This window comes from Phymastichus coffea, unplaced genomic scaffold (genome assembly GCF_024137745.1).
Source record: "Phymastichus coffea isolate CEN01 unplaced genomic scaffold, Cenicafe_Pcof_1.1 PCOF00030, whole genome shotgun sequence".
Taxonomy (NCBI): domain Eukaryota; kingdom Metazoa; phylum Arthropoda; class Insecta; order Hymenoptera; family Eulophidae; genus Phymastichus; species Phymastichus coffea.
The window spans coordinates 2,984,857-3,561,572 of record NW_026706841.1 but is presented as its reverse complement, the minus strand read 5'-3'; the positions used below and the strand labels follow the sequence as shown (position 1 = coordinate 3,561,572).

At 39.0% G+C, this 576,716-nt stretch overlaps 1 protein-coding gene across 7 annotated transcripts; it reads right to left on the bottom strand.

Annotated features, from left to right (window-relative positions):
• Positions 1 to 156,482: 156,482 nt before the first annotated feature.
• LOC131663055 (syndetin) lies at positions 156,483 to 556,523 on the bottom strand. Of its 7 annotated transcripts, none has more exons than XM_058933122.1 (10): positions 556,184 to 556,523; positions 498,195 to 498,819; positions 416,126 to 416,805; positions 415,815 to 416,067; positions 343,581 to 343,865; positions 265,211 to 265,681; positions 265,025 to 265,146; positions 264,767 to 264,956; positions 264,072 to 264,455; positions 156,591 to 156,677 (listed from the first exon to the last, which is right to left on the bottom strand). In XM_058933122.1, the coding sequence occupies exons 2-9, from the start codon at positions 498,648 to 498,650 to the stop codon at positions 264,417 to 264,419; spliced, it is 2,496 nt and encodes an 831-aa protein (XP_058789105.1). In that variant the 5' UTR covers positions 498,651 to 498,819; positions 556,184 to 556,523; the 3' UTR covers positions 156,591 to 156,677; positions 264,072 to 264,416. The 7 variants fall into 7 exon arrangements, with proteins under 7 accessions (XP_058789102.1, XP_058789103.1, XP_058789107.1 ...); XM_058933121.1 differs by lacking the exon at positions 156,591 to 156,677 and adding an exon at positions 263,725 to 263,987; XM_058933119.1 differs by lacking the exon at positions 264,072 to 264,455 and having other exon boundaries at positions 156,483 to 156,677.
• Between the last annotated feature and the right edge of the window lie 20,193 nt (positions 556,524 to 576,716).

Sequence of the window (576,716 nt, the reverse complement as noted above, 5' to 3'; positions counted from 1 at the left end):
ATCCTTGAGAAACACACTAACCAAAACACCCCTACACAAACACATTACACCGCTACTCATCATCACGACATCCAAGATAAAAATACAATGCTCAGCGAGCTACTCAAACCCAGTACAACTTACCCTTCTGACTCGTCCCCACAAGTAGCACCGCTCCTGCTCCGTAGAAACTATAACACCTCCCTAACCACATTAATGAACATCTTTGACCAAATAGACAATTGGGAAAGGATTGAGCTTTTTAACAAAATCGCTGTCAACGCTAGACAAAAATTTTAAAAGAAAATAAAAAAACAACTCTTCAAGTTAACACCAGCAAAATGCCCCTACCCAGAGTACTTTTCATCAGTCTACTAACTACCGTTATATGCCAAAACCAGTCAACTACAAAGCAATATGATAGTCAGCCTGGAATCGCTTTTGAAAAAGGACCTACCATACGATTTATTCAAGATAAATGGAATATCATCACCGCTCTCGACATCAACTTAGTGCTTAACTCTCATTACAATTTCATCCAAACACTGGAAAAAATATCTGCAACTTGCAACACAATCGAGATAAACGATTTCATCAAAAGTTCTATATACACAGCCTACGAAGAAACAAAAAAACTCCAACACATCAACGAAGCAGTCAGCATCTCTCTCAACGCGTACGCTTTTGACACACACAACGGGGGGCGGGATACCCTATCATCGCCAGACAGCCTCTTACTCGAACATGCCGATAAGGCTCTTGAAGATATTTTGTATATGCGCGAGAGTAATTTGATCGAACAAATGGGCGAGTATGACTTATCTTACGAGGTGTGTTCAAAAAGTAAGGTGACTTTGTATTTTTAAGAAAAAATATTTATTTATTTATCAATATTTATGTTGTCCCCTTCAAGGTAATCCCCCTCAGATACAATACACTTATGCCAACGGTTTTTCCAATCCTCAAAGCACTTCTCATAAGCACTTTTCGGTATAGCCTTGAGCTCTTCCAGCGATGCAGTCTTTATCTCTTCAATCGTTGCAAATCTCCGTCCTTTCATAGGTCTCTTTAGTTTTGGGAACAAGAAAAAGTCACATGGGGCCAAATACGGTGAAAATGGTGGCTGAGGCATGATTGTGGTGTTGTTTTTGGCCAAAAAATCTCTCACAAGCAAAGATGAGTAAGCAGGGCATTATCGTTATGCAAAAGCCATGAATTGTTTTTCCACAATTCTGGGCGTTTTCTTCGTATTGCTTCTCGCAAACGGCACATAACTTCAAGATAATACTGTTTATTGACCGTACGTCCATATGGTAAGAATTCCTGATGCACCACGCCATGGTAATCGAAGAAAACAGTGAGCAAAATTTGACATTTGTTCGAACTTGGCGTGCTTTTTTCGGTCTTGGCTCATCTGGGACGATTGGATTTTGGTTTCGATATCATAACCATATACCCATGATTCGTCACCAGTTATGACTCTTTTGAGTAAATCTGGGTCGTCGTTGACGACATTTCGGAACAAACTTCGCTGACACACGACTCAGGCCCAAAACGTTAGAAAAAATTTCATGGCACGAGCCAAGCGATATACCAACATCCTCAGCAACTTCTCTGATAGTGATTCGACGATTTTCCAGAACAATTTTCTTCACTGCTTGAACGTTTTCATCAGTTGTTGACGTGCTTGGGCGTTCAGAGCGAGGCTCGTCATTGGCATCTTCCCGGCCATCTTGGAAGAGTTTGTACCACTTGTAAACATTTTTTTTACTCAGAACAGTTTCACCGTATGCCACCGTCAACATTTCAAGTGTTTCGGAGCACTTTATTTTATTTTTTACACAAAATTTGATGCAAATCCATATTTTTCGATAGCAAGAAATCGCCGAGCATGCAAAACACTTATAACCGTTACGCCTCTCACAACCAAACAAAAAATGCTATACACTTGAAACTTGGTACAGATGTTCGGGAAGAGTGTACCAACATAACAAAACAAATAAATCGATAATCGAAAGTACGTTGTCCGTGAAATTTGAAAAGTCACCTTAATTTTTGAACACACCTCGTATATTACCGAAAATAATTTACAATCAGAAACAAATCTTTTGCTTTTTAGAAAATTTCGCGCAGATTTCATTACTAGAGCAATGAGCCCAGTATATAATTCCACACATTAGCCTTATTTTAGCCGAAATTAACGACATTTTACATAAGTTTATTTACATATCAATTGAAGTACGTCAACTCCTGCAAAACAAACAATTTTCTTTCAATCCGCAATTTTTACTAAACGCGATAAAAACTATCAAGGCAATTACTAATTCAAAGTTGCCAGTACATATGTCAAAAATCAATTTCATAACACAACAACAAATTGCAGAAGTTAAAGTAGTCTACTTTCGTAAGAACATCATTGTCGAAGTAGTTTTTCCCCTTGCCGCAAGCAGCAATACACAGAGTTTCAAATTATATTCGCTGCCAGTATTTCAGTATCCTAACAAAACTAACCAAATCGCTAAGTTCATTAGACCACAAAGTGATTACCTGACTGTGACAGAGGGAGAAGCTACCCATGCCTTTGTAAGCAAGAATTTAATTGATAACGAGTGTAAACGTATTTTTTCCTTCTATGTGTGCCCGCGCCCGACTATACGCAAGCCAAACAATAATTCCTGCGAGTTTAATCTGTTAACATCACCGGAAGAGTCAAATCTTGTATTTTGCAAACTTGAAACTAGCTCCGAAACTGACTATTATCTTATACCGACGTTACAAAATAATGTTTTGCTATACTCAGTGACTCTCAATACTTCCTTTGATATTAATTGTAACGGCGTAGTACAACCCTTTCCTTTGAATAGTACCGGATTAATACAGATTCCCCAGCCGTGGGAACTTAGAACAAGCCACCATATTTATTTAGGGGCTAAGAAAAAACTAAAGGCGGAAAATTTTGTAATTCCGAAAATCTCTCTGATAACTACAAACAAAATAGTAATGAAAAGCCCAAACACAAATAATAATCAGAACAGATACGAACACTCGGACCGAGCCAAATTGTTGCACGCGTATCTAACGTTAGGTGTAACCGTTGTAATCGTTGTCGCATCCGTAATCGCAGTAAGTTGCATATTCTGCGCATATAGAGTGTGCAGTAACAAAGACCGCGGGTTCGAAAATATACCAATGCAAGAACTGAATCCACCCTTAACTGCTCAAAAAAGAATGATCTGCAAATCTGCACAGACATTACTTGACGGAAAATATTTTAGACTACCAATCAACTACGACATTCCTCACTCCCCACCCGTGGCCGTGCAAGTGGTCCCACTCCAAGAATCCGAAACGACAGACACTCCTCTAACTCTTCCCGCTCTCTAAAATAAAAAAGGTATAAAAACGCTAACATACCCCCCTGTCATATCAGACACTCCATAAAATCAGCACGATGAAACGCACGGCAACTACCACACTCGGGCCGCCACGCAAGAAGGCTAATCGATCCTGGACTACGGAACAGATATTGAACAATCGGACGTCGGCAGCAACAATGGGACGACTATTTGGAAGATGGGAGAACCGGAAGGCCCAGACGAGCATGCAGCATCCCGAGCTGCCGCTATTAGACGATGATGGAGGCTGAAACTACTACGAGCTGACGCAGTATATTTTCCAGGAAGCTCATCACGGACACCTGCACTTAAGATTCCTCTTCGAGGAAACCTATGGAGGAGAGGGATTCGGAGAGCCCCTTTCAATCCATGCCGTGTGTGCGGGCAAGACACCGCACATTGGCAGGGATGCTTCTTCTGCCGAGCACGCATCGCAGCCGCTTTAAAGGACCAACAACTAGCCATGGAGGCCGAATGTGTCCGCCCTGAGCATTTTATGCTCAGTAATGCCCCTTGAGACTGTTCGTAAAAACCTCTTCTGAAATCCAATCCTAATAAGGTAAGAAACTAAGTTATCTACTTAAAACGCCCTACGTATAATAAAGTCGCTATCCCTTTAACCAACCTCTGCTAAACTCCTGACTAAGATCCAACCTTTACCAACGCGACAATATTTGAATATATTATTACGTCTAGCAGTAACATTTCCTTGCCTAGACATAACACTACTGAACCAATGCCAAAGTGGATCATCAGAATAGTCATACGATAAAGGATGCATTGCTTTACCAAAACGATTTGAGAGAAACCGATTCAAGTTTTACTCTATTGTACTGTTAATACGGAGCCCTAACAATAGCTGCATATGACATACTGTACACTTCGAGATATTCACACTTAATCCATTATTCACGCACCAAAAGTGAAATGCGTCAATAACATTCTGAAGCTCGTAAACTTGAACATTAACTGAAGCATTCCTGAAAATCTTAACATCATCCGCATAAAAAAATATCTTTGAATATTTGATGGCCTCAAAATGAAAATTTAAAATGGCGGATCCAATATGGCAGACTTAAAATTTTATAAGTAATCGCATTCTTAGAAGCTTCGCCATTTGAGTCATCTTTCGACGAAAAATTTTCATTTTCTTGTACATTACCGGTATCCATTTTTTCGTGAACCGATTTATCAATTTTTTTGGTAGAACGATTTATTTTATCTATCCTGGCTGGTGTTCCACTTTTAACAACAGGATAACCAATTTTATTAAGATACTTTTTCGAAAAACCTTTTATGTTACATAAACAAAAATAGCAATCTGTGACGTGATCTTCTGGTTCACACCAAATAGTTGATTCGATAATAATGTTCGTCTCCGTACTTATTTCATTCCAGTTCAATAAAACCTATCTACAAGCACTACATATCAAGTTTGGAGTCCATAATTTTTCCAAATTGATCATGGAAATTCCATAACATTTTGAATATAAAGCTTCAATTGATTTATTGATTGATCTTCGATAACTCTCCGTATCGTACTGCTCGTATATATAACAGAATGTATCGACCTTGCTAGCACAAGAAAGCCTAGAATTTGTTTTTTCATCTAAATTATTTTGATTATTCATTTTTATGTAACTTATAATAGTAATATAAATGATAATGATAATTTAACTGATGACCTTATAATAGAAAGAGAAAACTCATTCAAATTTTATTTCAAAGCTATAACTATAACTATAAAATAATAAGAATGTATGACAAAAAGCGTCATTGTAAGAACGAAAGAAATAAAGTGGATATTGATCTTTACCTATGCATTCAACCATTAGCAATCCATAACACATTGATTCATTTGCCACAAAAGCGTATACATGACCGGGAAGGATTTCAACAAATGCTTAGATTTAATTTCGATTTAGAATAAATATCTTTGATCCTGCATCTAACCATAAGCCTATCACTCAAATATGAACACGGAAGGACATCGAAAAAAAAACAAGATTTTTCACACGCGCATACAGTAAGCTATTTTTTTTAAGTGCATACCTAACAGAAAAAATCAGAAAAGAACAATTTTCTGTTTTGGTTACCCAAAAAGTTTCACATATCAAGCGTAGCTCGGATGCTACCACTGATTAAGACAAATGGAAAGAAGAATGGAAATGTTGTGATCTTGACATTCATCAATTAGCCAGCAATCGAACGTAACCTACGGATCTGACCAGCAGCTGCTTGAACTCTCTATCTGATGAATTGAGTATTACTTTATTGTTATAAAATTCTTGAATTATGCTTAACTCATTGAGGTATAATCATGGTTATACAATACACAAAAAAGTTGGTTGACACTTCACAAATTACAGACTTCATAGATAAAAAAATATTTTAGGTATAAAGTGTTGAGGGTCTTAAAGGTTGAAATAATTGGGATGTAACACTAGGAGATTGAATGCTTGCTAGTTACCGGGCTCGAAGTTTAAGAAAATTGGGGTTTTGGATTATAGTCTCGCAGGTTACAGGGTTTACAGTCACCTTAGTTTCAAAATCGTATTCGAGATTAGTAACCCCGGAAACCCATGTACACATTTTTTCGGTCGAATGCGATCACTTATAAAATTTTAAGTCTTCCATATTGGATCCGCCATTTTAAATTTTCAAAATTTGACCTTATATTCTTAATCAGTAACCTCTAAAACACATATGTAGATTTTTTCGAACGAATACAATCACTTATAAATTGGGGTTATAGCCTGACATATGCTATATAGGTTGTTACGTAACTGCGAAAATACTTAACTTGAATCAATGATATCTCGATGACAAAAATAGCTATCTTGAATCTAAAAATGGATTTCAAAGGGCAAGTCTACTCCTTTGTGATGCTCTAACGCGTTTTTGAAAAAAAAATATATTCAAGATGCTATGTAACTTCAAAAAAAGCAAAAAACGATATTTTTTGCACTTTTAGGTTAGGATATCTCGGAAACGTGACGTAGACGGAAAATTATTAGCTCGGATTCGAATTCAGTGCATCAAAGTCCTTCGGGTAAACTATGTCTGATCTGGTCCTGGACTTCAAGCAAATTTATTCATTACTTTCTTGCACATTTATTTTGTGAGAATACGTTAACAAAATTGAGCATGGATTTTTGAAAATTGACTCAGAGATTCAAGCTGGAGCACAAAAACTTTTACTTTACATTTGCACGTTCAAAGCTGCTCAGTACCACAAATAGGATTGGTTTCTCAGTTAACAAACTGGACAGAATGGCGAAATGGCTTTGAATTCCGGGAAGACAAAGAGACGATTCAATCCAAAAGTTTTTAAACGAACTGGACAGTATTGTTACGTCTCACGTAACGGCCGCGAATTGACAAGAATTACTCAAACGCGACTGTCTCTTCTCGGTCAACGCTTTACCAAGGGTGCGAGACTCAAACGAAAACAGGTCGGCAACGTATCTAAAATACCTAGTGAATAGGTAATAATTAAAAAATTTAGCTGCAGTTTAACTGGTCCAGAAACTCGTACCTCAGAACCCAGAGATGAACGTGGATTAGGTATAACTCTCAAATAAGTTATTATAGAAATAGATTTATAATATTTATTGATCGAATTACAGAAGATGCGTAGTGTCACAGAGTAGAATGCAGAGTCTCTTTACAATTGTTTTGCGTTCTCTGTTATAGCACAAAATACATAAAAACTAATTGATAGAGGGTTAATTCTAGAAGGAGTAAGTGTAGTACTTGAAAAAAATTAGATACATGTTTTTTTTTTATCGGCTCATAAGGGCTTTTAAGGGGTGAAATCCACCCTGAAAATCAACCCCTAAAATCAGTTTTTAATAGGGATAAATACACTATTTTTTCTACTGTTTTACGACATGTAATATAGTACATCAGCTCGAGTGATTTAAAAATCGCACTGATAATGAGAAAATACTAAAATTAAATTGAAGTGTTTCCGGATATAAAAAAAATATATTTAAGGGGTGTTTCGCCCCCTAGAAACCACCCCCGTCAAGCTATCAGCAGGTTAACCCACCTAACCCTGGGATAAACAAGTTCAGTCGTTTGTTATTTCTTGAAATAATTTAATCCTATGCATGAGCGAGCTACCTCAACTAACCAACCTGCCTCGAACCCATCAAACCCCCATAAACCACCCTTACCCAACCAAATGTAGATTAATAGACCTAACTTTGGGAGCATTGAGTTTATAAGTTGCTTTTTCTTAAAATAATTGATTTCTACATCGTACGTGGGGTATCCCATTTTTTTTTTAATAAAATATATCTGTAGCTCAAACATAATTTATGACAAATAAAAATATGTTTAATACATTTTATTTTAATAGTACCAAAATGGCGAGAAATATCTCTTAAAAATAAACACGAGAATAAAACGAGGACTAATTATCATTTATAGATTATAACGGGGAGTAGATTCGCCCGCGTTATTTTGCGAGAGATTATATATTATTTTATACGGCTCGAAACGGGTGTACCGCATCCGCGCGAGAATGTGCCCGGAAACTTAATCACGCCTTAAGGCCCGCAGGAGCGTCGTGGGCATAGCAGCTAATCCCTAAATAAAATCACTGACGGAAAAGCGTGGGAAGTTGTAGAGTCAGGTGTAAATAAAAAAAGGAGGTTACGCAAAATAGGTGATATTTATATATATCTTATAAGTTTACAAGGAAAGCAATGCAGAGATAAAGAGAGAGAGAACGATTAGCTAACGAGAGAGTGGCAAGGTACGCAAGTAAGTACTTACAAAAGTGCGTCGGGCCACCGATGAGCCTTGTTAAATATTCGACTGCCTGGGAAACAATCACCCCGTTCGCACGTGAATTGTCCTGCGCACTATCTTGATGCACAGCACACTATACTCGGAATCCGGCTTCGATTATCTACCGCCGCAGGGCCAAAACGAGATGTCTGTATGCAGAAGGGCGATGTCGCGATTTTCTTTTCTTGAAAGCCAGTCGGCAAGAACACGTGCTTTCTCTAACGCGAGTCTCGAGCTAATGTCGCGGCAATGTCCCCCCCACTCTCTCTCTCCTCTACTCTGTCGAACCTAAGTCGGTTCTTGTCGCGCGGCCGTCTCTCTCTTACCTCGCACGCTGTAGTCTGCTGCGACGGCCACATCCAGGCTTCATACATATAATTACATGAGAAGGTTTAAATGTGAATACATAAGTATATATATATATAAGTAGTTGTTAGAGAGAGAGAGAGAGACATAACGAGTGATTTATCGCGCGTTATATCCCCCTCCCCTCAGACGTTGGTAACGCCGGCGGTACCCACTCGATACCTTGATCTCTCTCGTCCTGGGAAGAAAACTACCAGGAATATATGAAAGGCAAAGACTGCTAATCATCGAGCAGGTCGATAACTGTAATGGTTTAGGACAAAATGAGTATAACAACTAGACTGGATAAGGAACATAATCTTTTATTACGAGTAGCCCCCCTATTCTCCCTCTCTTTATTTACAGATCTTACAGATTAGGACTGAGGCTATGCCCCCAAAAAAAAAAGAATTACAATGAGTCGTTATATAAACGCAAAAAGCAAAACGCATAACCGAAGGCAATGGCCAAAAAAAAAAGGGAAAATGGTGATCTCTCGGCGAGGGGTCGTCCTCTTCAGTCCTCGGCGTAGCCAAAGAGGCATGGGGACGGCTACTGAACGGTTCTCTAGTGGAAGGCTCTGGGGCCGTAATCCTTGAGGTAATCGTACCGGTCGGCCAATCCCAGCTCGAACTTCCAGTGCTGGAAGAAGTTCGGGCAGTTTTCGGTCCTGCTTACACCGGTGAGGTTGCAGACGAAGCAGTACCTGACACCTCTTTTTGGCACGTTAGGCCCGTCCCACTTGCCACAGGGCTCGGTAGCCTGCATGTGTTTTAACGCGTGGTGCTGAGGGACCAGGTTCAGGTTGCCCTCGCAATAGTGAGCGGCTTGGGCCCTATGAGCCAGCTCTCGGCGTTGATCGAGAGAGAATTGGATCTCTCTCGACGCTAGGTCTTCGGCTTCGGCGGCAGGATTGGAAGGGACCTTTAACACCCCGGCAGGCACGGAAAGCGGTTTGACTTCCGCCTCCAGTAGGTTTAGGTGGGCTAATTGGCGTTGGATTTCCTCTCCCTCCCGGCGCTTTAGTTCCTGTAGCTCCAACAGGCGAACTCGCTCCTTTTGTATGCTTTTCGCCTTATCCCAGCGAGACGCGGCATCGGCCAGAAAAATGCGGCGCTCCAACTCGTCCTGGATCTTGCGGATTAGATCTTCGGGGGCGAGGGCCCGGATCTGCTGGTCGGGATGGTTGGCCAAGGCTAGGGCCTCAGAGTAGGCCTGGCCTTCGTCTTGCTCGGCCTTACGGCGAGCCGCGCGAAGGTCTTTTATCTTTTGCCTAACGGCCGACCATTGTTCTTGGGGGGAGACGGCATTGGCCATATCTCCTCCTTGGCGGGCCGAGGCCGTAGGGGCCGGGAGAGCCGGTACCCAAGGCTTGGCTAGGGCCTCTCGGACGGGTTGTCGACCACCAGCCGTATCAGCCCAGGTGAAGAGCAGCTCTTCGATGGATGGGAGCTGGGGAATCAGCTCAGAAGGGAGTGTGGCCGTTCGCAACGCCATTTCGTTGACCAGTTCCAGAAGCCGGGTGGCAACGAAGCGCGGAACCTCGACCTTAACGGTCTCTGGCTTGCTGGATGTTTGCTTTACTGGTAACATGATCTGTAAGGAAGGTCGTCGTTTATAATACATGTTCGGGTAATTATATAATAAGTTCGAGGAGAAACAGAGACATAGCTAATTGTATAAAGAAGCGTTAGAGCAGTAGGAAGAGTTAGTGACAAGGCAGCGTCTATTCACTAATGACTACGATGGGGGATTGTGTCTCGAACGTAGTCGGCGAGGTGAAAGAGTAACTGGCGGCCACGCAGGCGGTGGATTCTGGGACTTACGGGGTCTGCCTCTCCTACGTGGGGCTACCGCCTCCCGAGCGGGTAGAGCTTGACTTGAGTCTGGTTGAGAAGTTAGGTCAGCCGTAGGAGAAGGCTGCTGTAGTAGAGTCCTGAGTCGCCGAATGACCCGCTGCCCCTGGGCTCCTCTCCCGAATAGTTGAATTATATTGCCCTTCCGTGTCGTCTACCGATTCTGAGGGGGCATCGCTAGGGAATTGTTCCTTGTCGTTACATATTTTCAGCTGATTTACCGCTACTTTTCCAATATCTATTCCATTTTCTGATTGGAGCAGGTAGGAATTCATTCCCAGGCGTTTGGCCACGATGAACGGACCACAGAATTTAGGGCAAAGTTTGGCGGCAATGGCTTTAGCCGCTGAAGAGAGAACGTGATTTTTCGCCCAGACTTTGTCGCCAACATTATAGACGACGTCGCGATGGCAGTCGTTAAAGTACTTTTCTTGTCGCGTTTGCGCGGCCTTGCTATTTTCCAGAGCTCCGGCTCGTACTTCGACGAGTTTTTCCATACGGTCGCGCCATTCGTCACGGGCTGTAGCCTCCAATTGTCGAACCGCCGCACGCTCCTCCTCGCGTCGAACTGTGCAAGGGGGCGCGGGGTGTCGCCCGTAGTTGAGGAAAGCAGGACTTGAGCGAGTAGCTTCATGGATGGCTGAGTTATAAGCGAATGCGAATTCCGCGATGTGTTCATCCCATTTCGCATGCTTATCTTCGATGAAAGCGGCAATCATAGTTTTAATAGTTCGATTTACTCGCTCAGTGGGGTTCGATTGAGGATTATATGGGGCGCATGTTCCATGAATCACCCCGTGCGACTTCAAGAACTCATCGACTAACTTGTTTTTGAAGGGCGTGCCATTATCCGAAAGGAAACGGTCAGGGGTTCCGAAGCGAAGGAAGACTCGTTGATTGAGTTCTCTCTTAATGGTTTTACCGTTAACCTTACGGATCGGAATACATTCGATCCAGCGAGTGAACACATCCATAAAGATGAGCAAATGTTCATGGCCTTGGGGCGAACGAGGCAAAGGCCCCATAGTGTCACCGCAGACCACTTCCCAGGGACGGGTAGTTATGTGTTTACCCATGAGTCCTGCAGGGGATTTTTGTTCCACTTTCACTTGTTGGCAAATCATACAGTTACGCACGAAATGCGCCACATCTTTGTATATGCCCGGCCAATGATAGCGTAATACGGCTCGTTGATGGGTCTTATATCGCCCTTGATGGCCCGCTGTCGGTTCGTTATGACATTCCGCCAGGACTTTCTCTCGTTGTTCTCGAGGAACTACTGGCTTCCAGGCGTCGTCATCATTCCCCAACAAATCATCGACTATCGGGTCAGGCCGATAAACATATAAGCGGCCACCCACTATCTTCCAGTAGGGATGCGCTTTTGGATCCTGAGCGACTTGCGAGATCTTGCGTCTATACCAGGGGTCTTTAAAATTGTCATCGAAAGAGAATGAGGCTAAAGCGGCGGCGACATCATCGTCTGTCTCGAACATACGCGAAAGTGCGTCGGGCACGACGTTGTCCTTGCCTTTGCGATGCACTATATCAAAGTCGTAGCCTTGAAGGCGTAACGACCAGCGACCCAGTTTCCCGTTGGGGTTCTTCAGATTCCTGAGCCAAGTCAGGCTATGGTGGTCTGTAACCACCGTGAAGTGATAGCCTTCGATGTATGGGCGACACTTCTCAATCGACCAGATTACTGCAAGGCATTCTCGTTCGGTGACTGACAGGCGACGCTCGGCAGCCGTAAGGACTCTGCTGCCATAGCAAATGACATAGTCGACTTCATTTACTCTTTGAGTTAACACGAAGCCGATGCCCGTGTCACTGGCGTCACATTCGATAGAGAATGGAGCACTAGGGTCCGGTCTAGCCAGAACTGGAGCGGAGGCAAGGAGAGCTTTAACTTGCTCGAAGGAGGCCCAATGTTCCTCGGTCCATACATATTTGGAATCTTTCCGAGTAAGGGAAGTGAGTGGTTCTGCAATAGCTGCAAAGTCACCTAGAAACTTCCTGTACCATGAGGCCATGCCCAGGAAGCGACGTAGTTGACGCAAGTTTTTAGGTCTCGGGTATTGTAAGATGGGTTTCACTCTCTCTGGATCCGGGCGGCAGCCGTCTCGATTCACCAGTACGCCGAGGTAGCGCACCTCGGACATACAGATCTTGGACTTTTTCCTATTTATAGTGAGCCCAGCCTCGTTAACTCGCTTCAATATCAATGTGAGCCACCTTACATGATCGGCAAAAGTATCCGTTGCAATGATCAGGTCGTCTAAATAGGCAAAAGCAAAAGGCTCCATTTCGGGCGTGATAAGCTTATCCGCCAGCATTTGAAACGTAGCAGGACCGCCAGCCAAACCATAAGGCATCCGGGTAAATTCAAACAGACCCATACCAGGGACAGTGAAGGCCGTAATCGGGATAGACTCTTCTTTAAGCGGAATCTGCCAAAAGGCTCCCGAGCAGTCTAGGGCGCTTATATATTTGGCGTGTTGTATCTTGCGTAAAATAACATCCATATAGGGTAGCGGATACGCAGATATCTTTGAAACCGCATTAACTTTGCGATAGTCTACACAAAACCTATACGTGCCGTCTGGTTTCAGGATCATTACCACTGGGCTGGACCATTCGCTCTTGGATCTTCGGATCACTCCCATCAGCAACATTTTACGTACTTGCTCGTGCATTTCGTCCTCTATTTTCTTAGACACAGGATAGTATCTTTGCTTAATCGGATGTGGGCTCGTGAGGTTAATTTCATGAGCGATCCACCTGGTGCAACCTAACTGTTCACCAGAGGTTTCTGGTATTAAGCTATGCATAACCCTATCGATTTCGGCTCTCTGTTCGCCCGTGAGATCTTCGATTCCCAGAGAGAACAAGGCCGTTGCCTCTTCAGACTTCTCGGAGGAGAGAATCGCAGGCACGCCTTTGGGGCAACCTTTGAGAGTCAGCCTGTTAGTCGTGGGATCTAACATGGCCGAAAAGGCGCGTTTGAAGTCAGCACCTAGAGTGCACTCGGTGTCGACTTCTGATAAAATGAGAGCGTTAATCGCATGGGTTACCCCTCCTAGGGAAAAGGGTAACTTTACGATACCCATAATAGGTACGTAGTGACCATCGACTGCCTTGGCTCCTGGGCCCACATAGGGGTGTACGCGCCTATTCAAGGCGGTGGCAATTGAAATTGCGTGTGGACCAAGGACAGTACGGGAGGATCCGGTATCCCAAAGGCCTCTGAATTTATAGTCGCCGACATTCACGGTCAGCCACCAGCGAGGTGACTTCTCAACCTGGGCGCTGGCCACAGTACCACCGTCGCAGGGCAGTCGCACGTCGGAAGAACTAACCTGAGCTAGCATCGGGTCGTTCACCGTGTCGTGTACAGTCCGCGGAGCTCCTGTGTCGCCGCTAGTTTCGAAGGTCCCGTGGTGTGGGGGAGCAGTAGGGACCTCATTTACGTGCTCCCATCGTCGTTTTTTGCTTTGGGTTTAGCACTTTCCAGAGGACCACACTCAGGGCAGGATTTTTTCGTATAGCCGGGCCAGCTGCAATTCCAACAGAGAAGTTTATCTCCGTCAGGGCCGGCCGCCCTGTCTTTATTCTTATCCGACCTGGGCGTAGCCGCGAAGGAGGGATTTTTGTCACGGGGTCTAAGACCTCCCCGACCACGGCCTCTGCCTCTGGGCGAGTCCCAGCGAGGGTTTTTAGGCTCCTCGCGGCGGTTGGGCTCGGAATTGGTACCAGGGCTCCCTTCCTTGGTTGGAATAGTAGGTGACTTGGAGTTTTTCATTTCCCTGAGCTTCTTCTCTAGGATTCTCGTCATCAACTTTTCCAACTCGTCCGTCGAGGCGCTAAGGGAGTTCTCGTTCATGGAGGATAGGCCGGGTGGCTTGTTCCTGGTGCCTTTCGGAGGCCTATATGCGGTCTCCGGTAGGATGCTGTACTCAGCTGGAGGTGGGGGCTTCCACTGTCCGGCTTCATCATCTTCGGCCTCTTGGGCTTTGGTCAAAAGAACCCGCACGTCCTCCAAGTTGTTCCTATAGTGCTTCAGTTTCTTGTGAAGCTTAGGCAGCATATTATCTATGACGAGAGTTATCTGGTCTTTCATCTCTCACGGCGGATCTATTCTTTTCAGAATGGTAAGCAGAGCTACGATATATTCTGTCACTGGTTCTTCTGCACCCTGAGTCCGGCAGTGAGCTTCTATCACCAGGTTTCTCCGGTTTTTCTTAGATTTGCTGTAGGTTGTGAGAGCAGTTTCTTTGAATTCGTCGAAAGTGTCCCAGGTTTTTCTTAGGGCCCTATACCAAAAGAGAGCTGATCCGGTGAATAAGGGAGTCATGGAGTCCAACAGCTCTGTATCCGCCACTCGGTCTAGGCGTCGGTTCTCCTCCACTCTTTCCAGAAACTCTTCGATGCTTAGCCCTTCGGCACCAGAAAATTTGATTCTCCACTCTCTGACTGTTTTCCCCAGGTTCCTATTCGAGGGGTAATAAGCTGGACCTGTTTGATGTAAACTAGTCGTCTGGCTGGTTGTCGGTAGGTAGAGGCATGCATTCTGTTGTGATGAGTTCGCTGTCCCACCAGGTATGGCCCCCCTCCCCCAGCTCGAACCTGCTGGGGCAGTCGAGGTAACGAGGGAAGCCGTCGGGCCGAGCGAAGAAAGGACAGTGCATGGGGCATGTCGCATGTCGTGTGGGCAGGCTTGCGGGGGCGTAAAATGCTTCTGGGCCGTCGAGGTGATTGTTGAGAGGAATGTATTCGGCGCCGCCATCACAGAGGGATTTGTGGTGGAGTGAAACATCGGCGTCCGTGGGTTTAGTGACGAAGTGGTTGGGGGGTGAACTGTGTCGTCAAATTTATGTGTTTCGTCGTAGTAGTTATAATTTAAGGTATCTTGGAACTGTACTGTTTTTGAATTTTGTGTTTCTAGGCGGGTGATTTCCTCTGCTTGTTGTTGGTTGATGGACCAGCTTGTTTTTAATTGCTCGTGCAGTTGTTTGTTCGCAGTGTATAGTGCGTTTTTTTCTGTTTTGAGCTTTTGTAGATCCGTTCCAAGGCGGCTGAAATGGTTTTCATATTGTTTCAGCAGGTTTTTAGTTTCTGCTACTTCTTTTTGCCAGGTTGTGAATTGCGTCTGGAATTGTGTTCGTTCTGCTTGTCTTGCCATTTCTAGTTTCCATCCTTTACGCAGTTCGTCTGCTATCGGCTTCGTCGTAGTTTCTGTCTGGCCATTTGGCAGTACGATTTTTATTAGTTCTTGACTAGTGCTGTCGTACGTTAGTGTTGGCGCGGTAGTAGTGACGTTGTTTACGGGAGTTTCCGTTGTTGTTATAAGTGTATTTATTTGTTGTAATTGTGATACTTGGTGGCTTTGCCCTATATGTTCGGGAGATTGTGAGTCTGCTCCGAGGGTTAGCGACATTTCGCTGTTATTATTGTGGGGTGAGCTGGTTGCCAAATGCTCTTCGTTTTCTCCACTTATGCTGATTTGAAGGCTTAAATGTTTTTCTATTTCTAAGGCTGTATGTAGGTCCTTATTAATATCGGACGGTAGTGTACCTGATTCGAAGAATGTTTTGGCTAAGTCATCTCGTCTTGTACGGGTCAACGTGTCATCTTCGTCTTTGGGCGCCACGAAGTCCTGTGCTGTATAGTCTCCTTGAAGTCTGCGGTATAATCTGTCCGCTCGCTCAAGAAAGCGTCCCTCGTTGTGCAGTTCCAATTGCGACAGTGCGTTGTCTAAGTCGATACTTGATAAGTTTCGAACCCAGGTTATTAGTTGCTCGTTCAATCTTTCTTTAAAGATTGTTAAGTCGTCGAGCGTCCAATTAGTCGCCATTGTTGTCGTTTCTTGAATTTATTTTTACTATTCTGCTTATTAACGGATTGAGCTAGTTCGTAGGCGCTGCCGAAGAAGACGAACAAAAGTTGTTGGCCGGGATCGTTAAAGGCTAGGTTAAATGATTGTTAATCAATTTAATATCTAGCGTAATGTATACCGCGTGCGCCTTAAAAGCGAAGTCGGAATTCTTTCCGGCGTCCGTCTAGTTGGATTCCTTCTAAGAATTATCGCGAGGCAATTATGTAAAAGGAAGGAAGCATGTGCATGCGCTATCGAGAAAGGTTGTTATACAGTATTATATATGTGTATTATTTTGTGTATATTATTGTTTTGATTTGATTAGCTTGTTTAAACACTTGAGAGCGAAAGTCTTCGTTTGTCGAGTTCGCGTATCGCTACACGCTTTTCGCCGAGTCCTATGTTTACATACGCATTTCCTTACATACCATCATGTGATATTTCTCAAACGGCTTAGCCTTGAAAAATATATTATATTGCGATATTGAAAAAGTTTGAAATTGCTTGACTAGCTAGGCTTATAGCAATTTCAAGGCTGCCGTGTAAATAACACATTGTGTTTACATTCGCTGCGTAACCTGAGTCGCTATTATACACGCACTGGTACTCTATCGCTTTCGTAAACACGCGGCGTCGTGTCTCTCGCACGAGAAGAAAAGCTACTTTGAATGCCACTGTCGGTTGGGCGCCAATATAACGGGGAGTAGATTCGCCCGCGTTATTTTGCGAGAGATTATATATTATTTTATACGGCTCGAAACGGGTGTACCGCATCCGCGCGAGAATGTGCCCGGAAACTTAATCACGCCTTAAGGCCCGCAGGAGCGTCGTGGGCATAGCAGCTAATCCCTAAATAAAATCACTGACGGAAAAGCGTGGGAAGTTGTAGAGTCAGGTGTAAATAAAAAAAGGAGGTTACGCAAAATAGGTGATATTTATATATATCTTATAAGTTTACAAGGAAAGCAATGCAGAGATAAAGAGAGAGAGAACGATTAGCTAACGAGAGAGTGGCAAGGTACGCAAGTAAGTACTTACAAAAGTGCGTCGGGCCACCGATGAGCCTTGTTAAATATTCGACTGCCTGGGAAACAATCACCCCGTTCGCACGTGAATTGTCCTGCGCACTATCTTGATGCACAGCACACTATACTCGGAATCCGGCTTCGATTATCTACCGCCGCAGGGCCAAAACGAGATGTCTGTATGCAGAAGGGCGATGTCGCGATTTTCTTTTCTTGAAAGCCAGTCGGCAAGAACACGTGCTTTCTCTAACGCGAGTCTCGAGCTAATGTCGCGGCAACGTCCCCCCCACTCTCTCTCTCCTCTACTCTGTCGAACCTAAGTCGGTTCTTGTCGCGCGGCCGTCTCTCTCTTACCTCGCACGCTGTAGTCTGCTGCGACGGCCACATCCAGGCTTCATACATATAATTACATGAGAAGGTTTAAATGTGAATACATAAGTATATATATATATAAGTAGTTGTTAGAGAGAGAGAGAGACATAACGAGTGATTTATCGCGCGTTATAAGATCTATACATATATATTTATATACGTATGTAGATACATAAATATATTTACGTAAGAGCCATCGTACGCGATACTACATATATTTTGATTTTTCATAATAATTTTCATCTTTTTCTTTTTTTTATTTATTGGTAAATTAAAATGTATCATTCAACGAATTCCTTACAGAAATGATAATCATCGAAAAAGTGTTTGAAACATAATAATGATCTTTTACACCAACCACACCGTATTATAGCAACATTTTTACTTGCTTCTACTTCGCAATGTATATTGCAAGAATCTCCCAAACTAAAATCAACAGGGTTATCTGTTCTAGCTGGTTTTTCAGCAATGTAGCCGCTTTTATACCAAGCGTATTTAAAAATATTTGTATATCTTTGTGACAGGGTTATAGCGATGTTCGCTAGCCCTGTGTGCGGCACTCTCCGTGCGTGAACGCAGCGACCAAGTGTACGCTATATAGCGACTACATACTTGTGTCGTTGCAGGATATGGAGAGAGGAGCGCACGACGATCGGCGAGGTATCGCCGTGAGTGCGAGTGAGAGCGAGAAGAGCGAGAGAGAGAGAGAGCGATTTTGACTGATTTTTAACGGCGACAGAAGTGGGAGCGCGGCGGCGCGAGGCAGAGAAATTAAGAAAGAGGAAGGGCAGTTAGGCGCGAGCTCTCGAGTAATTAGGGCTGCCTAAGGAGAGACTGGTGGAGACAAGATTTCGGCAGGAGAGGAACTACTGCCAGGAGTGCGACGGCCACGTTTGCCAGGAAGCCAGTTGTCCGAAGCAGAGCCAGTACACGCAGCGACCATTCGCCGTCTACGAGACAAAGGCCATGCTGCGGCCCTTCCTGCAGCAGCTTCCATCGTCGCCAGGGCACCGTTTCCTGCGGGACTACGCTTTCGCCGGCGTCGCCTCTCTGTCGACGGAACGTCGGTATCCGGTGGGTCCAAAGCCAGTTAATCTCTCTCGCGCCAGCTCTCGCTCGATTACAGACATTAGCGTATTTTGGAAATTTATCGCGCACGCTGAGCGATCTCGCTCGCGTGATTCCGCGAACTCTGGTCGCGGAAAGGTTGAGCGAGCGCGCTCACCGCGGTGAAGTAAATCTTGTAGCGATATTTGTGAAAAGGCGTTAATAAATGAGATCGCCATATGTAGTATACGTGAATTAAAGTGTCCGATTATTTGTACCAACCTCCCCAACCAGAGCGAACTTCGGCCTGTGAAAGTCCGCACCGGCTTTCTTTATCGAGAAAGAACCCAAAAAAAATTAGCAGAGACCAGCCCAAGGCGCACGGTGGCTGACCCCTCTCGTATCTTGGTAAAGAAACCTGGTTATGGACAAGAAACTGCATTTTTATGATGTTATTTCTTAAATGTTGATTCATTTCATAGTCCATCAAAATAACTTGATCTGTTAAACGTCGAACGAAGTTTTTCCAGATACGAAATCCATAAACATCGAGTAGTTGGATGTTCCCTGTCGTTCCTGTGGGAATTTTTTTTTTATATTAACAACTACAGCTTTATCGCAATGTCCACTCTAAGAGTCGAGTAAAAGTACAGATTGAGGTCCAATTTTTGGGTAAAAACCTTCTTTCAACCAAATTCTAAAATGATCTAAAATAAAAAAATGTCAAAATTTTTTTATGTCATTGCATTATAATAAACAAAAATATATTAACATGTCGTTAATTTTTCAAATTTAGATGCTTCCACATGCACATTATCTGGTCTAAATAATGAAGATTCCACTATGGGACCGAATTGACCACTTTTTTCTTTTAATACTATAAAAAGTGGTGATAAAAGTTTCCCAGTTGCTGATATAGTTGGCTGAATTGTATAACTGTGCGTTATCGATGAAACCGACTGTACCAAACATTGCACCTGCTTTTTTCCTTCAACTACTAATGTTCTTCCAACAATTTTTTGAGCTTGCAATGCCCATTTCCGTATATCTCGATCATGCACTATCGTACCAGCTACAATAGCGGCTTTAAAATTATCAAACGTGTATTTGCAAATTTTCGCAATTTTTTCTCGGGAAGTTCCATTTATATTAATTGTTTTCGCCTAACGTTTAAGTTGACTTATAGATGAAACTTTTTTGAATCTATGTTGTACAGTATCCAGTTTTTAATTTTTGTTTTTTCCGCTCCTCCAAAATTCTACGGTTCTTTGTTTATAATCAAATGTAATTTCTTCATCATCATTTTTGCACTGATTTGTTGGTGTAAAATCAGGCTCAGGAAAGTGATGTTGAACTTCATCTTCGATTATTTTAGCATCAGTATCTTTATGATCTTCATGAAAATCTAACGTCTCTTCAACAATCATATCAATATCATTAAACTCACGGCATCTATTAATATTTCTTTCAACTTTTCTGACAATTTAATTTCTTTGAAATTAATCTCGCTATCTGGTATTTGTAAACTTTGAAAATATGCTAATAATAAATTGACTACGTTCAAAGGATTGATCTTCATGTTTTAATCTAAAACAAAATCAAGATAGAAATACTCTTTTTTGCAGTTGAATAATTTTACAAAAGACAAAAGAAAACCTAGTCTATAGATAGAATTCGATCATACGTTTTTAAAGTTATATTTCACATGTTTACAAATCAAAATATTTGAATAAAATTATGTATGATAAGTGACATAAATACTTACGTAGTAGACAAAAACTTTTCTTCTTGTTATGTACTATATTTTCGTGTTCGGGAAATTTGTATGTAAATATAGAAATAAGTTTATTTATAAATACAGCACTATAAAAAAACTTTAACTTTTTAAATACTTAACTTTTCTTCAACTACTATGAATAATGAAATATGTATCGGATGTCTTATTATCGTAAGGGGCGTACATTTGATATAACTTATCTTCTTCGAGCCATTGATAAGACAAAATTGTAAATAAGATAAAGTGTACAGTAAAGTAAAGTACCAACAAAAAGTAAACTAAACCACAAGTGAAAATTGAAAAAAGTAAACAGTTTATAAGTATAGTGTTACGTCTCGTGCATCAACTACGAATAGCTAATGAATGAGACGTTCCAATATGTTGACTAGTGGCTGATTGAGGCTCACAAGTAATGAATAATATACGATGTATGAATAAGAATGAATGTATTTATTTATTATGTTGTACTTACAGTTTTTAGAGTACTTTCAGTGTCGTAGATTTTGGTATTTGGATAGGTTCAATAATGAATTTGCACGTTCTCACTTTTAATGGATCGCGTATTTATTGAGATCAAATAATGTAGTTTGACAGGTAATAGTTGAATAATTAGCCAAATTGTCGAACAGGCTTGCACGCGACTGTATCGTCGATATGTAGAGTTTATTCGTCAATTGTCGAACTGACGTGTACGGAGTAACGATAATTGCTGATCACCTTTCGGGTGGTTCATCTTATATACATAAATTTGTGCTCAATAAATCGCTGATGTTTCTTGTGTAGTTGAGTAATTTTCTTTTTGAGTTCATTGTGTGTTGTGTAATGCTGAGTATGGTCTTTGTGTTTTGCTGCCGTATCGTTTTCTGGTGGACGTGTATATAGTTTTGATTTTACAAAATTCGGGATTGCACTTTTAAAGAATGTAAATGAGTAAAGATATGTCTTGAGACGTAACACCTCGGGGCATAAGATATTGCAATTAATATGTATTGATTGCAATGGTTGGTTGTCGGTGGAAAAGATTATTTCGTTATGTGCATTTCCGAGTTTCGGAAGTGTTGGAATTTGATTGCGTCGGTGGGATCATTTTTCTGCAAGGTGTACAAATTATTTGGTATATAAAGGCTGCGTCGTTTCAATAGTTTACAAAGTGTTCTCTGCGCTTGTGACGAAAATACAGAATTCAACATGTATGGTTTCTCGAGAAAACGCCCTTTGATGGTTTGCGTAAGTATTTTACAATTTGATTTCTTATTCATTGTTATTATTATCATTATATTTCTTTATTCTAGTTTGCGGATTGGCAGTATTCCCGTGCGGTAAAGAAGGCCAGACGGGAGGGCTTGCCTTTACCGGTCGCACCTAAGCCCGGGACCCGAAAATATGTGAGAATAGATGTAAGTGTTTTACAATGTATATTTGTATATTGGTATATTGATATGTCTAATTTGTTTCCTATTTGTTTGTTAGTTTCAGAAATGGCAGTTAGTGCGTACTCTGAGGCATTGTGATCGAGTGACGCAGACAGCTTTCTTCTTGGGGGAGTATGGTCCAGATGAAGATACTTGGAATCTGCGCGAACTATTTTTTTATGACTTATTAGTGTATTGTAATGGTTTTCGTCGAGTATGCGTGGAGGTTTTTAGTCAGTTTTACAATGTAATCATAGGTCCAAGTGTAGATCATCGATACAATTGTAATTGTATATAAGTGTAATTGTATTTGTAAACATAATTGTAATTTGGTAAAAATATATTTTTCTTTTGTTTTTAGATAAGGAATTTGTTTTTAATTTAGATTCCTAAAGCGAACATCTCGCTTCCCTCCCCGCTTAAAATGTAGCAACATTTAAGGAGTGTCATGTTTGTATTAGTTTAATTCTAGTGAAAACAAATGTTTATGTGTAGTTGAAAGAGCGGTTTGATTGTTGAAGGTAAAAGGTGGTCTGTTTGGTAGAGGAGGTGGTGTTATGCATCTAGGTGTTGAGATAGGTATTGTGGGGATAATCTTGATTTCTTGCAGTTCTATGTATTTTTCTTTGTCGTTGTCTGTTCTGTTTTTGCTGGGTTTCTCGAGTTTGATGAGGAGGTGTGTAATAGAGCTGAAGATGGCTCCGAGTAGGTGGAGTGACCAGCCGTAGATTGCGTGTAGTGCATATCCTCTAATTATTGTATCTATTATTAATTTCATTGTGTTTATTAAGATCAATGTCATAATTATAACTGAAGATATTGATCCGCAAGTGATCATTTTGTTTATGATCATATTCCAGGTGCTGACTGCAATGTTTTTTATGGTATTTTCTGAGAAGATGCTCCCACTCGTTGTCACGTCTCCCGTTATTTCTCTTGCTATGTCATTGAGTATTGATGTTCTCTCCATAGGGAACATTATTTGTTGTTGTAGTTCGTCTAGTTCATCTTGAGAGTATACTCCACTTATTGCTAATGAATTTATTGATTTGAAATTCCATCCTATTTTTGTGTTAGGTCTGAGTGTGTTTGGTGCTACGCATGGTTGAGGTTTGGGTGTGAGTCTTACCCATTCTTCTTCAAGTTTGTAGTATGTTGGGACGAGTGCGTTACAGTTTATCTGTTCCCCTTTCTTTTTGAGGATGTGTGTTTTTGGTGTCAGGAACCATGTTTCATTTCCAGAGGTTACTGGGAGTTCGTTGTAGCATTCTTCTAATTTAATTATTTTTACTGTCTTTGGTACACATTTTATTAAGTGTACTGCTTCTCCTGCAACTCTTGCGATGTATCCTGGTTTTTTCATGATGTCGTATGCGAATTCGTCAGGGGAGAGGGTGGCAATGGATAGGGCATTTTGTATTACCTTTCTTTCAACTTCGCATCTTTCTGTTATTTAATTCAAGTATAGTTTGTTCAATTGACTCCTTAAATGTTTTTCTACGTATACAAATTTTGAATTGACATATGTAAATAGATCTAGGTTTATGGTGTTTCTTGTGCTTACTAAATCATTTTCTAGTTGGTATGTGTTTATGTAATTGTCTTTTTCTACGATGAATAGTTTCGGGTGTTCCGTTCTTACAAGTTCTCTGTTGCAGCGTTGTATTTTGTTTCTGGCACTTAGAGCAAATGTTATTTCACTATGATTTAATGCGTAGATTATTTCATGGTCATAGTCACTAGAATATTTCGTTGCTATGCCTTTAAATAGTACATCGAATTCGTTTTTGAAGCATTCTTCTCCTGGTAAAATATCCCAGAAGGTATAGCCTGCTTCCATGTCTATACATGTTTTGTCAGAGAACTTGCATTCGGTCCCTGTGTTTAATCTTAATTTATCGTTATCTAAGTTTACTTTAGCTCTACTTTGTATTAATGTTATTTTGATAAAGCCATGAACAAATACCTTATTCCATGATCCGAAGCTATCAGCGTAGGCTGCTCCATAGCAGGAGTTTCCTTCTGCGCTACCCGCGAAATCGATACTTTTTGAAGTAAATGCGTTTATTTTTAGATTAACAATTTTATGAATATTGTCATATACGAAAGTTCCCGTTTCATGGATAAATTTACATTGTTCATGACTTATTTCGTAAATGTATTCCTGTTCTCCAGTTGGTGTGGGTATTAAGTGCCCGAATATTCCACATGTGGAGACAGTTCTATGTATCTCTATTTTACATTGTAGTACGGAAATTTCGCGGAATTCCGCGGTTTGTATTAATTCTATATATACATTTGATTTATTTACGGGAGTGTTGTGGAAGTCGCATTCTCCCGTGTCTACTAAGGAGTACGTTGTGATGTTTGGCGTTGTTGTCCCGCAGTCGTATCCGATGATGGCTGATGTTGTTTTGATAATTGTAATTATTATTAAGAATTGTTGATACATATTGGAGTGGTCCTAGAACATAAATTATTGTTAGATTTTTTTCTTGTGCATAATTAATTTATTTGCATGGACTGTATTTGCTTTTCCACCTTTATTTATGATAACATTATTTTTGTCTGTAACCTTTAGGATTTCAAATGGTCCCAGGTTTTGATTCTTTTCAAGTTTGCCTGGTTTAGGTTCTTTTATGTGCCAGACCTGGTCTCCAATTTTGAAATCTGTTGGGTTTATGAAGCGATCGTAATATTTTTTTGATCTTTCTTTAGCTATTATGAGGTTTTCCCGCGCTAAGCATGCAATATCCTGCATGTTTTGTATAAGTGTGGATAGATAATTATTAAATGTTGGCAATTGTTCTGAAGTTTTTAACGGTTCACTAGATGGTAATCGTGGTGGATAAGCGAAGACCAGTTCATGCGGAGTAAATCTATGTGCGTTGTGAATGCTTGTATTGTAATGAAATTGGGCTAATTCTAATAAATTGTCCCATTCAATTTTTTTACTAGAAAAATTTTTTAAATATTCACAAAGGGGGTGATGTGCTCTTTCTAGGGAGCCGTTTGATTGTGGTGAAAATGCGGTGGTTTCTATTTTTGCAAATTTAAATCTACGAGCAATGGCTTTTAAAATTTTACTTGTAAAGTTTGCTCCTCTGTCGGTGAGGACTACTTTTGGTGAACTGAAAATACATATAAATCTTTTAATTAAGGCATCTGCAATTGTTTCTGCCGTTTGATCACTGAGTGGAACAACTATTATGAATTTTGAGAGGAGGTCTTGGATAGAAAGAATGTATTTGTTTTGATTATTAGTAACGTTTAGAGGTCCTACTATGACCATTGCGATTTTGTCGAATGTTTTCATAGGAGTATCCGTTATTATCATTGGTTGTCTAGTTTTTATTCTTTTTAGTTTGTTTCTTTGACAAATTTCACAATTTTTAATACGGTTCTCTATATCAGTTTTCAGATTTTCCCAATAGTATTTGTTCTTTATTCTGTTCCATGTTCTGTTGATTCCCGAATGTCCTCCTAGTGTGCTTGAGTGATATTGGTCGAATATATTGTCTCGGTCTGTGAGTTTTACGTAGTCGATGTAATTTAGGCAAATGATAATTTTAGTTTTAGAATTTTTGAATGTTGTTGCTAGAATGTTTTCTATTTCGATCCAGTGTATGTTTTTTAATATTAGGTCTTTTGAGATGCTGAATGTTTTTATTCTCTTGCGAATTATTAATGTTCTTAATAATTTGAAGAGACTTTTGAGATTTTCCTTTATCCTTATAGCGGACTGTCTTGTGTCAAGACAGGCTATGAAGATGTTTTTTGTTCTTGACTGTATTATTTCAATTTCTTGGGGCTGTAGATTTTTGTCTGCTTGTATATGTTTGATTTTCATTAGACATTCTGTTGTGTTATCTAATGATTGATGTTTGTAATCGATAAAATGTATAATGTTGTCTTTTCTTGATTCGATGGGTTTTTTCGTAAATCTTATGTTATGTTGTTTCTGTGTTGTATTTTCGTCATTTTCCATATGTACTTGTGTTTGTGTAATATTTTTATTTCTATTTCTTTTTTCTTTGTCTTGTTTTCTTATTATTTTGATTTGTTCCTCTTGTTTTTCTTGTTCATTTGTTACTATTTCTTTTGATTCTTGTTTTGCTTTTTGTGCTCTGGTAACTGCGTTTATTTTTATATTTTCTATCGGATTTCGTGAGAGTGCATCGACATTTGTATTTATTTTGCCAGGTTTGTAGATAATGTCATAATCATAATCTGCCAGTTTTAGTCTCCATTTTTGTACTCTTGAATTGTTGTCTGCTGATTTAAAGGATAACAATGGTTTGTGATCACTAATGACGGTAAATTTGTTTCCATATATGTAATTCTTAAATGTTTTTATTGCGAATACTATGCCAAGTGCTTCTTTTTCGTATGTATGGTATTTTTTCTCTGCTGATTTTAAGATTCTTGATGCGAATGCTATTGGTTTGTCGTCACCGATCTCTCCTTGAGAGAGTACACAACCCAGCGCGTAGTTTGAAGCGTCTGTTGTAATGATGAATGGTTTTTCCATATCTGGGGATTGAAGAACTGGAGTTGTGCATAGGGCGTTTTTTAATTTTTCAAAAGCTTCTTGTCTTTCTTCAGTCCAAATAAATGGTTGTTCTTTTTGTAGTAAATCTATGATAGGTTTTGCTATTTGTGAAAAGTGTCCAATAAAGCGTTTATAATAGCTTGTTAGGCCTAAAAATTCTCTGATATTTTTGATAGTTTTCGGGATAGGAAATTTTTTTATTGCTTCTATTTTCTTTGGGTCTGTTTTGATACCTTCTTCACTTATAATGTGGCCTAAGAATTCTACTTCCTTTTGGAAAAATTTGCATTTACTCGTTTCAATTTTTAATCCTGCTATTCTTAATTTTTCTGCTATGAGTTTGAATCTTTCATTATGTTCTTCAACTGTATTTGCAACGATAATTATATCATCGTAGTATCGTCTCCGAGTACTTTTGTTAGTGCTCTTTGGAAGACTCTAGGTGAGTTTATTAGTCCGAAAGGTAATACTTTGAATTCAAAATGTCCCATGCCAGGGATACTAAATGCCGTTTTATGTATATCTGACTCTTTCATTTTTAGTTGATGAAATCCGGAAACCATATCGATGGTGGTAAAAACTTTATTTTTTCCTATGCAGTCGAAAATTTCCAATATATTGGGTATAAGATATGGATCTGGAATAGTTTTTGCATTCAATTTTCGATAATTATCACCATTCTCCATTTTTTCTTTCCGTCTTTTGTTAATCCCTTTTTTGGCACAATCCATACTGGCGCGTTATATGCACTTGTTGAGGGTCTAATTAAGTTATTTGTAATTAGCTTTTTTGTCTCATCACATGCGATTTGCTTGAGTGTATATGGCAGAGGAAATTGTTTAACATATACTGGTTTATCATCAGTTAAATTGATTTCGTGTTCTTCTATGTTGCATTGGCCAAGTTTATCTCCTTCTAACCAGCATATGTCTTCAAATGACAGTATTAAATTTTTTATGTTTTCTTTTTTCCGTTGAGTCAGGTGTTCTAAATTTATTGTATCTATCAGTTGCTTTCGTCGTATTGTTATTTCGTGTTCTTGTGTCTCTTTTTGTGTAATTTCGTTGTGCGTTGTTGTAAATATATTTGTCGATTTTAAATTAGTGAATTTTTCATTGATATTTTTGAAGTTATTTTCTATATCATTTATAATGTGAAGGTTCGTCATTTTGTCATATTTTCTGTCGATCTCTCCTGCAACGTTATCTCTCAATGTGTCGCAAAAGTTTGAATAATCGTTAATAGTATAGTGCTCCTTGGTTTCATTAGATTCGTCTTCCAGGGCTTTATTAATGTTTCCAATAAATTGTGTCAAGCTTGAGTTATAGTTAGGTTGAGATATTTTTGTTTCTGGATTCCCATATATTTGATCATTCGTACTATTTTTCGTTTCTTCTTGTATGTCGCTTATTATATTTAAGATTTGAATTACATCTTTATGTATTGATACTTCTTTGCTGTGTGTAATCGTATTTGTTTCAATATCATTTTTGTTTACTATGTGTCTTTTATCAAATGCTATGGGTTTCAATGTGTCATGATGTTCATTAATTTCTTTTGAGGTTTGTATTGTAAATGTGTTTGTTTGATTTCTGCTAGTGATTTCTTTTAATGGCACTTTTTGATTATTTATTTCCAAGTATCCTCTGTCTAATCTTAATTTGTGTTTGGATAAGGCATTTATTCCTATTATTCCATCGTAAGGAATAGAGAAGTTATCTGGTGCTACATGGAAATCAAATGGTTCATCTGCAATATACATTTGTGTTGAACCTATTGTTCTTATTGCGTCTTCTGTGATTCCTGATATAGATATTTGTTCATTTCTATTTAACTGCTTTTGTGAAATGCTGCTATTTTTGATAATATTTAGTTGTGCTCCACTGTCTACTAGTAGTTGCAGTTTATTATTCGAATTTGGTTCGGCTATTTCTATGTACTTGAGCAGGTTTTTTAGTTTGATAATGTATATTTTGGTACAGTCATTTGTAATTTGTTGGTTAATATCAGTACTATTTTTAGCTATATCTGTCTGTAGCATGGTACTCTCTATTTCCTTTATATTTTCTTTGAATTTGCTGTATGTATCTATGTGATGTTTTGTTTGTGTTGGGAGAGTGAGTGTTTTGTCGTGGAACGTTTTTATTGTCTGCTCATTCTTTAGGCGTTCCTTCCCAAAGGAGCTCCAGAGTTTTCCGAGTTTGTCCCATGTTTGCGACATTGTTCTGCTGTATGACCGACACCTTTACAGATTCTGCAAAATATTCTTTCTTCTTGTAATCTTTTAATTTTTTCACAGTTATCTATGTTATGTCCAGTTTCGTTGCAACCTTCGCATGTGATTGAAATATTTTGAGTTGGATAATTTTTTAGTGCTTGTAATTTCCTACATTCACTTGCTATGTGACCTATATTTTTGCAATAAGCACAGAATTTTTTCCTTTGATCATTGTTAAAATTGTTTCTGTATCCGTTGTTGTGGTTTCTATTGTAAGTGTTATAGTTTTGCTGATTTTGCTGAGGGTTTGCAGATTGTTGTGTATTCGCGATTTTTCTGCAGTACTTTGCTGTGTGACCTAATTGATCACATAATTGGCATTTGTAACTTGATTTATTTCTTTGTTCTGTGAAATATATTCGCGCTTCTTCACATTCTTGTTCTTCGTGTCCCTGTTCTTGGCATAGGGTGCATATTCTATAAGGTGATCTATTTTTACCTGTTGTGCAAAATTTGATAGAGTGACCTTTTTTGTTGCATTTTTTACAAAAGACTTCAAGGGCACTCTTGCGTTGAATGACTTCCCTCTTCGCAAATATCGCATTTATTTACTTTTTGTGTGATCTTATTTTTACACTTAATGGCTTCATGTCCTGTTTCTCCACATTTCCAGCATTTTATGTAGTCAGCAATGTAGGGGCATTGGCCTACCTCATGTCCTAATTCTTGACAGTATTGGCAATGGATATTTCTTCGTTTATTTAGTGGGCAAGCGCTTATTGAGTGTCCTTTTTGGCTGCAGTATTTGCATATCAAATTGATTTTGTCTACTGAATTTTTACAATTATTAGAAAAGTGATCTGATCCTTTACAATAGACGCATGCTGCAGAATGGCAAAATAGTGCTTCGTGTTGAGGGTCATGGCAAATTTGACATATCATGATTTTTTTTTGGTAATTCAGGTCTATAATAATCATTGTATTCTGCATATGTGTTATTAATTGTTATACTATCTGTTGTTTTTCTAATATTTATGTCATTTTCAATTTCTATGGCTTTTTTGGACATTTCTTGTAATGTTGTCTCATTGCCCAGTTCGTATTTTATTTCCGTTCGCATTCCTTTTTTAAAACATTTTGCTGCGTCCGCATTTAATTCTTCGTAGAAATTCTTCCTGGCTATTTCATTTGTTTCTTGTATTCTATATATTTCTTTTATTTCTAAGACTAATTGACATAATCTATTTGTGTATTGGATAACTGATTCTGTAGTTCCTTGTGTTATTTTGCGTATCCTAGCACGCAGTTCGTGTATGTCTTCTTGAATTGGGTATAGACTTCGTATTGCTGTAATTAATTCGTCTATTGTTTCTACAAAGCTGTTTCCTAAAGCTTCTTCTGCCTCTCCCTTCATTCTCACTTTCAATAATTCTACTACATTATGTTCATCTTGGTCTTCTACTAAATTTTTTACTCGTCGTAATCTTCTGATGTACTTTGCGGGTGGCATATTTTTGCCATCGAAGTCCGGAACATAATTTACCAATTCTTTGAGTGATAATTTGATTGGGTGTGAATTTGCCATGTTTATTGTGTTTGTTGCTGGACTTGTGATACGTTGGTTTTCTTGAATTTGTCTTTGAATTTGCTGAGTGTTTCTTTCACTCTCCTTTTCGTTTATGTATTGTGTTTTGTTTATTTTTCTAATGTCTTTTTTTGAATCTTCGATGTTCTGTTGTTGGTTAATAGGTTCGTCAGAGTTTTTTGGTAATGCGTATTTTGTGTAGACAGATTCTTCGTTTGTGTTTATGCTAAATAATATATCTTTTGGTGTCCCTAATATTAGGCTTTGTTCACCTAAAAATCCTCCAATGTCTGAATATCTATCGTGTTTTTCTGAGCCAAATGTGTCAAACGTCTGATCTAATAGTGAATATTTGTCTGAATCAGTGCAGTCGGTTTTATTTGTTTGTTTTTCTGTTAAATCAACTAATTGGTCAACTGTTGGTATGATTTTCTTTATTGCTCCTGTGTTTTTTTCTTTTCTTACGATTTCTTCTTGAGTCTTGGTCTTAATCGGCGATCTTTGTAGCTTGTTACTCTTTTTGAAAGCTCTCTCATCCAGTCCTTTTTCTAAAAGGTCTTCTAATTTTGGATTCCTGTCGATTTGTGATCGCGTAAGTTTCCTAATTATGGAGGATGTGTCCTTCGTTGTATTGGACTTCTTTCTCATTTATCGCACTTTCGTAATAAACGGAATAAACAAAGGTAATTCGACAAAATCAAAATAGAGTAAAGCAGGGAAAATATATAAAATAAGAAAAATTATTGTTAGCAAAAAAAAAATTATGGTAGAAGTATATGGAAACACAATTGCTTATTTAGATGGCAAAAATAAAAGGGAAAAAAAAAAGAAAAAAAAAAGGAAATTCTATCTACGTATGGTATTTGACCTACTGGCTGAAAATTATTTCTCGGTCATTTATTTCTGCTGTTGTCTTAGTTTCATAATTTTGCAAGATTGCAATTTTTGAAATTCGGTCACTATGAAAGAAAGTGACATGTGCTGTTTACTTCTGTAATACAACACCTACTCGTATATCCGTGGTTTTCGAAATCTCTTTTTTCCGTTTGATGCGTTAATTCATTAATAAGTTTTAATATGTATAAAAATAATTTTCTTTATCTCAATCGAATGTATTTTTCGTACCGGAACCAATTGTTACGTCTCGTGCATCAACTACGAATAGCTAATGAATGAGACGTTCCAATATGTTGACTAGTGGCTGATTGAGGCTCACAAGTAATGAATAATATACGATGTATGAATAAGAATGAATGTATTTATTTATTATATTGTACTTACAGTTTTTAGAGTACTTTCAGTGTCGTAGATCTTGGTATTTGGATAGGTTCAATAATGAATTTGCACGTTCTCACTTTTAATGGATCGCGTATTTATTGAGATCGAATAATGTAGTTTGACAGATAATAGTTGAATAATTAGCCAAATTGTCGAACAGGCTTGCACGCGACTGTATCGTCGATATGTAGAGTTTATTCGTCAATTATCGAACTGACGTGTACGGAGTAACGATAATTGCTGATCACCTTTCGGGTGGTTCATCTTATATACATAAATTTGTGCTCAATAAATCGCTGATGTTTCTTGTGTAGTTGAGTAATTTTCTTTTTGAGTTCATTGTGTGTTGTGTAATGCTGAGTATGGTCTTTGTGTTTTGCTGCCGTATCGTTTTCTGGTGGACGTGTATATAGTTTTGATTTTACAAAATTCGGGATTGCACTTTTAAAGAATGTAAATGAGTAAAGATACGTCTTGAGACGTAACAATAGGAATTGAGACGATAATAACTATTTATAACTATTAATGTAATCAATTATTTGTTATAATTTCTTTTCTCATTGACAAATTGTAAATGATTAAAAAAGAAATAATAATTATATTGAACTTCCACTTTTGAAATTAATAATTTTTAACTGTTATTACTTGTTATTTTTCTTTATTACGAATTAACTTTACGTTTAAAAAATAATAACTATTATTATTACTCTTTTATACACAGCTATATGTAATACAATGCAAATAATATTGTTAAAAAAACTGATACTATAGCTATTATTATTAATTTCGAAAAAACAAAATAGTTAATAATTATTTATAATTTATTTTAGTCTCAAATCTTATATTTATAAGCCGTTATTAATTATTTTTATCTTTTTGGTATTTATAATGAAAAGAAAATAATAATTATTACATAAAATTTGTAATACTTGGGACCTATTGTTATGCAACATGAATGTTATTCAAGAAATACATTTATTTTTCGCTATTTATATAAGGTTAGCCTGCTTGTGTTTCAGTAAGGGTAGTTTATAAGGGTGGGGGTTAAATAGGTTAGGAGTAGGTGGACAATAGGTATGTTATACAGCTCGGATAACTCGATTATAGTGTAAAATTCAATTATTTCAAGAAATAACAAACGACTAAAGTTGCTTTTTACAGGATTAGGTGGGTTAACCTACATTTGGTTGGGTAAGGGTGGTTTATGGGGGTTTGGTGGGTTCAAGGCAGGTTGGTTAGTTGAGGTAGCTTGTTCAGACGTAGGATTAAATTATTTCAAGAAATAACAAACGACTAAACTTGTTTATCCCAGGGTTAGGTATGTTAACCTGCTGATAGTTTGACGGGAGTGGTTTCAAGGGGGTGATACACCCCTTAAATATATTTTTTTTAAATCCGGAAACACGTCAATTTAATTTTGGTATTTTCTCATTATCAGTGCGATTTTTAAATCACTCGAGCTGATTTACTATATTACATGTCGTAAAATAGTACAAAAAATAGTGTATTTATCCCTATTAAAAAGGGGGTTGCAACCCTTCGGTATAAATGTTATGTCCTCAAAAGCGCCTTTTTATAAGAAATTTTTTAACGTTGAGTTTACTGAAAAATATTCATTTGATGCTGAGAAATATTAAAAAAACTGATTTTAGGGGTTGATTTCCAGGGTGGATTTCACCCCTTAAAAGCCCTTATGGGCCAATAAAAAAAAACACGTATCTAATTTTTTTTCAACTACAACATATCCCAAAATCATTCAAATCGGTGAGGTCGGGTTGGGGTGGTTCCCTTGTGAGATTAGTCAGCTATTAAATGACTATTGCTTTTAACTATTGGAACTTCCCTTCCATAAAAAATTCAAATTTTACCACTATAAAATAGTCTGACTCGTCCTCGACGTAACACGCCCGCCCCTGAAGACCAGCTACGCAGGGCGCTCGCAAGTTGTACCTTCCTATTTAAAAATGCCTATATCAAGATAATATACTTATACTTTGCACATTATTAGTTACAATAAGCACTACGTACTAAACACCCAGTAATTTTACACATATATATGTTTGAATGAGAAAAACTTCGAAGCACTATAAAGTCTCTAATTTTCAAAAGGCAAGAAACCACCACTCCACACTACATTTAATCTTCTTAGAAATATTTCTTCTCCTATGGTGTCAGGTTTACATATGCGGCATTTTTCTCCGGGTTAAAGGGCATTCTGATAGGCAGTTGACCAGCATTCCCAACAGATGAGGAAGTTATTCTTCGGTCCGTGGGTTAAATATTTTAAAATACACAGCTTACAAAAACGCCACACAGGTAGAGGTCGAGAGCACTATACACAGTTATCAAAAGTTAATAAGTCCGCAAAACCCACACCTCCATAAGGCAGATGTACAAATTCGGCGTATGTTCTTCCTCGTTCGATCCTTTTTCCATGAAAATATGCTACAAGATAGTCTATCCATACCTGCATATCTTCTCTCGTACATTTATCCGGTGGTCGAGGAACATACTCTACATACTGCAACTGGTCGTTTTCGTATCTTAACTGTCACCTTTTCATGATGATTTGAAGTTGCTTATTCATGATATCAGGTCCGGGTACTAGCGCTAAGATTAGGTCGTATCCCATCATACGAGCGCAATCCTCCGATGCCTTTCGGTAGTCTTCGCAGCTGTCATAGCAAATCTACCCTAAGACTTGGGCCTGATTTGTTGGGTTACCCGCTCTGGATGGTCGTCCCATTTTCATTGCTTCGCCGTTTAACCACAAGATGATTCCTCGTCGATACATTTCCAGTAAAACCACGTTGTCGTATGATTCCGGACTGTTGAACAAGTTTAAGGGATCACTTATCACCTTCTTCTGTAATCACAAATCCGTGGTTTTCTCCATAAACTTCTCCCAACTTTTGCAAGACCCTACTCACGAACATGTTATACAATTACTTATAGAGACACAGACACAAAACTAGTTGACACTATGCTGTCTTACTGGCAACTAAGTCCCTTTTATTTTATTCTACCTTTCAAACCGGGAACTTAATCATTAATCTAGCTATAAAATTCTAATTTTGTTTCTTTCCTACTGCTAGATACCACTTAATTTATTCGAATACCAGGTGTCGAATTTAGTGTATTCTATGTCAACTGTAATAAGAATTTATTTATTTATTTCTATTTTTATATAAAAATAGCCCTAAAAAAAATGTATTCACTAAGATTTAGCCAATAGTTACTGTTTTCTGAAAATAACTGATCTATTTGCCTACTCCACGCCTGAATTAATTCACTACCTCCTTGATGGAATCGGCACCTTTCGTCATCATTTTCTAACGACTTCCGATGTTCGGCAAAGGGACAATCCAAAATTTGCATCAACACGTCCTCACACTGTTTGTTTAAATGTAACGCCGTGCAGTAACGACAATTACGTACTGCTAATAATAGTACTTGACACACTGCACAATATCCAAACGTAAGGCGGTTATCTGTATTAAGACTACCATAATTTATCTTAAACAGATGCTGAATGAAGATATCAGTACTTTCACTCACGGTTTGAAATAGCAAATTTTGGCTCCTGAATAAACTATCCTTTGGTACTGTAAGATATTCCGGATATTGAAATATCTCATTATTGTTTCTTAATATAAAACGTTTGCCTCTGGCTTGCTGTTGTGCCACTGTGAGTCCTGGTATTACTGGACCTAGCAGTGAGTATCCCATCTTCGTTACACTTTCCTTGCATATTTCTTGAAATTTTGATGAGTTATATATTATTTCTCCGATTAATTCATACGTGTTGGTTGGCTGTAAGGTCCGCACTTTGTATCCGTATTCACTTGCTGTTTTGTTCAACCAGCGGCAAGCTCCCCAGCGATAAATATGGAACGGTTCGGGTGTCCAACAGTAGTTTTCACTCGTTTCGAACAGTCCTAGAGGGTCTCGTTTCACAACACCTTTCGCGTTAAAGAGAAAACCGTGGCATAATCCTCTTTCATTTATGAGTTTGATGCAAACACACTGAACGTACATTTTTCACTAAATTATATCAACTGCTTGCTCTGTTATTTTCTATAGACTAACTAATTTCCTCTTGCTCCATTCGATTAAATACTGATTATATTTTATTCCCTACTTTCCTCTTTCTATTTTTATGTTCCTGGATGATTACCATTTTACAATCTCTGACCTACTCTAGTCACACTAGGAAAACTTTAATACCCACACCTGGCCTAATACTACGGATAACGTTCCCCCGCAAAATTAAATATTTCATATGAGTGCTAAAACTGCAACTAGCCGGCTGACTCCCTCAACAACAGGTATACTTATTTATTCTTTGGTATTTATTGATTCTGAGCTTTCAATACCTATTTGTTCTGAAGAGTCTTCCTTTAGTTCTTCATCCTGAGTTGATTCTAATAGAGTTGGTAACATATTTTCATAGTCATGAACTATTTTAGGAGGTACACGGGGTATCTCGTAAAACGGTGGCCCTGTAAAATCGTATCTAAATCCGCTATCTAATCTCGATATTGGTATATATGTTTCGCTTATTGTAATGCCTCTTCTACTTTGTTTTTTGTTCACATAGCGATATACAATTAACATAATTAGAGAGCTTATAATTAAACATTAAACGATTCAGGGAATCGTCAACATGATTAATATCCCGCAAATCATACATAACATGCTGTATAATCGAACTTGCTTCTATATTGGATACATTATCTTACATGAAGATATTATTTAAAGTAGTTACTTGATTACTAAGTACCTCGTTCCAAATGAAAATGTGTTGCATGTCAATGGTTGTTAGTAAACTCCAATTTTCACACGTAAAGGCTATACGTTCAATTTTATGAAACGCAATCCTTGGATTGTCTTCAATCAGATGTACGACGGGGTTTACTTCTCGTCCCCTAATTACCATAAATCCGAGAAGAAAATACAGGCAGATTCTTGCTTTTTTCATCTTGTTTGTTTTTTTTGTGTGTTCTGCAAACTGCAATTCGATATAGGTTACAATTATTATTTGATAAATTATATATTTTTTTTTTATACAAGCTGTAATGCGGTACATTACAAGGCTTTTCCTGATTGTTGCATTATCTGCAACACCTCAGGAAAGCCATTCCCGTCCCTTGCCGCCCCGTAACCAGTTGTATAAAATGTAAACAAACGCGCATTAAAACAAACAATTAACCCTTTTCATGCCCGAATACCACAACCGGAGATATTGACGAAATAAGCTCAACGAACTAGATCCGACAGACACTCAAAAGCAAGAAAAAAAGGAGCACACCACGAAATAAGAGAGCGCACGCACACACTCACTCACGATCAAGTGTTGCCGACCGGCGAAAGAAAAATGGAAAACTTCACTGGGAAATGCAACGGAAATGCATGTTGATGACACATGCAGATCCGTTACATTCCCAGGCACCAACACCAACACTTACAGAGCACTGAAACCCGTGGGGCGAGCAGAAAATCGCCGATGAAGTGGCAGCCGGCAATCAGCTGTGTCGGGCTGCCGAACACTATCGGCGCCATCCTGAGTGCCACACACACTCACAACGGTAACCACACACAAATACCCGGGAACACGTCACTTAACCGACACGGAAGCGCCCCAGGAGGCGCTCCAACGACCGTTACGGGAACACGAGGTGTACACGCGAGAGATCGAGCGGCCATTTTGAAGCGCCGAAATGAACTGAGCATGAGCAAGTGAGACCTACTGAGAGCAAGCGAGACAGACTGAGACAGAGCGAGCGAAATAGAGCGAGCGAAATAGACTAAACAAGAGCGAGCGAGACAGATTATATGAAATGATGAATCGAATTATATGTAAATGCGAAGATGGGGGCGCTACAATTGAGACGACGTACATTATATATTTATTCACAACGAACTAAAATTAAAATTATAATTAGAAAATGAACATGAAAGAAGTACCGAATTATAAAAATTCGCATGCGACCGACACACCCCCCATTATAATAGCGAGCGACAAATACCCCGTTATATTTAAGCAATAAATTAACCGACAGAATTCGAACCTCTGACGAAATTCGCTGGTGACGTCACGACCAATAAGCGAATTAGAATAAAATTTGATTTTCGTCCGGATAGAAAAATACGAAATAACAGTAGGGGTAGATCTTTCCCATCAATTAATGATAGCTATCTTAGTGGAGGGGGGTGAAAGAGGGTAAATAACGACGAAAGTAGGAGAGTTAAGGAGGGCGCTGTATCCTTCTAATTTACATACGGACCAATGATAAAATATTCGGAGGGCGCTACCGATATCCGAATTAGCATACCGACCAATAATAACATTTCTTCTCGGAAAGAGGAGAAGAAAAGCGATCTTTGACCGCGAAAAGCCGATTCGCGTCCATTTTGCCGTTGTTCTTGGAGCCAGAAGGAGTGCTGATGTCCGATACTTTTGTCTCACAGGATTAATTGCGCTTACACTGTTCTCTCAAGCTAATTTCGTTCGCCGAATTTCAGCAAGGAAAACCGTAAGTAGGCAAAGTGCCACTCATTAGTATTAATCGCGGAGTGCGGGAGTGGAATTTTCGGTGTAGTCGGTTGTCGCGACGCGTGGATCCGTCGATACCGGTGCCTTCTGATTCGCGCTGATCTTTCCGCCATTTCGTAGAATCGAACGTGAGTGTTAAGATCGGACGAAGAAAACCAGTGATTAGTTGATTCGCGCTGACCTTCCGCTAATAGTAATTTATCGCGGATATTAGGAGTATGCGAATTAAAAGTCGAGATTTAGTTATTCGTGCTGACCTTTCGTCAAGATTAACTCCAAATTATTAGCTATTGCGAGTGTTAGGATCAGACGAAAGAAAAACAGTGATTAGTTAATTCGCGCTGAACTTTCGCCAAAATATTAGTTATTGCGGATGTAAGCCTACATCATCTGTAGTAACTACACAATCCGATAAATTGTTTAATATTCCTTGGATTTCTCGGCGTGGGAAATTGTTGGAGGGCTAAAATTTTATCATTATGAGGTAGTAAACTGTCTTTCGAGATTACATATCCTAGATATACTACCTCTGATTTAAAATACTCGCATTTTTTCGGATTTAATACTAAATTCGCTTTTCTTAGACGTTTCATTAATTCAATGATGCTCTCACAGTGTTCCTCAATAGTTTTACTATGTACGCAAATATCATCGAAGAAGGTTACTACTCCTTTCATTCCTGTCGTTAAAAGGTGAATTAACGATAGAAAGACCGGCGCGCTTGTTTTTAATCCGAAAGGCGACCTTGTAAACTGGAAAAGGCCCTGGTTGCATTGAAATGCTGTCACCTGCCTGTCCTTCTTTTTAACTAGGCATTGATGATATCCTGAATAAAGGTCAAAGACCGAGTATATTGTGGATCCTCCTAACGTATCTAACTGATCGTCTACATTCGGCACTGGAAAATTGTAATCCGGAATCAGGGTATTTACTGCGCGGAAGTCTATTACTGGTCTTTTCTTGATTATGCCTTCAGCATTTCTTTTCTTGTCTATGCAAAATATTGGAGACGAGTAAGGACTAAAAGACCTTTCAATTATACCTTGGTTGAGCATATTTAAAACTTGAACATCAATTTCTTTTCTTAACTCCGGGGGTTGTCTAAAAGGTTTTATGCGGATAGGTACCTTCGATGTTAATGGAATTTCGTGTTGGAGTAGATTAGTATATCCTAATTTGTCTCCAGGTAAGTGATATCTGTCGTTGAATTTATTTATTATGTCAACTATATGTTCCTTTTCATTTAAATTCAAATAATCTAGTTGTGACATGCCGATTATTCTTGATGCCCTATCTTCCTTATTCTAATTTATACTTATTCTGGCTATCCGCACGTGTTCGTTGATAGTAGGAGGTATTCGTGTCTTCCCCTTCAATAAAAACTTTACGGCGACCAAAAGTTGTAAAACTATTCGTTGTTTATTGGACCTTTGAAGGTGGCTTATAGTTTTATATTTTTCGGCTATTTGTGCCACTTCCTCTAATAATTCTTTAATGTATTCTTTATTTCTGATTTTGTCCAATGTTTCGAGGAGGGTGGTTGCAGAATTAATTATTGATAAAAAGGTACTCACCGAATATGATTTATTACTTGTGTAAGAATACGTATTATTTAATACATTAATACCTTTATTAACCCTTTCCAATAGGGTAGTTTCGTCAGCATTATCGTAACATCTACCTTTTTGCGATCGTTACTACTACTTTCTCTAATTTTCGACTTATAGTATGGCTGTATACTCAATTTATTTTCTGTCATTGAGAATTTGGTGGGGTGAATTTTATCACCTACGAAATTTTTATGGAGTGTGATTTCATTATGGCTTTGCTTAGCCCTACTTGTTATATTATTCTGAATAAATAACGAATTAGCTTTCGCGGAACTTGGGCGTGTACTCCCGTATTCTTTGTCAGCTAATGCTAAATTACAAACTGAGTACGTACTTTGGGTTTTTTCTAATTTCTGATTTTTTACACTTTTCAATATTCGAATTTCTAATTTCGGATGTACAGATTTCATGTTTACTAATTTTAACTTCGCTAGCTTTTTCCAGTCCAATTTCGGAATTACAAATCTCAGATTTTTTGTGGCAATTTACAACTTTCGAATTTTCGCAATTTTACTCCAATTTTATTTGAACGGTTGCCTTCGTAACCGCTCTGTCTAATTTTCCTGACATAGTTTTTATCTGGCTAAAAATCTATCTTTGATTTTTCATTGCTTTATTTATTATTGGAAAAACTTCTCTCAAATCTGTCTAAATTGTTACAAATTTTTATTTGTTTTCTAACTACTCCAGCATAAGTTTTGCAGTTTGCTACTGATTTTGAATAACTATTATCATTTTGCGATGTTGTATATTGATTATCAGTAGTTGTATTGTTTGTGGATAAAGAGAATACTTTATCAGCGATTTTTAAAATATTGTTTTTATAGTCTATTTTAGCGTTAAATTTACGCAAACATTTACTGCCGATTAGTCCGTCTTCTTCAATAGGTAAATCATCGGGTACCATATGAAATTCGAATTCTAAATCTTTTATTGTAATATTTATTTTTCCTAATGTTACTATACTGTTATGTGTAATACCTCATAACTCTAAAATATTCAATTTATTCAGATATGCTTCGTTTGGTTTCTTAGACCATTTCAGTAGAGATGGTCCAGCACCAGTATCGAGCATGATAGAAAGACTAATATTTTGATTTTTATCTTCTAAAATGAAAGTTGGTGACTTACTATTCAAGTTTAGCAATACCAGTCTTTTCGTTACTTCGAATTTCTTTGTATTCTTACTTAAACTCGGCGCTCCGTTTGGCTGGTTGTTTCCCCGGTCGTGCCTTTCACCTGGAACCCACCGGCGTTTCCCTGTTGTTGTTTCTTTTGTTCGTTAAAATTTTTTTTGTTACATCTTATTTTCCAGTGACCTTTAATACCGCAATAATTTCAAATAGTTGGATTTCTGTTTGGATTTCCTGGTCCGCGATTATTGGAATTAAAATTTCCCTGGTATTGATTTTTTGATGCAGAGTTCTGATTTGCTTGGGCCGGAGTTACTTGCTGGTTCATTCTTTCTCTATTGGCTAAATTTTGACTATTCATTTGCTTTTGGCCTTCGTTACTATTGAATCTTTCATTTCTAAATGTTGTACTGCCATTGTTACGATAAAAACACGTATCTGCTAAATGATTTGACAGCTTACAAATTTGATATACGTTCGAGTTATCGGTTTTTACTACTTTTACACTTTTAATGTTTGCTAATTTTTTTTTTGCTTCTGCAAGTACTTTTACTGTCTGGTTGAAATCGTTGGGTTCCTGTGTTATGAAATCGCGTTCAATCTCTACTGCTTTTGCTGTTGCTTCTTCAAAATTTTTTGCCTGTCCCATTAGCGCTTTAATTACCCAGTGTAAGCCGCGGATGAAAAATTTGACTTTATCCTTTTCTAATTAATTAAAGAATCCGACATTATATCTTTTTTTACGCACTGCTGCGCTTACTAATTCTCGTGCTACTGTTTTAACTCTGTTTGAGAATTTTACTACATTTTCTGAGGTTTTTTGCTTGAGCATAGCCAGCTCACCAGATAATTGGTTGAAAGTTTTGTCTGATCCGAAAAGGTAATCTAAATACATTTCAATCTCGCTAATATAATCTCATTTTAACTAAGCTTGCTAGATCCGCTTCATTTCTGGATGGAATAACATTATAAGCTTCCCAACAACCGTCTAGAAAGTCATGTAATGAAATGCAGTATCCATTGTATTTAGGAATGAAATCTACGATATCTTTTAACTTACATTTCTCAAAGGTCTAATTGTGGAATTTTGTACGGTACGGGTTACTTTTTGTGGAGTTGAATGATAAATCGGTCTTGTGCTGGCAAATGATCTGCTTGTTGACTTTGGCGTAAAGTATTCTAAATTGCTACTTTTCTCGTTTTGACTTTTTTCAGTGATTATTGGTATTAAAAATTTAACGTTTTTATGATTTATAATAGGAATTTCGTTTCTTATTTTATCTATTTCGTCTTCGTTATCATTGTCAATTGTCAAGTTTGTCAAAGCTTGGAAATATTACCTTGACTCGTCTTCCGTTATTTTCGCGTTTGATTCAATTATTGGCTCAAATTTATTTTCAAATTGTACTAGATTGTCAGTACGATTTACTGCGACTAAAATTTCTTTTGGACTTATATTATTACGTTTTGTTAATTCTTCTACAATGAGTAGTAGAAGTGGATCTTGAAATGAATTCCTTATTAATTGTTCATTTATATAATGTTCTAAAATTTTTATTAATTTTTCTAGTTGTTGTTGTTTTTTGCCTTCTAATTCGAAACCTAAATCTTGACGAGCGTGCAGAAATTTTATACATTCTAGTAATGTTGGTTCTCTACTAGTTATAAAATTCGGATCTACTTTTCCTATGCAGTTTCTTAATATTAATAGTGCTTCTTCATTTCGTTTGTCTCTCAAATCGGCTCCCGTAGCCATGTTTGAAAAAAAAAAAAATTTACTTTTGCTTAATCCTGCTTTTCGTTAAAAAAATTTACCCGGAAGGGTCCCCAATTGTTACGTCTCACGTAACGGCCGTGAATTGACAAGAATTACTCTAACGCACTGTCTCTTTTCGGTCAACGCGTAAGCGCTTTACCACAGGTGCGAGACTCAAACGAAAACAGGGCGGCAACGTATCTAAAATACCTAGTGAATAAGTAATAATTAAATAATTTACCTGCAGTTTAACTGGTCCAGAAACTCGTACCTCAGAACCCAGAATTGGACGTGGATTAGGTATAACTCTCAAATAAGTTATTATAGAAATAGATTTATAATATTTATTGATCGAATTACAGAAGGTGCGTAGTGTCACAGAGTAGAATACAGAGTCTCTTTACAATTGTTTTGTGTTCTCTTTTATAGCACAAAATACATAAAAACTAATCGATAAAGAGTTAATCCCAGAAGGGGTAAGTGCGTCACTGAGATTAAAGTCAGCTATTAAATGACTATTGCTTTTAATTACGGGAACTCCCCTTCCATAAAAAATTCAAATTTTACCGCCATAAAATAGTCTGACTCGTCCTTGACGTAACAGTATTACTAAGCCGGTACTTAAGGTGGACACAACCAAAAAGACACGGTGTTCTGACATGACACGACGGCTGTGTAGTCAGAGAACATAAAATGTGTCTTTTTCTCAGAACCGTTCTGTAATCACCCTAAGTATAATGTCTAGTGCAGTTATATATTTTTTTGCATTCGCACGCTTATATAGCTATATACAACGTTGTATTATAAATAAAATATAAATAATTTTACCTACAAAATTTATAATGCTAAGAAAAGTAATACATTCAATCTTTCAAATAATTAACAAAACTGTATATTAATTAACTTATTATTTGAGCAAATGCAATACCGAGCAATTAGAGCTGCTCTGGGTTTCAGAAAAAGCACTCCTACTAATATACTACTAGCAGAAGCCAAACTCCCTTTGATTCAAGAACGAGCGAAACTTTTAGGTAATAGGTATGTACTAAAAACACTATCCAATAAAAACAATCGTATGTACGAAAACATTATCTATCACGCACCAAATAATAACAAGTCCAAGCGCATTCTATACGAATGCATTAATAGTGTTGCTGTTCTGACTGAATCTCTCGTAATACATGAGTCACTACTTTTTAGCAACAATTATAGCTCTAATTGTATAACTATTCCAATTAATTTTGATTTCGGACAAAAACTAAAAAGCTCCAATAATCCTAACGAATATTTAGAAAATTTTCTAAGAGAAAGCGGCAATCCTATCTCGATATATACCGACGGTAGTAAATTCTCAGACGACAGATTCGTCGGAGCAGCTTGCTTTACACCTGCACTTAATAAAAAAATTAATAAGAGTATAGCCAAGGAGGCCTCCATTTTTACAGCTGAAGCAATAGCTTTAAATCTCGCAATGGATGTTGCTCTAGAGGACAAAAAGTCTAACGTTTTTATCTTCTCCGATTCCCTTAGTGCTCTCCATGCTTTAGCTAGCACTAAAACTGACAATAAAACGAACCCGTATATTATTCAAATCAAACAGAAATATGAAAATTTCAAAAAACTCTTTCCTTTGCGCAATCTTCAATTTCTATGGATCCCTTCTCACAAGGGAATTAATGGAAACGAAAGCGTCGACTATCTAGCTAAAGTAGCCACCAAAAATAACTACGCTCAAATAGATAGGATCCCATATACTGACCTCTATTTTCATGTAAATAAAATGGCCACTGAACGTACTAACGAAACTATGAGAGAACTGGGCAACACCAAAGGAGTTCTGTATTTTAAATTATATTTTAAAGATAAAAAACACCCATGGTTTACGGGAAAAAAGCTGCCCAGGGACCTTATCGTCTCAATTAATAGAGCGAGATCTAACCACTACCACCTAGCTGAATCTCTAGCAAAAATTAAAGTTGTCAATAGTCCTCTATGCAAATGCGGCCTTGAACCCGAAAATATAAACCATGTGGTCTGGCAATGTAACAAGTACGATCAACAACGATCTACATTATTAAAAAAACTGTTCAAACTTAAACTCCAACTTCCCATGTGCATCGAAATGTTCATAAGCGAGCCGAATATCAACGTTTGTAAAATTATTTTCGATTACTAAAAAAATTGTAACCTTAGAATCTAAATTAAAATAATGTAATATGTATTATCGTACAAAGCGAAATAATCTTGTATAAGTTTAAAAGCTTTAATAAAAAAAAAAAAAAAAACTTATAAGTCTAAAATTATTTCGATTACAGGATGCGGAAAATACTAGTAGTTATAGTAGTCAAAGAAACATTGCATCTGAAATGCGTATACTTAATTCAAGTACAAGTGCAAGTAACATTTATTCATAAAATTCAGATCAAACTAATAGTTTGATAAGAAGATTGCGTCGGTCACATGGATACCGTATATAGAATCTGTTTTCTATGAAAAATGCACATAGATTTCCAAATGGAGTTTCTTTCGGATTTCTATTGATTTGTAGTAGAGTCATGGATTCATGCATAAAATGCTATCAGAATTTGAAAAGTAAACTATTAAAATAAAAAACAAATAAAACTGTCGAAATACAAAATCTGGTTTCTTTTAAGTTTTGTTATATGAAAGAATTAAAAATGTTATTTATTGTTTTTATTTTATTTATTTTTTAAATTCGGTATACACCGTAAAGAAGCAAATATATAGTGACCCTATACCCAGTCTCGTATTAAAATAAAGTAAGTGTTATTTTTATCAGTCACATTGATGATTGAATTGCAGTTATAAAATTGAAATATAGTTACATTTTCGTCTGCATTATCTAGTTCTTTTTTATTTAATATTACATTTCAATGTAGCCGTCTGCCAATGTGCTTGATTTTTATCATCCATCTCTTGAATATTGTAATATCTGCTCTACCATCGACGAGGAATTTGCAAATTAAATTAATTTATTAAATATAACTGATTCATATAAAAATATTACATTTTATTTTTGTAACTGCAATATAATTATCAATACGAATCAATCAATCAAAATCCAGGGATCTCTTACTCACTAATCACATTCGCTACTGCCTGAGCTGTTTACTGATCTTGGTTTCGGTACTATCTTACATTTACACAGGTTCAATAGCATTTTATATCCACATAGCTCATAAATCTAAGCACTGTTAACACTATAGTATGTTGCCAATGCGTCAAGCATACTATATCTATCACTTAGCCTCTTGTTATGTTCAATTTGCCTAATTGAAAAATATTTCGATATTTGTATTTAATGATCTTAAGAAAACTTATGAGAATCTTAAGAAATTAACCAAGCTGAGAAAACAGCTCAGACGATATAGAGTCTGATCATTAATCAAGAGGTCCCTGGTTCAAGCTGGTTCGGATGATTACATTTTTTTTCTTTTTGTTTTAATATTTTTGATACAGCAGTAATATATTATAATTTTACAGAAGAGAAAGTTTTTATAAATATTTTTAGTACAAAAGAACGTACAAAATCCATATGGATTAATCTAAATAATCCACCTAGAAATCAGCTCAAAATCCAGCTGGAATCCAAGTGGAATCCACGTCTATCGAACTGGAAATCTACCTGGAAATTCAAATTGCATTTCCAGTTGAATTTTATTCGATAGAGCTTCTTTACTCACTCTCTTACTGAGTAATGTGCTATAAATGACATGAATGAATTGATATGCAAATGTGGCGAGCGCACCGAGCATTCGAACCAACATTCGAACGTGGTTGAGAAACAAAAGTGTGAGCATAGCAACGAACATTCATTTCGTTTAATGAAAAAACATTTCTATAGTTAGTCTGTTAATTGTATTCTTAATAAATAGACGTTGTGATATTAACCAATTGACTTATTACTGATAGGAGTAAATACTCGAATAAATAACCATTTATTCCTATACAAATGTCATTTAAGTCTATATTATTTATTAATTAATTATTATCTATCATTTTTATCAAATGAAGCATTTATTTTTCAGATAACTTTATTATCATTTGTATAAAATACTATAGTAATCTATTTATTTATTATAGGATTACGACCACATTCCACTTGATGCTGATGACTACTCTGATAGTAGTAGTGACGAGGAATATTTAAATCAATATGAGATTCCTAAAAGTCAATTTCATAAATTAGATGAACTCCTGGAAAATGAAACAGCTCATGAATGTCTCAATGCACAGATATGTGTTAGTAAAATAGAAATGCTATTAGCTATAATGAAATTTTGCAAAAAATATGTACCATACTCAGGATTAGTAGATATGTTTAAAATGCAAAATATGAATAACAAAATTCTTCCCGAGAATACTTATCAGGTTGATAAACTATTCGATTCAGATGGAAATAAGGAGTATCACCCTACATGTCCAGTATCTAAGGTATATCTTGGCACATTTAATAAAATACAACGAATGTTATTTTGCGAGCAATGTGATGATGATATCAACTTAAAGGATCCGACATATACTGATTACTTTGTCTTGATCGATGTAACAAGCGAACTACAAAATCTTATTGAAACAAATTACAACTTCTATACTGATGTCGTTTATAAAAGAAATAAAGAATCCATTGATCATTTTCGAGATATTTACGATGGGCAAAAATATAAGAAATTTGTAGCGTCATTACCAGTTAATCTCAAAGAGTCTTATTTAACTGTTATGTTCAATAGCGATGGCAGTCCAACTTTTAAAAGTTCAAAATTTTTAATATGGCCCATACAAATTGTTGTCAATAAGATTCCTATTAATATTCGCTAAAAAAAACAATTACTTGTGCACTGTGGTTTGGACGTAATAAGCCAAACATGACATACTTTCTGCGTCCTTTTGTCGATCAGATGAATAAATTTTCAGAGAATGGAATTTATTGTAGAATTAAAAATGAAATAAAATGTTTTCATGTCTATGCGTTGTGCTGTTGTGTAGATTCTGTCGCACGTACTCCTATGCAAGGCACTATTCAGTTTAATGGATATTATGGTTGTAACTGGTGTTTATATCCAGGTGTGCGGGTCCGTCATAATACTGGTTATTCTATAAAGTATCCTTTATTGGATAAACAACCGAAAAGACGTACGGCAAATGATACATTTGACCTAATGCAGAGATTAGTTGAATCTCATGTTCCGGTTTATGGTATAAAGAACGTAGGTCCCCTGTTACTGTTGAACAAATTCGATATAATTGATGGATTTGTTCCATGTTCACTACATTGTATTGATTCCGGCATAGGCAAATAGCTTTGTAATTATTGGGTTGGTACGTCAAATGAGTCTTATGCGATTCCTAAGACTAAAATAACGATTATCGATGAGTATTTAAAAAATATCAAAGTGCCTACTCAATTAACACGATTGTCACGTTGTCTGAGTGATCGTGCTTATTGGAAAATAGTTGAATGGTCAAATTGGATCCTTTTTTATAGTATACCAGCATTAAAATTATTATCTCAAGAATTTCCAGAGTTTGAAATATATATAAATCATTGGTCGTTTATCGTAGAAGCCTATATAATATATATTACTGCAAACTGAAATAACTGTGATGGATTTACGAAGAGCTGATTATCTTATGAAAAAGTTCGTTTCTGATATGGAACTTTTGTATGTTACTACACATAGTACAGAGTGTTGCTGACTGGGGTCCATTATATGCACATACCGGATATGTATTTGAATCAGGCAATGGATGAATTAAGAAATCTATTTATGCAGCCAATGGAGTTTTGAGCCAAGTGTGTCGCTATGTATCTTAAGACGAGAGCACAAGGAAATTACAAAGACATGTGGAATGTAAAGAAGTATCACCGTGTATGGAATACATCATGTATTTAGAAAATAATGTCTTTGAAAAAAGTCTAAAATTTTCGTATAGATATTTTGGCAGAACTGTAGCTAATGAAGATATTTTAAGACAATTTAAACTTCCAATACAAACAGTAAGAGCTTATAAAAAAATTGTTAAAGATGGATGTCCATTTAAGACATGTAATAAATCATTATACAGATGGGATAATTCATTTGCACCATTAAAAATGGAAATTACATACAGATTCAACAATTTTTAGTCAATATGGATGACGGGAAAGAATATATAATATACAAAAAGGTTTTAGTATCAAGAAATGATTTCATTAGTGATGAGTTACACTGCATGAAACAAGTAATAGAAATTAATCATAATATTGAAATCACAGACACACAAAATATCGATAAGATATGTATTTATTTGAGCATTGATTGCACAAATAAGTGTAAATCATATATACTATTGTAATAAGTGTAAATCATAATTTTATTTTATAATTAATAAAAATATTAATAACTGCAATCCCACTATTCCTTTATAAACCCTTCATGGCAATAAATAAATGCATATAGAATTTCTAAAAATTCCATGTGGAATTACTAAAAAATCCACATGGAAAATGAGTAAACGCATCTGGAATTTGTAAAAATTCCATGTGAATTTACTGACATCTCCACATGGAAAATAATTATATACATGTGGAATTTATAAAAATATCCATCTGGAGTTCGTAATAATCTATCTGGATTTTTTAAAAATGAATTTCACAAAATATCCCCAAGGAAAAAGTTCATGGAAATCCAGCTGGATGTATCGCGGTCGCTCGAGGCTTACAGTCGCCACTGTGCGCGCAGTGTGCGGAAAAGTAATTTTTATCTGCAAAGTATTTCGCATCAGCTTTCAGATACCATTACAAAAAATGGAGAGTAGTATAGCAATGTATGTTCCAGCACACCTGCGGGAGGTCCCTAACCCTTTGGCCCCCTGGCTTAACCCTTTCATGTCAATAATAATTGTTAATGTTAACAATTATTATTAACAATATTCGTGGAGGGGTCCCTGGTTTAACCCTTTGATTCCCTGGCCTAACCCTTCCATGTTAATTATTATTAATGTTAATAATTGTTTATAATTTTTTGAGGAAGGTTTCTCGGGTTCCTAGACCCTACGGCTCCTAGTCCCTAGGGTCCCTATACCTAGTGCTTTCTGTCTAATTAAATTTAAATGTATTTTTTTTAAAGTTATAAATATATATTATTTACAATTTACTTGCTACATTGAAAATGAAACGAATAGAAAATATCGACGATTTTTGAAATAAATATGATAGACCGGAGTCTTCTAGGTTGGCAGGCTAGCGCTCTATCACTAGAGCCAATGCCACATGTACCTTAGAGGATGCATATTGTATATGTATATTAACTACACGCGCATACATTTGGTATAGGGCCTGAGCGTGCGGAGAAGGGGGGAGCGCATGCTGTCTATAGTTCTGGCCTGATGGGAATGCGCTACTATAGTAGTAGTAAACGTGTGCTCTCTCTCTAGCTCTGACTCAGCGTGGACCACAGAGCGAGGAGAAGGGGAGCGCATGCGCAGCTATGCTTACTACCTACCCTCTTATCTTAAGTTAACTATATCTATCAGAAATGTAGATCACAACTGGTTTGAGGGTGATCAAGCTTCTCCACTACTTTCCGAAAGAGAGAGCATCTATGCTTACTACCTTCCCTCTTATCTTATGTTGCCTATGACTATCACAAATGCAGATCATAGACGGTTTAAGGATGATCAAACAAACTCATTAGCGCGGTCGCATGACCATCTGCGTTTAATACGTTTGTTGCGAATGACTATAAAGTCACCGACACGTCGCTCAAGATTTATGAAGTTTTTTAGAAAGTGGCAAACTTTATAGCCCACATGGGGAGGGAAAGGGCAAACCAAACGTCCTATCTTACTCAAAGAATGTCTACTTTGTCTGTAGCGTTACGTATTGATAGGTGACAACTCGCGCGAGGCGAGTTTGTCCCGTACGAAGGCCTTTTTAAACAGCCGAGCGGCCTTAGACTCGGGCGGCAGTCAGGCTTTCGGGCACCGCGGCCCGTTCGCGCGTTAATAATGAAATCCCCGTTAATTATAATTCGACACTCGATATCGTTTTTGTAAAATAAATAATTGAACGTTTATAACGTTTTTCGCTTATTTATTAAAAGGAAAAATGTAATAGCGATTTTCTTTAATATAGTGGGGAAGCATATGGATACACTTATAGGCGTTTATAATTATAATATTTATTCTAGTCTCTTTCACAACATAAATAAGTTAAGCAAAATAGATATATATATATATATATAAATTCTCAGACGCGTAATTTTCGCCTCGCGATGTCTATTATTTTTTTGGTTACATAACAAGTATTACTCACTTTGTATTAATATTGTAAATATAAATTGGTCCAAAATATTATTCGCTTCGTGATGTGGCCAATCACTTTTTCTTTGAATCTGATCAGATCAACTGGTCCAATATATTTTTTATACAATACTTTAGCAACACGCAAGAAAATGATAATTCCTATGATTTTCGTTGTCCAATATATTCTTTATCCAATAGTGTAGCAACACGCGAGAAAATGATAATTCCTATGATTTTCGTTTACACAAAATTATTAAAACAATTGTACTCGACACTTCTAATACTTAATCGCAACTCAAACAATTATATTCTCAAACTCTTATTATGGTTTTAACTTCAGTAGGAAAATATGCGGGCTTCTTAGTCGAGCGCTCACTCCTAACTGACTAATCTCTCCCTGTCTGTTTTCGCCGGTTTATTATATAGCCTTTGTCCTTTGCATACCGTCTCTCTCTCGCGCATATGCTTTAGACGTTTTTCGTATCGGCTCGTCTTACCTAGCTAAGCACACTGACCAAAGCATGCTGCCGCAGCGTGAATCAGCCTCTGCCGCACATTCCTACCGAGTCGCGCACACGAATACTGCTAGCTATACTATGTCCGAACGGAAATCTCGGGTCCGAAATATTATTCGACAAAATACAATTATAACACAATGAAGTGTCACCTAACACATATACTGTAGAAAAATCGTACTTGATATTAGTGTGAGCGTTCGGTAGGATTTTCGTTAGTTAGTCTTAAAGGAAACTTTGAGCTGTTCACAATGAAGTGGTGATTGTTTATTATTTAAATATTAGTACGTTTTTTATATTTTTATAAAATTTATTTATTAAAAAAGAAAAAACCATGGAGAATATTATTAGAGCGTGTGAATTTTAAAAAAATGTAAGTATAATTTTTGAATAATTTAAAAATAATTTAAATAACGTTTAGAATTTTTTTTAATAATAATATTATTATTCAATTTCAGCTTACTAATCCTACTGTTCAGGCTGTTGCAAGAAAGCCGTTATATTGGCTATTAATTCTAATATTAATAACTGTAGGTATTTTTTCTCATTATATATTTATTTATTTATTTATTTATTTATTATCATTTATTTTTCAGTTGCAACGATTTGTAGACGAGAGCAGTTCTCAAGCACTGCAAATCCAGGAAATAAAGGCGATTGTCCAACAAGTAAGTATTACTATAAAATTATATCAATTTATATTTTTTATTAATATTTAATGGTCTTTTCTCTTTTTAAGTGGATCAAGGAATCTATTGCGGCCAGAAGAATGGTGCACCAAGTCACGTATCAAATTGACAAGATTGTCAATGATCGCGTGAAAGCGAAGTTGGAACAACGTAAGCATGCGGACGTTATGAGGAAGCAGCAAGAATCCGCTCGATTGGAGCGGAAACGGAAAGCCGACTTAGCTAAAGCGGAGCAAGACGAACTTGCTGCGAAAGTTAAGCGAAGATTTGCCAGCATAAACGAGATTGCTGCACCATCAACAATCACTATGGTGAATCAAGATAATGTACCATCTTCGAGGATGTCAACATCATCAGCGTCGGTGAAATTATCATCATTATCATCAGCAATGTCGAGGTCAACATCACCAGCGACGTCAACAGCAACCTCATCTACAGCAACATCCACAGGCTGTCAAAGAGACGATGCACAAGTCGATATACCACTCGATTTGACTGCTACTGTAAGTACTTATATTCTAGAAATAATTAATAAATATAAATTAAAAATAATAATTAAAAAATTTTTTTTACAGAAAAAAATTCCGTTGATGAAGAATGTCGAGTGTGTTTGACGAAAAGTTATTTTGATTCCGGCCCAACCAACATGACGAAACCGACTTGCCTTTTGAAGGTCGTCGGATCAAGAAAATTTAAATAATAATAATAATAACATTAAAAAAAGAAAAAAAAACTATAATTTTAATTTTGTAAAATTTCTAAAAAAAAAAGTAATAAAATAAACTAAATTAAAAAATTAATAATGTATTAATTTACTTAGGATCAACCAGTGGCTCTCCGACAGAGTGCCCCTCCCCCTCCCATCCACTCACTCACCCATTCACCTAATCCACCCATCACTCCCACCTATCTACCCTCACCCACCCACATCCACTTACAGAGGTTGGTAAGGTAGGATGCTGTAGAAGTTGGTAGGGTATTCAATAAACTATACGTATGATGGTCTCTTTTATTCTCCTTCTATGGTAGGGAGCATAGTAGCTTATGCTGGCTAAGTTTGGGCCCTCGGAGAGGCAGTAGCGTCTCTAGCTTGCTAGGTGCGTACGTCGTATAGTGTGGATGCTTCTCTCTCTCTCTCTCTCTCTCTCTCTCTCTCTCTCTCTGTCTCTCTCTCTCGCTATGATTATAAGTAGTTTGTGTTAAATTATAACAATATATATATATATATATTTTTTATTTTATTTTTTTATTGAAAAGCATCGTGTACATTGATTACATAATGTCTTGTTAATTTTAAACTAATTTTTTAACATCACGACTAATTGGATTATATTGTACAATACCATCGTGTAATATTAAGCAGTAGGCTGTAGTATCTTCAGGAAAATCGGTTCGAGTTTCAAATTCTAGGCGAACATCGACTGGGGCGCTTATTAATGTTTCATTTTGTTTGGAGCAGTCTATAACTATTAACGACACTTTATTAATGATTTTTTTTTATTGAGTAACGACTCGTTTTCTTTACCATAGTAAGCTTTTTGAAAATTAGTATACATATCGTAGAGAACAGCAAACTGATTCTGATTGATATTTAAATTGAGATTTCCATACGGATAGCATTGTGAATTGAGGAATAGCTTCACATTACTAATATTACAATGATCAAAATTACTAGAATTAACACTTGCTGAACTTTTACGTTTAGTTTGAAAAGCTAAAATAACAAAGCAAGGCTTTTCCAATTGATTGGAAGTCTTAACACTCCAAACATGCTTTGATGTACGAGGTAATTTTGGATACTCATACATTTCCCAAGTACGATAACTCATAGTAATTGCACGATCACGTCCAATCTGATTGAGTAATTTGATTTTTTCTTTGTCTGCAACCATCACATATGGCATCAACCATTCAACCTTAGTTAAAGTAATTTTTGATTTTTCTGAAGCATCAGGATTCCTTACTGGAATACTTAAAATAGCATTCAAATCATCTTTTGATCCTGTGAGAATACTTAAGTTCATGCTTGACATTGACTAAATTTTCCGATAATCTTCAGCAAAGCCCAGCAACATACTGAGATGGATAGTCACATCAAAAAAACCTAGAATATTACATATTAAAACTTCATTGTTATCAGCATTCCATCCGGCATTTTCAGCGATAGAGCTCTGACATGCATTGAGTGAAAGCCAATTTTTCATGAGGTTCGTTAAGCCTACATTTTTCACTTTATCAATTTCAATAGCATTTATTTCATATCGTATTTCCTCGAACAAATGACAGAGGGCGTTGTTGACTAATAAAGTGTAGGGTATGCGATGTCCCATCTCTCTCGGTAGAGGAGGGGGGACAGAGAGCGCTGCAGCGGCGAGCGAGAGAACGTCGGGGCACTGCCTCACGGACCGTCATGGTGTCAGGACATATATTTTGGTCAATAAATATAGTTATTATCACACGGACATCCATTCATTTCCTGGAACACATATACACATACATATATAGGAAGTAGGCCTGCCTAGGAGCCTTACTTACATTGGTGACCCCGTCTCCGAGGATTTTGGAGTGGATTTTCCGATACGTGTGGAGAAAACCAGCACTCTCGCTGAAGTTTCGTAGTTTCGTCCTTGTGATTTTGCTGCTCAATCGAGGCACACGGGCTTCTGCTTGGTTGGCCGCCCGTCTCACATCGATACTTGCGTTTTAACTTTAAGGTCACATTGCATTCTCTAGAATTTCAAGTTTCTCATGGCGAAAAGTGTTCGAATAGTCAACGCCATTTGACAAGACAAAACCGAATTCAAAACTTTGGCACCATATTTAACATAACAGCGCTTCTTACAACTGTGCTCATTGGCGTACATTCGAAATGTAGAACTTTTCGCGCTCACTTTTGTGAACCCTGTCTGTGAAAATTTTCACAATTACATATGTTTAACTTTATTTTAAGCATTTAATCACAATCTCCGTGAACTTACGCATTTAAACAATCTGTCGCGCGTGTTATTCCACATCACACCTTTCCTTTGTAATGTGCTTTGTGTTCATTTTCTTTTAAATGGGCACACAGGCGACTTCTTACAAGAATTCGACTTGGTAAACACGAGTTAATTCTCAGTGCTATGTTTCTCCGAAGTATCTAATACTCGCATGCCTAGCTTAAATACATTCAGTACATATATAAATATAAACTTGCGTTTTCGTGACATAGCAACACAGGTTCATGTACTTATTCATACAACCTCACATAGTTGTATACGAGGTGTGATCAAAAAGTAAGGTGAATTTTTATTTTTCTCAAAAAATATTTATTTATTCATCAATTTTTATTTTATCTCCTTCAAAATAACCCCCCTCGGATATAATGCACTTGTGCCAACGCTTTTTCCAATCCTCAAAGCATTTCAAAAAATCATTTTTTGTGATCTTGTTTAGTTCATCCTTCGATGCCGTCTTTATCTCCTCAATCGTGGTAAAACGCCGTTCTTTCATGGGCCTCTTCAGTTTTGGGAACAAGAAGAAGTCACAGGGGGCCAGATCTGGGGAATACGGTGCCTGTGGCATCGTTACTGTGCTGGTTTTAGCCAAAAATTCGCGCACAAGCAACGATGTGTGAGCAGGGGCGTTATCATGGTGCAAAAGCCAATTTTTATTTTTCCACAAATTCGGACGTTTCTGGCGGATTGCTTCGCGCAAATTGCGCATAACTTGCAGGTAATATTCCTTATTTACTGTTCTACCCTGTGGCAAGAACTCATGATGCACCACGCCCCTGCAGTCAAAGAAAACTGTAAGCAAAACCTTTACATTTGATCGAACTTGGCGTGCTTTTTTTGGACTTGGTGATCCAGAATGCCTCCATTGGGACGATTGAGTCTTAGTCTCGACGTCATAACCGTATACCCATGTTTCGTCACCTGTTATAACCCTGTTGAGTAAATCTGGATCATTGTTGACGTCATTCAGTAGCTCTTGGGCGATGCTCATGCGACGTTTCTTTTGGTCGAAATTGAGCAATTTCGGAACAAACTTCGCTGACACACGTCTCATGTCTAAAACACTCGTCAAAATTGATTGGCACGAACCAAATGAGATGCCAATATCATCAGCAATTTCTCTAATGGTAATTCGACGATTTCCCAACACTATTTTCTTCACTTCTTCAACATTCTCATCAGTTGTTGATGTGCTGAGGTGTCCAGAACGAGGTTCGTCGTCGGTGTCTTCTCGGCCTTCTTGAAAGAGTTTATACCACTTGTAAACATTTTTTTGGCTTAAAGTAGACTTACCGTATGCCACTTTCAGCATTTCAAGTGTTTTGGAACATTTGATTCCATTTTTCACACAAAATTTAATGCAAACTCTTTGATCCATATTTTTAGACAGCAGCAAATCGTGGAGCACGCAAAACACTTCTAACCTTGATGCCTCTCACAAACAAACCAAACATACTACAAAGCTGAAATTTGGAACGTATGTTCTAGACGAGTGTACCGACATAACCAAATAAAAAAGTCGAAGATCGAACGGACGTAGCCCGCTAAATTTCAAAATTCACCTTACTTTTTGATCACACCTCGTACTTGATTATATTTTAATGTTTAGACATGTACATAACCTTGCGTTGTTCAAAACATAATTTTGCATATCTAATGCTAGTGCATACATAGGAAACATATGTTAATATTTAAATATCAAAATATAACATGATTTTCAATTATTTTTGGGCTCATTTCATTTTAATTACGTTTTGCCCACTTAATCAAAATTTAGTTGCGTAAGTGTTTGTAATACGCCTGCGTGCGTAATATAGGCCATACTGTACATACTTCAGGTTTAGTTTGCGTATGTGTTTGTAACACGTCTGCGTACGTGGAACAGTGTACATTGTAATACGGTTGTGGCGTAAGATTGTTAGCTACTCATTCTCGCTAGTCAGCATGGCAGAAGCCCTTGCTGCAGCTGAGGCTGCGCTTCGCGAAAAAACGCAACAAATCGAAGAACTCAGAACTCAAATGCAAACAATGCAAACGCGCTTTCAACAGCTCACTGAAGCTCGCAATCAAATACCTAATAACAATAATTTAGGTCACGAAGTTCGTATCGAAGGGGCCCAGGTCCCCAAAATTCCCCCGATGTTACATGCCGATCCGCTTTTATGATTCCGTCAAGTTGAAGCGGCATTCCGTCATGCTAACGTCACTGCTGACACTACCAAACTCGATTATTTATGCTTGTCACTAGATGGTGAAGCCATGGCCTGTATTAGAGACATACTTTTTACTGAGCCCCAGCCCCCTGACGCTTATCAGCGAGCTAAAGATAGGATTATATCCACTTTTTCATCCTCCGCAGAATCCAATTTGCGCAAGTTATTAAAAGGCCTGGTTTTAACCGATGGGAAACCTTCTAGAATTTTATGCAGACTTAGGAACCTCAATAATGGAATGTGTGATGACAACATCATCAAATCAATTTTTCTCGATCAATTACCTGTTCTTCATCGCGATATCTTAATTGCCTCGGGTGGCACTGATCTCAATCAGTTAGCAGAAGCAGCTGATCGCTTAGCTGAATAGGCTAGCTACTCAGACACGCATATTATTGCGTCTTCCATCAAAGCTCATTCCGTTACGGACACAGATACCGCGATCAGTCGTCTCGAACAAAAATTTGATGCTCTCCTTAAAACTTTCAACAAAAACTCGCAGGTTCCTTCCGTGCCCAATCCTTCAATTCAGCCTTCTTGCGTAAATTGTTCCTCTACACCTAATCAGCACAGAAGCCGCAGTAAATCTAGAGGTCCCCATTCCTCAGGTCTCTGCATTGCTCATAGGAAATATCCGAACAATCCAATTTCGTGCAAATCCTGGTGCTCGAAATATGCGGAATGGCAGTCAAAAAACTAAATCCACCTTCAGCCATGGAGACTGTCTTTGAAGGTATTAGTTCATCTAATCGTCTCCATGTTCATGACCGTATCTCCGGCCAAATATTTTTGATCGACACAGGTGCAGATATCTCCCTGCTTCCTGCTGATCTTAAGATACGTGTAAAACCGTCTTTATTTAAATTACACAGGCCAACAAAATTTGACAAAGGTTCAGAACCAGAGACCAGACATAATATATTCGAAGGATTTTGATGCGCTGAATCCAAATCCGAGCTCAGAATTGCGCTAGTACGTCAGGATTTTGAGATATCTTAACCTAAAAGTGCGAAAATCAAGTTTATTTGGCTATATACGGTACCTTATAACATTGCGAATAAATTTTTCCATGCAAAACTGACCACGGTATCTGAAAGAGCAACTCTTTGCATATAAAATGCACTACCGATTTTTGTTTTTATGTCTTTTGATAATGGAGATATCATCGCTTCAAATTTAACACCTATGAATTTGTTTATACTGCGACACATCAGAACGAGTGACCAGACATAGTACACCCGAAAGATTTTGGTGCGCTGAATCCAAATCCGAGCTCAGAATTGCGCTAGTACATCAGGATTTTGAGATATCTTAACCTAAAAGTGCGAAAATCAAGTTTATTTGGCTATATACGGTACCTTATAACATTGCGAATAATTTTTTTCGTGCAAAATTGACAACGGCATCTAAAAAGCAATTCTTATTGTACAAAAGCACTAACAATCTTTAGTTTATGTCTTCTTTTCTCGTCAATTGAAATGTACTACTTATCAATTGGTTTATACGGCAACGCAATGAATTTCAACTATTATAACTCAAATCCTTGATCTTGGAGCATTGTAACCTGCGGGGCAATAAACCTTGCCCACTTAACCCTAAATCCCTTGTGACGAGAGCAAGCAGTACGCTTGCTCTTCGTCTGCCCTTCTTCTCTCTCTCCCTCTTATCGCTCGGCATGGCGACGTGGTCAGCGTTCGGCGCATATATTTATTGCGCCTAACCACTGGCCTTTATGTTTTTCCAGCCGCCGAAGATTGCCGAGCAAGGTTGAGAGCGTCTGAAGAAACAAGAGCGCAGCGACTATGAGGTAGAGAGAGACAGAGAGAGAGACAGAGAGAGAGAGAGAGAGAGTGAGAAAGGGAGAGAGAGAAAGAGAGTATTAGGCCTATGTAGGGATTGGCAGGCGCGCAACGCGTGACCGATAAGCGACGCGTCGCATGCCGCCTAACTAATAGGTCAAGGTAGGGAGAGGAGCGAGCGCCGCAGAGCGACTGCAAGATGCGCGCAAGAATTAGTGCATGAGAGAGTCGCAGCCGAGCCTTACTAGAGTGAGGCAGTTCCCGAAAGAAAGTTGAGGAGAAAGGTTGGAAGTAGCAGCGCAATGAGAGAAGAAGAAGCACACGTGCAGCAGTGACCAGACCAGGGCGAGCCGAGGCAACGTGTGGAGGCAACACCTGCAGCAGGGCATTCAGTGTCGCCCTCGCCGCCATGCACGGCAAGACTTCCAGGGAGTTCACCACGTGCTACGCCAAGGAAGACGTCCAGCCTGCGGCCAGGTCAACTCCCCGTTGCCGGCTCATCGCCGAGGACAAAGGTCAGGTTATCTCTCTCTCCCGGTATTTCTCTCTCATGGTGATGCGCGGCCGCGTAGGAACGATAGGTAGCCAGACGATCACTTGCCGGCTACGCTCATCGTAATGCGGTAGCGAGGTTTCAACGTATTCTTTCCTTTGTAAGGAGGTAAATGGCCAAGGCGATTTAGTCGCCGGGTCATTCGTCCTCCCGCGTTAGTTTAAGTTGTTCTGTATATGTGCGCGTGGTGTAAACGTTATTGCAACTGATTTTGTATTTGTTTGTCTGAATAGATTTAAGTTGTATGTTCCAAGCAAAGAAAATTATTTATCCGCACGACCTATCCTCTCGTTCCCCGATTGTTAAAGAGCGAAAGTGCCTCTCTTACTCTCCCCTTAATAAATTAGTGACGTCAGTGCCGAATAAGGCGCTGCCCCCGTTACATGGCATCCCTTGTGGGGAGATTAACAATCGGGTAATAATAGAGAGAGATGGTCAAGCGGTAATGGTATTTTTTTTTTTTAAGAAGGGAAAAATAATTTGTTAGCTAAGGGCAAAACGCGCGTGCTATGAAATTTTTTTTTGTAGAAGGAATTTCGTCGTTGTTCTCTCGGATTGTTTTGTTTTGGGCCTACCGGCGACCTTTTCTTATCGGGGAATCGGGTAGCCGCGCGTGCGTCATTGTGCCGTTCGAGCGCTAGAGTTCGACACATTTTAAGTTTCCTATTTCTTAGAAAGTAAAACTTTGCCTTTCTGTTTTGTTTTGTTTTGTGATATTTTCTGGTAAGTGGACACATGTATATATTTACGGTTTCTTTCTTTGGCTTATGCAAGGCGATTCCTCGCCAGCTCAGAGCCTAGAAAGAATCGGTCTTATTATTTGGCAGTAGTGTCGAATTACATGGATCGTGGTTGAGACACGTTCGTTCTTGTAGCTCGCATTTCAGTCTCTTAAAAATTTTTTTTTAGACGCAAAATGTCATTAGCGTGTAGAGACAGAATCGTCTTGCGCAGAATATTACGCGATGCGCACGCAAAAAGGTTAAAACGTAAAATTGACTCAACAGAGCCGGCTGTTCTGTTAGAGTTGATGCGCTATCGCGGATTGACTTTGCGCGGCGATTTAGAAGAATTACGGGACCGGTATTTTCGATTTATGTTGAAAGAACGACCAGATTTACGGCCGCCGTTGCATTCTAATGATGTCGCGTCGGGCCAAGTCCCGGACTTGCTATGCGACGAGCAGTAAGAAGTAGCGGCAGACAGGGCACAGAGCGCAGATCTTGGCGATGAGCTCGCGACGGCTGTGACGCCCTTGGCGACTGAATTAACGCGCGCGAGAAAGCAGGCGACGCAGGTAACTGCTTGTATTGCCGCTCCTCGCGAGCGGGTTCGGTCGCCGGGCGAGAGCGCAGCCGCGCCGGTTAACAAAACGCGTTGCCACCGGCGACATACCTGCCGTCGGTTAGCGCGACCGGACGCGCTCGCGAGCAAGAAGCCAGAGATCGGGGCGAATGTAGCACTGGGGCGCTAAGCTAAATCTGGGGAGCTTCAACTGCTGTTTCGCGTTGGATTTATAGGCGCGAGGTTAGACAGGGCATCGCGGATGGTGCGAATGCAGTTTGTAGGGTCGAAAGAGAAGCGATGCACAGTAGGTCGGTCCAGGCCGAGCAGCAGGCTTCAATGCCGTCTCAGGCCAGCCCGTCCGGCAATCGTGCGGCGCTTAACGTGCCCGCGGCTGGAACTGAGCAATCGGCACATGCGAGCGCATCGTTTAATAGAGCAGGTAGTACACTTATGAGCACTGATTTAAGCAAATCAGTGAGCACAAGGTACCAAGCGCCAAGGATAAATTCGTGGGTGGAAAATTGGGAAGGCGAAGTTGCCGCGGCCGCGGCCGATGGGCAGCGGTCGCCGGCGGCAAGCCAACCTGCAAAAGAAGCCGCGCCGGCCCAATTGAGCGCGCAGGCTTCGTTAGCCTCGACTGCAAATGCAGCTCCTAGCTTGATTTCACAACAACGCGATCGGAATAATGGCGCGTTTAGGAATATTTCTGATAGACCATTCACAGAGGCATGTTTTAATTGCAACGCGATAGGACACAGAAGGGCGCAATGCCCGGTGGCTCGAGTCAACCCACTGGTTGTCTGTTACAAATGTCGGCAACAAGGACATTATGCCAATAGTTGCCCGACTCGATCTACTGAGCGCGCGCCCGCCTGTTAGGTCTGTGGTACGGTTGGTTTCGTTTTTAGAGGTTGCCCTTCAGGTAGAGAGAGTGCTTTACGCAAGAGGCAAGGGTACCGTGGTTGAGGCGAGAAAGGAAGACGAGAACAAGGCAAAAAAATTGCTAGTTTTTCGCATCTTTTCTCGGATAGCATTTTCGATAAGCGTGAAAATGAGGATGTGAAAGTCAAGTGTGTATCTAGAGTAGAAGGTAAGAGTTTAGCAGAGGATAGAAATGAGATTGTAGATTAAAGAGGTTTGCGAAATAGAGTAGGGAAAGCTGCGTTTGAGAGTGAGCTGCCGAGTTTGACTTTAGACAGGAACCGGGCGCAGAGTAGCGTAGCCGTGGATTTCCCCAGTAAGACCAGCAATGGTCCCGAACAGGTAAATCCTCGCGACTCGGTACAGGAAGGCGCAGAAGGTTTATGCAATAGTCAAAACGCTAAATACAGAAAGTTTTACCAGGCACAAATGCGCGAGATGCGATTGAGCATGGTAGAAATTCTTTGGCGGGTAGTTCGCTCGAGAAGTGCCTAGCGAGGCAAAGTGAGTTGCCGTCGCTGCGCATGAACGCGAGAGAAACAGGTTCGAGTATTTCGCCCACGGTTGGGCAGGCTTCGGAAAAGGCCGTTGCTTTAGGAAATCAGGGTGAACCTGTGAAGGAATCTGTTGGTAAGGAAACGAGCTCAGGCGCTGCGCTCCCGTCGGAGCGGGCTGCGACAAAGGTCATGGTCACGCGCGATAGAAGTGGGCTTGTTGATAGCAGGGTTTTGTTGTTTGGACGTTCGGTCGTCGGTGCCGACGCACCTTCCGTTTTAGTGAGGGGAGGGTTTGAGTGGAACTCAGAAATCCCGAAGAAAACGGCAGATGAATCAGATGCAGCGTTAGTCGCAGTAGTAGAGAATAGGTTCTTTATTAAGGTCGACATAGGCGAGCAAGTCTATACAGCGCTGCTAGATTCAGGTGCACAGGTATCAGTGGTTGGGTCAAATCTTGGCTTACGGTAAGGACCGGTTAAGGCCGCCTACGATATTCGTACAGGGTATCTCAGGTGAGAAACCGCGAACGTGGGGGGACTTAAAGCTAAGTATGGAAATTGGTGGCAGGACTGATTGATTGATTGCGACGGTAGTATCTACACTTAGGCACGACTTGATTTTAGGTGTAGATTTTTGGAATAAATGGGATATTAATATCAACTACGGTAATCGCGCTTGGCGGGCAGGTGACCAAGGCGATTGGTTTTAGTTAGCAGAGTAGGATAGTAGAGAAGTAGATGTTTACGCCGAATGCGCGGGTTTGGGTAAATACGAGAAGGCTCAGAAAGAGACAATCATGGCGCTCGTTCGCCGGATTGTCCCGGAACCTGGCGAATCACCAGCGGTCACCAGGGTTATCGAGCACATTATCGACGTAGGCGATGCGCGCCCGATAAAGACGCCGATGCGCCGAATGTCGCCTCCAATCTTAGCATTCACGCAGGAAGAAACCATGCGGCTATGGAAGGCGGAAATAATTAGGCCATCGAATAGTCAATGTTGTAACGCGCCGGTGATCGTACGTAAACAAGACGGTGATAAGGTAAAGCTGATAGTTAAGTTGGATGCAAAAGCATGGAAGATAGGTTATTACGGTTGAATGCGTTGCGCGACTTAGTAGCCAAGCATATTGACGAAGCACAGGAAAAGTAAAAGAAGTACTACGATAAAGGTAGGCGACGAGCTCTTTTCCAAGTGGGCGATTTGGTTTGGCGCGAAGTGCATATGCTTTCGAATGCAGCGGCGGGCAAGAACGCGAAACTTGATCCGAAAAATAACGGTCCGTTTGAAATCGTTCTGGTAATCTCGCCCGAGATTTATGAATTGACCACGAATAGTAAAAACATCGTACCACTAGAGTACATGTTTTGGAGATTAAGCTTTATATACCGCCACGGAAAGTAAACGCGTAATTTTTTTTACGAATATTTATTATTTTAGAGTTGGATTGTTATGATGGCGTGCGGGGTTGGTCGATTCTTCGGTGAGAGAAGTTTGTTTACTTTATTGTAAGGGTTTTAAGTTTAGATTTTGGGGATGAAGAGTTTGCCCTTGGTTCTATCTGGGTGTTATCAGAATAAATTTAAGTTATAGAATAAGTTATGATTAAGAAATTAATTAAGGTTATTATTTCGTTTAGCGTCTAGCGCTGGCTGCAAGTTGCCGGTCGAGTGGGGAGAAGGGGGAAGAGAGTCAGGCCGCAGTGAGCTTTGGCCTTGGGAGGGGGTGTGACGAGAGCAAGCAGTACGCTTGCTCTTCGTCTGCCCTTCTTCTCTCTCTCCCTCTTATCGCTCGGCATGGCGACGTGGTCAGCGTTCGGCGCATATATTTATTGCGCCTAACCACTGGCCTTTATGTTTTTCCAGCCGCCGAAGATTGCCGAGCAAAGTTGAGAGCGCCTGAAGAAACAAGAGCGCAGCGACTATGAGGTAGAGAGAGACAGAGAGAGAGACAGAGAGAGAGAGAGAGAGTGAGAAAGGGAGAGAGAGAAAGAGAGTATTAGGCCTATGTAGGGATTGGCAGGCGCGCAACGCGTGACCGATAAGCGACGCGTCGCATGCCGCCTAACTAATAGGTCAAGGTAGGGAGAGGAGCGAGCGCCGCAGAGCGACTGCAAGATGCGCGCAAGAATTAGTGCATGAGAGAGTCGCAGCCGAGCCTTACTAGAGTGAGGCAGTTCCCGAAAGAAAGTTGAGGAGAAAGGTTGGAAGTAGCAGCGCAATGAGAGAAGAAGAAGCACACGTGCAGCAGTGACCAGACCAGGGCGAGCCGAGGCAACGTGTGGAGGCAACACCTGCAGCAGGGCATTCAGTGTCGCCCTCGCCGCCATGCACGGCAAGACTTCCAGGGAGTTCACCACGTGCTACGCCAAGGAAGACGTCCAGCCTGCGGCCAGGTCAACTCCCCGTTGCCGGCTCATCGCCGAGGACAAAGGTCAGGTTATCTCTCTCTCCCGGTATTTCTCTCTCATGGTGATGCGCGGCCGCGTAGGAACGATAGGTAGCCAGGCGATCACTTGCCGGCTACGCTCATCGTAATGCGGTAGCGAGGTTTCAACGTATTCTTTCCTTTGTAAGGAGGTAAATGGCCAAGGCGATTTAGTCGCCGGGCCATTCGTCCTCCCGCGTTAGTTTAAGTTGTTCTGTATATGTGCGCGTGGTGTAAACGTTATTGCAACTGATTTTGTATTTGTTTGTCTGAATAGATTTAAGTTGTATGTTCCAAGCAAAGAAAATTATTTATTCGCACGACCTATCCTCTCGTTCCCCGATTGTTAAAGAGCGAAAGTGCCTCTCTTACTCTCCCCTTAATAAATTAGTGACGTCAGTGCCGAATAAGGCGCTGCCCCCGTTACACCCTTAACCCCCGAGCCCTGTGACCTTCGATCCAATAATCCCCGTCCCCTTAACCCCAAATATTTTAACCCAAGAAGGTTATATATATACAAGCGCGGTAATAAAACCTGCCAACTTAACTCCGAATTTCTTCACCTCGGACTCCTGTAACCTGCGATACAATAGCCCTAGATTCCTTGTGGCGCAAATTACTGGGCTCAGGCATTAAGAGATTTGCGTAACGGCATCGAGGGTTATAACATCACAGGTTTCAGGGCTACAGGGTTAACGGATTTAAGGTTAAGGGGGCAGTTAAAGGATAAGGGGTCGGGGGTTTTTGAGTTAACGGATTTAGGGTTATGGCCACGCAGATTATAGCCTTCTAGAATATCTCGGAATATTGACGTGCTGGCGCAATTCTAAGCTGGGATTTGGATTTAGCGCATCGAAATTCTTCGGGTGCGTTATGTATAGTTTTTGGTTCTGAAGTTTGTCGGCCTGTGACAGACAGACAAATATTAGAATTAAAAATTTAAATAATTTGTTTAAATAAATTTAAATGTACAAATCTGACATCAAACTCGTGACTAGTAACCCCCAAAACCATGGAAATGTGGTGCAGCTTGCAAAAATATTCTATTATACAGGAATTTGTTTAAAGAAATTATTTAAATAAAATACATTTTGCAAATCTGATATCAGATTCATAACCAGAGACCTCAAAAATCAGCAAAAGTACGTGCAACTTGCAAAAACATTGAGTCTTGCAACATTTGTTTAAATAAATTGTTTAAATAAATCTAAATTCACAAATCTAACATCAAACTCGTAATCAGTGACCCCTAAAACCATGGAAATGAGGTGCAACTTGCAAAAATATTCAATTGTGCAAAAATTTGTTTAAACAAATTGCTTGAATAAAATAAGTTTTGAAAATCTGATATCCGAAACGATCAACGGAATCAAAAACCGTGAAATCTTTCATTCGTTTTTGAAATTCTGTAGATAGATGATGTAGAATATTACGTAACTTGAAATGTATGATTGTATGCTAAAGCTGAGATAGGTGAAAGCTGTGATAACTGATTTTGTGACATGCTAATCCTTCCGTGTTAGAGATCACGTTTGAGTGGCGGGCTAACGGTTGAATTTCCTGTAAATGCTATTATCTTATTTTCTTCTACTTTATTTATTTTAAGAATATTTATCATAAGAACATTTTTTATCTTCTTTGTTATTTATTATAAGAAAAATGAGTTCCAGAAGCTCTTGTGCAAGAAAAATTGATACATTTTGTTATGTTTGTGGGAAGTTTGAAAGACCTTCTTCGACGATCGATTAATGATTCAATCAAAACTCTATATATGAAATGTTATAAGGTTCCGATCAACAATTTAGATAAGACATGGGTAATATCTTCAAATTGTAATTCTTGCAGACTTGCTATGTTGAAGTGGGATGATAATAGCAGCAATATGACTGTTATTGAACCGACTATCTGGCGTGAGCCCAAGGACCATGAAAATGATTGTTATTTCTGCTTATGTAATACAACGGGTTTCAATAAACAAAATTCAAATAAAATCATCTACCCTGCGGTAGCGAGTGTAACACCAGCCAAAGTAGGAAATGTAAGTAAACCCGGAAAAGAAGTTGGTTCGGCAAAAGTTGAACCGATGGATATTGATACAACTGAAGATGTCTCTTTTGAAGATAGTTCTGATGACGAGAGTCCTAAGCTTTTTGAACAAAGTTCGTTAGATGATTTTATTCGAGACCTCAATCTTCCAAAGGATAAAGCTGAACTCTGTGCTTCAAGACTCCAAGAAAGGAAGCTATTATTACCTGGAACAAAAGTGTCAATTTACAGAAACCGAGAAGAGGCGTTTATAAAGTACTTTACAATGGAGGATGTGATGGTGTACTGTAATAACATCGAAGAATTGGTTAACTTGCATATCCAAAATTTGTACAAGCCAGAAAACTGGCGTCTCTTCATTGATTCTTCCACACAAAGTCTCAAAGCTGTGTTACTACACAACGGAAATGAGTATGCGACACTTCCTGTAGGTCACTTAACTGCACTAAAAGAATCATACAATAGTTTTCAATTTCTACTGGAAAAAATAAATTACAAGACTCACAATTGGCTTGTTTCTGGTGACTTTAAGATGATAAATCTTATAGTTGGCTTGCAGTCGGGAAATACCAAATTTCCGTGTTTCCTCTGCCTTTGGCACAGCCGTGCAAGAGATAAGCATTGGGTAATAAAAAAATTGCCCACAAGATCAGAATGGAAAATAGGTTCTCATAATGTCGCATACGTAGGTCTTGTTGGTAGAGAGAGAATATTACTGCCACCACTTCACATCAAATTAGGTTTAATGAAACAGTTTGTGAAAGCCTTGAATAAAGAAGGTAAATGTTTCAATCATTTGAAAGCCACATTTCCGAAATTGAGTGATGCAAAAATTAAGGAAGGCATTTTCGTTGGGCCTGATATACGAAAACTCATGAAAGATGATACATTTATCGAAACCATGACTCTCGTTGAAAAAAATGCTTGGTTGAGCTTCAAACATGTTACAGAAAAATTTTTAGGCAATAATCGAGAGCCGCAGTTTGAAACTATTGTGTCCAACATGTTACAGAATTTCCGAAAAATGGGTTGTCTAATGAGCCTTAAAATACACTTCTTTCATTCTCATTTGGACTATTTCCCAGAAAATCTTGGAGCATATAGTAAGGAGATGGGTGAACGATTTCACCAAAACTTTAAACAAAAGAAATAACACTACGAAGGAAGGTGGGACGAAAAAATGATGGCTGACTACTGCTGGTCATTGAAAAGGGATGATAATAACCCTACTAGTCACAAACGTAAATCTCTTCAACGATCGATTGAAATGAAGCGCCGACGTTTTCACAAAAAGAAAGCATAACATCATAGAATTGGCGGTTATAGGTTTAAGAATATACATTCTAAAGATTGTCAGCTTCTTAGTGTAACCTCTCTAACTACATTGGAGCTTAGGTTGAAATGCTATGGATTACAGTCCACTTAAATTAATTTGTCCTGTGCTTGACCCTCACTGTTCACTGCATTTAGTTTAACCTGTTGTGAGTTTAGCGTTCGCAGATCATAGCGAACGTAAGTCTAGAGCTCGAAGGTTACTGCGCATATAGGTTATACTGTCGTGGATTCTAGTTTGCAAGTTATATCGTACTTAATATACCTGTTGCGGATTATAGCTCGCTTAAATTAACCTGTAGCAGGTTATAGCGAATTTAGGTTAACTTGCCGTGATTTTGAACTGCAGGTTATAGCGCACTTGAGTCAACCAGCCGCGTATTATAACGCACTTAGCTTAACCTCTCGCGGGTCATAGAGCGCTTAGGTTAACTTGTCGTGGTTTTAAGCTGAGTGTAGGTTATAGCGCACTTAGGCAATCCTGTTATGGTTTTGAGCTTGCAGGTTATAGCGCACTTAAGTTAATCTGTCGCTGGTTCTAGAGTTATAGGATTTTCAGTGCATTTAGGTCATAACCATCTGCCTTAGCCTGTCCTAAATTTATAGCTGCCATTTTAGAGTGCATCTAATAAATTCAGCTAGATTCGCCGTAAATTAGTACAATGGTAGGCGTTTATATGCCAGTGTAAGTTTTTCCTACTACTGAAGATTGCAAAAAATATCAAGATTTTTCATACTCCAGTATAAATCAATTGATGAATGGCACATTTCAATTGACGGTATCTCGCTGGAAAAAAATCGGTAATTCATTTTGTCGGCCAAGAGTTGCTCTTTCAGATGCCGTTGTCAGTTTTGCATGAAAAAATTTATTCACAATGTTATAAGGTACCGAATATAGCCAAAAAAACGTGATTTTCGTACTTTTAGGTTAGGATATCTCAAAATCCCCTTTCTCACCGTCCCGAGACGTAATACAACGTGCTACAGTCCAAACTGCATTAACAATTTTTTCATTTTGGCGCCCGTAAGCCGATTTTTAACCCTAACCCGGTTATAATTGGAATTGATGTAATTATGGTAAACATTTAGGTTATATTTCAAAAATTGATTGATTTTGATACACTTTTTCTTATAAATATTAATAAATAAAACCAAACTTTTTCATAAAAATAAAATGATTAAAATAAATTTAACAAATTAAATATAAAAATATAACTTAAAATTTGTATCTATTTAATTGTTAAAAGTTTTCTTCAGCACTCTCCGAGTCACTTGCTGAATCAACATTTTCCTTGTTTGCATTAAACATTTTCGTTAAGTCCATTTTAAATCAATTTTCACTACGACTGACGTAACTCTTCAATACTTCACTATCCCCTTTGACCCTCCTCCTCCCCTCTCTTTAACATTTTCTCAGGCATGCATTATACTTTTTTCATAGTACAGAAAACTGCCATGTAGAGGGCTCTACTCGTCCTGCGACATAGTAGCTGCTGTAATGCTGAGGGGCCAGGCTCCTGGACTATAATGGCTATTATAGTCCAGGACGCTAGACTATCATGAGTCATTATAGTCCAGGAGCCTCCTCCGCTATACTAGACTACTTTCTACGCTGAGCATGCTCTACACGTAAAAAGCTGCTTACGGGCGCCTAAACTAAAAACGTCTGTTAATATATCCTCTTTCAAACATCTATACTTTAGGCGTTTTGAAAGAAGCAGCTATTCATTCAGTATATGTGGTTGAACTTCATACTGAAAATGCTCAAATGCTTGCGGAATTTCCGAAAATCTGTGGTTCTTCTAAGCCCATTCCTCCAGAAACCCGTGATGTGTTTCATCACATCATCACAACTGGCCCCCCAGTTGCTGAGCGACCTCGTCGTCTTGCTCCAGACAAACTTGGATGGATGCCGGCATCTGCCGCCCATCCAGTAGTCCCTGGGCTAGTCCCATACACATGAGATTAAAAAAAGACGCAACTTGGCGTGTCTGTGGTGATTACCGCCGTCTTAATGCACTAACCATTCCAGACAAATATCCCACTGCGCATTTACATGATAGTTCCAGCAACTTATACGGTAAAAAATTATTTTCCGCACTAGATCTCCGCAAAGCTTTTAACCAGATTCCAGTTGCGTCCGAAGACATTTCTATAACGGCCATGATCACACCATTCGACTTGTTTGAATTCATGTACATGCCCTTTGGTCTTAGGAACGCCAGTCAATCGTTCCAACGGTTCATCATCAATTCCGTTCTCGGCGACTTTGACTTTGCATACATCTATATTGATGGCATACTTATAGCCTCTTCCTCTCTTGAAGAACATTACAAACATTTTCGCATAACTTTTGAGAGACTTAAAAAATTCCACCTTCAACTCAACGTCGAAAAAAGCGTTTTTGCAGTCGAAGAACTAGAATTTCTTGGTTATATCATCAATTCAAAGGGCATTCGCCCAACCCCTAAAAAAGTCGAAGCCATTAGCCGTTTCCAAAAACCTAAAACTATTTTAGACCTACTTCGTTTTCTCGGCATGGTGAATTTTTATCACCACAATTTACCTCACGCAGCTTCCACTCAGGCACCTCTTAATTCGTATTTTATCGATTCCCACAAAAACGACAAGCGTGAGATTGCTTGGACCCCTGAGGCGCTAGAAGCATTTGAAAAAGTTAAAAATGACTTTATTAATGCGACTCTGTTGGTTCTATCCACGTTTTGACACTGAACTTCGCATCGTCTCCGATGCATCCGATTTTGCCATGGTTGCAGCTCTAGAACAATTATCAACCGAAAATGTATGGGAATCTTTAAGTTTCTTTTCTCAGAAATTTTCCCCTGCTCAGTGCAAATACAGCGCTTATGATTGTGAGCTTACTGCTATCTACGAAGCGATTAAATATTTTGCACATCTAGTTGAGGGTCGCAATTTTAAAATCCTTACGGACCATAAACCTTTAATTTATGCATTTTTGCAAAAATCAGAGAAAGCGTCCCCTCGACTAGTTCGCCAACTTTCCTATATTGCTCAATTTACTACTTGTATAGAATACATACAAGGATCAGCAAATCTAGTCGCAGACTCACTTTCACGCATCGAGTCGATTCGTTTTCCATCGGAACTTGACCTGCTTGATCTTGCACAAGAACAAAAAACTGACGAACAACTCAAATTACTTCTTGAATCTTCCGACACTTCCCTTAATCTCAAGCGAATTCAATGGGGTCCTGCCCACACCACTTTATATTGTGAATTGTCAAGTGAAGCTCTTCGTCCTTATATTCCAGTAACGCTGCGTAAAAAAGTTTTCGAACTTATGCATAATGCAGCTCATCCTGGTTCCAAAGTCTCTGATCGACTTATTAGACAACGATATGTATGGCCTGACATGCGTCGCGACATTATTGCTTGGTGTAAAGGTTGCTTGGATTGTCAACAATCCAAAATTTCGCGACACGTCAAACTCACACCAGAACACTTTATTGCACCCGATGGTCGCTTTGACCATGTACATATTGACATTGTAGGGCCACTCCCTAATCACAATGGCTTTGAATATGTTCTCACGATGATAGATCGTTTCTCAAGGTGGGTGAAGACGGTTCCCTTGAAGGAAACGTCTGTCAACACCATTTGTAGAGCATTTTTTGACTCGTGGGTATCTCGATATGGTGCACCTAAAATTTTAACTTCTGATCAAGGTTCACAATTTGAATCGCGTTTATTTACGGCTTTACTATCTTTAATTGGTTTTCAACGAATTGGCACGACCGCTTTCCATCCAGCGGCAAATGGTCTAATCGAGAGGTGACACCGTGTGTTTAAAGCCGCTATTATGTGTCATAAGGACACTGATTGGACGCGCACGTTATCCACAATCCTACTCGGTCTTCGCTGTCACGTTCGCGCTGACACGAATGCTTCCCCTGCAGAATTCATGTTTGACACAATGCTTCGTTTGCCTCGCGAATTTTTCGTCTCAGAAGATTTTACGCCTGATCCGAACATTTTCATCGAAGAATTTCGCGAGTACATGCGTTCAATCCGTCCAGTTCCTGTAACGCACAAGCATAAAAAACGCGCTTTTGTATTTAAAGATCTGTACTCCTGTACTCACGTATTTTTAAGAAACACGACTAAAAAATCGCTCGAAAGACCATACAATGGTCCATACAAAATATTAAACCGTCCGTCCGACCGTGTTTTTGACATTAATGTAAACGGTAATAAACGTAGCGTTTCTATAGAATTATTAAAACCCGCTTTTTTTCTACCAGATGATCTCGATAATCTAGTTATAAACAGCGATAATCAAGGCACTCAGCCCTCAACAAGCCAATCGGCGTTAAAAACTTATTCGCGTAAGAAGAAAATCACTTTCGCTGCCGATTCATAAATGTAAAGAAATTCCACTCCTAATAGCGGAGCCTGATTGTTCTACCTTAATTTTAAGCATCACTTTAGATTGTAGTCTCACTTCTCCATTGTAAAAAACAACTCAATTTGTATTCAATGTTATCATTCATTTTTCAATAACGTCTCTCGGGGGGGAGTGTGTAGGGTATGCGATGTCCTATCTCTCTCGGTAGAGGAGGGGGGACAGAGAGCGCCGCAACAGCGAGCGAGAGAACGTCGGGGCACTGCCTCACGGACCGTCATGGTGTCAGGACATGTATTTTGTTCAATAAATCTAGTTATTATCACACGGACATCCATTCATTCCCTGGAACACATACACATACATATACCGGGTGTTCCAGACCATCCGTACAGCCATTTTAAAATCGAAAATTCGTGTTTTTGTGAAAAATGTTTCAGATGAAAGTTGTTTACGACAAAGGGGGCCATCTATCTATATAATTAGTTTTGACCTTGAACATCGTCTTCAAGGTCATTTGCAGGTCGAATTGTTTTTTTTAAATGGGAACCCCTATTTTTGACAACGGTAATCGAAAGAGCGGGAAATGTTACGTCCACAAAGATATTTTAAAATTTTTTTTCATGGTCTTGAGAAGGTCGATTTAAGGTCAAATGCTTGAAAAACTGCCTAAAAGCGTTTTTTAAAAAATTTTTAAGATATCGAAAAATGACCTCTAGAAAATTTGTTCAGAACAGAGTGTGCCACCCAATGCACCAAAAACCTTTGACCTTTAACCTCATTTTGAAGGTCATTTCAAGGTCGAAATGTTTTTTGTAATGAAAACCCCTATTTTTGACCCCGGATTAGCACATAGCGCGAAATCCGACGTTTGGATAAGGTATTATGTTGAGTTTCGATTGATCCACGATGTTCATTGCTAAGATCATGTGAAATTTAGATCCAATATTATTCGCGAAACATTTACAAAATGTTTTTGACTTCCAAGATCATTTCAAGGTTGCAAAAAGTAGTACACAAATTTTAGTGATTAAACATTTATTTTCTTTTTATTGAATTACAATGACGTTACCTCTTTTGTCAACATGAACAAGAATAACAGAAAAGTAACCATAAATGAAAAATTTAAACAACTTGATTTTCGGTTTGGATAACCCGTTACTTTCTTATTCAAACAATCAAAGGTGACCTTGAAATAACCTCAAAATGATCTTGAAGGTGAAAGATAAGGTCACTGTAACATGCTCCCAGTAGAATTTAATAAATTTAGCCCGAAACATTTGTAAATGTTTCGCAAATACTATTGGATTTAAATTTCACATGATCTTAGCGATGAACGTCGTGGATCAATCGAAACTCAACATAATACCTCATCCAAACGTCGGATTTCGCGCTATGTGCGAATCCGAGGTCAAGAAGAGGGGTTTCCATTACATAAAACACTTCGACCTTAAAATGACCTTCAAAATTAGGTTAAAGGTCGAATGTTTTTGGTGCATTGGATGGCCCACTCTGTTCTGAACAAATTTTGTAGAGGTCATTTTTCGTTATCTTAAAAATTAAAAAAACGCTTTTAGGTAGTGTTTCAAGCATTTGACCTTAAATCGACCTTCTCAAGACCATAAAAAAAAATTTTAAAATATCTTTGTGGACGTAAAATTTCCCGCTCTTTTCGAATCCGATGTCAAAAATTGGGGTTCCCATTTAAAAAAACAATTCAACCTTCAAATGACCTTGAAAACGATGTTCAAGGTCAAAACTAATTATACAGATAGATAGCCCCCTTTGTCATAAACAACTTTCATCTGAAATATTTTTCACAAAAACACGAATTTTCGATTTTAAAATGGCTGTACGGATGGTCTGGAACACCCGGTATAGGAAGTAGGCCTGCCTAGGAGCCTTACCTACAAAAGTGTTCTTCACTGGCGTAGTACCGTCCGGCTTGGTCAACTGACCACAAATATGAATCATACTGCGTGATGGAAGCAGAGATAAATCTTGATGTTGAATTGCTATATGGATTTCATCACTATTATTAAAATATGATAATGAATAAGGCTGATGCGCATGAACTTCATAATGAGCTATAGACTCATCAAAAGCGCCACCTGAATGACTGTCTAGAATTCCCTCCATATTATTGTTGTTGTTTTATCCAGCACACTAATATGCACAATATTTTCTTCCACGATTTTCGACGACTTTCAGTCTCAAGCTTTTCAGGAATTGACTGTTCTGAGGTGTGAGCGGCCTGATAGCTCGCTGTTGACTGGTTGTTGATTGACATTTTTGTTTCTTAATATAGCCTTGACCGGTCTTTATATTGTAAATTATACTCATTACTCAGATATGGTCTTTATATTGTTACGTCTCGTGCATCAACTACGAATAGCTAATGAATGAGACGTTCCAATATGTTGACTAGTGGTTGGATATGTCTCACTTATAATAAATATATGTGGAAATGTATGTCTGATAATTGTACTACCTTGATAATCGTAGCTTTTAATTGTTGATAAAATGTAGCAGGCTCTAACTGCTTGTTGGATTGTATGAGTGTAGCTGGCTCTAACTGCTTGTTGAATTGAATAAATGTAGCAGGCTCTAACTGCTTGTTGAATTGAATAGGATAGGTTGTTGAATAATACTTGCACGATATTACTTTGTAACAGTCGCGAGTTTATTAAGTAAAATGATCACCAATTGTCGGACCGGTGTGTACGGAGTTGAGTCTTACAGGTACTTATTGACTGACTGACGGACTACTGATCAACTGCTGAGAGTAATTTGTTCATTGCTTTTTATATCTTTTATAGCTCTTTTCAGGTCAGTATTGCGATATTGTGTGACATTTTGTTTTCGCTGATTATAAATTCTTGCGTTTTGCTGTCGTGTGAATAGCTTAGCAGTTTTGAATGTGCATATGTTACAAAAAGGATGCGTCGTAAGGCTTAATTTCGGAGAGTCATTTACCTCGCGTTTAGTTAGCTTTTTGCTGACTTGCGAATAGTTTAGTAGCTTTGAATTTCGCAAATGTGCATTTTATAAAAAGGATGCGTCGTAAGACGTAACACCCCAGGGCCTAAGATATTGCAATGTTTGCATAAAGATACTTCTGAAATTTACAACTACTAGCGGTTTATACAGTTATAATGTTTGGATTTCCAAGGAAGCGTCATTCGATGGTCTGCGTAAGTATTTTACAAATTGATTTCTTATTCGTTGTTATTATTATCATTATATTTCTTTATTCTAGTTTGCGGATTGGCAGTATTCCCGTGCGGCAAAGAAAGCCAGACGGGAGGGCTTGCCTTTATCAGTCGCGCCTAAGCCCGGGACCCGAAAATATGTGAGAATAGATGTAAGTGTTTTACAATGTATGTTTGTATATTGGTATATTGATATGTCTGATTAATTTGTTTCCTATTTGCTTGTTAGTTTCAGAGATGGAAGTTAGTGCGTACTCTGAGGCATTGCGATCGAGTGACGCAGACGGCCTTCTTCTTGGGGGAGTACGGTCCAGATGAAGATACTTGGAATCTTCGCGAATTATTTTTTTATGATTTGTTAGTGTATTGTAATGGTTTTCATCGAGTATGTGTGGAGGTTTTTAGTGAGTTTTATAATGTAATCATAGGTCCAAGTGTAGATCATCGATATAATTGTAATTGTATATAAGTGCAATTATATTTGTAAACATAATTGTAATTTTGTAAAAATATATTTTTCTTTTGTTTTTTAGATAAGGAATTTGTTTTTAATTTAGATTCCTAAAGCGAATATCTCGCTTCCCTCCTCGCTTAAAATGTGGCCATGACGTAAAGCATTTGGGGTACTGAACAACACGACAATTAGACTTTTGTTGAAAATAGGTCGTGTTTGTATTTGATTATTGTTGATTCGAGAGGTAAGTTTTGTTGAGGAATAAGGCAGTGGGTATCGGGGTAAATTTGTATCTTGACATCTGTGTCGTTCAGGTTTGTGTGTATTGTGTCTAGTTGAATTTCTACGTTTTGTTTGTTATTTGTTGTCATACTTTCATGGTTTTGTCGTCCTAGTATCATTAGCAGGTGGGTTATTGAGCTGAAGAAGGCCCATAGTAGGTTCATAGACCCGCCATAAACCATGTGCAGCGTATATCCTCTGATGATGGTGTCAATCGTCAATTTTATTATTTGCAGTAATATTAATATCATTATGATTACTGATGAGTTTGATCCGCACGTGATTAGTTTGTTGAATATGTGAATCCACGTGCTTTCAGCCAATTTTATAAGTGTATTTTCTGTAAAAATGTCCTTTGTTGTTCCTTCTCCTGATATTTCTTTAGCTATAATGCTTAACAGAGATGCTTTTTCCATGGGGAACATTATTTGTTGTTGTAATTATATTGGTAATCTTGATCTTAGGAGTCGTCCCTATAAATAAACTAAACACTTATTTTATTATCAACGTTTCGCAATTTTATTTATTGCCACCTCAGTACATGTTTTGTAATGTAGATAAAATTGAATAAATTAAGAGTTCTTCCGCACATACATAGTCTATTATAAACATTACACTTTTAATTAAACAAATATTAATTTTTCTGTCTAATAATAAATATAAAAATAGAATAACAATCTTTTGTCAGTTAGGTAAAAATATAGTTTGTCAATTGGGTAAAAACACATCATGATCAGCAAATTAAAAGCTAAGTAACTGTTATGTATATAATGCATATTGCCCTTGGTTGTTGTGGCGTTTATTTTTAAATCGGCAATCGTATGAAAATTGTTATACTTAAAAATTCTCGTTTCGTGGATAGTTTGGCATTGTTCATGGCTCAATTCATACAAGTATTCCTGTTCTCCGTTTTGTTCAGGTTCGAGGCGTCCGAATAATCCGCATTGGTATACTGTCCGATGGATTTCAATTTTGCATTGATGTACTGGAATATTTCTAAATTCGGCTGCTTGGATAAGTTCTATATTTGCTATTGTTGAATTTATGGTTTCGGTGTTAAAGTCGCATTCGTCAGCGTCCAGTAGAGAGAATGTTGTGATGTTTGTGTTTGTGGTGCCGCAGTGATATTCAATGTATGCATAAATAATTTGAAAAAATGTAATGAATAACGTTATTTTTGAATACATGATTTGTTTGTCCTAAAACAGAGAAAGGTTTATCAGTTTTGCGACGGGGGAGAGGGAGGGGAAAAATAATCGACAGGTATTTCTCCGGTCTCGCACTGTCGCCAGCGGCGCGCAGTCAGCCGAGACAACGTATGCAGCTTTTATTTATTTCGTTGGGCGCCAGCTACCGTGCTCTCGTGTTTGGAGAGCAGGTAGCGCTGCAGCGTTGACTGGTTCTCGGCAAGGTCCTGCTGGTCGCTGTGAGGGTCGGGTGGTTTCCCCGTTGCCTCCCTCCTCGTCGCCGTCGGTGCTCTTTGCGCGCGTGGCCGGCTATCACCTGTGAAGGATGAAGCGGGAGCGCGAAGTCCTAGGCCACGAGTTCGTTCGAGTCTAAAGCGGGGAGACGTATCGAGCGAAAGGGGGAAAGGGGGCAACGGGTGGTTTACAAGGCCACCCACGGCTGCGGCTCGTTCGGCTAGCTAGGTGTAGTTTGGGGCATGGCGGCTCTTAATCCAGAAGCGGGTACATCAAGGGGGGCGTCACAGAGGCGCCCCGACTGACGGACTAGTGGTCTAGGGGATCTTCCCTGGACTGGCGGCGTAGTTCCCGCGACGGCGGCTATCAGCTAGATGATAATGGGGGTATTCGCGCACACGCTTACCGATCTCAGACCGATCGCGAAAGCTACGGGGGATGAGGCGATCAAGTGGGTGTAGTCAGTAACAAGTCGGATGTAAAGGTAATTCAGATTTATTATGCAAAAGAAAACTTCCCAGGTCAACCCCAGTGATCTATCCCTCGCGATGGTCGGCCTGGTCTAGGTTACTGGGGGACGCGAGTGGCGTACTACGACGCGAAGTCGATCTAGGCAGACAATAATTCGGTTGAACACTTCGGACTTCGGATACGATTACACGATGTCGGTTTGTTTATTCGCGACGAAAATTCCAGTTCGTTCAAGGCAAATACGTGAAGGAATTCGGTCGGTCGCGCGAAGGTTAGTTACTGTTCACGGTGTTGTTGGCACTTTGTAGCGACGATCGCGAACAAAATAAGGACGACAATGTATATCTGAATTCTGCCGGTCAAACTAAGGTCTAGCACGACTCGTGTAATGTTTTCGATCGACTCGGAAAAGGAATTCGTAGGCGCGCACTCTAAGGAAGCCCGTTTCTCGGATGACAACAGTACGGCGACGCGCAAAACTATGCTCGGAAGGTCGGCGGCGAAAACATGTACAGCAACGGCAACGGGCGCGCGAAGGTCATACGGCATACCCGCGCGCGGACATTCGGCGATCATGCGACAATTTCAGATGCGGGACAATGAAACGACGTGACAAAGAAAAGCTCGGAGAAAACGGCAAACATAGATGATCGTGAAACGTAATGCGCGCGAAGGTCATACGGCACTCCCGAAACCGCGAGCGTTCGGTAATCACGCGACAACTTCGTCTTGCGGACAATGACAACACAACGGCTCGATAAAGAGATTTTCGGAAGTCAGCAATGAATAAGCGCGTATGCCATATCATCGAACGCGCGAAGGTCGTACGGCACTCCCGAAACGCGGCGTTCGGCAATGCGCGGCAATCTCGCGATCATCGGTCATGCAAAAGAAAATCAGTAGTAGGGAAATGTACTTACTCCTGTTAAATTTTCGGTTAATTACTGTTGCGGCTACGGCCGTTAGGGCCGCTGTAGCGGCCGCTACTATGACTGTTTGCGTCGCCGTTATTGCTACTGTCGCTGCTAATCTATCACTATCTTTCTATCGCTGCTTTTGGTACTATTTTCTCTACTTCTCACTACTTCACTACTTCACTACTTCACTACTTCACTACTCTCACTACTTCTTTTCTGTTCTCACTACTCTCGCTATTTCCTTCTTTTGGCTTCTATTTTTCGCTTCTATTTTCGCTGCTATCTTTCGCTTCTATTCTCGCTCCTAATTTTCACTTCTCTGCTTCCATCTGCTTTCTTTGCTTCTATCTGCTTTCTCTGCTTTCTCTGCTTCTCGAGTACCGCGCGTCAGCGAGGCTCGGCGGGAAATTCTCACCGTCGAGGCTTAACGGTTACTGGCGCACCGTTTTTCGGCGACGCGCCGCTTCTCCTAGCTTACTTCCCTTAGTTATTGTCGATTGGCTAGCTTGTTGCTAAGCCGGGTCTCAGCGCCATCTATATTAATACTTTTTGCCCGCGCAATTTGTTTATTGGTCGGTTCTTCGCGCCTAATTTGCCTACTGGTCGCGAAGATAGCGTCGGTTTTCACTTATTAGTCCAACCATCCCTAAGCCGATAACGATTGGCCGGTCAAATAGCGTCGCTTGTCTATCCTCTTCTATCCGCTGCTCGCTGGTCTTACCGATTCCCCTCACTCGCGTCCGATCGGTCTAGTATCGGCGGTCTCGCTCGCTCTCACGTGCTCGGTCGCCCCTACTTCTAGTCTGACTAGGTCTGTCTTAGCTAACGGGGGCTTGCGATCAGCTGATCGCGGCTGGAAACTTTAGGGGCTTCTAGCTTCCCGGGGGAGTGTCGAATCGGGTCGTGAGTGCGCGAGGGGTTGTACGCGAGCGTAAGGGTCGTGCGAATCGGTCAGGGAGACTGCTAGAGGCCATAGTTCGCGAGATTCGGAAGTGCGTGGGCGGGGGTATGCGGTCGTGGCTGTTCTGCCGCATCGTGCCGGTAGTGTATAATTTTTCGTGTGATGACGCATCATCACAGTTTATATACTTTTGTGTAATATTAATTTATTTGCATGAACTGTATTCGGTTTTCCACCCTTATTTATTGTTACATTATATTTGTCTGTGATGTTTAATATTTCAAAAGGACCCAGGTTGTGATTCTTTTCTAATTTTCCTGGTTTAGGTTCTTTAATGAGCCACACTTGATCTCCTATTTTGAAATTGCAAGGGTTTATGTGGTGATCATAATATTTTTTTTATTTTTCTTTTGCTGTTATGAGGTTTTCTTGCGCTAAGCATGTAATATCCTGCATATTTTGTATAAGTGTTGATAGATAATTATTAAATGTTCGCAATTGTTCTGAAGTTTTCAACGGTTCACTAGATGGTAATCGTGGTGGATAAGCGAAGACCAGTTCATGCGGAGTAAATCTATGTGCGCTGTGAACGCTTGTATTGTAATGAAATTGGGCTAATTCTAATAAATTGTCCCATTCAATTTTTTTACTAGAAAAATTTTTTAAATATTCACAAAGGGGGTGATGTGCTCTTTCTAGGGAGCCGTTTGATTGTGGTGAAAATGCGGTTGTTTCTATTTTTGCAAATTTAAATCTACGAGCAATGGCTTTTAAAATTTTACTTGTAAAGTTTGCTCCTCTGTCGGTGAGGACTACTTTTGGTAAACTGAAAATACATATAAATCTTTTAATTAGGGCATCTGCAATTGTTTCTGCCGTTTGATCACTGAGTGGAATAACTATTATGAATTTTGAGAGGAGGTCTTGTATAGAAAGAATGTATTTGTTCTGATTATTAGTAACGTTTAGAGGTCCTACTATGTCCATTGCGATTTTGTCGAATGTTTTCATGGGAGTATCCGTTATTATCATTGATTGTCTAGTTTTTATTCTGTTTAGTTTGTTTCTTTGACAAATTTCACAATTTTTAATACGGTTTTCTATATCAATAGTATTTGTTCCCAATAGTATTTGTTCTTTATTCTGTTCCATGTTCTGTTGATTCCTGAATGTCCTCCTAGTGCCCTTGAGTGATATTGGTCGAATATATTGTCTCGGTCTGTGAGTTTTACGTAGTCGATGTAATTTAGGCAAATGATAATTTTAGTTTTAGAAGTTTCGAATATTGTTGCTAGAGTGTTTTCTATTTCGGTCCAGTGTATGTTTTTTAATTGTAGGTCTTTTGAGATGCTGAATGTTTTTATTTTCTTGCAAATTATTAATGTTCTTAATAATTTGAAGAGGCTTTTGAGATTCTCCTTTATCCTTATAGTGGACTGTCTTGTGTCAAGACAGGCTATGAAGATGTTTTTTGTTCTTGACTGTATTATTTCAATTTCTTGGGGCTGTAGATTTTTGTCTGCTTGTATATGTTTGATTTTCATTAGACTTTCTGTTGTGTTATCTAATGATTGATGTTTGTAATCGATAAAATGTATAATGTTGTTTTTTTCTTGATTCGATGGGTTTTTTCGTAAATCGAATGTTATGTTGTTTCTGTGTTGTATTTTCGTCATTTTCCATATGTACTTGTACTTGTGTAATATTTTTATTTCTATTTTCTTTTTCTTTGTCTTGTTTTCTTATTATTTTGATTTCTTCCTCTTGTTTTTCTTGTTCATTTGTTACTATTTCTTTTGACTCTTGTTTTGCTTTTTGTGCTCTGGTAACTGCGTTTATTTTTATATCTTCTATCGGATTTCGTGATAGTGCATCGGCATTTATATTTATTTTGCCAGGTTTGTAGATAATATCATAATCATAATCTGCCAGTTTTAGTCTCCATTTTTGTACTCTTGAATTGTTGTCTGCTGATTTGAAGGATAACAAAGGTTTGTGATCACTAACGACGGTAAATTTGTTGCCATATACACTGCCGGCCAAAAGTTTGGAAACACTTCGTTCGGATTTCGAAATATGTATTTTTCCAGGAGTTTTGCCTCGAAAAAAGTATTTTTTGCTCATAATGACACAGAATCAAGCCTTTCCAGGTAACTTGAGGGTTAAGGTTTTAGATAAAAGTAGTATGAACTTAGAATTTTTGCCAGTCCGTTTGTTTTCATAATATTGACGATATGAGAGTTTATTATCGATGAGAAATTTATTGTGATGTTCTACTTTTGTTTCCTTTTTTGGCTTTAAACTTTTATCCATATTACTTTGGTTTGTCAGTATTGTTTTTTTATAAGTCTTGTATTTGATTTCCCTCATTTGAGTCAAAACTGTAAGCGTCTTTAAGTTGTCTCGAATATTTTTTTTTATTTAGGAATTTGTAAAAGTTTTGGCTTACATATTTATATTATACGGCTCAGTCATGGGAAAACGTAAAGAAATTCCACTTGAAAAAAGGGGAGCTGTATTGGCATTACATAATGAAGGTATCTCATATCGTGAAATTGCCAAAAAATTGAAAATTTCATTGAAAGGTGTGAATTCAACGATCAAAAGATTTGAAGACACGGGTAATCATCACGATCGTCCTCGAACCGGACGTCCAAAAGTAACTACTTCTCGCGAAGGTAAGCATATAGTGGTTACCAGTAAACGGAATAGACGGTTAACAGCTCCCGAAATATGCGCAGACATCAACAGAAGTCGTGAAAAACCGGTTTCACTAACAACTGTAAAAAGAAGATTAAACGCTGCCGGACTCAAAGGATGTGTTGCAGTGAAAAAACCATTACTACGTAAAGAGAATAAAAAGAAAAGACTACAATGGGCTAAAAGGCATCGAAACTGGACGATGGATCAATGGAAAAATGTGCTCTGGAGTGACGAATCCAAGTATGAAATATTTGGCTCTCGACGTAGAATTTATGTGAGAAGAAGTGCGTCCGAAAAAATGATACCTCAGTGTATAGTGCCTACTGTGAAGCATGGAGGTGGCTCAGTGATGGTGTGGGGATGTTTTTCTGGCCATGGAACCGGAGATTTAGTGAAAATTGATGGAATAATGAGAAAAGAGCAATATAAAAATATTCTCGTTCGTGGTTTTGTCTTCCAGCAAGACAACGACCCAAAACATACGTCGATCCTCTGCCGCAGTTATTTAGAGCAAAAAAAAGCTGATGGTGTCTTGGAAAATATGACATGGCCGCCGCAATCGCCAGACCTCAACCCGATCGAACTTCTGTGGGAAGATCTCGATCGAAAAATAAGAACATGTTGTCCAACATCCGCTGGAGACTTATGGGAGAAGCTAAGAGAGGCGTGGGCTTCTCTGGAACAGGAAACTATGGACAAACTTATCGAAAGAATGCCACGGTTGGTGAGAGCAGTCATCAAAAGCAAGGGTGGATTTTTTGATGAAAAAAAAATCTGATATATTAATACCTTTTCTTTATAGACTTTTGTATTTTTCTTTTTATGTCTAGATACACTTTTTCTTGTTGTCTAGATATATTTTTTCTTGTTGTAAAATATACATTTTTTGTTGTTATACTATGTTTCAAACAAGTGAATCAATAAATTTCCTAATTAATTCATGAATACATATTTTTTCAACACTGTTTCCAAACTTTTGGCCGGCAGTGTATGTAATTTTTAAATGTTTTTATTGCGAATACTATGCCAAGTGCTTCTTTTTCGTATGTATGGTATTTTTTTTCTGCTGATTTTAAGATTCTTGATGCGAATGCTATTGGTCTGTCATCACCGATCTCTCCTTGAGAGAGTACACAACCCAGCGCGTAGTTTGAAGCGTCTGTTGTAATGAAGAATGGTTTTTCCATATCTGGGTATTGAAGAACTGGAGTTGTGCATAGGGCGTTTTTTAATTTTTCAAAAGCTTCCTGTCTTTCTTCAGTCCAAATAAATGGTTGTTCTTTTTGCAGTAAATCTATGATAGGTTTTGCTATTTGTGAGAAGTGTCCAATAAAGCGTCTGTAATAGCTTGTTAGGCCTAAAAATTCTCTGATATTTTTGATAGTTTTTGGGATAGGAAATTTCTTTATTGCTTCTATTTTCTTTGGGTCTGTTTTGATTCCTTCTTCACTTATAATGTGGCCTAAGAATTCTACTTCTTTTTGGAAAAATTTGCATTTACTCGTTTCAATTTTTAATCCTGCTATTCTTAATTTTTCTGCTATGAGTTTGAATATTTCATTATGTTCTTCAACCGTATTTGCAACGATAATTATATCATCGATGTACAGGTAGCAGAACCCTTTTTCCAATAGGTCTCCGAGTACTTTTGTTAGTGCTCTTTGGAAGACTCTAGGTGAGTTTATTAGTCCGAAAGGTAATACTTTGAATTCAAAACGTCCCAAGCCAGGGATACTAAATGCCGTTTTACGTATATCTGACTCTTTCATTTTTAGTTGATGAAATCCGGAAACCATATCAATGGTGGTAAAAACTTTGTTTTTTCCTATGCAGTCGAAAATTTCCAATATATTGGGTATAAGATATGGATCTGGAATAGTTTTTGCATTCAATTTTCGATAATCTATCACCATTCTCCATTTTTTCTTTCCGTCTTTTGTTAATCCCTTTTTTGGCACAATCCATACTGGCGCGTTAAATGCACTTGTTGAGGGTCTAATTAAGTTATTTGTAATTACTTCTTTGTCTCATCACATGCGATTTGCTTGAGTGTATATGGCAGAGGAAATTGTTTAACATATACTGGTTTATCATCAGTTAAATTAATTTCGTGTTCTTCTATGTTGCATTGGCCAAGTTTATCTCCTTCTAACCAGCATATGTCTTCAAATGACAGTATTAAATTTTTTATGTTTTCTTTTTTTCGTTGAGTCAGGTGTTCTAAATTTATTGTATCTATTAGTTGCTTTCGTCGTATTGTTATTTCATGTTCTTGTGTCTCTTTTTGTGTAATTTCGTTGTGCGTAGTTGTAAATATATGTGTCGGTTTTAAATTAGTTTCTTTAGGTGTGAATTTTTCATTGATGTTTTTGAAGTTATTTTCTATATCATTTATAATGTGAAGGTTCGTCATTTTATCATATTTTCTGTCGATCTCTCCTGCAACGTTATCTCTCAACGTGTCGCAAAAATTTGAATAATCATTAATAGTATAGTTCTCCTTGGTTTCATTGGATTCGTCTTCCAGGGCTTTATTAATATTTCCAATAAATTGTGTCAAGCTTGAGTTATAGTTAGGTTGAGATATTTTTGTTTCTGGATTCCCATATATTTGATCATTCGTACTATTTTTCGTTTCTTTTTGTATGTTACTTATTATATTTAAGATTTGAATTACATCTTTATGTATTGATACTTCTTTGCTGTGTGTAATCGTATTTGTTTCGATATCATTTTTGCTTACTATGTATCTTTTATCAAATGCTATGGGTTTCCATGTGTCATGATGTTCATTAATTTCTTTTGATGTTTGTACTGTAAATGTGTTTGTTTGATTTCTGCTAGTGATTTCTTTTAATGGCACTTTTTGATTATTTATTTCCAAGTAACCTCTGTCTAATCTTAATTTGTGTTGGGATAAGGGATTTATTCCTATTATTCCATCGTAAGGAATAGAGAAGTTATCTGGTGCTACATGGAAATCAAATGGTTCATCTGCAATATACATTTGTGTTGAACCTATTGTTCTTATTGCGTCTTCTGTGATTCCTGATATAGATATTTGTTCATTTCTATTTAAATGCTTTTGTGGAATGCTGCTATTCTTGATAATATTTAGTTGTGCTCCACTGTCTACTAGTAGTTGCAGTTTGTTATTCGAATTTGGTTCGACTATTTCTATGTACTTGAGCAGGTTTTTTAGTTTGACAATGTATATTTTGGTACAGTCATTTGTAATTTGTTGGTTAATATCAGTACTATTTTTAGCTATATCTGTCTGGAGCATGGTACTCTCTATTTCCTTTATATTTTCTTTGAATTTGCTGTATGTATCTATGTGATGTTTTGTTTGTGTTGGGAGAGTGAGTGTTTTGTCGTGGAACGTTTTTATTGTCTGCTCATTCTTTAGGCGTTCCTTCCCAAAGGAGCTCCAGAGTTTTCCGAGTTTGTCCCATGTTTGCGACATTGTTCTGTTGTATGACCGACACCTTTACAGATTCTGCAAAATATTCTTTCTTCTTGTAATCTTTTAATTTTTTCACAGTTATCTATGTTATGTCCTGTTTCATTGCAACCTTCGCATGTGATTGAAATATTTTGAGGTGGATAATTTTTTAGTGCTTGTAGTTTCCTACATTCACTTGCTGTGTGACCTATATTTTTGCAATAAGCGCAGAATTTTTTTCTTTGATCATTGTTAAAATTGTTTCTGTAGCCGTTGTTGTGGTTTCTATTGTAGGTGTTATAGTTTTGCTGATTTTGCTGAGGGTTTGCAGATTGTTGTGTATTCGCGATTTTTCTGCAGAACTTTGCTGTGTGACCTAATTGATCACATAATTGGCACTTGTAACTTGATTTGTTTCTTTGTTCTGTGAAATATATTCGCGCTTCTTCACAATCTTGTTCTTCATGTCCCTGTTCTTGGCATAGGGTGCATATTCTATAAGGTGATCTATTTTTACCTGTTGTGCAAAATTTGATAGAGTGACCTTTTTTATTGCATTTTTTACAAAAGACCTCAGGGCATTCTTGCGTTGAATGACTTCCTTCATCGCAAATATCGCATTTGTTTACCTTTTGTGTGATCTTATTTTTACACTTAATGGCTTCATGTCCTGTTTCTCCACATTTCCAGCATTTTATGTAGTCGGCAATGTAGGGGCATTGACCTACCTCTTGTCCTAATTCTTGACAGTATTGGCAATGGATATTTTTTCGTTTGTTCAGTGGGCAAGCGCTTATTGAGTGTCCTTTTTGGCTACAGTATTTGCATATCAAATTGATTTTGTCTACTGAATTTTTACAGTTATTGGAAAAGTGATCTGATCCTTTACAATAGACGCATGCTGCAGAATGGCAAAATAGCGCTTCGTGTTGGGGGTCATGGCAAATTTGACATATCATGATTTTTTTCGGTAGTTCAGGTCTATTATAATAATCATTGTATTCGGCATATGTGTTATTAATTGTTACATTGTCTGTTGCTTTTCTAATATTTATGTCATTTTCAATTTCTATGGCTTTTTTGGACATTTCTTGTAATGTTGTCTCATTGCCCAGTTCGTATTTTATCTCCGTTCGCATTCCTTTTTTAAAACATTTTGCTGCGTCCGCATCTAATTCTTCGTATAAATTCTTTCTGGCTATTTCATTTGTTTCTTGTATTCTGTATATTTCCTTTATTTCTAATACTAATTGACATAATCTATTTGTGTATTGAATAACTGATTCTGTATTTCCTTGTGTTATTTTGCGTATCCTAGCACGCAGTTCGTGTATGTCTTCTTGAATTGGGTATAGACTTCGTATTGCTGTAATTAATTCGTCTATTGTTTCTACACAGCTGTTTCCTAAGGCTTCTTCTGCTTCTCCCTTCATTCTCACTTTCAATAGTTCTACTACATTATGTTCATCTTGGTCATCTACTAAATTTTTTACTCGTCGTAATCTCCTGATGTACTTTGCGGGTGGCATATTTTTGCCATCGAAGTCCGGAACTTAATTTACCAATTCCTTGAGTGATAATTTGATTGGGTGTGAATTTGCCATATTTATTGGGTTTGTTGCTGGACTTGTGATACGTTGGTTTCCTTGAATTTGTCTTTGAATTTGCTGATTGTTTCTTTCACTCTCCTTTTCCTTTATGTATTGTGTTTTGTTTATTTTTCTAATGTCTTTTTTTGAGTCTTCGATGTTCTGCTGTTGGTTAATAGGTTCGTCAGAGTTTTTTGGTAATGCGTATTTTGTGTAGAGAGATTCTTCGTTTGTGTTTATGCTGAATAATATATCTTTTGGTGTCCCTAATATTAGACTTTGTTCACCTAAAAATCCTCCAATCTCTGAATATCTATCGTGTTTTTCTGAGTCAAATGTGTCAAACGTCTGGTCTAATAGTGAATATTTGTCTGAATCAGTGTAGTCGGTTTTATTTGTTTGTTTTTCTGTTAAATCAACTAATTGGTCAACTGTTGGTATGATTTTCTTTATTGCTCCTGTGTTTTTCTCTTTTCTTACGATTTCTTCTTGGGTCTTGGTCTTAATCGGCGATCTTTGTAGCTTGTTACTCTTTTTGAAAGCTATCTCATCCAGTCCTTTTTCTAAAAAGTCTTCTAATTTTGGATTCTTGTCGATTTGTGATAGCGTAAGTTTCCTAATTATGGATGATGTGTCCTTCGTTGTGCTGGACTTCTTGCTCATTTATTGCACTTTCGTAATAAACGGAATAAACAAAGGGAATTCGACGAAATTAAAATAGAGTGAAGCAGGGAAAATATATAAAATAAGAAAAATTATTGTTAGCAAAAAATTATGATAGAAGTATATGGAAACACAATTACTTATTGAAATGGCAAAAATAATATAAAAAAGGGGAAAAAGAAAAGAAAAAAGGAAATTCTATCTACGTATGGTATTTGACCTACTAGCTGAAAATTATTTCTCGGTCACTTACTGCTGTTCTCTTAATTTCACAATTTTGCAAAATTGCAATTTTGAAATTCGGTCACTGTGAAAGAAAGTGACGTGTGCTGTTTACTTCTATAATACAACACCTACTCGTATATCCGCGGTTTTCGAATTCTCTCTTTTTCCTTTAACGTGTTAATTCATTAATAAGAACTATGTATCAAAATAATTTTCTTTATCTCAATCGAATGTATTTTTCGTACCGGAACCAATTGTTACGTCTCGTGCATCAACTACAAATAGCTAATGAATGAGACGTTCCAATATGTTGACTAGTGGTTGGATATGTCTCACTTATAATAAATATATGTGGAAATGTATGTCTGATAATTGTACTACCTTGATAATCGTAGCTTTTAATTGTTGATAAAATGTAGCAGGCTCTAACTGCTTGTTGGATTGTATGAGTGTAGCAGGCTCTAACTGCTTGTTGAATTGAATAAATGTAGCAGACTCTAACACGATATTACTTTGTAACAGTCACGAGTTTATTAAGTAAAATGATCATCAATTGTCGGACCGGTGTGTACGGAGTTGAGTCTTACAGGTACTTATTGACTGACTGACGGACTACTGATCAACTGCTGAGAGTAATTTGTTCATTGCTTTTTATATCTTTTATAGCTCTTTTCAGGTCAGTATTGCGATATTGTGTGACATTTTGTTTTCGCTGCTTATAAATTCTTGCGTTTTGGTGACTTAGTTTCGGAGTGTGTTTCGACAGCTTTTTGCTGTCGTGTGAATAGCTTAGTAGTTTTGAATGTGCATATGTTACAAAAAGGATGCGTCGTAAGGCTTAATTTCGGAGAGTCATTTACCTCGCGTTTAGTTAGCTTTTTGCTGACGTGCGAATAGTTTAGTAGCTTTGAATTTCGCAAATGTGCATTTTATAAAAAGGATGCGTCGTAAGACGTAACAATATGTACTAGCACTGTGAAGACTTCTCCTCGAAAGTTAAATAAGTTTCCGTCTTGATCAACTATACGAATTTGAAAATGATCAATGCTCCTCACAGCGACTGGAAGGTGAATGACTTGAGAGGGAACTTCTATAATCTTATATCCAGGTGGAACTGCTGGGAAAAATTCATGTATAGTATGTACTTTGTGATCGTTTATGTAAGAGCCTGTAGTAATATTACACGTAAAGCGTTGACTTTGAGAATAGTGACGGGTAAGTCAGAACTATATGCTTCGTTTTCAACGAGCGTGCGTTTAGTGAAGCCTAAAATTGATCCAATAGAATCTTCTGGTTCAAAATGTATTTTTTGACTGCACTGAATGACACTACGTAAAGTATTATTATTTGGTTTCAGGCTAAACTATATACCTTTAGGTGCTAATGCTTCTTTGAGAAAGCTTTCAATACCTTCTATTTCGTAGCTACCAGTCGGTAATGTGACAGCTTCTTGATCTTCAATGTAAAATTTATTATAACCAACCTCAATGTTTGGTATTGAATTAAATGTTAATAGCTTAACTAGACCAAGAACGTATTTTTTGTTTGGTATCAATTCGATCGGTGGAAAATAATATGTTTCGAGTACGGATGATGTTCCCGAGAGACTCAATGTCAGTGTATTCTCCATGACAGATTCATGTCAAATGATAGTCATTCTTTGAATGAGTATTTTATATACTAGTCGTCTTTTCTATAGTTTGTTTAAAAGAAATTTGAGACAATGATGGCCGCAATTATTTGTATAAAAATCTTGATATCTAATATACGATAATTATACATGATTCTATTAACTTTGAGATAAAGCAATAGATCTATAGGCGGTTGTGGATTACCAAAACTATCAAAATACATAACCTCATCACCTTTCTTTATGTATGCTACCCAATGAGTACCTGGTCCACGTTTATCATCTAAATTTACAATAGCTGTCTCTTTATATCACGGTCCATTGGCTGGCAGAGCATTATGCATGAAAACACCTCGAAAATTTGCAATTTTTAGTATTTTAGCATATTTTCTTATATCATGATCTGTCAGTGCTCGATTAGGTAAAGTTACTTCGAACTTTTTTTTTTTAAACCTTTTCCACTTGAATATTGTTTCAGATTCAGACCATAACCTTTACGATATGGTTTCAAATAAAGTCCTTTACCAATAGCAATAGCTTTCATAGTTTTATTATATCTATGAGCTTCTTTCAATTAATTTTGAGCGGCCTTAGCACTGTTAACGGCTTTTGCTATTGAAGCAGCTCCTCCAGCTAGAGCTCCAGTGACGCTTAAAGTAGCTAATAATGGAATTAAAAAAGAAAGCGCTCCACCAACTTTACTAGGATTAGGTAAAATACGTGGTATATTTATTTTACTTCTACCGCCAGCCTTTTTCACAGCTTCTTTGTCTCCTTTTATAGCCGAACGAATAACTACAAGAGCTCAATTGTTAGGCACACTAACTTTCGATACCGCCTTAATAATTTTATTCAATGTAACTGACGGCTTTTTGATTTTTCTACATTTCTTTCGTGCTTGGCGTTTTTTAAATCCTCTACCTCGTGTCTTACTACTTTTCTTCATATCAACACCCATACCAAGCTTACTTTTAACTTTCATAATGTTGGCTACAGTGAAGGCAGCTGCTTTCTCACCAAAACTGCTATCTTTAGCTTGCACTCTTTCCCAAGCTTTGTTAGCTAGAATTTTGTCAGCTTTAATTCTTGTCACAATATCCTCCAAATTTCGCACATATGCAATATCGTGTTCTTTACAAGTAACGTCTAGTGGATTTTTACCAGGATCTTCACGTGCCCATCGTTTGTTCAATTTTGTACCAGGATCACAATACTGATATCCAGGTAAGTGAGCTTCAATAGGCAAGTTATTTATAATCTTGTTCACTAGATCACCACCAGTCTTTCTTTTATAGTACGTGATCATACTTCTTCGAAAAACAGCATGTTAATGAAATGAAAGATATATAAGCAGACTTTTGATACCTAACAAACTCATTCATTGATATGTCGATGATGAGTAAACAACATGGGTTTCAAAGAACAGCCTCTTAAGCTTCAAGTCATTAATTTCGATAGAGTGGCGGAGACGGAAAAATAAGAAAAAAGACATGGCGAACTATTGCCTAATAGTATCCGTGCCGTTCTCTATGGACCTAGTAATTGTGGAAAAACTAATTGTTTATTAACATTAATCACTCATCCTAATGGTCTTAGATTTGAAAACGTATATGTCTACTCAAAATCCCTTAATCAGCCTAAATATAAATTTTTGAAAGATTTATTAGAGCCTATTAATGGTATAGATTATCATGCTTTCAGCGAGCATGAGACAGTTGTTTCATCAGATAAAACACGACCAAATTCTATCATGATTTTTGACGAAATAGCCACTGAGAAGCAAGATAACGTAAGAGCATTCTTCTGTATGGGTAGACATAAAAAAGTAGATAGTTTCTATCTCTGTCAATCGTACGCTCGCATTCCGAAGCATCTCATTCGAGATAATGTGAATTTACTTGTTTTGTTTCGACAAGATGGCGTGAATATTAAGCACATTTACAATGATCATGGTAACTCAGATATGTCTTTTGAGAAGTTTAAAGCAATTTGTTCAAAATGTTGGAGAGATGATAATCATGGGCTTTTGGTTATCGACAGAGACAGACCAATAAATCATGAACGATATAGAAAGGGATTTGATTCTTTTGCTATAAATATAGATGAGTGAGTGGATGAAGATTATTTAACTTCAGAAATTAGAAGCGTAAACATGGCTGACTTTGAAAGAGAAAAGAAGGTGCTCGAGCCATTATCCATGGCTCGTGATGCCATAAGACGCAAGTATCAACTAATAAAACGCGGTAAAGCTGATTTAGAAAAGACATTGCATGAAACTTTTAAACCTATGGTTGATCCATTGAAGAAACTCGTAGAGGCAACTACTGATAAAAGTAACGCTACTACTGCTGAACAGCCAACGAAAAATAAAAAGAAAGTCGCGTTCGATAATGTTTTCAAGTCAGAAGTAGTAACTGACACTCCCTGCAAATCTAGATATTTCAATTGTACTGCTAATGAATTAAATTCTACATTGCAACCGCTTGATACTACATTTGAGTCTGCTATTTCTATTGATGATGATGATGATGATCATGATGAATCATCACTTGATACACCTGCTATAAATTTGAACAAAAGTAGTTCAAATGTAACTACAGAACAGAGACAACAGCTATTGGATGATTCGATTGTAGGAAACTATGTTCGACTATTGCATGAACCTCAGCAGAAAAGTAATTTAGATAAGTCATTTGGTGTTCGCTTGCATGAAAATACATGTCATAGGCAATTCTCCAATTTCATTCCAAAACGATAACGTGACTGTGAATGATATTGCATACAGCAAGACACCTGGTTTAATGGAACTTCTCTTTCGTAAAGAATCTGATTCTAAATTAATCAGTTCATCGGATATTGAAAATTATATAAAAATTCTTGAAATCACTAACGCTCATCGAAAGAGATACGAAACAAATGGAGAATATCGCAATAAGCATGTAAATAAATTCAAAAAGTATATTGGTCCAAATTTATCTTTGAGCAGTAGCGCTAGAAGCGAAAATCGACTATTGATGGAAGAGGTCTTTTTCCTAACTATAAAATAGCTAGAAAAGGAACATTATTTGATTATGTATATTGGGATGATCCAAACGAGCTCTTTGATCGATTGAGATTGCTTAGTGCCGAACAAACCGCCGATAATTCTAGTCATGTTAATGAAATTTATTCAATTATTGAAGAATTACGTGAAGCTGTCTATATACAGGGTGGGCCATTTTAAATGACCCAGTCGATTTTCTCGGAAACTATGGGGGTTAGCGAAAAATAGTTCAGATGAAAGTTGCCCAACTTTGAGGGAGACATATCTCTGTGACCTTGCCTTTGACCTCTAATGTCATGTGCAAGGTCATTTGAAGGTCAACTTTGTTTTTTTAAATAGGAACCCCTATTTTTGACCCCGGATTCGGAAATAGCGGGAAATTCTACGTTTAGATAAGGTAATATGTGTGGGATCCGCATGAACCCCAAGGCCATGTACAGGTCATTATTTCGGCCCGAATAATCTGGGACGCCTAAGGTTAAGCGTAAACTGTTCTGTAACAAAACTTAATCCTTTGTTACCAATTCTTTTGCGGGGTAAGTGAGGCACTTTCGCTCATGACAATTGAGAGAGGAGAATGAGGGGAGGTTGATAAATAAATTATACACAGACAGGAATCAAATCTCACTTACAACCTATTATTATTAATAATTATCACACAGAACATACGCGAACATAACATAATCTAAATTACCGACTAACAAACTACAAATCGAACAATAAACTACTTAAGATAATCACAAATGAAAATTTCGCATTTTACTAATACTTAATCGCGTACTTAACCTATTACAAACTTACTTAAAACTACGTGGACTAATACCGGGTAAATTGCCCGGCACGTGGGCGCCTGGACAATTCACCGGTCGCAACTTACGTCACTACAAATTAATCTTAGCGCGAACCTTCAGATAGCCGGCACGTGAGTGCCAGGCTATCTCTTTCATCGCGCACCGGTCGTCGCATCAACAGAGAGAGAGAGTGTAGAGAGAAAGAAGAAAAGGAAGGCTTGACCTTTTATCTCCTGTTCCTCGCAACGTCGAGAATCCTGAGCGATGTGCTGCCGCAGGACGTACCGGGCGTCGTCGCTGGTCAGATCGTCGCCAACCGCTGTCGCTGACCAGGTCTCCATCGGCGACGTTGACTCTCTTGGCAGGTGGGCTGGCTGCTGTCGCTGGCAAGGCCGTTGCCGGTAGGGTTGATCGTGCTTCCTTCCGGCTATCCCAAACTGCTCTCTCTGCTGGGCTCGGACTTCCGCACTGTCGTAGGACTAGGCTTCTACTCCCTCACTCTCGTAAGGCTCGGCTGCGACTCTCTCACGCACTAATTCTTGCGCGCATCTTCCAGTCGCTCTGCGGCGCTCGCTCCTCTCCCTACCTTGACCTATTAGTTAGGCGGCACGCGACGCGTCGCTTATCGGTCACGCGTTGCGCGCCTGCCAATCCCTGCATAGGCCTAATACTCTCTTTCTCTCTCTCTCTTTCTCTCACTCTCTCTCCGCCCTCTTCAACTTTTCTTGCGCTCAACTGCGCTGGCTCGTCCTTGGCGCTGAAACAAAAGACCAAGTGTTAGGCGCATACTTAAATGCGCCCAACGTTGGCCACCACGCTTAGCCGAGTGGGGGAGGGAGAAACGCGGACGAGAGACGGGCAAACGGCCTGCTCTCGTCACAGTTCAAACCAGTTTCTTCAACTTTTAAGGGTACATATCTGTATGACCTTGCCTTTGAACATTCAGGTTATGTTCAAGGTCATTCCGCCTTCATCTTCGATTACAGACTAAGCTTTCGTTTTATGTTTTTCTCATTAAAGAATTATGTAGATATTTATTGTCATGTTCTGACATCACCATTCCAAAATTCAAATGATAATCTTAAAGTTATTATTTGTATTTTGTACTTATATAAAATCAGAATGATGTTACATGTAAATTAAATATTTATTGCAAAAAATTACTAATGCAACATCATACTACAAATGTATGAAAAATTCTTCAACTTAACAAAAACAAAATAACTTCAATTCCTTTACATTCCAAATTTTGGAAAATCATCAAAAGGAAATTAATCATGAAATTTGAGTAATTTTTCAAATTTTCTATTTCCATCAGTCTTGGAAGTTCCGATTGAAATTACGTGATCTTAATTTTGTTTGAGTGATTGAAACCTCTAAAAATGCCTGACTATCAGCCGAATGAGATTATGGATATGTTATTGGTTTTAGGGACTAGTCATAATAATTATCGTGCTGCAGCTAGACTTTACACTGAACGCTTTCCTCACCGACAACACCCAGATCATAGACAAATAAGTCGCATAACTCAGAGAGCTCGTCGTGGACGTTTGGTTAGGCAACGCAGGCGTCACGTGTATGACGCGAATGATGTACGTGTTCTGGTTGTTCTTGCAATCATTCACCTTGATCCTCATACCAGCAGTAGCCGAATTGAAAGAGGGCATGGTATAGCAAGAAGAACAGTTTTAAGAATTCTCAGAGTCCTAAAATATCAGGCTTATCATATTACTTTGGTCCAGGAGTTACAACCTGCACATTTCCAACAGCGAATTGCGTTTTGCCAATGGGCCTTACAGATGATACAGAATGATCCAATTTTTTTCAACTATGTCCTTTTTTCTGATGAGGCTAAATTCCAAAGTGACGGAGAACTTAATAGGCGTAATTGCCTCTATTGATAGAATGAAAATCCTCATTGGCACAGAACTGTAAATCACCAGAGGCGTTGGAGTCTGATGGTTTGGTGTGGAATCATCAATGGTTATTTGATCGGTCCTTATTTTTTCGAAGAAAACGTTAACGGGAATAGTTATTTACAGCTAATAAGAGATCCTGAAGTTACCTGCAATGATGGAAGATATTGATTTACACACGCGACAAAGAATGTGGCTTCAGCAGGACGGTGCAGCACCACATTTCGCTGGAATTGTACGGGCTTTTTTGGATGAAAACTATAATGGTAGATGGATCGGACGAGGAGGTCCAGTTAACTGGCCTGCAAGTTCACCTGACCTCACATCCCCAGACTTTTATTTATAGGGCTATTTGAAAAATGTTGTTTTTGAACAGCAGCCGACAACTAGAGAAAACATACAGGATCGCATTCGCCGAGCATGCGCTGCAATACCAAGAGAAACTTTCCTTGGCACTGTGTGCCGTTTCCAGAGGCGGTTCGATTTATGCCTCCAAGCAAATGGAGGTAACTTCGAACATTTGCTTCGAGGTTAAATGAATGATATTTAGAATATGCTTAATAAATGACTTAGTAAATAGCAGATATAAGTTGTATTTGACCTTGTAATCCTCCGGTACAATAAAATAAACATTACAATTTTACTTTGTTCTAATTTCGAACCCTGACCCCACTCATATTACCTCATCTAAACGTAGAATTTTCCGCTCTTTTCGAATCCGGGGTCAAAAATAGGGGTTCCTATTTAAAAAAACAAAGTTGACCTTCAAATAACCTTGAAAATGACCTTAGAGGTCAAAGACAAGGTCACAGGGATATGTCCCCCTCAAAGTTGGGAAACTTTCATCTGATCTATTTTTCGCTAACCCTCATAGTTTCCGAGAAAATCGACTGGGTCATTTAAAATGGTCCACCCTGTATATTAGGAGAATCCTAAATACTACTCAGTAATAAAATGAGTGTTGATGTATTTGGACGTATATTGAATAAAAAAAAGGGGGGTAATCGAGGTCCTCCTGGTGTAGGGTATAAAATCACTAAAGACGGACAATACGCCGCGAATGACAAAAGAATTTGTAATATAGCCGATCCTCAGGAGAGTAACAATACTGTAAACTTACGAACGTTGCGAAAAACTAGTGAAGCTAACGTTACTACGCTTACGAGTACGATAAATGATCTTATAAAATCATTGGATACAATAAGATTAGAATTAGTAAAGCATCGAGTAGTTATTAAACAGTTAGAAGAAGATAATATTAATAATAATAATAAGGAGAAAGGAAGAAATATTGGACCGTTTGACTTTTTAAAATCAATTTAAAAAATAGATTGAAATGAAACATTAAAGAGTGGTGGATGAGTTACATAAACCAGCACGTCGAAACTATCCCCGTAGAAAAGTTGATTTACGCGGAATAAATGAGACATGGCAAGCTGATCTTGTAGAGATGCAAGGCTACTCGAGAGAGAACAAAGGCTTTCGATATCTATTAACTGTCATTGATATATTTTCAAAGTACGCTTGGGCAGTTCCAGGGAAACAAAAAACTGGTGTAGATGTTGCTTATGCAATGAAGTCTATCTTAAAAAAAGGACGCACTCCTAGAAATCTACATGTGGACCTTGGCAAAGGATTCTACAATTCAAATTTTCAAAGACTGATGACAAAGTATAAAATAAATCTATATTCAACCTATAGCAATCTTAAGATATCTATTTATGAACGTTTCAATCGCACGCTAAAAAATGTCATGTGGAAAAAATTCAGTCTACAAGGAAAGTAGTATAGCAATGTATGTTCCAGCACACCTGCGGGGGGTCTGTAACCCTTTGACCCCACCGGGCTTAACCCTTTGGCCTCCCTGGCTTAACCCTTTTTTGTTAATAATAATTATTATTGTTAACAATTATTATTAACAATATTCGTGGGGGGTCCATTGGTTTAACCCTTTGATTCCCTGGCCTCTATCCCTTCTATGTTAATTATTATTATTATTAATGTTAATAATTGTTTATAATTTTTGAGGAAGGTTTCTAGGGCTCCTAGTCCCTAGGGACCCTATACCTAGTGCTTTTAGTCTAATTAAATTTAAATGTTTTTTTTTTAAAGTTGTAAATATATATATTATTAACAATTTACTTGCTACATTGAGAATGAAACGAATATAGAAAATAGCGACGATTTTTTTTTTAAAAAAATGAATAGACAGACCGGAGAATCGAACCGGAGTCCTCTGGGTTGGCAGGCTAGCGTTCTACCACTAGAGCCAATGCCACATGTACCTTAGAGGATGCATATTGTGTATATTAGCTACACACGCATACATTTGGTATAGGGCCTGAGCGTGCGGAGGAGGAGGGGAGCGCATGCTGTCTATAGTTCTGGCCTGATGGGGATGCACTACTATAGTAGTAGTAAACGTGCGCTCTCTCTCTTTCTCTCTCTCTCTCTCTCTCTCTCTCTCCTACGCTCTAGCTAAGCGTGGACCATGATGCGCGGAGGGGAGCGTATGCTGTCTATAGTCAACACGTGCTCTCTCCACGAAGGGAACTGTTTTCGTGAGAATGCTAGAGACTACGAATGCAGTCGCTCGACTGACACCTCCTTGAGATGTTCCTCCTAAACATCTCTGCTAGGAGAGAACCTTATTCCCATCCATTCACCCTTTCTTACAATCGTTATGATTATTTTACTATTTAAATAAGCACACATTTATTATTTATTTAATATTTATTATTTTTAATTATACATTGAATAGAGTACACTTTGTCTATAATCTTTATGTTCAGTGTCTGACATAGCTATTTTTAAATATTCAGTTGAATTTTTATATGAATTATAGTCATCTGTAAATCTTTCGACTGTGTCGATTCCTTTTGATTTTGCTTGTTTTTGTCTTTCCATCATCCAATCGTATATCTTTTGTGTATTTACTGCAGCACATACTATATTCTCGCGATTTTGACTATGATATATGCATGATGGTTTAAATTTAAGACTTAAATCTTCCAATCGCGGACATCTCATTTCAGTTTCGATATCTAAAATATTTCTGTAATTAAAAAAAAAACTAATTAAATTCGAATTTAGAATTTTGTACTATTGTATATTATTTGAACCTACTTTTCAGGAATAATTTTTTTAAGCCATTGCTTCTTTTGTAATCCTTTCACATAAATATTTCTACAATTATGTAAATGACTACGTATAGTACAATTTAAAAAATTATATGGTAAAATACCATTTCTCCATAATATACCTATAAAATTGATTATATTAAATATTTCAAATAAAATCAATGTTAATTAACGATAATAAAAATAAATACCATGATGATGTAATTCCAACCACTTATTAACACTTTGATATTCAATAGACAGTTTGAGCCAATGATATGGAGGTTTAAAAAGTAGTACTGTAGGTGAAGTATTAGAACATACTGGTAAATAGGCAAACTCCTTACAAATAAAAGTATTATTAAGACTCTGAAAGCCTTGAATGTTTAAAATATAGTCCATCATTCTCTATGATATGTGAGCTGAATCGTATCTCAAAGCAATAATGACTATATTTTTATTCTGAAGATCTATATATAAACCCTTTAATACTAAATTAATAAGTTAGATGGTGCTACAGTCGGTTCACCCCCACTATTTCGTTTGAGCTTACCCTTCCATATACTGCCTACAGCGCCCACACTTTGTAGGCAGCGCCCTCAGTTTGCTGACAGCGCCCTCACTTAACCTTTAAAAGCAGCTTTGGCCTAGCAAAAGAGCGCAATCTCTCGAGACAGCCTGCGAGCTAAGCTTGCCTTACCTTACGCCATTTGCAAGTAGTTCCTCAGTAGTTAGTTGAATCCTTATTGATTTGTTAAACAAATCAATATTCATTACCAACTGAAAACAAGTTCATTTTAGAGCTGTTCACTACCTTTTCCATCCTTTCATCATAATAATCCTTTATACAACTATAGACAAGTGACTGTACAAGACAATAAAACTAGATAACTAACAACATGACTTCTATCGCCTATTTTGAAGAAACAATTAAAAATTTATGGAAAGCTTATAACCATTCGAACGATTTAGATATAGACGATTGTATTAGATGGAGAAATCTAACAGTTAATGCTATAATTTCAATTAATGAATTTATGAAATGATCTGATTTAAGTAGAGCAATTCGACAAAGGTGTCAAACTTGTGCTTGTCATTTGAATTCTATTGAAGTCAATTTAAGTAAAACTATAAAAGTTGGTAGAAGTATATAACCATTAACAGCTATTCAGGATGAAATTCTAGGAGATGGAGTTGTTTGGAGACCAATTCATTCAGCCTTTGAAAATCGAATTAGTACAGTCTGTATAGTTAATCAACATCATTTAGATATAAAAACATTTCTAGTTGCCGCAAATAAACTATTACAAATTAAAATACCTCAATTTCTTGCTATCCATAATAACTTAAAAATAAATACAGAAATGGCATCACAATTTATCATAAAGAAAAATCAAGAAGAAGATATTCAAATCAAGTATTTCAATACAGAAAATGTTTGCATTTATAAGACTACTGATCTTGATAGATGGTTTCAAAATAACGTTAAAGATATTATACTTAAACAAATCGAAGAATTTCAAGAAAGAGACTCAGGCTGGTCGTTAAAAACTATTGTCGGTCTCACTATTAATATAAATAAGTATAATCCACTTAAACCATGCTCGTATATACCATTACCGTCAAGCATAGATAATAAAAGAGCCTCTGTTAATGTAAAAAATGAAGACAATGAATGTTTTAAATGGGCTATACTTTCATGCCTTCATCCAGTTGCAAGAAATCCAAACAGAGTAATTAAGTACAAGCCCTATGAGAACTGAATTTTGATGGTATAAGCTTCCCTGTAAAAATAAAAAGTATTCCTAAATTTGAAAAGTTGAATAATATAAGTGTAAATTTATATATACTAAAAAAATATGGATCGAAATATGAAGTCTCACCATGCTATATAACGAAATTAAAACAAACTAAACATGTGAACTTACTCTTAATACAAAACGAATATATCGATGAAAATGAGACTAATAGACCACGAATATCAATAGATGATGAAAAATTCAAATTAGAAACTCACTACGTATGGATTAAAACTTTATCTGCTCTCCTTCGTAGACAAGTTACTCAACATACTGAAAAAATTTATCTTTGTGAACGTTGCCTTCATTATTTTACTAACAAGGAAAATTTGAAATTTCATGAAGTTGACTGTTCCAAAATAAATAAGTGTCGGATTAATTTACCTGACGATGCTACTTTAGAATTTAAAAATTTTAAACATAAAGAGGAAGTTCCATTTATTATAAACGCGGATTTTGAATGTCTGTTAAAACCTATAGAAGATCCGAATAGAAATCTCAATGTTAAGAGACATAGTTTCCAAGAACATGAAGCCTATAGCATTAGATTATATATAAAATGCCGTTATGATGATAGTAAGTCGATATATAAGTCATATAGAAAAAAATTAAATGAAGACGAATCACCAGCATCATGGTTTATAAAGCAATTGAAGTCCCTAGTGATTGAGTTAGAAAAGATATATAATAATGCAATAAAAATGAATTTATCATTTATTAATGAACAGACATTCAAAACGGCAAGAAGATGTCATATTTGCAACCAATATTTTCAAGATAACCAAAAACGAGTTCGTGATCATTGTCATTTAACAGGAAAATTTAGAGGTGCAGCTCACAATCATTGCAATTTGAATTATAAAAATGCTGCTTTCATACCAGTCGTATTTTATAACTTTACAGGCTATGACTCACATTTTATTATAACAGAAATTGCTACTAACTCAGAATTTGAAGGAAAGATCTCTGTTCTCGCTGAAAACAAGGAGCGATACATATCCTTCACAAAAGAGGTTGCAAACAGTCGAATTAGCTTTCGTTTCATTGATTCCTTTCGATTTATGCCTACATCTCTAGATAAATTAGCATATTATTTACCTCAGCTAGATATTGTACAGAGAGAATTTCAGAAAGATAATTACACTTTAGAACAGATTAATTTACTCAAAAGAAAAGGAGTTTTCCCATATGAATACATACAAAATTTAAATAGACTAACTGAGACAGAGTTACCATCTATTGAAAAATTTCATAGTCATTTGACAGATAGTGATATTCCTACTGAAGAATATAAGCATGCTCAAAACGTATGGAATATTTTCGGTAGTATTTGGAAGAAAATAGATTTAGGAATGTATTCTGATCTCTATCTGAAAACTGATGTACTTTTACTAGCTGATATTTTTGAGAATTTTCGATCAACCTGTAAGAATGCATATGATCTCGATCCTGCTCATTATTACACTACTCCTGGATTAACATCGGACGCGATGTTAAAATATACAAATATGAAGCTTGAACTATTAACAGATATAGATATGGTTTTATTCATTCAAAAAGGTATTCCTGGAGGTATTAGTCAATGCTGCAATAGATTTTCAAAAGCAAACAATAAATATATGGGTGAAGAATTCAATAAGGATGAGCCAAACAAATTTTTAATGTATTATGACGTAAACAACCTTTATGGTTGGGCTATGACTCAATCACTACCATTTGAGGGCTTCAAATGGGTTTCAAATGTGGATATGTCAAATTTTTTCAATATCTCTGATGATAGCGACGTAGGCTATATTTTAGAAGTAGATCTAGAGTCTCCACAAGAGCTGCATGATGAACATAAAGACCTACCTCTTTGTCCTGAACATACTAAACCACCCGGATCAAAACAGAAAAAACTTTTGACAACGCTTTCTGATAAAGAACGATACGTACAAGCAACAGTCTTACCTCTAATACGTCTTCCACTAACTATTGAAACAAGTAAGATATTTAAATAATTTTAGTTTATTAATACCTTAGTAATAAATAAATAAATAATTCTTTGATTTTTTATTTTACAGAATGGATTTCTCAGCAATAAATAAAATTTCGAAGACGACTTTCCTTCCTCGGAAGGCGATGTCCCAACTAACATCAAACACGTTATACCAAGTAACAAAAGTTAGATCATTAACAACGAAATATGGATTTAGCGTTGTTATTACAGTTGACGACGAATTTGATGTGTTCCTGCCTAAAAGGGTTAACATAGTACTCGAAAAAGATGAAGAAATGTTGAACAACCTACATCAGACTAGTGAGAAGGATGAGTTATTTATTTACCATATTGTCGGTTCAAACTTCGAATTTAAACATAATTGTATTTTCAAAGAATAGTAATTAAATGTATTATAATACTAATGTAAATAGCTACACTATGAATAATAAAAAAAATATATATCTAATTAAATAGTCTTTTTTCCTTTATTTAACTATCCTCTTATTTCCTTTTGTGGAGAGGTAAAAAAAGTTCTTAATGTAGCCCTTTCCATTGAATTTCATCTCAATGTAAAGGTGACTTATGAGCGTTGATTCGAAAGGAAGTACCTCACAGGTGAGAGCGAAGGTTGGGGCTCTTACCATTAAAATAAAACAAAAATTATTTATTATTATGTGATATTTATTTGAATAAAATTTACTTTACATAAACGTCTTTATTCTTTAATACGTATAAAGTCTTATCTATCCATGAATTATGCGAGTTGTCGAATCCCAACCATTTAACGTATACTTGATTACCACGTTTCCTTAAAACTTTTTCAATGAGATATACATCAGGATACATAGCTTTCTGTAGTTCTTGCTCGTAAAAACCTCCAACAATTGGATTGCCTTTATAATCTCTTAAATGATAAGTGATAGGCTTTGTCTTCGCAACTCGTTGAATAGTAAAAATCTCAGTAAACCAGTTAGGAGTGTATCCTTTTTCGAAAACGTGTTTAGACTTGCTCACACGTACTTTATCGCCTACTTGAAATTTAGGGCTCTTAACGAAAAGACGTCGATCGTAAGAGAATCGTCTCAACACCTGCATTTCATTATCTTTAGTTACATCTTTTGGCTTCATATCTATCGTACGATGTTTTCGATTATTGTAAGATTTCAATAAATCAGCTAGAATGTTGATCCATTTGTAATTTCCTTGAAGACTGAATTTTTTCCACATGATATTTTTTAGCGTGCGATTGAAACGTTCACAAATAGTTGCCTTAAGATTGCTATAGGTTGAATATAGATTTATTTTATACTTTGTCATTAGTCTTTGAAAATTTGAATTGTAGAATTCTTTGCCACAATCCACATGTAGATTTCTAGGAGTGCGTCCTTGTTTTAATATAGACTTCATTGCATAAGCAACATCTACACCAGTTTTTTGTTTCACACGAACTGCCCAAGCGTACTTTGAAAATATATCAATGACAGTTAATAGATATCGAAAGCCTTTGTTCCCTCTCGAGTAGCCTTGCATCTCTACAAGATCAACTTGCCATGTCTCATCTATTCCGCGTACATCAACTTTTCTACGGGGATAGTTTCGACGTGCTGGTTTATGTAACTCATCCACCACTCTTTGATGTTTCATTTTAAAGTTTTTTTTTTAAAATGTCAAACGGTCCAATAGTTTTTTCTTTCTCTTTATGATTACTAATATTATCTTTTTCTAACTGAGCAATAACTACTCGATACTTTACTAATTCTAATCTTATTGTATCCAATGATTTTGAGAGAATATTTATCATACTCGTAAGCGTAGTAACGTTAGCTCCACTAGTTTTTCGCAACGTTCGTAAGTTTACAGCATTGTTACTCTCCTGAGGATCGGCTATATAACAAATTCTTTTGTCATTCGCGTCGTATTGTCCGTCTTCAGTGATATTATACCCTATACCAGGAGGACCTCTATTATCCTCCTTTTTTTTATTCAATATACGTCCAAACACATCAACACTCATTTTATTACTGAGTAATATTTAGGATTCTCTTAATATATATAGCCAGCTTTACGTAATTCTTCAATAATTGAATGAATTTCATTAACATGACTAGAATTACCGGCGGTTTGTTCGGCAATAAGGAATCTCAATCGATCAACGAGCTCGTTTGGATCATTCCAATATACATAATCAAATAACGTTCCTTTTCTAGCTATTTTATAGTTAGGAAAAAGATCTCTTCCATCAATAGTCGATTTTCGCTTCTTAGCGCCACTGCTCAAAGATAAATTTGGTCCAATATACTTTTTAAATTTATTTACATGCTTATTGCGATATTCTCCATTTGTTTCGTATCTCTTTCGATGAGCGTTAGTGATTTCGAGAATTTTTATATAATTTTCAATATCCAATGAACTGATTAATTTAGAATCAGGTACTTTACGAAAGAGAAGTTCCATTAAACCAAGCGTCTTGCTGTATGCTTTGTGGCAGGGAATTTCGGGGGGTTTGACCGCGCTCTGAGTTCTTCCGCCACAAGGCCTGTTTGGCTCTACCCCCGATTATTTAGGGCGCCAGACCGACGGCTGATTACGGCGATCGTCGGGGGTAAGGCCAGTAGGGTTACGCGTATCCCGGTCTGCCTAACGGCGACTGCGCAGAGTAAGCAGATGGGGGGATACGCGTTGTATCCGAGGTTCAGGCCTTTGGTGTCCAACTTTCGATGCTAATTTCCTCCTTGATTAGTGTATGCCGGCAGCTCAGGTGATGACTCCTTAAGTCAGGTCGTGAGGACGTTCGAAATCGCGCGTATTTTACCTAACGAATAATCCGAAAATATAGCGAATTAATAAACCCGTATGTAACCGACCGCGGCTGAAAATCATTAACATGCAACAGGGGCAGGTTATCAAGTAAGATATATATATGTATATAAAGACAATTAATTGTTTTATTGATGCATTAAAAGTTTCTCACATACGAGGTCGGAATAAATGTGGTCGGTAGAATTCTGAATTCTCACTAATCCCTAAGATACAATTTAAACGGTTCCTAAAATGGCGGAAAGGTCAGCGCGAGTAACAAATCGCAATTTTCTTTTATAAGACCTGACGCTCAAATTCGGTTTGCTAAATGGCGGAAAGGTCAGCACAACTAATTAGTCAAAACAATTTAATCCAATTGAACCTACGTTCGTACTAAGTAACTAACGCAAGGTCAGCGCGAATACTAAATTTCAATTGGCTTCCGTAAAACGAACTTAATAAATGTTGACGAAAGGTCAGCGCGAATATCAAGTAGCGACTTTCTTTCACAAAACGAACACTTAATAAAGTCGACGAAAGGTCAGCGCGAATACTAAGTCGCGATTTTCTCTCGTAACCGAACACTCAATCTATATTCGCGGAATGGCGGACAGGTCAGCACGATCCGGTAGGCACCGGCGTCGACGGATCCACGCGTCGCGACGACCTACAGCACCGAACTAAATAAATTAAATAATTTAACCCGCACTCCGCGATTAATTAAAAATGAGCGGCATTTTGCCTACTTACAAATTTTCCCTTGCGATACTGGCAAACAAATTGGCAACAGAGAGTTTCGGAGGCGTCTAGCGCTAGAGGTTCGACGGCGAAAATTAGCTAACAGAGCTCCTTCTCTCCAGGTATCCAATGGCAAAATGGACGAGAATCGGCTTCTCGCGGTCAAAGATCGTTTCTCTTCTCCTCTTTCCGAGAAGAAATGTTATTATTGGTCGGTATGCTAATTCGGATATCGGTAGCGCCCTCCGAATCTTTATCATTGGTCCGTATGTAAATTAGAATAATACAACGCCCTCCTTAACTCTCCTACTTTCGTCGTTATTTACTCTCTCTCACCCCCCACTAAGGTAGCTATCATTAATTGTCGGAAAAGATCTACCCCTACTCTTATCTATTCGTCTATGCGGACGGAAATCAAATTATATTCTAATTTGCCTATTGGTCGTGACGTCACTAGCGAATTTTGTCAGATGTTCGAATTCGGTTAGTTAAATTATCATTTAAACCTAAAGGGGTAGTTGTCGCTCGCCCTCATAATAGGGGTGTCGGTCGCGTGCGAATTTTACAATTCTATATTTGTTTCGTGTTCATCATTTTCAATTTATAATTTTAATTTTAATATCGGAGATACGTATATAATATACGCCGTTTTATTTGTAGCGCCCTCATCTTCGCATTTACATATTATTCTATTATTTTATATTGTCTGTCTCGCTCGCTCTTGTTTCGTCTATTTCGCTCGCTCTGCCTCGCTCGCTCTGTCTCAGTCTGTCTCGCTCGCTCTTGTTTCTCTACGAGTTTCTTCAATGGATCAACCATAGGTTTAAAAGTTTCATGCAATGTCTTTTCTAAATCAGCTTTACCACGTTTTATTAGTTGATACTTGCGTCTTATGGCATCACGAGCCATAGATAATTGCTCGAGTACCTTCTTTTCTCTTTCAAAGTTAGCCATGTTTACGCTTCTAATTTCTGAAGTTAAATAATCTTCATCCACTCACTCATCTATATTTATAGCAAAAGAATCAAATCCCTTTCTATATCGTCCATGATTTATTGGTCTGTCTCTGTCGATAACGAAAAACCCATGATTATCGTCTCTCCAACATTTTAAACAAATTGCATTAAACTTCTCAAAAGACATATCTGAGTTAACATGATCATTGTAAATGTGCTTAATATTCACGCCATCTTGTCGAAACAAAACAAGTAAATTCACATTATCTCGAATGAGATGCTTCGGAATGCGAGCGTACGATTGACAGAGATAGAAACTATCTACTTTTTTATGTCTACCCATACAGAAAAATGCTCTTACGTTATCTTGCTTCTCAGTGGCTATATCGTGAAAAATCATGATAGAATTTGGTTGTGTTTTATCTGGTGAAACAACTGTCTCATGCTCGCTGAAAGCATGATACTCTATATCATTAATAGGCTCTAATAAATCTTTCAAAAATGTATATTTAGGCTGATTAAGGGATTTTGAGTAGACATATACGTTTTCAAATCTAAGACCATTAGGATGAGTGATTAATGTTAATAAACAATTAGTTTTTCCACAATTACTAGGTCCGCAGAAAACGGCACGGATACTATTAGGCAATAGTTCACCATGTCTTTTTTCTTGTTTTTCCGTCTCCACCACTCTATCGAAATTAATGACTTGAAGCTTAAGAGGTTGTTCTTGGAAATCCATGTTATTTACTCATCATTGACACCTCAATGAATGAGTTGTTAGGTATAAAAAGTCTGCTTATATATCTTTTATTTCATTAACATGCTGTCTTTCGAAGAAGTATGATCACGTACTATAAAAGAAAGACTGGTGGTGATCTAGTGAACGAGATTATAAATAACTTGCCTATTGAAGCTCACTTACCTGGATATCAGTATTGTGGTACTGATACAAAATTGAACAAACGATTGGCACGTGGAGATCCTGGTAAAAATCCACTAGACGTTGCTTGTAAAGAACACGATATTGCTTATGCGCAAAATCTGGAGGATATTGCGACAAGAAATAAAGCTGACGAAATTCTAGCTAACAAAGCTTGGGAAAGAGTACAAGCTAAAGATAGCAGTTTTGGTGAGAAAGCAGCTGCCTTCACTGTAGCCAACATTATGAAAGTTAAAAGTAAGCTTTGTATGGGTGTTGCTATGAAGAAAGGTAGTAAGAAACAAGGTAGAGGATTTAAAAAACGTCAAGCACGAAAGAAATGTAGAAAAATCAAAAAGCCGTCAGTTACATTGAATAAAATTATTAAGACGGTCTCGAAAAGTAGTGTGCCTAACAATAGAGCTCTTGTAGTTATTCGTTCGGCTATAAAAGGAGCCAATGAAGCTGTGAAAAAGGCTGGCGGTAGAAGTAAAATAAATATACCCCGTATTTTACCTATTCCCAGTAAAGTTGGTGGAGCGATTCCTTTTTTAATTCCATTATTTGCTGCTTTAAGCGCCACTGGAGCTCTAGCTGGAGGAGCTGCTTCAATAGCAAAAGCCGTTAACAGTGCTAAGGCCGCTCAAAATCAATTGAACGAAGCTCATAGACATAATAAAACTATGGAAGCTATTGCTATTGGTAAAGGACTTTATTTGAAACCATATCGTAAAGGTTATGGTCTGAATCTGAAACAATATTCAAGTGGAAAAGGTTTAAAAAAAAAAAGTTCGAAGTAACTTAACCTAATCGAGCACTGACAGATCATGATATAAGAAAATATGCTAAAATACTAAAAATTGCAAATTTTCGAGGTGTTTTCATGCGTAATGCTCTGCCAGCCAATGGACCATGATATAAAGAGACAGCTATTGTAAATTTAGATGATAAACGTGGACCGGGTACTCATTGGGTAGCATACATAAAGAAAGGTGATGAGGTTATGTATTTTGATAGTTTTGGTAATCCACAACCGCCTATAGATCTATTGCTTTATCTCAAAGTTAATAGAATCGTGTATAATTATATTAGATATCAAGATTTTAATACGTATAATTGCGGCCATCTTTGTCTCAAATTTCTTTTAAACAAACTATAGAAAAGACGACTAGTATATAAAATACTCATTCAAAGAATGACTATCATTTGACATGAATCTGTCATGGAGAATACACTGACATTGAGTTTCTCGGGAACATCATCCGTACTCGAAACATATTTTCCACCGATCGAATTGATACCAAACAAAAAATACGTTCTTGGTCTAGTTGAGCTATTAACATTTAATTCAATACCAAACATTGACGTTGGTTATAATAAGTTTTACATTGAAGGTCAAGAAGCTATCACTTTACCAACTGGTAGCTACGAAATAGAAGATATTGAAAGCTTTCTCCAAGAAGCATTAGCATCTAAAGGTATATCGTTTAGCCTGAAACCAAATAATAATACTTTACATAGTGTCATTCAATGCAGTCAAAAAATACATTTTGAACCAGCAGATTCTATTGGAACAATTTTAGGCTTCACTAGACGTACGCTCGTTGAAAACAAAACACATAATTCTGACTTACCCGTCACTATTCTCAAAGTCAACGCTTTACGTGTAGAGTGTAATATTACTACAGGCTCTTACATAAACGATCGCAAAGTACATACTATACATGAATTTTTCCCTGCAGTCCCACCTGGATATAAGATTATAGAAGTTCCCTCTCAAGTCATTTACCTTCCAGTCGCTGTGAGGAGCATTGATCATTTTCAAATTCGTATAGTTGATCAAGACGGAAACCTAGTTAACTTTCGAGGAGAAGTCATCACAGTGCGAGTACATATAAAGACCATATCTTAGTAATGGGTATCATTTACAATATAAAGTCTGGTCGAGGCTATATTAAGAGACAAAAATGTCAATCAACAATCAGTCAACAACGAGCTATCAAACCGCTCACACCTCAGAACTGTCAATTCCTGAAAAGCTTGAGACTGAAAGTCGTCGAAAATCGTGGAAGAAAATATTGTGTATATTAGTGTGCTGTATAAAACAACAACAACAATATGGAGGGAAATCTAGACATTCATTCAGGTGTCGCTTTCGATGAGTCTATAGCTCATTATGAAGTTCATACGCATCAGCCTTATTCATTATCATATTTCAATAATAGTGATGAAATCCATATAGCAATTCAACATCAAGATTTATCTCTGCTTCCATCACGCTGTATGATTCATATTTGTGGTCGGTTGACCAAGCCGGACGGTACTACGCCAGTGGAGAACACTTTATTAGTCAACAACGCCCTCTGTCATTTGTTCGAGGAAATACGATATGGAATAAATGCTATTGAAATTGATAAAGTGAAAAATGTAGGCTTAACGAGCCTCATGAAAAATTGGCTTTCTCTCAATCCATGTCAAAACTCTATCTCTGAAAATGCCGGATGGAATGGTGATAACAATGAAGTTTTAATATGTAACGCTCAAGGTTTTTTTGATGTGACTATCCCTCTCAGTATGTTACTGGGCTTTGCTGAAGATTATCGGAAAATTGTAGTCAATGTCAAGCATGAACTTATTCTCACAAGATCAAAAGATGATTTGAATGCTATTTTAAGTATTCCAGTAAGGAATCCTGATGCTTCAGAAAAATCAAAAATTACTTTAACTAAGGTTGAATGGTTGATGCCATATGTGATGGTCGCAGACAAAGAAAAAATCAAATTACTCAATCAGATTGGACGAGATCGTGCAATTACTATGAGTTATCGTACTTGGGAAATGTATGAGTATCCAAAATTACCTCGTACATCAAAGCATGTTTGGAGTGTTAAGACTTCCAATCAATTGGAAAAGCCTCGCTTTGTTATTTTAGCTTTTCAAACTAAACGTAAAAGTTCAGCAAGTGTTAATTCTAGTAATTTTGATCATTGTAATATTAGTAATGTGTAAAGACGGAGATTAATCCCGAGGGCTCAAAAGTGAGTATCTCGGGATATCGGAAGACTAAGGACGGAGGACTCCTCATGCGCTTTCGCTGTAACGCAGACGCAAGACGGAAGTTCCAGGAGAAACTCCAGGTTACTCTTGGAAATGAGGGTAATGTACGAGACATGACACACGGACAGACACTAGAGATACTAGACCTCGACTGTGTTACAGACACGAATGATGTACAGAACGCATTGAAACGAGAAACAGGACAAGATGCGGACTTTAAGATCCACATTTTCGGACCGAATAAACACGACGTTTGTATGGCAGTGTTCGAAGCAGACAGAGACACGGCCCACAAACTGCTCAAGAAGGGCAGAATCAAGATCGGCTGGGTCAACTGTCGGCTGAGAGAAAGATTGACGGTCCCGAGGTGCTACCGGTGCCTCGGATACGGACATAGACGAACGGACTGCACAGGACCTGACAGAGGACAGTGCTGTTGGAGGTGCGGGGGGACCGGCCATGTCGGGAGAGCCTGCCCCACCAAACAGCCGACGTGCTTCCTATGTTCCGAGGCGCGTGCAACGGAGAGGGCGCACGTCCCGGGAACGGGAGCGTGCGCGGCCTACCGGGCAGCGCTGGAGGAGTGCCGGAAGCAGACACGACAATAACAGGAATCTTACAAGGAAACCTGCGTAGGTGCGAGGCAGCCCAGCTGCTTATATCACAGACAGCGAAGGAACGAAACGTAGACATACTGATACTGAGCGAGCAACTGTGGGACTTACGAGAACAGGACGGCTGGTTCTCGAATACCCTCGGTACGTCGGCCATATGGGTCAAAGGCAAACCGGCTAGGAGAATACAAGCGTCTGGCAGGGGGGAAGATTACGCGTGGGTGAGGGTAGATTCCGTCACCTACGTTAGCGTATATTTGACCCCAAACTGCACGATGGCAGTGTACGAGGAAAAAGTCGGTAACCTGGAAGACGCCCTCACAGGTCTCCCGGGTGACTTTGTCGTCGCGGGAGACATGAACGCGAGAGCGGTCGAGTGGGGTATGACAACGACGGACAAACGAGGAAGACTGCTTCTGGAAATGGCCGCAAGGCTTGATCTGGTAGTGGTCAACCAAGGGACGACAACGACCTATAGACGACCGGGCTTCGGATACTCAATACCCGATGTGACGATGACGTCAGACAGGATCTCGTCGCGGATAAGAGGATGGCGGGTGACCGAGGACTATACAGCCAGCGATCATCAGCACATCGTCTTTGAGGTGACAAATCAATCGACGAACATACGAAACGGACAAACTAGAGACAGGACTTCAACGTATTGGAACTTACGACGACAAGATAGAGAGCTGTTTGACAAACTGCTAAGGGAGGCACCGTTACCCGCCGAGTCTGTCCCGGCAGAGCTTGGTCTGCGGGAGCGTGCCGAATGGATAACGGACAAGACAACGGAACTGATAACGGATCTGTGCGACGCCACGATGACTCGACGCAAGGGCCGAACACACAAACGAGCAATGTACTGGTGGACGGACGAGATTGGCCTCCTCCGTGGGGAATGCATTGCCTGCCGCCGGAGGATGAACCGCGCACGGAAAAAGAGCAGACCAGACGCGGACGAACTATCGACAGCGTACAAGATGGCACGTAAGAGACTGACTACTAAAATAAAGGACAGTAAAAACCGATGCGCTAGACAGTTGTGTGAAGAAGTGGAGCGGGACCCCTGGGGACTTGGCTACAAGATTGTGACCAAGAAATTGGGGGCCCTTGGCCCTTCTGAACCAAAAGACAAAGACACCATGAAAGCAATAGTAGATGGACTTTTCCCAAACCAACCAGAGACGGAAGAAATGACGAACGAACAAGAGACGACAGTGCCAGAGTTTGTCGGGGCAGAGCTTATTAAGGCTGTGTCCACGATCAAGCCTGGTAAGGCACCCGGACCAGACGGTATACCGGGAGAGATCCTCCAGCAGATCGTGAGCGTACGTCCAGGACTCCTCCTGGATAAGTATAACGCGGTCTTACGTGCGGGCATCTTTCCCAGACGATGGAAGACTGCTAGACTGGTTCTCCTGCATAAAGGAAAAGGAGAGCCGAATAGTCCGTCTTCCTATAGGCCCCTGAGTCTTCTAGACACAGCGGGTAAACTTTACGAAGCGTTATTGAAACCAAGACTGACGAACGCGGTAACTGCAAACGGAGGACTTGCAGGAAACCAGTACGGATTCAGACGGGGCTGCTCAACTATAGGGGCGATTCGACAAGTGACCGACGCCTTTCGGCGGACGAGGCTCGTGTGCTACGGAGCGAGGCCAATAGTACTTCTCGCGACTCTTGATGTCAGGAATGCCTTCAACTCCGCTCGGTGGGGGGATATTCTGGAGGCCCTACAAACTTTCAGGGTTCCCGAATACCTGATGCGGGTGATGAGGGAGTACCTACACGACAGATGGATTCGATACGAGACGACCGACAGAACAGTGACCAGACGAATCACAGCAGGAGTCGCCCAGGGCTCAATCCTTGGACCCGACTTCTGGAACATACTGTACGACGCACTACTAAGACTACCGATGCCACCGGGGGTGGAGCTGGTTGCCTACGCCGATGATGTGGCTGTGGTGATAATAGCCCGTACCCCGGAGCTGGCGCAAATGCTTCTGAACCGCGCGATGTTACGAATCAATAGATGGATGACTGAACGCGGACTTAGCCTTGCCCTGGCCAAGACAGAACTCATCCTTCTGACGGGAAGCAGGATTAATACCCTGATTCCCATGACAGTCGGAGAGGTATCGCTGCGGACCAGTGGGGCGGTCGAGTATCTGGGGGTGACCCTAGATACGAAGATGACCTTCTGGCCGCACATACAACAGACAGCGAGGAAGGCGGCAGAGAGGACTTCCGCTCTCAGTCGTCTTATGGCAAATACATTTGGACCGAGACAATGGAAGAGACGACTACTGATGACAACGACCCACTCGATCATGCTCTACGGGGCGGAGGTGTGGGCCGACGCGTTGGGGGTCAAGAAATACTGCAAACGACTGACAAACGTACAAAGACAGGGAGCACTGAGGATAGCCTGCGCCTACAGGACAGTCTCGGCTGAGGCTGTCCTGGTGGTGGCGGGGGTTATCCCGATAAACATGCTCGCCAGAGAGCGGAAACGCGTGTACGAACGAAACAGCGACATGACCAGAACGGAAGCTGCCCAGGACGAAAGAACTAGGACGATGACGGACTGGAACAAACAATGGAGGATGAGCACGAACGGAGCATGGACTAGACGACTCATTGACGACCTGAGACCGTGGACGGAGAGGCAATTTGGGGAAGTGAATTTTTACCTGACCCAGTTTCTTACCGGCCACGGGTACTTCAGGAAATATCTGTTTGACAGAAACAAAGTTAACAGCGCCGACTGTAAATACTGTGGATACAAATGTGATGACGCAGAACATACATTTTTCAAATGCTCACACTGGAACGACGAAAGGCAAAGACTGGAGACGACGCTTGGAAACATCACGCCCAACAACATTGTGGCAAAGATGCTACAAGACAAAGACTACTGGACGGTAACGGCAACGTACGTTGAGACTATCCTACGAGGGAAAAAGGCGGACGGTTGCCTGGAAGTCGAGTGTTAGACGAGAAGAATGCGGGAGTAAATGGTATGAACAAATGGATGAATGTGAATAAACGGACGTAACGAAACGATACAGGACCCGTGGACAACGAGAGGACTTGACGCGGTTCTCCAGCGGGAAGTAATGCTTACGCGGTTCCCCGCTGGAGAATGGTGTAGGTGGACTTTACTACTCTTCCCCGGATGGTTTACCCTCCGGTTGAAGAGAAGCGGGATTTGGGCGGTCAGCTGGTCTTCGACGACCCGGAGGCTCCTTGCGTTCGATTGATAGATCGCTTGAAACAGCCCGGTCTGAGAGGATCAGCGAGTCACGTCACACGGCGGGTGGGAGAGTGTAGGTGGGTAGCTTCGGTGAACTGCCGTCACACTCCAACCGTTATGGTCCATGAGGATTTATCCTGTTTTTTTTACCACCATAAAAAAAAAAAAAAAAAAAAAAAAAAAAAAAAAAATATTAGTAATGTGAAGCTATTCCTCAATTCACAATGCTATCCGTATGGAAATCTCAATTTAAATATCAATCAAAATCAGTTTGCTTTTCTCTACGATATGTATACTAATTTTCAAAACGCTTACTATGGTAAAGAAAACGAGCCGTTACTCAATAAAAAGGATTTCATTAATAAAGTGCCGTTAATAGTTATAGACTGCTCCAAACAAAATGAAACATTAAAAAGCGCTCCAGTCGATGTTCGCCTAGAATTTGAAACTCGGACCGATTTTCCTGAAGATACTGCAGCCTACTGCTTAATATTACATGATCGTATTGTACAATATAATCCAATTAGTGGTGATGTTAAAAAATTAGTTTAAAATTAACAAGACATTATATGATCAATGTACACAATGCTTTTCAATAAAAAAAATAAAATTATATATATATATATATATATATATACATATACACTATATATTGTTAGAATTTAATACAAACTACCTATAATCATAGAGAGAGAGAGAGAGAGAGAGAGAGAATAGCATCCACACTAAACGGCGTACGCACCTAGCAAGCTAGAGACGCTACCCCCTCTCCGAGGGCCCAAACTTAGCCAGCATAAGCTTACTATGCTCCCTACTATAGAAGGAGAGAGACCATCATACAGCTTACTAAATACCCTACCAACTTCTACAGCATCCTACCTTACCAACCTATGTAGATGAATATTGGTGGGTGAGTGGGTGAGAGTAGGTAGGTGGGTGGAATAGGTGAATGGGGGTGAGGGCACTGGTAGATCCTAAGTAAATTAAAACATTATTAATTTTTTATTTTAGTTTAATTTATTACTTTTTATAAAATTAAAAATACAATTTTTTTTTTCTTTTTAATATTATTGTTTAATTTTTTTGGATCCGACGACCTTAGAGGGGCGAGTCGGCTTCCTGATGGTTGGTTGAGCCGGAATCAAAATTACTTTCCGTCGAACACACTCAACGTTTTTTACCACCGGAATTTTTTTCTGTAAAAAAATTTTTTAATTATTATTTTTAATTTAAATTTATTAATTCATTCTGTAACTTAATTACTTACATTAGCGGTTAAATCGAGTGGTTTATCAATTTGGGTATCATCTCCTCTTTGACAGCCTGCGGATGTTGCTGTCGATGAGGTTGCTGTTGACGTCGCTGGTGATGTTGTCCTCGACATTGCTGTTGACGTCGCTGGTGATGTTGTCCTCGACGTTGCTGATGACGATGATAATGTCATCGACGCAGATGACGTCGACAGCCTCGAAGATGACCCATTACCTTCATTCACCATGGCTGTTGTTGATGGTGCAGCAATGTTGTTTATACTGGAAAGCCTTCACTTAACTTTCGCAGCAAGTTCGTCTTGCTGCGCTTTAGCTAAGGCGGCTTTCCGTTTCCGCTCCAATCGAGCGGATTCTTGCTGCCTCTTCATAGCGTCCGCACGCTTATGTTGCACTAGTTTTGCATTGACGCGATCATTGACAATTTTGTCAATTTGATAGGCGACTTGATGCGCCATCATTCTGGCCGCCATAGATTCCTTGATCCACTGAAAAGAGATAAGACAATTAAATATTAATAAAAAATATAAATTGTTATAATTTTATAATAATACTTACTTGTTGAACCATAGCTTTCATTTGTATGATTTGCAGTCCTTGAGGACTGCTCTCCTCCACAAATCGTTGCAAATGAAAATAATTAATAAATAAATAAATAAATAAATAAATAAATATATGAGAAAAAATACTTACGGTAATTAATATTAAAATTAAGAGCCGATACAACGGCTCTTTAGCCATATTCTGCATGGTCGGAAGCTGGTAAGTGGTAAGCTGAAATTGAATAATAATATTATTAAAAAATTATAAAAGTAATTTTAATTATTTTTAAATTATTTAAAATTATACTTACAGTTTCTAAAAACTCACACGCTTTAACAATATTTTCCATTGTTGTTTTATTTTTTTTATTTATAACTTTATAAAAAATATAAAAATTACTAACGTTTAAATAATAATAAACAATTAGCACTGCACTGTGAACCGCTCGAAGTTTCCTTTAAGACTGACCAACGAAAATCCTACTGAACACTCACACTATTATCAGGTACGAATTTTCTACAATATATGTAACGCTACACACAAACGTAGACATTCTTTGAGTGAGATAGGACGTTTAGTGTATCCTTTCCCACCCCATGTAGGCTAGAAAGTTTGTCACTTTCTAAAAACTATAAATCTTGACGTCCCGCTGACTTTATGGTCATCCGCAAAAAACACATTAAACGCAGGTCACGCGTCCGCGCTATGAGTTTTGTTTGACCATCCTTAAACCGTCTATGATCTACATTTGCGATAGTCATAGGTAACATAAGATAAGAGGGAACGTAGTAAGCATAGATGCTCTCTCTTTCTGAAAGTAGTGGAGAAGCTTGATCACCCTCAAAACAGCTATGATCTACATTTATGATAGACATAATTAACTTAAGATAATAGGGTAGTTAATAAGCATAGCTGATCATGCGCTCCCCTCCTCCTCGTACTGTGGACCACGCTGAGTCAGAGCTAGAGAGAGAGCATACATTCAATACTACTATAGTAGCGCATCCCCATCAGGCCAGAACTATAGACAGCATGCGCTCCCCTCCTCCTCCGCACGCTCGGGCCCTATACCAAATGTATGCGTGTGTAGCTAATATATACAATATGCATCCTCTAAGGTACATGTGGCATTGGCTCTAGTGGTAGAACGCTAGCCTGCCAACCCAGAGGACTCCGGTTCGAATCTCCGGTCTGTCTTTTCATTTTTTTCAAAAAAAAAATCGTCGCTATTTTCTATATTCGTTTCATTCTCAATGTAGCAAGTAAATTGTTAATAATATATATATTTATAACTTTAAAAAAAAAAACATTTAAATTTAATTAGACTAAAAGCACTAGGTATAGGGTCCCTAGGGACTAGGAGCCCTAGAAACCTTCCTCAAAAATTATAAACAATTATTAACATTAATAATAATAATAATTAACATAGAAGGGATAGAGGCCAGGGAATCAAAGGGTTAAACCAAGGGACCCCCCACGAATATTCTTAATAATAATTGTTAACAATAATAATTATTATTAACATAAAAGGGTTAAGCCAGGGGGGCCAAAGGGTTAAGCCCGGTGGGGTCAAAGGGTTACAGACCCCCCGCAGGTGTGCTGGAACATACATTGCTATACTACTAAGGAAATTACAAATGGATCGGCATTATAGCTGATTTATTGAAATCTTACAATAATCGAAAACATCGTACGATAGATATGAAGCCTAAAGACGTAACTAAAGATAGTGAAATGCAGGTGTTGAGACGATTCTCTTACTACCGACGTCTTTTTGTTAAGAGCCCTAAATTCCAAGTAGGCAATAAAGTACGTGTGAGCAAGTCTAACCACGTTTTCGAAAAAGGATACACTCCTAACTGGTCTACTGAGATTTTTACTATTCAACGAGTTGCGAAGACAAAGCCTAGCACTTATCATTTAAGAGATTATAAAGGCAATCCAATTGTTGGAGGTGTTTACGAGCAAGAACTACAGAAAGCTATGTATCCTGATGTATATCTCATTGAAAAAGTTTTAAGGAAACGTGGTAATCAAGTATACGTTAAATGGTTGGGATTCGACAACTCGCATAATTCATGGATAGATAAGACTTTATACGTATTAAAGAATAAAGACGTTTATGTAAAGTAACTTTTATTCAAATAAATATCATAATAATAATAAATCATTTTTGTTTTATTTTAATGGTAAGAGCCCCAACCTTCGCTCTTACCTGTGAGGTACTTTCCTTTGAGCATCATCACTTATGAGTCCATTAGAACAAGTCGAAACCTGCTTTAGTAGAAACACCTGTGACTCATTTACCTCTCCACAATATATTTTATAATAAATTTATTGTACATACTTTATTGAAATAAAGATACATTGATGTTACATTAAATAATAAATTGAAATCTACCAGCGCTATGATATTCAATCTGTAAACAATATTTTTGTACATGATCTGAAAGTAATATATAAAGATCATAATGTTTCATGATGGCTCTTGAAATTCGATCTGGTAAAATAAGTTGGAATTCACAATCGAGCTCGAGAATGATTCGATTGTTATCTTCTTCCTTAAAGTTTGTTACTAAATAACAATGATTTTCTTCAAGTTCATAATGCTTTTTCCCCGGTAGTGGATCAAAGGGCTTCATAGCTATTTTATTTAACATTTCTAAGTCCATCTTGCTATCCAAGACTTGAAAATAGTGGAGAAGGAAGTGGATACTACTGGTGATGATTCTTCTAACAGAATGACGTAGTCCGAGCTCTTCTCTCTCTCTTAAAACCTTTACCCCACTACTACACTTTTTTTCTAGCCGCCACGATCGCCTCCTAGCTGCTTCTTCCACCTCCACTTAGATTTTTAGTTTGTTAAGTGTATATACTATACAATGATTTTTTAGTATAGGTTCAAGAATATGATTCATCATTATTATACGTTTTTTAAACAGTGCTCGCGATATTATACTACTTAGGGAAGGCAGGGAGGTTTCCGTCACCGATTTTCTTCAAACTTTGCATACGATTAGAGTATTGAAAAATATTGGACACGTATTTTTTTTAGCGGCCCATACGGTAATTTAGTTCGTAAAAACAGGGCTGCCAATTATAATTATCTACATACACTTGAAGTGCATAAGTTGGCGAGACGCTAAATTCAAATTATCATATTTCGGTGAAAGAAAAAGATATCTGAACGATTCAACATTCATGTTGAAGGGAAAGACTCATACTTTAAGATATGTTAATTAGTTTGACCGAAAAAAATTATCTTATGATCTTACATAACCTCAAATATGTGTAAAAGTCGTGTTTTTTGCACTTGAAAAGATTTACAGTGTTTCTTTGTAATGTTTTTCGTTCTTTCAAATAGGAAACTCAGTTTTTTGGGTCCAATTCCAAAAACTGGCCCAAATCTGGCTCAACTTGAAAATTTCAAATGGAAACTACTGTTGCTTATGGCAGATTCGAATTATGGGGGAAATTACACGCAAAATATTATGCAAATTTTTTTGAAAAATGATTTTTACGCAGTTTTTTTGGCTCAAAAAATAATTTTATTTTAGTTAAAAATTTTTCTGAAAAAACTATTATCAACCAGTTAACAGTTTATTATGATTTCTATTATTATTAGTATTATTATATTGTTATTATTAGGAGATGTATTATTATGAATTGTTATTGATTTTCTTATGTTCCTCATCGTATTGTATACCTATAATAATTCATGTATTACATTGATGTGCATATGAATATATAATCTTATTACCAAATAAATAATTTTGTATTTTGACAGCATTAATTATATATATAACAATAATAGTAATAAAAAGTAATAAGTTGTTATTCTTTTATTGACCACTGCAAATGCGGAAACCGCGATTGATTAATCATATTGATACTAATATGGGAAGCAGTGCCGTAATAGTTAACCGTAATAGTTATATATGCAGAACGTTTCCCAAATAGAAGACATCCTCTCCACCCAACATTACGGAGATTGACTCAACGAGCTCGAAATGGGCAATTTGCAAATCGACACAGACGCCTTGCCTTTGATGAAATGGATCCTCGCACGATAACTGTTCTAGCAGCTGTTCATCTCAATCCTCACATCAGCAGCAGGCAAACAGAGAGGGAAATCGGCATTCCTAGAATCACAGCTTTGCGTATTCTTCGTAGACTTCAATATCATGCTTACCATATAACCTTAGAACAAGAATTAAGGCAACATCATATTGCTATGCGTATCAACTTCTGCCAGTGGGCTTTGAGAATGATACAAGAAGACCCTGATTTTTTCAGATTTGTACTGTTCTCTGATGAGGCCAAGTTTTCCAATGATGGCCAACTAAACCGACATAACTGTCATTATTGGTCAGATACAAATCCCCTTTGGCACAGAACGGTCGATCGACAACACCGGTGGAGTCTGATAGTATGGTGTGGTATAGTGAACGGTCACTTGATCGGACCTTATTTTTTCGAAAAAAACGTTAATGCAAACACCTACCTAGAGTTAATAAGAGATCGGTTACCAGAAATGTTAGAAGATGTTGATTTGGAAACAAGAAGAAGAATGTGGTTCCAGCAGGATGGCGCACCACCACACTTTGCGCAACTGGTTCGTAACTTTTTGAACATCACTTATGGAAATCAATGGATTGGAAGAGGAGGTCCAGTTATCTGGCCATCTTGTTCACCAGATCTCACCTCGCCAGATTTTTTCTTGTGGGGATATCTAAAGAATGTTGTTTACGCACAACAGCCAACAACGAGGGAGAATATGATCGTTCGCATTCGCCAAGCTTGCAGAGCTATTTCCAGGGCAACGTTGCTGCGAACGGTTGAGCATTTTCAGAGGCGTTTGAATCTATGCCTTGATGAAAATGGCGGAAACTTTGAACACCGGCTACGTGGATAAGAATAGTGAGAGGCAAGGGGACTCACGATAAAAAAGCACCTCAGTGAGAGGCAAGGGCACTCACGATAAAAAAGCACCTCAGTGAGAGGCAAGGGGCCCCGAGACATGTTACATTTCGTGGACGTAGAATTACACGCAGGTTACAATTAAAAAAAAACGTTGACCTCGGAATGGCCTTGGAGGGTTATTGGGGGGAGGTAGTGGTTTTGACCCCACACATGTTATGTTATCTGAAGTTAGAATTTGACAAGGAATGCGTTTTCGGAATAAAAAATAGGGGTTTCTAATTTAAAAAACGTTGACCTCGAAATGGCTTGGGGGGGTTATAGGGGGGGTTATTAGGGGGAGGGGTTGGTTTTGACCCCACACATGTTATATCCTCTAAACGTAGAATTTAACGAGGAATTCGATTCTGGAATAAAAAATAGAGGTTCCTATTTAATAAATTCGTTGACCTTGAAATGACCTTGACATGTCATGTTCAAGGTCAAATCCAAGGTCATAGAAACATGGCCCCCTCAAAGTTGAGTAACTTTTGTCTGAAACTTTTTTCGATAAAACTCACTCCAATCTAGATATCTGAGTGGATCACTTAAAATGGGCCACCCTGTATATACTACATGTTTATAAGCTATTAACATATGTGAGATTAATAACGAATCTCTCATATAGTGTGACTATTTTTATTATGCACAACCATGATATTTCCTATTATTTAATACTATTCAACTTGTTAAAATTTGGAAATTACAAATGTTAGCATTTGAGAGTTACGTGGCGAAGTTGTAAAAAAGTTTATTGTTCAGTCTCGTTAAAATAAAAATTTATGTGTGAACACGTGGTCATAACCTTTCTAAAATCCAATTTTCGCTGATACACATTAAATAATATGTAATTTACATATATAATATAACTTACCTCATTCAGAAGAATGATAGTAGCTGGTTTCTAAAGTGGCTTTTTTATTATTCAATAATGACGTATCGATAAATACTTTTAGTAATTATTGTGCCTCATGCAGATGTTTCCCGTCAGTGTCAGTACAAACGACGAAATGACAGTTCGCAGTGAGAAGTAAAGTTTGGACTACAAAAGTAACTGAGCGATGGCGCTGGCGACGTGTTTCGAATAATATTTCAGCGAGTTGTTTGGAAATATTTCATGCCAGTATCGGGCAATCATTCGGAAATGTTTCTTGAAATATTGCAAAAATGTATAATTCAATCTCGAACTGAAACCTCTCAGAAACCTTTTTAAAAGATTGCAAAGAAATGTTTCACTCAATCTTGCAGAAATATTTCAGAACATTTATTAGACATGTTCCAAGTAATATTTCAGCGAGTTTTTCGGAAATATTCCATGACAGTATCCAGAAATCTTTCCGAAATATTTCCTGAAATATATCGTGAAAACAAAATATTATATTCTATGAAAATATTTTAAAAATATTTTCGGAATGTTGCGGTGAAACATTTTTTAATAACTTTCAGTAATATTTCGGAAATTATTTCCTCCATATTTCAAGATATATTTCAGTGATATTATTAATAAATATTTGTTGAAATAATTGCTCACTCTTTCAGAAATATTTCATGAAATATTTCATGAGAGCTTCAGAAAAATATTTCATAATATATTTCAACGATCTTGTTGAAACATAATTTTGAAAGATTTTGTTGAGTATTAGGGTAATAAAAGAAAGGAGTTCACTGGTAATAAAATAACTCCACACGATAATTATAAAAAGTTAATATATATATTATAATAGTATTAAGATGCGTATTCAACTGAAGTACAAATACTATATTTAAAATTCTGCAGCATACTGCCTTAAAATAAAAATGCTTTCGTCGCCTAGCGACCTTCTCACTCAGGCACTAAAACTCAACTCACTCTTTTCTTAAACAGAGCTACCACCTAACTAATAAATAACGCCATCTAGTGTTCTTTTCAAATATTAATCTTGATTAAACATAACAATTTCATAGAAATATTTCGAAATATTTTTACAATATTTAGGAAACGTTTTATAAATATTTCTCTGAAATATTTCTTGAAAGATTCTTTTGAAATATTTCATGCTGTATGGGACATTATTTACATGCTGTCATAGAGATTATTATACGTTGAAATTTTCAAAATCTAAATTAGTTCAAGAAGAAATTGAATTTTTAGGACATATCATTACTCTATACGGTATAAAAGCTCAAAAAAATAAATTAGAAATAATTCAAAATTATAAAGCTTCAAAAAACTTGAAAAGCTTGCAAAGCTTTCTTGGATTTGTTAATTTTTATACAAAATTTGCACAAAATTATACTGAAATATGTAGACCTTTAATGAATTTATTGCAACAAAGCAAAGGCTATCAATGGTTACTTGAGCATGAAACAGCTTTTAATAATGTGAAAAAAATATTTATTGATACTATTACTTTCAAATTTCCTGATCCCAGTAAGCCTTATATATTAACAACTGATGCTAGTTATCATACTATAGCCGCCGCTTTGTCATAATTAAATAATGAAGGCTATGCAGAAGTTATAACATTTATATCTAGAACTTTAAAAGGTGCAGAATTAAACTATTTCACAATTGAAAAAGAACTTTTAGCTGTTGCTTAAGAAACATCATATTCTAACAGAATTTTTGTGATGCAAGGATAGCTGATCGTGTTGTTTCAGGAAGTTCTGAAATTCTGAGCTATCTTAAAGAGAGCATTTTGAGTACTGTAAGAGATGTCTATTTTGTTTTGAAAATGTAGGTAATTTCAAACATATGTGGATAATATTTAGTTGAATTTCTAAATAAAATAAACAAAGTCACACGCAGCGGTCAACGTATTAAACGTATATTGTATTCCTTGCATATGTCCTAAGAATAGAATTATTATGATACAAATGAAAGATTTTGCTATTTGAAGATTACATTTTCAGTCATATATTATTACTTAATTCTTGTCTTATCAAATACGCGTTCTATGTATATATAATACTACTGTACGATTTTTCATGATTTAGACAGAGCTGGCTAGAATAGTAGAAAAATAAAAGTTCTTTTCATGGATTTTGGATTTTATTATTCGATTCTCCTTTGAAAATGGAACATATTCTCTGAGTATCATTTTTCTGTACGGTGGATAATTACGGAAATAAACTTTAATCTAGAAAATTAGCTATTTTTCACAAAAATACCTATAGTTCGATGAAAAATTGAATTAAAAGAACGTTCCTTAGCTCATTTTGAAAGTTTTGCATTCTACCTTGTGATAGAATTAGTTTTTTAGAGATACAATAGCTTCTGGCTAACATACAAGAAGATGAAGTGGAATAAAATTTTTTCGAAATTTCTACTTTTTTAGACATGCGCAGAATGAACTGAGTGGATCGTACATAAAATCCGTAACCATGACTTTTAAAGTACTCAGCAGGAGCTTAAAAATGAGCTAAAACAAAGTTTTCTACGATATTTAGTTCCTGAGATATCGAACTTTTAAGATTTCCCTTTTCTATTCTAGGTGAGCTCAAACTTTCGGACGGTAATGTCTTTTCCTCCGAGAATATACTAATTTAAATATAATATTAACTCAGTGTCTGATATTACAAATTTTATCTTTAATAATTTTGAAAGTGACGGAATAATGGGTAGGAGACAAATAAAACAAAGATATTGAACACCAAAGACGAGTTTTATTAAGGAAGGCACAAAAGACGTCCGAGCGCAATCAAAAATCCGTAAGAAGTAGCGAACGCCGGCAACCGCCGGCGCGCTAGAGCGGTGCGCATGTGCAGACGTAAGACCGAAGTCAAGTCGCACACCTATACATATACAACACCAACAGAAAGTATCGTTAGGAAGACAATTTTCAAAAAATTAGGTGGAATAGATGCACATTTGTCTCCTCTTCAAAATGAGCATGGCACGATCCATTTTTATGAGCTAAGAAAAAGTTACGTTCGTTTTTCAAAAAATTGATAACCAAGCAAATTGTTATCATAAATTTTAATCATCCCGTAAATATGGTGCCTGAGGCATGACTGTGGTTTTGTTTTTAGCCAAAAAGTTCGACACAAGCAACGATAAGTGAGCAGGTTCATTATCGTAATGTAAAATCCATGAATTGTTTTCCCACCGTTTTTATCGTATTTATCCCGGACGTTTTTATCGTATTGCTTCTTGTAAATGGCGCACAACTTTAAGGTAATACTCTTTATTGACCGTACGACCTCGTAGTAAGAACTCTTGATGTACTACGCCACAATAATCAAAGAAAACTGTCAGCAAAACCTTGATATTTGATCGAACTTGACGGGCTTTTTTCGGTCTTGGTTCTTTTAGAGTCTTCCATTGAGACGATTGGGCTTTAGTTTCGAAGTCATAACTATAAACCCATGATTCGTCGCCAGTTATGACTCTTTTGAGCATATCAGGATCATCATTGACGTCGTTTAACAACTCTTGGGCGATGGTTCTTCGACGGTCCTTTTGTTCAAAATTAAGCAGCTTCGAAACAAATTTTGCTGCTACACGTTTAATGCCCAAAACTTTAGAAAAAATTGCATGGAACGGGCCAACAAAGATGCCGACGTCTTCAGCCACTTCTCTAATAGTGATTCGACGTTTTTTTAACACCATTTGTTTCACTTCTTCAACATTTTTATTAGTTATTGAAGTGCTGGGGCGACTAGAGGAAGGTTCGTCGTCGGTGTCTTCTCGGCCATCTTGAAAAAGCTAATACCACTTGTGAACATTTTTTTGTCTTAAAATAGACTCACCGTATGCCACTGTCAACATTTCAAGTGTTTTGGAACACTTAATTCCATTTTTTACACAAAATTTAATGCAAACTCTTCGATCCATTGTTTTCGATAGCAGAAAATCGTCGAGCACAAAAAAACACGTCTAACGTTTCTGTCTCGCAAAAAAAAGTAAACATACAAACTGGTTAAAACTGTGAATATATTTGAGGGACATGTATACGAACATAATAAAAAAAATATCGATGATCGATTTTACGTAGCCCGCCAAATTTAAAAATTCACCTTACTTTTTGAACATATTTTAATATACAGGCCCTACTGAAAAAATCCAGCTGGAAATCCAGGCTGGATTTCCACATGGAAATCCAGCGGGATATCCAGCTGGAATGCTATGGATTCCATATGGATTTTTTCTGGATTTCCAGGATGGATATCCAGCTAGAATCCAGGATTGATTTCTCAGCAAATGCAGGATGGATTTCTCGTCAAATCCAAATGGAATTTTCGGCAAATCCAGGAGGATTCCTCGTTAAATCCAGATAGATTTCTCGTCAAATCCAGATGGATTTTTCGGCAAATCCAGGTGGATTTCTCGGCCAATCCAGATAGATTTCTCGTCAAATCCAGATGGATTCCTCGTCAAATCCAGATGGATTTCTCGGAAAATCCAGGTGGATTCCTCTGCAAATCCAGGTGGATTCCTCTACAAATCTAGATGGATTTCTCGTCAAATTCAGATGGATTTTTCGGCAAATCCAGGTGGATTTCTCGGCCAATCCAGGTGGATTCCTCTGTAAATCCAGGTGGATTCCTCGTCAAATCCAGATGGATTTCTCGGCAAATCCAGGTGGATTCCTCTGCAAATCCAGGTGGATTCCTCTACAAATCTAGATGGATTTCTCGTCAAATCTAGATGGATTTCTCGTCAAATCCAGATGGATTTTTCGGCAAATCCAGGTGGATTTCTCGGCCAACCCAGATGGATCACTCGGCAAATCCAGATGGATTTTTCGGCAAATCCAGGTGGATTTTTTTACAGATTCAAAATGGATTTCTTGGACAATCAACCTGGATTTTCATCAGAATCCAGGTAGGTTGTTATACAATCCTATGGATTTTCAAGCAGAATCTAGGTGGATTTCTTGGTCGATTCAGATGGATTTTTTAGAGTCTATCAATCACACGGCTAATTATTGCGTGGGATGGTTAAGAAAATGAGAGCGAAAAGGTTGCTAAAGCGGTAGCGTTTCTTTCTCTTACATTTAGGCCTACCTGGTTGGTGTCAGATGTGGGCTATTCACAGCAAAGCTTCTCTCGTTCTGGCGGTCTCTTGTTCTGTTGAGATGAGAATGGAGGATAGATAAATCATTTTAAATGTACTCACCGTTTTAGTGACAAATCAAGTTTAATACGTATTCAATAAAAACAAGGGTAAAACAATGAACTACAAGATGAAGTACAAGATTTTAAGATTAAGAATCAATGTAAAATATCTCAAACTAATTTCTAGCATCCTTGCAATTTTTTTATGGATTTCAGAGCTTTCAATAGTTTGAAAATAATTGCTAATAATTAGCACACATGTGATACAATTAATTTTAACGAAAACTACTGAGTACAAATTTTGTTATGGCATCCCCTTAATAGAAAGTACAAACGCTGCAAATACATATTTTATTTCCAATACATATTAGGGACACATGAAATGTAATCATTGTAGTCAATACTCAAATATACGCATAGTTTATCGATATTTTTGGTTTCGGTTATATCAATATCTAAGCTGATTCCAAGAACTGGTTTTATGCAGTTGAACTCGTTATTTAGTAGATCATTACTTACTTCTACTCTTTTGTACACAGTGTACTCTTTTCCGTCTTCAAAATTGATAAGGAACTGCTGAATCTGTATAAAACAGCCACTTTTCAGCATAGCAAAAGCATTGTCTGATCTGTACAATAATTTTTCACATGTCCTAAATAAACATCCATCCTTAACCATTTTTACGTAGGCTCTCACTTGATTTATCGGTAACTGAAACTGTTCGTTATAATTTTCATTGACAACTGTTCTTCCAAAATACCTGTAAGTAAACTTAACAGTTTTTTGAACAAATCCTTTTTCTAAATATCTCACATACTCTAAACACGCTGAGTCTTCAGCAGTTTCAACATGTTTTTGTAATAATATTATACTTTCTTCAAAACATACATGTCGACATACCTGACTCAATACACCTTTGGCTGCATAAATAGTTCGTTTTAATTTCCCGTTACCGGATTCAAATACATAACCACTATGCGCATACAACGGGCCCCAATCAGCAACACTTTGAGTTAAGTGTAGCAATTGATGGACGTTAAACGTCATTGCGTCTTTACCATACAAAACTTGGACTTTGAATACAAATTCTTTCAACAGTAAATGAGCTCTCTGCAACTCCGTTATTTGTAATCCATTTTTTAATAATATGTGATATGCTTCAACAAACAGAGACCAGTGATTCACATACACATCAAAATACGGAATTTCTTGTGATATATATTTTAAGATTGGTAAGCTATAAAAAAGGATCCAATTGGACCATTCTGCCGCTTTCCAATAGGCTCGTTCATTTACGGAACGCGACAATCGTACAAGTTGTGTAGGAACTTTGAAGTTTTTTATGAATCGATCAATTTTTTTTATTATACTCTTCGGCACCGAGTATGGCACACCAGATGAAGCCATCCAATAATTGCAAAATTGTTTACCTATACCTGCATCAACGCAGTGAAGTGGATCTGGAACGAACCCATCAATGATGTCGAAATTATTCAAAAGTAACAAACTAGTTACGTTTTTGATACCAAGAATAGGTGCATTCATATCAACTGATCTTTGCATTAGTTGAAATGTGTTATTTGCTGTTCTCTTTTCAGGATGTTCATCCATTATCGCATTCTTCATAGCGTATCCAGTATCATGGCGAATACGTACACCTGGATGCAAACACCAATTACAGCCATAATAACCATTAAATTGAACGGTACCCTGCATAGGTGCCCGTGCGACAGCATCCACACAACAACATAATGCGTAAACATAAAGATTCCTTTTTCCATTTTGTATTTGACTTGTGATACCGTTTCTCGTAAGATTGTTAATATAATCAACAAAGGGACGGAGAAAATATGTCATGTTTGGCTTGTCACGTCCAAACCATAAAGCACAAGTTATGCTTTGCGTAGAACGAATATCTTGCGGTACTTCATTTACAATAATTTGTATTGGCCAGATAGAATATTTTGAACTTTTAAAAGTTGGCGATCCATCGCTGTTAAACGTAACACTGATATAAGATTCTTTACGATTGATTGGCAACGATGCTACAAATTTTTTATATTTTTGACCGTCGCAAATATCCGTAAAATTGTCAGTAGGTTCTTTGTTTCGACGAGTTACAATATCAATATAGAAATCGCTATTTGCTTCGATTAGATTTCTTATCTTACTTACCACATCGATAATCACGAAATAATCGGTGAACGAAGGATCTTTCAAGTTTATATATTCATCGCAAACTTCGCAATGAATTGTCCGCTGTTTTTTACTAAATGTTCCAATATAAACATTACACATCGGACATACAGCGTGATAATCAATACCACCTTCTGGATTGAATAAGCTATCGACTCAGTAACGATTCTCAGGAAAAATTTTGCGGTCAAGGAACATATTTTGCATCTTAAACAAATCTACTATCCCTGCAGTCGGAATATTGTACTTTTGACAATACTTCATTATCGACAAAATTATTTCTAATTTACTGACGCCTATTTGTAAAGGTTCCACCGTATTGTATTCTTCATCATGTAAAATATTATCTAATTTTTTAAATTTACTTTCATCGATCTTATCGTTGTTAATGGATAAATCATCAAAATCTTCTTCTTCCTCACTACTACACGCAAAGTCCTCTATATCTTCTAATATCGGATAACTGTCCTAAAATATATAAAACAAGTGATATTAATTAATTATTAACGATGATGCCACATGAATTCTTAAAAAAATTATACATATTTATGCTCCGTGAACAAACGAATATTGTCATTGTTTCCTTTTATATTACAAAAATTATGAATGATTTCTGAACAAATTCCTTATGATACTTGTTGCCATGTGGAGAATGGAGATTTAACATACTGTCTCCATGCTTGCTGCTCACATAAATGTGATTTGTGACTCGGGTGTTCCCGCCATTTTAGCATTTTGGCAATCAGACTGATCAGAAATTTCAATTCTTTTGTTCAAGTTTTTCTTTCAATTACGAAAATTAGATTTCTGTTATTAATTGTGTGTAGTGTGGTTGCATTACAAATAGTAGATCAGTAATGTCGCAGAATTTCCGCAAAGGTTTCTATGCCAAAATTAAATATCTAGATGATAATGTGTGATGCACAATACCAGTTCTTGATATATTGGAATTCAAGAATGTAAATCCAAATGATGCCAAAATCAACTTTAATAAAAACTCAGTCTACTCTGTATTATGGCAAGATAAAAATGATGAGACTGTTAGATTGGCTGTCCAAGTATCAGCAATTCAATGTGAGTACAATAAATTTGCTTTTAAAATCTATGGAAAAAGTCTTTTTTTTTTATCAATCATTTCTGTATAAGGGGAACATTATAGGTTTATTTTACTGTGTTTCTTGATTCGAGCACAACTACACCCAGATCTTTTATTTCATTTATACAGGTACATATTTATTAAAGGTTATTAAAGGATATGTTAATAAATGAATAATTTTATTATAAAACTAGAAATACTTTTTATCAAAATTGAAACAATAATTTTGAACGCTTTTTCAACTGGTTTTTATTGGGAATGACTATAAGACAGGTTCGACTCATGAAATGGATATTAAAATTTGAATCTTTTGAGTATTTTTGGGCCCTAGTTCCCATTTGAACCATTGTTATTTACAAACCAATGGTGTAGACGCTATTCGCATACAATCATACATCCCTCTGGACACAAACTTATTCAAGTATTGTCTCCCATAAAACCATTTCCATTTTCTACATTCAAGTCAATAAAATTATCTTCTGAAACATAATTGGCTGCAAGATTATCAATTATATCTAGAAATATAAGGCAGTGTTCGTGTACTTATACTTTTCAATCTTTTCATGGTAGTAGAAGGATCTGCTATGACTTTTAATGTTTTACTAATAACTGAAAAGTTATTAGTAAAACATTAAGTAATAGCATCCCTCTTATTCAGTATCTTCTCATATTGCTTAAGAAATTCAATACATGCTCAAGGTTTCAAACATTCAAAAATAAAAAAATCAGGATTTGAAAAATTAAATAAATCAATTGTAAGATATAGATAACAGTTGTTGCGTTCAAATAATAATAAGTAGAGTTTAGGATAAGATGCAAATATAACTCAATAATTTTGCTGTAGTAAAGTAACGACTTTTTCACATATTTATTTAATTTTTTCCTTGATGACTATCAAAGAACCTATAATACTTGAACAATTTGAGAATAGTCTTATTTTATGAAATAGAAATTACGAATGAATGATTACAATCCTTACAGAATTTTGTCAAACAACTTATAAAAAATTGAATAATTGAATAAATATAACTGTGGTTATAAATATCAGGCAACATGAGTAAATTTTTTTAAAAATATACCGGGACCAGTTCAATGTAATATCTAATTCGCATATCCACTGTGTGAACGAAATGTTTATTATACATGCCTCAGCCAAGAAAATCACAAACGACTAGACCGGTGTAATTTGTGGGAGATGCATTCGCACAGTGCAATTTGAGAATGATTTGAGCTATTTGAGCTATAAAGTTTTCCAGTGGGTGGTTTGACGAAAGGGCGTAAATAATTTTTGCGGGATTGTAGTTTGTTGCTCCTTCTTCTATAGTATACTAAAAAATATATTTCTTTAACCATTCTACAATTGCTGTTTCTGTTCATTTTTTGGGAAGAGAGCCACTGTGAAGATTAAATTCATTTTGTTTTAATAATAATAATTATTTTGTAGTAATCACAACAGTTTCTGAGTACGATAAATTTGATAAAAAAAGAGGAAATTTCAATGTCCTCAACAGATCAGTCGTTGATGAATATTATGACGGCGAGCAATCAGAAGAGGAGATTGAAAATGGTGAAAGGGAAAAAATTGAAATGAAAAAGGCAATAAGCAATATAAATGATAAGGAAATGAAACAGCTGCAGTTTGTGAGTTGAATATCTATACAATTTTGTTATTTTTTGAGACTTCTTTTTGTGCTTATTTATTTTCCTACTAAAAATAAGTCAGCTATAGGCCATCTCAGCGGTTACAGCAGTCTCTTTTAGCGATTCAATATGTATGGATAAAAGTTAATCCATTGAAATTTCAACATAGAGTATGATAGGGCATGTACTGATTAATTCATTTATTTATACAGCGATTATAAAAATATTATTTTCAAACAAGTTTTAAATAAACGAGTAGTAAATTTCTGTCTGCTGTGTCGCTTTGAAATAGCCTATACATATTTGATACCAATGTATGTGACCTCAATGAAAATCAGTATCTGTAAATTCCAAACTTGAGTTTCACTTCTCCAAATGTCTTTTTCTGCCCTATATTCTATACTATACTATATGCCCTATATAATAATACTGCTGATGATTTCAGAAATGCAATAAAAATGCGCAGAAAGATATATTGGAAAAATTGCAAACCTTTAAAACTGGTACATAATCATAGTGCGCTCACTAAGATCCTCAATAAACGCGAGCTAACGGGTCGATGGGAAAGATGGGTATTAGAATTTCAGTAGTTAGATTGTGAAATAGTATATAGAAAGGGAGCGCTGCACCATATGCCGGACCCACTTATCATTTATTTCTCAATGGCGTCTGTGATTTTTCAAATTCTTATTTCAACTTCTGAATTATTTTTGAAATTATATTTCATTAGTTTTATTTTATTTCAAAATTATATATACTTGTTTAAATATATTTTAAAATTAGCTTTATTAATTTTTTTCTTACAAAAATTCTTATATTTTTTTTCACAATTCCTTTTACTTTCAAATTTTTATTTTTATTTCTCACTTTTAAATTTTTTGCCTTTTTTTCAGTATATATTTTTGTTTAATTTTCTTCTCTTTAAAAAGAAATTACTATCGCGATGAGAAGGAAAGAAGCAGTATTAGTACCATAATATTAGCTATTTGAAAACGACTTATCCTTCCGGCGCCTCCAAAAATTTTCTGTCGGAAAAGACGTTACTCGGCCTTTTTTCTATGTTTTTTCTGTTGTTTGATACTTGCGCACTCTAAACCGAGGACAAGAAAAGTGTCGTGAGAAATAGCTATCCGTTGCTAAGCTAAAGTTATGAAGGAGTGGGTAGAGCTTGCAAATAAATTGCAAGATGCCAACTATTTGGTTTCCTAAAGGGCTCTTCGTTACCGTGAAGGTAGACAGAAGACCCGCTATCATGCGAAAATAGTAAGGGAAAATGTGTATTGATAGAAAAATATTCTTTGTAAATGAACTTACTTGATTGATTTATTTTTCTTTTTGATACACGAAAGACGGATGAGAAGACCTGGCTTGCTCTATCCTAGTGTTTCTCTGGGTGAAAACATGGTTTGGAAGTATCTTCTTAGCCAGGCCACACTTAGATCTTGCTTGCTTGGAACTACTTACTGTTTTACACTGCCAGATTTTTTGACTGATGCAATTTTTTTATAGGGTGGCGAACTTCTGTTACTATGAGCCCCAGCGCCGTCGCGAAGTTTTTTAATTCATCTTGAGAGACCGCTTTTCTTTTGGATACCCCCCAAGCCACGCTTCTACCTGAGGATTCCCACAAGAGATAGCGACCCTGGCATGAATTTTATTAATTTCTATTATAATATTACTATATTTTTATTTATAAAGTCTTAATGGAGTATACTTAATTGATTAACAAAAACCAAACAGTGGTTCCAAACAATTACATCTCGTATAATAATGCTTCTGTTGAATAATCAGTCATTATTAAATGACTTTCAATATTTAAATTAATTCTTTAAATTAAAGGTTATAAATTAATATGCAATAATTATTTCAATTTGTAATTGCCCAAAGATTATAATTGATTGTTTAAATCTAATTAATTATAATTTTTGACTTATTCTAATAACAAGTTCTATTAAAATTACTTATATTCTAATTCATGCTATTAAATGTATTTATTTTCATTATTTAATTGAATATTCTTGAATTATATAATGTAATCGGGTAGATTAGTTGGTACAAAATGGATTTATTAAAGAACAAACTCCCACGATGCAGAGCTAACCGCCACTCCGTTAAAGACGTATGAGTATACGTGTATTAGACGTTCGTTCTAGCATCGCGAGAACTACCGAATTGCGAACGTACCGATTGATCGAATCGACTACCATTGCAATAACTATATTCAAAAATATTCATCTTCTTTCTTATTTTACTCTTAAACTATTTATTCTACAAAATTTCACAAGAGAGCTTTTAAAAAAACCATAATCTTGGGCATCCTTTTTGATATTTCAATTTGCCATTTATATTTTCAATAATTTTCATTCTCACGCTTAAATAGTAGAATTTTCCAGAGATTCTCTTCTCATTACCGAAAAACAGAGTCAGGGTGCATTTTTATAGCCTCTTTATCGCTCGCAGCCCTATCAGATGTGTAGGTGCGCCCAATGTGTAAGGGCTAATACGCAGGCGAGTAACTCGTTTTCCAGAGTAATAGGAAAAGAAAAAAAAAGAAAAATCAAGCGAAGTATTCCAGACGTTACATATGTCACTCTTATTGTCAATTTCTTCCACCATATTAGATTCAATATTATGAATTTTAGAAATATGGTTATAAATTGATATTCAGCGGCATCAAAAAGTCATTACGTATTTATCGAAATTAAAGGTTTTTAAAAAAATTTCATCGATTGAATTGGATCTACCAACTTCAATTTTTTAATTTTGATGACGAACTCGTGACCTGTAATAAAAAAAACTAGAAGATTATAAAAATAATTTTTTTTATTTATTTTGAGTTAACTTTTGAATTTTTATTACGAAAATATATTTGGTAGAATACGATTTCTACCCTCTCCAAAATACGGCAAGCTAGCTCTTGAGTCGATTTTACTATTGGGTTGGGTTATTGGATTAATAAAAATAATTTTATTTTGTTATTATTAGCACTCTCCATTTTGTTCAGCAAAAAATTCTTTAATCCAATTTTAGAGCCAACCCGTTATAATTTTATTTTGTTGAAAAATATTGATTGGAAGTGAAAATTCTTATAAAAGTATTCTAGGAGTTAACTAGGGGTGGTTCTCACTTTCCATGGGGGTTATCAAAAATAATTTTATTTGGTTCAAAAACATTGATTGGAAGTAAAAATATTTTTAAAAGTTTTTTAATGGTGATATTTAGGGGTGTCGTTTTCATTCCCTTAATCATCGTATCAGCAACTAAAAAAACACGTATTTAATATTTTTCGATAATCTACTGATATGTAAAGTTTCAAGAAAATCGGAGAGGAACACTTCTCTGCCTCCTCTTGTTAATCTCATTTGAGTAGTCGATATATCGACCAGTCCCGCAGCCTAAATCTTAAGTAAATTCTGTTTAGCAATACACTTAGCAGATACCTCATCTGAAATAACCTGCCGATGCTTTTATAAAAAATTCGTATGCATATTCGGATGTTCAAAATCTGTTTTAACTGACAAAGGAAACAACATTTTGAATGATCTTGCGAACCTTACAGCCAAACGTTTCAAAATTAAGAAATTGAGCGCTCTCACCATGTATTGGCTGAATTCCTTAAGCAATACACGGAAAGCGATAACAATTTGGACAAACAGTTGGATCAAGCAGTACTAAATTATAACACGTGTTCAAGAAAACACTAAACATACCACTTATGAAGTTGTTTTTGGCAAATTAGCAAGACTACTTTCAAACTATCCCTTACAAGAAAATAATTTATTATCTACTTATAAAGGTTATGTAATCAATGTAGTCACTCGACTAGTAGGAATCCAAAAGTTGACATATGATAATTTAATAGCTTCTAAAGAAAAATTAAAAAAATATTATTGTAAACACCTCACCTGAAGAAATTTTAATCTTGAAGTTTACGTATTCCTAAAAAATGGTTCAAAATTAGGAAAGTTACAGAATAGTTATTCATATCTTTTAAAATAAAAACAATTTTATTAAAAAACCATGTCAAAATACAAATGAAAGAGGGAACCAAAATAGTTCATACGAATATCACACTACTGAATAACAACAGTTTGTAAACAAAAATAAATAAAAACAAATATTTTTATATAACTTAAATTAATAAAGATCATAGCATAAGTATTTGAACTTCTGCTATTTGATTGGCAGATGCTATAACGGTTGCTGGGAACCTTACGAATAACTACCATGGTTTCTGAAAAGGTAGGTCGATTATAGAAGCAATAGTAGGACTTGGTTAGGTGACACGAGAGTGAGCGGTTGCATGTGAGGGAGCTCCGTGGCATTTATTTCTGTAATTGAGATATTTCAGTGTTTAGTATAATAATCTTCGTGTTTTGTTGTAAAGTTGCGTTCGTAGATTAAATAACTTGTCTGTATTTGTCATTTTGCGTGGCAGGGTTGTGATCTGAAGTGAAAAAGTGTTGAGTGTGCGTACAGGTTAGGGCAGGTGATTAGGCAGGCAGGAGCAGGGATTTGCGTGAATAAGCAAAGTAAAAGACACGAAAAAGGAAGATAAAAAAATGGTGGGCACGAAGAGAAGTAGCGATAGAGGTGAGAAAAATGAGATGAGTGCGTATGAAAAAAACACTGATGACGGTGCGGAATTCGGGAAGAAGGGGAACTAAAAGGCTTAAGAGAGTCAAAGCATGAAAAAACTAGCGCGGCCGAAAATAAACAGATGTCGATTACGGAGAGTTTTGTGAAGGTAGTGAAATTTGATAATAAAGATAAAGTGTTGGAATGCCAAGGATGTAAAGATTTAAGGTTAAAGATAGGAGAGTTGCAAGAATTATTGAATAAGAAGAGGGAGGCGCTTATTGTAAAAAGAGCAAGTATAAAAGAGAGGATGGAGATGGAACTCAAAAAGATTAGGCAAAAAAACGTTACGGAAGTAGGGAAGGGAAGTTAAAAACACGGAATCGGAAAATTTAACAGAGGAAGACATACTACAGGCTGTTAAATCGCTAAAAAGGAGGAAAGCTGCTGATTTCGGTGAGATTCCTAATGAAGTGTGAAAATTTAGCCGACAAGAGATGTTTAACAGACTGGTCTCCTTGATTAGGAAGATATGGACAGGTCAAGGTGTACCGGAGAATTGGAAGGTTGCAGTTATCGTATCACTACATAAAAACGGAGATTGAAAAAATGTAAAGAATTATAGAGGAATATCCTTATTACTGACGGCATATAAAGAGTATACAGAAATTTTAAGGGATAAACTAGTGAAGTAGGTGGAAGAGAAAGAAATCCTTCCAGAAGGACAAGCTGGATTTAGAGGCCGGTCGACAACGGACAGTATTTATGTACTGAACCACTTATATTAGTACAAGTAGCTAAGGAGAGGAAATGAAAGATTTACACATGCTTTGTGGATCTCACGGCTACATTCGATACTGTAAATAGAGCGAAGCCATGAAAAGTGCTGGATAAAGAAGGAATTAGTGAATACCTGGTTGAAGGGCTAAAAGAAATCTATGAAAAAACGGTTATTACGGTGGTCGACAATAATTACTCGAGTCGGTTCTGGAGTACGCAGGGCGTAAAGCAAGGGTGTGTAATAGTCCGATCCTGTTTTGTCTATATATTGCAGCATTGGAGAAATAATTTGAAAATAGAAATATAGGAGGTGTAGGTATTGGAGAGACAAGAAGTAGGACTAAATAAGGAAGCAATAATAGATAATCTGGGAACATTAATAACGTTTTTGGAAGAAAGGAATCTAATTTTGATTATAGGGAAGTCGAAAATGGTAGTTTTCAATAAAGGTAAAAACAGCAAAAAAGAAAAATGGTCGTATAAGAGACAGGAGATTGAAGAGCTAAATGTTTTTAAATATTTAGAGTTTACTTTTGACAGCGATACTAGTTACAGAACTCACATGGAAGAAATAAAAAAAAGGGGATTGTGGCAGCAAAGAGAGTATGAGGACTGGAGGAGAGAAGATGCAAACATGACTTTAAAAGAAGGAAAATGTTATTTGATTATTTAGTCAAAAGTATGATGGGTTATGGTGCTGAAATATGGGGGTGGGAAGAACGGAAAGAACTAGAAAGAATACAATTAGATTATATTAGATGGGTTTTGAACCTGGATTTCTGTACACCGAGATACATTATGTACACGGAAACTAGCGTGGAGAAACTAGGTAACGTGTGGCGAGCGAGAGCGTTAAGGTATAAAAAAATGATTGTAAATATAGAAGAGAATAGACTTGCAAAGTTAAGTTGAAGAGAAAAGAAAAAACTAGGAGTAATAGATGCGTACAGTGTGGAAAGAAAAAAATTTTGCAATTCAATAGGCTTATGTACCTTAGTTGTAAATAGGGAACTAAAGTCAGAGACGGATGTAGCTGCAGAAATTGTATGTAGGATGAAAGACATTGAAAATCAGATATTAGGTGGTAAAATTAGGGAGTTTAAATATAATGCAAATTTTTAAAACATAATGTCCAAAGATATACCGAAATACCTAGGTAGATGTAGAAAGGACAGCGATATTAGTATAATTGCAAGAATAAGGTGTGGAAATTTAGAAACATGCAATAAATACTGGTTAAAAGCGAAGGACAGATTATGTAAACTATGTAAAAGAGAATACAGTACTATTGAGCATTTGATACACAGGTGCGAAGTGAGTATGACCTGGAGGGAAAATAGATTTGAGATGAAGCAAAGTTTAAATAAGTATTCATACAGTGAACTAGGTACTATTGAAGAGATAAAGATGTTCAAGCGAGTCGAGAAGGAGTTCAAAAGAGTTGAAAAACGTAAGCAGGCAAGCGAGACTCGTAGTAGATCGTAAGCGAAGAAACATTGTGTTGCATTGCCATAGAGTGTATAAGAGTGTACAAGAGTGCATTAAAGTGTATACAGGGTGTCCAAAAAGTTCCGGGACACTCCAGTAAGTCCTGAGATATAACTATTTCCGAGGAGATTAAGATCATTCCTGTAGTAACTTTGAACGAGGAATCCAGTGGTGACCTTGGTTTTGACCTTGAGCTTGACCTTCAAGGTCATTTCAAGCTCAACTTTTTTTTTCAAATGGGAACCCCTATTTTTGACAACGGCAATCGAAAGAGCGGGAAATTTTACGTCCAAATCGGTATTTTTAAATTTTTTTTCATGGCCTTGAGAAGGTCGATTTAAGGTCAAATGCTTGAAAAACTGCCTAAAAGCGTTTTTTTAATTTTTAAGATATCGAAAAATGACCTCTACAAAATTTGTTCAGAACAGAGTGGGCCACCCAATGCACCAAAAACCTTTGACCTTTAACCTCATTTTGAAGGTCATTTCAAGGTCGAAGTGCTTTTTGTAATGGAAACCCCTATTTTTGACCCCGGATTCGCACATAGCGCGAAATCAGAACGAAACAATCAAAACGCAGTGAGTGGAAAAAACTGATCCGGCAAAAAAACTGTACCTATGTCTCTGCTTGCTCCTCATTTAAAACAACTTGACTTTCGGTTTGGATAACCCGTTACTTTATTATTCAAACAATCAAAGATGACTTTGAAATAACCTTAAAATGATCTTGAAGGTCAAAGATAAGGTCACTGTAATATGCTCCCAGTAGAATTTAATAAATTTAGCTCGAAACATTTTGTAAATGTTTCGCGAATAATATTGGATCTAAATTTCACATTACCTTAGCGATAAACGTCGTGGATCAATCGAAATTCAACATAATACCTTATCCAAACGTCGGATTTCGCGCTATGTGCGAATCCGGGGTCAAAAAGAAGGGTTTCCATTACAAAAAATACTTCGACCGTGAAATGACCTTCAAAATGAGGTTAAAGGTTAAAGGTTTTTGGTGCATTGAGTGGCCCACTCTGTTCTGAACAAATTTTGTAGAGGTCATTTTTCGATATCTTAAAAATTAACAAAACGCTTTTAGGCAGTTTTTCAAGCATTTGACCTTAAATCGACCTTCTCAAGGCCATGAAAAAAAATTTAAAAATACCAATTTGGACGTAAAATTTCCCGCTCTTTCGATTGCCGTTGTCAAAAATAGGGGTTCCCATTTGAAAAAAAAGTTGACCTTGAAATGACCTTGAAGGTCAAGTTCAAGGTCAAAACCAAGGTCGCCACTGGATTCCTCGTTCAAAGTTACTACAGGAATGACCTTAATCTCCTCGGAAATAATTATATCTCAGGACCTATTGGGGTGTCCTGGAACTTTTTGGACATCCTGTATAAGAGTATATAAGAGTGTAAAAGAGTGTAGAAGAGTGTATAAGAATGTATAACTTTATTTATGTGTAGAGTATGTACGTAGAACACAAAGTATGTAGTATGTGTGGATATGGGTGGTTTGAGTTATGAGTGGTTCGAATAAAATACGTTAAGTTATGATACTATTTATAAAATCCTTTTTCTAGGCCTGACTGGCTGATCAATAAATAAAGATTATTATTATTATTGTAGGATCAATAGGACAAGTCATTGAGATAGTCCAGGGTACGAGAAGGTTTCATGCTTCGTTGGACGTAAGAAATGCCTTTAACTTGACCAAGTAAAGCGATATTAGGTAGGCCTTGTAAATTTTCCGAATTCCTTCGTATTTGACAAGGGTGGTGAGGGATTATCTCAGATATAGGCATTCAATGTACGAAACGATAGAAGGACCAGTAGCTTGTGAGAAAGACGTCGCAGTAATAATCGTCATACGTTTCTCAACTGACACAGTTGATGTGATACGAATCATCACATAGTCGTGATACGAATAGGCAGATGGATGAAACAATATGGACTGAAACTTGCATTAAGACAGAATAACTGTTACTGATGCGACAGAGAATGATAATGATTTTACTGATAAGATTTGGTACAGCACAAATGAAAACCAGGGAGACAGTGAAGTAACTACCAATTACCCTATATGTAAGATAAAAATTCTGACTCTACATGCAAAGGATGACCGAAAAGGCGAAGAATGCCTAAATCGTTCAGCTGCCTGATGATAAATATTTACGGACTGACATAGGAAAAACGGAGACTTTTGATGTCAAGTATTCAATCGATCCTATTATATAAGGCAAATATCTGAGCCGCTGCAATTGACACTAAAAAGTATCGGGAACGATTACTTAACGTAAAAAGACTACGGGCATTTGAAATTGAATGCACGTATCGAATGGTCTTGCAAGAGGCCGTGCTATTACAAGTGTGATTTCCATAGACCTGCTAACCAAAGAGTGCAAGCGGCGTGCAATAAATAATTATCATCATATTATATTAAATATTACTCAGTGAATTGTAGTTATTTTCCGATATATTAATTCCATATATGCTGAGGCCTTGGAATAATACGTTCGTATTTAAAATTGTTGAAAACCATCTGAATAGTGTAACGTATCACAGAGAAATTAAAAGAGATTCGCACTGGTAAGAAATTAACGCGTTCTAACAGAAACAATGATGATCTTCTGACCATTATGCTTCCAATTTAACAAGCTGAGACCACTGCTATGGGAATATTATTCTTCAACAGCGATCCTTGATATACCCATCTGTTAATATTTTATTAATTTATTAATGTAGTAACCAGAGTATTGCGCAATATATTTATGCAAATTTTACAATACACTAAATAATAAATACATGTAACCTAATAGACGAATAAATTCCTGGATGCTGATCTAGCATATACATAGCAAAAATAAGATAATTACAAGAAATCTTAAATCTAGAGAATAAAACCACTCTCGTTGGTATCAAAAGTAAGGCTATTTGTCTAAGTTAATAGATTACATTGTACTTTTGATAAATCACTATTTCCAACTTCTGATGAAAATCATTCTTACAGTATTATATCTGGTTGAAACTGCATATTTATCCAAGCTATACACATTTCTTTTCATGAAATTCCATGAATGCTTTTATGAAATATATATGTCTAATCCAAATAGCTTTATGATTGAAGCAATATTCGCAGCCTTCATAAGCTTTCAGGTTTTTTTGTTGCTTGACTGTATTTTTCTACTTCAGTGATTTAATTATAGCGTTAGCACTCAAATTATTAATAAATCGAGGTTAAAACTGTGTGTTTACATTTTTAGAAAATTGTAATTAGAGATTTTAATATGGTTTCTTTTGTAATAATGTTTGCAGTATCCATTTGTACATATGTAAGTTCTAACATCTGATATTAGTAAATCTGAAAAAAATCATATCCTCTTGGACTACCAAAATACAATGCGAATTCTCGTGTTTTTGTATATCTCATAGACAGCTTGTTTTATCACGTAACATACTGTCTTGATTCTCTTATAGTTTTTTTCAATGATAAAAAATGACTTTGACCTACAAATGACCTTGAAAATAAATCTCAAGGTCAAATCCGATTTATGGGAAAAGTGTCCATCATTATCCCAAACAACTTTTGTCTGAACAATTTTTTCGTAGAATACCAACCGTAGAAAATTTCGGGGTGGTTCCTTTAAAATGGGTCACCCTGTATATTGTCATTGGCGCGTTCGCACCAAAGTCGTTCCTGTAGTTAGGCATTGTTTGAGCATGTTAAGCTGTTTTCGAAACGTGTTTAGGCCTGTTGAAGGTGGTATAGGTCGGGAGAACTTGAGTCTGTTTGGTGCTTGTTTTGTTTACCGCGCGGGGTTGTGTGTAATACGATGCCGGTGACGAGATCGCCCAAGCATCGAAAAGCAACAGAATCGTGACAGCGGCCGGAAACTTTTAGGAGAAGAGTGATGAAAATTCCCGTAGTGAAGTCAATATGGAAACGCATTCAGGCAATGCAAATCTAAGAAGTACTAATATGGATGACCTCGAACGGATTAGTTACGGATGGCACGACTACGATCGTGCAAGATTTCGCGCATTCTAGTATAGCGTGCGTTATGAGTCGACAACGCCAGTGAAAGCTGACTATTTCCTGTCGGGCGAAATACCGACCACCGTTGATGCGAGAATCGCATCATCGGCGCTAGTCGGATTGCTGCTAGAAATTTTCAAGGCAGAAGTAAAAGAATACGCAGACAGAGATTGTACGAGCGCGCGCGGAGTGTCAGCCGGAAACTTTCCACAGGCAGGAGCCATCGGTTTGGCAGCGCGCAGTAAGAATGTTTTGGCCAATATAGTTGGCCCCGGCAGTACCTAGGGCGAATAGCATCGAGAGCCGGGGCGAACATGAGGGCGTATCGTGGGCAGCGACAGCGCGTGGCCCTAGAAACACCAGCACGCCGATGAGTGATGGCGCGCAGCCTGGGATAAAATATCAACCTTTCGAGACGGATCGTTGGAATTGCGATCGGAAGCGTGTGGACGACACTGCGAATACGCGGATAGCCAAACGAGAAACCAGTAGAGAGCGTGGGGAAACGGAGGCTGAGGACACGGATTATGACTCGGCACTCGATGACGACGAAACGTGGCAGGAAAGCGCGTCAGATAAGGAGCACGCTAGTAAACCGAAGGGCCGATTTATTAATGGGCGACAACCGGACGCGGTTACTGCAGTAAAAAGCTGGTCACTATCATTCTTGAAGAAGGGTGGACTGACGGCGGAGCAGTTTTTGAGGCGATTGCACGAGATGCAATCATTTTATAGCTTCGACGACCCGAAGATATAATCGGTGCTAATATTTTCATTCACTAGTGCGGAAAGGGCTTTATGGTGGGAAACGAATCGCCCGAGCTAGGATACACTGCAGGATTTTAAAGATGAGTTCCAGCGTCAGTTTTGTCCGCATCGATCGCGCGAGGACGTTTACGATACGATACGCCGCCGAACTCAGGGCGAAGATGAGCCATTGGGTGAATATCTCACAGATTTTTTGTAAAAAAAGTTTTTATGACAAATTGCATGGTGATCGATTTCTTGAATTTTTAAAGAGCCAGTTATCTGTACTTGATGATGTAGAATTATAGACAAGAATAATTTCACACCTATTTCATATCTTATTCTTATCATCTTATCCCATTTAATCTGTTTCCAAAATAGGCGCCATGGTGTCTTTACGTTTCGTTCTGTGTAGTATAATAATATATAGTTTTGTGAAAAGTATCTTCTTAGTCATTATATTTAAATTATTAAAAATAGAATTTTTATTATAATTACCAAATGAAAATAAATCTCACTTGATTTCCTCTATTCATGCAAATAGCGTGTTTATTTATATCTAGTCATCTCTTGCGGAGTATATTCACCTTATGCTTTAAATCACAGTTTTATATACACTGTCTTCTATATTTGCCTCGCATATTTGTCTTTATTTTTATTTTTATTCAATGCTGTTCAATATTTTATTTTATTCCATCTTATTTTATTCTTATACATACACACATATTTTGAATCATCATAGTGTTACGTTTACGTATAAAGAATAAAATATGCAAATAACACAAACTTAGAACTTTATTAAAATACAAACGTGATGCTTCCAATTTGATGCTCAGACGTGAACTAACTAAACAACAACAAAAATATTTACTCTGACGTTGCCGTGGATACAAACTTACAAATTAGATATTATAAATCGCAATCGTAACACTACTCCCTTCTTTGAAAAATTGTCGTCCTCGACAATAAGAAAATCTTGAACAAGAGGGTTAACCCGTCTTTAACCAATGAAGATTCCAAGGTTGCCCAAGATACCAAATCTTCAAGCACAGCCTAACCAACATTCCAGAAGAAAACTGGGACCGGTCTCTTGATTCTTGAAACTTCTCTCTTAACTCCAAGCAGGTTGATCTTCAGTCTTCCAATGACGACTCTAGGCCCCAAGCCGATCATCATTCCAGAAAACAAAGGATCCGATTCTTGAACATCAGGAAATTTCGAAAGGAGTGTTATCGGGGATATACAGGAGATTGAACTTGGTTGGGAGTTGACGTTCTGTGGTCCAACCCAAGTTCCTGTTCTGGCATTTGCCCACAGCTTGAGGAAAACCATAGCACCAAAAACTCAAGCAGAACAGTTCTCCAACTAATGACGGTCAATATATTTCGCAAGACTATCACTATGTACAATTTTATTCTTATGTCTAGGGGATTGTCTTATACAATATGTCTTATATAATATGAACTTCATATGGAACTTCCCAATCAGATTGCAGCTTCGGGGTCTTTCCAATTTTCCTCTTCGGATTGAAGAACCAAACTTTTTCTTTGACTTCAAATGTCTTGAAAACAGAAGACTTATCATAGGTCATCTTGGTACGGTTGGATTGATTCATTTTTTTTTGAGCAACATTATAAATTTGGTGTAATTGATGACGAATTCTTGTGACATACGAGGGGGGATCAATAAGTCTTTACAAAATCCAAGAGATGGCGCTCGTCACGCTTAAATTATGATGTTTTTGTCAAGCAATACTACAAACTAGATATCGTACAAAGATTCAGCTAGATTCGTTAAGTCGTTTTTTTGTAAGCGTTGGTTGAACAAAAAGTTATTGGTTTATTTCAAAAATGGAAAAAACAGAGTTTCGAGCGGTGATAAAACATGTGACGAGAGCAAGCAGTCTCTCTCTCCCTCTTATCGCTCGGCATGGCGACGTGGTCAGCGTTGGGCGCATATATTTATTGCGCCTAACCACTGGCCTTTATGTTTTTTCAGCCGCCGAAGATTGCCGAGCAAGGTTGAGAGCGCCCGAAGAAGCAAGAGCGCAGCGACTATGAGGCAGAGAGAGAGAGAGAGAGAGAGAGAGAGAGAGAGAGAGAGAGAGAGAGAGAGAGAGAGAGAGAGAGAGAGAGTTAGCGAGCATGCTAGAGTGCGCGCCTATGCACGTACTATGCCGGTTTGGGCCGGCGTGTGACGCGCGACCAATTAGCGCTTTTGTCGCACGCCGTCTAATGAGTGGGCTTGGTGGGAGAGCCCGGCGAGAGTGCGAACGCTGACCATGTGTCAAGGCGCGTGAGATAGTTTCCGGAAGAAAGTTAAGGAGAGAAGTTGGAAGTAGTGAAGGAAAGAAGCAGCACAAAGAGAGAAAAAGAAGTACACGTGCAGCAGTGACCAGACCAGGGCGAGACGAGGCTACGTGTGGCAACAACACCTGCAACAGGGCATTCAGTGCCGCCCTCGCCACCGTGCACGACACGACTTCCAGTGGGTTCACCGCGGGCTACGCCAAAGAAGACGTCCAGCCAGCGGCCAGGTCAACTCCCCGTTGCTCATGGTGATGCGTGGCCGCGTAGAAACGATAGGTAGCCAGGCGATCAGTGCCGGCTACGCTCATCGTAATGCGGTAGAGAGGTTTCGATGTATTCTCTTATTTGTAAGGAGGCGAATGGTCAAGGCGATTTAGTCGCCGGGCAATTCGTCCTCCCGCGTTAGTTTAAGTTGTTCTGTACATGTGCGCGTGATGTAAACTTTATTATAACCGGTTTTGTATTTGTTTGTCTGAATAGATTTAAGTTATATGTTCTAATTAAGGAAAATTATTTATTCGTTCGACCTATCCTCTCGTTCCCCGATTATTAAAGATCGATTATTAAGAGCCTCTCTTACTCTCCCCTTAATAAATTGGTGACGTCAGTGCCGAATAAGGCGCTGCCCTCGTTACAAACATTTTCATTCAAAAGGCCTTACACCAAAAGAAATCACAGTTAAGTTGAACTGGGTAAATGAATTTAAACGCGGCCGTACAACAACAAAAGGTATTGAATGATAGAAGATTAAAATTGCGAGAATTAGTTGAGGCCACAGGGGTATCCAAGGGTACTATCATTTCAATTTTGCATGAAAAATTTGGGATGGAAAAAAATTTCAGCAAGATGGGTGCCGCGTTTGCTCACTGTGCAAGAGTGGGCAGCCTCCGTGCGCCTTGGGCTGGTCTGCTAATTTTTCTGGGTTCTTCTCGGTAAAGAAAGCCGGCGCTGACTTTCACAGGCCGAAGTTCGCTCTGGTTGGAAAGATTGATACAAATAATCGGACACTTTAATTTAATTATACTACATATGGCGATCTCATTTATTGACGCCTTTTCACAAATATCGCTACAAGATTTACTTCACCGCGGTGAGCGCGCTCACTCAACCTTTCCGCGACCAGAGTTTGCGGGATCACGCGAGCGAGATCGCTCAGCGTGCGCGATAAAAGCAAAATACGCTAATGTCTGTAATCGAGCGAGAGCTGGCGCGAGAGAGATTAACTGGCTTTGGACCCACCGAATGCTGACGGTCCGTCGACAGAGAGGCGATGCCGGCGAAAGCATAGTCCCGCAGGAAACGGTGCCCTGGCGACGATGGAAGCTGCTGCAGGAAGGGCCGCAGCACGGCCTTTGCCTCGTAGACGGCGAATGGTCGCTGCGTGTACTGGCTTTGCTTCGGACAACTGGCTTCCTGGCAAACGTGGCAGTCGCATCGATGGCAGTTGCTTCCTTCTGACCAAATCTCGCTTCGTCCACTCTCTCCTTAGGCGGCCCTAATTACTCGAGAGCTCACGCCTAACTGCCCTTCCTCTCTCTTAATTTCTCTGTCTCGCGCCGCTGCGCTCCCACTTCTCTCGTCGTCAAAACCAGTCAAAATCACTCTCTCTCTCTCTCGCTCTTCTCGCTCTCAATCGCACTCACGGCGACACCTCGTTGATCGTCGCGCGCTCCTCTCTCCATATCCTGCAACGACACAAGTATGTAGTCGCTATATAGCGTATACTTGGTCGCTGCGTTCACGCGAGGAGAGTGCCGCACACAGGGCTAGCGAACATCGCTATAACCCTGTCACAACTGTTGAAAACAAATGAACCCGCGTAGTTACCTCTGCGGCTCTTTTGGCACGCATACGTCGTAATCCGGAAGACTTTTGGCGTCGACTCGTAACTGTCGACGAAAAATGGGTACACGACTACACTCCTGAAATCAAAGAATAGTCCAAACAATGGATTACCGCGGGAGAACCAGCTCCATAGAAGGCAAAGACAGTAAAGTTAGCTGGCAAGATTATGGCCGCGGTTTTCTGGGATGTTTATGGAATCATCTACATCGACTACTTGGAAAAGGGCCAGACGATCACTGGACAATATTATGCGTCATTATTAGGTCATCTGAAAGAAAAAATCAGAGAAAAAGGATCTTACTTGAACAAAAAAAAATGCCTCTTTCTTCAAGACAAGGCTCGAATTCATACATGTGTAGTTTCGATGAAAAAAATTAACGATTTAAAGTTCGAACTAATTGACCATCCACCATATTCGCCTGATTTGGCTCCCAGTGACTTTTTCTTATTTCCTAACCTCAAAAAATGGCTTGCCGGACAATGATACACGTCGAATGAAGAAGTTATCGCCGAAACAAATGCCAATTTTGAGGGTTTTAAGAAATCATATTTTTCTGATAGCTTAAAAAAACTGGAAGACCGTTTAATAAAACGTATCGATCTTGAAGGAGATTATGTTGGAAAATAAAAAAAAAATTACATACGCAAAACTTTTTTTTCCCTACTTTTTGTAAAGATTTATTGACCTCCCGCCCCCCGTAATTGGAGGGAGTTTCGGGAACAACGTTGGGTGGACATCCGTCGAGTAAATCAATGGGTAATTGAAGATCTTGTCCAAGATACATCTCCGCAGGAGTCATCCCCGTTGTCTCATTTCGTGAAGAAAGAAACGCCAGAAGAAAAAGCGGAATAAGTTCATCCCAATTCCGTTGATTCTCTGAAACGAACAACGACAAATGCTGCAGAATTGTTCTATTGAGACGCTAGATTTGACTATTAGATTGTGGGTGTAAAGGTGTAGTTCTAGTTTTATGGATACTCAATAAAACTGTTAATTCTTTAAACAAATTTGACTCAAAATTCCTACCCTGATCTGTATAGATTTCTAAGGGAACTCCATGACGGGAAATGACTTGGGAGATTAAAGCACGAGCAATTGTATTAGCCTGAATATTTTTTAAAGGAATTACTTGAGGCCTTCTCGTAAAACAGTCAACTATAACCATTAAATACTTATTACGCGATGAAGAAGGAGGTAATTTGCCTAAAATGTCAAGTTGAAGGCACTTTACCTCTTCCTGGTGGTCCCTTTTTAGCAATACAAAGATTACAACTCTGATACTACGTTTCAACATCTCTTTTACAGGAATCCCAGTAAAAATGACGTCGAACGTAATCCAGAGTCTTGTTTATACCACAGTGGCCACCAGTAGAATAATCGTGGGCTTCTTTGAGCACTTCATTGATCCTATTCTTTGGAACAATCAATTGCCACACACATGTTTTCAAATCACGTGATTTCCAACGTCTAAAAAAATGATCATTACGAACAAAGAGAGAATCCCATTGAAGAAGATAAAATTTAAACGAAGGACTTTTTGAAGAAATAATACGTCTATCGGGGCGTTTATTCTCCCTTATAAATTTAAGTAGGACGCTAATGTCCTCATCTTTTCCTTGTTCTATTTTCCAATCAATAGAATTATTCTCAAGAAGACAGATTCGACCGACTACCTTTTCAACAGCATAGTTGTTTTCAATTTTTGAGCAATATCTACAAAAAGATTCATCGCAGGGACATGGAAGTCCATCTGCATTACTATGAGAAGTTCCTTTCCTACGAATAACCTTAAAATTAAATTTACCTAATTTTCCTAACCACCTACTGACCATCTAAGTTCCGAAAAGAGATTAGCTATTTAAGAGTAGAATGATCTGTACGAATTAAAAATTTCCTACCAATGAGATAATGGGAGAAATATTCAGAAGAATCTATAACCGCTAAAAGATCTCTTCTAGTGACGCAGTAATTGCTCTCAGCCTTGGATAAAATCCTACTATAATACACCATTGTTCGTTCTACACCATCCTGAATTTGTAAAAGAACAGCACCAATCCCATGTCCTAATGCATCAGTATCTAAGATAAATTCGCCATATTTATCTAGACATGCTAAAATAGAAGGGGATGTCAAGGCCTGTTTTAACTTATCAATAGCTTTCTGACATTCAGAAGTCCAAACAAATAGAATGTTTTTCTCAGTTAACTTATAAAGAGGTTTGACTACGTTAGAAAACTTTGGGACAAATCTTCTTGAATATAAAGCAAATCTAATAAAACTCCTAATCTGTTTCTTTGTCTTAGGAATTCGCCATTCCAAGACAGCAGAAACCTTCTTGGGGTCCATATTTATACCTTTCTGAGATATAATATGACTTAGGTACTCTGTCTGCTTCTTAAAAAGTTCGCACTTTTTCGGGTGAAGTTTCATATTCGCCTCATCTAAACGAGAGAAAACCTTACCAAAATTTTCTAACATTTCTTCGAAGCTCTTAGCCTTAACCATAATATCGTCTAAGTAAACTAGACAAATTTTGTGGATCAAATCTTGAAGAACATCCTCCATTAATCTTTCGAAGGTAGCTGGAACATTGCACAAACCGAAAGCCTTAACCTCAAATTCGCAAAGACCATTACCTACAGAAAATGCTGTTTTTTTCTTTATCCTAAGACCTGAGTTTAATTTACCAATATTCTAACTTTAAATCTAATGTTGAAAACCAAGAATTCCCTATTAAATCATCGAGAATTTCTGAAATATTTGGCAAAGGAAAAGATTCTTTAATTGTAACAGCATTCAACTTTCTAAAGTCTATACAAAACCGCAATGTACTATCCTCTTTTTTATATAACTACGGGGGAACACTAAGAATTTTGAGATTTTCTAATAGCTCCATGTTTTTGCATTTCCAAAATCATTTTTTGGATTTCTGCATTATAGTGAAAAGGGGGTCTACAAAGAGGTTGTTTAATGGGACGGGGGTCAGAAAGCTCTATCTTATGTTCGATCTTATTACAAGCACCAATATTTACCGATCCATCCATAAAAGACGTATGTTGAATAAGGAATTCTTTGAATTTCTCTTTCTGAGAAATGTTCAATTCAATGCAACTTCTCTCGTACAAGTCTTGTAAATATTTAGGAATTTCAGAGGAAGAAGATGAAGAAGAAGAAATACAACCACAAGTTCGTTGCTCAGAAATTGGGAAATTACTAAAAAGGCCTGTTTCTATATAGGAAATAATGCCTGCAGCATCAAGAAAATCTAACCCTAAAATGCAATCATCTCCTATGTCAGCGACATAGATAATGAAATCCAAATGATGTTTTCCTAATTCCACATTAACAGGTGTCTTAAAATATACAGGAACATTTTCGCCTGTAGGGAATTTAAGGTTAGAAGAATCACAAGGAATTCTTTCTTTACTGGGATCAAACAATTTAAAATTTACAATTGAAATATCAGAGCCGGAATCGACTTTAAATGTACATGAATTTCCATTAACTTTACCAGAAAAATGAAAAACTTTCGGATTCCTTGAAATTTTTTCAAATGAAGAAAATTAGGAGTACATGGTTGTAATGGGGCTTTGTTGCGATTCGTCAAACTCGCCCCAAAAAGTTTGACACATTCTAATTTCCCTTCTTAGTAAACTTAGAGCAATTAACGCGGATATGATTAGTGGAACCACACTCTCAACAACACCCGGGATCAATGAACTTCTTACTGGGGGCATGCTGGTTACAGGGAAGAGGTTTTTGTCGTTGATAAAAATTTTGGACAGTCGCAGTTGGGATAGCAGGAGCAAAATCAAGCAATGGTGATGGTATTTGTGGGGTCAATCTATGATTCTGTTCCCTAATAGCTTTTATTTCAGAAGCACGAGCGACAGTATTTTTTAAAGAGACTATATGTTCTAATAGTAACTGTTCGCGAATAGAATCGTCAAGCAGAGCAAGGATAAATTGTGAACAAGCAATCTTATCCTGCTCTTTCGGTGGAGAACGAGCAAATACTGATCTGGCTAATCTTTTTAAATCCATAGCCAGTACAGCGAAATTCTCATTCGTTTGCTGACGTCTATTTTGAAATTACGAAAAACTATTTAATGCCTGAAAACTATTACCAAAACGAAGGTCTAATTTTGAGCGTAAATCTACAAAATTTACACAGCCATGTTCAAAACTATCTAACACGGTTCGATCTTGTCTACGTAAATAAGAAACTAAAGGAATACAACTTTTGTTGTCATCCCATCTATTAAACTAAGCAATAATGTCGAACTAATGAATGAAATCGCGGAAGGATGAAGTACCATCAAAAGTGTCGGGTTGTAGGTTATATCCTTAATTGATATGTGTATTCGCAATTGGAAGTGGTTGAGTGTTAGAAAGGTTGGATGTGTTTACATTTGTAGGTGATACAGGGGTATATAGCTAATGTTGAGGGATTGAAACAGATGTATGTGTAAGAGTAGGGTTATGTGTTTGTAGGGATGGTTGAAAAATAGAGGCAGATAGAATCGTTACAACGTTATAAGAAACCGATGGTGGAATGACAGATGTGGTACAGTTGTTTAGCTGTGTAAATCGTAACTGCTTCTCTGCTAGTTCTCTGCGAAACTACGATTCGATGTCGGTTCGTAAGCGATGCTTATCTTGGTTAGCTTTCTCTGTACAGCTTGTCGTTGAGCTAATCGTTCACGTTCTTCCCGGTTGGCTTGTGCATCTTCCTCTCGAAGACGACGTAAAGTCGCCACTTCTAGACGTAACTTTTCTGATTTTGCCTTCGCTGCATTAAGTTGGCGAAGAAAAGACTGTGGTTCGTCAACCGACAGTACACCATATTGCACAGATTCTTAACGTAAGACTTGTATTTGATCCACCGGCAGAGAAGTTAACGAGCGCGAACCTTGATCCAGCGATAGCGGGTCGTTCGGCATGCTCGAAGGCAAAATTGTTTATAGAGCAGATGTAGAATTAGAAATATCAACGAATGATCTATTTACATTTTCGATAGTGGCCTCCACTTCGAAAATATCCGCTGTAGTAGTTTCATTCGAAACAACAGCACTAGTCGCAGCTTCAATTGCAAGCTGCGCCCTCGTCTTTGTCTGCAGCGGCACGCGTGATGGTGTACGTGTTGCTTTCCCGGATTTTTGAAAACTCATGTTGCACAAACGGTTCATTGTCACGAACCCGGACAAATGCAAAATGGACGAGCCCCCAAAATGTAACGTTTACGTATGAAGAATAAAATATGTAAATAACACAAACTAAACAATTTTGTTGTTGTTTAGTTAGTCAACTAACTAAACAATAACAAAAATATTTACTCTGACGTTGCCGTGGATACAAACTTACGAATTAGATAATATAAATCTTTCTATGTAATTATTTAAGATTTTGTTATGTTTTATTTGTACATTTCTAAACTGCTGGATGGGGTTCTACTTCATTGGCACAATAAATCTAATCTAATCATTCTCTCTCTCTCTGTTTCTCACTCATTCTCTCTCTCTCTCTGTTTCTCACTCATTCTCTCTCTCATTCTCTCTCTCATTCTCTCTCTCTCTCTCTCACTCACTTTCTCATGCATTCAATCACAACTGAATATTTTTTAACAAATTTATACATCATTTTCCTTTTTCTATTTTTGTCCATCTGTCTTTTCTCTCTCTTTCTCTCTTTCTTTTTTTCTATCACACAAACGCTCTCTATCCTCAATATGCCCGTACGTATTGTGTACAGCATCGTTTGCTTTCATTGCATTTTTTTTTTCTCTTCCTCTTCTGATCTCTTTCTAATTCCTACTCTCTTCCTGTCTTGTACATATCTCAAAAATCATGAGTTCTTGTTTGTTTATTATCACTTTCTTATATTAAGACATAATTTGGAGCATGAAATAGCAAAATAGCGGCTTCTATCTCTTTCACACATGAACACATAATATGTGTATAAGCTTATACGTATGTGTTTTAAAATATAATAAAAATAATATTCTATTTTCAGTCTCTCTTTACCAGTGCAGACACCGACATCAGTCAATATTTATAATACAATTGCATATTTGCTTGTTGATGAGAATCATCCACTCACCACCAGCTATAAATCGATGGTTACAGTAAATATAAGAATGTACGAATATGAGTAGGTGGGTGTATGTATAAGTAGGTTGTAATGGGGTATGCATTTAATGTGTGTGCTACACCGGGCACGGATTGCGGGTTCGCGTGTGTATGTGCTCGAATGAGCGCTCGCTGCGCGAACGTTCCCGCTACGTCACATAATGGTGAAGACTTTAGCGGCGCTCTGAAATTTTCCAAGGTATTGCCTGCACGGGCAATCACGAGCGCCTTCTCTGCGGCAATCCTCCTACTGCTACCTTACCTTAGGCGTAGACATTCGTCTCCGGGCGAAGTCCCCGTTGTTTGCTACCGTTTATTATTCTGTAGGCTGGGCCTTGTTCGGATGAATTTGGGATAAAATTCCGCTATAACGCAATACGCGCGCGATCGCCTATTCTCGTTTAGCGATCTCGTGCGAGATCGCCGGCTATTTCGTATCGGATGAGCGATTCTATTAACGCAGAGCTGGCTAGCTTACCTTACCAGAACAGCTCTTAACTATGTCGACGCTCAGATTAGTCTTTTATATCCCGGTCTCGCTGGGGAAGCTGCCGATATTGAGTTGGGTGTCCGAAACATCATTTGCATGCATCCTCTTAGTATGTCCTTCATTTCATAGCTAATGTTCTTCACAAAACGGCTGCACACTTTTAAAACGTGGGGAAATGTTCACGCTATGTAAGGGCCACGTCCGTCCGTCGCGAGTAGCTATCCTAGATTCTGCTCCTTTCGCTATCTCTATCTTACTCTTCCCGCGCAGAGCACACCCTCAACTCTTGTCCAGCCGATGCTGTCTCTCGCGAGCAGTCGTTCTGACGAGGTGAGAGCGCGGATATAACGTTCATCATTACAATGTATGTAAGGTCCGGCAGGGAAACCGTTGCATAGTGATGTTAGCGTGAGGTCGTCTACCTAGTTGACAACCAGCATAGTTCATTAATTTTATGTCGCCATCAAAAGAGATACAGTTGACATCTTAAGACACCCTTAATTACTTTTTTGAATCCTTTCCATACTCTTTATAAGTAAAGAGGAGATTCGAGCTGGAATTAGTGCTTCCGGTGGAGATGATTAGATTTGGGCAGGGATTGAGCGGTATGCATAAATCGATTCCCTTCTTGTCTATTGTTAATGAAAAAGATATTTAATTAACTGAGCAAATTATATGGAAAAATTACTTATAAATAACGCGGATAAATCATTATCGAAAATTCAGTTAGCTAAAAACTTAAAATATTAAAGTAATTCGATTAATATGCACATAATTACTAAAAAAGATAGGTTTTAGAAAAATTATACAAAATAGTTATCGTTGAATTTCTATTTCTATTGTATTATGAAATGAAAATAATTCCAGAAATAATGTATACTTTTTTATGTATGAAATAACTGATTTCTGTATTTATAAATGTACATTACAGCAACGATCTTCCGGTAATATCACATTCACTTTCACACTTTGATAATAAACTTTCTCATTCCTGACGGTGTGTATCTTCTATCATTACTGAGAGTTTTTGTTTCAGCTTTTTATTTATTGGCATACATGAAATCAATCCCATCAAATGTTTCGATGTGTATTCCTAAAAAGTATATACATAATGTTAAATATTCATATATTATTTTTTATATCATTGTAAATATAACTTGTTTGATTAAACATAAGGTTATCTTTGAAGATTTGAATCACTTCAACGACAAATGTTCTAAAAGTCGAACATTTCAAAGCTTTTAGAAAAACATTCCTTACAAACTTTACCTATTTTATTTTATAAGATGTAAAGACCACTTTTTTCAAGTTTAAAAAAACAAAACACTTTATTTAAACTGAAATTTCAAAAATGTGAGGCTATCATTGCCAAATTATATAACTACATTAAAAATAAAGTTCAATCTATTCACTTTATTTATTAATAAATTCGATATTTACTTTGGGAAACAGATAACATATAATTACATAGGAAAAAAGTCATTCGAAATATTATTCAAAGGAATTTATTAAATAACACTGAGAAAGTGAGATATTTTTCTCATAGCTTAATCAATTTTTTTGAGAATCTGGAATATTTTTCTGAATGACATGTTTTGCGGTATAATTTTTTGATACAAAATTCACAATACTTTTCATATGATATAACAAAATTCAGTGCTATATAAGCTCTCTAATATGTTTTAATATTCTAAAAATTGAAACTAACGCATGATTTTTTCAATTTGGCTGCGTATATTCTTTTGTGGAGATTATCTACCCAAAGTAAAAAAACCCATAAATAATACTTTTTAATTTGTAGAAAGATGTTTTGGCTTTCAAAGAATCTGAAAAGGTAAACAATATAACTGAAAAAATAAACAATAATATATATGACGTAACGAATAAATATTCGTTGAAGTGCGCGTATTAAACAATGGGGGACCGCATTGGAAAATAACGAGCGCGAATGTGAGAGGGAGACCGGCAGAAAATTCAGGAGCGCACCAAGGAGAAGCATACTGGATCACGATAGAACTGAGTGAGCTTGTGCGAATTTTGTTTCGCAAATTTCTGGTCGTCTTCTGTTTTTGACGGAGAGTTTATGTGATTTTTGAAGCAATTATTCTTATGAACGTAGAAAGTAGTTGAAAGAGTGGTAACCGACTAATTAAAAACGCATTCAAGGTGCAGTGCTCATACGTATTAACTAATACGTAGAGACATTCGAACTCCGAAAAACAACTCCTTATTTGGCAACGTGATGTTACGATGCATGTATATATATATATATATATAGATATAGTAAGTACTTTAAGTTTGATAATTGGCGTTTTCTACGATTTTCTCTGAATTCTAGGAAACAGAGGTTACTCTTATTCTTCATCACACCTTATATATAAAAAAAATATAACAACTTCTGAGTTTATATAAAAAGATGAACATCCAATTTTTGGTTGTAACTTTAAAATAGATTAATTATTAACTATTTCTGATAAAATAAGTATGGTTATTGAAAGATCTCGATTTAAAACATATTATCATAGAGGCCTGCAATGGCTCGGTCGGTAGGGCGACGGACTCGCACCCGGTAGGCCCGTGTTCGATTCCCAGTCCCTGCTGATTGATACAAACACCACTGAAAACAGTTTCATGTGCTTTGTTCTCAAACACATTGCAAGCCTCCGTCGATGATTAGCACTGTTAGAGCATAAATAGAGCGACGTTACATGAAAAAAAAAAAAACATTATCATAGAAAAATATCCAACAAATATTAATGACAAATTAGCTAACAAAAAATATTTACAGTCGACCAAATTATTTAAACAAAATAATGTAAGAAAAAAGTTTGTATATAATATAAATAATAAAATTACGCAAACAGGAGCGAAAACCTTCCATTAATTTTTTAGCTATTAAATTAAAATTAAACAATGGTTTTTTACGAATAAAAAAGTTATTTATTATATAGAAAATCTGTAAAATGGTTATGACAGGTATCAGCATTTTCTCTCTCTATATTTTCAAGTTATGAAAAATTGAACAAGCCAATTATTTTTAATATTCGAAAATAAGAATATTGCGTTATAATGCCAATAACAAAGTCAGAAATAATCTTCAAAATCAACGAAAAATATGAAAATTAAGTCCATAATATATACGATTTTTTAAAATAAAAGAAAAAATTTTTATGTACACAAATAGCAAATTTATAACAGAAAGAAAATTTTGTACTCAAAAATATGACAGAACCTTAAGACAAAGGTCGGTATAAATACGATCGCTCTGCACAGCTAAAAGCATTCATACAGTACTTGGAGCGCATCGGCTTCAAGATATGAGCAAATCTGGCTTAACTCTCTGATTTTCGGCTCTGCTGTTGATTTGCTCTGCAAAATTCTTTACCTAACTTAGAATCGTACAAGTACAACTAATAGAGCTCTTTCCCCATTAGCTAAAATTTACTTATCTTTTCCTGTAAGTCTGCACGCTAGCTAACAGTGATTATGTTTTATTCACCGAGACATTTAATATGAACTGTTTAATGAACGCCCAGGCCTATTTCCCTGTAGCACGTGTATAGAAAGTTTGTTTTGAGTGCATATGGCTTGGAATAACTAGTAACTCGGTATAATTCGAGTGAAACGTATTCTAATGAAAAGCCCTATTATTGTAAGAGTTAACCAGAAAATATTTGCTGGTGATAGAACGTTTTTAGTGAAAGATTTCTCAATATGATTCTGATTATTCTGTGGGCCTATTTTCCCGCTTTATGATCTAACTGCCTTGACTAATTACACCCACGCTTATCGATTTTTCAGTTTATTGATTCAGTTACGGTTTCGATTAGGTCAAAAATTCTATTCCTTGAATATACAACTAACAAAAAATTACATCATTATATAGATATATTTAGAAGGATTATAGTTTCAAGCAATGGTTTTTTTCTAATCGATTACCGTTTTCGAAACATTTTTATCTTCAATATTTTCCCAGAAAATTTATTTAGAAATTTAATGATTTCGACCAATCAGAGTGTTGCTTTGGTCGAGCACAGATTTTTTGCTCATTTTTTACTCGTCAACCGAAGCAGCAGCCGATACGGCACAACTTTGCAAGTCAAAATTATTTGGCACATAAAATAACATTCAATAAATGGAGATAACTTGTATTTTTTAAATTAAATATCATCTAAACAATATTACATGCGAACTGTTGACAAGAAAAATTTAATTATGCATAAAGATGTATGAAATCATACAGATTTTTTTAATTTATTTTTCTTCGTCAAAAAAGGTTTATACAAAAGCATACACTGATAGATAGTTAGGTATAAAACTGTGTCGATGATGCATATTGAGTACCAATCGTTGAAACAGTCGAACAATGTATAAAATCAAATAATGTTTAAACAATTTTTAATTATTGCATACAATACTTAAAAAGCGAAATTGGTCTTTAAAAATTAATTGTGGCTCTGTTATACACGGTGATCCATTTTACTTGCCGCAGCCGGATTACTCGGAACCTAAGTCAAATAGGGCAAAATGGTTCTGACAAAAGTTGTAGAGGGCAAAGGGGGCAACACAATAGGATTAACGCTTTTGACTTTGAACTTGACCTTCAAGGTTATTTCAAGGTCAAAGTATTTTTTTTAATGGGAACCCCCATTTTTGATATCGGATTCGGAAAGAGCGGGAAATTTTATGTCCAAAATGGTATTTAGGAAATTTTTTTCATAACCTTGAGAAGGGAATTTCAAGGTCAAATGCTACAAAATCCTATGATTACTATTTGCTAGCCTTTTCTCATGAATAGCAACCCTAATATTATAACGAGCTTGAAAATGTTGACCTTGAAAAGGTTTCTTTTACTTTTAGCATTACCCAGAAACAACGACGTGGACGTAATAAGGTTTGTTTCCTTTGGGGTGCTTGTTTTATATGAGTCCCCTTGCCTCTCACGATGGGGTGCTTGTTTCACGTGAGTCCCCTTGCCTCTCACTAACCTTGAAGCAAGTGTTCGAAATGACGACCATTTACTTCAAGACACATTGTCAAACGCCTTTGAAAATGGCGAACGGTGTTCAAAAAAGTTTGTTTCGGAATAGCAGCGCATGCTCGACGAATCCTGTCCTGCATATCTGCTCTTGTAGTGTGTTGTTGCTCAAAAACAGCATTTTTTAAGTACCCCCATAAATAAAAATCTAGTGATGTAAGATCGGGTGAGAAAGCAAGCCAGTTAACCAGACCTCCTCGCCTAATCCATCTGATTCCATAGTGCTCATTCAAAAAAGCCCTTACGATTCGAGCTAAATGTGATGTTGCGCCATTCTGCTGGAACCACATTCTTCGTCACGTTTCTAAGTCAACATCTTTTAGCAATCCAGGCAGTTTATCTCTTATATTAGCCGCAAGTAACTATGTTGATTTACATTTCCTTAAAAAAAAATAGAACCAATCAAGTGTCCATTGATAATCCCGCACCACACCATAACACTCCAACGTCTTTGATGGTTTACAGTCCGGTATCAACAAGGATTTACATCAGACCAGTAATGGCAATTATGCCTATTCAGTTCCCCATCACTTTGAAATTTTGCCTCATCAGAAAACAAAACAAAGTTAAAAAAGTCTGGATCATTTTGTATCATTTGTAAAGCCCACTGGCAAAATACAATCCGCTGTTGGAAATGCTAAAACTGTATCTCTTGAACCAAAGTGATATGATAGGCTTGATATCGAAACCTTTTCATAATTCTTAAAAAAGTACTTCTTGAAATACCAATTTCCCTTTCCACTCGACGAGCGTTAATGTGTGGATCAAGATGAATTACTGCAAGGATAGCTACAACTCGATTATCATTTTCATTATACTCATGGCGCCTACGTTGACGAACCATGTATCCACCATGAGCTCTTTGGGTTAAACGTCTGATAGCTCTATCATCAGGGTGTCGTCTGCCAGGATAGCGTTCAGCATAAAGTTGTACCGCAGCACGATAATTATTTTGGCTTGCTCCTAAAACCAAAATCATATCAACGATCTCGTTGGGTGGATAGTCAGCCATTTCAGAATCAGCTATTGATTATTATTAAATGTAATAAAAAAATGAAAAATGTTGGAAAATTACGGTAACTTTATTTAGCTAACTGTATTGCCAAAAATAATTCGTTAATCACATTTTGTTAATTTGAAATTTTAAATGAAAATAATCGTCCAAAAATTTAAGGTATTCAATTCAATTAAGCATTATTTCTTATTTTGATTGTAAATAAAACTAAAACTTCTTTTTATTGTTTGTTTTATGTGAAAAATGTGAATTAGTAGCGCTCGAATTACAGAAATACTAATTTTGATAATGTAATTATTTACAAGTTATTAATTATAGACATGTCTGCAAAAAAAATACTTAAAAAATGCTGTTTTTGAGCAACAACCCACTACAAGAGCAGATATGCAGGACAGGATTCGTCGAGCATGCGCTGCTATTCCGAGGCAAACTTGGTTGAACACCGTTCACCATTTTCAAAGACTTTTGACAATATGTCTTGAAGCAAATGGTCGTCATTTCGAACACTTGCTTCGAGGTTAGTGAGAGGCAAGGGGACTCACGTGAAATAAACACCCTATCATGAAAGGCAAAGGGACTCACGTGAAACAAGCACCCCAAAGGAAACATACCTTACTACGTCCACGTCGTTGTTTCTGGGTAACGCTAAAAGTAAGGAAAACCTTTTCAAGGTCAACATTTTCAAGCTCGTTGTAATATTGGGGTTACTATTCATGAGAAAAGGCTAGCAAATAGCAATCATAGGATTTCGTAGCATTTGACCTTAAAATTCCCTTTTCAAGGTCATGAAAAAAATTTCCTAAATACCATTTCGGACATAAAATTTCCCGCTCTTTCCGAATCCGATATCAAAAATAGGCGTTCCCATTTAACCCATTAAGGACGGGACGGACACTTTTTCGTGTCCAACTTCAAGCTACCACCAAGCCAATAATTTAATTGCAAAAAAATTCGCGAACCACCGTTTCCTATGTTTTTAAGTATGCTCTTTCCGATTATGACACTTAATTTTTTCTAAAATGAGTTTTTTCATGTAAAATTTGAAGATTAAAAAAAAAGCACTGATTTTTTGGAAAAAAAAATTTTTGTGATCGAAATTTGTTTGCCTTTCGATTTTTTTATGGGCTTAAAATTCATAAAAAAGGTGTCCATGATACCTTAACTAAAAAATATCGGCTCTACGAAAACCCAAATATATATATTTTTTAATAAATTTGCGTAAATAAACAAAAATTTCATTCACTAACTTCACCGATTTTTATGGCCATTTTCGAAAAAAACCAAAAATGGTCCCCAAAAATCTGAAAAAATGCAAACGTGTTCCTTGACTGATTCTAAGCATTTTTTGTTCTTATAAACTTTTCATGAAAGTCGATAGTTTTCGAGAAAAAAATTATCAAAGTTTGAAAAAGCGTTCTTTAGTCGGCTAATAACACTACCGTTGCCTAGCTCTTACCACGGGGAGGTACACGCATAATCAAGAGCCTCGTTTTTTTTGTTTTTTTTGTTTTAAAATTTTTTTTTTGTTTTTAATTTGTTTTTTTTTTTCTTTTTTGTTCATTTTTTATGTTTTTCTTGTTCATTTTCTTTTAATTTTCTTTTGTTTTGTTCATGACGTGTGAAAAGTAAGAAAGCAGGACGAACACAAGTAAAATTCACAGTTTTTGCACATTTTTTGTGTCCTTGCGTTACATTTCTCAAAATTTTGACAATATCCTTTCTTTGCAACATGTACGCTTTCGTGCGTCTTTGATTTAGCTAGATAGAATTTTGCAATTTCCAAGGCGATCGATTTTGTTCCTACTTTATCATCATGAACTAAATTTCGAAGAATTGACGCATTAGTTATTGATGATTGTATCAATCTTAAATTGTCATTTTCGAAAAAACCAAAAATGGTCCCCAAAAATCTGAAAAAATTCATACGTGTTCCTTGAATGATTCTAAGCATTTTTTGTTCTTATAAACTTTTCATGAAAGTCGATAGTTTTCGAGATAAAAATCGGTGAAGTTAGTGAATGAAATTTTTGTTTATTTACGCAAATTTATTAAAAAATATATATATTTGGGTTTTCGTAGGGCCGATATTTTTTAGTTAAGGTATCATGGACACCTTTTTTTATGAATTTTAAGCCCATAAAAAAATCGAAAGGCAAACAAATTTCGATCACAAAAATTTTTTTTTCCAAAAAATCAGTGTTTTTTTTTTTAATTTTCAAATTGTACATGAAAAAACTCATTTTAGAAAAAATTAAGTGTCATAATCGGAAAGAACATACTCCAGAACATAGAAAACGGTGGTTCGCGAATTTTTTTGCAATTAAATTATTGGCTTGGTGGTAGCTTGAAGTTGAACACGAAAAAGTGTCCGTCCCGTTCTTAATGGGTTAAAAAAACACCTTAACATAACCTTGAAGGTCAAGTTCAAGGTCAAGAACGTTAGTCCTATTGTGTTGCCCCCTTTGCCCTCTACAACTTTTGTCAGAACCATTTTGCCCTATCTGGCTTAAGTTCCGAGTAATCCGGCTGCGGCGATTAAAATGGGTCAATGTGTATAATGTAAAGCACTGACTAGGCTATTATTTTATAATCCAATCGCACAGAAATTTAGGTTTTTTAATTATGACAGACGCAATTCAATAAATTTAGTTATCAGGTTTCAAACATTTTGTAGATAAAATAAAATAGACAAATATTTCAGTCTATACTTTCTTGTATTAAAATTGATTTAAAACAATGGTTACAATCAATGATTCATAATTTTAATGTTTTAATGATGAAGATGTATACTTATCAAACATAAAATTGGTTCGAATCTAGATTTAGCAAGTGTTTCAAATTCGTCTAGTAGGACTAAATAGGTAAAATAGATAAATTCATCTATCGAAGTCTTTAAATAATTTAAAGTATATTTAATTGTAACATTTACATTAATCAATTGATGTAAGATAAATAAGTGAAAATTATCGATTGCAACGTTTAAACAAAATTATATACTAAATTTAAAAATTTGATGTGCTTTTGTCATCAGGTTTCTTTGCAGATATGTGGTGGTCCTTTTTTCAATTGTTTTCATGAAATTTCTTCGTGGTTCGCATTTTATTCTTTTGCAATCAATTTTTATTGCGTTACGTAAATATAGATGATCGTGGACGAGGTGAAGGTTAAGCTGGTGGTCCAGTTGGTAGTTGGGTTGATGGACGTGGAAAAGGTTGTGGCATACCTTATACTGGCGGTGAGTACATAGAGTTGGTGATTGCATACGGTTAGGCTGGTCGTAATGTCAATGTTACAGCGGAATTTCATGCATTGAATTTCCCTGCAAACAGGCATCCAAATCCTTATATCATATTAGCTGCAGTTTGACGCGGTCGTGAGGATGGAAATCTAATTCCTGTAGCATGCCATGGTGCTAATCATGAAGTAGTCGGTGCTCCTCAAGTCGCGAGAAACGTTGAAAATGAAGAAGCCGTGCTTGACTGTCTCGAAGAGGATCCAACGAAAAACATTAAAAAGGTCACAGATATGCTTGATTTGAGCTATTCCACAGTAAGTAAAAATTTGTAAAATATTTTTTTGAATATGACGTGTTAAAAATAACTTTTCCGACATTCTAGAAAACTTTGGAGCTTTACTAACATGTGTCGTTTGGTCCGTATGTTGTCGCATGTTTTTATTATATAATTCGAACGAAAGGTAGATACGCAGTAAATCAAGAAGATTTTTTTTATTATATCCGTGTTTATTTACAAACAGTCTCGCATACTGAGACAATAAGGAAATTTAATTACAATTTAGTAAGAATATACATGTTATTTAATAGAATACTCCATTAAGTATTCTGTCTTTGTTTTACGAGGTGTTGATAACATTATCAATTTATTTATTTATTTATGTGCTCAATATTTTGTTATTTTATTCTAGTGTTTGTAATGAATATCTTGAGTAGCTTGTTGATAAGTTTATTTGGATGATTTTTAAGTCTGGAGTCATATTTTTCGTAGAATGTTTTAATTTCTTAATTGACTGATGGAAGTTATAGAATATTTCTAATAATTTTATTTCTAGTGAATTATTGAATCCAAACTATACTACGTAGTACTTTCGATTGAAATCTTTCAAGTATTTCAATATTCAAGCTTGCAGCAGCACCTCATAGCCGAATACCATAAGTACAGATTGGTGTAAGTACAGCTTTATTATAAAAGTAGCTTATTTTCGATTCACAGCTTTGATTTTCCTTTCATGAGCCAGTATATTTTCCTCCATTTCAAATTCAATTGTTAGTGTTTAGTGAATATATGTTATTTCTATCTAAATCTTCGGTCTGGGTGCCTAAGCATTTTACCAGGTTACTTTATGGGATGTATTTATCGTTTAGTCTAATAGCTGGGAGGGTCTCTTTGTAGTGTAGTATCTGTATAACAAATGAAATTTTGTGCTAAGAACACTGCCCTGTAGCACTCCTACTTTTATAAGCTGGCGTCTTGATTTATTGTTGTTTATTTTTATCTAAAAGGTTACGTTTCGTAGATATGACTGTAGTATCTTATAATGGTGCTCAGGAAAAAAACTTTTGAGTTTGTGCAATAGGCCTTTATGCCAAACTTTATTGAAAGTCTGAGCAACATCAAGAAATATGTCAGTGCAATACTGTTTTTCTTCAATGGCATTCCTTGCAGCAGATACTATTATTCTGTTTACTTGTTCTATTGTGGAGTGATTAGACCTAAATCCAAATTGATGATCTAGGATAAGTTTTCTACTTAATATTATTAGGTTACTTAATATAATTATTATTAATAATAATTAATATTATTAATTACTTAATATTATTCTGGCTAGAATTAGTTTTAAAAAAGTTTTGGAATATACTGGTAGAATGTTAATAAGACTATATGAGGTCACAAGTTCTAGTTCTTTACGAGGTTTAAGAATCAAAATAATCTCTGCTATTTTCCACTGTGTGAGAAAATATTGCATACTTGAGTATGCATCAAAAATACATATTATGAATCTTATTACTATTGCGGGTGACATTTTGATCATTTCTCTGGTAATATTATCATATCTGGGGACTTTTTTATTCTTAATATTATCAATTATTTGTAATACTTTCTTTATTTCAATCGGTTTTTTAGATTTACTATCTTGAACCTCACAAGTTTTCAGTAAAGTTTCTTATTCTTAATCGCTGACTAATCTTTGGTGAGATGTAAATCCTGTACAGAGATGATCTGAGAACGTTTCAACTTTTTCCTCGTCAGATTTGGCTTATTTTACAACAGGCCTTAGATAGGTGGCATAAACATTTTTTTTATTTACTCCTAAGGTACTTTACAATCTGTCTACATGAAGACAATAAGTAAATTTTTATAACTGTATGTTTAATTTACATGGCTACAGAAGATTATTCAAGTGAGTATTCTTACTAGTTCTTAACATTATCGAGAGACATTGTACAATATTCTGCTTAAACTTTCATAATTTTATGTTTCTTGAGTCTGGTGTTTTTGATTGAATCTTTGAGAAGTTTGCTGATAAGTTCGTTTGAGTGGTTTTGAAGTATTGTATTGTAGCTAATATTGTATTTTGAGTAGAAATTTTTAACTTCTTCTTTTACTGTTGGGATCTTTAGATCATTTTGAATGATTTCGTTTGAGACAAACCAAGGAGCGCGTACAATATTACAAAGTACTTTCGATTGGAATCTTTCCAGAATTTTAACGTTCGAATTTAAAGAAGCACTCCATAATTGAATGCCGTAGGTTCATACTGGTTTGAGTATAGCTGTGTATAGTAAAAGTTTGTTTTTGATTGTCAGCTCCGATTTTTCTCCTATGAGCCAGTGCATTTTCTTCCACTTTAATCTTAACTGTTTTCTTTTTGTAAATATGTGCTCTCTCCATGTTAACCTTCAATCCAAGTGTATACCTAAATATTTTACCTGTTCGCTTTGTGAGGAATGTATTTGTCCTTTAATTTAATAGGTGGACAGGTATATTTCCAAAGATTAAATGTAGTGTTTATTGATTTGCTCTTGTTTACTATTATTCTCCACGAGTTAAGCCTGTAATGTAAATGTTGATTTATGTAATTCTGTAATATTTCTGTTGCTATTTTTGCTTCATGATGTGTTATTAGAATTTCTGTATCATCTGTATAAATTGCTGTTATAATGCTTGGGGACTTTGGTAGGTCAGACGTGTATAGAAGGTATAGTATTGGTCCTAAAACACTTCCCTGTGGCACTCCTGCTTTTATTGCTTGACGTTGAGATACCTTATCATTTATTTTAACTTAGAATGACCTGTTATGGAGATATGCTTTTAATCACTTTCAGTGACGTTCAAGAAATATTCCCTTGAGTTTAAACAGAAGCTCATTGTGCCAGACTTTGTCAAACGCCTGAGCGACATCGAGAAATATATCTGTGCAGTACTGTTTGTCTTCGATGGCTTTTCTCCCAACGTTAACAATTCTGTTAACTCGTTCGATCGTTGAGTGATTGCATCTAAATCGGAATTGATAGTCTGATAAAAGTTTTTTATTCACATTAATTGGGCTAATTCTAGTTAGATTAATTTTTTGAAGACTTTTTCGAGTATTGGTAATAGACTGATTGGTCTATATGAAGTAACAAGTGTCGTTTCTTTACCGTGTTTAGGTATTAATATAATCTCTTCTTCCATTGAGAGGGAAAATAGCAATGGCGGAAAAATGCATTTAACACTATTGTTATACACTACCGTCCATAAAGATTTGCCATCCCCTTGCTGAAATCATCAAAACTTTAGAGTTTTATGGCTCAGTTTCTATAAGAGCTAGAAAATCCTGCGGGGTCTCATTTGAAAGGTCTTGCCAAGACCTTTCAAATGTTGTAAAACATAATTGATTTTATTTGTTTTTTGTACAACTTGTGACGTCATAAACAAATTGTTTTTTTTTAATTTTTTCACATCAACTTCGACCCCGATTTATTTATATAACGGATTCTACGATGGAAAAACTGTATAAGCCATTCGATAGAGCTTTCATAAAGCTACAAAATCCATATCCGGAAAATTTTTTTACCTTTATTTTTTATGAGCTATATGGTGTTTTATACAAAAACAAAGATTTTCAAAAAATGGGCTGTATTTTTTTTATTTTCAACTCTAAAGAAAAAACACTCAGAAGAAAAAATGTAGTATTTTGCAAGAGCTATCAAATGCGCCACTCAGAATTTAAAAAAAAAAAATTTTTTTTTTCACGTTTTTTAGAATTGAAATTTTTCTAGAAAAAAAACTGAAATTACATATATTTAATAAATTTAGTAAGTAACTAGTATTTATAACTGAATGCGCTTACAAACAATGATAACAAGATACATTTATTGTATTCGACGTTTGTAACAGAGGAATTTGCATTGTTTTCATTTTTAATGACTTTCTACAGTATTGTGCTCACCGATAATCACTGTGATAATCACTGAGTGTTTACGTGGTTTGATTTACTTAACTTTCATGAATGTATACATATAGCAGAGAATACGTATGGAAATTCAGTCTTTTATCAGCTTTAATGAGTGAAATATCAATGTGTCCAATCTAGTCAGTAAATTATGCATGTATTTTTTGTTCATTAAAAATGACGAAAAAAAGAAACTTAAGCATTGAAGAGCGATTTGAGATAGTAGCCTTGCATAAAGTGAATAAAAGTAATAATGAAATTTCCAAAATTTTGAATATTCCAAGTAGAACAGTTGATTATAACATTAAAAAATTCATAACTCAACGAAATATCAAAAACAAAAAAATTTCAGGAAGGCCTAGGAAAACTACGAGCGCTACTGATAAACACATTTGTAGTATAAGTACACATAATCCAAGACTCACGGCACCCGAACTTGCTGTTGAAACTCAAAAAGCGTATGATGTTAAACTTAGTGTTACTACGATAAAGAGACGACTTCATGAAGATGGACTATACGGTCGAATAGCAATTAAAAAGCCTTTACTAAAACCGATTAATAAAAAGAAACGATTGGCTTGGGCCAGAAAACATAACATTTGGACCATTGATGATTGGAAAACAGTTTTGTGGTCTGATGAGAGCAAATTCGAGGTTTTTGGTAGTAAACGCAGATGTTTTGTGCGGAGAAAAAATAAGCAAAAACATTTAGAGAAAAATATGTGTGCTTCGGTTAAACATGGTGGCGGCTCAGTAATGGTATGGGGTTGTTTTGGTGGTTCTAAGGTTGGTGATCTTCTTAAAATTGATGGCAAGTTGAAAAAAGAAGGTTACAAAAAAATTCTTGAAAAAAATGTTGCATCTTCCGGAACAAGAATAATTGGTCGCAAATTTACGTTCCAACAAGATAACGACCCAAAGCATACTTCAAAGTTATGTAAAAGTTATCTTGCTCAATTGGAGAAGAAAAAAAAATTAGTTGTGATGGAATGGTCACCGTACTCTCCTGATCTTAACCCTATCGAACTGTTGTGGGATGATCTAGATAGAGCAGTAAAGAAGGTAGGACCTACTTCCCAAAAGGATCTTTGGAATATCTTAGAAAATGAGTGGAAAAAAATAAGTGCATAAACTTTAGAGAAACTTGTAGCACGAATGCCTCGAATTTGTAAAGTAGTTATAGCAAACAAAGGTAGACATTTCGATGAAAAAACGTTTAAATAACACAGGCCGACAGAATTTGACAAAAATATTTTACCAAGAACCCGAGTATAGTTTTCCGAAGGTTTTCTGCGCGCTGAATCCGAATCCGAGGTCAGAATTACTCTGGTGGCTCCGGTTTTCGAGATATCCTAACCTTAAAGTGCAAAAAACGCGATTTTTGCCTATATTTGAGGTTATGTAGCAAAGAAAAGAAATTTTTTTTCAAAAAACTGTATACATCAAATTAAAGTATGAGTTTTCTGTTTTCAAATGCCGTTGAGTATGCTCGGATATCTTTTTTTTTCACGAAGTTACACAAATTTGAAAATTTCAAATTTTATGAATTTAAAAAGCACCACATCATTCAACCCAAGCTATCTAACAAGTAACCATATTAAAGAGCCACTCACCAATTTAAACCAAACTTGGAAATATGACAAAACACTAAAAAATATTGTGAACATCGTGCTTCTATTTACAAAATGCTCTCTTACGGGTAGAAACCACCCCTGCCAACCCCTAAACAGGCTCACCCACATAACTCTGGGTAGAGCAAGTTTAATTAACTGCTTTTTGATAAAAAAACTCATTGTCTAATCACAGGTATGCGTACTAATATGATCTAGATAGGCCTCATCCCCAAATACCTCCTCAACCAGCCCTCCCAACCCCTAAGCAGGCACACCCACATGACGCTGGGTAGAGCAAGTTAGCCAAGTGCTTTTTATTTCAAATTTGTGTAACTTCGTGAAAAAAAAAGATATCCGAGCATACTCAACGGCACTTGAAAGAAGAAAACTCATACTTTAATTTGATGTATACAGTTTTTCGAAAAAAAATTTCTTTTCTTTGCTACATAACCTCAAATATAGGCAAAAATCGCGTTTTTTGCACTTTAAGGTTAGGATATCTCGAAAACCGGAGCCACCAGAGTAATTCTGACCTCGGATTCGGATTCAGCGCGCAAAAAACCTTCGGAAAACTATACTGGGGTTCTTGGTAAAATTTTTTGTCGGCCTGTGTAATTAGTATTGTTTCGTTTTTGTTTACAACTGAAATTTATATTCAGATTGTGATAATATATTAATTACAAGCGTTATTAGTATTATAAATAATGAAATTATTATTGTTATGTTATTATTGAAACGTTGTAATAAATAAATTTTGTAGAAATATTGTAACCAAATTATGTTAATCTATTCTGAGTAAGTAATAAATTATGGCTCAATAAATGTATCTTGTTATCATTGTTTGTAAGCCCATTCAGTTATAAATACTAGTTTCTTACTAATTTTATTAAATATATGTAATGTCAGTTTTTTTTCTAGAAAAATTTCAATTCTAAAAAACGTGAAAAAAAAATTTTTTTTTTAAATTCTGAGTGGCGCATCTGATAGCTCTTGCAAAATACTACATTTTTTCTTCTGAGAGTTTTTTCTTTAGAGTTGAAAATAAAAAAAATACAGCCCATTTTTTGAAAATCTTTGTTTTTGTATAAAACACCATATAGCTCATAAAAAATAAAGGTAAAAAAATTTTTCGGATATGGATTTTGTAGCTTTTTGAAAGCTCTATCGAATGGCTTATACAGTTTGTCCATCGTAGAATCCGTTATATAAATAAATCGGGGTCGAAGTTGATGTGAAAAAATTAAAAAAAGACAAATTGTTTATGACGTCACAAGTTGTACAAAAAACAAATAAAATCAATTATGTTTTACAACATTTGAAAGGTCTTGGCAATACCTTTCAAATGAGAACCCGCAGGATTTTCTAGCTCTTATAGAAACTGAGCCATAAAACTCTAAAGTTTTGATGATTTCAGCAAGGGGATGGCAAATCTTTATGGACGGTAGTGTATACATATATTATTGCTCTTAAGGGTAGTTTTTAGATCATTTTCCTTGTCATTTTATCATATCCGGGAGTTTTTTTGCAATTGATGTTGTTAATAATCTGTAATACTTCCTTTTTTATGTGACAGAAATTGAGCAGTGATTAAAACAAAGTCTCGACACATAATAAAAGCGTCAATGCCAAGACTTCAGCGATAAGCTGCTGAAGTCAGCAGCGCACGTGTGCGCGCTTGTTGAGCCTTTGCAGCAGAGACAAACTAATGAGAAGGAGACGAAAAATAGGAAGAAGAGAGGGAGAGTAGGCTGCGGCAGCGAGGCAGGCGCGCGACGAGTTGCGATTAGCCGGTTCTAGAGTACGGACGCTACTTTCGCCAGAGTATTAATTAAATCTAACCCGTTACTTATATTCGACTTGAGTTAAGTCTCCGATCACAAGAGAGAAAAGAGTTTGCCATTAATTATCGTGTTTCGAATTCAAATAATAAAGGTAACACCACAAATCAGACTTATATAAACCAAAAAAAGGGACCAAAACAACAGAGTGAGTACTTCGACGCTCTATTCTCGATAAAGCGAAATCTCTTCCTTGTTTTCTCTCTCTCTTCATTTCGATGACTACTTACTATATTCAGTGTTCCCTTTTCGGTGAATCCATTTGTTTGCGTACGGGGACCGGGTGCGTAACGACGACCAACCGCGTATTTTATAATAGTTATTTAATAAATCGTAAATTAGATAGTAACGCGATAGAGGTATCAATACTAGACATATTATCTTATGTATCTATATATATATAAATCTATCTTATGTTATCCGTGTATTTTCATTTTAATAATCCAGCGAGCCCCCCCCCCCCCCCCCCCATTACTCTCACTTGTCCCTCGCGTGGACGAATTTCGGACATTGTCGGCAAAAACGCGATCCATTCGCTGAGACGGTCGGGGTACCGTACCGAAGGTTCAATTCGCCCCAGTCAGGACCACTCGGAGCTAAAACGGTCTAACACGTGGTCGTTTTAAAAAAAAATCAAAACTGCCACGTAACACCTTTAATTTCACTATTTTTATTGGTATGGCTTCTTGGATATCTGAGTTTTCTAATAGAATTTTTCCTTCTTGTTCAGTGATTAATCTTTGATGAGGTTTAAAGCCTGAGTTTTGCGATAGATGTTTTGCGAACGTTTCTGTTTTTTCCTCGTCAGATCTGGCCTAATTATCACAGTTTCTTCTGATAGGTGGTATAAATGAGGTTGGACTCTTAAACCGTTTAGTTACTTTCCATAATGAGTAATCCGTTATTGCTGTTGGACTGAGAGCTTTTAGACTATTTTGCATTTGTTTATTTTTGTCTTCGTATATCATTTTCTTTAAATCTTTAATTGCTTTGTTTAGTTTCTTTTATAATTTTCACGTATCCATTTTTCCTTTTGGTTCGTTGTTAGGGTAGACATATCGTCCCCTGGTTTTATTTGCATTTTTGGCTGTTATGTTCCTTTATTATGAGGTTAGTGAATTGTGTATTCTTTACACTTTGCTTGCAAACTATCATTTCACTTATTTGGCTTATAGGTTTACTTTCAAGAGAGCAGAGCGCAAATAGCACGTTTGGCCTCCTCGAGGTTCAAACGTAAACTTGGCATAAACATAACTGATCTTTTTAGTCGTTTGGTAGATTTTCATATTGAATAATCTGTTATTTCTGTCGGATTCAGGGTTTTGAAATACTTTTGCATTTGTATGTTTTTTTCTTCATATAACTTTTATATATATTTTCTTTAGTTCTTTAAATATTTTATTTACTTTTGTCTTACATTGATTCGATCTGGTTATCTAGTTATCTGGAGCAGTGGCAAGCTCAGCAGTAATACCTGTAGAGAAAGGAGCTTCACGCAAAGAAAATCGCGTGCAGAAGAGGAACGCATGTAGTAGCATAGCTAGCTACAGCTACGCGCAGCAGCAGAGTCAGTTGCAGTAGCAGTAGTATCTCCGCCAATAGCAGAGTCGATGGCAGCAGAGAATGCGGCGAGGAACGGTCGTCAGGTTACGAAGATCGGTGCCCTGTTTGGTTTCTTTCTTCCGTCTTATATGTTCGGGCGTCACAGTTCGTGTGTGGCCAGGAAGTGTTTTCAGCAAATTATTGTATGAACGATTGAGTGATGTTAGTGGACGTTCTATTTTGTGTATATCGTTGTGACGTTGTAAATCTTTCTTTATCAGCATTACATAATTTATTTATTTAACCAATCATTGCAATGAATCACAAATTCATTCAAAGAATATGAATATTGAGATCTACGGAATGGCTTTCAAAAACGAATTCATTAATAGTAATTTTATTTTAATAATGACCAAGACTATATTATCAAACGTCTTTTAAGCTATAATTATGATACCTATAATTAACTTGTAAGTCAAATAAGAAATTATGGTACTATACGAGGTGTGTTCAAAAAGTAAGGTGACTTTTCAAATTTCACGGGCAACGTACTTTCGATTATCGATTTTATTGTTTTGTTATGTCGGTACACTCTTCCCGAACATCTGTACCAGCATTTTTTGTTTGGTTGTGAGAGGCGTAAAGGTTATAAGTGTTCTGCGTGCTCGGCGATTTCTTGCTATTGAAAAATATGGATCAAAGGATTTGCATCAAATTTTGTGTAAAAAATAAAATAAAGTGCTCCGAAACACTTGAAATGTTGACGGTGGCATACGGCGAAACTGTTCTGAGTAAAAAAAATGTTTACAAGTGGTACAAACTCTTCCAAGATGGCCGGGAAGATGCCAATGGCGAGCCTCGCTCTGGACGTCCAAGTACGTCAACAACTGATGAAAATGTTCAAGCAGTGAAGAAAATTGTTCTGGAAAATCGTCGAATCACTATCAGAGAAGTTGCTGAGGATGTTGGTATATCGCTTGGCTCGTGCCATGAAATTTTTTCTAACGTTTTGGGCATGAGACGTGTGTCAGCGAAGTTTGTTCCGAAATTGCTAAATTTTGACCAAAAGAACCGTCGCATGAGCATCGCTCAAGAACTGTTGAATGACGTCAACGACGACCCAGATTTACTCAAAAGGGTCATAACTGTTGACGAATCATGGGTATATGGTTATGATATCGAAACCAAAGTCCAATCGTCCCAATGGAAGAGCCCAGATGAGTCAAGACCGAAAAAAGCACGCCAAGTTCGATCAAATGTCAAAGATTTGCTCACTGTTTTCTTCGATTACCATGGCGTGGTGCATCAGGAGTTCTTACCATATGGACGTACGGTCAATAAACAGTATTATCTTGAAGTTATGCGCCGTTTGCGAGAAGCAATACAAAGAAAATGCCCAGAATTGTGGAAAAACAATTCATGGCTTTTGCATTACGATAATGACTCACTCATCTTTGCTTGTGAGAGATTTTTTGGCCAAAAACAACACCACAATCATGCCTCAGCCACCATATTCACCGGATTTGGCCCCATGTGACTTTTTCTTGTTCCCAAAACAAAAGAGACCTATGAAAGGACGGAGATTTGCAACGATTGAAGAGATAAAGACTGCATCGCTGGAAGAGCTCAAGGCTATACCGAAAAGTGTTTATGAGAAGTGCTTTGAGGATTGGAAAAACCGTTGGCATAAGTGTATTGTATCTGAGGGGGATTACCTTGAAGGGGACAACATAAATATTGATAAATAAATAAATATTTTTTCTTAAAAATACAAAGTCACCTTACTTTTTGAACACACCTCGTATACGAGGTCTGTCCAAAAAGTTTTGGACCTATCTTTATATATCCATGAACGTCGACAATAAAGCCTTACGAACCTTCCGATTGCCTGCTGATATCTGCCGGATGTATAATTCATGTGCAAACGTATCTGTGTTAACAAAACTATTTTTGAGTTCTGCGGAATTTGTGATTGTTAAAAATGACTGAAAAACAAGATTTCCATCAAATTTTGCTTTCAACTCGAAAAAACGACTTTAGAAACTATTCAGGTGATGCAGGAGATCTTTAGGAATGAGTGTATGAGCAAAACATGAATAAAAAAGTGTGATAATCATTTCTAAGGAGGCGCATTTCTATTAATAATGATTCTCGTTCTAGCCGACCTTCAACGACAAAAACATTGGATAATATTGAGCGGATGCGACTTGCGACCAAACAAGATTGTTATGTGACTGCGGAAAACAGAAGACCTTAGAATACAAAAAACTATAATTTGAGAAATTTTATCCTCAAATTTATAAATGACACACGTGTGTGTGAAGTTAATTCCGAAATTGCTCAGTGAAGAGCAAAAAAAGTTTCGCTTAGGTATCGCTCAGGATAACTTAGTAATGGTCAATAAGGATGATACTATGCTTAAAAAGGTTATTACTGTTGATGAACATGGGTTTATGATTGTGATCCTGAAACAAAAAAAAGAACAGTCTTTACAGTGGAAGTATTCTGAATAGCCAAGACCAAAATGCAAAATCAAAGTCGTAACGATGTTAAATCAATATTAATTGTTTTTTTTCTTTTAAAGGTGTTGTGCATCACGAATGTGCACTGACAGATTAGACTATAAATAAAGAATATAACATTCAAATTTTGAAATGTTTGAGTGAAGCAGAGCGAAGGAAACATCTGAGCTTTTGGTCAAGTGGTGACTGGTGTCTCCATCACGATGATGCGCCAGCATATTCATTGAATCTTGTGCAATAGTTTCTGAGTAAACGCAGTATTGCATTGTTTCGACAACTTTCGTATAGTCTTGACATAGCGCCTTGTGACTTTTGGCTGTTTCCAACCATCAAAAAGCCATTAATAGGAGCTATTCAATGCCAAAATGGCGGTTAAAAATAATGCTACGAGTGTACTTAAAGTGGTTCTATTGCCAAGTGCACAACTTCGAGTAGCCGCGTGATTAAAACAATATTTTTTGTCTTCTACTTGCTTGTTATAAAAAAGTTATTGATAAATGGAAACGAAAAAATTTGGAAGTGCTACTCATATTATCTAGTTTCTTATAAACTTTGACCGAATTCGATATCCACTTTTGTTCGTTTACAAAAAATTATAACCTGAAAAATGCCAAAATTCATAACGTTGATAGACAAAAGACTGTTGTGAATTTTCGGAATTCAAAAATTTGTTTATGTTATATTATTTCATAAGATTTCGAGAGTACATGTATAAGATTATAGGTCAAAATACTGATTTAAAAAAATTTTAAAAGCTTTTTCGAAAACCTACGTGGTATTGCGGCGACAATTTTTGGCACTTATCAGCAACATTTTTAATAATAGCATAAAAAAATTCACAACAATCTATAATTTTGAACACGGCAACTGATTTAAAATTTAATTAACTTCATTCTGTTAAAGATTGGTAATATTCTTCAGTTTATTTCTAAGTTATTTTTCAAAAACAAAATAAAAAATCTACGTTTTATGAAAAAATACATTGAAAACTATTTTTAACTATTTATAACTGAAGTTTAATATGAAAAGAAACTGAAGAAAATTACAAAATTTTGACACAACGAAGTTAATAAAATTTTTAAGCGATTTACGTATTAAAAATTATAAGTCGCTATAAATTTTGGCAATTTTTAGGTTATAATTTTATGTACATAAACAAAAGTAGATATCGAATTCGGTCAAAGACGATGAGAAACTTGATAATATGAGGAGTACTTCCAAATTTCAATTATCAATAACTGATAATATTATCAATTCCATTTATCAATAACTTTTTCGTAACTAGCGAGTAGAAGACAAAAAATATTGTTTTAATGGCGCGGCTACCCGAAGTTGAGCACTTGACAAAACAATCACCTTAAGATCATCCCTAAAAGTAACTTCTACGATTGTTTCGAAATGTGACAACATCGTTGCAACCATGTTATTTATTTAAGCGGGGATTACTTTTAAGGATGTCACTCGCCCGACGGCAAAGAATAACGCTAGAGTGGAGATAAAAGATGGGCCCGATACTTTCCGTACAGATCTCGTATTCACAAATTTTAAGGAAGCAAACAAATTTTTGCTTTTGAAATGTAAACAAAGGATTTGGTAGCTCCAAGATTCTAGATTTTAGATATTTCGATCAAATATTTGTTCGAGTTATAATTTTTACGCAATTCTGAGAAATTGCGTGAAACAAAATGTTTGTATTGTTTGTTGATGTTTAATTTTTTGCTTCATGGGTTTGAAAAACTGTTTGGACCAAACTACTGCACGAACCGGATAAGCCTGTTTATTTAGTTTTAATAATTTTGATTCCCATTTCTAAAAACTTTAATATCAACATTATTCATTGAGATATTGGATTTGAGATAGAAAAAGATTCTTTTATATTTATTCATCGATATCTCAGCAAACGATTGTCCTACAGGGATCCCATTTAAGAGTAATTTTGAAAACTGAAATAAATTTTCTATAAAATTCCTTCAAAATATTTTCGAAAACAAGGTTATTTTACCTTCAGTATTGAATTAAAGAAAGCAATAAAAAATTTTTTTCTCTTGTTTTGAAAAATCGACTGCATCTATGCTAATAACGATGGAATGGTTAATGTTCTCAAAAATTTCTATTCTGCATTATATCGTCAAAAAGCTTTTAAATTTCTAGACTGATGTACTAAATGATTTTATAGAATCGATTGATCAAAGTTTTGGAAAAAATTAAAGGAGTAAGATTTTTAGTAATGCTAATATAAAATAATAAACATTGTTTAATCTTTTAAAAAAATGGATAAATTGATTTTTTTTTCACATTTTCTATAATTTCGCATTTGTTATTGACTAAATTAAAAAAAAATATTTGAACAAAAAAACTTTCAAAAAAGTTTCTTTAAAAAATTTATTTAATTATTTTTACTTGATTTATTTTTAAAGTAATAAATCTATTTTGTATCATCATTTTCTTTATTTAAATTAATTGAATAATTTAATAGTTGATTCACGTTAAACCTATCCAGTACTCATTGTAGGGAATTTCGTGCAAGAAATTCTTGACATTTTTTACGAAATTAATAAGTGTTAAAAACAGTTATTTTCAAAACTCATCTCTTTCGATAAGAAAAAACGAACCATCAGTTTTTTTTCTAAAATAATAATTTTTTAAATTAGATAAAAAGAAATAAACAAATGATTTATAAGCTTTAATTATTTTTTTATTTTTTATTCATTCTAATAACATTCATCCGTGCTAAAAGTGGCCGAGCTAGTAACTATGGTCTAAGACGACTATCAACATTGGGAGAGGGAGAGATACCGATATCGGGGATAAGTAGAACCTTTTAGTCCTACAAATATTATCGTACAAAACTTTCCAAACCGTTGTCCTCAACAACAATGATAATACACGCAAAACATTTTCAGATTAACGGTCCGTAATGGCTTCTATTATACTACACTGTGATCTAGAAACTCCGCCCGTATACTAATATTGAATTCCGTATATTGCAGAACTCGCCTAACGTATGCTCAACAAAATGTGAATTGAAACGTGAAGCAATGGAATAATATGTTGTTCTCTGACAAATCTCAGTTTTTATAAAAAATTACATTACGTTATTAAGGCATTCAGGGACATGATGGGCCGTCGATTGTATCAAAATTATCCAAATCTTCGCAATTTAGCTGCATCTTACGAGCGTCATAATTGAGATTTGGCAAAGAGTTTATCATCAATGATCCGAAATTGCATTTGGATTATTCTTGGTTGTAAACAGTGATTTGAAGTAGAGAGAGCAACATTAACTTACATACTCACCCATCAACCTCAGCACCTTCGTATACATATACACACATTAATGTGGAAATTGATGTTATTTTCCATCTGCCGTCTCTCCAGTTTGCGGATAGAGAAATGTTGACCATGAATATTGAGTGTACCGGAAAAATAAAATATCTAGGGTGGACAATTAATCAGCTAGGGGAATGAACTCTGAACATAAACTAAATTTAGGAAGTGAGGGAAAAATATTACTACTTCAACTCGGGAAGGCCATTACGATAAATCTGCTAGTTCCAATCGAATGAAAGCCCCGGTAGTTGAAGTTGGCCTTATGGATATGGGATGGGAGAAAAGAGAGAACCAAACTCACGTCGCAAGTAAAGAAGTCCAACTGATGTCAGTGAAGCAATTTCTATGGTAGTTACATTGACCCAAGAGGCATTTAATGCTCTAAGGATAAATACGGAGAGTAAGAGAGCTATACACTATGAAGATTATTCAAAACGAAAGTTCAGCAAGCTGCGGCAGGAGGTATAGGCTCTTGAGAAGGTTATTAAGAAGAAGAAGAGCCGCCATAATGAGCTCAAGGCCATGGTCAGGAGTATCTTGAGAGTGGTGAAGGAGTACGAGAAGTTCCACTAGAGCAGAACTCCGGAGGACATTGAATCTTAAATTAAAAAGGGAAAGGACTGAGTAAAGAGAACAATAACACAATAATATCCGATGGACGAATACAAGGGTGCGATACGAGCAAACAAAAGAAGAAGGTAACTCACTCCAGGCTAAAAAACACCCATCCTGACGGAATAAAAATTAAGGCCTCATGGAATCTGACACATACCGACATCCTACAATTGGTAAAATCAGCTTCCGATTTTATGGTTGTAGTGGAAAGATTTATTCGAATTAAGCGTACCCTTGGGAGATAGCGGTAGAACTCAAGATGTCAGAAACTGAGACTTAGGTGCTACTGAGAGCAGTGGAATTCGCACAAAATGAGTTAACGGATACTTCGATGTTGAATCTCAAAGAAAACCTGACCATCGTGGATATGGATAAATTTAATAAAGTAACGAAAGTAGTGGAGGCGATGTCCAAATATACCGAGTCAAGTAGCGTGACGCCTGAAGTTATCAAACTCCGAAATTCACAAAACGGTATATATGCGAGTAGTAGAGAATGCTGAGTCACTTACCATATGAGTTTTGATCATATTATACTATACAGCAGTCGGTAATCGATAGATTATCCAATTATTGGTGCATTTTATCGATATTTTATATTAACACGTACACATTGTTACCTGCAATCATAGTGCACTTTACCGACATTGTGTATCGATGCGTGAACATTGCTGCCCGCGATCATGTGCGGTTAATTGAAAAACAAAGCTAGAATGTACATGCAAAAAATTGTCTATTTATTGTAGTTGATTATTAAGTACAGAAAGCAGAAAATATTTGGAGTTGTGCTAATTGTTAATCATTAATTACCATACGAGTATGTAAACATATGATCATTTGTTTTTCTTCTTTTCATTATTGAACTGGTGGTTGCCTTTTTCTTCTGAAAAATTACTAGTGATGGTTGAAAATTTGGAAGTAATTTGTTTTCATGTAGATTGTTTTTTCTTTCCATCTGGGTCTTCTTGGGGAAGACGAGAATACTTTATTGAAGGGAAGCGGTACATTTTATTGGAATGCTGGCTAATAAATAATCTGGTCTTCACGGAGTGTTACTTATAATAGTTGACAATTACGTTAGTCACACAACCAAGAATGTAATTTGGATTCCGTGTTCAATAATTTTCAATTATGGTTTTCAGAGGTTGTAACATTTTTACGTGGAACCATCTGTTTGGACGACAAACTCGAGCTAGTCGCCTAAATATTTTGAGCATTTTATTTTTTTCAATTGTCTCAACGAAAGCTTAAAAAAAAGAACCCACACATCTGTGGTACACATGCTGATGGCTTGCCTTTCGTCGCTCACCATAAAAGAAGACAATAGGATGATACCGAGGGTCATTAATAACCACGCAGCGGAGAGACATTGTATTACCCGACCGCTCGTAGAAATCGGATGTGCTTAGGTAGATCAAGATAAAGTATATCGATCGAGTTTGTTTTCTTCACGGGCCTCCTCAAAAAGAAAATTTGTAAAGCATTTCGTAAACACGTGTGCAACAAAAAGCGCTTAGTATAAGTTAGATAGTTTAGTTGTAAGAATCGTAAATTATGTACGGTCCGAACAGCGAGTGAAAGAGAAAGCGAAAGAAAAAAGAAATAAAAATTATATGCGAGTATGGGAATGAAAGCGGACAAGCGCGACATGAATGTGAGACTAACGAATTGTACAAACAAGTGTGAGTGATTCGAGAGAACTGCGCGATAAAGCGAAACATGAGTCGTCTCAAGAATGATTGAGCATTGAGTTTCGCTGCGAGAGATACGCTGATCGGTAGACCGAATTTTCCATCCCGCGCTGTCTGTGTCCAAATAAGAAAATGAACGCGTGCGCAAAGACGCAATTACAAAGTCGCTATCACCGCCCTCAGATACCGTGTATGAGCACCTAAAACGATTAGGAGGACTTATGTACCTCGCAACTAGGAAATAAAAATTCCCGAGTTGATATTGCAGGAGGGAACTAAAATTTCCTATATCCTCACGCAAACTAAAACGACCACGGACCACCATCGAAACCAAGTCATTAGCTCGAGGGAGGAGCGGGGTAGCAAGAAAATGGCGTTTTAAAAATCCGATGCGCGGGTTCAATCTTATCATTGACATTTATCATTGCAAGCTCCTTAAAAAATGGTTGATCATCGTAACAGCGTCAGTAACAGCGCGACAATTCAAATGTGCTCACATGTCTATTTGCAATCAAGAGCCACTACGAATACGGCTAAGTTCATTTTATATGCTACATGAACTCTAGCTCTGAACAAATATAGTTAAGACCCTTTAAACGAGCTTATTTGATGGATAACTATTTGCTGCCAAGACGCACATAACTTATACTATAGACTTTTATTCCAATGTGCACACAGCTAAGTTTAATCTCTCTGTTATCGACACTTCGTCTCTACAGCATGTAAGAAATTGATAAATAAAGAACTTGAGTTGTACGCCTACGAAGTGACATAGACCCGTTAACTCTACGTCGGACGCTGAGAAAGAGAAATCTTCGATTTATATGAGAATTCAGAGGCATGAACATGATACGATTTTAGCTGTGGAGCAGTTTGATACATCGCACTCTCCCCCGCCACAAGTTAGCCATTTATCTATGTAACTATGAGCCATACGCTCTTTCATGCCTACTTCCACACACATACGACTATAAATTCATAAATTTTTTAATACCGCAGTGATAATAATGCGTACAGGGCAACTGATGATCGAACATTATGGCTGGACCTTACCAACGCGCTTATTTTGACTTTGAAAATTTTCAAAATTCATGAGTGTTGGACCTTTAATCAGTAAACTATAAACTTCCACTAATTTATATAAGTTCCAACGATCATACATTTTTGAAAATTTTCTAAGTCAATATAATCTATAATACTACTCCCAATATAACTTGAAATTTTTTAAAGTTAATAATTGTTAAAAATTTGTAATTTTAAAGTATGATTGGAACTTAGTTACGCGCAGGTATTTGTATTTATGAGAAGTTTCTAAGTTCACGCATGAATGATATCATCTTCTCGCTACGGAAGTTGTGAGCTCACATATGTACGTAGAAATTTTCGATGTTCATGAATGAATGATATCATCCTCGCACTGAAGAAGCTACGAGTCATATGATTTAAAGTGCAGGTACAAGTCGATCGTCCTTTATATTCATTGATCTATATATTCATTATCTTTATATTCATTGATAAATAGGTATACTTTAATCTATTAATTAGCAACATTGGGGTTATATTTTTACACGTTCTTTATTACGAGTGTCCAATCCCTCATTTCACTTTAAAAATTTGAAAAAATGGGTTAAGTTTTTTTTTAATCATTTTTTTTAGAATTAACAATACCTTTCGAATATAGTTTGCAACGATTGCCGAAAATCGTTTTGACTCGCGTAGGTTACGAAGTGGCTGAGCGTAGCAGCCGCGATCGGATTGAAAGAGAGAGGGCGCGTAGGGGCAATGACCGGGAGGGGAAGGTTTGCTAGCCAGTATGACTGTGCCCTTCAGTCCGGCAGCATCATAGCGTGTGAACATTGAGCGAAAATAGTGTTTACCTTTTCGAGAGAGTTTCAGGGAGACGAGTACGTTGCTAGTGAGTGCGGAGGCGGAAGAGTACATTGCACAACGTGTGCATTATTAACCGGAGGTAGTGATCGGCGCGGTGAGACAAATCCACGCACTGTGTAACGTGCGTGGCTCCGATACCTGCCGGAACAGTTACGAGTGGAGTGCCGAGTGCGCGCATTGTTCAACGTGCGCGACCTCGGCAGCTACGAGAGTACGCCCAACAGCCTTAGCAACACCTCCCGTAGCGAATAGAGTGACCGCAGCAGCATCAGCAGCAGTGAGTCTCCCATCTGCGGCAGCGGAGAAATTGGCGCAGAGGCGTCAACAGCAACGAGCGAATCGGGTACGGTTGGCCACCGTATCCCCAACAATTCCGCGGTAGGTGCACCATATCGTTATTTGTTGTTAGCGTGCGATCCCGTACAGCGAGTGCGGCGATATTATCAAGAGCGTGCGAGCGGTTAGTTCGCGGCGATCGCGATTTTTTCTCTCTCTCTCCCCACGATTATATTGTCAGGTGAATCAGCGTGCGTCAGTCTCTCGGCAATTCCCTCCCGTGTAATAGATCCAAGTAAATAAAGCAGTCATTGGTTTATATTTAACAATAGTGTTGTTTTGTCTTTCCTTTGTCCGAGAGCCGTATTGATGTTTACGTTCAATTCGAACGCGCCGGTTAAATAGCACGGATCACGTAGGTATCGTGAGAAGCGACTTGCCATCCGAGTTATCAGCAGCGGCCGACGGAGCACTGCTAAGCGAGCACATCAGCGCCTCCAAGCGGATAGTTCGAGAACCCAACTCCGATTGGTAAGGGAACTCTGCACAGGCGCACTCCCGGGCAAGGTGAGTTAACGTGCTTACGGCACGTAGCTAACACGGCGTCGTTTGACCGAACTAATAGGCACGTTTAGTAGGTTCAAGGTAAAACGGCGGCCTGTTACAAGTTATATAGACGTATAGTTTCCATAGTTTTTGCAACATCTTTACCAGTTTTCTATTTGACTGTATCAACACCAAGCGTACTTAAAAAAGCAGTCTATAGTGCACAAGATATACTTTATAACAGATTCGACGCTGCTACCTATTTTAAAGAGGAAGGGTAAGAGAGGCGCATTCGCTCTAGATATAATCGGGAGAGAAGACGAGTAAATAAACTATACTTAATTACTTAGCACAAAGACAAAATCTTTTATTACTTACAAAAAAATAATAAAGAACGCAAAGCCTAATTTGTCATCTAATACATTACGCTTGACGAACAATGTACACGACTTATCTTGAATCGACGAAGAAAGCCTTGCGCAGTGACCAGTGAGTGATCGCCTGGCTTCAGCGCATCTACAGTTATCCGCGCACAGAATTAAGAATGGTCAAAGATCGAACAAAGGTAGCCGGTAAGTTATCGCCAGGCTACCTATTGTTCGTGTAGCCGCACATCACTGCGAGAGAGAGAGAAAAACCGAGAGAGAGATATAACATGACCATTTATTTTCTCCTCGATAATTCCCATAAGGCAAAAGTGGTAGCGGCAGAAAAGGCCAATAGTCGGGCTTCTTGCTGTTGGTGTTGCTCTCGGCATAGGTGGTCCGCGCGACGACGAATGGCTAGGACGTGGGGCTGCACAGGATGGAAGACAACAAAAATCTCTCGTCGCAGAAACCACAAAGATGATTGTAAACCAAAGGTGCGAGCGAATTTTTCAGTCAGCTGGCCTAGATAACTGGCTGATGCTGAGTGACGCAACAAAATACTCCTGCGCGACTAGTGACCGCATTCTCGCAGGCTATCCTCACTTAGCCCAATTTTTCGGCATCAAAAACCTAATTGGTCGTGCGTCGCTCGCCTGCCTATACTTGCTTAGTGCGTGTCTACGCGTGCTCTCTCTTTCCTTCTTCCACTGCAGTGTTCCTCCCTTTCTCTTTTTTTGGGCTATCTCAGCCAGGCTCAGCAATTTATGGTGATTGAAAAAAAGAGGTACAGCATTAAGCGCATAGAACAATAGTGCGCCCAATACTGACTACTGCGTTTGGTCGAGGGCAGAGGAGAAAGGCAGAGGGACTAATGAGAAGCAGGCTACTGCCTTCTCTCGTCACATCCCCTTCCAAGGCCAAAGCTCGAACCTGAGCGAACGGCCTTACCTTTTTTTCTCTCCTACCCTCTCGACAGGCTACCAGCAGCCAGCACAAAACGCATATCAATTTTTTTTATTAAACCTCAATATTGCCTTAATGTATCTTAACTAAAATTTTATCTCTAATTGGACAACAATCAAAGAAATCTAAAGGTAAATGCTCACGATTTGTATACCGTGACTTTAATTATAACAAAACCGAACATTTTCCATCACCGAGGAAATAATACCCAGCAACGTCGATCGTCACTTCCGCCAAATAAAGGAAATAAAAACTACCTTTACAACCTGCTTTATTTTTATAAGGACTCCAAATACCGAAGCCTGAGTATCCGAAGTTCTTCAATTGTTGTTAACAAGGCATTAACCCCAGAGAGTCTGTAGCCTACAATCATCGTCATCTCGGACCCGACAATCTCAGAGGGCTCGTCGTTGGACGTCCTTATAGATACTGCGTTTTCCGCCTGTGACATGACTTTTACCTGCGACGCGTTTCCTGTGCGAACTTCGGCTAGCTCCATTTGTGGCGAGCGTTTGCGCTCGACGCGTAAGTTTTTCGTGAACCCGCCTTCCACACCGAGCTTCTTTGCCTTGGCCTCTCCGACAGAAGATCCAGAACTTGTTACCGCCTTATATTTCCTTGGCTCTGGCTGTGTCACCTCTGGTGAAGTCTAGAACTCAAGCTGCTTGCTAAGGCATTCCTGTGTCCTATTTTTCTTGGTCAACCTCTTACGGGCCTGTTCCGCCTCAAAGGCGTCACGTCAATGCGGACATTTTATACCGAGTAGCTCACAATTCCGACAAACCGGACGGGTGAGAGGCGGGGCCCTGGCCGCCGACTGTTGATGTGCTTCCGTTCCGTAAATAAAATAGCGGAACATAGGCACATCAATTTCCGGATCCCATGGGACCGGTGCCAGCCCTCGCAGGAAAGTCTTCAGTATCACTCCTGACCTGTCTGTCCAGATTCCTACCTCGGAGGAGGAGGAGACTGAGCTTGACGCTTGAAAAAACGTGGCAGGTTGAACTCGTCGAGGTATCGGCAGCTCAGGCACAACTGGTCCCATTCGTTGCGCCACCAACCTCGGCCTTGCCGCCACCCGCCAGTCCTCTACCACCGTTTCCTTGGCACCAACTCCCGACCTTATTCCCGAGGCCTCGATCATACGAGTCCTCGCGGATGTCGTCCGTGCAGTAGTACGCCTTGCTTCTGCAACGGCCATCTCTGCCACCTGGGACGACAACGGAGCCCGTCCGGATGATGGCCTCTCAAAATTGCACGGAGACAGATTGAAACGCATAGTGCGCTTCCTTCTGCCTGCATTCTGGGGAGCTTCAGCTTCTTCCTTTTTCTCATCCCTCACATAATTTACCAGCAGATAGCGCGTGGGTCCACCCCTGCAAACAAACTGGTAAGCGGGATCCTGATTTTGAAGTGTGAACGGCTTATACGAAAGAGAAGCGTGAACGTGCTTCTGTGGAGCCACGCGAGGAAGCCCCCTAGCCTGCGCCGTCTTATCCTTTGAGTCGCTCGAGCTCAGAATAACTTATAAAATGCTGTTAGTAACAGACTACAGCGGACAACTGACGTCTCCCCGCCCTATCACCGGCCGAAGCTTGCGACTCCGATTTGCCACCCTACTCGCGAGATATCCACCCGCGGCAACTCTAGAACCCGATGATTTCTCGCCTTGGCTGCTCGCCTTCGGCCGCGGAAAGACAATCCCCCTTTTCACGGCGATCCCCCCTTCCTCGATCTCTCCGATGCTTCACGGATGCAAAGCGTCGTGAGCTGAAATGCTTCACTCCGAAAGTACTGCCTCATCCCACGTACGCGTCGGTACTGACAAACGAATTATCGAACCCGCCATTCTGTTACTGGTTCACAAGCGGACTCGCGTACTCTGCACCGGTTCGCGTGGAAATAGCGTCGGAGGCGAAGACAAAGGCGGCGGCAAAAGCAGTTCCTTCGCCTTTCCGTCATCGCCTCCATCAACCGACGCCCAAGCCAACTACGAGGCGCAGAAGGCAATCTCGGTGTTGTAAGAGATCGCTGCCTTATACGCCTGAAAACGGGGCGGCAGACCTCAACACCTGGTCTACCTCCATGACTCTTACGTCGTGTGTGCCGGTGCTGTCGTTGCCTCCGAAAGTTTGTGTATCTTAGCAGCTTGAGGGATACCGCCCGACTCTCCAGTTTCGTCAGTCATCATCACTCAGCGTCGATTAACCTCTACAACCTTTTAAAAAAAAGAAAGCAAACATATATTATTACATCTGTTCTATCCCAGGAACCTATTTATTTACCTTACGCGGCGGTACATATCGCTTAGTCTCGGAAACATGCACCCTAGTCGTACGATGCTTGCTGTTTGTTGTTAACTCATATATCTCGGACGAAATTACCACGATTATCTTAAATGGCCGTCGTATTTCGGGTCAAGTTTAGTGTTTTTACCTGCCGCCGCATTTAAAAGCGTATGTACTTTGGAAAACCAAATTGCCTACCAGGAAGAGCACCTGACACCTACTTTTGTCGTAGTGTTACTTCTGCCTTTCCTGTACTTCATCGATATGTCTAGCGACCAAGTCACGTAACACGTTCAAATGCAATAATCTCTCTTCCCATGCCTTCGTATTTAACTTAATAACCGGCGCTTTTCCTCCAATCTCATGCCTTAAACTCTTTACCGGACGCGGATCCCTATCAAAGTTTGAAAACACTGACGATACCTTTGAAGATGCACTGATACACTGAAGATGCCTGAGTCGCAGTATTTATAGCATGATGAAATTGATGCAAATACCGGTCTCAGCTCATGCGATCGGCATCTACAATAATCGCTAACATCGTTTTCAAAGTACGATTAACACGCTCTATTGGGTCGCTTTGCTGGTGATACGCCGAGCATAGGAAGTGTTCGATACCGTTCTCTCGCAACCTGTTCTGAAATATTTTGCTCTTATATGCTTTTGCGTTATCACTAACAATATATTCGGCAGTTTTCCACTTAAAGAGAATTAACTATTCGAGCGGGGCAGCGAGAGTGGGTGTGTCCGCCGACCGTAGCGTTTTCAGTTCAATCTATTTCGTCCTGAAACATTCCCATATATTTTGAAACGAGACATACGATTCTTCATCAATTTTTTAAGGCGGGGAAGAAAGACAATAGTGTTCTGAGCAATTGAAAAAGGATTAGAGGTAAGAGAAAGTAAAATTAAAGCGGTAAAGAACTCGAAAATACCAAATCTTATTCTACATTCTCACAACAACTTAATCTACTGTACAACGAAATCTGATAATCAGTCAGCTCGTTTCTTGGTGAGATATCACCGATGCGACGGTGCGGAAACCGGCATAAAGGATCGTTGCAATAGTTGGCGGATGAAGACCTAACTATTGCGCAATAGTTAGGCGTTCATCCGCCAACTATTGTGTAACCTGTAACGGACGAGGGCGATCGCCACGTATGAGAGAGAGAGAATCTAGAAAAGCATTTGACCTTTACTGCCGCGGTTTTTCGATGAGTTGGAAGCGGTGAGCCATCATCCTCGCAGGCGCATCGTCATCTTCCCTCGGACAGCTCTCTCCTCGGTTCTTTGCTCCTCGTGATCAGCTCTCCTCCGACGACCTCTGCCGTACTCCTCCTTGCACTCGCTTGGCCGATGGCGTCCTTAGCTGACTAACTCACTGCTCCTCTTAACTCTTGAGTCCTTCTTCCTGACTCAACTGCTGCTTCTACTTTACTCGACTCTTGCTTTTACCTTACTCGATTCCTGCCTCTACTTCACTAGGCTCAACTCTTTTCTCTCTAACGCCGGCTGCGAACCATTGCCCAATACGGATACTTGTCCCTTATCTCTCTCTCTCTCTCTCTCTCTCTCTCTCTCTGTCTTTCTTTGCTCCCTCTCCTTTACTTTTTTTGTCGTCCTCACTGGCCCCACTCTTCGCTGATCATTATTGGCCGCTGAAAGAAAACAAACCGTATTAAGCGCACTCTAGAATGTACCTAACGTCGGTTGCTAGGTCAGCCGAAAACAGAGGAAGGGGAGGGAGTGGCGCACGACAAAACGTTGTCGACTGCTTCCATCACAATTTATACCAGTTTTTGCTATAGGGAGCTCCACCACGTCAGTCGCTACCACTGCCCATAGCCTCTCTACTTCCCGTTTACCTATTAGATCTTGTAGCGCTTGCTGAATTACCTTATACTTTTGACATTGAGGACACTTATCTACGAATGTCTTTACGTCATACCACACTTCCAATCAGTAATACTCACGAGCTATTCGATCGTAAGTCTTTTCCCAACCGAAGTGTCCGGAAAATGGTTCACAATGTGTGTCCCTTAAAATCCTTTCTCTAAACTCGAACGGCACCACTATGCGTCAGAACTCCTTGCGATTAGTTACCGGATCGAGTAGGTGATCAGGCATGAAACGATACAGAATGTTATTTTCTACTCTCCAATTCTCGAATTTCTTCGGCTTTTAGAGAACGTCTTTCACGCGTTGTAGATTCCAAGCATCCTGTATCTCATAAAATGCACATACCTCTAGCTTGTCCTCAAATTCATGCGGAAGCGCATCCGGCACATAATGTAGCACTCCTTTCCGATGTACTATTTCACAATCTGGCTGCTCTAGCACTCACCGTTCCAAACGACCTGTTAGCTCGCATATATTTAAAATCCTAGTGAGGGCGCTATGATCCGTAACAATGATAAAATGCGAACCTTCTATATAAGGTTTAAATTTCTTTACTGCAAAAAGTACCACCAAAAATTCGATTTTGCTAACCGTATAATTTCGCTCGTGTGCGTTTAACATTCAACTGGCTTAACATATAGAATGTTCGTCATCGTCGAATATCTGGACCAAACATGCACCAAATGAAGGCAGAGTTGTCGCAGTGCAAATAAAAAGGGCGCACAAGTATCGACGCCTCTGTTAATACGCGCTTCAATTTTTCAAATGCTACTTGCTGTTTCACTTTTCATTCCCACGGCTAGTCCTTTCAAATGAGTTTAGACAACGGGACTTTTATCTCAACTTTCGTGCTCGATAAAACGCGCATACCATATTACGCCATACATATATATACATACCATATATACGCGTATAGTTTTTTTCTGTGTAAACGCTAAAATCGGAGGCGACATTCGATGTATCAGCGTCTTTATCGGACGCGCATCACCGATATTGATGATGTGCTCGATAACCTCTTTGACCGCCGGCAATTTACCAGGCTCAGAAACAATCCGGCGAACTAGCGCCATAATTGTCTTTCGCTGAGCTTCCTCACACCTACTCAAACCTGCACATTCTGCAAAAATATCTACCGCTTTACTATATTGCTTTGCTAGCTGATATCAATCGCCTTGGTCGCCTGCCCGCCAAGCGCAATTACTATAACTGATATTTATGACCCACTTATTTCAAAATTCTGCACCTAAAATGAAGTCGTGTCTCAGTGTAAATACTACTGTCACAATTAACCAATCAGTCTAACCACCAATTTACATACTTAGCTTTAAGTCGCCCCACGTTTGCAGCTTCTCACCTGAGATATCCTGTATGAATATTGTGGGCGGCCTTAACTAGTCTCTAAGCCGTAATCCAAGATTCGGCTCTACCACTGATATCTGTGCACCCGAATCCAGCAGCGCTTTATAGACCTGTCCAGCTATGTCGACATTGATAAAAAACCTGTTATCTACTACCGTGACTAACACAACATCCTATTGTCTTACCGTTTGGTTAAGAAATCCTGAGATATCCTCAGACCCTCCCTTCACCGAAATAGACGGTACGTCGGCACCAACGACTGAACATCCATTCAATAAAACCACATCATCGGCAAGCTAACCTGTCCCGCGCATAGTCGCGACCTTTGTCGAAGCTCGCTCTAACTGGAGTGCAGCGCATGAGATCGCTTTATCGATCAACGAGTCTACCGCAGGTTCTTTCTTATTTTCAAATGCAACGGTCTTTTTCAAAGCCTGCCCAATCGTGGGAAAAATACTCGAACCTACCTCGGGTGAGCTAACCGCCACACACAAATTACCTGGACCAATCGCTTTCTGCGTCTTGTCGTTTGGTAAATAATCATGCGTCGTGAAGTTTCAACGTTTTGAGCTGAATTCTGCACTTCCCTGTACCATATCGCGTTTATTTATCTATTCGGACCTAGTGAACCTTACTCTGAAAATCTAGGCTTACCTTACTCTGCGCCCGAATTCTCTCTACTTTCGAAATAGGAAGCTCACCTTCGAACACGCTTTTAACAACATCATGTTGTACATTACTCAATTCTATATAATCTACACTATTTTTTTCCAAATCCTCGTACTCTATAATAATCACACGTTTGACTTTAAAATTCTCATTACTATCTACTACCCTATTTAAAAGATAGGGAGGCGCTGAACTGACAGAATGCTTATTATATAATTGGTCGTGCGTTACTCTGCCTATACCTGCTTAGTGCGTGACTACGCGGGCGCTTTCTCTCTCTCTCTTTTTCTTCCACTACAGCGTTCCCTTTCTCTTTCTTCGGACTATTTTGGCCAGGCTCACAAATCTATGGCTGTTGAGTAAAAGAGGTATACCATAAGGCGCATGGAAAAATAATACGCCTAATACTTATCACTGCACCTGGCCGAGGGCAGAGGAGTGAAGGGGAGGGACTAAGCAGAGGCAGGCTACTGCTTGCTCTCGTCATAACTTATAATTTTTATTTTCTCGTCGATATGGTATCATTTCAACAAGATCGATTTACAATAATCTCATCAATATCACAAATGTAAACTAATCTTTGTGTATACTTACGACGAGCTGACTTATAAAGCTCATCTACAACTATTTTATGCTTGTTCTTCATTTTGTTTCAAATGCAAAAGTTTTTCTTCAATAGTATCTAATTTGAAACTCAGTGCTGAAATATTCTTGTTGATAGTTAACAATTTTTGTTCGATGTCAATTAACAACTGATTATTTGAACTTATTTCATCCATTTCTCGCTTCTGAGCATAAATAATGATGAAAATTTTTTCCAATTCGTCACTGACAACTTTTCGTAAAACTGTAAGATTGACAGCATCTTGAATGTCTGCAGCATCAGTAACTAAGCAGAGTCTCTTATTTTTTATAACAAACTAACTATCATTGATTAATTTGGATAAAAGACATAAATGCTTATGATCATAATAAGCTTGAAAGCTAACTAATACTATTAATATATTATTTCAGCTTCTTTTAATTCTTTGATTATAGACTAGATTTCATTCACCTGATTTTGATTGCCAGCTAATGTCTCTGCAATTAATAATAATTACAGATTCTACAAGTTCACTAAGATCATTACAATATATATAATCAGTAAGATTATTAGGTCGTCCAATTTTGGTGAATTATGAGGTGTAACTCTGATCAACTCTAATATAATGTCTCGAAATTTTTCACTTCATTAATAGTGTGTTTTCTTGTCAGGTTTATAATGCGTTTTATGTACATTCGTTTTATTTATAATACGACCGCAGGTACCCAAAGTGTCTTGAGTTACAATGGAGCTATCAAGCTTTTTCTTGAATAACAACCCAAGGATTTTTTCATAAGTATCTTTACCTTTAATAAATAATTTTATCATTTTCAAAATTCACCCTACCATCAATTTTTAAAGTACCATCTCTAAATTTAAGTACTCCATAGACAGTATCTAATGTTGTTACTTGATTCGCAACATTGATAAATACTTATTAAGTGAATCACTTTCAAGAGTATGAAATACATCATCATCATTTTTCAGTTGTTCATTAGCATTCAATGTTTCTTCCAATCCACTATTATCAAATGATTTTTCTTCTTTTTTAATTAATTCTCCTATGTCATAGCTATCTTTTTCTTTTTTTTCAGGTTGCAATAATTTTTTATGTTTGGTTTTTCTCTACTGAGTAAGTGTTGTTGTATCAACCAACTTTTCAAGTGATTCAATTAATGGCTTGAAAATCTCTTTAACAAATTTTTGAGTTTCTGATTTGTCTAGGTTATGTTGAATAATTTTCATTTATAATGAACTTATCAGAACTTTTTCTGAATCTACCTGCATTTATTTTTCGAACATTTGTATAACATATCAGTGTATTCATATGATCATTTATGTCTTAAATTCTTATCATCTTGACGGAAAATTATTGAAAAATTCATATTGTCTTTCACTAAGTGTTTAGGTACTTGAGCATATGATTGACACAAGTAAAAGCAATCAACATTTCTATGTCTTCCTATTTAATAAAAACTTTCACATTATCTTGCATCTCACATGCAATGTCATAAAAAATCATAATAAAGTTTGGACATGCTTCGTCTGGTGATACAATGAGATGGTGCATGAAATTTGTATTTTGGTTAATTAAGTGACTTAAAATAAATGTAAATATTTTCAAACTTTTAATTATTAGGATGGGTTGAAACAGTTAATTGTAAGAGCGTATTCGTTATTCTACAATTAGACACACTGTAGCATACTGCACATATGTTGTTTGGCAATAGATCTCCGTGTCTTTCACTTTTTTTTCACTTTCGTCTACTAGCGTATCAAAATTTATCACAGGAAGATCGAGAGACTGTTCCTCTAGATCTATTTCACACTAAACTCCGAATTACAAGTAATAAGCGACGTTACAGAAAAGTATATATATAATATTTTTACGGTAGTCGATTCAATTAATTGATCCATTCGCGATTCTGCTTCTCGCGCGTTAGTACAAACAATTAAGAGAGAGAGGGGGCGCGCGATCATTTGAATAAACAGTTACGCCTCAGCTGTTTACGCGAGTTTATCGCCTATATTGTTTTGCATTATGTTTCGTCGTTATTAAAGATTTTCTGGGACAATTACGTGCATGAGTGCAACGACTGTATTGCAGCAGCAAGTAGCAGCAGTGCAGAAATAGTATTGCAGCAGATTAAAGGCAGACTGAGGCAGCGCAGCTGATAAATAGGAGGGCAGTGGCAGTTGATATATTTCATCAACAATTACGGCCGATCACCGTAATTGCACAGCAGGGTAGGTGCACCTCCCGTCATTATCGCGTGACAAAATACATTCGGTATTTTGTCAATCGTGATAGCGATTTTTTGTATTCGCGCCGAGCGTTAGTTCGCGGTAAATTTCGAATCTTCTCTCTCTCTCTCTCTCTCTCTCTCACCGATTAGTATTCATTGTAAAATCCTGTTCGCGAGTGTTAGTCTTTCGGCCCAATAAAGACTGTAGTTATTTTTATTAATTTGAGTTAGTCAAATTTATTCGCCGATTACGTCATTTAATTTTCCCAGTAGCTTAAGCGATTTGTAAAAAACTTATCTTTTAATCCGATTACATCTAGGGGATTAAGTAGATTAGGCGTAAAGTCGCCCACACCTAAGATTCATCGAGTGTCACAAGGCACGTGACTTAAGGTGAGTTCAACTCCGTTCGATAGAAGACAATTAAGCGAAATCATCTGACGTAAAGACGAATACACGTACAATCATACGTGTTTAACGGAGAGACGGTTAGCTCTGCACCGTGGGAGTTTGTTCTTAAATAAATTTCCCATTTTTTTAGATAACCTCTCCCGTCACAGTATTCATAACTAAAAACTCGACAATGATTGTCTACAAGCAAAAAAATAAATGGAAGACTGGCAGAGGTTTAGTGAATAACTTGATAAATAATAACCCTTTGAGACTGACATACTAGGTTATCAATATGGTTGACCTGGAACCAAACTATATAAGCGATTAGCTCGAAGAGTCTCTGGCATTAATCCTGCGGCCTCCGTATGTAAAAATTACGGCATTGCTTACTATAAAAATACGGATATTCTAGCATGAAACGTTGCAGACTAAATATTTGCTAAAAAAGCTTGACAACGTGTACATAATTCTGACGCTAACTTAAGTTAATGAGCTGCAGCATATATCGTTACAAACGTCATGAAAGCGAAATCAATGTTTGGAATACGAGTTGGTAAAAAGTATTCTAAGGAGACTTTATCATAAAAAAGTTCTAAAAAAAGAAATATTTTAACAATGAAAAAATTTATCAACATAACAAAAAATCTATAAAATCTAGTAATAATTTAAAAATTGTTATTAAGATTGCTTTAAACGTAGCACGACGGACCCTAAAAAACTGATAAAAAGAAAAATATAAATTTACCAAGAATTCTTCCATTACCCATGTTAGAGGTTTACTACCAGCACTTGGTCCTCTTTTCGCGGAACTTAGCGCACTTAGATTTTTTATGTCATTTTATAGATCGCGACTATGCCGTTAGATTATCTCTTTTCACCTTTTTTATTCTAAGTACAGTTAGGCCAGAAAAATAGGAAAACACTAGCGTAATTTTTAAGTTTCATTTCATTTGTATTTGTATTACGCGATATTATCATAATTACTCCACTTTTAAGTTATTGAAGTTATCTTTAGGTTCAAATGTATAAAGGCCATAGACGACTTTGTATGGGGCTCTGGGCCCAGAAACCGATTTCAAAACTGAATAGCGGATCATATTTGGGATGCTAAAAGATGACTTGTCACCGGGTTATAGTTCCCGAAATGCACTTGGGGCAAAATGGGACACAAAAAACCGCTAAAAATCGTGATTTTTGACTTTTTTCACGTTTTGGCCTTGTAACTCAGACGCAAATCAATATTTTTCAACGTACTTGTTTTAGTTTTACTGGTGAGAAAATTTACTAACAAATACATTTGTTTTTATTTTTTTTCTGAGGATTTGGAGCTCGCTAGAGCGCTTTTTCGGACAAAAAAAAGCACTTTTTTTCATTTTTTTTATCTTTTTCTCCATTTTTGACCGGGAAGTCGGCTCGTCGCTAACTTTAGACCTATTCCATTCGATTCCTCGGAAAAAAATACAAAAGAATCATGCTTAAGAAGTTAAAAAGACGTGGTGCAATTTTGCCAGTGAACCAAAGCTCAACGCACAATCATTGTAACCGTGGTTTCCCCATGCAATAGTTCTCCGCATTGATTGCTATACCGCCACGGGCGCACACAGAAGGGATATCTGTATTTCCGAACATATATCTTTATGTATTTTGATTCGCTGAATCTGAATTTCAAGTCAAAATGATGCGAAAACCCCTGGAAATCTCAGAAAAATAAAAAATAGCCAAAATCGCAAAAAATTGGAAAAAATTATGTTGACGAGTGTGAGAACATTCCATAACATTTTTGTATTTTTGATTCATATTGGGTATGTTTCTTACGTATTTTGATGCGCTGAATCCAAATCTGCAATTATATATAATATTATATGATTAAAAAAATAGTATCGTACATTTATTTTACAGCCACTTTGGAAACTTGAATTTGACAATGTTTTAATTTTTATTTATTTTTATTTATTTATTCAAAACCAAATGCATTACAGTTGTAAAAAGCATACATACAAATTACACTGTACAGCCTGCAGAGGTGATATAATCACCTGTTCGCAGGATTGGTATCTTAAAACTAACTTACTTACTAGAGAAACTAAACTATATTTGATTTATGCTGATCATGAAATATGTATTTTAATATTCACTGTGGTAATATTGAATGTTAAATGTTTCCAACAATCCAATTTTTTAACTTCTTCTTCAAAGTTTTATTATTACAGTTCAATAACTTGAGTTCACGTGGAAGACGGTTAAAAATCTTCAAGACTTTAATGTAGCCACTGTTTCTATATAAAGATTTTTCGATTTTCGGCAATTGTATATTTTTAATTCTTGTAATACTCTGAGAGTTAACATATTTATCTTTTCATTTTGTACCTTTTCCAACACCAAGTTATAATATTCTTAAATCTAGGTAGAGCCGCAGAAATTGCATAATTATAAAATATATTTTATGATTAGAAGAAATGGTTTTGTATTGAAAATGAATGAAAAACTGTATATATTGATCCAATTTCAAGACCCATTGTCAAATTCAAGTTTCCAAAGTGGCTGTAAAATAAATGTACGATACTATTTTTTTAATCATATAATATTATATATAATTGCAGATTTGGATTCAGCGCATCAAAATACGTAAGAAACATACCCAATATGAATCAAAAATACAAAAATGTTATGGAATGTTCTCACACTCGTCAACATAATTTTTTCCAATTTTTTGCGATTTTGGCTATTTTTTTATTTTTCTGAGATTTCCAGGGGTTTTCGCATCATTTTGATTTGAAATTCAGATTCAGCGAATCAAAATACATAAAGATATATGTTCGGAAATACAGATATCCCTTCTGTGTGCGCCCGTGGCGGTATAGCAATCAATGCAGAGAACTATTGCATGGGGAAACCACGGTTACAATGATTGTGCGTTGAGCTTTGGTTCACTGGCAAAATTGCACCACGTCTTTTTAACTTCTTAAGCGTGATTCTTTTGTATTTTTTTCCGAGGAATCGAATGGAATAGGTCTAAAGTTAGCGACGGGCCGACTTCCCGGTCAAAAATGGAAAAAAAGATAAAAAAAATGAAAAAAAGTGCTTTTTTTTGTCCGAAAAAGCGCTCTAGCGAGCTCCAAAGCCTCAGAAAAAAAATAAAAACAAATGTATTTGTTAGTAAATTTTCTCACCAGTAAAACTAAAACAAGTACGTTGAAAAATATTGATTTGCGTCTGAGTTACGAGGCCAAAACGTGAAAAAAGTCAAAAATCACGATTTTTAGCGGTTTTTTGTGTCCCATTTTGCTCCAAGTGCATTTCGGGAGCTATAATCCGGTGAAAAGTCATCTTTTAGCATCCCAAATATGATCCGCTATTCAGTTTTGAAATCGGTTTCTGGGCCCAGAGCCCCATACAAAGTCGTCTATGGCCTTTAGAGAGAATATTTTTCAATTCTTTCTAACTTTTGCATTGACTATTTAAATCATAATCATTTACATGTTCGCATAAGGTAAATATTTTATAATCTTGTATAGTCATCGTTATTTTTTATAAAAGTACCAGCATAAAAGTTAAGTTCCAAATTAGTAGACATTAAACACTAAATTAATATTAATATTAATCAATCGAATACGTATAACCAATCCTCCCACAAATACTCAGAAATACTTTTTACTTGATACAGGATCGGAAGTGAATCTAATTAAGAAACGATTATTACCACTAAGCAATGATATCGATAGAATTAATATAATTAATATTAGAGGTATTGGAGATGACCAACAAAATACATTTGGCACCATAGAAATTAAATTGTTTGGACAAATACCATTTTTCATGTAGTTAAAGATGATTTCGGTATGTTGCATGAAGACATCTTAGGAACTTGGCATTTAATACCTGGGCATTTAAATCGTATAGGTCACCGGCAACCGGCACACAAATCACCTGAATCCATTGGAGGGGGCCCTAGTCGTCGTCTTTTTCTCTCTCTCCGTCTTATAATGGCTAAGGGTGCAGCCGAAAAGGGTCCCTTTAAATTCACAGGATCACCCGGCAAAGATGTTACACGCGAGTACATATTACCACACGAGGCGCTGCGACCATGGGAAAAATTCGTATACTCATATTTGCCAAGGAGACGTTTCTTCAGTTTGTTTTTCTACCAGAATTATTTGTTTTAAGCAAAATCCGTGGGGAAATCGCTTATTGTCTTAGATCATAACTTTAAGAAGATTTTAAAAATTTTATTGCACATACAACTTGAGCGTATATTTACAATTTCCGATTTTACTTTTGAAAAATAATTCAAAATGAGATTTCCTTCAGTAAACAGAATGAATAGCTCGAGATCAATTGAAAGTTTATGAGCAAAAATAAGTTTTGGTTATTTTAAATTAAATAAAAACATAACTTCTTCTAATGCTTACAAACATCAGTTAGGAACAACCAAGCAAAGGAAGAACATTCAATTTTACTAAATTACTTTACTAATAATTTTGCTTGTAAAACAAAGTGATCTATCGATTAGAAAAAAACATTTAAATGCCTTTAGATCTAAAGTGCAAAACCGTTAGGAATAGTTGTACCTTCAATCATTGTCCGAAAGGTAGTATTGCATAAGAGAGAAAACCTGAGTGTAAAGTCCCTTGCACCGAGCGGTTTATATGGATTTCCTTCCTTCCGTTTCACTTGGGGCGGTATTTTTTGCAGCCTTCAATATCAGACGTTAGCGTTTCCCACAGAACAAGAGGGAGACTTATGGGAACCTGCTTGTACCGCGAGCCCCTATAAAACTAAGAAAATGCTTCCTGAAAAATCTTTCAGTGGAGAGAGAGAAAGAGAAAGAGAGAGTCGAGGTACATCTCGCGCACACCTTGGGAAACAGAGAGCCTCTTATTCCACGATCCCGTGGCAGACGGTTAGCAGCACGCGCACACGAACAACGGCTCATCTTCGTTCTATCTTGTTTCCCCCTTTTGAGGTGTTACATGAACAATACGCGAGGTGCACGCAATATGCTTTTCCAAAAAGTACGTTAAAGTTTCGGAGATGAGGAAAAGACGGATATGACGGAGAGTGGTTTTTATGTCTCAGTAAAGTATCCATTATAATGACGCAAAGAACGATCAAACTTAAAAAAAAAAAAAGAAAAAACAGCCGTAAACGGTAGTATTTAGAACATTTTCGATTTCGAAATGAGTACATTTATACTATAAATGATCGTAAAATATGTATATTTAAAATTGCATAATTGCGAAAAAAAATCAATCACTCGCAATTTCATTCATCGCAGAAATTTGAAATCCGATGAAAAAGCGAATTCGCTCTCAACAGAGAAAGGTCAAACCAATACATCAACGTTTAAAAAAGACAAAATATATACACTGAGGCAATTATCGACTTTGAAAATAATACTTTCAAGGCACAGACTTTTTGCATGCCTATAATCTTGAAGAACACTGACATAGAGCCAGCAACTCATACCATACTAAATATCGATAGGATAGATCAGATGTTAAAAGAGCTTGTCCCAATCGACAAACCAATTGAGGTTTCGCAAAAGAAACAAGAGCTTTCAAGTTTGCCTACTCGTTATGTACATGGACTCAGGGAGAAATATTTCAAGAACTTGATGTAGAAAGCTTAGAGGATATAGACGAAACTAACCTAGCTGATTTGATCCTAGAGGATAACGGTAGCAACACTAAATCCAAAATAGAAGGTTATTTGAAGCGTGATCATATGAGTGAGGAAGAGAAGGATTATACAGTTCTTAGTAAACGAAATCAAAGATGTGTTTTATCTTTTTGGTGACAAACTACCCGGTACTGATTCAGTTACGCACGAGATCAAAACAAAAATAGATAAACCAGTCAATTGCAGGCAACATCAATTCCTTCACGCTATGAAAGACAAGTTGAAATATCATATTGATAAATTTTTAGAAGCAGGAATTATAAGAGAGTCCAACTCATTTTAAAATACTCCAATATGGATAGTGCCTAAAGCTAATGATGAGAATGGAAGAATGATGCTTGACATGAGAGAGCTTAATGAAGAGATAGTTGACGATTCTTATCCTATTCCGAATATTAATGGCATTTTTATCAAGCAGGAGGTGCGAAATATTATACAATTCTAGATATAACTATGAGCTTTTATCAGGTTAAATATACCCAAAGTATGTTCACAAGACAGGATTTAGCACGCCTTTTGGCCATTACGAATGTGTAAGAATGCCATCTGGATTGAAGAATGCCCCAGTTACGTTTCAAAGATTAATGAATTCTCTATTGCGAGGACTTCATGGATTGGATTTGTTCGTATATTTAGATGAAATTGTTATATATGCCAACATCATCGAAGAGCAGGATAGCACATTTACGTTATTGGTGGAGCGATTGAGGAAAGCTGGAATAAAGCTTTAGATTAACAAGTGCAAATTCTTGATGCGTCGTGTTACCTATCTTGAACACGTTATCAGTGAAAATAGATTAGAAGTCGATCCGAAGAAGGTTGAAGTAGTTCAAAAATTTCCCCAACCTGAAACTGTAAAGAACGTTCGTCAATTTTTAGGTCTAGCCGGATATTACCGACGTTTCATCAAAGATTTCGTAAAAATAGCCAAACCTATAACAAAATTATTACAAAAAGACATCAAATTTGAATGGGACGATAAAGCCGAGAAAGCTTTTAATGATTTTAAAGCAATGTTGTGCAATGCGCTATTACTACAATTTCTTGATTTAAGCAAAGAATACAAAATAAGAACCAATGCTTCTGGAATAGCAATAGCAGGTATTTTATCTAAGGGCCCGATTGGCTCTGATAAACCTATTTCCTATTTTTCACAAGTTTTACGTGGTCCAGAAGTTAATTACGAAGTCTATGAAAAGGAAGCTTTAGCGAATATACATAGAATAAAAGCTTTCAAATTATATATATATATATATATATATATATATATGGGAGACACCAGAGTACATAAGTGGCGATTTTGGATCTCAGAATACGATTATGAGATAATATATCGTCCAGAAGCCGTAATGCTGCTATAAACGCCTAATCAAGAAATCCTATTGAGACTTGTGACGACAGCAAGCGTTGCGCTTGTTCTCGTCGGAATTTTCCCAAATTCTCCTCTCTCTCGGCAAGGCGTGGTGACCGACATTAGGCGCATTTAAGAGTGCGTCTAATGCATGGTCTCTGTTTCAGCTGACGAAGATTGCCGAGCGGGGCCGAGCAGGCCCGAAGCTGCTACACTGGCGACAGAGAGTATAGAGGTGTTAGAGAGAGAGAGAAATAGTTGGGGGCGTGCGTGCCCTACGCAAGATTAGGCAGGCGCGCGTTTCGAACCAATTAGCGCATTGGTCGCGCGTCACCTAATAAGTAGGTCTAGTGGGGAGAGAAAAGAAACGACGAAGAAACTGTAGATTGCGAGGAAAAACGAGCGATACAGACGGTAGTAAGTCGACGGCAGAGTCAGAAGATTTTCCAAGTCGATCGGAGCAAGACGGTGGACGGCCAGCCGGGAAAAAGTCAGAAGTGTAGCCGAGGACAGAGGGCCGAGAAGAAAATCGAGAGGAGAAGACGACTTGGTCCTGCATCTGCTCGGGACGCTACCTGGGAAGCCGGCAGATGCGGCTGTCAACAGAGATGTGCTACCTTCGGCGGTCCAGCCACCGAGCAGCTTGGTTGCCGTCGGATGGCGCGAACTTACGCGCGCGTGAGCAGGAACGACGAAATGAGGGCGAAAGCAGCACCAGTGCACTAAACCAAATTTGGGGGGCCCTTGCGTCAGTACCGCGCTGGATTTATAAGCACGAAGTGAGGCGGGGTATCACGGATGGCGCGAATGCAGTTTTTAGAGTAGAAAGTGAGGCGGTGCACAGTGGAGCAACTCAGGCCGAGCAGCAGGCTCCCTTGCCGCCTCAGGCCAAGCCGCTCAGCGATCGCGCAGCGCTAAACGTGCCAGAGGTTGCGACTGAGCCACCGGCTCACGCGAGTGTGCGAAATAATTTAGCAGGTATTGCGTCCATATATGCCGATTCAGATAGATCTGCGAGTACGAAGTACCACGCGCCTAGAGTAAGTTCTTGGGTAGAAGACTGGGAGCGCGGAATACAGACAACTACGGCAAATGAAACGCGGGTGCCAGCCTCGTTAGGCAAAGATAGCGTAGCTAGCATGAAGCGTTCTAAGAGTAGACAAGCTAAAAAGATAGAAACTTTCGGGGATAGCGATACGAGCACGTCCCCGTCGGATACTGATAGTTGTGATACGCGTACAGAAAGATCGCTTAGAAAAAAGGTAGAGAGGCCAAACAGAAAGAGCGGCCGTCCGCGAATAAAGTATATTAATGGTATACCTGCGGACAGGGTAAGTGCACTCAATGCATGGTCTCTCCGCTTTTCGGGTAAAGACGGTATGAACGCGTTAAGTTTTCTATCGGGCTTAAGCGATTATGCTATTACGGGATTCCTGACAAAGAGTTGCTTATCGCGAGAGGCACTACGTTTCGCGATAAAGCGCGCTCGTGGTATGAGGTTATTCGCGGTATGTGGAAGACGCTGAAAGCCTTTAAAAGAAGTTTTTCTAGCGAATTCTGCCGGCGATTAAATAGAGAGCAACTTTACGGCGAGTTGCGTCAACGAACACAGAGTGAAAACGAGAAGATATCGGATTACGTTGCGGCTTACCAGACGGTTTTGCGTCGTTTTGACCCACCGGTATCAGTAAAATGCCAGCTAGCGATGATCATAGAGGGTCTACATCTAATATAAGCGATATCTTGAAACTAAGACCTTCACTGATCGGAATAGTTTTAAAGAGGCAGGATTGGCGCTCGATGATCGTATGGCCGGTTGGAAAAGGTGGCAAAAGCCGCCAACGGCCGACGCGACGTTAATTCCCGAATTGGCGTATTCAGACACGAAGAAGTCTACTGGTAAACAGAAATCGGTCGAAACTATAGACAGTTTGAATGATTCGATTGATGAGGATCAAACGATTGAAACCTTCTAAAAAGAAAGCGCAACAGCAAAGCAAGAAGCTAGGAAAGAAGGGCAAGAAGCAAAATGGTGAAATTGCCGTGGTTACAGCTAATAAGCAACAGACACAGGCGACGAACCAGGCTTCGTGGGCCCCAGCTGCACGTGTAGCCTCTAGCTTGGTTCCGCAGCAGCGTAATCAAGGAGGTAGCAATTTAAATAGGCCATTTACGGGGGCCTGTTTCAATTGCAACGCGTTAGGGCATAGGAAAGCTCAATGCCCAGTAGCTCAGGCTAATCCACGGGTAGTTTGCTACAAATGCCGACAACCAGGGCATTATGCCAATAACTGCCCGACGCGAACTTCGGAGCCGATGCTTTACTGTCAGGTTTGCGGGACAATCGGCTACGTGTGCAGAGATTGCCCTACTTGCAATCAGATGAAGCAGGGAAATCTCAGTGCGGGAGCCGTCGACCGCTCGACAACTCCTGCTTCAGATGGATCGAGCGGGTCATTGTGGTAGAGAAAGTGCTTCGCGCAAGGAGCGAAGGCACCGAGGAAGAAAGGTATAGAGTTGAGGCAAAAGGGAAGGCGAGAACAAGGCAGAAATTGCCAGTTCTGCGCCACCTCTCTTGGATTTAGTAAAAGAGGAATGCGGGAACAAGGCAAGAACTGCCAGTTCTGCGCCTTCTCTCTTAGACGAGGTACGAGGGTCGTTTGAAAAGTCCGTGCAAAAATAAAAACTGCTTGATTTTTTTTAATAAATCTTTTATATTTTTCAACATAGTCTCCTTTTAGGCGTATACACTTCATCGAACGCTGCTCTAGTTTGTTAATCCCTTCCAAATAATAGGATTTGTCCAATTCTGTAAAATAGGCATTCGTTTCTGCAATCACCTCCTCGTTTGAATAAAATCTTTTCCCCGCCAGCTATTTTTTCATATTAGAGAAAAAATAGTAGTCCGACGGAGCCAAGTCTGGAGAATAAAGGGGGATGTGAAACGAGTTGGAACCCTATCTCTATCAGTTTTGCGGCCACAACTGCTGAGGCGTGAGCTGGTGCATTGTCGTGGTGGAAGGGGACTTTTTTGTGGGCCAATCGTGGACGTTTCTCTAGCAACTCGGTTTTCAAACGATCCAATATCGATGAATAATATTCGCCTGTAATGGTTTTACCCTTTTCCAGATAGTCGATGAAGATTATTCCTTGCGAATCCCAAAAGACTGACGCCAAAACCTTCCCGGCCGAAGGAATTGTCTTCGCCTTTTTCGGAGCAGATTCCCCCTTGGTAACTCATTGTTTAGAATGTTCTTTGGTCTCAGGAGTGTAGTGATGTATCCATGTTTCATCTACAGTGATGAAACGACTCTTAAAGTCTTGCGAATTTTGCTGGAACAGCTGCAAACCATTCTTGCAACACATCACACGATCTCGTTTTTGGTCAATCGTGGCACCCATCTAGCGGATAGCTTTTTCATGTCGAAATGTTGGTGCAAAATATTATGTACTCGTTCGCTCGAGATGCTGTAGTACTAGCAATCTCACGCACCTTCACTCTTCTGTCACTCATCACTATATCATAGATTTTATCAATGATTTCTGATGTGGTAACCTCAACAGGGCGTCCAGAATGTTCAACGTCTTTTGTGCTCATATGGCCACTCCGAAAATTTTGAAACCACTTATAAACCATTCTAATCGAAGGTGCACAATCACCGTAATGTTTATCAAGCTTCTGTTTAATCTCCTGAGGCGTTTTGCCTTTGAAAAAGTAATGTTTAATCAATACACGAAATTCTTTTTCGTCCATTTTTTTACAACCACTCGATTTCTTTGATTGAAACGAATGTAAAACGCAAAGTAATTGGCCGATCTGGCTAAAACTTGGTGTGTGCTCTTCCAAGATATGCCACTAACTGAAAATAACCTTAATACGCACTAGTAGCGCCATCTCTCTGACTTTGCACGGACTTTTCAAACGACCCTCGTAATAGAGGAATATTTGAAAGTCAAGGCTAAAGTCAAGCGTGCAGTATTTGTAGAATATGAGGATCCGGAAAAAGGTAGTAGGGAAATTGTAGAGTTTAAAAACGTGTTTAAAGGCGAGTTTAGTCGTTCGACATTGAAAGAGTTTCGGGCGCAAAGTGACGAGGGCGTAAGTTTCCCTAGTAGGATCAGCAATGAATCCGAAGAGGCAAATAAACGCCACTCGTTACAGCAGGACACGGAAAGTCTTCAAAAAGGTCGACACACTAATACGCGGAAAATTTTGCCCGATAAGGATGCGCATGATGCGATCGGGTTTAACAAATCTTGCACGATAGTTAGCTCGCCCGAGAAGTGCCCAGCGAGGCAAAATGAGTTGCCATTGTTGCGCACGAACACGAGTGAGGCAGGTTCGAGTATTTCGCCCACGGTTGGGCAAGCTTCGGAAAAGGCCGTTGCTTTAGGAAATCGGGGCGAACCTGTGGTAGAATTAGTTTATGAGAAAGCGAGCTCCGGCGCTGCGCTCCCGTCGAAGCGGGCTGCGACAAGGGTCATGGTCACGCGCAATAGAAGTGAGCTTGTTGATAATAGGGTTTTGTTGTTTGGACGTTCGGTCGTCGGTGCCGACGCACCTTCCGTTTTGGTGAGGGGAGGGTCTGAGTGGAACTCAGAAATCCCGAAGAAAACGGCAGATGAATCAGATGCAGCGTTAGTCGCAGTAGTAGAGAATAGGTTCTTTATTAAGGTCGACATAGGCGGGGAAGTCTATACAGCGCTACTAGATTCAGGTGCTCAGGTATCGGTAGTAGGGCCGAATCTTGGTTTACAGTTTAAGGACCGGTTAAAGCCGCCTAAGATATTCGTACAGGGCATCTCGGGTGAGAAGCCGCGAACGTGGGGCGACTTAAAGCTGAGTTTTGAAATTGGTGGTAGGACGGATTGGTTAATTGCGACGGTAGTATCTACGCTTAAACACGTCTAGATTTTAGGAACCGACTTTTGGATGGCGTGGAATATAAATATTAGCTACGGTAATCGCGCTTGGCGAGCAGGTGACCAAGGCGATTGGTATCCGTTAGCAGAGCAGAGTAGTAACGAGATAGTCGTTTTTGCGGATAGCGCAGGATTAAGTAAGTACGAGGAGGCTCAGCGAGAGACAATCCTGGCATTAGTTCGCCGGATTGTCCCTGAGCCTGGTGAATCTCCGGCGGTTACAAGAATTATCGAGCACGTCATCGATGTAGGTGATGCGCGCCGGATAAAGACTCCGATGCGTCGAATGTCGCCTCAGATATTAGCGATCACGCAAGAAGAAACTATGCGGCTTTGGAAAGTGAAAATAATTAGGCCATCGAATAGTCAATGGAGTAGCGCGCCGGTAATCGTACGTAAACAGGACGGTGGTTATAGATTTTGCCTCGAATTTAGACCGGTAAATTAAGTCACGAAAGTAGATACGTATACGATGCCTAGCATTGATGATATCTTGGACAGATTGCGCGGAGCAGTCTACCTGTCGAAGATAGATCTGCGAGCGGCGTTTTGGTAAATTCCGCTATCGGAAAATAGCAAACAATATACGGCGTTCGCGGTCCCTGGTCTCGGTTTATGGTAGTTCAAGCGAATGCCGTTTGGTTTGATAAACGCGCCGGCTACTTTCACGCATCTTATGGATGCACTTTTCGAACCAGAATACGAGCCACATGTTTTTTGGTATCTCGACGGTTTGCTGGTAGTTAGCGCGAATTTCGATAGCCACGTGATTTGGTTAGAGAAGGTTCTGAAGCGTGTAACGTTTGAGTCTATCTCGCGTTATCAAAACAATAGTTCGGACTCTTTGTATTGAATTCGCAATCGCGTCTCCGAGAAAAGCAAGAAGTTGACACGCGTGTAATCTAAATAACATATGAAAATCTTTCAAGCAGCAAACCACAAGGCTTTCTAACTCGATGAATTGTCTCGAAATGCAATTGAGAATGGTCGCATCTGTCGGGGAGAAACCTGACAGCGCCGCAATCACTATTCAACTTAATTTCTCAACAGCAAATGTATTTTGGGTAAGAAGATGTCTAAGGATGCTTTTATCTCATGAGAGAGATAGTCTCATGAGTTGAGCGCTTAGATATCTGTAGGATGGGAGTTTAGCAGGCTAACCACTGAACAAGAAATTTATCTCAGGAAATTGCTGAGGCTTTATTTCTCTAACAGTGCTCGCGCTGCTAAGCAAGGTAGGATAGTGAGTCCTCTTGCCGCAGCGACGAGCGAATTTATACTTGCGAAATGGGCTCCTTTCTACGCTTGGTAGCCCCTACAATGCTATTTTTGTAATTTACACAAATTTTGTACAAGTTTTATCGCAAAATGGCTCGATCGAAATTGCAATTATATGATTTAAAAAACTAAACTTGAAGTGACGAATTTTTTGACATAAATTACTTCTCGGGAAAAATCGCCTTTTAAAGTTATAAGTGATACAATTCAATAATCAAATTACGCCACTTTTACAATAAAATTATGGAAAATTTTTACATGAAAAAATCGCTTGTGGTTAGAAGAATGTTATTCAAGATAAAAATGATTAATGTAGCTATCTAATTTTGAATAATAATTAAAAAATGGATTTGCCAATTTTTTGTTTAACGATTTAAAAATCAGTAAATTAGTAACAGTCAAAATCATTAATTTTATATCAGTGTATGATCGATTCGCCGTCTAACAATGCAATTTTTATTGTTTAAAAAAATTATAAATTTTTTATTTATTGATAACTTAGTGAATAATTAGTTATCAAAGTGTCAAATTCTTGCTTTTCTGTTTCAATACGTCGAGGTTGTAATCGCATACTCGAAATAACAATATAATTGTTTATTGCAAAATAACTAACAATATTAACTTGTAGATTAAATTTGACTAACAAATATCGACTTGAGAGTTATAACAACATGAAATTCAGGATCAGCGCATCAAAATTGACTAAAAAATACTTTTGTTCATTTGAAAAACTTTATAATTGTCGATTTTCTGTCGTAAACAATAAATTTTCCCACGGTCGTGACGTCACGCTCATTATATGGTAATGTTTTCGCAGAGTTGCCCTAACACATTTTCATATACGTGAGAAAAGCGCCTTTGCTCCATTACCGCTTTTCTTTGATTGTCTTGTGTATGACGGGTTGCTAATTTGCAGAAGAAAATAGGAGATAAATCAGACTGGACCGTTACAAGCGTTTAGTAAGTGTCGATCTAGAAATCAACTTAGAAAAGTCTGATTTCTTCTGTACCGAGGTAACTTATTTAGGATACAGGTTAGATAGTGAGGGTTTGCGTCCGGATGAGGACAAAGTAAAGCCAATAGTAGATTATCCTGCACCGAGTAACGTAGCTCGATTACGCCGTTTCCTAGGTATGGTAGGATGGTGTGCGCGTTTTATCGAACACGAGAGTGAGATAAAGGTCCCGTTGACCAAGCTTATTCGAAAGGACCAGTCATGGGAATGGAAGGAAGAACAACAAGTTGCATTTGAGAGGTTAAAGCGCGCATTAACAGAGCCGCCGGTACTCGCGCGCCCTGATTTTACGCGTCCCTTTTACTTGCACTGTGCTCTTCCTTCGCGGTTAGCACGTGTTTGGTCCAGGTATTCGACGACGGCGAGCATCCCGTATGCTACGCCAGTCGGATGCTAAACGCGCACGAGCGAAATTACACGGTGAGTGAAATCGAGTTTTTGGCAGTACTTTTTACGGTAAAAAAGTTTAGGCCTTATATAGAAGGCTCACACTTTGTCATCGTTACGAATCATAGTGCGCTCACTAAGATCCTTAATAAACGCGAGCTAACGGGTTGATGGGAAAGATGGGTACTAGAATTTCAGCAGCTAGATTGCGAAATAGTACATAGAAAGGGAGCGCTGCACCATGTGCCGGACGCACTTTTGCGAGACTTTGAGGACGAACTCGAGGTTGCGCATTTGATAAGATACGGGATGCTTGGTATCTACAACGCGCGAAAGACGTTCTTCAAAGACCGAAGAAATTCGAGAATTGGAGAGTAGAGAATAACAATCTGTATCGGTTCATGCGTAATCACTTGCTCGATCCGATAACTAATCGCGAGGAATGCTGGCGCATGGTGGTGCCGCTGGAATACCGGGAAAGGGTGTTGAGAGACGCTTATTGCGAACCATTCTCCGGACACTTCAGCCGTGAAAAGACTTACGATTTAATTGCTCGTGAGTATTACTGGCCAGGAGTGTGGTATGATGTGTGGACGTTCGTAGATGAGTGCTCTCAATGTCAGAAGTACATGGTAGTCCAACAGGCGCCTCAAGACCTAATGGGTAAACGCGTAGTAGAAAGACCATTGGTCGTGGTAGCGACTGACGTGGTAGAGCTGCCCCGTAGCAAAAATAGGTTTAAATACCTGGTGTTTTTGCAAGACTTATTTACTAAGTGGGTCGAGTTAAAACCGCTACGTTCGGCGGACGGTCCTGCTCTTGTTGCCGTGCTTGAGGAGTTAATCCTGTTTAGGTGGGAAACTCCGGAATATATGGTTAGTGATAATGCAAAGGCATATAGGAGCAAAGTGTTTCAAGCCAGGTTGCGAGAATACGGTATCGAACACGTATTTTACCCTGCGTATCATCAGCAAAGGGACTCGGAAAGGATTGCTAAAAACGATGATAGCGATGTTTGTAGATGCCGATCACAGGAGCTGAGATAGGTACTTGCATTAATTTCGTCATGCTATCAATACGGCGACTCGGGTCTACAAACGTATCGCCAACGTTTCTAAACTTTAGTAGGGATCCGCGTCCGGTAAAGAGTTTAAGGCGCGAGATTGAGATAAAAGCCCTTATTGTTAAGATAGATACGAAGGCGTGGGAAGACAGACTATCACGTTTTAATGCGTTACGCGACCTGGTAGCTAAGCATATTGATGAAGCTCTGGAAAAGCAAAAGAAACACTACGATAAGGGTGCTTTTCCAGATAAGTGATTTGGTTTTATGCAAGATGCATACGCTTTCGAGCGCAGCGGATCGTAAAAACGTGAAACTCGACCCGAAATTCGACGGACCGTTTGAAATTATTTCAGTGATTTCGCCCGAGATCTACGAGTTAGCGACAGACAGTAAACATCGTACTACTCAAGTGCATGTCTCTGAGATTAAGCGTTATGTGCCTCCGCAAAAGGTAAAGAAATAGGTTCATGGGATGATTCAGGAGTGATAATTTTTGTTTGTTTGTTTCTTTCTTCATTTTCAAGGTTTAACGAGTGCAGTGTCGAAAGTGATGATGGCTGAGTCCGGAGACTCGAACTGCATCTCTCACATCGCCAAGGGCCAAGTACCTTCAGGCGTCACGACCGCACGGGTAGATTCATCGGAAGCTGCTGAGGTGATGGAGGTCGACCAAGCGTCGAGGTTCGCCGCCCCGCTTTCGAGCTTAGGACAGGTGGTCTCTTACGACGCCGACATTGCCTCTTGCACCTTGTAGTTGGCCAGGACGTCGGTCGGTGGAGGCGAGGACGGAAAGGCGAAGGAAATTCCTTTGCCGCCGATCGTGGATTGGTCGATTCTCCGCGATGACAGGCTTGGTATTTCGATTTGACGTTCCGGGTAAAACGATAAATTTTTGCCCTTGGTCTAATTTGGTTGTTACCAACCTAGACTTTAGTTTAATTAAGCTATGTTTAAGTTGTTTACTTAGGTATGAGCGTTTAACATTGGTTGCCAGTTGCCAGTCGAGAGAGAGAGAGAGATATTGTGAGAGTGGAGATTAGGCCGTTCGCAGGTATGAACTTTGGCCTGGAAAAGGGTGTGACGAAAGTAAGCGTTGCGAATTTTTCCAAATTCCCCTCACTCTCGGCAAGGCATGGTGACCGGCGTTAGGCGCATTTAAGAGTGCGTCTAAGAATAGTCTCTGTTTCAGCTGACGGAAATTGCCGAGCGGGGCCGAGCAGGCCCGAAGCTGCTACACTGGCAACAGAGCGTATAGAGGTGTTAGAGAGAGAGAAATACTTGGGGGCGTGCGTGCCTTACGCAAGATTAGGCAGGCGCGCGTTTCAAACCAATTAGCGCATTGGTCGCGCACCGCCTAATAAGTAGGTCAAGTAGGGAGAGAAAAAGAACGACGAAGAGGCTGTAGATCGCGAGGAAAAACAAGCGACATAGACGGTATTAAGTCGAGGGCAGAGTCAGAACGTTTTCCAAGTCGATCGGAGCAAGACGGTGGACGGCCAGCGGTGAAAAAGTCAGAAGTGCAGCCGAGAATAGAGGGCCGAGGAGAAAACCGAGAGGAGAAGACGACTTGGTCCTGTATCTGCTCGGGACGCTACCTGGGAAGCCGGCAGGAGTTGCCCATCGTGCAACATCGTGTGAAGGGCGCAGCAAGGACTCCCGTTCCGGCATCAAAGGTCAAGTTCGCAAAATAATTTCTCTCATTCTCTCTCCCTCTCTCTCTCTCTCTCTCTCTCTCTCTCTCTTCAATGACGGCACCGTGCGTAAATTTAAATATTAGGTGGATAGCAAGGCGTGCCGTGCGTAAATTTAAATATTAGGTGGATAGCAAGGCGTGCACACGCCGGCTACCTGCCTTAATTACGATCGGGTAATAAATCGCTCAAAGAGAAATCGTCCAGGTGATCCCTCGCCGGGCGACTTTCTCTTTTAGCTAAGTAGCCGAAGTAGGTTCGTCGTCAAGGCGGTCATCTGCCGGGCGACGCACGTTGTTTTGTATAGATTTGTAGGCGCGATTAGTTAGTTAACTTGCTCTCTTTTGTAATAGGTGTTAAGAACGTCGTTGTGTTTATTAGATTAAGAGTTTGTGTAATGCGGCTTATTGTTATGCGATTTGTTAATGTGCGGTATTGCGAAGATCAAGTGTAATATAACTTTTATTTGATTTGATTAGATTTGTTAAGAAGAGAATTTGTGTTATGTGTGTTTAATTTATTAACCACTTTCATTTCTTTGCCTCTTTCCTCTTCCCGCCTCAATTACTATGAGCGAGTGCGCCTCACTTGCCCACTTTTAAATAATGGATAACGAACGAGCTTTCGTTATAGACTAGTCAAATCAACGCTATAGATGACTTTAGAAAATATTCCGACCATGAAATAGTTAAGTACCTTATTTTTCCCGTTAAGAATAGTTTAACTTATAAAGAGATAGAATTTATGATAGATACACCTTCCTCAGTAAATGTTATAAAGCAAAGCTCAATTTCTGAAAGATTGTTACATCGATTAAATAAAGATATAGTATTACAAGGATTATTTACTGAGGATATAGAAGTAAAGTTTAGTGTAGATCTATCTGTATTAGGCCGAACTACAAAATTTTATGTTTTACCCATTTTAAAGAAACCAGCCCGAAATTTTCTACAGTTGGTATTCTACAAAAAAATTGTTCAGACAAAAGTTGTTTAGGATAATGAGGGACACCTTTACCAGAAATCGGATTTGACCTTAAGATTTATTTTCAAGGTCATTTGAACATCAGTCATTTTTTTAATAGAAACCTATAATTTTGATCCCGGATTCGGAAAGAGCGAGAAATTCTACGTTTAGATAAAGTATTATGTGTGGAGGGCGGTGAACCCTCCCCCCCTCCTCCGCGTAAGGTCATGTAAGGTTCAAAGTTATTATTTTCAACTATGGACAACAAAACGTGACGCAGAATAGCTCTACAAGCTTGTATGATGTGTTGCATCATATCTTGCCGTGTTGTTTGTTGCTGTGCATAAACAGCACTTTTCAAATAGCCCCATAAAAAGAAATCTGGACTTGTTAGATCTGGTGATCTTGGACACCACTCAGTAATGTCACTACCAATGCCTATCTATCGTCTTCGGTATCGTTGGTTCAAAAAGTGACGAACTATTAGTGAGCGATGACACGGTGCACCGTCCTGTTGAAGCCATAATTGTCGTTTTGTTTCCAAGTCCACATTTTCCAATAATTCTGGTAATTCATTCTGCAGGAAATTAAGAAATGCTGCGCCGTTGACATTTCCGTCGAAAAAATAAGGTTCTATCAGATAACCATTTATTATACCGCACCAAACTACGAGGCTCCATGTATGCTGATTTTTAACATGACGTATCCAATGAGGATTCTGGATAAATTAATAATGACTGTTATGGCGATTGAGTTGCCCATGACTATGTAATGTAGCTTCGTCCGAAAACATTACGTATCTGAAAAATTCAGGATCTTCACGAATCCTTGCTTGTGCCCAATTACAGAATTCGAGTCTGCGGCGTAGATCATCTGGCATCAAAGCTTGAGTCAAAGTTATGTGATACGGATGAAATCTATGAAGCCGCAAAATTCTATCCGCTGTTGTTCTTCGGATTCCAGTACGTCTCTGAATTTCACGCAAAGACATATGATGATCCAAAGCAACCATTGCCAAAACAACGAGAATACCTGGGTCATCATTGTTCTGTCTCATAATGCGACGACGATTTCTGCGTATTCGTGGTCGACATCTCTCTCTTCGTTCTCACGTGGTTTGGGTACCGAAGCCTGCCTGGGTAATTTTGACGGTCAAGGCCGATATCGTCCTGCAGCAAGATATTACCGTCTAGTTATTGGGTTGGGGGGGCAAGATATTACCAGCAAGTTATTGGGTTATTACAATTAATCTTACCCTTGTCCGATCATCCCTGTGCATAGATGAAGAAAATAATAAATTTGACCCCTACATAACCTTACGCGGGGGGGGGGGGGGTTACCGCACCCCACACATAATACCTTATCTAAACATTGAATTTTTCACTCTTTCCGGATCCGGGATCAAAATTATAGGTTCCTATTCAAAAAATGAATTTGACCTTCAAATGACCTTGAAAATGAATCTCAAGGTCAATTCCAATTTCTAGGAAAGGTATCCTTCATTGTCTCAAACAACTTTTGTCTGAACAATTTTTTTGTAGAACGCCAACCGTAGATAATTTCGGGGTGGTTCCTTTAAAATGGGACACCCTGTAGATGACAAATGTGAATTGCCTTACGATGGCATTGTAAGCTTCAATTATTTGTTGATGCTAAAGCAAAGATAGAGTTTGTGAAAATGCATTTAAGTTTACCAGGAATGATAATTCTTTTAAGATTATTAGATACTAAAAGTGATATAGAAAAATATAGAAGTATAAGCAGTACAGATTTCTATATAATAAATGAAGATTTACCATTTATAGACATGTATAACTCTAAGTTCGAATGTACTATTCAATTTTGGGTTGGCACCCTCTCCGAGATTAATACAATAAAAGAATCATTTGTGCTAAATGATCAGTATGTAAAATCGATTGATAGTCTCATTATAAAAGACATCATGGGAAAAGAATATAAAACTCTAGGTTACACTGTTGTTGAAATTTTGACACTAGCAGTAAGATTCTATACTATATGTGATGATTTTCCTATCAATGCTGAGGGCTTAATAGGATTTGACCCCCTCGTTCAATATGGAGCAACAGTCAATTTCAACACAAGTTGCATAAGCGTTGATATAACGGCTTCGCCCTTATATAAAAGGACTAAACTCTTTAATACTTTATTAAGGAGACAAAAGGTGAGCCTGGAAATCTTTATGATTAATAATGTAGAGTATTCACCTTTACCGACACTTAAGGAATCCACGACTTTAAAAAGACCACGTGAACGCCCTCGTAATGCGGCCGCCGAAACGATTCGAATTCCTAAATCTCAGACTGAGATAGGCGAAAAGCCAAAAAGGAAACGTGGTAGGCCGAAGAAAATTATTGTAGCTCCAGAGCCTCGACATGACACCATGGATGAGCCATTACCTTTTGACAATGAGATACAAAAACCCATTGAAGGACTCCAGCGTAGACATCCTACTCGTTCACAGAAAGATCCTCGAAGTTACAATGAAGATGACTGATAATGAGGCGGAAAATAACCCACCTGCAGACGATCAGAATTTACGTCGTTTAGAAACTCCTGATCATGATAGTCACTTTGAAGATGAATTTAATGTTGAAAGTTCTAATGAAGAATCTGTCGCTAGTGGAAGCTCGGAAGCTTCATTGGAAAATGGGTATAGAAATTTAGTAAAGATCAAAGAAGGATTGCATATGCGAAAGAATAATGTTGCCTACTTTATGAACAGTATAGGCGAGCCTTTCAACGAGAGTGCCAAATTATTAATAAAAGATAATTAAATTACTAGACAACAATTTATGAATGTTGGTGAAGTCTTAAAAGAGAAAAGAGGAAAAAAGTATTACCGTTTTAGACTTTGTATTCGTGATGAACAACGCGAATCCGTAAGTTATATTAGAGACCAGATTCTTTCTACTCTGTATGTTTTACGCGACTTATTAAATAACTCTAATCAGACTAAAATTTGTTTCGCTAAAAATAAGGAAATTGAAAGACTAGATTGATCGGATATCGTGAATTTACTAGATATAGTCTTTAGAGATTCGGGTATAAAAGTTTTAATTTGCATGAATTGTTTAGAATATGTACCCATAGAACGTCGTAACGCGATATTTTATGGATTACACGCGTCGCCTATTGGAGGTCATCGTGGAATATCCAAAACCATTTATAGAATAAGACAAAATTTTTATTGGGAAAACCTAAAAGAATACATTCAAAGACGTAAACAACAATGTCTAGAATGTCAATTGAAAAAGCTTACAAGGTTGCAGACTAAACAGCCCATGATAATCACTAACACTTGCATTACTGTATTTGATAAAATAGCTATGGATATAGTAGGTCCTCTAAAGAAAACACGTCATGATAACGAGTATATTAACCATACAAGATCAACTTAGTAAGTTTTGCTTAGCGGTTCCTTTATCGAATACATTCGCATCTACCATCACCGATGCTTTCGTAAAGAAATTTATGTGTTTTCAGTTGCCCACGATCAGTCTTAATAAATCAAGGCAAAAACTTTCTGAGTAATTTGATGAATCGTATTGCTAAACGATTCTAAATAAAGAAGCTAATAACGACAGCTTTTAGATCACAGTCAAATGGCTTACTGGACCGTTCCTGATCGGCTCGTGAAGTTCTTGAAACAATATACGGATAAAGACAATCATTCGGACGAATGGCTAGATCTAGCCATGTTAAATTATAACACCTGTGTACAAGAAAGCATCAAACATACCCCTTACGAAGTAGTGTTTGGTCGATTAGCTCGATTGCCATCAAGCGCTTCATTACGCGAAGGCGATGTCCTCCCAACTTATAAAGGATATATTACTAATCTTATGACTAGGCTAATCGGTATTATAAAATTAGTTTATGATAACTTGATAGCTTCATAAGAAACATTGAAAAAACTATTTGATCAACATGTTAACTCTAAAAACTTTAAGTTAGGTGATTATATTTTATTGAAATCTGGCCCTAAGCCTGGTAAAATAGAAAATCATTGGACAAGACCATATAAACAAAATTTTCTAATCCAATTTTGAGAGCCAACCCGTTGTCAAAAATAAATAATCAAACAATCATCTCAGGTTACACACGTGTGTTTCGTTGGTAGATATCCAACCTCATCAGATCTTTATTAAAAACAAATGACAAAATGGTTACAATAACTAATACATATAGAATGAATAAAAGTCACGCTAACGAACATTTACCTCAATTCACTAATCACAATCAAATTAACCATAACAGTAAGACCAAAAATACAATATTAAACTCGTCTTCTAACTTTCAATCATACAAATACTTAAAATTCATCTCAAACAACAACTATGACATAATGCAAGCCGACCAGTGTCTGTTGCCTTTTATATCAAAACAAATCACATATAGATATACAATTAAATGTATCCCCTCTCATATGCCGGGAAAGACCGGTACAGTCAGCATCACTGCATATCAAAACAAATTTTCAAAAACATTCTACCAAACTATAATTGTAAAATTGTGAAATCAATCAGATAAACCGTCAAATAAACCTTTATATTGTTTACTTAATAAACTAGTGTCCTCCTGTCTATTTATAGTGTTATTAAACAAATTAATATATATCATTTCCGAAATCAGTCTCTTACAATAATTAGACTCTCTATCTAAAATTGTTGTGTTGTCCCAGTCAAACGAATGCGTAGGATAATTTTTCAAATGCATCGGAATAGGAAGAGATTTATCTATAGGTGTCCTACCATGCTCATCTATGCGTTTTCGTAAGCTTCTCTTAGTTTGACCAATATATACAGACGGGCAACTGTCACAACAAAATTTATATACTATATTTGTCTCATTCCACTTATCTGTAACATCTTTACCTAGTCTTATTATATTGTCTAGCTTATGGTTAATTAGTGGTATGCAGCGAATATTAAATTTTCTTAAATCATAGTTACATAAGTGAAAAAATTTTTTTTGAAAAGGCAACGGTGAAACCATCGCTTTAATATTCGTATTTTTTCTATTATCATGAGCAGTCATACTATTGCAAAATCTATGTTTACGAATGCGATCAAATATACATGAATTAACAAATTTTTCCGGGTAATCATTATTTTTTTAAATATTATTAACAATTTTTATATTATTTTCATGAAAGGTTGCATCAGACAATAATAAAGCTCTGTCTATTAAATTGTATACAATATTTCTTTTTTGCTGAGTTGTGTGGTTCGAATAAAAGTTCAAAATTCTACCCGAACAAGTCGGTTTTTGGTACCAATTAGTAATAATTTTACTGTTCTTAATTATTAACGAAATGTCTAAAAAAGTTATGCTAATATTAAATTGGATTTCATGTGTGAAATTTAAATGACTATTATAATTATTAAAAATGTCCAAATTTAGACGACGTTCACGTATTCTGTGATATTAAAATAAATCAAACAACAACTCGACCTATACTCTTAGCAGGATCTATTGGTAACGATAGATCTTGCACGGAAACCTTATACTTCGATGCCTACGGTACTTGTAGTAATGTAATCTTGTAAGGATTTATTAAAATTACCTTGCAAGATTATTACGGAGTCGTTGATTTAGAGAATAGTTTGATAAGACTACGTTCAGAAACCAGATGCATATTATCTGATAAATCCTGTATCGATGGCGAAGGCGGTAATATCTTCTGGAAAGCTTTACCTGCCGACACTTGCGAATTCGATCGCTATAGCACGCTATTCCATGGCAGCGCTGAAAAAATCTTTTACGAACACGGCAATACCATTTATTCACTAATTATCCAAAAGATTACTTTTGAAACAAAAAATTAAAAGTAAGTTGAATCAAATCTATATCTTTTCTTTCTTTGCTTAGCATTTACGAAGCCATTTCCATTTTTCAAACGTCGTTGTGACAAGAGTCGCACTTCGTTTTCTCTTTTGCATCCGTGGTACTTTTGCGTTTGGATCGCACTTTGTCGAAGTTAAAATCACGCGCGCCAAAACTTTCTCTACAATACACACGCTTATTCCGGTTTATACGCACGGGCGTAGATAAAAAAAAGCGTACCTGAGAAGTCGATTAAGACGTCACACCTTCAAGGACATTTAAAGTTCAACGTTACTATTTTACATGGGACTCCTAGTTCCACGAAATAAAAAATTTTGAATTTCGGATATGAAAAATCTTTCATAATTATAATTTTGTATTCAGTGGTCTAAAAAATTTTTTATTGAAAATCTTTTTTGTTTTTATATAAAAGAAGAAAATTTACATTTTACAGCCTCTGCTCTAATTTTTTAACTTACTTTATAACATAGTCTGAAAATTTTCATAATTAGTAATAGTAAGGTGTAATGATATTTCGTAAGTAATAATCGTATAAACACTAAATGAACTTAATGAATACTAAATGGATTTTACTGTGTAAAAATTTATGGAATTCTATAATAAACATTTATTTAGCTTTATTATCTTGTCCTACTTTAATTTATTGCTATATCATGCTACTTTTTTGTACTGTATTACAATTCTATGTCTATGTATTATTCCTCTTTTTTTTTGTTTGTTATTTACTATAATTTTTAATCTTATCTATTAAAAATTATAAACAGAATTTATAAAACTACAGTGGCTCCGCTAAATGAAGGAGAATGATATAACGATCCTATCTATGAGCTCTTCTCTTGTTTCATTGGATCCCGCTAAACTCATGAATCTACATATATCAATGAGTATATTGAACGGCACCCCCTCTCATATTCCATGATTGTATTAGTGCTAAAATCAAATTTTATGACCATACAAGGAGCGTGACGTCACTCTACTTATAGATATAGATCTGATGATTTTTGTTATTCAATTAAAATTTGTTATTTATTAAGAGTAATTTCAATAAAACAAAGTATTTTTTATATAGATTTTAGGGCATAGATTAATATTATAATATTTTAATTACTTTTAACTACTAAATCGTATTAACTTTTAATGTACAAAAGTAATTTTTGTATAACTTTCTAAATGTCAATTATTATAATGAAACGGATACTCTGAACTCAAGATAACTATCTGAGAAATATGAGTAAAAATTCGTTTTATTGATAACAACTTAGTTAATACTGATATCAATAAATAAACAATTAATAATTTATTTGAACAAATAATAGTATATGAATCGAAAGCGTGAATTCTGTACATAATGACAACATTATTAAAATTTATTAATCTTAACCGATTTTATTTTTACATTACAAGATTTTACAAAAATACGAAAATTTATTATTATTTAAATGTTATTAACTAATTTAAGTAGTTTTTTTTGGTATTACTTCTAAAAGCGATAAACTATTTTTATATATAAAATTTTCTTATTATTTAATTGCAAATATTGCGGTATTGTATTAGGTAACTTCATTAGTTAATGACTTTTAACTCCACTTTTTGCAATAAGTGTAAATTATACTTAAATTATCTATATCAACTTCTGTATTTTTTACATGATTTAGATTTTCATTAGCGTTGTCAATTCTATTGTAAACAAGGGAAAATGATTTTGCACACTTGCGTAAACAGCCCGAAGAGGGCTGTCCTGCGAAAATAGGCGGGTAAATCTGTGTATAAATACAGTGATTTTTATAGAGGCTAGCATTCTTTCCTAGCCTTGCAAAATGAGCGCTCAAGATTGAGTACACTTGGCTTATACTTAAGTTCTTTTTCTGAAGTGATTAACTAAGCAATTCTTTCCTTTCCTATTGTAATTTACGCTCAACTCATAGAACATTTCGCGCTATGAGAAATTTGGGCTGAATCACATCCTTTTTTAAGAGAGACTTATGCTCTGCTTATGGGACACTTCGCACCATAAGAAACTAGGGTGTGATGTTCGTATCACCTTTTATTTATATTATTGTTCGTACTCTCGTGGTTTGTCGCGTTAATGAGTAAGGCTTTGTTTCGATTTTCATAATGCTTGAAATATTAACTTTGAAATAAAATAATAAATAATTTATATGATTACATGAGTGAGATTTCAAGGAAAGATAGACTTTACCCTAGTTTCTTATGATGCAAAGTGTCCAAGCATGAGCAGAGCTTAAGTCTTTCTTATAAAAGGATGTAATTCAGCCCTAGTTTCTCATAACGCGAAGTGTTCTATGAGTCAAGCACAAATTATAATAGGAAAGAGAGGATTTCCTCAGTTAATCACTTGAGAAAAAGAACTTAGGTATTAGCCAAGTTTATTCAATCTCATGAGCTCACTTTGCAAGGCTAGGAGTGAATGCTAGTCTTTGAAAAATTAGCGTATTTATACACAGATTTTCCTGTCTATTTTCGCAGGACAGCTCTCTTCGAGTTGTTTACGCAATTGTGCGAAATCATTTTTTTAAATATACAAGAGAATAAAGAGTAATAACGAAATTAGAAAACATGTAAACTTTACAGAAGTAGATATAGTTCATTTTAGTATAATTTACAATTACCGCAAAAAGTATCGTCAAAAGTTATTAACTAATAAACTTAATTAATGTGATAGCGCATTATTTACAATAAAACAATGATAAAATTTTACGTAGATTAATAGTTTATCACTAGTAGAAGTAATTTCTAAAAATAAATACTTAAATTAGTTAATAACATTTGAATTATAATCAATTTTTGTATTTGTAACGGTTTTTTGTAAAATCTTATAATGTAAATACTAGATTAGTTAATTATGATCAATAAATTATAAAGTTGTCATTATTATGTACAAAATTAACGCTTTCGATCTATATACAATAATATGTTTAAATGAATTATTAATTGTTTATTTATTGATAACAGTTATAATGAAATTGTTATCAATGAAACCAATTCTTACTCATGTTTCTAAGATATTCTTATAAATTTAGAGTATTCGCATTATTCTAATAACACAGGTCTACAAAATAAAAAAAGTTGATGCCTATTTGACCAGACCATATAACTTTTATGTATTTCGATGCGCTGAACACGAATCCGAGGTACGTTGATCTCCATCACGTCAGGTTCAAGGTCTTTTGAAGGTCAAATGTATTTAATACAACGGAATTTAAAATTTGACTACGGATTCGGAAAGAGCGGGAAATTTTACGTTCAAATACATATTGCTGGTTTTTTCCAACATGACCTTTAAAGGACATCTAGAGCTCAAACAAATAATAAATAGACCTTATTTGCTTTTTATCCATATGAACTTGTTTTTGAGACCTCCGATGGGCTTCTATTGTATACTGTCATGTATCTTTGTATTCTGAATACAAACCTGGAATCCATTTGACCTCATCCAGTTAGGATCAAGGTCATTTCAAGGTTAATTCGTTAATTTTGCATGTGACGAGAGCAAGCAGTACGCTTGCTCCTCGTCTGCCCTCCTTCTCTCTCTCCCTCTTATCGCTCGGCATGGCGACGTGGTCAGCGTTCGGCACATATATTTATTGTGCCTAACCACTGGCCTTTATGTTTTTCCAGCCGCCGAAGATTGCCGAGCAAGGTTGAGAGCGCCCGAAGAAGTAAGAGCGCAGCGACTATGAGACAGAGAGAGAGAGAGAGAGAGAGAGAGAGAAAGTTAGCGAGCATGCTAGAGTGCGCGTCTATGCACGCACTATGCAAGTTTGGGCCGGCGTGTGACGCGCGACCAATTAGCGCTTTTGTCGCACGCCGCCTAATGAGTGGGCTTGGTGGGAGAGCCCGGCGAGAGCGCGAACGTTGACCATGCGTCAAGTCACGTGAGCTAGTTCTCGGAAGAAAGTTAAGGAGAGAAGTTGGAAGTAGCAGTGCAAAGAGAGAAGAAGAAGTACACGTGCAGGAGTGACCAGACCAGGGCGAGCCGAGGCAACGTGTGGCGGCAACACCTGCAGCAGGGCATTCAGTGTCGCCCTCGCCGCCATGCACGGCATGACTTCCAGGGGGTTCACCACGGGCTACGCCGAGGAAGACGTCCAGCCAGTGGCCAGGTCAACTCCCCGTTGCCGGCTCATCGCCAAGGACAAAGGTCAGGTTATCTCTCTCTCCCGGTATTTCTCTCTCTCATGGTGATGCGCGGCCGCGTAGGAACGATAGGTAGTCAGGCGATCACTTGCCGGCTACGCTCATCGTAATGCGGTAGAGAGGTTTCGACGTATTCTTTCCTTTGTAAGGAGGCAAATGGTCAAGGCGATCTAGTCGCCGGGCCATTCATCCTCCCGCGTTAGTTTAAGTTGTTCTGTACATGTGCGCGTGATGTAAACTTTATTATAACCGATTTTGTATTTTTTTGTCTGAATAGATTTAAGTTGTATGTTCCAAGTAAGGAAAATTAAATATTCGTTCGACCTATCCTCTCGTTCCCCGATTGTTAAAGAGCGAAAGTGCCTCTCTTACTCTCCCGTTAATAAATTGGTGACGTCAGTACCGAATAAGGCGCTGCCCCCGTTACATGCACAAAAAAACAAATATAACCCTAGTCTTTGAACCCTGATTGCTTTAACCCTCGAGCCCTGCAACTCTCTATGACCTTCTACCTCCGCATCCTAATTTCCTTAAACCCCGAGAACTTGACCTTAAAACGCCTTGAACCAATCCCTCATACCCCCAATTCCATAACCACCGAGCACTTAATCGTAAGACCCGATTCCCCATACTCCAATGTTCTTAACTTCCCAGCACTTAACTCTGAGACATCTTACACCCAATCCCTAATACTACATTTTCCTTAATAACCGAGTCATATAAACTATAAGCGTGCACCAGCGGCTCCGTCCGACGGTCCTTTTCAGGATAGTTGGATATCCGGTGCAGCAGCGGCTCCGTCCCATGGTCCTTTTCAGGATAGTTGGATATCCGGTGCAGCAGTGGTTCCATCCAACGGTCCTTTTCAGGATAGTTCGATATCCGGTGCAGCAGTGGTTCCGTCCAAAGGTCCTTTTCAGGATAGTTGGATATCCGGTGCAGCAGTGGCTCCGTCCGACGGTCCTTTTCAGGATAGTTCTGCATTGATTTATTATCTGCAAAAATGGATGAGTGCTCACAAAGTTTCTGTGTTCTGTGCGGCAAATACGACGTTCATAGAAACTTAATTTCTTTCTCTAAGAAACTTCGCATGATCTACGATGAGTATTTTAAAACCACTGATGTGGATCCAAACCAACCCTGGATTACAAAACTCATCTGTCGAGTTTGCGATTCACGTTTAAGACGTTGGAAAAGTGGAGAGCGACAAATGATATTTTCATCGCCTATGATTTGGCGCGCACCTCGAGATCATGATAATGATTGCTATTTTTGTATAAACACCAAATTTGGATTTAATTCAAGAAACATTCAATCTGTGCCTTACACAACTACTTTGTCTGTCACAATGCCAGTCTTAGTAAGCGATACCAGTCATGATGAAGATGAAGCAATGGAAATCGATATAAGTGTTGAAAACATTACAGAATTTTTGGGGAACACGGACCAAGAAAATGACAAAGAAGATAAAGAAGAAGATGACGCAGAACATGATGAAATGAATGACCGAGAATGTTACGAAGAAGATGACGAAGAAACTGATTGTGATGTTAGTACAACGGGTAACGAGACAACCCCTTCAAAGTTCAATCAGAGTGAACTCAACGATTTGGTAAGAGATTTAGGGCTATCTAAAGCGCAATCGGAACTATTGGCATCACGGCTGAAAGAAAAAGGTTGTTCACACAAAAAAACAAAAGTAACATACTACAGAAACAGAGATGAGCCTTTTCGAAAATATTTTGTTCAAGGTGGTTTTTTGGTATATTGTAGTGATATAGACGGGTTGTTTAGAACATTTGGAGTTGAACATGATCCTAAAGAATGGCGGTTATTTATTGATTCTTCTAAGAGAAGCCTTATAGTTGTATTACTAAACAATGGGAATAAACTAGCTTCTGTTCCATTGGCTCACTCTACGACAATGGATGAAAATTACGTGAATATGGAATATTTACTTGATAAAATTAATTACGAGTTGTATAAATGGAAAATCTGTACGGATTTGTGACGAGAGCAGGCCGTTTGCCCGTCTCTCGTCCGCGTTTCTCCCTCCCCCACTCGGCTAAGCGTGGTGGCCAACGTTGGGCGCATTTAAGTATGCGCCTAACACTTGGTCTTTTGTTTCAACGCTAAGGACGAGCCAGCGCAGCTGAGCGCAAGAAGAGTTGAAGAGCACGGAGAGAGAGAGTGAGAGAAAGAGAGAGAGAGAGAAAGAGAGTATTAGGCCTATGCAGGGATTGGCAGGCGCGCAACGCGTGACCGATAAGCGACGCGTCGCGTGCCGCCTAACTAATAGGTCAAGGTAGGGAGAGGAGCGAGCGTCGCAGAGCGACTGCAAGATGCGCGTAAGAATTAGTGCGTGAGAGAGTCGCAGCCGAGCCTTACGAGAGTGAGGGAGTCTACGCTTAGTCTTGCGAGAGTGCGGAAGTCCGAGCGCAGCAGAGAGAGCAGTTTGGGATAGCCGGAAGGAAGGACGATTAACCCTACCGGCAACGGCTTTGCCAGCAACAACAGCCAGCCCGCCTGCCAAAAGAGAGTCAACGCCACCGACGGAGACCTGGTCAGCGACAGCAGGTAGCGACGATCTGACCAGCGACGCCCGGTACGTCCTGCGGCAGCACATCGCCCAGGATTCTCGACGTTGCAAGGAACAAAGAAAAAAAGGTCAAGTCTTCCTTTTCTTCTTTCTCTCTATACTCTCTCTCTTTGTTGATGCGACGACCGGTACGCGGTGAAAAAGATAGCCTGGCACTCACGTGCCGGCTATCTGAAGGTACGCGTTAAGATTAATTTGTAGTGACGTAAGTTGCGACCGGCGAATTGTCCAGGCGCCCACGTGCCGGGCAATCTACCCGGTATTAACCCGCGTAGTTTTAAGGAAGTTTGTAATAGGTTAAGTATGCGATTTGTTATTAGTGAGATGCGAAATGTTCATTTGTGATTATCTTAAGTAGTTCATTGTTCGATTTTTAGTTTGTTAGTCGGTAATTGAGATTATGTTATGCGCGCGCGTTTGTTTAGTGTGAATGATTATTAATAATAATAGGTTATAAGTGAGATTTGATTCGTGTCTGTATATAATTTATTATCAACCTCCCCTCATTCTCCCCTCTCAATTGTCATGAGCGAAAGCGCCTCACTTACCCTGCAAAAGAATTGGTAACAAGGATCAAGTTTTGTTACATGGCATCCCTTGTGAGTCTGGCAATTGGGAGATAAATGAGAGAAATGGTTTGATAATGAATTTTAGAAATAACGGTTAACTGATTTTCTTTGTGAACTAAGGGCAAAAGAGTGCGCGTAAAAGAATTTCGAGTTTTCGGTATTTTGAATTCTTGTTAGTGCTTGCCAGTGACCTTTTTTTTCATAGCGGTGTCCGATGACAACGGTGCGTCATTGAGTCGCTTTGACGCTAGACGACTGCGTTCTTTCTTCGGTTTAGTTTTTTTTTTTTGTGTTTTAAGAATTTTACTAGACTGCCTATTCAAAATTACGGTAAGTAAATTTTGATAAATTATAATTTCTTTCTATAGGCGTAAGCAAGGCGATTTCTTGCCGGCTTATAGCTTGGAAAGAAATTAGTCAGTAAGGTATCAGGTTACACGGACCGGTCGAGACTTGCTTAGCCCCATAGGCTCGCGTCGTAGTCAAGTTACGGATTTTCACTTTTAGAAATAACAATGTCGCTAACGTGTAGAGATAAAATAGTCTTGCGCAGAATATTACGCGACGCGCATGCGAAAAAATTAAAACGCAAAATTGATTCCACAGAACCGGCTGTTCTGTTAGAATTAATGTGCTATCGCGAACTTAGTCTACACGGTGATCTTGAGGAATTACAAACCCGGTATTTTCGATATATGCTGCTAAGAGAGCGGCCAGATTTGCAGCCACCGTTGCGCTCGAGCGATTTTGCGTCAGGCCGAATCCCGGAAAAGCTGTATGACGAACAGCAAGAAACAACGGTAAGCAGTGCGCGGAACGCGAACCTGGGCGATGAATTCGCGGCAGCTGCAGCACCTTTGGCGGCCGAATTATCAAGCGAGCAAGAGCAGGCGACACAGGCAAGAGCAAGTGTTGCCGCTCCTCGCGAACAAGTTCGACCGCCGGGCGAAAATGCAGTCGCGCTCGGTGACAACGACATGTTACCGATGGCGACTCGCTCGCCGTCGGACAACAGGATCGAACGCGCACGCGAACAAGTCGCGGAAAACCGAGGCGAGCGTAGCACTAGCGCGATAAACCAAATCTGGGGAGCTTTAACTGCAGTACCGCGTTGGATTTATAGGCGCGAGGTTAGACAGGGCATCACGGATGGTGCGAATGCAGTTTTTAGAGTTGAAAGAGAGGCGATGCACAGTAGAGCGGCTCAGGCCGAACAGCAGGCTTCATTGCCGCCTCAGGCCAAGCCGCTCGGCGACCGCGAGACGCTAAACGCGCCCGCGGTTGCGACTGAGCCATCGGCCCACGCGAACGCACCAAACAATAGAGCAGATAGTACTTTCCTCTATGCCGACTCAAATAGATCGGCGAGCACGAAATATCACGCGCCTAGAGTAAGTTCATGGGTTGAAGACTGGGAGCGCGAGGTACGGGTAGCTACTAGAGAGGAAATGGAAATACCAGCTCCGTTAGGTGAAGGTTCGATTATTAGCGAGAAGAGCGTAATGAGCATAAGGCGACCTAAACAAAAACAGGTGAGACAGGTACAAAATATCAGTGGAAGCGACACTAGCTCGAGTCTATCGGATACTGATAGCTGTAACACCTATAAAGTCAAATCGCCGCGGAAAACTGAGCAAGTTAGAGCGGAAAGATCAGGCAAAAAGAGTACTCCTCCAAGAATCAAGTATATTAATGGTATACCTGCGGATGGAGTAAGCGCGCTCAATGCCTGGTCTCTTCGTTTTTCCGGTAAGGATAGTACAAACGCGCTAAGTTTTCTATCAGGTTTGAGTGATTGCCAGCGCTATTATGGCATCTCGGACGAAGAAATGCTGATAGCAATAGGCACTGCATTCCGCGATAAGGCGCGTCCGTGGTACGAGGTTAATCGCGGTATGTGGAGGACGCTGAAAGACTTTAAAAAGAGTTTTTCTAGCGAATTCTGCCGACGATTGAATAGAGAACAACTTTACGGCGAATTGCGTCAAAGAACACAGGGCGAAAACGAGAACATTACGGACTATGTCGCGGCTTTTCAGACGATTTTACGCCGTTTTGATCCGCCCGTTCCGGTGAGACGCCAGTTAGCTATGATCATAGAGGGTCTACATCCAAGATATAAGCGATATCTTGAAACTAAGACCTTCTCAGATCTAAATAGTTTTAAAGAAGCGGGTATGGCGCTCGAAGATCGCATGGCCGGTTGGAAAAGGTGGCAAAAACCGCCCACGGCTGACGTAACGCTAATTCCGGAATCCGCGTACACAGAGACGAAGAAGTCGCCCGGTAAGCAAAAATCGGTCGAAACTATTGACAGTTTAAACGACGCGGTTGACGAGGTCTTAATAGTTGAATCTCCTAAAAAGAAAGCGCAGCAGCAGAACAAAAAACTAGGTAAAAAGGGCAAGAAGCAGAACGGTGAAATTGCCGTGGCTATTGCCGATAGGCAACAGCCACAGGCAAGAAACCAGCCTGCGAACGAAGCCGCGCCTGCTCGTCAGAGCGCGCAGGCTTCGTTGGCCCCGGCTGCAGGTGTAGCCCCTAGTCTGGTTCCGCAGCAGCGCAATCAGGGAGGTAGCAACTTAAATAGGCCATTCACGGGGGCTTGCTTCAATTGTAACGCGGTGGGACATAGGAGGGCGTAATGCCCGATAACTCAGGTCAATCCGCGGGTAGTTTGTTATAAATGCCGACAACCGGGGCATTACGCTAATAACTGCCCAACGCGAACTTCAGAGTCGACATTATATTGTCAGGTTTGTGGAACAATAGGTTACGTGTGCAGAGATTGCCCTACTTGCAATCAGATGAAGCAGGGAAATCTCAGTGCGGGAGCCGTCGACCGCTCGACAACTCCTGCTTCAGATGGATCGAGCGGGTCATTGTGGTAGAGAAAGTGCTTCGCGCAAGGAGCGAAAGCACCGTAGAAGAAGGGAATAGAGTTGAGGTAAAAAGGGAAGGCCAGAACAAGGCAGAAACCGCCAGTTCTGCGCCTCCTTTTATGAACTTAGTAAAAAGGGAAGGCGAGAACAAGGCGGGAATTGCCAGTTCTGCGCCACCTCTCTTAGACGAGGTAATAGGAGAGTATTTGAAAGTCAAGGCTAAGGTCAAGCGTGCAGTATTCGTAGAGTATGAGGATCCGGAAAAAGGAAGTAAGGAAATTGTTGAGTTTAAAAACGTGTTTAAAGGCGAGTTTAGTCGTTCGACATTGAAAGAAGTTCAAGCGCAGAGTGACGAGGGCGTAAATTTCCCTAGTAGGATCAGCAATGAACCCGAAGAGGCAAATAAACGCGACTCGTTACAGCAGGACGCGGAAAGTCTTCAAAAAGATCGACACACTATCGCGCGAAAAACTTTGCCCGATAGGGATATGCAAGATCCGATAGGGTTTAATAAATTTTGCGCAATAGCTAGCTCGCCTGAGAAGTGCCCAGCGAGGCAAAATGAATTGCCATCGTTGCGCACGAACACGAATGAGGCAGGTTCGAGTATTTCGCCCACGGTTGGGCAGGCTTCGGAAAAGGCCGTTGCTTTAGGAAATCAGGGTGAACCTATGAAGGAATCTATTGGTAAGGAAACGAGCTCAGGCGCTGCGCTCCCGTCGGAGCGGGCTGCAACAAAGGTCATGGTCACGCGCGATAGCAGTGAGCTTGTTGATACTAGGGTTTTGTTGTTTGGACGTTCGGTCGTCGGTGCCGACGCACCTTCCGTTTTGGTGAGGGGAGGGTCTGAGTGGAACTCAGAAATCCCGAAGAAAACGGCAGATGAATCAGATGCAGCGTTAGTCGCAGTAGTAGAGAATAGGTTCTTTATTAAGGTCGACATAGGCGGGGAAGTCTATACAGCGCTACTAGATTCAGGTGCTCAGGTATCGGTAGTAGGGCCGAATCTTGGTTTACAGTTTAAGGACCGGTTAAAGCCGCCTACGATTTTTGTACAGGGCATCTCAGGCGAGAAGCCGCAAACGTGGGGCGACTTGAGGTTAAGTATTGAAATTGGCGGTAGGACGAATTGGTTAATTGCGATGGTAGTATCTACGCTGAAGCACGACTTGATTTTAGGAGCCGACTTTTGGATAGCGTGGAATATAAATATTAGCTACGGTAATCGCGCTTGGCGGGCAGGTGACCAAGGCGATTGGTATCCGTTAGCAGAGCAGAATAGTAACGAGATAGTTGTTTTTGCGGAATGCGCAGGTTTAAGCAGCTACGAGGAGGCTCAACGAGAGACAATCTTGGCGCTTGTTCGCCGGATTGTCCCGGAGCCTGGTGAATCTCCGGCGGTTACAAAAGTTATCGAGCACATTATCGATGTAGGCGATGCGCGCCCGATAAAGACGCCGATGCGCCGAATGTCGCCTCCTATATTAGCATTCACGCAGGAAGAAACTATGCGGCTTTGGAAAGTGAAAATAATTAGGCCATCGAATAGTCAATGGAGTAGCGCGCCGGTAATCGTACGTAAACAGGACGGTGGTTATAGATTTTGCCTCGAATTTAGACCGGTAAATTAAGTCACGAAAGTAGATACGTATACGATGCCTAGCATTGATGATATCTTGGACAGATTGCGCGGAGCAGTCTACCTGTCGAAGATAGATCTGCGAGCGGCGTTTTGGTAAATTCCGCTATCGGAAAATAGCAAACAATATACGGCGTTCGCGGTCCCTGGTCTCGGTTTATGGTAGTTCAAGCGAATGCCGTTTGGTTTGATAAACGCGCCGGCTACTTTCACGCATCTTATGGATGCACTTTTCGAACCAGAATACGAGCCGCACGTTTTCTGGTATTTGGACGATCTGCTAGTAGTTAGCGCAGATTTTAATAGCCACGTGATCTGGCTAGAGAAAGTTTTGAAGCGTTTAGTAAGCGTTGGCTTAGAAATCAACTTAGAAAAGTCCGATTTCTTCTGTACCGAGGTAACTTACTTGGGGTACAGGTTAGATAGTGAGGGTCTACGTCCGGACGACGACAAGGTGAAGCCGATAGTAGATTATCCTGCGCCGAATAACGTAGCTCAATTACGCCGATTCCTAGGTATGGTTGGATGGTATGCGCGTTTTATCGACCACGAGAGTGAGATAAAGGTTCCGTTGACCAAGCTCATCCGAAAGGACCAGCCATGGGAATGGAAGGAGGAACAGCAAGTTGCATTTGAGAGGCTAAAGCGCGCGTTAACGGAGGCGCCGGTACTCGCGCGCCCTGATTTTACGCGCCCCTTTTACTTGCACTGCGATGGCTCTTCCTTCGCGGTTGGCGCGTGTTTGGTCCAGGTATTCGACGACGGCGAGCATCCCATATGCTACGCCAGTCGGATGCTGAACGCGCACGAGCGAAATTACATGGTGAGCGAAATCGAGTTTTTGGCAGTACTTTTTGCGGTAAAAAAGTTTAGGCCTTATATAGAAGGCTCACACTTTGTCATCGTTACGGATCATAGTGCGCTCACTAGGATTCTTAATAAACGCGAACTTACGGGTCGATTGGAAAGATGGGTATTAGAATTTCAGCAGTTGGATTGCGAGATAATACATAGAAAGGGAGCGCTGCACCATGTGCCGGACGCACTTTCGCGAGAATTTGAGGACGAGCTCGAGATTTGCGCGTTTGATAAGATACAGGATGCTTGGTATCTACAAAGCGTGAAAGATGTTCTTCAAAGACCGAAGAAATTCGAGAATTGGAGAGTAGAGAATAACGTGTTGTATCGGTTCATGCGCGATCACCTGCTCGATCCGATAACTAATCGCGAGGAATGTTGGCGCATGGTGGTGCCGCTGGAGTACCGAGAAAGGGTGTTGAGAGACGCTCATTGCGAGCCATTCGCTGGACATTTCGGCCGTGAAAAGACTTACGATCGAATTGTTCGTGAGTATTACTGGCCAGGAGTATGGTATGATGTGAGGACGTTCGTAAGTGAGTGCTCTCAATGTCAGAAGTACAAGGTAGTCCAGCAGGCACCCCAAGGTCTAATGGGTAAGCGCGTGGTAGAAAGACCATGGGCCGTAGTAGCGACTGACGTCGTAGAGCTGCCCCGTAGCAAAAATAGGTTTAAATACCTGGTGGTTTTTCAAGACCTATTTACTAAGTGGGTCGAGCTGAAACCACTGCGATCGGCGGACGGCCCTGCTCTTGTTGCCGCGCTTGAGGAGTTAATCCTGTTCAGGTGGGAAACTCCGGAGTATATCATTAGTGATAATGCGAAGGCATATAGGAGCAAAGTATTTCAAGACAGGTTGCGAGAATATGGTATAGAACATGTATTTTGTCCTGCGTATCATCAGCAAAGTGACCCGGTTGAGCGCGTAAATCGTACGCTAAAGACGATGATAGCGATGTTTGTAGATGCCGATCACAGGAGCTGGGATAGGCATTTGCATGAATTTCGTCATGCTATCAATACGGCGACTCAGGCGTCTACAAAAGTATCGCCGGCGTTTCTAAACTTTGGTAGGGATCCGCGTCCGGTAAAGAGTTTAAGGCGCGAGATCGAGGCGAAGGCCCCTATTGTTAAGATAGATACGAAGGCGTGGGAAGATAGGCTATCACGTTTAAATGCATTACGCGACTTGGTAGCTAGGCACATTGATGAAGCTCAGGAAAAGCAAAAGAAACACTACGATAAGGGTAGGCGTCAGGTACTTTTCCAGGTAGGTGACTTGGTTTTGCGCAAAGTGCATACGCTTTCGAGCGCAGCGGATCGTAAAAACGCGAAACTGGATCCGAAATTCGACGGACCGTTTGAAATTATTTCAGTGATTTCGCCCGAGATCTACGAGCTAACGACGAACAGTAAGCATCGTACAGCTAGGGTACACGTCTCCGAAATTAAGCGATATATACCACCGCGTAAGGTAAAGAAATAGTTTGCGAAATAGGACAGGTGTAATAACTGAATTGTTTTGTTTTAAAGGTACAACAGGTTCATCGACGTCAGGTGATGATGGCTGAAACCGAGGAGTCGGGCCGCATCGCTCAAGTCGCCGAGGCTCAAGCACCTACGGGCGACGTGACCGCATCGGTGAACTCGGCGGGAATTGTTGGGGCGATGGAGGTAGACCGAGCGTCGGAGTCTGCCGCCCGGTTTTCAGGCCTTGGGCAGGCGGCCTCCTTTGACGGCGAGGTTGCCTCCTGTGTTTCACGGTTGGCACAGGCGTCGGTTGGCGGGGACAGTGACGGGCAGGCGAAGGGGTTCCCTTTGCCGCCGCCTTTGCCTTCGCCCCCGACGCCGTTCGTGAGCGACCGACGAGGGGTCCGTTTGCTAACGGGAAATCGCCGTGCGGGTTCGATAATTCGTCTGGCTGCGCCCACGCGTACCTGGGACGAGGCAGTGCGTCGCAGCGCAGCGTTTCGGCTCACGACGCTTTGCATACGCGAAGCATCCGAGAAGTCGAGAGTTATCGCCGCAAAAGAGGGAATTGTCTTCTCGCGGGTGGGCACGAGTAGCCTAGGCGAGAAATCGCCGGGCTCTCGAGCTACCGCGGGAGGACATCTCGCGGGTAGGGCGGCAAATCGGAGCCGTACCGCGAGGGCTTGTATTGGAAGGGGAAACTGGAGTCCCATAAAGCGAGGCGCCACCAACGGTATATTGGAGGTGGTGCTAAGCTCGAGCGACTCCGAGGATGAGGTGATGCCGGTGCAGGAGCTGCCTCGTGTAGCTCCACAACCACACGTCCATCCTAACCTCCCTTTCAAACCGCTCGCGTTACAGAGGTTAGACCCCGCGTACCAGTTCGTCCGCAGGGGTGGGCCCGCGCAGTTCTACCCAGCGGGATATATGGAGAACGAGAGAAAGAAGGAGGCTGAGGCTCGCCAGAATTCGGGTAGGAGGAAGCGCACGATGCGTTTCAACCTATCCGCGTGTAACTTTGAGAGGCCAACCTCCGGTTTGACGCCAACTCTACCTGAGATGGCGGAGGGAGCCGTTGCAGAGGCAACAGGCGCCCTCCAGCCATCGGTTTCGTTGGCTGTCGACAAAAGGAAAGCCTCGGGAGTTAGTGCGAGCACGGTCACCGAGAAGACGGGAGAGGCAGACACAAGGATGGAAGTGTTGGTGCCGCCGACCCCACGAAGAGTGGAGCCGGTTGTGCCGGAGCGACCAACACTTAGGCCGGTACGACCTGTCCCGACTCCTCAGGTGGCGAGCCCGGCCTCGTCCTCTGCGTCGCCGTGTTGGGTCGATGAAACAGGGTTTCGGTTGGTAAGAGGTAGCTTCCTGCAAAACCTGGCTCCGGTCCTCTGGGATGAGGAATTGGACGTGCCTTCGTTCCGTTGCTTCAATTGCAGAACTGCAGAACTTCAAGCCCGAAGCTTCTAGGTCAATGCCCGAGGTAGCCAGCCCTAAATCCTCCGTCGGGGAGCCCAAGGCGAAAAAGCCCAGGCACCGATGCGGCAAGCGCTTTCGCGCTAAGCTCGCGCGTAGGTCACAGGCGCTTGCTGCAGAGGGAGCCGGGACTGAAGCCGGTTCGGTCGAAGATACGGGGATGGAAGTCGCGTCGCGGACGGAGCAGGCGTCGGTCCCCGCGGGTGAGCCGAGCGATCGGAGCGCCGGGGTGATTGAGTCCGAGGCGACTGAGGATGCCGGCCAAAGACTCTCCGGGGCAAGTGCCTCGTTTCCTTCGGCAGAGGAACTTCGAACGCTCAGGCTCCGGTATTTGGAGTCGTTGGAGCGGCAGTGAATGGTAAGATTCTTGGTTTAATTGAGTACTGAGATAGTCGCGATCTTGGCGCAGTGGATTAGTCGGTTTGCTATGACGAAAGGTCAGGTATATCACTCGGAGTAAACTATTCGGTTTGTTAGATTTTGCTCTTAGTTGATCTGGTTGTTACCAACTTAGAATTAATTATAATTTAAGCTAAATCTAAGGTATTCTTATATGAATTAGCGTCTATCGTTGGTTGCCACTGCCGGTCGACAGGGAGAGAGAGAGGGAGACACGGAGTCAGGCCGTTCGCGGGTGCGAACTTTGGCCTTGGAAGGGGGTGTGACGAGAGCAGGCCGTTTGCCCGTCTCTCGTCCGCGTTTCTCCCTCCCCCACTCGGCTAAGCGTGGTGGCCAACGTTGGGCGCATTTAAGTATGCGCCTAACACTTGGTCTTTTGTTTCAGCGCTAAGGACGAGCCAGCGCAGCTGAGCGCAAGAAGAGTTGAAGAGCGCGGAGAGAGAGAGAGAGAGAAAGAGAGTATTAGGCCTATGCAGGGATTGGCAGGCGCGCAACGCGTGACCGATAAGCGACGCGTCGCGTGCCGCCTAACTAATAGGTCAAGGTAGGGAGAGGAGCGAGCGTCGCAGAGCGACTGCAAGATGCGCGTAAGAATTAGTGCGTGAGAGAGTCGCAGCCGAGCCTTACGAGAGTGAGGGAGTCTACGCTTAGTCTTGCGAGAGTGCGGAAGTCCGAGCGCAGCAGAGAGAGCAGTTTGGGATAGCCGGAAGGAAGGACGATTAACCCTACCGGCAACGGCTTTGCCAGCAACAACAGCCAGCCCGCCTGCCAAAAGAGAGTCAACGCCACCGACGGAGACCTGGTCAGCGACAGCGGGTAGCGACGATCTGACCAGCGACGCCCGGTACGTCCTGCGGCAGCACATCGCCCAGGATTCTCGACGTTGCAAGGAACAAAGAAAAAAAGGTCAAGTCTTCCTTTTCTTCTTTCTCTCTATACTCTCTCTCTTTGTTGATGCGACGACCGGTACGCGGTGAAAAAGATAGCCTGGCACTCACGTGCCGGCTATCTGAAGGTACGCGTTAAGATTAATTTGTAGTGACGTAAGTTGCGACCGGCGAATTGTCCAGGCGCCCACGTGCCGGGCAATCTACCCGGTATTAACCCGCGTAGTTTTAAGGAAGTTTGTAATAGGTTAAGTATGCGATTTGTTATTAGTGAGATGCGAAATGTTCATTTGTGATTATCTTAAGTAGTTCATTGTTCGATTTTTAGTTTGTTAGTCGGTAATTGAGATTATGTTATGCGCGCGCGTTTGTTCAGTGTGAATGATTATTAATAATAATAGGTTATAAGTGAGATTTGATTCGTGTCTGTATATAATTTATTATCAACCTCCCCTCATTCTCCCCTCTCAATTGTCATGAGCGAAAGCGCCTCACTTACCCCGCAAAAGAATTGGTAACAAGGATCAAGTTTTGTTACAGATTTAAAAGTTGTCACAATCATTTTGGGACAACAATCTGGTTTTACGAAATACCTATGTTTTCTATGTGAATGGGACAGCAGAGCTCGTGAAAAGCATTATGATGTAAAGGAGTGGCCAGCAAGGGATAGTTTTGTTGTAGGGAACAAAAATCTCAAATACAATAAATTGGTTGATCCTGATAAAATAATACTGCCTCCTCTTCATATAAAATTAGGCTTGATTAAACAGCAGGTAAAAGCTTTAAAGAAAAGAGATAGTAAAGCTTTTCAATATCTCTTCTTGAAATTCCCAAAGTTATCCGAAGCAAAATTCAAAGAGGGAATTTTTGATGGACCTCAAATAAGAGAACTCATAAAAGATCTCGAATTCCTGAATAGAATGTCAGAAGATGAACGAAAAGCTTGGCAGAGCTTTATTGACATTTGTACGAAATTTTTAGGTAACAACAGAGATCAAAATTATAAAGAAATAGTCAACGACTTGGTCGTAAACTACAAAGCTGTTCAATGTCTTATGAGTCTGAAGCTCCACTTTTTAGATTCTCATTTAGACAAATTTCCAGAAAATCTAGGAGATTATAGTGAAGAGCAAGGTGAAAGATTTCATCAAGACATTAAAGAGATGGAAAGGCGCTATCAAGGATTTTGAGATGTCAATATGATGTCAGATTACTGCTGGAACCTTAAGAGGTACTTCAGTTAAGCACAAGAGAAAAGCGCTGAAAAAAACATTCGATGAAAGATGTAGACCTAGCAAGAAAGCACGTTTACATTGAAGAGTGGTGGCTTAACAGAGTAAGAGACATAAACCTCGATGTTAAGAAGTACCCTCCATGAGATTATAATAAAAATGATTGTTTCACCATGACATTGAAATACTTAATATAAATTTCAGAGATTTCCAGATTTTCATACCTTTAACTAACTTTAGAAAGTTAGAAGATCTTAAATTTCGATTGGATTTCAATTCGATTTCAAGAATATCAAGGTCGGGGCGTGTAGAATTTGCTATGCCGTGTTTGGGATTTTTTATGCGGTGGTAAAAAGTAAGCGAATCCTCCTATCTAGAACCCTGTTCTCTACTTTACTATTCGGAGAATCCCGGTAGCATTTGAAGTACCCATAGCACGTAAGCATCTGCGTAAGGTAGAAGTTCACTTCTCCGAAGCTCCTCTCCATCCACGGCCCAATGTCGGGAATTAAGCTTCTCGTCCATACGCCTTTACCATCTTTCAACCACCGTTCTCGCCATACCTCTATTATTCTATCACTCTCCTCCTTGGCTACTTCTACTTTATTTTCGTTTAACCTTCTGTCATAGATTCTCTTGCGCTCCCTAGCAAGAAGATCTACGGGGATTACACCATCGACAACCAGAATAGCTTCCCTCGAGACCGTCCAGTATGCGCTAGATGTCCTCAAGGCCCCTCGCCTTTGTACGCTAAAAAGCCTTTCGCGATATAGATCAAAGTTGATCGCATCAGGGGTTCATGAAATTAGGATGTGAAGGTCGGGGTTGTAGAGTTGCAGGTTACCGAGCTCGGGGCTGAGAAAATTAAGATATGGAGATCGGAGGTTGAGAGTCCAGGGTTATAGTCACGCAGAGATGCAGGGCTCGAGGGTTAAAGCAACCAGGGTTCAAAGACTAGGGTTATATTTGTTTTTTTTATGCAAAATTAACGAATTAACCTTGAAGTGACCTTGATCCTAACTGGATGAGGTCAAATGGATTCCAGGTTTGTATTCAGAATACAAAGATACATGACAGTATACAATAGAAGCCCATCGGAGGTCTCAAAAACAAGTTCATATGGATAAAAAGCAAATAAGGTCTATTTATTATTTGTTTGAGCTCTAGATGTCCTTCAATGGTCATGTTAGAAAAAACCAACAATATGTATTTGAACGTAAAATTTCCCGCTCTGTCCGAATCCGTAGTCAAATTTTAAATTCCGTTGTATTAAATACATTTGACCTTCGAAAGACCTTGAACCTGACGTGATGAAGATCAACGGACCTCGGATTCGTGTTCAGCGCATCGAAATACATCAAAGTTATATAGTCTGGTCAAATAGGCATCAACTTTTTTTATTTTGTAAACCTGTGTAATTAATATTTACAATGTAATAAACAAATTAAGTTTTCATTTTTAAATTCAATATAAATTAGTAATTAAAAGCAATTAAATTTATTATAATCTAAATCTAGGCCCTAAAATCTATATAAAAAATACTTTGTTTCATCAAAATTACTCTTAATTAACATATTTTAATAAAATAACAAAAACTATTATATCTATATCTATAAGTAGGTGACGTCACGCTCCTTATATGGTTATGAAATTTGACTCTGGTACTAAGCCAACCATATAATATATGAGGTGGAGCCGTTTAATATGTTAATTGATGTAAACAGATTTATGAGTTTAGCGGTTTGCAATAATTCAGTGAAATAAGAAAATAGCTCATAGATAGGTTACAAAGGTAAAGTTTATCTGTCCGTAAGTCCAATCCTAAAAATTATAGATATTTCATTTGTAACGGAGAATCTCGGCGAGGCCGATTTCATCCGTTCAGCTCTCGTAAATGTCCACGCGCCGCACCAAGCTGAGAGTATGTGCGTGTAGCTTAGATTTTTGCTTTCTAGGTGCTGTTTACGGGCTGAGCTGACGGTTGGAACGATCGAGATGTTGCGGAAGAAGAAGAAGAGAGAGAGAGAGAGCGCTCAAGTTGTGAGTCCCCGCGAAAAATTTGAGAGAGTATCTGCTAGGCTTTGGGCAGAAAAAGTCACGCGCGTGGATTAAACCGAAGCTAACGGTTTTCCGGATTTAACGCCGCGACCTCGTCAATGAAATCGGCTACCCCGTTGATGAAATAACGACGGAAAGTGTTTGTCGGGCATTTGTTGTAATAATTAGTTTTAAACAGGGAATCGGCAGGCTGATCATCCACTGATTCACCTTCGCGTACGTGTTTATTATTATGCCGTCGGCGTGAGATCGCCATCTTGTAGTCGATTATTGACGATTAAAGGATTAGTGTGTTAATCCGTTATTATGTTTATTCGCTGCTGTATCACTCCTCATCCCAACTTCGAATCTATGCGTTTAAAGTGGTTGTGCTCGACGCGTTATTCAGTCCTGAGAACGTCTTTTGCTTTTCGAATCCCCAAATGAAGAATTTGTGCGGACGGCCGCGAGCTACCTAAATGGGAACGGTCGCATATTCTCCGTTACACATAATATGATTTTATTTCAAATTCAATATTCATATATATTATTCAAAGTCAAACGAATTTTTACTCATTAACATGACAGACCATGAGAGTACGAACAAAATATAAATAATAGGTGATGTTAACATCACATTTGGCGACCGTGACAGGACTCTTGTAAATTTAGTTTGCGTAAATTTGTATAATTCTGTTCATTATAATTAATTGATAATTTATAATGCTTAAAATAAATAATCAAATGCGTGCTATTAGTCGTAGAAATGCGTCTTTAGAGAAAGAAGTACGTGAATTACGCGACTTATATTCAGAAATTGCGAATGCATTTGTTAATTTAGGAAGAAATTATAAACATAACATGCGATTGTTTGATACGAGTTTAAGAAATATGAGTTTTGATTTAAATTATTTAGCTGACATCGTGGAACATATAATGGCATCTAGGTCTGCTCCCGGTGCGTAATTTATGTCAATAAATATTCGTGTACTTATCAAAATTATTTATTTAAATAAAATTACAATATTATGAATAATAGAGCTATTTTTATTCTAAAATTTTTATTAATAATGAGATTGAGAAACTAATCAATTTAATTTGTTTATCTTACTGTTTGTTAAAAATTAGATAAAAATTAACTGAGCTACAGGAAAAATATCATTTATTGGGTTTAAATAAGTAGCTTATTGGATTATTTTTTATATTTTGCATTTCTTTGATTGTGTTACAAAATTGTCGAAGAAAAACGTCCAATCTATAACTCTACAGAGTACACTCCCGAAACAATTCTAAATGAACTTAGTGAATTACTAATTGGCGAGGAATTGATTGTGCAACAGAAAAGAACGCACGAATGGGAAAAGGCCAAGGTAGACGAATTAAAAACATTTTATACTGATTAATTTAAATTGCAGAACGATTTTAAAACAATTTCGGAAATAATAAATGATCTGAGTAATAAAGTGGACAGATTGACAAATAGGATAATTGAGAAGGATGATATAATTAAAAATTTAGAATCAAATTCAGAAAAATCAAATAAAATAATTGCTATCTTAAAAGAAAAATACGATGATAATTTCAATCATATTATTCACGCAAAAAATAATGTTACTTTGGAAATGAATGAAACGTTTTCAGTACTTCGCGAAAATATTGGTAAATTTAAAAATAATTATCAAAATAGATCTATCGTAAATGAAATAATAATTAAAACGATTAAGCAACCAGCTTTCACGTGTCCAGTTTTTGATGAAAATTATAAATATCGTCCGGTGAAATATCTAAATGATCTTAAACGTTACTTACAAGCAAGTAATTATAATACCGTTCAGCTATTATGTTTACTATCTCAATCTATAACGGGAGTAAATTCTTCGTGGTACGACTTAGTATATCACGAAATAAAAAATTTTGAAGATTTTAAGACATTATTCAAAGAGAAATTTTGAAACGCGGAAATTCGACAGAAAATTTCTCCTGAAATAGTGTTTCCTGAAATACGTCGAAATGTTACTCGTGAAATAGAGTTTGGTAAATATTTTGGAAATGGTAAATTAACTGGCTATAATTATGCGATACGCAAATTAAATTTAGTGTTTGATATCAATGAAAATTTAGATGAGGAAGAATTAATAGATAAACTCTTTTAGCATTTTGATAGAGACATACGTCTATTATTTCAAGATAGACACATAAAAAAGAAATCGGAATTCATTAAAATCTTATCTTCTCTAGATAATGATTATATTAGTTCTCGTCATTCTTAAAAAGATAGCGGCGTAGAAGAGCAAATCAATAGTATAACTGTTGAAAACAGTAAATCGATTAACAAAATTAATAACAATAAAGTAAATCAAAACAAATATAATAATAATCCAAAACTTATTCCATTAGACGTAGGCGTACCTAGTACTTTGTCCCGAAACGCGTAAGTGTTTCTTCTCGGAAATCGGAAAAATGCGAAAGCTTCCAACGAGTAGCAACACTAAAATTAGATGATACGTTAAAATCAACAGAACTATTAACCATTTTTGAAGATCCTAGACGAGGAATTAATAGTGAATTATTAAGTAATGAAAATAATAATGGGGCAGAATTTGTCCTGAAATACTTTTACTAGATAATATTGCAGTTACCTCTCGTTTACGATTTCGCCCTCGATGGCGAAACTCTCCACTCACGCACACTTGCACGCACACTTGAACGCACACTTTCCGGACGTAAGGCTATGCACACCGTGTGAATAAGTCGATGAATACCAACACGTATTCGTGCCCTCGAGGGCTCCTCGGAAAGTGTCCGGCGATGTCGCCCGCAACCACTTGTCAAGGCGTGGACAACATCCGATCCTGCATGAGCCCGCGTGGCAGTCGTTGTTCGACCTTACACTGCTGACAAACCTGACACTTTTGGACGTAATCCTTGACGTCCGCGTACATCCCTGGCCAATAGTAGGACTGGGCGACGCGGGCGAAGGTCTTCTCGCGTCCCAAATGTCCCGCAGTCTCAAGGTCGTGGCTCTCGAACAGGACCGCCTTGCGGTCTTCCGGTAGCACGACGAGCTTCCATGCGTCCTCGTACCCATCTTCGCCTTGGTAGTCATAGCTCGGCTTTTGGTGATACATCACCTTGTCAACTACTTTCCAGTCCGGGTAGTCTTCCGGGTGGTCCTCGACGCGCCGGAAATTTTCCGCGTACCAGGCGTCGTCCCCTGATTTCGGTTGGTCCATTGCGCCAACCTAAGCCTTCGTGGGCTCAAAAGCGCGTGATAACGCGTCGGGCAACACGTTGTCTGCCCCCTTTCGATACTCGATCTCGAAAGTATGGCCTTGTAGTTGTAAGGCCTATCGGGCTAGACGTCCAATCGGGTTCTTCAGATTGTACAGCCATTTCAAACTGTTATGGTCCGTTACCACCTTGAATCGGTACGCATCTATGTATGGGCGGAACTTCTGTTAACCCATACGATCTCCAAACACTCCCGCTCCGTGGCAGAGTAATTTTGCTCCGCTGGATTAAAGACTCTGTTAGCGTACTCGATGATCCAATCTCCGTCTCCTACTCTTTGAATCAGGACGGCACCGATTCCCGTAGCGCTAGTATCTGTTTCCAGCACGTACTGCCCGTCGGGTTCCGGTAACCCGAGGCATGGTGCGGATATCATGAGTGCCTTAAGTTTAGCGAAGGCTTGTTCTTGGTCCGATCCCCACACATATTCACTCTTTTTCCCCGTCAATTTCGTTAACGGTTGAGTGTGTGTGGCGAAGTCACTCAAGAATCGACGATACCACGAAGCAACCCCCAGGAAGGTGCGCAGCTGTCGCACGTTTGCTGGTCGTGGGTACTCCACGATAGAGCGTACCTTTTCAGGGTCGGACCTGATACCCTCGTGGTTAATCAACAAACCCAGGTATTTGGTCTCAGGCTTTCAGAAGACACTCTTCTCTCGATTAATCGAGAGGCCAGCTCTACACAACCTATCCAACACGGTTTCAAGATGTTGTAGGTGATCTTGGAATTTGGACGATACTACGATGATATCGTCCAAATAAGCGAAAGTGAAATCGCCAAGCTTGGGTCCGATCACGCTATCTATCAACCGTTGGAAGGTGGCGCCGTACGAGAGACCGAATGGCATTCGCACGAACTGGAAATGTCCCAGTCCGGGCACGGTAAAGGCAGTGATAGGTTGAGATCCGGTCTTGAGTGGTATTTGGTGATACGCGCTACTGAGGTCGAGTGTGGAGATATAGCGCGCGTTTCGTAAGCGCCTCAATATATCTTGCAAAAACGGTAGGGGGTACGCATTTGGCTCGGTGACCTTGTTGACCTTCCTGAAGTCTATACAAAAGCGATACGAGCCATCCCTCTTGCGTATCATAACTACTGGGCTCGACCAGCCACTGTCCGCTGGCTCGATCACCCCTTGGTCTAACATCTCCCTTACCAGTCTATGCATTTCTTGCTCGACCTTTTGTGATACCGGATAGTAGCGCTGTTTGATCGGTTTCGTATCACCGACCCGAATCTCGTGTTCAATGCCTGCCGCACACCCCAAGCCCACGGGGGCCTGCGATAAGGCCTCACCGATGGTCCTCTGCAATATCGCCTGTTGAGAGGCCGTTACCTCGGCTAGTCCGATCGTAGCTAATCTCGGACCAGCCTCTAAGCTAGCTACCTCTAGCTTCATCTTGGTTTGTGATTCCTTGAACAGCAACGTATTATTGTCGGGGTCAAGTACCGCTCTAAACAATCTGACAAAATTCACTCCCAGGATACATTCCTCGACGAGGGTTGGGAGGATAGCTACCCTCGTCGGCATCGTCATCTCCCCTACGGTAAACGGCAACCTGGCATGGCCAACGATCGTCAAATTACGACCATCGGGTAGTCCTGCCGTACCCGCGTGGGTGGTATCTAACCTGATGCCTAGCACAGACGCTATCTGTAGAGCATTACTACCCATTGCTGTGGTGGAAGCTCCCGGATTATAGAGAGCCCGTATCTGGAAGTCTCCTATTTTCACCGGTAGCCACCAGCGCGTCTCCTGTTCCGGGGAATATTGGGAAACAGATTCGGCGGCTCCACAGCCCTGCTCTTTGCACACCATAGCGCTAGCCACTGTGCTTTCGTGTGGTAGAGTGACGTCACTTGTCGCTCGAACCACCTTGGTTCGGACGATCGGAGTTTCCATGGGGTTACCCTTCGACGGTTTATCTGTCGTTACACGCGCCCTCGAGGGTGTGTGCGATCCATTCGCCACCACCTCGGCCGGTCCAGGGTCTTGAGCTTTACTAACGTCGATAACCTCTCTCTCCGCGTTCACACTACCACCACGTTCATCATTGGCGTCACCAGGGGAGTTCTCGCTCTCGTCGCTCAACACGCTCGCTACTACCGGTGCTGACTGTGTTGGTGAAGGCCGCGAGATCTCGTTTACGGGGTTTATTTTAGGGGATGAAGGAGTGGGGCCAACCCCACCTAATCACTACTTTCCTCGTTTCCCTTATTGCATTGCAGACAGTACTTTCTGCTGTACCCCAGTAATCCACACTCGATGCATTTGAGTGGCCTGGAGAAGTCTCTCTCCCGTCTTCGAGGAGCTTCCGGCTTCTTAGTTTGCTCCTCTGAGGTCAGGTTTTTCCCGGCGAAGTTATTCTTCATCCCTTCCGATATCTCCTTGAGAGATAGCAGCACTTGGCTCAGTAAGCTAACTAACAGAGAGGCTATGTTTACTATGTGGCTTTTAATACAAAGTGTGCACCACAACACTTTGATTGCCACCTAAGTCGCTGATTGACTGAGCGCAAGGTCAATGTTTAGAACCGGCGTTTTGAACACTCATAAACGCTGTAGGTTCTTTTACGTTGGGCGCCATGTAACGAGGTTAATGCCGTTTATTTAATTTATGTGCGCGATCGTATCGAAGAGCGCGCGGAATTACCTGAACGTTCAAACACGAAATCCGGAGAGCAGGAGGGAACGGGTGTCAGTCAACCAACTATCTACTAGCATGAAATAAATACGTCGGAAATATTGTTAATATCAAGCGAGAACGTTTATTGCCTCTTAATGCTACACTGTATTCGGCCCGCGTGTTTATGTTTCCATGTCGCACGCACGATAATAACATGCAGTGTTGGATCGTTCGCCGCTCATTGTTCGCAGAGTTATTGCTTGCGCCTTTCTTGTCGAGTACGAGAGATTAGTTATAGACAATTCTATCGCTATCACGAAATTAAGCTGGTCAGCTTACCTTATTAACTTGTAACGGGGGCAGCGCCTTATTCGGCACTGACGTCACTAATTTATTAAGGGGAGAGTAAGAGAGGCACTTTCGCTCTTTAACAATCTGAGAACGAGAGGATAGGTCGTGCGAATAAATAATTTTCTTTGCTTGGAACGTACAACTTAAATCTATTCAGACAAACAAATACAAAATCAGTTACAATAACGTTTACATCACGCGCACATATACAGAACAACTTAAACTAACGCGGGAGGACGAATGGCCCGGCGACTAAATCGCCTTGGCCATTTACCTCCTTACAAAGGAAAGAATACGTTGAAACCTCTCTACCGCATTACGATGAGCGTAGCCGGCAAGTGATCGCCTGGCTACCTATCGTTCCTACGCGGCCGCGCATCACCATGAGAGAGAGAAACACCGGGGGAGAGAGATAACCTGACCTTTATCCTTGGCGATGAGCCGGCAACGGGGAGTTGACCTGGCCGCTGGCTGGATGTCTTCCTCGGCATAGCCCGTGGTGAATCCCCTGGAAGTCATGCCGTGCATGGCGGCGAGGGCGACACTGAATGCCCTGCTGCAGGTGTTGCCTCCACACGTTGCCTCGGCTCGCCCTGGTCTGGTCACTGCTGCTCGTGTACTTCTTCTCTCATTGCGCTGCTACTTCCAACTTCTCTCCTCAACTTTCTTTCGGGAACTACCTCACTCTAGTAAGGCTCGGCTGCGACTCTCTCACGCACTAATTCTTGCGCGCATCTTGCAGTCGCTCAGCGGCGCTCGCTCTTCTCCCTACCTTGACCTATTAGTTAGGCGGCACGCGACGCGTCGCTTATCGGTCACGCGTTGCGCGCCTGCCAATCCCTGCATAGGCCTAATACTCTCTTTCCCTCTCTCTCTCTTTCTCACTCTCTCTCTCTCTGTCTCTCTCTCTCTCTCTCTGTCTCTCTCTCTCTCTCTCTCTCTCTCTCTCTCTCTCTGTCTCTCTCTACCTCATAGTCGCTGCGCTCTTGTTTCTTCGGGCGCTCTCAATCTTGCTCGGCAATCTTCGGCGGCTGGAAAAACATAAAGGCCAGTGGTTAGGCGCAATAAATATATGCGCCGAACGCTGACCACGTCGCCATGCCGAGCGATAAGAGGGAGAGAGAGAAGAAGGGCAGACGAAAAGCAAGCGTACTGCTTGCTCTCGTCACAAACTCTCGCATGGGCAACAAGTGAGATGAAGGAGACTCGTACGGCATACACTAGTCTTTCGGCAATTAGGCCAATCAATAGAGACATTTTTGGGACATAAATAGTAGCGGCAAACCGACTTGAAAATCATTTTCCTTGGTATAAATATATATAAATGTATATGTTTCCCACTACTGATTTTCATTACCTGATTTTTAAACAACGATTGAAAAGTGCAAAAACGTGTTTTTCGCGTATAAAACCTACAATTTTAGAGTAAAGTATATACTCCAATGGAGAAAGTTGTAGATAACTTAATTACCTTTGAAACGAGCCGTCGATCATGTTAATCGAACCATATCGAGTCGAGAAAAAGTTGAAAAACTAAAAAAGAGGCGAAAAAAGGGTAGTTTTTAAAAAATCGTCACGCAGTAGATTTTGATGATTAAGAGCTTGCATTCGGGAATTCAAAAGTTTATGTTGTATATTTGATTATTACGCAAAATGGATCCTATAGGATAATAAGCTTCTGATTTATAGAGCTGTTAAGATAGCTCCTTTTTTTTCAAGCTAAATTGCAAAATTCACTCTTGCTCGGCTGATTTAGTTATGTGAAATTTAAAAACACCATTCGAAAGTTCAATTCTTCCTCTACAAATGTCCCATTCATACCTATGGTTTATTTTGAGTTGAAATAGGTGAAAAATTGAATCGAAGGTCGAGCGAAATCCGTCCGCGCACCAAATTAAGCGAGTGGTAGGAATGCTCGACAAGCCGAGAGGAGAAATATATATAGTAATATAAAAACGCAGCGCGCTCCGATTTATCTTTGAAATAGATTATTTATGCAACTATTGAAGCGATTTCAATATTTCTTTTTTTGTTTTCAGGGCATTATGACATTGGCTACTCGAATATGCTGGTACATTTATGATAAATGACATACTTTAATTTGTATGACAACTTTTTTGCGTATTATTGCAATTTCATGTGGATATTATCGACTAATTTTATATAATTTTATATAAATTAAATAATTATTTGAACAAATTCATTTGCATTATATATGTAATATATTTATTATACATTAATTAAGCGACATTATACCATAAATCAAGCAACACTATACCATAAAGAATATTTATTTCGTTCAACATTAATTAAGCAATTATACCATAAGGAATATTTATTTCATTAAAAATATCTTGTGATTGTCATTGTATATTTTACTTTTGTTACATTTTATCTAGTAAAACGTGATAAAAGTTTGGAGATATTTTTGAAGATTATATTATAAATATTTGTTAACTTTAGTTCCTGAAAGTGGCGGACATTTTTGAATCTGGCCATCCGGAGTTTTCCGGCGACAGGTAAGCAGCAACGAATTCAGTTTGAAGGGACCATTCCTTGTGAACGGATGTACTTTAAGCTATACAAAATTTTCTATACACGAGAAAGACGTTTTTCTTAGTAGTTTCAGTTGTTTTCTTAATTTTTTTTATTATTTATTAATATTATCTTAATTATAGTTTATCTTAATAATTTTAATAATTTGTGCAAGTGACAATTGTTTATTGTGAATACGGATACGCAAAATCAAAGGTAAGTTATACGTACGCGCATACCGTGTAAAAATATATATGTAAACCAATATATATGTACTCTTTATTATATTTTTTAACATCTATCTTTTATTATTAAAATGTACATTTATTGTTAAAATTATAATAATTTATATTTTAAAATATGTTGATACTGACGAAAACTAACGGTCATTCGCTTTCACTTTCACTTAATGAGCCTACGACGGCTCAGGTAGTTTGCGCTGCTAATTTGTAAGGGCTGGGGAGTCCTTTTATTATCGTTTAGGTCGTCTACCTGCGCTAGTAATAATTTCTTCTAATGAGATTATAAGTCAAAACTGTTGATTATAGCATTCGTATATTTGAATTTTAAATACATTTATGTATGTATCTTATTTTACAGATTTTGTTAATTAAGCAATTGTCATCTTGCAATGGCTTCTTTAAGGGACGATTTGGAAGAGATGCAGGTATCTACATCAGGACAATATGGCAGTAACGAAGACTCTGTTTGTGAAGGAGCAACAGATGAAGGGCCACATATTTGTTGTCTTTGCGATAAAAGTATCGACTCCAATCAATCTTGTAAAGTGAAAGAGCGAGGTATTGCAAACTTAATTAGCGTTAGCCATAGGAGAAAAGATAATAAACACCGTCAATTAGAACACTTAAGCGAAATCGTTGTACATAAAGTTTGTCAAACGATGTATGTCCGGGAAACGAATATAAAATTAGCTATTAAAAATGCGTCAGAAAGGGTTACATTAAATCGGAAAAGAAAGCAAGAGGGTCGTGATTTTGAGTTTTCATCTAATTGTTTTATCTGTTCGAAGATTGTCTATCGTTCAGAAAGTTCATCGCGTATTCTACAGCAAAATACAATTGATTCCATAACAGCACACAATCATATCCCAAAAGTGACAGTAATTTGATCATATCATCGCGCGTATCAACCTTAAATGATAAAGATGACGAATATTATAAAAATTTTGAAGTTATATATCATCGTCAGTGTTTAAGTAAATTTTACAAGTATAGCTCAACTAATATAAGGGGAAAACCAATTACTGATGATATGAGTAACTTACTGTCATTTATTATTAACTTCCTGTTAGAGAATAGCGAAGAATGTCAATTTTCGTTAAAATATATTTTAAATGAATTTAAAAACTTGCATGGGTCTATAGAATTGCCGAAGCTTTCTCGCATTGAGCAATATTTGAAAAGCCATTTTGGCGATGAAATAGTCATTTATTCTACTACCAACGATAGAATCATTTGCTTAACTGGGTCGTTAGGTGCATTTAACTCGCGAAATCTATATGACAATTATAAAAGTAACTCAAGAGAAGAAAAATTACGAATAATTGAAATGGCCGCGCATATTATTTTACAAGATATTCGAGCAATGAAAAACGACATTGATAGCTATAAATCACCTAGTAGTTTTTTCGATAACGTTAGTGAAGAAATTCCAGAAACGCTAAAAACATTTCTTAATATTTTAATTACAACTCATAAACGTACCGCAAAAAAAGATTCTTCCGACAAATTAAACAATAAATTTACTACATTGGGGCATATTTTGATGACTGCCGTTAGACCGCGGTCTTTTTTTCTTCTATCTTACTCGGGCTTTCTTGCATGATCCATACACGATATGCTGCAAAAGGTATGATTGACTGTCTCCATAATTTAGGCCTCTGTGCTTCCTATCATGAAACTACTATATTCGAATCATCGATTGTTAATTGTTCGGAAACTCTAAATTTCATTTCTGATAATTATTTACGATTCGTCTATGACAACGCTGATCACAATACAGCAACGATTGATGGTAAAAATACTTTCCATTGTATGGGCGGTATAATGTGCGTTACTCCATCAGCATCGGTGTGTTCTAATAATATTATTCCTCGTTTGAAAAAACCTCTGTCGACTAATACAAATAGTTTTGGGTTCATTCCAGTGACTGATTTTAAAAATAACAAGCCTTTTAAATTAAATAATATAACTGTTGACGATTTTTCATTCAACGATATTGATATACTATAATCTCTAGAATTCAACCTCTTGATTTATTATGGTTTTATGGCAAGTTTACTGCTCCGAAAAGAATATCAAACTGGCATGGTTTCATGAATAATTATCATTTATTCAATAATGAATTTAGCACAACTAAAATTATTCCGTTGCCATTTATTAAGGCACACCCAAGTGATCATCAAACAGTACTTACTTCTTTAATCGATGCTAGACGCAGGGTTGATATTAACAAGCAAAAACATTGTATTGTAACTTTTGATTTACCTTTATTTATGAAAGGAATGGAAATCATTGCATCAATTGATCCTGATAATGATCCGCATAATCTATCGTCCGTTATTCTTCGTTTAAGCGGTTTCCATTTATTAATGTCTTTTCTCTCGGCTATCGGCTATTTAATGGGCGGAAGTGGTTTAAAAGAAGCGTTTAGTACAATTTATTCAGAATTATCTGCTGATAAGGCTCTTGCAGGACAAGTTTCTTCGAGAGCAATAAGAGGGCACATTTTATCTCAAGCTGCACTTGCTACAATTATTTAAAAAAATATTGATTTCAACGAAAAAATTTTTCTTAATAATACACTTTCAGAAGTAGGTGAAAATAATATTAATCATAAGCTTAATGATGAAATAATGAAAAAAGTTGTTGCTAAAGTCTTACAGTATATTCGCAATCTTAAAAATAATGGTCCAACTTGTAAACTTTGGATACAACACTTCGAACTTATTTGTTTAATAGAACAATTTATTGATGCCGAACGTTCTGGAAATTTTAAACTACATCTTGAAACTGTTCAATTAATGATTCCAATTTTTTACGCCTCAGGTCATCATTTGTATGCCAAAGCTAGTACGTTATATTTGCAACAAATGCGTAAACTCCCTAACGTTATGGATATAATAGAATATGATAAATTTTGCAATGAAGGCTTTTTTACAATTAGACGGTCAAATAGGTTTTGGTCAGGAATATGGTCAGATATGACAATTGAGCAAGTGTTGATGAGGGCTATAAAATGTATTGGAGGCTTGACGCACGGTCGCGGTTTAACAGATTCAGTTATAGGAAAATGGATTTTATCTAGGACAGCCGTGTTAGAAATTATTACGTCGATGGAACATTTTTGTAATGTGACATTTTCCACATCTGAACAACATGTTGACAATTGATTATGTAGAATTAACCGAGATGCAGAGGATTTATTGAAACTACAAAATTTTTTTGAATTATACAACCCGTTTCTCGATACCGATAAAATAGTTGGAATATTTTCTGGATATGTTGGCGATTTATCTTTAGTAAATTGCTTTGAAGCTTTTGAAATAGGAAATCAATTAGTTAAAAGTGCATCAAATCATAAGTTTTCGGAGTTGAAATATAAAAGAAGTAGTAGAGTTAAGAATTTGCAAGTAGTTCAGTCAAAAATCAAGAATATTGCCAATGAAGAAGTTCATATGTCGCCAGAGCTTATTTTTCAAAAATTAACATTAAACATAGAAACGCCAGATGATATAAAAGAATATAGTAGTAAATATGAATTGTCTTCCGTACCTTTAGCTTTGTTTGACGAAAATGGTCTGAGGAAAACGAAAAAATCTGCATTTTATTGTAACTTTGAAAGCGTACATGTTGTTGAACAGCCAGGAAAAACTACTCATATAGTTGATGGTGGCTTTTTCTTACATAAAGTTATATGGAATGTAGGCGAATCTATTGAAAATATATTGAAAATTTATATTTCGTATGCTAAAAAACATTATGAACCTAATAGTTATTTTGTATTTGATGGCTATCCAGACGACGAATCGACAACAACAAAATCAGTTGAGCGTTCACGTAGGAATTTACAAAATATTGGTCGGCAAATTGCTTTTGAAATGTGTACGAAAATAACTACCAATCAAAAGAAATTTTTCAGTAATAATAAAAATAAGTCAAAATTTATTCAATTGTTATGTAATATGCTCAATTTAAATAATTTTAGGACGCGAATTGCTGATGGTGACGCCGATCGTCTAATCATTGAAACTGCTCTCAATAATGCACGTGTCGATTCAAATAATACTACAATTATTGTCGGGCAAGATGTAGATTTATTAATTATTTTCTCACAGTTAGGTCAAAGTATTAGAAACATTTATTTTCGAAAAGACGGTAACGGTGCACAAATTAATCAATATTATAGCAGCAACAGTTTTAAATACACGAATCTCCAGAATATTATACTATTTCTACATGCTTTTTGCGATACTACGTCTGCTTTTTATAAGCAGGGGAAAAATAAATTATTAGAATCTTTTCAAGATAATCAGTTGCTTAATCTTGCTTCAGTATTTTATAAACACGATGCAAGTCATGAAGAAATAGCTTCAAATGCTTCGGAATTAATAATCGGGATGTACAGTAGTAAGGCCGAAAATACTTTGATAAAAAAATCTACTTCTTTTACGCTTAGCGACCTTCGCTTTTTGCATTTTAGTAAAGCGAAATCAAAAACGAAATTCGCTTTTGAATCTTTGCCGCCAACTGTAGGAGCAGCAAAGCAGCATGCTTACCGAGTGTTTTATCAAGTACAATGGTGGCTAGGAAATTACAATTTAAATGCAACGGATTGGGGATGGGAAATAGATGATGGTACGTTATTACCAGTAGGGACAACAGATTCGCTTATCCCGAAAAAATTGCTTGAACAAATATCTTGTTCTTGCAGTAAGAAAGGTTGTGTTGATACTTCGTGTAGCTGTAAGAAAAATGGCTTGCGATGCACGAATCTCTGTGCACATTGCCAAGACGATACCTGCTTTAATTTAAAACGTATTGAAGATTGTAATCACTACGAGAACGAGAACGATACCGATACTGTTAACGCGGAAACTGAAAATTTAGATTTTAATTTATGTATAAATGAAAGCGAAAATGAGCTTATGACAAATGAAAATGTAAAATTATTATTATCGAAAAGACCAAAAATATAGTTTTACAGTTATAATATAAGCGCTGTATTTATAATCATTAACTATGCTATCTTAGTAATATATTTTTAGGCAAGCTGACAATTGTGCATATAATTATTATGTACAATAGCTATTGTACATCATAGCATACGTAAACATTGATATATAAATATACTGTGCCATATTTCTCGTGCACAATAATTCATAATTATGTGCACGATTGTCAGCTTGCCTTTTTTTGTATAAGTGTAGTCGTACGTCATTTCACAAATTATTTTTAATGAAATAAATATTCTTTATGGTATAGTATTGCTTGATTTATGGTATAATGTTGCTTAATTAATGTATAATAAATATATTACATATATAATGCAAATGAATTTGTTCAAATAATTATTTAATGTATATAAAATTATCTAAATTTAGTCGATAATATCCACATGAAATTGCAATAATACGCAAAAAAGTTGTCATATAAATTAAAATATGTCATTTATCATAAATGTACCAGCATATTCGAGTAGCCAATGTCATAATGCCCCGAAAACAAAAAAAAAATATTGAAATCGCTTCAATAGTTGCATAAATAATCTATTTCAAAGATAAATCGGAGCGCGCAGCGTTTTTATATTACTATATATATTTCTCCTCTCGGCTTGTCGAGCATTCCTACCACTCGCTTAATTTGGTGCGCGGACGGATTTCGCTCGACCTTCGATTCAATTTTTCACCTATTTCAACTCAAAATAAACCATAGGTATGAATGGGACATTTGTAGAGGAAGAATTGAACTTTCGAATGGTGTTTTTAAATTTCACATAACTAAATCAGCCGAGCAAGAGTGAATTTTGCAATTTAGCTTGAAAAAAAAGGAGCTATCTTAACAGCTCTATAAATCAGAAGCTTATTATCCTATAGGATCCATTTTGCGTAATAATCAAATATACAACATAAACTTTTGAATTCCCGAATGCAAGCTCTTAATCATCAAAATCTACTGCGTGACGATTTTTTAAAAACTACCCTTTTTTCGCCTCTTTTTTAGTTTTTCAACTTTTTCTCGACTCGATATGGTTCGATTAACATGATCGACGGCTCGTTTCAAAGGTAATTAAGTTATCTACAACTTTCTCCATTGGAGTATATGGGTAATTCTAGGCTATTTCGATTGACTTGTAACCCTTAGATTACGGATTTTTTTTGAATTTGGCACAATTGTTGTTCACATAAAACTGAGATTTTTCCCAAATTTTGGAGACGATACATTAATTATATCAAAAGTTATTAACAATTAAAGAAAAATGATAAAAAATTTTCAAACAGCTATATTTTAAAAACTAATAAAGATATCGAAGTTGGATTTTTTTCAAAATACTTATAATGCCTTAAAATTTCGAAATAATTACAACAATAAACAATAAAAATTTTTTTTCGAAAGTTATTAACTTTTTGTTTAAACAATTGCTAAGATCTCAAAAAGTATATTTTTTTTTGAAAAATTCTTGCTCCTACGTATTCCTGAGGATTTTTGCTATCGAAATCAATCATAAAATTTAAGGGCCCGACATATCGGAAAGCGTAGCCCTAATCAAAAGAAGACGCCTCGGCGTAAGGCTGCGGTAGCGCTCCAGCGGACTCACGGTCGAAAGGTACTTTAGCTTTAATCTAAAAAACTAATAAAGATACCGAATCGGAGTTTTCCCAAATTACTTATAATACCTTGAACTTTCGAAATAATTACAACAATAAACAATAAAAATTTTTTTTCGAAAGTTATTAACTTTTTGTTTAAACAATTGCTAATATCTCAAAAAGTATATTTTTTTTTTGAAAAATTCTTGCTCCTACGTATTCCTGAGGATTTTTGCTATCGAAATCAATCATAAAATTCAAGGGCCCGACATATCGGAAAGCGTAGCCCTAATCAAAAGAAGACGCCTCGGCGTAAGGCTGCGGTAGCGCTCCAGCGGACTCACGGTCGAAAGGTACTTTAGCTTTAATCTAAAAAACTAATAAAGATACCGAATCGGAGTTTTCCCAAATTACTTATAATACCTTGAACTTTCGAAATAATTACAACAATAAACAATAAAAATTTTTTTTCGAAAGTTATTAACTTTTTGTTTAAACAATTGCTAATATCTCAAAAAGTATATTTTTTTTTTGAAAAATTCTTGCTCCTACGTATTCCTGAGGATTTTTGCTATCGAAATCAATCATAAAATTCAAGGGCCCGACATAACGGAAAGCGTAGCCCTAATCAAAAGAAGACGCCTCAGCGTAAGACCACGAAGACGTCCTGCTGTCGTTGCGACGTACACTGAGGCATCTTCTTTTGATTAGGGCTACGCTTTCCGATATGTCGGGCCCTTGAATTTTATGATTGATTTCGATAGCAAAAATCCTCAGGAATACGTAGGAGCAAGAATTTTTCAAAAAAAAAATATACTTTTTGAGATATTAGCAATTGTTTAAACAAAAAGTTAATAACTTTCGAAAAAAAATTTTTATTGTTTATTGTTGTAATTATTTCGAAAGTTCAAGGTATTATAAGTAATTTGGGAAAACTCCGATTCGGTATCTTTATTAGTTTTTTAGATTAAAGCTAAAGTACCTTTCGACCGTGAGTCCGCTGGAGCGTTACCGCAGCCTTACGCCGAGGCGTCTTCTTTTGATTAGGGCTACGCTTTCCGATATGTCGGGCCCTTGAATTTTATGATTGATTTCGATAGCAAAAATCCTCAGGAATACGTAGGAGCAAGAATTTTTCAAAAAAAAAATATACTTTTTGAGATATTAGCAATTGTTTAAACAAAAAGTTAATAACTTTCGAAAAAAAATTTTTATTGTTTATTGTTGTAATTATTTCGAAAGTTCAAGGTATTATAAGTAATTTGGGAAAACTCCGATTTGGTATCTTTATTAGTTTTTTAGATTAAAGCTAAAGTACCTTTCGACCGTGAGTCCGCTGGAGCGTTACCGCAGCCTTACGCCGAGGCGTCTTCTTTTGATTAGGGCTACGCTTTCCGATATGTCGGGCCCTTGAATTTTATGATTGATTTCGATAGCAAAAATCCTCAGGAATACGTAGGAGCAAGAATTTTTCAAAAAAAAAATATACTTTTTGAGATATTAGCAATTGTTTAAACAAAAAGTTAATAACTTTCGAAAAAAAATTTTTATTGTTTATTGTTGTAATTATTTCGAAAGTTCAAGGTATTATAAGTAATTTGGGAAAACTCCGATTCGGTATCTTTATTAGTTTTTAAAATATAGCTGTTTGAAAATTTTTCATCATTTTTCTTTAATTGTTAATAACTTTTGATATAATTAATGTATCGTCTCCAAAATTTGGGAAAAATCTCAGTTTTATGTGTACAACAATTGTGCCAAATTAAAAAAAAATCCGTAACCTAAGGGTTACAAGTCAATCGAAATAGCCTAGAATTACCCATATACTTTACTCTAAAATTGTAGGTTTTATACGCGAAAAACACGTTTTTGCACTTTTCAATCGTTGTTTAAAAATCAGGTAATGAAAATCAGGAGTGGGAAACATGTACATTTATATATATTTATACCGTGGAAAAAGATTTTCAAGTCGGTTTGCTGCTACTATTTATGTCCCAAAAATGTCTCTATTGATTGGCCTACAATGTTTATATGCGGGCGATGATACCTCTCGTTTACGGTTTCGCCCTCGATGGCGAAACTCTCCACTCACGCACACTTGCACGCACACTTTCCGGACGTAAGGCTATGTCACAGCTTCTCTCTTTTGTCTCTGCACTCCGGAAAACTCGGGGAAAACTCTGGTCCTTCTTAATAGCAGCTGGAGGTATCGATAACTAATCCTCGACTGGTTCGTTTTTATTCGCGCGCGTTCCGTCGCGTCTCATACCGAATTCCCTCAATATATTTCGCCCCAACCAGCAGGTGCTGCCCTCCCCGGCAGCCGCATGATTGGGCTGTTAGCGCTAATACGACGTTTACCGTCATAAGGTAATACCTACGACTTTAATGTAGCTCTTTTTAATACATGCACTAGTACAGCAGCATTAGTAAGAGCATTCAATTTATCGATCGGCGATTTGAAACAATTTATACTTCCGTTTGTTCGATGATATATTATGTATTTCTAAAACATTTAATGAACATATAAATCATTTACGTGCGCTATTTACATGTTATCGTAGGGATAATTATACATTGAAATTTGGTAAATCTACATTAATTTGCAAAAGGTGTCAGCTACCGCGCGCTTTGGGCTGGTCTCTGCTAATTTGTACTTGGGGTTCTATCTCTATGATTCAAATAATCGGAGACTTTGATTAACTAACATTACATATGGCGATCCTATTTATTGACGCCATTTTACAAATAAACGCTACAAGATTCACTTCGCGGTGGCGAGCGCACTCGCTCAGCCTTTCGCGACCAGAGTTCGCGGAATCCCGTGAGCGAGATCGCTCAGGGTGCGCAATAAAATTATGCTTGATAAACTGGAATCGGCAACGAGTGAGAGCTGGCGCGAGAGAGAGTAAACTGGCGTTAGACCCACCGGGCGCCGACGGTCCGTCGGTCGAGAGGCGACGCCGGCGAAAGCGGAGATCCGCTGGCAACGGCGCCCTGGCGACGATGGAGGTGGCTGCAGGAAGGGCCGCAGCACGGTCTTTACTGTTTAGCCGACGAATGGTCGCAGCGGAAACTCGCTCTGCTTCCAATATATCTTCTCATTCCTGGCAGATATAGCTGTCGCACCAGTGGCAGTAGTTCCTCTGCAGCAGAAACTCTATCCGGGATGGTTTGTCTCTAGGCGGTCCTAATTACTCGAGAGCTCGCGCCTAACTGTCCTTCTCTCTTAATTTCTAAGCCTTGCGCCGTCGCGCTCCCACTTCTCTCGCCGTCAAAAATCAGTCAAAATCGCTCTCTCTCTCTCTCACTCTCTCTTCTCGCTCTTACTCGCTCTCACGGCTCGACCTCGCTGATCGTCGCACTCCTCTCTCCAGATCCTGCAATGACATAAGTATGTAGTCGCTATACAGGGTGTCCCATTTTAAAGGAACCACCCCGAAATTTTCGACGGTTGACGTTGTACAAAAAAATTGTTCAGACAAAAGTTGTTTGGGACAATGGGGGGCAACCTTTTAGCGAAATCCGATTTGACCTTGAGATTTATTTTCAAGGTCATTTGAAGGTCAAAATCATTTTTTGAATAGGAACCCATATTTTTGATCCCGGATTCAGAAAGAGCGGAAAATTCTACGTTCAGATAACGTATTATGTGTGAGGTTCGCTTAACCCCCCCCCCCGTCTAAGGTCATGTAGGGGTCAAATTTATGATTTTCTTCATCTACGCACAGGGATGATCGGGCGAGGGTAAGGTTAATTGTAATAACCCAATAACTCCAATACCCAATAACTCGAGAACCCCAATAACCCCAATAACCCAATAACCAAGAGATATTTTGAATAAGGACTCCCATTTTTTATCCCGGATTCGAAAAGAGCGGGAAATTCTACGTTTAGATAAAGTATTATGTTGGGGGAGCATTCCCCCCCCCCCTCATCCCACCGGGGCAAGGGTGAGGTTAATAAGGTATTGATTACCCAGCCAGTGAAGGCAAGGTATCGATTACCCAGCCAATGAAGGCAAGGTATTGATTACCCAGCCGGATGCTGCGGATAATACTTTGTCGCAGCACGATATCGCCCGTGACATGCCCCGAGAGACAACAGCATATCAACAATTTCGTTTCTCGAATAATCCGGCATATTCCCTCCTTTTAAGTCGACTAAAAAAATTACACTTGAACTATCCTGAGAAGGACTGTTCGCAAATCACTATTGTCATAAACAATACTAAAAAAGTGTTATTAAACAATTTAGTTGAAACTTTGTAGGCTTGTCCGGAGTCACACCAGAAAAAAAGAATAGAAATAACGTGTGATCCCACAAAATGGAAAATGACACTTCTCATGAAGGGTTTGAATACATGAAGTCGACTTTGAAAATCAACCTGAAGTTTAAGCTCAAGGTCACTGTTGTTTGACCCTACAATTTTTTCGGGATATTGGGGTTATTGAATTATAGGGGTTATCGGGTTATTAGGTTATTGGGTTATTTGGGTTATCGAGTTATTGGGTTATTACAATTAACCTTACTCCTGCCCGATCATCCCTGTGCAAAGATGAAGATAATCATAAATTTGACCCCTACATGACCTTAGGCGAGGGGAGGGGGGATTAACCGCACCCCACACATAATACGTTATCTGAACGTAGAATTTTCCGCTCTTTCCGAATCTGGGATCAAAAATATGGGTTCCTATTTAAAAAATGACTTTGACCTTCAAATGACCTTGAAAATGAATCTCAAGGTCAAATCGGATTTCGCAGGAAGGTTGCCCCCATTGTCCCAAACAACTGTTGTCTGAACAATTTTTTTGTACAACGCCAACCGTCGAAAATTTTTCCCATTCCTTTAAAATGGGGCACCCTGTATAGTGTATACTCGGTCGCTGCGTTCACGCGAGGAGAGTGCCGCAAACAGGGCCAGCGAGCATCGCTATAGCCCTGTCACAAATTCGAGAAGAAATTGAATTTTTAAGACATAATATCACTCTATACGGTATAAAAGCTCAAAAAAGTAAATTAGAAATAATTCAAAACTATAAAGCTCCATAAAATTTAAAAAGCTTGCAAAGTTTTCTCGGTTTTGTTAATTTTTGTACAAAGTTTGTGAGAAATTATACTGAAATACGTAGCCTTTGATGAACTTATTGCAACAAAGCAAAGGCTATCAGTGGTTACCTGAGCATGAATTAGCTTTTGAAAATGTAAAAAAGATTTTTATTGATACTATTAATTAAGATTTTCTGATTCTAGTAAACCTTATATATTAATGACTGATGCTAGTTATCATACTATAGCCGCTGCTGTCTCCATTAAACAGCGAAGGCGAAGAGGAAGTTTTAACATTTATATCTAGAACATTAAAAGGCGTAGAATTGAATTATTTCACTACTGAAAAAAAAAATTTAGCAGTAGCTTGGTCCAGCTTGAATTTCATTACCATGTTTAATAGTCAGTTGATTTATAAATGTCCTGGCTTTTATAATCATGTTCAATTACAACTGTGAAAAGCGGCAATGATAGTTTTGTGATGCGATGTCTTATGTTATGAATACTTATTACTTTATATCCATGTTCTTCTATGACTATTTTTAATTCATTTATATCAACTGATGGGTGAATGCTTGTTAATACAACTTTTAAACCTTTTTCTTCTTTGCGCTGATAAGTGTAACTTTACGTGTTTTTTTCTTTCTAAAATATTTTATCGAAGTTTCCCGCTGAATTTCAATTTTGTTTTAGGATATTTAATATATCTAGGATATCAAATATTAGGATATATATTTATTTTGATAGAAATCTTTGTTAAGGTGTAATATTTTTTGGCTATTGTATCCAATAAATTTTCTAATAATTTGATATTCTCTACATTGTAAACGAAGATCAGAGAGGATTTGCTTTTTAACTTATTTGCTTTGTTGTTTTCTTTTCACTATGATTTTTCTTTATTTTCTTGAAATATTTGGTACCTGTTGATTGTGTTGCTTAGCTAGTAATCTGGTAATTGTACTTTTCGTTTTTTAAATTGCGTTTGAACTTCTAGACTACTTCTCTGTCTTTTATTATTTTTAGTTTTCAGTTTGGTTTTTATTAGGAATAAATATATCATTCTTTATTTCAGTAGCCATTTCGGCCATTATTTTCTTTTGTTTTGAAGTACCGTTAATGAATTTTAAACTTAACTGTCACTTCACTTGATTTCCTATACTATAGCTTTTTGGGTAAAGTATAGTTTCAACACGTCTGATCATCTCAAGGACCAAACGCTGACTGATGATTGAAAAATACGGAGAGGAAAGCCTTATCTTACCTAAGAAAGGAGTGCCATTTTCAATGGAAAATACCATAAACCTCTATGAACATCATCTATTTATACGATAGCTCGAGAGGTGGTGTGTTAAAGTGTATAAGGTGATATATTAGAAATAATTAAGGCTTTCTCATACGTTTTTGTATAAATTTATTGAGTATTAAAAATAAACAAAAAAAACGCAAAATATTATTTAACTGACACCATAATGAACAAAACTTATGGCACTGTAGGCTGAAAGCCTTGATGATAACAAAAACATATAAGTAATAAGAATATTTACAATACTAGGTATAAAATATAATAAAATAATATAAATTTTTAAAAAATCATCTCTACTATGATTCAAGAATTAGCTCGAGCTGAGAATACATGACGATTAATAGTATACGGGAAAAATTTAAACTTATATCTATCTTGAGAGCAAGTAGCAAAGTTTCTGTTTCTTTTTTGGATCCATCACACAAAGGCCAAATTATTTGTATGTTAAGCGATGAAATTTGAACAAATTTATATATATTTTGCAAGTGCCGTAATATTTCCACGATTTCCTTGAAACGATCTGGATATTTATCTCTGATTTTTTTCTTATAAATTTTTGTAATGGGGATGCCAAGCCATTTGTAGAAACCTGTAAGTACCGAGTTGATAATAAATTATTGTTGATTGCAGGTGTTTTTTCCTTTTTACGTCTATTTTTTATTACTGCTTCAACATTAATAGATTTTATACCGCCTAATATATAGGCACATAAGTCTTATGTTCCTAATGAAAACTACATCAAATGAATTCTATAGCTTTAATTTATTTGAAAAAGAAAATTTTCTCGAAAAATTATTTTGAGCAGAGAATAGCTTGCTATTAACAAAGGAAAATGGTTAATATTAAATACTCTAAGATAAATAAAAATGATGTGTAAAAAATGTTGAGAAGAAGTCTGATCATCTATGTTGTCGATTCGTAGTGCTACAATCGCAGCAACTAAGCAAGCGCCGCCTGTCATCCTATACGATTCTAGATGGGTTGCCGATGTTCAGGCATATGTCTAGTAAGGTGAGCTGAAGTTCAGACATTTATTTTCGCCTTTACCGCAAAATACAAACACTGTGGACTCTGGAACTACCTAACAATAATAAGACGCTTATCCATATAAGCACACTGGAATCTATATTCCAGAGATTAGATGCCATTAAGAAGCAAATTGGAGTATTTGGTATAGTACTTTGGAATAATAGTGAGAGTAATATCATTTTTGAAGAGCACTCTCTAAAAGAAAAACTTGATAATGCTTTGTCAAATCTGGTAATTTACAGAGTACTTTAGGGATCACTGTATAAAAATCCATCTCAAATAGTGTAATTTGTTACAGTAGTAATAGTATTAACTAAGATAAGGATGCATCCATTAAATTACTTACTTCAAACTCTGGGAGCATTGATTGAATATCTAGTAATGACTTTATTTAGTTTGGTGCAAGGGGAGCTGACTCGGAGTCTGGTAATGGAAAGACTAAGGGTTGTGAGGTAATTACAAATCGTATGGTAAGTAATAATCGTGAAGAATCCCACCTGTTGTCCCAATCGAAATTTAAACTATTCGAAAGTCTCAAGCAAATTGCAGGGGACTGGACTTCGGATATATGTGGCACAATCATGGACGAAGGACGGATGAAAAATCGTCTTTATATGAGTTGTCAGCTAAAGTGCTAGTTATTCGTTCGGAGTGAGAATCCTCATGTAATGCGCGGCCGCTCGTTGTATCCATTGCTGCTAGGATTCCGTGAACTGTAGTGATCATTGACATGATAGTGGTGAAGATATCGTGAATACATTAATGATATTATCCGAGTGTTCTTAGTGGTTGTAGCTGTAGATGCACTGAGTTGTGGGTTGGCTTAATTAAGGTAAGGTTTTTTAACATTAACTCCTTAACTCGTTTTAAAAGACATCAACTGATATAGCGGTTGATATTACCTACCGTGTTTTCGCTGAGGGCTTGAGCCGAATGTGCATGATAGCATCGTTAGCTAGTAGGATTTTTGATAGTGGAGATTCGATATGGGGATCGCAACGTCAACGGAGAGGGTATTACTTTCTTCATGTGTAATGAATTCAACCTTGTATTCCAGGATACCTGTTCTATAATGTGAGTTCAGGTAATTCAGCTCTGATACTCATTTGAGTCATATATCGACTGCCGAAGATACTTCTGCAATATTTTTTGTTTATTTTTTACATAATTTATCTGATAAATTAAGTTATCAGATTATTGTGAGTAATGTTATTGTGAACATGATCTTTGGATTAGATAGTACTGTCACCATTACTTGCCCACCGGGTAATCATTCGTTGAAACTTTTGCCTATAAGAAAAATCTATTATTAAATAAAAGTTTTGGTATAACTTAAAAATTGACTGATTAGTTGTAAAAAATCTAAAATCAAATTATGCAGTTATTTAAAGTTGTTAAGATAGATTTTGGTATATGAAAATATAAGAATTTCACTCATTTCTTCCTAGGAATATAATGCCCTTCATACTATAATGAACATTTTCAGATGGCGGATAGACTATTTCAAAAATCTTATCCGACTAGACCTTTTCTCTTTCTATTACGTAATTATTTTTTTAACTCATTAAACTCAAAATAAGTAATATAGACATATTTCTTACCGGATGTTCTTTGATCCACATTTCTATACTTATTTCAGGTAGGTAAAACGCTTTTATATACGATGCTACGTAAGTCTGATGAGGCATTGGTTTCAATGACGTAATGGATTCATATTTTAGAATGAATTGGGTGAAATCTAATTGCATTAATGCTCTTCCACCATTAGAACACTTTTTTATTGTCGAAAATCTATAAAAATTATTTTAATGTAAATTATATGAAAATCAATAAATCTACTAAAATATATAAAAACTTACGCGTCTACCAGTAAATGAGATGAAACATAGGCTACACAGTCCCACAAACTCATCATTGTATCTGCATTGAAAGGCACATGATGCTGAATATCTGTTAGTTTTAATTTGAACTGAAATATTTCCTGCAAATAAATATATAGAAAAGTTATAAAAAAGTGAAAAATTAATTAGAAAAATTTATTATACTTTTAAAAAAAAATCAATATAGTAGCTATGTTGACATGCTACATCATGTTGTTCCCAATCGACATTATTTATCAACGGCAGAAGGTCTGATAATTGGAAGATTTTGGAAACTGCTGCTGTATAGATAGGTTTTCGTATATCCACAGCAGAGCTAACAATCTGACAATAAAATTTATCTAACGAATGTCGACTACAATCATCTAACATCAAAGAATTGAAATTATGTCGTATAGATTCTAGTTGGAGTCCAAAAAAGATCAAAGATTCTGTGGCAATAATCCTTTCTTTCAGTCCAAACAAAGTAACAGCACTAATTAAGTCCACTGTTAGAGACAACTGCGGTCGTCTTATTTTATCATTGAAGATGTATTCATTAGTTTTGCATATTTTTTCTAAAATTAAGTTATCTTTGATATACGATATAGATCGTTTTAAATTAGTTGTGTATATCGTACCAGAATAAGATTTCACCTAGAAGCAAAAATTAAGATCAATGTAGAATAATACTTTTCCAATAATTAAATGGGTCATTTGTTTTTATTTAATTCTAATTTTGTTGGAATTCACGATAATAGAAATAACTGAAAAGAAAAAAGTCAACGTTATGGGTCATTGTTTTTGTTTAAACTTGATGAGGATAACATCTGTTTTCTTTCGAGACTATGAGATATTATAGTTGATATTTTAGATGGTTAGATCAATTTTTAAACCCAATCTTGATTTTATTAATTTCTCATATAAAGGTTATTAAGATAAAAGTGAGATAAAATCAATTCAAACATTGTTTTGACGTGAGTATGCGAAATAAGATACACAACAAAAAACTTATGCGATGGAAATGACATTTTCTAATTACACAGGTTTACAAAATAAAAAATGTTGATGCCTATTTAACCAAACTATATAGTTTTTATGAATTTCGATGCGCTGAACACGAATCCAAGGTCTGTTGATCTCCATGACTTCAGGTTCAAGGTTATTTGAAGGTCAAATATGTTTAATACAACAGAATTTAATATTTGACTACGATTCGGAAAGAGCGAGAAATTTTACGTTCAAATACATATTATTGGTTTTTTTCCAACATGAGTTTTGAAGGGCACCTAGAGCTCAAACAGATGACAGGTAGACCAAATTTGCTTTTGATTCATATGAACTTGTTTTTGAGACGTTCTAAGGGCTTCTGTTGATATGGGTTCATGTTGAACTCCAAATTCGCTAAGCAACCCGTCTATATTATAACAATATACCAAAGAACCATCTTGAACAAAATATTTTCGAAAAGGCTTATCTCTGTTTCTGTAGTATGTTACTTTTGTTTCTTTATGTAAATATCCTTTTTCTTTCAACCGTGATTCCAATAGTTCTGATTGCGCTTTAGATAGCCCTAAATCTCTTACCAACTCATTGAGTTCACTCTGATCAAACTTTGAAGGGGTTATATGGTTAACCGTTTTACCAACATCACAATCAGTTTCTTCGTCATCTTCTTCGTAACTTTCTCGGTCATTCATTTCATCATGTTCTGCGTCATCTTCTTCTTTATCTTCTTTGTCATTTTCTTGATCCGTGTCACTCAAAGATTCTGCAATGTTTTTATCACTTATATCGATTTCCATTGCTCTATCTTCATCATGACTGGTATTGATTACTAAGACTGGCCTTGTGACAACCGAAGTAGTTGTGTAAACCAAAGATCGACTGTCTCTCGAATTAAATCCAAACTTCGCGTTTATAAAAAAATAGCAATCACTATCATGATCTCAAGGTGCACGCCAAATCATAGGCGATAAGAAAATCATTTGTCACTCCCCATGCTTCCAACGTCTTAAACGCGAATCACAAACTCGACAGAGTTTCGGAACCCAGGGTTGGTTTAAATCCATATAAGTGGTTTTAAAACACTCGGTATAAGTCTTTCGAAGTTTTTTAAAGAAAGAAATTAAGTTTTTATTGATATTATATTTGCCATTATATTATATTATATTTATCCATTTTTGCAGATCTAAAACCAAGTTCTATCGTATACAAAATAACTGAATAAGCACTGGAGAAATCGTTGCTGCACTGGATGCCCAAGTATCCTGAAAAGGACTGTTAGACAGAACCACTGCTACACGGGATACCCAACTATCCTGAAAAGGACTGTTGGACGGAACCGCTGCTGCACTGGATGCCCAACTATCCTGAAAAGGACTGTTGAACAGAACCGCTAGTGCATCAGATATCCAACTCCAGCCAGCGACAATCAGAATAGAATTCCTCGAGATCGTCCGGTATGCACTAGCTATCGTCAAGGCCCTCGCCTCTGTACGCTCACAAGCCTTTCATAATATAGATCGAAGTTCATCGCATAGGAGTTGAGAAAATCAAGTTGTGAAGGTCGGGGGTTGTACAGTTACAGGTTACCGGGCTCGGGGATTGAAGAAATTAAGATATCGAGATCGAGGTTGAGGATCGAGGATTATAGTCTTGCAGAGTTACAGCACTAGAGGGTTAGGGGGTTCAAGCAATCAGGATTCGAAGATTAGGGTTAGATATGATTTTTTTTGCAAAATAAACGAATTAACCTTAAATGACCTTGATCCGAAACCGATGAGGTCAAATGGATTCCAGGTTTGTATTCAGGATACAAAGATACATGATAGTATACGATAGAAGTCCTTGGAACGTCTCAAAAACAAGTTCATATGAATCGAAAGCAAATTTGGTCTATCTGTCGTCTGTTTGAGCTCCAGGTGCCCTTCAAAAGTCATGTTGGAGAAAACTTATTTAGTAGAGTATTTGAACATAAAATTTCTCGCTCTTTCCGAATCCGTAGTCAAATTTTAAATTCCGTTGTATTAAACATATTTGACCTTCAAATAACCTTGAACCTGACGTGATGGAGATCAACAGCAGACCTTGGATTCGTGTTCAGCGCATAGAAATACATAAAAGCTATATGGTCTGGTCAAATACGGATTAACTTTTTTTATTTTGTAAACCTCTATTATTTTCAATATAATTATTTCATAGTTATTACATACGTGTCTATATTCAGGTATGTATATTCTGGAACATATGAGAAGTTTGGTACCATTGTATTCGTTTTCAAAAATGAAAAATTAAATAAGATGGCACAATTAATTTTTGTTGTTGTTGTTGAGAATTAAGTATTAAGACAATTACGATTGAATTTCAGCCTATGGGCAGCTAGTTATAGACAATTGATCACAGGACGACGAGCGTGAGAGAGGATAGGGGCCAGCCTGTGCGTGCTGCTTAAAAAGTGATAGCGGTGCTCAATTCTTGAAGTGTTATATCAGCGCATTTTTATATTAGTAAAATTATCATTGCAATGCAACACATGTATGCACATGGCCTCAAACTCCCTACATGTATGTTATAACGAGAATCATTGCTAATCGTGCATATTGAGGGCAGCATCAACCGGCTATCAATCGTTAAATGCATGTGTGTGTGCGGCGAAAGAGAGGACGTCTGATCGCGTCAATCGACTTCCAATTCTGTAACGAGCAAATCGTTTTTACTAACTGGACAATAAGATACTATCCTGATATAAACAAAAACAAAGAAAAAAAAGTTCTAGGAGCTACCAGATGGAGGACGATAGGCACACCTGAGCTCCGCTTGACTATTCTAGCGAGAGCTTATCGAGCGCAGTAGTGTTTCGTAGGTGAGACGACAAGAAATGATCCGCTTTGTCATACAGATTGGCTGATCTGCACTCGCGTTCTTTTTATACGTAAACAGCTTCATCTTTCTGTTACGGAGTTACGGTAACAGAGAGAATTCTCACGAGAGATCGTCGATTTATCAAATAAGTGTTAGCAATGAGTGTAACGGTGGCAGCGCAAGAGACCAAAATGGCGGTGTCCATACTCGTTGTGCTCTAAGACGTTTTCCCGATCTTAGGCCGACGTTGTTTTATTGAATTGCGATAATTATAAAGATGTATAAGAGAGGTTATATTGTGACTTGGACAAGAGTAGACGTGTCTTGTGTGAGTGCTGAATATAGGCCGATTCTGGAGAGAAGGAGAGCAGGAAGTGAAGAGAAAAGTGGAGAAAAAGTGCAGGAGGAGTGGAAGGACGTTCGGAGAAGAGAAAAAGTGAACGAGATAAAGGGTGAAGGAAGAAAGGTGAAAAAGAAATAAAGAGAGAAAGGATAGGTTAGGGTGGATAAATCAGAAGGCGGGAAAAGAGGAGCGTAGGAGAGGGGCATAAAGGCGAAGTTAGAGGGAATAAGAGAGAAAGTTAAGGCGGGAGCAAGACGGGGAATAGGAATAGGAAACAGGAACGAGATGTTTACAACACCAGGAACAGCGAGAGAGAGAGACGGTAACGGGGATAAGAGGAAGGCAAAGGGGGTGAGAGGTAGAGAGAGCGAAGAGGGCATGAGAGGGGGAAACAAGGAAGAAGTGAGACAGGCGAAAAGGTACAAAAGTGAAAGCGAGGGGAGTGAAACAGAGGGGGACGAAGGGAATGAAATGGACAGAACATTGATAGGGGTGGGGGAGAGTAAAGGAGAAGACAATGTATTTGAAAGAGTACTAGCAGAAATGAGAGAGTTGAGAAGAGAGGGGAAGAGGGAGAGAGAGGAAATGATGAGACGAATGGAAGAGGCGGAGAAAAAAAGAGAGGCAAAATGGGAGAGAGGTTTGGAAAAACTTAGAGAAGAATTAGAGAAAGATAGAGAGGAAAGGAAAAAAGAGAAAAGAGAAGAAAATAGAAGACAAGAGAAGTGGGAAGAAAGAATTAAAGAATGGGAAGAAGAGATGAATAAGATGAAAAAATACATAGAAGGAAGAGAGACAAGGGTAGAAGTAAAAGGAGTAGATAATAGGGAAGAAATAGATTACATGAAGGAGAGGATGGATAGAGAAAATAGGGTAAATAACATAATTGTTACAGATCTGGAGAGAGAACTAAAATGGAATAAAAAAGGAGACGCAGAGGAATGGTTAAAGGACAGAATGGGAATAAAGGGGGAAATAATAAGCCTAAGGAGCATAGGACGATCAGAAACAAATCAGAGACAGGAAGGGATGGAGTATAGAAGGAAGAGGATGTGGCAAATAAAGTGTGCCTCATGGGAGCAAAAGGAGGGAATAATGAAGAAAAAAAGTAAATTAGGGGAGAAAAAAATTTATATAGATCACGACTGGACGTGGAAACAAAGGAAAATAAGAGAGGAGGTAAGAAGAAAAGCAAGGGAATTGAAAAATAAGGGTAAGGAAGTAAAAATATGGCACAATGGGCTAAGAGCAGGGGAGGAAGAGTGGAGGTGGAACGAGAGAGAGGAGAGAATGACAAAGAAAGGAAGGGTGGGGTTTCGGAATTAAAGGGGGGAGAGGAGAGAGGAGAGAAGAGGTGAAGGGAAGGAAAACAGTAAAAATGTTATTTTGGAATGTGGCGGGAATAAAGAGCTTGGAAGAAGAGGACTGGAAATATATTAGAAATTTTGATATAGTAGGACTTACGGAGACATGGGTGAAAAGAGAAGAAGCAGAAATAGGAATAGAAAGAAATCTGAATGGGTATATCATTGAATGGAGGGACTCGAGAAGGGAAGGAAAAAGGGGTAGGGAGATAGGGGGTGGACTGATGGCAGTAAGAGAAAGACAAGGGAGAATAAAGGTAAAATGGAAGAAAGAAAGGACAGAAGAAGTCATAGTAGGGGAAATAGAGATAGAGAGAGAGAAATGCACGGTGGCATCAGTCTACATGCAGCACAAGAAAAAAGAAAATTATGAGTACCTAACCGAAGAAATAGAGGAAAATAGAGGTAAAATATTAATAATAGGAGGAGATTTTAACGCTAGAACAGGAGGCGAAGGAAGAGAATGGGATAGCGAAGGACAGACAGAAGAAATAAAAACAAAGGATGGTATGATAAACGCAGAAGGGGAAGAGATGGTTAAATGGCTAGGAGAGACGGGATTAGTGATTATGAATGGAAAAAAAGAGGGAGATAAAGAAGGAGAAATTACATATATAGGAGCGAGAGGGATATCGACGATTGACTACGTAATAGGAAATATAGGAGGGGAAGAGAGAGTGAAGAAAATGCAAATGGGAGAGAGAATCAATTCGGATCACCTACCAGTAGAAGTGGAGCTAGAAAACAGGGTTGAAGAAGAAGAAAACAGAGAAGAAGAAAGGTTAAGAGAAGACTGGAGCGAAGAAGGAATAAAAGAGTATCACAGATGGATAGGAGCAGTAGAAGGAACGGAAAAATGGGACGAGATAAAAATTAGAGTGCAGAACGCTATAACAAAAAAGAAAATAAGGAGTAAAAAAGGAACAAGAAAAAGCTGGTGGAGAGAAGAATGTAAGGTAAAAAGAGACAAGGTAATGAATGCTCTGAAAGAACTAAGAAGAGGAATTGGGGATAGAAGCGGTTACCTGGAAGCAAAGAGGGAATACAGAGAGGAAATAAGAAAGGCAAAAGAAGAGGAAGGAAGGAAAGTGGCGAAGGAAATAAGCAAAGATAGAACGAGAAGGAAATTTTGGAAAAAAGTGAGCGGAGGAAAGAAAAAAAGAACAAAAATAGATGAAAAAATAAGCAATGAGGAATGGCTAAAACACTTCAAGAAGCAGCTGGGAGAAAAAGAAAAGGATGACAATAAAAAAGAAGAAAGAGAAGAATGGGAAAGGGGGGAAAAAGAAGAAAGAGGGGAAATAGAAGTAAAAGAGGTAGTAGAGGTGATAAAGAGAATGAAAAAGAAAAAAGCAACAGGAGAAGATGAGATTGCAAATGAAGCGTGGATGGCTGGGACTGAAAGCCTAATAAATGACCTGACAAAATGTCTAAATAGAGTATGGAATGGAGAAGGATACCCGAAGGAATGGAGAAAGGGAATAATAATACCAATATACAAGAAAGGAAAAAAAGAAGAAGTAAGCAATTATAGGGGTATAACGCTGATGGACACAGGATATAAGATATATGCAGAAATAGTAAGGAAAAGACTAGATAAAGAGATAGAAGAAAAAGGAATACAAAGCGATACGCAAATGGGTTTCAGACTAAAAAGAGGAACAACAGACGCAATATACGTGCTAAAAACGGCAATAGGAAAAGAAATCAGAGAAAAAGGTGGGAAATTGTTTGTCTTCTTCGCTGACATGAAAGCAGCGTTTGACAAGATAAGAAGAAAGAAGATATGGGAAATAATGAAGGAAAAAGAAATAGATAAAAGAATCAGAAGAAGCATAGAAGAAATATACAAGGAAACAGGATGCAGAATAAAAATTAGAGGAGAGATAATAGGTGAATTCGACACAGAAAAGGGAGTAAGGCAAGGGTGCCCGCTGAGCACCACGCTATTTAATCTTGCCTTTGCGGAGTTAGAAGATAAAATGAGTAAAATTCAGGAAGGAGGAGTGGTAATAGGAAGAAAGAAAATTTGGACGATAGGATACGCGGATGATATAGTAATGATGGCAAATAATGAAAATGGGATGAAAGAGATGCTGAAAAAACTAAGGAGATTCTTAGAGGAAAGAGGGTTGGAATTAAACGTAGAAAAGTCAAAAATGATGAAATGTAAGAAAGGAGGAGGAAGAGGAAAGGAAGAAAGTTTTGAGTGGATAGGAAAGAAAATTGAAATGGTAAAAGAATATAACTATCTGGGATACATAATAAACAAAAATAATGGGAATAAGAGACATATAAAGAAAACAGAAGGTAAAATAAATATGGGACTAGGAAAAGTATGGGGGTTGGGAGAAAGATTATTTAAAGAAAATTGGAAGCTAAGGATGATGTTATTTGATACGTTAATGAAAAGCGTGATAATGTATGGAGCAGAAATATGGGGATGGAAAAGATACGAGGAAATAGAAAGACTACAAATGAAATATATAAAATGGGTACTGGGTTTGGACAGAAACACACCGAGTTATCTGATAAAATGGGAAACAGGAAGAAAAGAAATAAAAGAAAAAGCAATAGAGAGAGCGATGAGATATGAAAATAAAATAAAAGAAGAGAGGGATGGAACAATAAAGAAAGAAGCATGGAGAGAAATGAAGAGAAACGAAAAGAAAAGAGAAGAAAGAAATGAAAAAAAGGAGAGAGAGAAGAAAGACTAGGGGAAAGTAAAAAATACAGAGAGAGAGAAGAAGGAGACGATGAAAGAGAAGAGTTCTGGGAAGAAGTAAGAGAAGAATTGAAGAAAAAAGAAGAAAAAGAAATGGAAGACAAGATGGAAGAATCAAGATATATAAGAGAGTGGAAGGGGATAAGGGAGGAAATGAAGAAGAGTAGACTAAAAGATATACAAAATGAAGGGAAAATAAGAGGGATACAGATAAGAGAGAGGTTTAGGTTAGGGAACGAGACAAGAGGGTGTAGATACTGGGAAAAAGAGGAAAATAGGAAATGTAGATTATGCCAAAAAGAAGAGGAAGACTGGAAACACATAGTAGAAAAATGCGAAATGACAAGAAAAGAAGGAGAAAAGTGGGAAGAAATAATGGTTGGGAGCAAAGAAAAAATAGCATGGATGAGGGATCTAAAGTGGAAAAGAAGAAGAAAAGAAGAAGAAAAAGAGAAAGAAAAAGAAAAGTGAAAAGAGAGAAGAAAGAAAACGGTAAGAGAGAACCGTAGTAAGCATGAGTGAAAACAGAGGGAGCGGAGGATACCGCAGTGAAGGTGTAAAAGCCCTAATACGGACAGATGAAAGAAGAGGAAAAGGAAGCGCAAAGAAAAAGAAAAAACACTAAATCATCAAAGCACGATCACACACAAATACAACACAAAACACTAACAAGAAACAAGACACGTCACTCAACAAATTGAAATGTATATTGTAAATGTATAAATAAACATTGTAACATTAAGTTGAATAAACTCAATATAGAAAGATGTATAAATGAGCCTCAGAGCTACTGTCAGAATACATATCTTTCCTTTATTTCAATGGCTAACTCATGCCTAGTCCAATCTTCTGCACGGATGGAAGTACTATCTGGGGCAGGCAGCGATTTCGAGGCACTTTTTTTGTGAGTGAGCCGAGGCGCACTTTCTCACGAATAGAGCAATAGCAAATGATTAGACTGTCCAACGCCATCGACGGGAAATCTGTCCGAGGACGACCACATCGTGATCATTTAGTTAAACACATGGCGGTGAATTTTGCACTGTAACGTTAATCATGGCTGCTCGCGCGAGCAAGTGCGCACGATGCGCTAATGATACACGACGGCGCAGAGTCGCGTGCACACATAAACGACAGTATACGTCTACACTCATGAAATCTTTCCAGGATTTCAGTATTCGAGTTAGAAGTAGCATCTCATAGTTGAATGCCATAGGTCCAGACTAATTTAAGTACAGCTTTATACAACAGCAGTTTGTTTTCAATTGACATCTCCGATTTTGTTCCGATGAACCAGTAAATTGTCCTCTATTTTAGACATAACTATTTACGTTTAGTAAATTTATGTTCTTTCCATGTACTATAAGTCTTTGGTCTAAGTGATTACATAAATATTTTACTTGATTCTTTTGTGGAATATATTTATCGTTTATTCTGATAGGAAGACAGTTATCTTTTCGAAGTGTGAATGTTGTATGTATTGATTTGTTTTCATTTACTATTATCCTCTAGGAGATAAATCAATTTTGAAGGTGATTTTTATGTAGTTTTGCAATATGTTGGTTTCCATTGTTGCCTCTGGGTGTACTGTTAAAATTGCTATATCATCTGCATATGTTGCTGTTAAGATGTTAATAGACTTTGGTAGGTCCGAGCTGTATAACAGATATAAGTAGTGTTGGATCTAGAATACTCCTGCTTTTATTAACTAACGTTTTGATACATTTATATTGATTTTAACTTGATAGGCTCTATTGTTTAAATAACACTGTAACAATTTGTAATAAGGTTGAGGAAAAAATTTCTTGAACTTGTGTAGTAGCGCTATATACCAAATCTTGTCAAAAGCCTGGGCGACATCCAGGAATATATCAGTGCGGTAATGTTTATCTTTGATGGCTTTTTTCACAACAGATATTATTCTACTTATTTGCTCAATCGTGGCATGGTTACACCTGAAACTAAATTGATAGTTACGAATAAGTTTTCTATTCAGTATTATTGGGTTAATTCTAGCTAGAATTAGTTTTTTAAAGATTTTAGAAAAGTGCTCATAAAAGGCTAATCGGTTTATATGAAATTGTCAGTTCTAGTTTTTTACCGGGTTTAGGTATTAGAACAATCTCTGCTACTTTCTACTGGAAACGAAAATAGCATGACAAGCATATGTTGAAAACAATTGTTAAGTATCTTAATGCAATTGAAGGTAACGATTTGATCATTGTTCCTGTGATATTATCAAAAGCGGGAACTTTGCTAGTCTTAATATTATTAATAATTTGTGATACTTCCTTTTTTTAATCGATTTGATTGGTGTACTGTCTTGGACATCAGAGCCTTATAGTAAGATTTCTTCTTCTTCGTCGGTGACTATTCTTTGGTGAGGCTTAAATACTATATTCAGATGATTTGCGAACGTCTCAGCTTTTCTGTCGTCCAATCTTGCCTAGTTACCACCAGGTTTTCTGGTAGGTGGTATAAATGTAGTTGATCTTTTAAGTCGTTTAGTAGATTTCCATAATGAGTAATCTGTTGCTTTTATAGGACTCTCAGTAATCTAACATAAAATAATTCTACGTTTGTGTTTTTTTCTTCATATAACATTTTCTATGGATCTTTGGATGCTTTATTACTTTAGTTTTGTACTAGACTCGATTTAGTTATTTGATATCTTTTTCTTCATAATCTCTCTTCTTTGGTTTTTTGGATTATTTTAGTGGACGTGACTGCCTGTGATTTATTTCTATCTAGTGTAGCATTTGTTAATAGTTTCAGCTAGAATTAAGTTGAGTGAGTTGATGCTGTTTTCTATATTATTAGCTGTTTTAAGAGAAAAGTTGTACGTTATGCATTCTTCTATGTAACGAGCATAGTTTTTTTAGTTGATTTTTGTGTTATTGTTTACTTTATTAAATACTTGGTGGCGTAGAGTCCTTATTAGCGGCGAATATTCTGATGATAAATATTGGAGTATGGTGTTAAAGAAATACGAATACAATATAACTTCTATTAATATTTTATTATTATAATACTACTGCTCATTTGAAAAACTGACAACGTAATAAAATGACGAAAAAAAAATAATAACTACGTATGTATAACGATCCTCATTTGTTATTAGAACAAAATAAATAAAAATGATTCTAATTTATAATAAAGTATGAATATTTTAACAATAAATCTAAATATAATGACACTTCAAAATAAGTTTTGTTTATACCTTTTACTATTATAACGGGGTTTTGATCCAGCGCGAGTCACTCGTTATATAAATTACGAGGGGAATAAACAGCTCGGTGTGGGCCTCGTAATAGGCTGCGCAAAGCCTAGCCCAGCGGCAACAGGAACGTCGTGGTGCAGCGTCTGTTACCTTGGCCCGCGGAGAGCGTCGTGTAGTCCTATGGGCGCTTTGGAATAATCACGAAATTTAGGTGCGAAAGCCGGACGGAACGGGATTGATTACGATAGGTAAAAGGAAGCGCGAAAGAAGAAAACAGATATACAGATAACATCGAGTTTACTACGGAGAGTAATACAAAATTAATACTCAGCGTAAGCGGGAGAGAGAGCGGCGAAAAGCTAGCGAGAGAAACATGTATTCGAGAAGGTACTTACAATAACGTCTCGGCGTTAGCCCTGCAGGCGATATCCTCAGCCTCGCACGTGGCTCGCGATGACGCGCAGTGTACAGCTCGGGTGCAGTCAAGAAGCGGGCGACCTTAAAGGCTCGCACGCGCGGCCGCAGGAACTGGCCCGCCAAAGGCACTAGGGGCAATCTCGGCGCCGATATCTCACACCGAGTGGACACTCGCGTATTCGCAGGCAACCGAAATGTCAGTCACAAGAGTTAGTCGCGAAAAGTCGAGTAACAAAAGGTCGCGAGCACAAGTATAGCCGCTCGTCACACGTCCACGTGCTTCGTCGTCGCCGGTATAATCCCTTTACAATTATCGCGCGCCTCTGCCCTACTCTCCTACTCGCGCGCGTCGCGCCGGCCTCCCGAATTCTCTCTCTCTAGCTCGCCCTCTATTAGCGCTCTCTCTGACTTACCTTTTGCTGCCATACATGTGGGATAAATATAAGACAATTACATATATAAGAATAATCACAATTATGTATGGGGAGAGAGAGACATAACGAGGGTCTGGCCGCTCGTTATATGCCCCTTCCCCAGACTGGGTAGCAGGGCGTACCAGGTCGAATAACCTGTCTCTTTCCACCAAGCAAGGAAAATCAATTGATAAGGAAAAATCAAGACATCGTAGTGGTAAAAAAATATGTTTTATTTATCTATACACTAGAAACTCTAGGTGGAACGTAGCTTACCGCGACTCTCTCTACTCGCGCGGGTCGCAAATCTAATAGTAACGCGTGACAAAAGAAAACGAGAAGGGAAAAGAAAAGAAAACATGGGCGTCAATGCCTGATTCTTGAGGGGAAAACTTCGAGGGCGAGGTCGCGAGGATGGTCGTAGCGCTTAGGTTTAGACCTAGTGCTCGGATACACCTCATCTGTCGCCGTCGTCCGCGTGGGTGACCGACGACTCCTCTTGATCTCGAAGGAAGGTTTCCCTGCGTTGACGCGTTTCGACCGTGCTGTACGAGTACGGTTGCTGTCCGCCGCTCCTCCAAAGCTCGTGCCTCGACCAATTCGGACAGTCGGAGGTTCGAGGTACTCCTGTGAGGCCGCAAGTGGAGCAAGCCCGCTTGCCGAAGAGGTCGGGACGGGGACCGGCCCAGCGGTTGCACGGCTCGTCTCCCGCGGCTCCTTGCAGGGCAAAATAGCCTGGCGTGCGGCGCGTCCGGTCGTTCGGGATGGCCTGGCTGGACGCTCGACGGGAGTGGGACGTCGGTGGGTCGCCCAAGGCTGCGAGCTGCCGTTTCACCGTCTCGAGGTGCTCCTGGGCTCGACGTTGCTCCTCTCGTAAGCGTTGCCGCGTCTCCTCGCGCTGTTTGCGAGCCTCGCATTCCTTCCGCCATTCGGGGATCGCCTCCTGGAGGTAGGCCTTGAGCTCTATGGCCTCCTGCAGTCTGGTCGCGTAGGTTCCCGCGATAGCGAGACCGCGGGACCCATGACGGTCGATGAAGGCGAGTCCATCTCGGTAGGCCTTTTCCTCCTCTTTTTCCGCGGCGAGCCGCGCCTTTCTGCAGGCGGTGAAGTGAGCCTGGAGGACCTTCCACTCCTCTTCGAGGGTAGGTGGCTCTTTCGCCGTAGGGGCCGGGTCTACCTTGGCCTTGAGGCTCGTAGCGACGTCGCGTTCCTTGGGGCCGTAGCCGCGCTGCCGCAGGATGGCCTCCAAGCGTTCGGCGGCCGCCATGGCGGAACAAGAAGACTCGTTGGCGTGCTTCAGGTTGCGGTCCGGTGAATCCTCACCTTTACGGCCTGCATTGCCCTCTGGCTGTCTCGGCCTGCGTAGCATCCTCTGGGGGAAGTCCAGGGTAGTTTCCGCGGAACTGGCGTCGCTGTCATCATCTGACGAGGCCCGCGACTTGTTGGCTGGGATATCCTCTACCACGTTGGAGTAGGCCAGGGCTGAAGCCGGAGTGGCGTCCCTGCGCGTCGACGGCGCAGCGTTTCGGCGCGATGCAATAGCTACGGCCGCCGTGAATGCATCATGCAGCACTTCTTCCATCCATACGGCGAGGGGAGCTATTTCGGCGTTGGTCAGCATCCTCTACAGGGCGAAGCATACGTAATGTTAAGCAAGAAAACGAGCTCGATTAGCTGCATCAAGCGATAGCGTCTGCTAGGGAAGCAGGAAGCTTTCAAGCAGTAACAGAGTTTTATTAGCATAGAAGGTGAGATAAGCAGAAAGAAAATGAGGAAACAAGCAAAGTCGTAGGGTGTTAGTTCCTGGAACGCAAGCGCCGAGGGGATACGTCGACGGGAGCATGCATTTTCTGCTTGCGAGGACGACCTCTTCTCCTTGGGGCGGTCGGTATTTCGCCTTGCGCAAGGTCCTGTCGTGGGCTTGCTGAGGCCTCTGGCCCTATAACCTTCGTGACCGATACGTCGTTGTTCGAGGTATCGCGCTCGTCGCTTTCTTGCGTGCGATCGGGTGAGAAAATTCCTTTCAACGACATCGTCTTGTCGTTTTCTTTTCCTTCAAGGAGAGGACTGTCAGCTGCATCATCGGGGCACTGGGCTCCGTCGAAACACGGGCGCAAGTCGCAAACGGCGACTTTACCAACGTCACAACCTTCTTCGTTCTGGAGTTGGTATGAGTTGGGACCGAGGCGTGCGGTAACGATGAACGGGCCCGCGTATTTCGGGCTGAGTTTCGCGGTCGTCTGGTTAGCGGTGGAGGACAGCATACGATTCTTCGCCCAGACTCTATCACCGACGTTATACCTGACGTCGCGATGCTTAGCGTTGTAGTACATCTCCTGTCTATCTTGGGCTCCTCGCGAGTGTTGCAGTGCAACGGCTCGGAAGTCGTCGAGCTTGTTAATTCGAGCGTGCCAGTCGGTGACCGTGGCCGTCTCGAGGTTCCGAGCCACGGCGCGTTCTTCCTCTCGTTTCTTCGAGTTTGGCAGCTCGGGATGGCGTCCGTAATTTAGAAAAGCGGGGCTCGTGCGCACCGCTTCGTGTATTGCCGTGTTGTAGGCAAACGCGAACTCTGCTATGTGCGCATCCCACGTCGAGTGCTTTTCCTCGATAAACGCTCGAATCATTGTTTTGAGCGTGCGATTTACGCGTTCGGTTGGGTTGCTCTTAGGCGAGTACGGGGCGCATGTCGCGTGTATCACGCCGAACGAGTCCAAAAAGTCGTCGACAACTTTATTCTTGAACGGAGTACCGTTGTCAGACAAGAACTTCTTAGGGATCCCGAAACGCAGAAACACACGTTCTTTTAGTTGGCATCGGATGATTTTCCCAGTAATCTTACGGAGAGGGACACATTCGATCCAGCGAGTGAAGAGATCGAGAAAGACGAGCAAATGCTCGTAGCCCTGCGCAGATCGCGGGAAAGGGCCCATGGTATCGCCGGACACAATTTCCCACGGTCGCGTGACAAGGTGTCGTCCCATCAATCCTGCTGGTGTGACTTGTAAGGCCTTGACCTGCTGGCAGATTTGGCAATTCTTGACGTAATAGACTACGTCGTGATGGATCTTCGGCCAATAATAGCGGAGGCTCGCGCGCTTGTGGGTTTTGTAGCGGCCAAGATGTCCTGCCGTCGGCTCCTCGTGGCATTCGGATAAGACTCGTGCCCGGTCTTCCTTTGGGATAACGAGCTTCCAATCGTCGTCATCGGTTCCGAAGAGGTCGTCGACGATGGGGTCAGGCTTATAAATATATAACCGGCCGCCTAAAACTTTCCAATAGGGGTTATCCGTGGGCCGCTCGAGGACCTCCTGCATCCTCTTGCGGTACCACGGGTCGTTGATGCTCTCGTCGAGTGTCAATGAAGCGGTAGCCGCGAGCTCGTCTTCGTCGGCCTCAAACATGCGTGAAAGCGCGTCAGGCACGACGTTGTCCTTACCCTTGCGATGTATAATATCGAAATCATACGATTGCAACGCGAGGGATCAGCGACTAAGCTTACCGTTTGGGTGTTTCAGATTAGTGAGCCATTTAAGGCTCTGGTGGTCGGTCACAACTGTAAAGTGATACCCCTCCACGTAGGGTCGGAACTTTTCGGTTGACCATACGACAGCGAGGCACTCACGCTCGGTAACCGACAAGCGGCGTTCGCAAGCCGTTAGGGCGCGGCTCGCGAAGCACAGAACTCGATCTTCGCCGTCGATATGCTGCAGCAGAAGGCTTCCAAGGCCAGTATCGCTCGCGTCACATTCGATGATGAACGGCGCAGTGAAATTGGGCCTGGCTAGGACAGGGGCCGTTGCCAAAAGGGCTTTGACTTGCTCGAAAGCTTGTCGTTGCGCCTCCTGCCATTCAAATTTGGCGTCCTTGCGGGTGAGCGCGTTAAGCGGCTCACAAATCGTGGCGTAATCGCTTAGAAATTTTCGATACCACGAGGCCATGCCTAAGAACCTGCGCAAAGCACGAAGATTTTTCGGGGCTGGGTGCTCGAGTATCGGTGCGACTCGTTCTGGATCGGGGCGCGTGCCATCGCGATTTACTAGCACGCCGAGATAACGCACCTCGGTCATGCAAATCCTGGACTTCTTGCGATTGATCGTAAGGCCAGCATCACGTATTCTTTTTAGGATATGCGTGAGCCAGCGGACATGCTCTGAGAACGTTTCAGTAGCGATGATCACGTCGTCAAGATACGCGAAGGCATAAGGCTCCATCTCGGGCGAGATGAGCCTGTCGGCCAACATCTGAAATGTTGCCGGGGCACCAGCCAATCCGAAGGGCATCCGAACAAATTCGAATAGCCCGAGTCCTGGGACGGTGAAAGCAGTTATCAGGATGGCCCTCTCCGAAAGAGGGACCTGCCAAAATCCACTCGCGAGATCAATTGCGCTCACGAATCTGGCGTGCTGGAGCTTTCGCAGTATCGCGTCCATAAAGGGCAGCGGATATGCGCTCACGCGAGTAACGCTATTCACCTTCCGGTAGTCCACACAAAATCGCTATTCGCCGTCGGGTTTCCGAATCATCACCACCGGGCTAGACCACTCGCTGCGGGACTTACGAATAATTCCCATTTGCAGCATTTTATGCACTTGCACGTGCATCTCCTCTTCGATCTTATGCGACACCGGGTAATATTTCTGTTTAATTGGGCGCGCGCTGCCGATGTCGATGTCGTGCTCGATCCATCCGGTACAGTCAAGCTGCTCGCAGGAAGGTTCGGGCAGGAGGTCATCCATCACTCGATCGATTTCTTGTCGCTGCTCCTTCGAGATCTCTTCGATACCCAAGGCTGCCAGCGACATCGCCTCCTCCGCACGAAGTGAGGAGACAGTAGTCGGGACTTCCTGATCGCAACCTTTAATCCTTATCGTGTTAGTCTCGGGATCCAAACACGCGGAAAAGGCTCGAACAAAGTCGCTTCCGAGGGTGCAATCAGCATCAGCCTCGCTCAAAATGAGTACGTCGATCGAGTGGGTAACACCACCTATCGTAAAGGGTACCTGTACATTACCGATGATAGGGACATAATGACCATCGACTGCTTTCGCGCCGGGCCCGACATACATGTTGACGCGCTTGTTCATCGCGGCAGCAATCTGAAGGGCGATGGGACTCAGAACGGTGCGCGAGGCTCCAGTGTCGTACAGAGCCCTGCAGGTAAATGGACCGATGCTAAGCGTCAGCCACCATCTGGGGTACTTCTCTACCAACGCGCTCGTCGCAAAACTATCGGAACGCGTTGGCGCTTCTCCCGCGGGGGCATCTGCAGCGAAGGTCCGGGTCGCCATCGGAACGGTAGGGACCTCATCTACACGTTCCTCTCCACGTTTTTTGGTGCCTCGATTTTTGAGCTATCGGGACAGGTGGCCTTGGTGTACCCAGGCCAGCTGCAGTCCCAACAGAGTAATTTCTCAGCATCGGGGCCGGGAGGCTTGCCCTTGTTTTTATCCGACTTGGGAGTGATGACTTGGGCCCGGCCGTTTCTTGCCGGGCGGCCACGGCCGCTTGCCCCACTCCGTCTTCCCTCGCGTTGACGCGGGTAGGCCGGAGGTTTGCCATCTTTCGAGGAGCCGACGGTGGTCGACTCCTGCACTGCGTCCTTAAGGGGGACGGGAAGCCCTTTCTTAGCCGCCGCAAGTTGCTGCCACTTTTTATCGAAAAACTTTTGGAAAGATTTTTCGAAGTCGGCCTCAGAGAAAGAAGACTTTTCTACCACGGACGCGATACTCGCTTTAGCCCTCGCCGGCGCTTTGGCTCTAGGCTGGTACGCCGCGTCGGGTAGCATGCTCTGTTCTGCGGAGGGGGGAGCTTACCAGTGTTCGTCGGACTCCGCGATCTCCACTTCCATGGCTTTGGCTAACAACTGCGGTAACGACGCGAAGTAGTTCTGAGTCTTTTTCAACTCTTTCTTCAGTTTAGACTGCATATTATCGATCGCCAAGTTGACCTGGTCTGCGACGCTCCACGGCCTTTCGAAGCGGCTAAAAATAGTATTCAGCGCTGCAAGGTAATCGCGGACCGGTTCATCGGGGCCCTGTGTCCTCAGGTGTGCTTCAACCGATAGGTTACGGTTGTACTTCCTGGATTTACTATAGGCGGATAGCGCGGCGTCTCTGAACTGTTCATACGACGACCATGTGGGCCGTAGCAAGCGGTACCATCGAAGCGCAGATCCGCGAAACAGGGTGGACAACGAGTCTAAAAGCTCGTCTTCCGCTATTCGGTCTAGGCAGCAGTTTTCTTCAACACGCTCTAAAAATTCCTCGATGCTGATGGTGCCGTCTCCCGCGAAGGAAATCTTCCATTCCCTGATGGTTTTCCCTAAATTCCTGGTTGAACTCATCGAACGGGAGGTTGCGAGAAGTGGGCTCGATCGCCAATTGGGGACACCGAAGCTCGAAGGGATTTGGGCTTGTGCAGCGGCCGTTTGTTGCGCGCCCGTCGCTTGCGAGAGCGGACGACTTGAAGATGTGACCCCCCTTCCCCAGCTCGAGCTTGCGGGGATGTGAGGGATCGCGTTGGGAAACTCAGCTTCCCTTAATCGCGTGGCCGCTTGCATCCTGTCGGCCGGTCTAACTGGTGCGGCTGAATAAATTGTTGGCCCTGTCGCGTATTGTGTTGTCTGCTGCTTCGTTGTCGAGCAGAAGATTCGTGCATGGGGATTTACATTCGGGCTGGTTATAGTTAGATCGAAGTCCGGATCGATGAGGCTGTATGTATCGCGAAAGTTGACTGCTTTATCTGCGCGCGTCGCGTTAAACCGTGTGCGCTCGTTTTGTTGATGAACTCTTGCTTCAGCTGCTTGTAGTCTGGCGAGGAGGTTATTGTTTGTGGTCTTCAGATCTTCATTTTGTCTTATAAGTTTGTCGTGTTCGTTTGACATAGCTTCTAAACAATTTTGGAGATCGAGAATTTGTTGAGCCTGTGAACGTTCCGCTATCACTGCTCGTTTTAGCTCCTCGGCTGCTAAGCGTGGCATTTGTTTAGGTTCACCGCAAGGCAGATTAACCCATATGAGGTCTTCCCGATAATTTATCGTACTTAGGGTGCCTATTGTAGGTATCGATGCCTCGTGCGCGCATGTTGTGTTCGTGTTGGCATGACGTTGTTCGCTTGAGCCTACGTTTGCTGCTGATACTGTGCACGGCGGTGTTGACTGCGATATCGGCACGTGGGCGCTTGTAATTACCGCGAACATCGGTGTATATGTGCGTACCGCGTCTCGCATGTGTGTCTCGTGTGTATTAGCTGTTGTTGTGAGTGACATGTCGCCGTTATTCGTTTCTTCTATTTCTTGGCTATTTATCATATCTTCTTCTATGTCTTGATTAACGGCGTTAACGAGATCTTCACGCAAATCTCGCGGTAGCGCGTCTGATTTTATAAAAGTGAGACAAAGGTTATTACGCCGCGTTATCGTTTCGTGGTCCCACGCGTCTATGGTTTGTATGAAGTCTTTTTCTTCATAGTCACCTTGCAGTCGTCTGTATAAGCGGTTCGCGCGTTCATACATTGTGCCGTCTACCACGAGTTCAAGATTTTCCAAAACGTTATCTATTCTATCACTTGGCAAACTTTTAATCCAATCTTTAATGTGATTGTCAATTTTCTCTTTTATAATTATTAAGTCAGTTATATCTTTTTCGGCCATTTTTAATTTTTATAAAACTGATAATGAAAAACAATGATTTTGGAATATCCTGAAATAATGGATTTTAATTGTAGGTCGCGTAACAATTTTTAAGCAAATACGCCCGAATGTTGCCAGCACGCACAGCGGAAAATAAAAGTTGTTACGCTTGTACGCATACGTTTCTAAATACGAAGAATTACGCCTCTCGCTCGCACGCTATGATAAAATTTAAGCTGCTGGAAACCGAGCGCCTTGTTTTGGTTGTGCGCTACAGCTAGCTTCTAAACGTAAACAATTCTTCTCTCGTCGCGCGCGTCGCATTCCTCAGTGGATTCCACGAACACGCGCTTTCGCTATACAATTATAATTCGAATTTCGGATTTTCACAAAGCTATTAAACCCATGTGTTGTTGGGCGCCATAATATAACGGGGTTTTGACCCAGCGCGGGTCACTCGTTATATAAATTACGAGGGGAATAAACAGCTCGGTGTGGGCCTCGTAATAGGCTGCGCAAAGCCTAGCCTAGCGGCAACAGGAACGTCGTGGTGCAGCGTCTGTTACCTTGGCCCGCGGAGAGCGTCGTGTAGTCCTATGGGCGCTTTGGAATAATCACGAAATTTAGGTGCGAAAGCCGGACGGAACGGGATTGATTACGATAGGTAAAAGGAAGCGCGAAAGAAGAAAACAGATATACAGATAACATCGAGTTAACTACGGAGAGTAATATAAAATTAATACGCAGCGTAAGCGGGAGAGAGAGCGGCGAAAAGCTAGCGAGAGAAACATGTATTCGAGAAGGTACTTACAATAACGTCTCGGCGTTAGCCCTGCAGGCGATATCCTCAGCCTCGCACGTGGCTCGCGATGACGCGCAGTGTACAGCTCGGGTGCAGTCAAGAAGCGGGCGACCTTAAAGGCTCGCACGCGCGGCCGCAGGAACTGGCCCGCCAAAGGCACTAGGGGCAATCTCGGCGCCGATATCTCACACCGAGTGGACACTCGCGTATTCGCAGGCAACCGAAATGTCAGTCACAAGAGTTAGTCGCAAAAAGTCGAGTAACAAAAGGTCGCGAGCACAAGTATAGCCGCTCGTCACACGTCCACGTGCTTCGTCGTCGCCGGTATAATCCCTTTACAATTATCGCGCGCCTCTGCCCTACTCTCCTACTCGCGCGCGTCGCGCCGGCCTCCCGAATTCTCTCTCTCTAGCTCGCCCTCTATTAGCGCTCTCTCTGACTTACCTTTTGCTGCCATACATGTGGGATAAATATAAGACAATTACATATATAAGAATAATCACAATTATGTATGGGGAGAGAGAGACATAACGAGGGTCTGGCCGCTCGTTATACTATAAGTCAATAAAATACGGAATTAAATCCGGAATCTTGTTTATATCTGTAGGCAAGTATGTTGATTTTCCAGTAGACATTGGAATGTAGGTATTTTTTTTATAGTATTTCATAGAGTACTCTGGCTTTGTATGTTGAAGTTGATGATCTTGAACTCCACCATAGATGTTTCGCATTGTAATCGCCTCCCACCATAAAGCGATTTCCTAGTGTATTGAATAAGTCAGTCCAGTTTTCTTTTGTAATTGTTTTGTTTGGACGCCAATAAACAGCTGATATTGTTATCGGTCCTTCTCCTTGATGATTACACTAGTTGCTTGTATGTAGATTTCACTAGTGTAAGTGTAGATGTTGTGGTTTGTTTTCGTTTTGATTATAATTGCAGTACATCGATGTGCTTTATTAAGAGGACGATTAGTTTTATATACAGTGTAGTTTGGTATATAAAGTATATTTCTGATACTAACATGATGTTTATATTTTCATAGATTAAAAATACTTCCAATTCAATGTACCTGTTAGTTCTGCCAATAATAGCCAATAATCTCAGTATATATTTTTTTCGTGAAGCCTTTTCACTTTTTAACTTTTTGAGTTGCAACAACTGTATGCACCTAGAACACTCCGTAGAAATAAGACATGGCCTGACAGAAAGGAGAGAGCTAAGAAAGATTACGACCTATTGCTCTCGCTTTTTTCTGAGAAAATTCGAAAATTGTTCTATACAGGGTGTCCCATTTTAACTTTCACAGCTGAATATCTTGGAAACAAGTCCGAAAAGCTCATATGAAAGTTGTTCAGGATCGAGGGGGCCATGTGTTGAACTTGAATTTGACCTTGAACGCAACCCATCAACATCATTTCAAGGTCAATGTTGTTTTTGAATAGGAACCTATATTTTTGACCATGGATTCGGATTCTTCGAGAAATTCTACGTTCAGATCATGTATACGTGTCGGGACCCGGAGCCTCCTACCCCCCAATTACTCCCCCCTCCCAATGGTTATTTCCAAGTCAATTTTGTTTTTTCAATGAAAATCTCTATATTTTTATCACGAATTTAGGTTCCTTATCAAAATAACGTTCAGATGAAGCTACATGTGTGCGGATGATCTCCGCGGTAACCCTCTTCCCCAGGTCATTTCAAGGTCAATGTTGCATTTTCAATTGGAACCCGTATCTTTGACTGGAGATTCAAATTTTGCATAAAATTCTTCGTTCAGGTGATATTTCGTAAATGAATGATGAATCTCTGATACCCTTATTTTTACATTTGCTACCATATTTTGGGCTATTTCTTGATTTCTACTAAACTAGGCAACCATGGAGATTTGCTTCTAGGAAAAATATCTTAAGCATCAACGTACCCGATCCAAGTGTAATTATTGTTTAAATAATAGAAAAATTTTTTTTAAAAACTCAAACTGAAAATTTTTAAAATAAGCCAAGGTATATAAGGGAACTTTACTATGCAATTTTTTGATTTTGCACAAATTGTACAATTTGCAAAATCGATAAAGTGCTTAAAACATATGGAAAAAATCCGTCACAATTTTTGAGTGATTAAAAATTGTTTGAAAAATTTTTCATCCTTACTCATTTTCTCGGTTTGCTGATATTTTTGAGGATAACAAGTCGTCAGTGTATTCGTGAAATATTTGCAATCCTGGCACCATTTTGGAAAGATGTAAGTGAAAATCCCTTCAAATATACACGTCCTTAAAGTTCATACATTTATTCTATCGCGACTCATCATTCATTTACGGAATATCATCTGAACGTAGAATTTTATGCAGAATTTGAATCTCCAGTCAAAGATACGGGTTCCAATTAAACCCGTATCTTGAACAACATTCACCTTGAAATCACCTGGGGAGATCATCCGCACACATGTAGCTTTATCTGAACGTAGATTTTGACAAGGAACCCAAATCCGTGATAAAAAATAGAGGTTTCCATTGAAAAAACAACATTGACCTGGAAATAACCCTTTGGGGGGGGGGGGCAATTGGGGGGTGGGTGGTCTTGAGACCCCACACGTATTACATGATCTGAACGTAGAATTTCACGAGGAAACCGAATTCGTGATCAAAAATAGGATTTCTATTCAAAAACAACATTGACCTTAAAATGATGTTGACGGGTCGCGTTCAAGATCAAACCCAAGTTCATCAACAAATGGCCCCCTCAATCCTGAACAACTTTTATATAAATCATTTTTTACCTTTCCGGGATTGTTCCCAATATATTCAGCTGTGAAAATTAAAATGGGACACCCTGTATACAAAACGAATAATCATTTTAAATTTAAATAATTTGTAACGGGGTGGATTAGCTGGTACAAAATGGGTTTATTAAAGAATAAACTCCCACGATGCAGAGCTAATCGCCGCTTCATTAAACACGTATGAGTATACGTGTATTCGCCTTTACGTTTGATACTTTCGTTCCGATGTCTTCTTTCCAACAGAGTTGAACTCACCCTAAGTCACCTGACTTGTGACACTCGATCTATCTTAGGTGTGAGTGACCTAATGCTTATTCCAACTACCCCCTAGATGAAATCGGTTTAAAATTTAACCGGTGATGGATCCGTTAAACTAAAAGGAAACGAAATAACGTAATGCGAAATAACGTAATAAAATTAAATTCGTTTATCACTAAAAACCACAGTCTTCGTTGGGCTGAAAGACTTGCGCATGCGTATAGGATTTACAATTTTCAATAATACAGGGAGAGAGAGAGAATTCAAAACTCGACGGCGAAAACTAATGCTCGGCGTGAACACACAAACGGTCGCGATGAACAAAATATTCTCGTAAATATTTTGTCGCGCAGAAAAAGGGAGGTACACCTTACGTTGCGGTGCAATTACGGTGATCAGCCGTAATCATTGAAGAAATTCTTCTTAGCCAACGGTTTCCTCCCTGGAAAGACTGCGCCGGTTTACCTCGCTACCAATCTGCTGTTGCTGCACTTAATGCTGCTATGCGGTTGCTGCTGCTGTGGTTGTCTCTACGATCACTCGCGCACGAATCAAAGAATTCCAGGAAAACTTTCATCGACAAAACGGCAGGAACACAATAGAAAAACTATTTGTCAGTACTCTAACGCACAACAACTGAGGTTTAACTGAAACTTTGAACTCTCGCGCGCCCCCTCTCTCTCCTAGACGTTCGCTCTAGCATCGCGAGTGCTACCAAATTGCGAACGTATCGATTGATCGAATCGACTACCGTTGCAAATTATATATTAAATTCATTAATTTTATCACATAGAATATAAATGATTAATTATAAAAGTATTATCAAATTTCTAAGAAACAATAAAAATTTATCACAATAACTGAATTTAACCTAATTTGGAAATATACCAAAATAAACCGAAACAACAATCTATAAATATGAACCCTCTCTGACTTATTCCTATTTTAAATTCTTATAATTGTATAAAACAAATAATAGTTGTTTTTGTACAAGTAACACGTTGAAAATTACATTAAACTCTATACTTTTTATACTCCCTTTTGATTTATGAAAAATGAATAAAATCTATCAATATAAAAAAATTTGATAAATTAATAATAAATTAGACTCATTATCTTTCTTAAGATAATTTTCAACTTATTTCACTATAATTAAGCATTATACATATTATTATAACGAACAGAATAGAACAGTTTATAACGAACAGAAAATCAAGAACCATGTTTGACGAAAAGAGCCCAAGCTCAAAGGGGCCCTCCCTCAACTTTTTAGAAAAGCCACGCCCTTCAACCAATTCCAAGACATAATTTTACGTGATAAAACTCTTAATTCAATACAGTCACGAAGACAAAGACGCTACAGGCCCTAAGCAAGGAAGTTTTTTCATTTTTCTTGGTTCTCCGAGGTGATAAATTAGCTGAAAGAAAAATCAAAAGTCAGTTCCACGCCATTATCGACTAAAGAAAAGAAGTCCACCTCCAGTTTCCGAGAAAGCCAGTGAAGAAAAAATACTTATATACACGAGTGCGTAAATCTCTACTTTTTGTTTTGTTAATCGCGAGAACATAGGAAGTCCTGTCCACAATAAGAGAAAGAAAAGAAATCGAAAGTAATTCGAATTTAAATGAAATCCTTAAAATTTCAACCTTAATTTTCCTAATTTTAAGTCAACTTTTTGCCCCTCGAGGTAGAAAGATTTGACTCAATCATTTACTTATAAACAAGTCGCCTTTAAGGCTTCGCTTGTCCATACTACAAGTCGCCTTTGAGACCCTGCTTGTCTGCAACACGAGTCCCCCGTGAGGCCTGCTTGCTGTTAGGATTAATAGCTCTATATAAATAAAAGTGGAATAATTGATATAGAAATGCACAATGCCAGTTTAGGCACGTAAAAGTGCAATCCAAAAGGATTTTAAAATAAATAAAAGTCCCAATTACGTGACATGTCTTTACATAATACCGTCTGAGTTTTAGATAGCGAGTTTAAGACTGCTCATTATGTCATTTTGTTTACTAGTACAGTTAAAAGATTTAACATGGTATCAATTGTTTGCATCAGCTTGTGACGGGAACAGACGACGACGTTTTGTTGTGTACCGCTCCCTTCCCTTTCTCTGCTTTCGGCTGGTCTAGCAACTAACGTTAGGTGCATTCTAGTGTGCGTCTAATGCGGTTTGTTTTCTTTCAGCGGCCAATAATGATCAGCGAGTCGATAGTGGGGCCAGCAAAGGCGATAACAAGAGTAAAGGAGAGAGAATGAAGAAAGAGAGAAAGAGAGAGAGAGAGAGAGAGAGAGAGATAAGAGACAAGTGTCGGTATTGGGCAATGGTTCGCGGCCGGCGCGACCGATTAGCGGTGTCAAGAGGGGATGTGTCGAGTGTCGAGAGAGAAAATTGAGCGACAATCAGGATGAAGGACTCAGGAAGTCAGGTATAGGGAAGAGAGTCAGGTGGCAGTAAGAGTCGAGTTAGGCAAAGGCAGGAGTCGAGTCAGGAAGAAGGACTCGAGAGTTAAGAAGCAAGCAGTGAGTCAGTCAGCTAAGGACGCCATCGGCCAAACGAGTGCGAGAAGGAGTACGGCAGAGGTCATTGGAGAAGAGAAGAAAAGAACCGAGGAGAGAGCTGCCCGATAGAAGACGACGATGCGTCTGTAGGTGGCCCACTGCTTCCAGCTCATCGAGGAGCCGCAGTAGATAAAGGTTAAGTGCTCTTCTGGATTCTCTCTCTCTCTCTCTTTCTACGTGGCTATTTCCCTCACCTGTTACAGGTGCCACAATAGTTAAGTATTCATCCGCCAACTATTGCGACGATCCACTATTGTGCTGGTATCTGCGCCGTTGCCGCGGTGATATCTCGCAGGTGGAACGCATGACAACCGTGTCGCCGCAACGCACCCTGCAGCTTTCGAACAATCGAAAGCAAGGAAATGAGAGTGTGCGAAGGAGAGCGATCAGTGTTGAATGATCTGGTAGGCCACGTGAAGGTGGCAGAAACGCCTTCCATTTCATTAGAGAGAAGAACTAAGTCAAGCTTGAGTAATCAGCTCGCGAACCAAAGCGAAGACGATGACGTAGTTTAGGTGATAATAGTAGAGAATAGATTTTTTCTCACCGATAATATAAACGGAAAGATCTACCTGGCGTTGTTGAATTCAGGTGTACAGGATACGGTAATGGGCCCGGGATTAACGAGTAGGTTTGCGTCGCGACTGAGACCGTTGACAATCTTTGCTAAAGGAGTCTCGGATGAGGAATCAGACCCTTTAGGCGATCTAAAACTGTACCTCGACATAGAAGATAAGAGCGGGACATTGATTGCATGCACGGTAGCACTGTGCGTTCATGACTTGATCCTTGACGCAGATTTCTGGAACGCGGGGATGCAGTACATTAGCATCGAGAGGCGGGAACGACGACCCAAGGGCTCAAGAGAATGGATTCCCTTCGCAAATAATACAGATAGATTGGCGCACGTGTTCGCCGAATGCGTGGAGCTCGCCAGTTATAGGGACACTCAGCGTATGCAGGTGTTAGCATTGATATACAGCACATACTACCCGAGCCTAGAGTCAAAAGGTTGTGAAAAAGGTAAATGGAACGTATCGATTTTATTTAGACTTTCTACCAGTAAACAAAGTAACAAAGATCGATGCATACTCAATGCCCAGTCTTGATTCGATTTTGTATCGACTGCATGGCGCCGTATTTCTGTCAAAGATTGATCTCAGGTCAGCGTTTTGGCGTCGAATTTGCAATTGCAATTCCAGGTTTAGGACTGTGGGTGTTGGAGAAAATGCCATTTGGCCTGGTAAACGTGCCCGCGACATTTTTGCGCTTTATGGATGCGCTGTTTGGATCGGAGTTCGCGCAGAATGTATTCTGGTATATGGACGATTTATTAGTGGTGAGTGAGGATTTCGAGGATTACATGTAATGGCTAGAGAGAGTATTAAGGCAGTTGGTTGAGGTAAGCCTGGAGATCAACCTTGAAAAATCAGACTTCTTTTGCATTGAAGTGACGTATCTCGCTATGGACGATGCTACGAGGGTCTACGTTCAAACCCGGATCGTATTCAACCGATTATGGACTAACCGGTGCCCCGAACTATAGCAGCTTCGAATTTTTTTGGGTATGGTGGGATGGTACGCTTGATTTATCGAAAACGGCAGCGATATTAAGATACTGCTCACAAAACTGATAAGAAAGAATCAATCATGAGTTTAGAGCAAAGAGCAACAGAAAGCCTTTGAGCGACTAAAAGAGTGCTCACTGAATCCCCGGTGCTGGCGAGGCCGGACTTCGGATGGATATTTTATTTGCGACTTGCGACGGTTCATCGTACGCAGTGGGAGAGTGTCTAGTGCAGATATTGGAAGACAGAGAACATCTGATATGCTACGCGAGTCGTAGGCGAAATTGAATTGTTAGTGGTTCGATTCGCGGCAAAAAAGTTTAAGCCATATATCGAAGGATTTCACTTTGTAGTAGTAACGGACTATAGCGCGTTGACAAGACTGCTAAGCAAATGAGATTTCACAGGCCGACTCGAGTGATAGGTACTCGTTTTCCAATAGCTCGACTGCAAGATTGAGCATAGGAAAGGTGCTCTGCGCCATGTCCCGGATGCACTGTCGCGCGAGTTTAAGGATGAGGCAGAAGTATTCGAATTTGAGATGGTTAAAGACTCTTGCTACCTACAAAGACGCCAAGAAATCTTCGACTAGCCGAAGAAGTATACTAAATCGAAAATAGAGAATAATCTGTTATATCGTTATATGACAGATTATCTGCGTGATCCAGTTACAAACCGCGAAGAGTGCTGGCGGTTGGTTGTTCCGCTCGAATATAGAGAGAGGGTCTGCAGGACGCCCATTGTGCGCCGTCGGCAGGACACCTAGGACAGGACAAGACATGTGATCGGGTAATAAGATAGTATTATTGGCCGGACATGCGATATGACGTGCAGAGCTTTGTTAGTCAGTGTCAGCTTGCCAAAAGTATAAAGTCAAACAGAATACACCGAAAGGATTCATGACGTATGGTTGAGGGCCCCTGGGTAGTTTTAGCAAGGGACGTAGTGTAGTTGCCGCGAAGCAAGAATCGATTTGATACGTAATAATGTTTCAGGACCTCTTTATAAAATGGGTGGAACTCAAACCATTGAGCTCCGCGGACGGAAAGTCATTCGCAGGCGCTTTTGAGGAATTGATCTTCTACCAATGAGAGACGCCGGAGTACCTAGTTAGTGATAACACGAAGGCTTATCAAAGTAAGGCGTTTCAGAATATGCTTCGAGAGTATGGCGTTGAGTACGTATTCTACACCTCTTGCCATCAACAGTGACCCAGTAGAGAGGGGTACACTAAAAACGATGATTGCTATATTCGTGGACAACGACCATTGGAACAAGAACTGCTATCTTCATGAATTCAGGCATGCGATTAAAACAGCGTGAGCGAGGTTTCTACGAAGGTTTCCCCCGCGTTTTTGAATTTCGGCCGAAATTCCCGGCCCGTAAAAAGTTTAAGGAGGAAAGTAGAACGGTGCTACTTAATAAAAATTAAACCCAAGATTTGGCAGGACCGATTGTGTAAAGGCTGATCGCGTTGCAGGACTTGGTAAATCGTCATATCAAGCAAGCGCAGAAAAAGCAGAAAAGGGGGTACAATAAGAAACGAAGGCGTGTGTAGTGTTTGATGTAGTCTGGCGTAGGATGTATTTGTTGTCGAATGCGGTGGCGGGTAGGAATGCGAAGCTCAACCCAGAGTACGTAGGTCCGTACAAGGTAATAAGGAAAGTCTCTAACGTAGTATAAGAACTGGAGATTGATAACAATCATCAGGTACTAATGATCCACGTGGAGGATTTGAAGCGTTATATTCCACCGCGTGGTGTGGATGATAATTGACGACTAACTTCCAGTTTGAAGTAGAACTGAATGTGGTTTACAGTTTTTAATTAATGGCTTGTGAGTGAGGCATCAGTTTTTATTTTTGTTTCTTTTTCTAAGATGTCCTTTCATTTTAGCGACAGAGTACAGAGGACAGAAATACTAATAGGCGTTGGAATTTTTAGGTGGAGAAAATGGTTGTGGAGTTGGCGGCTCTGACTGCCGATATAGGCGTTAGTAGCGGGCCTCCGACTAACCCGGACGGATCAACGGCCCCGACACCCATGAACATGGAGGCAAACGTGGTTGGGTGCTCTATATCTGGGGCTCAACCCAAGCAATCGCTTGCCGATAATACAGAGTATGGCGGTGAGGGAGCGCTTCCAGAGGAGTACGACGTAGAGCGCACGCCCGGAGCAGCAATTCTACCTCGAACCTAGGAGACTCGAGGCATTCGGGTATTAAAACAGGCGATGGCTATGGTCACGGAGTTCTCGGTCTACCGCGCCCTTAGTGTGGACTTAGAACTCCCTGAAGAGAAGATAAACTCTGAAGGAGGAGAAACCGTTGGTCTGATAGTAGACAGTGGCGTTGCGGAGATGGAATTGGAGGAACTCCTGTTACGGAGCCCACCGGAGCGGCCGCAGCTATTAATAGGTGAAGCGCCTGTGCGTGAACCCGCACTCGCGTCAACCACCGGAAGCTCTGCTGAGCTGTTCGAGCTCCCACCGGCTGAAACCTTGGGGAAATCCCCGGACCTAACCTTCAACAATGGGCTCTTGGAGATGGTCAACAAGGCACCTTCGAGAGTAGAGACGAGTCTGGCAAAGGCACGGGCGGTGGTGTGGCTGAAAGAGCACGTCCACGAAACTGTGGAGTGGGTGCCCCTGGAGCTGCAGCAGCTGGACCCTCGGTACACCTTCCGCTGGAGTGCACCGCCGCGTAATATTACGCTTGCGGGCTATCTCGAGGACAAGCATCGGAGGACTGCAGAGGAGCAGCGCAACACTAGCAAGAAGAAAAGGAAGAGCAGGGGCCCCGACCTTGCGGCGAGTAATTGGGTATCGCTCTTGAGCGATGCAGCTCTGAGCGGGAGCAGTCGTCAACCAGCAGGGCAGAAGCCAGCAGTCTTCGCTGAGAACCGAGTGTACCAGGAAAATAAAACATGAATTCGCACTATTCTCTCAGCGAAGCGTCGGCGGAGACAACTGCCTTGGGAAGGCGCCTGCGTGCCTGAAAATCGGGCGAGTTTGCGGACTCTCGAGAGATGCGAGCGTCGTTTTCACATTATGGCGGGATGAGGGTGACGGACATCCAAGACGGTCGTTGCCGAGAGATCTCGGTTTTGTGCGACTGAAAGGCTGATCAATCTGTTGCTCGGTCATCGGTGACTGCCTCGCCGAGGTTAGTGCTCCGGGACGGAAAGTGGGTACAGGAAGCTATTGGAGTTCAGCCGGTGTTGGAGATTTTTCCTAACCACCGGCAGCTGACGTGGGAAAGGGGCGTGAAGAACCGTCCCCATGGGCGAGCCCATGTCAACCGAGTTTATTTTGGACCGGACCAGGACGAGATAGGATGATAGTGCCGAGCTTAGTGGAAAAGAACTAGCAGTCCCTATTGCAACATATCTCTCCCGCAAGGCCCCTATCGCAAGGCCTGGGGGAATGAATATCGAGGGTAATTGGTTCACGGGAACCTTCTTGAGCGGTCTGGCGTCGGTGCCCTTTGACCCGGCGCTAAGCGTGAGGCTGTTTTAACTACAGGGCAGGAGTCCATCGTCGTTCTAGGTGCCCGGAGCCCGCGAATCAGAGGGAATGTTGTTGTAATTGTGGGCAGTACGACGTGACCGAGAGTCCATGTACGAAGTGCGCACCAACTTACGTGAGATACAAACTGCAAACCCAAGTAGGGACTGCTCGGGTCTTGGGAGTGCCTCCAGCACAGAGATTAGACGTAATGGTGCTAAGGTCAACACCCAAAACTTATTTTATTAATTTCAAAGGATTTCCAGTGGATAAACCAAAAAACGGCAAAGAGAAAAGTTATTGCTATCTTGGCGAAATATCTAACGGTATGATTAGTTTATCGATTATCTTGAAAAAATTGATTCTGGGTGCTAACTTATAAGACCTAGGGAAAGCATATGGGAGGATGTTTTCATATAAATATCTGAATTGGGCTTTTTTTCTTGTCAATCCAGGATTTAAAGAATGAACTTCGCAGATTTTGGGAATTAGAGGAAATTCCTACTTCGGGGAGATCTCTAAACAAGACCAAGCCTGTAAGGACCATTTTGTTGAAGAGACGACTCTGGCCATTATGCCCTTCGGCTTTCATTTTGTAAACCACCAATTTTCCCGGTACTCATGCCATTGCCAAGGCCAGACTGTTAGGCACGGAACGCCATTCTTGTCGAAACTTGAAGGAGCGCGAGGCTTATACCGCTTTCTTGAAAGAATATAAGGGGCTATATCACATAGAGAAAATTGATGAACAGACCGTGGATACTTCAAAGGGGTTCTACATCCCTCACCATGTAGTTTTCAAGAATGACGGAAGTGAAAAGATTACAGAGGTATTCAACGCTTCTCAACCTGCTGCCAATGGAGTATCTCTCAACGATACCTCATATGCAGGGCCAAAATTACAAACCGACATTTTGATTATACTCACTCGTTGACGGTATCATCGTTTTGTTTTTTCAGCTGACATTGTCAAAATGTTTCGACAATTTCGTATTCACCCCGAATGGTGGCTCTGATCAAGTCTTTAAGCATACCCCGGTTAGAACTTTGCGCTGAATTACTATTGGTCAAATTGATAGCCACAAGGTACCTCAATTAGAACCTGGGCCCAGTAGAGTCCTTTATTGGTCAGACTCCACAGTGACCCTAGCCTGCTTAAAGGAACACCCGTCGTGTTGGCAAACTTTTGTGGCCAACCGGGTTAGTGAAATTCACAGCCTTATCTCCCAGGCAACATGGAGTCATGCCAACTCGAAACTACACGCTGTGGTGGTCGCGACCCGCCTGTCTTCTTAAAGACTGGATCCTATGGAACCCACCCAACTTTCAGTTCACCTCCATGCTGGAAACCAGACCTCCACAACGACTATTACTCTTCAACATCCAGCAATCTTCAATCCCCCTAAGATACTAGTAATACTTGAATGGGGGCGACACTTTTCGGGACAATTTCGCCTCCTTCCAATGAGACTGACGGGAGGATAAGAGAGCGCTCTTATGCCTCAGCCCTCTGTATGAAAGTAAATGCATCGTCGTCAATTCTCAATTTTCACTCTAACTGTGGCTTAGAGTAGACGCATCTTTCCAGACCATCCAGTCAAGACATCACCCAGACTTGTCTCCACCGGGAGTCCATTATTAGGCATTCATCGAGAGGATTGAGCGACACACCATCCAGGGTTTTCTTCAGGAAAGAAGACATTCGAAGAGATTTTTCCCGGCCTACTCATCTGCCTTCTACCAACTTCGCTGCTACTCTACCTACTATTATTTTATTTTTCACCGTGACTTGATCCCTTTAGAATTTTTCTAAGGGAAAGGCACGTTTGTAAACACTATGAATGCCCCGGACATTCGGCTGTGGTGCTCGGGCGAGAGATCGACCCACCGATGATCGTGAAGGTATTGTTGAACTTAGGAGGGAATATGACGGGCGAAGCGATCGTTGAGATCGCTTGCCCTGTTCGCCTCTCTCTCTCTCTCTCTCTATTTCTCTCTCTTCTACGTGCTTTTTCCTTCGCCGCTGCCGTATCGGTATCTTGGTCGTTCGAACCAAGTATCGACGCTCGATGTGACTTTGTTTCAGGTATAATTTCTGATCGGTGTCGATGGGCGGAATGACTGGAGCGGGAAGAAGGCTATAAGTGAAAACAAGAAAGAGAGAGTGAGAGAGAGAAGTAGTATCGCCTGACATGATCCGCACATATGTGCGTAGCAGTGGCGCTCGGCCGTTTTTGAGACTTATAGGAAGGGGCGAGATATATGCCACGAAAAACGAGAGAATGAGAACAGTACTGGTATGACTAACGTTGCGATACAATATACGAGTGATAGAGGATATAACCAAGAGTGAGGCGTCAAAACACCATAAAAAAGAGGAGTATCAGAGGCCATCTGATTCTTTCTTGCCGGGAAACGTAGAAGCGTCGAAGAAGACTACGATGAACAATGGTCCTTCCGCTACCAGGAGTCACGGACTATGATCGAGGATCCAGGCAACGACAACAGCCAAGGCGTTTTTAGATAGTATTTGTGCTAGCCTTATTCATTATTCAGTACTAGATCCGGAAACCATGTGCTTCTCTTGTGATCAATCTGCCACTAGCGAGTTAGACCTTGGAGCAAGTAAGATGGCGCTACGGCGACGATTCTCAGAATTTGTACACATTCATGTCAGAGAAATAATAATTCCAAACGGACATGTCATTTATCACTAAGCTGATATAATTTATTTGCCAATTTTACATTTTTCCATAACAGAAGTTGTGATCAGTAACCAGCATCGATATGATGCACAGCAACGGGGTTTACATATTATAATAGCTCGATTTTCCTCAGTCAGTTTGGATACTCTTTATTCCCCTTTTTTACGATATAGCTAAAACATATTTCACCTTCAGGAAAGCGCGTGTATTAAGTATTTTCTACAATGATCTTGAACTGCACGGATATTACACAGACTTTATTCCAAATGTAAATATTATTTATAATTCCATAACATAGTTAATTAAAAATTTATTTTATAAACAATTGTTACTTGAAAATTTGTAATAAAGAAGTATACAAATAAATAGAAATATCTATAGTTAAAAACTCATTTTTATACATTTCATTATTTATTTACCTTAATAATTAAATTTTCAATGTTTTTTTTCAAAATGTAAAAAATTTCAAACCAAAAAAATGAAAAAGACAAAAACTTTTTTCTTTAGAGTTTTTTTGTAAAGAACATATTTTTCGAGATATAACGATTTGATTCATAACATGTGTTTTTTAATAAAATACAATATAGTTCAAAAAAATTATATAAAAAAAAATTACTTGGACATGAGTTTTGTAGCATTTGGGACAAGCTTTCAAATGGTAAAACAGAATTTTCCTCCTATCACTTTCCTATAAATTATATCGCATCAAAATTGGCAAAAATTTTATTTTTTACTTCTGACGTCATAGTTTTGGAAAAAAAAATTAGAAAACAGACATGTAATTTAACCATTTGATAGATATTAGATAAAACTCTACAAAAGAAGTATCCACAAGGTCTTTAATAACTACCCAAAGTCGAGGTATAAAACTTTAAAGTGTTAGCTTTTTAGTCAACAGGGTGGCAGATGTCATTGAGCGGTATTATACATATTATTTTCAATAGAAACTGGAGATTTGCCATAGAGCTTAAGGTATAACCATTAATTAGTTCACGTGATTGAGCAAGGTACTGATATTTTCGATCGACATTTATCACTGAGTGAGTCTAATTTGAACGAGATGACATTTAATCAGCACTACAAATATGAATGGGCCTACAAAAATTCGTTTACGCTACAAGGGGTGTTTTAGTAAAAGTTTTATTAGTATTTTTACTCGTTTACGCAAAAGAGAGAAAACATATTCTTAATAGTACTGAAATATTTCCTCCACCCTAAAATAATAAAATATTTTTTGCAATAAAATACAAGTACTATTTGTTTCCATTTAATAATCAATCTTATAATTATTTAGAAATGAAAATAAATTGTAATGTTAAGAGATAGACACGTTATAGTGGTGGCGTGCCTAATGCAACGTATCTTCATGCACGGGGCAACCCCCACAGCCGTGAATTCACTTGGATTGCTTTAGATATATGAAGATAATTCGAGCTAGAGAAATATTGAGGCAAAGGTTAAATATGATGATAAATATTTAATTTTTATTACAAAATCGAATTGTACAATCTAGTGTGGTACAAGACTCTAGTTGTCAGAAGCATCGCTCTAATGACAGGCAACACCGACTGTCATACAAGTCAATGTCGGTAACGTGCGCCTAGCTACGAGAGTGCGACCACACCGAGGATCGGGTATTGCACTTGACCGGCACTAAGGACTTGTGGTAGCCGATCGACATGCGTTCGTTTTACCCTCATAATAACGGGTTAAGTTGGTACAGTAAGTTAAGGCTTAGCCGGTCGATCAATTAGCCTTGTGAGTGGTCACGCTCAAAGAGGGAGTCAGAAATCAACTACCTAAAACTTGACAAAAATCAGCGTAGGGGCGAAACTACCCAGACATCTCGGATCGGAATATTGCTTCCCGTATAGTGGGGAGGTTACAATGTTCTAGACTGTGCCGGATCAGTATACCTTTCGCAGACAGACGTTCGTGTAAGGGCACCTGGTGGCCGTTCGCGGAATCGGGACAACAACGTTACAACATAATTGAGCATATCTATTAATTATACGTAGAAAGAGGAATAATAAGACTTGAAAAGAATTTGACATCAATATATTAATAAATGCGAACATAAAAATTTACATTAACATTTTCATCTTATCCATCTTATTAGTAATAAAACTTTTTCATAATATTTGAATATTTTTACCATAAATTATACCGTTTGTAATATCGTTATGATCTAGTCATTCGTAACAAATCGTGGGAATCGTCTCCCGGGAAATTTAAACGCTGAAATATATCTTGACTCTTTATCAGATCTTCTAGATGGTAGAAAAGTTGTAGAAAAGCCATAAAAATGTTATAGAAAAGTCATTCGTAAAATAGTATCCGCTTTCTCAGAATTTCGAACATATTTCTTTTTCCAAATAACTATTCTCTTTAAGATATTATTTCAGCATGTAACAAATATAAATATTGTAACGGAAAATCACAGTCGGCTGAGTCGTCTGTTGACTTACCATTGTTCGATTGCCATCTCATGTTGTTCGGGGGAAGCGAAGGGGTGGAAAGTTGAGGGGAGAAAGAGAGTTACAGAGAGTATACGTTAGACCGCCGCATTGTGTGCATTACCGATTTTCGTTCGTTTAACTTTTTCAGTTATGAGTTTCGGGCGTGAGCTCGTCGGTGGTCAACATTTTTTTTTATTTGAGGATACACACCTGGTGCGCGGGACGTGTTTGTTAAGGTTTCTATTGTTTCGTATTTTGTGACTAAGTTGCTTCCAACTAGCGTCGCGTCCCGTAGCGATGCGTGTGAGAATCCCAACGAGGATCTACTTGGATGGTGCGCGCGCGATCTGTCCCTGAATCGGAGAACGGCTACAGCCAATAACGGCGCGGTAGCGAGCAGCGGGTGGCTTTGCGGCTCGAGATTGACGATGGTCAATTGAAGCTAGGTAATCAACAGCTAGACGAAGAAGCAGCAGCAAGCAACTGCGGAGTCACCGGCAACATCAGGGAAACGATACCAGTAGCTGCAGTAGCAGTAACTATAGCAGAGTAGCAGCGAGAAGTAGGAAGGGTCTTTGATGATTGGGGTCGATATTCCGTGTTTTCTCTCTTCCTGTCCCTTTCTTGCATATTCAGATGCCGCGTTTACGTATGTATCGCTGAACAGTTCTGCCGATCTCGATGTCAATCGTAGCCATTCGGTCGTGCATTCGTCGGATTAGGGAAAAGGGATTACCGAAAAGTCAGTAAACTCATCAAAGCGATTGGACGGATTAGCGTTGCCACCATAATTATACCTAATCTATTATTCGACTTCATGAATTTCATGAATGTTATTGTTCCATTCATTTTATATTTAACCATTGTCAAAAATTTATTTTCATTTAACAATTTTACTGAATTCTTATTAAAATTAAACATTTATAAATATTTAATAGTAAAATTGTCGCGGTCTCATTGTAACTCATTGGAACGGTATTCTTTATCAACAATATGTTGTTCATAATAACTCATTACATTATTACAATATGCTCGCAATTTCGTATTTTAATATTTTTCGATGTATATGAGCTTACTTTTCTTTCTATTTTTGGGCCCTCGTTCACTGCCCAGTCATATAGAGAGGGCCTATTGAATTTGATCTCAGAAAAGTGGTTCCGTATAATTAGGAATTCAGTTTGACTTGTTAAACCAAGACTTTTCCCACAGGGTATACGTATCCAGCCATCCTGGAAATATGTTCCGTCCGTACGGACTACCCCAATTTCACTAAATTTGCTACTCTACTGGACAATATCTTGGTTTTATATATCTAGATTATCATAACTTTATATATTTCTTACATTTTAAGCTTTCAACTGTATTCCATTTTATATATACATAAATTCAGAATTTTATTGTATATATAAAATCATATTATTGAATTAGCACATTAATTCTTAATATTATTTCACAAAAAGAGTCCATATGATTGGAAATAAAAAATTCAAACTACGGATATTCCATCAATTCATATCACTTCATATTACTTTGAAAAATTGTATATTACTATGATTCTAATTAATACAAAAAACAAGTAGTTTGAAAAATATTAATAGTATCAAATAAATAATGTTCATCGCAAACATGGCAAATAACTCATTTTTTTTTCATATTAAATCATTGACTGCATATTAGTATGAGAAATTGTCCATATTCTCAAGGTACTAATAACAAAAAGTAATCTGATTGTACTTATAATTTTATTAGTTCATATCAATTCAATGGTAAAGAAAGTATATTGTTTCATCATATAGAATGTGAGGATAGTTGATCCATTAAATAAAAGGGAATTTTTCAAGTAAATTTAAAAAATCAATTGTGAGCTGCTATCGTTATTATTAATTATACTACTATTTTTTTTCAAGTAAATTTGAAAAATAATTTGTAAGTTGCTACCATTTTTTATTATTTATACTACTATTTTGTACGGTCATTATAAATGATAACAATATTTAACTAAAACTCACTTAATTTCTTAATTAATGTTTTAATGTTTATAATCAAATGGCAAATCATAATAACTCATGTTTAAAATTATTTTCATATTAAAATCTTTGACTGCATATTAATTTGAGAAATTTTCCATATTCTCAAGGTTCTAATTACAAAAAGTAATCAGAATGTACTTATAATTTTATTAATTCATATCAATTCAGTGGTAAAGAAAGTATATTGTTTCATCATATAGAATGTGAGGATAGTTGATCCATTAAATTAAAATGTAAGGGAATTTTTCAAGTAAATTTAAGAAATAATTTGAGAGCTACTATCGTTATTATTATTTATACTACTATTTTTTTTCAAGTAAATTTGAAAAATAATTTCTAAGCTGCTACCATTATTATTATTTATATTAATATTTTGTACAGTCATTATAAATGATAACAATATTTAACTAAAACCTCCTTAATTTCTAATTTAATGTTTATAATCAAATGGCAAATATACCTCAATAAATGTCGATCACCGAAAAAAAAGGGAAGCTCTTTCTATTTGTGGGATTGGAAAAAAACAAAACATAAAAGTATAGGATATAATAGTTAAAGATAAATACTGTAAAATAAAAATTTACATATTATCTTTATTATAGTAAGTTAGACTATAGTAACTATTGAGTTATGAATTGTTTAGATTTGTTACCGTATAATATTTAGATGTATTACATACCATTTTCACACCATTACAATATAAGGAAAAAAAAACAGTCAAAAATATAATAAAAAATCAAATCTGATCGTCAAAATATATGCAAGCTTATATTTATTTTTTTATTATTCTATAGCCTATAATGTTTCTTGATATGAAAATTAGTTATAATATAATTAAAAATATATCGATACCCTAAATTTTACTTCAATATTATTATTTTAACATTTCTCTTTGAGATTTTTACATGTACAATGAATGAAAAAAACGTTATTATACAAAATTGATTGTATATATGCAAATTTTACCTTAACATTGTATACATAATAAATTATAATTTATCGAAATTCAACATGCATTCCAACAAGTAAAAAAATAAATCCTGAGAAAATGAAATAACATTGAACAAATACATGTTTCATCAATAAAAAATATAATGATAAAAGGAATGTCAGAACGAGGGCCCTATGCGAAAAGTAAAACGTTTCGCTTTTGCGATTTTTAGTTGAATTAGTTGATGTTGAATAACTGGTGTATTTATGATCTAATAATGCAAAATTTATATTCAATTAATTTTTTTGATTTACGATAATTCTCAGACTCACTGAGTATTATATATTTTATGTATAAAATATGCAAACAATTATTGCAAAATACAAATTGTATTTTCGAATGTTTACTATTTGTCTGACTGTCATTGTTACGTCCTGCTTAAAAACAGACAACATTTGTCGAAATATTTTATTTAATATATTATTATATATTAAAGCCAATCATCTCTCGCCATTCCATTACTTACAAAACGAACAAGTCACTGAACCATACTTTGAAGAGCCGTCTGATCTCGACTTCCACCAATTATACGATGATCTATTCCTCATTCCGTAAAATCCCTACATACTTGACCAAAACTTAATTTACTATTCAAAGGAAAAGTTTTCATCATTAAATTGTGCTCATAATCCAAAACTAAATACGAGCCCTAATCTTAATTGAATCGACTAAATAATGAACCTGATCATTTTGCCGATACGCCCGACGAATTAAAGTCTAAATTCTGTAAACTAGTCAAGATGACCGACAAGGTATTTTACTTGCCTTACAAGAACCAAATCGCCATAACAGTGGCTCACCAACAAATAGAAATAATTTTAGATCCACCTGTGAATATAAGGCAGTGTCCCATCCTGTAGCAAATGCAGAAAATCGTAGGAACAGAAATAAAAAAAACTCTATGCAGGAGGGATAATAGAATCTTCGGATACTAATTAGAACGCACTCATACTCATGATATCTAAACAGAACAGCGAATGGCGTTTAGTGGTCGATTTCCAAAAGCTCTAAGTTATAGGGCCAATTCCATCTCAGATCATGCAGAGCTCCCCACACACCTGTCACCAAGCTACTCCAAAGTATTTTTTTATTGTTCTAGGTCAAAAATAAGAGGACCCGTATTTTTCTTTTTTCTCTCAGATGCATAGTTCCGTCAATAATGCAATCGGAAAATGCACTGCTGAAAAGGGAAAATTGAGAAAATTTTTCCAATTAAATTTGGTTTCCTCAATATTTTTTTTATTTTTCGATACAATTAAATAATTTTTATGTCATCTATAGTAGAAACGAAGTTCTTCAAGTCTAATTTATCAAAAATATGAATGTATGCATTTTTCGGGAGAAAATGCATGTTTTCGAAAAAGTGCATCTTGGAGAAAAAATTGTGTATCTCAAAAAGGCCATAATTTTTTGCGCTCAAATTTTTTTTATATATTCTTAGTACCAATACCTTCAAATCCATTCGATCAAAATTTGCTGTTTTTTCGTTATATCGCTTAAAAAAATTAAAAAAAAAAGTTTTACATTTTCAAGTCAAACGCGATAAATACATTCAGGAATTCATGTTAGCGACTATTTAAGTGAATTGAGAAGCAAATATTTCTGTATAAGTATGTACTTTATCAATAAAACATTGTTTGATTCGGTCATCTGTGTTTACGTACGTAGTTCATAAACACAGACGATCGAATATATAACCGAATAGAGACCGTGAAATATGTAAAATTTCACCGCTTTTATTTAGAATTCAGCGTTAGTGTATGCTTGACTGTCTCGTTGTCAGCATGTCAGCTATTTATTCTGTAAAGAGAGTGAAGTGCCCAGATTATTTCAATGTTCACAAAAAGAGTGTATATCAGTGTCGAAATGTGATTTTTCAAAAAATTGGTGATTATGCTGACTATTTGCAAATAAAGTTCAAAAATACTAATATTGATGCAACTGATCGTGTGTGTAGCAATTGTTATAAACTTATAGTCAATGACTACAAAATAACAGAATTGGATAACTACAATAAACAAGAAATAGATGAACCCGAAGAAATGCAAGTTGAAAGCCCAGATAATGATTTTGTACCAGATACCTCAGTCTGTGTTGACGAATTCAACAATGAAATAATCTGTCAGTTAGAATATCCAGTATCACCTTTACGTAGCAAACGTAATCTCAAAAATACAAATGTTGCAAGATATGTTTTAAAAAAAAAGAGGGGACTTGTCTCATCTTTTTCTGAAGCCACATGTCAAAAATTACAAAAAATATACGATGTGCAAGTTGAAGAGTCAACAAATGAATCAAATAATTTTTCTGCTGAATTACAAGATAATTTTTCAAAAGCTTTTGATCACTGTTCGTCTATCTCTGAAAAGATAAGACTTCTAACAATTATAGTACCTGTATTATCAAAGTTTCAAATTATAACGATGTTTCCACAAGTAACTGTCTACATGATAGATAAAGCAAGAAAGCTTGCTTCGAACGGAGGTAACAATTAATAAATCGCTATACAGTGCATAACTTTTTAGTCATTTAATAATTAATTCTGTTTAATTCACGTGAGAGCTTTATTTTATAATCTATTTCTAGGAATTTATTGTGAGCCAGACAAATACAACGGGTATCCAATAGATACAAAAACGAAAGACATAGTTATGGAATATTTTTTAAATGACGACTTTAATTGTTCAAGACAAAGTCCAAATAAATCAGATGTTATCACGGTGATGGAAAATGGTGAAAAAGTAAAAAAAGTAAAGCGCTTCTTGACACGAAGCATGAAAGAAGTTTATGTTCTATTGAAAAAAGAGAATCCTGGAATAAAAATCAGTAAATCGAAATTTTATTCCATGCGTCCGAAGTATGTTTTGATAAATCCATTGAATGATGTGTGCTTATGTATATATTGTGCTAATTTTGAACTTCTCCTAATCGCTTTGAAAAATTTCATCGGTCAAAGTAGTGTCGAGCTTTCAACTTTGCGCTCTAAAGTCCTATCTTCTGTTATATGTTCATCAACCACAGAGTTTTGTTATTTTAAAGAATGTGATTCATGTCCTGGTGTTAAGGGTGTGAATTTTGAATTACTGGGGCTTGATGAATTAAACATTGAAAAAAATATAACTTTCGCTGTGTGGAATAACGGCAATTTAGAAACTCGTTCAGTATCTATGACCACATTCATGGAAGAGTTAGCCAATCATACAATCACAATAACTTCTCATTTACGTATCAAAGAGGTACAGCGAATGGAAATCAAAGCTGAGAAAGAAAGGGTGACGTTAAATTATCAACATTTGCTGATGCATATAGATTTTGCTGAGAATTGGTCTGTAATTTTGAAAAATCCAGTTCAAGGGAATCATTGGGTGAATAAACAGATTTCAATCTTCACTGCTGTTTGCTACATAGGCGGAATTACAAAGAGTTATACTGTAATTAGTGAAGACTTAAAACATGATTATTCTCATGCATTGGCAGCAATACAAATAATTCTTGAACATATAACTAGATACACACAAGAAACGTATGGAAATTCGATTGATTCTATAACTTTAGTATCTGATGGCGCTGCAAGTCATTTCAAAAATAGATTCCAGTTAAATGAATTTTTAAATGCAAGTATGAGTAAAAAATGGATATTCTCTGCTACTGGTCATGGAAAGGGTGCTGTAGATGGTATAGGTGGTTTGGTAAAGCATTATGCAACAGTGCATAATTTACGCAGTACTGAATCTGATGCTATTCAAACTGCTAAAAGTTTTGTTGAAAATGTATCAAAATACACAACTTCTATAGAGCTGATTTTGATGGAAACTGCAGAGATAAACAATTTTCGTAGTAGTCAAATGGAGCAAAGACACAAATGCCAGAAATATCAGGGTATTCAACGTTGCCACATGTGGAAATCTGTTGTCTCGGAAGGGAGGAGCGAATGTTTTATAGCTCGAACGGCTGCGCATCCATGGATTGAAGTGAAAAAAGATGAAAAAAAAAAAGAAAGAAGAAAAACGAAAATGTAAACAAGGGCAAGAAAGTGAAAGTTGTATCTAAAAAAGTGAAGAGAGTTGTAAAAGTAATCAACTCAAACAGAAAAAAATGATCGTGTAATTTTACATTTCTTGCAGACATGATTGAATAAAAGTGAGCTTTTTCTTTGAGTTACATGTTATTGTAGTTCAGTTATTAACCTACATAGTCGCTAACATGAATTCCTGAATGTATTTATCGCGTTTGACTTGAAAATGTAAAACTTTTTTTTTTAATTTTTTTAAGCGATATAACGAAAAAACAGCAAATTTTGATCGAATGGATTTGAAGGTATTGGTACTAAGAATATATAAAAAAATTTGAGCGCAAAAAATTATGGCCTTTTTGAGATACACAATTTTTTCTCCAAGATGCACTTTTTCGAAAACATGCATTTTCTCCCGAAAAATGCATACATTCATATTTTTGATAAATTAGACTTGAAGAACTTCGTTTCTACTATAGATGACATAAAAATTATTTAATTGTATCGAAAAATAAAAAAAATATTGAGGAAACCAAATTTAATTGGAAAAATTTTCTCAATTTTCCCTTTTCAGCAGTGCATTTTCCGATTGCATTATTGACGGAACTATGCATCTGAGAGAAAAAGAAAAATACGGGTCCTCTTATTTTTGACCTAGAACAATAAAAAAATACTTTGGAGTAGCTTGGTGACAGGTGTGTGGGGAGCTCTGCATGATCTGAGATGGAATTGGCCATAGCTAATATTCGACATGGAATCTGAGATTCATTATAGTAGATTGAGGTGTACCCCAATGATGAATGGAAAACCGCATTTTACGTTATTGAAACACTCTAATTTTGTATGGATGCACTTTGGTTTCAAAAATTATCCTATTACATTACAGAGAATGATCAATAATGTGCTTAAAATAGTTCAAGGCAAAATAACGTTCGCATACGTAGATGACTCCAACGTTTTCACAAAAAAAAAGTAATAGTATTAAAAATACTTCTAAGATATCGGATCTATTATTAAAGTAAGCCGTAAATTCAACCCTAAGAAGTATCATCCTTATCAAGAAGGGGCTAAATAGTTAGGATGATGTTATCTCCACATAATGTTAAGCCACAGCTATCTAAGGATAGTCAATCAAAAGCTTTCTAGCTCCAGGCAACCCAAAAAACATATAGTGATTTATAGGTCTTGCTTGCTATTATCAACGTTTTATTCCAAATTTTTCAAAGATAGCTAAACCTCTGATTGAACTCATTAAGCAGAAAGCAATAATTCTCTGGCCGGAAGAACAAGAAATATTGAAAAATTGACTTAATAAAGAGCCCATACTAATAGATTCAAACTTCAACGAACGTTAATTTGTAAGAACAGATGCTTCCCAGTATGCGCTTGAGGGGCTAAATTAAAAGTTAGTGACTAATATCTTCTGATTTGTTTTGCTTCTAGAGTCTTATCTAAGCCGAAAGTTTATTATAGTACGATTACAAAAAAGTTTCTCGCCATCGTCTATTACTATTATAGAACAGATTCATTCTTGTAGTCGTAAATTTATCGTAATAACTGGCCTTCAGATTTTGATGTGGCTGCACAATCTCAAAACCTCGAATACCAGGCTTAAACTATGGTATTATAAACTGTTAGAATATGACTTTGATGTTCTATACAGCTGAGAAGAAACAAACTATGTTGCAGACGCTTTGACGACACCATATTTGTTCTTCCACGAATAGTATCTCGAAATCCAACCATAAGCCAGTAAAATGTGCTAATGGTCAATAAACGAGATAAATGTTCAGTTATTCTAAGTAATGAAGAAAATATCTTCAAAACTCCTTGACACAATTACCAGAGCCATAAAATAATATATGCAAATAGTAAATATAAAGCTATATATGTCAAGCCAAGCGGGACATCTATAAGAAATCGAGAAAAATAAATATCCAAAGATTAACACAGAGGCCAAAAAACAAGAATCTCTTTAAGTTTAGTTTGGAGGACAGAATCAGCTTCGAATGCATTTTGACTAACGTATCACTGAAAAGCATTCCGGGTATTGTCTTTAAACTGCTCCAATAAGAGTTAGAGAGAATTCAACAAACACTATAAGCTAATATTGAGAATAATAAAGGAAAGCCAAGGCCTTTGCTCTCTCAAAGAGAAGCAACTTTGTCGCTCGCACAAAACCAATCCGATAACAAACTTGATCATAAAATGAGTGAAATAACCGAACAAATTAACTGACACCAAATTAATAAGGCATTAGATTTTCCAATGTCAGATCCCGACATGGATTTTGTAGAATCACACGACGACTTAATTCACAAACTCACTCATGAAGACTCCTAGAATATTGAGGATAGGTCAGGAAGTGAAGACATGGCCCAAACCTCCTGAGTTGAACCTTTCTCTGGCCGCACATGAAAATATCTGCTTAATAATGAAAGTCTATCGAAAGTCAACTACGAATTTGGTCATAGTAATCTGAACATACCACATTCGTCACCTAATATCACCGAAACTCCCGATAATTTTTTATTAACCAAAGATAACTTATTCTATTTTGTAACTTTTAAAAATGAACCCCTTGACTCTGTTGCAATTATCTTACCGGTTGAAGATTTACTCCCGCCGCTAAAAGAAGTTACACTTGCAAGACATAGAGAAAGAACAAGTATTAATATCACTACTCATTAACAAAAATCTACATACTGTTAAACAGATGAGTTGTCAGAGACGAAATAAAATTGTTTCTGGATGTTTGTTGGTTACTTAGGATAACATCTGTTAGAATTTATCGATAATCTCGACTGCAGCAAGATTTTCGATCTCAAGAGAATTTAATTTTACGGTTATCTCACGGAAGTATTAATACGTCAGAACGCGATAAAAACACCGGAAGCAGTTTTGCATGTAGAACTAATTAGAGACACTTATAGTTCACCTATTAACGGCCACAAGGATGTACCGGAAACTTATAAAAAACTTCGGCAAAAATACTATTAGGTAAACATGAAACACAATATACAGCGTCTTATTAGAACTGGCATGAAAGCTGAGAATAATAAGTTACATAGTTAAAAACGAAATAAACAATGCTATTAACGAACACACTAGGCACCAGCTTTGAAAAGCTATCCCTCGATATGGTAGGTCTATTAATTTTTTTTTATTTACTCCAAGTTAACTTACAACTGTCGGTCAGTCAAGACATTAAGTGAATTTGATAAGTATATGAATATGTTTACATGAATACGGAAGAGTACTCCAGTGAGTATTTTATCTAGTTTTAATGTTCGCTAGAGATATTATATTATGTTTTATTAAGATATTCAATATTTTATATTTCTTAAGTCTAGTGTTAGTGATTGATTCTTTGAGAAGTTTGCTAATAAGTTTATTAGAGTGGCTTTGTAGTTTAGTATTGTATATAGCGTAAAACTTTCTTATTTTACTGATAAAATCTTTAGATCATGTCGAATAATTTCATTTGACACAAACCAGGGCGCATGTACGATGTTACGTAGCACTTTCGATTGGAATCTTTCCAGTATTTCTACGTTCGAAATTGAAGCAACATACCACAGTTGAATGCCGTAGGTCCATACTGATTTGAGTATAGTTTTGTAAGGCAAAAGTTTATTTTTGATTATCAGCTCTGATTTTCCTCCTATAACCCAATACATTTTCCTCCATTTAATTTCTAATTGTTTTCTTTTTGTAAATATGTGCTCTTTCCATGTTAACTTTCGATCGAAATGCATACCTAAATATTTAACATGATCTCTTTAAGGAATCTATTTATCGTTTAGTTTAATAGATGGACAAATATCTTTCCGATCCGAAATAAAAAAAAATATTTATTTTATCTTCAATTTTGAATTAAAAATAAAATAAAATTAAAAATTGTAAATAATAAAAACTGGCCCAGTCTTATCCTCTGCCATATACTGTTCCTCCAAATATACTATTACAAAACGACAATAAAAAAATTATTTTGACAGCCGGGGAAAGCGCTTTGTCGCAGGAGGTGACTACAGTGCAAAACATCCGTGGTGGGGATCACGATCAATAACTCCCAATCCAAAAGGAGCAAACTTTATTCAGTCATGCAATCAGAAAATCTTACATCAATATCAACCGGTGAACCCACATACTGGCTCTCAGACATTAATACACTACCTGATCTAACAGATCCTTCAATTACACAAGCCCACAAGGAAAAAAACCCAGAAACCAGACAGTACATTCCCAAAGGTTTTTGGTGCGCTCAAACCGAATCTGACCTCAGAATTGCTCCATCAACCTAGGTTTTTGAGAAATCCTAACCTAAAAGTTCAAAAAACACGATTTTTCACTATATTTCGCGTAGTATTACGTCGTAAGGCAATTTTATTTTAAAAAACGAGTAATGCTATCTCAAAGTACTACTCCTACCCTTCAAAACCCTTTTTTCAGATTTAAAAATTCTTTTTTTTCCATCGAGATATCGTAGATTGAATTTGAGTGATTTAGCGATTTCGTTATAGCACGAAATAGTGGCGAATTTCCAAATAAGGAGTTATAGTGTAATTATATATTTTTTGGGTCACTGAATCCAAATTTAACGTTAGAATAACTCTATAATCTCAATTCCCTTAACCCTAGAGCCCCATAACCTGCGACGCTGTAACCCCTGACCGACATACTCCAAAGTCCTTAACTCTCGAGCCCTTTAACCTGCTGCGGTATAACCCCCGACCCTCACACCCCAATTTCCTTAACCCTCGAGCCCTTTAACCTGCTGCGGTATAACCCCCGACCCTCACACCCCAATTTCCTTAACCCTCGAGCCCTTTAACCTGCTGCGGTATAACCCCCGACCCTCATACCCCAATTTCCTCAACCCTCGAGCCTTTAACCTGCGAAGCTATAACCCCCGACCCTCACACCCCAATTTCCTCAACCCTCGAGCCCTATTACCGCGACGCTATAACCCCCAACCCTCAGACCGAAATTCGCTACGCAGAATACCTCAAGCCTCCAAATTATATTCAACCCCCGAGCCCTGCAAGTCTGCAACCTCAGACTCCTTTGCCAGAATTTCCTCAATCAGCACTTCAAGCTGCTATCGTATAACCGTATGTCTCTACATTTCAATCCCTTCAATATTCAAGCCTTGTATTCTACGCAGCTTTCAATTACGCGTTTTAAATCTCATTTATTTAGTTTGTGAGTGTTGCATCTGAATATCTGCAACCCTACAGTTTTTCACTTCTTGAAATGAACGTTTAAGAGATTTGCGTCTATGATGATCTGTCAATGTATCGTGTCGGTGTAGAGCCCAGCAATAGTCAGCCATCATGCTCTCATTCCATCTACCTTGATAATGTTCCTCTTTGTTTCTGAAATCTTGATGAAATCTTTCACCCATTTCTTCACTGAACGCCCCAACATTGTCCGGAAAGTATTCCAAATGTGAAAACAAAAAGTGTATTTTCAGGCTCATCAAACACCTTAATTTTTGAAAATTCTGTAGCATTGTCGACGCAATAGTTTTGTATTTAGGCTAAACTGAAAAAAATTTGTGGAAAGTTAGTTAGAATTTAGTGAGTTACAATATGTTGTAACTCACTAAATTCTCCAATTTCTCGAGAAACTTTCCACAAATTTTTTTCAGTTTAGCCTTCTTTTTCTGACAAACCAAACAAATTTTCGAACGATTCTCAGAGTGCGTTAGTGCACGTCGCTTCATGTTGCTAATTCAATTATTTTGAAGAAACATAGAACGTTAACTACAACAAAATTCTTATTGTATTTCTTATCACGAGAACACTATTACTGGCAGATTTCATTGTTGATCGGTCAATCAAGCTGGGACAACTGTGAAAACTTTTGAGCACGCTATTCTAGCTACTACTTCCTTAGATACAGGTGCGCGCTGTAAACACACATGTTTACAATACTGCTATGTCCTTATCGTATGTATACTATTAATAAACACTGATATTTATATATACATGTGTTTCTCCATTAATATGATTGTGTATGGGAGAATAGAGAGATAAAAATTAGTAAAAACAGTCAATAAATAAAAAAAAATTAATTTTCAAAATGCTGGTGTTGAATTTTTTATTATTAAATGTGCATCTGTGGAAATATAGAAAAAATATTGATTTATTTATTAATACCATCAACCACAACCAAAATTATTTTTTTATTTTTTTTGTTTGATAAAAATTTTTAAAAATCGATTTTTTCAAAAAGGGCTCAGGGATTTTTTTTAATTCTTTCTGGGATCTTCTAATTATTAGTATTTTTACCGAAATATGCAAAAAAATTGGAACCTGCTTTCACTTTTATTTAAATGTCGCTCAGACCCACCGTGATAAAGGAGAGAAGCTTTGTTATTATGATTAAAACCTAAAGTATCACATTTACAAAAGTAACAGTCATCATGGTGATTTTTAGGTTCACGCTATATTGTTGGTTGGAGAACAATTTCGGTTTTAGTTTTATTCCAGTTTTTCAAACTTCGGCGACAGTCTTCACAAATATATTTAGGAACCCATGGTTTATCTAAATTCTTCATAGGTGTCTCGTAACATTCTTCAAACTGATCTTTAATGATATCAGTGATTGATCGACGAAGTCGAGCTACCTCAAATTTACCGCAGATATTACAAAAGGAATCGATTTTTCCTTTGCATGGAATTCTACATGCCGACATCTTCAATAACTTATAAGTTAATTGGAAATCACGAGTAATATTATAAACTTATTCTAATAACGAAATGGGTAAATATAATTAAATTTCTAGAAGACAAAGTAATAATAAAGATCAGTAAAAGTACTGCACGCAGTGTTATATGAGAAATAATAGAAAGTATTTAATTCCAGTGACTTCTCCATTAGCCTGCCGCTCAAACACGATCTATAACACGGATGAAGAGTAAAACACAAAAACTTGAAGTTTTCGAGCAGTGTTAAAACACGAATAATATTATAAACTTATTCTAATACCGGAATGGGGTAATGATAAAATTTCTGAAAAATAAAGTTATAATAAAAATCAATGAAAGTACTGCATGCAGTGTTGTAGGAGAAATAATACCAAAAATTCAATTCCAGTGACTTATCCGTTAGCCTGCCGCTCAAACACGATTCCTAACACGGATGAAGAACGAAGCACAAAAATTTGTAGTTTTTGAGCAATGTCATACACGCTTATCCTCAAGTAAGGTAATGTAGGCCCTAAGTGAATCCGATATCTGCTAACGTAGATACTTTCTTCATCGTTAGTAGACCAGAAAAATGTTAGATGAAAAATCATAGCTGATCGATTTCGCAAGTTATAGACACTTGTATATAAACGTAAATTGTACTTGTATACGTAAGTTGGATATGAATTTTTCTATCAAAGACACAAATTCTTCTACCTTCTTTTACCGCAGAAATGACGTCTATCGTTGTTCCATTGACCCAGCGGTATTCCCCGTCCACCAAACCCGAATTTCTTTAACCCTCGATAGGGCCGGGGGTTATAGCTTCGCAGTTTAAAGGCTCGAGGGTTAACGAAATTGGGGTGTGAGGGTCGGGGGTTATACCGCAGTAGGTTAAAGGGCTCGAGAGTTAAGGACTTTGGAGTATGTCGGTCAGGGGTTACAGCGTCGCAGGTTATGGGGCTCTAGGGTTAAGGGAATTGAGATTATAGAGTTATTCTAACGTTAAATTTGGATTCAGTGACCCAAAAAACATATAATTACACTATAACTCCTTATTCGGAAATTCGCCACTATTTTGTGCTGTAACGAAATCGCTAAATCACTCAAATTCAATCTACGATATCTCGATGGAAAAAAAAGATTTTTTAAATCTGAAAAAAAGGTTTTGAAGGGTAAGAGTAGTACTTTGAGATAGCATTACTCGTTTTTTAAAATAAAATTGCCTTATGACGTAATACGACACGAAATATAGTGAAAAATCGTGTTTTTTGATCTTTTAGGTTAGGATTTCTCAAAAACCTAGGGTGATGGAGCAATTCTGAGGTCAGATTCGGTTTCAACGCACCAAAAACGTTTGGGAACGTACTGTCTGGTTTCTGGGTTTTTCCATTTTTTAAATTTTGTCGGCCTGTGTTATTAAAGGACTATGCCCCAAACAACTAATAGCCAAATCGTGCCTAGAACTAACCTCAGATCACTCCAATATTATCATAAACTATAACTCAATAATTAAAATTCAGATGAAGAATAGATCACTTTAAAATGAAAACAAACTAGGATACTTATAGAGATATATAAAATGAAAAATTAAATTGTAAAATACCATTTAAAACCTAACAAGACATAAATACTGTCTTATCAAATCTAAATAACAACATCCATCAAGCTATTAATATTACAACTTCTAAACATACAACAAATAGAAAATCGAATATATTCATCTCCATAACAGTATTAGATAAATTAAAAGAAAAAAGAAAACTAAGGAAAATATGGCAAAAGAGTAGAGAAAAAACTATTAAAACAAAATATAACTGTGCAATAAAAGAACTCAAACAAATTATTATTCATGAAAAAAATGCAGAAATCTGCTACAGAGGCTTCTGACTATTTTCTTTAGACAGATAAAAAAATCAAATAACCTAAAAAATGTTCTCCATTAATACTAGAAAACGATATGACATAGGCATGAACAGATATTGATAAAGCAAAAACTTCTGCAAAGTATCTTAAACAACTGCTTATCCCACCACAACGCAACATATCAACTGATGAAGAATTCATGATGTTAAATACCTGGCAAAATTAAAACGGCGAGAACTGTTTATTAAATAATGTTAAAATTACTAAAATAAAAAACATAATCGCCAATCTAAAAAATAAGAAGAGCCCAGGACACGATAATATAAATGGAAAACTACTTAAGAAAATCCCTAAAAAAGCAAATAGATATATAACTGTACTAAACGCAATATTTCGACAATCATACTTCCCCGCTGATCAGAAAGTGGCAACTATTATACTTATTCCTAAATTAGTAAAACTACCCGAACGTATCACATCATACAGACCAATCAGCCTACTTCACACACTCTCAAAAGTTTGTGAAAAAATTATAATAAAAAGATTAAACAAAACACTAGTGGAGCAAAACAAAACCTGATCACCAATTTAGGTTTCGTAACCACCATGCGACAATAGAACAAATAAACAGAGTCACCACTATAATCAGAAATACTTTCGAAAAAAACGAATACTCTAATGACACATTTCTCGAAGCAGCTCAAGCTTTTGACAAAATCTGGCATGAAGGCCTACTATATAAACTTAATAAAACTGCACCAAAAAATCTCTATCTACTCTTGGAATCATACTTAAGCCAAAAAACTTTAAGGTAAAAAAAACAATGATATAACAAAACTTTACACAATAAAACCCGGCATTCTGCAAAGTAATATATTAGGCCCTATATTATATCTAATCTTTACTCATGATATCCAAACCATGAAAAACATTAATATTGCTACCTACGTAGGCGATACAGCTATTTTAACAATTCACTCAAATGCAACAACAGCCACAAACAATATGCAAAAATATCTAAATAAAGTCATACTCTGGTTTAATAAATGGAGAATAAAAATCAATGAAACCAAATCTATACAGGTAACTTCTACCTTAAAAAAAGAAACATGCCCCCAGTACATACAAACAACCAACCAATATCTTAAGCAGATAAAGCCAGATACCTTGGAATGGTCTAGACCGAAGACTAACGTGGAAAAACCATATATGGACTAAACGCAAACAAATAAATTTACAGATCAGAAAATACTATTGGTTATTAGGCAGAAAATCGAAAATGTAAATTGTAACGGGGGAGATTATCTGAAAAATGGAAAATTTATTTAAGAACAAATTCCCACGATGCAGAGCATTACACAGACCGACAAAAAATTTTACCAAGAACCCGAGTATAGTTTTCCGAAGGTTTTTTGCGCGCTGAATCCGAATCCGAGGTCAGAATTACTCTGGTGGTTCCGGTTTTCGAGATATCCTAACCTTAAAGTGCAAAAAACGCGATTTTTGCCTATATTTGAGGTTATGTAGCAAAGAAAAGAAATTTTTTTTCAAAAAACTGTATACATCAAATTAAAGTATGAGTTTTCTTCTTTCAAATGCCGTTGAGTATGCTCGGATATCTTTTTTTTTCACGAAGTTACACAAATTTGAAAATTTCAAATTTTATGAATTTAAAAAGCACCACACCATTCAGCCCAAGCTATCTAACAAGTAACCATATTAAAGAGCCACTCACCAATTTAAACCAAACTTGGAAATATGACAAAACACTAAAAAAGATGGCAGATTCAAGATGGTGGATGAAAATCATAGAATTAGCATATTTTTGGTTGGAAATTAGTACTCGGGGGTTTTCGAGGTCGCTGAGTTCGAATATACTACCAAAATTTCGTTTTTTCAAATCCAAGATGGCGAACGCCAGATAGCGAATTCAAAATGGTGGAGGATATTTTTTTGAAATCAATATTTCGCTCGAAAAATAGTAACTTGAAGGGTTTCCAAATCCCCCGAGAATGAGTTTTTTTTACCGAAAAGCAGTTGATTAATCTTGCTCTACCCAGGGTCATGTGGGTGTGCCTGCTTAGGGGTTGGTAGGGGTGGTTTTAAAGGGTTCAGCAGGTATTTGGGGATGAGGCTTATCTAGGTCGAGATTAGTACGCATACCTGTGATTGGAAAATGAGATTTTTTTATCGAAAAGCAGTTAATTAAACTACCCAGGGTTATATGGGTGAGCCTGTTTAGGGGTTGGCAGGGGTGGTTTCTACCCGTAAGAGAGCATTTTGTAAATAGAAGCACGATGCTCACAATATTTTTTAGTGTTTTGTCATATATCCAAGTTTGGTTTAAATTGGTGAATGGCTCTTTAATATGGTTACTTGTTAGATAGCTTGGGCTGAATGGTGTGGTGCTTTTTAAATTCATAAAATTTGAAATTTTCAAATTTGTGTAACTTCGTGAAAAAAAAAGATATCCGAGCATACTCAACGGCATTTGAAAGAAGAAAACTCATACTTTAATTTGATGTATACAGTTTTTTGAAAAAAAATTTCTTTTCTTTGCTACATAACCTCAAATATAAGCAAAAATCGCGTTTTTTGCACTTTAAGGTTAGGATATCTCGAAAACCGGAGCCACCAGAGTAATTCTGACCTCGGATTCGGATTCAGCGCGCAAAAAACCTTCGGAAAACTATACTCGGGTTCTTGGTAAAATATTTTTGTCAAATTCTGTCGGCCTGTGTTATTGACAACCTTTGTTTCAGTTACAATAGTACCATCTTGTCTTCTTATTTTTCCAACGATGTGTAGAGAACTTTTTTATGGTAAAAGACAAAAATCTTGATGTTGTATCAATATGCGAATTTCATCGCTATTATTGAATGTTTGTGAATTATAGGGTTGATGTACATGAATTTCATAGTGAGCTATGGATTCATCAAAAATGATAGGTACTTGCACACTAAGTATTTCTTCCATCTTTGAGATGACAACAACACACAAATATACAAGTTAGTATTTCAAATTTTTCACGTTTCTTCTTCTCTTTTTATTGCGGCGCTTCCGACGACGTTCAGACCGAGATTTTTCAGGAACTGAATGTTGCGACGTGTTAGATTTTTGGTTATCCGTCGATGACTGACTTTCTGAGCACATGATGGAGTTGTTATATAGCCGTTGACTACTATATGATTATAAACTATTCCCATCATAAAACTCTTTTTATGTGTAAACGGATCGTGATTGTTTCACCACGAAAGTTTATTAAATTTCCATCTTGATTAATTAGACGTACGAGGGGGGTCAATAAGTCTTTACAAAATCCAAGAGATATAAATTTTGTAATAATGGAAAGAAGGGAAATAGTGAGAGCTGGAAATTCACTTAATGTTCATTATATTCAGCAACGTTTCGTCAGCACATTTGCTGACCTCTTCAAGCTTTATTAACAGAAAAACAACAAATTATTAACAATAAAGTTGCAATTATAATTTTAATGGCATATAATTATATATATGTGTGTGTATGTGTGTATGTGTGTGTGTACCTGATTTCTCTCGTAGTCAAATTATTATAGGCTAAAACGAATAGCTCGTAGCTAGTCACGTTACAATACAGTAAGAAATCAAGTATTTCAACACACACACACATATATATATACTCTTCATATATCATCCCTTCCTCATCGATCTTAATAAAGGCTTATAAATATGACTAAGATATTGTATATCCTCTTTTCTATTTAAAGTGTTTTTATGTCAGCCGATGTGCAACATTTCGGATATTCTGCGTTTCTTATAATTCTTTTCGTAATCCAATATCTTAGCTTTCTCCCAGTCAAATTCGTGTGAGACAGTTCTTCTATGTGTAGCTACTACTATATCTGAGTTAATGTTTTTTTTGTGTTCATTTAATATAATTTTTAAGAATCGCTTACTTTCATCTATGTAGACCTATGTAGTAGGTTTGGATATCCGTTGATTTTTATGGACTTGTTCATACATTCGATCAAATGTATTCCCTTAAGAAAATAAGATGGTTGGAGAAAGAGATTAGACATGCATTGAAGGAACAAGTCTACTTTCATTATGGAGTGTCAGATAGGTTCTTATCCGATAACACCCGCTTTAAGAACAAAATTGCCAACGACTTCCTGGATTCATTTGTGGTAATCCATTAAACATGCACTCCTAACAGTAAGCCAACAGAAGCCAGTTCATTTTTCTTAAATTACAGCCACCATCGGTAAAGTGACGGTTTGTTATCTAAGATTTTGTAGGGATTAAGACCAATATCCAGATAGCGAGCTCCAAGATACAATACCTTCACAACCGAGACATGAAGAAGATTTACTTTTGGATTAGCTGTTGTGACATCAGACAAAAAAAGCACTGAGAGTGTTCGGGCGGAAGAAAAAGGTAAAGAGGTCACCAAAAACAGTCAACCCCTCAAAAGTTTAAAGTCGGCAGCTCTCAAGAATGAGGTCATCCAGAAGTGTCATGTTCTTAAGACGATTACGCTCACGAATCAAATAATGCCACTAATAAAAATGCTATTTACGAACTGCTTACTAATTGCATTTCTAATGTTTAATTTTTCTACTTTTGCTTTAGTCTTCCACTTGCTTATGCCTAAAACTATCTTTTTTTCATGTATTATCTTATTATTCTTTACAGCAGATGGATTACAGTCCAAATGAGATTGCTCTGTTGATAGAAGTTGACCTATTGCAAAAAGCGCTAATGCATTTCGCACCCTTTGTCACATCTTTCTTCCACTAATCCTCGTGGCTCTTTTCTGGCCCTGATAGCTCATGAGGTGGACACATGATAGTGAGGTCTAATGATAGTGGAGATCGTAGAAGAGACTTCTGCTACGATGGAGGAATCAACGACCTTTATTCAGAGCTTAGCAGTCTTAGCATGAGCTTATCAGCTGAAGCATCGGGCGATGTTGAAAATCTTGAGGGCCTACTAGGCGACCCTTCTGTTTCTAGACCTAAACGATTCTGAGGCAAGGCAGTTAGTAACGGAAGTGGTACCCAGGATTCAAAGAGCATTTAACCTCGAGAAACTCCTCACTCAGATTACAGAAGTCTGAGAAAAGGAAAGAGACCAGGAATAGAAAAGATAGGCCCTGCTGAAAGAACAGCATGTCAAGGAGCTACAGCTATAGAGCATTAGAGCCCATCTAGATAAGCTGAAATACCCTGCTATCGTCTGGTCACCGGTCACGATCCAGACACCAATCTCTGGCCGATCAAATTTCCCGCCTAACATTGCTTGGAGGAAGGGCGGCTCGTATCTGGCTGAAAATTAAATACAGCGATCTCGGCATAACACCTTCAGACAAGTTCGAGGATATTACGGTATGTCACGCTTGAGTATCACCAAGACCTGTGCAAGATGGGAAGGTTAAGTCTGATCTCTTTGGCACCTACGTTTGCAATATGTGTGGACTCATCGGTGTGCCCAGATCTACAGACTTCCCAAATTTTTCCATCCATCCGTGCTACTCAGGAGGCTTAGAAGGATCGTATTAGTATTCGTGGGAGAATCTGACAAGCCACCGAATTTATTCGAAACATTTTATAAATTCTTTTGGTACCGTTTTTATAGAAATAACCATTTATATGATATCTACGATAGTATTATTTTATTAAATTTATTCATTCTTATTTTTATAACTAAATCAATCAATTTATTTAATTGAACATTATATTTTGTAACGGGGGAGGTTATCTGAAAAATGGAAAATTTATATAAGAACAAATTTCCACGATGCAGAGCAAGCCGCCGCTCCGTTAAACACGTATGATAGTACGTGTATTCGCCTTAACGTCAGATGATTTATCCTAGTTGTCTTCTGTTAAACGGAGTTGAACTCACCTTAAGTCACGTGTCTTGTGACACTCGTTGAGTTTTAAGTGTGAGCGACTTTACTCCTAATCTTCTTAATCCCCTAGATGTAATTGGATTAAAATCTAAGCCTTTTTCAATTACTTAAGCTACTAGGAAAATTAAATTACGAAAACGGCGAATAAATTTCACAGATTTTAATTAATAAAAATTACTACAGTCTTTGTAAGGCCGAAAGACTAACGCACGCGAATAGGATTTTACAATTAGTTATATTCGGTGAGAAAGAGAGAGAGAGAAGATTCGAATTATACCGCGAACTAACGCTCGACGCGAATACAAAAAATAACGCTATCACGAATATACAAAATACCGAATGTATTTTGTATCGATTAATATGACGGAAGGTGCACCTACCATGCGGTGCAATTACGGTGATCAGCCGTAATTGTTGTTGCAAAAAATATGAACTGCCGCTGCCCTTGATTATCAGCTGCGCTGCCTTGTACTGCCTCCAATTAGCTACAATCTGCTGCTTCTGCACTGCTACTTGTTATTTCGAAAATACCGTTGCACCCACACACGAAATTGTCCCAGAAAACTAATTATTCGGCGAAAACAAAGTGCAACACAAATCGGTGGTAAATTCACGTTCACAGCTGAGGCGTAACTGCCTATTCAAAAGATCGCGCGCCCCCTCTCTCTCTTAACTATTAGAACTAACGCGCGAAAAATAGAATCGCGAACGGTTCGATCAATTAACTCGACTACCGTTGCAATTGGTATTACAATTTATATTTGTAGAAATACTTCGCTCGCCCAGGGAATTAAGTCTCGGATGCAAGAGGTAGATATATCGCTGATACGTAACCAACAACACGCAATATTTAGAATTAGTTGGCAACTTTTAATATTTAAGTTCCAGAAAAAAATTTACGATGTTAAAAAAGTATTATTAAAACATTAATTACAGAAACAGACAAAATTTTACAAAAGTCAAGAACCTGAAACCAGACATAGTATACTTAATAGTTTCGTGCGCTGATTCCGAATCTGAGCTCAGAATTGCTCTATCATCCTTGATTTTCCAGATATCTTAACCTAAATGCGTCAAAAACACGCTTTTTTGCTATATTTGACCACTTGTAATATAACGAAGGATTTTTTCTGCGCAATTCTGACCACAACTTCTAATAAAGCAACTTTTCGCCTATAAAAAGCATTATTCAAAATTAATTTTATAACTTTTTCAACGAAGATATGGTCGTTTGAAATATGTTGGATCTGAACATCAAACATTATTTTGTGTTTGTTTTTATTCGTGTAATATTTTCTTTAGATCTTTTGTTACTTTATTTACTTCAGTTTTCTCTTGAAACAATCTAGTTATTTAATACCTTTTCCTTAAAAATCTCTTTTTATTGATTTGTTGGGTTATTTTAGTGGACGTGATTTGCTGTGTTTCATTTCTATTTATTATAATAGAGCATTTGTTAATAGTTTCAGATAGAATTACATTGAGTGAATTGATGCTGCTTTCTATATTATTTTCTGTTTTAAGAGGAATATTACACGTTATCCGTTCCTCTATGTAAAGAGTATATTTTTTTTAGTCGACTTTAATTATTGTTTACTTTATTAAATACTTGGTATTGTCGAATAAGTAGTACCGGTGAATGACCTGATGATAAATCGAAACATGATGACACTTCAAAATAATTTTTGTTTATACCTTTTACTATAGCAAAGTTAATAAAATCTAGAAGCTTGCTTATATCTCTAGGCCAGTATTTTGGTTTTCCCATGGATATTGGAATGTAGTTATTATTTTGTAGTATTTCATAGAGTACTTTGTCTCTGTATGTCGGAGTTGAGTTGAGGATCTTGATCTTCACCACGGATGTTTCGTATTATCATTGCCTACTAGTATAAAGCGATTTTCAAGTGTATTGAAAAAGTCAATCCAGTTTTCTTTTGTAATTGTTTTGTTTGGTGGACAGTAAAAAACTGATATTATTATAGATCCATCTTTATCCTTGATGATTATACTGGTTGCTTGTAAATAGATTTCACTAGTGTAAGTATGGATGTAGTGGTTTATTTTTGTTTTATTTATAATTACAGTACCTCCGTATGCTTTATTAAATGGATGATTGGTATTATTTACAGTGTAGTTTGGTATATTAAGATAGTTTTTACTTGTAAAATGTACTTCTGATATCAATATGATGTCTATATTTTCATAAATTTAAATCGCTCTTAATTCAATATGCCTCTGCACAAGACCGTATGTTTTCCATATAGCAAGTTTTCGACTGCTCATTATAACATTTTGTTTTCTAGTACAGTTATAAGATTTAACATAGTAACTATTCTTTGCATCAACTGTTCGATCATATATTCGAGTTTATTATTTGTGTTTACTTCGTTAGTATGTCTACTTACCTCTACTTGAACAACTGTTTATTTTTATATGTCTATTTCACTCTGATCGATTTGTTTTGATATTACTTGTGCATATGTTATATTTGGTCTAACTCTACTGACGTTAGCGTTTAAATTTGAATTTTGATAAACTTGAATACTGTTTTGATTTAATATGTTTCTTTTAGTCTAGAAAATAGTTTTTGCTGTAATTGCTTACGAATTAGGCATCCTTTATAGTTTGTGATGTAATTTCCTTTACATGTAGTACATGTTACTTCTTTTATTTTTTGTTAAATTGGATATTCTTTAGTTTGGTGTTTTTCAGCACATTTTACACACATAGCACTTTTGTAACAATAGTTTATTGAATGCCCGTATTCTTGGTAGTTTTGACATTGAGGAATTTCTCTTTTAACGTTCGGTGGCTCGAATTTAATTACCTCGTTTAATAGTCGATTTACTTTATAAATTTCCTGGCTATTATAATCGTGTTCAATTTCAACTATGAATAGCGGCAATGTTAATTTTTTGATGCGATGCTATATATTATAAATACTTAATATTTTATATCCATGTTCTTCTATGGCTGTTTTTAATTCGTCTATATCAACTGACGTGTAAATACTTCCTAATGTAACTTTGAATCCTTTTTCATCTTTGCGCTGTAAATGTAAATTGCATGTTTCTTTCTTTCAATGCAGTAATAATTGGCAAATATTTTTCGGAAGTTGTTGGCTGAATTTCAATTTTGTTTAGTCCTATTATTTTTAAGGTGTAATTTTTTTTGGCTATTGAGTTCAGTAGATTTTGTAACGGTTTGATATTCTCTACATTGTAAACGAAGATCGGAGGGGATTTGCTTTTCAACGTATTTGCTTCGTTATTTTATTATTCACTATGGTTTTCTTTATTTTCTTTATTTTCTTGAAGTACTTCGTATCTGTTTCTTGTGTTACTTAGCCAGTAATCTGATAACTGTGCTTATCATTTTTTGTTTTGGGTTTGGTTTTCTGGGATATTTCTTTACCTTTTGCTGCTTAAGATTTTCTAATGTTCGCTGTTTTTATTAGGAATGGCCCCTTTGTCATCTCTTGACAAAGGGGCCATTTCGACCATTATTTTCTTTTTTTATAGTTTATTAAATTAAATTTCGAATTGAACTGTCACTTCAATGATTGGCTAATACTTTAACTTTTCGGGTAGAGCGCAGGGTTGGCACGTCTGTACACCTTAGTGATCAAACGCTGAAAGGGATTGAAATAGCAGAGAAAGATATGAATGATAGAGAAACCAAGTTTCAAGGTGGTATGTCCTTGTAACGAGCGTTTAGGGAAGGGGCATAAAATGAATGAACACACACTCGTTATGTCTCTCTCCTCCAATAAACATACACATTTATCAATAAATATGTCTAATATATTATAGTTAATTACGTAAAATTAGGGAGCCGAATACGAACGTGGTACTATGAACTACTAGGTATGCAAAAGCAAGAGATAAATAAATAGATAGATAGATAAAACCTCTTTATTTACTGTTAAGTAAAATATACAATACATTTTGTAAATTACATGTTCTTCATTATTCAAAATTTTTGTCAAGGTACCTCGTTTATTATAATATCACGTATAATAGTATAATCACATATATATCATAGTATAATCACTTTATTAATTTGTAAAATATAAATAAGTATAAATAAATAATTCTGTGCATAAAAATTTCCTCAGTCAAAGCCTAAAGTTAACAAATCTGAACAACACAAATGACTTATAATTAAATTGACTAGATATTAGACTAGAATTATTACAGAGGTAAATTATTGTCGTGATATTCATAAGACTAGTATGAATTTTTCTTAAAATTAGCAATGCAGTTTGAAAGAATTTTTAGAGACAAATTTTGTCAATCAAAATAATAAATAACTCCAGTAACACTTATCACAGCCCTATACATTCACTTAAAAAAAATGCTTAGGTACCCTCCTCTTGAAGCCGTCTGGCAATGGCACATGTCATAGAGTGGAGAGTTCCAGAGATGGGCACCTACAACTTGAAAGGACCTCTTAGTCATCTCCGTCCTCGCTTCGGCAACCCGCAACTCCACCTGGCCCACCTTTCTCGAATACATTGACTTATGTTCATTAAAGATCACGGCCTGGTAGCCAGCATCATTCTCAATCGCATACATAAGCATTTACACACATGCATTACTGAGTCTTTGCAGTCTTACTCTCAGCTCCGTAGAAGTTCCCAAGCACACAACCTTACAGAAGTGATGCCCGGCTGGACCAGTGACTCCACTAGTCTAAATGAGCAGTTTCGTGGAGTATGATGTGATAAAATACAGATCATATAGAGCTCTCCTGATTTTTCCAGAGACTCAATTCACATACTGTCTCCAACTAAGCTTTGAATCTAACAAGACTCCAACGCTGGTGACTTCCTCGCTGAATGGGACAAAAGTCTTATTTTACACCTCAATGACAGTCAATCTCATCATAGCATATATGTCCTTTATATCCTTTTTTGTTCCAAAATTAATTGACTTGGTCTTACCTGCATTAAGGCGCAAATCCAAGTCGCTCACCCAGCTTACTTCCAGTCTAGCTACCTTAGTCAGTCTTACTATACCTTTTGCAAGCTCGTTCTTTGGTATATGCGGCTAAATCTGCAAGTCGTCTGCATAAAAGAGGTGAGATACCTCATGTCATTCAGTACGTTTTTTAGGCCACTGACATATGGTAAAAAAAAGCGATCCCAGCACCGAGCCCTACAACACCCTCAGATTTGTCTCCTGCTAGTCCGAGCTCTTACCCTTGAAGCTGACCTCTCAAGTAGAAACTCAGCTACATAAGAGCCGATTCTGAGAACCTAAGGACATGGCATTTTCTGAGAAGCTTAAAAGATGATATCGTATAAAAGGTTGCGGTAAAGTCAAATAATAGTAATAGTGTCACCTTCTTTTTGTTAATGTTGTATATTGTCAGTCAATTTAATGAGTACTGTCTGCATCCTGTGGTGCCATCTAAAACCGGCTAGGAAACAGAGGATTCAGAAGCTTTTCCATATTTAAATATTTCATAATCTGGTCACGGACGAGCTGCTCAAGAATCTTAGATAAGAAGTAGAGCAATGCTATTGGACGAAAGTTTGAGGTAGACGATGGAGTGTTGGTTTTTTTAGAACTAATGTTGAAACCGTATATTTACTTATTTCGAGAAAAGCTTTTATCACCATCCCTATAAAAATCACATCCCCTCCATTTGCCTGTGATGAGAAATGTGACACAGCCAAGATAACATCATTTATGGCTGTTTAAAAAATAAATCTTCCCTCACTCATAGACCCCAGGTCGGCCATCTCACCGACCATATCCTCGAGTATGGAGACGGAAATCCCAGCGAAATGATTATTCAGCTCATCCAAGATGAATCCTAGGAGTTCTTTCTCATCTGTTTAATAAGAACCCACAGCGCCGAATCTCCTTTTATATATTTTTACCTTCATCAAGAGCACTAGAGGGGTGATTGTAAAGGACATTTATGCGCTTCTTTTCTATGCGAGCGTCGATTTCATTGCTGAGCCTGAAAAATTCCTGAGAACATCCACCCGCCCAGTACGTGTGTAACGTCTATGCATAGCATCACGTTGGTCAACGAGGCCTCTCAGCTCAAGACCAAACCAGAAAGTATATTTTTTCCTCGGACGCATTGTCTTTACAAGCACTAAAGCATCTATTGCATAAGTTAAGTTATCGCGCAGACAGCAAATAGACTGCAGATCTAATAGCTTGCAGATCTGCCATCATCTCAAAGCGTCCACCCTCTCACCCGTTCTACGTTGGATCAGGAACCGCCTACCACTGTGCGACTCGTACTTGAAGTCTAGCCCCTTCGTAATAGGTTTTAGGTTTTGAAATATTTTGAATTGTAGTGGGGGCAACAGTTCACTTATAAAAATTTTTCTCTATGATATAGTGACCAGCAGCTTGAGGCCAAGCAGAACCCTATTAAGATTCGCTGCGGTCAGATAAGTACAAGTTAGTCTGCGTTTATCACTTTCAAGCTTTACTATACAGGAGGGTGAAGCTGGTCTCGGTCCTCTCGTCACGTCCTGAACGGTTACATCAACAAATCCCCCCTACGGATCGTTGTCGAGAATGCGGGACTATTCCATCTAGGAAAATATCATAATTGTTGCTCAATAGATCATTGATAATCATATCGCAAGCCCGAGCACACTCACTTCCGAGTCCTGGATTTACTTCCCCCTCTATCCGAGGTCGACCAAAATCATCATCCGATCCACGAGCATCACCATTGGAGTGTAGTGCAGGTATTTCAATTATCACTTTTTTCCGTACCTACTGTAATATTATTATTATTATTCGTTTTCTTCGGGCTGCATTTTTTATTAATATTAGTGATCCGATAAGCTTTCCGGAGATCTTCAGACTCAGTCAAAGCTTTTTTAAGTCTCTCTTCTAGAGTGCAGTTGTTCACCAAAATAGAACTGCATGTATCCTGTAGTTTTTGCAACTTTGAAGACTGGTATGCGTCCTTCACAGGATTTACCTCTTTCAATCTCGGGCAATGAACAGACCTTTGAGGTGTTCCCTGATCCTGGACACCGTTACATAAGGGCCTTCACTTCATCAATTTGCCTCTCAATAGCATCAAATCTTTGGAATAATAATTCCAGGGTGCTTACTGGAATCAATACATTATTTATGCTAGGCAGCTCCAGTATCCCTGGGAAGTGTTCGTCAATGCTCTTATGTTCTTCGAGTTAATTTCACACTTTCAAGGTTCCGGTGTAGTTTATGTCACTTGGCTAGCCTCCAGTCTAAGCATCTATGTGTCAGCAGCCTGCTCCGTCGAGCTACGAAATTCGGCTGACGCACGCACACCTGCGACTAGTGTATCCGTTTTCGGTTCTACACTTGCCGACTAGTCTACTGGCTGAGACAAGCGCTTCGACGATAAGACTCTCCACTTTTTAGGTGAGAGCGTAATAAAAGCGCTTGAGCGACGATTTATCGATGCTTCTATGATATTTACGCGCAGCTTGCTCACCGAATTTTCCTTCATCAATGAGATTTGTGCGGCGTCTACCGATTTTCTCATCACTGAGTTGTTATATTATACTGCCCGCTGTTGTTGACTTGGGTTCATCAACTCAACAGTTGTTGTAGGCACCATACTTTTTGTTGTCAAAACACTTGCTGTGCCGTAGTTTCTCATATACCGTGCAGATTTTTACTTTTCTGTTTGAGCTCTCCCCGCAAATAACACATTTAGACTGACTTATGTTGCTCGAGCTGTTTGAATTTTGGTGGGTCTCGCCGAGATAGAGCTGTGGAGACTAACGCAGGCGCAAAGCAGTCGAATTTTGCATCAAAAATCTGCATTTATTTTCCTAACCTCTCTGTCATAGCACTTTAAATATCGGTTCCCTTACTCTTCAAAAAAGATCCTAGCTGTTTATACCCGTATCACTTGAAGTCTGCAAATGTGATAAGTGCGGAGTTCAAGTCTATCTGAGTCATATCTACGATTCACACTACTTGATCATAAAACAGTCTTCTCTAATACGGGTAACATAGTCTATTCTACTTACCATGGTTCTTAAAATCATGCATGTAATACAATTTAGGAGAAATCATCCTAGAAACGGAAATCAACTGGATTATAAAATTTTTTCGATTTTTCGTTGAGATATCCATTTGTAACTAAGCATATTTAAAAACATTTAAATATCTTGGTGACGAAAATTAGTTATGAAGCAATTACTGAAGTATAATATTGGTTCTCGAATGTAAATTAATATTTTAATCAATTAGAATAACGTTATCTGAATAATATCGAACAACGTTTTTCCACACTAGAAATCCGTGTACATCTAATGGTTGAAATTTTCCCTATTGTTTCAGTTAGAATCTTCATAATATTATTTTCTGGTCTAGTTTCTTCAATTACTTGTTCGTAGTGGCCACTTCAAGAATCTAGCAGTAATATACTGGTAAGACCAACATTTATATAAAAAATGTACTTCAACGAAATTTTAAAAAGATCTACAATAAAAGAATTTGTTCAACATTTTTCTATCAGCTTTAAGTTATTTTTAAATTATATTTAATTATTACTTACCTGGAGTTAATTTTTCAGATTTAGATTTGAACAATTTGAATACTGCAAATTAGCCAGATTTTTCCTTTAAAACAACAAAGAGAGGTGAAAAAAGATTTCCTTCATATGATATCAGTGGCTGTACAGTATAGCTGTGTGTCATTGATAATACAGATTGTACTAGATATTAAATCTGACTTTCGTCTTCCATCGCAAGTGTGTTCCCGGAATGGATTTCCAATTGGAATCCACTTTGACCTGTATTATATGTATTATGAATTTCAATTTCTTTTAATAGCTTTTTTTACATTATTAACAAATGTAAGAGCTTGTTTCTCTAGTTCTGCACTACTTTTAAAAGTTTTTCGAGTAACGAATTAATTTTTCTAATTACAATTCTGTGGACAAATTTAAATTTTGATCATTAATGTTTACAAGCTTTAAATCTATAATCTTCAAACTCTAGATTCTTTTTTGTGTGTAATTCCTAACGACGCAAATCTTGATTATGCACAATAAGACCATTGTTAACAGTAGATTTAATATTTTATAATATTTACAAATTCAAGCAATTTTATTTCTGTATGTACTACCTTGATTGACTGTATGAGCTCAACGTCGAAGCTGACTGATAGAAGATACCTTTTTGTATTTACTTTTCTCATTTTTAAGACTCAAATTTTTTCTTTTCCCACTCCGCCAATAATTCACTACTATATACATTTTTATATATCTTTAGATTAAACGTCTTGTTGCTTCTGCACATTGTTTTGAATCGTATTAATATTATCTATTCTATAACTGTTCTCAATCTTGGTGTTACCATTTCTAATACACTTAATTAGAAATTACGCATACACTCGATTGTTAAAAAGGTCTATGCTTCGTTGTATTCTGTAATATTTGATAAAAAAATCGTTATGCTTTGCACTGAGGAAATTATTAGTGGAAACATTTGTTTTCCCACATTTTGAACATTGCTCTATAGTTTACCAGGATTTTGACAAAGTAAGAGTATCAAATTTACAGGTTGCAAAAATGCTCATGTCAGATTTATGATTGGCTGTATCCCGGTTATTCCTAAAATATTGCCTTGCATGTTATCTAGCTACTTCGTTTAAGTCGGTTTGCTCTTTCCACTAAGCGCCTGCATTCTTTTGGCTGTTTATATTACAAAATTTTATCCGCTTAAATACGTTATCATCTTTACATTTATCTCTCATCTTATAAGATTGATGTTTTTCAACGAGAATTTGAACGTTACTGTCCTCACTCTCTCTCATATTCTGCTCTACGACTAAGGTCTGGAATAGATCGTTTACATAACGAGTGCAAAATTTGATGAATCTGATTTCAGTAACTGATGTGAACTTAGATCGAATTGAGGAATTCAAGATTTGGTTAAGAACTATCCTTCTCGTTCTTGAATGACAAGCATGGAGGACTCTAGTTCGTTTATGGAATCTCACTCCTATGACTGATTTACATCTTCCGTCCCCTATACTTCCTATTCATATGGCTTAGTTTTCACTTTAAATTCCTCTTAAATCCTGGTCGATATTTTAAATATGACTTCTATCTCCTATTTACACGTGGCATAATTATTGTCAACCTTCTCTCTTTCCTTAAATTTTCCCTCGTACTGATATATCGAATTATGCCCTGTCGTACAAATCTCAGAAGCATTGCGTTTACAAACCACATGATACTCTCCACAGACCAAATACGTTCAGAAAGAAGAGACAAAACTGCAGCTAACGGTTCAGACGACTGTTCCGCTAGCGGCCTGGAGACTTAGCCCCATCGCCGTTTAGCCGTGACTTTCACGTTTCATCTCCCCGCCAACTACGATGTGCAATTATCTATGAATAAATATAATTATTGGGCGAATGCTTTATTGACTCTTTATAACCTATTATAATTATAATTAAAGAAGGCATCGCATTATTTAAAAAAATAATAACATACGAGGTCTGTCCGAAAAGTATCGGGCCTACCGTTATATTTTCGTGCTACGTTATTCTTTATCATCTGGTGGGTAGCATCCTTCAAAGTAATCCCCACTTGATTGAATAACACGGTTCAATCGATGTTTCCACTTTTCAAAACAGTCCTGGAACTCACTTTTAGGGGTAGCCTTAAGTACACTCGTCGCATTGTTTTCAACCATTGTTTTGTCATCGAATCGGTGTCCTATGAGTGGTTTTTTCAGTTTTGGAAACAGCCAAAAGTCACAAGTGGCTATGTCAGGACTGTATGGAGGTTGTCGAAGCTATGCGATATTGTGTTTGCTCAAAAACTGCTGCACAAGATTGGATGAATGCGCTGGCGCATTATCGTGATGAAGAAGCCAGTCACCACTTTCCCAAAAGTGCGGCCGTTTTCTTCTTACTGCATCACGCAAACGTTTCAAAATTTGAACGTAGTATTCTTTATTGATTGATGTACAACACCTTCACAATCGAAAAAAACAATCAACATTGACTTAACATTGCTCCGACATTGATGTGCTTTTTTTGGTCTTGGCGATTCAGAATGCTTCCACTGTGAAGATTGTTGTTTTGTTTTAGGATCATAACCATAAACCCATGATTCATAACCTGTAATAACTTTTTTAAGCACATTATCATCATTATTGACCATTTCCAGATTGTCCAGAGCAATTTCTAAGCGAATGTTATTCTGCTCTGCTGTGAGCAATTTTGGGATGAATTTCGGACAAACGCGGTTCATTCCTAAATTTTCGGTTAAAATTTCTGAAATGATAGTTTTGGTATCCTAAGATCTTCTTCTAGTTCTCGCAGAGTCATACGACGATCTTGTTCGGTTGCAAGTCGCACCCGCTCAATATTATCTGCGGTTTTGGTCGTCGAAGGTCGGCCGGAACGAGAATCACTATCGACAGAAGTGCCACCATACTTGAACCGTTTATACCACTCTTTTATTCGTGTTTTACTCATACACTCGCTGCCGAAGGCCTTTTGCATCATTTCAATAGATTCCGAACTCGTTTTTCCGAGTTAAAGCAAAATTTGATGCAAATTCGTTGATCTTGTTTTTCAGACATTTTTGACAATATCAAAATCCGACGAACGCGAAAAAGGCACTGTAAACAAAGACACGCTGCGCATAAACTATACGTCCGGCAGGTGTCAGTAAGTAACTAATAGATTCGTGAGGCTTTACTTTTGACGTTTCTGTCCGGTAGAGGTCGCTCGAATACTATGGCGCGAAGATATAAACGTAAGCCCGATACTTTCCGGACAGACCTCGTAAGTCCGACTTTTATAGCCTCTGTGGTAATAGAGTCATTATATTTGTCTTTTATGACTACAGAGAAAATATTATGGTTTTTATATCTGGTCGATAGGATTTGCCCAACTTTCGGTTTCAAAGTTTTCACATTGCGTATGTCTATAGCCCCAATTTCACTTAATAGCTTTGAAATAGCATTTTCGTCATTGCAGTCTCGCGATATAAAATGTACAATGTTATCTCGTTGATTGGTTAAACATTGTTGGCTCGTGCTTATATTATTTTGTAAGATATACACTACCGTCCATAAAGATTTGCCATCCCCTTGCTGAAATCATCAAAACTTTAGAGTTTTATGGCTCAGTTTCTATAAGAGCTAGAAAATCCTGCGGGGTCTCATTTGCAAGGTCTTGCCAAGACCTTTCTAATGTTGTAAAACAGAATTGATTTTATTTGTTTTTTGTACAACTTGTGACGTCATAAACAAATTGTTTTTTTTTTTAATTTTTTCACATCAACTTCGACCCCGATTTATTTATATAACGGATTCTACGATGGAAAAACTGTATAAGCCATTCGATAGAGCTTTCAAAAAGATACAAAATCCATATCCGGAAAATTTTTTTACCTTTATTTTTTATGAGCTATATGGTGTTTTATACAAAAACAAAGATTTTCAAAAAATGGGCTGTATTTTTTTTATTTTCAACTCTAAAGAAAAAACTCTCAGAAGAAAAAATGTAGTATTTTGCAAGAGCTATCAAATACGCCACTCAGAATTTAAAAAAAAAAATTTTTTTTTTCACGTTTTTTAGAATTAAAATTTTTCTAGAAAAAAAATTGAAATTACATATATTTAATAAAATTAGTAAGTAACTAGTATTTATAACTGAATGGGCTTACAAGCAATGATAACAAGATATATTTATTGTATTCGACGTTTGTAACAGAGGAATTTGCATTGTTTTCATTTATAATGACTTTCTACAGTATTGTGCTCACCGATAATCACAATGATAACAAGATACATTTATTGAACCATAATTTATTACTTACTCAGAATAGATTAACATAATTTAGTTACAATTTTTCTACAAAATTTATTTATTATTACAACGTTTCAATAATAACATAACTATAATAATTTCATTTTTTATAATACTAATAACGCTTGTAATTAATATATTATCATAATCTGAATATAAATTTCAGTTGTAAACAAAAACGAAACAAGACTAATTATTTAAACGTTTTTTTCATCGAAATGTCCACCTTTGTTTGCGATAACTACTTTACAAATTGGAGGCATTCGTGCTACAAGTTTCTCTAAAGTTTCTGCACTTATTTTTTTCCACTCATTTGCTAAGATATTCCAAAGATTCTTCTGGGAAGTAGGTCCTACCTTCCTTACAGCTCTATTTAGATCATCCCACAACAGTTCGATAGGGTTAAGATCAGGAGAGTACGGTGGCCATTCCATCACAACTAATTTTTTTTTCTTCTCGAATTGAGCAAGATAACTTTTACATAACTTTGAAGTATGCTTTGGGTCGTTATCTTGTTGGAACGTAAATTTGCGACCAATTATTCTTTTTCCGGAAGATACAACATTTTTTTCAAGAATTTTTTTGTAACCTTCTTTTTTTAACTTGCCATAAATTTTAAGAAGGTCACCAACCTTAGAACCACCAAAACAACCCCATACCATTACTAAGCCGCCACCATGTTTAACCGAAGCACACATATTTTTCTCTAAATGTTTTTGCTTATTTTTTCTCCGCACAAAACATCTGCGTTTACTACCAAAAACCTTGAATTTGCTCTCATCAGACCACAAAACTTTTTTTCAATCATCAATGGTCCAAATTTTATGTTTTCTGGCCGAAGCCAATCGTTTCTTTTTATTAATCGGTTTTAGTAAAGGCTTTTTAATTGCTATTCGACCGTATAGTCCATCATCATGAAGTCGTCTCTTTATCGTGGTAACACTAAGTTTAACATCATACGCTTTTTGAGTTTCAACAGCAAGTTCGGGTGCCGTGAGTCTTGGATTATGTGTACTTATACTATAAATGTGTTTATCAGTAGCGCTCGTAGTTTTCCTAGGCCTTCCTGAAATTTTTTTGTTTTTGATATTTCGTTGAGTTATGAATTTTTTAATGTTATAATCAACTGTTCTACTTGGAATATTCAAAATTTTGGAAATTTCATTATTACTTTTATTCACTTTATGCAAGGCTACTATCTCAAATCACTCTTCAATGCTTAAGTTTCTTTTTTTCGTCATTTTTAATGAACAAAAAATACATGCATAATTTACTGACTAGATTGGACACATTGATATTTCACTCATTAAAGCTGATAAGAGACTGAATTTCCATACATATTCTCTGCTATATGTATACATTCATGAAAGTCAAGTAAATCAAACCACGTAAACACTCAGTGATTATCACAGTGATTATCGGTGAGCACAATACTGTAGAAAGTCATTAAAAATGAAAACAATGCAAATTCCTCTGTTACAAACGTCGAATACAATAAATATATCTTGTTATCATTGCTTGTAAGCCCATTCAGTTATAAATACTAGTTACTTACTAATTTTATTAAATATATGTAATTTCAGTTTTTTTTCTAGAAAAATTTTAATTCTAAAAAACGTGAAAAAAAAAAATTTTTTTTTTTAAATTCTGAGTGGCATATTTGATAGCTCTTGCAAAATACTACATTTTTTCTTCTGAGAGTTTTTTCTTTAGAGTTGAAAATAAAAAAAATACAGCCCATTTTTTGAAAATCTTTGTTTTTGTATAAAACACCATATAGCTCATAAAAAATAAAGGTAAAAAAATTTTCCGGATATGGATTTTGTATCTTTTTGAAAGCTCTATCGAATGGCTTATACAGTTTTTCCATCGTAGAATCCGTTATATAAATAAATCGGGGTCGAAGTTGATGTGAAAAAATTAAAAAAAAAAACAATTTGTTTATGACGTCACAAGTTGTACAAAAAACAAATAAAATTAATTCTGTTTTACAACATTAGAAAGGTCTTGGCAAGACCTTTCAAATGAGATCCCGCAGGATTTTCCAGCTTTTATAGAAACTGAGCCATAAAACTCTAAAGTTTTGATGATTTCAGCAAGGGGATGGCAAATCTTTATGGACGGTAGTGTATTTTGCAGGTTCTAATGAAGAATTACCGCTGGCGGTTTCACTACTTGAGCTTGGGTTTTTATAATCTTCTGGTCTTCGATATTAGTTAATTAGTCCTGTCGGTGGTAACAAAAAGAACAATTCATCATCTACTGATGTTTTCGAAAAGTGTAATTCTACAGGGCTCTTGTTACTGATTTCTGATTCTTCGGGTATGCCCTCAAGCCCTTCGAATCTTACCATAAGTCGAGGTCCTTTAACCATGGGAGTACTTCTGGCTCCCGGTATTCCTGTTTTAATATTTGGGGTTACCGATATCTCTTGATATCGTGGCTGCCTTAAAGTTTCTTCAACTTCCTCAATTATTTCAGGACTTGCTCCTTTAGTCGTATCTGAGAGACGTTGATTTTCATCTTTGTCCAGACGGTCTCAGTCCGAGTCACTGTCATGTTCTAGATGGGTTTCCATTAATTTTTGCGAATCTTCTACTAATTTCGTTATTCTATTCGCCATTACCTCATCAGAATCATTTATTTCATCATATGGGTCAAGGTTCCATAGTTTCTCTTGTAGCTCTCGCGGTGGCTCGTCCCCATCTGAGAAATGAGAAGGCATTTCTATAGTTCGGTTGTCCCGCGCAAGACCCATATCATCCCAATAATACGATTCATTATCTAAACTTTTATGGCGTCGAATTTTTATGCTGATTTCCACACTTCGTTTGCCTATAAACTAATCCTCTATGCCGAGGCTCGTTCTTCGCATCTTTTAGTAGAACTTTCATTTTCTGCTAACTCATCTTCTCCAGAGTTCCCGCTGGTTTGAGGTCCACTAACTTCTAACTCTATTCATTCAGTAAATTCCGATATATCACTCTGAACTTCATCACTTGAGTTGTCCCCTTCCGTTTCGGTTTCTTTCCTTAGCCCACTACGTCGCGGGTCTTCTATTAGGGCTCTGTCATCCGTACTGTCTTAGATATTTTTCGGATCTTTATCCTCCATCCTAGTTGAGGATAACAAGGACCCCAGAGGGGAACTTGCCTATTTCATGCCAATCTCGTTATCAGAATCCGAAACAGTGGCACTAATGCTTTCCCTCTCCAGTCGATCTAAAATGTCCTGTACTCGTTTGTGTCGACCACTCGGCATAAATTGTCCAAAAGACGAATCTTTAATAAGCTCGTTGCTATCAACCTCCCGAGTGGGCCTCCCGAAAGCGAGAGTCTAATCAAGCATACGGTTGCACAAAAAAAGAAAATGGTCCGTCACGTAACAAAAGTATTGCATTAATAATTTAATAACATGTGTTTTTTTTTTTTTTTTTTATTTAACGTCGCTCTGTTTATGCACTTATCAGTGCTAATCAGCGGCGGAGGCTTGCAATGTGTTTTGAGAACAAAGCACATGAAACTTTTTTCAGTGGTGTTTGTATCAATCAGCAGGGACTGGGAATCGAACCCGGGCCTATCGGGTGCAAGTCCGTCGCCCTACCAACTGAGCCATTACAGGCCTCACAAATAATGTTGTTGAGAGTATACCCTTTTACTACATACAGTACCGTTCAATAACATTCACCACGCTGTTGACTAAAAATCCAACACTTTAAAGTTTTCTATTGACTTAGGATAGTTGTAAAAAACCCTGTGGGTACTCATTTATAGGATTTTCTAGTATATATCAAGTGACGTGAACTACATGTTTGTTTTTTAATTTCTTTTCCAAAACTATGATGTCAGAAGTAAAAAATAAAATTGACTTTATCTAATCTCTCTCTCTCTCTCTCTCTCTCTCTCTCTCTCTCTCTCTCTCTCTCTCTCACTAAATTATAATCAATAACTGTGAATCCTATTCGCGCGTGTTAGTCTTTCGGTCCATAAAAGACTGTAGTTTTTACTAATTAAATTTTGTTAATTTTATTCGCCGTTTACGTCATTTCATTTCCTAATAGTAAATAGATCTACAAAGGCTTAAGTCTTAATCCGATATCGTCTAGAGGATTAGGCGGATTAAGCATTAAGTCATTCATACTGAAGATAGATCGAGTATCACCAGTCAAGTGACTTAAGGTGATTTCAACTCGGTTGAAAAGAAGACACTGAAACGAAAGTATCGAACATAAAGGCAAATACACGTATAATCATACGTGTTTAACGGTCCGGCGGTTAGCTCTGCATCGTGGGAGTTTGTGCGATAATAAATTTCTCATTTTGTAGGATAACCACTCCATTATAGTTTATAAATGGTTTTTTATTATGAAAATGTGACAACTTTTCTCTTTAGAGTTTTTTAGCATATTTTCCCACATATAACGATTTGATTCGTAACATGTGTTTTTTAATAAAATACGATATAACTCAAAAAAATCGTATGATAAAAAATTTCTTGAACATGAGTTTTATAGCATTTGGGACAAGCTTTCAAATGGTAAAGACAGATTTTTCCTCCCATAACTTTCCTTTAAATTATATCGCATCAAAGTTGGAAAAACAAATCAATTTCATCTTTTACTTCTGATGTCATAGTTTTGGAAAAAAAATTAAAAAAACAGACATGTAATTTACGCCACTTGATATATACCAGAAAACTCTACAAAATAAGTATCCACAGAGTTTTTTTACAACTACCTTAAGTCGAGATATAAAACTTGCGACGAGGGGAGGGGATAAAATAAGTGTAGTCGATTCTTCCGGCCTCGACCGCCGCCAGCGGCGCAGTCAGCCGATGTTCGCAGCTTTTATTTTGTTTGGGCGCCAGCTACCGTGTCCTCGCGTTAGGAGGGCAGGTAGCGCTGCAGCATCGGCTGGGTTCTGGTCGCTGTAGTTGTCGGGTGGTTCCGTTGTCTCCTCCCTCTTCGTCGTACTGTGTTGACCTCGCGCGGTCTCCTACAGGAGGTTAGAAAGAAAAGCAGCGCGAAGTCTTAGACTGAATCATTTGAGTGAGAATCAAACGGAAAAAGGGGACAACGGGACAACAACGGGTGTTTAACCACCCACGGCTGCGGCTCAGCGGCTAGTCAGAATGTTCGGGACATGAGGCTCTTGTCTCAGCAGCGGGTACATCGGAGTGGCGTCACAGGAGGTCTCGTTGACGATCCAAAGGCAGGGGAGGATCCGGATCGACCAGTTACATGGCTGTGAAGCGATGTCGAAGTAGCAATTTATCAACGCGTCCAGTAATCTCGGGGGACCGACCGCGAAAGCTACGGGGGATGGGGTAATTAAACGGGCAAAGTCAATGACAACATTAATTTAATAAGGATTTGATTTTATTGAGCCAATTTATTCCCCCGGGTCAGCCTAAGGTCAGTCGTTTGCGGTGGTCTATTTAATCTAACCTGGTAAGAGCGCGAGTGGCGCACCATGACGCGACTTCCACTTACGTTGACGAAGGTTGACGTGGATGCTTCTAGAGATTACAAGGCGATTACGTAACGTTGGACTACTTATTTCGACGCGCGAGAGCTCATAAAGTTCGTTCAGGGAATCAGTAATGAATTTACATACACGCGGGGAATTGTCCGGGCGCACGAAGTTCAGACGATACTCGATCGATGTTTAGCATTTCGCAACAAAATTCGTATAACGAAAATTAGAGGCTAGTGATACACGTATGGAAAATTCGTCGGTCGAGTGAAGGTCAGGCGCTATCCGTGTAATGCATATAAGTCCGACCGATCTCACAAAGGAATTTCGTCAACACAACAAGCGTATGAAAACTCGTCACCCGCGCGAAGGTCATACGGCGCTCGTTCGACGTTTGGCAATGTACAATGGATAGTCACACAAAGAAAAGCGACGATAAACTAACGCGCATACGGGGGATCGACCGGTCGCACGAAGGTCAGGCTTTGTCTGCTCGGTATCCGGCAATTCACTGAAAATCGCTTAAAGAAGATCGGCAATAAATCGGCAAAAGGCTCGCTTATTATTGGGCAAATCAATAAAAGATTAGGCAGGGGATCGACGGCGAATAGACGCGCGTGCGAAGAATTTGTTATTCAGACAGCACTCAATATGACGGTATAACAAAGAAAATAGCCCGAATAAGGTCGGTGACGAAAGATGCGCGCGTGAGGGAATTCATTGGACGCGCGAAGGTCATGCGGCACTCCCGATAACGCGGATGTCTAAGCGATCGCGAGATTTTTAAGAAAAAGAGAGAGCGTACTCACTTTTGCGTTTGCTGGACTTTGTTGAGATCGCGACCACGGCTACTGCCGCTATTGTCGCCGTAGCTATCGCTACCGCTACTGCCGTTGCTCCCGCCGTTACTGCTACTACTCGTTGCTGCTGTTGCTGGTTGCTGCTTTGTTTGCTGCTTGCTCACTCATTCGCGAATTCAGGTCTCCGGTCGGCTTCACAGTTCAGCGGCTACTCGGCAACTACTCGCGTATTCAGCTACTCGGCAACTACTCGCGTATTCAGCTACTCGGCTACTAGGCAACTCCGCAACTGACGCGGCGTTTTTCGGTGGTGCATCGCTTCTCTTTGCTTACCTCCCCTTCATATTCACCTGATTAGTCGGTCTGTTGCTAAGCCGGATGTCAGCGCCGTCTATTTTATTAATTTATGCCCGCGTAATTTTGCTATTGGCTAATTCTTGGCGCCTAATTTTCTTACTGGTTGCACTGATAGCGTCGAACTACCCCTAAGCTGTTACCGAATGGCTAATTAATTGTGGGCGTCGGTCAGTCTCGCGTCGTTATTGGCTATCCTTATCTAACAGCCGCTCGTCAGTCCTACCGATTCCCCTTGCTCGCGTCCGATCGGTCTTGTATCAGTTGTCTCACTCGCTCTCACGCGCTCGGTTGCCCCTCCTTTGGTCTAGCTAAGTCTGCTCTAGTTAGACGGCGGTTTGAGATGAGATGATCTTAGCTGGAATCTTTATTGACGTCCAGCTTCCTGGGGGAGTGTCGGTCCGGGTCGTGAGTGCGTGAAAGGTTGTACGCGGGCGTAAGGGTCGTGCGCATCGGTTTGGTAGAACTTCAGAGATGGTAAATCGTGAGATCTCGGAAGTGTGTGGGTGGGCTATGCGGCAACAGCTATTCGGTCGCATGTTTTTATCGGGAGCAGGGCTGGCATAAGGTAAGATGATTTTTGAGTGATGACGCATCATCACAAACTTTAAATGTTAGATTTTTAGTCAAAAGGGTGGTCAATGTTATTAGTATTGTATAAATTGTTCTACTACTAAAAGGTCTCGATAGTAAGATATTGTAACTTAAATTATGGCATATTGAAATATTGTAGTCTTTTTAATCTATCCAATTACTTTGTCGTTTATTTTTATGTCTTGAAAATCTTTTTTCTCTGCAACGTTTTCGCTAGGGCAGCGTATTCATTTATTTCAAATTGAAAAATATTTTTTCATAGTAAAAAAACACTGTAGAAAATTATTATAATATTGATTTCAGTTTTGAATCTAATAGAACAAAAATAATATTATAATAGTAGTGAGGATTCAATTTATCCAAAATATCTTTTTAAATAAGGGCATTAATAACAGATTATGTTCTCTTACCAGATCTGAAGCAAAAAAACTATGAACTCCATAGAAGTATAATTCAAATAACTGTCTAATGTAAAGTAAAATAATGTTCACGTCTTCTTCTAAAAATTTAATAGCTTGTACGTATTTCATGCATACTTTAAGAACGCCAAGAGTTGTATTTGTTATAATAGGTCTTGAGCTTTTTGATACTCTCAAGATACTTTTTAGATAAAAGTCATTTTGATTAGTCTGTTCCAGGTCATCTTCTATATCCCCATCATCCGAATCCTCAGAAAATTGATGTTTGCATGTAATCTATAAAAATGAAAATCAATATAAAATATAATGATTATTAATTTTTTTCAGAGATTGACAAAATTCTATACATTTAATTACTTATGAAATTTAAGAGGATAGAATTTTCATAAGACTAATAATAATTCGATAAAGAAAACATTCTAAATAAATAAATGATGCCTCTAAAAATAGAGATATGTTCAAAAATATATGAATCCACCTGTCTATATCTTCTAGGATTATAAGACCTCTAAACTTGTTTAGTTGGTCACACACTTTCTTGTTCCGAATTTATATCTATCTTATGAAGGTAACTGAAAAACGACCTATATCCGGTGAGCATTTAAATCAAATGGACCAATCCGTGTCTCTTGTTCATTCGCTACATTACATCGAGGATAATGCAGTGGGTTTAACGGCGCTTCTTATCAAAGCCTCATCTTTTCTAACACTCTTCGATAATCTTCTAGAGCATCGTTCGCTGTTCAATTTCTGGTCTTAAATCATTGGTTATCCCCTATTGTACTCCTACGTTCTCTTGGTCACCAGCAGGTTAATAAGCAGTTGTTTTGCTGTTACCGACAAAACGATATCTGATACTGTTTGTAAAGCGCGTGTCACTTTTAGCGCAGCCATCCTGCAGGCTTAACGATAAAAGGTTTCACAGTTGATATTCTGTATCATGACTTCAGTCTAGATTAATATTTCAGAAAGAAGAACGGAATTTCCCACTGATGTTAATAATATCCTTGGTAGTTGTTTTGATCTCTAATATTGAACATAATATCTATCAGTACCCAAGCTATTCCAGCTACTTTTAATCCCACATTTAAATCTTCTCTGAAAGAGAGCTTTGCATCGATAGAATTTCTAGGGATGTTATCAGCCCACCATATTTGTTCGTCTTCAACTCTAACATTAGCGTGAAGCTTTCGCTTGCCGCAAAAAATTATTAATATTTCCATTTTTTCTGTTACCAAGTTCAATTTATAATCTAAGTTATAATTTATAATTTTAGTTATATTTATAATTCAATTTATAATTTAAGTTATTTTGGGACGATATCCATTACCTGCCATGCGAAGTGCTTCATTACGTCAATATTATTTTGGCTATCACGATTAATGCAACATCGTTTGCAAACACCATCATTGAGACTTTATTTGGAAGTAGTTGCTGCAGCAGGTTATCGTACACCATATTCCGTAATAACAAAACTAATACCGAGTCCTGTCGCACACCAGCTGTGATAATATAAGTGTGTATCTTCTTCCGTATTCTCTATGACGTACAGTCTAACATTGCAGGGGTTTCCTTATTCACTACAATTCTAGTTTAATGTCAAATCATTTGATCGAGTTGAAGACGTTTCATATATCCAGAGCCAATATTGCACATATTATTTTGGTGCATTAACTGCCATTTGTCAGCAGCTAAAGTGACAACTTGAACTATGGCATGAATCGTCGATCGGCTCTTCCAGAAACCGAACTGATCTTCGGATAGATCATCAACCTTCGTTGAGGATACCTCTAAACTTATTGTATAATTTTTTTTCAGATTATAACAATATTTAAATCATATTTGAAGGACTAATCCAAATATACGATCGTAAACAATTTTACACAAGTGAGTTAAAACATCTTATAAGCATTTGTAATTTTTGTTGCAATATACTCAATAAAGACAAATAAAAAAGAGCTGAAAGAGATGGATGATGGAAATATAGGTTTATTTACAGATACTAGAGATGGAAGAATTAACTGTTAATGCTAGATTGGTCGGATAGAAAAATATAAAGAGATAAAAATTGTACATGTGATATAAAAATTAAATTGACAAAGATACAGGTACAAATAGTAGATCACAAAGCTTAACAAATAGTTTGTTATATTGTAATAAAACTAAAAAAGAAGCTGATAATTAAAAAAAATAATTTCATAAAATCAAAAAAGAAGTAAATCATTTATATAACAAATTATATTGCTCTCACGGTAATTTCATATTTATAATTAATACATATATGCTGAACATCTTTAAAAAAATATTGCTGAAATTTTACTGAATATCATCTTATTTATGATGATTTCTTAAAAGTAGTTAGGAAAGAAAAAGAATTCCTATAGGCTACGAAGATAAATCTTGTTAAAAATTATAGTGCTCCAATGCTGTTGCTTATCGATGACTTCTAAAAGGAGCTGATAACCTCCATGATTCTGAGAAAGTGTCTGATCAATTGCAAATTCAATCCTCTATTAGTGCATTTAAAGCAATGGACAAGGTTGTTAATAGCTGCTTTTCTATGAAAAAATTTTCAGTAGATCTATATTTACGTTTTTAGGAATTGAAAACATATTTTTATGCTGTATTAAATGATTTGAAAACACTCAAATTACGTATGATATTAAATTATATGGAGTAATGTGTTCAATTTATAGATAACGAAAGATTAGGTATATAATAGAAAAAAGCTGCCTACCAATCAATCACGAAGTTAATAAATTTTTAATGATTTCAGTAATCTATATACATACACACATACACGCACACACACATACATACACTTACACACACATATAATTATAAACACCCACACATAATAATAATACATAATAATAGAACTTATAAGAAAAAAGAACGAAAGCGTATTTATTTGTATAAACACAGAATACGTTTCTTAGTCGAAGCGCAAAACACAACTAGCTGGAAAATAAGCAGAACAAAATCAACAATCAACATTATCCCCTCCTCTTTTGAGATTGTCGTCCCGACAATCTGAGAATCAAAGAACGAAATCATCTCTTTCAACCAGATTGATCCTTGATTGGTGGTCAATGGACCCGTCTCTTGAAATGGTCCATCTTAAAATAATGGTGAAATCTAAAAATCTTCTACTTCTTAAGTGGGTTGATCCTCAACGTGACTAATCACAGGATTCGTCTCTTAAGAATATAAAATTATTCGATTAGGTATCATCAGATCATTATCGGTGAATATCATCTAACCATCATCGGTGAACATAATCTTTGTAAGTAGATCTTGGACAGAAGTGGGGATTTGACATGTCATGGTACCACAACTTTGTCCCTGCTTTGGCATTTGCTCTATAGCTCGGGGGAAAACCACAACTCAAAAACCATGAGCAGAGCAGAAGAAATTACGTGTTGTGATATGTCGCTAATCGGTCAATGTGGATAATGTTCTGTTTGTGTTTTTTTGATGCAGAAAACAACATCGTTGATCTTCTTGACGATCTTATATGGTCCTTTCCAATCACTTTGAAGTTTAGGAGTTTTACTCTTTACTCGTCGAAGATTGAAAAATAAAACTTTTTAACCGTCTTGAAAATTAGTGTGTCGAGCTGTTCGGTTGAAGTATTTCTTTGTTCGCAGGGATGACATTTTGATGTTTCATCTGATACAGAGGTGAATTTTGTTGAGTGTTGTCTTCAATTTTTAAATGTATTTGCCAAAACTTATCGATTCGTTAGGTATAGGATGGAAAACTACGAATTAGATCAAGGGGAAGACGTAAATCGTTACCAGTCATCGTCTCAGCTCGGGGCGCAACTCGTCATTACGTGTACGAGGTCTGTCCGGAAAGTATCGGGCCTACGTTTATATCTTCGCACCATAGTGTTCGAGCGACCTCTACCGGACAGAAACGTCAACAGTAAAGCCTCACGAATCTATTGGTTACTTACTGACACCTGCCGGACGTATAATTTATGTACAGCGTGTCTTTGTTTCCAGTGCCTTTTTCGTGTTCGTCGGATTTTGATATTGTCAAAAATGACTGAAAAACAAGATCAACGAATTTGCATCAAATTTTGCTTTTAAACGAGTTCGGAATCTATTGAAATGATGCAAAAGGCCTTCGGCAGCGAGTGTATGAGCAAAACACGAATAAAAGAGTGGTATAAACGGTTCAAGGATGGTCGCACTTCTGTCGATAGTAATTCTCATTCCGGTCGACCTTCGACGACCAAAACCGCAGATAATATTGAGCGGATGCGACTTGCAACCGAACAAGATCGTCGTATGACTCTGCGAGAACTAGAAGAAGATCTTGGGATACCAAAACTATCATTTCAGAAATTTTAACCGAAAATTTAGGAATGAACCGCGTTTGTCCGAAATTCATCCCAAAATTGCTCACAGCAGAGCAGAATAACATTCGCTTAGAAATTGCTCTGGACAATCTGGAAATGGTCAATAATGATGATAATGTGCTTGAAAAAGTTATTACAGGTTATGAATCATGGGTTTATGGTTATGATCCTGAAACAAAACAACAATCTTCACAGTGGAAGCATTCTGAATCGCCAAGACCAAAAAAAGCACATCAATGTCGGAGCAATGTTAAGTCAATGTTGATTGTTTTTTGCGATTGTGAAGGTGTTGTACATCAATCAATAAAGAATACTACGTTCAAATTTTGAAACGTTTGCGTGATGCAGTAAGAAGAAAACGGCCGCACTTTTGAGAAAGTAGTGACTGGCTTCTTCATCACGATAATGTGCCAGCGCATTCATCCAATTTGTGCAGCAATTTTTGAGCAAACACCATATCGCATAGCTTCGACAACCTCAATACAGTCCTGACATAGCCCCTTGTGACTTTTGGCTGTTTCCAAAACTAAAAAAACCACTCAAAGGACACCGATTCGATGACAAAACAACGGTTGAAAACAATGCGACGAGTGTACTTAAGGCTATCCCTAAAAATGAGTTCCAGGACTGTTTTGAAAAGTGGAAACATCGATGGAACCGTGTTATTCAATCGAGTGGGGATTACTTTGACGGATGCCACCCACCAGATGATAAAGAATAACGCTAGCACGAAAATATAAAGGTAGGCCCGATACTTTCCGGACAGACCTCGTATAGAAGATCTGTAAGCTAAAAGATATAGTGACACCCAGCGATCTCAATCTTTCTGGTTGTCTGATATATATTTAGCCAAATAGTTGAGCATAGTTTTATTTTGTCTTTCTACTCGTCATCTACAACAACTAATAAATCCCAATGAGATGAATACATTTTCACGTATTCATTGTAAGAAGAAATATCCTACTACGCCAACTTAACCCCTCTCTTTTTACTATCTCAGATGATTCGAATTACATCATCCTGACATTGCCGATTTCGCCAAATGTCATTAGGTATTTTCTGGAAAATAATGCATCTTACATAATCATCAGTAGCATATCTTGATTCTACATTAAAACAGTATATATAAGAGGAATTTTCACAAGGTCGTCTAGACAGTCTATCTGTATTTCCGTGGGAAGTGCCTTTACGATGAAGAATTTTGAAATCACACTGATCTATTTTTCCTACCTATTAACCATCTGATTAATTGATTGTATAAATTTTTAAAGAAAATAAGCGATGTCAATGCAGAGTGATCAGTATGAATAGAGAAAGGCCTACCGCATAAATACTAATGGAAATTTTAAACTACATCGACTATTGCTAATAGTTTTCGTCGAGTAACGCAATAATTTCTCTCAGCTTTCGTCAGAACACGGCTATAATAGCTTATTACTCTTTCTATGCCATCTTGAATTTGTGATAAAAGAGTTCCTATTCCTGGATCTGAAGCGTCTGTATCTAAAATAAAAGGTAGTCCTACACGAGGAAAAGCTAAAATTGGTATAATTGATAGAACCTTTTTCAGTTACTTGTCCAATGAAATTTAGCTTTTTTGTCAGTCAACTGATAAAGAGGTTTAGCAATTGAAGAAAAATCTTTAATTAAACGCCTATAATAACCAGAAAAATCAGTAAAACCTTTAACTTGTTTTTTACATGAAGGAACTGGCCAATAAACTATAGCTTCAATCTTTTTAGGATCTGTTTTCTTAACACTTTCTGAAACGATATTTTCTTAAGTATTCTACCTCGCGTTGAAAGAAAACACATTTTTTCTTATTTAATTTTAAATTAGTATTTTGAATCCTAATGAAAAATGTACGCAAATTTCCTAACATCTCATCAAACGATTTTACCATAACCATAACATCGTCCAGGTAAATCAATCAAGCGTCGTCTAAACAATCCCGTAGTAACTTCTCCATTAATCTTTTAAAAGTAGACTGAGCGTTACATAACCTAAAAGTCATGACAATAAATTGTCACAAACCATTTGCAATTAAAAAAGCTGTTTTTTGTCTATCTTCCGGATGAATCTTGACCTACCAGTATCCACTCTTAAGATCTAAAGTGGAGAACCAGGATTTACCAGATAATTTATCCAACGTGTGTTTGACCCTAAGTATGGATAAGAAACTTTAATCGTATTTTCATTCAACTAGCATATACTGCTGAGGGCGTGAAGGGTGTGAGGGTCCTTGCATAACTTCTTTATCCTTCTTTCTGTTCATCTCTCTCTTCTATCTCTCTGTCTCGCTACACCTCAAAAAAGAAAAAGGCCAGCATGAGTATGTGCTCTCAACGCACACGCTCACAGCTTGGCACGGCGCGCGGACCTCGGTGAGGGCCCGACGACAGAACGACGATCATGCCGCGATTTTCCGTCACAATATATATATAAATTTTTTTTATAAAATTTAATCTGTGAACTGTTAAGCAGTGCAGAATAATATATTATTTCATGTTAACTTTTTTGAAATAATTAATTTTTTGTACTGATATATACACATTTCAGAGCTTGAATTTGATAAGTAATTTTTCTGTTGTATTTAAGATGATGCATTCATACAGTTAATTAAAATTAATGCACTTTTAAAATTAAACACTTTCGATAATCTGAGTGAGTTATTGTATTTTTTACTGTATGTTTTTTCACTCCTTTTACCTTTTTCAAGGGATCCTTATTTATTATTTCGATACTGTATAGTTTACTTCGAATCCACTGTACTTCCTCATAATAGCAGCATTGCACTCATCCTTCATAACAGCAAGAACTTTTTTTCTTAGCTAGAGGCATTCCAAATTGATTATCAGCAGGATAGTCCGATGTGTCAAATTTATCAATGTCTACTTTCATGATCTCATACATATCGACATCTTGAATTTCATAAATGAGGCTGTCAGTATCAGTATAAAGTAATTTACATTTTTCACCAATTCGTTGCTTCATGTAACCATAATGAAAGTCGTAGACTAATGTTTTTGAAAGATCTAATACACATAGACCGATGTATATAGGTTTTTTAATACTGATAGTTGTCCAGGATAATTGAATAGCAGCTAAATTTTCATGAAAGATGGAACTATTATGGAAATTTGGTTGGGCAATTCGAGCTTCAGCGTCATATCTACCACCCCATTGATTGATCAGTTTGACATCTTTTCGTTCTCTTTCATCTTCCATCGTTTTTCCATATACTGCATTAATCATAAGCTTGTAAAATAATTTTTCAAACTCATTTTTAGCTTGCTTTTTTTTCAGTATTTAAATCAACATATGGTTTCAGCCATTGTTTTTGTATGAATTCTAGCGCTCTATATATCTTTTTGAGTTTTAGTCCATATTTGAGAACTTGTTTTAACGCTCTATAATGAATAACATATCGTTCTTTATCATAAAGCGTTGTCAAAAGTTTTTTCTGTTTTGATCCGGGTGGTTTAGTATGTTCAGGACAAAGAGGTAGGTCTTTATGATCATCATGCAGCTCTTGTGGATACACAATATGTAGATCTACTTCTAAAATATAGCCTACGTCGCTATCATCAATGATATTGAAAAATTTGACATATCCACATTTGAAACCCATTTGAAGCCCTCAAATGGTAGTGATTGAGTCATAGCCCAACCATAAAGGTTATAACGAGTTGAGTCTCGTTATGTCTCTCTCTTCCCTTAAGCCAATTATAATTTATTAATAACTTACGTATTTTTCTTATGTATTTTTCCTATCTAGCCGCAGCTGCTGATGCTGCACGAGGTAAGTGAGATAGCGCCGAGCAGAGAGAGAGAACCGCGTGTATGCGTGAGTGCATGGACGCACGAGTGTCGCGCGCGTTTGCCTAATTGGCTAAGACGCGCCGCTGCCGAATAGCCAACGAGAGAGAGGGAGACCTCTTCCACGTGCGAGGAACAATTAGCTGCCCGCCTTCGCGAAGAACGCAAGCCTGGCCATCATCGCGCGATCGGTAGGTGCCCTGTGCTACGTGGCTAGTTTTTTCATCGATAAGGACCGAGAGTGCAGTGTGTGCGCAATTGAGTGAAAGACCGAGGCACCAAGTGCATCCTGCGGTCTGCATGTGCGTGCGTGCGTGCTGACAACCGTTGATCAGGCCGAGGGAGCTGCCTCGTGGCTGAATACCTGCATGTATTGGAAGCAGGCTCGAGGCTACTGCGAAGCCGACGTGTAAGTGCCTGCTCGATCATAAGTCTCTCTCTCGCTCGCTTCCTGCTTGTCTCTCTCACGGCGCATGTCACTTGTATGCTTTCGCTATTACCTTCGTTTTAGTAAACGCTATTTCTGCTAACCACTGTGTCTTTCCTTTCGGCATTCTCCTCTCCCGCGCTATAAATGCGCTGACTCGTACTGTCTGCTACTATCTGACCTGCGACGCTCTCCGCGGGCCGAAGGCAAGGATGCCTTCAAGTGGCATGGCTGAGCCACTGGGCTGAGTCCCGCGTGACCCCATAACGAGCTACCAACAAGCTGAGTAGCTACCTAGCAACACCCTCCTCGGGGAAGTCTGAATCCCCGTTACAAGGTTGTTTACGTCATAATACATTAAAAATTTGTTTGGCTCATCCTTATTGAATTCTTCACCCATATATTTATTGTTTGCTTTTGAAAATCTATTGCAGCATTGACTAATACCTCCAGGAATACCTTTTTGAATGAATAAAACCATATCTATATCTATTAATAGATCAAGATTCATATTTGTATATTTTAACATCGCGTTCCATGTTAATCCAGGGGTAATGTAATAATAAGCAGGATCGAGATCATATGCATTCTTACAGGTTGATCGAAAATTCTCAAAAATATTAACTAGTAAAAGTACATCAGTTTTCAGATAGAGATCAGAATACATTCCTAAATCTATTTTCTTCCAAATACTACCGAAAATATTCCATACGTTTTGAGCATGCTTATATTCTTCAGTAGGAATATCACTATCTGTCAATTAACTATGAAATTTTTCAATAGATGGTAACTCTGTCTTAGTTAGTCTATTTAAATTTTGGATGTATTCATATGGGAAAACTCCTTTTCTTTTGAGTAAATTAATCTGTTCTTAAGTGTAATTATCTTTCTGAAATTCTCTCTGTACAATATCTAGCTAAGGTAAATAATATGCTAATTTATCTAGAGATGTAGGCATAAATCGAAAGGAATTCAATGAAACGAAAGCTAATTCGACTGTTTGTAACTTCATTTGTGAAGGATATGTATCGCTCCTTGTTTTCAGCGAGAACAGAGATCTTTCCTTCAAGTTCTGAGTTAGTAGCAATTTCTGTTATAATAAAATGTGAGTAATAGCCTGTAAAGTTATGAAATACGACTGGTATGAAATCAGCATTTTTATAATTCAAATTGAAATGATTGTGAGCTGCACCTCTAAATTTTCCTGTTAAATGACAATGATCACGAACTCGTTTTTGGTTATCTTGAAAATATTGGTTGCAAATATGACATCTTCTTGCCGTTTTGAATGCCTGTTCATTAATAAATGATAAATCCATTTTTATTGCATTATTATATATCTTTTCTAACTCAATCACTAGGGACTTCAATTGCTTTATAAACCATAATGCTGGTGATTCGTCGTCATTTAATTTTTTTCTATATGACTTATATATCGACTTACTATCATCATAACGGCATTTTACATATAATCCAATGCTATAGGCTTCATGTTCTTGGAAACTATGTCTCTTAAAATTGAGATTTCTATTCGGATCTTCTATAGGTTTTAACAGACATTCGAAATCAGCGTATATAATAAATGGAACTTCCTCTTTATGCTTAAAATTTTTAAATTCTAAAGTAGCATCGTCAGGTAAATTAATCGGACACTTATTTATTTTGGAACAGTCAACTTCATGAGATTTCAAATTTTCCTCGTTAGTAAAATAATGAAGGCAACATTCGCAAAGATAAATTTTTTCAGTATGTTGAGTAACTTGTCTCCGAAGGAGAGCAGATAAAGTTTTAATCCATACGTAGTGAGTTTCTAATTTGAATTTTTCATCATCTATTGATATTCGTGGTCTATTAGTATCATTTTCATCAATATATTCGTTTTGTATTAAGAGTAAGTTCACATGTTTAGTTTGTTTTAATTTCGTTATATAGCTCGGTGAGACTTCATATTTTGATCCATATTTTTTTAGTATATATAAATTTACACTTATATTATTCAACTTTTCAAATTTAGGTATACTTTTTATTTTTACAGGGAAGCTTATACCATCAAAATTCAGTTCATTCTCCTAGGGCTTGTACTTAATTACTCTGTTTGGATTTCTTTCAACTATATGAAGGCATGAAAGTATAGCCCATTTTAAACATTCATTGTCTTCATTTTTAACATTAACATAGGCTCTGTTATTATCTATGCTTGACGGTAATGGTATATATGAGCATGGTTTAAATGGATTATACTTATTTATATTAATAGTGAGACAAACAATAGTTTTTAACGACCAGCCTGAGTCTCTTTCTTGAAATTTTTCGATTTGTTTAAGTATAATATCTTTAACGTTCTTTTGAAACCATCTATCAAGATCAGTAGTCTTATAAATGCAAATATTTTCTGTATTGAAATACTTTATTAGAATATCTTCTTCTTGATTTTTCTTTATGATAAATTGTGATGTCATTTCTGTATATATTTTTAAGTTATTGTGGATAGCAAGAAATTGAGGTACTTTAATTTGTAAAAGTTGATTTGCGGCAACTAGAAATGTTTTTATATCTTGTAACGGGGGGGATAAATCTGCAAAATGAGAAATTTATTTAACAGTAAACTCCCACGATGCAGAGCAAACCGCCGTTCCGTTAACACGTATGTTAATACGTGTATTCGCCTTAACGTCAGCTGACTTAACTTAGTTGTCTTCGATCAAGCAGAGTTGAACTCACCTTAAGTCACGTGCCTTGTGATACTTGATGAGTTTTAAGTGTAATCGACTTTGCTCCTAATCCACTTAATCCCCTAGCTATAATCGGATTAAAACCTAAGCCTTTTTCAATTGTTTAAACTATTAGGAAAAATTATATGACGAAATCGGCGAATAAGTTTAATAGATTTTATTAATAAAAAATCTATACAGTCTTTGTCGGGCCGAAAGACTGACGCACGCGAATAGGATTTACAATTAAATAACTTTCGGTGAGAAAGAGAGAGAGAGAAGATACGAATATTGGCGCGATCTAACGCTCGACGCGAATACAAAAAATTAACGCTGATACGGTTGGGCAAAATACCAAAAGTATTTTGTCACGCGATAATTAAGGGAGGTGCACCTACCCTTCGGTGCAATTACGGTGATCAGCCGTAATTGTTGAAGCAAATTAAAGGTGCTCCTCAGATCAGAATCAGCTGTGCTGCCTCGATCGCAAATCTGCTGTATAATAGCTGTTGCTTTTGCTGCTGCTTCCGTGATGCTGCTACTGTCGCTACTTCCTCGCTCACCCTTGCACACGTATCCAAAATCCAAGTAAACTATTTATTGGCAAATCGGTGAAACACTGTGCTAAACTATTTTGGCGGTACTATACAAGTAACAGCTGAGACGTAACTGCTAATTCAAAAGATCGCGCGCCCCCTCTCTCTCTCAATACTTAGAACTAACGCGCGAAAATCAGAATCGCGAACGGTTCGATTAATTGAATCGACTACCGTTGCAATCTAAATGATGTTGATTAAATATACAGACTGTACTAATTCGATTTTCAAAGGCTGAATGAATTGGTCTCCAAACAACTCCATCTCCTGGAATTTCATCCTGAATATCTGTTAATGGATGTATGCTTCCACCAACTTTTATAGTTTTACTTAAATTGACTTCAATAGAATTCAAATGACAAGCACAAGTTTGACACCTTTGTCGAATTGCTCTACTTAAATCAGATCGTTTCATAAATTCATTAATTGAAATTATAGCATATATTGTTAGATTTCTCCATCTAATACAATCGTCTATATCTAAATCGTTCGAATGATTATAATCTTTCCACAAATTTTTAATTGTTTCTTCAAAATAGGCGAAAGATGTCATGTTGTTAGTTATCTAGTTTTTATTGTCTTGTAGAGTCACTTGTCTATAGTTTTATAAAAGATTATTATTATAAAAGGATGGAAAAGGTAGTGAGCAGCTCTAAAATGAACTTAATCTCAGTTGGTAATTAATATTGATTTGTTTAACAAATAAATAAGGATTCAACTAACTACTGAGGAAATACTTGCAAATGGAGTAAGGTAAGGCAAGCTTAGCTCGCAGGCTGTCTCGAGAGACTGCGCTCTTTTGCTAGGCCAAAGCGGTTTTTAAAGGTTAAGTGAGGGCGCTGCCAGCAAACTGAGGGCGCTACCTATAAAGTGAGGGCGCTGTAGGCAGTATATGGAAGGGATAGCTCAAACGAAAGAGTGGGGGTGAACCGACTGTAGCACCATCTAACTTATTAATTTAGTATTAAAGGGTTTATATAGATCTTCAGAATAAAAATATAGTCATTATTACTTTGAGATACGATTCAGCTCACATATCATAGAGAATAGTTGGATTTATACTCTAAGATGGACTATATTTTAGATATTGAAGGCTTTCAGAGTCCTAATAATATTTTTATTTGTAAGGAGTTTGCCTATTTACCAGTATGGTCTAATACTTCACCTACAGTACTACTTTTTAAACCTCCATATCATTGGCTCAAACTGCCTATTGAATATCAAAGTGTTAATAAGTGGTTGGAATTACATCATCATGGTATTTATTTTTATTATCGTTAATTAACATTGATTTTATTTGAAATATTTAATATAATCAATTTTATAGGTATATTATGGAGAAATGGTATTTTAGCATATAATTTTTTAAATTGTACTATACGTAGTTATTTACATAATTGTAGAAATATTTATGTGGAAAAATTACAAAAGAAGCAAAGGTTCAAAAAAATTATTCCTGAAAAGTAGGTTCAAATAATATACAATAGTATAACATTCTAAATTCGAATTTAATTAGTTTTTTTTTTAATTACAGAAATATTTTAGATATCGAAACTGAAATGAGATGTCCGCGGTTGGAAGATTTAAGTCTTAAATTTAAACCATCATGCATATATCATAGTCAAAATCGCGAGAATACAGTATGTGCTGCGGTAAATACACAAAAGATAAATGATTGGATGATGGAAAGACAAAAACAAGCAAAATCAAAAGGGATCGACACAGTCGAAAGATTTACAGTTGGCTATAATTCATATAAAAATTCAACTGAATATTTAAAAATAGCTATGTCAGACACTGAACATAAAGATTATAGACAAAGTGTACTCTACTCAATGTATAATTAAAAATAATAAATATTAAATAAATAATAAAATGTGTACTTAATTAAATAGTAAAATAATCATAATGATTGCAAGAAAGGGCGAACGGATGGGAATAAGGTTCTCTCCTAGCAGAGATGTTTAGGAGGAACATCTCAAGGAGGCGTCAGTCGAGCGACTGCATTCATCCTCTAAGGTACATGTGGCATTGGTTCTAGTGGTAGAGCGCTAGTCTGCCGACCCAGAGGACTCCGGTTCGATTCTCCGGTCTGTCTCTTCATTTTTTTAAAAAATCATCGCTATTTTCTACTCGTTTCATTTTCAATAAAGCAAGTAAATTGTCAATAATATATATTTATAACTTTAAAAAAATATATATTTAAATTTAATTAGACTGAAAGCACTAGGTATATGGTCCCTAGGGACTAGGAGCCCTAGAAACCTTCCTCAAAAAATTATAAACAATTATTAACATTAATAATAATTAATATTGAAGCGTAATTATTAACATTAATAATAATTAACATCGAAGCGTTAGGCCAGGGAATCAAAGGGTTAAACCAGGGACCCCCCCACGAATATTGTTAATAATAATTGTTAACATTAACAATTATTATTAACAATACCCCCCGCAGGTGTGCTGTAACATACATTGCTATACTACTCGCGCTTGAATTTGGCTAAACTCGAAATTTTATTAGCAATGCTGAAATTTGTTGTAACAGGCTGCCGCCTCGCTGCAAACCACGGGTAATAATAATCCTAAATACAGCCAGACGGTGCTCCGTTAACTGTGTGCTCCTAGCACACTTGCTCACCTTGTCCCGATTTGCGCCTGCGCCGAGTTCTCTTACCGATCTAACCTGGGTTCACGATCTCTCCGCCAGGGGCGCTGGTACGCCTGCTTTACGGTGCTCCGTCGGCCACTGCTGACAACTCGGTTGGCGGGCAGCTTCTCTCGTTGCTTACGTGCTCCGTGCTATACTACCAGCGCGTTCGAATCAAACGTAAACAACACTACCAATTTCGAACAAAGGGAAGATGAAATAACGAGATCGTTTCGTGTTAATCTCTAACCACTTTATTAACTTAAAACTAGTATAAGGGAGGGATTTGCCGAGAGACTTGCGCACGCTATTCCGATATGACAATTCAACCGGGGAGAGAGAGAGTAAATCTCGCGGACGTCGCGGACTATTCGCACGCTCACTATCGATAAACTCATCGCGCTCGCTGCGCGGAATCGCACGCAAATATCAACAAATAGTGCAGTGCACCTACCGCGAAATTGAAGGGGATACGCTGGCCAACCGTATCCGTCTAACGCTGGACGACGAACTGCCGCTGGGCCTACTTCTCCGCCGGGGCTGTCTCGTTGCTGTTGATGCTGATGTGGTTGCTCTCGTCATTGCCGAGGCCGCGCACGTTGAGCAGTGCGCGCACTCGGCACCTCACTCGTAGCAGTTATTAACGGTGTCGGAGCCACACACGTTGCGCAGTGTGCATCCACCTCCACACTCACTACAATGTACTTAACTCCCTGGACCTCACTCGCAAACAAAAGGACTCGTTGTTGCCTCTAACTCGTATGCGATGTAGCCGGACTGAAGGACACAGTCATACTGGCTAGCTAACTCTCCCCTCCCGGTCATTGCCCCTAACGCGCCCTCTCTCTCTCTCAAACCGATCGCGGCTGTTACGCTCAGCCGCTTAGTAACCCACGCGAGTCTAAACGATTTTCGGCAATCGTTGCATTGTATAATTTGTCTCACGCCGCTATAGATAATCTATTCAAAATCTTGAAAATTTTTTTTTCTACTTCGATTCTGCCTCAATCACGATATTTAGTTGATAAAATGTTCAATGTTGATGACGCTGATTATCATGCTTTATGATAAAACTATAAAAGTCACGTTGGACACTTCGATAGATTGATTGATTATCGCGCACGCTGTATTCGCTGTAACAGAGATTTTTCGTTAAAAGACCCGACATATCCAAATTTTTTTTGTATCTTGAATTCAACAGACGAAATATCTTATTATCTTGATAAAAATTGGTCTTACTTCGAATCAGTAGTCGAAGCACAAGTTCAGAATAAAGACAATATCGGTGAATTTTTTTCTAGTTTGATGTACAAGCAATTGAGAATTTCTTTGCCAGATTATCAAAAAAATACATTTATAACAGCAATATTTAACAGTGACGATGCATCAGTTTGTAAAAGCTCTACTTTTTCTATTTGGCCTATACAAATAATTGTTAACGAACTTCCATTTAATCTCGGAACGACAAAATCAATTCTATGCGATTTGTGGTTCGGAAAAAATAAACCGCATATAGATATTTTTTTGGAACAATTTGTTACATATATGAATATATTTAGTAATGAAGGAACAACGCGCAATATGGGTGGTGAACCTCGCACCATATACATATATGCTGTATGTTCTTATGGTGATTCGATAGCACGTGCACCAATGCACGATCTTACTTAGCTCAATGGCTATTTTGAGTGTAACTGGAACACTCCGGATGATACATTGTAACAGATAAAGGAGGCAGCATTAAATATATACTATTGGACGATAAAATTCCCGATGGAAATGAGCTGGATTTTCTTCAATACAAGCCGTAGAATCTGAAATATCGTTTTCGTATTTGTGCCAGATTCACGGCATTTTTTTATGAGGGTATTGCAAAGCAATTTATGAAGTATTGGTTGGAAATTGGAAATATGCCTTATTTCCTTTTGAATGCGAAAATTGAACAAATCGATAACATAATGAAAGTAATTAAAGTTTCTAGTAAGCTCATGAGAAATTCGCGTCCATCAAAGACAGAAAATACTGGAAAAGAAAAGAATGGCAAAATTGGATTTTGTACTACAGCGCTATTGCTTTTTCAATGATACCCAGAATGAGAGGTTATCTCCTACGCTGAACTTAACTAGTGAGAGCTTATTATATTTTAATGGAAAGTAGTATAACTAGGGAGGAAATCTGAGAACCTCATCTCTTATTATCTAGATTTGTGACATTAATAAAATCTTATTATTTTAGAAATGCGATCTTTAATGTATATCAATGTTTTCATGCAGTTCAAAGTGTTATCAACTGGGGCTAATTATATAATCATTCCGGCTATGGTTTTGAACATGGCAATGGTGAGATCGTAAAAAAATACACGTTGCAAATGGTGTTTTACACTAGATTTGCTGAAACATTGGGATGTAAAAATACGAATTAATTCTTACTACATTTATGTTCCAAAGCGATCCTAATTAAAAAATTATTAACTATGTCAAATGTGGATAAGAGAATTGCGACTATTTAATACAGCCACAGTTTATAAAAAATTAATAAAAATGGAGTTTACATATTCATCTTGCAATGTAGCAAGATTACGATCGAATAATACTTTTATGAAAACCATAAATAAGAAATGTTTGCAAATAGTTTTTTTTGTTGTTGACAAATTAAACTGACGTGAATACACAATATGCAAAAATGTAGATGTAGTATACATCATTGATAATAATGATCACTTTCGGGCATTTTCATTTAAAAGAATAACAGCTATTAGTCGAAATCTCAGAGCAATCGATACAATTAATTTGAATAAAATTTATGTTTACATGGAATACTATGATGGTGCATACTTATGTTCGGTACCCAACATTCACTCTTATTAATGATTTACAACATGAATTATAATGATAATAATTTTTAAGCAATTGTAAATATATTAATGATTAATTATTAATGTCATGTAATCAATACTGAGTAACAGTGGAAATAAACATTAGTCTATCTACACCTAAGATAAAGCAAGTGACACAAATCAGGTGACTTAAGATGAGTTCAACTCTATTGGAAAGGAGACATAGGAGCGAAAGTATCAATCGTAAAGGCGAATATACGTATGCTCATACGTGATTAATGGAGCGGCGGTCAACTCTGCATCGTGGGAAATTGTTCTTAGACAAACCCTCATTGCAACAGTTAATCCACGCCGTTACACAGAAAATAACATCATTTCTTTTGGCAGCGCATCCCAATTTTCGTAAATAACGTCATCGTTAGAAAATAACGTTATTTTGCGAGAAAAATAACATAAAGTATTCCTTGGAAAATTTTGGAAATAATGTCATTTCTAATTCATAACGTCATTTTGAAAAAGACCTTGTTTTATAAGAAAATTGACGTTATTTATGCTTAGGAAAAATATTCTCTGGAATGTCATTGCTAAAAGTAACGTAGAATTTTTTCAAATTACGTAATTTCCATAATCAACGTTCTTTTATTAGGTCTACAACTTAATTCGTGCGGTTTTTTTTAAAATTTGATCGTTTATTTAAGAAAAACATGTACAACAGTATTATTCAAAGTATTGCTCATCTGAAGCTATGACCTTTTCCCATCTTTCTGGTAATTCGTGAATCCCATCCTAAAAGAACTGCGCCGGCTTGGCAGCCAAGAATGAATCAAGCCAATTTTTGTTACTCTTCTCTGATATGAACTGTATTCCAGTAAGGACGTTTTGCATCGACCGGAACAAATGGTAATCAGAAGGGGTAAGGTCTTAGCTATAAGGCGGGTGGGGTAAAACTTCCCATTCACTGTTTTCCAAATAGTTCTTAATTGGAATAGCCACATGGGGCAGAGCGTTGTCATGATGGAAAATTATTGCCACGTGTCTGCTCGTATATTCCGGGCGTTTTTCGGCTATTGCTCTCTTGAAACGGATTAATTGTGTTTGATAGAGCTAGAGCATGTTCACCATAAACTTCCACCAAAATACGATGACTTTCAGCATCAATTTTTTTCATATTAAAGTAATGAAGAAGAAATCCCCACAAAAACATTTTTTCAAGCAAAATGTTCGACATATTTGCGTGAAAAAAAAATTATTGTTGTTTACGCTTCAAATAAATGACATATATTCAAAAGACGCACAAAGACAGTAGCTTTCCAATGTATGTTTGGAATATTGGAATGGTGGAATAATATAAGTTACGCCATCTCTCAGCAAACCGCACGAATTAAGTTATGGATACTAGGCCTGCAATGGCTCGGTCGGTAGGGCGACGGACTTGCACTCGGTAGGCCCGGTTCGATTCCCAGTCCATGCTGATTGATATAAGCACCACTGAAAAAAGTTTTATGCGCTTTGTTCTCAAAACACATTGCAAGCCTTCGTCGCTGATTAGTACTGATGGAGCATAAATAGAGCGACGTTAAATAAAAAAAAAAAAAAAAAGTTATGGACCCAATATAATGTCATTTTTTGTTCCAAATTCTGACGTGGAATTACGTAATGAAATGACGTAATTTTCCAACGTCATTTCATGACGTAGTTTCTTAACGTCAGCTCATGGTGTCATGAAATAAGGTCATCATTCAATACGGGTGACAGTTTGATGGTAATCAAGGAGCTAGTAGTCCTTTTTGCTCTCAAAAATTACTTTAGGAGTATGTAATTTCCATCAAAATGTGCATCTTACTACCTATCACAATATATAACAATTTAAAAACACATTCAAGTACACTGCAGAGGGATACTTCATCACAGTCAAGCTATTAAGCACTTGATATTAATTTCTAAATATGAAAATATTAAAAATGTATTTACCTTTTAACTTCTTTTGTTAGTAGTTAGCTTGACTGTAATGAACTATTTCTTTACAGTTTACTTCAATATGTTATTAAATTTTTATATATTGAGAGGTAGCAAATTGCACATTCTGTTATAAATGTCATACAAGTAATTTTTAAGAGCCAAAAGCACTTTTGATTACTTAAGCAATTAATAGACTTTTGTCACAGTATGCAATACCAGTAGAAGAGCTGTAAATCAAATTTCTGTCTTGTGATGTTCGTATCACTTATAATATAATTAATTGTTCGTACTCTCGTGGTCTTGTCGCGTTAATGAGTAAGAATTCGTTTCTTTTCAAATTTACTCTAATTGTCAATATGAAATAAATCGATAAATCAAGTGTATGCAAATGTAAGTAAAGTTTCAAGGAAAGTCAAACTCTGCCCTAGTTTCTTATGGTGCGAATTGTCTCATAAGCAGAGCTAAAGTCTTCCTTGTAAAGGATATAATTCAGCCCAAATTTCTTATAGCGCGAAATGTTGTATAAGTTGAGCATGAATTATAGGAAAGGGAAGGTTTTGTTTATTTAATCACAATGAGAGAAAGAACTTAAGTATTAGCCAAGTTTATTCAATCTCATGCACTGACTTTGCAAGGCTAGGAGTGAATGCCAGCCTGTGCAATAATCAGCGTATTTATACATAAATTTTTGCGCCTATTTTCGCAGGAGAGTTCTCTTCGAGAAGTTTTCGAATCTTCGAGAAATGTTCGCAAATTTTTAGAAATGAATTTTCTTAATTTACAAGTAAAGAAACATCAATACTAAAGTTTTAATACATGTAAACTTTACAATATTAATTATTGGTCGATTTAGTGTAATTTACATTTATCACAAATAGTATCGTCAAAAGTTATTAACTAATAAAGTTAATTAATGCAATATTCCAATATTTGCAATAGAAAAATCTTAAATTATTACATAACTTTATCGTTTATTAATTTTAGAAGTAATTTCTAAAAAGAAATACTCAAATTAGTTAATAACACTTAAATTATAACAAATTTTCATATTTGTAACAGTTTTTTCTATAATCTTATAATGTAATTACTAGATTAATTATTTAAGATTTATAAATTATAAAGCTATCATTATTATGTATTAATTTAACGCTTTCATTCTACGAGGGTCGTTTGAAAAGTCCGTGCAAAGTCAGAGAGATGACACTACTAGTGCGTATCAAGGTTATTTTTAGTTAGTGGCATATCTTGGAAGAGCACACACCAAGTTTCAACCAGATCGGCCAATTACTTTGCGTTTTACACTCGTTTCAATGAAAGAAATCAAAGAGTTGTAAAAAAATGGACGAAAAAGAATTTCGTGTATTGATTAAACATTACTTTTTCAAAGGCAAAACGCCTCAGGAGATTAAATGGTTTATAAGTGGTTTCAAAATTTTCGGAGTGGCCATATGAGCACAAAAGACGCTGAACGTTCTGGACGCCCTGTTGAGGTTACCACTTCAGAAATCATTGATAAAATCCACGATATGGTTATGGTTAACAGAAGAGTGAAGATGCGTGAGATTGCTAGTACTGTAGGCTTCTTGAGCGAATGGGTACTTAATATTTTGCACCAACATTTGGACATGAAAAAGCTATCCGCTAGATGGGTGCCGCGATTGCTCACGATTAACCAAAAACGAGATCGTGTGAAGTGTTGCAAGAATGGTTTGCAGCTGTTCCAGCAAAATTCATAAGACTTTACGTCGTTTCATCATTGTAGATGAAACATGGATATATCACTATACTCCTGAGACCAAAGAATAGTCTAAACAATGGGTTACCAAGGGGGAATCTGCTCCAAAAAAGGCGAAGACAATTCCTTCGGCCGGGAAAGTTATGGCGACTGTCTTTTGGGATTCGCAAGGAATAATCTTTATTAACTATCTGGAAAAGGGTAAAACCATTACAGGTGAATATTATTCATCGTTATTGGATTGTTTGAAAACCAAGTTGCTAGAGAAACGTCCATGATTGACCCACAAAAAAGTCCTCTTCCACCACGACAATGCACCAGCTCACGCCTGAGCAGTTGTGGCCGCGAAACTGATGGAAATAGGGTTCCAACTCGTTTCACATCCCTCCTATTCTCCAGACTTGGCTCCGTCGGACTACTATTTGTTCCCGAATATGAAAAAATGGCTGGCGGGGAAAAGATTTTATTCAAACGAGGAGGTGATTGCAGTAACGAATGCCTATTTTACAGACTTGGACAAATCCTATTATTTCGAAGGGATTAACAAACTGGAGCAGCGTTGGATGAAGTGTATACGACTAAAAGGAGACTATGTTGAAAAATAAAAAAGATTTATTAAAAAAAATCAAGCATTTTTTATTTTTGCACGGACTTTTCAAACGACCCTCGTATATACAACTTAATGTTTAAATAAATGATTGATTATTTATTTATTAAGAACAGTTATTATTTAACTGTTATTAATGAAACCAGTTCTTACTCATATTTTTCAGATATTCTTTTTAAATATAGAGTATTCACATTTTTCTAATAATTAATATTTACAATGTAATAAACAAATTAACTTTGCATATTAAAATTCATTATTATTTAATAATTAAACGCAATTCGAATTATTATAATCTAAATCTATGTACTAAAATCTATATAAGAAATGCTTTGTTACATTAAAATTACGTCTAATTAACTGTAACGGGGTGATAACTCCGTTTTTATTCCGTTAATTCGCTCGACGCGCAATCGTACCGGAATGCGCGCGGTAATATCAAAATATTCGAATTTATTAATCGGAGAGCAGGAGGGGACGGGAATCAGTCAATCAACTTACTACTAGCTAGAAATGACAACAGTAAAATCATCGTTTGAATCATACGTGAGTTAGTTTATTTTTCTATACTCTACAAAATACTTGGCCCGCGTGTTTATGTTTACGCAGCGCGCGCGACAATAACATGTATCGTCAATTCATTTACAATCGGTTGATCGAGTTATTCCCTTGAATGCTCGCTTGCTACCGATTTCCTTGTATTCGCAGGTGTGAGGGTTGAGCTAAGGTGTTACGCGCAGTCGCTTATCGAAAACAATAACGCGAAGCTGGCCAGCATACCTTATGTGATTAGCCGCGCTGTCAGGGGGAACAATTCAACATCGTAGTTCTACGCGTGGCTCAGCTTGCCACTTTTCCTAATTAAAGACGAGGCTCTCTCTGTCATAGTACTGCTTCCGTTAAATGGATTCAGCAGCCTCGTGGCTGGCCTCCGATGGCGTCTCGGCTAGCCACTCGAATTTGCAGCAGCAACAAAGAATTATCGGCCGGTTAACGTTCACGCTCCTTATGTCATTTACACGTACGCACGTCGTTGCCGGTAATAGAGGCAATTCCAGGTTCGGCCACGCTGTTCGCGACTTTCGGTTAGCTGCACAACTTTAACGTTAGTGCTCCTGGTCTCCTGCTCGCTGTTACCGGTGTCAGAGGTGCTCTCCCACTGGTCCTTTTCTCTTTTTGCGCGTTTCTTCCCATTTCGGACCGAGTTCCCGTTTTCGATTTGCCCGGATCAGTAAGGTGCTGCCTCGCGGGCAGCCACGCGATCTAGACGTTAGCGCAAACCGGACGTTTACCGTCACATAACATATTTTATTAAAATAACAAAAACTATTAAATCTATATCTATAAGTCTGTGACGTCACGCTCCTTATATGGTCATGAAATTAGACTCTTATACTAAGACAATCAAATAATAGGTGAGGTGGCACCGTTTAATATGCTAATTGATGTAAACAGATTGATGAGTTTAATGGGTTGCAGTGATTCAGTGAAATAAGAGAATAGCTCATAGATAGGACCGTTACAGTCTTCTATTATTATTTCGTATGAAAATATTGGCCTTAAACTAAATTGTAAACTGAAAAAGTTGACATAAAATTGAATATTTTCACATCAAATTATAATAGTAGGAAACAGACATTTGATTTATAATTCTTATACTTAATACTGTGACAAAAGTCTGTTGAATACTTAAGTAATCAAAAGTGCTCTTAGCTCTTAAAAGTGATTTGAGACGTATTTCATTTTTAACATATAATGTGACATTTTTTTCTTATTAATATGTATGAATGTAATTACTCTCTGCAACATTCTATAGGTAGTACATCAAAATTAGAATAAAAATTGATTATTTTTATAAATAAATTGCCGAACAATACAATAAGTTCTTGGTGTAATTTAGAGCCTGACTTTGATGCGTGCTTCCTCTACAGTGTGTTTCAATTTGTAATTACATTTTTATTAATTAACTAGGGAAAGGCACATTATATTAAAATGAAAAATTATATTTATACATTTGTATTTGCTACATTAATTTGTGTGTATAATTTAATTGATCAACTTAATATAAAATAATCATACTTTTTATGTATGATGCAAAGAATTATCTACGATTGCACAAGATCGTAATGAAAAATATGATATACGGACCATATGATGACCATATGATGATGACCATAATGGTAAATGTTCCAAACATTTCCCAAAACGTTTGCAAAATGAAACAACAATGGTTACACTTACTATCGCATAATGACGAAAATGGCTACACTTGCTATCGTAAAATGGATAATGTCATAACTCACGAATAACCAAACGGTCGAATTGTCGATAACAGATGGGTTTTAATATACTTTCCTACACTTTTAGAAACATTTAATTGTCATATTAATGTGGAAGCAATATCAAGCTTAAAGCTGTAAAATATATGTATAAGTATATTTATAAAGCGCATGATGCCGCAAATGTTATAGTCACTGAACAAAATGAAGAGAAAATAATAGATCATGATGAAATTAAGGATTTCGTAGAAGCCCGATATGTTGACGTATAGAAGCTACATACCGAACATTAAGTAAACCATTACAAGATATGAGTCATTCTACTATAAGATTACGTGTACAATTACCTCATAAATAATTGTTGCGTTTCCTGATAATGTACAGTGCCGGTCAGCCACTTTTACCCCCCCACGGGCAAAATCAGTCTAACTTCAAAGTTTTATATCTCTGGTAGAAATTAACGTACAGAGACGCGCATGGGTGCGTTTGAAAGGTCTTTCGGAGAGCTTTCAAATGATATGTTTCACGGTTGCCATCAATTGTTTTTTTAAATTTTGCAACAATTATGCAAAATTGAAAATTCTGAAATTTTTTTATTATATTTGACAATTAGCCAATTTTGGAAAAAAAATCGTACGAAAATTTGAAGTACACCATTTTTTAGCTATTACCAAGCCCTATCTGAATCACTCATCAAAAATTTATTTTCGTCAAATATGACGCGCGCACGGGCATTTTTTCCTGGAAGTGACAGTTTTTTTCAACATTTTTTATCTCCGTCAAATTGTAACAATCGAAAAAAATTTTATAGGAGAAAAAATATTTGTTTTTTCACGTAGAATACTGCAATAATTTTTTTTTCGGTTGTTCGAAAAATTTTTTTTTTCGGTTTTTTTAAATTTTTTTTCTCACAGTCGGTACGCTAAAAAGATGAGAAACCACAAAAAAAAATTTTTTTCCACCCATTCAATAATACTACATAACAAGTATCGTAAATTACATAAAAAAAAAAATCTTTTTTTTTTCGACCTTGAAAAATAATTTAAACCGAAAAAAAAAATTTTTCGAACAACCGAAAAAAAAATTATTGCAGTATTCTACGTGAAAAAACAAACATTTTTTCTCCTATAAAATTTTTTTCGATTGTTACAATTTGACGGAGATAAAAAATGTTGAAAAAAACTGTCACTTCCAGGAAAAAATGCCCGTGCGCGCGTCATATTTGACGAAAATAAATTTTTGATGAGTGATTCAGATAGGGCTTGGTAATAGCTAAAAAATGGTGTACTTCAAATTTTCGTACGATTTTTTTTCCAAAATTGGCTAATTGTCAAATATAATAAAAAAATTTCAGAATTTTCAATTTTGCATAATTGTTGCAAAATTTAAAAAAACAATTGATGGCAACCGTGAAACATATCATTTGAAAGCTCTCCGAAAGACCTTTCAAACGCACCCATGCGCGTCTCTGTACGTTAATTTCTACCAGAGATATAAAACTTTGAAGTTAGACTGATTTTGCCCGTGGGGGGGTAAAAGTGGCTGACCGGCACTGTATATAATATTCAATTAAATTTGAATCAATCAAGTAGTATGTTATTAGATTGCTTTAAATTAAATTTACAAGATGAAAGTACGAGAAAATATTTATATAAAAATATCCCTTGTTATTATATTTATAAATAAAAAATAATGTAACAAAAACTACACAATGGGTATGTCGAAACGGACAATTCAACGTTTTTGGAAGGATTCATTCAGTTAGTCCAACTCAATTTGAATTATTTCACTTACGGTTGTTATTGTTACATGTAAAAGGAACAAGTTTTGATTCTTTGAAAACAGTTGATGATCACCTTCTGCCTTTATTTTTTGCTACATGTTTAGAATTGGGACTCATAGAAGATGAAGAATGGAAACGTGTAATATAACAAGCGAAAGTGTGGATAATGCCTCAACGATTATGTTAACTATGTATTCGGATTTTTATTCACTGTCAACTACAGCATCCAGAAGAATTATGGAATGAATTTAAAGATATTATGTTAGAAGATTTTTCACGAAATAATGATATTATTGTAAGTTATAAACTGGCGTATTTTCATACAATATGTTATTAATAAATGAAGGTAAAAGTCTAGCTGATTTTCCTGCAATGGAACAATTAGTTAATTTCTATATTATTTTACCGGAGGAGAATAATATAATACAAACGGAAGAAATTGGCCAATAACAATATGAACAATTGAATAACTAGCAAAAAGAAATTGTAGGTAATGTTCTTCATGCAGTTGATTCGAATTCTCATGAACAAAATAAGTGTATATATATTGATGATCCAGGGAGATCTGGTAAAACTTTCATTTATAAAAGGATATATCATTTGTTATCAATGAAAAATGTCAAAGTTAGTTCAATAGCCTCTGTGAAAATCGCAGCAACTTTGCTTCCTAATGGAAAAACAGTGCATAAAACCTTTGGTTTACTAGTTACCATGATTCACGATTCTTCTTAAAGTTTTAAATTTCAATCTAAAGAAAGTCAATTTCTAAAAGAAACTTCTGTCTTTATTTGATTGAAGCTCTAATGGCTCCAAGATATGCCTTACATATAATTAATAGAACACTACAAGGTATTATGAATAATTTACATTTTTGTGGTAAAATCATGATTTTAGGAGGAGATTTTAGAAAACTTCTTCCTAGCAAAGCCAAAAAAACTCAAATATTAAATCTTTCTATTAAGTATAGTGAAATATGGAAATATTTTATTAAATATTCTTTTACACAAAACATGAGAGCTCGGCCAAATAAAATTGAATTTGCGAAGTTTTTGTTAAATGTAGGTAATGGAATTTCAAATTATGAAGATGATAATTTATATCTCCTTCGAATATGTATAATTAAAAAAATCATGATTGAGTTAGCAGTATTTTTAATAAATTGATAAGTGAAAAACAATTTTCAGAAATTCATAAAAGTGCTCATTGAGTACTAAAAAATGTCGATGTAGATGAAATTAATAAAAAAATTACCAATTTAGTCGATCTATATGGAACATATATACGAGGATGGGTCAATAAGTCCTTAGAAAAGCCAAAAGATGGCGCTCGAAGCATCCCAACTCATATTTCGTCAGCAAGCGTCAGTATTAAATAGAGTTCTGCCAAAGTTTCAGCCAGATCCATCGAGTAGTTTCGTTTTTATCGTTGATCAAAGTGAACAACTTTTGTTTTTTGTTAACAATAAAAAAAAGTAAGTTCCGAGCAGTGATAAAACATTTCCATTTAAAAGGCCTTACTGTAACAGTCCTATCTACGAGGTCTGTCCGGAAAGTATCGGGCCTACGTTTATATCTTCGCGCCATAGTGTTCGAGCGATCTCTACCGGACAGAAACGTCAACAGAAAAGCCTCACGAATCTATTGGTTACTTACTGACACCTGCCGGATGTATAGTTCATGCGCAGCGTGTCTTTGTTTACAGTGCCTTTTTCGCGTTCGTCGGATTTTGATATTGTCAAAAATGACTGAAAAACAAGATAAACGAATTTGCATCAAATTTTGCTTTTAACTCGAAAAAACGAGTTCGGAAACTATAGGCCTTCGGAAGCAAGTGTATGAGCCAAACACGAATAAAAGAGTGGTATAAACGGTTCAAGGATGGTCGCACTTCTGTCGATAGTAATTCTCATTCCGGTCGACCTTCGACGACAAAAACCGCAGATAATATTGAGCGGGTGCGACTTGCAATCGAACAAGATCGTCGTTTGACTGTGCGAGAACTAGAAAAAGACCTTGAGATACCAAAAACTATCATTTCAGAAATTTTAACCGAAAATTTAGGAATGAAACGCGTGTGTGCGAAATTCATCCCAAAATTGCTCACAGTAGAGCAGAAGAACATTTGCTTAGAAATCGCTCTGGACAATCTGGAAATGGTCAATAATGATGATAATGTCCTTAGAAAAGTTATTACAGGTAATGAATCATGGGTTTATGGTTATGATCCTGAAACAAAACAACAATCTTCACAGTGGAAGCATTCTGAATCGCCAAGACCAAAAAAAACACATCAAAGTCGGAGCAATGTTAAGTCAATGTTGATTGTCTTTTTCAATTGTGAAGGTGTTGTACATCAATCAATAAAGAATACTACGTTCAAATTTTGAAACGTTTGCGTGATGCAGTAAGAAGAAAACGGCCGCACTTTTGGGAAAGTGGTGACTGGCTCCTCCATCACGATAATGCGCCAGCGCATTCATCCAATCTTGTGCAGCAGTTTTTGAGCAAACTTAATATCGCATTGCTTCGAGAACCTTCATACAGTCCTGACATAGCCTCTTGTGACTTTTGGCTGTTTCCAAAACTAAAAAAACCACTCAAAGGACACCGATTCGATGACAAAACAATGGTTGAAAACAATGCGACGAGTGTACTTAAGGCTATCCCTAAAAGTGAGTTCCAGGACTGTTTTGAAAAGTGGAAACATCGATGGAACCGTGTTATTCAATCAAGTGAGGATTACTTTGAAGGATGCCACCCATCACATGATAAAGAATAACGCTAGCACGAAAATATAAAGGTAGACTCGATACTTTCCGGACAGACCTCGTATGAGCTCTTCTCTTATTTTCACTGGATTACTGCAACTCGCTAAACTCATCAATTTGATTACATCAATTAGCATATTAAACGGCGCCACCTCACATATTATTTGATTGTCTTAGTACCAGAGTCAAATTTCATGACCATATAAGGAGCGTGACGTTATATTTATAGATGAAAATATAATGGTTTTTAACAATAATTTATAATGGTTTTTGTTATTTAAAGAAAATATGTTGATTAGGCGTAATTTTAATGTAACAAAGCATTTTTCATATAGATTTTAGAATATACATTTAGATTAATATATAATTAATATATAATAATTATAATAATTTTAATTGCGTTAATTATTAAATGATATGGAATTTTAATATGCAAAGTTAATTTGTTTATTACATTGTAAATATTATTTATTAGAAAAATGAGAATACTCTAAATTCATAATGAATATCTTAAAAACATGAGTAAGAATTGGTTTCATTGATAACAGTTTAATTATAAATGTTATCAATAAATAAATAATTAATAATTTATTTAAACATAAAGTTGTATATAGATCGTAAGCGTTAATTTTGTACATAATAATGACAGCTTTATAATTTATAAATCTTAATTAATTAATCTAGTAATTACATTATAAGATTATAGAAACAACCGTTACAAATATGAAAATTTATTCTAATTTAAATGTTATTAACTAATTTGAGTTGTGACAGTAAACGTCTTATTAACGCTAACGGCCCAACTATGCGGCTGCCCACGAGGGCAGCACCTACCGGTTGGGGAAAATGTGAGGAGGGAATTCGGCACGCGACGGGACGGAACGCGCGCGTATGAAAATGAGGCAGTCGAGGATCAGCTATCGATATCGCCTGAGAGGAGTCGAAGTTTAGCACCCGGTCGCTAAGCTGTACAAGTTGGGATGTTGATAGTTCCCGAGCTTTCCCGAGTGCCGAAACGAGCTAATCCAAGCCTGCAGGAGCCGTACCTGATACTGAACACTACGAGTGCGTGCAAGAGTGTACGAGTGAGGAGTTTCGCCATCGAGGGCGAAACCGTGGACGCAAGTTTTCTCATCGCAAACAAAAAAATGCAATAGACTTTGCCGAAACTCAATTGTGAGCTATATTCTCTCGTGTTGCCGTACAACTGTTAATACGGTAAGCTGGCCAGCTTAATTTCGCGATCACGACAGAATTGCTAAATAGCTAATCTCTCGTACTCGCTAGAAAACGTGCATGTATTATTTCGGCAAACAAAGAGCGGCGAGCGATCTGACTCCGCATGTTATTGTCGCGCGAGCGTCTTGTAAACATACACACGTGGGCCTAATACAGTGTACAGTTTAGAGGAAATAAACGATCTCGCATGTAATATTGATTAGAATTTCATCGTATTTATTTCAATAGCAGATAGTTGATTGACTGATACCCATTCCCTCCTGCTCTCCGGTTTTCGTGTTTGAACGTATAGGTAATCACGCGCGCTCTTCGATACGATCGTGCGCATTAAATTGAATAAACGGTATTAACCCCGTTACAGAGTATTTCTTTTTAGAAATTACTTCGACAATTGATAAACTATCAATTTATGTAAAATTTTTTTATTGTTTTATTGTAAATATTGTGATATTACATTAATTAACTTTATTAGTTAATAATTTTTGACGATACTATTTGTGATAATTGTAAATCATACTAAAACGATCAATAACTAATTTTGTAAAGTTTACATGTTTTAAAATTTCAAAATTAATGATTATGCAAATTTATTTCTGAAAATTGCGTAAACAACTCGATGAAAGCTGTCCTGCGAAAATAGGCGGGAAAATCTGTGTATAAATAGGGGTAAATGATCTAGTGAATGTATGGTTTCGTCAAAGAAGATAATAAAATGATCAATTTGATATACGTACTATCTATAAAACATTTCTGCCTAGTCGCATTGTGTTGAGGAGGATTCATATTAGTATAATGGTAGAAAAATATTTCACGCGTTCGAAATGATTTTTTTTTTAATGTTTGAAAAGTATCGAAAAACAAGGTTGACCAGTTAATGAATAGTAGTGATCCAATAAGTGAATGCTTGTGAACCAATGAATGAATGAAATAATTCATAACGTAGAGTGCTTAGATTAATTAAATAAATCACATAGATTTTTGAATATTTTATTTGTATTCCAAAACGGGAAACTTTATCTTTAACAAATAAGTAATACTTTGATCGATGAAGTTTTTATATTAGTTAGATTAGCTATTAGATTTATTAAATTAACTATAGATTATATTAAATAGATTAACTATTAGATTCTAATTTTTCTTTTAAAACACGTTCCATCTTATTTTGTCTTTATCGCGTTGATACAACTTTGGATTCATGCGAATTTTCTTCTAGCTTTTCTATAGAACTCTCTTTTTCTGGCGATTCATTGGAAACATCTCGGCATTCTAGAATCTTGATTCTCGGTTTCTTTTTTCCTATTTTTTTTTGTCTCTCTTCTTATGATTTTTTCTTTTCCTCGAATTTTCTTGATTTTTCTTCTTTAATTTTTTTTTTGATGTTCTACTTTTTCTTGTTTAATCAATTGCTGTTGAATATTTGCTTCTTCTCTTTTTCTTTTCTTATTGTGTACCTCTTCTTGCTTGACTTTTTATTTGAGCATCTTTTCTTCTTCTTTTAATTTCTTTTTGAGTTCTTTTTCTTGTTTCAGATTTTCTTCTTCTTCTCTTTGTTTCAAAAACTTAAATTTCCACTGGTCTGATGTCAGAGCATAAATTGGAGCCTGCTTAACATTTTTTGTCTTTATTTTGGACGTTTCTATTCTAGGAAAGTGTAAATTTTCTTTCCATACTTGATTGACGTCATCTCGAGGATATTCTTTTATAAATGCACCAATGCCTATTAACTCTTCCTTCACATGAACATCACTATATTTAATTTTTAGTATAACTAAGAAAAAAATAATTATATTAAAAACAATGCGTTCTACAATAATTTTTAAATAATTTTACATGCTGTGACGGTGTAGGCTGGTCATGGCCTGCACCGTGCGTATGCTTCTCTCTCTATCCTAGGCGAAGGCGCACGGCTGGCATCAGAAGCACGTTATTTTACGTGTCTGATGCCTGCCTTTATTCTTTCCAGCATTGCGGCTAGAAGAGAGAGAGAGGAGGCATCAGCGAGCAAGCGAAATGGGGAGGAATATCAAGAGTAAGAGAGGGAGAGAGAGAGAAGAAAATCATATGTAGTTCGGTGAGGCTTGGCGCGCGGCACTTGTCGCGCTGGGCAGTGCCGCGTGCAGCCGATTAGGAGGACAGTGGTGGGGAAGGCGTGAGAAGCCGACTCTCACGCACTGGCGACACTAGATCGACGCACGCTTGAGAGATCGGCCGCACTAGAAGTCCTGAGGGATCGCCATTCTTGCTATCATAAATCAGAGAGAGTGTGAAAGCCGTGACAGCGTCAGAACTGGGCTACATCTTGCGCCAGCCAACTCACCTGCAGCCCACCTGCCAAGCAGCCATCACATTTGGTCAGGTTCAGTTTTCTCTCCTCTCTTTTTCTCTCTGTTTCCTCGGCATTATTTCGCGGTTTGTGTGCGGCGCCAGGCTTTCACGAGCCGGCGCAATGTTTCGTTGTTATACAGTTTAATTTGAGCCGGTTAATGAGGTGACATGGCGCTAACGTGCTGGTCACCTCGTTTAGCATAAGTCTTTATATCATTAGTATTAGGTAGCTTTTGTATTTTCGTCGGTACTCAAGGTAGTGTAGCTGTAATAAATGGTTGATTAATGAAACTGTGTGTGTGAAGATCATTGTGTCTACACCTTCTCTTTTCTGCTTTGCTAGGAGCGATACACCGCCTCCCTTGCCCTCCCCTTAAATAATTTGGTAATAGTAGCGGAATTGTTGGCATTTTTTTTTCAAGGCCGACGCTATTACAATGCAGTACTCGCCGACTTGAGGTGGATTGACATTGATTGACTGTTTTTCCAAGGTATTAGAGAATGGGTTGAATAATATTTCCTTGTTTAAAAACGGTGGTGATTTTACGGGAGAGCTGCTGATAAAATTAGGTTTGGAACCACTCGATAAGTCTAATACTTCCATGCTGTCGTTTGACATATTTTCGTGAGACTTATTCAATTCTTGGGTGAGCACTCCGCTGTCATTAGAATTCTTGTTAATAACTTCAGACAGAAAATCATTTTCTTTGACAAAAATCGGTTCTTTCTCGGTAGCAGCATTAGATATATCAGAAATAAAGGTGATGGTTTTCTGATTTTCACTACTAACTTGTTTCAAAATCGGAGATCCATCCATTGTACGAGCATCTAGTTTAATTAGTGGATCATCAATTATTTCCATAGTGACATTATTAGCCAATGAGTAATCAGCACCGTTGGATTTTCTAATCTAACTATTGCTATTTTGTTAAAATTTTCAAGATTTCTTTGACTAGAAATCATAGATTCTTTATTGGAATCACATACATTTTCACAAGCTGAATCATCTACAGGCACGTCAAGAGTTTTGCAATTTCTAAGCGATTGCTTTCTACTATTTTTCCAAATAGTAAATAATATTTTTTCTTCAGCTGGTGCTGTTTCATGCAAAAAATGTTCTTCAAATTGTTCCAAAAGGGCAATAGGTATTTGAGATTCAATACTATTGCTATTACTTGTATTTGAAGGGATGACTTGAGGATCAACTGCAACTGTGGAAGATTGCTTTATGATATCCCTGCGGGTTGTGATGCATTTTGTGTAATCAACTTTTTCTGGATCAAAAGGATATATTCCAGCTTTTTCAAAACTTTTTGGAATCACTTTTTTTTCCAGCACTTCAGAATAAGCCTCATGGAATATTGGCGCAAAGTTAACTTTTGTAATAATTTTATTACTTTTCTGTGCATGTGCTTCAAATGTTTTGCGCCAACATAATTTTTGTGACCTAAAAAAACCAACATCAAGAGGCTGCATAATGTGGGATGCATGAGCAATAAAGCAGTATAATATGATCTCGTTTTTAACACAGTAGTCGTACAGCTCAAAACTGATGTGTGATGAGTGTCCATCAAAATATAAAATAACTGGGAACTTGACACCATTTTGAATTAATTGTGGATGAAAACAATTCACAATGTATTAGGTACTGACTTGACAATTTCATCAGGTAGATACTTTTTATAAGGATACATTATCATGGGTCGCACACTAACACCTGCAGCACTAAAGCATCAGAGCACTGTCACTTGCTATCTATCGTCACCAGGAGAAATCATGTAAACATTTTTTGTTTGACAGGAGCTAATAATTTACCAGTTTTTGGGCATTAACAAACTCCAGTCTCATCCATGTTATATATCCTTGTATGATCACTTAATATATTCAGCGCATTGGCTTCAGTCAAATACTTGATCACATCATCAAACCAAATTCTAATTAAGGATTCAGTTACAGCAGCTCGTACTCTTGACAACATATGTATCCTCTTAGTTTTAATGTCTGGATGACGTTTCACAAATAGTCTCATCCATTTCTTGCCAGGTAAATTATTTGTGAATGAATTAGGTCTCTTGATTTGCTTGAGGACATTCTGAACAGATTCTCTAACTATCATGTGGTTCATAGAATAACCGATTTCTGCCTTATCTAGAATCCACTGCTTCACTCTCATTTCCTCCTCATCTGTTAAAATTGTTTTTGGGCCCATGCGTTTGGCCAGTGGAACTTTACCATTGATTTTTTTAAATAACGTACCTACAGGAATTCCATATTCTTTGGCAAATTTATTAAGATTACAGATTTGACAATATCAACAGCTTCTGCAAGAGTTTCTGGAGAGTACAAAAATCTAGAAAAATAAAGTAGATTAGTGTGATATTTTTTTATAATTATAGCTTCATTTTCCTAATAGAAATAAAATTACCGTTTTTTCATACGAGGTTTTTTCTTATTTTTAATTTCAGCTCTTGCTGTTTTTCTTGCTGCAATGTGTGTTTTCGTATTTTTTCGGTTAGATTTTTGTTCACGTTTTGTTGACTTTTTTTTAGTGCCATATCTTGACTTTAATTAACTACGAAAATGTTGCTTAGCTTACAATATAATCTCTAATAGAGCTATGTACGGCGTACAATCTATTATCACACTTTGTTTAATACTAAATAACTACTAAAGCTACATTTTAAAAGCTAAGATGAAACAACCACGTTGCCACGTACTGGCAGCAAAGCATGCTGGATAACCTAACCTGTAAATTTACTCACAAAAATGGCTTTCATTTACTAGGTCTTATCATTTCATTTTTTTTATTTGTTTTTCATTTATTTTTTATTCTTCTGTCTTTTTTGTGTTGAGATATTGGAGTCAACTAACTGGCGGACAAGTGGTGAACAGCGATATGACTGCCAACGAATAGTAAAAGAGTAAGAGTGTGAAAAACCGGTTGGAAGAGTTGCTCGTCAGATTCATCTGTTTAAATGAGTGAATAAGAGAAAGTATTGACTCATGCGATACGCACGTACCGTACTTAGGGGTAACTACTGTATGAGCGAAGCGAAAGAGACTAATTCAAATACACAAACTGCAGAAGTAAAGAAAGAAAACTGAGGCAATATTATATGTCTAGATCCACATGTAGTGAACGAGTGGAAGGACACCAAGAAAACCGAACTTACTACCTACAGAAGCCAGAATTCAAACGGAACGTACCTAATCACTAATATAGCGCCATTTTCAAGCACTCCTCATCAGTAACTTTGCTGCATCTATCATCAGCAGCAGTATTTCGCATCAACGGTGAGATTTCTCTCTCTTTTTCTCTTTTTCTCTCTTTCTCTCTATATTACATACGCACACACACATCGGTAAGTGTTTAAATAATATGTTAATGTATTTTACTCCTAGATGATTTTGGATTCTACATCTATTTTTCATTCCGTGTTAAGTAAATTGTTGCAAGTCGAAGATCCTCCTTGCCACTTATTCAAATTTGGGCATTTTTGTACATATTTTTCCAATATTAGTAGCCTGGAGTGATTTTCAATACACTTGGCTTGTTTAAATAAAATAATAACCTATATGCTAACAATGCTGGAATCAACAGGCCTGCTAGTAGCATTGAATAAATTTTCGTGAAAATAAATATGTATACATCTGTTGATTTCACCATCTTAACTTTTTCATCAATAATAATTTTAGAGTTCGTTTGATGTCATTAGACGAGTTGATCAATTCAGTGTCAGTGGTGCTTTATTTATTAGTGAAAAGTGCTAAATACTGTTGTGAACAAGAGTGTTTCGTCAGTTAATTATTATTAAATTAGTGTAATCAAAATTGCGAGTATTTTTAGTGGTAGATTTTACTAAAATTGTATATATCTTAAGTACAAATAAAATATTGCGATTGTATTTTCATCTATAATACTATTTCTCGATAGTAACTGTACTATTGTAATATATTTAAATTCATCCCCATAAGTTATCAGTAAATAATTTCTTGAAAAAAGAAAAAATCGTTATGATAATATAGTATTTTGATTAACGTTGGTGGTCATAACTTTTTGATCGAACGTTATCGAGGCTTGTTTTTTTCTTTTAAATAGGGGCACCTAAATATGATTTTTATAGGTGTGTTAGCCAAGAGAGCTACTGCAAAAATTAATGTATTATTATATTTATATACTTTATATAAATACCTTATCATATTTATATATTTTATATACTTTCAACTTATAAGTAGATAAGCAATGTATGTCCTGGGATACAAAGGAGCTGCGAACGTATAAGGAATATGTGTATGTCCTGGGATACAAACAAGCTGCCAATGCATAAGGGATATATGTATGTCCTGGATCAAAAAGAGGCCACACAATGAAGGTGTTGCGTTCTCACGATAATGTGACACCTGTCTATCTGTCAGAGGACCCTTTCGATGTGTTCTAGTAGAGTACATTTTCTCTGATAATGCTACACCTCATTCGGGCGCATTACGTACGGATCATGAGTGGTCTGGAAGTGAGTGGTGCCTCCCGATGATCTCCCAGAGTCGTTCCTTGACCTAGTCGCGATTCCCTAGAGCCCTCTCCCCTATTAATAAATAATAAAATAATAAATTTTATTATATTGACTATCAAGGTCGATTCCTCCTATAGAGGTTGTTAAAGTAGGACGCTGTAGAAGTTGGTAGGGCACTAGGTGAGCTATATGCTGGCTAGGTGTAGGTCCACGGAGAGGGGGTAGTGTCTCAAGCTTGCTAAGCTACGTATATGTTGGCTAGGCGCATACACCGCATAGCGTGGATGCTGCTGCTCTCTCTCTTCCCCCCCCCTCTCTCTCTTTCTCTCTGGTAAGTAGTGTGAGAAGATGTATATGACTTCGTTCTTCCGTTTAACGGCTAGAACTCCGCATTAATCAAACTTGCGTAAGTGAAATATTTAACGGATTTTCCGGTCTCCCGCAGGCTCCATGTATTAAAAGTACTAACTGCTAGGCTCGTCTAAAAAAGTCAGAGAGTCCTAAATCATAAGTGTTGCTCCGAGAGATTAAAAAAATCTGTGCAAATTACTACATTACGCCAATGCTACAGTTCCGCCTCAGTGGAACTCGCTAAATTTCAAATCGCTCGAACAACATGAGCGAATCCAAATGTATCGTTTGCGTGGAAATCTCAAGTCGAAAGCAGAAAATCTGTACAGTATGCCAGAAACCTCACCACAGTATTCTGGCAATAAAAAGGACGGCCCCTGCAAATACTGTCAAGTTGACTAGCTGAAGTCAGCAACAACAACAACAGCGAGCATCGCAATGCGGAAGACGGTGACAAGAAAATCGGCAAAGGGTAGTGTGAGTACCGTGAAACTTTCATTGACAGCAAAAACTTAGGTGAGCAAACTGCGTCTGAACATTGTCACGAGTATACCAATTAAACATCGCTCGAGCGCTCTTAGTATGCTTTCACCTACGAACGGGCGGGGTTTATCGCCGAAGTAATCATCTCGGCCGCCGAGTCTGCTGGCTAATGCGAAGTAGACGGCAGAACTATCGGCTGCAGGTCCGCGGGCGCCCGCCAAAATTAATGATTCGTCGGAACGAGTTGTTTTTGCACAGGCGCCTGGACCTGAAACTAGCCACATTGACGTGGAAGCGTCGAACAAAAACGAGAAACACAAGAGCATTGATGAACATTTCCTAGAGTGACCGGAGTTGCCAAGCATTAATAATATACTGATTCCGGTAAGCACCCTAGAACTATTGTTCCAGCGTTTTGATGTCATTGAGATACAGGTCCATTGAAGTTAAGGCTCTCGTGAAGTGGCATCCAGAACTGGGAAACTCCTCTGAGGTCAGTTCATTATCTATGAATGAAAGAGAAAGTACCAGCGAAGGTCACATCGCAGTACTAGAGAGCGTGATCCGAGATCAGTCTTCGATGGTAAAAGACCTGCACAAAATATGCGGTTCTCTTCTAGCAATCGTTCTATAGAAGACAGATTTAAACAAGTTTAGACCAGGTCCGGTGATATCCAGTATGCTTGCCGGATCACTGATAGAAAATGCAACCCAAAGAACGCGTTACCGGACAGGGCTAAAACTAACCAAGACAAAGGTATTATTAAAGTAACACTTGCTTTAGACTCCAGTGGCGTCCCTTTGGACCTAGGTAGGTACATCGTGCGGCCTGATACACGGGGGAAAGTTTCGTTGCCGCAGAATTAGGGTGCTAAAAACCGCGAGATCATTATCCATGGCCTCCTCAGTGAGGCATCAGACGTTTCCGCTAATGGTATGCGCAGGCTGGCTCTTTCGGCTCTAAAGGTTGTTCTTCCTTCATTGACACAGGGAGACGTGATAGGGGTTAGGGCCTCTTGACCTCTTCGCCGGCCCACTGAGGGTGCTGCGGGTGCGGGGACGACGAATCATATGAGACAACGGAGGGCGGGTCACTCTTGCCGTCGTGCACTGTAAGAGTTAGGGATGAGGGACTGCTGTGCGACTTAATGAAAGAAAAGCGCAGTATATTCAACACTCTGTTTACCACTGAGAATCTAGACAGGAACCTCCTCGGGCCTTAGTTATCTGCCAAGGTGTCACGGAGGAAAATATTTATTAACGAACTTTTGCCCCAAACTAAATTCAAAACATTCCTGACCCTGAAGCCTGTTGCAAGAGAACTTGGTTTTAGGTATGTGTGGCATAGTCGCGGAAGATTTCTCGTCCAACGAAAGACAGGTGAGAGGGCGTATGCGTTTGAGATGGCTGTGGACCTGTGGGCCATCATGTCGGCATGGGAGTCGACGAGTGGCTCGCGATCGTCGACGGTATCGGAAAGCGGAGCGGAAGATGAGTCGCTGCTGGGGGTAAAGTGCGTGGAGCGGGACGGTGAGGGCGCCGCAGATAATACGGAGAGGGTGTGACTCGGGACGGTAAACACAAAAGGTGTAGGACATCGCTGTAGTTTCCTCAGGGCTGGGTTTCTTAATATTAACTCAGTAAGGGAATGTGTTGAGAGACTTCGTCTATCCCTCGCTGGGAATACCATCTATCATATTTTTGGCGTTGATAAGACTTGGCTTGAACCTGTAGTTGATGATCAGATTCCGGGCTACTCAGTAATAAGAAGCGATGGCAAAGAGACTGGCATTATCTGCCAAGCAAGGACCTGGGAAACCGGGAATACCAAAGTACCTATTTTACAGTGTTCAGATGGGCGACTCCTCTTCGGTACTTGTCGGGATTGTCTATCGTCCGTCTAAGATGCTCCTACAGCAGCGCTTGGAGCTTTTTGATGTGTTAAGGGATTTCTGTGATACTTTTATCCATAAGATCATCATGGATGATCTGAATGCCGACATGAGCTCGCGCTCGGATGATGCTCTTGCCATCGCGCGCCGGGGTAGAGAGTTGTCGCTAAGCTTGGTCCAGCATGGTCTAACGCCCCATGTGAGAGATTCTCACACGTGCATTGATATTATACTGACAGATGCATGCGATACCATTGCGGACCACAGGAATGAATTGCTGTCCGGTTTCAGTAAGCACGCAATTATTGATATCGAGATTAACATCTACATACCATCTCCTACAACAGAAAGCCTTTCATATAGCAACTTTCGAGGTATTCGCTTGGGTTTGCTTTTAGACTTTTTGACAGGCTGTGAATAGGCTTCGCTGGCACTGTCGGGTCAGATCTGGAGGACGTTATTGAGGGTCTCAACAATAACTTAACCGAGGCCATCAATACATTTGCACCTGAGAGGACAATATGCCTCAGAAAAAAGTATGCTCCTTGGTTTGGTCCAGATCTAAGGAGACTTGTCGTCAAGCGTGATGCTTTGCATAGACGCTACAAGCGTACTGGGCGAGCGGATGTTTTATGGGCTCAGGCTCAGTAACGAGGTTGACGTCCGCATAGAACAAGAGTGCATCAACTTTATTCAAGATCATCTATTTAGCGCTCTTGATGAAGAAAAAAATATTTGGAAAGAAATACGGAACCTGGGCCTCTTGCCGGGGACAGGTAGGGATGGGCTTCATGGTTTTACTTTGGATGAGCTGACTACTTTGTTGGGATTAAATTTCGGTTTCGTCACTTGAGAACATAGACAGCGGGATGGTCGGTGTGGATATTGCTTCAAACCCGTTGATGTTAGTGACATCATCCTAGCTGTCTCGCACTTTACATCACAAGCGAGGGGTTACATTATTTACACGGGGTTCCCCATGAGGTGATGGTGAAGGCTCTTCCGATTATAGGTAAACACCTGAGATCAATGTTTAATTCTTCATTTGCAAGGACGGAGTTTCCGGCTCCCTGGAAGCGTGCAGAGCTGACACCCTTGAGGAAGAATTACACTCCTTCTTCGACCTTGGTCTTTTGTCCGATAGCTTTACTCTGCTTCCTATCAAAGGTTCTCGAGAAGCTTACCTATGATCAAATCACGGAGTATCTAAATAAATAAAATCTTCTTGATCCCCTCCAGGCTTGATTTAGGCGGAATCACAGTACTCAGACGGCACTGATAAAACTGACGGATGATCTTCGAATGGCCATTGACAGTAAGATGGTGATACTCTTCTTGTTATTTGATTTCAGCAAGGCGTTCGACATTATATCGCCTTCAAGGCTCTTGCGCAAGCTCCGTGTCCTTGGTTTCTCTGGCTCTGTACTCCAATGGCTGAAGTCCTACCTATGAGGTCGCTCTCAAAGGGTTATCTCAAGGGATGGGAGCTCGGACTGGTGGGAGACAAATCTGAGGGGCCCACAAGGTTCAGTGCTGGGATCGCTCTGGTTTTGTCTGTATGTCTGAAACGATCTGAAAGATGAACTTCGAGGACATGAGGTTTCACACTTCTTCTGTGCAGATGACCTGCAGATTTACCTGGATATACTTAAGAAAAAATTGACAATGGGCATTCGAATATTAACGGAAGCGGCTAGATTCTACGCCTAGATGTCGGCAAGACTAAAGCAATAATATTCGCTACCAACGAAGACATAAATGACATATATGCGAAAGACTTCCCTAACGTTGAAGTGCAAATCGGGTTGCGGTAAAAGTCAGGAAAGCTCCATACGGTTTACGCTTTATTAGACCGTGTACTAGAAAGCACTCCGGTATAAATTAGTGGAGTCAATAATTTTGCCTCCTCACCTGAACTACTGCTCTGTGGTGTTGGAGGCCTCAGCAGAGCAGAGGGGGCTGTTACAGAGGCTGAGTAATGCATGCCTGAGATACACATCGTTGCTATTCCGGGTGATGTCTCCGTCTCTCCATTTAGACTGAAGTTGGGCTGGCTTCGCGAAGACGGGTGCAGAGAATATTTTGTGTCCCTCCTCATGTACAAGTGCCTGCGTATGCGGGAACCTGACTACCTGGCCGAGCTCTTCACAGAGTATAAGTCAACGTCTTCCGGTAGGACAGGGCAGGCCGTACTAAGAGTTACCAGAGCAAGAAAAAGGACGACTCGCAGATCTTTCCAGGTGATGGGTGTCCAACTTTGAAACACCCTTCCCTCGGACCTAAGGCATGAGCCATCGCTTGGCAGCTTTAAAAGAAGGGCGCGTGAGCACTGTTACGTCTTACGACGCATCCTTTTTATAAAATGAACATTTGCGAAATTCAAAGCTACTAAACTATTCGCACGTCAGCAAAAAGCTAATTAAACGACGCATCTTTTTTGTAACATATGCACATTCAAAAACTGCTAAGCTATTTACACGACAGCAAAAAGCTGTCGAAACACACTCCGAAACTAAGTCACCAAAACGCAAGAATTTATAATCAGCGAAAACAAAATGTCACACAATATCGAAATACTGACCTGAAAAGAACTATAAAAGATATAAAAAGCAATGAACAAATTACTCTCGGCAGTTGATCAGTAGTCCGTCAGTCAGTCAATAAGTACCTGTAAGACTCAACTCCGTACACACCGGTCCGACAATTGATGATCATTTTACTTAATAAACTCGCGACTGTTACAAAGTAATATCGTGCAAGTATTATTCAACAACCTATCCTATTCAATTCAACAAGCAGTTAGAGCCTGCTACATTTATTCAATTCAACAAGCAGTTAGAGCCTGCTACATTCATACAATCCAACAAGCAGTTAGAGCCTGCTACATTTTATCAACAATTAAAGGCTACGATTATCAAGGTAGTACAATTATCAGATATACATTTCCACATATATTTATTATAAGTGAGACATATCCGACCACTAGTCAACATATTGGAACGTCTCATTCATTAGCTATTCGTAGTTGATGCACATTGCGTTTTTAAACGCGTAGGATACAGAGGTGCCACTAGATCATTTATTTATTTATTTGTGTTGTTTAGTTTATATAATTGTATTATATTATATTTATTTACTATACAGTTTAATGTTTATTGACGTAAACTAGTCTTAAATGAACTTTTGTCTGCATTACTATTTTTAAGAAATACGCAAGCTAGTCTATAGTGACAAATATTAATGTTTTTCCTCTGGAATTTTAATTATATAACATTAGTCAAAATCCAGTCTGTTTATTTATAAGTCTGTCTTTTTATTACTTCATTGCAGACTTTAAAATTATTGATTAATAAACTTTCTTACTTGTGATATTTTTGTGATACCTTGTGATACGGTATTATTTTAGAAATGAAGTAATTATTATATGTATTGACAAATACTGTATATACACTACCGTCCATAAAGATTTGCCATCCCCTTGCTGAAATCATCAAAACTTTAGAGTTTTATGGCTCAGTTTCTATAAGAGCTAAAAAATCCTGCGAAAAAATCTTGCCAAGACCTTTCAAATGTTGTAAAACATAATTGATTTTATTTGTTTTTTGTACAACTTGTGACGTCATACAAATTGTTTTTTTTAATTTTTTCACATCAACTTCGACCCCGATTTATTTATATAACGATTCTACGATGGAAAAACTGTATAAGCCATTCGATAGAGCTTTCAAAAAGCTACAAAATCCATATCCGGAAAATTTTTTTACCTTTTCTTTTATAAGCTATATGGTGTTTTATACAAAAACAAAGATTTTCAAAAAATGGGCTGTATTTTTTTTTATTTTCAACTCTAAAGAAAAAACTCTCAGAAGAAAAAATGTAGTATTTTGCAAGAGCTATCAAATGCGCCACTCAGAATTAAAAAAAAAAATTTTTTTTTCACGTTTTTTAGAATTGAAATTTTTCTAGAAAAAAAACTGACATTACATATATTTAATAAAATTAGTAAGTAACTAGTATTTATAACTGAATGGGCTTACAAACAATGATAACAAGATACATTTATTGAATCATAACAGAGGCCTGCAAGGTTTTGTTCTTTTGCAACTGAGGGTCATTTCCGAAGTAATTTTTGGCGTAGAATTCGAATCCGTCATCAGAATTTCTCCATCACGTCAGGTTTTTGAGTAATCGTCCCCTAAAGGTCGAAAAAACACGTTTTTTGGCCATATTCAAGGCTTGATTACATCGTGAGTTTATATTCTTTTCAAAAACGGTTGACGGCATCTTAAAGAAGCACTCTTACCCTTCAAAACCCATTTTTCAAATTTAAGATATCATTTTTTTTCATCAAGATATCATCAATTGAAGTTTGCCATTTTTGAGGTTTCACCATGAGCTTAAAAGTTCGGCCAATTTTCCTGGAAGAATACGATATATTTCTTAGTTTTTTTTTTATAATGATTCTAGAATCATTATCCAAAAAATTTATTTATTACAACGTTTCAATAATAACATAACAATAATAATTTCATTTTTTATAATACTAATAACGCTTGTAATTAATATATTATCACAATCTGAATATAAATTTCAGTTGTAAACAAAAAAGAAACAATACTAATTATTTAAAAGTTTTTTTCATCGAAATGTCCACCTTTGTTTGCGATAACTACTTTACAAATTGGAGGCATTCGTGCTACAAGTTTCTCTAAAGTTTCTGCACTTATTTTTTTCCACTCATTTGCTAAGATATTCCAAAGATCCTTCTGGGAAGTAGGTCCTACCTTCCTTACAGCTCTATTTAGATCATCCCACAACAGTTCGATAGGGTTAAGATCAGGAGAGTACGGTGGGCATTCCATCACAACTAATTTTTTTTTCTTCTCCAATTGAGCAATATAACTTTTTGAGCAAGATAACTAATAACGTAAATTTGTGACCAATTATTCTTTTTCCGGAAGATACAACATTTTTTCAAGAATTTTTTTGTAACCTTCTTTTTTCAACTTGCCATCAATTTTAAGAAGGTCACTAACCTTAGAACCACCAAAACAACCCCATACCATCACTGAGCCGCCACCATGTTTAACCGAAGCACACATATTTTTCTCTAAATGTTTTTGCTTATTTTTTCTCCGCACAAAGCATCTGCGTTTACTACCAAAAACCTCGAATTTGCTCTCATCAGACCACAAAACTTTTTTCCAATCATCAATGGTCCAAATTTTATGTTTTCTGGTCCAAGCCAATCGTTTCTTTTTATTAATCGATTTTAGTAAAGGCTTTTTAATTGCTATTCGACCGTATAGTCCATCTTCATGAAGTCGTCTCTTTATCGTAGTAACACTAAGTTTAACATCATACACTTTTTAAGTTTCAACAGCAAGTTCGGGTGCCGTGAGTCTTGGATTATGTGTACTTGTACTACAAATGTGTTTATCAGTAGCGCTCGTAGTTTTCCTAGGCCTTCCTGAAATTTTTTTGTTTTTGATATTTCCTTGAGTTATGAATTTTTTAATGTTATAATCAACTGTTCTTCTTGGAATATTCAAAATTTTCGAAATTTCATTATTACTTTTATTCTAGAAAAATTTTAGAAAAATTTTCTAGAAAAATTTTAATTCTAAAAAACGTGAAAAAAAAAATTTTTTTTTTTAAATTCTGAGTGGCGTATTTGATAGCTCTTGCAAAATACTACATTTTTTCTTCTGAGAGTTTTTTCTTTAGAGTTGAAAATAAAAAAAATACAGCCCATTTTTTGAAAATCTTTGTTTTTGTATAAAACACCATATAGCTCATAAAAAATAAAGGTAAAAAAATTTTCCCGATATGGATTTTGTAGCTTTTTGAAAGCTCTATCGAATGGCTTATACAGTTTTTCCATCGTAGAATCGGTTATATAAATAAATCGGGGTCGAAGTTGATGTGAAAAAATTAAAAAAGACAATTTGTTTATGACGTCACAAGTTGTACAAAAAACAAATAAAATCAATTATGTTATATAACATTTGAAAGGCCTTGGGAAGACCTTTCAAATAAGACCCCGCAGGATTTTTTAGCTCTTATAGAAACTGAGCCATAAAACTCTTAAGTTTTGATGATTTCAGCAAGGGGATGGAAAATCTTTATGGACGGTAGTGTATCTTGTATTTTATGTTTTGCCATTATAGCGAATAAAGTGGTATCATTCATTCATTCTCTCTCATGCGTTCTAGCAGCGTACGCTCTCCGTATAGCGTGGATTTTGCACTTTCTCTCTCTCTCTTAACAGCCTTCAGCTATGTATAGTAGAGGGAGTATGCGTTCTAGTAGCATGCACTTACCATATAGCTTGGATGCTTTTCTCTCTCGCTTTCTTAACAGGCTACAGCTACGTATCATAGAGGGAGGAGGATACGCGCGCGTGTGTGAAACGATTGAAGACATATTTGTAATAATGATTATTTATTTATTTCAATTTAATTATACATTGAATATAGAACACTTTCAAACGAAGAAATCGACTGGACATTGAAAGCCATGTATATCTAAAACATAATCCATTTTGAAGTATAGAATATTATTATACAGCCACTTTAGGACAGTATTCTGATCTATACCTAAAAACTGACGTATTACTCTTGGCCGATATTTTTGAGAATTTTCATAAAACTTGTATGGATGCGTATCTACTCGATCCCGCACACTATTATACTACTTTTGGATTAACATGGGATGCTATGTTAAAGTGTACAAATATTGAGCTAGAAGTCTTAACTGATATAGACATGGTTTTATTCATTCAAAAAGTTATTCGAGGAGATTTTAGCCAATATTGTAATAGATATTCAAAAGCTAATAATCGATATATAGGCATAGAATACAATGGAAAAGAACCAAATAAGGCTTGGATGTACTATATTTCAATGTTAACAATTTATATGCATGAGCGATGACGCAGCCATTATCATATAAAAATTTTAAGTGGGTCTCTAACATTGATGAGCCTAATTTTTTCGATGTTTCTGATAATAATGAGATTGGTTATATTTTAGAAGTAAATCTAGAGTATCCAAAACAGCTACATGACGAACATAAGGACCTTCCTCTTTGTCCTGAACATAACACACATCCCGGATCAACGCAGAAAAAACTTTTAACAACTCTCTATAATAAAGAACGGTGTATAATTCACTATAAAGCCTGCTTGAAGGCTCTGAAATACGGACACAAACTAAAACAAATCTATAGAGTACTACAGTTTAATGAAAAGCATTAGCTCAAAACTTATGTAGATTTGAATACTGAAAAAAGAAAACGAGATAATAATGAGTTATAAAAATTATTTTACAAGCTCATTGCTAATACCGTATGTGGAAAGACTGGAGGATGAAAGGAAGTGAAAGACGTCAAATTAATTAGTGGATGGGGTGAAAGATATGGAGCAGAAGCACGGATCGCTCAACCGAACTTTCATAGTAGCTCTATCTTTAATAAAAATTTAGTAGCAATAGTTATCACGGACGTCTGTTGTTATTAAAAAACCAATATATATTAAACTTTGTGCGCTCCATCTCTCAAAAACATTAGTATACGTCTTCCACTAATGTAAGGGTATATTAAAGAAAGACTAGCTCATAAATCAAAATTACTCTATACGGATACAGATAGCCTCGTGTATAAATTTCAAGATGATATGTATGAAATTATAAAAGAAAATATCAATAATTTGATACATTAGATTATCCAGACAATAATCAATTTAATATGCCACTAGTTAATAAAAAAGTGCTTGGTGTTATAAAAAATGAATGTAATGGGAATATCATGAGAATATTCATCGGGCTTTGAAGCAAAATGTATAGTGTACAAATAAAAATCTAGTAGCCAATAAAGAAAGCAAAAGGCGTGAAAACACATACTGTCAAAAAAACAATTGATCGTGAAGATTATCGAAACTATTTATTGGAATTAGAAACTATTATGCGTGAGCAATGGTGTAAGTACTACTTACTAGTTCTCCCACTACGCGCCTACTCTCGCGCGCGGACTACTTTTAAATAGGTTATAGGTGTAAGTGCAGAATTATTAGTTCAGGAAATTATCTATTCATAGCTGCTTTTAAATTTCAAATAAGTGTATCTCCTGAGCAAGATTGGGATTTGCAATATAACTTGAAAAAAAACAAGGCTATTTGTAACAATCAATAACTCATAAAGTTATTATGTTTTAGCGTTGGGATTTCCCACAAATTTAATATAAGATACAATCAACAAGATATAAAAATTACAGCTCTTCAACTTTGTAAATTACCCCGTAATGATTTTTTGAAAACCACCTTTTTTCGTCTATTTTTCACTTTTTTGATTTTTCTCATCTCGGTATGGACCGATTGACTTGATCGACGTCTCGTTCGAAAGGTAATTCAATTATCTGCAACTTTCTCTATTGGGGTATACACTTTGCTCTGCAAATTTTCGTTTTAAACGCGAACCTGTTTTTGCAAACTTTAAACATTGTTTAAACAACGAAGGAGTAATATTTGCGAGTTGGAAGTATGACAGTTTTTGTTTATTTATCGCGATAAAAACAAATATCGTATTCGCTACCTGTTAAAAATTTTGTCCCGAAAATATCTTTATTGATTGGCCTATCTCTAACGACATCTTGAAGTAGTAAAGAGTATATATTTAATTAATGATTAATTTATTTTTTCTTTTTTTGTAGAATGGATTTTTTATCACTCAATAAGATTGCAAAATCAGCTTTCTTATGCAGAAAGACCATGTCACAATTAGATTAGAACTGTACGTACATGGTAAATAAATTAAGATAGTTGAACATTCGCTATAGATTTAGCGTTGTAGTAATGTTAGATAGTGAATTTGATGTATTTCTACCGAAACAAGTTAGCGTGGCATTGGAGAAAAATGACGAGATTCTACAGAAATTATATGGGGCCACTGAGAATGAGGAATTGATACTGCTTCATCAGGAAGGCTCAATTTTGAATTCAATAATACTAATTAACTTAGAACATAGAAAAATTTTATATAGCAAAATGCAATAAATATATATTTTGAAATTTTAATTAACCTTTTTGATTATTTAATCATTCCATCAAATCCTTATTTTTTTTGGAGAGCTATAAGTAATTACTTATAGCTTCCTCTGAGATTCGACTTACAGTAAAGGTCTCACAAGCAATATTTGTAGTGGTAGTACCTAACAGGTGATAGCGATGGTTGGGCTCTCACTATTCCTTAACAAAAAATTAATAAGTAAGAAAGAAAGAAGAAGGCGATTTCGGCGACTCGAAAAGCGTACTTGTGGGGTTAGATCCTCAAATAGCGATAAGAAGGTAATAGTAAGCCTATTCTAATCAAAGCATCGGTAGGAATAATTAGTAGAAGCTTAGCCATGTTAGCTATAAGAGACAACAAGAAATTTCGGTCCTCTTCTAAGCATGTATGGTTTGCGAAGAAAGTTAGAATTCATCATCTTCCATGCGAAGAAAAAGAGTCTAGAAAAGGCATTTCGGAGCAGGTAGCACGAGATCGTGTGCGCTTTCAAAGATGTTTTGTCGAATTGTATAAAATTATATCACGAGTATGGTTCAAGAAACATATACTAATGATGAATTGAATACTTCGTCCTATATCAGAAAATCATCACACTATATATATGTTAAATAAAAAAGAAAGCTGTTTCAAAGGAGAAGGAAGCGGTTGTGGCGGCGCGAAAACCAAAGTAGTGGAGATAGGTTTTACAAGAGCAGCGAACTTCGAAAAGCTTCATTCTATCTTAAGAATCGAGTAGTAGCTGTTATAGGAGTAGAAATAGACAACGTAACATTCTGGATTTTGAAATGTTGAATAACATTGGAATGAAGCTCTTCGATGTACTTCCTGAAAAGAGTCATAATGAATTGTATGAAGATCAGAATTACCTAATAACATGTATGAGGTAAGATAAGTTTCGAATTATTCTTGAACTCGATTATGAGCTCAAAATTATTCTACCAGACCAAATTTCAAGAGAAATAATTCATCATTACGATCTTTTTATTGATTTGTACGAAAGAGTTCAAAGATGTGCATTATTTATACAATATTATGGAAGTGATCGATTTCAATTTATTATTTAAATATATTTTTTATATCTTCTTATATGTGAATAAAGATTATATTATACAAATTTATTTTACGGAGAGGTAAATGAGACATGACTTGTCTTCATGGACTCACAAGTGACGAAGATAAAATGGAAGTACCTCACAGGATTGAGGCTCTTATTCTTAAATAAAAAAAATGTAATATATAAATGCAAAAAAAAACACTATTTATTTCAATGAAAGCTAGATACATATAAATTTATAATTGTAATTTAATGATTTATAGTCTTTTATTTATCCAAGAATTGTAAGTATTGTCAAAGCCAAGCCATTTTATAATGACTTCATTACCCCGTGTTCCGAGAATTTTACTACAAGATCAATATCAGGATACCTAGCTTGAAAAATCGTTGGTCGTAAGAGAATCGTGTCAAGATTACATTTCATTTTCTTTTGTCACGTCTTTAGGCTTCATATTTATTGTGCGATGTTTTCGATTATTATAAGATTCTATTAAACCGGAGAGAAAGTCAATCCACTTATAATTTTGTGATGTTCGTATCACTTATAATATAATTAATAGTTCGTACTCTCGTGGTCTTGTCGCGTTAATGAGTAAGAATTCGTTTCTTCTGAAAATTAACTCTAATTGTCAATATGAAATAAATCGATAAATTAAGTATATGCAAATATAAGTAAAGTTTCAAGGAAAGTCAGACTCTGCCCTAATTTCTTATGGTGCGAATTGTCGTATAAGCAGAGCTAAAGTCTTTCTTATAAAAGATATAATTCAGCCCAAATTTCTTATAGCGCGAAATGTTGTATAAGTTGAACATGAATTATAAGAAAGGAAAGGTTTTGACCAGTTAATCACAATGAGAGAAAGGACTTAAGTATTAGCCAAGTTTATTCAATCTCATGCACTGACTTTGCAAGGCTAGGAGTGAATGCCAGCCTGTGCAATAATCAGCGTATTTATACATAAATTTTTGCGCCTATTTTCGCAGGAGAGTTCTCTTCGAGAAGTTTTCGAATCTTCGAGAAATGTTTTAGAATTTTTAGAAATGAATTTTCTTAATTTACAAGTAAATAAACATCAATACTAAAGTTTTAACACATGTAAACTTTACAATATTAATTATTGGTCGATTTAGTGTAATTTACATTTATCATAAATAGTATCGTCAAAAGTTATTAACTAATAAAGTTAATTAATGCAATATTCCAATATTTGCAATAGAACAATATTACATTTTTACATAACTTTACTGTTTTGTGATTTTAGAAGTAATCTCTAAAAAGAAATACTCAAATTAGTTAATAACATTTAAATTATAACAAATTTCATATTTGTAACGATTTTTTCTATAATCTTATAATGTAATTACTAGATTAATTATTTACGATTTATAAATTATAAATCTATCATTATTATATATAAAATTAACTCTTTCGTTCTATATACAATTTAACCTTTAAATAAATTATTGATTATTTATTTATTATGTAACGGGGTAAAACCGTTTAATTATTTTATGCGCGTAAATACTCTAAAAGGACGCGCGCAGTTAATTATGCTCAGTACGCAAATCGGAGAGCATGTAAAGATAGTCGCCAGTCAACCAGTAAGTCGTCTTATCGAAGGAAAGTGAGTGGAAGCTATGAGGTATATGTGAATCGAAAAGCACTTGTTGGTAATATAAATTGGATCTTTTATTATCCCTCATACTCTACAGAAGGTCGGCCCGCGCGTTTGTTTACGTTGACGCACGCTTGTCGGCAACACGTATTGCCGGGACGTTCGCTGTTCTTTGTTAATAGAGACGCTATTACATGCACGCTTTGAGAATGATATTTATTCATCAATTAGATAACCGCGATCGCGAGATTAAGCTGGCCAGCTTACCTTATATTTGCAGGCGATCGGAGAAATCACAAATACCTCGCACAGAGCGGAACTGTTTTTATTGTTTCTTTCGCGAGTCGCGAGTTCGCGCACGTTGTGGTTTCGCCCTCGATGGCGAAACCTCACACACACTTCCGATAGCTCCTGCTCTCCTTCCTCTGCAATCAAGCTAGTGGATGTCTGGCACCTCGGTGGCAGCTGTCACGGCTATCTGGCACAAGCTTAATACCACTGATCTGGCGTGTAGTCGTCAAGGGCACGTGAATCGGCGATAACAATAGCGAAAGCGGGCGGACACTATGATGGTCTAGCTCATAGATAGGACCGTTACAATTTCCTTTTAAACTGAATTTTTTCCACATAATATTTTTAAGTGTTCGAATGAAACGTTTACAAATTGATGCTTTAAGATTGCTATAAGTAGAATGTAGATTTATTTTATATTTTTTCATTGGACTTTGAAAATGCGCATTTCAGAACTCTTTGCCTCTACACATTTGGAGATTTTTAGGAATATGCCCCTTTTTTAATACATTGCATTAGTGACATCTGTATCAGGTTTCTGTTTTACTGGAACTCCCCAAGCATATTTTAAGAATGTATCTATGATATTTAATAGATAGCGAAAACCTTTGTTCTCTCTGGAATAGCCTTGCATTTCAACAAGATCAGCTTGCCCTGTCTTGTCTATTCCACATATATAGACTTTTCGATGTAGATAGTTTCTATGTGCTGGTTTATGTAACTCATCAAGTACTCTTTGATGTTTCATTTTCAATATATTTGTTATCATTGATGCAGAATTTCAAATAATATATTCTCTAAAACTTTGTTATTATTATTTCTTGTAAATGTATAATCGTTTTTTGATACGCTTGTAATTCCGACCTTATTATATTTGGAGATTTTCTAAGATTATTTATTATAGTCGTAAACGTAGTAACGTCAGCTTCACTAGTTTTTCGTAACTTTCGTAAGTTTACAGCATCGTTACTCTCATGAGGATCTACTATATTGCAAATTCTTTTGTCATCCACATCATATCGTTCGTCTTTAGTGATTTTATACCCTACACCAAGAGAACCTCAATTACGCTCCTTTTATTTAATTTACATCCAAACACATCAACACTCATTTTATTACTATAGAATATTTAAGATTCTCCTAACATATATAGCCAGCATCAATCTTCAATGATTGAATGAATTTCATTAACATGACTAAGAATTATCAGCGGTTTGTTTGGCGATAAACAATCTTAATCATTCAGCGTGCACGTTTGGCTCATCTCAATATACATAATGAAATAATGTTCCTTTTCTTGCCATTTTATAGTTAGGAAAAAGACTTCTTTCGATCAATAGTCGATTTTCACTTCTTAGCACTACTGCTCAAAGATAAATTTCGACCAATATACTTTTTGCATTTATTTACATGCTTATTGCGTCATTTTCCATTTGTTTCGTATCTCTTACGATAAGCATTAGTGATTTCAAGAATTTTTATATAATTTGAATATCCGATGAACTGATTAATTTTGAATCAAGTTTGTTATGAAAGTAAAGGTCCATTAAACCAGGCGTCTTACTGTATACTTTACCATTCTCATTCACGTTATTGTTTTCGAAGGAAATTGAAAAATTGCCTATGATATGTATTTTCATTCAACAGAACCCTAAATGTCTTGTCAAAATTACTTTTCTGTTGAGGTTCTGCAATAATCGAACATAGTTTTCTAAAATTGAATCATTTAATAGTTATTTTTGTTGTTTTGTAGTTACATTTGAACTAATTTTGTCTAAATTTTTTGCAGTTGTATCAATTGATAATTCAGCTCTCTTATTAAATTCGTCTTCATCATCAATAGAAATAGCGGATTGAAATGTCATATCAAATGCTTGCAATGTAGAATTTAGTTCATTAACAGTACTATTGAAATATCGAAATTTATAGGAAGTGTCAGCTCTTGTTTTTAACTTGAAAATTTTATCGAACATGATTTTCTTCTCCTTGTTCGTTCCCTATTCAGTACTAGCGTTAGTTTTATCAATAGCTACCTCTACAAGTTTTTTCAATGGATCATCCATAGGTTGAAAAGTTTCATTCAATGTGTTTTCTAAATCAGATTTGTCACGTTTTATTAGTTGATACTTACATCTAACGGCATCACGAGCCTCAGATAATTGCTCGAGCACCTTCTTTTCTCTTTCAAAATCAGCCATATTGACGCTTGTAATTTTAAAAGTTAAATAATCTTTATTCGCTGACTCCGCTATATTTATAGCAAAAGAATCAAATCCCTTTCTATATCGTTCATAATTGATTGGTCTATTGATAACTAAAAATCCATGATTATCATTTCTCCAACATTTGGAACAAATTACTTTAAACTTCTCAAAAGATAAATCTGAGTTAACAAGATCATTATAAATATGTTTAATATACACGTCATCTTGTTGAAACAAAACTAGTAAATTCATGTTATCTCGAATGAGATGCTTCAGTATGCGAGCGTATGATCGTCAGAGATACAAACTATCTACTTTCTAATGTCTTCCCATATAGAAGAATTGCTCTCACGTTGTCCTGCTTTTCAGTGGCTCTATCGTTAAAAAATCATAATGGAATTTGGATGAGCTTTATCTGGTGAAACAACTGTCTCATGCTCGCGGAATGCATTATACTGTATACCATCAATCGATTCCAATAAATCTTTTAAAAATTTATACTTTAATTGATTAAGGGACTTTGAATAAACGTAAACATTTTGAAATCTAAGTCCATTAGGATGTGTGATTAGTGTTAGCAAACAGTTAGTTTTCCCATGTTAGATCTGAACATTCTACTATAGGCTTATAATAATACGAAACTCAATATTACCGTGCTTTCGAAATTCGATGAGTAGTACCTGACTGGGCGTCGGCTTGACATGATTCCGTTAAATGTTTTGGTTTGAGGATTACTCAAGAAATGACATTTGAATTTATACTGGCTTAGGAAATATCGAGTATGAGGTTATAGGGCTTCAGCAGATTAAACACTGTGCTATACACGGACTCTCGTATTTTAGATGCTATTATGCGCGTGCATTTCTAGGCATGAGAATTGAATATTGAGTTTCGTGTTATTATAAGCCTATAGTAGAAAATCCCACATTTTTCAAAGGACAGTATCTCTGTTAAAAAAATTATAAAATTAAATTTAAATAGTGCTTTTTGTAGCCTAAAAGTTTCTCTTTTAAGAACTGTGGTCAGAATTGCACAGAAAAAATCTTTCTTCATATTACAGGTAATAAAATATAGCAAAAAAGTGTATTTTTGACGCTTTTAGGTTAAAATATCTGGAAAACCAAGGGTAATAGAGTAATTTTGATCCCAGATTCGGAATTAGCGCATGGAAATCTATCAAGTATACTATGTATGGTTTCAGATTCTTAAAATTTTTGGCCTGTGATATTATTATTAACGCTGCCTCGAGAAGTGTTGTGCAACAGATTACTCTTCATCATTCGTTTAGCTATAAAAGGCGCTAAAGAAGCCATGAAGAAGGATGGTGGTAAAAGAAAAATAAATATACCTCGTATTCTACCAATTCCTAGAAAAGTAGGCGAAGCTCTCCCTTTGTTAATTCCGTTATTTGCAGCTTTGAGCACCATTGGAGTTCCAGCTGGAGGAACTGCTTCAATAGCAAAAATTTAATTATGTTAACATTTAATTCAATACCAAACATTGACGTTGGTAATAACAAATTTTACATTGCAGGTCAAGAAGCAATCACTTTCCCGACTGGTAGCTACGAAATAGAAGATATTGAAAGCTTTGTTAAAGAAGCACCCAAAGGTATATCATTTAGTCTGAACCTAAATAATAATACTTTATGTAGTGTCATTCAGTGCAGTCAAAAAATACATTTTGAATCAGAAGATTCTATTGGATCAATTTTAGGCTTCACTAGACGTACGCTCGTTGAAAACGAAACACATAGTTCTGACTTACCCGTCACTGTTCTCAAAGTCAACGCTTTACGTGTAGAGTGTAATATTACTACAGGCTCTTACATAAACGATCGCAAAGTACATACTATATATGAATTTTTCCCAGCAGTCCCACCTGGATATAAGATTATAGAAGTTCCCTCTCAAGTCATTTACCTTCCAGTCGCTGTGAGGAGCATTGATCATTTTCAAATTCGTATAGTTGATCAAGACGGAAACCTAGTTAACTTTCGAGGAGAAGTCATCACAGTGCGAGTACATATAAAGACCATATCTTAGTAATGGGTATAATTTACAATATAAAGACCGGTCGAGGTTATATTAAGAGACAAAAATGTCAATCAACAGCCAGTCAACAGCGAGCTATCAGACCGCTCACACCTCAGAACAGTCAATTCCTGAAATGCTTAAGACTAAAAGTCGTCGAACGTGGTGGAAGAAAATATTGTGCATATTAGTGTACTGTATACAGCTGTATACATAGCCCACTGTCTTTCACCCCTTCGCTTTCAAACACATTGGGGATCCGGAAGTCAAGTTTGCTACGACATCCCTGACGCATTCAGCGGTCGGAACCTTTTTGATCTAAGGCGGTGACCTCCTCGAAAGGAGTACCGATCTTTTCACGGTTCGACGCTCAAGGAGAGCGGAACTAAAGGCTTGACCCTTGGTTTGGGCGCGACGGGACTCTAGTTGCCCCAACGTCTACTGCGTCGGAAGCACGCAGCATACAAATCTTACGAGATTTGCTCGACCTGATACCACTACCCCGCAGAGGCCAACCCAAGTTGGGATGTCAGAAGGGAGACTCAGCCAGAACAGCCAGAGGAAGATTCCTAAGACGATCAAGTCTCCTAACTAAGTCTCCCCTCCTGGGCTCGCGTTCGAAAAACATCCCACCCTGCGTACCTGTATTAAGGGATTTCTCCCACGACTCACAGGTCCATCGCTTCGACGTACCAAGGTACGTCTTCCCATTGCGTTTCGGTCATCCCCGCTCACGCTGATGGGTATCCGTCATTCGAAAGATTGTTGTTACCCCCGTTTTGTCCCAAAGTCAGATCTCGCTTTCTAAAGAATGGTTTTTATGACTTGGCTGATACTGATATTTGCTCTTTCGATTTAGTTTTTGACTGTTATGTCAGGGCGGGGTCTCGTCTAGCCGACAAGGCGACTCCCCAGGCAGTTTTCAGTATTCTTGCCTGTCATGCCACGCATTCGGTTCAAAACTCCGTCGTTGGGTTAAATGGGGTTCATCGCGTTCAAGTATTCGAACTTCAGAATTTAGTTCTGAAGTTGATGTTCAAAAATTATCGTTCAAAAATTTCAAGCTTTATAAGCTTGTCTGGGTTCAAAAATTAGATTATTGTGCGAGTTTTTGTCCTTTGGTTAGGGACCTTGTAAGAGGCGGCATCTTTCTACCGTAGTTTATAACTACGTTTCTGCGCTTTCTCTTCTTTATGGGTGCTCCTTCCCTGGGCTCTATGACTTTTCTAGCAAAGTCTCCAAAGGCTTTGTAGATTTTCCTGCTGGATACTAGGGCTGTTTCTTGGCAAGGCCATATGTGGCCTTCTTCTTCAACAGCCTCTATTAATGGCTTTCTTAATTCCCTTAATTCTTCGCAGTTAAAGAGAATATGGCTTTCGCTTTCTATTTCTCCACAGCTACACAGTTAGTCTTCGCATAATCCTCTTTTATGGAGGTATGACTTAAAAGCACCATGTCCAGTCATGAACTGTACTGTGTAGTGATTGGGGTTTAGCCACCTCTTCTTTAATCTATCTTTGATTACTGGGAAATAGCAGTACGTTCTCCTGCCATTTGTGGTTGACTGCCATCTCTCTTGCCATACCCTTTCGATTTCATCGTTGATGAGTTGTATGGCTTTCGAGATTTTTAGTCTGCCCGATCGAAGTTCCTCCGATTTAATTCGGATGCCGTGCATTTTAATCGATTTCCCTTTCCTGACGCAATACTTTGCAACTCTCGCGTCAAGCTCTAGAGCTATCGGTCGGGAGGCTGCAAGCACGTGCGCCGCTTCATGAGAGATCGATCTGTAGGCTTTGAATGTTTTGCAAAGAACCGATCGTTGCAATCTTTCTAAAGCAGATTGCTGTTTGATGTTGGTCCTTTGCCACCAGCCCGCAGCGGCATATGTAACTTTAGGTAGTAGGAAGCCATTGTATATCTCTTTCATAGAATTGAATTTTAGACCCCAATTTACTTTTGCTATTTTACTTAGCTCGAAGTAGGTACTATTGCAGTCTTGAATCACGTTTCGAATATGTTCTTCTAATCGGAAGCCTTTCGAGATTGTGATTCCTAGGTATTTGACTGTTTTGTGCGTTCTAATGTTGTCTTTCCCAATTTTGACTCTAGGGTTCCTACTCTCGCTTAGTTGGCCTTTTAGCCATATTAGTGCTGACTTTTGTACTGCCAAGTTCATTTTGTCAGACTTGCACCAGTCCGTCATTATATTAATGATTTCTTGGGCTTGTCGTTCAAAGTCAATGCGTGTTTTTGCCTTAATGATAGGAAGCACATCGTCTGCGTAGGCTAGTACTTCGTATCCTGCGTCCCTGATTGCCCGGAGTGGTTTGTCAAAGATGACGTTCCAACCTACCGGTCCGAAAACTAAACCCTGAGGGCACCCCTTCGTCACTGTTTTCAGTGTTTCTTCGAAGTGGGCATATATGCCCACTTCTCGATCACTGAAGTAACTCTGGAGGAGCTTATAGATGTTTCTCGGGCAGTTTCTTTCTTTCAATTAGGAGAGCAGGCTCGGCCACCATAAGGCATCGAATGCTCCTGAGACGTCCAGTGGAATAGCGGCTACGTACTTGATCGACGGATCAGATTCTGCCTCTTCTACTATTGCATATAGTCTTCTGATGGCGTCCTCTGTGGATCTGTTTGCCTTAAAGCCAAATTGATCCTCCGAAGACCAGTCCGAGTTGTTTAGAATGTTGGAAATTCTTTGAATCACAAGCCTCTCGAGTGTCTTCCCGGCTATGGGGAGTAGACATACGGGTTTATATGATTTAATCTCGTTCTCGGGTTTTTCAGCCCCTTTGAGCAACGTGATTAGCATTCCACTATTCCATCTTCTGGGGAACACTCCGCATTTTAGGCAGGCGTTAAAAAGTCGTGTCAGTTCCTGGTGCAACGGTTTTGCGATGACAAGCATTTCCGACTCTATTCTATCTTTGCCTGGTGATTTCCCTGCCTTGTTCGTTTTAAGGGCCATTTCAACTTCCCTTATTAGGAAAGGCTTTGCGTCGCCGGTTACTGGAACCTCCCGCATATCTCTGCGAATCTTTGCGTATGTATCATTTTCGCAGCTTGGGTCGTCATCAGGCATTAATTCTTCTAGTAGAGTCATGCTTGTTTCTTTCCAATCTTCTGTAACAGAACCATTACGGTTAACCGTGCACATTGCTTTTGAGATTCTGACTTTGTTGGATGCTCGTTTGTATGGATACGCCCAAGCATTCTTTTCGCTTTCAATAGTGCAGAAGTCTCTCCAGCGGTTACATTTGGCTTTTTTAATAGCCGTTGCATATTCAGATTTCATTTAACTCAATTTGTCAAGTGATCTCTGGAGGGCTTTCCTTTGTTTTCTATTCGATCCTTTCTTGTCTTTCAGAGCGACGATTTTGCGTTCTTTTTGTATCGCTCGTTTCTTACTTCGCAGGTCAGGGTTCCACCAGGGTAGAGAGCGCGTTCTTCTCTTTTTTGGTGGAGTAGAGTTCTTTGCTGGCCTTACTAAGACCTCTTCAAATTTTGAAACATATGTTTCAATGTCTTCAGAGGGTCTTAAAGGGAGTTTAGCTAGGTTCTCTTTCTCGAATTTACAAAGTTTCCCGAATTTCTACCAATCAGCTTTTCTCATGTTGAACCTTGGTTCTAGTGTTTCTTCGGTTCGTATGAGTCTGGCTGGTTGTGAGGCAAAATCAAGTTCGATCACTATGGTCCTGTGGTCACTGGTGGTCCATTCTTTCACCGCCCAGCTAGCCAAGAAGTTTGACAGATTTGACGTATGTAAAGTTACATCGATATCCGTCTCGCTCCTCTTGCTACGGCACGTTGGAAGTTGGCCCCTCCTGTTGGCCACTATTAGCCCGTATTGGTCTATGAATTCTTCAATGACTGTTCCATTCTTGTCCTGTGTATTAGACCAGATCTTTGACTTGGCATTTGCGTCCATTCCAACTAAGACTCTTTTGCCTTTCAATTGCTTGAGAGTCTTAGCTAGTTTGTCAAGATAGGTCTTCCTGCTGTGGCTGAACTGGTAGTAGATGCTTATGAAATAAATTTCACCAAAGGCTCCGACTACTTGTGCACAAACACAGTGGGAGTCATACAGATTAGAAATCTTGGTAGCAGTGACTTTGTGCGGATTGTAAAGTATCGCAGCTTGGATCTTTTCGCCTTTTTTGGCTCCATGAACAGCTGCGATGCTGCCCATACCTGAAATCGCGTTATTCCAGTGATATGGTTTTTGCACCAGTGCCATCTGTATGTTAAGATTTCTGTCTGTCATGATTTCTCCCAGTTCATCGTTGGCTACTTGCCTTTTGTTGAGGTTCAATTGTATGATCCTCAGTTTCGGGCCCAGTTCAGGGTTTTGTTGTGCGTTCAAATTAAACCTCTTAACTGGTGGGCAATCGTCTTTGCTTTCGTCAAGATTGTTTGGTTGCGAGGGAAACTGAGTTGACGCCGGAGTATTGGAGCAGTGCTCTGGTTTCTCGACAGTCGCCTCCTGCTTACGTTTCCTCACCTTATTATACCTAGAATGGTTGACCATATCGCTTTCAAGGTACAACGCAATGTCTAGTTATATTTTCCTCCTTTGGCGATTCTGGAGGGTGGCTTTCAATTCTAGTTCTGGCGTTAACGTGCGCGTTCAATTAAGCGAGTGGCGTTCGAGTGCGAGCAGTGAGTACTTGTGTGTGTTGACGTGAGATTCGTTAGTTACCTTGGTGGGTTGCTCCATGGTTTCCCATGGCTCTTTTATTTACAAATTGATTAAGCTAGTTATTTTTCTAGCGTTTTAATCTGTTATTAGATTATTTATTTTGATTTTGTTTTATTTTATTTTATTTCTTTTTGATTTGATTTAGAGATTTTAAATCTATAGGTTTAGATCTATAATTTTTATAATTTTTGATTCTTTCTTTTTTATTTTTACTTTGATTCGTAACTTTCTTACTATTTATTACACTACTGCTTATATTATTGCTTAAATTATTGTTAACTTACTTAAGAACTAATTTGATTATAATATAACTTAAAACTAATTACGAGTGTACCAGCGTGTTTATCTTTCACGCTGGGTTTGATATTAATCAAACCTCGTTTTGGTCAAGTCAGGGTTAGGTATTTGACGAATTGCAACCAAAGTAGCATTTGAGTGAGCATGTCGGGTTTCTGCCTTTTCTGTCATCTTGGCCTGTGTTCACCATTAGCAGCAGTGGATCTGATGGACGTTTAGTGCATGGTTTTCGCTTTCAAAGGGAGCTGGCAGCCACTAATTTCGCTTTCAAATGTAAAATTGTTTTAGCTATTAGGAAGGATGCTGCCCTTCTGTGGAAATATTTTTCCTAAGGGTTTCGGCATCCGTAGTGCGTTCTAGTCATCGAGAGTTACTCGGCCCAATGAACTGTTCTCTCGCACAAAGGTGTCGGGCCTTACTCCAGGAGCTCGAGGCAAAGAACTTTGGGTGGCTGCTATGACCATGGCCGCGACTCTTTACCCACAGTAGTGGCACCTACCGATTGCCAGTCGATAGGAAGTAATTTCTTATCTACCCGAATTAAATTCGGATTGCCGGGACCATTGGTCCTCTGCAACTAGCTCCCGGAGCCGTTTCCCGTCCTCTAAGAGGGCGCGCGGTACCACAATCCTAAGAGATTTCCCCTCAAGTGACTCCCGGATTTTGGCTTTTCTGGGCTCGAGTGGAGCTATTGGGGTGTGGTAGACTCCGCGTTGAATGTTTGGGCGTTTACAGGCCGCACCTCACCACGTGTTGCCATGGTCCGTGTTGTTTCTTTTGTTTGGCCGATTGGCCTTTTGCCCTGAGGGCAAGCGTTGTGTGTTTTGCCTACTGTTTCTTTACAGAGACAGCGTTTTCAGCCCCACCGCGTGAAGGTACACACATCCGCACTTGTGATTGCAAGTCTTCGTTCAAATATACATTGCATTCACTTCGGGTCGACTAGCATTAGTTGCTTGTAGAGGGCAATCGGTGACGCATTTTGTACTTCAGCATTTGTATATGCCCGTACACAAAAGAGAGAAGTTTTCGACGTCCTCTCCTAAAACAACGAGTTGTTTGTTTGAGGAGTCTCCGTTCTCTGCTAAGGAAGACAATTACTGTCCGCCGCTTTGACAAAAGATTTTTGCACAAAGTGACCTGGCCAGCCTCGCGGCTGGCCATATGGTGCACTATGTGCATCATCCATGTTTTTGCTAAGCGGATTATAATCGAGCTTCCTGAGTGCGTCGTGATTGCAACCGCCAGTGTACTGTATACAACAACAAAATGGACGGAAATCTAGACATTCATTCAGCTGTCGCTTTCGATGAGTCTATAGCTCATTATGAAGTTCATACGCATCAGCCTTATTCATTATCATATTTCAATAATAGTGATGAAATCCATATAGCAATTCAACATCAAGATTTATCTCTGCTTCCATCACGCAGTATGATTCATATTTGCGAACGGATGACCAAGTCGGACGGTACTAGGCCAGTGGAGAACACTTTATTAGTCAACAACGTCCTCTGTCATTTGTTCGAGGAAATACGATACGAAATAAATGCTATTGAAATTGATAAAGTAAAAAATGTCTGCTTAACAAGCCTCATGAAAAATTGGCTATCACTCAATCCAGGTCAAAGTTCTATCGCGGAAAATGTCGGTTGGAATGGTGATAACAACGAAGTTTTGATATACAATGTTCTTTGATATATAATGCTCTAGGTTATTTTGATGTGACTATACCTCTTAGTATGTTGATGGGCTTTGCTGAAGATTATCGGAAAATTGTAGTCAATGTCAAGCATGAACTTATTCTCACAAGATCAAGAGATGATTTAAATGCTATTTTAAGCAAACTAATAGGGAATCCTGCTACTTCAGAAAAATAAAAAATTACTTTAACTAAGGTTGAATGGTTGATACCTTATGTGATGGTTGCCGACAAAGAAAAAATCAAATTACTTAATCAGATTGGATAAGACTGTGCAATTACAATGAGTTATCGTACTTCGGAAATGTATGAGTATCCAAAATTACCTCGTACATCAAAGCATTTTTGGAGTGTTATGACATTCAGTCAATTGGAAAAGCTTCGCTTTGTTATTTTAGCTTTTAAAACTAAACGTAAAAGTTTAGTGAGTGTTAATTTTAGTAATTTTGATCATTGTGACATTAGTAATGTGAAGCTATTTCTCAATTCGTAATGCTATCCATATGGAAATCTTAATTTGTAAATTGATCAAAATCAGTATGTTGTTCTCTACGATATGTACACTAATTTTCAAAACGCCTACCATGGTAAAGAAAACAACTCTAAAAAGTTTCAAAATATTCTTTCAAGCAATTGAGGAGCATAGTTGTCTGGGGTATCTATTAGAGATGTAATATAAGGGTTTTTTACGTCGCATATTACAAATCTGAAATTAGATTTCCGAAAATCAAAATTATTGATCCAATGTGACGAACAAAATCTTGAATATTAATGTTCCGATCCTTTCAAAAATTTTTTGAATAATAGTAATGTAAGAAAAATTCTAAACAAATAATATGTAATGAAACTCTGTGCAGGATACTCGAAAAAAACATTTCAGAGTCCTAGTTGTCCCTATCAAGAGAAAACCGATTTTTTTTCGTTAAACAAAAACGCGTTTCTACGCGTTACTTTTTTTTATGAAGTTGTTAATGAATAAATTATTATCTTTTTTAAGTCGGGCTGTTGGATATATCCTTGATACAGTAATAAATCAAAATTCCAAAGTAGTTCATAAACTCATCAAATATTATAAAAATTTTATTATCATAATTGAAATATTTTCATTTCTTTTCATTACAGAAAAAGTAGATAATTTGTAAGCATCCATAGTCTCCATCAATTTTCACTTTTTCAACATGAGTGAGACCGATTGTATAGTCAGTCGTTTGGATAACTCTAGATCTTGTCAAAGTCATATATTTTATAAGGAAAATTTAATTGCTTTTCAAGATTTAGATACGCAAGATTTGAAACATCTTTGATATAGAGTACCAAACTTTCCTCTGATTCTTAATGGTTTTATTTGTGCAAATCATCGAAAACAATATTTAGTAGATTTTCCTGAACGTCAAGTAAACTGCTGCAACCCTTTTAATGAACATTCTGGAATTAAAAAAGGTTTTAGAACTCTTTCTTTAGAAAATTGTGATAAATTGTATAGTATTTGCAATATAATAGCTCCTTCTGGTGGGAAACTTTGTACTACGTTCGAGCTTCTATGCTACAGAAATTTAACGATTGGGAATCAAAACAGAATATCTTGGCTGTTGAACAACACAGTTCTGCAAACATTCAAGAAAAATCTGAGATAGAATTGCCTTCTTCAGCAAGTGCTGCAGTAACTGATCAAAGTTAATCTTCTGACCCAACAGTGCCTGATGTCAGCTTGGGGTTTGTTTCTGAAAGCCAAGAAAAAATTTTGAAAGAAGAAAGTTTAAAAAGAATCTTGGATGATTTTGAGTTTCCGATGCCAAAAAGAAAAAAAATTATCTCAAGAACGACAACAACAAAATTTGGAAAAAGTAGTTCAGGGGATTTATGAAAGAAGTATTGAAAAAATAAATTATGTTTTTCAATCTGACTTACCCATGAGCCAAATAACTGAATTGCAAAGAGATAGTCAAGTTCTAAGTCAAATAATTAACAATTACGCACGGCATACAACAATCAATCCACCACCTCTGGAAAAATCAACCTTGTTGCCTGTAGAACTAACTTATAGAGAAATTAGAAAGTATATCTGTTGTTCTAGATACATGATAACAAAAGCTAATCACATTAGGGAAACACATGGTGAGTTAATATTCAGATAAATATTCTTTAGCGATAAGATTTACAAGCCGGCTGAAATAAATTGTTTTCCGAATTTCCTATACTTCCTAAAACATTTTAAAAATTTAATTATCATATGAGTGAATTTACAAAACTCATTTAAACTCATCAAATTCGCTCATTTAATATTTATTCTAATAATGTTTATATTTTTCGTTCTCCACTCATAATACCTTATTTGTATTGTCTCAGAATTATTTAAAATAATAAAAGTCATCTTGGTACTATTTTCTGATTTATAATTATTTATATTCCAATTGATAAGGTCTACAAATTTCAGGTGTACTAGGCGATCCACCTAGAAAAAAGTTTTCTTTTTACTCTGAAGAGCTTGTAGAATCCATAGGAAGTTATTACAAAGATGATAAGAATAGCCGAGCTTGTGCTGGTATCAAAGAATATATTGTCGTCGTGAATAAAAAGACGAAAGTGAAAGAAAGATTACAGAAGAGATTGCTTTTGTTCGGACTCAGAGATTTGTACCATAATTATCTAGACGATCATGCGGACGAATTAAAAAAAGTTCCCAGTTTGTCATATTTTGCTGAGCTACGACCAGACAAATGCTGTTTTGCTGGTGCTCCTGGTACATCTTCCGTTTGCATTTGTATAGAACATCAGAATGTAAAATTGAAAGCAAGAGCAATATCATTGTCATTGGATTACAGAGAATTATTAGATGTTTGTGTTTGTTCAGTAGATGACGAAAACTGTATGTTGAAAAACTACTCTGAATGTCCCGGGGAAAAAGCCATTCAGGACTTTTTGCAAACCAAAAATCTTGTAAAAAAAATGGCTACTTCAGGTACTGAACTTGGTCATCCGTTCACTTTACAAGTAGTAATGAAGAAACAACTAGCAATACTCGCGTAACACTTATTCAAAAGGTCGAAGTAATGTCAAAATGTAAATGTCAAAGTATTCTATGAAGGATTTGTGAAAGATGTTTTGAAATTAAAAGGACATCATTGTGTCAATGAAACTCAGAAATATTGCTTCGCATTCATGAAGAATAATTTGAAGTATGACACTGGTTTAGTAGTAATGGATTTTTCTGAGAACTACTCATTTATAGCTCAGGATTCTGTTCAGGCTTTCTATTTTAACAATATTCAAGCTACGATATACCCTTTCGTCCTTTACTATAGAAGCAATGATGGAATGAAGATAGAATGTTCTAGCTTTTGTGTCATTAGCGATTGCTTGAAGCATAATGCATACGTTGTAAATATCTTTCAAGAGAAGGTGATAGAAATTATTAAAGATATCTTTCCGGAGTTGAAAAAATTGATAAATTTTTCAGACGGAACCCCAACACAATACAAAAATAAGTAAGTTTATTTGTTTAGCTTCACATATTTTTGCGAAGCTTGTTTAAAGAATGAAAAAAAATTACTGACAATTCTCATAATTTTTACAGGAATCATTTTACAAATATTTGTTATCGTGAAGATGATTTTGGAATCAAACTAGAATCCTATAATTTCTTTGCCCCTAGCCACGGTAAAGGATCCTGTGATGGAATCGGAACTGTAGCGAAACGCTTTGTCAGAGATGCATCTTTGCGATTGTCAGTAGAAAAGCAAATTTTGCATGCACGTGATATGTTCCTGTACGTGAATGAGCATATGGAAAAAATCAAGTAAGGCATTATTTATAAAACCGCTTTTTCATATAATAAACTTTCGAAAAACTGAATATTATTCCATTTTTTGTAAGCTTTCTATGGGTTAGCAGTGATGAATGTGAACGTCGACAAAAAAAGGTTACAGAAACGATATGATACAGCACAAACTGTCAAAAATACTAGAGGATATTTTTACATGAAACCGATTAATAAGGACAGTGCCGAGTTTAAAATTATAACTCTGTCTGACGAGAGTAGGCCTGAAAGTATAAGTAAAAACTGAACATGCAGAAAAAGAAATATTTTTTATCATTTACCATAAACTAATATGATTTATTGCGCTTCATTTTTGTCCTTCTTCAAAAAGTAATTCAACCTGAACTCTGATATAACTTTGAATTTTCGCACTACTTGTGTGCTCCACCAATCACAATGCTGGATGTTGGCGAATCATTATTTTTTACAGTAGGAATATGTATTTATAGAAGATGCACACAATTTCGCCCTTATTCTTAATATAATATTATCATAATGTTAATTACAATAGTAAACTGTAGATAATTTTTCAAAATACCCGAAATTAGTGATTTTGAAAAATCACATAAGTCAATAAGGAAGCAAAAGTCCACCGATGTTATTATAGGACTATATTCTACAATACTAGAGCTGCTTAGAAAAACATTGTTTGATGAAAAAGATGATGTTCGTATTTTTTAAATGTACTTTCAAAATAGCAATATTTTGCTATTTTCGGAATAATAGCAAACTTTGAATACGCATATCATTGGTCCTAATTAAGCTAGCGAGATGGACGGGGTCGTAAATTAAAGCTCTTTTCAAGGCAAATAAAAAAATATCTTGTAATTTTTCAAAAAATGTCAAACTGACGGAACTACGAGCCCGTGAATATGATTTAAAATCAAGCAATTATGAGTGCAATGAACCAGCGGGCACATCCAGCAGAGTGTATTTTCAGGTTTTGGACTGCCATGTTTTCAAAAGTAGATGAAAAGACGAATCGAATGAGAGGTCGCCCATCCTGATATCTTCAAAACTCACGGAGTTATGAGTCTTCAAAAATGGCAAAAAAGAAGCTCATTTTTTCACCTATTTATATATATATCTCGGTATATATATATTTAAAAAAAAACTGTGATAGCCAAAAGCCCTCTTGTTGCATGTACTACCATAGAAAAAATCGCTGCCAAGATCGGTTGACACACCTGCGCAGCTTTTTTCAAAAATCTGTTGGACAGACCCATATATATATAATTTATTTATTTTTATACTCTTGTTTTATTATTTTTTCAGCTTCATAGGATTATAGTCGATCCATCTCAAAAGCAATGCATTGGCTACCTATTACAGGCGGTAATCCAGGTATGTCATTTTACTCACACACACACACACGCGCGTACACACACACACACACACATATGTATGTATGTATGTATGTATGTATGTATGTTTTCAGGTGCTGCGGAACTTAGAGTATGCTGAGTGTTAAGCAAGGCAGCAGTTAACTGCCAAAAGAGCTGCGGTCGAAAGGGCTACAGACAAAAGAGCTACCCGAAACTACGAACGAAATATATATATATATATATATATAATGTAATTACTCACGACAGACAAAATGGTATATAATAAATTATAAAATACTGCTGTCGGAATTCCTGCGGGCAGGTTCGGAGGAGTTTAAAAAGAAAAATAATATAAGAATTTAATTAGAAAGATTAATAAAAAATATACTATATTATTACTACTAACATTAACCATGAATATAATCACGGCGTTGATAGCTTCTATAATCTCGGTTGAATCCATATTTCTTTCTTTCAATAACTAATAACTTCACTCAATAAACACACTTTTCTAATTCCCAAAAAATAAAAAACGAAATCACTAGGATATTAGAAAATAAAGTAAAGTTAGTAGAAGTCTTCTCTTTCAGGACTGGTATATTATTGAAACATTTTCTTAAAATCAAGATGTTTATTTGTTCCTCCCACAAGCTTCCTACTCTCGAAACTCCACCCAAAATTGCGAACATATTGTCAATGGAAGACGTACAGGGTGGGCCATTTTAAATGACCCAGTCGATTTTCTCGGAAACTATGGGGGTTAGCGAAAAATAGTTCAGATGAAAGTTGCCCAACTTTGAGGGGGATATATCCCTGTGACCTTGCATTTAACCTCTAAGGTCTTGTTCAAGGTCATTTGAAGGTCAACTTTGTTTTTTTAAATAGGAACCCCTATTTTTGACCCCGGATTCGGAAAGAGCGGAAAATTCTACGTTTAGATAAGGTAATATGTGTGGGATCCGCATGAACCCCAAGGCCATGTACAGGTCATTTTTCCGGCACGAATAATCTGGGACGCCTAAGGTTAAGCGTAAACTCTTCAAACAAGTTTCTTCAACTTTCAAGGGTACATATCTGTATGACCTTGCCTTTGAACTTTCAGATTATGTTCAAAGTCATTCCGCCTTCATCTTCGGTTACAGACTAAGCTTTCGTTTTTATGTTTTTCTCATTAAAGAATTATGTAGATATTTATTGTCATATTCTGACATCACCATTCCAAAATTCAGATGATAATCTTAAAGTTATTATTTGTATTTTGTAATTACATAAAATCAGAATGATGTTACATGTAAATTAAATATTCATTGCAAAAAATTACTAATGCAACATCATACTACAAATGTATGAAAAATTCTTCAACTTAACAAAAACAAAATAACTTCAATTCCTTTACGTTCCAAATTTTGGAAAGTCATCAAAAGGAAATTAATCATGAAATTTGAGTAATTTTTCAAATTTTCTATTTCCATCAGTCTTGGAAGTTCCGATTGAAATTACGTAATCTTAATTTTGTTAGGGACTAGTCATAATAATTATCGTTCTGCAGCTAGACTTTACGCTGAACGATTTTCTCACCGACAACACCCAGATCATAGACGAATAAGTCACATAACTCAGAGAGCTCGTCGTGGACGTTTGGTTAGGCAACGCAGGCGTCATGTGTATGACGCAAATGATGTACGTGTTCTAGTTGTTCTTGCAATCTTTTACCTTGATCCTCATACCAGCAGTCGCCGAATTAAAAGAGGGCATGGTATAGCAAGAAGAACTGTTTTAAGAATTCTCAGAGTCCTAAAATATCATGCTTACTTTGGTCCAGGAGTTACAACCTGCACATTTCCAACAGCGAATTGCGTTTTGCCAATGGGCCTTACAGATGATACAGAATGATCCAATTTTTTTCAACTATGTCCTTTTTTCTGATGAGGCTAAATTCCAAAGTGACGGAGAACTTAATAGGCATAATTGCCACTATTGGTCGAATGAAAATCCTCATTGGCACAGAACTGTGAATCACCAGCGGCGTTGGAGCCTGATGGTTTGGTGTGGAATCATCAATGGTTATTTGATCGGTCCTTATTTTTTTGAAGAAAACGTTAACGGGAATAGTTATTTACAGCTAATAAGAGATCAGTTACCTGCAATGATGGAAGATGTTGATTTACACACGTGACAAAGAATGTGGCTTCAGCAGGACGGTGCTGCACCACATTTCGCTCGAATTATACGGGCTTTTTGGATGAAAACTATAATGGTAGATGGATCGGACGAGGAGGTCCAGTTAACTGGCCTGCAAATTCACCTGACCTCACATCTCCAGACTTTTATTTATAGGGCTATTTGAAAAATGTTGTTTTTGAACAGCAGCCGACAACTAGAGAAGACATGCAGGATCTCATTCGCCGAGCATGCGCTGAAATACCAAGAGAAACTTTGCTTGGCACTGTGCACCATTTCCAGAGGCGGTTCGATTTATGCCTCCAAGCAAATGGAGGTAACTTCGAACATTTGCTTCGAGGTTAAATGAATGATATTTAGAATATGCTTAATAAATGACTTCGTAAATAGCAGACATAAGTTGTATTTGACCTTGTAATCCTCCGGTACAATAAAATAAACATTACAATTTTACTTTGTTCTAATTTCGAACCCTGACCTTCACTCATATTACCTCATCTGAACGTAGAATTTTCCGCTCTTTTCGAATCCGGGGTCAAAAATAGGGGTTCCTATTTAAAAAAACAAAGTTGACCTTCAAATGACCTTGAACATGACCTTAGAGGTCAAAGGCAAGGTCACAGGGATATGTCCCCTTCAAAGTTGGGCAACTTTCATCTGAACTATTTTTCGCTAACCCCCATAGTTTCCGAGAAAATCGACTGGGTCATTTAAAATGGCCCACCCTGTATATAGGTTTCGCTTTAGACACTCAGCATGTGATATATTGTTAGCGAAACTCAAGATGAGGCTAACTTAGACAACTTGTCACTTAGCTTTAAGCATTAAGATAACTATGGAGCGATACTCATAGATTTAGTTTTAGTCGCTCAGCATGCGATTTATAATTATAGCATAGCGCAATCCTAAAATATCAAAATATACAAGTATATCTTATACGTTAGGAAAAGCATGCGGCCCTGAAAAAAGGAGAGCACACGCTGCTAAAATGCATCTTCAATGAAAAAGGAATCTGGATTGCGCTTTCGACCCTCAGCATGAGGTGTAGCGTTATCAGAAAGAGTGCACTATGCTAGAATATGTCTAAAGGATCTGCTGACAGACAAATAGGTGTCATATTATCGCGAAAACGCAACACCTTCATCGGGCGGCCTCTTTATGTTCCTGGACATATACATATCTCTTATTCATTGGCGCTGCTGGAACGCATCTTCAATGAAAAAGGCACATCGATTGCGTTTTAGACGCTCAGTGTGAGGTGTCACGTTATCGCGATAATACAGAGAGCTGTCACGATATCGCCATATCGCGACACCTTCATCGGGCGACCTCTTTGGGTTCCTGGACATACATTGCTTATCTCACGGTGGGTCTGAGCGACATTTAAATAAAAGTGAAAGCAGGTTCCAATTTTTTTGCATATTTCGGTAAAAATACTAATAATTAGAAGATCCCAGAAAGAATTAAAAAAAATCCCTGAGCCCTTTTTGGAAAAATCGATTTTTAAAAATTTTTATCAAACAAAAAAAATAAAAAAATAATTTTGGTTGTGGTTGATGGTATTAATAAATAAATCAATATTTTTTCGATATTTCCACAGATGCACATTTAATAATAAAAAATTCAACACCAGCATTTTGAAAATTAATTTTTTTTTATTTATTGACTGTTTTTACTAATTTTTATCATAATTTAGTGAGTTACAACATGTTGTAAAATTAAATTCTAAATTCTCCAATTTCTCGAGAAACTTTCCACAAATTTTTTTCAGTTTAGCCTTCTTTTTCTGACAAACCAAACAAATTTTCAAACGATTCTCAGAGTGCGTTAGTGCACGTTGCTTCATGTTGCTAATTCAATTATTTTGAAGAAACACAGAACGTTAACTACAACAAAATTCTTATTGTATTTCTTATCACGAGAACACTATTACTGGCAGATTTCATTGTTGATCGGTCAATCAAGCTGGGACAACTGTGAAAACTTTTGAGCGCGCTATTCTAGCTACTACTTCCTTAGATACAGGTGCGCGCTGTAAACACACATGTTTACAATACTGCTATATCCTTATCGTATGTATACTATTAATAAACACTGATATTTATATATACATGTGTTTCTCCATTAATATGATTGTGTATGGGAGAATAGAGAGATAAAAATTAGTAAAAACAGTCAATAAATAAAAAAAAATTAATTTTCAAAATGCTGGTGTTGAATTTTTTATTATTAAATGTGCATCTGTGGAAATATCGAAAAAATATTGATTTATTTATTAATACCATAAAACACAACCAAAATTATTTTTTTATTTTTTATGTTTGATCAAAATTTTTAAAAATCGATTTTTTCAAAAAGGGCTCAGGGATTTTTTTTAATTCTTTCTGTGATCTTCTAATTATTAGTATTTTTACCGAAATATGCAAAAAAATTGGAACCTGCTTTCACTTTTATTTAAATGTCGCTCAGACCCACCGTGATCTACTCTTGTAAACTTTGAAATTAATATAAAAAAATGTTATATCTATCTTGAATGTTACATTAAGTAATTTCAAATCATTGATATTTTTGGGTAAGTGTATACCATACTTACTTCTGAATGTAGCGATATATTATTTTGAACCATGGAACTTAAGCTAACATCATGGTATGTCATGTCTAACTCATGAAAATTCAATGTAGATTTAACTGGACATAAAGCCCATCCGTCATTTTCTAGATATGTTTTTAATTCATCAAGTTGACAAACTTGATAAAAATGTAAATATTGTAAAAATTTTTTTTTTAAAAATTTATAAAGCTCATCTTCTTCTTTGTGTTGAATCAACGATTCATTTTTTGATAGTCTGTAAATAACAGATTATTACAATAATCAATAGATAGAAATGTGAAATTTCGACTTACTCTTTAATTATAATTAAAGCGTCAAAAAAATCCTCAATCTTTAATGTTTTTAAATCGAAGCCATCCAAATAAGTTTTTATTTTTAATCTTATATCGCAGCATATTTTAATAATTCCATTTTCAAGAATCTGTGAAACGTATTGCTGGTTCATAATTGATAACTTGTCGTTGCAGTCATCATTTTTCATTTTATTATCCTGATCATTATGCCATTTTATAAGAAGGCAGTAAGAATTGAGAATATTCAATAAGGATTTACATAATTCAAGTAAACAGGGAATAAAAGAAGATATTGGAATCAGTCTGCATATTGTAGAAAACTGTTTGCAAACGTCAGTTTTCACATATTTAAGAATACATGTTAATGATGCATTATGTATTGCAGCTATAAAATACATATGCAGTTGATCAATCGTTGCTTGAGATTTTCCGAGAAGGCTATATGTCGTAAAAATTGATGCATAAATATTTATGTCAAAGTGTTCACTGATATTAGACAATGATATATCTAAATTGGTTTCAACTTGTTCCAGTATATCACTTAGATTTTGATGTAAAGCTGTGACACAAATATACTGTCTTTGATTTTCCATAGCTTTTTGAAATTCTAAAATTAAAGATACTAATTTAGGATAGCTTTTATCAATAAGCATTTGCTGGAGTCGCTCCAAAACACGATGCTGAAATGAATGAAATAAAATATTATTACTAGGAAAATAAAATACAATATTTGTAAATCAATTTAATTATTAAAATGCATTTGCGCATGATTTATAAAGGTATCAATTTTTTTGTTTTAAAAAATAATGAAATTATTATTCTTAGCTAGGAGTTCTACTAAGACCGACACGGCTTAATTCAAAGTGAATATGAGCGCATGGATTCGAAAACTACGATAACCAATGTTAGAAGCAAGCGCGAGTGCGAGTAACTAATCGTCTGAAATAATCTCTTGAAGTTGAGATAATACGAAAAATATAAAAATTACAATATTACAAGATTATTTTCTAGGTAAATCGTAACAAATGAATATTCATTAAAGAGCGCACGTGTAATAAGGATCGACTGTGACGTTAAATAGCAAGTGCGAACTTGAGAGAAAGGTTGATCGAAAATTCGGGAGCGCACCAGGGAGAAGTATGCGAGCGCACCGTGAAAGGAGAAGAGCGGCACATGACTATAAACGATGATTCGTACTGTTTCGACCGGCAAGCCGAACGAAAAAAAAAGTTGGTTTCCTTCATTTCCACTCCTTTTCTCTACTCCTCACCGGAAAGAATTGGTTGGTTGCAACGTCACATTTCGTGGGTGCTATTGTGAAGAAAGTATGAGGGGACTAGTTATAAAAGTACATATGTAGAGGGCTGGACGTCCGGTGCTATTCATAATGAGAAACTTATATTCCGAGCCGTCGCCCTTCGGAGGCCCCGATAATAAGAAGAATTCATCGAAACACAGACCTGAATTAGCACTACTGCCAAGCTACGACAGCATCATTATTTGCAGCGATGACGCGAGTAACCAGGTAAGCGAGTGAAAGTTTCTCGAACGTTTTCTTTGTTTTTGTGTACGTCGTGACTTAAATTAGCTCGCGTGTATTTTCATTTTCTATCTCTCTCTCTTATTCGTAGTAATCAACAAGTGCGGTTTATTGATATTTGTATTTACTGCATGCGCCTAAACTTCTCCGCTAAAACTATTGTGTTTTGTTCCTTATATGAAAATAAAATAAAATTCGCATTTTTTCACTCTAATTCATGTATCCCATTATGTTCGTCCATCTAACATCCTATTTTAGGTGATAATTCGTGGGAGGCGAATTGCACCGTATACAGGCCTTCCTTACAGCCGAGCGGCCTTTGACTCGGGGCTCTCAAGCTATCGGGCTTCCCGGCCCGTTCGCGCGTCAAAAATAAATTTGCTCGGGTTCGTATCCCGAGCTTCGCTTCCTCAATCGTAATTATAATTTTACTCGTTTAATTACACAGCCGGGAAAACATATGAATGGACTTATGCTGACTGTACTTATAAGTTTATTTTAAATATTATTTTTACAGTAAAAGTGAACAAACAAGCGTAGATAGAGAGAGAGAGAGAGAGATATTTATGTATACGTAGAATCGAACGTGTTCGTCTCGCCATGCGGAGTCTGTTATTTTATATAATATATAGATGCTACTCACTCTTGCTAATCTGATCCGTTATATATATTTTTGTTAATTCGAAATTAAAGTTTTATTTTGGTTCTTCCATTCTATATGGTCACAATGGCCCAATTTCAATTTTTTATGGATTCCAATGATCTCCTTGATATTGATTAGTTTTTAATGCGAATTTCGATCTGTGGTAATAACTACTTTCGGCACCTTTTGTTATATTCTTATATATCGAAATTTGATAAATAATACACTTTATTACTTTTTTCTTAATGCAATTTCTGTTTGAATTAATCTTTTAGAAATGTGAATCGAATATTTTACCAAATGTAAATTTCTCTAATACTTTACTGACTATTGCAGAGATGCGCAGCCTAATTAATCAGGCGCTTGCTACTAACTGAATTACTCTGCTCGTTCTCACCGTTTGTTTATATATCTTTTTTCCTCTCTCATTCCTCACATTCCATCTCTCTTTAGTGCATACATTTTAATTGTTTCGTATTACTTAGACTAGGACGCTGAGTGCAGTATTCTGTCGCAGAATACCGCAGCAGCATGCTCAGCGTCTCCTACTCGCTGCCGTCAAGGTGCGCACACGAGTGGAACTCCCGAGAGTCTAATCAAGCATACGGTTGCATAAAAAAAACAGAATAGTCCGTCACGTAACATCCTACTAATCCACGCTGGCAGTAGAGAACCAAAACTTTTTTTCTTGATTTGCTTCGTGTTTTTGCGCTTATTTTCAGCTGCGCAAAACGTATGCCCTTTAGCACCGAGCATACCAAAAGAGGATCAAAGTGACGGTTAGTCTTACATCAAGGGAGGATTTATCTTTGACGACGTTGAAGAATTTATTTATTTAACAAACCGTTAAACTAAATAGCATCCAATTAGTCCAACTAGATTGCTCTGAGCGAATAGAGGTAAACTTTTATGTTCAAGGCTTACAAGCATAACCTATTTGATAGAGAAGAGAGGAGAGAGAGACAGAGAGAGAGAGAGAGAGAGCGATAAACAGAGAGAGAACTTGGTCTAAAATTGAAAAAGTTTATTTTGGAGGCCGTGACAGCGAAATTAATTTTTCTCTGTAGCATAGCAACTTTCTAAGGCTAAGAGTAACTCGAATTAGGCGCGCGTTATTTATTACGTCTCGATTAATATAAATAACGCATGAGAGGCAAATTTGCACGCGCACTGATAAAAAGAGAGCTCCGATACCAGTGTACTACGGGCTTATTAAAACATTAAACCAAATACCTTCTGGTGCGTAAAACTTTTTTTTTCTTGTTTTATTCTCAAGTTTCGTTAAATTTCTTTTTCTTAACAATTATTTATTTCCGGTTTTTCATTTTAATAATTAATTAATTTTTGTTTTAGTTTACTCATTTGAAGTTGTATCATTCTCTAATTTTTCTGTCTTTCCAATCATCATCATTATGTTTTTTTTCGGTAATTATTTTCAACTAGTTTATTGTTCCATTTTATTTAAATGTTTTTGTACTTTATCTCGCAACTCATGGTAAGCTGAAAGCCAATTTTAGGTGATCGAACATATAAAAAAAAACGAACTCGGTACATCTCTTAGAAAGGCTTTCAATAATAGAAATAACATTTTATCAAAATCGTAACTGATATATTTTTTTTAACAGAAATCTGATAGTAATGATTTTTGTAATAACTAGGGATAAATAAAAATAACTAAACAGCATTATGAAAAATTAATAAATTAGTTGACTTCAAAGAAAAATATCATGTAATGTATTATTTCACGTACTTTTGTAATTGCCTTAAGAGGTAAATAAGTCACTTGTTCATAGGTTGAATACATAAACAAAACTTCGATACTACGGATAACAAACTATATTAGAATATATTGTAACGGGATGGATTAGCTGGTTCAAAATAGGTTTATTAAAGAACTAACTCCCACAATGCAGAGCTAACCGCCGCTCCGTTAAACACTTATGAGTATACGTGTATTCGCCTTTACGTATGAGACTTTCGTTCCGATGTCTTCTTTCCAACCAAGATGAACTTACCTTGAGTCATCTGACTTGTGACACTCGATATATTTTAGATGTGAGTGACCTAATGTTTATCCCAAATAATTGTAACAAAACTCTGTCCTTTGTTACCAATTTTTTTGCGGGGTAAATGAGGCACTTTCGCTCATGACAATTGAGGGAGAAGAACGAGGGGAGGATGATAAATAAATTATACAAAGACAGGAATCAAATCTCACTTACAACTTATTATTATTAATAATTATCCACACTGAACATACGCGCACATAACATAATCTAAATTACCGAACAACAAACTACAAATAGAACAATAAACTACTTAAGACAATCACAAATCAACATTTCGCATTTCATCTTAATACCTAATCGCGTACATAACCTATTACAAACTTACTTAAAAACTACACGAACTAATACCGGGTAAATTGCCCGGCACGTGGGCGCCTGGACAATTCACCGGTCGCAACTTACATCACTATAAATTAAACTTAGCGCGAACCTTCAGATAGCCGGCACGTGAGTGCCAGGCTATCTCTTTCAACGCGCACCGGTCGTCGCACCAACAGAGAGAGAGAGAGAGAGTGTAGAGAGAAAGAAGAAAAGGAAGGCTTGACCTTTTATCTCCTGTTCCTCGCAACGTCGAGAATCCTGAGCGATACGCTGCCGCAGGAAGTACCGGGTGTCGTCGCTGGTCAGATCGTCGCTAACCGCTGTCGCTGACCAGGTATCCGTAGGCGACGTTGACTCTCCTAGCAGGTGGGCTGGCAGCAGTTGCTGGCAAAGCCGTTGCCGGTAGGGTTGATCTTCCTTCCTTCCGGCTATCCCAAACTGTTCTCTCTGCTGGGCTCGGACTTCCGCACTCTAGTAGGACTAGGCTTTGACTCCCTCACTCTAGTAGGACTCGGCTGCGACTTTCTCACGCACTAATTCTTGCGCGCATCTTGCAGCCGCTCAGCGGCGCTCGCTCCTCTCCCTACCTTGACCTATTAGTTAGGCGGCACGCGACGCGCCGCTTATCGGTCACGCGTTGCGCGCCTGCCAATCCCTGCATAGGCCTAATACTCTCTCTCTTTCTCTCTCTCTTTCTCACTCTCTCTCTTTCTCACTCTCTCTCCGCGCTCTTCAACTTTTTCTTGCGCTCAACTGCGCTGGCTCTTCCTTGGCGCTGAAACAAAAGGCCAAGTGTCAGACGCATACTTTAATGCGCCTAACGTTGGCCAACACGCCTTGCCGAGTGGGGGAGGGAGAACGCAGACGAGAGACCGGCACACGGTCTGCTCTCGTCACACCCCCTTCCAAGGCCAAAGTTCGCACCCGCGAACGGCCTGACTCCGTTTCTCCCCCTTTCTCTCTCTGTCGACCGGCAATGGCAACCAACGATAGACGCTAAGTCATATAAGAATACCTTAGATTTAGCTTAAATCATAATTAATTCTAAGTTGGTAACAACCAGATCAACTAAGAGCAAAGTCTAACAAACCCAATAGTCTAATCCGAGTGATATGCCTAACCTTCCGTTGCAGCGAGCCGACTAATCCGCTGCGCCAAGATCGCGACTAACTCAGTATTCAATTAAACCAAGAATCTTACCATTTACTGCCGCTCCGACGACTCCAAATACCGGAGCCTGAGCGTTCGAAGTTCCTCCGCCGAAGGAAACGAGGCACTCGCCCCGGAGAGTCTTTGGCCGGCATCCTCAGTCGCCTCGGACCCAATCACCTCGGCGCTCCGATCGCTCGGCTCACCCGCGGGGACCGACGCCTGCTCCGTCCGCGGGGCGACTCCCATCCCCGTAATTTCAGCCGAACCGACTTCAGTCCCGGCTCCCTCTGCAGCAAGCGCCTGTGACCTACGCGCGAGCTTAGCGCGAAAACGCTTGCCACATCGGTGCCTGGGCTTTTTCGCCTTGGGCTCCCCGACGGAGGATTCAGGGCTGGCTACCTTGGGCATTGACCTAGAAACTTCGAGCTCCGGCTCCACAGTCTTTAGCTGCGTCGCCGGGAGCTCTACTGGTTCGCCCGGGCGAGCCCGAACCCTTACCTCCTCCACCGGTCGAGCGCGCACCTGGTCTGCCATGAAGGCGTCGCGGCAACGCGGACAATCTTGCACGCGGACATCAAGTCGCCCACAGTTTCTACAAACCGGACGCGAGAGAGGCGGGTTCCTGCAGGCCGACCTGGGATGTGACCCCGTTCTGCAATTAAAGCAGCGGAACGAGGGCACGTCCAATTCCTCATCCCAGAGGACTGGAGCCAGGTTTTGCAGGAAGCTACCTCTTACCAACCGAAACCCTGTTTCGTCGACCCAACACGGCGACGCAGAGGACGAGGCCGGGCTCGCCACCTGAGGAGTCGGGACAGGTCGTACCGGCCTAAGGGTTGGTCGCTCCGGCGCAACCGGCTCCACTCTTCGTGGGGTCGACGGCACAACCACTTCCATCCTTGTGCCTGCCTTTCCCGTCTTCTCGGTGACTATGCTCGCACTAACTCTGAGGCTCTCCCTTTGCCAACAGCCAACGAAACCGGTGGCTGGAGGGCGCCTGTTGCCTCAGCAACGGCTCCCTCCGCCATCTTGGGTAGAGTTGGTGTTGAACTGGAGGATGGCCTCTCAAAATTACACGCGGATAGATTAAAACGCATTGTGCGTTTCCTCCTACCTGAATTCTGGCGAGCCTCGGCCTCCTTCCTTCTCTCGTCCTCCATATACCCCGCTGGGTAGAATTGCGCGGGCCCATCTCTGCGGACGAATGGGTACGCGGGGTCTAACCTCTGTAACGCGAGCGGTTTGAAAGGGAGGTTAGGATGGATGTGTGGCTGCGGAGCCACTCGAGGCAGCTCCTGCACCGGCATCGCCTCATCCTCGGAGTCGCTCGAGCTTAGCACCACCTCCAGTATACCGTTGCTGGCGCCTCGCTTTGTAGGACTCCAGCTTTCCCTTCCAATACAAGCCCTCGCGGTACGGCTCCGATTTGCCCGCGAGATGTCCTCCCGCTCGCAGCTCGAGAGCCCGGCGATTTCTCGCCTTGGCTACTCGTGCCCGCCTGCGAGAAGACAATTCCCTCTTTTGCGGCGATAACTCTCGACTTGTCGGATGCTTCGCGTATGCAAAGCGTCGTGAGCCGAAACGTTGCGCTACGACGTACTGCCTCGTCCCATGTACGCGTGGGCGCAGTCAGACGAATTATCGAACCCGCACGGCGATTTCCCGTTAACAAACGGACCCCTCGCCGGTCGCTCACGAACGGCGTCGGGGGCGAAGGCAAAGGCGGCGGCAAAGGGAACCCCTTCGCCTGCCCGTCACTGTCCCCGCTAACCGACGCCTGTGCCAACTGTGAAACACAGGAGGCAACCTCGACGTCAAAGGAGGCCGCCTGCCCAAGGCCTGAAAACCGGGCGGCAGACTCCGACGCTCGGTCTACCTCCATTGCCTCAGCAATTTCCGCCGAGTTCACCGATGCGGTCACGTCGCCTGTAGGTGTTTGAGCCTCGGCGACTTGAGCGATGCGGCCCGACTTCTCGGTTTCAGCCATCATCACCTGACGTCGATGAACCTCTTGTACCTTAAAGCAGAACAATTCAGTTATTACACCTGTCCTATTTCGCAAACTATTTATTTACCTTACGCGGTGGTATATATCGCTTAATTTCCGAAACGTGTACCCTAGCTGTACGATGCTTACTGTTCGTCGTTAGCTCGTAGATCTCGGGCGAAATTACTGAAATAATTTCAAACGGTCTGTCAAATTTCGGGTCAAGTTTCGCGTTTTTACCATCCGCTGCGCTCGAAAGCGTATGCACTTTGCGCAAAACCAAATCACCTACCTGGAAAAGTACCTGACGCCTACCCTTATCGTAGTGTTTCTTTTGCTTTTCCTGAGCTTCATCAATGTGCCTAGCTACCAAGTCGCGTAATGCGTTTAAACGTGATAGCCTATCTTCCCACGCCTTCGTATCTATCTTAACAATAGGGGCCTTTGTCTCGATCTCGCGCCTTAAACTCTTTACCGGACGCGGATCCCTACCAAAGTTTAGAAACGCCGGCGATACCTTTGTAGACGCCTGAGTCGCCGTATTGATAGCATGACGAAATTCATGCAAATATCTATCCCAGCTCCTGTGATCGGCATCTACAAACATCGCTATCATCGTCTTTAGCGTTCGATTTACGCGCTCAACCGGGTCACTTTGCTGATGATATGCAGGACAAAATATATGTTCGATACCATATTCTCGCAACCTGTCTTGAAATACTTTGCTCCTATATGCCTTCGCATTATCACTAACGATATATTCCGGAGTTTTCCACCTGAACAGGATTAACTCCTCAAGCGCGGCAACAAGAGCAGGGCTGGCCGCCGATCGTAGTGGTTTCAGCTCGACCCACTTAGTAAATAAGTCTTGAAAAACCACCAGGTATTTAAACCTATTTTTGCTACGGGGCAGCTCTACGACGTCAGTCGCTACTACGGCCCATGGTCTTTCTACCACGCGCTTACCCATTACACCTTGGAGTGCCTGCTGGACTACCTTGTACTTCTGACATTGAGAGCACTCACTTACGAACGTCCTCACATCATACCATACTCCTGGCCAGTAATACTCACGAGCAATTCGATCGTAAGTCTTTTCACGGCCGAAATGTCCAGCGAATGGCTCGCAATGAGCGTCTCTCAACACCCTTTCTCGGTACTCCAGCGGCACCACCATGCGCCAACATTCCTCGCGATTAGTTATCGGATCGAGCAGATGATCGCGCATGAACCGATACAGGACGTTATTCTCTACTCTCCAATTCTCGAATTTCTTCGGTCTTTGACGAACATCTTTCACGCGTTGTAGATACCAAGCATCCTGTATCTTATCAAATGCGCAAATCTCGAGTTCGTCCTCAAATTCTCGCGAAAGTGCGTCCGGCACATGGTGCAGCGCTCCCTTTCTATGTATTATTTCGCAATCCAACTGCTGAAATTCTAGTACCCATCTTTCCAATCGACTCGTAAGTTCGCGTTTATTAAGAATCCTAGTGAGCGCACTATGATCCGTAACGATGACAAAGTGTGAGCCTTCTATATAAGGCCTAAACTTTTTTACCGCAAAAAGTACTGCCAAAAACTCGATTTCGCTCACCGTGTAATTTCGCTCGTGCGCATTCAGCATCCGACTGGCGTAGCATATGGGATGCTCGCCGTCGTCGAATTTCTGGACCAAACACGCGCCAACCGCGAAGGAAGAGCCATCGCAGTGCAAGTAAAAGGGGCGCGTAAAATCAGGGCGCGCGAGTACCGAAGCCTCCGTTAATGCGCGCTTTAGCCTCTCAAATGCAACTTGCTTTTCTTCCTTCCATTCCCATGGCTGGTCCTTTCGGATGAGTTTAGTCAACGGGACCTTTATCTCACTCTCTTGTTCGATAAAACGCGCATACCATCCTACCATACCTAGGAATCGGCGTAATTGAGCTACGTTACTCGGCGCAGGATAATCTACTATCGGTTTCACCTTGTCGTCGTCCGGACGTAGACCCTAACTATCTAACCTGTACCCTAAGTAAGTTACCTCGGTACAGAAGAAATCAGACTGTTCTAAGTTGATTTCTAAGCCAACGCTTACGAAACGCTTCAAAACTTTCTCTAGCCAGATCACGTGGCTGTTAAAATCTGCGCTAACTACTAGCAGATCGTTAAGATACCAGAAAACGTGTGGCTCATACTCTGGACCGAAAAGTGCGTCCATGAGGCGCGTGAAAGTAGCCGGCGCATTTACCAAACCAAACGGCATTCGCTCAAACTCCCATAAACCAAGACCTGGGACCGCGAACGCCGTATATTGTTTGCTATTCTCTGAAAGCGGTATTTGCCAAAACGCCGCTCGCAGATCTATTTTCGACAGGTAGACTGCTCCACGCAACCTATCTAAAATAGCGTCAATGCTAGGCATCGGATACGCGTCTACTTTCGTCACCTTATTTACTGGTCTAAAATCGAGACAGAACCTATAGCCGCCGTCTTGTTTATGTACGATTACCGGCGCACTACTCCACTGACTGTTCGATGGCCTAATTATTTTCGCCTTCCATAGCCGCATGGTTTCTTCCTGCGTGAATGCTAATATAGGAGGCGACATTCGGCGCATCGGCGTCTTTATCGGGCGCGCATCGCCTACATCTATGACGTGCTGGATAACTTTTGTAACCGCCGGAGATTCACCAGGCTCCGGGACAATCCGGCGAACGAGCGTCAAGATTGTCTCTCGTTGAGCCTCCTCGTAGCTGCTTAAGCCTGCGCATTCCGCAAAAACAACTATCTCGTTACTATTCTGCTCTGCTAACGGATACCAATCGCCTTGGTCACCTGCCCGCCAAGCGCGATTACCGTAGCTGATATTTATATTCCACGCTATCCAAAAGTCGGCTCCTAAAATCAAGTCGTGCTTAAGCGTAGATACTACCGTCGCAATTAACCAATTCGTTCTACCGCCAATTTCAATACTTAACCTCAAGTCGCCCCACGTTTGCGGCTTCTCGCCTGACATGCCCTGTACAAAAATCGTAGGCGGCCTTAACCGGTCCTTAAAACGTAAACCAAGATTCGGTCCTACTACCGATACCTGAGCACCTGAATCTAGTAGCGCTGTATAGACTTGCCCGCCTATGTGGACCTTAATAAAGAACCTATTCTCTACTACTGCGACTAACGCTGCATCTGATTCATCTGCCGTTTTCTTCGGGATTTCTGAGTTCCACTCAGACCCTCCCCTCACTAAAACGGAAGGTGCATCGGCACCGACGACCGAACGTCCAAACAACAAAACCCTAGTATCAACAAGCTCACTTCTATCGCGCGTGACCATGACCTTTGTCGCAGCCCGCTCCGACGGGAGCGCAGCGCCTGAGCTCGCTTCCTTACCAAGTGATTCTTTCACAGGTTCACCCTGATTTCCTAAAGCAACGGCCTTTTCCGAAGCCTGCCCAACCGTGGGCGAAATACTTGAACCTGCCTCATTCGTGTTCGTGCGCGACGATGGCAACTCATTTTGCCTCGCTGGGCACTTCTCAGGCGAGCTAGCTATCGCGCAAAATTTATTAAACCCTATCGGATCATGCATATCCTTATCGGGCAAAGTTTTTCGCGCGATAGTGTGTCGATCTTTTTGAAGACTTTCCGCGTCCTGCTGTAACGAGTCACGTTTATTTGCCTCTTCGGGTTCATTGCTGATCCTACTAGGGAAACTTACGCCCTCGTCACTCTGCGCCTGAACTTCTTTCAATGTCGAACGACTAAACTCGCCTTTATACACGTTTTTAAACTCAACGATTTCCTTACTTCCTTTTTCCGGATCCTCATATTCTACAAATACTGCACGCTTGACCTTAGCCTTGACTTTCAAATATTCTCCTATTTCCTCGTCTAAGAGAGGTGGCGCAGAACTGGCAGTTGCTGCCTTGTTCTCGCCTTCCTCTTTTACCAAATTCACGAAAGGAGGCGCAGAACTGGCAGTTTCTGCCTTGTTCTCGCCTTCCTCTTTTGCCTCAACTCTATTCCTTTCTTCTACGATGTTTTCGCTCCTTGCGCGAAGCACTTTCAATACCTCAATAGCCCGCTCAATCCATCTTAGGCAGGAGTCGTCGAGCGGTCGACGGCTCCCGCGCTGAGGTTTCCCTGCTTCACCTGATTACAAGTAGGGCATTCTCTAAACACGTAACCGATTGTCCCACAAACCTGACAATATAATGTCGACTCTGAAGTTCGCGTTGGACAGTTATTAGCGTAATGCCCAGGTTGTCGGCATTTATAACAAACTACCCGCGGATTGACCTGAGCTATCGGTCATTGCACCCTCCTATGTCCCACCGCATTACAATTGAAGCAAGCCCCCGTGAATGACCTATTCAAGTTGCTACCTCCCTGATTGCGCTGCTGCGGGACCAGACTAGGGGCTACACCTGCAGCCGGGGCCAACGGAGCCTGCGCGCTCTGACGAGCAGGCGCGGCTTCGTTCGCAGGCTGGTTTCTTGCATGTGGCTGTTGCCTATCGGCAATAGCCACGGCAATTTCACCGTTCTGCTTCTTGCCCTTTTTACCTAGTTTTTTGTTCTGCTGCTGCGCTTTCTTTTTAGGAGATTCGACTATTAAGACCTCGTCAATCGCGTCGTTTAAGCCGTCAATAGTTTCGACCGATTTTTGCTTACCGGACGACTTCTTCGTCTCTGTGTACGCGGATTCCGGAACTAGCGTTACGTCAGCCGTGGGCGGCTTTTGCCACCTTTTCCAACCGGCCATGCGATCTTCGAGCGCCATACCCGCTTCTTTAAAATTATTTAGATCCGAGAAGGTCTTAGTTTTAAGATATCGCTTATATCTTGGATGTAGACCCTCTATGATCATAGCTAACTGGCGTCTCATCGAAACGGGCGGATCAAAACGGCGTAAAATCGTCTGAAAAGCCGCGACATAGTCCGTAATGTTCTCATTCTCGCCCTGTGTTCTTTGACGCAATTCGCCGTAAAGTTGTTCTCTGTTCAATCGTCGACAGAATTCGCTAGAAAAACTCTTTTTACAGTCTTTCAGCGTCCTCCACATACCGCGATTAACCTCGTACCACGGACGCGCCTTATCGCGGAATGCGGTGCTTATTGCTATCAGCATTTCTTCGTCCGAGATGCCATAATAGCGCTGGCAATCACTCAAACCTGATAGAAAACTTAGTGCGTTTGTACTATCCTTACCGGAAAAACGGAGAGACCAGGCATTGAGCGTGCTTACTCCATCCGCAGGTATACCATTTATATACTTGATTCTTGGAGGAGCACTCTTTTTGCTTGATCTTTCCGCTCTTACTTGCTTAGTTTTCCGCGGCGATTAAACTTTATAAGTGTTGCAACTATCAGTATCCGATAGACTTGAGCTAGTGTCGCTTCCACTGATATTTTCTACCTGTCTCGCCTGCTTTTGTTTAGGTCGCCTTATGCTCATTACACTTTTCTTGCTAATAATCGAACCTTCACCTAATGGAGCTAGTATTTCCGTTTCCTCTCTAGTAGCTACTCGTACCTCGCGCTCCCAATCTTCAACCCATAAACTTACTCTAGTCGTGTGATATTTCGTGCTCGCCGATCTATTTGAATCGGCATAGAGGAATGTACTACCTGCTCTATTGTTTGGTGCGTTCGCGTCGGCCGATGGCTCAGTCGCAACCGCTGGCGCGTTTAGCGTCTCGCGATCGCCGAGCGGCTTGGCCTGAGGCGGCAATGAAGCCTGCTGTTCGGCCTGAGCCGCTCTACTGTGCATCGCCTCTCTTTCAACTCTAAAAACTGCATTCGCACCATCCGTGATGCCCTGTCTAACCTCGCGCCTATAAATCCAACGCGGAACAGCAGTTAAAGCTCCCTAGATTTGGCTTATCGCGCTAGTGCTACGCTCGCCTTGGTTTTCCGCGATTTGTTCGCGTGCGCGTTCGGTCCTGCTGTCCGACAGCGAACGAGCCGCCATCGGTAACACGTCGTTATTACCGAGCGCGACTGCATTTTCGCCCGTCGGTCGAATTTGTTCACAAGAAGCGGCAACACTTGCTTTAGCCTGTGTTGCCTGCTCTTGTTCGGATGATAATTCGGCCGCCAACGGTGCTGCAGCTACCGCGAATTCATCGCCCAGGTTCGCGTTCCGCGCACTGCTTACCGTTGTTTCTTGCTGTTCGTCATACAGCTTTTCCGGGATTCGGCCTGACGCAAAATCGCTCGAGCGCAACGGTGGCTGCAAATCTGGCCGCTCTCTTAACAGCATATATCGAAAATACCGGGTTTGTAATTCCTCAAGATCACCGTGTAGACTAAGCTCGCGATAGCGCATTAATTCCAACAGAACAGCCGGTTCTGTGGAATCAATTTTGCGTTTTAATTTTTTTGCATGCGCATCGCGTAATATTCTGCGCAAGACTATTTTATCTCTACACGCTAGCGACATTGTTATTTCTAAAAGTGAAAATCCGTAACTTGACTACGACGCGAGCTTATGGGGCTAAGCAAGTCTCGACCGGTCCGTGTAACTTGATACCTACTAACTAATTTCTTTCCAAGCTATAAGCCGGCAAGAAATCGCCTTGCTTATGCCTAAGGAAAGAAATTATAATTTATCAAAATTTACTTACCGTAATTTTTGAATAGGCAGTTTAGTAAAATTCTTAAAACAAAGAAAAACTAAAGCGAGGAAAGAATGCAGTCGTCTAGCGTCAAAGCGACTCAATGACGCACCGTTGTCATCCGACACCGCTACTAAGAAAGGTCACTGGCAAGCACTAACAAGGAATTCAAAATACCGAAAACTCGAAATTCTTTTACGCGCACTCTTTTGCCCTTAGTTCACAAAGAAAATCAGTTAACCGTTATTTCTAAAATTCATTATCAAACCATTTCTCTCATTTATCTCCCAATTGCCAGACTCACAAGGGATGCCATGTAACAAAACTCTGTCCTTTGTTACCAATTCTTTTGCGGGGTAAGTGAGGCACTTTCGCTCATGACAATTGAGGGAGAAGAACGAGGGGAGGTTGATAAATAAATTTTACAAAGACAGAAATCAAATCTCACTTACAACTTATTATTATTAATAATTATCCACACTGAACATACGCGCGTATAACATAATCTAAATTACCGACCAACAAACTACAAATAGAACAATAAACTACTTAAGACAATCACAAATCAACATTTCGCATTTCATCTTAATACCTAATCGCGTACTTAACCTATTACAAACTTACTTAAAAACTACGCGAACTAATACCGGGTAAATTGCCCGGCACGTGGGCGCCTGGACAATTCACCGGTCGCAACTTACATCACTATAAATTAAACTTAGCGCGAACTTTCAGATAGCCGGCACGTGAGTGCCAGGCTATCTCTTTCAACGCGCACCGGTCGTCGCACCAACAGAGAGAGAGAGAGTGTAGAGAGAAAGAAGAAAAGGAAAGCTTGACCTTTTATCTCTTGTTCCTCGCAACGTCGAGAATCCTGAGCGATACGCTGCCGCAGGAAGTACCGGGTGTCGTCGCTGGTCAGATCGTCGCTAACCGCTGTCGCTGACCAGGTATCCGTAGGCGACGTTGACTCTCCTAGCAGGTGGGCTGGCTGCAGTTTCTGGCAAAGCCGTTGCCGGTAGGGTTGATCTTCCTTCCTTCCGGCTATCCCAAACTGTTCTCTCTGCTGGGCTCGGACTTCCGCACTCTAGTAGGACTAGGCTTCGACTCCCTCATTCTAGTAGGACTCGGCTGCGACTTTCTCACGCACTAATTCTTGCGCGCATCTTGCAGCCGCTCAGCGGCGCTCGCTCCTCTCCCTACCTTGACCTATTAGTTAGGCGGCACGCGACGCGCCGCTTATCGGTCACGCGTTGCGCGCCTGCCAATCCCTGCATAGGCCTAATACTCTCTCTCTTTCTCTCTCTCTTTCTCACTCTCCCTCTTTCTCACTCTCTCTCTTTCTCACTCTCTCTCCGCGCTCTTCAACTTTTTCTTGCGCTGAACTGCGCTGGCTCGTCCTTGGCGCTGAAACAAAAGGCCAAGTGTCAGACGCATACTTTAATGCGCCTAACGTTGGCCAACACGCCTTGCCGAGTGGGGGAGGGAGAACGCAGACGAGAGACCGGCACACGGCCTGCTCTCATCACATAATCTTCTAGATAAAATCGGTTTAAAATTTAACCGGTGACCGATCCGTTGAACTAATAGGAAACGGAATAACGTAATGCGGCGAATAAAATTATTATCATTGATCTCTAATAAACTACAGTCTTCGAGAGCCGAAAGACTTACGCACATGAATAGGATTTACAATGTGTAACAATAATACGGTGAGAGAGAGAGAGAGAGAGAGAGAGAGAGAGAGAGAGAATTTAAAATTCTACCGCGAAAATTAACGCTTGGCGTGAAAAAAAAATAACAGTCACGATAGACAAAATATTCTGGTGAATATTTTGTCATCTAGAAAAAGGGAGGTGCACCTATCCTGCAGTGCATAATTATACATAATTATTATTATATAATTATACAGTGATCAATCGTAAATGTTATAGAGAAATAACTGGTGCTCCTCTGAAACCAGCTACGCTGCCTTGCTCACGAAGATCGGTAACTGCTGCAATTAATGCAGGTATTCACTGCTGCTGTGTTGTGCTGCTACTTCTATGGTTTGTGATCACTCGCGCACGTATCCAAAATATTCCACAAAAACTTTATATGGAAAACGGCAAAACACAGTGAAAAAGTATTTGGCGATACTTTCACAAGCAATAGCTGAGGCTTAACTGAAACTTTGAACTCTCGTGCGTCCTCTCTCTCTCTTAGACGTTCGCTCTAGCATCGCGAGTGCTACTGAATCGCGAACGTATCGACTGATCGAATCGACTACCGTTGCAGCTCCCTCCAAGTCCGAACTACCCTGACAGGACGAATACCCGCGATTCGACGTCATCAGCAAACTGAAAAAGAAGAAGGAAAGGAACCAAACGACCAAAAAAACCCTTTCTTCTTTTTTTTTCTTTAGTGTCAGTTTATTTATGGCCCTTCCAGGCCTACATCATATCTTGGTTACACCTGGCGCTTTGTACTTCGGGTAGCATCAATGTATAGCCTTCTTCGGGCACCGCTGGGAGTTGGTTACCCCGGGCTCTACACATATGTAGCAGCCCCTCAGCTGCGATCGGGATTGAGCAGCCTCCGGATCTTGTGTGGCCTGCTCAGCAGACCGAGGGGACTGCTGGGCGCTGACTTCCTGAGTGGCGGTGACGGTGACGCCTCCCACCGTGGCGATCGCACGTCCATCCTGCGACCTGACCACGATTGTGGTGTTAGGAGCCACACGCCCGTCCACATGGACCGTGAGCATTGGCCCAGCACCAGTAGCTCGCGGGGCTCTCTTCTCCTGAGCCAGCGACGGGAGCACTGTAGGGGACTTCTGTCCATTATCCACCCGCAGCAAAGCCTCTCCGTAGGACCTCTGGCGTTAGGCCACCTCTGCCTACTTCCCGAGCAGTTCTTCTGCGCCCTGGCGGTTCATGAAGCATCTCAGGTGCTCCTACACCAGAGATGGAGGTCCGCTGTGAACCGCCAGGCACTCTCCACCTCGTTCATCCCCAGACGTACGTGTCTGAAGTCGAGGAGGAGAGTTGTCTGCTCCGGGATACGGGGGTGGTTGAAGACCCAGTGCTGAGTCTCACAGGTCTCTCTGGGTCCAGAGCACTGGCTTTCACTATCCGACGTTTAGAGTACGTCGGACTTAAGGGTCTACACCCCCTGGTCTACGGTGGACTTGGGACGTTTGACCTCTTCCTGGTCCTCCGTTTGGATCGAAGCGTCCCGAGAAGCCTTTGTCGGGGTGACGCACGACGCGTCTCGGAGAACGTCCACTACCGATCCGTGATGACTCTCCTTTCGGGTGGCCTCCTCCAACTTGGCCCTGGCGAAACTACGCAGATTTTCGATTAGCTGCGTCGCGTCAGGGCTCAGCTGCAGATCCAGCAGCATCTGGGTGATGACCTCGAAGGTCTCTTTCTGCACGACGATTCTCCGTTCCATCTGTAATATCCAAAAGAAAAAAATTTGGATCAAACTCCTAGGGCGAAAAAAAATCTACTAAACGCCGCATTCCACCGAGTTACGCGTTTCCTCGCTTTTCCTTGCGTGAACGCCCTGGCCTTCGTCGGTTATTGCTCCCTTTCTGTCTCTTGTTTGGAATGATCAGCCCAACCGTCCTTTCTACGACGGGCACGGTGTTTTGTGGCCTATCGCTTCCTCTAGATTCCTTTACGGGAGAGTTGTTGCATCCTACTAGATCGGTGACCATCTCTGGGACCTTCCGAAGTCGACCTCAACCACATTTAGTTGGTACGGATACCGGTAAATCCGACGCCTCCATGGAATTGTTAACTACGGCCGTGGGGCTGCTATTTTGATCCGCTCGTTTGATAAATCCCCTCCCGAATCTTCGCACGCTTTAGCGGAATCACTTGCCTCCAACGATCCTTCTCTCCTCGGCTTGCAAGGCTAGCTGTTGGTCGCTTCCTCGCTTTCATCTTCGCCCGGACCATAGTACGGCTTAAGGTCTTTGGCATGGAAGAGCTCGGGATGAAGGATCTCTAGCTAATTACCCAGTCTGTACGCGTTGGAATCACATATCTCTTCAATCACGTACGGACCGACGTATTTCGGTGCAAATTTCGTTGATATGCCTTGAGCAGCCGAGGAGAAAACCCTGTTTCTCTTCCATACCCAATCTCCGACCTTAAACTCGGATTGCTGTATCTTCCGGTCGTAGTAACCCGCCAGATGCGCCGCTTCCACCTTTGTCTTGGAGTTAGCACGCTCCCATAAATTAGAAAGCTTCTCCATATGTTCAGCCCAATACACTACAGCTTAATTTCCATCCGCGGACGATTTTCCCAACATCTTTGGTTGTGGAGAGCCCTGAGGATAATTGAGGACTGGTACCAGACGATCCGCTTTGACTCCTCTGTCGAACAGGTGCGGATCTCAGGTACTCCTCCGGATCCTCTTCACCTCCTTTTTTTTGGAGGGCTTCCGCTGGGGTGACGTCCCTTCTCCTGAGTACTGGTCTTGGAGCCGGTGTGCTTCCAGGAATCCCAGAATCGTAGTAATAGGTGAATGTGTCCTGAAAGTCCACATTTCGTCTGGAGCGCAGTTAAATCGAGTCATACTGTGAAGAATGGGCTGCATTAGCCTTTTCATGCATTCCGTCTTCCAGCTCTCGTATTCTTTAACGCATGTCCTGTGCCACGCGCTCCGCACACACCCGTATGCCCTGTAGAGTCTGAAGGGTTTCTAGGATTCCACCTACCAGCTTGCGATTGTGGTCGACTTCTTCCTTCAGGTACTCTATTTCCCGGAAGGCTTCGCTCAAGAGTAATTCTTCTTGAGGTTCCTTCCGAGTGCAAGATTCCTTCTGGATGATCTCATCCTCTTTTTGGCGGCTAACTTCACCCTCCGAGTCTTCATCCGGGCCGGCGAATGTCCTCGACATACTTGTCAAGTATATTCCCTTCCTGTTGATGAGTCTCAGGGGATGGTTGCTGTTCTTTTCTGCGTTCAGGTTTTCTAACTCGTCACAGATTGTATCGAGCCACGCTTGTCGGGTGCGCCTCCTGCGCTACGCCACCTCTTTACTGCACGTGGTCTCTTCAAAATCTGTGACGGTGTACTCACCCAGCAACTATCTCCCTAGCCTAGCCGCCTGCTGGATAACACTTCAATTCTTGCGCAGCTCTAGATCCGCCAAGTAGCTTTCGCGCTATGCGGACGTCAGCTCTAAAGCCTAATTGTCGATCCGGGCTGACAGCAGAGCCATCTTGCCTCCCCACGGGTGTAGGATGCGGTTTAAAATTATCGGCCTAATCGACCACTACCGCTTCCTATCACCCAAGGTATGAGCGGGGTATACAAGGTGTGTTCAAAAAGTAAGATGACTTTGTATTTTTAAGAAAAATTATTAATTTATTTATCAATATTTATGTTGTCTCCTTCAAAGTAATCCCCCTCAGATACAATACACTTATGCCAACGGTTTTTACAATCCTCAAAGCACTTCTTATAAGCACTTTTCGGTATAGCCTTGAGCTCTTCCAGCGATGCAGTCTTTATCTCTTCAATAGTTGCAAATCTCCGTCCTTTCATAGGTCTCTTTAGTTTTGGGAACAAGAAAAAGTTACATGAGGCCAAATCCGGTGAATATGGTGGCTGAGGCATGATTGTGGTGTTGTTTTAGCCAAAAAATCTCTCACAAGCAAAGATGAGTGAGCAGGGGCATTATCGTGATGCAAAAGCCATGAATTGGTTTTCCATAATTCTGGGCGCTTTCTTCGTATTGCTACTCGCAAACGGCGCATAACTTCAAGATAATACTGTTTATTGCCCACACGTCCATATGGTAAGAAATCCTGATGCACCACGCCACGGTAATCGAAGAAAACAGTGAGCAAAACTTTAACATTTGATCGAACTTGGCGTGCTTTTTTCGGTCTTAGCTCATCTGGGCTCTTCCATTGGGACGACCGGACTTTGGTTTCAATATCATAACCATATACCCATGGATTCGTCACCAGTTATGACCCTTTTGAGTAAATATGGGTTGTCGTTGATGTCATTCAACAGTTCTGAGCGATGCTCATGCGACGGTTCTTTTGGTCAAAATTTAGCAATTTCGGAACAAACTTCGCTGACACACGCCTTATGCCCAAAACGTTAGAAAAAATTTCATGGCACGAACCAAGCGATATACCAACATCCTCAGCAACTTCTCTGATAGTGATTCGTCGATTTTCCAGAACAATTTTCTACAATGCTTGAACGTTTTCATCAGTTGTTGACGTGCTTGGGCGTCCAGAACGAGACTCGTCATTGGCATCTTCCCGGCCGTCTTGGAAGAGTTTGTACCACTTGTAAACATTTTTTTTACTCAGAACAGTTTCACCGTATGCCACCATCAATATTTCAAGTGTTTCGGAGCACTTTATTTTATTTTTTACACAAAATTTGATGCAAATCCTTTGATCCATATTTTTCGATAGCAAGAAATCGCCGAGCACGCAAAACACTTATAACCTTTACGCCTCTCACAACCAAACAAAAAATGCTATACACTTAAAACTTGGTACAGATGTTCAGGAAGAGTGTACCAACATAACAAAATAAAAAAATCGATAATCGAAAGTACGTTGCCCGTGAAATTTGAAAAGTCACCTTACTTTTTGAATACACCTAGTACACTAATTAGTGTAACTACCTTAATGCCTTCTTTTTTAAGGCGCAAACTCGCGAGATTATGAGCGCGTGCAGTCTCCGCAACTATCTAATAATAGTATAATTATCCTACATGAGGTGGAAGCCTGCTGTTTGCTTGCTCCGCCTGACTAATATCTCCTGGACTGCACGCTTGGATCGTGCTCTCTGCTCTTATCGTTGTCCAGGTGCTTACAGCCCCCCTTTATCCACCAAACTATGGCTCAAACGGGCTAGCACCTGATACCTTACAACGATTTGGAATTACTTCGATCTACTAATTACTACCGCTTTCGGCACTTTTTACAATAAATTTAACAATTTATAAGAAAAAAGGTCGAAGTGATTCCGTCTTTTCCCCTGCAGAGGGCGTACCGCTCACTATTTCGCGCTACCACCCGCTCAAACCTTTCTAAGCGCTCGTGCAATCGTCTTTCTCTCTCGTGCGTCGATTACCTTCGACGTACAATCCTATTCACACGAAACTGGTATTAATACCAGTTGGGCGCCATGTAACGGGGTGGTTATCTTACAAAATGAGAAATTTTTTATCGCACAAACTCCCACGATGCAGAGCTGACCGCCACTCCGTTAAACACGTATGGTTATACGTGTATTCGCTTTTGAGTTGAACCAAGAACCAAGTTGAACTCACCTTAAGTCACCTGACTAGTGACACTCGATCTATCTTCAGTATAAATAACTTAATACCTAATCGGCCTAATCCCCTAGACGAAATCGGATTAACACTTAAGCCTTTATAGATCTATTAAGCTAATAGGAAACGAAATGACGTAAACGGCGAATAAAATTAATAATGTTTGATTAATAAAAAACTACAGTCTTTTATGGGCCGAAAGACTAACGCACGCGAATAGGATTCACAATTATTGAGTATAATTCGGTGAGAGAGAGAGAGAGAGAGAGAGAGAATTCGAAAATTGCCGCGAAATCTAACGCTCGGCGCGAATACAAAAATTTACGCTCGCGATTGACGAAATATTTTCGAAAGTATTTTGTCACGCAATAATAAAGGGAGGTGCATCTACCCTGCGGTGTAATTACGGTGATCAGCCGTAATTGTTGTAGCGAGATTTAAACGGTGCTCCTCGGATCAGTTGCGCTACCTCACTTAAAATCTGCTACTTTTGTCGTTACCGATTTAGATGCTGCTGCTGTGATGCTGCTGCTTTGATGCTATCATCCACGCATGCCAGAAATCAAGGAAACTTTTAATTTAGAAAATAACGGCGAAACACAGTGCAAAAACTAAATCACGGCGATACTCCCTCAAAAGCAGCTGAGGCTTAACTTCCTATTTTCAAAACCTCGCGCGCCCTCTCTCTCTCTCTCTCTCTCTCTTAGTCGTTCGAACTAACATCGCGAGTAAACGAATCACGAACGGATCGATTAATCGAATCGACTACCGTTGCACAGCCTCTTAATTTAGCTTAGTTTCTTAGTTTGAATTATTTTGTCTTTGCCTAAGTAATGAGATACATGTTTATTTTTTTTATCTATGTTGTCTTCATTACTTTACTTCTTTATGATAATTTTAGGTATTCCCTTATTGATTTCTGTCTGATTACTTGCTATGACACTAGCATATGTTAGTTTATTTGTCTTTGTTATTGGTATTGAATTTATTTCTAGTTCCATTTCCTCTAATAATATTCATTTTTCCCATGTAATAGAGAATTTTTTTCCATTTATGCGGTGTTCAAATTTTTCAATAGAATGTTTTCAATTTTCATAGTTTCAAATTCAGATCTATTATGATAAAAAATTCGTTTATTTCTATTATATCCTTGGCTAACCTCTGTAATTTCATTAATAATTTTCTTTTTATTACTTCTTTTTTTTATTTTATCTGTGTTATGAGTAGCTTTGTTTTCCATTCTGCAATTCGTGAAATGATTCGTTGGTTCGATTTATTGGTGCATGATCAGGTCATGTTACTAGTATTTTACTGATTAATTCTCCTTCTTTTCTTTAAAATTCATTCGTATGGTACACACCTTTATATATTACCCACACTACCAGTTGAACTTTTTAATTTTTATGACATTTATAATATACTTCGTCATAGACGTCCAGCGGATCTCCACTCGCGTCCGCCATGATACCAGATTTGAAGAGCAAAGATTTATTTGACCAAATGTCAACTGGCAAATCTTGAGGGTCTTCAAATCTACAAGAATAATTAGTAAAATTTTATCCAGAATCTACATTTAGGTCCAAACTTTCATCATCGCTGATGTTATTCCCATGGATGGATTCATTGTTTAATGGAATTTAATCTCCTTCCTATTCTATTTGAAAATCACTCATTTTAGTTTCATCGAAATTACTTGCTACTTGTATTCGACTAATCAATCAGAAAATTTCATGCAAAGTAAAGTATGCTAATACGAGGGGGATTATTAAGTCTTTTCAAAATCCAAGAGATGGAGCTCATCACGCTTTAATTATGATGTTTTTGGCAAGCAATACTACTAACTAGATATCGCACAAAGTTTCAGCTCGATCCATTAAGTCGTTTTTTCGTGAGCGTTGGTTGAACAAAAAGTTATTGGTTTATTTGAAAAATGGAAAAAACAGACTTTCGAACAGTGATAAAACATTTTCATTTAAAAGGCTTTACACCAAAAGAAATCACAGTTGAGTTCAACGCCGATCATGGCAAGTCTGCCCCTGTGTTTAAGACTGTTTATAACTGGGTAAATTAATTAAAATTGCGAGAATTAGTTAAGGCCACAGGGGTATCAAAGGGTACAATCATTTCAATTTTGCATGAAAAATTGGGGATGAAAAAAATATCAGTAAGATGGGTGCCGCGTTGGCTGACTGTTGAAAACAAACGAACCCACGTGGTCACCTCTGAGGCTCTTTTGACACGCATACGTAGTAATTCGGAAGACTTTTGGCATCCACTCGTAACTGTAAACGAAATATAGGTACACCACTACGAGGTCTTTCCTGAAAGTATCGGGCCTACCTTTATATCTTCGCGCCATAGTGTTCGAGCGACCTCTACCGGACAGAAACGTCAACAGTAAAGCCTCACGAATCTATTGGTTACTTACTGACACGTGCCGGACGTATAGTTCATGCGCAGCGTGTCTTTGTTTACAGTGCCTTTTTCGCGTTCGTCGGATTTTGATATTGTCAAAAATGACTGAAAAACAAGATCAACGAATTTGCATCAAATTTTGCTTTCAACTCGGAAAAATGAGTTCGGAAACTATTAAAATGATACAAAAGGCCTTCGGAAGCGAGTGTATGAGTAAAACACGAATAAAAGAGTGGTATAAACGGTTCAAGGATGATCGCACTTCTGTCGATAGTGATTCTCGTTCCGGCCGACCTTTGACGACAAAAACCGCAGATAATATTGAGCGGGTACGACTTGCAATCGAACAAGATCGTCGTATGACTGTGCGAGAACTAGAAGAAGACCTTGAGATACCAAAAATTATCATTCCAGAAATTTTAACCGAAAAATTTAGGAATGAAACGCGTGTCTGCGAAATTCATCCCAAAATTGCTCACAGCAGAGCAGAAGAACATTGACTTAGAAATCGCTCTGGACAATCTGGAAATGGTCAATAATGATGATAATGTGCTTAGAAAAGTTATTACAGGTGATGAATCATGGGTTTATGGTTATGATCCTGAAACAAAACGACAATCTTCACAGTAGAAGCATTCTGAATCACCAAGACCAAAAAAAGCACGTCAAAGTCGGAGCAACGTTAAGTCAATGTTGATTGTTTTTTTCGATTGTGAAGGTGTTGGACATCACGAATGTGCACCAACAGGTCAGACAATCAATAAAGAATACTACGTTCAAATTTTGAAACGTTTGCGTGATGCAGTAAGAAGAAAACGGCCGTACTTTTGGGAAAGTGGTGACTGGCTTCTCCATCACGATAATGCGCCAGCGCATTCATCCAATCTTGTGCAGCAGTTTTTGAGCAAACACCATATCGCATTGCTTCGACAACCTCCATACAGTTTCGACATAGCCCTTTGTGACTTTTGGCTGTTTCCAAAACTAAATAAACCACTCAAAGGACACCAATTCAATAACAAAACAACGGTTGAAAACAATGCGACGAGTGTACTTAAGGCTATCCCTAAAAGTGAGTTCCAGGACTGTTTTGAAAAGTAGAAACATCGATAGAACCGTGTTATTCAATCAAGTGGGGATTACTATGAAGGATGCCACCCACCAGATGATAAAGAATAACGCTAGCACGAAAATGTAAAGGTAGGCCCGATATTTTCCAGACAGACCTCGTACACTCCTTAAACCAAAGAACAGTCCAAATAATGGATTACCGCAGGAGAACCACCCCCAAAGAAGGCAAAAACAGTAAAGTCAGCTGGCAAGATTATGGCCACGGTTTTCTGGGATGCGTATGGAATCATCTACATCGACTACTTGGAAAAGGGCCAGATGATCACTGGACAATATTATGCGTCATTATTAAGTTAGCTGAAAGAAAAAATCAGAGAAAAACGTCCTCTTTCTTCAAGACAATGCTCGAGTTCACAAGTATGCAGTTTTGATGGCAAAATTAACGATTTAAAGTTCGAATTAATTGACCATCTACTATATTCGCCTGATTTGGCTCCCAGTGACTTTTTCTTATTTCCTAACCTCAAAAAATGGGTTGCCGGACAACGATTCACGTCGAATGAAGAAGTCATCGCCGAAACAAATGCCTATTTTGAGGGTTTTCTGATAGCTTAAAAAAACTGGAAGGCCGTTTAATAAAATCTATCGACCTTCAAGGAGATTATGTTAAAAAATTAAAAAAATTACTTACGTAAAACTTTTTTTTCCTTCTTTTTGTAGAGACTTATTTTCCCTCCTCGTACTATTTCGACCGTTAGCTTGCCAGTCAAACGTAATATCTAACACAGTCAACATTTCTTGACCTATTTTGATCTATTAAACTTACTCGCCTTTCTTACTCTATCGGTTCATCTAAAAATTTCATACAAAATGAAGTATACTCATACTACTTTGACCATTAGCCCGGTGATATCTAACATTTCTTGATTTATCTAACTTACTCGCTTTTGTTGATTACCACTCAACCCCGAAATTCAGTATAGAGTAAAAACTAAGAACAAAACCTTCATACAGGTAATATCATTTTATAATACCTCTATAGAGCAAATACGTATCATTTCATTATAATGAGACCTCCATATTAGATTCGCCATTTTGAATTTTTAAAATCTGAAATTGGATTTGTAATCCGTAATCTCAAAAACCTGTATATAGGTAATATCAGTTAAAATCATTGAATTTTGCAACATTCTTTTACGAACGGGCAACCATGTTGGATCCGCCATTTTAAATTTTCAAAATCTGAAGCTGGATTAGTAGTCAGCGACCTTAAAAACTATAACTTATATAGTTAAAAGTAGCTAAAATTATTGGATTTTATGAATTTTTTTATGATCAGGCCGGTATATTGGATCAGCCATTTTGAGTTTTCTAAATCTGGCCGTGGATTTGTAATCAATGAGTTAAAAAATCCCCGTATACTTTGGTATCAAGTAATTTTTATCATGTACATCACAAGTCTTCATGGATAGAGAAGTCACCTATGATTAGATTTTGAGTTATCAGTGTTTAACTACAGCTCTAACCGTAACTAGCGTATCATGGGTGCTGCTGTTTAATATCTTTTTCATAGTTATATATACACATATCTGGATATGTGAGTATGTTTTTGTGTGTATTTATATACACATATTTATACTTTAGTAAATCATTATGGTAACACGTTACGTATATATACTAAAGTCTTTTCTAAAAGGGTATTGTGACGGTAAACGTCAAATTAGCGCTGATTATTTAACTTAATTGCTGCCTGTGAGGGCAGCACCTGCCGGGGGGACAAAATACGTAACGAAGGAATTCGGCACGCGAGGAGACGGAACGCGCGCGATTGAAATCGAACTAGTGAAGCTTAGACCATCATAGTGTCCGCCCGCCTTCATTTTGAGCTACCGATTTACGTGCCGCAAAACCTCGAAAGTTAACGAGAACGACAAGTGTCAGCTAGCTGTGACCGCCGTTGACGAGGAGCCGCTTGATTGCAGAGGAAGGAGAGTACGAGCCATCAGAAGTGTGTGTGAGGTTTCGCCGTCGAGGGCGAAACCACAACCGCGTGCGCGCGTTCGCGACCAGCGAAAGAAACAATAAAAACAGTTCCGCTCTGTGCGAGGTATTTGTGACTTCTCCGATCGCCTGCAAATATAAGGTAAGCTGGCCAGCTTAATCTCGCGATCGTGGTTATCTAATTGACGAATAAATATCATTCTCAAAGCGTGCATGTAATAGCGTCTCTATTAACGAAGAACAGCGAGCGTACCGGCAAAGCGTTGCCGATGAGCGAGCGTGAACGTAAACAAACGCGCGGGCCGACCTTCTGTAGAGTATGAGGGATAATAAAAGATCCAATTTATATTACTAACAAGTGTTTTCTTTGATTCTCTCATATCTTATAGCTTCCACTCACTCCCGATTGATTATAGGTTATTTACACTTTCCTTAGGTTAGACAATTTATTGGTTGATCGGTGCCTATCTTTGCATGCTCTCCGATTTACGTACTGAGCATAATTAATTACGCGCATCCCTTTGTATAATGCGCGATTTAAATAATTAAACGGTTTTACCCCGTTACAGTATATATGTATTCTTCTGGGATTATGGAACTATTTAAAAGATAGAATACTTGTGCTGAAAATGTGCCATATTCTAAGCTATTTCAAAAAAGATCTATAAAGAATGCTAGTTTTTGGGATTTAAAAAATCATATATATGTAAAGGATGAAATAACCTAAAAACTTTCAATATAATTTAAGATGATACCCTATGGGATGCAAAATCCCTCATAGGATTTAGGGTTAGTACAGATGAATTTTTACGCAGTAATAGACTATTGTAATGGTTAAAATATCTCAATATCATTTGTACTCTAGGGAAAAGTTACTCAACGGATTTTACCCTTTTTATAACGTAGAAAAAGATTATTTCAGGGAGAGTGTTATAAATACGGTGTTGGTGTGTGCATGTATATATATATATATATATATATATATAGAGGGGGTGCAGGAGCTCGATCATGTTTTTTAACGCATAAAAAAATGCTCCCTGTCAATGAAATCACACATTATGATTATTTGGATCTATTATTTTAGCGTTATTCGTTATAGTATGTAAAAAACGAAGTGATGAATATTTGTTATCTTGATTCGTTGTTTTAATGTCATGAATAGGCCAGGTATTAAATAATAGCAGCGACGTGAGCACAGGTGTACAAAGTCCGAGTTTCTACTTTACAAGTGCAGTACTATCCAAGAATGGGATTTACATTTTCTTCAGCATCGTTATATTCTTCATCAAAAGCGATCGACATTTGATGTCTGCTTGCATTTTGAAAACGCAAAAATGATCGTACTGTTGTGAATTCGGGTATTTTCGTCGAATATATTGTCCATTTTTACTGGCTCGATCTCTTCTTTTTGTTAACTTCATAATGAACTATCTTGAATATAAGATAAGTTAAGTAGACTTGATATGTTCCAAATATGTCATGTAAATCATCGTCAGTTAGCTATGGGAATAATAGTGAATGAGCTGGAGTCAAATCAACCCAATGCGCTTATCTTTATCTCAAATATTAAACCTCTACTTTTACCTGAACTATATTTACTTCTGCTCGATCAAGTATCAGATTAATCAAATTCACGCCGGCAGTTTACATTGTAATAGATTTATAATACGAGGATGGGTCAATAAGTCATTAGAAAATCCAAGAGATACCGTTCAAAATATCCCAATTGCACCAGAAAGTGTAACTATTAAATAAAGTGCTGCCGAAGTTTCAGCCAGATCCATCGAGTAGTTCCGTTTTTATCGTCGATCAAAGTAAACTACTTTTGTTTCCTGTTGTTTCCATTCAAAAAATGTGAGTTCGGAGTTGTGATAAAACATTTTTATTTAAAAGGCTTACACCGAAAGAAATCAAAGCTGAGTTAGATGCAGTTCATGGTGTATCTGCCCCTGTGTTTGCAACTATTTACAATTGGATAAATAAATGAACATCGTTCAGGCCATCCTGTAGACGTGAGCACTCCGGAAATGATTAATAAAATCGACGACATGGTTTTTAGTGAACGAACAATAAAAAATTCAATAAACCACTTATGAACCATGCTATGTGATAAAGCAGAGTCTCCGTAATATTTCTTGAGCTTTTCTTCAATTTCTTTGATTGATTTTCTCCGTAGGAAATAATGTTTAATAAGCATACGAAACTTATTTTTTTCCATGATTTTATTTACACAATGAAAAACTAAATTCAAACGACTATGAAAAATTTCCAAATCATTGACTTGAAACTTTGTATATGTGGGGGACGGGACTCTGTCACAGTGTAAAATACGTTACGATAACACCACCATCTTCCGAAAAGTCACGGACTTATTGAACGTATAATGGCATTAGCAATTTTCAGAAAATCGAATAAGTTAGCAGCATGAGAAATGTACTCTAATATGTCAGCCCAAACCTAGAGATGTCATAAACGATTTCCAAAAATCGATTGTAAATTATTCAATTGTGATTCCACGTATTTTTTTTTTTTTTTGCCAGAAATGAATTCAGCGTTCAATTTTATACAGGAATATAATATTGTACTTGAAGTAAAAATATTTTACAACGTCATATGAAGGTCAAATCGGGAAACAATAGTTATTTCTTGAATTACTAATTAGTCAATATTGATTAGTGAGGATATAAAGATACTCATAGGTATTTCGCATCACTAAATCTAAATCTCGTTTCCGTTCAACCCTATTAGATCTCAATCAAGGTCAAGTAGCGAATCTATCAGGTCTCGATCAAGGTAAAATAGCGAATATTTTTTATTTTTTGATAAGATTAGGACATCCATGAGTTTTACTTGTCGCTGAATCCGAATCCGGGGTCCGTTGAAGTATCAAATGATGTAGTTACGGAAAAATTTGTTTCGGATTGTGTTTTCTTAAAGAAATAAATGAAAAATAGTCCTAGTTATCATAATATAACATATGAAATTGTCAATAAAAATGCAAATAATTATCATGTGCATTTAGTGCTAATATTATTTGGCAATACACTTAATCTTATTAACGTTGTGTAACGATACATCATTTATCCGAAAAACAATATTTCCGTCTACGTATTTTGACACTCCAATGGATTCCAGATTCAGATTCAATGATACGTAAAACTTGTGTGTGTCTTAATCTTATTAAAAACTAAAAAATATTCCCAATTTGATCTTCAAATGACCTTGATCGAAATCTGGTAGGGTTAAACAGATATCAACTTTGGATTTAGTGACTCGAAATACATATGAGTATCTTTATTTCTTCACTAATCAACATTGACTAATTAGTAATTCAAGAAGTAGCTATTATTTCCCGATTTGATCTTTAGATGGCGTTGTAAAATATTTTTATTTCGAGTGCAATACTATATTCCTATGTAAAATTGAACGCTGAATTTATTTCTGGGATGAAAAAGTACGTAGAATCACAATTGAATAATTTACAATCGATTTTTGAAAATATTTTATGAAATACTTACATTTAAGCCGCTATATTGAAGCCGCCATTTTAGATTTTTCAAAACCGCCACATTGCAGTAGATAATAGCAGATAAGGCGAATATTTTTAGCTTATCTACGATTTACTTTTTGGTGATCTACAATTTTGAGCAGAGCCATTGTCTCCGTTTAACGTGGATTGACCTATATACAAGGCGAACCATGTTAATTGAGGTGGCTAATTATTTCGTTCCGAAAGCATGATAGCAAAAATAGTTGGGATAAAAGTTTTAAGGTTAGGAGGGGGTCAGCCGATGATGACCCTCAACTTGACCTTGAACTTGATTTTCAACAGAATCGCCTTGATAATCCGCGTTTTAGAAGAGCCGCTGCTCGTACAAAGAATCTTAGTAACTAGTGAGTAAATGCCTGGCCTTACCGTCCTTAGTCTAACGCCTTGAGAGAGAGAGGGGGGGAGAGAGTGAGAGATAAGAGAGAGAGAAAGGGAGAGAGCGAGAGAGAGCGAGAGAGTGAGAGCGAGAGAGAGCGAGAGAGTGAGAGCGAGAGAGAGCGAGAGAGTGAGAGCGAGAGAGAGCGAGAGAGTGAGAGCGAGAGAGAGCGAGAGAGTGAGAGCGAGAGAGAGCGAGACATAACCTAACCTTTCTGTCCCTGGCTTGAACATCTCTGCAAGTTCAACGAATGTGCCGTCCGCGTCTTCTTCGCGGTGTTCCTCCAACGAAGGGCCTCTCTTCATACAAATTGGTAATCCTTATTACGTCGAATCACCGAATGCTGCTAGTTGTTCTTCCTTCTCACGTCAAGGAGCCCGTAAGAGAACTTCTGCCGGCCGCGGCCTATTCGCTACCTAGTTAACAAAGCAACTTCTTCTAAAATATAAAACATTATGCTGTAAAAAATGTAAATATCTTTACCAATTCACGTTTACTTAAAAATATAAGCCCTAATTAGATAGCCATTAACAACTCCATACTAAACTACAAGACTCCAGCGATGATGTTGATTAATTTCTTGATGCCAGTTTGTTTTCTCCAGTGATCAATAATGATTTTTGTGTCCATTTAATTGACTATCACTATGGAACGTTGCTTCATAAGAAAACATGACGTAATTAATAAAATGTGAATCGCGATTTGACATTTCTTGGTCCTAATTAAAAAAATTAAGTCGTCTTTGAAAAACTCCAGGCCACAAGCTCTAAGTAAATATTACTTGATAAGGATAGACTCAATTAATAGCCAAAATTCGCTGAACTGTGCTATGTGGATTGTTTTATTGCACTGCAATTTGACGTGAAGACAGAAATTTGGGTTCAAGCGTATCAATACTAACATGGTTAAGGCTATTGCATAATTTCTTGAAGATTCATTGACCTACATTAACGTCGCTGTATTCTACTTACGTTACCTTTCACGTTTTTCTATCCTAGCAATGATTGTATCTGATGGATATTGACGTCTTTTCGGAAACCGTTCTCGATACAATCTGTCTGTTGCATGATACTTACGATGACATTCACCGAGCACCAACAGAATATCATTAATATAATTAATATAATTAATGATTATTAAAACTTAGTTTTTCCACATGCAATACCCGTACGACGTTTATTTTACGAGTTAAGTCAAGATTATCAATTCATTTGTTTCTCAAAGTCAAGATAATTTGTTCTAAAAGTGTTTTTATTTTAACTTACAATTAGATGGTCTCATCTCGTATTCGAAACATATTCCTACCTACAAAACATGAAATATTTCTGAAATATAGGAATTTTCGAGACAAAAAACCTACTGAAAGATTTCAGAAAATATTTTTAAAATATTGAAAGGAAAGTGTTTGAAATATTTCAAGTATTTTTTTCTGAAATACTTAAACATATTTCTGCTAATTTTTACTGAATTTTTCAGAAAGATTTCGTCAAATATTTCTAATAAATTTAGCACAATTTATCAGAATTTTTTTGCGAAACTTTTTTGTATAGTCGTTTATAGAAATAGCCAATTATATATTACATAGCCCCACGGGAAAAAAAAAGTGGCCTGTGCGAAAGACAAGACCATGATACCTTTACGTTTTCGAGGTCGCTGAATCTGATTCCGGGGTCCGCTTGACCAGGTTGGCTCTCGTTCAAGGTCAAATGAAGGTCAAATTCAGAGAATGCACTGCAAATAAAATATACCAGTATATTTACATGTTTTTGAGGTCGCTGAATTCGTATCCGAGGTCAGTTTAACCCGGTCAGGTCAGGGTCAAGGTCAGGTCAAGGTCAAAATGATAAAATGCATCACATTCAAAGCGAATAAGGTATCTTTACATGTTTTCGAGGTCCCTGAATCTGATTCCGGGGTCTGTTTGATCCCATTGGCCCTCGTTGAAAGTCGAGTCAATGTGAAATTTAGAGAATGCATTCCAAACAAAGTAAAAGATATATTTACATGTTTCTCGATCCATACTCTCATAAAACATCTTTCTAATTTATTTTCCTTTGCTATACCGCACTCGTTTATTAAGAAACGATTTCAAGAGTGGTTTTCTTTTGCGTTTGGCGCCCCTTTTCTCTGTTTCTCTTTTTAAGTTCCAACAGAAATCTGCCATCATATTAACATTCCATCGTCCTTGATACCGTCTTTCCATCTCTTTGATGTCTTGATGGAATCTCTCTCCTTGTTCTTCACTGTAAGCACCTAAGTTGATCGGGAAGTAGTCAATGTGAGTGTCAAGAAAATGTAATTTCAAATTCATATTGCAACCTAATGCCCCAAAATTTGTAACCATTTCGGCTACTATTTCTTTATAGTTTTCACTTTTTTTATTACCCAGGAAATTTGTTACAGTTTCTTTGAAACTATTCCATGAAGCTTTTTCTTTATCATTCATGTGTTCAATAAAGCTATCATCTCTGAGCATTTTTCTAATTTGTGGTCCATCGAAAACACCTTCTTTCAGTTTTGCATCAGATATTTTTGGGAATTGTTGTTTTAAGTACTTGTAACAATTTCCTTCCTCTTCCTTATTCAGAGCTTTAACAAACTGCTTCATCAGACCTAATTTAATATGTGGCCAATTCCATCTCAGATCATGCAGAGCTCTCCACACACCTGTCACCAAGCTACTCCAAAGTATTTTTTTATTGTTCTAGGTCAAAAATAAGAGGACCCGTATTTTTCTTTTTTCTCTCAGATGCATAGTTCCGTCAATAATGCAATCGGAAAATGCACTGCTGAAAAGGGAAAATTGAGAAAATTTTTCCAATTAAATTTGGTTTCCTCAATATTTTTTTTATTTTTCGATACAATTAAATAATTTTTATGTCATCTATAGTAGAAACGAAGTTCTTCAAGTCTAATTTATCAAAAATATGAATGTATGCATTTTTCGGGAGAAAATGCATGTTTTCGAAAAAGTGCATCTTGGAGAAAAAATTGTGTATCTCAAAAAGGCCATAATTTTTTGCGCTCAAATTTTTTTTATATATTCTTAGTACCAATACCATCAAATCCATTCGATCAAAATTTGCTGTTTTTTCGTTATATCGCTTAAAAAAATTAAAAAAAAAAGTTTTACATTTTCAAGTCAAACGCGATAAATACATTCAGGAATTCATGTTAGCGATTATGTAGGTTAATAACTGAACTACAATAACATGTAACTCAAAGAAAAAGCTCACTTTTATTCAATCATGTCTGCAAGAAATGTAAAATTACACGATCATTTTTTTCTGTTTGAGTTGATTACTTTTACAACTGTCTTCACTTTTTTAGATACAACTTTCACTTTCTTGCCCTTGTTTACATTTTCGTTTTTCTTCTTATGAGTACTTTTCTTTTTTTTTTTTCATCTTTTTTCACTTCAATCCATGGATGCGCAGCCGTTCGAGCTATAAAACATTCGCTCCTCCCTTCTGAGACAACAGATTTCCACATGTGGCAACGTTGAATACCCTGATATTTCTGGCATTTGTGTCTTTGCTCCATTTGACTACTACGAAAATTGTTTATCTCTGCAGTTTCCATCAAAATCAGCTCTATAGAAGTTGTGTATTTTGATACATTTTCAACAAAACTTTTAGCAGTTTGAATAGCATCAGATTCAGTACTGCGTAAATTATGCACTGTTGCATAATGCTTTACCAAACCACCTATACCATCTACAGCACCCTTTCCATGACCAGTAGCAGAGAATATCCATTTTTTACTCATACTTGCATTTAAAAATTCATTTAACTGGAATCTATTTTTGAAATGACTTGCAGCGCCATCAGATACTAAAGTTATAGAATCAATCGAATTTCCATACGTTTCTTGTGTGTATCTAGTTATATGTTCAAGAATTATTTGTATTGCTGCCAATGCATGAGAATAATCATGTTTTAAGTCTTCACTAATTGCAGTATAACTCTTTGTAATTCCGCCTATGTAGCAAACAGCAGTGAAAATTGAAATCTGTTTATTCACCCAATGATTCCCTTGAACTGGATTTTTCAAAATTACAGACCAATTCTCAGCAAAATCTATATGCATCAGCAAATGTTGATAATTTAACGTCACCCTTTCTTTCTCAGCTTTGATTTCCATTCGCTGTACCTCTTTGATACGTAAATGAGAAGTTATTGTGATTGTATGATTGGCTAACTCTTCTATGAATGTGGTCATAGATACTGAACGAGTTTCTAAATTGCCGTTATTCCACACAGCGAAAGTTATATTTTTTTCAATGTTTAATTTATCAAGCCCCAGTAATTCAAAATTCACACCCTTAACACCAGGACATGAATTACATTCTTTAAAATAACAAAACTCTATGGTTGATGAACATATAACAGAAGATAGGACTTTAGAGCGCAAAGTTGAAAGCTCGACACTACTTTGACCGATGAAATTTTTCAAAGCGATTAGGAGAAGTTCAAAATTAGCACAATATATACATAAGCACACATCATTCAATGGATTTATCAAAACATACTTCGGACGCATGGAATAAAATTTCGATTTACTGATTTTTATTCCAGGATTCTCTTTTTTCAATAGAACATAAACTTCTTTCATGCTTCGTGTCAAGAAGCGCTTTACTTTTCTTACTTTTTCACCATTTTCCATCACCGTGATAACATCTGATTTATTTGGACTTTGTCTTGAACAATTAAAGTCGTCATTTAAAAAATATTCCATAACTATGTCTTTCGTTTTTGTATCTATTGGATGCCCGTTGTATTTGTCTGGCTCACAATAAATTCCTAGAAATAGATTATAAAATAAAGCTCTCACGTTAATTAAACAGAATTAATTATTAAATGACTAAAAAGTTATGCACTATATAGCGATTTATTAATTGTTACTTCCGTTCGAAGCAAGCTTTCTTGCTTTATCTATCATGTAGACAGTTACTTGTGGAAACATCGTTATAATTTGAAACTTTGATAATACAGGTACTATAATTGTTAGAAGTCTTATCTTTTCAGAGATAGACGAACAGTGATCAAAAGCTTTTGAAAAATTATCTTGTAATTCAGCAGAAAAATTATTTGATTCATTTGTTGACTCTTAAACTTGCACATCGTATATTTTTTGTAATTTTTGACATGTGGCTTCAGAAAAAGATGAGACAAGTTCCCTCTTTTTTTTTAAAACATATCTTGCAACATTTGTATTTTTGAGATTACGTTTGCTACGTAAAGGTGATACTGGATATTCTAACTGACAGATTATTTCATTGCTGAATTCGTCAACACAGACTGAGGTATCTGGTACAAAATCATTATCTGGGCTTTCAACTTGCATTTCTTCGGGTTCATCTATTTCTTGTTTATTGTAGTTATCCAATTCTGTTATTTTGTAGTCATTGACTATAAGTTTATAACAATTGCTACACACACGATCAGTTGCATCAATATTAGTATTTTTGAACTTTATTTGCAAATAGTCAGCATAATCACCAATTTTTAAAAAAATCACATTTCGACACTGATATACACTCTTTTTGTGAACATTGAAATAATCTGGGCACTTCACTCTCTTTACAGAATAAATAGCTGACATGCTGACAACGAGACAGTCAAGCATACACTAACGCTGAATTCTAAATAAAAGCGGTGAAATTTTACATATTTCACGGTCTCTATTCGGTTATATATTCGATCGTCTGTGTTTATGAACTACGTACGTAAACACAGATGACCGAATGAAACAATGTTTTATTGATAAAGTACATACTTATACAGAAATATTTGCTTCTCAATTCACTTAAATAGTCGCTAACATGAATTCCTGAATGTATTTATCGCGTTTGACTTGAAAATGTAAAACTTTTTTTTTTAATTTTTTTAAGCGATATAACGAAAAAACAGCAAATTTTGATCGAATGGATTTGAAGGTATTGGTACTAAGAATATATAAAAAAAATTTGAGCGCAAAAAATTATGGCCTTTTTGAGATACACAATTTTTTCTCCAAGATGCACTTTTTCGAAAACATGCATTTTCTCCCGAAAAATGCATACATTCATATTTTTGATAAATTAGACTTGAAGAACTTCGTTTCTACTATAGATGACATAAAAATTATTTAATTGTATCGAAAAATAAAAAAAATATTGAGGAAACCAAATTTAATTGGAAAAATTTTCTCAATTTTCCCTTTTCAGCAGTGCATTTTCCGATTGCATTATTGACGGAACTATGCATCTGAGAGAAAAAAGAAAAATACGGGTCCTCTTATTTTTGACCTAGAACAATAAAAAAATACTTTGGAGTAGCTTGGTGACAGGTGTGTGGGGAGCTCTGCATGATCTGAGATGGAATTGGCCACATATTAAATTAGGTCTGATGAAGCAGTTTGTTAAAGCTCTGAATAAGGAAGAGGAAGGAAATTGTTACAAGTACTTAAAACAACAATTCCCAAAAATATCTGATGCAAAACTGAAAGAAGGTGTTTTCGATGGACCACAAATTAGAAAAATGCTCAGAGATGATAGCTTTATTGAACACATGAATGATAAAGAAAAAGCTTCATGGAATAGTTTCAAAGAAACTGTAACAAATTTCCTGGGTAATAAAAAAAGTGAAAACTATAAAGAAATAGTAGCCGAAATGGTTACAAATTTTGGGGCATTAGGTTGCAATATGAATTTGAAATTACATTTTCTTGACTCTCACATTGACTACTTCCCGATCAACTTAGGTGCTTACAGTGAAGAACAAGGAAAGAGATTCCATCAAGACATCAAAGAGATGGAAAGACGGTATCAAGGACGATGGAATGTTAATATGATGGCAGATTTCTATTGGAACTTAAAAAGAGAAACAGAGAAAAGGGGCGCCAAACGCAAAAGAAAACCACTCTTGAAATCGTTTCTTAATAAACGAGTGCGGTATAGCAAAGGAAAATAAATTAGAAAGATGTTTTATGAGAGTATGGATCGAGAAACATGTAAATATATCTTTTACTTTGTTTGGAATGCATTCTCTAAATTTCACATTGATTCGACTTTCAACCAGGGCCAATGGGATCAAACAGACCCCAGAATCAGATTCAGGGACCTCGAAAACATGTAAAGATACCTTGTTCGCTTTGAATGTGATGCATTTTATCATTTTGACCTTGACCTGACCTTGACCCTGACCTGACCGGGTTAAACTGACCTCGGATACGAATTCAGCGACCTCAAAAACATGTAAATATTCTGGTATATTTTATTTGCAGTGCATTCTCTGAATTTGACCTTCATTTGACCTTGAACGAGAGCCAACCTGGTCAAGCGGACCCCGGAATCAGATTCAGCGACCTAGTAAACGTAAAGGTATCATGGTCTTGTCTTTCGCACAGGCCACTTTTTTTTTCCCGTGGGGCTGTGTTATTTACGGTAGTGTTATATTATTATACTTATTAATTTTTGTCTTTTCAACTAAATCAATTTATTAAATTGATTACACAGGCACACATAAGAAAAAGTGGGCTATTCCGATGATGGCACCTATGTATTCTTATGTTTATTGGTGCGCTGAATACGAATGCAACGTCAGAATTGACCCTACGCCCTTCAGTTACTCATAATCGGGGTAAACTACCCCTAAAATTCGGAAAATCCCTTCTAAACTTGGATACTTTCATACATAAGTTATATTTTCATACATAAGTTAGACCACGGTGTCATATTTACAACTACAGTTCTGTATTTTAATGGGCTGAAGTCGAATTTTGGGGTTTCAGAGCCATGCGACCCCCTAAGTCTGCATAAAACCACTCCTAATATAAAAAAATTCTTATCACTGCTGAAAATTGCGGGGATTGACGGAATCGGAGTATCCGGTGCAAAACTTAAAGAATAAAGTTGCACGTACACTCAGGTGCAGAGCATTTTTTATAGGTTTTCGAAATTCCCAACCTCCTGCAGAAATCCACCCCTAATCTGGAAAATTTCCTGTCTAAACGAAAAACTGCCCTGGTTACAGACAGATGGAATGTGACATCGTTTCAGTGGAGAATTTGAAGATTTAAGAATAGGAGAAAAATCAATGATTTTCGGATATCTTACTGCAGGTTTAGAGGTTGTACATCAAGATCAGAGGGAATGGCACATATTGTTTACAGTTCGTATCGTACAATGTTATTAATATATAGGAAAATTAAAGAAAAAGATAGGCTTAAATTCAAAGCCTATAATATGATCAAAACCGATTTGTAAAGATGATTGCTATTTCTGCATGACAAACATCGCAGGCTTCAATGTCAAGAACAAATCGGAGATCAAGTATGCGACGGTTTCCTTAGTGCAAAAGCCGATTAAAACAGAAACAGAGAAAGGAACAGTAGATGAACCTATGGATATAGACAATTTAGGGGAGAAAGATGATGATCGGAATAAGACAAGCTCTGAGGAAGATAGTGAAAAAGACGATGGAGATGACGAATATATCATATCGAAAACGGCAACAGTTCAGACTTTCACTCAACAAGAATTTAACGATCTCATTCGTGAACTAAGATTGCCTAAGGATGGAGCTGAACATTTGGTGGCAGCGCTGAAGAAGAAAAACTTGTTATCGAAAGGAACAAGCACTTATACTTACCGAAACAGAGAACAAAGTTTCAGGAAATTTCTTACGAAAGATGATGGAAAGTCATTGGTATATTGATTGGATGTGAAAGGTTTGGTAGATGAAATTAAACCAAATGTTTATAGAGACGAGGAATGGAGGCTGTTTTTCGACTCCTCAAAGCTGTTCTTCTTCACAATGGAAATACTTTCGCATCTCTTCCAATAGCACATTTCACCGAGCTCAAAGAGACGTATGAGAATTTGGAAATAGTTCTGGAGAAGATCAAATATGCAGAGCACAAATGGAAAATATGTGGTGATCTGAAGATTCTTATTCTTGGTCAATAGTCAGGATTCACTAAATATCCCTGATTTATCTAATTGTGAGATAGTAGAAAGCGAATCAATCACTATCAAAAAAAGGAATGGACTAGGAGAGGAAAAATGGAACCAGGCTCTAAAAATATTATTCGTAAGTCTCTGGTTGAGCCCACAAATATACTGTTGCCTCCACTTCACATAAAACTTGGTCGTATGAAACAGTTTGTCAAAGCTGTAAACAAAGATAGTTATTGTTTTCCATACTTGAGAACGAAATTCCCAGGAATGAGCGATGCGGAGTTAAAAGAAGGAATCTTTGATGGACCGCAAATTCGAACCTTATTTGCAGATCAGTACTTTGTTACAAGAATGAATTGTTACTTCAAAGCAGTAGCACAAAACTTCCTGGAAAATAAAAAAAGTGATCAATATCAGATTTTAGTTAATAAACTGCTGGAAAATTACCAGAAATTGGGTTGTTTGATGAATTTGGAATTACATTTACTGCATTCTCATCTGAACTATTTTCCCACCAATCTCGGGGACTACAGTGAAGAACAAGGTGAATGATTTCATCAGGATATACAGGAAATGGAACGCAGATACCAAGGAAGATGGGACATAAACATGATGGCAAATTTTTGTTGGATGTTAAAGAAGGATTCTGAAACCAAAGGAAAGAAGAGAAAAAGAAATCCACTACACAGATCATCTGAAGAAACGAGGGTTCGGTACAAACGAAGAAAATGATGAATTTTTGAAATAAGCTTACGGCAGTTCATGCAGACGCAGAGTAATTTTTTGACTATCAAAATTTTTCTTACCGTTACTTTACAAAGAAAATTCATTTTCTTTCGAATTGAAATTTCTATATTGTATTCCGGATGAAGGGACAGTTTTTTCAGATTTAGAAAGTTGCGAGTTTTGAAAATTTCTAAATCCTGTTCTGCCTCTAAGAGTACGTACAATTTTACTCTTTTACTTCAGCATTTAATACTCTGATACCATTACATCAGTTTTTCGTTTAGACAGGGAATTTTCCAGATTAGGAGTGGTTTTCTGCAGACTTAGGGGATTGGGAATTTCGAAAACCTATAAAAAATGCTCTGCACCTGAGTGTACGTGCAACTTTATTCTCTAAACTTGGCACCGGATACTCCGATTTCGTCAATCCCCGCAATTTTCTACCGTGACAGAATTTTTCCGTATTAGGGATGGTTTTATGCAGACTTAGTGGGCTGCATGGCTCTGACACCCTAAAATGGCACTTCAGTCCATTAAAATTCAGAACTGTAATAAGACAGAATTGTAAATATGACACCGGGGTCCAACTGATCTATGAAAATGTATTATAAACGGAAGAATCCAAGTTTATAAAGGATTTTCCGTATTTCAGGAGTAGTTTACACCGATTACTAGTAACTGAAGGGTGTAGGTTCAATTCTGACGGTGGTTTCGGACTTAGCGCACCAAAAAACATAAGGGTTAGGTACATAGGTGCCATCTTCGGAACAGCCTACTTTTGTTTTGTGTGCCTGTATTATTTATAGTCACAGAAAAATTTCGCTCGCAACGGGAACATCGTACACAAGAAATAACTCGCTGATAATTAACCAACTAAGCTAATGTAAGACTTAGAATTAGTTGGCAGCTTTCAATACTTAAGCTTTCCATACACTAGGAAATCGCTTTATAGTAAGAGGCGATTATAAGCATCCGGATATGATTGACTTAGCTATAGTAAAAGGTATAAATAAATAATATTTTGAAGTGTCATCATGCTTAGATTTATCATCAGATCGTTCTCCGTTGCAGGGGGGGGGGGATATATCCTCGAGACACAGCCAAATGCGCCACTGCTATGCCCCCTGCGATTTATTAAAGGGTCCTACTTCGGTAAAGGAAGCCGGCGCTGACTTCCACGGGCACGAATCTACCGCGATGACGGGAAAGGTGAATAGAAGGAGTCGAAATAGATACAAAGAGGCGATCCCTTTATTTACGCGAATGGAGATTACATCTACGGTTTTTACAAGTACAATGGTGAGTGCGTTCACTCAATCCACAGAACGCGACAGCAGGCGGCGAATAGGAGCGTAGTCGCTCAACTATCATACGCGACGAGTCTAGAATACATAGGAGCGGATTCGCTCGACAATCAACCGCGACAATTCAATTCGCGGCGTCGCACCGGGCGATAGTTGGTATGTGAGAGAGAGATCCGCGAAATCAAGCAGAAACAAACCCACCGGATAGCTCCTCCTGCGGCTCGCTGGTGAAGAGCCGGCGTCGGCGGAATCGCAGTCCAGCCGGCAGCGGGGCTCGTCGGATCACCGGCGGCGGCTGGTTGGCAGCTGGCGGCCGGGATCGGCTCCTCGATTGTCTGATGGTGATCGCCGGGGGGGGGGGGGCTGCTCAAACAGCAGCCGAAGACTTGCCACACGAAGACGTTCTCTTGTCCTGGGGTTTCTCTCTCTTGGCGCGTCGTCTAGCTTCTCTCGCGCCGTGACCTCATTAGCGTACGGTCGCTCTCCAACTGTCCTCAATCTCTCCCGCTCCCCTCATTCTCGCGGCGCGAGCCGCGCTTTCCGTGTTCTCGCCCATTCCTCTTCCTCTCTCGCTCTCTCTCACGCTCTTCGCACTCTCACTCCTTCTCGCGCCGTCTTCTCCGCCAGCCGCGCTCTCCCCTCTCCAGGCCCTGCAACGACACGAGCGCATGAATGCTATGTTAACCATAGTCACGCTCGGCCGCTACATCCGTGCGAGGAGAGTGCCACGCACAGGGTTAGCGAACATCGCTATCAGCCCTGTCACACCATTACTAATTACTCTACATTACCAAGTATTTATAACAAAAGGTATAATAAAGTTAACAGTAACATTAAAGTCGACTGGAAAAAATATGCTCTCTACATAGAGGAACGCATAACGAGCAACGTTCCTCTTAAAACAGCTAATAATGTAGAAAGCAGCATCAACTCACTCATCATAATTCTAACTAAAACTATTAACAAATGCTCTACTACTATAAATAGAAATAAAACACAGCAAATCACGGCCACTAAAATAACCCAAAAAATCAAAGAAAAGAAATTATTAAGAAAAAAGTATCACATTACTAGATTAAGTCAAGACAAAATTAAAGTAAATGAAGCATCCAAAGAAAATATTGTACGAAGAAAAAAACACAAACGTAGAATTATCTCAGATTCCCTAGTCCTACAGAAGATAACAGATTACTCATTATGGAAAGTTACTAAACGACCTGAAAGCCTACTACATTTATACCGGCTATTAGAAAACCTGGTGGAAATTAGACAAGATCGGATGAGGGAAAAGCTGAAAATGAAATGCAAATTATCTTAGTACAGTATTCAAGCCTCACCAAAGAATAATCACCGAAGAAGAAGAAATCTTACTAGATTCAAGACAGTACACCAATTAACTCGATTATAATAAAGCAAGTATTACAAATTATTAACAATATTAAGAAAGCTCCCACTTTTTATAATATCACAGGAAAAATGATCAAAATGTTACCCACAATTACAATAAGATACTTATAAATTATTTTCAATGCATGCTTGCGTCTCTGCTATTTCCCTTCATAGTGGAAAGTAACAGAGATTGTTTTAATACCTGGAAAATAATTAACCCATAAATACTAAATAAAAAACTTATCCCTGACCATTAATTCGGTTTCAGGTGTAACTATACCACAATTGAGTAAGTAAAAAAATAGTATCTGTTGCGAGGAAAGCCATCAAAGATAAACATTACTGCACTGGTATATTCCTAGATATTGCCCTGACTTTCGACAAGGTTGGTCATAAAGGGCTACTACATAAGCTCAAGAGATTTTTTCGTCAACCCTACTATAAATTATTACAGTTTTATTTACACAATAGAGTTTATAAAGTTAAAATAAATAAAAAAGTATTAAAACCTCAGTTAATAAAATCAGGAGTATCCTAGGGCAGTGTTCTAGGTCCAACATTCTATCTGTTATATACCTCGGACCTATCAAAGTCTATGAATATCTTGAAAGCAGTAGATGCAGATGATACAGCAATGTTAATAATACACCCAGAGGTAACAACCGCAACTTAAACCAAAACTAAATAATAATACACCTTTAAAATTGGTTTCACTTCTTGAGAATAATTTTAAATAAAAGTAAATCAATACATACATTTATACTGCGACGGGGGAGAGGGAGGGGAAAAATAAGTAGTAGTTCGCCCGGAAAGTCGGTGACGAAAATGCGCACAAGTAGATCGGTCTGATGCGCGAAGGTCATACGGCACTCCCGAAAACGCGGACGTTTAACAAACACGCGATCAAATAAAGGGATGAGCGTACTTACTCGGGTGCCTTTTTGATACAAACGCGAATGCGGCTACCGCCGCTAACGCCGCTGTAGCTACCGCTACTATTGTTGCTGCTGCTCCTGCCGTCGCTGCTGTTGCTACTGCTGCTAGGTTGTTACTATTGTTGTTGCTGCTGCTGCTGCTGTTGCTCACTTGCTGCTCTGCTGCTGTTGCTTACTTGCTGCTCTGCTGCTGCTGCTCGCTTGCTGCTTTGCTCACTATTGCTGCTGCTCACTATTGCTGCTGCTCACTATTGCTGCTTTGCTCACGATTGCTACTTAGCTTACTCGCGAATTTAGGCCTGGCTCGCTCCAGAGTCTAGCGGGGACATCTGGTCGGCACCAGAGCTGCACGAGTACTGGCGCGGCGATTTTCGGCGACGCGCCGCTTCCTTGCTTACCTCTCCTTCACGGTTATGCGATTGGTCGGCTTGTTGCTAAGCCGGATGTTAGCGCCGTCTATATCGGTATTTCTAGCCCGCGTATTTTCGTCATTGGTCGCGTCTTGGCGCCTAATTTCCCTACTGGTTGCGAAGATAGCGTCGGTTTTACTCCATTTGTCTAGCTACCCCGAAGCTGATAACGATTGGTTAATCCGTTAGCGTCGCTTGCCTACCCTTGTCTATCTACCTCTCGTTGGTCTTACCGATTCCCTTCTCTCGCGTCCGATCGGTCTCGTATCGGTTGTCTCGCGCTCGGTTGCCCCTACTTCGGTCTAGCCAGGTCTACCTTAGTTAACGGGGGCTTGCGATCAGCTGATCACAGCTGGAATCTTTAAGGGCTTCCAGCTTCCTGGGGGAGTGTCGGACCGGGTCGTGAGTGTGCGAGGGATTGTACGCGGGCATAAGGGTCGTGCGCATCGGTCGAGAAGACTTCGGGGGACCATAGGTCGCGAGATCTGGACATGCGTGGGCGGGTGTATGCGGCAATAGCCGTTTGGCCGCACGTTTCTAGCAGGAGTGGGGCTAGCATAAGGTAGCATGGATTTTCCTGTGATGACGCGTCATCACAACACTTCGAAAAGATACCTGTCATCCTATTATATCAAACGATAAATATATTCCATAAAGAAATAAAGTAAAATATCTAGAAATTTAACTAGATCGAAGACTTACATCGAAAGAACATATATTTATTAAACGTAAACAGATCGATCTAGAATGGAGGGAAATGCACTGGTTCATCGAAACTAAATCGGAACTCTCCATTCAAAGTAAACTGCTGCTATATAAAGCTGTATTTAAACTAATCTGAATATATCGCATTCAACTATGCCGTGCTGCTTTTAACTCAAATATGGAAATCCTAAAAATAAGTCAATCGAAAGTCCTACGCTATATAGTACGGGCCTTTTGATTCGTATCAAATGAAATTATCCAAAATGATTTACAGAATCCTACAGTTAAAGAAGAATTTAAGAAATTCTATGCAAAATATAACTCGAAACTTTAAAACCACCTAAATAAACTTGTCAACAAACTTTTCAATCCGTCGTCAACATCAGACTGAAAAAACATGAACTAACGAATATGCAAATAAATTAACAGAGTTATTTCAATCGTACTCTAAAACAAAAACAGTATACTCACTGTAGTATACTTTTCATTATATATATATATATATATATATATATATATATATATGTATATATATTTATTTATTTATTTATTTATTTATTTATGTGTATGTATTAGTAACAACATTTGCTTATTGTCTCAATACGTGAGACAGATTGTAAATAAACTTGGAGTAATAAAAAAAATTATCAAACAGATCAATTACTTTTCTAAAAACTATTGCTGCAAATAGTAACAGAAATATTTTAAACATAAAAAAAAGTTAACAATAGACCGTTCTATGGCATTTAATTAAATATTTTCCGAAGTAAGGACTGTAATGTGTTCCTGTAATGTTTATGACATCTTCAAAAACTATTACTATTAGTACTTATTAATAGAAATCGAATATTCAAAAATTCTGTCGAACTTTATAAACAATAGGATCAATTGTAATGCGTTACATTACAAGGCTTTTCCTGAGAGAGTTGTATTATTTGCAACACCTCAGGAAAGCCATTCCCGTCCCTTGCCGCCCCGTAATCAGTCGTACAACACGAACAAAGACGCGCCCTAAAAATAAACATTCAACTTTTTTCATGTCCGAACAACAAAACCGGAGATATTGGCGAAGCAAGCTAGACGAACGCCATCCGACGGACACTCAAAAGAAAGGGAGCGCACCACGAAATAAGACAGCGTACGCACACACTCACTCACAACCACGTGTTGCCGACTGGAGAAAAAACACGGGAAACTTAACTGGGAAATACAACGGAAATGCATGTTGATGACACATGCAGATCCGTTACACTCCCAGGCACAAACACTAACACTCGTAAAACACTGACACACCTGGGGCGAACAGAAAATCGCCGATGAAGTGGCAGCCGGCAATCAGCTGTGTCGGGCTGCCGAACACCATCGGCGACATCCTGAGCACCACACAGATTCACAACGATGACCACTAACAAACACCCGAAAACACATCACCTGACCGAAACAGGAGCGCTCCAGGAGGCGCTCCAAAGACCGTTACGGAAACACGAGGTACACGCGCGAGAGAGCGAGCAGCCATTTTGAAGCGCCGAGACAAACTAAGCATGAGCGAGCGAGACAGACTGAGAGCAAGCGAGCGAGACAGAGCGAGCGAAATAGACTAAATAAGAGCGAGCGAGATAGATTATATGAAATACACGAAATGATGAATAGAATTATATGTAAATGCGAAGATGAGGGCGCTACGAATGAGATGACTTAAATTATATTATTATTCGCAACTAATTAAAATTAAAATTAAAATACCGAATTATGAAAATTTTTATGCGACCGACACACCCTTTATTATAATAGCGAGCGACAAATACTCCGACAAATTTAATTGATAAATTAACCGACGAAATTCGCTGGCGACGTCACGACCAATAAGTGAATTCGAATAAAATTTGATTTCCGTCTGCATAGAAAAATAGATAAGAGTAGGGTTAGATCTTTCCCATCAATTAATGCTAGCCGATTTAATGGGGGGTGAGAGAGGGTAAAAAGCGATGAAAGTAGGAGAATCAAGGAGGGCGCTGTATCTTTCTAGTTTACATATGGACCAATGATGAAATATTCGGAGGGCACTACCGATATCCGAATTAGCATACCGACCAATAATAGTATTTCTTCTCGGAAAGAGGAGAAGAAGAGCGATCTTTGACCACGACAAGCCGATTCTCGTCCATTTTGCCGCTGCTCTTCTAGCCAGAAGGAGAGATTGTGCTAGCATTTTCCCACACTAATTTCGCTCGTCGAATCTTCAGCAGGAAAACTGTAAGTAGGCAAAGTGCCACTCATTAGTAACAATCGCGGAGTGCGGGTGTGGATTTCTCGGTACAATAGGTCGTCGCGACGCGTGGATCCGTCGACGTCGGTGCTTATTGTTTCGAGTGATTCGCGCTAACCTTTCTGCCATTTCTGGGAATCAAACGTGAGTCTTATAATCAGGAAAAGAAATCGGTGCTTAGATTATTCGCGCTGACCTTTCGCCAGAATTTTAAATTGTCACGAGTGTTAGTATTAGACGAATAAATTCAGTGATTAAATTATTCGACGAATAAAATCAGTGATCATATTATTCGTGCTGACTTTTCGCCAGTATATTAATTGGCACTGGCACAGAGTAGACCATCAGCATCGCTGGAGCCTTATAGAGTGGTGTGGAATTGTAAATGGATATTTGATTAGCCCTTACTTTTTTGAGTGGAATGTTGATAGACACAGTTATTTGCATTTAATAAGAGACTAATTGCCACAACTATTAGATGATGTTGATTTAGAAACTAGACGGAGAATGTAGTTTCAGCAAGATTAATTATTTAAGATTTATAAATTATAAGGTTGTCATTATTATGTACAAAATTAACGCTTTCGTTCTATATACAACTTAATGTTTAAATAAATTATTGATTAGTTATTAATTAATAACAATTGTAATTAAACTGTTATTAATGAAACCAATTCTTACTCATGTTTTTAAGATATTCATTATGAATTTGGAGTATTCTCACTATTCTAATAATTAATATTTATAGTGTAATAAACAAATTAACTTTGCATATTAAAATTCATTATTATTTAATAATTAAACGCAATTAGAATTATTATAATCTAAATCTATGTACTAAAATCTATATAAGAAATGCTTTCTTACATTAAAATTACTTTTAATTAACATATTTTATAAATAATAAAAACTATTATATCTATATATGTAAGTCTGTGACGTCACGCTCCTTATATGGAATTTTTTTCACATAATATTTTTAAGTGTTCGAATGAAACGTTTACAAATTGATACTTTAAGATTGCTATAAGTAGAATATAGATTTATTTTATATTTTTTCATTAGACTTTGAATGAATTCGCATTTCAGAACTCTTTGCCACTACACATTTGGAGATTTTTAGGAATGCGCCCCTTTTTTAATACATTGCATTAGTGACATCTGTAGCAGGTTTCTGTTTTACTGGAACTCCTCAAGCATATTTTAAAAATGTATCTATGATAGTTAATAGATAGCGAATATAATAGTTAATTATTAAATTAAATAATCACTATGTATCGTTAAAATCAACTAAGTCCAGTACGATTTTGTATAAATAATTATAAACCATAGCGTCACTCTTGCTCTCAAAAGTGGCATTCCAAGAGCCATCTCTGGAGAAAAAGGTCCAAGTTAAAAAGGGACCGCCCTATCTCTCTCTAAAAATTTACGCCCACAGACCAATAAAGAAATCCTAGATATGATTAGAAAATTTTCCACCAATACAAAACTTTGTCGTTATCGCTTCATGGGCCTGAAGAAAGGGATTTCTACCCAACCACCCACTGCTTACAGAAAGCTCTGTACAAGACTGTGGGACCAATGAGCGCTGGAGAAAACACAGGATAGAAAAATTTTTGAAGAATCAGTAGTGCAGTGTAGTACCAAGAGTCAGCCAAAAACTCAGCTAAAACTCAGTCAAGAAGTCAACCAAGAAGTCAGCCAAGTGCATCTAGAATTGAGAGAGGGAGAGAGAGGTCAAAGAGCAGAGAGTGCGCAGCCTAAATATCAAACAATCAAATAAAATAAGAGTAAGTAAAACCTTATATTTGAATGTCCTTTTCTTCCTTTAATTAGTTCCTTCTTTGGAAATTCATTAAGAATAGTCTGATGAATTTTCATGAATGTCATGTTCATGAGAGAATTTTCGTGAGTCTGGTGTGTTCGTAATAACATTTGGTTATTACATACCGCGCTAGCATACAGTTTTCTTCACGCAACAATATTGCTCGTCCCGGCTTATGTGTTACATAACAGCCAAATCAGAGCAACCCTGAGTTTACGATTACTCCAAGCGTACCTGAAAGTGACCCCGACGTCACATATATAAATAATTTTTTGCTATTATAAAATTTACAATCGAATAACAATCGTTTTTATTCATTTTACATGTATGTACAGTCGGACCGCTATTTCGCAACGGAATTTGAAATGTTTAAATTGTAAATTTTTTATTTACTGATAACTCTGTTAAAAGTCAGTTATCAAAATATAAAATTGTTGCTTCTCTTTCTTCTAGGGCTAGGATCACTGTTATATATTCAAATTCGCATTATATTTATTTATTGCAAAATTGCTAGTGATGTTAACTTGCAAATTAAATTAAGTTAATAAATTCGTATTAAATGATCATAATAACTTGAAATTCGAGACTAGCGCATTGAAATTAACTAAAAAAATGCTTTTCTTCGTTTGAAAAACTTGAAATTATTGATTTTGCACAGTAAACAATAAATTTCCCATGCCTGTGACGTCACGCTCCTTATATGGTCTTGATTTTGATCAAGTGCCCTAACACATTTAAAAGTGTATGTGAGGTAGCGCCTTAGTTTTGATAGCGTTTTTCCTCAGTTTTCGGATGTGTTACTATTGCGCAGTGGAAAGCGAAAAAAAAAGACAGATCAGACTAAAACGTTACACACGATATCATGCCAAAAAAAGAACTATTATATAATTTATAGAAAATAATCCAAAAAGTATGGTACTTAAGGACGAATATAAAAAATATACCAAAACTCCAGATAAACTAATAAAAGATGCCAAAGTGATATTCGAAAAATAAACAAGTTTAATTCAATAGTAACAACCCAAATAAACTATAAAACCTGTGACGCTAAACGTCATATTAGCGCTGATAGCCTAACCTAGTGGCTGCCTGCGGTGGTAGCACCTACCGGTAGACGAAAAACCTAATGAGGGAATTCGGCACACGATGAGACAGAACGCGAACGATTGAAAACGAATCAGTGCAGGATTAACTACCGATACGGAGAGCCGCAAGTCGAGGATCAGCTATCGATATCACCGAGAGGAGTCGAAGATTAGCATCAGATCGCTGAGCTGTACAAGGTGGGATAGTTGATAGTTCCCGAGCTTTCCCGAGTGCCGAGACGAGCTGATTGAGAGTGCAGGATTAACTACCGATACGGAGAGCCGCAAGTGTTTTTTTAAATATTATTAGCTGCGGTTATTGGTGATTACGCGCAACGCTCGTTATAATATTTTAGATACTAATCAACACAGCCGCGCTAACAAACAGTTAATGCGCCTGATAGGCAGGATCATTATATTGCGCAATAACGAGCGAAGAGTCTTTCGGCAAATACTCTATTAAACGCCCTTGATTGAGCCTAGTGTCGGCTAATAAAATTAAAATTTTTACTTACGTACGGATTTTTAGTACAGCACTCGCACTCGCACCACGCATAACAAACGTGTAAATTTTGCGTGAAATTAACCGCAAGACAACTAACAGAAGAAAATGGACCGCACTCAAACAGAGGTAGAAAACTGTGTGTTGACGCTCCAGGAGGAGGAAATCAACGAGTACCTCGAACACCTGGAGCTTAAAACAAGCGGGAACAAGCTCTCGAGAGCTGGGCGACTGCAAACCGGTTGCTAGGCGACTACTCCGCGGCATATTTCGCAGAAGTCGACAACCAGCACAGCAATCCGGCAAAAAGGGCAGCCCTACACTCGGAACTGATAGTATCCTTATGCGCGGAACACACAGCATCCGAGCAAGAAGGAGAACACCCACTAGCCCAGCTAATGCAGAGTGCGGAAGTGATATCGCGCATACAAGAAACAGCAATAAACATCATAGATGTCCTGGACGACGGCGAGAGTACGAGCAGTAACAAATATATTACGATAACGGCTGATGACGGTAGCCAATTCCGACTCCCGCCGGCATTCGCTGTGATGATCCAAGATCTCATTTTCCGGTCCAGAGAAAATGAGAAGAATCTAGAGCTGATAGATTCATTCAGAGTGAATGTGTCCAGTCTAACGAAGGTGTTAGACCAGATATATAACAACAGCAGCAATGTCAAGAACCAACTGGATGACCTATCTGCCAGGATGAGCGCATTAGAAAATGCTGAAAACAGAAATGTACAGCAAGACAATGTGAATAATTCCAGCGAAATGCGTCACCAAGAAAACATGCGTAGGAGCGTAGCATTCCAGGTTACCTTCACATACCATTACGACACCAGGATACCCCAAAGTACTCCAGCTGGACCCGGACAGAGGCCCACGGGGGCCACCAGCAGGACCCCCCGCCGGACGCTCCCTTTCGGAGAGGGTGGACAGCATCAACTCAGTGGAGTTAATGCTGAAGTAAATAACCACCCAACGAGCACGTGGTCATCGCAGCCGATACCAAACCCCCGGTCGGCTACAAGGGATATCGGTCGCATTGTCCGAGGATGGAAACTTAAGTTTTCAGGAGAGGACAATGCAAGCATCGACACCTTCCTGTCTAGACTAGACAACTTGAGGAGTGGCGCAGGACTCACGGAAGACGAGATGCTCCTAGCCGTACACGAGCTTCTCGTCAGTCCTGCCCTCACCTGGTACGAGGCCCTGAGGGAGGAATGGCTCTTACGCTGAGTTTGAGATGGACGCGAGAGAGTGGTTCGGGACCAGCGTGCAGTAGCAACAGCGTCTAATGAAGGAGATTCAGAACCGATACCAGGGCCCAGACGAACCAGTGAACGTCTACGTCACTAACATGATGGGCCTAATGAAGCGGCTGAACCTCAGATGACGCCTGATAACCAATTGGACCTGCTACACGCCAACCTTCTCCCGGACATTCAAGGTCAAGTACGCAGGTCCGAAGTGAACTCCATACGGACCCTGAACGCGCTGGCCACGGCGGCCCAGAACAGCTTACATCAGCGAAGGGTAGAACGGGTGGTACCAGACCTTCAGTCAACTCTGTACCCGGAGTTAGCGTACCATTCTCGCGCCGATGCAAGCAAGGGTCGTAAGGGCAAGGTGGCAGCCATGTCCAGTGACAAACCGGAGGTCACCAACAGGTTGGACCGTATGGAGAAAGTGCTCGAGAAGGTGACGCACCAGGTTGTCTACAAGCCGACGCCCTCGGGAGCGGCACCTAGTCCGAGCCTGGAGGCGGTCGATGGCGAGAAGAAGGCTCCACCCACCGATATACTGAGCCAACTGTGCTGCTGTCTCTCAAGGAGATATCGGAGGGGATGAAGAATAACTTCGCCGGCAAAAACCTGACCTCCGAGGACCGAGCTAAGAAGCCGGAAACTCCTCGCAGACGAGAGAGGGATTTCTCTAAGCCACTCAAATGCATCGAGTGTGGTTTACTGGGGGTACAGCAGGAAGTACTGTCCCCAATGCAACAAGGGAAACGAGGAAAGGAGTGGTTAGGTGGGGTTGACCCCACTCCTTCATCCCCTAACCCAAACCCCGTCAAAGAGATCTCGCGGCTTTCGTCAACACAGTCTGCACCATTAATAGCGAGCGTGTTGAGCGACGAGAGCGACAACTCCCCTGGTGACGCCAATGACGAACGTGGCGGTAGAGTGAACGCGGTGAGAGAGGGTATCGACGTTAGTAAAGCCCAAGACCCTGGTCCGGCTGAGGTGGTGGCGAATGGATCGCACACGACCTCGGGGGCGCGGGTAGCGGTAGATAAACCGTCGAAAGGTAACCCTATGAAAACTCCGGTCGTCCGAACCGAGGTGGTTCGAGCGACAAGTGACGTCACTTTACCACACGAGAACACAGTGGCTAGCGCTATGGTATGCAAGGAGCAGAGCTGTGGAGCCGCCGAAACTGTTTCCCAATATTCCCCAGAACAGAAAAAGCGCTGGTGGCTACCGGTGAAAATAGAAGATTTCCACTTACGGGCTCTCTATGATCCGGGAGCTTCCACCACAGCGATGGGTAGTAATGCCCTGCAGAGAGCGTCTGTGTTAGGCGTTAGGTTAGACACCACCCACGCGGGTACGGCAGGGCTACCCGATGTTCGTAAGTTGACGATCGTTGGCCATGCCTGGTTACCGTACACCGTAGTAGAGATGATAATGCCGACGAGCGTAGCTATCCTCCCAACCCTCGTCGAGGAATGTATCCTAGGAGTGAATTTTGTCAGACTGTTTAGAGAGGTACTTGACCCCGATGATAATTCGTTGCTGTTCAAGGAATCACAAGCCAAGATGGAGCTAGAGGTAACTAGCTTGGAGGCTGGTCCGAGATTAGCCACGATCGGACTAGCCGAGGTGACTGCCTCTCAACAGGCGACATTGCAGAGGACCATCGACGAGGCTTTATCGCAAGCCCCTGTGGGCTTGGCATGTGCCGCAGGCATTGAACACGAGATTCGGGTAGGTGATACGAAACCAATCAAACAGCGCTACTATCCCGTATCACACAAGGTCGAGCAAGAAATGCATAGACTGGTGAGGGAGATGTTAGACCAAGGGGTGATAGAACCAGCGGATAGCGGCTGGTCGAGCCCGGTGGTTATGATACGCAAGAAGGATGGCTCGTACCGATTCTGTATAGACTTTAGGAAGGTCAACAAGATACCGAGCCAAACGCGTATCCCCTACCGTTTATGCAAGATATACTGAGGCGCTTACGAAACGCGCGCTATATCTCCACGCTCGACCTCAGTAGCGCGTATCACCAAATTCCACTCAAGACCGAATCTCGACCTATCACTGCCTTTACCGTACCCGGACTGGGACATTTCCAGTTCGTGCCGGCGCCACCTTCCAACGGTTGATAGATAGCGTGATCGGACTCGAGCTTGGCGATTTCACCTTCGCCTATTTGGACGATATCATTGTAGTATCGTCCAAATTTGAAGATCACTTACAACATCTCAAGACCGTGCTGGATAGGTTGTGTAGAGCTGGCCTCTCGATCAACCGAGAGAAGAGCGTCTTCTGCAAGCCTGAGGCCAAATACCTGGGCTTGTTGATTAACCGCGAGGGTATCAGACCAGACCCTGAAAAGGTACGCTCTATCGTGGAGTATCCACGACCAGGAAACGTGCGACAGTTGCGCACCTTCCTGGGGGTTGCTTCATGGTACAGACGATTCTTGAGTGATTTCGCCACACACGCTCAACCGTTAACGAAATTGACGGGGAAAAAGAGGGAATATGTGTGGAGACCGGACCAAGAACAAGCCTTCGCTAAACTTAAGGCACTCATAATATCCGCTCCATGCCTCAGCTTACCAGAACCCGACGAGCAGTACGTGTTGGAAACGGATGCTAGCGCTACGGGAATCGGGGCCGTCCTGATTCAAAAAGTAGGAGACGCAGACCGGATCATCGAGTACGCTAGCAGAGTCCTTAACCCAGCAGGGCAAAATTACTCTGCTACGAAGCGCGAGTGTTTGGCGGTCGTATGGGCCATACAGAAGTTCCGCCCATACATATAGGCGTACCGATTCAGGGTGGTAACGGACCATAACAGTCTGAAATGGCTGTATAACCTGAAGAACCCGATTGGCCGTCTAGCTCGATGGGCCTTGCAACTCCAAGGCCATACTTTCGAGATCGAATATCGAAAGGGGGCAAACAACGTGTTGCTCGACGCACTATCACACGCTTTTGAGCCCACGAAGGCTGAGGTTGGAGCAATGGACTAACCGAAGTCAGGGGACGACGCCTGGTACGCGGAACAGTTCCGGCGCGTCGAGAACCACCCGGAAGACTACCCGGACTGGAAAGTAGTCGGCAAGGCAATGTATCACCATAAAGCGAGCTGGGACTGCCAAGACGAAGATGGGTACGAGGACGTATGGAAACTTGTCGTGTTACTGGAGGAACGCAAGGCGGTATTGTTTGAGAGCCACGACCTTGAGACTGCAGGACATTTGGGACGCAAGAATACCTTCGCCTGCGTCGCCCAGTCCTACTATTGGCTAGTGATGTACGCGGACGTCAAGGGTTACGTCCAAAAGTGTCAGATCTGTCAGCAGTCTAAGGTTGAACGGCGACTGCCCCGCGGGCTCATGCAGAATCGGATGTTGTCCATGCCTTGGCAAGTGGTAGCTGGCGATATCGCCGGACCCTTTCCGAGGAGCCCTCGAGGGCACGAATACGTGTTGGTATTCATCGATTTGTTCACACGATGGGTCGAGTGCATACCCATACGTAGTACCAACGGCAGGACGATCGCGAAGGAACTCCGGGAACGGGTAATCCTGCGCTTCGGTGCGCCGGAGATCTTTCTGTCCGATAATGGCACCGAGTTCCGCAACCAACTGGTAGACGGATACCTGAGAGACCAAGGGATAAAACGGACCTTTACGCCAACCTATACCCCGTAGGCTACCCCTACGGAAAGGGTTAACCGAACGTTGAAGACAATGATAACCTCGTACCTGCGAGGGAATCACAAGGAATGGGACCGAGCGTTACCCGAACTCACGTTCGCGTTGAACACTGCCGTCCATAGTTCCACGGGGACCAGCCCTGCCATGCTCAACTATGGCAGGCAACCAGAAGCCCCAAACACTCTTCGGAGACGAATAGACGAGCTTGTAGCTCGAGAGGAAAGTTTGCTCCGAATCGGGCAATGGAACGAGCACATGCAGAATAACCGTTCCGTTATTCAACAAGCTCACGAGAGCGCTTCGGCTGAGTCCCTGATGCAGGCGAGGTATTATAACGCCAAGCACAGGGCCCCCAGGTTTAAGGAAGGGGACTGGGTATGGAAGAAGAATCGCATATTGTCCTGTGCGGCGCAAGGTATTTCTGCGAAGTTAGCGCCCAAGTTCGTAGGTCCCTTTATCGTCACGAAAGTACTCGGTGCTAACTCGTATTGCCTTGCCAACCAACAGGAAGAGATCACAGAATTGATAGACGCTAAGGACCTCAAGCCTTACTATGAACAAGAGGACGACTTACCGGAAGATGGGACCCGACGACAAGATGACGACGAGACCTCTACCACCGAGGGAACTAAGGCGACGAGCGTCCCGCCTAATACGAGCGATGCGACGATACGCGGAAACGGGCGCGCCGACATTACGGATAACACACTCCGGAATAATGACGCGACAACTCCGAGCTCACCTCGTCACGCCCGTTCCGATCCCTTCGTCAAGATCCCGATAACCACCCCCTCGACTAATGCGGTGAAACGTCCACGAGGGAGACCTCGCAAGAATATACTAACCACACACACTACACCGCATCGACAAAATCCGCGGATTCCCCCTCCCATCGTCAGGAAAAGGAGGAGGGGTAGACCGCCGAGAATACCGACCGTTGACACATGAGGCCCTGCGAACGAAGGACCTGGGAGACCGACGCAAAGGACCCCACCTTCAATCCCGGCAACGAAGGTCCTGGCAGCCGAACAGGCGCCCACCTTCGACACTCGAGGAAAGTGTCATAAATAATGACACATGTGACTGTTACAGGATGAAGATCACCTTCGAACAAATTGAAGAGGCAGCGACCGCTCTCATTAGGCTTGACCTAGGTCCAGCCGTCGAGGAAGTAGTACACGCCGGCTTGCACCTCCTCGGCGAGAAAAAGGAAGAGGAGGAGCAGTCACGGATACGAGCTCACGCGAGCTCGTCATCCGTGATCATCGAGGAGATCGGCGACGAAGAGTCTCCGCGTCCCTCGACAGTACAGGGCGTCGTGCGCGTCCAATCGATGCTACTACCCGAACCACCCGCGGGGGCCATCCCCAGAAAGGCCCCTCCGACCTCTGTAGGAATGCAGACGGAGGGACCTTCGCCAACGCGACCTGGCACCCCAGGTTCACAAGCCAGGCGTCCTCGTCTGGCAAATGAACCTGGGAGGAGATAGTATAGGGGTTGAGGGAGGTCGAGCAAGATTGGATGACCCTCAACACCCTCCAACGAGCCGTGTATGCGGAGTACGACGCGTACACGACTGCGGGACACCGCCCCGATGATATGGACCATTGGAGTAAGGTGGTGTCTTGCCAACGCCAGTTCGGCAGGCGTTAAAAGAGGTCCAGCGCCGTCACCGCCAGGCCCTCGAGGGCCCGGTGAGTGACACACCCGTAGGCCTCTCCCAGCCTCCAGTCATCGGAGCCAGCCCAGCGGCTCCGGGGGCCGGGTTGGAGGCTAAGAGACGCCAGGATGTGCGGGGTAAACCTGGTGTTTATTGTAGACGGCAGCAATGGGGGTCAAGCAACGGGGCCCATCCACATTAATCTTGTGGTAGGGTCCACGGGTGAGGACCTCACGGTCAAAAGGCCGTTGTGGTCCACCCCGAACCGGCGGGATGGGTTGCCACTGACCCCCAGAGAACGAGGCCTCCCGCGTGGCACCCTCTCCCGCGCTCATTGGGAAGGGTGCAACGTCTGCCATTACCCCGGGGTGACCCACACAGACCGGTGTCCTCACGTCAGGCAGCATGCCGACCTGGTCCAGGAGAGGCTGGGATGAAAGGCACGCGGGCGCCCCCCGCTGGACGAAGAAGGACGCAAAGTGACCAGCGACCAGATCAATTGAAGATCCCTGCCCCCGTGGGCAGGGATACACTGACATCAACGCGCAATAAAGCTGCTCAGAATACAACAGAGAAGACGACCTTTTATTATCCGTTCCCCTCCTCACCTCAAAAGGAACAGCGCTAATAATATTATCGTCCAGGACCCCGTAGGTCCAGACTGGAAGGGGGCTGTGACGGTAAATGTGATATTAGCGCTGATAGCCTAACCTAGTGGCTGCCTGCGGGGGCAGCACCTACCGGTAGACGAAAAACGTAATGAGGGAATTCGGCACGCAACGAGACAGAAACAAATCAGTGCAGAATTAACTACCGATACGGTGAGCCTCAAGTCGAGGATCAGCTATCGATATCGCCGAGAGGAGTCGAAGATTAGCATCCGGTCGCTTCCTGTATCCTGTACAAGGTGGGATAGTTGATAGTTCCCGAGCTTTCCCGAGTGCCGAAGACGAGCTGATCGAGAGTGCAGGATTAACTACCGATACGGAGAGCCGCAAGTGAAGGATCAGCCATCGACACGTTTAGTCCAAGTGCGGAATCAACTACCGATACACGAGCCAAAAGTCGAGGAGTAGAACCCGATTGCAGAGCTGCGCTACCTGGACTCTAGACGTTTCCCGAGCTCTCCCGGAGTGCCGATATGAGTCGAGTCGGAGTTGCGACAGCGGTGCCTCCGCCTACCTGCAAAGCGTGTGTAAGAGTGCGCGTATGAGGAGTTTCGCCAGCGAGGGCAAAACCGAAAACGCGAGCTTCCTCGTAAAAAAGGACAGACTTTCCCGCAACGAGAGTGCGAACCGTTTCTTTCGTTCTACGTACGACTGCAATAAAAGGTAAGCTGGCCAGCTTAATTTTGCGGTCGTGATATAATTGCTACGCGACTAATACCTCGATTCAACAAAAAGCGTGCATGTAACATCTCGGCAAACAAAGAGCGGCGAGCGATCCGACACTGTATGTTGTTGTCGTGCGCGCGGCATGTAAACATAAACACGCGGGCCGAATGCGATGTAATATAAAGTGATAATAAAAGTTCTCGCTTGCAATATTGAAAAGATCTACGACGTATTTATTTCACGGTAACAAATAGTTGGTTGACTGACATCCGTTCCCTCCTGCTCTTCGATTTTCGTGTCTGACGTAGGTAATTACGCGCGCCTTTCAGTACGATCGCGCGAATAAATTAATAAAAAAATCAAATTTGTAATTCATCAAGGTTAGAAGTGTTTTGCGTGCTCCACGATTTGCTGCTGTCTAAAAACATGGATCAAAGAGTTTGCATTAAATTTTGTGTGAAAAATGGAATCAAATGTTCCAAAACACTTGAAATGCTGAAAGTGGCATACGGTGAGTCTACTTTAAGCCAAAAAAATGTTTACAAGTGGTATAAACTCTTCCAAGAAGGCCGAGAAGACACCGACGACGAACCTCGTTCTGGACGCCCCAGCCCATCAACAACTGATGAGAATGTTGAAGAAGTGAAGAAAATAGTGTTGGAAAATCGTCGAATTACCTTTAGAGCAATTGCTGATGATATTGGCATCTCATTTGGTTCGTGCCAATCAATTTTGACGAGTGTTTTAAACATGAGACGTGTGTCAGCGATGTTTGTTCCGAAATTGCTCAATTTCGACCAAAAGAAACGTCGCATGAGCATCGCCCAAGAGCTACTGAATGACGTCAACGATGATCCAGATTTACTCAACAGGGTTATAACAGGTGACAAAAATGGGTATACGGTTATGACGTCGAGACTAAGACTCAATCGTCCCAGTGGAGGCATTCTGGATCACCAAGACCAAAAAAAGCACGCCAAGTTCGATCAAATGTAAAGGTTTTGCTTACAGTTTTCTTTGACTGCAGGGGCGTGGTGCATCATGAGTTCTTGCCACAGGGAAGAATAGTAAATAAGGAATATTACCTGCAAGTTATGCGCAATTTTCGCGAAGCAATCCGCCAGAAACGTCCGAATTTGTGGAAAAATAAAAATTGGCTTTTGCACCATGATAACGCCCCTGCTCACACATCGTTGCTTGTGCGCGAATTTTTGGCTAAAACCAACACAGTAACGATGCCACAGGCACCGTATTCCCCAGATCTGGCCCCCTGTGACTTCTTCTTGTTCCCAAAACTGAAGAGGCCCGTGAAAGGACGGCGTTTTGCCATGATTGAGGAGATAAAGACGGCATCGAAGGATGAACTAAACAAGATCACAAAAAATGATTTTTTGAAATGCTTTGAGGATTGGAAAAAGCGTTGGCACAAGTGCATTATATCCAAGGGGGATTACTTTGAAGGAGATAAAATAAAAATTGATGAATAAATAAATATTTTTTGAGAAAAATAAAAATTCACCTTACTTTTTGATCACACCTCGTATGTAGTAATAAGTTTGTTGTCCGTAGTATGCAAGTTTTGTTTATGTATCCAGCCTATGTACAGGTAACTTATTTACCTCTTTAGTCAATTACAAATGTATATGAAACAATCCATGAACTTTTATATTTTTTAGATCAATAAATTCAAATTCAAAATCAATAAGTAATCTTTTACACAGAATCTTAGGTCAAAGAAAATTTCAGATACTGTTAAAATGCCTAGAAATTATTTTGATACCCTTATCAATAGAAAATATTAAGCTTATGGTTTAACAAACATATCTGTATTGTAATCAGAATAAAAATAACAATGATGTTTTCGTAACTATCGATGAGATAAAAAAATTTATTCGACTGAACATGATGATGGGTATCGAACATTTGCCGTCTTATCGTGATTATTGGTTCTCGAATGCTCAGTTGGATGATGCTTATATAAGTTTGTCAATGCCGATTAAGAGATTTTTTTTCTTGTCCAGTAATTTACATGTGAATGATCAAACTAAAGAACCTAAAAGAGAAGATGCTAATTTTGACATTTTATACAAAATAAGACTATTCATTAGAAAAATTTTTGAAACTTATCGAATTCATTATTATCTAACCTACAAATAATCTATAAATAAAGGTATGATCAAATTTAAAGTTAGGAATACTATGAAACAATATATGAGGTGTGTTCAAAAAGTAACGAGAATTTTTAAATTTCGCGGGTTTGGAGAGTCCGCTTGTATAAAATTTTTTTTTATTATGTTGGTACACATGCCCTTGAAGTACGATAAAATTTTCAGCAATATTCATTGCTTACTTTTTAAGTGGCAGCCGCTAACGTTAGACGTGTTTTTCGAGCTCGGCGATTTTCGTTTGTGAAAAAAAATGGATCAAAGAATTTGTATTAAATTTTGCGTAAAAAATGAAATAAAGTGTAGTAAAGTTTGTCAAATGTTAACAAAGGCATATAGTGAGTCTGCTATGAGTAAAGCAAGGATTTATGAGTGGTATAAGCGTTTCCAAGATGGCCACGAAAACGTTGAAGATGACGAACGACCCGGACGCCCAAGCACATCAACAACCGATGAAAACGTGAAAAAAGTGAAAGAAATGGTTATGAACGATCGCCGAATCACAATCACAGAAGTCGCTGATGATGTTGGCATATCAGTTGGCTCATGCCTTCAAATTTTTTCGAATGTTTTGGGTATGAAACGTGTGGCAGCAAAATTCGTTCCAAAATTGTTGAATTTCGAACAAAAACAGCGGCGAATGGAAGTTGCTCAGGAGTCGCTAAATGAAGTCAATAACGATGCAGAACTACTAAAACGTGTTATAACAGGTGACGAAACATGGATTTACGGATATGATGTCGAAACTAAGGCTCAATCGTCCCAGTGGAGGCATTCTGGATCGCCAAGACCGAAAAAGGCTCGACAAGTGCGGTCGAATGTGAAGGTTATGCTCACTGTGTTCTTCGATTTTAATGGCATAGTGCATTATGAATTCTTGCCACAAGGTCAAACAATCAATAAGCAGTACTACCTACAAGTTCAACGTCGTTTGCGTGAAGCAATCCGAAAAAAACGCCCGGATTTGTGGCAAAACAATTCATGGCTTTTGCACCACGATAATGCGCCTGCTCACACTTCATTGCTTGTTCGTGAATTTTTGGCCAAAAATGAATCTGTAACGATGCCTCAGCCTCCATATTCGCCAGATATGGCTCCATGTGACTTTTTTCTATTTCCAAAAATAAAGAGAACATTAAAAGGCCGTCGTTTTACAAGCATAGATGACATTAAAAGCGAATCGCTGAAAGAGCTAAAAGCTATTACAAAGATCGAGTTTCAAAAGTGTTTCGAGGATTGGAAAAAGCGTTGGCATAAGTGTATTGTATCCGAAGGGGACTACTTTGAAGGCGACAACATTAATGTAGATGAATAAATAAATATTTTTTTCATAAAACGAAAATTCTCGTTATTTTTTGAACACACCTCGTATGCCTCAGAAACTCATAAAACGATACAATATATGCTTCTGAAATCTATAAAACCAGGACATAAGGTATAGGTGAGATCAAACAAGAAAAGCTCTGCATGTGAATTTCAAATTTCTACAGGAAAAATGACTAATGTTACTGACAAAAATTTAGAAAGAGTTATCAAGAATTTTATTCTAACCCTAAAACATAAAAATTACCATACCTATTTTGATAATTATTTCGCAATTAACGATATGCTGATGACATAATTAAAAGATGGAATTTCAGCATATAGGACTATTCAGAAGGATATGGAAGGACTTCATAAAAATCAGAGAAGAGACAAAGACATGAAAATGGGAGACAGTAAATACCGTACGTCACAAGAGAGCATTAGATGGTTTAAATGAATAGGCAAAAAATCAATTAAATTTTTATCTAATTTTCACAATCCATCATTTTGTCTCATGTGAGAGAAAAATTATGAAAGCTTCCAGATTTGTTTGCATTTTCATATTAGTGTAACAAAGTGATTTTATCGTATCTACGTGTAGAAATTATCGTAAGAAAGGAACGTGATTGATGAAATTCATTTGATGAAGCAAGCTGAACATTCTCATTTATATATTATAAATTTGTTTAAATATTCATATCTGGCTATTTTCAAGTAAATTATGCTGTCATATATTATTTTTAATTAAAAAAAAAAGATTTTAATTAAAAAAATCCTCTAAAATTTTATTTTACTATAAAATTATACAATTTATAATTTATAAATATATAAATATATATTGACAATATATATAAATATATATAATTATATAAATATATATTGGTGTTGTAACGTCGGGCCGTTTATTATCAATAAATTATTTTTTCCTTCATGTACTTTTGCGTAGCTTAAATTTTAACTCCGTAAATGAGCAAAGGGAGAGCATTCAGCTGAAGCGGCTGGAGGACACGTGTACATAGCCGTCCCTTTGTCGCGCGCTTTCCGAATTTTACCTCGAAAGATCGTAAAATTTTTTTTGAGTAGGTTTAGATATAGAGTAAAGGAGCCGCGTAATTCCGCCTGCATTCTGTTCTTCGATTTCACCCAAAAGTTTTCCACTTTTAAAAGCTAAAACTTTTGCTATATAAAAAAAATCTTAATAATTGATTTTACACAAATGAATCGGGAAAATAACAGCATGATAGGAAAATTTCGCAGCTTCTTGAAACCTCCCACACACTTTTTGATTAGAAACATAGTTACCGCACAATCATCGAAAATATCTCAAAGTTTTTAAATTATAAATTAGAAAATGAGATAAATAGTCGAAAACAGTTACTTGAATGAACTTTAGCAAATCAATTATATAGTCCACAATTAAATAATGCCCCTTTTTCATTCCATATTATTTAAACAACGAATTGAGTTAAGAATTTAAGTTACTAATTGTAAACATGTAGGATTAGAGATTTTCGCGTAAAATATGTTAAATATTAAGAAACTTGCGTTATTATTAAGAATTAATTGTAACAATTTTACGTAACAAATAAATTAATAATTATAAGAAAATCTGTAATGAAAATGGTACTTGGAGAGCCATCTAACGAGATAGGGCCCAAACTCTTGAACGCGCGCCCCCAATTCTCACCACGCCCCTGAACCAATTAGGGCCCGAAATTTGAAAGAGAAAAGGAGGGAAAATCTCAGTCAGCCAATTAGAATTTACTGGCATTTCCACTCTTCCCAAATTTTGAGGGACTGAAAGAGGAATTTTCCTCCCAACCACCCCCAGGGTTTAAAAGGGCGTGCGCAAGCGAAAATCGACCACTCTCTCGCTCCTCGCAAGCTTCATAAGTTTACCTCGTTCGATCAAGTGTCAGGACTCTTCAAGTACCAGTCAACTACATTGAATAAAGAAAAAGTAAGTTTAAACAAATTTTTTATTGCTATCTCTCCTCTTCCTTTCTATTAAGAATAGTTAGACCGGAATTCGAAAAAAAAGCAAGTATTCAAAAAGTATTTCAACAAGGATTGGGATACTTTTCTATAAGACAGTCGCGCCGTTAAACAAAATTTAAATACTTTTTATGTGATAATTCTAGCAAGGTTTGGGATTTTCACATCCAAGTCCCGATTCCATTGGACCCTGGTGTTTGATGGAAGACTTGCAGTCAAATTTTATTTTTCACTCTTTTAACGCGAAACGCGAAATAGAAAAGCTCTGATTCTCCAATTGCTCGTCCCGGTTTAAGCGTACGCACGCAAGCCAAATAGAGCACCTGAGATTACGTCCGCCTCAGACGTACCTGAGATAGTGACCCGGACGTCACAGTGTATACAATTGAAATTAAAAAAAAAACTTATAAACCGTGTTATTAAAATTATCTAACGGATTAAATCATAAGTATACGATACATAACTTTTAAAATTAGAATCTGATCATTAACCCTTAACTGCTATGTGGGGTAGATTTACCCCAGACAATTTTTAACAATAAATAAAATTTATTTTGTTTTTTTTCAACAATTTTTTTCAGTGTGTGTAACATTAAAAATTGTTAACCTGAATATTGTTTTTGTAGTAAAAGGTTTGAAATATACTAAAAATACAAAAAATTTTCATAGCAAAATATCTAAAATTCTCTGATTTATTCGATATTTTTCGGGCTGGGGTAGATTTACCTCACCGAGCAGTTACGTGGCCAAACTGCAGTGTGCAAGTTAAGGGTTAAGAGAAAAATTAAAAAATAATTATGTTAAATGAGTCGCATTTATTTTTGATCTTATTTGTTTGTAATGATCGATCGAGTTGTTCGTCGACGTTTTCGGCATATGAGATGTATATATCGTTGATAAAAGAGTGGCTCGATGTCCGGGATTAACTGCTAACGAGTATACCGATAGAATGATTTTTGTTGGTGAGGCTGGGCCAAGATGTACAAGAGCTGAAAGAGTTACTCGACTATGGGTGGAACAACACAGAATGAGAATCGATCATCGAATCGTCGAAATCACCAATCAAATAAAGGTCTCCCACGGTATAAGCGTAATCAGTTTCACGATCCAGCTGTTGTAGCTTTCGATGACCACCCAACGAATAGTTTGCAAAGAGTTGCTGCTCTAGAATCCGAATATCTTACTTTTGTATGGGTGTCTGTACAAGCAAATCTGCGTGCATGCTTGCGTGAATGTGTTATATGTACGTGTGCACATTTGGGTGTACGTGAGTGTAAATTTGCATTTGAGTGTATACGTTTTTGTGTAGATATATGCGCGTGTTTGGGCGTGCGTGAATGAAAATTTATATTTGTATGTATACTTTTTTGTGTAGGTGTGTGCATGTGTGTATATATAGTTATGTGTATATATTTGGATATATAAGTGAGCGTACGTGTTGTAACAGAGTGCAATTTCGCAGCTGTTCCGAATACGGGTAGCTCGCAGCCGTTCGTACAAAATTATTTAATATGAGGATTCGAGAAGCGCAAACGTTCCTACAATTGAATGATCCATCGAGCTAAATGGATCAAAACGAGCGTTAATAAATTTTACAGAATGAGGAGTGATAATGCGAAGTAATTAAAACTCAGATTTATTAACAATCAATTTTAATCTAAATAACAACAAACGTATTTAACAAAAATAATGATAAACTTAATTAACGAAACATAACAATAACAAAACTTCCGCTCGTCACACGGTCAACAACATTTCTCCACGCCTGTGAAGAAGTATGAATCGGCGGCAATACTGCCACCCGTTCCGCTTTCAGTACTATTTCCGTGCTCCCAAATACAAAATCAAATGACACCCGTAATAAGGAAAATTAGAAAACGATCACGAACTGGCAGATCTGTCACATTACTCGCTCAACAAAAACGCCCGAAACATGCGAAAGAGTGAAAGAGAGAATCTAAACACCAACTTCGTCTATCTGCTCTTATCTCCGTTGTTGCTCTCTTTCTTCTGTCTCTTTCTTTTCTCTTCTATCTCTCTCTTGCTCCCCGCTCTTCACTGCCTGCTACCTATGCCCCCTTCGCCGCTGCTTAGCTCCGCATCTCGAGAAAAGAAATAAGGCTTGCATGAGTTTGTGCTCGCAATGTACACACTCGCAGCCTGGTGCGGCGAGCGGGTCCCGACGAGAGCCCGACGGCAGAAACGACGGCCATGCCGCAATTCTCTGTCTAATTTTTTTTTTTTTATTAACTTCATGTAAATTTACAATCTGTCTCATATAGTGAGACAATAAGCAAATTTTTCTGGTACTTGACATACACAATCTAAATAACAGAACACTCCAGTGAGTATGCTGTTTTTTTTTACAGTTTTTGCATAATTAACTTAATCTATTTCGTCGTTCATCAGTTTATGTTTCTTAAGTTTAGTGTTGGTAATTTCTTCCGAGAGCAGTTTACTAACAAGTTCGTTTGAATGGTTTTGCAGTCTAGTGTGGTATTTTTTGTAGAAATTGATTATTTCTTCCTTTACTGTTGTAATCTGTAAGTCTTTTCGAATGATCTCGTTTGGCACGAACCAAGGCACGTTTGTTATGTTGCCTAGGACTTTCGATTGATACCTTTCCAGTATTTTGATGTTCGAGTTCGAAGCGGCTCCCCATAGTTAAATATCATAAGTTCAGACTGGCTTGAGTACTGCTTTATAAAGGGTGTCCTATTTTAAAGGAACCATCCCGAAATTTTCGACGGTTGGCGTTGTACAAAAAAATTGTTCAGACAACAGTTGTTTAGGACAATGGGGGCAACCTTTCTGTGAAATATGATTTGACCTTGAGATTTATTTTCAAGGTAATTTGAAGGTCTAAGTCATTTTTTGAATAGCAACCCATATTTTTAATCCCGGATTCGGAAAGAGCGGAAAATTCTACGTTCAGATAACGTATTATGTATGGGGTACGGTTAACCCCCCGCCCCCCCCCCCCCCCTCGCCTAAGGTCATGTAGGGGTCAAATATATGATTTTCTTCATCTACGCACAGGGATGATCGGGCAAGGGTAAGGTTAATTGTAATAACCCAATAACTCCAATACCCAATAACTCGATAACCCCAATAACCCCAATAACCCAATAACCAAGAGATATTTTGAATAAGGACCCCCATTTTTTATCCCAGATTCGACAGGAGCGGTAAATTCTACGTTTAGATAAAGTATTATGTTGGGGGAGCGGTACATCCCCCCCCCCCCCCCATCCCACAGGGGCAAGGGTGAAGTTAATAAGCTATTGATTACCCAGCCAGTAAAGGCAAGGTATTGATTACCCAGCCAATGAAGTAAGGTATCGATTACCCAGCCAATGAAGGCAAGGTATTGATTACCTAGCCGGGTGCTGCGGGTAATATCTTGCCGCAGCACGATATCGGCCTTGACATGCCCCGAGAGACAACAGAATATCAACAATTTCGTTTCTCGAATAATCCGGCATATTCTCTCCTTTTAAGTCGACTAATGTCCGTTGATTTTTGAAAAATGGAAAAAGAGCAATATCGGTCGGTGATTCGATTCTTGTTTTTGGAAGGGAAATCGCGCAGTGAAATCAAAAAGCGCTTAGATGCTGTGTACGGTGACTCTTCTCCTTCGATGGCGACCGTCAAAAATTGGTTTAACGAGTCTCAACGTGGTCGCACGTCGATTTTTGAAGAGCCACGTCTAGATGCTCCGAAAATGACTACCACGGAGGATAACGTAACAAAAATTCACGATCTCGTATTGGAAGATCGACGATTAAAGGTGCGCGAGATAGCTAAGCTCGTAGGCATCTCAAAAGACCGCGTGGGTCACGTCCTGCATGAAATTTTGGGCATGAGAAAGCTGTCGGCGCGATGGGTGCCGCGTTTGATCACTCCGGACAACAAGCGCAACCGTGAGACAACTTCAGAGCAATGTCTGACGCTGTTTAAGCGCAATCCGAAGGAGTTTCTGCGTCGTTTCGTGACAGTCGACGAAACATGGATCCACTGGTATACATCAGAGACCAAGGAATAATCGAAACAGTGGACTTTACCCGGCGAAAGTGCTCCGAAGACTGCCCCATCGGCCGGAAAGGTGATGGCCACCGTTTTCTGGGATTCACAAGGTGTTATCTACATCGACTACCTGGAGAGGGGCAAAATGGTCACAGGGCTGTACTATGCCGAATTATTGGGCCGATTCGACGTCGAATTGCAGAACAAACGGCCTCATTTGGCGAAGAAAAAAGTGCTCTTCCACCATGACAATGCACCGGCTCACACCTCCGCCGTCGCCATGGTCAAATTGGTCGAATTAGGCTACGAACTGCTGCCCCATCCATCGTATTCTCCAGATTTAGCCCCGTGCGACTTCTTTTTGTTTCCAAACTTGAAAAGTCACTCGCCGGGCAGAAATTTGAGTCGAATGAGGAGGTAATCGCTGCCACGAAAGCCTACTTTTCAGACCTCGAGGAAACGTATTTTTCAGACGGGTTAAAGAAGTTGGAGCATCGCTGGGCCAAGTGTATCGAACTAAAAGGAGACTATGTTGAAAAATAAAACGCCACTTTTCCAAAATTTTCGTTTTTCTTTTGTAGGCTAAGTACTTATCGGACCACCCTCGTAATTTTTTGTATGTCCGTACTCTTGGCAGTTTTGACACTGAGGAATTTCTCTTTTTATGTTTGGTGGTTTGAATTTGATTACTGTGTGAAGAAGTTTGGTTATTTTGTAGATGTCCTGACTTTTATAATCATGTTCAATTTCAACTATGAAAAGCGGTAGTGGTGCTTTTGTGATGCGATGTCTTATGTTATGAATACTTAGTACTTTGTGTCCGTGATTTTCTATGGTAGCTTTTAATTCTTCAGTATCAACTGATGGATGCATGCTTCTTAGAATTACTTTGAAACCTTTTTCTTCTTTACGCTGGTAGGTGTAGAATTGTGTCTCTCTTTCTTTTAGCGCATTTATTATCGGGAGATACTTTTCCGATGCTGTTGGTTGAATTTTAATTTTATCTTACCCTATTACTTTTAGTCTAAGTTATTTTTGGCTATTGTGTTTAATAATTTTTCTAACGGTTGGATATCTTCTACGTTGTAAACAAAGATCAGAGGGGATTTGTTTATCGTTTTGTTTGCTTCGTTACTTCCTGATTTTTCATCTTCACTATGATTATTTACTTTATCATCTTGTAGTATTTCGAATCTATTCCTTGTATTACTTAGCCAGTAGTCTAATTTTGCTTGTTTGATAGTTTGAATAATTTGTGTTTCATTGCCTGGACTGCTCCGACTGCATGGACTTCTTTTATTAGAAGCGATTTTCCATTCTCCAGGTTATCTTTATTGCTGGATGACGAATCATCACTTACTTGTGTGGCCATTTCGGCCTCTTGTTTTGTAATTTTATTTAAGCCAGTTTCATCTTTAACTGTCACTTCACTTGATATGCTATTGCTATAACTAAGACTTTTCCGGTAGAGCGCAGTTTTAACACGTCTACTGACCTCAAGGTTCACACGCTAACTGATCCTATTAATTATTAATTATAATTAAAAGTATATATATTATGAAGATTTCAGCAAGCAATGGTGTGAAGGGAAAGGCAACAGAATATGGTAAGTTGTTGTGAAGGGGAATGAGATAGACGAAAGACAAGTCGCGACAAGCCTGCGAGCAAAAATCTCAACTAATTGCCGCGGCTAGCATAGTAGTAATAGCGATGAGAAGGCAGAACGTTTATGGCTACGCTACTGTGCACACGTGATTCTGCATCCTGCAGGCATCATTATTACTGCAGTTGCTATTCCGGCGAGCTTATTGTACTTACGAGAGAACGTTACAATTGTCGCTTTTCATGTCATTCTTCGTATCATTTAACACGAAGACTGTTTATTTTACGAGTGAGCTGGTAATGTGCACCAATGCAGCGCCCAATCATTGCGCCGTTGGCGGGGTTTTCGACGACAATCGAAGCAGGGTCTAAGCAAGGCAAAGGGGGCATATGGGCACGTCAGCATAATTGTAAGTACCAGTGTTACACTTTCTCTCACTCTCTCTCTCCATTATCTCGCCGCTATTTCTCTCGCTTTCCATACACTTTCGTTATGCGACATTTTTCCTTGTATGATTTTATTGTTTTATTATAACGCTATTTTTACCGTAACGCTGTATAATTATTTATTTTTTCCGATTCACATCCTTTTCCTTTGCTACGTTATGATCGCGATTTACCTAGTTACGAGAGAGAGAGGTTGCACTAATAAACTCATCATTTCGGACATTTATTTACACTTTATTAAAACAGCAATTTACATACGGCATTTGACGTGTGCGTCGGCCAAGTCCGGGCTAGTCCGTTCCGTGCGAATTAACGCACAGGAAACAGAACATCGCCTTACAACTGTTCCGCGAATTCCCGCGAGTGCGATGCGAATTTACGCATGCAGCCACTCGTCCGCGTCGGGCAGATACGATGCTCAGAGAGAGAGAAATCGAGACGCGCACCGAGAAACGAAAAAGGGTACCTGATCTTAGGAGGGAGCGCTGCTGCGGAAGTCCGCGTCCACTGGGCCAACTATGTCGTCCTCGAAAGGTGGAACTCTAGGTGGATGCAGATGGTCCTGTCCTCCTCTTCGATTCTGTTCTCTCGATGACGATTAACTTGTCACAAACTTCTCGGTCGCGAGGCTCAACTAGCTCAAAATTAGTTGCTGGTCAAAGCTAAATTAACTGCGATCTCGCGCTTTCCGCGACGACTTACGCGCCCCTCCCTATAGGTACCCAAAACAGCCGAGCGCCGCAGGCTACGCACACATGTGCGACTCATACCGGCGACGCTACTTCTCTCTCTTCTCCTCTGCTCCCCGCTCTCGCTCCATCCCTCCAACGCCAGGCATCTCCGCCGATCATGAATCAAACCTGCAACAAAGCTACATCGTGCGTCGATACTCGGTTTTCATCAACCTAGACCGATGTGGCAGCGGCTCAGGGGAAGGCACGCGGAAGAGAGAGAGAGAGGCGAACAGGGCGAGCGAACTCAACGGTCAACTCGCCCGTCACATCCCCTCCCAAGTCCAACGATACCCCCGATCATCGGTGGACTACCACCTCGACCTCTCCAGCACCGCCGGCATCGGTCCCGGGAACTCAGAGGGACAGAAAAGGGAAACATAACAAAAGGGTAACACTCGCACACGTCAACATTTACTCTAATTAAAATTAACCTTCACCACTACTCACCCAATTGCCGTAGTCCGTACCCTGGACATCAGGTGTGCTGGCGTGCAACGCAAAGCGTCGCAGCTGCACCATCCCGACGTACTCGGCCGTGGTAGGGTGGCTAGGATCAACCGCCCCAGCCAGTCTACCCAATTCTTCGGCCTGCTCGTCCGTCCACAGCTCCGTAAACGTCGATCCCACCACCTCCGCTCGGGAGTGAAGAGACTCCTCCGAGGGACCAGGGGCAGGATCAGCCCTTTCCGCGTCATCGCCGGATCACGGCGGAGTGCGCCGCAGGGTGAACTCTGCGTCTTGCTGCCGGGAACTTGCATCCTGGTGTTCCTGCCGCGCATCCTCCCGCAGCATTAAGATTGCGGCATCCGGGCCAGCCTTCTCAGTCTAGAGAGCTCGTTTTCTCTCTATCCGCTCTCGTCGTAGACGGCCACCACGCCGCTGCTTCTTCTTACGCAGCTCGGCTGCAGTCCCCTCTTCAGCTTTTTTCCCTTGAGTCCCTCTCCTATCCTCACTCGGCGGTCGGGGTCCATCCATCTCCTGGGGCTGTTACCTTCCAGATGCCCCCGCCACACCGTTGGCCCCCGCCTAAGTCCGTAAATACCTGGCGTATGCGACAGCGCATCGCACGCAGTGGGCGACGGTCACGTCCAGGCGCCCACAATTCCAACAGCAATCCCTCTGGCTCGGCGGCTCCGGGCACCTCGAGCGGCGATGCTCCCCAGTCCTGCAGTTTAAAGCAGGTGAACGGCCTCATGTCCAACTCCCGGTCGAACGGCACCGAGCTCAGGCCGACCAGAAAAGTGCCGGTTGAGCGGCAAACCACCACGTCTTCTTCCCTGACCCTCGCAGCCGGAGTTCCGACAGGGAAGATGTCCCGCAATGGGGGCCGTGAGTCCTCCCCCGAAGCAATCGGCATCCTTTCTTTGCCTCGCCCAGGATCGGGCCGGACAGCAGCGGGCAGGCGCGGAATCCCCGGTAGAGGCTATCTCTCCTCAGGCGTCTCCCACGTCAATCGACGGTGATAGGGAAAAACTCCTAGAACCGGCTGGGCCCCGTCCGTCTCTCGGACCCACCGCCCAGCCCGGAACAGTAGACGCGGCGGCTCGGCCACCGACACCTGGCCAGTCAACCTGCGAGGCTCCGCGGCAGGCTCTACGGAGACCTCTCCATCACGGCCACCCCGGCCACCCGCCAACGGCGTTCCGGCAGGACGCGGAGGCGAAACACGCACCTCCCTGGAGCGACGGGCGCAGGGCAGTTCACGGTCTCGTTCTATCTCCAGCCGACGCGGGCGCCTCCCCAAAGGCATCGCCTCCGCGGAATCCTCGCCATGGAAACGGTGCGAATTTACGCATACATCACCTGATCTAGCGTCCTCGGTACGGTGGCGGCCGATCCTTGCAGCCCCCTCCAAGTCCTGACTACCCGGGCAGGAGGAATATCCATGATTCGCCGCCATCAGGAATCTGAAAAGAAAAGAAGGAAAGGAACCAAATAAATCTGAACTTCCCTTCTTTATCACGGCTACTTTATTAGCCATTCAGGGCCTACATCATCTTTAGGCTACACCTGGCGCTCGATGTTTGCGAACCGCCAGGAACTCTCCACCTCGTTGATCCCCAGACGTATGTGTCTGAAGTCGAGGAGGACAGTGAGTTGCTCTGGGATACGGGGGTGGTTGCAGACCCAGTGCGATGACCCACAGGTTCCCCTGGGTCCTGGGCACTGGCTCGCACTGTCCGACGTCTGGGGTACGTCGGACTTGAGGGTCTGCGCCCACTGGTCTACTGTGGACTTGGGACGCTCGACACTCTCCTGGTCCTTCATCTGTGTCGAAGCGTCCGGGGAAGCCTTCTTCGGGGTGACCCACGATGAGTCCCGGAGAACGTCTGCCACCGAAACATTGTGGCGCTCCCTTCGGGTGGTCCCCTCCAACTGGACTCTGGCGAAGTTTCGCAGATCTTCAATTAACTGAGTCGTATCAGGACCCAGCTGCAGATCTAACAACATCTGCGTGACGACCTTGAAGGTATCTTCTTCCACGTCGATTCTCTGGTCCATCTGTAACATCCAAAACAAAAAATCTCGGATGAAACTTCCTGCGCGAAGAAAAACCCTATCAAACGCCGCATCCCACCGAGTTATGCGTTCCCTCACCATTCCTTGCGGGAACGCCCTGGCCCTCGTCGGTTACCGTTCGGGTTTATATCTATTTATTATAGATAGACCCAACCGTCCTTTGCACGACGGGCACGGTCTTCCGAGGCCTTCCTTTCCCTCTAGATTCCTTTGAGGGAGAGTTGTTGCCTCTTGTTTGACCGGTGACCGTCTCTGGTACTTTTTGAGGTCGACCTCGACCTCTCTTGGTTGGGGCAGATACCGGCAAATCCGACGTCTCGGTGGGATCATTATCTACGGCCGTGCGGGCTGCTAATTCGATTCGCTCGCTCGATAAATCCCCCCTCGGATCGTCGCAATCGTTCGCCTCCAACGGTTGTTCCCTTTGCGGCTAGCGAGGATCGATGACTTCCTCACTTTCCTCTTCATCACCCGGACCGTAGTAGGGCTTAAGGTCTTTGGCATGGAAGAGCTCGGGCAGGATCTCCAGCTGATTGCCTAGCCTGTACGTGTTGGAACCACAAACCTCTTCAATCACGTACGGACCGGCATATTTCGGCGCCAATTTGGCTGAAATGCCTTGGGCAGCCGAAGAGAGAATCCTGTTCCTCTTCCAAACCCAATCTCCGACCTTAAATTCGGGTTGCCATCTTTTCCGGTCATAATAAGCCGCCTGACGCGCAGCTTCCGCCTTCGACTTGAAGTTCGCCCTCTCCCATAAATTAGGGAGCTTCTCCATATGTTCAGCCAAATCTACTACAGCTTGACCCTCCGAACATTCAAGAGCCTGCTGATCTTGGATTCTTCTGAACGTCAAAGGATGTATTGGCTGACGCCCAAACATGACCATCGCAGGACTATATCCAGTGGCGCTATGAGTTACCGAGTTCAACGCGAAGTTGAACTCTCACAGGTGTTCCTCCCAGCTCTTATGATCATGGCTCACGTAAGACGTGATCATGATTTTGAGCGTCCTGTTCACTCACTCAATGGGATTCGCTTAGGGATGGTACACGGCAGTCAAGGCGCGCTGGATGCCGTTCATCTGGAGGTATGTATCGACTTCCTGATTCTTGATGTCGGTTCCATTATCCGACAAGAATACCTCTGGCACGTTAAACCTAGTGCAAATCCTCTCGTGTAATTCCCTTGCGATTGTCCTTCCATTGGCTTTGCGTATCGTAACGCACTCTACTCAGCGAGTCTACAAAGACTAAGACGTACTCAAATCCTCGAAAGCTTTTGGGAAACGGACCAGTGATATCACCGGCTACCATCTGCCAGGGTCGTGACACTTGTCTACGACCCATCAGCCCGCAAGGTGCCCTTTGTTCCACCTTGCACTGATGACATACCGGGCAACTCTTTACGTACTCCCTGACCTGATCGTACATCTTAGGCCAGTAGTACAAGCGCCTAGCCCTGGAGAAAGTACGTTCTTGTCCTTCATCGTTGTCGATTGACCCTTCACCGTCCTTATCAGGCTGATAGTGATACAGCCTCGCTCACACTACCTTCCAAGTAGGGTGAGAGTGTGAGTCTTGGCATACTTCCTGGTATTGTTGCAAATACCAGGCGTCAGTGGTCTCCGGCCGACTATTTATGGCACTCACTTCAATTCCCTCCTCCTCATAGGCCCTAGACAACGCATCTGGTACCACATTGATATCCCCCCTTCGATATTCAATATCGAAGACATTGCCTTGCAATGCTAGTGCCCATCGCGCTAGTCTTCACGTAAGATTTCTCATATTGTGGAGCCATTTCAGGCAACTATGATCAGTGATAACCCTGAAGTGATGCCCTTCAATGTACGGCCGGAACTTTCCAATAGCCCATACCTCTGCCAAGCACTCTTTCTCGCAGACCGTATAATTCCTCTCAGCGCTGTTGAGTAATCGGCTGGCGTATTCTATTATACGCTCCTGTCCATCGACATCCTGCGTGAAGACTGCCCCGATCCCACTGTCACTGGCATCAGTTTGCAGTATAAACTAACCGTTAGGATCGGGCGATTGCAGTATTGGGGCGAAAGTCATCGCCTTCTGCAACGTCGTGAAAGTTCGCTCTTGCTCCTCCTCCCAAGAGAAACGTACATTCTTTTTCGTCAGGCGGTTTATAGGTTCAACGATCATGGCGAAGTCGGGTATAAAACGTCTATACCACGATGTCATTTCCATGAATCACTTCACCTGTTTGATAGTTTGGGGTGTTGGATATTCTAATATCGATCGTATCTTCTCGAGATCTGGTCTTACTCCGTCCTGGTTTACAAGAACTCCCAAGTACCTTACTTCCGTCTTACAGAAGTGACTTTTGGCTTTGTTGATGGTTAGGATTGCACCTAGAATTCTCTTCAATACGTTTTCTAGGTGCCGCTTTTGCTCCTCGAATGACGACGAAATCACAATTCCGTCGTCAAGGTAAGCAAAAGCAGATGGATCCGTATCCGGGCCTATCACCTTGTCCTCTGACCACCTCTGGAAAGTATGACAATCCGAAGGGCATTCTCTTGAATTGAAAGTGCCCTAATCCAGATACTGTAAACGCTGATATCGGACGTCATTCTTCCTTTAGGAGAATCTGATAGTACGCACTGTTCAAGTCCAGCGTAGATATGAACTTTGCATCCTCATCCGTCTTAGGATGTCATTCATACATGACAAAGGGTAAGCATCAGGTTTGGTAATTGCATTTACCTTTTGGTAATTCACGCAAAACCTATATTTTCCATCATCTAAATCCCAGTTTTCCACAAGCGGAACACTGGAGAGGCTTGGTGAAGTCGATCTTTCGCCTCTGTCCTTCTCGCAGCTCGCCAGGAGACCTGAGAGAAGGAGAATTTTTCTTTCCCCACGCCATCGGCTTTTACGCTGTTCTGGAGGGCTGTCTTGCCTTTCTTTGGCCAATTTGCGTAAAATTTGCTCAATGCCCTTCAGACACTCCTTCATCTTCTTATCAGAAGTGGAAACTTGCGTAGCCGATACCGTCGCTTGTTCGGTAGGCCTCCTGGCAGGGTTCTCCACGCCCTGTCCGCACTACGGATCTCCCTCCTTCTTTGGACGCGCCTTCCCTTCGCTGGCCATTGCAGTGGTTTGGAATTTACTACCAGTCGTTCTTTGCTTGGCTGGTAGGCGTGCTGAGGGAAGATCGTCGAGTTGGAGTTTGCGAATATACGTGGACGACGACCGTAAGATAAGGTGTTTTGTACTTTTGTCGCCCTCCTGTTAAATTCGCGTATCAACGTCAAGTCGCTCCGACGCAGCTGAATTTGGATGTTTGGAAGAAGGTTTGCATGGAGTAGATCTAATAACCTCTCCAAGGGCATGGGTGGTTCCAGTCTATTGACAAGAGCCACCAGGTTGGACACGTAGTCTCGCAATAATTCGTCCTCACCCTGCAATCGGTTCTGTGCTTCTTGCAACAGCCTTTGTTGCTGTTGCGTACTTGTGCCAAACCATTCTCAGGAGTCAGTGACAAATTCGGCATAACTGAGCTACTGGTACGTATTGTTATCGTACCAGGTCCTCGCGTTACCTTCGAGGATCTCTGATACGGAACAAAGTACTTCGTCATCAGTCAGCCCTGCGCCCACGCGCTGATCTTCCAACCTCGACAGAAACGTATCCACGCTCTGTGCCCTACTGCCCGCAAACCTCAATTTCCATCCGCGGACGATTTTCCCAACGTCTCTGGTTGTGGAGAGCCCTGAGGATAATTGAGGACCGGTGCCAGCCGATCCGCTTCGACTCCTCTGTCGAACAGGTGCGGATCTCCCGTACTCTTCCGGATCCTCTTCTCCTCCTCTTCTTCAGAAAGCTTCCGGTGGGGTGACGTCCCTTCTCCTGGGTACTGGTCTTGGAGGAGCCGGTGTGCTTTCCGGAATCCCAGAACCGTAATGACAGGTGAATGTGTCCTGAAAGTCCATATTACGTCTGGAGCACGGTTGAACCGAGTCGCGCTGTGAAAAACGGGTTGCATTGGCCATTTCATGCATTCCGTCGTCCAGCTCTCGTATTCGTTGGTTCATGTCCTGTGCCTTGCGCTCCGCACACACTTGTATTCCCTGCAGAGTCTGAAGGGTTTCTAGGATTCGACCTACTAGCTTGCGGTTGCGGTCGACTCCCTCCTTCAGATACTCTGTATTCCGGAAATTTTCGTTCGAGTATAATTCTTCCTGAGGTTCTTTCCAGGTGCATGATTCCTGCGACCTGAGATCTGGATTTCTCCGTCTCCTTTTCCACTCCTCCTGCTCCTGGGTGCGGAGGGCCTTCTGGATGAGCTCATCCTCTTCTTGGCGGCTAGCTTCACCCTCCGAGTCATTATCTGGGCTGACGAATGTCCTTGACATCTGTCAAAGATATTCCCTCCCTGTTGATGAGCCTCAGGGAATAGTCGCTATTCTCATCTGCGTTGAGGTTTTCCAACTCGTCACAGACTGTATCGAGCCACGCTTGTCGGGTGCGCCTCCTGCGCCCCGCCACTTCTTTACTGCGCGTGGTCTCTTCAAAATCTGTGACAGTATACTCTCCTAGCAACCATCTCCCGATCCTAGCCGCCTGCTGGATGACAATTCCATCCTAGCGCAGCTCCAGATCGGCCAACTAGCGTTGGCGCTGTGCGAAGGTCAACTCTAATGTCCAATTGTCGATTTGAGCTGACAACAGAGTCAACTTGCCTCCGCACGGGAGGTGTTCCTATCACCCAAGGTATGAGAAGGGTATACACTATTTAGTGCAACTACCCTTAACGCCTCCTTTTTATAAAGCACAAACTTGCTAGATTATGAGCACGTGCAGTCTCCGCAAACTATCTAATAATATTATAAAATATCCTACCTAAGGTCGGAGCCTGCTGTTTGCTTGCTCCGCTTGGCTAATATTTCCTGGACTGCACGCTTGGGTCGCGCTCTCTGCCTTTATCGTCGTTCAGGTGCTTCCAACCCCCCTTTATCCACCAAACTATGGCTGAAATAGGTTAACACCTGACTAGTCCAAACGATCTGAAATCACTTCGACTTACTAATAATTATCGCTTTCGGCCCTTTTTACAATAAACTTAACAACTTATAAGCAAAAAAGTCGAAGTAATTTCGGTTTTTCCCCTGCAGAGGGCGTATAGTTCACGATTTCGCGCTACCATCCGCTCAAACCTTCCTAAGCGCTTGCGCAATCGTCTCTCTATCTCGTTCGTCTATTACCATTGACGCACAATCCTATTCGTACGAAACAGGTCTTAATACCAGTTGGGCGCCGTGTAACGGGGGAGGTTATCTAACAAAATGGAAAATTTATTTAAGCACAAACTCTCACGATACAGAGCTAACAGCCGCTCCGTTAAACACGTATAGTTGTACGTGTATCCGCCTTTACTTCAGATGATTTCGTTTTGGTGTCTTCTTTCTAACTAAGTTGACCTCACCTTAAGTCACTTGACTTGTGACACTCGATGTATCTTAGGCGTGAGTGACTTTATGCCTAATCCGCTTAATCCCCTAGATGAAATCGGATTAAAACTTAAGCCTTTATAAATCGTTTAAGCTAATAGGAAATGAAATGATGTAATCGGCGAATAAATTAAACTGACTTTAATTAATAAAAAATCACTACAGTCTTTGTTGGGCCGAAAGACTAACGCACGCGAATAGGATTTTACAATGAATAATGTTCGGAGAGAGAGAGAGAGAGAGAGGGAAAATTCGAATTTTACCGCGAACTAACACTCGGCGCGAATACAAAAAAAATCGCTATTATGATTGACAAAATACTAAATGTATTTTGACACGCGATAATGAAGGGAGGTGCACCTACCCTGCGATGCAATTACGGCGATCAGCCGTAATTATTGATGAAAAAATCAACTGCCGATACTCCTCCAATTAATCAGCTGCGCTGCCTCACTCTGCCTCCAATCTGCTGCAATTTGCTGCTTCTGCACCGCTGCTGCTTATTGCCGCGATAACGCCGTTGCACTCACGCATGTAAAATCGTCCCAGAAAACTTTGTAAACGGCGAAACACAGTGCAAAATGATTTAGCGGTATTGTCGCGAAAACAGCTGAGGCGTAACTGCATATTTCAAACGCTCGCGCGCCCTCTCTCTCTCTTTTAATCGTTTCAACTAACGCGCGAGTAACAAAATCGTGAACGGATCGATTAATTGAATCGACTACCGTTGCAAAACTTAATAAAATTCTATGAAAAAATCTCAAACTACTCTTATAATTAGAATCATACTTGAATGTAGAAATTTCGAGATTAAAATAAATAATAAATAATAAAAGTCAGTATTCCCCAAGAAAGCGTTCTTCGCCCTTTACTGTTGGTACTTAATTTACAGCCAGACGTTTCAACCATAGAAAATATTAATATAGTCATTTATACTAATGACACAGCTATCTTAACATTCCATTCAAATGTAACAACGACGTTTTATAATTTGGCTACGAGAGTTACTAGTGGTTCCAATGTCATGAGTGGTCTTCAGAACTTCGTAGTCCTTTGCATTGTAACGGGGATTCTGTTACCCCGTTAAGGGTGATGCTAAGTGGCTACTCGGCCTGCGGGTAACTCGTATGGGGAACACGCGGGATTCAGCCCAGCGGCTCAGATATGCCCCTCGAAGGCACTCTTGCCTTCGGCCCGCGGAGAGCGTCGTAGGTCAGGTAGCAGCGGACGGTGCAAGCCGGCGTGCGCGTAACACGGGAGGGAGGAAGTGCCGAGAGGAAAGACGCAGTGGTTAGCAGAATGAATATTTATTAAGACTAAGATAACAAAGGAAGCGTACAAATAGCATTCGCAGGGAGAGAGGCAAGCAAGAAGCAAGCGAGAGAGAGAGTCTTAAGATCGAACGGGCACTTACATGAAAAGTTCGCAGTGGCCTCGGATTTAGACTTGACACGCGCAGGTGTTTGGCCACGAGGCAGCTCCCTCGGGCTGACCGGCTAAGATCGGCAAACACACACCCACGCACGCACGCTGCACCCTTCGTCTTTATCGGTAAGAAAAACCCGAGCTGTGTAGCACAAAGCACTTCTTCCTTACGTCGATCGCCGAACTTGCTTCCTCTCGCGAAGGCGGGCAGCCGATTCTCACTCGCACGCGGACGTGGTCCCCCTCTCTCGTGCTAGCTATTCGGCAGCGGCGCGTCTCAGCCAATTAGGCAACGTGCGCGACATTCGGGCGTCCACGCTTACACGCGTACACGCGGGTCTCTCTCTCTCTCTCTCTCTACTCGGTGCTCCCTGACTTACCTCGTGCCGCGTCCACAGCTACGGCCAGGCAAAAATACATAAAGAAAAAAATACATGGGTTATCAACGGATTATGATTAACTTAAGGGGAGAGAGAGACATAACGAGCCTCGGCTCGTTATAGCATGAAAAAAGGCTTTATGTTGAGCTCTGCGTACAAGATATATCGAGTCGTCGGCCAATTTTGTTTGATCAAAAATGGACGCAATGTGTTCTGTTAGCATTTATTTTGCAATCTGGTAGCTTGGTTAGCTCTCTCTCCATTGGTGCGCAGTTCCAAATCAATAAGAATGTTGTATAAATCGTTGTTAGGTAGCCCAAGACCCATGTTTATCTTGAGTAGAAGCATTGTTGTAATTATTCCCAACAATTATTGAAGGTATTTGATAATAAATATTGTCAGTGCAATCGATAGTATCATCGACAAGAAACTACAAAAAACTTTAAGATGTACACCGCCAAAGAACAATTCGCTGATAGTATCGCTGCTCTGCTTCATCTTTTCCCATCAGAAATGCTGCCTCAGTGTCAACTAAAGATGTCAGATGCTCAAATTCTCCGACAATACCAAAAAATCTGGAGCAATCGAATATCAAAGAAAGGGTGGAAAGATTCCTTCTCTTTTTTTCGCAGACTCCTTGCTTGCTACGCCAAGTTGTACTGTGTCTCTCTGTCTCTCTCTCTCTCTCTCTCTCTCTCTCTCTCTCTCTCTCTCTCTCTAAATTAAACAAAATGTCCTGCGCAGTACAGAAAAATGTAACAAATCATTTCTAATTTTTTTAAGTTATTACTTATTAAGTTATACATGCAATTCATTAATCAATAAAATTGATGAGGTATAATTACATAATCATGACGTAAACTCTATCATGTACATTGTAAAAAATTATGAATATTATTGCTTACCACTTTCTTGATGTTGTGAAGTAATTTCAATATTCGTCCAATGACTTTTCTCTTTCGAAAGAAATATAGAATTTTTAAACTTGCAAAAATCAATTCTGATGATTTTAAATTCAAACTTCTTCTACAACTTCTGCAAATTTCTACAGTATGGGTCAATTTTTTCTGAACTTTCCTAATTATATGTAGATGATTTTCATATAAAGACCACTTTTGAAGAATTAAAATTATTACTTGTGTAGAAAGTATTCGGTGCTGATTTTTAAGTTTACTACAATAGGTTGATATCTCACGTAAATCTCTAAAATTACTCATATGATGTAATACAAATCGCCCTGTATCCAATTTTTCATTATTAAAATATTCCAGTTTAATAAAATTCAAAGGATCTATATCAACCATTTGTATAGGTTTTGATTTTATAAAGAGTAAATCTTTCAACTCTGGTGGATAGTCCATCCCAATATTTATTATCCACAGTCGGTCTAAAAAAATCGACAATTAATATGCAGTATTATTTATGCTCATGGTAATTATGTACAAAGCTATAGGAAGATACAGAGTGCTCAAAGTCACACATAGGACCTGCAAGTACTTGATCAAACTTTCTTCTTGACAGCTTTTTTACCTGAAAAAGAAAGTATACGGAATATGTTAAATTTTTTATATTGGTAATGACGACGAAAATTATCAATGGTACATTATCAAAATAAATTGTCTAGTATAACAAGTCGTATAAAATACCTCAAATAATACTGTACATAAAATTTACAGAATGTAAATGTCATTAACATAAAAATATGATAAAAGAATAACAATAAATTTATTAAGGATTTAAGGATGTGTAAACATATAACGTAAATCAGTTTTACTGAACTCAAGTGACGTAATTAAATATAAATAATATTCACTGTCTTTAAATTATAACATTACGGTTATTTTCGCTAGAATTAGTTCGCGGCCGCCCGCACAAATTATTTTCAAAGGGAATTCAGGAGGCGTGAACGCTCCCACAACTAAATCACGCGCCGAACAAAAATGCGTAACTCGCTCATACAAGGTTCAGAATGAGGAGTGATACAATAGGTAGACAAATATGACAGAATCTTTATCTAAAGGCTTTTACTCAAAACTTTCTTCCTTCTTCTATTTCTCTTTCACTTTCTTTATCTTTCTTCCTTCTTCTATTTCTCTTTCACTTTCTTTATCTTTCTTCCTTCTTCTATTTCTGTCTCTTTCTTTCTCTTTCTTCCTTCTTCTATTTCTCTCTGTCTCTTTCTTTGTCACTTTCTTCTTTCTTCTACCTCTTTCTCTCTCCTCGCTCTTCCTCTTCTCGGCCGCTCGTCCTCATATCACATCTCGACAAAAAAAACCAAGCATAAGTGTGTACTCTACATGTACATATTCGCAAGTTGGCACAGTGCGTGGATCTCAAAGAGAGCTCGACGACAGAATGTCGGCCGTGCCGTGATTCTTCATCACAAAATGTAATCATTCGTTCAGCGTTTGATTTTCCATAAGAGTAGACGTGTTTACATTACGTTCAACTCGAAAAACGAAAGAGGAAGTAATAGTTAATTAAGCGAAGTGACAGTTAATTTAAATATATCCTACAATATCATGATAAAATCAAAGAAACAGCCAAAGTGGTTACTCGGTCAAGAGTCAATACGTACATTTCATCGCCACAAAATAACAAGAAAAGTAGAAAATTGTAAGCAAAAATGGATAACGGTAATAGAAAACGGATAGTAAAAGATGATAAATAAGTCCAGAATATCAACTTCTACAAAATAATTAAAATAAAAAAGAACATGAAATGCATACATAAAAAAGTAAATCTCCACCAATCTTTATTTATAACGTATAACATATTAGTCTATTAGAAAATCTATTAAACTAAACTACTACTAAACGTAATAGCCAAAGATAATTATATATCAATAGTGCTGGAGCAAAACAAAATGAAAATTCAACTGACAGCTCAGGAAAACATTTGCCAAATTCATAGGCCAACAAAATTTGTTGAAAAATGAAAGCCCATACTTAGAGAACAGACATAGTGTACCCGAAAGAAGTTAATACGTTGAGTCCGAATCTGAAGTCAGTATTGCTCTAATACCTTAGGTTTTTTATATACGAGTATCCTAACTTAATAAGTATGACAAATACTGTTTCGAACTTTTTTCACATCGCGATTTTTTGATTAATTGCAAATCCAAAGAAAGAATTGAATAGAGAAAGTCTTTTAATTTAAAAAATTACTACTAATTTTTCTGAATGGATTTTTATAAGCTGAGATATCGTAGTTTAATATAGAGAAAATTTGAGTTTTAAATGGTATCGCAACGCATATGGAAAATGCTCCCAGATGTGTAATTATGAAATACACTGCTTCATTTTCGATTAACAAATTCTAATTTAACATGGGGTCTGTACTCAAACAACAGTTAACGTGTGAAACAATCAAAAATTCAAATTTGTAGATAGGATTAGCATGAAATTACGATCCGCTATGGCTGAATTATAGAATAATATGTTATACGACATGTATTATATAGTTATAGTCGGCACAGCTCGCTGAAGAAACGACGGTACTCTTCGACTCGTTAACGGCTTCGGAAGCCGTTGTTACTGTTGTTGTTACCGCTTCTCTTTGCTTTCGTGGCTCTCTTGCTTGTTAAAGGCAGTATTTTAAAAGAGACGAGGTAAAACAAAATAAAAATTCAACAGAAAACTAGAGAAAAATATTTGGTAATAATTAGCGCATTAAAGAAAAAGAGCACGCAATTTTATTCATATCAGTGTAAGAAAGATAAGAATTTTAAAGTAATTTTTAGAAGTATACATCTTTTAATTGAAATAGATGATTTAAAAAAATTTTTACTATAGAAGAAGACAGGCAATGTACAGTGCCGCTCACGTACTTTTACCCCCCCACGGGCAAAATCAGTCTAACTTCAAAGTTTTATATCTCTGGTAGAAATTAACGTACAGAGACGCGCGTGGGTGTGTTTGAAAGGTCTTTCAGAGAGCTTTCAAATGATATGACTCACGGTTGCCATCGATTGTTTTTTTAAATTTTGCAACAATTATGCAAAATTGAAAATTCTGAAATTTTTTTATTATTTTTGACAATTAGCCAATTTTGGAAAAAAAATCGTACAAAAATTTGAAGTACACCATTTTTTAGCTAGTACGAAGCCCTATCTGAATCACTCATCAAAAATTTATTTTCGTCAAATATGACGCGCGCACGGGCATTTTTTCCTGGAAGTGACAGTTTTTTTCAACATTTTTTATCTCCGTCAAATTGTAACAATCGAAAAAATTTTATAGGAGAAAAAATGTTTGTTTTTTCACGTAGAATACTGCAATAATTTTCTTTTCGGTTTTTCGAAAAATTTTTTTTTTCGGTTTAAATTATTTTTCAAGGTCGAAAAAAAAAAGATTTTTTTTTTATGTAATTTACGATACTTGTTATGTAGTATTATTGAATGGGTGGAAAAAAATTTTTTTTTCTGGTTTCTCATCTTTTTAGCGTACCGACTGTGAGAAAAAAAAATTGAAAAAAACCGAAAAAAAAATTATTGCAGTATTCTACGTGAAAAAACAAACATTTTTTCTCCTATAAAATTTTTTTCGATTGTTACAATTTGACGGAGATAAAAAATGTTGAAAAAAACTGTCACTTCCAGGAAAAAATGCCCGTGCGCGCGTCATATTTGACGAAAATAAATTTTTGATGAGTGATTCAGATAGGGCTTGGTAATAGCTAAAAAATGGTGTACTTCAAATTTTCGTAAGATTTTTTTTCCAAAACTGGCTAATTGTCAAAAATAATAAAAAAATTTCAGAATTTTCAATTTTGCATAATTGTTGCAAAATTTAAAAAAACAATCGATGGCAACCGTGAGTCATATCATTTGAAAGCTCTCTGAAAGACCTTTCAAACACACCCACGCGCGTCTCTGTACGTTAATTTCTACCAGAGATATAAAACTTTGAAGTTAGACTGCTTTTGCCCGTGGGGGGGGGGGGGGTAAAAGTGGCTGACCGGCACTGTAAAAAGCATCCATAATATTCAGCACCATGTGACGAAGATACCGTTCCAACTGTTCACCGTTGAATAAGAACACGATTATAACAGTTAACAAATATATGAAGTTTATAGATTGTTAAATGATTTGAGCCGTTAATGCCAAAAAAAACATCCGACAATTTTCCATATCCGACGACGTTCAGTAATAATTCGTGCACATAACAAATTACTATAATAAAAATGTGATTTGTAGATAATGTCCAAGGCAATACGTACCTTAAGATACACTATTTTTAAGAACACTATTTTTTGTACTGTTTTACGACACGTAATATAGTAAATCAGCTCGAGTGATTTAAAAATCGCACTAATAATGAGAAAATTAAATTAAACCAAAATTAAATTGACGTGTTTCCGGATTTAAAAAAAAATATATTTACGGGGTGTTTCACCCCCTAGACCACCCCCGTCAAACTATCAGAAGGTTAATCCACCTAACCCTGGGATAAACAATTTAGTCGTTTGTTATTTCTTGAAATAATTTAATCCTATGTACGAGCGAGCTACCTCAACTGACCAACCTGCCTCTAACCCACCAAACCCCCATAAACCACCCTTACCGAACCACATGCAGGCTATCCCACCTAATCCTGTGAAAAGCAATTTTAGTCGTTTGTTATTTCTTGAAATAAGTGAATTTTACACCATAAGAGAGTTATCCCAGCTGTATAACATACCTCTTATCCACCTACCCGTAACCTATCTAACCCCCACTATTATAAACCACCCTTACTGAAACACAAGCAGGGTAAACCTCTTAACTCTGGGAAACACGAGTTAAGTCGTTTGTTATTTCCTGAAATAATTTAATCCTACGCCTGAGCGAGCTATCTCAACTAACCAACCTGCCTCTAACCCACCAAACCCCCATAAACCACCCTTACCCAACCAAACGTAGGCTAATAGACCTAACTTTGCGAGAATTGAGTTTATCAGTTGCTTTTTCTTAAAATAATTAATTTCTACTCCGTACGTGTGGTATCCCATTTTTTTTGATAAAATATATCTGTAGCTCAAACATAATTTATGAGAAATAAAAATATGTTTTATACATTTTATTTTAATAATACTAAAATGGCGAGAAATATCTCTTAAAAATAAACACGAAAATAACACGAGGTATAATTATCATTTATAGATTTATACATATATATTTCTATTCGTATGAAGATACATAAATATATTTACATAAGAGCCATCGTACGCGATAATACATATATTTTGATTTTTCATAATAATTTTCATCTTTTTCTTTTTTTTAATTATTGGTAAATTAAAATGTATCATTCAACGAATTCCTTACAGAAATGATAATCATCGAAAAAGTGTTTGAAACATAATGATCTTTTACACCAACCACACCGTATTATAGCAACATTTTTACATGCTTCTACTTCGCTATGTATTGTTACGTCTCGTGCATAAACTACGAATAGCGAATGTGCGAAACGTACCAATATAGTACTAGTGGCTGATTGAGGCTCACAAGTAATGAGGAATATACGATATATGAATAAGAATGAATGTGTTTTATTATTTTGTTGTACTTACAGTTTCTAGAGTACTTTCAGTATCGTAGATCTTGGTATTTGGATAGGTTCAATAATGAAGTTGCACGTTCTCACTTTTAATGGATCGCGTATTTATTGAGATCAAATAATATAGTTTGACAGGTAATAATTGAATAGTTAGCCAAATTGTCGAACAGGCTTGCACGCGACTGTAGCGTCGATACGTAGAGTTTATTCGTCAATTGTCGAACTGACGTGTACGGAGTAACAATAAAAGATGACTGACTCTTTACAGGTGGTTTGTCTTATATACATAGATTTGTGCTCAATTTATCGCTGATGTTTCTGTGTAGTTGGGTAATTTTTCCTTTTGAGTTCAATGTGTGTTGTGAAATGCTGAGTATGGTCTTTGTATTTTGCTGCTGTGTAGTTTTCTGGTGGATGTGTACATAGTTTTGATTTTACGAAATTCGGGATTGCACTTTTTAAAGAATGTGAATGAGTAAAGATACGTCTTGAGACGTAACATCTCGGGGCATAAGATATTGCAATTAATATGTATTGATTGCAATGGTTGGTTTTCGGTGGAAAAGATTATTTCATTATGTGCATTTCCGAGTTTCGGAAGTTTTGGAATTTGATTGCGTCGGTGGGATCATTTTTCTGCAAGGTGTACAAATTATTTGGTATATAAAGGCTACGTCGCTTCAATAGCTTACAAAGTGTTCTCTGCGCTTGTGACGAGAATATAGAATTTAACATGTATGGTTTCCCGAGAAAACGTCGTTCGATGGTTTGCGTAAGTATTTTGCTTATTTACAGTATGTATGTGTATATGTAAATGCTGTATGTAGGTGTCTATAGTGTATATATATAATTTTGGTTTTTCTTTCCTTTAGTTTGAAGACTGGAAGTATACTCGTGCTGTCAGGCGTGCCAGGAGGGAGGGTTTGTCCATGCCCGTTGCGCCGAAGCCTGGAACGAGGAACTATCGTAGGATAGAGGAAAGTGTTTCTATTTTCCAATTCTTGCTTGATTGTTGGTTTTATTCTGTTTTCTTGTTAATAGTTTCAGGATTGGACTGTTATCCGGGCCCTAAGGCAATGTGACTGGCTGACACGTACTTCATACTACCTTGGGGAGTATGGACCGGACGAGGACACTTGGGGTCTTCGTGATATGTTTTTTTATGAATTGTGTGTATATTGTAACGGATTTCGTAGAGTTTATATGGAAGTGTTTGACGATGATTATAAGGTTTTTATCGGGCCAAGTATATCGCATCGGTATGATTGTAACTGTATCTAGTATGTATGGCGAGTCATTATTCCCGTTTTCCTGGCTTTTTACGATTTGTATAAAAAGGATTGTTTGTGTTTTATAAATACAGAAATTGAATTTGAAGAATTTTTTTTTTTTATTGTCGTAAACCTATAGCGAATATTTCGCTTCCTTACCCGCTTAAAATTAGGCTACATTTGAGGAGTGTCATGTTTGTATTAGTTTAATTCTAGTGAAAACAAATGTTTATTTGTAGTTGAAAGAGTGGTTTGATTGTTGAAGGTAAAAGGTGGTCTGTTTAGTAGAGGAGGTGGCGTTATGCATCTAGGTGTTGAGATAGGCATTGTAGGGATAATCTTGATTTCTTGCAGTTCTATGTTTTTTCTTTGTCGTTGTCTGTTCTGTTTTTGCTTGGTTTCTCGAGTTTGATGAGGAGGTGTGTAATAGAGCTGAAGATGGCTCCGATTAGGTGGAGCGACCAGCCGTAGATTGCGTGTAGTGTGTATCCTCTAATTATTGTATCTATTATTAATTTTATTGTGTTTATCAAGATCAATATTATAATTATAACTGAAGAGATTGATCCGCAAGTGATCATTTTGTTTATGATCATATTCCAGGTGTTGACTGCAATGTTTTTTATGGTATTTTCTGAGAAGATGCTTCCACTCGTTGTCACGTCTCCCGTTATTTCTCTTGCTATGTCATTGAGTATTGATGTTCTCTCCATAGGGAACATTATTTGTTGTTGTAGTTCGTCTAGTTCGTCTTGAGAATATACTCCACTTGTTGCTAATGAATTTATTGATTTGAAGTTCCATCCTATTTTTGTGTTAGGTCTAAGTGTGTTTGGTGCTGCGCATGGTTGGGGTTTGGGTGTGAGTCTTACCCATTCTTCTTCGAGTTTGTAGTACGTTGGGACGAGTACGTTGCAGTTTACCTGTTCCCCTTTCTTTTTGAGGATGTGTGTTTTAGGTGTCATGAACCATGTTTCGTTTCCAGAGGTTACTGGGAGTTCGTTGTAACATTCTTCTAATTTAATTATTTTTACTGTTTTTGGTACACATTTTATTAAGTGTACTGCTTCTCCTGCAACTCTTGCGATGTATCCCGGTTTTTTCATGATGTCGTATGCAAATTCGTTAGGGGAGAGGGTGGCAATGGATAGGGCATTTTGTATTACCTTTCTTTCAACTTCGCATCTTTCTGTTATTAAATTCAAGTATAGTTTGTTCAATTGACTCCTTAAATGTTTTTCTACGTATACGAATTTTCAATTGACATATTGTTATTGTTATTGTTATTACTTCAAGAACTACGTCCAACGTGGAACGCTGCAGAGGTAAACTAAGTACCTGTACGCATTAGTCTTGGTTCCCTATAGTCATGAATATGCAGACTCACCTTCTCTATCATTTTTTTAAATGATGTAGGAGGATAAAGTTGAACACAATCATGACTGGACCTACAGTTTAAGGTGGAATCCGAACCACCGGATAAATAAATTTACCATACCTATGTAAATAGGTCTAGGTTTACGTTGCTTCTTGTGCCTACTAAGTCATTTTCTAGTTGGTATGCGTTTATGTAATTGTCTTTCTCTACGATAAATAGTTTCGGGTGTTCCGTTCTTACAAGTTCTCTGTTGCACCGTTGTATTTTGTTTCTGGTGCTTAGAGCAAATGTTTTTTCACTAGAATTTAATGCGTAAATTATTTCGTGATCGTAGTCACTAGAATATTTCGTTGCTATGCCTTTAAGTAGTACATCGAATTCGTTTTTGAAGCATTCTTCTCCTGGTAAAATATCCCAGAAGGTATAGCCTGCTTCCATGTCTATACATGTTTTGTCAGAGAACTTGCATACGGTCCCTGTGTTTAGTTTTAATTTATCGTTATCTAAGTTTACTTTAGCTCTACTTTGTATTAGTGTTATTTTGATAAAGCCATGAACAAATACCTTATTCCATGATCCGAAGCTATAAGCGTAGGCTGCTCCATAGTAGGAGTTTCCTTCTGCGCTACCCGCGAAATCGATACTTTTTGAAGTAGTTGCGTTTATTTTTAGATTAACAATTTTATGAATATTGTCATATACGAAAGTTCCCGTTTCATGGATAAATTTACATTGTTCATGACTTATTTCGTAAATGTATTCCTGTTCTCCAGTTGGTGTGGGTATTAAGTGCCCGAATATTCCACATGTGGAGACGGTTCTATGTATTTCTATTTTACATTGTAGTACGGAAATTTCGCGGAATTCCGCGGTTTGTATTAATTATATATATACATTTGATTTATTTACGGGAGTGTTGTGAAAGTCGCATTCTCCCGTGTCTACTAAGGAGTACGTCGTGATGTTTGGCGTTGTTGTCCCGCAGTCGTATCCAATGATGGCTGATGTTGTTTTGATAATTGTAATTATTATTAATAATTGTTGATACATATTGAAATGGTCATGAGTAAAGATACGTCTTGAGACGTAACAGTATATTGCAAGAATTTCCAAAACTAAAATTAACAGGGTTATCTGTTTTAGCTGGTTTTTCAGCAATGTAGCCGCTTTTATACCAAGCGTACTTAAAAATATTTGTATATCTTCGTGAAGAAAGCTGGTTATGGACAAGAAACTGCATTTTTATGATGTTATTTCTTAAATGTAGATTCATTTCATAGTCCATCAAAATTACTTGATCTGATAAACGTCGAACGAAGTTTTTCCAGATACGAAATCCATAAACATCGAGTGGTTGGATGTTCCCTGTCGTTCCTGTGGGAATTTTTTTTATATTAACAATTTTGTTTGTCGGCATCGTTTCCCTTACAGCTTTATCGCAATGTCCACTCCAAGAGTCGAATAAAAGTACAGATTGAGGTCCAACATTTGGGTAGAAAACTTCTTTTAACCAAATTTTAAAATGATCTAAAATAAAAAAATGTCCAAATTTTTTTATGTCATTGCATTATAATAAACAAGAATATACTAACTTGTCGTTAATTTTCCAGATTTAGATGCTTCCACATGTACATTTTCTGGTCTAAATAATGAAGATTCCACTATGAGACCGAATTGACCACTTTTTTCTTTTAATACTATAAAAAGTGGTGATAAAAGTTTCCCGGTTGCTGATATAGTTGGCTGAATTGTATAACTGTGCGTTGTCGATGAAACCGACTGTACCAGACATTGCACCTGCTTTTCTCCTTCAACTGCTAATGTTCTTCCCGAGTGCATTTCTAATTGGAAACCACTCTGATCTGAATTATAAAAGTTTGCAATGCCGATTTCTGGTATACGAGGTCTGTCCGGAAAGTATCGGGCCTACGTTTATATCTTCGCGCCATCGTGTTCGAGCGACCTCTACCGGAAAGAAACGTCAACAGTAAAGCCTCATGAATCTATTGGTTACTTACTGACACCTGCCGGACGTATAGTTCATGCGCAGCGTGTCTTTGTTTACAGTGTCTTTTTCGCGTTCGTCGGATTATGATATTGTCAAAAATGACTGAAAAACAAGATGAACGAATTTGCATCAAATTTTGCTTTCAACTCGGAAAAACGAGTTCGGAAACTATTGAAATGATGCAAAAGGCCTTCGGAACCGAGTGTATGAGCAAAACACGAATAAAAGAGTGGTATAAACGGTTCAAGGATGGTCGCACTTCTGTCGATAGTGATTCTCGTTCCGACCGACCTTCGACGACAAAAACTGCAGATAATATTGAGCGGGTGCGACTTGCAATCGAACAAGATCGTCGTATGACTGTGCGAGAACTAGAAGAAGACCTTGGGATACCAAAAACTATCATTTCAGAAATTTTAACCGAAAATTTAGGAATGAAACGCGTGTGTGCGAAATTCATCCCAAAATTGCTCACAGCAGAGCAGAAGAACATTCGCTTAGAAATCGCTCTGGACAATCTGGAAATGGTCAATAATGATGATAATGTGCTTAGAAAAGTTATTACAGGTGATGAATCATGCGTTTATGGTTATGCTCCTGAAACAAAAAAACAATCTTCACAGTGGAAGCATTCTGAATCACCAAGACCAAAAAAAGCACGTCAAAGTCGGAGTAACGTTAAGTCAATGTTGATTGTTTTGTTCGATTGTGAAGGTGTTGTACATTACGAATATGCACCAACAGGTCAGACAATCGATAAAGACTACGATCAAATTTTGAAACGTTTGCGTGATGCAGTAAGAAGAAAACGGCCGCACTTTTGGGAAAGTGGTGACTGGCTTCTCCATCACGATAATGCGCCAGCGCATTTATGCAATCTTGTGCAGCAGTTTTTGAGCAAAGACAATATCGCATTGCTTCGACAACCTCCATACAGTCCCGACAATAGCCCCTTGTGACTTTTGGCTGTTTCCAAAACTAAAAGAACCACTCAAAGGACACCGATTCGATGACAAAACAGCACGAAAATATAAAGGTAGGGCCGATATTTTTCGGACAGACCTCGTATATGCGGAAATACTGAGAAAAGAAAGGAACTAGAAACAAAAGAAACGCTAAGCAATACGGAGATGGGATTCAGGTAGGAAAGAGGAACAATGGACGCAATATATATATATTAAAAACAATAATAGGGAAGGAAATAAGGGATAAAGGAGGAGAACTGTACGTATGCTTTGCCGACATGAAGGCCGCTTTTGACAAGATGAAGAAGAAGAAAATATGGGAAATCATGAAAGACAAAGGAATAAATGGGAAAATCTGGAAAAGAATAGAAGAAATATATAACAAAACAGGGAGTAAGGTAAAAGTTGGAAGAGAAATAATTGGGGAGTTTGAGACTAACAAAGACGTAAGGCAATGGCGCTCTTTGAACACCACGCTATTTAATCTTGCCTTCGTCGACCTGGAAGTCAAGATCAAACGGGTGCAAGAATGACGGGTCTCCCTCTTCCCTCTCTCTCCGTATATTTTACTTTTTTCTAGCCTTTCCTCTCTCTCCTCCCTCTTATCCTTTTTATCTTTTTCATTTCATTCCCTTTTATATAGTTCTCTCCATGCTCCTTTTTTTATTGAGCCATTTCATTCTTCTCTTATTTTGTTTTCATACCTCACTGCTCTTTCTAATGCTGTTTCTTTCATATCTTGTCTTCCTGTTTCCCATCGTATTAAGTAACTTGACTTGTTTCTATCTAATCCCAATACTCACTTTATGTATTTTAGTTGTAATCTGTTTATTTCTTCATATCTCTTCCATCCCCAGATTGCTGCTCTATACGTAATCATGCTTTTCGCCAGTGCATCGAACAGGTTCATCCTTAACTCCAAATTTTCTCTAAATAGCTTTTCTCCTAGCCTCCATAGCCTTCCGTGTCCCATATTTATTTTCCCTTCTACCTTCTTTATCTGCTTTTTATTTCCGTTATTTCTGCTTATCACATATACCAAGTAGTTGTACTCTTTAACTATCTCTATCTTCCCACCTTTCCCTTCGAATTCATTATCGTTCCCCCTTCCTCCTCCTCTCCGGTATTTCATCATCTCTGATTTTCCTTCAGTTAGCTCTAATCCCCTTTCTTCCAGGTATCTATTTAATTTTTTTAGCATCGCTTTCATTCCACTTTCACTCTTTACCATCATCACTATATCATCTGCCTATGTCCATATTTTCTTCCTTCCTATCACTACCCGTTATTCTTGCATCTGTTTGATCTTCACTTCCAGGTCGGCGAAGGCAAGATTAAATAGCGTGGTGCTCAAAGGGCACCCTTGCCTTACGCCTTTGTAAGTCTCAAACTCCCCATTTATTTGTCCTCCAACTTTTATCTTACTCCCTCTTTTCTTATATATTTCTTCTATTCTTTTCCTAATTTTTCTATTTATCCCTTTCTCTTTCATTGTTTCCTATATTTTCTTCTTCTTTATCTTGTCGAAAGCGGCCTTCATATCGGCAAAGAATACAAACAGTTTTCTTCCTTTTTTCTTTATTTTCTTCTCTATTATTGTTTTTAATATATATATTGCGTCCATTGTTCCTCTTTTCTTCCTGAATCCCATCTGCATATCGCTTAGCATTTCTTTAATTTCTACTTCTCTTTCCAGCTTTTTCCTCAGTATTTCCGCATATATTTTATATCCCGAATCCATCAGCGTTATTCCTCTATAGTTTTCTACTTCTTCTTTCCTCCCTTTCTTATATATTGGTACTATTATTTCCTTCCTCCATTCTTCCGGATATCCTTCTCCGTTCGATATTCCGTTTAAGCATTTTATCATACCTTTTAACAAGCTTTCCGTGCCTTCCATCCACGCTTCATTTGCTATACCATCTTCTTCTATAGCCTTTTTCTTTTTCATTTCTTTTATTACCTCTTTTACTTCTCTTACTTTGATTTCTTCACCTTTCTCTCCTTCGCTGTCTTCGGTTTCTTTCGCTCTGCTTTCATCCTTATCTTCCTCTCCCAGTTGTCCCTTGAAGTGCTTTAATTAACCATTCTTCTTTTCCTATATTTTCATCTAAGCCAATTCTTTTCTACTTATTGCAATTCATTTTATCCCAGAATCTTCTTCTCGTCTTATCTTTTCTTATTTCTTCTGCCACTCTTTTCCTTTCAGCTTCTTTCGCTTTTCTTATTTCCTCTCTGTATTCTCTTTTTGGTTCTAGGTATTCCTCTCTGTCTTTTTCTCCTTTTCTTACATTATTTAACTCTGCCACTACCCTAGCCCTTTTTATCCTACATTCTTCTCTCCACCAGCTTTTTATGGATCCGTAGTTTTTCCTTATCTTCTTTTTTACGACTATGTTCCTCACTCTATTTTTTATCTCTTTCCATTTTTCTGTTCAATCTATTGCATCTATTCATCTCTGAAACCCTCTTATACCTTCTTCGCTCCAGTCGTCTATCATTGTTCTTCCTCTGCTTTTCTTTCTTCTGCTATTTTGTCTCCCAATTACACTTCTACTGGTAAGTGGTCTGACTTTACCCTCTCTTTTATTTAAACCCTTTTTATTGCCTCATCACCTTCCTCGTTACCTACTACATAATCTAACGTTGACATTCCTCTCGCTCCTATATATATTATTTCTCCCTCTTCATCTCCTTCTTTTCTCCCATTCATTATCACTAAACCCATTTCTCCTAGTCATTTTATCATTTCGTCTCCCTCTGCGATTAACGGTTTATCCTTGGCCTTTATTACTTCTGGGATTTCTTCTGTCTCCCACTCTCTCCCTCCATTTCCTGTTTTTGCGTTGAGGTCTCCTCCTATAATTACTGTTTTTCCTCTGTTCTCCTCTATCTCTTCGCTTAGGTATTCATAGTTTTTCTTTTTCTCGTATTACATATACACAGTTACTATCGCGTATTTCCTGCCTCCGATCTTTATTTCTCCTGCTATTACCTCACTTGTCCATTCTTTCTTCCATTCAACCTGACTCATCCCTTTTCTCTCTCTTACCGCCATTATTTCTTCCCCTACTTTTCAGCCCCTTCTTCCTTCCCTTCTTGAGTCTCTCCACTCTATGTTATACCCTTCCAGTTGCTTCTTCACCCTAGTTTTTACCCCGTTCCTCTTCACCCAAGTTTCCGTTAGCCGTATAATATCGAATTCCCTAACATATTCCCAGTCGTCTTCGTCCATGCTACTAATCCCCGCCACGTTCCAGAATAGTATCTTTACTGCCTCGCTTCCCTCTCTCTCTCTTTCCTCCTCTCTCTCTTTTTTTTCCTATTGTTTTCAAACCCCTTCCGCCCTTTTTTCAACCATATTTCCCTCTTTCTCGCTCCACCACCATTCTTCTTCCTCTGACTTCTCCCGTTATGCAACATCGTTACCTCTTTACGTTTACTTTTTATTTCTCTCGCTTTCCCTCTTACTTTCTCTCTTATCTTCTGCTGCTCCCACGTCCAGTCCTGATCTATGTAGATATTTTTCTGTCCCAGCTTCTTTTGCCTCTTCATAATCCCTTCTTTTTGTTACACGGTGACAGGGTAACCGGCTCGAGGGTTAAGGAAATTGGGGGGAAGAGTATGGGATTACAGCAAGGCAGGGTAACCAGCTCGAGAGATAAGGAAATTGGGATGTAGGAGTTACGGGTTACATCGTGGCAGGGTAACCAGCTCGAGTCTTAAGGAAATTGGAATGTAGGAGTTACGGGATACATCGTGGCAGGGTAACCAGCTCTAGGGTTGCTGAAATTGGAATGTAGGAGTTTGGGGTTAAAGCGTGGCAGCGTAACCAGCTCGATGGTTAAGGAAATTAAGGTTAAGAGAACGGGGTTAGAGCGTGGCAGGGTAACCAGCTCGAAAATTAATGAAATTCGGGTGTAGGAGATCGGAGTTAGAGCGTGGTAGGGTATCCAGCTCGAAGGTTAAGGAAATTAAGCTTAAGGATTTAGTGTTACAGCGTGGTAGGGTAATCAGCTCGAGGGTTAATGAAAGTGGGATGTAGGAGTTACGGGTCACAGCGTGGCAGTGTAACCAGCTCGAGTGTTAAGGAATTTGGGGTTAAAAGTTAGGGGTTAGAACGTGGCAGGTTAACCAGCTCGAAGGTTGATGAAACTGGGATGTGGTTGTTTGGGGTTAGAGCGTAGCAAGGTAACCAGCTCGAGGTTAAGGAATTTGGAGTTAAGAATCAGGGATTAGAGCGCCGCAGGATAACCAGCTCGAAGGTTGATAAAACTGGGATATGGTAGTTTGGGGTTACAGCGTGGTTGGGTAAACTACCTCGAAGGTTGATGAAATTGAGGTGTAGGAGTTCAGGATAAAGCGTGGCAGGGTCACCAGCTCGATGATTAAGGAAAATGGAAATAAGAGTTAGGGGTTAGAGCGTGGCAGGGTAACCAGCTCGAGGCTTAAGGAAATTGCGGTAAGGAGTTTGGGGTTAAAGCGTGGTAGCGTAACCAGCTCGATGGTTAAGGAAATTAAGGTTAAGAGAACGGGGTTAGAGCGTGGAAGGGTAACCAGCTCGAAAATTAATGAAATTCGGGTGTAGGAGATCGGAGTTAGAGCATGGTAGGGTATCCAGCTCGAAGGTTAAGGAAATTAAGCTTAAGGATTTAGTGTTACAGCGTGGTCGGGTAATCAGCTCGAGGGTTAATGAAACTGGGATGTAGGAGTTACGGGCTACAGCGTGGAAGTGTAACCAGCTCGAGTGTTAAGGAATTTGGGGTTAAAAGTTAGGGGTTAGAACGTGGCAGGTTAAACAGCTCGAAGGTTGATGAAACTGGGATGTGGTTGTTTAGGGTTAGAGCGTAGCAAGGTAACTACCTCGAAGGTTGATGAAATTGAGGTGTAGGAGTTCAGGGTAAAGCGTGGCAGGGTCACCAGCTCGATGATTAAGGAAAATGGAAATAAGAGTTAGGGGTTAGAACATGGCAGGTTAACCAGCTCGAGGGTTGATGAAATTGGGGTTTATGTATTCCGGGTTACAGCGTGGCAGGGTAACCAGCTCGAGGGCTAAAGAAAATGGGATGTGGGTGTTAGGGATTGGAGCGTATCAGGGTAGCCAGCGTGAGGGTTAATTAAATAGGGGTTAAGAGTTTGGAGATACAGCGTAGCAGGGTAAAAAACTCGAGGGTTAAGTAAATCGGGGTTAAGAGTTTGGGGTTACAGCGTGGCAGTGTAAACAGCTAGAAGGTTCAGGAATTTGAGGTTAAGAGCTCGGTGTTAGAGCGTAGCAGGGCAACCAGCTCGAGGGTTGGTGAAATTGGGGTTTATGAATTCCGGGTTATAGCGTGGCAGGGAAACCAGCTCGAGGGCTGATGAAACTAGGATTTGGGATTTAGGGATTAGTTTGTGACAGGGTAGCCAGCAGGAGGGTTCAGGAATTTGAGGTAAAGAGTACGGAGTTAGAGCGTTACCGGGTATCGTGCTAGAGGCTTACGGGAATCGGGATGTAGGACTTTGGGGTTAGAGCGTGGGAGGGCAACCAGCTCGATGACTAATAAAACTGGGATGTGGTTGTATGGGGATACAACGTCGCAGGGTAACCAGCTCGATGCTTAAGGAAATTGCGGTTAAGAGTTAGGGGTTAGAACGTGGCAGGGTAACCAGCTTGAGGGTAGATGAAATTGGGGTTTATGAATTCTGGGTTACAGCGTGGCAGGGTAACCAGCTCGAGGGCTGATGAAAATGGGATGTGGGTGTTAGGGATTAGAGCGTGTCAGGGTAGCCAGCGTGAGGGTAAAAAAATAGGGTTTGAGAGTTTCGGGGTACAGCGTGGCAGTGCAAACAGCTCGAGGGTTCAGGAATTTGGGGTTCAGAGTTTAGGGTTACAGCGCAGCCGTGTAAACAGCTCGAGGGTTCAGGAATTTGAGGTGAAGAGTTTGGAGTTAGAGCGTGGCAGGGTATCGAGCTTGAGGTTTACGGGAATCGGGGTGTAGGAATTTGGAGTTAGAGCGTGGTAGGGCAACCAGCTCGAGGGCAGATGAAATTGGGGTTTATGAATTCTGGGTTACAGCGAGGCAGGGTAACCAGCTCGAGGGCTGAAGAAAATGGGATGTGGGTGTTAGAGATTAGTACATGACAGGGTAGCCAGCATGAGGGTTAAGGAAATTGGGGTTCAGAGTTTGGGGATACAGCGTGGCAGGGTAAGAATATCGAGGAATAAGGAAATCGGGGTTCAGATTTTGGGGTTACAGCGTGGCAGGGTAACCAGCTCGAGGGTTGATGAAATTGGGTTGTGGTAGTTTGGGATTCGAGCGTGGCAGGGTAACCAGCTCGTGGGTAGATGAAATTGAGGTTGATGAATTCCGGGTTACAGCGTGGCAGGTTAACCATCTCGAGGGCTGATGAAAATCTGATGTGGGTGTTAGGGATTTGAGCGTGTCAGGGTACCCAGCGTGAGGGTTAAGGAAATAGGGGTTAAGAGTTTGGGGATACAGCGTGGCAGGGTAACAAACTCGAAGGTTAAGGGAATCGGGGTTGAGAGTTTGGGGTTACAGCGTAGCAGTGTAAACAGCTTGAGGGATTAGGAATTTCGGGTTAAGAGTACGGAGATAGGAGGTGGCATGGTCACTAGCTCGAGGGTTGATGAAATTGGGGTTTATGAATTCCGGGTTACAGCGTGGCAGGGTAACCAGCTCTATGGCTGATGAAACTGGGATGTGGGAGTTAGGGGTTAGTACATGACAGGGTTGCCAGCGTGAGGGTTAAGGAAATTGGGATTCAGATTTTGGGGATACAGCGTGGCAAGATAACAAACTCGAGGATCAAGGAAATCGGGGTTCAGAGTTTGGGGTTACAGCGTGCCAGGGTAACCAGCTCGATGCTTAAGGAAATTGCGGTTAAGAGTTAGGGGTTAGAGCGTGGCAGGGTAACCAGATTGAGGGTTGACGAAATTGAGGTTTATGAATTCTGGGTTACAGCGTGGCAGGGTAACCAGCTCGAAGGCTGATGAAAATGGGATGTGTGTGTTAGGGATTAAAGCGTGTAAGGGTAGCCAGCGTGAGGGTTAAAAAAATAGGGGTTGAGAGTTTGGGGTTACAGCGTGGCAGTGTAGCCAGCTCGAGGGCTGATGAAACTGGGATGTTGGTGTTAGGGATTAGAGCGTGTCAGGGTAGCCAGCGTGAGGGTTAAGGAAATAAGGGTTAAGAGTTTGGGGATACAGCGTGGCAGGGTAACAAACTCGAAGGTTGGTGAAACTGGGTTGTGGTAGTTTGGGGTTACAACGTGGCAGGTCAACCAGCTTGAGGGTTGACGAAATTGGGGTTTATGAATTCTGGGTTACAGCGTGGCAGGGTAACCAGGTCGAGGGCTGATGAAACTGGGATGTGGGAGTTAGGTATTAGTACGTGACAGGGTAGCCAGCATGAGGGTTAAGGAAATTGGCGTTCAGAGTTTGGGGATACAGCGTGGCAGGGTAAGAATATCGAGGATTAAGGAAATCGGGGTTCAGAGTTTGGGGTTACAGCGTGGCAAGGTAAACAGCTCGAGGGTTGATGAAATTGCGTTGTGGTAGTTTGGGAATCGAGCGTGGCAGGGTAACCAGCTCGTGGGTAGATGAAATTGAGGTTGATGAATTCCGGGTTACAGCGTGGAAGGGTAACCAGCTCTAGGGCTGATGAAAGTGGGATGTTGGTGTTAGGGATTAGTGCCTGTCAGGGTAGCCAGCGTGAGGGTTAAGGAAATAAGGGTTAAGAGATTGGGGATACAGCGTGACAGGGTAACAAACTCGAAGATTGGTGAAACTGGGTTGTGGTAGTTTGGGGTTACAACGTGGCAGGTCAACCAGCTTGAGGGTTGACGAAATTGGGGTTTATGAATTCTGGGTTACAGCGTGGCAGGGTAACCAGGTCGAGGGCTGATGAAACTGGGATGTGGGAGTTAGTTATTAGTACGTGACAGGGTAGCCAGCATGAGGGTTAAGGAAATTGGCGTTCAGAGTTTGAGGATACAGCGTGGCAGGGTAAGAATATCGAGGATTAAGGAAATCGGGGTTCAGAGTTTGGGGTTACAGCGTGGCACGGTAACCAGCTCGAGGGTTGATGAAATTGCGTTGTGGTAGTTTGGGATTCGAGCGTGGCAGGGTAACCAGCTCGTGGGTAGATGAAATTGAGGTTCATGAATTCCGGGTTACAGCGTGGAAGGGTAACCAGCTCTAGGGCTGATGAAACTGGGATGTTGGTGTTAGGGATTAGAGCGTGTCAGGGTAGCCAACGTGAGGGTTAAGGAAATAAGGGTTAAGAGTTTGGGGATACAGCGTGGCAGGGTAACAAACTCGAGGGTTAAGGAAATCGGGGTTGAGAGTTTGGGGTTACAGCGTAGCAGTGTAAACAGCTCGAGGGTTCAGGAATTTCGGGTTAAGAGTACGGAGATAGGTGGAGGCATGGTAACTAGCTCGAGGGTTGATGAAATTGGGGTTTATGACTTCCGGGTTACAGCGTGGCAGGTTAACCATCTCGAGGGCTGATGAAAATCTGATGAAGGTGTTAGGGATTTGAGCGTGTCAGGGTACCCAGCGTGAGGGTTAAGGAAATAGGGGTTAAGAGTTTGGGGATACAGCGTGGCAGGGTAACAAACTCGAGGGTTAAGGAAATCGGGGTTGAGAGTTTGGGGTTACAGCGCAGCAGAGTAAACAGCTCGAGGGTTCAGGAATTTCGGGTTAAGAGTACGGAGTTAGAGCGTGGCAGGGTAACGAGCTCGAGGGTTGATGAAACTGGGATGTGGGAGTTAGGGATTAGGACATGACAGGGAAGCCAGCGTGAGGGTTAAGGAAATTGGGGTTCAGAGTTTGGGGATACAGCGTGGCAGGGTAACAAACTCGAAAGTTAAGGGAATCGGGGTTGAGAGTTTGGGGTTACAGCGTAGCAGTGTAAACAGCTTGAGGGTTTAGGAATTTCGGGTTAAGAGTACGGAGATAGGAGGTGGCATGGTAACTAGCTCGAGGGTTGATGAAATTGGGGTTTATGACTTCCGTGTTACAGCGTGGCAGGGTAACCAGCTCTATGGCTGATGAAACTGGGATGTGGGAGTTAGGGATTAGTACATGACAGGGTTGCCAGCGTGAGGGTTAAGGAAATTGGGATTCAGAGTTTGGGGTTACAGCGTGCCAGGGTAACCAGCTCGATGCTTAAGGAAATTGCGGTTAAGAGTTAGGGGTTAGAGCGTGGCAGGGTAACCAGCTTGAGGGTTGATGAAATTGAGGTTTATGAATTCTGGGTTACAGCGTGGCAGGGTAACCAGCTCGAAGGCTGATGAAAATGGGATGTGTGTGTTAGGGATTAGTACGCGACCGGGTAGTCAGCTCGAGGGTTCAGGAATTTGAGGCTAAGAGTTTGGAGTAGGAGCGTTGCATGGTATCGTGCTCAAGGGTTACGGGAATCGGGGTGTACTAATTTGGCGTTAGAGCGTCGTAGGGTAACCAGCTCGATGCTTAAGGAAATTGCAGTTAAGAGTTAGGGGTTAGAGCGTTGCAGGGTAACCAGCTCGAGGGTTGATGAAATTGCGTTGTGGTAGTTTGGGATTCGAGCGTGGCAGGGTAACCAGCTCGTGGGTAGATGAAATTGAGGTTGATGAATTCCGGGTTACAGCGTGGAAGGGTAACCAGCTCTAGGGCTGATGAAACTGGGATGTTGGTGTTAGGGATTTGAGCGTGTCAGGGTACCCAGCGTGAGGGTTAAGGAAATAGGGGTTAAGAGTTTGGGGATACAGCGTGGCAGGGTAACAAACTCGAGGGTTAAGGAAATCGGGGTTGAGAGTTTGGGGTTACAGCGCAGCAGAGTAAACAGCTCGAGGGTTCAGGAATTTCGGGTTAAGAGTACGGAGTTAGAGCGTGGCAGGGTAACGAGCTCGAGGGTTGATGAAACTGGGATGTGGGAGTTAGGGATTAGGACATGACAGGGAAGCCAGCGTGAGGGTTAAGGAAATTGGGGTTCAGAGTTTGGGGATACAGCGTGGCAGGGTAAGAATATCGAGGATTAAGGAAATCGGGGTTCAGAGTTTGGGGTTACAGCGTGGCAGGGTAACCAGCTCGAGGGTTGATGAAATTGGGTTGTGGTAGTTTGGGATTCGAGCGTGGCAGGGTAACCAGCTCGTGGGTAGATGAAATTGAGGTTGATGAATTCCGGGTTACAGCGTGGCAGGGTAACCATCTCGAGGGCTGATGAAAATCTGATGTGGGTGTTAGGGATTTGAGCGTGTCAGGGTACCCAGCGTGAGGGTTAAGGAAATAGGGGTTAAGAGTTTGGGGATACAGCGTGGCAGGGTAACCAGCTCGATGCTTAAGGAAATTGCGGTTAAGAGTTAGGGGTTAGAGCGTGGCAGGGTAACCAGCTTGAGGGTTGATGAAATTGAGGTTTATGAATTCTGGGTTACAGCGTGGCAGGGTAACCAGCTCGAAGGCTGATGAAAATGGGATGTGTGTGTTAGGGATTAGTACGTGACCGGGTAGTCAGCTCGAGGGTTCAGGAATTTGAGGTTAAGAGTTTGGAGTAGGAGCGTTGCATGGTATCGTGCTCAAGGGTTACGGGAATCGGGGTGTACTTATTTGGCGTTAGAGCGTCGTAGGGTAACCAGCTCGATGCTTAAGGAAATTGCAGTTAAGAGTTAGGGGTTAGAGCGTTGCAGGGTAACCAGCTCGAAGGTTGATGAAACTAGGTTGTGGTAGTTTGGGTTTCGAGCGTGGCCGGGTAAGCTGCTCGAAGGCTGATGAAAATGTGATGTGGGTGTTAGGGATTAGAGCGTGTCAGGGTAGCCAGCGTGAGGGTTGAGGAAAAAGGGGTTAAGAGTTTGGGGATACAGAGTGGCAGGGTAACAAACTCAAGGGTAGATGAAATTGAGATTGATGAATTCCGGGTTACAGCCTGGCAGGGTAACCAGCTCTAGGGCTGATGAAAATGGGATGTGGGTGTTAGCGATTAGTACATGACAGGGTAGCCAGCATGAGGGTTAAGGAAATTGGCGTTCAGAGTTTGGGGATACAGCGTGGCAGAGTAAACAGCTCGAGGGTCCAGGATTTTGAGGTTAAGAGTTAGGAGTTAGAGCGTGGCACGGTAACCACCTCGAGGGTTGATGAAATTGGGTTGTGGTAGTTTGGGATTCGAGCGTGGCAGGGTAACCATTTCGAGGGCTGATGAAAATTTGATGTGGGTGTTAGTGATTTCAGCGTGTCAGGGTAGCCAGGGTGAGGGTTAATGAAACAGGGGTTAAGAGTTTGGGGATACAGCGAGGCAGGGTAACGAGCTCTAGAGTTACAGGAATCGGGGAGTAGGAATTGGGGGTTAGGGAGTGGCAGGGTAACCAGCTCGAGGGTTGAAGAAAATGGGATGTGGGTGTTAGAGATTAGTACATGACAGGGTAGCTAGCGTGAGGGTTAAGGAAATTGGGGTTCAGAGTTTGGGGATACAGCGTGGCAGGGTAAGAATATCGAGGAATAAGGAAATCGGGGTTCAGACTTTGGGGTTACAGCGTGGCAGGGTAACCAGCTCGAGTGTTGATGATATTGGGTTGTGGTAGTTTGGGATTCGAGCGTGGCAGGGTAACCAGCTCGTGGGTAAATGAAATTGAGGTTGATGAATTCCGGGTTACAGCGTGGCAGGTTAACCATCTCGAGGGCTGATGAAAATCTGATGAAGGTGTTAGGGATTTGAGCGTGTCAGGGTACCCAGCGTGAGGGTTAAGGAAATAGGGGTTAAGAGTTTGGGGATACAGCGTGGCAGGGTAACAAACTCGAGGGTTAAGGAAATCGGGGTTGAGAGTTTGGGGTTCCAGCGTGGCAGGGCAACCATCTCGAGGGTTGATGAAATTGGGGTTTATAAATTCCGGGTTACAGCGTGGCAGGGTAACCAGCTCTAGGGCTGATGAACATGGGATGTGGGTGTTAGGGATTAGTACATGACAGGGTAGCCAGCATGAGGGTTAAGGAAATTGGCGTTCAGAGTTTGGGGATACAGAATGGCAGGGTAACAATATCGAGGATTAAGGAAATCGGGGTTCAGAGTTTGGGGTTCCAGCGTGGCGGTGTAAACAGCTCGAGGGTCCAGGATTTTGAGGTTAAGAGTTAGGAGTTAGAGCGTGGCTAGGTAACCAGATCGAAGGTTGATAAAACTGGATTGTGGTAGTTTGGGATTCGAGCGTGGCAGGATAACCAGCTCGAAGGCTGATGAAAATGGGATGTAGGAGTTAGCGATTAGTACATGACATGGTAGCCAGCGTGAGGATTATGGAAATCGGGGTTCGGAGTTTCGGGTTACAGCGTGGCAGTGTCAACAGCTCGAGGGTTCAGGAATTTGGGGTTAAGAGTTAGGAGTTAGAGCGTGGCAGGGCAACCAGCTCGAGGGGTGATGAAATTGGGGTTTAATCATTCCGGGTTACAGCGTGGCTGGGTAACCAGCTCTAGGGCTGATGAAACTGGGATGTAGGAGTTAGGGATTAGTTCGTGACAGGGTAGCGAGGAGGAGGGTTAAGGAAATTGGCGTTCAGAGTTTGGGGATACAGCGTGGCAGGGTAACAAACTCGAGGGTTAAGGAAATCGGGGTTGAGAGTTTGGGGTTACAGCGTAGCAGTGTAAACAGCTCGAGGGTTCAGGAATTTCGGGTTAAGAGTACGGAGATAGGTGGAGGCATGGTAACTAGCTCGAGCGTTGATGAAATTGGGGTTTATGACTTCCGGGTTACAGCGTGGCAGGGTAACCAGCTCTAGGGCTGATGAAACTGGGATGTAGGAGTTAGGGATTAGTTCGTGACAGGGTAGCGAGGAGGAGGTTTAAGGAAATTGGCGTTCAGAGTTTGGGGATACAGCGTGGCAGGGTAACAAACTCGAGGGTTAAGGAAATCGGGGTTGAGAGTTTGGGGTTACAGCGTAGCAGTGTAAACAGCTCGAGGGTTCAGGAATTTCGGGTTAAGAGTACGGAGATAGGTGGAGGCATGGTAACTAGCTCGAGGGTTGATGAAATTGGGGTTTATGACTTCCGGGTTACAGCGTGGCAGGGTAACCAGCTCTAGGGCTGATGAAACTGGGATGTTGGTGTTAGGGATTAGTACATGACAGGGTAGCCAGCATGAGGGTTAAGGAAATTGGCGTTCAGAGTTTGGGGATACAGCATGGCAGGGTAACAATATCGAGGATTAAGGAAATCGGGGTTCAGAGTTTGGAGTTCCAGCGTGGCAGGGCAACCATCTCGAGGGTTGATGAAATTGGGGTTTATAAATTCCGGGTTACAGCGTGGCAGGGTAACCAGCTCTAGGGCTGATGAACATGGGATGTGGGTGTTAGGGATTAGTACATGACAGGGTAGCCAGCATGAGGGTTAAGGAAATTGGCGTTCAGAGTTTGGGGTTACAACGTGGCAGGTCAACCAGCTTGAGGGTTGACGAAATTGGGGTTTATGAATTCTGGGTTACAGCGTGGCAGGGTAACCAGGTCGAGGGCTGATGAAACTGGGATGTGGGAGTTAGTTATTAGTACGTGACAGGGTAGCCAGCATGAGGGTTAAGGAAATTGGCGTTCAGAGTTTGGGGATACAGCGTGGCAGGGTAAGAATATCGAGGATTAAGGAAATCGGGGTTCAGAGTTTGGGGTTACAGCGTGGCACGGTAACCAGCTCGAGGGTTGATGAAATTGCGTTGTGGTAGTTTGGGATTCGAGCGTGGCAGGGTAACCAGCTCGTGGGTAGATGAAATTGAGGTTGATGAATTCCGGGTTACAGCGTGGAAGGGTAACCAGCTCTAGGGCTGATGAAACTGGGATGTTGGTGTTAGGGATTAGAGCGTGTCAGGGTAGCCAACGTGAGGGTTAAGGAAATAAGGGTTAAGAGTTTGGGGATACAGCGTGGCAGGGTAACAAACTCGAGGGTTAAGGAAATCGGGGTTGAGAGTTTGGGGTTACAGCGTAGCAGTGTAAACAGCTCGAGGGTTGAGGAATTTCGGGTTAAGAGTACGGAGATAGGTGGAGGCATGGTAACTAGCTCGAGGGTTGATGAAATTGGGGTTTATGACTTCCGGGTTACAGCGTAGCAGGGTAACCAGCTCTAGGGCTGATGAAACTGGGATGTTGGTGTTAGGGATTAGAGCGTGTCAGGGTAGCCAGCGTGAGGGTTAAGGAAATTGGCGTTCAGAGTTTGGGGATACAGCATGGCAGGGTAACAATATCGAGGATTAAGGAAATCGGGGTTCAGAGTTTGGGGTTCCAGCGTGGCAGTGTAAACAGCTCGAGGGTCCAGGATTTCGAGGTTAAGAGTTAGGAGTTGGAGCTTGGCAGGGCAACCATCTCAAGGGTTGATGAAATTGGGGTTTATAAATTCCGGGTTACAGCGTGGCAGGTTAACCATCTCGAGGGCTGATGAAAATCTGATGAAGGTGTTAGGGATTTGAGCGTGTCAGGGTACCCAGCGTGAGGGTTAAGGAAATAGGGGTTAAGAGTTAGGAGTTAGAGCGTGGCAGGGCAACCAGCTCGAGGGGTGATGAAATTGGGGTTTAATCATTCCGGGTTACAGCGTGGCTGGGTAACCAGCTCTAGGGCTGATGAAACTGGGATGTGGGAGTTAGGTATTAGTACGTGACAGGGTAGCCAGCATGAGGGTTAAGGAAATTGGCGTTCAGAGTTTGGGGATACAGCGTGGCAGGGTAAGAATATCGAGGATTAAGGAAATCGGGGTTCAGAGTTTGGGGTTACAGTGTGGCACGGTAAACAGCTCGAGGGTTGATGAAATTGCGTTGTGGTAGTTTGGGAATCGAGCGTGGCAGGGTAACCAGCTCGTGGGTAGATGAAATTGAGGTTGATGAATTCCGGGTTACAGCGTGGAAGGGTAACCAGCTCTAGGGCTGATGAAACTGGGATGTTGGTGTTAGGGATTAGTGCCTGTCAGGGTAGCCAGCGTGAGGGTTAAGGAAATAAGGGTTAAGAGTTTGGGGATACAGCGTGACAGGGTAACAAACTCGAAGATTGGTGAGACTGGGTTGTGGTAGTTTGGGGTTACAACGTGGCAGGTCAACCAGCTTGAGGGTTGACGAAATTGGGGTTTATGAATTCTGGGTTACACCGTGGCAGGGTAACCAGGTCGAGGGCTGATGAAACTGGGATGTGGGAGTTAGGTATTAGTACGTGACAGGGTAGCCAGCATGAGGGTTAAGGAAATTGGCGTTCAGAGTTTGGGGTTACAACGTGGCAGGTCAACCAGCTTGAGGGTTGACGAAATTGGGGTTTATGAATTCTGGGTTACAGCGTGGCAGGGTAACCAGGTCGAGGGCTGATGAAACTGGGATGTGGGAGTTAGTTATTAGTACGTGACAGGGTAGCCAGCATGAGGGTTAAGGAAATTGGCGTTCAGAGTTTGGGGATACAGCGTGGCAGGGTAAGAATATCGAGGATTAAGGAAATCGGGGTTCAGAGTTTGGGGTTACAGCGTGGCACGGTAACCAGCTCGAGGGTTGATGAAATTGCGTTGTGGTAGTTTGGGATTCGAGCGTGGCAGGGTAACCAGCTCGTGGGTAGATGAAATTGAGGTTGATGAATTCCGGGTTACAGCGTGGAAGGGTAACCAGCTCTAGGGCTGATGAAACTGGGATGTTGGTGTTAGGGATTAGAGCGTGTCAGGGTAGCCAACGTGAGGGTTAAGGAAATAAGGGTTAAGAGTTTGGGGATACAGCGTGGCAGGGTAACAAACTCGAGGGTTAAGGAAATCGGGGTTGAGAGTTTGGGGTTACAGCGTAGCAGTGTAAACAGCTCGAGGGTTCAGGAATTTCGGGTTAAGAGTACGGAGATAGGTGGAGGCATGGTAACTAGCTCGAGGGTTGATGAAATTGGGGTTTATGACTTCCGGGTTACAGCGTAGCAGGGTAACCACCTCTAGGGCTGATGAAACTGGGATGTTGGTGTTAGGGATTAGAGCGTGTCAGGGTAGCCAGCGTGAGGGTTAAGGAAATTGGCGTTCAGAGTTTGGGGATACAGCATGGCAGGGTAACAATATCGAGGATTAAGGAAATCGGGGTTCAGAGTTTGGGGTTCCAGCGTGGCAGTGTAAACAGCTCGAGGGTCCAGGATTTCGAGGTTAAGAGTTAGGAGTTAGAGCGTGGCAGGGCAACCATCTCAAGGGTTGATGAAATTGGGGTTTATAAATTCCGGGTTACAGCGTGGCAGTGTAGCCAGCTCGAGGGCTGATGAAACTGGGATGTTGGTGTTAGGGATTAGAGCGTGTCAGGGTAGCCAGCGTGAGGGTTAAGGAAATAAGGGTTAAGAGTTTGGGGATACAGCGTGGCAGGGTAACAAACTCGAAGGTTGGTGAAACTGGGTTGTGGTAGTTTGGGGTTACAACGTGGCAGGTCAACCAGCTTGAGGGTTGACGAAATTGGGGTTTATGAATTCTGGGTTACAGCGTGGCAGGGTAACCAGGTCGAGGGCTGATGAAACTGGGATGTGGGAGTTAGGTATTAGTACGTGACAGGGTAGCCAGCATGAGGGTTAAGGAAATTGGCGTTCAGAGTTTGGGGATACAGCGTGGCAGGGTAAGAATATCGAGGATTAAGGAAATCGGGGTTCAGAGTTTGGGGTTACAGCGTAGCAGTGTAAACAGCTCGAGGGTTCAGGAATTTCGGGTTAAGAGTACGGAGATAGGTGGAGGCATGGTAACTAGCTCGAGGGTTGATGAAATTGGGGTTTATGACTTCCGGGTTACAGCGTAGCAGGGTAACCACCTCTAGGGCTGATGAAACTGGGATGTTGGTGTTAGGGATTAGAGCGTGTCAGGGTAGCCAGCGTGAGGGTTAAGGAAATTGGCGTTCAGAGTTTGGGGATACAGCATGGCAGGGTAACAATATCGAGGATTAAGGAAATCGGGGTTCAGAGTTTGGGGTTCCAGCGTGGCAGAGTAAACAGCTCGATGCTTAAGGAAATTGCAGTTAAGAGTTAGGGGTTAGAGCGTGGCACGGTAACCACCTCGAGGGTTAATGAAATTGGGTTGTGGTAGTTTGGGATTCGAGCGTGGCAGGGTAACCATTTCGAGGGCTGATGAAAATTTGATGTGGGTGTTAGTGATTTCAGCGTGTCAGGGTAGCCAGGGTGAGGGTTAATGAAACAGGGGTTAAGAGTTTGGGGATACAGCGAGGCAGGGTAACGAGCTCTAGAGTTACAGGAATCGGGGAGTAGGAATTGGGGGTTAGGGAGTGGCAGGGTAACCAGCTCGAGGGTTGAAGAAAATGGGATGTGGGTGTTAGAGATTAGTACATGACAGGGTAGCTAGCGTGAGGGTTAAGGAAATTGGGGTTCAGAGTTTGGGGATACAGCGTGGCAGGGTAAGAATATCGAGGAATAAGGAAATCGGGGTTCAGACTTTGGGGTTACAGCGTGGCAGGGTAACCAGCTCGAGTGTTGATGATATTGGGTTGTGGTAGTTTGGGATTCGAGCGTGGCAGGGTAACCAGCTCGTGGGTAAATGAAATTGAGGTTGATGAATTCCGGGTTACAGCGTGGCAGGTTAAACATCTCGAGGGCTGATGAAAATCTGATGAAGGTGTTAGGGATTTGAGCGTGTCAGGGTACCCAGCGTGAGGGTTAAGGAAATAGGGGTTAAGAGTTTGGGGATACAGCGTGGCAGGGTAACAAACTCGAGGGTTAAGGAAATCGGGGTTGAGAGTTTGGGGTTCCAGCGTGGCAGGGCAACCATCTCGAGGGTTGATGAAATTGGGGTTTATAAATTCCGGGTTACAGCGTGGCAGGGTAACCAGCTCTAGGGCTGATGAACATGGGATGTGGGTGTTAGGGATTAGTACATGACAGGGTAGCCAGCATGAGGGTTAAGGAAATTGGCGTTCAGAGTTTGGGGATACAGAATGGCAGGGTAACAATATCGAGGATTAAGGAAATCGGGGTTCAGAGTTTGGGGTTCCAGCGTGGCGGTGTAAACAGCTCGAGGGTCCAGGATTTTGAGGTTAAGAGTTAGGAGTTAGAGCGTGGCTAGGTAACCAGATCGAAGGTTGATAAAACTGGATTGTGGTAGTTTGGGATTCGAGCGTGGCAGGATAACCAGCTCGAAGGCTGATGAAAATGGGATGTAGGAGTTAGCGATTAGTACATGACATGGTAGCCAGCGTGAGGATTATGGAAATCGGGGTTCGGAGTTTCGGGTTACAGCGTGGCAGTGTCAACAGCTCGAGGGTTCAGGAATTTGGGGTTAAGAGTTAGGAGTTAGAGCGTGGCAGGGCAACCAGCTCGAGGGGTGATGAAATTGGGGTTTAATCATTCCGGGTTACAGCGTGGCTGGGTAACCAGCTCTAGGGCTGATGAAACTGGGATGTAGGAGTTAGGGATTAGTTCGTGACAGGGTAGCGAGGAGGAGGGTTAAGGAAATTGGCGTTCAGAGTTTGGGGATACAGCGTGGCAGGGTAACAAACTCGAGGGTTAAGGAAATCGGGGTTGAGAGTTTGGGGTTACAGCGTAGCAGTGTAAACAGCTCGAGGGTTCAGGAATTTCGGGTTAAGAGTACGGAGATAGGTGGAGGCATGGTAACTAGCTCGAGGGTTGATGAAATTGGGGTTTATGACTTCCGGGTTACAGCGTGGCAGGGTAACCAGCTCTAGGGCTGATGAAACTGGGATGTAGGAGTTAGGGATTAGTTCGTGACAGGGTAGCGAGGAGGAGGGTTAAGGAAATTGGCGTTCAGAGTTTGGGGATACAGCGTGGCAGGGTAACAAACTCGAGGGTTAAGGAAATCGGGGTTGAGAGTTTGGGGTTACAGCGTAGCAGTGTAAACAGCTCGAGGGTTCAGGAATTTCGGGTTAAGAGTACGGAGATAGGTGGAGGCATGGTAACTAGCTCGAGGGTTGATGAAATTGGGGTTTATGACTTCCGGGTTACAGCGTGGCAGGGTAACCAGCTCTAGGGCTGATGAAACTGGGATGTTGGTGTTAGGGATTAGTACATGACAGGGTAGCCAGCATGAGGGTTAAGGAAATTGGCGTTCAGAGTTTGGGGATACAGCATGGCAGGGTAACAATATCGAGGATTAAGGAAATCGGGGTTCAGAGTTTGGGGTTCCAGCGTGGCAGGGCAACCATCTCGAGGGTTGATGAAATTGGGGTTTATAAATTCCGGGTTACAGCGTGGCAGGGTAACCAGCTCTAGGGCTGATGAACATGGGATGTGGGTGTTAGGGATTAGTACATGACAGGGTAGCCAGCATGAGGGTTAAGGAAATTGGCGTTCAGAGTTTGGGGATACAGAATGGCAGGGTAACAATATCGAGGATTAAGGAAATCGGGGTTCAGAGTTTGGGGTTCCAGCGTGGCGGTGTAAACAGCTCGAGGGTCCAGGATTTTGAGGTTAAGAGTTAGGAGTTAGAGCGTGGCTAGGTAACCAGATCGAAGGTTGATAAAACTGGATTGTGGTAGTTTGGGATTCGAGCGTGGCAGGATAACCAGCTCGAAGGCTGATGAAAATGGGATGTAGGAGTTAGCGATTAGTACATGACATGGTAGCCAGCGTGAGGATTATGGAAATCGGGGTTCGGAGTTTCGGGTTACAGCGTGGCAGTGTCAACAGCTCGAGGGTTCAGGAATTTGGGGTTAAGAGTTAGGAGTTAGAGCGTGGCAGGGCAACCAGCTCGAGGGGTGATGAAATTGGGGTTTAATCATTCCGGGTTACAGCGTGGCTGGGTAACCAGCTCTAGGGCTGATGAAACTGGGATGTAGGAGTTAGGGATTAGTTCGTGACAGGGTAGCGAGGAGGAGGGTTAAGGAAATTGGCGTTCAGAGTTTGGGGATACAGCGTGGCAGGGTAACAAACTCGAGGGTTAAGGAAATCGGGGTTGAGAGTTTGGGGTTCCAGCGTGGCAGGGCAACCATCTCGAGGGTTGATGAAATTGGGGTTTATAAATTCCGGGTTACAGCGTGGCAGGGTAACCAGCTCTAGGGCTGATGAACATGGGATGTGGGTGTTAGGGATTAGTACATGACAGGGTAGCCAGCATGAGGGTTAAGGAAATTGGCGTTCAGAGTTTGGGGTTACAACGTGGCAGGTCAACCAGCTTGAGGGTTGACGAAATTGGGGTTTATGAATTCTGGGTTACAGCGTGGCAGGGTAACCAGGTCGAGGGCTGATGAAACTGGGATGTGGGAGTTAGTTATTCGTACGTGACAGGGTAGCCAGCATGAGGGTTAAGGAAATTGGCGTTCAGAGTTTGGGGATACAGCGTGGCAGGGTAAGAATATCGAGGATTAAGGAAATCGGGGTTCAGAGTTTGGGGTTACAGCGTGGCACGGTAACCAGCTCGAGGGTTGATGAAATTGCGTTGTGGTAGTTTGGGATTCGAGCGTGGCAGGGTAACCAGCTCGTGGGTAGATGAAATTGAGGTTGATGAATTCCGGGTTACAGCGTGGAAGGGTAACCAGCTCTAGGGCTGATGAAACTGGGATGTTGGTGTTAGGGATTAGAGCGTGTCAGGGTAGCCAACGTGAGGGTTAAGGAAATAAGGGTTAAGAGTTTGGGGATACAGCGTGGCAGGGTAACAAACTCGAGGGTTAAGGAAATCGGGGTTGAGAGTTTGGGGTTACAGCGTAGCAGTGTAAACAGCTCGAGGGTTCAGGAATTTCGGGTTAAGAGTACGGAGATAGGTGGAGGCATGGTAACTAGCTCGAGGGTTGATGAAATTGGGGTTTATGACTTCCGGGTTACAGCGTAGCAGGGTAACCAGCTCTAGGGCTGATGAAACTGGGATGTTGGTGTTAGGGATTAGAGCGTGTCAGGGTAGCCAGCGTGAGGGTTAAGGAAATTGGCGTTCAGAGTTTGGGGATACAGCATGGCAGGGTAACAATATCGAGGATTAAGGAAATCGGGGTTCAGAGTTTGGGGTTCCAGCGTGGCAGTGTAAACAGCTCGAGGGTCCAGGATTTCGAGGTTAAGAGTTAGGAGTTGGAGCTTGGCAGGGCAACCATCTCAAGGGTTGATGAAATTGGGGTTTATAAATTCCGGGTTACAGCGTGGCAGGGTAACCAGCTCTAGGGCTGATGAACATGGGATGTGGGTTTTAGGGATTAGTACATGACAGGGTAGCCAGCATGAGGGTAAAGGAAATTGGCGTTCAGAGTTTGGGGATACAGCATGGCAGGGTAACAATATCGAGGATTAAGGAAATCGGGGTTCAGAGTTTGGGGTTCCAGCGTGGCGGTGTAAACAGCTCGAGGGTCCAGGATTTTGAGGTTAAGAGTTAGGAGTTAGAGCGTGGCTAGGTAACCAGATCGAAGGTTGATAAAACTGGATTGTGGTAGTTTGGGATTCGAGCGTGGCAGGATAACCAGCTCGAAGGCTGATGAAAATGGGATGTAGGAGTTAGCGATTAGTACATGACATGGTAGCCAGCGTGAGGATTATGGAAATCGGGGTTCGGAGTTTCGGGTTACAGCGTGGCAGTGTCAACAGCTCGAGGGTTCAGGAATTTGGGGTTAAGAGTTAGGAGTTAGAGCGTGGCAGGGCAACCAGCTCGAGGGGTGATGAAATTGGGGTTTAATCATTCCGGGTTACAGCGTGGCTGGGTAACCAGCTCTAGGGCTGATGAAACTGGGATGTAGGAGTTAGGGATTAGTTCGTGACAGGGTAGCGAGGAGGAGGGTTAAGGAAATTGGCGTTCAGAGTTTGGGGATACAGCGTGGCAGGGTAACAAACTCGAGGGTTAAGGAAATCGGGGTTGAGAGTTTGGGGTTACAGCGTAGCAGTGTAAACAGCTCGAGGGTTCAGGAATTTCGGGTTAAGAGTACGGAGATAGGTGGAGACATGGTAACTAGCTCGAGGGTTGACGAAATTGGGGTTTATGACTTCCGGGTTACAGCGTGGCAGGGTAACCAGCTCTAGGGCTGATGAAACTGGGATGTTGGTGTTAGGGATTAGTACATGACAGGGTAGCCAGCATGAGGGTTAAGGAAATTGGCGTTCAGAGTTTGGGGATACAGCATGGCAGGGTAACAATATCGAGGATTAAGGAAATCGGGGTTCAGAATTTGGGGTTCCAGCGTGGCAGGGCAACCATCTCGAGGGTTGATGAAATTGGGGTTTATAAATTCCGGGTTACAGCGTGGCAGGGTAACCAGCTCTAGGGCTGATGAACATGGGATGTGGGTGTTAGGGATTAGTACATGACAGGGTAGCCAGCATGAGGGTTAAGGAAATTGGCGTTCAGAGTTTGGGGTTACAACGTGGCAGGTCAACCAGCTTGAGGGTTGACGAAATTGGGGTTTATGAATTCTGGGTTACAGCGTGGCAGGGTAACCAGGTCGAGGGCTGATGAAACTGGGATGTGGGAGTTAGTTATTAGTACGTGACAGGGTAGCCAGCATGAGGGTTAAGGAAATTGGCGTTCAGAGTTTGGGGATACAGCGTGGCAGGGTAAGAATATCGAGGATTAAGGAAATCGGGATTCAGAGTTTGGGGTTACAGCGTGGCACGGTAACCAGCTCGAGGGTTGATGAAATTGCGTTGTGGTAGTTTGGGATTCGAGCGTGGCAGGGTAACCAGCTCGTGGGTAGATGAAATTGAGGTTGATGAATTCCGGGTTACAGCGTGGAAGGGTAACCAGCTCTAGGGCTGATGAAACTGGGATGTTGGTGTTAGGGATTAGAGCGTGTCAGGGTAGCCAACGTGAGGGTTAAGGAAATAAGGGTTAAGAGTTTGGGGATACAGCGTGGCAGGGTAACAAACTCGAGGGTTAAGGAAATCGGGGTTGAGAGTTTGGGGTTACAGCGTAGCAGTGTAAACAGCTCGAGGGTTCAGGAATTTCGGGTTAAGAGTACGGAGATAGGTGGAGGCATGGTAACTAGCTCGAGGGTTGATGAAATTGGGGTTTATGACTTCCGGGTTACAGCGTAGCAGGGTAACCAGCTCTAGGGCTGATGAAACTGGGATGTTGGTGTTAGGGATTAGAGCGTGTCAGGGTAGCCAGCGTGAGGGTTAAGGAAATTGGCGTTCAGAGTTTGGGGATACAGCATGGCAGGGTAACAATATCGAGGATTAAGGAAATCGGGGTTCAGAGTTTGGGGTTCCAGCGTGGCGGTGTAAACAGCTCGAGGGTCCAGGATTTTGAGGTTAAGAGTTAGGAGTTAGAGCGTGGCTAGGTAACCAGATCGAAGGTTGATAAAACTGGATTGTGGTAGTTTGGGATTCGAGCGTGGCAGGATAACCAGCTCGAAGGCTGATGAAAATGGGATGTAGGAGTTAGCGATTAGTACATGACATGGTAGCCAGCGTGAGGATTATGGAAATCGGGGTTCGGAGTTTCGGGTTACAGCGTGGCAGTGTCAACAGCTCGAGGGTTCAGGAATTTGGGGTTAAGAGTTAGGAGTTAGAGCGTGGCAGGGCAACCAGCTCGAGGGGTGATGAAATTGGGGTTTAATCATTCCGGGTTACAGCGTGGCTGGGTAACCAGCTCTAGGGCTGATGAAACTGGGATGTAGGAGTTAGGGATTAGTTCGTGACAGGGTAGTGAGGAGGAGGGTTAAGGAAATTGGCGTTCAGAGTTTGGGGATACAGCGTGGCAGGGTAACAAACTCGAGGGTTAAGGAAATCGGGGTTGAGAGTTTGGGGTTACAGCGTAGCAGTGTAAACAGCTCGAGGGTTCAGGAATTTCGGGTTAAGAGTACGGAGATAGGTGGAGGCATGGTAACTAGCTCGAGGGTTGATGAAATTGGGGTTTATGACTTCCGGGTTACAGCGTGGCAAGGTAACCAGCTCTAGGGCTGATGAAACTGGGATGTAGGAGTTAGGGATTAGTTCGTGACAGGGTAGCGAGGAGGAGGGTTAAGGAAATTGGCGTTCAGAGTTTGGGGATACAGCGTGGCAGGGTAAGAATATCGAGGATTAAGGAAATCGGGGTTCAGAGTTTGGGGTTACAGCGTGGCAGGGTAAGAATATCGAGGATTAAGGAAATCGGGGTTCAGAGTTTGGGGTTACAGCGTGGCACGGTAACCAGCTCGAGGGTTGATGAAATTGCGTTGTGGTAGTTTGGGATTCGAGCGTGGCAGGGTAACCATCTCGTGGGTAGATGAAATTGAGGTTGATGAATTCCGGGTTACAGCGTGGAAGGGTAACCAGCTCTAGGGCTGATGAAACTGGGATGTTGGTGTTAGGGATTAGAGCGTGTCAGGGTAGCCAACGTGAGGGTTAAGGAAATAAGGGTTAAGAGTTTGGGGATACAGCGTGGCAGGGTAACAAACTCGAGGGTTAAGGAAATCGGGGTTGAGAGTTTGGGGTTACAGCGTAGCAGTGTAAACAGCTCGAGGGTTCAGGAATTTCGGGTTAAGAGTACGGAGATAGGTGGAGGCATGGTAACTAGCTCGAGGGTTGATGAAATTGGGGTTTATGACTTCCGGGTTACAGCGTAGCAGGGTAACCAGCTCTAGGGCTGATGAAACTGGGATGTTGGTGTTAGGGATTAGAGCGTGTCAGGGTAGCCAGCGTGAGGGTTAAGGAAATTGGCGTTCAGAGTTTGGGGATACAGCATGGCAGGGTAACAATATCGAGGATTAAGGAAATCGGGGTTCAGAGTTTGGGGTTCCAGCGTGGCAGTGTAAACAGCTCGAGGGTCCAGGATTTCGAGGTTAAGAGTTAGGAGTTGGAGCTTGGCAGGGCAACCATCTCAAGGGTTGATGAAATTGGGGTTTATAAATTCCGGGTTACAGCGTGGCAGGGTAACCAGCTCTAGGGCAGATGAACATGGGATGTGGGTTTTAGGGATTAGTACATGACAGGGTAGCCAGCATGAGGGTAAAGGAAATTGGCGTTCAGAGTTTGGGGATACAGCATGGCAGGGTAACAATATCGAGGATTAAGGAAATCGGGGTTCAGAGTTTGGGGTTCCAGCGTGGCGGTGTAAACAGCTCGAGGGTCCAGGATTTTGAGGTTAAGAGTTAGGAGTTAGAGCGTGGCTAGGTAACCAGATCGAAGGTTGATAAAACTGGATTGTGGTAGTTTGGGATTCGAGCGTGGCAGGATAACCAGCTCGAAGGCTGATGAAAATGGGATGTAGGAGTTAGCGATTAGTACATGACATGGTAGCCAGCGTGAGGATTATGGAAATCGGGGTTCGGAGTTTCGGGTTACAGCGTGGCAGTGTCAACAGCTCGAGGGTTCAGGAATTTGGGGTTAAGAGTTAGGAGTTAGAGCGTGGCAGGGCAACCAGCTCGAGGGGTGATGAAATTGGGGTTTAATCATTCCGGGTTACAGCGTGGCTGGGTAACCAGCTCTAGGGCTGATGAAACTGGGATGTAGGAGTTAGGGATTAGTTCGTGACAGGGTAGCGAGGAGGAGGGTTAAGGAAATTGGCGTTCAGAGTTTGGGGATACAGCGTGGCAGGGTAACAAACTCGAGGGTTAAGGAAATCGGGGTTGAGAGTTTGGGGTTACAGCGTGGCAGGGCAACCATCTCGAGGGTTGATGAAATTGGGGTTTATAAATTCCGGGTTACAGCGTGGCAGGGTAACCAGCTCTAGGGCTGATGAACATGGGATGTGGGTGTTAGGGATTAGTACATGACAGGGTAGCCAGCATGAGGGTTAAGGAAATTGGCGTTCAGAGTTTGGGGTTACAACGTGGCAGGTCAACCAGCTTGAGGGTTGACGAAATTGGGGTTTATGAATTCTGGGTTACAGCGTGGCAGGGTAACCAGGTCGAGGGCTGATGAAACTGGGATGTGGGAGTTAGTTATTAGTACGTGACAGGGTAGCCAGCTTGAGGGTTAAGGAAATTGGCGTTCAGAGTTTGGGGATACAGCGTGGCAGGGTAAGAATATCGAGGATTAAGGAAATCGGGATTCAGAGTTTGGGGTTACAGCGTGGCACGGTAACCAGCTCGAGGGTTGATGAAATTGCGTTGTGGTAGTTTGGGATTCGAGCGTGGCAGGGTAACCAGCTCGTGGGTAGATGAAATTGAGGTTGATGAATTCCGGGTTACAGCGTGGAAGGGTAACCAGCTCTAGGGCTGATGAAACTGGGATGTTGGTGTTAGGGATTAGAGCGTGTCAGGGTAGCCAACGTGAGGGTTAAGGAAATAAGGGTTAAGAGTTTGGGGATACAGCGTGGCAGGGTAACAAACTCGAGGGTTAAGGAAATCGGGGTTGAGAGTTTGGGGTTACAGCGTAGCAGGGCAACCAGCTCGAGGGGTGATGAAATTGGGGTTTAATCATTCCGGGTTACAGCGTGGCTGGGTAACCAGCTCTAGGGCTGATGAAACTGGGATGTAGGAGTTAGGGATTAGTTCGTGACAGGGTAGTGAGGAGGAGGGTTAAGGAAATTGGCGTTCAGAGTTTGGGGATACAGCGTGGCAGGGTAACAAACTCGAGGGTTAAGGAAATCGGGGTTGAGAGTTTGGGGTTACAGCGTGGCAGGGTAAGAATATCGAGGATTAAGGAAATCGGGGTTCAGAGTTTGGGGTTACAGCGTGGCACGGTAACCAGCTCGAGGGTTGATGAAATTGCGTTGTGGTAGTTTGGGATTCGAGCGTGGCAGGGTAACCATCTCGTGGGTAGATGAAATTGAGGTTGATGAATTCCGGGTTACAGCGTGGAAGGGTAACCAGCTCTAGGGCTGATGAAACTGGGATGTTGGTGTTAGGGATTAGAGCGTGTCAGGGTAGCCAACGTGAGGGTTAAGGAAATAAGGGTTAAGAGTTTGGGGATACAGCGTGGCAGGGTAACAAACTCGAGGGTTAAGGAAATCGGGGTTGAGAGTTTGGGGTTACAGCGTAGCAGTGTAAACAGCTCGAGGGTTCAGGAATTTCGGGTTAAGAGTACGGAGATAGGTGGAGTCATGGTAACTAGCTCGAGGGTTGATGAAATTGGGGTTTATGACTTCCGGGTTACAGCGTAGCAGGGTAACCAGCTCTAGGGCTGATGAAACTGGGATGTTGGTGTTAGGGATTAGAGCGTGTCAGGGTAGCCAGCGTGAGGGTTAAGGAAATTGGCGTTCAGAGTTTGGGGATACAGCATGGCAGGGTAACAATATCGAGGATTAAGGAAATCGGGGTTCAGAGTTTGGGGTTCCAGCGTGGCAGTGTAAACAGCTCGAGGGTCCAGGATTTCGAGGTTAAGAGTTAGGAGTTGGAGCTTGGCAGGGCAACCATCTCAAGGGTTGATGAAATTGGGGTTTATAAATTCCGGGTTACAGCGTGGCAGGGTAACCAGCTCTAGGGCTGATGAACATGGGATGTGGGTTTTAGGGATTAGTACATGACAGGGTAGCCAGCATGAGGGTAAAGGAAATTGGCGTTCAGAGTTTGGGGATACAGCATGGCAGGGTAACAATATCGAGGATTAAGGAAATCGGGGTTCAGAGTTTGGGGTTCCAGCGTGGCGGTGTAAACAGCTCGAGGGTCCAGGATTTTGAGGTTAAGAGTTAGGAGTTAGAGCGTGGCTAGGTAACCAGATCGAAGGTTGATAAAACTGGATTGTGGTAGTTTGGGATTCGAGCGTGGCAGGATAACCAGCTCGAAGGCTGATGAAAATGGGATGTAGGAGTTAGCGATTAGTACATGACATGGTAGCCAGCGTGAGGATTATGGAAATCGGGGTTCGGAGTTTCGGGTTACAGCGTGGCAGTGTCAACAGCTCGAGGGTTCAGGAATTTGGGGTTAAGAGTTAGGAGTTAGAGCGTGGCAGGGCAACCAGCTCGAGGGGTGATGAAATTGGGGTTTAATCATTCCGGGTTACAGCGTGGCTGGGTAACCAGCTCTAGGGCTGATGAAACTGGGATGTAGGAGTTAGGGATTAGTTCGTGACAGGGTAGCGAGGAGGAGGGTTAAGGAAATTGGCGTTCAGAGTTTGGGGATACAGCGTGGCAGGGTAACAAACTCGAGGGTTAAGGAAATCGGGGTTGAGAGTTTGGGGTTACAGCGTAGCAGTGTAAACAGCTCGAGGGTTCAGGAATTTCGGGTTAAGAGTACGGAGATAGGTGGAGACATGGTAACTAGCTCGAGGGTTGACGAAATTGGGGTTTATGACTTCCGGGTTACAGCGTGGCAGGGTAACCAGCTCTAGGGCTGATGAAACTGGGATGTTGGTGTTAGGGATTAGTACATGACAGGGTAGCCAGCATGAGGGTTAAGGAAATTGGCGTTCAGAGTTTGGGGATACAGCATGGCAGGGTAACAATATCGAGGATTAAGGAAATCGGGGTTCAGAGTTTGGGGTTCCAGCGTGGCAGGGCAACCATCTCGAGGGTTGATGAAATTGGGGTTTATAAATTCCGGGTTACAGCGTGGCAGGGTAACCAGCTCTAGGGCTGATGAACATGGGATGTGGGTGTTAGGGATTAGTACATGACAGGGTAGCCAGCATGAGGGTTAAGGAAATTGGCGTTCAGAGTTTGGGGTTACAACGTGGCAGGTCAACCAGCTTGAGGGTTGACGAAATTGGGGTTTATGAATTCTGGGTTACAGCGTGGCAGGGTAACCAGCTCGAGGGCTGATGAAACTGGGATGTGGGAGTTAGTTATTAGTACGTGACAGGGTAGCCAGCATGAGGGTTAAGGAAATTGGCGTTCAGAGTTTGGGGATACAGCGTGGCAGGGTAAGAATATCGAGGATTAAGGAAATCGGGATTCAGAGTTTGGGGTTACAGCGTGGCACGGTAACCAGCTCGAGGGTTGATGAAATTGCGTTGTGGTAGTTTGGGATTCGAGCGTGGCAGGGTAACCAGCTCGTGGGTAGATGAAATTGAGGTTGATGAATTCCGGGTTACAGCGTGGAAGGGTAACCAGCTCTAGGGCTGATGAAACTGGGATGTTGGTGTTAGGGATTAGAGCGTGTCAGGGTAGCCAACGTGAGGGTTAAGGAAATAAGGGTTAAGAGTTTGGGGATACAGCGTGGCAGGGTAACAAACTCGAGGGTTAAGGAAATCGGGGTTGAGAGTTTGGGGTTACAGCGTAGCAGTGTAAACAGCTCGAGGGTTCAGGAATTTCGGGTTAAGAGTACGGAGATAGGTGGAGGCATGGTAACTAGCTCGAGGGTTGATGAAATTGGGGTTTATGACTTCCGGGTTACAGCGTAGCAGGGTAACCAGCTCTAGGGCTGATGAAACTGGGATGTTGGTGTTAGGGATTAGAGCGTGTCAGGGTAGCCAGCGTGAGGGTTAAGGAAATTGGCGTTCAGAGTTTGGGGATACAGCATGGCAGGGTAACAATATCGAGGATTAAGGAAATCGGGGTTCAGAGTTTGGGGTTCCAGCGTGGCGGTGTAAACAGCTCGAGGGTCCAGGATTTTGAGGTTAAGAGTTAGGAGTTAGAGCGTGGCTAGGTAACCAGATCGAAGGTTGATAAAACTGGATTGTGGTAGTTTGGGATTCGAGCGTGGCAGGATAACCAGCTCGAAGGCTGATGAAAATGGGATGTAGGAGTTAGCGATTAGTACATGACATGGTAGCCAGCGTGAGGATTATGGAAATCGGGGTTCGGAGTTTCGGGTTACAGCGTGGCAGTGTCAACAGCTCGAGGGTTCAGGAATTTGGGGTTAAGAGTTAGGAGTTAGAGCGTGGCAGGGCAACCAGCTCGAGGGGTGATGAAATTGGGGTTTAATCATTCCGGGTTACAGCGTGGCTGGGTAACCAGCTCTAGGGCTGATGAAACTGGGATGTAGGAGTTAGGGATTAGTTCGTGACAGGGTAGTGAGGAGGAGGGTTAAGGAAATTGGCGTTCAGAGTTTGGGGATACAGCGTGGCAGGGTAACAAACTCGAGGGTTAAGGAAATCGGGGTTGAGAGTTTGGGGTTACAGCGTAGCAGTGTAAACAGCTCGAGGGTTCAGGAATTTCGGGTTAAGAGTACGGAGATAGGTGGAGGCATGGTAACTAGCTCGAGGGTTGATGAAATTGGGGTTTATGACTTCCGGGTTACAGCGTGACAGGGTAACCAGCTCTAGGGCTGATGAAACTGGGATGTAGGAGTTAGGGATTAGTTCGTGACAGGGTAGCGAGGAGGAGGGTTAAGGAAATAGGGGTTTAGAGTTTGGGGATACAGCGTGGCAGGGTAACAAACTCGAGGGTTAAGGAAATCGGGGTTGAGAGTTTGGGGTTACAGCGTAGCAGTGTAAACAGCTCGAGGGTATAGGAATTTCGGGTTAAGAGTACGGAGTTAGGTCGTGGCACGGTAACCATCTCGAGGGTTGATGAAATTGGGGTTTATGAATTCCGGGTTACAGCTTGGAAGGGTAACCAGCTCTAGGGCTGATGAAACTGGGATGTGGGAGTTAGGGATTAGTACATGACAGGGTTGCCAGCGTGAGGGTTAAGGAAATTGGGGTTAAGAATTTGGGGTTACAGCGTGACAGTGTAACCAGCTCGAGGGTTAAGGAAACTGGGATGTCGTAGTTTGGAGTTACAGCGTGGCAGGGTAACCAGCTCGAAGGTTGATGAAATTGGGGTGTAGGAGTTCGAGGTTCGAGCGTGGCAGGGTAACCAGCTCGAGTGCTAAAGAAACTGGGATGTGGGAGATAGGGATAAGAGCGTGGCAGGGTAGCCAGCGTGAGGGTTGTTGAAATAGGGGTTTATGAATTCCGGGTTACAGCGTGGCAGGGTAACCAGCTCGAGGGCTAATGAAACTGGAATGTGGGAGTTAGGGATTAGATCGTGGCTTGGTAGCCAGCGTGAGGGTTAATGTAATAGGGGTTAAGAGTTTTGGGATACAGCGTGGCGGGTAAAAAACTCGAGGGTTAAGGAAATCGAGGTTCAGAGTTTGGGGTTACAGCGTGGCAGTGTAAACAGCTCGAGGGTTCAGGAATTTGGGGTTAAGAGTTAGGAGTTAGAGCGTGGCAGGGCAACCAGCTCGAGGGGTGATGAAATTGGGGTTTAATCATTCCGGGATACAGCGTGGCTGGGTAACCAGCTCTAGGGCTGATGAAACTGGGATGTAGGAGTTAGGGATTAGTTCGTGACAGGGTAGCGAGGAGGAGGGTTAAGGAAATTGGCGTTCAGAGTTTGGGGATACAGCGTGGCAGGGTAACAAACTCGAGGGTTAAGGAAATCGGGGTTGAGAGTTTGGGGTTACAGCGTAGCAGTGTAAACAGCTCGAGGGTTCAGGAATTTCGGGTTAAGAGTACGGAGATAGGTGGAGGCATGGTAACTAGCTCGAGGGTTGATGAAATTGGGGTTTATGACTTCCGGGTTACAGCGTGGCAGGGTAACCAGCTCTAGGGCTGATGAAACTGGGATGTAGGAGTTAGGGATTAGTTCGTGACAGGGTAGCGAGGAGGAGGGTTAAGGAAATAGGGGTTTAGAGTTTGGAGATACAGCGTGGCAGGGTAACAAACTCGAGGGTTAAGGAAATCGGGGTTGAGAGTTTGGGGTTACAGCGTAGCAGTGTAAACAGCTCGAGGGTATAGGAATTTCGGGTTAAGAGTACGGAGTTAGGTCGTGGCACGGTAACCATCTCGAGGGTTGATGAAATTGGGGTTTAATCATTCCGGGTTACAGCGTGGCTGGGTAACCAGCTCTAGGGCTGATGAAACTGGGATGTAGGAATTAGGGATTAGTTCGTGACAGGGTAGCGAGGAGGAGGGTTAAGGAAATTGGCGTTCAGAGTTTGGGGATACAGCGTGGCAGGGTAACAAACTCGAGGGTTAAGGAAATCGGGGTTGAGAGTTTGGGGTTACAGCGTAGCAGTGTAAACAGCTCGAGGGTTCAGGAATTTCGGGTTAAGAGTACGGAGATAGGTGGAGGCATGGTAACTAGCTCGAGGGTTGATGAAATTGGGGTTTATGACTTCCGGGTTACAGCGTGGCAGGGTAACCAGCTCTAGGGCTGATGAAACTGGGATGTAGGAGTTAGGGATTAGTTCGTGACAGGGTAGCGAGGAGGAGGGTTAAGGAAATAGGGGTTTAGAGTTTGGGGATACAGCGTGGCAGGGTAACAAACTCGAGGGTTAAGGAAATCGGGGTTGAGAGTTTGGGGTTACAGCGTAGCAGTGTAAACAGCTCGAGGGTATAGGAATTTCGGGTTAAGAGTACGGAGTTAGGTCGTGGCACGGTAACCATCTCGAGGGTTGATGAAATTGGGGTTTAATCATTCCGGGTTACAGCGTGGCTGGGTAACCAGCTCTAGGGCTGATGAAACTGGGATGTAGGAATTAGGGATTAGTTCGTGACAGGGTAGCGAGGAGGAGGGTTAAGGAAATTGGCGTTCAGAGTTTGGGGATACAGCGTGGCAGGGTAACAAACTCGAGGGTTAAGGAAATCGGGGTTGAGAGTTTGGGGTTACAGCGTAGCAGTGTAAACAGCTCGAGGGTTCAGGAATTTCGGGTTAAGAGTACGGAGATAGGTGGAGGCATGGTAACTAGCTCGAGGGTTGATGAAATTGGGGTTTATGACTTCCGGGTTACAGCGTGGCAGGGTAACCAGCTCTAGGGCTGATGAAACTGGGATGTAGGAGTTAGGGATTAGTTCGTGACAGGGTAGCGAGGAGGAGGGTTAAGGAAATAGGGGTTTAGAGTTTGGGGATACAGCGTGGCAGGGTAACAAACTCGAGGGTTAAGGAAATCGGGGTTGAGAGTTTGGGGTTACAGCGTAGCAGTGTAAACAGCTCGAGGGTTCAGGAATTTCGGGTTAAGAGTACGGAGATAGGTGGAGGCATGGTAACTAGCTCGAGGGTTGATGAAATCGGGGTTCGGAGTTTCGGGTTACAGCGTGGCAGGGTAACCAGCTCTAGGGCTGATGAAACTGGGATGTTGGTGTTAGGGATTAGTACATGACAGGGTAGCCAGCATGAGGGTTAAGGAAATTGGCGTTCAGAGTTTGGGGATACAGCATGGCAGGGTAACAATATCGAGGATTAAGGAAATCGGGGTTCAGAGTTTGGGGTTCCAGCGTGGCAGGGCAACCATCTCGAGGGTTGATGAAATTGGGGTTTATAAATTCCGGGTTACAGCGTGGCAGGGTAACCAGCTCTAGGGCTGATGAACATGGGATGTGGGTGTTAGGGATTAGTACATGACAGGGTAGCCAGCATGAGGGTTAAGGAAATTGGCGTTCAGAGTTTGGGGTTACAACGTGGCAGGTCAACCAGCTTGAGGGTTGACGAAATTGCGGTTTATGAATTCTGGGTTACAGCGTGGCAGGGTAACCAGGTCGAGGGCTGATGAAACTGGGATGTGGGAGTTAGTTATTAGTACGTGACAGGGTAGCCAGCATGAGGGTTAAGGAAATTGGCGTTCAGAGTTTGGGGATACAGCGTGGCAGGGTAAGAATATCGAGGATTAAGGAAATCGGGATTCAGAGTTTGGGGTTACAGCGTGGCACGGTAACCAGCTCGAGGGTTGATGAAATTGCGTTGTGGTAGTTTGGGATTCGAGCGTGGCAGGGTAACCAGCTCGTGGGTAGATGAAATTGAGGTTGATGAATTCCGGGTTACAGCGTGGAAGGGTAACCAGCTCTAGGGCTGATGAAACTGGGATGTTGGTGTTAGGGATTAGAGCGTGTCAGGGTAGCCAACGTGAGGGTTAAGGAAATAAGGGTTAAGAGTTTGGGGATACAGCGTGGCAGGGTAACAAACTCGAGGGTTGAGGAAATCGGGGTTGAGAGTTTGGGGTTACAGCGTAGCAGTGTAAACAGCTCGAGGGTTCAGGAATTTCGGGTTAAGAGTACGGAGATAGGTGGAGGCATGGTAACTAGCTCGAGGGTTGATGAAATTGGGGTTTATGACTTCCGGGTTACAGCGTAGCAGGGTAACCAGCTCTAGGGCTGATGAAACTGGGATGTTGGTGTTAGGGATTAGAGCGTGTCAGGGTAGCCAGCGTGAGGGTTAAGGAAATTGGCGTTCAGAGTTTGGGGATACAGCATGGCAGGGTAACAATATCGAGGATTAAGGAAATCGGGGTTCAGAGTTTGGGGTTCCAGCGTGGCAGTGTAAACAGCTCGAGGGTCCAGGATTTCGAGGTTAAGAGTTAGGAGTTAGAGCGTGGCAGGGCAACCATCTCAAGGGTTGATGAAATTGGGGTTTATAAATTCCGGGTTACAGCGTGGCAGGGTAACCAGCTCTAGGGCTGATGAACATGGGATGTGGGTTTTAGGGATTAGTACATGACAGGGTAGCCAGCATGAGGGTAAAGGAAATTGGCGTTCAGAGTTTGGGGATACAGCATGGCAGGGTAACAATATCGAGGATTAAGGAAATCGGGGTTCAGAGTTTGGGGTTCCAGCGTGGCGGTGTAAACAGCTCGAGGGTCCAGGATTTTGAGGTTAAGAGTTAGGAGTTAGAGCGTGGCTAGGTAACCAGATCGAAGGTTGATAAAACTGGATTGTGGTAGTTTGGGATTCGAGCGTGGCAGGATAACCAGCTCGAAGGCTGATGAAAATGGGATGTAGGAATTAGCGATTAGTACATGACCTGGTAGCCAGCGTGAGGATTATGGAAATCGGGGTTCGGAGTTTCGGGTTACAGCGTGGCAGTGTCAACAGCTCGAGGGTTCAGGAATTTGGGGTTAAGAGTTAGGAGTTAGAGCGTGGCAGGGCAACCAGCTCGAGGGGTGATGAAATTGGGGTTTAATCATTCCGGGTTACAGCGTGGCTGGGTAACCAGCTCTAGGGCTGATGAAACTGGGATGTAGGAGTTAGGGATTAGTTCGTGACAGGGTAGCGAGGAGGAGGGTTAAGGAAATAGGGGTTTAGAGTTTGGGGATACAGCGTGGCAGGGTAACAAACTCGAGGGTTAAGGAAATCGGGGTTGAGAGTTTGGGGTTACAGCGTAGCAGTGTAAACAGCTCGAGGGTTCAGGAATTTCGGGTTAAGAGTACGGAGATAGGTGGAGGCATGGTAACTAGCTCGAGGGTTGATGAAATTGGGGTTTATGACTTCCGGGTTACAGCGTGGCAGGGTAACCAGCTCTAGGGCTGATGAAACTGGGATGTAGGAGTTAGGGATTAGTTCGTGACAGGGTAGCGAGGAGGAGGGTTAAGGAAATAGGGGTTTAGAGTTTGGGGATACAGCGTGGCAGGGTAACAAACTCGAGGGTTAAGGAAATCGGGGTTGAGAGTTTGGGGTTACAGCGTAGCAGTGTAAACAGCTCGAGGGTATAGGAATTTCGGGTTAAGAGTACGGAGTTAGGTCGTGGCACGGTAACCATCTCGAGGGTTGATGAAATTGGGGTTTATGAATTCCGGGTTACAGCTTGGAAGGGTAACCAGCTCTAGGGCTGATGAAACTGGGATGTGGGAGTTAGGGATTAGTACATGACAGGGTTGCCAGCGTGAGGGTTAAGGAAATTGGGGTTAAGAATTTGGGGTTACAGCGTGACAGTGTAACCAGCTCGAGGGTTAAGGAAACTGGGATGTCGTAGTTTGGAGTTACAGCGTGGCAGGGTAACCAGCTCGAAGGTTGATGAAATTGGGGTGTAGGAGTTCGAGGTTCGAGCGTGGCAGGGTAACCAGCTCGAGTGCTAAAGAAACTGGGATGTGGGAGATAGGGATAAGAGCGTGGCAGGGTAGCCAGCGTGAGGGTTGTTGAAATAGGGGTTTATGAATTCCGGGTTACAGCGTGGCAGGGTAACCAGCTCGAGGGCTAATGAAACTGGAATGTGGGAGTTAGGGATTAGATCGTGGCTTGGTAGCCAGCGTGAGGGTTAATGTAATAGGGGTTAAGAGTTTTGGGATACAGCGTGGCGGGTAAAAAACTCGAGGGTTAAGGAAATCGAGGTTCAGAGTTTGGGGTTACAGCGTGGCAGTGTAAACAGCTCGAGGGTTCAGGAATTTGGGGTTAAGAGTTAGGAGTTAGAGCGTGGCAGGGCAACCAGCTCGAGGGGTGATGAAATTGGGGTTTAATCATTCCGGGTTACAGCGTGGCTGGGTAACCAGCTCTAGGGCTGATGAAACTGGGATGTAGGAGTTAGGGATTAGTTCGTGACAGGGTAGCGAGGAGGAGGGTTAAGGAAATTGGCGTTCAGAGTTTGGGGATACAGCGTGGCAGGGTAACAAACTCGAGGGTTAAGGAAATCGGGGTTGAGAGTTTGGGGTTACAGCGTAGCAGTGTAAACAGCTCGAGGGTTGAGGAATTTCGGGTTAAGAGTACGGAGATAGGTGGAGGCATGGTAACTAGCTCGAGGGTTGATGAAATTGGGGTTTATGACTTCCGTGTTACAGCGTGGCAGGGTAACCAGCTCTAGGGCTGATGAAACTGGGATGTAGGAGTTAGGGATTAGTTCGTGACAGGGTAGCGAGGAGGAGGGTTAAGGAAATAGGGGTTTAGAGTTTGGGGATACAGCGTGGCAGGGTAACAAACTCGAGGGTTAAGGAAATCGGGGTTGAGAGTTTGGGGTTACAGCGTAGCAGTGTAAACAGCTCGAGGGTATAGGAATTTCGGGTTAAGAGTACGGAGTTAGGTCGTGGCACGGTAACCATCTCGAGGGTTGATGAAATTGGGGTTTATGAATTCCGGGTTACAGCTTGGAAGGGTAACCAGCTCTAGGGCTGATGAAACTGGGATGTGGGAGTTAGGGATTAGTACATGACAGGGTTGCCAGCGTGAGGGTTAAGGAAATTGGGGTTAAGAATTTGGGGTTACAGCGTGACAGTGTAACCAGCTCGAGGGTTAACGAAACTGGGATGTCGTAGTTTGGAGTTACAGCGTGGCAGGGTAACCAGCTCGAAGGTTGATGAAATTGGGGTGTAGGAGTTCGAGGTTCGAGCGTGGCAGGGTAACCAGCTCTAGGGCTGATGAAACTGGGATGTAGGAGTTAGGGATTAGTTCGTGACAGGGTAGCGAGGAGGAGGGTTAAGGAAATTGGCGTTCAGAGTTTGGGGATACAGCGTGGCAGGGTAACAAACTCGAGGGTTAAGGAAATCGGGGTTGAGAGTTTGGGGTTACAGCGTAGCAGTGTAAACAGCTCGAGGGTTCAGGAATTTCGGGTTAAGAGTACGGAGATAGGTGGAGGCATGGTAACTAGCTCGAGGGTTGATGAAATTGGGGTTTATGACTTCCGTGTTACAGCGTGGCAGGGTAACCAGCTCTAGGGCTGATGAAACTGGGATGTAGGAGTTAGGGATTAGTTCGTGACAGGGTAGCGAGGAGGAGGGTTAAGGAAATAGGGGTTTAGAGTTTGGGGATACAGCGTGGCAGGGTAACAAACTCGAGGGTTAAGGAAATCGGGGTTGAGAGTTTGGGGTTACAGCGTAGCAGTGTAAACAGCTCGAGGGTATAGGAATTTCGGGTTAAGAGTACGGAGTTAGGTCGTGGCACGGTAACCATCTCGAGGGTTGATGAAATTGGGGTTTATGAATTCCGGGTTACAGCTTGGAAGGGTAACCAGCTCTAGGGCTGATGAAACTGGGATGTGGGAGTTAGGGATTAGTACATGACAGGGTTGCCAGCGTGAGGGTTAAGGAAATTGGGGTTAAGAATTTGGGGTTACAGCGTGACAGTGTAACCAGCTCGAGGGTTAACGAAACTGGGATGTCGTAGTTTGGAGTTACAGCGTGGCAGGGTAACCAGCTCGAAGGTTGATGAAATTGGGGTGTAGGAGTTCGAGGTTCGAGCGTGGCAGGGTAACCAGCTCGAGTGCTAAAGAAACTGGGATGTGGGAGATAGGGATAAGAGCGTGGCAGGGTACCCAGCGTGAGGGTTGTTGAAATAGGGGTTTATGAATTCCGGGTTACAGCGTGGCAGGGTAACCAGCTCGAGGGCTAATGAAACTGGAATGTGGGAGTTAGGGATTAGATCGTGGCTTGGTAGCCAGCGTGAGGGTTAATGTAATAGGGGTTAAGAGTTTTGGGATACAGCGTGGCGGGTAAAAAACTCGAGGGTTAAGGAAATCGAGGTTCAGAGTTTGGGGTTACAGCGTGGCAGTGTAAACAGCTCGAAGGTTCAGGAATTTGAGGTTAAGAGGTCGGAGTTAGAGCGTGGCAGGGTAACGAGCTCGAGGGTTACGGAAATTTGACTGTAGGCATTCGGGGTTAGAGCCTGTCAGGGTAACCAGATCGAGGGTTAAGGAAATTGCGGTATATGAGTTTGGGGTTAAAGAGTGGCAGGTAACAAACTCGAGGGTTAAGGAAATCGGGGTTACAGCGTGGCAGTGACACTAGCTCGTGTGTTAAGGAAACTGTGGTTAAGAATTTGGTGTTACAGCGTGGCAGGGTAACCAGTTCGAAGGTTGGTGAAATTGGGATATAGGAATTTGAGGTTCGAGCGTGGCAGGGGAACCAACTCGAGTGTTAAGGAAATTGGGGTATATGAGTTTGGGGTTACAGCGTGGCAGTGTAACCAACAGGAGGTTTAAAGAAATTGGGGTTAAGAGTACGGAGTTAGATCGTGGAAGGGTAACCAGCTCTAGGGCTGATGAAACTGGGATGTGGGAGTTAGGGATTACTACATGACAGGGTTGCCAGCGTGAGGGCTAAGGAAATTGGGGTTAAGAGTTTGGGGTTACAGCGTGGCAGGGTAACCAGCTCGAAGGTTGATGAAATTGGGGTGTAGGAGTTCGAGGTTCGAGCGTGGCAGGGTAACCAGTTCGAGTGCTAAAGAAACTGGGATGTGGGAGATAGGGATAAGAGCGTGGCAGGGTAGCCAGCGTGAGGGATAAGGAAATAGGGATTAAGAGATTGGGGATACAACGTGGCAGGGTAACGAGCTCGAGGGTTGATGAAATAGGGGTTTATGAATTCCGGGTTACAGCGTGGCAGGGTAACCAGCTCGAGGGCTAATGAAACTGGAATGTGGGAGTTAGGGATTAGATCGTGGCTTGGTAGCCAGCGTGAGGGTTAATGTAATAGGGGTTAAGAGTTTTGGGATACAGCGTGGCGGGTAAAAAACTCGAGGGTTAAGGAAATCGAGGTTCAGAGTTTGGGGTTACAGCGTGGCAGTGTAAACAGCTCGAAGGTTCAGGAATTTGAGGTTAAGAGGTCGGAGTTAGAGCGTGGCAGGGTAACGAGCTCGAGGGTTACGGAAATTTGACTGTAGGCATTCGGGGTTAGAGCCTGTCAGGGTAACCAGATCGAGGGTTAAGGAAATTGCGGTATATGAGTTTGGGGTTAAAGAGTGGCAGGTAACAAACTCGAGGGTTAAGGAAATCGGGGTTACAGCGTGGCAGTGACACTAGCTCGTGTGTTAAGGAAACTGTGGTTAAGAATTTGGTGTTACAGCGTGGCAGGGTAACCAGTTCAAAGGTTGGTGAAATTGGGATATAGGAATTTGAGGTTCGAGCGTGGCAGGGTAACCAACTCGAGTGTTAAGGAAATTGGGGTATATGAGTTTGGGGTTACAGCGTGGCAGTGTAACCAACAGGAGGTTTAAAGAAATTGGGATTAAGAGTACGGAGTTAGATCGTGGAAGGGTAACAAGCTCTAGGGCTGATGAAACTGGGATGTGGGAGTTAGGGATTACTACATGACAGGGTTGCCAGCGTGAGGGCTAAGGAAATTGGGGTTAAGAGTTTGGGGTTACAGGGTGGCAGGGTAACAAACTCGAGGTTTAAGGAAACTGGGATGTCGTAGTTTGAAGTTACAGCGTGGCAGGGTAACCAGCTCGAAGGTTGATGAAATTGGGGTGTAGGAGTTCGAGGTTCGAGCGTGGCAGGGTAACCAGTTCGAGTGCTAAAGAAACTGGGATGTGGGAGTTAGGGATTAGATCGTGGCTTGGTAGCCAGCGTGAGGGTTAATGTAATAGGGGTTAAGAGTTTTGGGATACAGTGTGGCGGGTAACAAACTCGAGGGTTGAGGAAATCGAGGTTCAGAGTTTGGGGTTACAGCATGGCAGTGTAAACAGCTTGAAGGTTCAGAAATTTGAGGTTAAGAGGTCGGAGTTAGAGCGTGGCAGGGTAACGAGCTCGAGGGTTACGGAAATTTGGCTGTAGGAGTTCGGGGTTAGAGCCTGTCAGGGTAACCAGATCGAGGGTTAAGGAAATGGCGGTATATGAGTTTGGGGTTAAAGCGTGGCAGGTAACAAACTCGAGGGTTAAGGAAATTGGGGTTACAGCGTGGCAGTGATACTAGCTCGTGTGTTAAGGAAACTGTGGTTAAGAATTTGATGTTACAGCGCGGCAGGGTAACCAGTTCGATGGTTGGTGAAATTGGTATATAGGAATTTGAGGTTCGAGCGTGGCAGGGTAACCAACTCGAGTGTTAAGGAAATTGGGGTATATGAGTTTGGGGTTACAGCGTGGCAGGGTAACAAACTCGAGGGTTAAGGAAATCGGGGTTGAGAGTTTGGGGTTACAGCGCAGCAGTGTAAACAGCTCGAGGGTTCACGAATTTCGGGTTAAGAGTATGGAGTTAGATCGTGGCAGGGTAACCAGCTCGAGGGTTGATAAAATTGGGGTTTATGAATTCCGGGTTACAGCGTGGAAGGGTAACCAGCTCTAGGGCTGATGAAACTGGGATGTGGGAGTTAGTGATTACTACATGACAGGGTTGCCAGCGTGAGGGTTAAGGAAATTGGGGTTCAGATTTTGGGGATACAGCGTGGCAAGATAACATACTCGAGGATTAAGGAAATCGGGGTTCAGAGATTGGGGTTACAGCGTGGAAGTGTAAACAGCTCGAGGGTTCAGGAATTTGGAGTTGAGAGTTCGGAGTTAGAGCGTGGCAGGGTAACCAACTCGAGGGTTGATGAAACTGGGGTTTATGAATTCCGGGTTACAGCGTGGCAGGGTAACCAGCTCGAGTGCTAAAGAAACTGGGATGTGGGAGATAGGGATAAGAGCGTGGCAGGGTAGCCAGCGTGAGGGATAAGGAAATCGGGATTAAGAGATTGGGGATACAGCGTGGCAGGGTAACGAGCTCGAGTGTTGTTGAAATAGGGGTTTATGAATTCCGGGTTACAGCGTGGCAGGGTAACCAGCTCGAGGGCTAATGAAACTGGAATGTGGGACTTAGGGATTAGATCGTGGCTTGGTAGCCAGCGTGAGGGTTAATGTAATAGGGGTTAAGAGTTTTGGGATACAGCGTGGTTGGTAACAAACTCGAGGGTTAAGGAAATCGAGGTTCAGAGTTTGGGGTTACAGCGTGGCAGTGTAAACAGCTCGAAGGTTCAGGAGTTTGAGGTTAAGAGGTCGGAGTTAGAGCGTGGCAGGGTAACGAGCTCGAGGGTTACGGAAATTTGGCTGTAGGAATTCGGTTAGAGAGCCGTTGTTATCTTTCATGATGACACTAGTTGCTTGTAGTTTAATTTCACTTAAGTGTGCGTGAACAAAGTGATTAATTTTTGTTTTAATTAGAATCTCTGTTCCTCTATGAGCTTCAATAAGTGGCTATTTTTTGTTATGAACAGTGTAATTTGGAATACGTAGGTAGTTTTTCTTCGTAAAGAGTATTTATGGTATTAACACGATGTCAGTATCTTCGTAAATTAGAAATGTTTTTAAATATATGAGTCTCCGCATTAGTCCATTTGCGTTCCAGATATTTATTTTCAATGTATTCAATGTATTCACTGTTCTTTTGTTCACTAAAACCGTTAGCAGAATTAACAAAGGATCCATTCTTTGTATTAGTTTTTCCATAATATGTTCGAGTTTGCTTTTACTTACTTCTTTTATGTGTTTAATTACTTCTGGTTTGTTGCTTGATTGTCTTGATTCTTCTGTCATACTCTGTTCGTTTTGATTATCCGTTGCTTGGGCATATAATGTGTTTGGTCTAACTCTGTTTACATTTGTATTTAAATTAGGCTGAACTTGGTTGTTGTTTTAAATGACTAATTTTACTCTTAATCTGGTATATAATTTTTGTTGCAACTCATTACGAAATGGACATTCTTTATAACTTGCAGTGTGGTTAACTTTACAAATTGCATATGTTACTTCATTGATTTCTTCTCTAATTGGACATTCCTTAGTTTTATGGCTTTGTGCACATTTTACACATACTGCTCTTAAATAGCAGTAATTTTTAGTGTGACTGAATTGTTAGAAATTTTATTGTACTTTAAAGTGTAGCTGTCTTTTGCTATTATGTTTAGAACATTTACCAGTAGAGGTATATTATTGATGTAATAAGCAAATATTGGAGGTGCTTTATTTTTTATGACGTTTGCTTCCTTGGATTTTTCTGTATTTGGTTCATGGATTTGAGTTTCGTTATCATCTTGTTGCAGTATGGCAAATCTATTAACAAATTGGCTTAGTGCCAGTATTTTATTAGTTGCGTTTGCATTTCACTAGGAGTTTGATCTTATGGACAAGTACGCAGCCTTTTGTAATTTGCACGTTTTCACTTTTCGTACGGGGAATAAACGTCAGCATTCCAAGACGTTATTAACTTTTGAGGGGTAGATTTTATTTTGAAGTATATCATATTGTAGAGCAACTCTTAACCTATTAAGTCCTAAATGGACGATTTTTTTACTGTTTTCAATTAATTTTCTGATATGAAATCGGTCTTTAAAAAACTCAGGAGAGGATATTTCCGACGTAAAATTTTGTAGACTTTCGATCTACGCTTACAGAATTTTGAAAAAAATACATATTAACACACTTATAATTATTTATTTAACAAAAATGCAAAATTTTGAGTGAGAAAAATTCTTGTTTTCGAGTTAAATCTCAATATAGATCTTTATGACGCATAAAAGGCGTCTTCGAATCCTGGATATTAAGTTATAGGGGTAGGTTTTTTTAAATTTAACATAGCGACATTTAATATGACGGTTCAAAGAAGGAAATATTTTGCTACTTTTCGTATTTTTTCAAAAAATAATATTTTTTTTTTACCAATGTTCATCAAACTTCATGTATAGGATTTTTTTTGGGTCGCTGATTACAAATTTACAATCAAATTTTTAAAATTCAAAATGGCGGATCCAATATGGTAGTCGAAAATTACTAAAAGTCAGATTTTTATGAAAATTGATGTACAAGGGTTTTTCGGACACTGATTACGAATTAATTACTAAATTTTGAATATTCAAGATGGCAGATTCAATATAACGGCCGAAAATCCAAAAATGTTTTCAGTTTATATAGAAATCGGTACCCATAGGTCTTTTAAATCACTAAATAACAATTTGTAGTTAAATTTTCAAATAGCTAATATAAAGTTTTCTATCCTTTTATAATTTTCTAATCTAAAAAATGCATGTATAGGGGTGTTTTGGGCTTATGTCATGTATACAGTAACAGTTTTAAAGTTTCGAATTGTCAAAATCTAGAGTCATTAACATTTTCATGCTTTTGAATACCAAAATTAAAAAATGACTAAAAACTGAAAAATTATTTGGATTTTCAGCTTCCACAATGAATCAGTCATTTTTAATTTTCAAAATCTGATAATTAATTCGTAATCAGCGACCTAAAAAACCCCTGTACACCAAATTTCATAAAAATATTACATTTTTCGAAACTTCCGGTCGCCATATTGGATCCGCCATTGTCAAAATCTAATAATTAATTCGTAATTAGCGACCTAAAATACCGCTGTACACCAATTTTTATAAAAACCTTACATTTTTTGAAATTTTTGGCCGCCAAATTGGATCCGCTATCTTGAATTTTAAAAATCTGATTGTAAATTCGTAATCAGCGACGCAGAAAACCCTTATTCACGAAGTTTGATGAATATTGGTAAAAAAATATTGTTTTTCGTAAAACTACGAAAAGTAGCAAAAAATTTCCTTCTTTAAACCGCCGTATTGGATGCAGCCATGTTGAATTTCAAAAAATCTGTGACTGTCTCATGATTCGACCATCCACATCTAGATGGTATCGGCCAGCCACGAGCGGCAATAAATACGCTCACTGAATATATAAGTCCGCATAGCGATACGAGCAGCACTTCGAGCGTATGAGGCAGATGTTACCGGCCGTCGAGCCTTACTGACGAGTGCAGCCGGTAGCATCGGGACGAAACGCTTTCTACCTTACCAACCTCTCGAGTGTGAGCCTGGCTACCTCACACTACGACTAACCTTTTACACGAGACTCCTCGTTCACACACATACAAATACCAATACATCTATATCTCAAATATATAAATCTACACCTATAACTTAAAGTCTAGGATTCAAGGACGCCTTTTATGCAGACAATTTTACGTCGGAAATATCCTCTCCTAATTTTTTTGAAGACTGATTTCACATTCAGAAAATCAATTGAAAGCAGTAAAAAAAAATCGTCCACTTCGGACTGAATGGGTTAAGGAACAAGCATAATTTTTAATTTTGAAAAAATATTTAATAGGCCAAAAGTTATTAAAATTCAAAGTTAGCAAAAAAACGTCAAATTGTTGACCTTTAAAAATTAATAACTTTTTAAATATGCATTTTAGAGAAAAATGACAAGAAACCTTTTTTTCTCAAAATGAGCCAAATTATATAAAAAAAATAATTCGGGACGAAAAAATAATTTGTTCATAATTTGTTCCAACAATGTGATTTAAACAAAATTGACCGGGAATTCGGTAAAACACCCACGGCATTCGCATTTAGTGATCCCAAAATCACAAAGAACAACTATATAACCGCGTGCACTTCTCAAAAATGCTCAAGTGTCACTAGCGCCCGGACTAGTGGATTCTTACGTAAAAACTTACCTATAAGTTTTGATACTATGGAATATATATATATATATTGATAAGATCTTTGAAAAAAAAATATTACCAACAATAAATAATAAGCACATGCTTAATTTGTTTGACTTGGAGTTCAAAAAGGGGATTATATGTGTGTGCTCAAATGTTCTTTGCTCTTCATGAATGCGTATAGCATAAATACAAAAGCGTCCCTAACTTGCGAAACGAATCACTTAGGATTTCTAATTTGGCATTTTTTTTATCTACGAACAATGTAGAAACATATAACTGCTTTAGTTGATTTTGAATTCATTTTTGGACAACTTTTGTATGTGAGGAACAATGTGCAACTTTGTGCATGCTAGCCGAGCGACGAGAAAGGAAATACCTCCATCGAGACTGCTAGATGTTTCAATTGGATAGTCACTGAATATAGATTATTGAATAGCTGACCATTGAATCTTATTGAGGATTTCTATATAAAAAAGTTACAGGAATACAATGGAATCAATATAACAAAATCTGAATGTATTGTATGGCTGAGCATTGAATCTTATTGATAATTTCTACATCAAAAAGTTACTGGAATACAATGGAATCAATATAAAAAAATCTGAATGTATTGTATGGCTGACCATTGAATCTTATTCACGATTTCTACATTTAAAAGTTACAGGAATACAATGGAATCAATAGAACAAAATCTGAATGTAGCCCATTGAAAAAAAAGTGATTGCTTACATAAAATGTTAATAACTTGTGTAAAAAACAGTTTCTTTAGTTCATGATCATTTAAAAAATTCAAGATTTTAGGCATGTTTATAATAAAAGTACATCTTAATATCAGTAATGGTGACAAAGTCATTGACACTTAAAAATTTTAACTAAATTTATTTTAATTATTGATACCTTCAACGTAACTAATATTTTTTTTTCAATCTTTTCATATGATTGACAAATATTCCAATTTAAAAAAAAATTATTTCGATGCCAATTATCAACTTGCAAACTAGCTTAAACTAATAGTCATTGCATACAGTCAATCAGAACAAGATATGTTTAACATACAAAAACACCAGATGTATCCATATAGAAATGACCAAAAAATTAAATCTAATTTACAATGAACTATTTTTTTTGCTTCATTCAAAAAGATAATTCAATATTATACTTTTCCAACTACAAAAATATTTTATAATACAAACTAGAAGTATACTTATAATACAAAACTAGTCATAATATTTGTAATAATTCAGTTAATTAGATATTTGACATAAATTTGATATATGAAAACAAGTTAACTGAAACTTCAGTCAAACAAGTTTAACTGAAATTTTTCTCTGTCAATATTGATACATTCACGCAAATTATTAAGAACTCTATAAATAATAAAATCTTTCCAGTCGCAATAATAATATATCATAGCTAATGAATTGTAAAAATATACTAGTGAAATGAGAAACCAAGAACAGTAATCCATCATGAATGCATGAATAATCTGTGTTAATTTTCATTTTGTAAATTTAAGAAATTGACTATTCTATAAATAGATGATTGACATTTATGAAAAATTGAACAAAAATAATTATAAACATCTTGTACAATATTAATAATTATGTGTATTAAACAAACTTATCATTGCCTTTATTGAACTTTAAAGTCTCCATTGAGAAGTAATAAAAACCAAGTCACTTTTTTTCCAAAAATTTCCAACTCATTATAAAAATTAACTGTCTAATCCTATTTATCTCTCATAATTGTTGATTCTTAATAAACTATAAAAATCACAAGATCCAATTCAATCGATGAATGCTCAATTCTATGTTTGGATTTTCTGTAAAGTTTATTCATAACTATCAACTTAACGTTGCTGTAAGTTAATAATATATTGATAAAAAAGTTGAGTTTGATTGTATTCCAAATAAAATTTGTAGTTTCTTAAATATTTATATCGTTATAAAACACATCAAAAACAGTAAAAAAAGTTAATGTTTGAAATAATATTGAAAATCTTTCTTTAAAAAAACTATTGCTAATATCCCACAAATAAAAACCCACAAATTAAAATAACATTTTTAACAATGTATATTTTAACATCTTTCACTCCATGTTCGAAAAATGCAGTCACTTTAAATGAAAAATAAATATAGTATTATTATTGCTGTTCAAAGTTAAAAAGACTCGTATAAAGAGGTAGTATATGGAATTATCAATAAAATACTTCTTTTTCAAATAAGAATACATTTTTCTATCACCAACCATGCCAGTTATTAAAACTAAGCTACTTGAATCAGCAAGAATATATACTAACACCCTTTAAGTTAAGTCAATGTCGACATTACACATAACTGACAAACTGATAGTCCTTGAAAATTTCATCAGGGTGTACACAGAATGATTCGGCGGGTGTACACTGTACAGTGTCTAGTGATGGAAATATGGTGTTAACCATCCAATACTTTTTTTCCTAATCGTAACGCATCTAGGTCTCTTGTATAGTGATGTTCGATTATATTCGATTAATCGATAAGCATTCGATTATTTAACAAATTATTCGATTTTTTCGATTATTTTGAAACTCGATTATTACAGCTTTGTTTATTTTTTGGCCAATAATCGAATTGATCTGCGCTTTGTGCAATTTGTGTTTTGCGCATGCGTGCATATTATTCTCTCTATTTACATACGTTCGAATAGAAAAGAAATTTGTGACGGTTGAATGTGAGGTGAGAGTGAGACGTGAGCTGTCTAATAGGTAGAATCAAGAATGGATAACAATGATCATGATGTTTTCAACCCATTCGTCGAAGACAGACAAAATCAAAGTGCATAAAAAAATTTTATTTACATATTTACTACATTTAAGTTTAAAAATTTTATTGTTGTAGTAGGTTAATATATATAAATATGTATATTCAATAAAATTGTAAAAATAACTATAAACTTGAAATTTTTGTAATTGCAGAAGAACCGAGAAAGATGTCTATATGGTTTAAAATAAATAATTATCCTGAAGTTAAAGTTGATGATATATCCACTGGTCACTATGCCAGGATAAAAAGTATTTTGGAATATTTCCATATTATTATTACAATTTACATTCATAATAATTAAGTATTTGTATTCTAGAGTTCAATAAAGTGGCTTAAGACTATGTTCAAGGTAATTTGCTATACTTGTTGGAAGAAGGTGAAAAATTGAAATTTGTATTTAAGTCAATTGTTGGTATAGACTTGTAAGTATATTAATTGTGTTCTATATTCTTCTATCGTTCTATGAAAAATTTAATTAAATTAAACAATCTCACTTCCATCTTTTTCTATCTATCTAGTGTGAAAGTCTTGGAACCAATTGATGAGTTTACCGACGATGATGAAATGGAAACAAGACTGCTACCAGATGACATTTGTTATTGTTGCAAAGCTTGCCCAACATCAGATAGTCCTAGTCAAATTCGTATGCTTACAAAGTATTGTTATCATTATCTCTAATCGATAGAAATAGGCAAAATAGTTCTACTAAATATTATTGTTACAGCTGACTCCAATAACATGGGGAATTTAATCGATCATGGATGCAATATACAAGCTGTTACTTCAACAATTACTTCAAAAAATGAATCTCAATTGAGAACCGTACAAAGTATTTCAATGAAACAAAATCAACTCGGCACAAAAAATCCTTCAGATGCATGCGATCTACCATTACAGAGTAAAGAAAATACAAATTTTACTTTTAATACCTCTAGAAAGTCAAGGTAAATTGTATAAATTTTACTTAACAATTTATCATTAATATTTTCTGACGAAATAAATTATTTGTTTTAATCATAGAGTCGTCAGTTCTATCTGGTCACATTGTAAAAAAATTACTGAAAATAAAGTACAGTTTCTTTTGTGTCAACATTGTCAAGAGAAATTAAAATATCATAGAAATACTACGAATATAATAAAACATTTATCTGCAAAACATTCTTTGTTTTTTAATCAATCAACTAACCACAAATCATATAAAAAAACAAATTTACAAGTGGCAAAGAGGCCACGCTTTGATTCTGTAGGCTAAAAAACTACCAAATTACATATACAAATTATAAAATAACTAAATTTTATTTTACAGGATGAAGTTCAATCAACAAATATTCTTACTCCTTGTATTCAATCAGCATTTCAAAAAGTGACAAATTTTCAAGGTTTCGCTATAATAATACGACAGTTTATACGATTCAAACAAAGCTATTAACTTTCTATTATATTTACAGCTGGTGGTTCAAAGGATGATGAAATTACTAACACAGTTCTTTTCATGTTGTGTGAAGATCATATGCCTCTATGTGCAGTAGAAAAAGTTGGCTTGAAAACTCTTTTGAAAAAAGCATTTCCTCTGTACAAGGTACCATCTAGACACACAATAACAACTAGATTAGAGCAAAAGTATCAAGTTATGAAACCGAAATTACAAACTAAAATAAATAGTCTCAAAAGCTACTGTATCACAGCTGATAATTGGTCCGACAGAGCAAATCAGACACATATAGGTGTTACGCATCATTTCTTAGATAAGAACACATCAACATCTGAAAAGATATGTTTGGGTTGCATTCTATTGTATAAGGGTCATACAAGTGAGTATCTTGAAGAGTTAATGAGGAAAATTTTCAAAGAGTTCAAAATTGATATTGATAAAATTAGCGTAATGCTTACTGATGCTGGCGCGGCAATAAAAAAGGCCGCAATCAATATTGTTGGTAAAAAGCGTCATTTAGCATGCTTAGGACATGCGATATGTCATGTTTTACCAGAATCTGTAAAAGAATCTCTAAAATTAAACGAATTGATTAACAAAATTGGAACTATTGTCACACTTATCAAGAGAAGTAATAATGCTACTGCTAAGTTAAAGCAAAGCCAAGTAGACGATGATGATAATAAAAATGTCAAGACTATTGCAAATGCTCTAAAGCTAATAAATGATTACTTTACTAGGTGGTCATCAACAATCGATATGATCAATCGATATTTAGTCTTAGAACCTTACGTTTTCGTAGCAATGATTGCATGTAACCATCCTATAGATATATTAAGTAGAGACGAAGTGAAGATTCTTGCGGATGTTTTCAAAATCATGAAACCATTCAGAGATGTAATAAACAAAATAAGCGGGGATGTATATCCTACATGTAGTATTATTATTCCTCTTGTGCAAGTATTTGAAAATATTATTTCTAATTGCCATTTGGATACAGAAGTGAGAAAATCGTTCAAAGATACAGTTCAGAAACACATGAAAAAACGTTTTGAAGGTCTATAAAAAAATTTGATATTGGCTTGCTCAATGGTTCTAGATCCGAGGTTTAGAAAAAAAGAGAATTTTACTAACCCTATGGCATGTGTTGATGCTATAGTAGAAATTGACAATCAATTGAAACAGATGAAACAAGAGAGAAATAAAATAAAAGAGCAAGCAAGAAAAAGACAAGAAATTCAGGCCAATTCACATCAAAATATCAATCAGAATCTCGAAGGTATTAGTATTTGGGATGCCTATGATAAATTATATGAGCAGCAAATAGATGAAATTCTTCAGGTAAATCAATCTGGTTGGGAATTGTAGATCCACGCCTATCTTCAGTCGTCGAACATACCAAGAAAAGATAATATTTTTGATTTTTGGAAAAATCAAAAAAGAGATCACCCAGAGCTTAGCAAAATAGCATTGCAGCGTTTATCTCATCTTGCAACAACTCTTCCATCTGAACGCTTATTTTTTCAGGCTGGACTCATCAATAGATCTTATCGTAGTAAATTATCTGGTATGCATTTAAACATGCTCGTTTTTTTAAGTTCGTTCTCCGAAGTAGAGTGGAATTTGTAATTCTATAGTTTGGTGGTTGTGTGTTTGAAAGAGTTTATTTTCATTGTATAATAGTTAAAACCTTATTTATTTTCATGGGTATAATCAAAGGTGTATGTACTATAATCTCATTCTCAAACCTTCTTATTTGACTATTTATAATTACAGCATATTCTATCGATTTACTGTCGTCATCATTTGAATTCATAAAATTATTTAAAATCCTCTGTTTAGCACGAAATAAAAAATTGTTCATAGAATTAATGTATTTCTAATTTTTATATCATTTCATTGGTAATATGTTATTGCTTTGGCCAAAGTTCTATTAATCATGTACCTGTAGCTTTTACCATATTTCGACTATCATATATATAACTATTTATCTATTACTGTGTGGGTTTGTATGAGACTTGATTTACAAAAAATGCATGCTTAAAATGGTGATACAGTGTGTACTTTGACTTTTTCAATTTTTTAGTTGTATGGGTGAAATTTTTTCATTTTGTTTCAAACCATCTACAAGTAAGTACAATTACTAAAAATTAAAAAAGAAACTAGACTATTTAATTGATATTCTTAATCATAACAACGACAAAAAGACACCGATTTCAAATTTCGCGCATTTTTTATTACGTATTTTACCATAACGCTATAATCATACCCATAATCATTCTACAGGTGTTTATTGTCAAACTAAAGTCACAAGTGTAATCTAGGCCTGTAAGTGTAATCAATTTTAGCAATCGACAAATGAAAATTTGGAAATACATAATGTATATCTTTTATTTATTTTTATAAACTAGACAATATTAATCTAAAAAGAACATCATGATGAATAATGCAGGCCACGTTTACAATGAAATTGTTAATCACAATGGTAAAGTTATTAGTTTTTTAAATATCTAACATCAAAAAATAATTTAAATACAATTCGATACATATTTTTTTAGAGGCTGAAGATCCGAGAAGATTTACAATTTATTTTACTGTCAATTATAATTTAACTATTCATATTTCCAACGTACGACTGCAGCAGTATCTTCTACTAAAACATAATGACGAATATGCTGTTCAATATTGTGAAGTTTTTGACAAGAGAACTAATTCAAAGTTTATTTAAATCATTGGACGATGTTGAATATTTGCCATTTAAATTGTAAATGATTGAAATAAGCAATGACCTTTTAATAAATACCATCAGAACGTAATTTGCATTGTTCAATTGATCAGTAGTTCTTATTTCCTACTTATTTTTTTATTATAATATTGTTGCCATATATTTATAAGGGTTTTATTCTTTTTTTTAATTAAAACAACCATCGATTATTCATTTGATTAATCGATTATTTTCAAATAAAATCGATTATCAAGAATCGATTATTTTGGTAATTCGATTATTAGGAATCGAATACTTTTTCGAATAATCGAACAGTCTTGTATATTTGTGTCCATTCTTTTATTGTACCGTGTCCGAATTCCGCGTTTCAAGTTTGTTTTGTTTAAATTTCGAGTATTTGAAAGAGGGTATATTTGTTCAACAATGTAACTCTTTTCCCCGATTATTTTCATAATCTTACAGATTTGAAATCACATTAGTTTACGTCCTCATTTTATATCTTTACAGTCCATCAAATCGTAAGCCTTACAAGCATAAGTTTTTAAAAGAAAAGTATTATTGTTTTTACTTTGTAAAAGTAAAATTACAGTAACCCTCAATAATAATTAATTCTACATTTTTAGGTATCAATCAATTCTAAAGATAATGATAGAATGGATAGTCATTCCATTGAGAGATATTTTGTGATGAATACATTTAAATGCCAAACAATGTAGAACTTATAAAATATACTTGGATAACTCTTACAAAGAACAATTTCATATTTTGATTCTTTTCTAGATATTTTTTATCAAAATGAATAATATTAACTCATTCTTTAAATAAATGTTCTTGATTCTATGTAGACAATATTTGAAGTTTTTTTCTAACAAGGGAACCACCCCAACCCGACCTCACCAATTTGAATGATTTTGGGATAAGTTGTAGTACTTGAAAAAAAATTAGATACGTCTTTTTTTTATCGGCCCATAAGGGCTTTTAAGAGGTGAAATCCACCCTGAAAATCAACCCCTAAAATCAGTTTTTTTAATATTTCTCAGCATCAAATGAATATTTTTCAGTAAACTCAACGTTAAAAAATATCTTATAAAAAGGCGCTTTTAAGGAAATAACATTTATACCGAAGGGTTGCAACCCCCTTTTTAATAGGGGTAAATACACTATTTTTTGTACTGTTTTACGACATGTAATATAGTAAATCAGCTCGAGTGATTTAAAAATCGCACTGATAATGAGAAAATACCAAAATTAAATTGACGTGTTTCCGGATTTGAAAAAAAATATATTTAAGGGGTGTTTCTCCCCCTAGAAACCACCTCCGTCAAACTTTCAGCAGGTTAATCCACCTAACCCTGGGATAAACAAGTTTAGTCGTTTGTTATTTCTTGAAATAATGTAATCCTATGCGTGAGCGAGCTACCTCAACTAACCAACCTGCCTCTAACCCACCAAATCCCCATAAACCACCCTTACCGAACCACATGCAGGATAACCCACCTAATCCTGTGAAAAGCAACTTTAGTCGTTTGTTATTTCTTGAAATAATTGGATTTTACACCATTCTGCTTACCTTATTTATGTTGTGAAAGAGACTAGAATAAATATTATAAATATAAACGCCTATAAGTGTATCCATACGCTTCCCCATTATATTAAAGAAAATCGCTATTACATTTTTCTTTTTAATAAACAAGTGAAAATCGTTATAAACATTCAATTAATTATTTTACAATTGCGATAGCGAGTGTCGGATTATAATTAACAGGAATTTCATTATTGACGCGCGAACGGACCGGGGTGCCCGAAAGCCTGACTGCCGCCCGATTCTAAGGCCGCTCGGCTGTAAAAAAGGCCTTCGTACGGGACAAACTTGCCTCGCGCGAGTTGTCACCTATCAATGAGAAAATACCAAAATTAAATTGATGTGTTTCCGGATTAACAAAAAATATATTTAAGGGGTGTTTTACCCCCTAGAAACCACCCCCGTCAAACTATCAGCAGGTTAATCCTGGGATAAACAAACTACCTCAACTAACCAACCTGCCTCTAACCCACCAAACCCCCATAAACCACCCTTACCGAACCACATGCAGGCTAACCCACCTAATCCTGTGAAAAGCAACTTTAGTAGTTTGTTATTTCTTCAGATAATTGAATTTTACACCATAAGCGAGTTATCCCAGCTGTATAACATATCTCATATCCACTATAACGAGCGGCCCGACCCTCGTTATGTCTCTCTCTCCCCACACATAATTATAATTATTTATATATATATATATATATATTTGTCATATAACTATTTCACATGTATGGCAGCCAAAGGTAAGTCAGAGAGAGCGCTAATAGAGGGCGAGCTAGAGAGAGAGAATTCGGGAGGCCGGCGCGACGCGCGCGAGTAGGAGAGTGGGGCAGGAAAAAGCCCCGCGATAAGAACTCTTTCTTGTACCGGTGACTTCGAAGCACGTGGACGTGTGACGAGTGGCTATACACGTGCTTGCGATCTTTTGCTGTCCGACTTTTCGCGACTAACTTTTGTGAATGACATTTTGGTTGCCTGCGAATACGCGAGTGTCCACTCGGTGTAAGGTATCGGTGCCGAGATTGCCCCTAGTGCCTTTGGTGGGCTAGTTCCTGCGACCACGCGTGCGAGCCTTTAGGGCCGCCCGCCTCTTGACTGCACCCGAGCTGCACACTGCGCGTCATCGCGAGCCACGTGCGAGGCTGAGGATATCGCCTGCAGGGCTAACGCCGAGACATTATTATAAGTACCATTTCGAATACGTGTCTCTCTCGCTAGCTTTTCGCCGCTCTCTCTCCCGCTTACGCTGCGTATTAATTTTGTATTATTCTCCGTAGTAAACTCGATGTTACTCGTATATCTGTTTTCTTCTTTTGCGCTTCCTTTTTACCTATCGTAAGCGATCCCGTTCCGTCCGACTTTCGCACCTGAATTTCGTGATCGCTCCCAAGCGCCCATAGGACTACACGACGTTCTCCGCGGGCCAAGGTAACAGACGCTGCACCACGACGTCCCTGTTGCTGCTGGGTTAGGCTTTGCGCAGCCTATTACGAGGCTCACACCGAGCTGTTTTTCATTCCCTCGTAATTTATATAACGAGCGACCCGCGCTGGGTCAAAACCCCGTTATACCACCTACCCCTAACCTATCTAACCCCCACCCTTATAAACCACCCTTACCGAACCACATGCGGGCTAACCTAATATAAATAGCGAAAAATAAATGTATTTCTTGAATAACATTCATGTTGCATAACAATATGTCCCATGTATTATAAATTTTATGTAATAATTATTATTTTTTTTCATTATAAATACAAAAACGATAAAAATAATTAATAACGGCTTATAAATATAAGATTTGAGACTAAAATAAATTATAAATAATTATTAACTATTTTGTTTTTTCCAAATCAATAATAACAGTTATAGTATCAGTTTGTTTAAAAATATTATTTGCATTGTATTACATATAGCTGTGTATAAAAGAGTAATAATAATAGTTATTATTTTTTAAACGTAAAGTTAATTCGTAATAAAGAAAAATAACAAGTAATAACAGTTAAAAATTATTAATTTCAGAAGTGGAAGTTTAATATAGTTATTATTTCTGTTTTAATCATTTACAATTTGTTAATGAGAAAAGAAATTATAACAAATAATTGATTATATTAATAGTTATAAATAGTTATTATAGTCTGAATTCCTATACTTATAAACTGTTTACTTTATTCAATTTGCACTTGTGGTTTAGTTTACTTTTTGTTGGTACTTTACTTTGCTGTACACTTTATCTTATTTACAATTTTGTCTTATCAATGGCTCGAAAAAGATAAGTTATATCAAATATATGCCCCTTGCGATAATAAGACATCCGATACATATTTCATTATTCATAGTAGTTGAAGAAAAGTCAAGTATTTAAAAAGTTAAAGTTTTTTTATAGCGCTGGATTTATAAATAAACTTATTTCTATATTTACATACAAATTTCCCGAACACGAAAATATAGTACATAACAAGAAGAAAAGTTTTTGTCTACTACGTAAGTATTTATGTCACTTATCATATATAATTATAATAAAATATTTTGATTTGTAAACATGTAAAATATAACTATTAAAAACGTATGATCGAATTCTATCTATAGACTAGGTTTTCTTTTGTCTTTTGTAAAATTATTCAACTGAAAAAAAGAGTATTTATATCTTGATTTTGTTTTAGATTAAAACATGAAGATCAATCCTTTGAACGTAGTCAATTTATTATTAGCATATTTTCAAAGTTTACAAATACCAGATAGCGAGATTAATTTCAAAGAAATTAAATTGTCAGAAAAGTTGAAAGAAATATTAATAGATGCCGTGTATGAGTTTAATGATATTGATATGATTGTTGAAGAGACGTTAGATTTTCATGAAGATTATAAAGATACTGATGCTAAAATAATCGAAGATGAAGTTCAACATCACTTTCCTGATCCTGATTTTGCACCAACAAATCAGTGCACAAATGATGATGAAGAAATCACATTTGATTATAAACAAAGAGCTGTAGAATTTTGGAGGAGCGGAAAAAACAAAATCTTAAAACTGGATACTGTACAACATAGATTTAAAAAAACTTCATCTATAAGTCAACTTAAGCGTTGGGCGAAAACAATTAATAAAAATGGAACTTACCGAGAAAAAATTGCGCAAATTTGCCAATACGCGTTTGATAATTTTAAAGCCACTATTGCAGCTGGTACGATAGTGCATGATCGAGATATACGGAAGTGGGCATTGCAAGCTCAAAAAAATGTTGGCCATGAAGATATAAGATTTAAGGCTTCTCAAAATTAGTTACTAAAATTTAAAAAAGATCATACAATAGTATCTAGAAAAATAAATAAATTTATCACCAAAAAAACATTAGAAAGTAAAGAAGAACTACAAACTAATGCTGATGCTTTTGTAGCTGATGTTAAATCATGTATACCAGAAATCGGCATTGCAAACTTTTATAATTCAGATCAGAGTGATTTCCAGTTAGAAATGCACTCGGGAAGAACATTAGCAGTTGAAGGAGAAAAGCAGGTGCAATGTCTGCTACAGTCGGTTTCATCGACAACGCACAGTTATACAATTCAGCCAACTATATCAGCAACCGGGAAACTTTTATCACCACTTTTTATAGTATTAAAAGAAAAAAGTGGTCAATTCGGTCCCAGAGTGGAATCTTCATTATTTAGACCAGACAATGTGCATGTGGAAGCATCTAGATCTGGAAAATTAATGACAAGTTAGTATATTTTTGTTTATTATAATACAATGACATTAAAATATTTGAACATTTTTTTATTTTAGATCATTTTCAAATTTGGTTGAAAGAAGTTTTTTACCTAAATGTTGGATCTCAATCTGTACTTTTACTCGACTCTCGGAGTGGACATTGCGATAAAGCTGTAAGGGAAACGATGCCGACAAACAAAATTGTTAATATAAAAAAAAATTCTCACAGGAACGACAGGGAACATCCAACCACTCAATGTTTATGGATTTCGTATCTGGAAAAACTTCGTTCGACGTTTATCAAATCAAGTAATTTTGATGGACTATGAAATGCATCTACATTTAAGAAATAACATCATAAAAATGAAGTCTCTTGTCCATGATCAGCTTTCTTCACCAAGATATACAAATATTTTTAAATACGCTTGGTATTAAAGAGGCTGTATTACTGGAAAACCAGCTAAAACAAATAACCCTGTTGATTTTAATTTTGGAGATTCTTGCAATATACATTACGAAGTAGAAGCATGTAAAAATGTTGCTATAATACGGTGTGGTTCGTGTAAAAGATTATTATGTTTCAAACACTTTTTCGATGATTATCATTTCTGTAAGGAATTCGTTGAATGATACATTTTAATTTACCAATAATTAAAAAAAAGAAAAAGATGAAAATTATTATGAAAAATCAAAATATATGTATTATCGCGTACGATGGCTCTTATGTAAATATATTTATGTATCTTCATACGAATAGAAATATATATGTATAGATCTATAAATGATAATTAGACCTCGTGTTATTCTCGTGTTTATTTTTAAGAGATATTTCTCACCATTTTGGTACTATTATAATAAAATGTATTAAACATATTTTTATTTGTCATAAATTATGTTTGAGCTACCGATATATTTTATAAAAAAAAAAATGGGATACCCCACGTACAGTGTAGAAATCAATTGTTTTAAGAAAAAGCAACTGATAAACTCAGTTCTCCCAAAGTTAGGTCTATTAGCCTACATTTGGTTGGGTAAGGGTGATTATGGGGGTTTGGTGGGTTAGAGGCAGGTTGGTTAGTTGAGGTAGCTCACTGAGGCGTAGGATTAAATTTTTTCAGGAAATAAGAAACGACTTAACTCGTGTTTCCCAGGGTTAGGAGGTTTAGCCTGCTTGTGTTTCAGTAAGGGTCGTTTATAAGGGTGAGGGTTAGATAGGTTAGGGGTAGGTGGATAAGAGGTATGTTATACAGCTGGGATAACTCGCTTATGGTGTAAAATCCAATTATTTCAAGAAATAACAAACGACTAAAGTTGCTTTTCACAGGATTAGGTGGGTTGTCCTGCATGTGGTTCGGTAAGGGTGGTTTATGGGGATTTGGTGGGTTAGAGGCAGGTTGGTTAGTTGAGGTAGCTCGCTCACGCATAGGATTACATTATTTCAAGAAATAACAAACGACTAAACTTGTTTATCCCAGGGTTAGGTGGATTAACCTGCTGAAAGTTTGACGGAGGTGGTTTCTAGGGGGAGAAACACCCCTTAAATATATTTTTTTTCAAATCCGGAAACACGTCAATTTAATTTTGGTATTTTCTCATTATCAGTGCGATTTTTAAATCACTCGAGCTGATATACTATATTACATGTCGTAAAACAGTACAAAAAATAGTGTATTTACCCCTATTTAAAAAAGGATTGCAACCCTTCGGTATAAATATTATGTCCTTAAAAGCGCCTTTTTATTAGAAATCTTTTAACGTTGAGTTTACTGAAAAATATTCATTTGATGCTGAGAAATATTAAAAAAACTGATTTTAGGGGTTGATTTTCAGGGTGGATTTCACCCCTTAAAAAGCCCTTATTGACCGATAAAGAAAAACACGTATCTAATTTTTTTTCAAGCACTACAACATATCCCAAAATCATTCAAATCGGTGAGGTCGGGTTGGGGTGGTTCCCTTGTAAGTTCCACTTGACTGCGGCTTAGATAATTGATCCAGATAACAATGCTGAAGAACTAGTTCTATAAATAACCCCAGATGTTGCGCGTTTAGTGGAAGATGGCAAATCTCTTCGAATAGGTATTGAATTTTCACTAGAACAACCTCAAGGAGGCATTCACTTTGTTCTACCTAACTATCCAGGCATCTCAGCTGAAGTATGTCATTTTTCAAAATTCTAATAATCTTATATTTGTTAATTTTAACAAATTTGTTTTTGTATTAATTAGAAAGGAGTTTATATGTACATATATAGTTTATAAAAATTCATCAAGCGAAAACCTTGTACCTGGAAGCTAGAATTTATAGTTATATAATAAAAAAATACTTTTTTATTGTTTATTGTTGTAATTATTTCGAAATTTTAAGGCATCATAAGTATTTAAAAAAAAATCTGACTTCGATATCTTTATTAGTTTTTAAAATATAGCCGTTTGAAAATTTATTATCATTTTTCTTTAATTGTTAATAACTTTTAATATAATTAATGTATCATCTTCAACATTTGGGAAAAATCTCACTTTTATGTGTACAACAATTATGCCAAATTAAAAAAAATCTGCAACCTAAAGGTTACAAGTTAATTGAAATAGCCAAGAATTACCCAGGTGTGGGTCCTCAGAGAGGGGGCAGCGTCTCTACTTGGTAAGCTGTATGTTGGCTAGGCGCGTACACTGTATAGCGGGGATGCTGCTCTATCTCTCTCTCTCTCTCGATTTTGGGAACCTTTTAACCACTCTCACCACCTTGAACTCTCTCTGATAACGCTACATCTTATGCTGAAAGTCTAAAGTACAATCGATATTGCTTTTTCAATGAAGATGTGCTCTAGCAGCGTGAGCTCTCCTTTTTTTTCAGGGACCGTATACTTTTCTTATTGTATAAGATATATTTATATATTTTGAGACTGCGCTATAAGATAATTACGAATCGCATGCTGAGCGACTAAAACTAAATCTATGTGTATCGTACCATAGTTATCGTAATGTTGAAAGCTAAGTGACAAGTCGTCTATGTTAGCTTTATCTTGAGTTTCGCAAACAATATATCACATGCTGAGTGTCTAAAGCAAAATCGATGTACTTCTTCCATTGAAAAGATGTTTGCAATTTTTGATGAAATTTCGAGAGTAGGAAACTTGTGGGAGGAATAAAAAACGTCTTGGTTTTAAGAAAATGTTTCAATAATATCCCAGTCCTGAAAGAGAAGACTTTTACTATCCTCATTTTATTTTGTATTATCCTAGTGATTTCGTTTCTTTTTTTTTTATGTTAAACAAGTGTTTATTCAGTGTAGTATTTGTTATTGAAAAGAAATATGGATTCTGCAAAAATCATATCAACTATCAACACCATGATTGTATTTATGATTAATGCAAGTAATATGTTATTTGTTAATCTTTCTCATTCAATTCTAATATCATTTTTCTTTTCAAAATCCTCCAAACCTGCTGACGGAAATTTCGATAACAGTATTTTACAATTTATTATATACGATATTAGTTGTAGTGAGTATATATATATATATATTTATTATTAATCTGGTTTTATTATTTTTGTTTAGCTTCATGCGATTATGGTCGATCTAGCTGAAAATCGACGCATCGGCCATCTGCTATAGCTGATAATTAAGGTACATAATTTTAGTCTTTTACACACACACGCACGCACACACACACATACCCCTGCGCACATACATGCATATTTGTGTTTATTTTCAGTTGCAGCAGGAGTTTGAATACGGTAAGCGTTCAGTAAGATAGCGGGCTGCGGCCGAAAGAGCTGCAGCCGATGCAGCGATCGAAACGGCTATAAAATGGAAATCGTTTGCCAATTTACCGCCAAAAAAGAAATTTTTGAGGGTAACAAGAAATTAAAAAAAAAATTTATATTTATATTATAAATAAATAAATAAATTTATAGTATAAACTAGTGTGTAATTATTGTAGTTAGCTTGGAGATGGAAGGGAAACGCGACGCTAATCTCTCTCTCCTCTCTCTTTCTCTCTCTCACACACTCTTTCTTTCTCTCGGTGAGTAGCGGCACACTGGTTTTTGAGGCGCTCTTCTTTTGCTAACATTTTCTTTACTCTTGCCACTTCCTCGAGCGGCATATTTTTGTCAGGCGAGTTCGTCCAGCTGGCCTCTGCGCTTCCTGCTAAAAATTCTTGGCTTTTAGTCAATTTTTTGCCAGTGGATGAATTATCCACTATAACGGGGTTCCTGCTCAGCTTCGCTCGAGCGGGACACGCTATATAAAAGTAACCGCGGAAAAGTAGATGAATGGCTCTCCAGAGCTGATCGGCACTCCTGCACCGAACGTCCTGGGTCCAGCAGCTCAGTTGCCTCCTTCTCGAGTCGAAAACTTGGCCCGCGGAGTGTGTCGTAAGCTTTCGTATGACAAGGCGCGACAGCCAAGGAGAAGCTAAAGCGCATAATCGCATATACGACTAGGAATCGAGGGAAAATGACACATAGCAAAGGAGTGAATTGAATTCATTTATTCACAACACAAGCATAGAATAGCGTCGTTCGCGCGCAGTACAAATAGCAGCGTGGATAGCCTCGCGTCAGATTTCAGTGCAGCCGACGAGCCGCGCACACGCTACGCAGCGAGGAACTTGCCGGCGCACGCCCTGTAAGAGCGGTTAGGCACAATGGCGACGGCTAGCCGGCGCGCACCGTTCGAACGAGAAACCTACATCGCTTACTCGTATCGGCTCTTTAGCCGGTCGAAATGTCTCGGTCGCTCGACTTAGATGAAAACGGCAACCGCACTTGCTCGTTGTAAATCGGACGAAGCGACAATACGCGTATAACGGAAGCCGGTTCGTAGGCTGAACGAAAACAGAAAAGAAATAAGCAACTATGCGGTAAGGTATCGACAAGGATACGCAATTTAAGCAACGCAGGAGGAGAGAGCCATAGAGAGAGAAGCCAAGTTAACAGACTGGTACTTACAATGCTGGAACTGACGAGTCGCTCTACAGTAGATTCGCAAGTAGTTCTCGGCGCGCTCGCTTGCAAAGGATTTGTTAATCGCGTTATCGCTTCTTGCGTTTACGCTTTTTCTCTCTGCTTCTATCACCGAGTGTTCGCTGGGCTTTTCGGGAACAGCGTCGATGGTTGTCACGTGTGTGGCTATCAAACCTGATTGCTCTCTCGAGTAATTAGCGAGCTCGCGTTGCCGGTTACTTGCTCGTTGCCGGTCGGAAGCAGACTTACTTTTTGTCCCTACTCTCTCTCTCTCTCCTCGAAGGGCTCGCCTCTCCGCGAGGTTCGCGCCGCGAGTCGATATCGATAATCGAACTATAATCGCGTCACTTACCGGTTCGCTGACGTCCACGCTGCAATTATTTAAACATGTTTACATGATAATTAATTATTATAGATAATTATTATTTGATGGCTTCCTGGGGAGAGAGAGACATAACGAACTTACATGCCGTTCGTTATACCACTTGCTTGGTTACAACATAACCTTCACCAAATCACCAACTTTGACGAGTTTTGAGCTACACACCTCTGCTAACAACGCTAACAACAATAAAGCCTTCACACCAAGACCACTACACTCTATACATTACACACTGCACATCTTACTGATTGCAACACTTCTAAAATTTTGCTGCAAAGTACCTGTGTCAACAATTTTACCGTTACTCCACAAATTTCAATTTATTCGGAGAGACTCCTCACTGCCGGTGTTATTTTTTGCTTGCATTACATTTTATAACTTTAAATTGTTCTTGCGTTTAGTCACCGCGATGGCTATTTTATTTTTATTTTACTTTATCTTGTTTTGTTTTATTTAATTTTAATTTTTGTTGTATTCTGCATCTAGCGCTATCTACACGCTAAACAATTTTAATTTTAATTTTATTTGATCGACAATGTAAAATTGTGTTCTTTTTCGACAATTAATTTAATTTTTAATGTAATTCCTGCGTTCGTTTTCATCAATCATTTTCTCATTTCAATTTGCGTATGTGCTACTTGTTTGTTTTTTGCGTATTAGTCGTTTTAGGTTAACTTGCGAATCCCTTTTCCGCCTCCTGTAAATGGCATCATTTTACTCCCGAATCTCCCGCCAATTTTGATCTTTAACTAACAAAGCTCGTACCGTTGAGGCGCCAATTTTCAAATCTTTTAAATCCTGACTTTTCTTAGTTCCTGTTTATGGCTGATCAGTGACTCAAATTTTCGCGCAAAATTCGAACATTTCAATTTGCCGTATCAATCTGTCCTTTACAAATTACTTCTTGTACTACAGTTTCTTGTGAAGTTTTGAGACCCCAGGAGGAGAGATGGGAAAAATTTTGACAAAATCTATGAATTTCTATTATTTGTCATAATTTGTTCTTAATTTCCAAACTGATCACTTTTATCAAATGGTCTTGTCTTTATGCGCCGAGTGTCGTGAAGCACTGAGTTGCGGGAGTGGCAATATCTCGCAGTGCGAAACTTGTGATAGATTTTTCCATCAGCACTGTACTGCTGGAGAATTACCAGAAATTGGGTTGTTTGATAAATTTGGAATTACATTTCCTGCATCTGTATCTGGACTATTTTCCAGCAAATCTCAGGGACTACAGTGAAGAACAAGGTGAACAATTTTATCAGGATATACAGGAAATGAAGCATAGATACCAATAAAGATGGGACATAAACCTGATGGCATATTTCTGTTGAATGTTAAAGAGGGATACTGAAACTAAATGAAAGAAGAGAAAAAGAAATCCACTACATACATCGTTTGAAGAGACGAGAGTTCGGTACAAACAAAGAAAATGACGAATTACTGAAATATGTTTACGGCTATTTTGATACAGAATCAGTTAATGCAGACGCAGAGTAATTTTTTGACTATGAAAATTTTTCTTACCGTTACTTTACAAAGGAATTTCTTTTTCTTCCGAATTAAAATTTCTATGTTGTGTTTCGGATGAAGGGACAGTTTTTTTTCAGACTTACGGAGCTGCGACTTTCGAAAATTTCTAAATCCTGTTCTGCCTCTGACAGTACGTACAATATTACTCTTTTACTTCAGGATTTGATAATATGATACCATTACCGCAGTTTTTCGTTTAGATAGGGTATTTTCCAGATTAAGAGTGGTTTTTTGCAGACTTAGGGGGTTGCGTATTTCGAAAACCTATAAAAGAGGCTCTGCACTTGAGTGTACGTGCACTTCATTCTCTAAGCTTGGCAGCGGATACTCCGATTCCTTCAATCCCAGCTATTTTCTGCCGTGACAAGAATTTTTCCATGTTAGAGGTGGGTTTAAACAGACTTAGGAGGTTGCAAGGCTCTAACACCCTCAAATTCAACTTGAGCCCATTAAAATATAGAACTGTAGTTGTAAATATTACAATGGGGTCCAACTGATCTATGAAAATGTATTATAAACAGAAGAATACAAGTTTAGAAGGGATTTTCCGAATTTTAGGGCTAGTTTATCCAACTCCGATTACTAGTACTTTTTATTTTATTACTAAAGGGTGTAGGGCTAATTCTGACGGTGAATTCAGATTTAGCGCACCAAAAAACATAAGGGTACATGGGTGCTATCTTTGGAACAGCTTACTTTTTTTGTGTACCTGTGTTATAATAAATTTTATAAAAAATTTATAGTGAAAAAAACAGCACTTTTCAGTGCTACACGTATTAACATAAAAAAAAGATAATAATTGATAAACTGTCATGTTAGTTTTTTTATTTATCCATATTATATTTCTTTTCAGCTGAAGTAGCGGGTAAGTATTGGTATAAGGTAGGTATCTTTTAAGGGTGTTGCCTAGTCGGCGGGGTAAAAAAATTGCTATTTTTTGGAATTTTTTTTTGAGTAGATTATGAAAGATATGGATATAAAAATAAATAGGTATAATAAATTAGATCTTAAATTCCAAAAAAAAATTTTTTTTTATTCATTTTTTTCAAGTTTATTGTACGAAATACGTAGTTGAATATTGAGCGGTAATTTCAAGACAGCTTAGTCGCAACATGATTTCTCAGCAACGGCTTATCTGAAACAAAAAAAGTGTTTTAGATTTGGTATGATAATAGCTACAGAATGGACCATAATTATTAAGTTTGGGCTAATTTTGTGGATTTTACTTAATAAAATGTAAAAAGTTGAAAAAAACGGCTTTTTTTTTTGGCATTTTTTGGAAAAAAAAAATAGTAAAAATCAAAATTATAACTTGTAAGTGGTCCACTTTATGGATAATTATGTATAGAATATGTGGTCTAAATTTCAAAAGGATCGGTCCACTGGTTCCGGAGAAATCGTGTTGCAGGTCCGAAAAAACGTTGTTTTGAGAAAACCGCGTTTTTCAAGTTTTTTTAAACAAAAAATATAAAAAATATCTTACCAAAATTTAATCTGCAATGCCTGTACCGTATGAAGTACCTTCTGATTGATCGAAACCTTGATTTTCTTCCAATCTAGCCTTTTTTCTCGCTGTTCTAGACTCTTTGGAACTATTCAAGCTGTGGCGATTTGCTTCTTGAACACGCGTGGAATACGAGCGGTCGGGTAGGGTCGTTTCGGTTGAAAAAAAATACACTTATACTGCTCCGATCTTTATAAAAATTTAACACAATATTCTTACATACATACGAGGTGTGTTCAAAAAGTAACGAGAATTTTTAAATTTCGCGGGTTTGGAGAGTCCGCTTGTATAAATTTTTTTTTTATTATGTTGGTACACATGCCCCTGAAGTACGATAAAATTTTCAGCAATATTCATTGCTTACTTTTTAAGTGGCAGCCGCTAACGTTAGACGTGTTTTTCGAGCTCGGCGGTTTTCGTTTGTGAAAAAAAATGGATCAAAGAATGTGTATTAAATTTTGCGTAAAAAATGAAATAAAGTGTAGTAAAGTTTGTCAAATGTTAACAAAGGCATATAGTGAGTCTGCTATGAGTAAAGCAAGGATTTATGAGTGGTATAAGCGTTTCCAAGATGGCCACGAAAACGTTGAAGATGACGAACGACCCGGACGCCCAAGCACATCAACAACCGATGAAAACGTGAAAAAAGTGAAAGAAATGGTTATTAACGATCGCCGAATCACAATCAGAGAAGTCGCTGATGATGTTGGCATATCAGTTGGCTCATGCCATCAAATTTTTTCGAATGTTTTAGGTATGAAACGTGTGGCAGCAAAATTCGTTCCAAAATTGATGAATTTCGAACAAAAACAGCGGCGAATGGAAGTTGCTCAGGAGTCGCTAAATGAAGTCAATAACGATGCAGAACTACTAAAACGTGTTATAACAGGTGACGAAACATGGGTTTACGGATATGATGTCGAAACTAAGGCTCAATCGTCCCAGTGGAGGCATTCTGGATCGCCAAGACCGAAAAAGTCTCGACAAGTGCGGTCGAATGTGAAGGTTATGCTCACTGTGTTCTTCGATTTTAATGGCATAGTGCATTATGAATTCTTGCCACAAGGTCAAACAATCAATAAGCAGTACTACCTACAAGTTCAACGTCGTTTGCGTGAAGCAATCCGAAAAAAACGCCCGGATTTGTGGCAAAACAATTCATGGCTTTTGCACCACGATAATGCGCCTGCTCACACTTCATTGCTTGTTCGTGAATTTTTCGCCAAAAACGAAACTGTAACGATGCCTCAGCCTCCATATTCGCCAGATATGGCTCCATGTGACTTTTTTCTATTTCCAAAAATAAAGAGAACATTAAAAGGCCGTCGTTTTACAAGCATAGATGACATTAAAAGCGAATCGCTGAAAGAGCTAAAAGCTATTACAAAGATCGAGTTTCAAAAGTGTTTCGAGGATTGGAAAAAGCGTTGGCATAAGTGTATTGTATCCGAAGGGGACTACTTTGAAGGCGACAACATTAATGTAGATGAATAAATAAATATTTTTTTCATAAAACGAAAATTCTCGTTATTTTTTGAACACACCTCGTATACATTTGAAAAATGTAAAAAAAAAATCGATTTTTTCAAAGTGCCCGACTAGACAACACCCTTAAGTTATATTTATTATATTAAAGACAATTGATAATAATTATTTTCTTATTTGCTAAATCAAAAAGTAATATAGTTAGCACGTTCTCTACCTATAAAAGTTGTCATAGGTCAAGCGGTAGAGCGTTGACGTGCAGAGGCTCGGAGCTCACGTTCGATTCTCCGTAATATTAAAATTTTGTTAAAATTTGTGTTAAATTATTTAACCTAATCCCAATGATAGATTTTATATGAATTTTGAAAATTTTAAAAAATTTTAAAAATATCGACTTCTTTCTGTAATGTATGCAAGGGTTGTAATTTTGCAATGGAATGTAAGTAATGTATAGAATGTATGACATGTATGGAATTTTTTTAATGGAGGAGAAAATCTCAGCTGTCCACTATAAAAGTAATCTACATCTCATTAGCAGTCGCATTCACATTGAGTGTGGACTATGTAGCGTGTAAAGTGTGAGAGAAAGAAAAAGATGATACGAGGATTCTATAATGAGCGCCAACAAGATTGATTATAGGTAATTATTTTT

Excerpts from the sequence above, each read along its gene's own strand:
- LOC131663055 (XM_058933119.1), bottom strand. The coding sequence starts at position 498,650 with ATGGACTATCCACCAGAGTTGAAAGATTTACTCTTTATAAAATCAAAA. Across the intron at positions 265,682-343,580 it reads GTTTTTTTGCTTCAGATCTG|GTGAAATCTTATTCTGGTAC; the intron begins GTAAGAGAACAT and ends TTTTGCTTCTAG. Across the intron at positions 265,147-265,210 it reads ATATTGATTTTTTTTTAAAA|GAAATATTTCAGTTCAAATT; the intron begins GTATAATAAATT and ends ATTTATTTGCAG.